This window comes from Hermetia illucens, chromosome 3 (genome assembly GCF_905115235.1).
Source record: "Hermetia illucens chromosome 3, iHerIll2.2.curated.20191125, whole genome shotgun sequence".
NCBI classification, from domain to species: domain Eukaryota; kingdom Metazoa; phylum Arthropoda; class Insecta; order Diptera; family Stratiomyidae; genus Hermetia; species Hermetia illucens.
The window spans coordinates 101,226,488-101,776,929 of NC_051851.1; the positions used below are offsets into that span (position 1 = coordinate 101,226,488).

General features: G+C 42.2%; 3 protein-coding genes across 3 annotated transcripts; 2 read left to right on the plus strand and 1 right to left on the minus strand.

Annotated features, from left to right (window-relative positions):
• Positions 1 to 10,665: 10,665 nt before the first annotated feature.
• LOC119652629 (deleted in malignant brain tumors 1 protein) lies at positions 10,666 to 469,769 on the minus strand. The gene is made up of 12 exons (XM_038056876.1): positions 469,325 to 469,769; positions 469,101 to 469,269; positions 416,020 to 416,390; positions 415,759 to 415,945; positions 402,011 to 402,070; positions 401,663 to 401,868; positions 328,991 to 329,371; positions 23,481 to 23,617; positions 11,553 to 11,790; positions 11,285 to 11,492; positions 10,923 to 11,177; positions 10,666 to 10,863 (listed from the first exon to the last, which is right to left on the minus strand). Coding segments are annotated over exons 1-12 (2,289 nt in total). The 5' UTR covers positions 469,401 to 469,769; the 3' UTR covers positions 10,666 to 10,862.
• Positions 441,902 to 443,079, plus strand: LOC119652630 (myosin regulatory light chain LC-2, mantle muscle). Its single transcript, XM_038056877.1, has 5 exons — positions 441,902 to 442,022; positions 442,078 to 442,368; positions 442,427 to 442,546; positions 442,609 to 442,745; positions 442,814 to 443,079. Exons 1-5 carry the CDS (start codon positions 441,978 to 441,980, stop codon positions 442,986 to 442,988), a joined length of 768 nt encoding a protein of 255 aa, XP_037912805.1. The 5' UTR covers positions 441,902 to 441,977; the 3' UTR covers positions 442,989 to 443,079.
• Positions 469,770 to 510,769: 41,000 nt separating the features above from the next.
• Positions 510,770 to 512,322, plus strand: LOC119652514. Its single transcript, XM_038056708.1, has 2 exons — positions 510,770 to 511,566; positions 511,684 to 512,322. The coding sequence occupies exons 1-2, from the start codon at positions 511,339 to 511,341 to the stop codon at positions 512,257 to 512,259; spliced, it is 804 nt and encodes a 267-aa protein (XP_037912636.1). The 5' UTR covers positions 510,770 to 511,338; the 3' UTR covers positions 512,260 to 512,322.
• Positions 512,323 to 550,442: the final 38,120 nt, after the last annotated feature.

Consider the following 550,442-nt stretch of genomic DNA (forward strand, 5'->3'; position numbering starts at 1 on the left):
CTACATTGTTTTGAAGGTCAAATCTATTAGGTGACGTCCCCCATTCTCCATACATTGCGTAAACCGATTTCTGGCGTTTGTCATGACTCTTGTTAGCATAGCAGGTGTTATATTGGCAATTTCTTCTTGGATGTTGGTCTTCAAATCTTGTAGGGTCCTTGGACGGTTCACATAAACACGGGATTTCAAAAAACCCCATAGAAAAAAATCACAAGGGGACAGATCGGGAGAGCGTGCCGGCCATTCCAAATCGCCTCTAATTGAAATAAGGCGCTCTGGAAAGTGTTCCCTCAAAACAGCCATCGATGCTCTTGAAGTGTGTGGTGTTGCACCGTCTCGTTGGAACCAAGTGTCCCCCAAATCCAAATTTTCTAGCCGTGGGGAAAAAAATTCTGTAGCATGTTTACATACCGGTCCGAATTCACTGTCACTGTAACCTCATTTTCCTTAAAAAACCAGGGACCAATAATTCCAGCTGAGGAAATTGCACACCACACTATGACTTTGGGTGAATGCAAAGGCTTTTGATGCAATTCTCGAGGGTTGGTGTCAGCCCAGTAGCGCATGTTTTGTTTGTTAACCGACCCACACAAATGAAAATGGGCTTCATCGCTAAAAAAAACAATAGTACCCTCGGGAACGACATCAAGGAGAAGCTCACACGCGTTCATCCGGGAATTGAAGTCACGTTCTCAAAGTTCCTGCACTGCCGCCATCTTATAGGGATGAAAATTAAGATCATCACGAAGAATTCTTCTCACAGAACGATCGGATAGTCCAAGGGCAGATGCGTGTTTGCGCGCAGAACGCCGTGGCGATCGCAATATTGACGCTCTCACTGCTTCAATGTTCTCAGGTGATCTAACGGGCCGAGGGACTCCAGTTCTTCCTTTTGTCGCACTTGCAATTTGTTTGAATGTTGTGGCCCATTGATTTGTGGTCTCGGACGGGAGCCAACGGGACTAAATTGAAGCGATTCCGAAATGCACGCTGTGTTGCAATAACCGAACATCCGCTTGAAAAGTAAATCTCAACGGCGAAGGCACGCTCCTCACTATCCCAACACATTATGGCGACTGAACCGTGTCGGAACAAAACTTTACAGTATCCCCTCTTGAACGAGACCATTAGCGCTCCGCTATGACATCAACTAACTGAGTGGCGCGCATTCTAAAAAGTTATGCTGCCGCACCCTGTATATGCATATATTACGTGCTACATACTAATGGGACAAATGCACACCCAAACCTCTTTATAAAAAAAATATACAAAACCTTTCATACCTGAAGCGTCTGGCTTCCAGACTTGTTCATTAAAGGTGTCAATAATTTTGTAAACAAGCATAACCTGGAAAATACAGAAGCTGTATCTGAATGATTTCTGGGATCCGGATTATATTCAGCTAAATAATATAATCAATCCGACATAATTCTACGATTTCGAGAATAGATGTTTTCTACGTGACCACGCAAGGATCGCTCTTGCTATTAAATGGCAGACAACGTTTATTAAAACTTTAATTATGATTTTCCTTTATGATTGATGGTCTGTAATGAGTATGAATCAAGTCACCGATAAATCTAATGCTGATGTCAAATGGTCGTACAATTTTTTCCCGTGCCTTTCAACAGCCGTTTGGAAGTTATTTAAAGCCAATTCCTGTTGTTCGCGACACATTATTTTCAGCAGAGGATAAACAAGTCGGAATACCGGAAGCTCGTGCTTCAGGTATAAAGGTTTTGTGTTCATCTAATGTAAGAAATTTCAACGCACATTTTTCTATCCGTATATAGCTACAAATGCTACAAATCCAACATAATGTTTCATATTTTTCCAAACTACGAGACATACGTACATATTACAGCCATAGATATTACGCTCACCCTAAACAAACAAACTGTCTATTTTCGAACGTACCCATATTTCCAATTTACTTCTTATATCTATCTGAATTAGGCACTACCCCAAAGTTCATTAACACGAAAATACTATATACCTATATACACACATGTCTGGTTGGAGTAATTGATATTCATATACAAATGACTAAAAAATTAAAACAAAATAATTCTTTCCGACCCAATTCATAAGAACTCATTTCGTTGTGGTATTGACGAATTGATATGTGATGATGACATCATGCAGGTTGTAGAGTGCACAAAATTCACAAAAAAATGTGAAGTTTCATCCCCTATAACTTTGTTAATAATAGTTGGATTTTTTTCAAACTTGACTGACTTGTGCCTTATGTTCTTTCTTATACGCATGCCAAATTTTGTAATTCTGGGATGAATATAAGGGGGATACCTGGTGAATTTCTAAAATGTGGAAATATACTATTATTAACTTTATTTGTGCAGATATCGGATCCGGATATATTTTGAGGCCTAGATTTCGTAGAGATGCATCACTGTGATTTTTTCAGATTTTTCGGTTGGATAGGTTCTGAAAACGAGACCTGTTACACTTTTTGGGGGTCATATTTTGAGCCCTCACTCCCCTATGTTTCACCCAATATCAAATATTGAACCAGTTTCGGAAAGTACTAATTAAGACCTTTCATTTGATACCCCACATGGCTACATTCTGTGAAAAAAAATTTGCACCTTCCATTCACATGTATGGGGAGCCCCCCTTAAACTTAACACAAGATGGCGCCACTTGCTGCATGTAAAGGGAACACCAGATTACATACTTCCACCGATTTTCGTGACAAACGGTCCAGCCGTTTCCGAATAAATCGGGTGTGACAGACAGACAGACAGACAGACAGACGGACAGACAGACAGACAGACAGACAGACGGACAGACGGACAGACAGACACCGTCTCGATTCTAATAAGGTTTTGTTTCACACAAAACCTTAAAAAAAGAGTCCCGGCGATGTAAGTTTATGGGAAAAATGACGAACTCAAAACTTTTCCGTTGTAATATTTAATAGTGGCCTAGTCTTATAAATAATTTTCTTCTCATTGGCGAATGGGAGGGGAGACAAAAGACTGAGACAACTGATTGTCGATCACTGGAGATGTTCCAGAGAGATGGCAGTTGACGTTACACGTAGTGAAAAAGCAAAGCCTCGGTGGTTGCGAGATGTTAACTAGCGGCGGATGAGCTGCGCTCCAGCTGATTTCCTTTCTCTGGGAGGGTCCCCTTGTTGCATTTCTGAGAACTGCTTCCGGTCCTAACTGTAAAAGAATACGCGCACGCACTTTTCTCCAAACCGGCTAAACTGAAACGGACGAAATTTGCTGGGCATACAATGAGTGACATAAATTTACGAGTTTAAAAGGCACAATAGACCCTCATACATGTAAAGAGTGGATGTGAATTTTTTTGTCCATCGAGTGTAGTCTTGTGGGGTATCAAATGATCTCAATTAGTATTAGGCGATGACGACTTTACGGTTTCTTATGAGGGCAGAGGCAAATCGTCAGACGCTGCCTCACCTCTGCCCTGGGAGCAGCGTCACCGAAGCGGCTCGTAGATGTTCAGCGCTTCTTCGTATAATTCGCAGAACACAACATGACTACGAATTATATTGAGCATAAATCGGCCCATACTTTGGACCATCAAAGGACATTAAAATATTCTGTACTTTAGTTGTAAACCAGAGGAATCACGACAAAATAAAGGTTTGCTGTAAATCCAATGTGTTGAGAATTATTATTCTTTACCACGGACAGTAGTGACTTTGTTAGCTCATGCATCTCGATATTTTCGCATTATTAAATGCGCCAAAGCATACATACATATGTAAAAATATGCGCAAATTGAATACCCTTCTTACCAACGCACATATATGTAGACGTATATCCATCTGGACTGGACACTCCCGGCAAATTTATTAACATATAGATTTACATAAGTCAATTTCGAGTAACTGATACTGATATATTATACAAATAACCAAAAAAAGAAAGAAAGAAAAATCAAAAGTAAGTAAGTTTGGAGAAGTAATAATCGAATTTTGCATGTGATTCCTTATTGAACTTTGTAAAAAAAAAATTCAACCCCTTTCGCATATATGGTATGCTCTCCGTAAACAGTAAATTAAACCAAACTAAAGTAAGCGCTTTCAGAAATCGCAGCTTCTCACCGAATAAATCGTGTGTGGCTGACAGGCAGGCATTGAATCGATTTTAATAAAGTCTAATTTCACTCAAAACCTTAAAAATGCCTCCACGAGAATGCAATATAGTATATTTTTCTAGGGAATATCATACAGACAAATTTTTAAGCATTTGTGTAGAAGGAAACCTTATTATGTCTATCCATTCGGTCTTTCACCTGTCTGTTCACACATCGCTCACACTCAGTTTAAGATCTTCAAACATAAGAAAAAAATTAAGTGGGGGCTTCCTTAACTTCATTCTTGAATCAACGATAATATGGGCTATGATATTGAGCATGATATTTCGAGTTTAATGAAAATGTTACTACTGACGAAGTTCTAATATCTCAAAATTGGTCCTTTTATGTAAATCTCCTGCAACCTAAAACAGTTGACATACATCACACACTCCTTTATTCCTACAAAAGTTTCCCACTTATTTAAATGCCTTTGAGGTAATCTGTATTGCAAGGGGGTATTTTCTCTCCTGTGCTCCTCTTGTTCTGTCAAACTGCCGCTAAGAAGCAGGGTAGGATCATCTGGCAGATTTCTGCATATATAAAATGAAGACTCACCAATACAGGGCAAATATTGTCAGAGGGCTAGGTAGAAAATAAATTGCTGTCAGAAGGATTAAATTTGCAAAAAACACGTAAAATATTCATTTTAAAAAATAATTCTCATTTACATCCTTCACGTATACAGTTTCCAGGTGTTCCAAAATTATCAGACAAAGTGTATGCCAATGGATTTCTCATGGAATTCTAAGCAAAAAGTATTAAGTATTATTTTTCGATTTCTGTACCGTAACTTAAAAACTGTGATAGCTGGAGGATTCAAATAGACGTCAAATCGCAGTAAAGGCATTACTATAGAATATGAAAGTTTGCTTGTGAGCATGACGTAAACTGTGTAGAAATTATAGCTTTCCAAATGCGGAAATTATGTTTTTCTCAGACAAATTTTGCCGTTTAACCCCATTTTACCCGAATTATACATTATATTTATTATACAATACACAATGTAGGGTAGGTAGATTCCAGTGGCCTCTCCGAGGAGCCGAACCAGCGTTGTGGTGCACTGGAGCTGGACAATCGCAAAGGAAGTGCCTGCGGGTTTCCCCTTCTTTTCCGCAGCTTTGGCAATGGCAATTGTATTTGGATTTGTACACGTCTGGCACAGGAGCTCAATGTACCAATTTTCCCATCGAAAATTAATCTCCGTTTCACCGCGATAAAATTTTCTTAACATCATTTCATTTTGCTTGGAGCGAAAATTGTCGAGCTGTCGAATTTCAAAGGTACGAGGGTATCAGCGCTACGTGACGCGACACTACATCCATTACAACTATCGCGGCGCGGCATGTCCGTATTTCACTAGCTTGCAAGCAATTGCATGTTTTGACATATATTTTGATGAGTGGACAAACCAACCATAAATGACACGTGACGCTGCAAAATATTCGACTGAATGCCGTGCAGCGTCGCACAAATGTGTTTTGCTTTGTGCCTCATGGGTAGGGTAGGTAGGTATCAGTGGCCGCTCCAAGGAGCCCAATTAGCGCTTTGGTGCGCCGTTTTGATGCCACAAACTCCTAAGACCGTGGCTGTTGTTATGGGAGCAGGGAGACAGAGACTAGCCGGCTCGGATCTTCAGAGCCAGCACGTAGCATTCACGAAGGAAAGCAGCTCTCCCATCCTGCAGCTAGAAAACACTCTGAGGTCCCGAAAGAATGGTTTATCCAGTGTCCGCAGCCTGACTCTAGCCAGAGCTGGGCAATCGCAGAGAAAGTACATGAGGGTTTGCCTTCCTTCTCCGCAGCTTCGGCAAAGCGAGTTGTAGGGTATGCCGAGCCTAGCGGCATGGTCCCCTATGGGCCAGTGCCCCGTGCAGACCGCCGTAATCTTGAATGCGTTTGCACGCGTCTGGCACAGGAGCTCTCGCGATCGGGCTATGTCATAAGCGGGCCAAATTCTCCTTGATTTGGCACAGCTTGTAAGTCTCATATAAACAATATTTTGGATGCAGTGCAGCTTGTGGCCGCATGGCGTCACGTAGCGTTGATGTTGTCAGGGAGCAAATTCCTTTAAAGAGGTGCTGAGTGGAGGAAAAAGGTTGTGGCAGAGCAAACAATTTACTTGATGGACGTATTCGAACGTATGTGGACGCCCTAAAAAAAGTCGGACTTTAGAAAACGATTTGAGAGTCAGTTCTAAAGGGAAACACGTCCCCTGAAAAAGTCGCCTCTATTCGTTTACCAAGAGTATTACGTTCATGAAAGCGTTGTAATTGAATTCATGTTAAAAAGAAAATGGTTACAGAATTGTAAAATAAAGTGAAATAAGTTACAGCGTTAAACTACCCGGGATTGTAACAAGGATCCCAAGTGCATGCTGTGCGATGGAAAGGAGATCCTGGGTAGCAGGCATTGCGCTCTGAATCCAAAAAGGCAGTCAACGCCTGTGACTGTATTAAGCGGGCTCTATAGAAACTCGGACAATAATGTATAGATAACCAATCCTACAGAGGAGGGCGGATATAGGTTCGTATTTGCAAAAATAGTCGCCAATACGTCTATAGCTACTATGCACTTTCAAGGCTGGCCTGAGTTATAGATCTGACTTTTGTTAGTTCTCCACTTGGTCGCGATATGTCCTGGAACGTCAGTGATCACAACACCCACACTGATCATTTTTGTCCAGAATAACAAACGAAGTCGTTGAGAATTTACACGTCCTAGAATGAGAAGAACGTCAGATTTGTCTATAAAAACATTTAACGAGCAAACAATTATAGATATGTGGCTGGACCTAGGCACTATCTGACACACATTTGGATATCACGGGGTACATCGCGACAGCATGCGACTTATCTATGCCCAGATGTTATACTTTCCCCAGTAGAAAGCCTAACTGCTCATGGAATACTGATTTTCGGTTTGGGGTGTCATCAGATCAGACGGACGGCCCAGAGAGCAATGGCTAGGATTGGCCGAAAGGCAAAGCAAGCTCGAAAAACCGTAAGCTACTTATACAGCGAGGCAAGAGAGACTGCTTAAAGCAGCTCTGTACAGAGGCGGATATAAGCCCATGGGTAAGCGCCTGCAGGGTTGTAATGGGCAGAGTTCAAGATTAGGCAGCTTCGAAAATTGCATGTCTTCATCACCTACTGAAAATTGTTCAAGGTTTGTTTCTTCAGAAGGGTACAAGCAGTAGGTAAAGAGCTTTAAATGTGACTGTAATACCTCTAGTAGTGACGAAAGAAGTACTGAAGATTTGCTGGAGAGAGATAGCACAGGACCGGAATCCGGCCATGTACCAAATAGCATTTCAAGTCAGGGTGGACATATTTGTGGAGTTGCTTGGTGGTTGTTGTTGCTTCAAGCTGAAAAACTTTGCAGTGAAAAATCTTTAGGCAAATCTATATGTCTATTAACCACTATAGTGAAAATGCTAGAGTGGCTAATGAATAACAGATTACTTCCGGCTGTAGAGAATTTGGGAGGATTATCAGGCCGACAATTCGGCCTCTGTACGGCGAGATCAACTGTCGATTAAAATAAGTATTGCACAGTGATTACGCTTGAGATGCAAAATCCATTCAATTCGCGAATGGTAACCTTCTACAATAAGAACGTCTTTGACGACGATTGGTCCGCCCAATTACTTTTCTGCATTCATCGACACCTTCTAACAGTTGGCATGACACAGACAATAGGCACAAAGAATATATTTTCTTTACAGTATTCTATGCTGAGCCTAGTTTTGTGCAACATCGTGAATAATAATGTCCACAACGCTCCGGTAGTCAGCTGAGCGACAGTAGTGTATTTTGAAATCCTAAGATCTACTTACTATATACATATATGTATGCACATATTGAAGAGAGAAGCGAATACCATATTTATATACAAATATCTAAAAAAGCTAAAAGAATAAGATGTTCTCATGTGGCCTACATGTCCGTATGCATATATCGCATTTTCGTATCTCAGGTTCACTTTACAGTGGTACGGATATGTATCGCTATGCATACTTACCTTTTTGTTGGTACACGGAAGAAGAAGAATGGATCGTACCACTCCAGCTAGAAGCAATTCCCAGGCCCATCAACATTCGGCAACATTTGTGTATCCCCTGGATACTTTGCTATAACAAATACAGCCAGTATCTTCTGAGACGGGATGCGTCTTCTCTTTGCATAGTAAGCAATTTCGATCAGCTCCAGATTCCTTTCTGATGCGGCCTTCTGCTCCTAGCATCGGACATTGCTTCGAACTGTTGAGTGCGTCGCAATGAAACCGAAGCCAAACTATCTAGACCACCGCTTCAGTGTCGTGTGGTTCCTAAGCCGATAAATAAGCCGAGCTATTCTTACTCTCCTTGTTATTAACCGTTTGAATTTACATCCTATGCTTTCCTTAGCGTTTTCACCGCTGGCTGTTGTAGTCCGGTCAAGTAGAACTACTTCATCCAGGCCTCGTAAATCCCCTACTTCGTGGTGATCACATCTACATCCGATCAGACTATAGCGGTCTCCGGCCTGCTAGTCCTTAAGTCCGCTTCTGGACTCAAAAGTTGAGCCACCCTTACATCCTTGGATTTCTTGAGCTGCAAATTTCTGAAAAGGTCTACTGCGGGTAATATTATCTCCTAAATTGGTTAATTCTGGGTCTGCCTTCATTCTCTTGATAATGTCACCGTATGATCCCACATTTCGTTTGAAGATTTCTCCACAATGGTGACTACGGCAGCAGCCCCTGTGGCCAAACCGAAACTTACTTATCGAAGAGAACCTACACGAGGGGGCGTGATGTAGTAAGCGAATGCTCTATGCCTTATATAGACAATCAGACCTAAGCTTGCACGCACTTAAAGTGGCTGCGACCAGGAAACTTCGCCAGGGGTATAATGGTACCATGGAAACCGGGATAGCCATTTGAATTGACATGTTTTCTGGTACATCTACTTCTAGCCAGGTTATTAACCGTTGACTCCCTTGTGGTAGTATCATGGAGGTTGTGGTTGCGTCCAAGCGGACAAAGAGACTTTCAAGCCTCAAACGCTAGTTCGGTGAATATTTGGGTAGGTCATACGTCCACCAGTATGAATGCTGAACCATGCACTCAGTACAGTATAGTTGTTCTTGTCGCAGCGGAACTCTGATTGTGGTCACAAAATCAATGCATGCTTTAAGTAGACCCCGAGGTTGAGTCTACGTGGCAGGTACTCACGTCACCTGGAGTTAACTGTCCTTTCGCTTTGAATGTGGGGATGAAATTACAATATTTTACAATATTCGTCACTCTAAGCTGTACCAGTTGAAAGTGTGCATTGTATTTTCGAATATGCCCTAAAAAGTTTTTCGATTCTTGAGTAGCTTCATCAATATGAGTTGAAACAAAAAATGATTTTGCCAGCTAAACAATACATCCCAGGCACTTCTTACTGAAACTTCAAAGCGCGACAATATAAGCACAATATCGCCATCAGGTTGATATTTCGATGCACTTTGTACTCGTAGTCTTCATTTTAATTGAACACTGCTTTATTGGGATTGGGACCGAGCCTGCTGTGATCGTCCAACTTCACGTCGTGTGCCTGGTTCTTTAGGAATTGCGGCAGTTCTGAAAGTAGATGCTTTTGCTCGGAGATTTGTTATTCATACACCGTGTTGTTTAGATGTTTCGGTAGCCCTTGAAATGGAAGCTAAAATTCCCAAGTTACCAAATACTGCATCTCGCTTTTCTAATGTTTCAGTAGCTCTTAAAGATGCCCTGATCCGGTCATATTTTCAAAATGGATTATATTCTTCTAATGTTTCAGCAGCTCTTGAAGTAGCAAGCTGTGTTGGCTGGCAGTTGCTGTGTATATCTAGTTGATCTTCCAATACTCGACTTTTTGGATGTAAAAGGTGACGTGTCACAGCATCATCTAGTGACAATTTTTAGGGTCGCATATAACCCATAAATTTTCTCTATTAAAAAATGCAATGGTACAAATATGACCAAATTCCATGACGATCGGCTGAAGGGTTTCGGAGTCTATCGATCACAAACGGATATATATAAAAGCAACTTCCATTTTGAAGGTTTCGTGCACCCAGCTTCCCGACTTGTTATATAATAGAGAGAAAATATTCTAGGTATGATGTTTTCAGGGGAGACTAAATTTACATAAAGTAGGAAGCTTTGATCTTCCGCAACTTTGTTAGTGATAGTAGGATTTTCTTTCTAGTATTACGCCCTGCTTTATTCTTTATGCTCACATCAAATTCTACTTCCAGAATGAATTTAAGGGAGTAGTTTAGATAAATTTACAAAATAGAATAATATACCGTTATCAATTTTATTTGAGCAGATATTGGAATGGGATGTATTTTGAGCCCTAGATTTTATTGTATATTCTTTCGCTGCATCTTTGTTTTTTTCAGATTTTTCGGTTGGGTAAACTCTAAGAACAAAACTGAAACTGGACTGGAAATTCGAGATGGAAGGTAAGTTAAGCTGAGTGATGGTAATCCTTTTGAATTGAAACGGCGCTTTGCTCTTTCACTATTGTTTATTTTGATTCTGCTGTACATCTTACAAATGTAACTTTCAAAACAAAACAGAAAATAAACAACATAACATGTATATCATTACGAATTTGTTTGAACTCGATTAGACTAATTTATCACTAACTATAACGAACTAGCAATTCCACTGACTCCGTAAGGCAGGAGCGCTGTCATTAGAAGAAACCATACACCTGCAAAGTGCAATTATATTAATGGATTTGTATCCATCGGAATTGTGGAGTTTACTCACTAAATTTTTCTACGAGCACTATTGATTTCCTGTGTGTATGAGCTCTCTGTAGTTGGCTGCTCAGCCTCGAATGTATAAGAGGCTCGAAATCCAGTCTTATCGAAGCGGTCGTTTGTTCGAAACGTTATCCGGAAGAACCTTCCGTCAGACCTGACTGAAAACCCGGAGCGCTTCCCACAAAACCGCCGAAATTTTCGATCTATGCTCATGAAATTCGAAAATTCTACATAATCACTGGCTGTAGATTCTTCACATCTGTTGGCGAAAGAGGAGAACGTTTACATTTGCAAAAAGCGGGTTTGAATGGAAAGTCGATATTAAGTCCTTACGCTGCTGTTTAGCATTTATATTACTATACTTACGGAAATATTCCTTCCACATCGAAATAAGTGAAGCGTATAAAAATTCGATCATATAAGTCGCCATAAAAAAGATAATTACACTCGATGTTTCTGGGATAAGCTCCTGGAAAATTTGGCGAATGAAACCATCCACTTCTCTCGACGCTACTGTTGAATTTGAAAGAACACTCTTCGTTAGGAATTTGCTCTCCCGAGATTATACCAAAATCTATGAAAAATATAAAATATCAGGAATCCGCTGGAAACTTTTAATGAGGTTAATCTGTACTTTCTAGAAACTTATATTCAGCCTTGAAGCCTCGGTTTCCCTTGCCGCTTTGTCGCCCACGGAACTCCAAAAGCATTTTGGGACCATTCGATATTATTGGTTTCGGCATCGTGTCTCCGCATAGCGTTTCGACTGGTTCAAATCTATCCCGCATCGGTAGCAAAACTTGCAAAATATCAGCTTCCTCGCAGTCGTAGCTGTCGCCTTCCGATGGAAGCGAGAACTCAAAAAACTTTATCTGAAAGAAGAAAGGGTTTTGTGTTTATTACAAATAATTCGGTACTTGTTTAGCCAATGGAGTACCCTGATTATTTAAATGTAATTTTCGGTTCATAATATTTGTCTTAGACTTTCTCAAAACGAAAACTCGCAATTGCATGTGGTAACAAGAAGAGTTTATTTATAAAGGAAATGTCAAAAATTTTCATTCGACAAAACTTTCGGGCACAAACAATTTCCATAGAAAGCAAATTTGCTAAGTAAATTCGTGTTTAGGAATGTAACGTAGTCCTGAGTACACCATCCAGTTGATGGCGGACCAGGCCAATTAGAAAGACACCTAGATTTATCTCGACCGACTTAGGCCCGATTTTACTAGCCTGTTTTTTTTTGTTCTGAATATAATTCATAACCTTCCCGTGTTATAAATTGTAAATAAAAGTGTAATGACAAATGGATTTGAAAATGGTCAAAAGTGGATGGAGACGACTTAGAGGGAAGGTCCGCCTGCAAATTTTGAAGCTTCATCGAAGTGCTCTGTCGACACGTGCTTGCACGCCTCTGAGCTAGCTAGGCTTGGGAATGTGGAGAAGTCTTTTAAGCACTTCGCTCCCTCACGTCTCATCGTATAAAAAAATGCACGTGCCTTTGCCGGCGCGTGGGTCCACACCGAATCCTGACAAATATTAAAGCATGGGGAAACTCCGCCATGCTAACAACATAGTACGCTGGTCCCCCGTCCAAGTAAAGGAGCAAGGTTTGAGGTAACGTCGTCTGTACTATCCTCAGTAAAATAAAAATAAAATGAGATCAGAGAAAGAGATAAATAAAGTATAGTTGGAGTTATTCCACTATGCTAAATCCTAACTGATCTCTCTTTGTGACAGGTCCCGCGACAGGCCGACCAAGAAAATGCATACAATGTCGTTACAAACATGATGACCGGATTGAGTCAAAAGCCTTGGAGAAATGCTAGGGCGTCCACCTCAGTCGACGCGGCAGAACGGGCCCGGTCCTGTCGAGAAATGGGCAAGGATTCTTGATGGATGGACGGCGTCAGGACGTAAGCAAGTTAGTCCGAACAAAACGAACAAACCAAAAACGTGTCTGCACGCTAAATATTGGTACCCTAACTGGAAAGACGGAGGAACTCGCAAGAGCCCTTCGGAGAAGGCGCATTGATATGAGCACTCTGCAAGAAACCCGATGATCTGGTACTAAAAGCTGCGACATTGAACGCGAACGCGGTAAAATGGCTATAAACTTCTCCATTTTGGTAACTCACACACTCAATATGGTGTTGGCATTGCCATCTCAGAGGGATTCCGTGATGCCATAAAAGAAGTCGAACGATTTGATGATCGGCTGATGAAGCTCACCATTATATCAGGTGATAGCACTATTCACTTCTTCACCGCGTATGCACCACAGACAAGTCGACCTGATGCCGAGAAAGAATGCCTTCTGGCAACTTCTCGATGAAAAGACTTGTCACGTGCCTGCTGGCGACTATATTATTATTGCCGGCGACCTTAATGGTCATGTGGGTGAAAAGGCAGACGGTAACAGGTGCCATGGGAGAAAGGGGCGCGCAGCGCGCAATGAGGTCACTGTTTGCAAAGTCGTTCCCCATGAGACCATCCTACCTCAACATCGGCCATTGATTGCCGTCCTGCGAATTAAGCCACCGATAAAACAGCGTGAGGAACGCAGTGGGTCGCGGCGCATCAAATGGTGGCGATTTGGTGAGAAGAAACGATCTCACTCATACGATTGCCAACCATTACGAATGTGAAAGAATCGTGGAACCAAATGAAAGACACGATCCACAAAGCGGTCTCTGCAACCCTCGGGGTCATCAACCGATATACTTGGCTTTGGAATGATGATGTTGAAATGAAGGTGCGTGAAAAGAAACGCCTCTTCCACAAATTTTTCGAACATAAAACGTCTGCTAATTGCAACTTTATAAGAATAGCAACCGGGAAGCAAAGAAAGCGGTCGCTGTCACCCGAGCAAACCATTACAAAAATCTTTACGATAAACTGGATGCTCGGGATGACGAGAAAGATCTGTATCGACGTGCTAAACGCCGTAATGAACGCACACAGGATATCGAATACCTCTGTTACGTTAGTGACAAGAACGGTACTTTGCTTACCAACCGTCGAGCCGCAACGGATAGGTGGCGAGAATACTTCGAGCAGATTTCTACTGAAGAATTTGCTCATCCTCCACTTCCACAATCATTGCCGATATTTGGACCAGTTCCACCTGTCAGCGCAACTGGTGCTCAGAGGTGGCGGCGAGGAAGATGGGGCGGCAACCCTATCGGGCCCTCCTAGTGGAAGTTTCATGGTGGTTGTGGTTGTCCTCAACCGAGAAGAGACCTTCGGGTCTCGACGTGGTGTTGCGTATCAACACGGGTGCCGTACTCCATAGTTCGGTAGAGATTTAGGTAATTAATTAAAAGGACCGTAGGATTAAGTCTCACGACAGGTGCCTACGTAAAACACTATGGGCTTCAGTGTCAGCGCAACTGGTGCTCTGAGGTGGCGGGGAAGAAGACGGGGCGGCAACCCTGTCGGCTGAACCAAAACCAAGTGGCCGAGGAGAACCTCCACCTGGTGGCACCGGTAACCGCTGTATCGCATTGGCTTGCCGGCCGTGATGCAGTAGGCGAATGCTCCAAGGCCTAATTAGGGCGCACAGACCCGAGTCTGCACGGGGACACATCTGAAGTGGCTTCGGTCACGAAACCTTACCAGGGGTGTACTGGTACCATGGGAACCGGGGTAACCCCTGGACTCTCCTCCTGTCGTATATGAGTACAGCTCGGTTGTTTGCGGTTGGCCCCTAGTGAGAGTTTCATAGGGGCTGTTGGTGATGCTCAAGCGAGAAGAGACTTTCGGGCCTCGACGTGGTGTTTCGTTTCAACACGGTTGCCGTACTCCTTAGTTCGGTAGAGATTTAGGTAGGTCTTGCATCCACCAGTATGAGTGTTAAGCCATGTACTTGCATAGACTGGTACCGTTGCTGCTTGTCACAACGGGGCTCTGATTGTGGTCCCAAAATCAATACGTGTCTTAAGAAGACCGTAGGTACCGTAGACAGGTACCTACGTTAAACACCCAAGGGCTTAACTGTCAGCGCAACTGAAGTCGACTCAACACTGTGGCGAATTCTTTAATCGGGTTATTCAGGAAGGAAGCACATCATCTAACTTACAAGAAAGTACCACAGTTCCAATATGGGAAAAGAAAGGTAGTCCAGCAGAATGTTCAAATTGCCGTCCAATCCGATTACTTTCCCATACCATGAAGATTTTTGAACGCATTGTTCACAACCGTATTCGCGAAATCTTTGAAATAACCTTGAATCAAGCCGCATTTGTCAAAAACTGCGGAACTACTGACGCAATACACGCTGCGCGGTTACTCATGGAGAAACACCGTGAGAAGCATCGCCCTCTTTACATTGCATTCTTGGATCTAGAGAAAGCGTTTGACCGTGTACGACACGAACTCATCTGGTACGCTTTACGACAACACTTAGTACCAGAAGAGCTCATGTGCTGGGTTCAATTGCTCTACCATGATCCGAAAAGTCAAGTTCTAAGTATGATGTGTGTATCAAAACCGCGTCGTGTCTCTGTTGGTGTTCATCAGGGAAGCGCCCTCTCACCACTCCTCTTTGTTCTTGCTATGGACACCGTCAAACGGGATATCCAAGCGCCCTATACACTGCTTTATGAATCTGAGCAACTTGTCCGAAAATGGAATGATCGCCTTATGCAACACGGTCTCAGATTGAATCTAAACAAAACAGAATTTTTGAGAACCGATCTCCATGAAACAGGCACAATCACTGTTAGCGGCAGTGATCTGCCCAGAACTGAGCGATTTTAATACCTACCTTTGATACCTGATAGGGTATCAGCTAATGGAGAAATGCGTTCCGAAATTGCTTCCACAACTGATGTTCTTTGTGATCGAGGTATCAACTAACGTCTCGCAATGTTGTCTCTATGGTTCTGAGTGTTGGCCAACTATAAAAGACAATGAACGGCATCTTCCAGTAATGGAAACGAAGATGTTACGTTGGACTAGTGAGACTATGACTAGTTTTGATCACATCGGAAATGAGGATATCCGCGATCGTTATGGGTCGTGGAAAAGAGAGAGAGAAAAGAGAGGCGTCTTCGATGGTATGGTCACACAATTCGTGCTAACGAGAATTCACTTGCCAAGATTGGTCGGAACATCGAAGTCGATGGTAAACGACCAAAAGGCAGACCTAAATAACGGTGGCATGATACGCTGGATGGGGATTTAAAAGCCTCAAGATTGCACCCAGATCAGGCATTCGATAGAACCAAATGGCTAAACCAATCACGACGAGCCGACCCCGCCTGTGAACGGGACAAAGGCTGAAGAAAAAGAAGATGGGGATTCGCGCGATCTTCACGACATAAATAACACAGCTCAGGCTAGAAATAAAAAAATAAAAAAAAATTTCGACCGCGCGCAATCCAAAGGTAGGATCTACAAGGGATCACACTTTCGATCACTGTTCCTCGTGTCTCAGATGTTTAGTGAAGCACAGCCTCTGAGGTTCTCGCCCTTATGTGATATTCTCAGGCCATTATTTTAGAGAATGTCCCTACGTGACAGTTTTATGGGACGTCGAAGGAGGAGGGAGGAAAGGGGTTCTCAAATCAAAGAAATTTATCTAGAATTCATGGTGCTCGATATATTCCAAACAACAACATAAGAAAGATCATGATACAAGATAACTGATAAGTAAAATAACAATAAAAAAAACTAAACATAAAAAAAAAATAATTCTTAACGAAGAAAAAAATAACTAAAAATATTAAAATATCATCTCCAGAAAAATAAGACTGTAGCTGGTTCCAAGCCCGGTTGTGAAAGGGAGAGAGGTAGATAGCTTCAGTCTGAATAGCTCTACGCCACCGCAGCTTCTCAGGGGGTAGGAGCCGGCGACATCAACAACACCACGCCACAATGCAGACAGCACTCTTCTTCACTGTCCGACCTGGAGTCTCGCTGAGGTTCGGGACGAGTTCCAATGTTGCGTATAGAATTCTCGGAAAATGATCCTTTGCATAGACCAGAATTCCATCTCAAATCAACTCCCAGAATTCTATCTCAAATCAATGATGAGATTGCATCTTGCGCTGATTACAAGATCAGAAGATTCGCTTTCGCGAGGTTGGTTTGAATGACCGAAGAAATTCACCATTTAAAATTAATCTGGAACGTAGGGGGGACTCACTATGGTAGGATATTCCTAGGCTACTCAGCTAACGGAATACAAAGAAGGATAAATGGGGAAAACTAATGGAAAAATGGATAGAGGGACTTTTACACACAGATCGAATACATTATTTGGTCAAATCGACCTTGGAAAAGGTAACTAAAATCCCGCTCCTGGTTGCAGTACCACAAAATTTATTTCCAGCAATAACGGAAATTTTGCCCAATTCTGACAGAATTGTGGGTTTCTCCCGGGGCACAAACCAGGAACACTAAACCACCACGAAATTAACCACGTGCTAAACGACCGCCGTCATCTCTCTCAATTCTGCCTAGCTCGGCGCAATCACGGATATACTCATTTCGGGTGGTATGAAGGCGTGTTACGCCACTAGTCTAACGCAACATGTTCGTCTCCATAACTGTGAGAAGCCGTTCATTGTTTTTAATGGTTAGCCAACACTCAGGGCGATAGGGTGGACGATAGTGCGGTAAATATTAGATTTGAGACATTCATTGCTACATCGATCATAAAGAACACCCATTGTGCAACGCCACTTCATCCAGACGCACTCATGCGTGATAGTGCCTGTTTCATGGGGATCGGTCGACAAAAATTCTGTTTTATTTAGAGAAAACCCCGTGTTACATGCGGCGATCAGTCCATTTTTCGACAAGTTGCGCGTGATCATCTTTGCGTAAAAGTTCTGTCACACATGTATATGTACGCTTCTACACTGATTGTATGCATCTTTACTTTGTACACAAAAGCCAATCCTACCACTGAAAATATAGATACATATATGTATATTTCTGCGAATTGGATACTAAAATGCAAACTTGTTACATATAGAGAGCTACGTAGAATTTCTGCTTCCTGAAATTTTTCTGATCATCCACTGAAGTTCATCTCAAGTTTTGCAACTACTTTAACAAAAGTACTGTGTAAAGTGAAATAAATGCCATGTTGCAGAAAAATTACTGATAAGATGAAAAATCCTATATTACCATTGGAAAATTGAAGTTTGAGTGATGTCAGGAGCGGAGTTGGGTGTAGTAAACATATAATAAGGATACTTTTCGAAATCTTATCGGGTTGCTGTCCGGAAGAGCCTGACCACCGCTGATGAAGATCATTTGATAAAGAAAATATGTTTTCGGGATCGCCTCGCGAAATATATTGGAAGAGTGCTGAGTGATAAGGAAGTCTCTATGAATAGGATATTCCTCCATTAGTTGCTAAAATCCAGATGTACTTATGTACATACAAAAGACATAAATATTGTGCTCATCCTAAATATACAAATCTTAAACACCATGTAAATACCACTGGTACTAACGTATTTTCAAGACTATCCTATTGGACACTACCTGCAAACTTAATTAGCCTACACACATATATACATACATATACAATAACAAAAAAGTTAAAAAAGTAACGCTGAAACGCCCCATGGACCCCGCCGTTCATATATTTTCACTTTAGATGATGATGACGTGATACATGTCCCAGAACGCAATCAATTTACGTGAAATACAAAACGTTGGCCTTCTATGTCTTTGGTAATAGCAGTCGGACTTTATTCAAAGTTATGCCTTATATTATCGTTTAAACCAATGTCAAATCTTGTACTTATAAAATGAAACCAAAAAGGGTTTTAGGGTAAATTTCTGAACTATAGTAATATGCTATTATTAACTTAGATAGAGTAGAGTAGATATCGGGATGGGATGTGATATTTTTGCAGATTTGTCGGCCTGGAACCTGTTTAATTTTTTTGGGACACATTTTGAGCCCCCACTTTCGTATGTAGTACCCAATATCAGAAATATATAATATCGAAGAGTACTGATCAAACCCTTTCAGCTGACACCCCCATAACCATATTCTGTGCAGAAAGAAGATTTACACACCATTTCCCATATATAGGGAGCCCTCAAACTTAACACAAAATTATGCCCCTTCCTACATATAGAAGGATACACAGACCACGCTTTTCATCTCAATTAGTGACGTCCATATTCAGCCGTTTCCGAGTAGATCGGGTGTGACGGACAGATAAGGTTTTGTTTCACACAAAACCTTAAAAAGGACTCACTCACAGCATAGAGTTCCTGCAAAATGTAGTACTCGTAAGATGAACTTAAAGGGTTTTTTTTCATTAATATACTATTAGTAAATTTACGTGACCAGATATCGGAATGGGGCAAATGTTGACGACCAGATTTCATATAAGTACATTAAACCGATTTGCATCACTTTAAGAGTGAGTGAAGAGTGAATCCTTACTGGCCCTGTTTATAATTCACGTCAAAACGAATATCACCTTCGGAAAGTACCACACACGGGTCGATAAGGTGAAAAAATATTTTACATTGTATGAGGGGCCTCCTTTAAACTCCACCTAAATTTATGTTACTCACTGTATGCGTGGCATTCCTTAGTGCCCAGTGTTCTACGAGGAATTTAAGGGGGTCTCCATACATGCAAGAGGCGTAATATTTCTTTTCACCAAATACAGTCATTTGGAGTCTCAGATGAAATTTCTCGATTATTAATTTTCAACACTGATCTCTGTTCTGAAATTGAGTACATAGCGTAGGGAGGTGGCTGGGCTATGACTGAAAGGAGGTTATTTCTTTCACATTCATCAGAGAACAATAAAATGCAGTATTTTAGGTTCTAATAAGTGATAATATGAAACATGATCTTACCGAGTTTGGTGGAAAGTTATAATGGGTCAAATTTGTCGTTTCAGTGCAAATTCTAAGACTTTGAATGTCAGCAGCACGCGAAAGTGAATATTCTGACATAATATGCATATACATTACGTGCTAGGTACTAATGGGGCAAATGTTTACTCAAATGTTTCAATATAAGAAGTATACAACAGCTACCTATCTCATAAAAGGTTAGATATTGTCCTCTATTTGTAGTTAAGTCTAAAATTGGTAAACCAGTAACTTACTCCAAACTACAATTTTATTTTATTATGTATATATATTTCTGGAGCAACTCACTCCCTCAGCTATTGAAAACAATTGCGAATCTACGGTTCTATTTATACTAAAAACACTAATACCTGATTTATTCGGAAACGGCTGAGCCGATTATCGCGAAATTTGTTGAGAGCGTGGAGTCTGCTGCGGGGGAGACAAACAGGTGCCGAAATCCACAAACATCACAACATTATCGTTACGGTTAGCAAGATCGTGTTCTTCCATCACATATCCGGGCAAGATTTTTTCATAGCCCCCATGGCATTTAGATCGCCCATCACGATCAGAATATCACCTTTAGAAAGTCTCTCCTATGCTGCATGTAATTATCCTTCTGCATTTTATCACAAATCTCAGTTGGTGCATAAAATTGTCAGAATCCGGCCCCCAAGTCAAAAGAGCGTGCCTTGCGATAGCCTTCAGTAATAATCCGCCACCAGATTCCCTGTTGCTACTACTTGGTCTTCAGACACATCACCGCAAGTGTGAGAGCAGTACTTTTGAAAGTCCCAACATTATATTTTACTTAGGCCCAGAAGGTCCAGCTTACATCTTTGGGATTCTCGATTCACGGTTCAACGTCTAGGTGCCACGATGACCAGGAGCATTGCTCCGCCTGCTACAACTATTTCGCCACAATCTAGAGAGACCACTCCAGCAGGTTTAAATAAACTTTGTCAGCACCAGCAGACCGGTGAAGAGTAAGGTATAGAGGGTTTACCGGAACTATGCCATCCCCAGTGAGACACGTGTAGTCGAAATTCTGGACATACTAACGCAGAAACTTTCTGCCGTATGCAGTCAGCTGCGTGTCTAGAATGCAATGTACGCGAGGAATCAGCGGAGTTTTTGCAGATCACTCAGCAAATGCCAACAGAGCGTCCAGGCAGTACACTTTTCGGTGGTGGAAGTGGAATAATATTGGGGGGACTTTGGGGTATACCCGCCCAGCATGTTGAGCATGGAGGGGCCCACGTCCTGGTCGAGTGCAGAACTTCTGGTGCAAGAAGTGCACCTGTATACATGATCGGTTGGCGCAATGCATAAAACAGGTGATTAGTCGGCCGGAAGAATTTCGACCCTTCCTCACTTCGGGATTTCCTAGCTTATCTCTAAGAAGGACACGGTACCGTACCCCGAAGACGCAAACCCGATTACTTGCTCATCAACTCTCTACAAATTTATAGCATCCATTATTAGCGGAAGGGTAAATGCGCACCTCGATTGAAAATATCAATTCAGAAGCCAAACCCCTTTTTTGATATATAGAGAATGCCAAAGGTTTTGATAGCCTCCCGCATAGCTAGCTAATCGGCGTCTTACACTTGTACCGCATTGATCAGAAATTAATAAAGTTTCTGGTGAAAGTCATGGAAAGATGGAATATAAGGTAATCAGTGCGTTCACCTGAGGATACCAACACCTCAGAGAATATCCGTATACCGAGGAGCATCTTCAGCATGTATTGGGATCGCTAAGTTCTAGCTCATCGCCTTATACTACACAACAAGCCTGACGTGCTGTTAGTTGACATAACAGCAAAATTGAACGGAAATACGTGGAGGAGAAGGTGAACTGGCCCATTGGCTCGAGAAATCAAAGAAATTTGGCATCTCGAGAGAGTGGTTGTAGTTCCCATAATAGTGTCAGCTACAGGTATTGTACCTAAACACCTCACGGCGTCCCTTGATGTCCTGAGACTCTCAGGGGTTTGGTTCAAACCATGCAGAAATACGTCATTCTGCATACGTGTTCGATGTTGTGGGGAGTTCTCGGCGAATTCTCTCTCTAACCTACCACCGGCAGCCATCAATAGCGCTTGTTCATCTTTTAACTAATTAGGATCGTCGGAGCCTAAATTCTTGACACTTAGTGCTAGTATCTGGTAAAATCCGCTATCTGCGTGATTGTGGTTAGAAAGGGTTAACGCGCTGCGTATTATGGAGCTCAGGGAAGAATATGTCATCGAGTAGTTGACAAGATGTCAGTCAACGCGACAGAAAATTATCTTCAGGTTCAATATCATGACGACTGGGGGTTACCCATTCTAAAATACTAACGAATGCCACCTGATTAATGATTCATCATCATCAACGGCGCAACAACCGGTATCCGGTCTAGGCCTGCCTTAATAAGAAACTCCAGACTCCCGGTTTTGCGCCGAGGTCCATCAATTCGATATCCCTAAAAGCTGCCTGGCGTCCTGACCTACGCCATCGCTCCATCTTAGGCAGGGTCTGCCTCGCCTTCTTTTTCTATCATAGATATTGCCCTTATAGACTTTCCGGGTGGGATCATCCTCATCCATACGGATTAAGTGACCCGCCCACCGTAACCTATTGAGCCGGATTTAATCCACAACCGGACGGTCATGGTATTTCAGCTTACAAAAACTGTTCCGTCCGAAACGTCTCACCCTAGGGTCAAAGCTCTTACTGTACAAGACTATGATCTTGCCAGTCTTTATGTATTCCTCGGAAACTTGGGTTCTTAGCAAGGAAAATTGCGAACTCTTGGCCGCGCTCTAGAGAAGAATCCTCCGAAGAATTTTTGACCCCCTATATGAGGATGGACGATTCTGTAGTCTACACAATGACAACTGATGATTGATTGATGGAAAAGCGTCGTCCGTCTCCCTAGGAGCATTGGTTATAATGGGTAACATCAATCCATTGTTCGTCGTCTTAAGACTTATGTTGAAGCCTTTTAGAGAAAGTTGACGCTTAAACAATGGCAAGAGTCCCTTCCACACGCATCAGTTTCTATTCAAACTTCATTCGTCAGTGTTTTCTGTCGACATCCATCCTATGTTGACTTTTCTTAAAAATGGCTAATTTGTTTTTAAAATATTTTTATTTGTTAAAGCGTTAATTCCATTTGCTAAATAGTCAAATTTATTTGCTAAATATGGGGTTAATTTAATTTATGAAAGCGTTAATTTAATTTCACAAATTATGAATTTGTCTTGCAAACAGGCTTAGGGACTGCAAGACAATGATTGTGTGTTCCCTGCTTTTAAATTCCTTTGACGCGCAATACTTTGGTAAATGCCTATAGACAGGCAGAAGTAGCTGAAATCTCGCTTCGAGAAACTAGCACCACCCTTTTATTCAAATTATGTGTGTACTTTTGAGATATTTCAGTCAGAATTTCTAAGTAAATATCAACATTTATTGAAGGTATTCAAAATTGTATCGATTATCTCAGTAAATATTTGAAAAATAACAAGAGGAAAAACCATTTAGTCATGTATATTCGCTCTTATATGTTATTCCCTATACATAACCAAATTACATGCACTCAAAGCTGAAGCAAAAATGAATTTCAATGTCAGATATTTTCTCAACTTAACAACATTTTTTTCTTGGAAGACTAGCTTTGATGTTGTTGATTCATTTGTGTCTTGATAAATATTTATTGTTTTACTCACTTGTATCCTTTCTCTACCTTGCCCTTGAAATTCATATCTACACAAAGTTCGAGCCGGATAAGGTCCAGGAAACATAGGCGATTGTATCGTCCCATTCTTAGCAGTCTTTGATGAAATTATTTTGTCACAGTTAGAACCTGAAAATAAACGAAGGAAATGTGTTCATAGTATTGAATTCAAGAATCTGAGGTGACAGAAGATCGCAATATTGTATTCAGGTCAGATACATTTCATATGAATCAATATCTTATCGGATACAGATGTCTATGAGAGCTTTATGAAAAATACTCATCCAGACCACACCCACGTCTCATATCCTTCCCACAGTTTCAGCATGAATAGCAATGACATACAAACAATCATAACAAAGGCATTTTTGCTCTCTCGTCCAAGGCCATATCCAGAAGACACATATCTGAATGTCCACACTTTCTACATTCGCAACACACTTTCTTTTATAATATTCTTCGAGAAGATATGAGTGATTGCAACACATGTCGCAAATGATATGAAAGGGATGAATAATGACATGAACATGAGTTATCGTCTCATAATGTGAATGTGATCTCGTTAAAAAGGTTATTATCATGGCCGTGCACACTTTTGAACTTGGGAGCCATTTGATATCGTATCAAGGAGTTGTAGATTGACAGTGCGATGAGCTGAAGGGGTGGTGCACAGCTCGACATGAAGTATTTTAGCTGTAATACTAATTCATATCTCTTGAGTATTTTGAAAATATGTTCAGAAAATTACTAAAAATACAAGATCCCTTTAAGGTAAACGTTTATAAGCAATGTTGCGGTATATCTACTCTTTCCAGAATTTCAGCAATATTTCACATTTTAATTTAATGGTTTTGTTGGGTCCCAGTGAATAGCGTCGCTTCGTTCACTTTCACATTTATTTCAATTCATACTCACATGCTCAGATTCCAAAAAACATTGTAATATACATATAATACTATTATTAACTCCCTTTTAGGAGATATCGTTTAGGGCGTATTTCGAGGCCTATGTATATCATCTCACCATGGTTTTTTCCAGATTTTTGGATGGGTAGTTCAGTAGTACAGTACAGTGCACTATAGCAAGCAATGTGGTCAGTAATGTGCTCGCTCATGTGATGTGACTCAGGTATTCATTCACGGTCGAGTCGATTGGTATCCAACATCCAATCATGTACGAATTCCATCGCCAGCCACCAAAGAGGTTTGAACAGCGACCATCCATGTAATAGCTTGCCCCTCTACCCACTGAGCCATCTTGACAGACAAAAGCCTTAAAAAGCGAAAATACTGTGGCAGCTGAGGAAGCGAGAAAGAATAGCCAAAAACGCGGAATCACTTTTATCAAAGTTGAATGTAAATTCTGGGATTTGCTTGTATCACAAATAAACACAACAGCTAAATTTAATGCTTGTTGAGTGGGTAAGAAATAAATCCTGCCTAAATGTATATATTATAAATGAATCCTGTTTAAACGCATTGGACAAACTAGGTCACTGTGTCTCAACCAGCGAAGTTGCAACCCACATTTATGAAATTATTCATTAAAGTGTGGGTGATAATGGAGTTGAGATAACCAAAGCCCAAAATTGTACATAGACGTGATCGATTCTCATGACTTGTCACTTCCAAATCGATTTTATGTTGATCAACAATATCTGAGTTGACTTTAAACAGTTGCAAAACCACACAGTCCCGTAGAAGAGTTTCACGTATTTTAAGATATTGCCTCCATGTTCATCCAAAGGGTGAGTTTTCAATCGTCAAGCTAATGACATTGTGATTTCGGGATATGACCGATAAAAGTAATTAAAATAATGTAAATGTTCCAACGAGGCCCGCATTCTAAAAACCGGTTCCATTAATTACAATACAAATCGGAAATTGGAAGCTGCCCTTCACGTATGAAAGATTTGAGGATTTATTATGTAAGCATATTCCGTTGCTATTTATAGATAACTCGCATTGTATATTTGTTGATTATTTATAATATTATAACAATGCTATAATGACATTTTATCTCGGCGGGCGCAGTAATTAATTTTAAGCAAAAGAGACAAATTTGATATAATATAACTGTCTAATAATCTATCAGTATTATCCCTAATAATCATTTATCATTTATAAATTTGCACACCATAAGCATTCTTTATTCACAAACAAATTCTCATAATGATCATATCACATTCACGTACCATCTTATTCATGTTACCTGATAGCTAGATTCTCAGGCAAATTTGAAACCATGAAAACAATTTGAAATAATTGTCAAAGGTGTCAGCAAATAATTGTAAGTTTGCTTTGTATAAATTAAGTTGTTCAAAAATAAGATCTTCAGTATTCTTCTACACATCTAATTTACTGTCAGACGAAACGCCTTCTGACAAGGAAGCAAGCGACTTCCTGAACAATAACTTTTTTAATAATTGTACAATTTCCAGTATGGCGCTCAACTCCGCCACATTGTTTACATGGCATGCTGGACCCAAGGCCAAATAAAGGAGGAGGGTTTAAGGCAACATGCTTTGTACTATCCTCAGTAAAACAAAAATAAAGTGCTGAGATCAGGGAAAGAGATAAATAAGGTATAGTTACAGTTACTCCACGATGCTAAACCCTACCTGAACTCTCTTGGTTATAGGTCCCGCCACAGGACGACCAAGAAAGTGCACATAATGTCTTTGAAAACAAAATGATTGCGTTGAGTTATACGCCTCAGAAAAATGCTAGGACGACGACACCGTACCATTTGATGACCGGCTGATGAAACTCACCATTATATCAGCTGATTCCATTATTCACTCCTTTACCGCGTACGCACCACAGAGGTCAACCTAATGCCGAGATGGATTCCTTTTGGCAACTTCTCGACAACGACTACAAGGTGAGCTGAAAAGTTCTTAGGCTAACACACAGCGCTACTAGTATTAAATCCATGTGATGAGTTAACCTTAACCTTCAAAAGGCACGTGTACAAATTTAACAGCTATCGGACTATTAGTTTGTGGGATAGGATATTTTGAGTGCAATTTTTGTTAGTTTGAAGAAAATGGAGAAAAAGAAATTTTGTGTGTTGAAAAAGCACCGCTTTTTCGCGTAAAAAATACTGTTGAAGCCAAGGCTTCGCTTGATGAACATTATTTGGGATTTGCACCAGATAAATCGACCATTGAGAAGTGGTTTGCTAGGTTTAAACGAGGCGAAATGTACCCCGAGGACGATTCACGCAGCGACGTCCCAACGAGGCTCTTATCGACGCAAATATCGAACAAGTCGGAATACCCGAAGCTCAGTGCTTCTGGTATAAAGATTTGTGTTCATCTTATCTGAGAAACTGTCTATGAACCATTCTCCATTCATACATACATACGAAATATTCCGTCATATAATCATCAAACAAAATACGCATATGTACATATACAGGGTGCGGCAGCATAACTTCCTTTTTTAAAATGCGCGCCACTCAGTTAGTTGATGTCATACCGGAGTGCTAGTGGTCTCGTTCTAAAGGGGATACTGTTCCGACACGGTTCAGTCGCCATCATGCGTTGGAATTGTGAGGAGCGTGCCTTTGCCGTTGAGGTTTACTTTTCAAGCGGATGTTCGGTTATTGCAACACAGCGTGCATTTCGGAATCGCTTTAATTTAGCCCCGTTGGCTCCCGTCCCAGACCGCAAATCAACTGTTACATGGGTCACTACATTCAGACAAACTGCAAGTGCGACAAAAGGAAGAACTGGAGTCCCTCGGCCCATTAGATCACCTGAGAACATTGAAGCAGTGAGAGCGTCAATGTTGCGATCGCCACGGCGTTCTGCGCGCAAACACGCATCTGCCCTTGGACTATCCGATCGTTCTGTGAGAAGAATTCTTCGTGATGATCTTCATTTTCATCCCTATAAGATGGCGATAGTGCAGGAACTTTCAGAACGTCACTTCAATTCTCGGATGAACGCGTGTGAGCTTCTTCTTGATGTCTTGATCTAACGCATCTTCACGCATTTCCACTTTACTCTGTGCACGAAAGCATACATTCGTCCATCTTATTGAACACTACTCGTAAATTTCATTAGCATATACGAATACACACACATGTTTGTCTCCAGTAATTGATACTGATATTTAAGGGGGTCATCCCGTGTGAAGGCCGTTTTTTTGCCTTTTTTTGAAAAATTATTTTGAAGGACTGGATAAAGATAGAAGCGTGATTTTTTCACCATATGTTTATTGATATCTGTAGTATATGTGATAAATTTTTTAGATTGATTTCGTTGCTAATTTTCGGAATAGGTGTTAATTTATGCACCCATCTCCAAAAAAACGTGTTTTTTTGCTGCCACGCTGGAGGGCGCTGTGTTCATCTGATGAAAAAAAACTAAACGGCATTTTAATGTGGACAATATTCCACGATCCGCAAACTAGGATAATTAGAAAATATGAAAAGGTAAATTTTTGGTGGGCTTTTAAACTTAATTTTTTGGATTTTGGTGTTTTTTTACTGCTTTTTTTATGAATAAAAATAAACGACCTGTCCGATTGCAATTATTCTAGTTTGCGGACCGTAGAAATGTGTATTAAAGAAGTCGTGAAAATTTCAAAGAATTTGGTTGGATAGATTTTGAGCTATGGTGGCAGCCGATTTTCAAGATGCAGTTTCGAGAAAAACCCATCCGATTTTGAGAATTCCATTGAATCCTTCATTGAAAATAATTACAGCCAGAAAAGTGGCTATTTTTACGACCTTGGCCCCAGAATGAAGGTGTTTAGGAGCGAAAGTTCAGATCAATGCATTTAACGACTCATTGTTATTCTGGGTCTCTGCTCCTAAACATCTGTTCAAGAGATCATCTCGTGACAAATCTTCGTAGATTGATTTGATGACTGTTTGAACTTCTTCAGTCAAAGGGGCCTTCTCGTGGCGGAAACTATCCAGTTCTCCTTTAGCTTCCGCTTTCCGCCATTTACACCAACTGTCCTCGCCTGCTGGACAATTTTGATGCTGAGGATTTTCGTCTGTAGAACATTTATGGAAGAAAGTTTCCCAAATTTCTTGTTTCATTCCTTCTATCGAATTTGCGTGTCGACGAATAGCTAGCCCAGAAAATGTAGTGAGGTCCTTATCAGTAAGTTTTCTAGCCCCTTTTCCACCAATGCCTTTGTGATTCTTCTTTGCATTTCTAAGCCACGTTCCCATTCTTTTCTCGACATGTCCTACAGATTCCTTTTTTGCTACTACGTATATTTTATTAATTACGGAAATTCGCAGAAATACCGGAGAAAACTCCAGCAAAATCCAATATACAATATACAAAACTGATCGCAATTGGAACATCCATGTTCATGCTTTCTTTGCTGATGTTGATGCGAAGTCCTTTTTCTTCTCTGATAAGTATCGATTCCCATGAAATACTCGTTTTTTAGTGCGACCATGACGTTGAACGTTAAAGCGATCTCCCTTCGTAATATCCATTTAAAAAAATCACTGAACACACAAACAGCACAATACCTACAACAAAATATAACTGAGTATAACTTGAACGCCTTTCAGTGCTCACTCTAGACTGGATTATCCTTTTTATTCCAAACAGCAAATAAGTTTAGACAATTGATCGATTTTTCATCTTTTTATATTTATACCTATGTTCAAATTTATAAGGCTAAGGTAAAAAACTAACAGGTAAAAAAAGATTCGATGCTCTTTCTCATCGAGTACTCTAGCCGCGGCTGCAAACTCTCTACCTGTTTAACCCTGTAATTTCTGAAGGACTCAAAATATCGGAAAATCCCTTTGCCCACATATTCTCCACTATATATATACAATTCATGCAAAAAAAAATCGATTTCTCCAACCCGACACACGTGATGACTTCCTTAAATAATTAAAAGAAAACCTAAAAAAGAAAAATCAAAGTGTCTCCATGGACCCCGCATTTCGCATAAGTTCACTTTATACATATGATGATGACGTCATACACGACCTAGAATACAATCAATTTACATGAAACGCAATAATTTGACTTCCAATGACTTTGTTAATATAATGGATTGCGTTCAAACGCATATATTATCAGCTATACTGTTGCCAAGTTTTGTATTTCTAGGATGAACGTAAAGGGGGTTTTCGGGTAAATTTCTAAAACATGGTAATATTCTATTATTTATCGGAACGGGATGTGTTTTGAGGCCTAGATTTCGTTTATATGCACCAATGTGATTTTTTTTCTGATTTTTTAGTTAATTCTGAGAACGAGGCCTGTTTCACTTTTTCAGGCACACTCACTGTCCTATATTTCATCTATTATTTGATCTGTGAAAAAAAAATGTACACCCCCCTTTCGCATGTATTGAAAGCCCCTTTTAAACTCCACATAAAATGGTGCCAATTGTTGCATGTAAATGGACACACAGACCACATATTCTTACCAAATGTGACAATTGGTTCAGCCGTTTCCGAGTAAATTGGGTGTGACAGACAAACAGACAGACGAACAGACAGACGAACAGACAGACATTGAACTGATTTTGATAAGGTTTTGTTTCCCACAAAACCTTAAAAAAGTCCAGAAAATAACTTTAGATGAACGCAAAGTGAAAGTGATCGAGATAACTCAGACTCTAAAGGTATCAAAGGAACGTCTTGGACATATCGTGCATGGATATTTAGGTATGCGGAAGCTTTTTTCAAATTCGGTGCCGCGGGAGCTCACAATCGGCCGAAAACAACAACGAGTTGACGATTCTGAGCAGTGTTTAAAGCTCTTTCTCCCTGAAAATCCCGAATTTAACCACCGATTTGTGACAACGGATGAAACTGGGCTGCATTTTTTCACACCAGAACCAAAACGATCGTCATCTAAGTAGATAGTACTTGGTGAACAGACTCCAAAGCGTGCAAAGACGCAACAGTCGATTGGCAAGGCAATGCATCAGTATCTAGAGACGCGCATGGTATAATATTCATATTCATGCTTTGAGAAGAGGAAAACTATCAAGAACGACTATCAAATAGCGTTACTGGAGCGTTCGAAATATGAAATCGCGGAAAAATGGCCCAATTGAAAAAGAAAGAAAGTGCCGGTTCATCAGGGCAATGCACCAAGTCACAAATCAATGAAGCCAACGGCAAAATTGCATGAATTGGGCTTAGAATTGCTTTCGCAACCATCGTATTCTCCAGATTTTTGCCTCTTCTCAGACTTCAAGAGAATGCCTATTGGAAAGAAATTAAGCGCCGATGAAGTGGTAATCGTCGAAACAGAGGCCTATTTTGAGGCTAAAGACAAATCGTACTATAAAAATGGTATCGAAAAATTGTATGACCGCTATAATCGTTGTATCGCCCTCGAGGGTGTGTATGGCATATTGAACAATAAAATCAAGTTTTAGAAAAAGATTTTATTTTCTATATTAGTCTACGAAATTTGAGTCTACATGGTATATCACCATTGCAGGCGCCCTTAATGGCTATATTAGTGAAAAGGCGGACGGCAACAAGTGCCGTGCGGAAAAGGGGTTGGAGCGCGCAATGAGGGTGGTGAGCGTGTAATCGATTTTGCGGAAACAGTACATGGTTCATGAAACGATTGTCTCTTCCTCTATTTTATATCGGGAACAGTAAACCTCAAATCGACTATATTCTCATAAGACGTCGATATTTTACCACTGTCACTGACTGCAGGGCTGTTCGTGAGAAGAAAGAAGTAATGATTTCACTTACGCCATTATAAACCATTGCGAATGTGGAAAAATCGTGGAACCATTTTGACGACAGGATCCACAAAGCGGGCTCTGCTGACGTTGGGGTCAGCGGTTCAGCCTTGGAATGACGAAAAGCGTCTATCATACGTTTCTCAAAGATAAAACGCTAGCCAATTTGCAAGAATGCCAACCGGAAAGCAAAGAAAATGATCGCTGTCACCCGCAGTGGTCCATTACAAAAATCTACACGATGAAACTCACACGCGGGATAACGAGGGAGATCTGTATCAACTTGTTAAAAGTTGACACGAACGCACACAAGATATCGAACACTTCTGTTGCGTTAATTGGGAAAAAGGTACTTTCCTTACCGATGGACGAGCCGCGATGGATAGATGACGAAAATCTGTTCGAACGGAACAATTTGTTCATCCTCCACTTCAACAAGCATTGCCGACGTTCGGAGCAATTCCACCTGTCAACACCACTGACGTGGAGAAGAAAGAAAGGAATGAAATTGGAGTAAGCAATAGGATCTGACGACATCGCATCTGAGCTCTGGAAAACGAAGAGCTGGGACTTATCACTGTGGCTGTAAATTCCTTAATCAAATCCATCTAACTGGCAAGAAAGTACCACAGTTCCAATATGGAAAAGGATCCGGTTGCTGCCCCATAACATGAAGATTTTTGAACACATTCTTAACAACCGTAATCGTGAAATCGTTCAAATAACCGTGGATCAAGTCGGGTTTATCAAAAATTGCCAAAAAAACTGACGCAATACATGCTGCGCGGTTACTAATGGAGAAACACCATGAGAAACATCGCCATCTTTACATTACATTTCCGGATCTACAGAAAGCGTTTGACCGTGTACCACACAAACTAATCGGGTATGCTCTGCGACAACACCTAATACCAGAGGAACTCGTTTCCTGGGTTCAATTGCTCTGTTCGAAACGTGGGGTGTGTATCGAAACGCCTTCGTGTCTCTGTCAGTATTCATCATGAAATTACGATCACGAGTTTCCGACCGATCACGTGCAAACAAATGACAACAAATATGCTTAAATGCAACTCTACACTTTAATGTTTGAAATATGAATGCTCCCTTTGCTTGCAGTTACATGTCCTTTTAAAAGGTTACAATGCAAGGAAAAAAATAAGCTTACTTACTAACGATTGTGTATTTACTAAGGTCTAGTGCAATAAAACTAACTTATTTGCTAACGAGTATTTACTTAGGCATTATACTTTAACGATGCCGACATGTGTAGGCGAATGAAGATAACGTAACTATGGAAGCGCCCTCTCACCACTCCTTTTTGTTCTTGTTATGGACACTGTCACACAGGACATTCAATGTCCAGTGCCCTATACACTGCTTTATGCGATAATGTTTTCCTGGCGTCTCTTAGCAAAATGATCTCGAGCAACTTGTCCATAAATGCAATTATCGCCTCATGCAGCACGGTCTCATATTTGGATTTTGATTTGGAGGCCTCACAACTGCGTACAGATCAGCCTTTGATAAAACAACCGAGCACAATTAAACGACCCCGCTTGTGAACGGGCAAAGGCTAAAGAAAAGTAGGGCGCTCCAACGAATCGAATCGAACGTTAAAACTAAGAACTGGTTCGGAAGGTACTATTCGATACCCCTTATGGCTACCTTCATTAAAAAAGCGTTACACTCCCCCTCTCATGCATGGGGCCTCCCCTAAGCTCAACGTTAAATGATGTAATTCAATGCATGCATGAGGACTCATAGTCCCAACCTTTCGATCAGATGTCCTGTCAAACGGTATAACCGTGTTAGAAGCAAATGCGAGTAGCAGACAAACGAGCAGATAGTCCTATACTGTCAGTTGCAAGCTGTATGCTAAGGAAGAAACTAAAAAACATTAAAAACATTATTTTATTTGAATGAAAATGTGAGTGGCAGGTGACAGTGCGAGCCGTGTCTTGATAGCCATTCATTTATTGTAATTTATATAAATTGCTGTTAATTAACTGTACAAGCGACTACAAATTAGGTAGATCTATGTAGAGGCAGAAGTAGATTGAAAATGGCCAAAAGAACGACCGAAATTACGACGAACATGCTAAATGGTGATTAGAGGGCGATTCGACCCTATCTGGGCCCAGCTTATGACTATGAGAACTAGCGAACTCAATTCAGACGAACGGGTCACACTACTAAATAGGACAAATGTTTAAAAAAAGAACAATTGGGCACCAGAGGCATGGCTTTTTTGGGTACAGAATGAAGTAATCTAGACGAAGAAAGAAGAGATTAACAGTTTAAGCTGCAACAGAGTCTTCAAGGTCAATATTCCCGGTAGAAACAGAGACAGAGAGAAATATTAGAAACCCACAAGTGCAATAGGGATATATATAACTCCCGTAGCAAAGACCAAAATGCAACCTAATTACAATTACGACTCCATTTGGACTAAAGTATGAAGAAAGCAAATCGAAAGCCGGAAGATCGGCACATCAGGTACTATTTTTGTGTACGATCTGATCCAGTCTCGGTTTTTTCAACAAATCAAAGGGAATTTGCTTGCCTTCTCAGATGTTCGGTCCCCAAAATCGAACATTTGTGGAGGTTTGCAGTTTGCGGCTAGTGTCAAGCATAAACACTTAGAGTTTGCTTGCTTTGTACACATACATACATACATATATTGAGCATATATTGTAGTGACTTGTGCAGATTGGGAGATAGTCAAAGATCGTCCATCCGGAGTTGACCAAGACCCCAAAAATTTGCGAAATTGACCGCATATACTCAAGCTCTACTGAAGTGTTTCGTTGACACCCGCTTGCACATATCTCTGCTATCCAGGCCCGGGAATGTTTGGGGGAACTTTCGAACACTTAGTCCCTGACAGGTCATTCTATGAAACTTTATGGGTCCTTTAACCGATGCATAGGTCCCCACCGGAAGATGAAAAACACACAAACATAGCATATCGCGCGCACCTTTTGGAAGAAAAACGAAAGCTAAAACTGGAAATAAGGGAAAGCAAGTAATGCGTTACTAACATATTGATATTTGATAATGGTACATATCCCATACGTACGTATTTAATACGTGATGTGTATAGGTTTGCCAATAATATTAGGATTTTAAACTTTCCAATATTATTCAAAATGTTATCACTTATAATCTATCAAGTATTGTACTTCTTATAAACTTGCATCGCCGGGACCCTTTTTGTTTTATCCTCTGCTGAAAATAATGTCTCGCGAACAACAGGAAGTGGATTTAAAAATCTTCCAAACGGCTGTTGAAAGGCACGGGAAAAAATTGTACGACCATTTGATATCAGCATTAGATTTATCGGTGACTTGATTCATACTCATTACAGACCATCAATCAGAAAGGACAATGAGTTGATAAAAAATCATAATTAATAAACGTTGTCTGCCATTAATAGCAAGAACAATCCTTGCGTGGTTACGTAGAAAACATCTATTGTAGAATTATGTCGGATTGATTCTATTATTATTTGAACTGGTCAAAGGGTAGTACAGGTCACAGCGCGAAACGTGGATTGGTACCCACCATGGAGCATAAAACCTGGGAAATGCCTGCTGTACCAAACACCAAGAGCTCTACTACCACCCCTATCTTCACCTCAACGTGCTGACCGCTGGGAGCTCTTTCTTAACGAAAAGCTGCAGATGGAGAAGGATGAAGGCGAGTCCTCCCGCGCCTAAAAACGGGGACAAACTGTACCAAGCTGGTCCTCCAGGTTGGGGGTTGGGTAGGGTTGATAACCCTACACGAAAAACAACTTGTTACGAAGCCACAACAGGAGCCTCGGACTGGACGGATTACACAACGACGAACCCGGCAACGACAAAGGAAAAACGATTTACGTATTTTCTCATGGAGCGTGCACTCCCTGTACAGGAGATTAAGCTGATGAACAGCTAGCCGATATGCTGTCCCAATATAGGGCTGGATGTAACAGCGTTACACGAGATGCGTTGGACAGGAACCGATTTCCTGGAGAGTCGCTACACCATATATTATAGTCGCCATCCAGTAAACCATGTGCTCGGAGTAGGTTTCTTAGTCAGCCAAAAAATGAACCTGCTGTTATCGGCTTTGAAAACATAAGCGAACGACTATGCACTCTGCGCTTGCGAGGCAAATTTAGAAATGTAAGTCTCATAAACGTTCATGCCCCTACAGAGAAGACTGCAGAGTCGGAGGAAGGATTTTTTTCTACGAGGCAGTAGAACGAACCCCCGAAGCCTGTTCCAGGTATGATATCAAAATCATCCTTGGGGATTTTAACAGCCAAGTAGGGGACGGAGTCCTAGTTCAGGCGATACGTTGGCTCGCATAGCTTACACGAAAATACAAACGATAACGGACTGCGGATTATCCAGTTGGCAGTGTCACACGAAATGGTTGTTGGAAGTATCTGGTTTTCGCGGAAAGTGGTCCACAGACATACATGGCCTCTCCAGACGGGACCACTTTCAACCAAATTGACCACGATCGAACGCCGCCACCTCTCAGCCTTGATGAATGTCAGAATATATAGGGGTGCCAATATAGACTCGGATCACTATCTCGTTGGCATCGTGCTCCGAGCTCGAATAACAACACACCGAGAATCCCCTCTGACAATCACGTGGAAATCAACACTGAAGCCATCCACAACACAGGCCTCCGCGACACCTATAAGAGGGAAATGAATGCCGCAATAACCGCAGTCAACAGAGGACCTGGAGATGAAGCATCAACTAATGAATCTTCACAACCACCTGAAGAACGTTATCATGGATACGGCCACAAATATACTTGGCCCCCAGAGTCGGAAACGGCTGGTTTGACGATGAATGTAAGCTAGCAACGGAACGGAAGAATGCGCCATACCGAGTAATGTTGCATTCTCAAAGAACGCGAGTACGCGTAGAGACTTATCACGAACTGCGCCGAGTGGAGAAGCGACTTCACAGACGGAAAAAGGAAGCCTGGGAGAACCAACAAGTCTATGAACTAGAAAAGTACAGGGAGCAACCGCACCAGTCGCGGAAGTTTTACCAACGTAGTTCAGTAGGATGAAGCCTTATACACCTCGATGCTCATCCGCCGAGACAGAGAGGAAATCTGATTTCCGACAGAATGGGGATATTAGACCGATGGGTTGAGTACTTTGATGAGCTACTGAAACAACCAGAACATCGGCGAGTTGGAGGTCCTGCCAACTGAAGACGATGGACAAATACTGCCATCACCAAGTTTAAGAGAAAAAGTCCGTGCAATTCATCGGCTAAAAAATCATAAGTCGCCAGGAGCCGATGGAATTACAGCCGAATTGGTTAAATATGGAGGCGACCAGTTACACCAAGTGTTCATCAACTTGTGCTCAAGGTATGGGACAGCGAATCAATGCCTGACGATTGGCAACGAGGCATGATCTGTCTCTATACATAAAAAGGGAGATATCACACAGTGTAGCAATTATAGAGGTTTCACGTTGCTGAGTACCATCTATAAGATATTCTCCACTATCTTGCTAGGCCGGATAGCCCCATACGCCCAGAATATCATTGGCCCATACAAAAGAGGTTTCACTCCATGCAAATCAGCTACAGATCAGATTTTCTCTGTGCGGCAAGCGATGGAAAAAACTGTTGGAATATGGACAACAGTTGCACCATCTATTCATTGACTTTAAAGGCGCCTATGATAGCATAGCCAGGGTAAAACTGTACACGGCCATGAGAGAATTTGGTATCCCGACGAAATTGGTAAAATTGACTAGGCTGACCCTGACCAATGTGCGGAGCCAGATAAAAGCAGCAGGATCACTCTCAAGACCATTCGACATTAAACAACGGTCTACGACAAGGAGATGCCCTATCCACGCGTCTTATTTAACCTGGCCCTCGAGAAAGTGATCGGTGATGCTGAGGTAAATGCAGGAGGTACGATCCTCTATAAGTCCACCCAACTACTGGCTATGCTGACGATATCGACATCATGGGAAGAACCACCCGAGACGTGCAGACTGCGTTCATCCAGATCGAGCAGGCGGCAATCGGGGCGAGATCTTGGGCTGCACATCAACGAAGGCAAGACAAAATATATGGTGGCAACGTCAGCACCGAAAACAACCAACCAACAACATCAAACCGCACTGGTCAAACGGGTGAATAAAGATAGGAGAATACAACTCTGAGATCGTTGACAATTTCTCCTATCTGGGGTCAAAAATCACAACCGATAACAGCTACGATGATGAAATGCGCGGACGGGAGTTGTCAGCCAACAGAGCCTATTTCAGCTTACAAAAACTGTTCCGCTCGAAACGTCTCACCATAGGGTCAAAGCTCTTACGGTACAAGACTATGATCTTGCCAGTCCTCATGTATTCCTCGGAAACTTGGGTTTTTAGCAAGAAAAATTGCGAACTCTTGGCCGCGTTGGAGAAAAGAATCCTTCGAAGAATTTTTGGCCCCCTATATGATGATGGACGATTCCGTAGCCTACACAATGACGAAATCTATGAACGATACCTACCGTGACCATGACTGTCCGGTTGTGGATAAAATCCGGCTCAATAGGTTACGGTGGGCGGGTCACTTAATCCGTATGGATGAGGATGATCCCACCCGGAAAGTCTATAAGGGCAATATCTGTTGTAGAAAAAGAAAACGAGGCAGACCCTGCCTAAGATGGAGCGATAGCGTAGGCCAGGACGCCAGACAGCTTTTAGGGATATCGAGTTGATGGACCTCGTCGCAAAACCGGCATGTCTGGAGTTCCTTATTAAGGCAAGCCTAGACCGGATACCGGTTGAAGCGCCGTTGATGATGGTAATAGGGTGTGATACTACCAAGTTTGGTGGAAATCGCACTATTACTAACAAAGTTATGATAGCTCAAAGTCGTTTTTTTGGACGAATTCATTGTATTCCAAGGTTATTCACTAAAGTGAATAGTTTGACAAACTAACGGCATAAATATTACGAGCAGGGTTCGAATGATACAAATGCCGACTTATATATTCCTCTATGATAAATTAACAAAAGCTTTCATATCTAAAGCGTTCAGCTTCTGGTTTTCCGACTTGTTTTATAGATCAAAAGCATGTAAAATTTTAGAAAGTTTCAGATTTTTAACTGAACCGGAAGTATTTCAAAAACAGATTTTAACTCGGAAAAGATTTGGTTGGATTCATGCGTGAAATTGCGGGTTAAACGATTTCCCACACTTTCCTCTATAGCCGCTATTTTTAAGTGCGGGGACATAACACCACCTGAAAGCTAACCGCGGAACAGTTCATTCAGGAAATCTTAGAACCTTTGACACACCAGGAGACCCTTACAGCCACACAAATGATTCGCTAGAGGCATTGCGCGCCAAGCCCAAGCGGAGAAGGGCCTCGCAAATCCGCATTAATTTCATATTTTCCCAACTCCCAACGCGGTTCAGGAAAACCGAATGACCAGCACCGGCTGATTATTTCCGCTTCAGAAACTTGAAAAGGATCCAAGATTTTGTTGAAAACCAAACTTTATTAAAGTCGGTTCACTGTCTATCTGCCTGTCTGTCTCTTACATCTCACACGCCCTTTTCTCAGAAGGGGTTGTATCAATTTGCTTGGAAGGTTAAAAATGTGAACCCCCATACACGCGGTGGATTAAATTGCGGCGCGTTGAACTATAGTACAAATCTGAAAAATCGGTACAATTTTTTTTACCGAATATAACGATGTGGGATATCAAACGAAAGGTCCCGTACTTTCCGAGGCAAGTGGTTTTGACATTGCAAAGAGGAGGATTGGGGCGGTCCGAAAAGGGTCAATTGCTTTAAGGAACTACTCAGCCGGAAAATCTGAAAAAAATTACGGTGGTTTACGCATATGGTATCTAGGCTTCCAAATACCCGTCGTTACAATATCTGTTCAGTTAATGTTAATAATAGTTAACAATAGCATATTATGGGGCACCGCGGATTTCAGCCGAATTTTTATAATTTCTGGTTCTGATGCAATCACAATGATCCATGTATAAGACACATGAAGCTTTGTACATAGCTTGAGGGAGACTGAAAGATTCTTCCACATTCCGGAAGCTAGCCTAGCATAGAACCATGTAGGCGCTTGTGGAACATTTCATTGGGGCTGCACTTCTGTGCACAATCAATTTTAATAATTTTTCCGGTTTTCGAGGTAGCTCTGCTCTCGTTATTATACACTGACTAGGATTTGGCCACAATTCTGAAATAAGGTGTGGTGGAAATTACAGAGGTGCGTTTTTGTAGCACTGATACTGTCAACTTTACCCGATAACAGCACTGGTAAATATATGAAGAGGTAAACGATGGTAAATGATGATGACTATTTATATTGCATTATATAAATTGTGTAATAAAAATATTGCTTGGAATTTGCAATGGAAAATATTAATCGTAATTATCGTTATTTTTTATATAGCGGAGAAAACATTTACATTGCCTTATTTTTCGTCCCTATCATTTATTGTCCGGAAAGTAACATGTCCCTGAATTAACCACGGTTCGTGTATTTCGGATGAAACATACGACTTGCGCCTCATTCTATCACCACTTCCGAATGACACATTCAATTATCCTAATTGTGATTCAATGGCGCTGTCATATATTTACGATTCTATCATCAGCGACTATTTTAATTAACTAAAGTAGTGTCAAAGTGTGCATTCAGCACATCTAACTGTTTTGACTTTTTCATTTGGTTCAAGCATGGCGATCACTATTAACGGTTTGGTGTATAATATTGTAAAGGCAAATTACTATGCGTTAAAGTTCAGCGGTCTTTTTATTCTCAGTGTTGACTTTAAAGCACGTAAAATTAAATCGTCCTTGCAGTCCCAGCTGTATTATAAGTTCCTCTTTGCTTTTTTGATAGTGCTCGGCCCAGTGGCTATCTACTCTTTTAATGTGTCTCTGATCAAAGCGAACTATCATCCATACCTGGTGTTTACTTTGGTTATATCAAACCTGAACTCCTTCGCAGATTCACTTTTTGGCTGTATAAACCAAATATATCACGAAAAACAATTCAAGCGAATATACTCCGAACAGGTGAAATTGCTTACGGAAGTTTCCCAAGAGAGCGGCTTCTTTCAGAAGAAATTTTTCTTGTTGCTGGTTATGAGGGAGGTTTTAATGTACTTGATCGTGTGCACGGAAATAGTGATGATTATCAGCTCATATGAAACTACTTGGGAGTTTCTTTTTATGGTGATTGCAGAATTCATCTGGTATATATCACTGAATGCGTTGAGCGTGCTCTTCATGGCCATAATTGTAATATTGCTAGTGCTGAAAACGTTAAACAAAGAATTGGAAAATACCCTCGCACATATAAAAGAAACTCTCAATAATAGGAACGCCACAAAAGCAATTACTGTTCAAAAGTGCTGCATCTACAGTGATGAGATAGCGAAACTAGCTCGAATCCATATGGAAATTTCACAAATATCCAAAGAACTAAATCACTTGTTTCAGCTGCAGATACTAATGTCGCTCACGGGAAAGTTTGCAACTCTACTTTGCTCGATTTTCGGAACATATATGAACACATTGCATCCAATGGAAGGCGAAAATAGTAGCTATAGAACTTTTTACATTTTTACCACGACACTCGACGTTTTTCTTGTGATGTATGTCGCAGATATGGCTACCGAAGAAGACAAAAGAACTACAACCATACTTAATAAGACAATGCTCGTGAAGGATAAAATACTCCATGACAGTGTGAGTATGAATTTTCATTTAGGCAAATCTAAATGCTTTCCGGGAAGAATAGGAAGATTTACAAAGCTTGTCACATTCGTCATATAATAATAATAATCGTTGGCTCAACAATTCAATTGGATCAGGCGGGGGTGTACATGCGAAAGGGGGTGAAATTTTTTATTAATCGAACATAGTCAAGTTAGCTACCAAAGGGGCTCGATTAGTACTTTTCGATCTTATTTCTGATATGGGGTGGAAAATAGAGAGTTGGAGCTCAAAATGTTTGCTTCAAAAGATGAAGCAAGTTAGAACCTATCCAAATGAACAAATTAAATTAACATTGGTGTATCTATATGACATCTAGGCCTCGAAATACACCCCAGGCTGATATCTGCTCAAATAAAGTCAATAACAGCATAATATAAGGGATAACCTTGCGAAGTCTGAATGAACTTCAACTATTATTAACAAAGTTATAGAGGGTCAAATTTGCACATTTCACGCCAATTGACCGCATTCTAAAACGTATGATGACGTCACCATCACATAAATTGGTCTTATCTCAACGGGAGGGGGGGGGGGGGCATGGGGATATTTTAGTTTCCCGTTTATAGTTTTTTTTTAGTTATTTGTACATCAGTATGAATTACTCGAGACAGACATGTGTGTGTGTATATGGATGTGCTAATAAAGTTTGCGAGTAGCATCCGTGTGTCCGGATAGCTGAGTGGTTAGAGCACAAGGCTATCGTACGGAAGGTCGCGGTTCAAATCTCACTGGTGGCAGTGGAATTTGTATCGTGATTTGACGTCGGATACCAGTCGACTCACCTGTGAATGAGTACCTGAGTCAAATCAGGGTAATAATCTCAGGCGAGCGCAATGCTGACCACATTGCCTCCTAGTGTACCATTACGGTCTTGAATGAAGTGCTCTAACACACTTCAAGGCCCTGATCCAACATGGATTGTTGCGCCAACGATTATTATTATTAGTAGCATCCAATAGGATGGACATGTGTGTATGTTAGTACCAGTGGTATTTACTTTAAGTACATATCTGTCTGCTTTTCTGCACGAAGTAAAGTGGAATTGCATGAAGATGTGTAAAGGCCCGATTGCATATTTGCCAAGCCATAAGAAAAAGTCTCAAGCCCAAGCGTGGGGACAGGGTTTTTGGCGTGGTTGATCTGACCCGTCCGTACACTTGCCAACCATCAACAAACAGTCATAATTCAAACGTGTGTACACTTGCTGCCGACCCGATGAAGCGTCGGTTTTTTTTCAAAACCGACGTGAAATGTTCATTGTGTTGCAGGCCATATTGTATGTTTCTGGGAGTTTGGAGTTTCCCAACAGGGGAAAATATTTTTACTTTGCTTACTTGCTTTAAAAATGAAACTTCTGATTTTCAATAATATGCTTATTTATAATATTTCCACTTACCCAGTGAAGTCTATATTTATAACACTGTACTGTTGCAATTAAAATTTTTATTCCTTTCACTGCCCTTGAATTAGTGGTTTAGATCAAAGTTTCAAAAAGTTCATGCGCGGAAACGGAAACAAGAGAATAACAACTGGCTATTTGCTATGTGGGCTTAAAATGTAAACCTACTTGAATTTTCCACATTATTAATTTTATAAATATTTGAAACAAGTCGGGAAGCCGGAAGCTGGACGCTTCAGGTGTGAATGGTTTGGTGCATTTATTTTATAATAATATATTATTTGGGTGTGTATTTGTCCCATTAGTACGTATATATTGCATTATGTGAGAATATCCACATTCAGTATTGAATTTGCAAAGAAGCAACAAATTTAGTCTATTATAACTTTGTTATTAACAGCGAGATTTCCTCCAAATATGGTAGTATCATACTCTATGTTATAGTCTTTATTGCTGCAAAAAATCCTGAAATGAACTTAAGAGAGGTCCTGCAGCCAATTACTGAAAATTATAGTAATATACTTTCATTAACTTTATTTGAACAGATGGAGGGTATTCGGAGTCTAGGCACCATTTAGTGGCAGCCTCCTGATCTTTTTCAGATTTTGCGGTTGAGTAGTTTCTGAGAGTGGGTCCGTTAAAGAAATGATCACTTTCGACCCCCGAACTCCCCACCTTTCCAACAAATATCAAAAGTAAGACCAGCTTCGGAAAGTAAGGCCTATATTGAGAAATATTTTAATTTTTTAGCTATCTCACATAAGATGCATGTAAAACCTTTATAGTCGAATGGCTAATTTCCAATTTTCCGCCTTGTTTCTCTTTTGAGGAGGCGGAAATGGTCAACACAGTATCGCGGACAAGCGAACGTGTGGGAACACCGAGTTCGCCTTCCCTGTTTTCTGTATTTGATCGCTGACTTAGAAATAATCTTACCGCACTTGATGATGTCGACGTAACCCACAACCTGAAGTTTAATCTTCCGGTGATACATCTTATACCCAGACACCGCAGACATCCATGTCGCCTAGGATTTGGACGCAGAGAAGCGAAATTCGGAGGCTGACGCTCTACCCGTTAAACATCGCACCATCACTGAAAGCTAGCTGTCGATTTGGCTCTCACCAACCGGAAGTAGTCTATTCTATTCGCTCTACGATCGCGTCCCAATGCTGTATTGCCGTATATTTTATTGAATATTTCTAGCATTTATAAATTTCTGAATATTGCGGGGAATACGGTCACATTTGGGGGTCACGGGCAGCTGTCAGTTCCTTTTTTTTTGCAAGCGGAAAACCCCTTAATAGGAGGATAGAGCATTGAAAATGAACGACCTGTGAATTTTCGCATCACGACTCAATAGGCGCTCTTCTTCGGGTTTGGATTTGCTTCCAAGAGGAACTGTTCGAAACGTTCCCTCTTATTTTGGTGAGCCTGGTCGAATTTACCTACCGCCTCCTTAGCCCTGCGTCTGCCTTAGTTCAATATTCCATTAGATCTTCCACTGGGTAATGTGCATTTCCTAGGCATAGAAGCATCACATGGTTTGTCAATGCATTGCCTAGTGATCGGTGTCTGTGTGTTCGTCGGCCTGTTTGTTTGCCAGACACACTTTTCTCAAAAACGATTATACCTATTGATACGAAATTTGGAACGAAACTGGAACTGGGAACTGCGACGCGAGCAATGAACATCATCGTTCTAACCTGAGTTTATCAGGATAGGTTCCTGCACATGCAAAGCAGATTATTACTGTTATCCGGGGTAAATAAAATATCTCGGTTAATACAGCGGAGGCAGCTCTTGATTCTGACAAAACTGGTCACGTATTTGGATGCATGTATCTATCACGTGAACTCACATGACCCTAAATCGTAAAATATCGATGGTCACATTGAAGTGAACAGTTGGATTTTCGTTTGCAAATTGAAATATCGTTCACCTAAATATTCTCACATTCTCAAAATCTTTCATACTGAAACATAGAGGTTATTTATTCGCTTGGATTTCATCCCCGGTATTGGGTGTTACAGTGATGAATCCATATCATTATTATTATATTAGAATAAAATTTATGAGAGGTGGCTTCCATGATCTGAAAAGTGGAGCAAATTGGCGATGATAAAAGCAATCACAACGTGTCGAAAACATGAAAGGATAACATATGACACCAAACATAGTCGGACGCTGAGCGAAGATCAAGCATCCTAAATGCCGTGCTACCTTTTTAAGGTTTTGTATAAAACAAAACCTTATTAAAATTGGGTTACTGTCTGTCACAGGCAGTTTTCCCGGAAATCTTTTTTTTTAATTGATATGTGGGGATTCGGTGGGAAAGTGCACGAACTGTGAACGCCCACGCGTACAATGAGTTGCATTGTTCTACATGGAAGTTGATGGGGGACTACATACATGCAAAGGAGGTGTGTAAAATTATTTTTCCCCGAATGTAGTCATTTTGGATATCAAATGAAAGATCTCGATTAGTACTTTACAATGCTAGCATTGATTCTAATATTTAATCCAAAAGGGGGTTGGGCGGGCGTTGGCAATTGATTCTTTCATGAACCCATTCTCAGAACCTATCCAACTGAAACATCTGAAAAAAAACCGTGAAGCCTCCACTAACCGGTTTCTAGGCTGGCTTAAATAAAGCTAATGACAGTATATTACTATAATTTTTAGTAAAACGCTCCAGAATTCTACTTTAGAATCATGAAATTTTGCAGTAATATAATGATGATTGACAAGTTTGGGGGAAATCTCACTATTATTAAGAAAGTTATAGTAGCTCAAAGTTGTCGCTTCAGTGTAAAATCTAAGACTTTGAATGTAGTATCACGCTAAAGTGAGTATTCTGATATAATATTTCCATATACATTACGAGCTACTTACAAACAGAACAAATATCCACTAAAATATTTTTATGTAAGACTACAAGAAATACTGTTATATATAAGAAATACAAGAAGGTTACGGTCTTGAATAAGGTGCGCGAACACAATTTAAGTCCTGGATCCAATTGGATTCACATGCAACTTCTTAGAATATGGTCTTGCGGGTATCGAATGAAGAGGTTCAATTAATACTTTACGAAACTAATCTTCTACTTTACGAAACTAATCTTTCCTAGTAGTTATTACGGGCATCAAGGTCACCCCTGTACATGACCTAGTAGGATGCCAGCAAAGTCCAACATGGTAATCAAGTCACCTTTGGGATGCCACTTCTGAACTGCGTGTAATTGTTTGCAGAAACATTCTGCTCAAATATCTCCACTTAAGAATTGAAGTTACATTAATAAACAAGTCGGAATACCGGAAGCTCGCGCTTCGGGTATAAAGGTTTTGTGTTCATCTTATCTAAGAAATTTCAACGCACATTTTTCTATCCGTATATAGCTAGAAATCCAACATAGTCTTTCATATTTTTCCAAACTACGAGACATACGTACATATTACAGCCATAGATATTATGCTCATCCTAAACAAACAAACTGCCTATTTCCGAATACTGTACACATATATGCACGTATATAAATTGATCGTACCCATATTTCCGATTTACTTCTTAAATCTATCGGAATTAGGCACTACCCGCAAAGTTCATTAGCACGCATATACTATATACCTATATACACACATGTCTGGTTGGAGTAATTGATATTCATATACAAATGACTAAAAAACTAAAACAAAATAATTCTTTCCGACCCCATTCATAAGAACTCATTTCGTTGTGGTATTAACGAATTGATATGTGATGATGACGTCATGCAGGTTGTAGAGCGCACAAAATTCACAAAAAAATGTGAAGTTCCACCCCCTATAACTTTGTTAATAATAGTTGGATTTTTTTCAAACTTGACCAACTTGTGCATTATATTCTTCTTTATACGCGTGCCAAATTTTGTACTTCTGGGATGAACATAAGGGGGTGCCGGGTGAATTTCTAAAATGTGGAAATATACTATTATTAACTTTATTTGTGCAGATATCGGAACCGGATATATTTTGAGGCCTAGATTTCGTAGAGATGCACCACTGTGATTTTTTTCAGATTTTTCGGTTGGATAGGTTCTGAGAACGAGACCTGTTACACTTTTTGGGGGTCATATTTTGATCCCTGACTCCATTATATTTCACCCACTATCAAATATGGAACCAGTTTCGAAAAGTACTAATTGAGCCCTTTCATTTGATACCCCACATGGCAACATTCTATGAAAAACAAATTTGCACCCTTCATTCACATGTATGGGGAGCCCCCCCCCCCTTAAATGTAACACAAGATGGCGCCACTTACTGCATGTAAAGGGAACACTAGATTACATACTCTCACCAATTTTCGTGATAATCGGTCTAGCCGTTTTCGAATAAATCGGGTGTGACAGACAGACAGACAGACAGACAGACAGACAGACAGACGGACAGACGGACAGACGGACACCGTCTCGATTCTAATAAGGTTTTGTTTCACACAAAACCTTAAAAACAAGTCAGAATACCGGAAGCTTGGCGCTTCAGGTAAAAAGTTTTGTGTTCATTTTATGTGAGGAAGTTTCTATGCATGTTTTTCCATTCGTACATAGTTAAGAATGCAAAATACTTCGTCATATATTGGCAAACAAAATATGCGTATGTACATACAAATTAAAGACATAAATATTGTGCGGAAACGATCTAACGCGTATTCATGCAGTTCCGTTCTACTCTGTGCGTGGGAGGATATATATAATACATACACGTCCACCTTATTGCACATTACCCGCAATTTCATTAGCATTTCTCCAGTAATATTCAAATGTGATTTCAAATAACTGAAAACAGCTAAAAAAGAAAAGCAAGTGTCTCCGCCATATATATACATAAGTTCACTTTATACACATGATGATAACGTCATGTACATCCTAGAATATAATAAATTCACGTGAAATGCAATACTTTGCCTTGCAAAAGTTTTGTTAATAATAGTTACATTAAGTTCACAGAGCTATGCCTATACTGACACAAAATTTTGTATTTCTTGAACAAACTTAAGGGGGGTTTTCGGGAAAATTTTTAAAAAATGTGGTAACACACTGTTGGTAACTTTATTTGTGGTGATATCGGAACGGGATGTATTTTGCGGCCTAGATTTTGTAGGGATGGATCACTGTAATTTTTTTCAGATTGTTCGGTTGGATAGGTTCTGAAAACGGGACCTGTTTCATTTTTTGGCGCACACATTTTAAGCCCTCGTTCCCCTATGTTTGACCTATTGTTAGAAATAAGATCAGTTTCAGAAAGTACTAATTGATTCTATGAAAAGAAAATGTACACCCTCCCTTCGCATGTATGGAGAGCCCCCTTCAAATTCAACACAAAATGGCACCACTCGCTGCTCACAGGACACATGTTCTCACGAAATTTCGTAATAATGGATCTAGCAGTTTTGGAGTAAATAGAGTGTGACCGACAGACAGACAAACGGACAGACTGACAGACTTTGAATCGATTTGAATATGGTTTTGTTTCACACGAGACCTTAAAAATGTTATATCCACTTGCAATGTGAAGGTACGACACGGCCACAAACTGCATTGCTTCTCAAAATATTGTATCTTTATATGGTTTTGTAGGCAGCGATACACACTTGGGCGACGCGGCCAAGTTACCGGGCAGAGAATAGTTTGTAATGTCGCGTGTCATTTCCATATAATGAACTCAGTTGACTGCTACGATTTCTCAGTTTTGGTTTGTATCCACCTGTTAAAATGCCAAAATATGTACTTATTTATAGTTTACTGGCGAAATATGCGCATGTCGCGTCGCGCCGGTTGTGCTGAATGTAGTGACGCATCGCGTAGCGTAAATGGGATCGTACCTTTAATTGATGAGCTGAAGCTAATAAAAATTTCAGTGGAGCATCACATAGAATAGGATTTAGACTCAGAAACTTGCCCAGAGCTCTGGAATTCGAAAATCAATAGTTTGGCATTTTCAACATTCAGATTTCATCCACCTAAACTGGCGAAATTCAGTGACTCTATTTCTCTTCGTGGATAGCATTTTTTTACAATGTGTGATTCCGATTTTCACATTTTAACAAATCAAATTTGATTGCTAAACTCCAGCCTATTAATTAAAACTTTCATTCAAGTTGTTCATAAATCAGTTGTCATTGATCATTATTTATTGTATTTGTCGTTACAGATAGAAGCCTATTCATACCAACTTATCCTCCACGAGTTAAAATTTGATATTTATGGTATCATTACTATGGGCAACCAGTTGACAGGTTTATTCATTTCGTCCTTGATAGTATATTCTATCGTTTTGATCCAGTTCCATCAGTCAAAGCCACAGTAATGCAACGACGTGTTCATTTCCAATGCAATGGAGCTTACTATGGCCAGCCCCAAACACAAGAACAGCAGGAAACAAACATGTGAACTAAAATAGCAAATTTATTGACTAATATTTCATCAGCATTACAAAATTTTGTCAAGATAATACTGTAATAAGTCGAAATATGTAAAATTAAAATCTATTGACGTGAAATTTCGTTGAAATAACAAATGTTATAGCAATATGTAGTGTCCACAACTTTGCAGCAGTTACATCATTCCGTTCGCTTTCTCCTGTGGAGAACTTACAAGAGGGTTATTTGTTAGTATACGACACCTTTCCTTTTTCTTACTTTACTTCCTTCAACACCCCCGTTACCTTCGATTCAATTCCCTTCTTCTCCCCTGGACCTATACTTATTTTAAAATGTGAATTTAGAAATGATCGTTTTTAAGGTTTTGTGTAAAACACAACCTTATTGAAATCGATTCAATGTCTATCTGTCTGTCACATGTGCTTTTCTCCAAAACGGCTGAACCGATCCGAACGAAATTTGGTGGACAGATGGGAACTACGAAATTGCACGCATGCAGCTAGCGGCATAAATGTAGGTGGAGTTTAAAGCGGGGTTCCCCATACATGCAAAGGGGGGATTCAAAAAAATTTTTCACCGGTAATAGTGGTGTAGGATATCAAATGACAAGTTTCGATTTGTACTTTCCAAAACTCACATTTGCGTGAATTGCAAAGTGCGTGAGTAAGGAGTCAAAATGTACGCACTTAAAGTGAGACAGGACTCATTTTCGGAAACTGCGCAACCTAACAATGCGAAAAGAGCAGGTTGGTGCGCTTAGATGAAATCTAGGATTCAAAATATGTCCCATTCCGATATCTGATCAAATAAACTCAATAACAGTATATTACCAACTTTTAGAAATTTAATGAAAAACACCCCTTAAATTCATCCTAGGACTTCCGAATTTTGCCCCAGCATAGAGGACAATATTTCGTATATACATGCTAAATTTCATCTGGCCATTAACCCCAAAGTTATAGTAGTTCAAATTAACTGCTTCCAAAGCCATGCAAATAAGATGCAGACGTCATAATTAACGAGAATAATTGACATTCGAATGAAATACTAAAATTCCATTCCAAGAAGAAACTAATTATCTCCAGCCTTTTTTTTTATATTTGTGTAGGCGATTTAATTATCTCGGGTCAATGCTACAGCCAATGGAGAACCACGTTATGTTCCTCACATAGGGAAACACAAAACCTTTTATACCTGAAGCGTCAAACTTCCGGTTTCCGGACTTGTTATTTTTATTTTCACATTTTTTGCACAAAACTTTCTCGATTTTTAAAATTCCCACAACCAAAAATTCTTTTAAATATTTCAAATAATAATAAAGAAATTTTCGAGTAAGTCAAAAATGATCATTAATTTTTTCTGTTGTCGTTTTCACCATAGACTTGAAAATGCCGTATATTATTAAATTCATTTCTGGCGTTTGCTTCTTGCTAAGGCAAAATGCTACGCATGCAAATGTAGATGAATATACTGGGATATGATATTGGAAAAAGACCGGTTCGATGAAGAACGGCTCGATATGAAATATTGAACAATACGAAGGAACTTTTGACGATAAACTTTTGGTTCATTTCCTGGACTGCCCAACACCAGGACATCGGCCAACTGAGCGACAGTGAACCGAGATATCAATTGACTTGAGGACTTGTTTTGTGTCTGTTACTGCATTAGGATGGTAGTTTACGATTTCAGAGTTTTAAAATGAGAAACTAGAGGAAGAGCTTTTGCTTGGATATTGCAGGAGTAGCATAATTTGTGTGATGACAAGGAATCCAAGGTGCTGTGTAGTTTCGAATGCCGTACTTTGGATCGTGAAGCGACCATTTCACCTGACTGCAATGTGTTTAAACGAATTATTTCACGCGACATAAATTTTTCCCCGAATCCGAAGCCAATCGTTAACAATATCTGCAATGCATCCTATACAATTTTTTGACTTAACTACAATTTATAACTGAGAAGTTTGTATGAGGATTTCCTTCTTTTTCGTTTTCGCTATGTTAGGTAAATATATCGACCACATAGATTGCAAACCTCGCAACCAGGACTCCTTGTAGTTCCGGGGCAACCGATTGCGCAACGCAGGCGAATCGACAGTACAATGTGATGTAAACGCAGGAGTTGAAGAAAACTGCCGCCACCGGCTAAGAGTAGAGCTGTGGATTCGTATATGGTCAATCAATCCGAATTTTCTGAGTAAAGAGGCGTTTAATTAAGGCGTGCGTTTACCTTATGGCTAAAAGTTCAAATCAATTTTTGGGAGTTGGTTGCCAGCTAACTTCTGAAGATACTTTTTTGCTTTACGTTTGCACCTATTAATAAATACTTGTTTAACCTACCCATTATAGAAGTGTCACAGGGGACTTTGTGATGAGCAAGAAGTCTATACACAGGAAGCGAAACTTGTCAAATAAAGTAAGACCAAAAATGAATAATCAGGTTTGAAGCTAAAACAAGACGGGAAACCTTCAAGCTTTTACGAGGAATTTTTAATATACGCTTCCTATTCATACTTAGCTGAACATATAATACATTTTTTCATGTATTTCGAAACTCCAAGTTATGCATGCTGCATTTATGTCCATATTGAAGTCATACTTATTATACTCACCCTAAACAAATATACGCATCTAAATTGATTGTGCGTATCTGAAGATCTATTCGTTTTGAGAATGATGGGGTCCTAAGTCCGCATCAACTAAATGCTGGACCGGACCAAATGGGAAGCAACTTACTCCCTCTTTCCTGGTCCCCGGACCCCTTGCTTTTCAAAAAAGTGAAGCGGCTTTTATGCTCCCAGGGCAGAGGTGAGGCAGCGTCTGACGATTTGCCTCTGCCCTGCTAAGAAACCGTAAAGCCGCCATCGCTTCACTTTTTTTGAAGATCTATGTTTTGGCTCATGTGCACACAGAAGCAAATATCACTCGTACAGAGAATTTACATATCCATTTGGATTGGGCAATATCAGCATATTTCGTACTCATACATTCATATGCATGGGAGCCGTTCCCTTAAACTCAACACAAAATCATCTCATCATTGCATGTAAAGGGGTTCATAGATCATACTTACTCACAAAATTTTGTAGCAATAGGTTCAGTCTTTTCGGAGTAAATTGGGTTCAACCGACGGACAGCACACCAGAATTGATTTTGGGAAAAGGTATTTAGTCGGCGGTCAAAGGGTAGCATATGTCCCAGGGTGAAAAGTGGATTGGTAACCACGATGGAGCATAAAACCTGGGAAACACCTGCTGAGCCAACACCAATAGCTCTATTACCAAAGGCTCCACGAGGTGACCGCTGGGAGTTCTTTCTTCATGAAAAACTGCAGAGGGAAAAGAATGAAGGCGAGTCTCCCGCGCCTAAAAACGGAACAAAATGTACCAACTGGTCCTCCAGATTGGGGGTTGCGTAGGACTGACAACCCTATATGGAAAACCAATGCTACGAAGCCACGGAATGAGTCTCGGACAAGATGGATATCAAAACGATGAACCCGGCAATGACAGCGGATTAATGATTTCCGAATTTTCTCATGCCTAGCCGAAACTCTGTCCCAATACAAGACTGATGTAACAACATTGCAGAATTTCGATGGACAGAGACCGGTTTTCTGGAGAAGGGACACTACACCATATATTATAGTGGTGTAGTGTAAACCATATGCTTGGAGTAGGTTTCTTAGTCAGCCAAAAAAGAAACCTGTTGTTATCGACTTTGAAAATGTAAGCGAAAGGCTATGCACTCAGCGTTTGCGAGGCAAGTTTAGAAAGATCAGCTTCATAAACGTTCACGCCCCTACATAGAAGACTGCAGAGTCGGAGAAGGATACCTTCTACGAGGCAATTGAGCAGACCCTCGAAGCCTGTCCCAAGCATGAGCCCTCCGCAACACCTATAAGAGGGAAAGGGATGCTGCACTAACCGCAGTCAACAGGTATCCTGGAGATGAAGCATCAACAAATGATCTTCACAACCATTTGAACTACCTGTGGAACGTTATCATTGATACGGCCACAAACATACTTGGCCCCAGCCGCAAGAAAAGTCGGAACGGCTGGTTTGACGATAAATGTAAGCTAGCAATGGAACGGAAGTATGCCGCATACCGAGTAATGTTACATTCTCAAAGAAAGTGGACACACGCAGAGATTTATCACGAACTCCGTCGAGCGGAGAAACAACTTCACAGACGGAAAAAGGAAGCCTGGGAGAACCAACAAGTCTGTGAACTCGAAGAGTACAGGGAGCAACCGCAGCAGGCCCGAAAGTTTTACCAACAAGTCAGCAGGATGAAACCTTATACACCTCGATGCTCATCCTGCCGAGACAGAGAAGGCAAACTTATTTGCGGCAGAATGGGCATATTGGAGGGATGGGTTGAGTATTTTGATGAACTGCTCAACCACCAAAATATCGGCGAGTTGGAGGTCCCGCCAACTGAAGACGACAGACAAATACTGCCACCACTAAGTATAGGAGAAACGCACGGAGTTTTTGTTGTTGTGTCATCGGCTAAAAAATCATAAGTCGCCAGGAGTTGATGGAATTACAGCCGAATTGGTTAAATATGGAGGCGGCCAATTACACCAAGTGGTTCATCAACGGATGCTCAAAGTATGGGAATAAATACCTGACGACTGGCGACGAGACCTTATATGTCTCATACATAAAAAGGGGGATATCACATATAAAAGTATCGCGCTGCTGAGTACCATCTATAAGATATTCTCCACTATCTTCCTAGGCCGGATAGCCGCATATGCCCAGAACATCATTGGCCTATAACAAAAAGGCTTCACTCTAGGCAAATCAGCAACAAATCAGATTTTCTCTCTGCAGCAAGCGATGGAAAAACTGTTGGAATATGGACAACCGTTGCACTATCTGTTCATCGACTTTACAGCCGGCTATGATAGAACATAGCCAGGGTAAAACTGTACAAGGGCAAGAGAGAATTCGGTATCCCGACGAAATTGATAAGACTGACTAGGCTGACCCTAACCAATGTGCAAGACGAGATAAAGTCAGCAGGATCACTTTCGAGACCATTCGACATCAACAACGGTCTACGACAAGGGGATGTACAAAACAATGATCTTGCCAGTCTTTATGTATTCCTCGGAGACTTGGGTTTGTAGCAAAAAAATTTGCGAATTCTCGGCCGCGTTCGAGAGAAGAATCCTCCGAAGAATTGTTGGTATCCTACAAGAGGATGGACTTTTCCGTAGCCTACATAACGACAAAATCTGTGGGCGTTACCATGACCGTCATGTTGTGGATAAGATCCGGCTCAACAGGTTACGGTGGGCAGGTCACTTAATCCGTATGGATGAGATTGAGATCTATGGTAGAAAAAGAAGACGAGGTAGACCCTGCCTGGGATAGAGCGTTGGCGAAGGTCAGGACGTCAGGTAGATTTTAGGGATATCAAATTGGTGAACCTCGTCGCAAAACCGGGATGCGTGAAGTTCCTTATTAAGGTAGGCCGAGACCGGATACCGGTTGTTGCGCCGTTAATGATGATGATTTAAAGATATGTGACGATGTTGTGTCATGGAAAAAATCGAGGATTTGATTTGCAATACCTCTCTTTTTCGCTCGGCGTTTATTTATGGTTTGTCAGAAGTGGGGAATGCAAATAGATTTAAACCTGGAAAGAACATACAAGTATAGAATGGGTATGCGCCGCTAAAGTGCTCGGAATGGCCCGAGGTAACTACCTAACAAGGAATACGTATTTCACTAAGTCTTTTATATGGCGTACTTCAAGATTCTAAAACACAAAGGTTGAATATTTCTTGAAGCAAGTATTCAATAAATCAGAAAAACATAGCGATTTATCGGTCAATCGCTTTGGTCTCGACAAGTGGGACAAGCCTTTTTATAACACTCTAACAGTGTGCGATTCAGAGTTTCCAATTGATTTTCGATCGCTAAAGGAGTCCTTAGTTAAAGTTAACCTTTTCTGCGTCCGATTCCTCTGAATATCGCCACACTCGGTGGTGCAGCGACGCCGATGTCTTCATTCAAGTTTGCTTTCTCTCGTAGTACCTTCCGTCGTCGCCAGCGCATTTTTTTAATGAAATGAGCTTTTATTTTTAAAAAGTGCTTATAAATAAATCACTCAAAGCATTGTCCATTGCAGGTTAACTGCGTTCTCTCATGTTTCTTCCAGCATGCGGACTTTGGAAAAGGGCTTGTTCCCCTGAGGTTGTCAATGAATTGATCCAAATTTTCGTTTGATCATATGAATAGAGGTGCTCCCTGGATAGGTCATTCACCATTGATCGAAGCAAGTAGAAATTCGAAGAAGCGGATTGGTATCACTTCCCATTTCAATGTTTCCAAGTATATTTAACTAGTGTCGGATTATTTGGTTATCATAACCAGGCGTATGATTTTTGAACGTTTCAAATTATCAAAATGCATCCCTGTCACCACTAATAACAATAAGCTGCAGAAAAAAATATCTCTTGGATTGAATTTATACGGTACCAAATTCCCCTGTTTTCGGATTTTGCTTAGTGTCAGTGCTAGCGTTTATAAATGGCTTGGTAACTTCGAATAACCCCGTAAGTTCTTTGTGAACTTAGCTTAATGCATGAAATTGTTGATCTCGTTACCTACGGTATTTTAAAATTTTTGTGTGACACAGAACCTTATTAAAATCGATTCAACGTCTGTCCGTCTATCTGATACAGCTAATTTGCTCGGAAGTGAAGCTGGAAGCTTCAGGTATGAAAGGTTTTGTGTATTTTTTTATAAAAACATTTAAGTGGACATTTGTTCGGTCAGTACCTAGCACGAAATGTGTGTGCGTATATTAGGTGAGAATACCCACTTTCAAGTGACACTGACATTCAACGTCTTGAATTTGAATAGAAGCGACATTTTTGTTAGTAATAGTGCGATTTACACTAATCTTGGCAGGATTATGCTCTATGTTATAGCCTATATTGCTGCAAAATTTCATGAGTCTATGATAAACTTAAAGGGGGTGTTTCAGCAAATTACTAAAATTTATTACAATATATTATTTTTCGACTTGGTATGGAGGGTATTTCGGAGCCTAGGCACCATATAGTGGCAGTCTGTTGATTTTTTTTTAAATTTTTGAGTCGAGTAGTTTCTGAGAATCGGCCCGTGAAAGAAATGATCACTTTGACACCCCGCACTCCCAACCCTCTCAACAAATGTCAAAACTAACACCGACTTCGGAAAGTACTAACCGAGACTTTCGTTTGATGTCCCATGGCTATATTTGGTGGAAAAAAAAATTACATGCCCCTTTTACATGTACCAACCCCCTTACATTCAACGTGGAATAATGAAATTCACTGTATGCGTGAGCGTTCATAGTTCCACTTTTCCACCAAATCTGGTAACAATCACTATAACCGTTTTCGAGAAAAATGCATGTGACTGACAGACAGACAAACAGACAGCAAACCGATTTTAATCCGGTTTTGTTTTACATAAACTCTGAAACAGTATAATGGTTTTCAATAAAGAAAATTACTGAAGATTGTTCAAAGGTGTAATGATCATTCAAAAAGTTGCGATGTTTTCTTAAAAAAAAGCATGAAATTCTTTTTGGCAACAAGTGAGATTAACCCCTTAAGGGGAGCTCCCCATATATCCGAAATGTGGGGTATGAAGTGAAAAGGCTCGATCAGTTCTTTTCAAAATTGTTTATTTCGGGTAGAATTTAGGAAGGTGGGGGTTCAAAATGTGAACCCAAAAAGTAAAACAGGTCCCGTTCACCATATCTTAAAACCCGAAAAAATTAAAAGATTAAAGATGAAAATCTATTCCTCGAAATACATTCCGTTCGGATATCTGCACAAATAAAGTTAATAATAATTTTTTAGAAACTTTCCTAAAAACCCATTCTATATAGTAAGTCCATCCTAGAAATAATTTGGCATCAATATAAGGCATCATTATGGGAAGTTTAAAGGATACCCTACCACTATTACCAATGTCATGTGAGTTTATTGCATATACATATGTATATATGAATGGATTCTTTTACGCGGGGAGTTAAATAGAAATATTAAGATGCATGTGATTACAGCGCTAGACTGTCACATCAGGAAGTTCAAATCTCACTGGTGGTTGATGAATTTGAATTGTGGTTGGACATCGGGTACCAATCAGCACAGCTGTGAATGAATACCTGAGTCATTTCAGGGTAATCATGACGGGCGAACGCAATGCTGACCACGTTACCTTCTACAGAGCACTGTAATCCTGTAGTGTACGGTCTTGGATGAAGTGCTCTAACGCACTTCAAGGCTCAGATCTAACTGTATTGTCACTTCATCGATTATTGTTATATGGCCAACGTGTATTTAAAATATATGTTATATATGTACTGAACGCATCAGTAAACGATAATGGGAGATGAACACAAAGTCTTTATACTGGAAGCATCCAGCTTCTGGTATTTCGACTTGTTTATCTTTCACGTCAAAATCACCACCACTCAATCGCAGGACTACCCTCAATACGTCCTAATGAATGGATCACTTTCATTACAAGCTGTTGAGAGTGAATGATGGCTTGCGGTTTCACTTTTAAGGTTTTGCGTGGAATAAAGCCTAGTTCAACTAGCTTTACTTTTTGTCTGCCCATCCGTCTGCCTCTCTGTCACAAAAATTTTTCCAGAAACAGTTACTTCTATTAATACAAAATTTGGCGCGAAGATGGGAACTGTGAATCTCCGCGAATGCAGTTAGAAACATTGTTCTGCGTTGGGTTCAAGAGGGATTACATACAAAAGGGGGATGTAAAACAATATATACTTACCTTCGATAAGGAAAAAAATTCTTAGTACATTAGTAACAAGTCTTCAAATAAAAAATGTAGACTTATTAGCTCCGCTTATCCGTTAATTTTGAATCTTTCACAGGGAGGCGAAGAGAGGGATGATTCTTCAGATTCTTAAAAATGTCTCCCGCCTCTAGTGCGACAATAGGAAGGGTATTTGTGTGCTGTTGCAAAATAACTAAAATTACATGGAGCACATCACAGTCTGATTTACAAAGACCAGACTAGTTCGTAAACATATCCAATATAGTCATATCAGGATCTTGCGGATCATTGCAGAATCCAGAATTCTAATGTTAGATACATCTGCTTTTCAACGATTTCGAAAAGGTTTTCAACATGGCTAAAAGTAAGGCCATTTGAAATGCTCTACAAAGGAGGGACACTCTAGGAAAATTAATAGCTATTATCAGAGCGATATAAAACGTTGTTAAATGTCGTTGAAAGGAAATTTGGCTGCCTTGGCTGGAAGACGTGGAGTAGTTCAGTTTAGTATGCCATATCTCTTCAAACATCTCAACTAAGCGGATTACATCTGCTTGCTCTCCCATCAAGTCAAGCAATTAAGCTAATAGCTCTAAATTTGGGAAAGGAAATAAGCAGAATCGAACTGAAAATAATATCAACAACACAAATAGTCATTAGTCCGACGTGTCATTCTTCGTATTAATGGGCAGAATATCGATGGCATCGAAGATTTTGTAACATCTAGGAGCGTTGTTCATGGTGTAGCCCTCCACATATTTTGATAGAATAGTAACCAAGTTAATATCCAAATTTATTTTGATTCAATAGACGATGTTAACCTCAATTCTTGAACCGCTGTTCTAGATAATATATTCTTTGTATAGGTATTTTCTCATATGTGTACTACAGAATATAGCAGTATTCATCCAAATTTCGGGGCACAAAAATCATTCGAAATGTTCATTTATCGAAAAAATTGTGGTTTCAAAAGCAACTGGCACCCTATTTCTGGAGATTTAGATTGTCCCAGTTCTTTTATCCAATAAATAATAATGCAACAACATATTGTATGATTAATTCCGGCTTCTGTTCTTTGAGAGAGGTGTATCATCAGGCAGCATTCGCATCTCAAGAGTAATATTAAAATGCGTAATGCTGACCACATTGCCTCCTACAGTGTTCTGTAGTGTACAGTTACGGTATTGAATGAAGTGCTCTAACACACTTCAAGGCCCCCATCAAAATTTTTTGAAATTTTAAAAAATAGGGCTATGAAAACTTCAAGCGCAGTTTTCTCAAAACGTAGTTCTTGGTGTTAAACTTTAAAAAAAACCTGTTTCAAATTGCAGGGATTTTTTTTAACTAAAATGAGGTCGGTTTAATCGATTATAAATCTACCAGATTCTTCCTAGGTATATGATAACAGATGGAACACTATTTTTTTTTCAAAAGAAACTGCAAAAGGGCTGAACTACGACTGCACTAAATCTGCGTTTTTTGTTTTGTCATTTCAAAACCAGTTGACGCGAGTTATGAGTTATGCATTAACCCTTTTAAAAAAAAACAAATGTTAAATTTTTTAGCAATTTATTTGGGCAGCGTTTCTGCCAAAATCCCGATTACAACTCTGCTGTTAATTTATGATTCTGACTTTTATGCATTTTATTTTATGCTTACTTCGAAAATGCACATCCGGCATGTGCTAAAAAGATATCTGATACAATGAACTTACCGGAAAAATGTATTTTATTTCGAATTTGTAAAAAGTGCAATTTAGAATAATTTTATGTTTACTAAGGCGAAAAAATGAATTGTAACTAAATGTAAGATATTATATATACACGATATATGTTGATTGTCGTTATGGGGACATATCTCGCGCAAATGATCCTTTTATGTTACTACATATATGGGAGGACACCGTTGTGCCTGCGTTGTGTTATGGCCTTACTTTTGCGAGTTATGCCATGGACCCCACTCTCCGAGGATGTCTGCTGAGTAGACAGTCCGAAAATTAGAGGGAGCAGAATAGTAAACGAAAAGTACAAGCTTCTCGGAATGTCATGGGGCAAGCCAAGGGAAACTGCCAAGAAACGACAGCTATGACGCGTTGGTGTGATTGGCACATTATGCTCCACATAGGGATTCACGACAATCAAAGCTTATCCTCTTCGAAAATGTAGCTATGTGCGAGTCGCTTATTGCGGTGATAGTCGTAATTTTACCGATAACATTGCCCTTCTATTAACAGAAGAACAACAACTCTAAGAAGGCAACCGTTGAGCTCATGTCAAGCTTTATTTATACAAAAGTATATGAGAACTGTTGTTCGCATACAACGTCAACGTGTTCAAATGAGTACCACATTGAGCCGTTGGGTTCGTACCACGTTTCGTTCCGAACATTTAAATTGACTTGAAAGATAAGGGCAGAATAATGACCTAAGGATGCTCAAAAGATCTCTGCGATCGCTTATTAGATGAATTTATCGGGCCTATCAGGAAATATAGTAATATGCAAGTTACGGATAAGTATTCTTATGTTAATATGTTTGTCGATATTATCTAGTTTCATATCGATAGATTGTCTGCAATCTCGAGATGCTAATGCTGCTAACAAATTAACACATAAAATTTACAAATCAAATGCCAGCCACTTAATGCAACGGAAAAACGGATACCATTTATCATTTTCCAATTTCTGACCCGTATTAGCTGCACTGTCTGGCAGTGATAGTGATAAAATTCGACTCCAATATCGTCAGCATTGCGGAGCTTAGCTTCGCCAGCGATTCATTACTATGCTATGGTGTTGACACATTCCCTCGTCAAAGTGAAATTGCTCCACGTCTAGCTCCATTCCGTCCTCCTGTTTATCTTTCCTAAGCCGCATACTCGAAAGCCAATCACAGTTGTAAACAAAGAATTTCACTAACTCATCCATTTCAATGACACCCAAATAACTTTATCTATTTCGCGTGTCTTTGACGTCGACGCGGCTGCTCTCCAGACCGCTCCGTGCTTTTTATTGTTTTCCATTTTCAAGGATAAATACCATGACACCCAGCAAATTGTTTCCAGGATTTCTGAGCTCAAGTTAACTGCAAACATCGGGCCAGCTTATCCTCACAGAATCACCCTCATTCCATACTGTGCGATTCTTATAGCAATAAAATCCCTACCGTACCCACCATCCCTCCAATACACATGTACGTTGGCATCATCTGAACTGGGCCTGGAGGATGAAGTGAAAGTGTAAATATGACAAAGTCGTGTCTGCTTTCACAGGATCCGGATAAAAAATAGCATATGGGAAGAAATAGGCGCTTTTATCTTAGCAGTATTGAATTCATCTGCTTACGGTGGATTTTGCAGGGCGGTCGAAGAGTGATGTGGGATTTGAGAGTCACTCAATCACTGAGAACGAGGGAATTGTATTCGATATTCGAGTAGTTCAGGTAATCTTGATATCGACCAAATCTCTATTGAAGTTGGGTTAGAGCGTATGACTTTAATCCGCTCATACAAATCCTTCCATTTTGTTGTCTTCACTCTCCATCAAAATGACATTTTTTTCAAAATTCCGGATTATGAAGGGTGCCTACAACAAAGTGATGATGATGGTATTTAATCGAACACTTCGATGATATGGTTGACTACAGTATTCAACTTAGTTCTTATGTAATTACCTATAAAAGGGAAATTGTTTAGGATTTGTGTGAAAGAAAGCCTTGTAAAATTCGATTCAATATCTGTCTACCCATCGTTTTTCTGTTTGTCGCACCCAATATATTCCGAAATGGCGGAGATTATTATCACGAAATTTGTTGAGAGCATCAACATGTCAACAGCATGTCAACTATGCTGAGACAGTCCTGTTCCCAGGACTTAGCTACGGTCATCATACAATACCAGATAAATGGCGAGAGGAAAAACATCATAGTTGCCTCCGCTTATTTACCCTATGAAGAAGAACTACGGGAATTGGTGGTGTATGCAGAATCAAGTGGCCTTGAACTTTTAATAGGTTGTGATGCGAACATTCAGCATATTTGTTGGGGCAGTAGCAAATGCAATTCTAGAGGAGAGAAGCTGTTTGATTTTATCATTTCAGCTGGTCTGATTACCGCGAACGTAGGGTGCGCCCCTACGTTCGTGCGGCCGAGATTAAGTGAAGTAATTGACCTGATCTGTACTTCAAGGTTGTTAGAGTTGATTACACACTGGCGAATGCTAGTCGAGGCCTCACTGTCAGATCACCGATACCTAGAATTCAATCTGACAATTGCGGGTGAGCAGTCTGCAGTACAACGACGGAACCCTAGGAAAACGGATTGGACAAAGTTCAATGAACTTCTTGGCAATAAAGTACAGTTCCCTAGGCGACTAAGGACTCCTTTGGCGCTGCAAGATGAATTGAAAACTCTGAACTGCACACTTTTAGAGTGCTATGAAATGGCTTGTCCTATTTCCCGAATCCATAGCGGTAAATCGATTCCTTGGTGGAACCGGGAACTGAAAAAACTCAGGAAATCAACCAGGCGACTTCTGAACCGTGCATGCGAAAGTAATAAGAACGAAGACTGATTGAATTTCAGGAACTCACAGCGTGAATATAAGAGGCTCGTTAGGTGTTCGAAACGAGACTCCTTTAGACCGTACTGTAAGGAATTGGAAGGCGAAAGAGAGACTTCAAGATTGTGCAGAGTCCTCAAAATAGATGAGTCGACTAAGTTGGACTCTCTCAGAAAACTCGACGGTACTTTCATGAACTCCAGACTAAATTCAGTACAGACCCTCCTGGGAGTATACTACCCGGGAGAACGGGTGAGAGAAGTGGCAAGTGCTGCAATGGGAACTGGAACACTGCGAAAGCGGTTGTTACCCATGAAAAGGTGAGAGCTGCCATACTGTCCTTTGAATATTTCAAAGCACCTGGCATGGATGGCATCTATCCAGCAATGCTAAAGGAGGGAGGAGCACTTATAGCGAGCTCTAAGAAATATTTTTCGAGAATGTCTTGCTCTGGGCTACGTGCCTCTTGGCAAGAGGTTAAGGTAGTCTTCATACCGAAACCTCGGAAAGATGGCTATTCTAATCCAAATAACTTCAGACAGATCAGCTTGACTTCATTCTTACTGTAAGGTTTGGAGAAACTGGTGGAGCGTCACATTCGTGGAGATGCACTTAGGTCGCACCCACTTAATGAAAACCAACATGCTTACCAGCGTGGAAAGTCCTGTGAGTCTGCTCTTCATTCCTTGGTCACAAAGACAGAGGATGCAACTCTGAATGGTGAGTACGCGATGGGGGTGTTCGTGGACATTTAAAGGGCTTTTGACTGTGCGCCTTTTCAAAAACCTTGTGATGCCGCCAGAGCGCATTGTGTTGATGATGCTTTAATTCAGTGGATCCATGCTATGCTAACGCAGAGATTGCTCTGCGTTGAGGTGGGTGTCGATCGCTATCTGACTGCAGAAGCAGCGAGGGGCTGCCCCAAGGAGGGTTGTTTTCGCCATTTCTGTGGAGTATGCTGATCGACTCACTACTATGCGATCTGCAAAATTTGCCAATACACGCTCAAGCTTGAGCTGATGACGTGGCTTTGTTTGCTGTTGATCTGGATCCTGGAACGATGTGTAGGAATATACAACATGCCGTTGATTTGATAGACAGTTCGTGCCTCAGAAATGGTGTTTCAGTTAATCCAAATAAAACCACAATGGTATTATTCACAGAAAAGAGAAAACTGGGTGGACTTTACCTCACTTTAACTTAGGCCTCATGCGGTAATGTGGATATACGTTGGCATCATTAGACCGATGTTCGTATATGCATCCGTAGTGTGGTGGGTTAATAATAATAATAATCGTTGGCACAACAATCCATATTGGATCAGGGCCTTGAAGTGTGTTAGAGCACTTCACTCAAGACTTAACGGTACACTACAGAACACTGTAGGAGACAATGTGGTCAGCATTACGCTCGCCCGAGATGATTACCCTAATTTGACTCAGGTACTCATTCACAGCTGAGTCGACTGGTATCCGACGTCAAATCACGATACAAATCCCACTGCCGCCAGCGGGATTTGAACCGCGCACTTCCGTACGACAGTCTTGTGCTCTAACCACCTGTCATCCGGACACCCGGTGGGTTAAGGTGAGACAAAAAGTTTTCACCGTATACTAGCCGCACTGCAAAGAACTGTGTGTCTGAGTATCACTGGTGCCATGAGCACGACATCCGGCGCAGCTCTGAATGCACTACTCAATTTGCAGCCCCTGGATATATTTATTCAAAGCACTGCAATGAGAACAGCTCATAGTCTAATTCGATTAGATATATGAGGAAACAATGAATGTTAGGAAACAGAGCATTGGAAGAGTTGCTGGGAGGACTGAATCCATACATACATCTATTTGGTAGAAGATAAGTTACCCTGAAGCGTAGAGAGAACTGGGAAGTCCCAGAGGAATGCGTGGTGGGATATACAGAAGTCTTCTACACCGATGGCTCAAAAACAGAAGAGGGTTATGGAGCTGGGGTCTACCTCTCGAATAAAAACGAGAAATGGGCTTTCCCTTTGGGACACTATGCAACGGTTTTCAAGCCGAAGTTTATGCGATCCTAAGGGCGGTAACTGGATGATTGACGAGCGGTTGAAGGGCAGGCGCATCATAATCTGCAGTGATAGCCAAGCTGCATTGAGGGCGTCGAGTAGTCCTTTAATCACCTCGACAATCATTCAGGAATGCAGAAACCGTTTGAACTCTATCTCTAGATTCAATACGGTGGAACTATTCTTGGTACCTACTCACTGTGGCGTAGAGGGAAATAAAATCTCGGACGCTTTAGCGAAAGAGGGGTCAATCTCCCATATGCCGGGACCAAAACCAGCAGTTGGAGTATCAGTAGCATTAGCTAAGTCTGTTTTCAAAAACTGGGAACAAACTTCCCATAATGACAGGTGGCAGAGTCTAAGTGCTGCTCGACACACCAAACTTTTCCTGCCAGAACCGAACATGCGTACGGGCAAGTTGATCTTGTCGAAAAGCAGGAGGACTTGCAGGTTGTGGGCATTCTGACTGGCTATAATTCACTAGCTGGGCATATGTTCAGAATGGGAATTACTCAAGATGATACGTGTCCTTCCTGTAATGACGAAGCGGAATCCATGGAGCATTTCCTATGTGAATGCCCCGCCTATGGACGCATCAGGCATCAGATCTTTGGTGCCGATGTTCGACGAATCAGGACTATTCCGTTAGACGGGGATGGCGAATACAAGTTTTTTTAGTTTTTTATTTACCATAGTGACTTACTTCTAATACATTATTAATTACTTTCTAGCTTAGATATTAAGCTTAACTAACTTAACTTTATTTCAATGGGTGGCTATTACAATTGTTTGGCCTACCCGACCTTCTGTGTAAATTATTACTTTACTTGTATTAATTTTAATACATATATCTTCACAATTATTTGTATTCAACTGAACTATTTAAAAGACTGCGCTTGCACTAAAAGCGCCAGAAGGCATTACTTACTTACTTAAAATACTTAAAACTAACTAAGTCTAAACTTAATCTAACTTAATCTAACAATAAATACTTAGCCTACTATATACAATAGCACATTACATGTCTTGTGCTTAGCCTCGATGTACCCCTACCAGGCAGGGAGAATCATATAGGGAAAGGATGGCGGGTTTAAGAGCTTCGCTCACTATTTGGCAGGGCCTTAGGTAGTTGGCCAATGGGAAGGTGCTACCCTGTTGGTAGAGTTGCCGGATTAGTGGATTTGGATGGTTCTCCGTTCTTTCGAAGAACCGTTCCACCAAGTTGAGAACGAATTCTCGAAGAGGTTGTACCTTGGCGCGCCGATATACCTCGGCGTTTTTTCCAACCTTCTTGGTTTTCCAATTATAGGAAAGACCAGTGCAGTATCTTAATATCCGGCGTTCGAATGCCTCACATTTGGACATGGTTCGGGTGGAGCAAGTGATCCACGTGGGCGCTCCATAGCAGATAATGGGTCTGATCAGGGTCTTGTAGAGAGTCAGTTTGGCCTTGGTGCTGAGTCCTACCTTCTTTCGAAGAAGAAAGTAGATCCTACTGAATGCACCGCGTGCCTTACCGATAGCGAGCTCAAGATGTGGCTTGAACTTAAGGAGTTCGTGAAGTTTAACTCCTAAGTACTTGATGGTCTGGGAATTGCTCACTATAGTGTTTCCGATCTTCATTTTCAAGCGTGTAGCTTTTCTATGGATTCCTCTAGAACCTAGGTATCTAGCTTTCCTCCGGAAGGTGCAGAATTGCGTTTTGGCCTCATTAATCTTAATGCCCCATGCCAGGTAATATTTGCCAAGGTCTTTCAAATACCTCTCGACCGCTTTGGCTGCCCTGTTGGGGTGGAGGCTTGAAGCGAAGATGAGTGTATCATCGGCATATTGAATGAGTTCGGTGCCGGTCTCAGGAGTTGGGACGTCAGCCGTGAAGATATTATAAAAGGTGGGTCCAGAAATGGATCCTTGCGGTACTCCCGATGTTACCGACAAGAGATCGGAGAATTCATTCCCCACACTGACGTAGAAATACCTATCTTCGAAGAAGCTTAGTGCAATTCTAATGATCGGAATTGGGAACTCAAGATCTATCAGTTTGTAGATTAGTCCGTTTACCCATACGGAGTCAAAGGCCTTTTCTAAGTCTAATGCACATGCTACGGTCGGTTTATTATTGACGTTAAGTCTTGCTACGACAGGTGTCGTGAAGGTAGCTAAGTGCATGTTGAGTTCCGTGCTTGCTGCGGAACCCGAACTGATGGTTCGGTATAATCTCTTTGAGGTTGCAATATTGGACTAGCCCGATTGTCCATGCTCTCTCAAAGAGTTTGCCTAAATTGGATAATAATGAAACGGGTCTAAAGTTGTTAGGCTCAGTAGAGAAGCCTTTTTTCCGGATCGCAATTATTTTAGCTACTTTCCAGGTGGTGGGAAAATAGCCATTATTTATGCAGTTATTAAATACTGCCAGCAAAAATTTGATGGAGACTCGGGGAAGTTGCCTAATTACGTAATTAGGAATTTCGTCAGGTCCGGCTGATTTTTTACCGTTTAGGTTTGAGGTCAAGTCAGTGAGCTGTGATAAACTCAGAAATTGTTGCGAATCCGTTGGTTTTACGGAGGAGTTCGTTTGGGAGAATGTTACTAATCTATTTGAATGCCTAGAGACAAAGTCGGCGATAGTTGTTTCAACCATCGACACTATTGCCGGGTTACTTTGAGGCGGAGGGGTATTGAGCTGAGACTCAAATGATTCCGCAAGGACTTGCGCCTTTCTGGCGTCTCCGCAGATTGGTTCCTTGTTCCTGGTAAGAACGAAATTACGGGACTTATTTTTCCCCGCTAGCCTATTTATATGTTGAAACATATCTGGCCCGGGTTTAATATCTGCGAGATTACGGGTTAATTCTTTATTGCGGAATTGCGCCACCATTTCCCGGATAATTGTACTCAGGCAATTAATCCGGGAGAGCAATGCTTTGTATTCAGCATTAACTTTATTTCCATTTTTATGGAAGTTGCGCTTGAGGTTCCTGCGCCAAATCTGTCTGACCTTCATATGTAGCATGATATCATGCGGGAGTTTGTTGTATACAAACTCATTGACTTTGATAAGCCTGGTATTTCTGCGTGTAGCAGTATTGATGGCGTCCGTGGCCAAAATGATTGCTTCGTCGATTTCTTTGTCCGACAGATTGCGATCTGTAGCGAGTTTCTTCAAGTTCAGCCTTGGTGCTAAATCTGACTTGAATTTGTCCCAATCAGTGTGGGCGAATGACCTGATGGTTATCTTAACTCGCTTCTGCAGTTGTGAAGTTGAGGCCATTTTGAGTTCAACTGCAAAATGGTCGGACATGCCTGGCAAGGTTTTACAGGAAGTTACCTGAAAACTTTGCTTGGTTTCATCAGACAGCAGGAAAAAGTCAATGATGGATTGACTAGCGGGTCTTGTCGGCGAATCCGGCGAGACCACCTCAAGGTTGGCTGGCGTGAAAGGGTCGTGGATCCAGTTATACAGGGTTTTCCCATTTAAATTTTCTGCCTTATCGCCCCAGGATTTGTGCCGTGAGTTAAAGTCGCCACCGAAGATAAGATATTTGGATTTTAACTGGAGATCGCCCAAGACTTTTAAGTCATGGCCCAGTTGCTTACTTGGGGAATTGTATTTGAAATAAACGGAAACTACCAAAATCCGTTTATTATCGGTAGTTTTAACTATTGCCGCTGCAGCGGAACAGACTAGTAAGCCCTCGATGACGACTTCTTCAAAATGGTAGTCTTTTTTGACTAGAAGGGCAGCGCCCGTGTTGCTGTTATGCCGAATAGTGGTATATCCGGTGAAATTGACATTATGTCTGTGGTTTAGGTGGGTCTCCGAAACGCAAAATATGTCTGCTTTCAGAGTATCAACCAACGCTTGGGCAGTGGCACGTTGGGCGTGTGAGACCAGGGACGCGGAGTTAAATGTGACTATATTTAACTCCATAAGTTCATTAATAATTGGATTGCGGCAATCTGCCGTTGCTCATTGGTTTGGGCGGAAGCGAGGCTTTCGACCAAGTTCTTGAAGGCCAGTTTGTTGCCTTGTGGAGCTTGAGGTGCAGCTCTAGGAAGAGTATTCCTAGCTGCTTGGGCGTACGATACACCTGGCCGGGACAAGCTTTGTGACATCTGTGTCACCGTTTGCTTGGTCCTCGCCGTTTCAGCATTTTTTCGCGCCCTGCCAGCTTCCCTTCTGGCAACCATATCTTTGTATGCCGGGCATCCGCGGTAGTTGGCAGGATGTCCGGTCTGGCCGCAATTGCAGCAATGCGGCGCCTCCGCCGATGGTGTGGGGCATTCCCCGCGAACGTGTTTCTTTGCGCACTTCACGCACCTGTGCACAATGGAGCAGTTAGGGGCAATGTGGCCGAAGTTCTGGCAGTTGTAGCACTGCACTTCTTCAATTGGCTTGACTTTCTCAAGCGAAATCTTCTGGTGAAGTATATATTTAATTTTTTGTACTTCACTGAGCTCTTGGGAGGGCTCGAAGGTGGCTATGAAAAGTCCCGATTGAGACCTCATCGGAAGTGCCGGGTTCTGGCTGTGCAGAAGCTTATCTGCACGCGTAATTAAATTGGCCACAGTTTTCAGTTTTATTTGCCGGTAATCTTCATTGAGTTCCCGCAATATGTCTGCTGGATCTGTCTCCCTGTGGAGACCGCGAATAACCAGCGACTTTGTTCTAAGAGTCGGTGGGGTGCTGGTGGTGGCGTGAGGCCCTTTCTCTCTTATGAGAGCGAAAATTGCAGCATGGTCTTCTACCGTCTCGGCGAAGATGAGGGTCTTGTCAGCCCTCGTGTTCTTCAGGGTTGCTTTCAACCCTTTCTCTTTAATGAGTCGTAGGAACTGCGGTACATTTAGCCTGTACCCAGTTATCGCTGGAATTTTGGGTTTCTTAGGGGTGGCTGCTTGGGGAGAGGATTTTGGGGTGGTTGGTGGGGCACTTACAATAGTCGCACTAACCTTCTTTCTATTCGACTTCTTTCTTCGTTGAACAAAGTTGAAGGGGTCTCCTTCCTCCTCCTGAAGGATGACTTCCAGGCACATGCCGTCATCTTCTTCTGGCTGCTGCTATTGTTGTCGTTGCTGTTGCTGCTGTTCCTGCCTTTGGTGTTCTCGTTGCTGCTGCTGTTGATGCCGTTGATGGTTAAGTAGCTGCTGCTGTTGTTCTTGTTGCACCGGCTGCTTCCCGGCCATGTTGACTGCTTGCAGATCAGCCATCTGCTGCTGAAGTTGTTTTATGAGTGCCAGCTGGCACTCCAATTGTTGGGCCATGGCGGCCTTTTCTTGTTGGAGCTCTGCAATTTTGCTGAGCAGGCTCGAATTTCCTTCCACCGATGTAGGGCCCATGGCTCCCTCCTCCTCTGATGACATTTCGTCAGGCAGGATCAGCTTCGTCCTCTTGGCGGACATTCTGTCCCCAAGCCCGTCCTGCGTGGCTTCCTCCTGGACTTCACTGAAAAGATAAAAACGTCACTAGTAAATTTATCACTTGGCTATGCAGTGTCTCAATAATCTTGAGCTGCACTGTATAACGAAACAGAACGATACTTCTTTGAGTATCTGCTTCTCCCTGCAGTTGTATGCTTCTCTGTTGGTCTTGTCCCGCACTACCACACTGTCACACTCACTAATAATTTTCAGAATTAATTTTCTGTCAGCGCCGACGTCTGTTCACTTCGATGGCTCGGAGTGAACTGGCGAATACAATGGGCCAACACGGCCTGTGTTCTCAGAAGCTTCTCCCCCACCATACACACACAAAGTTGATTAGTTGTCGCTAACGATTATTATCATATTACATATGTATGTATGCAATGAATTCTTCTCTATCCGGTATTTTTATTGTAACGTCATTATCATTATCATCATTTTCACCGTTAATTTCGTTTCTTGCAATTTGACAAACGTATTCTAGACAGCTGACAGGGCATCGTTGTCAAATTCCGCCTGGTTTAATCTCGTTGTTTTGTGCCACGCATTGGAAAGAGGCAAGACAATGGAAAACATGAATTTATGTCTGGCTGCACGAAACTTCTTGTCCTCGCTGAATAACCAACTTGTAAAAATATCACTTATCATCCATGACGGCCATATACTTGACAGGTAGGTAGTTTGAGATTTGACAATTCTCCTTATCAAACTAACTTGTTTGGTGTAGCCATCTGGCTGCAATAAGCAAAGTTATCCTTTTTACAGTTTTTGCTGAAAACGAGAACTTTATTAAAATCAGTCCAGTGTCTGTCTGTCCCCTTGTCCGTCTGTCTGTCTGTCATACGTCCTTTTCTCATAATAAGAGATGCAAGAAGAACTGTGAAGCTCCATACATGCGGCGAATTACACTGCTGGATGTTGAACTTAAGACGTGGTGCTCATATACGCAAAAAAATGCAACATTCTTTTTACCAATTATTTTTTTACCGGATATAGGCATATGGGGTATCAAATTGCAGATCCTGATTAATACTAAAAGCACTAACAAATACTAGGTATGACATTGGTTGCAAAGGGGATAAGTGCGGTGGTCCGAAAATTTATTAAGAAAGTAACAACAAATAAAAAAATTCTATTTTCGCATTACGCACCCTTACAGAAGCTCATTAAATTCATATTTCTAACTTTAATATTACCCATGCTTCCGAAAGACCTTCTTTCAAAGTGTTCAGAGTTATGTGGCTACGCGTATGGGCCATCTTCTTCGTTGATTGACTCAGGTTGCACCTATTTCTCCTCCTTATAGCGTTACTTTTCTTTTTTGAACGAATAGTTCTGTTTTTCTTTTTCTGGGACGATTTCTGTTGTCATCCTACTCAAACGTTTAACAGTGCAAGCAACCAATTGTTTATTTACCACGAGTAATTTACATTATTATTTTTCATTTGCAAAGTCATAATTTAAGAGCGTATACACTAAAAAAGCAAAAAGATGTAAAATATATATTTGAAAGGAGAAAACACATCAAGGCGAAAAAATCAATTTATATAAAAATAAATTCATTGTTACCGGGTACATAAAGGTGAAAATTTATTGTTTGCACCCTGTTTGTAGTTCGCAGTGTATATACGTTGACTATACCAGATATTCAATTCGATGTGGCACTGGCATTTTATCTCTTAGAGAGTAATAATTTAACGCAAAAGAGGTGTTAATAATAAAAATTTTTCCAGGATGGTGCTTGATGTTAAAGCCTATATTTCTGCGGCTTTACTGATCTAGGATCAATTTAAGGGGCATTTGCAGTAAATTTTAAAAATTTAATAATACACTATTATGAACTTGGTTCGGGCAGCTGACATAGCGGACAGTATGTCAAAGCCTAGGTACCATGTGGATGCGTTGCCATCATTTTTTCAGATTTTTTCAGGTGAGTTCTGAGAATGAGTACTTGAACTGATCCCATTCCAAGCCCCGCACTCCTCCCTTTGAAACCAATGTCAAATTTAATATCTGATCTTTCATATAATACCCCACATGGCTATATCCCCTGAAAAGAAAATTTGCAGGCACTTTGTACGTGTATTGGACCCCCTTAAGTTCAATGTGCAACAATGTAGTTCACCGCATGGGGGGGTTCTCAGTTCCACGCTTTTTACTCAATATGTGGAACCGTTTTTGAACAAATTGCGTGTGATAGCCAAGTAAACAGACAATGCGTGCATAGGAATAATATGATGCCAACAAGCAGAACTACGATGAGTTGGGTAACTAACAATAGAATGTTCAAGGAAGTAGTTTTAAAAGACATTTTATTATTGGGAAGCGCACAAGAAAAAGTTTCACAGGTTGGGTAAAAATTACAGAGGAGTGTGATGCCTTAATGCCTTGGAGTACAGCTTTCCGAAGACGAAAACCTAATTTCTGATGAAATTCAGAAATCGAGGTATGCCGCCAAAAATGCCTCAAAGCAAGGAGATGCTCCCAATGCAGAAGAAACCGTCCGGAATTCGAGGAGCCACACTGACAATACAAAAACATTAGAAAAAATTGCAATGAAGATCAAGCGTAGATAAACCCCTCCGTAGTGGGGGATCAGGGCGTTCTGGAGGCAAGGAAGAAATTCACTGAAAACAAGATCGGTGGCACACCATGTTTGCCCAAGTTTTTGCGACATGCGTCAGAGAAGGAATATACCCCGAGTAATAGAAAAAAGTTGACACTCTTTCCGATATCAGGTGAACCATTGGGTGATCCCTTCTCAAACTATTTGAACGAATGATACAGTAAGTTGGGCAACTGTGCTGGAAAATAAGCTAAAATATAGGAAACTAACAATGGAGTGTCGAATGAGTGCATTCCGGACATGTCGCGCTTACCGAATAATATTATGAAAAACAGCATGCCTGTTAGCAGCAATGCTTCCCACAGACATCCTAGTCAACGAATACCGGGGTCTCTACGATAAAACATATGCAACTGGCACGATGGGAATCTATCGCAAAATGGGAAAAGAGATGGTATAAGTTACAAATTGGTCGTTAAACACTCCGGACATTCGAAAATGGGTTGAATGTAGCCACGGAGAATTAAGTTACCAGCTGATACAATTCTTGAGCAAACATGGAGGTTATTTGGACGTTAATATTGCTGAAAATGCGGAGCATGTTGTGTTTGCTGCGTACCGGATAAGACTGAAGATTGTCGCAGATAGGCGCTGATCACCTGGAAATATTGCTAGTGTCAAGGGATATTTGGGAACAAGTAGAAAATGTGTTAGAAACTATTCACGAGGAGCTTAGGCAGGAAGAAATTAAGAAAATTAGAGAAGCATAACAAGCCCCAGTTAAAAACTGCCCAGCCCCGCGACGCAATGTTTTAGAGCAGTCCTATGGGGAGAGTGAAAGGAGAAGGAGAACTTTCCACCTTCCACTACAGACAGACAGTGAACCGATTTCAGTAAGGTTATGTTTACATCATTAGCACGGCACAACAACCGGTATCCGGTCTAGGCCTGCCTTAATAAGAAACCCCAGACATTCCGGTTTTTGCGCCGTGGTCCACCAATTTGACATCCCTAAAAGTTGTCTAGTGTCCTGGCCTACGCCATTGCTCCATCTTAAGCAGGGTCTGCCTCGTCTTCTTTTTCTACCATAGATATTTCCTTTATAGACTTTCCGGGTCGGATCATCCTAATCTATGCGGGCCAAAAATTCTTCGGAGGATTCTTCTCTCGAACGCGGCCACGAGTTCGCAATTGTTCCTTCTAAGAACCCAAGTCTCCGAAGAATACATGAGGACTGGCAAGATCATTGTCTTGTACAGTAAGAGCTTTGATGCTGTGGTGAGACGTTTCGAGCGGAACAGTTTTTGTAAGCTGAAATAGGCTCTGTTGGCTGACAACAATCGTGCGCGGATTTCATCGTCGGAGCTGTTATCGGTTGTGATTTTCGACCCTAGAGAGAAGAAATTATCAACGGTCTCAAAGTTGTATTCTCCTATCCTTATTCTTCCTGTTTGGCCATTGCGGTTTGGTGTTGTTGGCTGGTTCGTTTTCTGTGCTGACGTTGCCACCATATATTTTGTCTTGCCTTCATTGATGTGCAGCCCAACATCTCGCCCCAATGGCCGCCTGCTCGATCTGGATGAAGGCAGTTTGTACGTCTCGGGTGGTTCTTCCCATGATGCCGATATCGTCAGCATAGGCCAGTAGTTGGGTGGACTTAAAGACGATCGTACCTCTTGCATTTACCTCAGCATCACGGATCACTTTCTCGAAGGTCAGGTTAAAGAGGACGCATGTCGTAGACCGTTGTTGATGTCGAATGGTCTTGAGAGTGATCCTGTTGCTTTTATCTGGCCTCGCGCATTGATCAGGGTCAGCCTTGTCAGTCTTATAAGTTTCGTCGGGATATCGAATTCTTTCATGACCGTGTACAATGCTATCATAGGCGGCTTTAAAGTCGATGAATAGATGGTGCAACTGTTGTCCATATTCCAACAGTTTTTCCATCGTTTGCCAAAGAGAGAAAATCTCATCTGTTGCTGATTTGCCTAGAGTGAAGCCTCTTTGGTATGGGCCAGTGATGTTCTGGATGTATGAGGTTCAATTTAGCCTCCCCCGCCCCGCCCCTAAGCTCAACCTGGAGCAACTTTACTCACTACATGCGAGGTATTGATGTGGGAAGTGTGGAACTTTTCACCAAATTTTATATAAATTTCAAACTTCAAGAAATATGTACATATTACAGACATATATATTATGCCCACCTTAAACAAAACAAACATTGTCTACTACCGATTACTATACATTTACATGCACGTATGTAAAATGATCGCAGTACGTATATTGAATACCGCTCTACTAACACGCACATACATATATCCATTTGAGTCCCCACCCGCAAACTTTATTAGCATATATATATGTACATATTCCGAAACCAAAAAGCAGCTGAAAAAGGAAAACTAAAATGTTCCCCTTTGCTCCGATGCTCATCATCTCAATTTTTCATATATGGGACTTTAATATTTCACCCGAATGCCAATTATTCTTATTTGCATGGCTTAAGATGCAGGGGAGAAGTTCCTAAGTTTGAGCTGCCTTAATTCTGATACTATTATAAAATCTGGATTTCCACAAACTTGACACAATTATGCTGGATACTACCTTCTATATTAATGCATCGCATTTTGTACTCTAGGATGAACTTAAGCGGGTTCTTCGGTCGATTTCCGAAAAGTTGTGAACATGCTATTATTTTATTATGCAGATATGGGAATGTGACATATTTTGAAGCTTAGATTTTGTTTTTGTTTGGTAGTTTCGATTCAATGTCTACCTGTGTGTTACACCCGATTTACTCGGAAACGGCTAAACCGATTGTCAAGAAATTCGGTGGAACTAGGGGGCTCCCCATACACACAAAGGGAGGATGTACATTTTTTTACTATATATAGTTACATGGGGTATCAAATGAAAGGGTGAGTACTTTTCGGAAATGGTCTTCCTTCTAATATTGGGTGAAACACAGAAGTTTGCAATGGTGCATCTAAACGAAATCCAGGCCTCAAAGTACATCCCATTTCCATGCCTGCTCAAATAAAGTGAATAATAGTATATTACCAAATTTACCTGAAGCCCTCCTCCTTAAGGTTATCTTAGAAGTACGAAATTTGGTGTCAGTGTAGACAATAATATAGAACATAATTCTGAAATGAATGAAGGTTTAAGCTATGAATTATTTGAAGCTGACATGTATATGTATATGCACATAATAAGACAGTCAGGTGTGCGTTGGAAGCGGTGGCATTTACTTTAAGTACATATATGTATGAAATACGTGAAGATGCGTTATGCCACGTCCAAGCACTTGCTATCTGCCACAAACTCCAAACCTACAACAAATATTTATCTTCATTTCGCTTATCAACATCGTCACCGTACATAGTCATGTACGTGTAGGGAACCAAAATGTGCATACTTAAAGTGAAACAGGATTCATTTTCGGAAACTATCCAGCCCAAAAGTCAGAAAAAATCAGGACGGTGCGCTTCTATGATATCTAGGCCTCAAAATATGTCCCATTCTGATATCTGCCCAAATAAATTTACTGATAGTATATTACCAACTTTTAAAAATTTACCGCAAAACCCCATTAAGGTCATCCTAGGGGTACTAAATTTTGAACCGGCATTGAGGGCTGTATCGCGCATACCCATACCAAGTTTCATTGAATTTCGTCTATTAGTGACGAGTAGCATTTTCACGCGGATTTACTGCGTCTTTGGTAATGGTATGATAATATATAATTCTCTGGAGCACCGGAACCCATATTTCCGCTTTAACTATGGTGGACGTCCCACATTTTAGTATCAGTGTGATCATTTCTTAAGGGGGTCATCCCGTGTGAAGGCCGTTTTTTCGCTTTTTTGGAAATGTTTTGTGAAGAACTGGATAAAGATACAAATACGAATTTTTCACCATATATTTATTCATATCTTGAACATGCGTAGTAATTTTAACAGTACGATAGCATAGCTCATTACTGAAATACAGAGCAATTTATACACTTATCTCCAAGAAAAGGTGTTTTCCTGTTGCCACGCTAGAGCGGGCTGCGATCATCGCAAAGAAAAAAAGTAAACGGAATTTTAACGTACAGACTTAACTACAGTCCGCAAGCTAGGATTATTAAAAAATATTAAAAATGAAATTTTTGGCGCCGTGTTAAACTTTTTTTTGTGAATTTTGGTGTTTTTTTAAGGCTTCTTCAATTATCTAGTTTACGAGCCGTAGAAATATGTTCTGAATAAGTCGTGAAAATTTCAAAGAATTTCGTTGGATAGATTTTCCGCTATGGTGGCAGCCGATTTTCAACATGCAGTTTCGAGAAAAACGTATTTAAAAAGTAGAGCCATAAAATTTTAACTGATCATTAATCTGCTATACCTATTGCATAAACCTTAGGTTTCTTGAAGAAACACATGTACAGCCTTGGCTTCACTTCTTGTACTATTAAAGAAGTCATCCGAATGTCATCGGGACGGATAAATACGCGCTTTATTACCGCGATCGACATAAATCTGGCATGTGAATTCTTACGTGTTTGACACTATAATTTCCGAACGACTCCGAATTTCAAGAAATCACTTAACCCATATATTCTATACTCTATCTAGATACAATAAAAAAAATCGATTCCTCGGATCCGACACTGTTACCTACAGTATTTTTCCAGTATCGTACTTTTTCTCTTATTTGATTTTCAACTCTTTTCCTGGAGACCTAATAGGCCCCACAGTACTATGAGCTTCCAAAGACCAAATTTCTCAAGAAGCGTTATATCACTCGGGGGCATTCACAAGAACGAAGGTCGAATTAAGTCAGGTATATAGCTGTTATGCTTCTTCTGGCGTCAAACTTGCCGAATATGAGCTAAGATGAGAATTTCTGCGCCTGTACTCGAGACCGAAAAACGGATGTATGGGAACCTTTCTAGCTTGAAAGGTTTCATTCAGCTGAAACTAGTTTTCCCGAATGTTTGAGCAGTCAAGACTGGACCCGGCTTATTCGCCAACACCATCATAGCCTACGTTTCTGAACCCAATAAGTCATCTGGAGACCAGCATCAAATCACCCGGACTGCTTATCAGATGATAACACTCGCTGGTGCAACAATCCAGTTGGATCTGAACCTTGAAGTGTATTAGAGCATTTCATTCCAGATGAAGTTGCTCGGCAATTACTTCTCGGAAAGGGTTCTCTGCGAAGCAGATGAGAGCTGCAGAAAATGTATCGTTAGAACAGACGTATTGCAAGTGCCTACACTGGCTCCCCCGCTGTAGAATGCGATGTGGAATGAAGTGCATCTGCTGTCATGGCAGATCAAACTATTATACATTTGCCGGCATTCACAATACTTGGCTGTGGTCACCTTAGAATAGCATCCAGAGGATGTGGAGGGATCGGCATAGAAAACAGTAAATTCGTCCTGTCTGAAAAGGCCCGAACTGACCCTGCTTGATGAGAAAACGCAAATGATTTTGGTAACTATCGAAAGGAAGAAAAGCACCATCGAAGTGGAAGTAATTAAACATATGGTGGTCTCTACAAAAAAACACCGGGGTAATGACTAACGCCAAATGAAGCTTTAGGGAGTACCTAGACTATGCGTGGAAAACGTAGGTGGTATATCGAGGCACTTAAAACAGGTGAGTTCGACTAACGGTCTGACGCCTCTGCAGAGCTTTTAGAATCACATCAAATTAGGTATTGATAATAATGTGAAACATAATTCAACCGACATGCTCGGAAAAGTGATGAACATATTGTACCATGCAAAGTGCATGGATGTGTGTTATGAACGCAGGAATGCGCCAAAGTCAGGCAGCGTGGGCTCATAAGCTTATTCTTAACATGAAATTGGATAAATTCGCTAATTGTATGCGATGAATATGTGATTAAACCTTAACAAAACGTTGAAGAAAAACGCACGCCCAAAGAGCATAATTGGGAAAATCAAATCGAAGAAGTGGGCTGCAGCGACCTTTGCAAATATCAAGATGCAAAGTGTTGTTGAAGGAGGTCATTGACAGTATACAAAACAAGGTTCGTAAGTTGGCTGTTGAAAACTGATCTACTAGTATTTGTGGACTTGTTAGTTATAGTTAGGGTCTTTTCTAGATGGCTGTTTCCGCGAATAATTAAAAACATGTTTGAAATCAAAGAAATAAAAACTCTCAACTATTCTGTATATTTTAGGCTAATGTTCATCAATCTCCAATCTATCCAGACACCATATGTCGTGAATCCGGCGTAGCTTAGTCGGTCTATATATCTGGTGGAAAACAGTAAAACCTCATCACAAGTTTCACTTTCAAGAGCACGGGAGCACGGCACCATTAACCAAACTCAAAGAATTATCATCAATCCGCTATTTAATACATACTTTGCAGTGATTCTGCAGCAAAGAGAGCAGCAGTTGGATTAGTGAGCGAAAATTGCATACGCTGTAACATATGCAGCAGCGTTCGTTGATTTCCACCCGAAGATTAGAATAGGCAAATAGTAAACCGAGTTTTGGTTTAACCCAAACCGTTAAGAAATTTTTGCTTTGTATGTCGCTGCTTTTTCGATACTCTAAAATAACTTAGTGCGGGAGTCAAGGTACTGCTTAATACGCTTCAACCCCCCCCCCCAACCCCCACTACTAGCAGTCACAGCTGCTTCCATATCGGATTTACTTCGAAATGTAGGAGTTAGTTGTGCCCAAATTTTGTAATTCTAGCGGAAGCCAGTTTTTACATAAACATTTTTCCCTATTTTTGGAATAGAAATGAAAAAGGGAATTAGGCATATGTACATGTATTAGTAATACGTATATATCTAATCAAGACACAAATCATATCATACATTCTAACATCTATTGTGGAAGCAAGCTTACCGAGCCGTAAAGGAAACTAACTAAAGTGAAGTGAGTCAACGGGCTAACCACATTGGTTGCTGGCAGGTCTGCCAGGCCAAATTGGGTTCCGACCACATACGCTAACTGAGAGAACACCACAGTAATCAAGTAACCACTAGACGAAATTGAATATGGATTTAGGTACCGCAGAAGTGTCAAATTTCAAACATTCCATATTCCGGGAAGTTTCTATTTGATAGGCGAGTTTACATACTATATGTACATAATTGTCCTGTATCATGGCCAGTATCATGTTTAATCTATTGATTAAGATCCATAACCATGGGTATGAATGTCGATTTACTGACTGCGGAAACATGAATCGCATGTTGACAACTAAATAGATGAAGTTGTTACCATATGAGTAAATAATTATTAACAGGTGAAGCAAATTTATCAGGAAGCGAATTGATTATGGATATCCCTTCTATTAAATATCACGGATGCGTCAGTCGTATCTGTGGGGAGTTTCTGTTTGCTCCGAAACCATACTCGCACATAGTATTTGCACATATATTTGTAAGTCATCCACTACAACTGAAAATCGTCACGAATATTACTTTAAACTCATTATTTTCTTAATAGATCTTCATGTATCTTCATGATGCTACAATTTAATATTTTTTCTTACTGTCAGAGGTCTAATCGATTGTTGTGTTTCGAAATAACTCGTGTGCTTTGAATTAATTTCATTTTAATGGAATGTCAAATAATTCTCTGCACCGGCATATATACTAGCTCATCGAGGCGAGAAATGATTTGGTATTTTTGGTGGTCATATTTTGGCCCCTCACTCACCTAAGTTTCACCCGATATCAAATATAGGACCAGTTTTGAAAAGCATTAATCAAGCCGTACAGCCGCTCCGGATAAATCGGGTGTGACAGACAAACCGACATCGACTCGATTCTAATAAGGTTTTGTTTCACATAAAACCCTAAAAATGGCTGCTGTATCACACCGCTAAACAATTGAATCTCCCCCATAGTCACCGGACCTTAGTCTAATAGAGCCATTATGGCAACATCCCCATAGGAATATTCGAAAAATGAACATAACTAACATAGCCTGTCTGAAATCTAGTATAATGGATAAATGGCGGAAAATATCACCAACACTAACAGCGAAGCTAGTGGAATCAATGCCGAAGAGACAGGAAGCAGTTCAATGCAGAAAGAAAACAGACGAAATATTATTTGATGCAATTTTAGGTTTTATGTTTATTTATTTTGGACTGTACACTTTATTTTGACGCAATGAATATGTAGAAAAGTTTCTGTTTGTTGCCATACTTTTATTTTTATGATATAACTCAAAATGTTGTTTATTAATTAAAGATTATTAAAGATTACAATATTGTTTTAAAATGAAATGAAATAGTTTTTGAAATCGCTTTGCGAAGCATTGGAATAAAGCAGACAAATTTTAAAAGTTGTACACTTTTTTTGATGATCACACAATTTGCATAAAAGCAAGAACTTTGACTCTTTATAACTTTGTTAGTAATAGAGCGACTTCAACGAAACTTGGTAGTATCATGTTGTATGTTGTAGCGGAAAAATTTTGTCATGAAAAAATTGACCAAAAGATTTTCACACCCGTTGTTGTTGGTATTTTATGTCCATGGATGTCCATGTCCATGTATGTAGTATAATGTGACTATATCGTATAATATTTTATTTATCGTATAATGCTAGGAATTCTTCTAGGAAAGGGGAGGTCGAAGAACGCACCCTAACCACATATCAGACGATGCAATAAAATGATGAAAGCAAGGAAAATGAACACAACAAAAATATTGGCATGACAAGCAAAATGGACGTGTGTTCAATAACGGCTGTAAAACAACGATGCATTGGATTGGAAAGGCATCGCATCAATTTCGGTCCCAACAATATCTGCCGGAAATCATTTCTTGGGGGATGTACTATTTATGGACTTGAAGTTCGAGTAAATGGTACAGATGTTCAACCATTGTAAGGCATACCGTTTGGGGAGACATCTAAAGTTGTCACGAACATTTCTCAATAACCATTTTCGTGGGGAAAATGAAGATTACTTATGATAGTTGTTTTGTTGGAAGACATAGTGTTCTTGTATGCCTAAGGTAGCGTTTTGTAACAAATTAAGGTGCAGCACAGTTTACTTTCTTTTCATGTTCTTGTCAATAAGTACCGATCAATTCACTCTAGTCGAAATTAGTGTCCATGTTTTTTTTTACAGTTGGTATACCCCGCACTCGGGGAAAAAATAAAAATATTTACAGGATAAGGAAAAAAACCTAGTTCTCATTTTTCAACTTATCACTGTAGTCATTCTGGAACCCCAAGTTTACTGATTCCCGACACAATGCTTCACGATTGCATGTATGTTACTAGTTTTGCGCTGCATGTTGGCTTAGACATACTGCTTTCTATTAAACCCAAATATGAGAAGTTTGGGTGCAAGCCCTAAGCGAGGGGTTCGTGGACCAGGAAAGAGGGAGTAAGTTGCTTCCCATTTGGTGCGGTCCAGCATTAAGTTGATGCGGACTTAGGAGCCCATCATTCCTAAAACGAAAATTTCAGCTCTGGCCAAGCTCTGGTCAATAAGGCGGATTTGCGCTCAATATAATTCGTAGTCATGTCGTGTTCTACGAATTATATAAAGGAGCACTCAACACCTGCGAGCTGCAACGGTCACGTTGCTCCCAGGGCAGAGGTGAGGCAGCGTCTGACGATTTGCCTCTGCCCTGGTAAGAAACCGTAAAGCCGCCATCGCTTCACCAAATAGGATATTTTTACTTTTAGCCGACCACACAAAGGAATGCCAAAAGTTTAGGTTTTTTATAGCAAGTCAAACAGGAAGGAAAACAGTCTGTTTCCTGATTACTTTCGCATTCGATTATTTTCGGTTTTTTTTTCTGACGGAGTGACTACGAAACTGGCTGGTCAGTCACAATACTTTGCCTATGTTCTAATAATGTACCTGTCTGCCCGTGTATGTCGCCGATACCTCCTTCAATTTCAATGAGTGTCGCCTCGTTGTTTTCGAACTGCACACTTCAACTTTGCGGGTTATTTCAAACCTTTTACGATATGGTGGACTGCATTCACTGAAAGCGCTACGTTGCTTTTGAGATTTTATAGAAATATTTCACAAAGTGGCGACTGAACAGTGGGAAAAAGTACTGAGGAACTTAAAAAAGTACTAAATTTAATACATGAAAGTCAACACGAGTTATTGGATATTACACAATTCAAGGAAGAACTCGGTTTTTCAAATCAAATTATAAAAATTATAGTTAAATACAATTTTTAACCTATTTGAACAGATATAGATATGAAGGGTACTTTGAAGCTTAGTGGCAATTTTGTGATTTTTTCAAATTTTTTTTGGCATCAATTGTATCTAGATATAATGTAGAATATATAGGCAAAGTAATTTTTTCATATTCGGAGTCATTCATTATAGTGTTAAACACGTGATAAGTCACATGCTACATTTATGTCGATCGCCGTAATAAAGCTCGTATTTATCGGTCCGAATGACTTCACCAAAAGGACAAGAATTGAAGCCAAAGCCGTACATGTGTTTCTTCAAAAAACCTACGGTTTATGGAATAAATATAGTAGATTAATGGACAGTTAAGGTTTTATGGCTAAAAATCGCATTCTACTTTTTAAATGCGTTTTTCTCGAAACCGCATGCTGAAAATCGACTGCCACCATAGCCCAAAATCTATTCAACGAAATTCTTTGAAATTTTCACGACTTATTCAGAACATATTTCTACGGTCCACAAACTAGGATAATTGCGATTCATTCAGTAGTTTTTTTTTCATTGATGAAGACGTAGAAAAACGCCAAAATTAAAAAAAAAGTTTAACACGGCACCAAAAATTTAGTTTTTAATATTTTTTAATAATCCTACTTTGCGGATTGTAGTTAAGTCTTGACTTTAAAATGCCGTTTACTTTTTTCTCTAAGATGATCGCAGCGCCATCTAGCGTGGCAGTAGAAAAACACTTTTTTTGGAGATGGGTGTATAAATTGGTCTGTATTTCAATAACGAACTATGTGATAGAGCTGGAAAAATTACTACCTACGCTCAAGATATTAATAAATCTATGGTGAAAAATTCGTATTTGCGTCTTTCTCCAGTTCTTCACAAAAAATTTATAAAAAGAGCAAAAAAACAGCCTCCACACGGGATAATCCCCTTAATGGTTCATCTAAAATGTGAATTTTAAAAAAAATTTCGTTGGTATATCGTATTATATTCTGAACGAAGGATTTGTCAAAATGCAAACTTTTAAGAACAAAATATTCATTTGTTTTTCACATTTAAAATTTTCAATTTTTTTTACTTAAAAAAATATTTTTTAAAAGAACTGAAAATCCTTTGTTCAGGGACTATCTATTTTCGTAGTAAATACGTGGTAAAAAATTGATAGGGCAAGTTGTTTTTAGCAATCGTGTTCACCGCAAACTCTATAAAAACACGATTCTCAGATAATCCCATTTAAAGTTTTGAAAATCATCAGGTCTATACACAACCATGCTAGACCAGCCAGGTAATGCGTTATGAAAAGCTATAACTTCGGACCTAATGATGCGATCGTTACGAAATTTGGTGAGAATATTTTTGAGATAATGTACTTTCCTTCCATATTCCCGGTCATCAGAACTGTATACAACTCCTTAACATCGAATTGTTTCGTGAACAAATGCGGCCAACAACAGCTTCCGCATCCTACGAATATTAACACTACTCAACATATTCCCTGAAAAGAAATATCTATATTCAGGGACTCCTCACATACACATTTGCCAACAATGATTGTATGACTCCATTCTAGTTGGAAGTTTCTTTTCACAATTGTTTGTATGAGAATATCAGCTTCCTCCGGTGCAGTAGTTACAGTTACGACATAGTGAAATCTAGCGGAGGACCTTGCAACAAGTTCTATAGTACCTTCTTGTCATGAAGTGTCCTTTAAACCAATCATCCGTATCGTAGCAGCCCATCTTCGAAAGATAATTCTGCACGATCTTCATCAGATTCTCAACAAAATCTATTCCACTCCGAACTTGATCGTTTCGGCGCCGCTCGTTTCGACGCCGGATAATAATTTTTCACTAACAATTTTTCTCAAATTGCGTTTGTTAGCTGAGTTCATATTGCTTTGATGGTGCACACTCCGATCAAAAAATATTGTTGCTTGCATTTTTCAATCATTTTGACAGTTTTTCACCAGCATAATCTTGGGTATAGGTCCAACCTAATTTTTATAAGTATAAGCGCATATGTGGTGTAAACGGGGATCCACGTCGAAACGTTCGCATCGAAACGTTATGTACCCATCCCAGCCTACGATATCCAAACATTCGAAGTCAATACGGAGCAGTAAAGCTGGCTTGTGAAGTTTACAAGTAATTTATTCCACCCAATATACACTTGGCACGCCGAAATTTATTCAACCGCTTGAACAGACCATGGTCGTTTTCAACGCCAATCATATATCTGGTGCCAGTAAAGTTTGGATTATACTTTTACAACCGGAAAACCCTAAGTTGAACGGATATGAAAGCTTTTGTGTTTTCAGTATTTGAGAAAATCTAGATGGATCCAATATACAGTGGCGTTTGGAAAATAGCAGTGTGATATCATACGTTATATTCCCCTCAGTATAATTTCTTATATTCAACATTTTATGAATTTGTCTGTTGTCAAATATTTCAGTGAAGTGTCAAAAAGGTTATGATTCAGAGCACCTCACTGTAATAGAACTTTTGTAAAAATTAATATCTGTCAACAAATGGGGACTCAGCGCGATAAAAATAATAGCAATGGGGAGTTTCCTTACATTATTTCTTTATTGTTTTTTTTTATAAAAGACCGAATTCGTAACCAACACAGTAACTTTGGTAATTTTCGATAATAGAAGAAATAAAGCCGAAATTTTGTTTTAAACAAGTCGAGAAACCGGAAGCTAGACGCTTCAGGTATGAAAGGTTTTGCGCATTTCTTTTATAAAGAGATTTGAGTGCATATATTATGGAAAATATCCACTTTCAAGTGATATTGACATTCATAGTTTTGAATTTGCAGAGAAGCGACAGTTTGACCTAGTATAACTTTGTTAGTAATAGCGCGATTTTCACTAAATTCGGCAGAATCATGCTCTATGCTGTAGCCCACATTCGTGATTCCAGGGTGAACTGAAGGGGGGCTTTCCTGTCAATTACTAAAAATTATAGTAATATACTATTATTAACTTTATTGGTATGTACGGTACTTCGGAGCCTAGGCCCGTGATTTTTTTCAGATTTTTCGGTTGAGTAGTTTCTGAGAATGGGTCCGTTAAAGAAATGATCACTCTCAACCACCCGCACTCCCCACCTTTCTGACAAATCTGAAAACTAAGGCCGGTTTCAAAAAGTACTAATCGAAACCTTTCATTTTATACCCCCCATTACTATATTTACACCCCCCTTTTGCATGCACCCCCCTTAAATTCGACGTAGAAGGATCACTATATGCGTGAGCGTTCACAGTTCCCAACTTTCTACCTTTTTTCATTCACACATAGTTGAGAGTGCAAAGTGTTGGGTTGAGGAAAAAGAAATGGCGTATTTTATCAATAGATCGCATCGGTTCATACTATACAGCGATTTGAAGACGACAATCTGTGCTATAAGTGTCTCTTTGACAGTGTTGTGATCGCACATTTAAGTCTCAAGTAATAGCGCGACAAAGATGGAGTCCACCAAGCAAGAAATTCGTCATATTTTACGTTTCTACTACCTGAGAAGTAAAAATACAACGAAGGCGGCCGAAAAAGTTTGTGAAGTTTATGGGCCTGTGACTGTAACAATTCGCACAGCACAGCGTTGGTTTGATTGATTTCGTTCTGGTGTAGTGGATGTCGAAGATACACCCCGTACTGGTAGGCCAATCCTTGTAGAAACCGATAAAATCGTCAAAATCATCCAAGTAGACCGGTATGTGAGCATTCGCTCGATTGATCTGGAACTAGGTAAAGACCATAAAACCGTTTGGGACCATTTGTAGAAGATTGGATTCCAAAAAAAGCTGGATGTTTGGGTGCCACACGAGTTGACAGAAAAAAATCTCTTGGACCGAATCAACGTCTGCAATGCACTGCTGAAACGGAGCGAATTCGACCCATTTTTGAAGCGGATGGTAACTGGTGATGAAAAGTGGATCACGTAGGACAACCTCAACTGAAAAAGATCGTGGTCGAAGCGCGGCGAGCCGGCCCAAACCATCACCAAGCCCGGAATGACAGCCAAGAAGGTTTCTCTGTGTGTTTGGAAGGGAATCATCCACTATGACCTGCTCAACTATGGCCAGACCCTCAATTCGGTCCTATACTGTGAGCAACTCGACCGTTTGAAGCAGGCGATTGACCAGAAGCGGTCAGAATTGGTCAATAGGAATGATGCTGTGTTCCAGGAGGACAACGCTCGGACTCACTCATCTTTGACGACCCGCCAGAAGCTACGAGAGCTCGGATGGGATGTCCTATCGCACCCACCGTATAGTACGGACCTAGCACCAAGTGACTACCATCTCTCCCGGTCCATTCAAAACGCTCTTGGTGCTACTAAGTTCGCCTCAAAAGAGGCTTGCGAAAACTGGCTGTCTGAGTTTTTTGCAAATAAGAAGGGGGGGTTTTTTAAGAGGGGGATAATGAAGTTGCCTCCTAAATGGCAACAAGTTTGCGAACAAAACCGCGCATATTTGACTTAAATCGGATAATTCTAAGTATGTTAAATAAAGCATCAAATTTCGATCACAAATACGACATTTCTTTTTCCCCAACCCAATATTCGCCTTGTATTGCCTAACAAAATATGCATAGATACATACTTATTAAATACATACTAATACACATGTTAACCTTATTGAACACTATCCGAAAATTTCATTAGCATATACATAGACACACATGCCTGTCTCCAGTAATTGATATTGATATTCAAATAACCAAAAACAAAGCTAAACAAGTCGGGAAACCGGAAGCTGGAGGCTTCAGCTATGAAATGTTTTGTGTGTTTCTTATATAAAGACATTTGAGTGTGCATTTGCCCCATCAGTACGTAGCACGTAATATATGCATATATTATGTGATATATTACATTCGGGTGATATTGACATTCATAGTCTTGAATTTGCAAAGAAGCGACTACTTTGACCTATTATAACTTTGTGAGTAATAGTGCGACTTGCACCAAACTTTATAGGATCACGTTCTATGTTACTACATTTTATGGTGCTAGGATGAAGTTAAGGTGGGTTTTAATTAACTTTATTTGAACAGGTATCGTTATGGGGGGTATTTCGGAGTCTAGGCACCATATAGCGGCAGCCTCTTAATTTTTTTTCGGATTTTTCGGTTAGGTTGTTTCTGAGAATGTTTCCATTAAAGCAATTATCACTTTCGACCCCCGCACTCCCCACCTTTCTAAGAAATGTCAAAAGACCGGCTTCGGAAAGTACTATCGAGGCCTTTCATTTTATACTCCACACGACTATATTTGGTGAAAAATAATTCACATCCCGCTTTTTCACATATGGGGAACCCCCCTTAAATCCGACGTAAAAAGATGTAACTCATTGTATGCGTGAGCATTCACAGTATTCACCTTTCCAAATTTGGTGTCATTCGCTACAAACGTCTCCAAGAAAAATGCGTGTGACGAATAGACAGACAGAAAGACAGATGCTAAGGCGTGTTGTATCTCAGAAGCGAGTTCGAACCTTTGGTGGAACTCTGAAATCGGAGAATGCTGCAAGGTCTGCCTCAAGGCTAGAAGGCGCATTCAGCGAAATAGAAACCGATCTGGATGCGAGCAGTTACATGAAGGATTCAATAAACGCTCGGAAGAAATTACATGTGGGGTAATGAAAAGTAGAAGCAAACATTTTAAGGGACTCTGTAAGGAAGCTGGGGTGGCGGCTATAAGACAATAATATCGAAAGTCAAAGGCAAACGCTCCCCACCAATTTCTTGCCCTAGTCTGCTTAATGGAATAGTAACGGATCTTTTCCCACAGAATGTGAGTACCACTAACCTTCCCATTGTCAAGATAGATACCGTCGAAGTTCCCATGGTAAGTGAAAAGGGGTTCCTTGAAACTGCGGAAAAAATTTTTGGAAATAAAGCACTTGGCTTGGATAGCAGCCATAATAAAGCAGGCAGCAGTGAAAATAGCTCCAAATATGTTTGCCGAGGCGTTCACGACATGCCTTAAAAAAGGAGGAGGAGGATTTCCTACAAAATGGAAGAAGCGGAAATTAATACGAGTCCTCAAGCCAAACAAACCTTTGGGGGAAGCTTCGTCCTACAGACCGAATGCCTTCCAAATAATTCTGGCAAACTATTCGAACGAGTAATCTATAACAGATTACTTCCAATTGCCGAAAAGGACGGTGGTCTTTCCGAGAATCAGTTCGGTTTTCGAAAGGGAAAGTCCACAACGGAAGCAGTTGTCCTAGTAGCTAAGACAGCACTTAACGATGTTGTGTAGTGATCAAACTCGACGTGAAGAACGCCTCCAATTCCCTTAGATGGAGCAAGATACTTGAGTCCCTAATCAACTTAGGCATGGTGAAGTACCTCGTGCGTATTGTTGCCGATTTCCTAATCGATAGAGTTCTGTGCTGCGAATCAGATGAAGAAATGAAATTATACCAAACGACATGCGGAGTTCCACAAGAGTCCGTCCTAGGGCCACTCTTGTGTATTATTATATATTACAGAGTACTGACGCTAGACCTTCCTTTTGGTTTCGCGGCCGGTATTGGTGTGACGATTGTTGGACACCTTCTCGAAGAAGTCAAGCTTTATGCAATGAGATAAAATCATCTTTAGAGAATGCTGATCTACAGCTCGCAGAGCGTAAGACCAAAGTAGTATTTATTACTAAGCGGAGAAAGTGCACTTCAATGAAGATCAAAGTTGGACCGCAAACAATTCATTTCAGGCCTGGGGTTAAGTACTTAGGTGTAATGATTGACCAGACAGAGACAGACACCAACAACCAAGGCAGATAACATGGTACCAAATATAGGTGGTCCAAGGCCGAGCCGTCGATTCCGAACATGTTGCGCTTACAGAACAATATTCAATGAAGCAGCTTGCGCGATAGCGGGAATTGTCCCGATTGAGATTCTGGCGAAAGAAAGACAATGAGGTTACGATCGATAGTATCTCACTGGAGAATCTTCTGCCCGTCGGCGACAATTTGCGCGAACGGAAACTGTCGCGGAATGGCAGGAGAAGTGGAACGAGTTAGAAAAAGCCCGCTGGGCTCCCAAAATCATATGAGATATCCGGAAATGGATCGAGCGACCCGACGGCGAGGTAGGTTTCGACCTAACTCAAATCTTGAGCGGAGACGGAGGCTATCGAGCATATCTGTATCGATTTGGGCGTGATGATACGTCACGTTGGCCAAGGTGACCAAATATTGCAGAGGACACAGAACACGTTTTTTCCATTGTCCGAGATTCGAAGCCCAAAGGGCTGCATTGGAAGCTACTACGGGGAGCACTTTACAACCGAAAATATAATGGAACTCATGGTGAAAGCAAAGGGGATATGGATTGAAGTCGAAAAGATGATTGTAGCCATCGAAAAGAAGCTTAGGCAGGAAGAGGTCATCTGAAAGAATGAACGTGAGAGAAACACGAATGTTAGCACGAGCGTAGGATAAATTCTGATCAAGCCTCGCGACGTAATACCAAATGGGAGCCCCGCGGGGAGAGTTGAAGGAGAAGGAGGTGGTTTTAGTCGGTAAGAGTATCACATAACCATGTGACAGGAGCCTGCGGTACCTTTTTAAGCTTTCCACCTTACATCGGCAAAAAAGAGACAGACAGACAGACAGTAGACCAATTTTAATAAGGTTTTGTTTTACACAAAACCTTAAAAAGGAAAGCGTGAAATAGTCTTCATGGAGCCCGTCATTCATATATTCACTTTATACATATGATGATGACATCAGGCACGTCCTAGATTAGATAGATTGCGTTCAAACTTTCCAGAATTATGTCGTATATTATCGCCTATGCTGATAATACCACATTTTGTGCTAGAATGAACTTAAGGGGGGTTTTTGGTTAAATTTCCAAAATATGACAATTACTTACTTCATTTGTGCAGATATTGGAACATGATGAATTTTCCTACCCTATGTGACCCTATTCCAGGGAAACAAATTTACACCCCTCCTCCGTATGTATGGGGAACCAAAAACCAACCAAACACAAAGGGGGATAGGGACACACAGACCACATGCTCTCACCAAATTTCGTAACAATCGGTTCAGCAGTGTCAGAGTACATCGGAGATAGATTTCAATTAGGTTTTGTTTCTCCAAAAAAACTTTAAAAAAAATTAAAACTCGTGATCCAAAAACGAGTTTTATCGTTTTCGGGCATAAAATATATCTTCATATTTTCGAACAAAAGTCCGTGAAGAGGAATTTAATGTGAAGGAATGAGTTGGAATAATTCGGAACAGAAGGTACCATAATTTGAAGTCCAAGAAACGAGCTACTTTTGAAAGAAACACATTACAAAAAGAATACGATCTCCAAAATAACGTGGGCAATGGTCCATCTAAAAACTGAGAGATATGTTATGGATAGACGAAAGTAAAATCGTTCTTTTTGGTTCCAAAGGAGGAAGATAGTACGTTTCACGTTCGCCGAATTATGAATACGATTTTCGCTGTTATCGCCTTTGAAAGCATAAGCAAACGGCTATGCACTATGCGCTTACGTGGCAAATGTAGAAATATAGGCCTCATTAACGTTCACGTTCCTACAGAGGAGACTCTAGAGTCGGAGAAGGATACTTTCTACGAGGCAGTTGAGCAGACCCTCGAAACCTGTCCCAAGCATGAAATCAAAATCATACTTACCTACACAACAGCCAAGTAGGGACCGAGCTCGTATTCAGGTGACACGTTGGCTCCCATAGCTTACATTGAAATACAAACGATAACCGACTGCGGATAATTCACTTAGCAGTGTCACACGAAATGGTTGTTCAAAGTACCTGGTTTGCGCGGAAAGCGGTCCGCAAAAAAATGCGGACCTTTCCAGACGGCGCCACTTTCAAACAAATTGACCACGTATTGATCGAATGCCGCCACCTCTCAGCTTTGATGAATGTTAAAACATATACAACGTCTTGTTAGCATGGTGATCCGGGTTCGAATAACAACCTAGAATCCCCTCTGACAATCAGGTGAGAGTTAACACTGAAGCCACCCAAAGCACAGCCCTCCCCAATATCAATAAGGGAGAAATGGATGCCGCAACACCGGCATTCAACAGAGATAATGGAGATGAAGCATCAACAAATGATCTTCACAACCACCTCCGTTATCGTTAATACAGCCAGAAACATGCTTGTTCCCAGCCGCAAAAGGAATCAGAACGGCTGATTCGACCATGAATGTAAGCTAGCAACGGAACGGAAGAATGCTGCATATCGAGTAATGTTGCATTCTGAAAGGAGGCAGACTCCGATAAGCGGAGAAGCGACTTCACACACGGAAAAAAGCCTGGGAGAAACAACAGGTCTGTGAACCCGAAAAGTACAGGGAGCAACCACACCAAGTGCGGAATTTTTACAAAGAAGTCATCAGGATGAAGCCTTACACACCTCGATGCTCATCCTGCTAAGACGAAGAGACGAACACACAACCTTTATACCCGGTATTCCGACTTGTTTTTTGAAGAAGTGTGCTTTGGTCATAAAAAAATTAAGGTCAAATTTCAAGACCATCATATTTACTTTCTTTAAAACAAAAAAAAATTGTGAAATCGAGTTGAAATTTCCAGCATCACACTGTTCTACTACCATATCGCTTTTCTCTCCTAAACAATGATGATTTAAATATTATGGGGTAGTCCTAGTAAATGATAATATAACATAACAAACTTCAGTAAAGACGCGTCCTGACAAAGCTGATACAGAAAATTAGCTTTGACTTTGCATTCTAAATAAAATATGGAGTGTGTCAGATATCAAGTCACTGAAAATATTCATCAGTAGAACAGTCGTCGAAACATAGTTTTTGTCTTACACAATGCTGAGAGCTTGAGGAAAGTAACACCAAACACTGTAGAAGTAATCTGTATTCCCTTCCTGGTGACATATCAGTCGTCACCACGTTTTATATTTATTCGATCATTACGAAGCCTTTTTACTAAACCGAATTTTAAACCCAATTTAGGCTTGCAAAAATTTAACAAATATGTCTTCCAATTATATTACTTAGGAATAGTTCAAATCCAATAGAGGCAACCTTATGAATGCTAATCGTAATTTGTCTTTCTTTACCAAGGGTTTCCTGCGGAAACTTCCGAAGACAGAATTGAGTCCTTACAGCACGGATGTAAAGCAATTCGGACAATCCGCCCGTCAACACCTTTGAAAGCTACCCTAGTCCACCTGAATAATTACGCTAAAGCAATAAAAGAGACAATTAATCGTCAAGAAACTTAATGGCAGTTCTATAATACAATTAAGTGATTTAATGAGAAAATGTATTTAAGGACTTTGCTCACTTACTGACTTTGCGCTCACGGAAACGAAATTCACATTGCCCTATTCCATTTCTGAGAAGTCCCAATGGTGTGCCAGCTAGGACGCAGCCAATGTTGCTTCGAATAAATTTGTGCGAATAGATTCCGGCAAATTGACTGGCATCCTATACCTACGGAGCTTCTACATATATTCATGCTCACGTACAGTAAATAAAAGAAGGAAGAAAAGATGGTGCTCAGGTGCTGGAAGTAAGGTAAAATTTCGAAAGAAATGAGTTTGTTGCCCCACCTTCTGGGGGTTGGAATAGAAAGTAGTAAAATGTTTTTCATGGAGGTGCGAGTGATTTTGAGAGAGAATTTAGCTGAGTATTTTATGACACTAATTTAATTGTAAGGAAATTTATGCTGAAGGAAGCAAGTATTGTGTAAGAAATTGTAATTTGTTAAGTAGGAGCTTCATTTGCTCCCCGTCATATTCGCTAGCAATTACCCGAAGAAGGGAATGATAATAATTTCTATTATAAGAATGTCTATGAGAAATATGGCGTCCATCTGGTGGGTTCACAGTGCTACTCAAAGAAGTCAGAAGAGAATACAGTTTCTTTCAGGAGCCCTTAAATATATAAAGTAAACTAGCGAATTCCGTTGTGCTCCGCTACGCACGAATACTAAAGTTAAATCAAATATATTGGGTTTTATAGTTCAAGCTTTATTAACGAATTGAAATGGCATCTCTGTTGGTGTTAATGGGATGCGCGGTATCAGTACAACTTCTCCTTTTGTATTGCGGGTGAAAATAGTTGCTTGGATCAAATTTGGTATTAATTTTTTCACCGAAAGTCTCTTCCCTTTGCAAAGTTGAATTGAGATTACGAAGAAGTATGACCGATAAACCAACCTTTAAAAAAGTTGACTGGCGGTTTCGTCCAGGGCAGAAGCAACTCATCATTCGCTACCCCACCTCTATCCTGGGAGCAGCGTGACCGAAAGTAACGTTATAGGCGGTAATCGCTCCATTTATATATAATAGTAAACACGTCATGAATACGAACTATATTGAAGTGAAATCCGTCGTAAGTTCAGACCTAAACCAGGTCGAACTGAATTTTTTGTTGAGAATACTGGGAGTCCTGAGTCCATCCCCACTAGAGGACGGGCCGGACCATTTGGGAAGCAACTTACTTGCTCTCTTGTGGTCCATGGGCTCCTCTTTTAGGTTAAACACCCAAGTTTTCCAAATGTCTGAGTCATCATAAGACATCAGGCAGACAAATGTTTGTTGCAGAGAAAATTTGCTTCTGTATCAGACAAATGTCTTGTATTTGCCGTGAGAGTGATATCAGTACACAATATACATACAGCAGATGCGTATAAGCGCCTACGTAGTTATTGTTTTACGTACATTTTATATGGAGAAGTGTGACATTGACATAAACAATCATATTTCATAAACGCGTACACCGATATAGGAGCGCACTTTTACATTTTGGTAACGAACTCTTGAGTTATAAAGTTACAACGCATATACAACTATATTTTATATATGTAGATAATACGGATACTATTACGCGACTCCAGTAGATACAGATAGGCTCTTACAATGTTGGACGGTTAACTTTATTGTAGTACTGATGTTGCTACTATTATGAACGGTGCAGCGATCTATGCCCGGTCATGGTTTGCCGTAAAGAAGAACTTCAAACCCGGTTTTGCACAGACGTCTACCAATTCGATATCTCTAACATCTGAGCCAAGATCTGCCATGTTGCTTTCTTCTACCATAGAATTGTCCTCATATACTTACATGCATATCAGTATAAATATGATATACGTATAGACAGAGAGAGAATATATTCGACATATGATGTTTTAATTCGCAGTAAATTCACCTGAAATAGAAAACGTTGATCTAATATATTTTTTTTAAGCGGTAGTAGGATATCTTTTTGACTTGGATAGTTTGCAGTCGGGAGTAACTGACTGTATTTGAACGGAGCCTCACTGATACCTGGTCGCCTCAGTGAGTAAGTTAGACCTTACCGTGCTACGGGGGGCCATGGCATGGCGGACGTCTTAACCCCCATACTCGTGGAAATCAAATGAGTACAAAACAAGAAAAGAAAACGAAAACCAAACAAGTGGGGCCCCGTACCGCACCAAAACTGGTTAATCAGGCGGAGGCACGTCTCCGAATTACTGAGAGCCAGGCGACTGCACCCGAGAAGGTAGAAGTTGGGTGAGCATTGGTATACTGCGTGGACAGCAGTCAACGAACATCACTGCTCAAAGAGCAGGGACCAGCAAAAGCACGTCTGAGATAAATATAACAGACGTCAGAAAGGAGACAGGTCTCAGTGGCGCCGGGGTTAAATGGTACCTGCACTATCTGAAGGAAGGCCTGAAACCAGAAGAGGCCCTTAAGAAGGCTCAAGACGGACCTAAACCATCTCTACCGGAGCCGAGAAAGCGGGGAGCAGCAGAGATCAGCCCGCAGAAGGGAATGCTCCCAAAAAATCTAAACCTGAACCCAAGGAAGGAGAAAACCCGGGCAGGTCAGGAGTGAAGGCAGGACCCGGGAAGCCCGCCATTAGCTATGCTAGTGCGGTCAAGGGCATTCGACTGGCCATATTGCCAAAAAGGTTTCCCGAGCAAATACTCACTCGGGAGGAACAGGAAATCATTGAGGACCTTGTCGTCAAGCAGATGATCAAGGGTTGGACGTCGAAACTTGTGTTCACCGAGATACGCTTGCGACGGAAGACACCGCAGAATGGGTTAGAACCATAGTGGTGGAACTGTCAACATGTGCTGGGGATGATATACCAGGAGCCCACATTGTGACAGTTTTTCTACCAAAGGCCGCGGCAATAGAAACGGAAGACCTTATGAGACTCCTAATTGCTCAGAATGAAAATCTCCATACTCGACTATGGAGAGTGTTCAGAAGCAAGGTGGAGGGCAATGGAAAGCTCCTCACGATCGGGGTAGATGACCGATCCTTGGAGGCAATTAAACGTCGGAGTTGTCATATCAACTACCGATTTGGCAACATACCCGTGCATGTGCACAGGGAAAAGCCGAGGAAAGAGACCTCGGAGGAGGCATCGAGTGAAAAACTTACCGAGGTCCCTGAAGAGCCATAGAGGCGGAAAGAACTGGATCAACCAGGGAAATAGACCTGCTGCCCAGTGAAGAGCAGAAGCTGGACGACCTAGACCTAGGACCCCTAGGGCTCAGGGTGGCTAGCGACGCGCAGGAAAGCGCCATGTCGGAGGAGGAGGGTGACACTCTGATAGCGGAGAAGAGCTCCAAACAATAACGGAGCCAATGGCCGGCACTAATCTTAGTGCTATCTAGCCCAGATAAACCTCCACCATACGAGAGCTGCATCTGTAGTGATTGCAAGGGCAAATTCCAAGGAGAACAAATATACAACGTAGGCAACACTCCAACATTTGTGACCAGCATCAAACAGGAGGTACTAGATATAACTCTAGGAAATGCCCTAATGAACGGAATGGTCAGGAATTGGAGGGTGTCGGATGAACCCTCAATGTCTGATCACAGGATAATCAGATTCGACATTGAGGGTAACTCCGAAATAAAAAGAATAATAAGGAATCCCAAGAGAACGGATTGGGAATCCTGCACAACGCACTTGAGCAACAACATTGCTCACCTTCAAGGGGGCGGTAACATCAGGAGCGAACTGGAATTAGAAACGGTGGGGGAAAACCTCAACACAATCGTCATTGACGCATATGAGGCCAGCTGTCCGGCCAAGACAGTCAAGTCATCAAGGGATGTACCATGGTGGAACAAGAACCTAGCCAGAATGAGGACAAAGGTACGAAAACTCTTTAACCGGGCAAAACAAACCGGGGACTGGCGGAGGTATAAAAATGCACTGTTTGCGTATAGCAACGCGATCAGGGAAGCGAAACGGAACAGCTTTAGGGAATTCTGTGAAGGGATTGAACAGATCACACAAGCAACCAGGCTGTACAAGGCTGTAGCCAAAGACGGGGAAATATCCTCTGTCTGCTTGAAAAAGGAAGATGGGACATTTACCGAGAATGAGGAGGACAGGGTACACCTGCTTCTCAGAACTCATTTCCCGGGGTCCTACCCCTCGGTGGCAGGCGACAACAATCTGCCTGACACCCCAACAACGAATAAAAGGGGAAGGAAGGAGAGGGGGAAACTAGCAAAAGAGGTATGCTCAGAAGCTAGGCTAAGATGGGCAGTGGGAACTTTTAAACCAATGAAATCTCCCGGAGTAGACGGCATTTTCCCAGCACTTATCCAGAGCGGCCTAGGAATTATCTTACGGTCTCTTCTGAGGGTGGTAAGAGGGAGCACAGCACTGGGTTACATACCATGGGCATGGAGACGGGCAAAAGTGGTCTTTATTCCGAAAGAGGGTAAAAAGGATCCTTTTCACCCTAAATCTTGCAGACCAATTTGCCTAACATCGTTCGTACTCAAAACGGTGGAGAAGGTCATAGACAATTATATTAGAACTAACGTTCTGAAGCGTAATCCCCTACATCACTGCCAACACTCTTACCGGGTAGGACGGTCAACTGAAACTGCTCTGTATCAGCTGACAGAGGTACTACGGGACGCCATAGAAACAAAAGAAATTGCACTGTGCGCGTTTTTGGATGCCGAAGGGGCATTCGACAACACATCACACACAGAGATAGAGGATGCTCTCAGCCGCAAAGGAGTGGGAAACACCCTGGCACTCTGGAAACTCTCTCGCAAAACGCTAGAAAGCAGACAAATAGAAGTACAAACAGGTACAAATTCTATTATCATGAACACCACTCAAGGCTGTCCACAGGGCGGAGTACTATCGCCGCTGATGTGGAGTATCCTGGACGTGTTAACTAATACTGGAATACAAGTCCAGGGCTACGCGGACGACATTGTTTTAATCTGTAGGGGCAAATATGAAGATACCCTATGTGATAGAATCCAAACTGGATTAAGGGTTACTAGTGCCTGGTGCAGGAAGGTGGGACTGCGGATCAACCCAACCAAAACCACCATAGCACCATTCACTAGGAGGCGTAAGCTGGATCACCTGAAAGCCATAACATTACATGATATGGAGGTGAAACGAAAAACAGAAGTCAAATATTTGGGAATCGCGCTAGACCAAAAATTACTCTAGAAGACACATGTCGGAAACACTTGTCGGAAAGCCACGAGGGCTCTGATGACTTGCAGATCCATAGCAGGAAAAAAATGGGGTTGCAGCCCGAAAATACTACTTTGGATATATACTGCAATAGTAAGGCCAATGATTACCTATGGAGCGGTAATCTGGGCAGAAAGAACCCAACTCAGCACACAAGCCAGAGAATTACATAAGCTCCAAAGGCTGGCTTGCATGTATATCAGTGGGGTAATGAGGACATACCCAACTTCATCCCTGGAAGTCCTTTTGGGATTAACCCCTCTCCATCTGCACATACAGATGCAGGCAAGGAAATAAATATTCAGGATGGCCGGTAGTATGAGTGAGGCGGGGGCTGCCTAAATCGAAGACGAGGTTTCACTTCGATAAGAAGTTTGAAACACGTTGGAGTAACAAGGCAAACTGGGAGAGTGTGGCTGCGACATACGGCTTAAACCAGCAACTGATTACTTGGTACACTGGCGGATCCCTCACAGCAGCGGGTGCCGGTGTCATTGGTCCAAGGAAAATGTACTTTGAGCCAATGGGCAGGTACACTAGCATATTCTAGGCGGAAATATACGCCATAGACAAATGTGCCTCCTTTAATCTGGAAAGGAACTACAGAGGGCAGAACATAGCTATTCTCACCGATAGCCAAGCAGCGATCAAAGCACTTAGGTCCAACCAGGTCAACTCTAAACTGGTATGGAAATGCCTTGAGAGACTGAATACACTCGGCTCGTCCAACAAGGTCTGGATACTTTGGGTTCCAGGCCATGCTGGGTTGAAAGGCAACGAGGCAGCGGATGAACTAGCCAAGAAGGGATCAGGGACGCCTTTACACGGGCCAGAACCCTTCTGTGGAATCGGAAACGGTTTCATGGCTATGAATCTAAGAAATGAAGAGAAACGGTTGACGGAACTATATTGGCCGGGCCTACCAGGGATGGAGCAGTCCAAGGTGCTTATTGGGGGACACGAACCCATGCGCACAAAGGATTGCTTAAACCTCACCAAAAAAACCTCCGAATCATAGTGGGAATTCTCACTAGTCATTGTCGGCTGAACTATCACCTAGGGAAGCTAGGGATATCTACGGACACTGCCTGCAGGTTTTGTGAGGAAGAGGACGAAAGCTCTATACACGTCCTGGGACAGTGTCCAACACTTGTGCAAAGTAGGTCGAGACGAGGCGAGAACACTGAATACGAGATGCAAAGCTGAAGCATCTGGAAGTGGGAAACATACTAAAGTTCCTAACGGTTACAGGCCTGCTTGAGATACTGTGACCAATAGGTACACTATAACCAGTAAAAGGGGCACAATAGTTCTTCAAGGACGCGGTTCGACTTTCCCTTAACAGAATAATAATAATAATAATGTAGTTTATGGTGCCTACCCACTGACCCCTTTCATTTAATCCTCCATATAAACATATTCTCTTGAGAATGACTATATTTCGCTGCTACTGAATTTGATTTTCGACATGACAGCTAAATTTGTCCTGATATAGCGCCCGGACTAGCAGATAAAATACTTTACAACTCACCCCGCAGGTAAGCTTTGAAATCGTATAAACAACAACTTGAACTTGACCAATACCGGGCGATGATATCCAAAGTGCCAGTAGAAGAGAAGAAAAAGTTAAATTCTCAAGTGGTCCGAACCGTCATCAAGTGGGTACGCACTCAGGACTCCCAGCATCCTCGATGCTGCTTCACTTTGGCCTGGTTAAGGTTTGCATTTACGTCGGATTTTACTTCAACATAATTCGTATTTATGACGTGTTATTAAATATAAATGGAGCGATTACCACCTGCCGTTACTTTCGGTAACGCTGTTTCCAGGAGAGAGGTGAGGCAGCATCTAATGGGTTACCTCTGCGCTGGGCGAAACCGTCAGTCAACTTTGACCATATCGACCAGAACGACAATCTCATATCGTCAACAACTCGGCTGAAACATGTTCAGAAACCTTGTGAATATATATAATTACCCGACGTTATCTCAAATACCCTGTAATCCTTTTTTGGTGCTTTACAGAAAATCCGCAAAATTTTCACCCCGATTCCGAACTTCCTCTCTACGCCCTTCTTCATCTTCATTTTATTCATTCTCGCTACTGGCAGCGGAACAACTTGGCTAGTGCAAATATGCACATGGAATTCAACCAAAAACCGCTTCATGTTGACGTATCTTGTAACTTGCAACAATGTTTGTACTGCAAGGTACAAAATTCCAATGTTACTCTTCTCTAAACTAAACCAAACATTTCCTTAGAAACCAATTTGGACGTCAATTATCCAAATATGGTTGAGAAAAAAATTAAGAAAACCTTCAACAATAAATTAATAAAGTGAATACTAACTCAGAACATATAGTATATTGGTATCAAATCCCATGTTTAAACTAGCACAGAATTGAGCAATATTTGATTGTAATTTCGAACAATAAACCTCGTTCAAAATGATTACACACAGGAGAATCAATTCCCGGTACATTGTTTGAAATTTTATGAGGGGATGGCTCAAAATATGACCCCGAAAAAGTGTAACAGATCTCCTTCTCAGAACTTATTCAACTGAAAAATCTGAAAAAAAATCACAGTGATGTATCTAAACGAAATCTGTACTTCAAAATACATACCGTTCCGATATCTGCACAAATGAAGCTAATAACAGTATATTAGCATATTTTAGATGTTGAACCGGAAACCCCCTTAAGTCCCTCCCTTTAAGTTCATGTTAGTAGTACAAACTGACAGTGATATAAGGGACACATAACATAAGGCATAACTTTGGGAAGTTTGAAGAAAATCCAACTATTATTAATAAAGCTATAGAAGGTGGAACTTTTTATATTTTGTGTGAATTTCGCGCATTCTAAAACGTGTATGACGTCATCATCACATCAATTCGTCAAAACCACAACAAAGTAAGCTCACGTGAATGGGAGGTCGGTAAACGTTTGGTTTTAGTTTTTTAACCATTTATATATCAATGTCATTTGCTCCAGACAGACATATGAATTTATGTATATGTAAATGAAGCTTTGGGGTAGTGCCTAATTCATTGAACAAACGGTATTCAATATACGTACTTCATATGTACATATATGTATATGTTTTTGTGGACCAAGTAAATCGGAAATATGTGTACGATCAATTTATATACGTGAATGAAGTGCTCTAACACACTTCAAGGCCTAGATCGAATATGGATTGTTGCGGCAACGATTATTATTATTATTATTTAGTAAGCAATGTTTGTTTGTTTAGGATAAGTATAATATCTACGTCGAATATTTTGGGTTTTTAGCCATATACGAATGTAAGAATGTGTGTAGAAACTTTCTCACATAAGGTGAACACAAAAACCTTTATACCTGAAGCACCAATAATAATGAGATAATTCGCGACTGTTGTAATAAAATTTTGATGGAAGCTTGAAATATTCAAACTGATGTCAACAAAATTTTAACACATCAGAACATTTTTTGTAAGGAGATTAGTACATTATGTAGATTAAATTTAGAGAAAATTGGGTTAAACAGGAATATGTTGAGGGAAAAAAACACAATTTTTGGAAATTTATTACTTCCTATCCGTTTACTTTGTTAACGCAAGTTGACATTCATATTTTAGAACGCAGTCTTAGCTACGATCCAGCTGTTGCAATACCCTAGCTGATATAGTTTGTGAGCTATTGCGATTTTAGTATTTTAAAGACAAATTCAAGAAAAAAGCTAGTCGGAATTCCGGAAGCTCGCGCTTCGAGTGTAAAAGTTTTGTGGTCATCTTCCGTAAGAAACTTCAACGCACATTTTTCCATCCCTATATAGCTACAAATCCAACATATTCCTTCATTCATTCCAAACTACAAAATATACGTACATATTACAGCCACCAGAATTAAACAGGACCCGCAAACTTCATTAGCACGCATATACTATATACCTATATACACAAATGTCTGTTTGGAGTAACAACGGAGTAAATCACTAAAAAACTAAAACAAAATAATTCTTTCCGCCCCCATTCATAAGAACTCATTTCGTTGTGGTATTGATGAATTGATATCTGATGGTGGCGCCATACAGGTTGTAGAATGCACGAAATTCACAAAAAATTTCAAAATTTGACCCCCTATAGCTTTGTTAGTAATACAGGGTGCGGCAGCATAACTTCCTTTTTTCAAAACTCAATAAAAACTATTGTATGCATCGGAAAATATTTATTTATTTTTTATAATGTAGGTACATGTCTAAAGTTTTTATTTACATTGTTTTGAAGATCAAATCTGTTAAGTGACGTCCCCCATTCTCCATACATTGCGTAAACCGATTTCTGGCGTTTGTCATGACTCTTGTTAGCATAGCAGATATTTTGTTTGCAATTTCTTCTTGGATGTTGGTCTTCAAATCTTGTAGGGTCCTTGGACGGTTCACATAAACACGGGATTTCAAAAAACCCCATAGAAAAAAATCACAAGGGGACAGATCGGGAGAGCGTGCCGGCCATTCCAAATCGCCTTTAATTGAGATAAGGCGCTCTGGAAAGTGTTCCCTCAAAACAGTCATCGATGCTCTTGAAGTGTGTGCTGTTGCACCGTCTTGTTGGAACCAAGTGTCAACCAAATCCAAATTTTCTAATCGTGGGAAAAAGCGATTCCGAAATGCACGCTGTGTTGCAATAACCGAACATCCGCTTGAAACGTAAACCTGAACGGCAAAGGCACGCTCCTCACTATTCCAACGCATGATGGCGACTGAACCGTGTCGGGACAAAACTTTACAGTGTCCCCTCTTGAACGAGACCACTAGCGCTCCGCTATGACATCAACTAACTGAGTGGCGCGCATTTTAAAAAAGGAAGTTATGCTGCCGCACCCTGTAGTTGTATTTTCTTCCAACGACGAAATTGTGCGTCATGTTCTCCATTACACGCACGCCAAATTTTATATTTCTGGGATGAACATAAAGGGGGTTGCCGGGTAAATTTCTAAAAGGTGGAAATATACTATTATTAAAGTTATTTGTGTAGATATCGGAACCGGATGTACTTTGAGTGATTTTCGATTTGATTTTTTTTTCCAGATTTTTCGGTTGAATAGGTTCTGAGAACGAGACCTGTTACACTTTTTGAGCCCTCACTCCCCTATGTTTAACACAATGTGAAATATGGAACCAGTTTCGAAAAGAACTATTTGAGCCATTTCATGTGATACCACATGGTCACATTTTAGAAAAAAAATGTGCTCCCTCCATTCACATGTATGGGGAGCCCCCCTTAAACTTAACACAAAATGGCGCCGCTTGCTGCCTGTAAACGGAACACCAAATCACATACTCTTACCAATTTTCGTGATAATCGGTCTAGCCGGGTGTGGCAGACAGACAGACAGACAGACATCGACTGCGATGGAGGTTGCTATCATTATTCAACCGTACAGTAATCTCTACGGTGGTGTATGGGCCACAGATTCTACAGGTGGAGCGGCGTTATGGGCGTGCGATCGTTAAGCCATACAATATAGCATTCGTGAGACGGTTAGTGGCTTTGTGTGGGCAAAAATAAGCGGTATATTCGTATACAACTGCTACGCTCCGCCGAGCTTTACACTTCTTGAGTTTGACGAACTGTTAGACGATCTTGTTCACGATGCAAGGGCACGAGGTCCAAAGGTGATAGCCAATAACTTTAATGCGTGGGTTATTGAGTACCTAGCAAAGCAGGCACCTCCACGGATAGAGTTCTCCATGTTACACAAAGCATCTCTAAGGCATGTGACGCGTCGATGCCTAGGAAATGCTTATTCTCCACTAGAAGACCCAATTATTGGTGGAATAACTTGCCAGTCTTCGATCGATTTGCCAGAGAGCCAGACGAACGGCTCAGAGGGCAATAGGTAGGATTGATTAAGGGCAAAACTAGCATGCCTATAGGGAAGCTCGCAAGAATCTCAAGCTCGCCATCCAGCGGAATAAGAGGGAAAGTTTTAAGGAGCTCTGTTCGGAAGCGAACACAAATCCGTGGGGTAGCGCTTATAAAATCGTGACTGGGCGATTCAGAGGTCGATCATGCCCTATGCTCTTGTTGAAAATAATCTAGGGGTTATTTCCCCAACAAGAGGGGGTTTCTGAGACTTTCCAGCGTGCCCTGATTATGACGCCAATTCCGCCAGTCACCAGGGACGAGCTGCTGGAGATCTGCAGTCGAATAGGCGATAGCAAAGCCCCGGGTCTGGATGCATACCGAATATGGCCCTCAAACTTGCCGTCAAATGTAGACCGGATATGTTCGCGGAGCTATTCAAAATGTGCATGTCCGGAAGTATCTTTCTAGCACTGTGGAAGCGGCAGGAGCTGGTGTTGCTGCCTAAGGCTGGAAAACCTCCAGGGGAACCGTCCTCCTATATATGTCTGTATGTTATTTATAATAGACTACTTCCAGTCGTCGAGAGCCAAGGGGCCTTTCAGATAGGCATCAAAATGGTTACTGGCTTGGCTGAAAATACAATTCGCGAAAGGGGTTGTACCAGCAAATATTGTGTGGTGGTCACCCTGAATGTGAGGAATGCATTCAACAAAACACTTCTGGCCCTCCATAAACAAGGATGTCAACTCCTGGGCCAGAGAGTGCATCGCATGCCAGAAGTATAAAGTCACCAGGCATGTAATCTCCCCCGCACTACCAAGCGGTTCCACACAATACATCTCGTCTTAGTAGGACCTTTGCGAGACTCGCACGGTTACAAGTATTATCTCACAATCATCGACAGATTTACACGGCGCCTGAGGCAATACCTCTGAAAGACATTACGGCGTAATCTTGCGCCGAAGCCCTCTGTCGAGAGGGGATACCTCGCTTTGGCGTCGCTGCGGTAGTCATCACTGACCAGGGAATGCAATTTGAGTGCACCCTTTTCTCAGAGTTAGGCAAACTCGTGGGATTTAAACGCCAGAGGACTACTGCATACCACCCGCAATCCAATGGAATGCTAGAACGTCCGCACCCGACACTGAAAGCCGCCATTATGGCACGCGACGATCCGTCCTGGACTCAAGTCTTGCCTCTCGTCCTACTCGGCCTACGTACAACACGCCGAGAGGAATTTGCTGCCTGCCCGGCGGAGCTGGTTTACAGGGAGAACCCGAGACTTCCAAGTGATCCGGTCTTCGACAAAAGATCGGGTCTCACAGAGTCGGGGTTGGTGCGTCTGCTGAGAGACAATCTGCGACGCATCAAAGCCACACCTCCCACTCAACACTCGTCCGCAGCTGTCTGTGCGGCCAAGGAACTGGACACGTGTACGGACGTCCTGATCAGGACGGATCCCGTCCGGAAGCCGCTGTAGCCTCCTTATGAAGGCCCGTACCGCGTTCTCGAGCGGGGAGAACATTTCTTCCAGCTTGAGATCGGTGTACACAAAAGGGCGATCTCCCTCTCCAGGCTGAAACCCGTGTGCGCCCCAAAACAACGCTTCGCCGTATGATGGGGAACGCAGTTCCAGGTTCGGTCGGTGAAACCTCTAGGTTTCATCTGGGGGCGGAGTGGTGTGGCGCAGCGGGGTTAACAATATTCGAAATTTATTTCGAATGTTGTTAATTCGATTGACAGTGGCCACAATCGGTGTTCTCCGTAGCGGAGCAGACCATGATTAATTAATTTTGGAATCGTAAATATGAATATTGATAAGTTGAAAAATGTCAGTTGATGAAAATAAAAAGAATTTTATGTCCCGTCTCCATATAATGAGTGTATTTTTGTCTTTAGTGGATTTAAAGTAATTTGCAATTTAATTAAGCTCTCAAAAGTGTCATGTAGTGGCTAACATGTCTGAAGTTAGTGAAAAGGAAGAATTTTCACTAGACGAGAAATTTTCTGGTATTTAAACATCACCACCCACTAAAGCACAATATCTAGTTCTGTCCGGTATTTCAAATAAAGACGCTCAAAGTTATGTGCGGCTTTGCCTAATAAGGTGACCACGACTGAACTTCGCTAACAGCAGGAAGCTGCTAACGCAGATTTAGAGGTTTGGTTGGCTAAGGATTACTGGAGCAATGAGTACTACGCCCACTGCGGCTCTTGAATCTGTCCTAAATTTACCCCCAATCAACTTGGAGGTGAAACGGAAAGCAGCCAATGACGCATATAGGCTCGATACCATAGGGACGTGGAAAGGCGACCAATCACACAATCATGTGTATATCTGGAAGTTCATTGATAAACATCCGGTAACCCTGACGCCGGCCGATCATATGGTTTCCAGATTCGTCTTTGAAAAGACATATACTGTCGTGAACACGGAAAGAGAAGAATGATCGACAAATGCCCATGAGTCTTTTCAGATTACAGACTTAATAATCTGCACCGACGGCCCATCTACTGTCAAGTCTGCTCTGAAGGGTGAAATTGCAAGGATTCACGCAGCCGAATGGAGAAATTTGGACTCTTGCCGGCAGGCGAAAATCCTTGTCAAGGAGCCTAGGGCCACTAGAGCGGCATTTTTTTTGTCCCTTAAGAAATGGGACATGAAAACCCTAGTAGGGCTTTTAAGGGGACAATGCTCCTTAAATAACCACATGGAAAATATTGGGGTAGTAGTTTCGGCTATGTGCAGCCAATGTGAGGAGGAGGAAGAGATCGCCCTGCACTTTTTATGCAAATGCCCGGCATCCTCAGATCTTAGACGGAGACACTTTAGTCAAGTTTTCTTCAATGAAGAATCTGTACACTCTCTGCCCCTGGAGGATGTGTCCAGATTCGCTAAAGCTTGTAAACACCGTAGACGGCAAGCCATTGAATAGGCGATTTACGGGGATAGCACAATAGGCCTTACAATGGCCTGAGTGCTCGGAGTTGCGGCTCTCCCCAGTAAACTAAACTAACTAACTAACTAGGAACTATACCTGATATGAAAATCATACTTGGAGATTTCAACAGTCAGGTAGGGACGGAGCCCATCGTCAGGCGATACTTCGGCTCCCATATTTACTTAGGGATACGAATGATAACCGACTGCGGATTATTTAGTTAGCAGTATCGCATGAAATGGTTGTTGACAGTATCTGGTTCGCGCGGAAAGCAGTCGACAAACATACATGGGCCTCTCCAGACGGGACCACTTTCAAGCAAATTCATCAGTGCTGATTGAACGCACCACCTCTCAGCCTTGATGAATGTCAGAACATGTAGGGGGACTCACATCACTATCTCGTTGGCATAGTGCTCCGGGCTCGAATGACAACACCACTTACAATCCCCTCTGACAATCAGGTGAGAGTGAATACTGAAGCCATTCACAACACACCCCTCCGTAACTCCTATAAGAAGGAAATGGATGCCCGCTTAACCGCAATTAACAGATGTCCTGGAAATAAAGCGTCAAAAAATTATCTTCACAACCATCTGAAGAGCGTGATTATTGATGCCATACTTAGCCCTAGCCGCAAGAAAAGTCGGAACGGCTGATTTGACGATGAATGTAAGCTAGCAACGGAATAGCAAAATGCTGCATACCGAGTAATGTTGCATTCACAAAGAACGCGGACACGCGCGGAGACTTATCACGAACCCCGTCAAGCGGAGAAGCGACTTCACAGACGGAAGAAGGAAGCTTGGGAGAACTGACAGGTCTATGAACTCGAAAAGCAAAGGGAGCAACCACACCAGGTGCAGAAGTTTTACCAACAAGTCTGCAGGATGAAACCTTATGCATGTCGATGCTTATCCTGCTGAGACAAAGAGGGAAATCTGATTTCCAATAGAATGGGCATATTGGAGCGATGGGTTGAGTATTTTGATGAACTGCTCCACAACCAAAATATCGGCGAGTTGGAGGTTCTGCCAGCTGAAGACGACGGACAAATGCTGCCACCATCAAGTATAGAAGAAACAGTATATGCAATTCCCCGGCTTAAAAACCATAAGTTGCTAGGAGCCGATGGAATTATAACCGAATTGTTTAAATATGGAGGCGACCAATTACACCAAGTGGCTCATCAGTTTGTGCTCAAAGTGTGGGACAGCAAATCAATGTCTCACAATGAGGTTTTATCTGTCACATATATAAAAAGGGGGATATCACGCAGTGCAGTAATCATAGAGGTACCACGCTGCTGAGTAGCATCTATAAGATATTCTAATCTATCTTCAGAGGCTGTCTAGCCCTACACGTCCAGATCACCAGTGGCGCATATGAAAGAGGTTTACTCGAGGCAAATCAGCAACAGATCAAATTTTCTCGCTATGGCAAGCGACGGAAAAACTGTTAGAATATGAACTTCAGCTGCACTATCTTTTCGTCGATTTTAAAGTCACTTCTAACAGCATAGTCAGAGTAAAACTGTACTGTGTGCCATGAGAGAATTCGGTATCCCGACGAAATTGATAAGACTAACTAGACTAACCCTGACCATTCGATAGAGCGAAATGGCAAAACCGATCCCGACGAGCCGACCCCGCTTGTGAACGGGACAAAAGGTGAAGAAAAAGAAGAAGAAGAAAACTGTTTCGCTTGAAACGTCTCACCATAGGGTCAAAGCTCTTACTGTACAAGACAATGACCTGGCCAGTCCTTATGTATTCTTTGAAAACCTTGGTTCTTAGCAAAAAAATTTGCGAACCCTTGACCGTGTTCGAGAGAAAGAATCTTCCGAAGAATTTTTGGCCCCCTACATGAGGACGATTCCGTAGCCTACATAACGACGAAATCTATGAGCGATACCATGACCGTCCGGTTGTGGATAAAATCCGGCTCAACAGGTTGCGGTGGGCGGGTCACTTAATCCGTATGGATTAGTGAATGTGGATGATCCAGCCCGGAAAGTCTATAAGGGCAATATATAATATATGGTAGGAAAAGAAGACGAGGCAGACCCTGCCTGAGATGGAGCGATGGCGTAGGTCAGGACGCCAGACAGCTTTTAAGGATATCGAATTGGTAGACCTCGGCGTAAAACCGGGATGTCTGGAGTTCCTTATTAAGGCAGGCCTAGACCGGATACCGGTTGTTGCGCGTTCATAATGGTGATGATATCATCTCCAGTGAAACACCCGTGGTTGAAATTTTGGACGCACTATACAGAAAATTTTTGTCGAGTACGTTCGGCTGCGAAGACATGGCGAAAGTCACTCCATACGTGTCCAGAATGCAATGCACGCGAGAATCCAACGTAACTTTTTTTAGGAATTGGGGAGTACTAAGTCCACATTCACTTAATGCCTGAGCTGACCAAACCAAATGGAGAGCCACTTGCTCCCTTTCTTTATGGTCCACGGACTCCTCTTTTTGAGTTTAACACCCAAGGTTCAAAAAGTAAAAGAGGAAGGAAGACCGCTACGCTCCCGTACCAGGACAGAGGCAACTCATCAGATGCAGCCTCATCTCTGCCCTGGTAGCAGCGTGACCGAAGTGGCTCGCAAATAGTTTATAATTCGCAAACCATGAAAAGAATGCGAATTATATTCAACGGAAATGCGCCCACAGTGCGGACGGCATCAAGAGGATGCAGACTTAGGACTATCTAATTCCTAAAAAAAGTGTCTAGCTCCGGCCAAGCTTTGGTGCGAACTGTGGGTGGATTTACGTTGAATTTCACACCCTTGTCGTGTTTCGCGAATTACAAAAGGCATCTGCGAGCCGCTTCGGTCACGCTGCCCCCAGGGCAGGGGTGAAGCAGTGTCTGATGAGTTGCCTTTGCCCTGGTACGAAACCGTAGCCGTCTTCGTTCCTCTTTAACCAACGTAACCTTTTCAGATCCCTCAACGAATCACAACAGAGCATCCAAATAGGACAGTTTTCTCTAGCGGGAGCCAAAGAATATTGGGTTGGACTTTGGGGATTACTCGTCCAGCATGCTGAGCATGGTAAGTGGATTGTCACCGAAAGCATCCGCCATGCCACTACGTCTGGCATGAATGTTGCGGATGTTACCGGAGGAGGTTCCAGGCGCAATAAACAGCTTGAGGAATTGAAGGGGGCCTGGTCTGGGAATCTTTGGTATAAAAAAATTACCAATATACACATTCGGTTGGCACATAGCATAAATCAAATCATTAGTCGGCCAGTGAAATTTCTTCTTTTATTCCCTATGGGAATCACCTACTTTGCTCCTAAACAGGACACGGTACAGGAACCCCTGGCACAACACCGATTACTTGCTTACCAACGTTCTACAAACTCACAACGTCCATTATTAGTGGAAGGGTCAATGCAAACCTTGAAACCAACAACATTCTCACCAAGGAGCAGAAGGGCTGCCGAGTCGGTTCAAGGGGTTGAAAAGAGCAGCTCATTATCGACTCGGTAGTTGTAGGACAAGCAACTAGAGGCCAAAGAAATCGCGTTAGTTGCTGTATCGATTGCGCCAAGGCTTTCGACAGCATCCCGCATACCTGGCCAATCGAAGTATCTGTATCGCAGTCAAGGAAGGGTAGCATATTACTTTACCAGTGCCTTCATCTGACGGTGCCCATCCATATAGGGCAGGAAATCTCCAGGAAGATTCGTTGAGTCCCCTTTGGTTTTGCATGGTACCTTTCATGGCTACTGAATGATGCTAGAAGGGCGGCATGGTTTTGCAATAGAATATGGCCTACGTGCTAAGTGTAAGCTAACACACTTGATGTACTTAGATGACATCAAGCTGTATGCTGGTACTACTTGCTAAGTGTAAGCTAACACACTTGATGTACTTAGATGATTAGATAAATGTCGAATTCAAACCATCGGCAAAGGTCATAAGGTCGAAGCTATGACCGAAGCAAGTACCACGAATTTCTGCAAGGAACTCATGCTCGAGTTGATGATTTGAAGGATGCTTTGCTGTCCGAATTCCTGCGACGTATATAGCTGGTACTGAAATCGCATCTCTCGGGCAAAAAAAGCACATTAATTGTATTCGTTATCCTTTCACTTGGTCGCCGCCCGAGCTTAGAAAAAGATCATAATGAAAGAACGGGTGGAGAACGACCAGTACAGAATGTGTGATTGGGCGTTAACCATGTTGGACCATCTCATTTCTGTCTGTATTATAATAGCACCGGTGCAATACACTAACAGGCATAATATTGTATGCAAGGTGATTTATCAAAACCTTGCATACAAGCGTGGACTCATCACGGGAGCATGTCCGGTTTACCGATATGGAACGCAAACAATACTTGATAGTTCTGCTTACAGATCTAACTGACCGCCACATTCCACACAACAAGCCTGACGTGCTGTTAGTTGGCGAGACGGGTCGCTTCACGCATATTATTGATGCTGCTATCCTTCATAATAGCAATAAAGTGAACTATGAGCCACTGGCTCGGGAAATCAAAGGAATTTTGCATCTCGAACGGATGGTTGTCATTCCCATAATATTGTTAGGTATTGTACCAGAATCGCTCATGGCTTCCCTTGATGTCCTAGGACTCTCACATAGTCTGGTTCAAACCATGCAGAAATATACCATTCTGCACATGTGTCGATGTTGCGTTCGCTTCTCAACGGATTTTCCCACTAACGTGTAACCGGCCACCACCATAAACGCCCCTTTATAATGGAAGCAGGTAGGAGCCTAAATGCTTGGCACTTTGTGCTAGTATTAGGTAAAATCCGGCATCCGCCGAGATTGTCATAACTCGGAAATGGATATCATAAATGAAATACTTCCCCGTAAAGAAATTCAGTGAAAGACCTGCGGGCTCAACGTAGATACCTACCGTGTAGGCATAACCCCCGTCGAAGCTCTATTATACGAAGTAGGATTTGAAAGACGATAGTGACTTCAAAGAGGCAGAATCATTTCATGATCATTTGCTGAAATGTATTGAATGGATTGTTTGACAGCAAAAAATATCTGCCAGTATCTAAACCGCTAAAAGATCCATACGCACTCTTAAGCTACGAATTCTAACAGGCAAGTTAAATTAAACCTAAGCTAGGAGAGACAATTATGGGGGTGAATGCGTGCATTCTTGAAATGAATTACTGTTAGGGATTTAGCCGAGCGAAATGTCGCACCAGTTTAAAATTTTCTAGACAATCTGAAAGCTTATGTCCTTCGGAACTCCAACCAATCATAGAGAGAGAAGAAATAGAACCTCGCGAACCTGGGACAATCATCCTCCCCCCTAGATACATAACCTTCTTTGAAATCTTGCACAGCATAATGTGAGGTCACTATCAATCACGCCTTATTTCTAAGCAATTGCGCTAATGCTATTTTCGTTTTCACTATCTGTCTGTCACGAGCACTTTTCTCAGAAGCAACAATACCGACCGACATGCATTTTGGCGAGAAGGTGGCAACTGCGAACCTTGACACATGCGTCGAATTGCATTGTTGCCTCTTGAACTTAAGGGGAGGGGGGCTGTTCCATATACCTAAAAGATGGGTGCAGCATCTTTTTCATCGAATATGTGGATATGAAATGAAAGGTGTCGGTTAGTACTTTTCAAAGCAGATATTAGCTTAAACATTGGTTACGAAAGCAGGGAGTGCAGGGGCCCGAAAAATCTGCAAAAATAATGGCGATCGATGAACTTGGTATCTTTGCCCCAAAATACTCCTATACTACTTACGATATCAGCTTAAATAATATTATTTGAAAATTCACTATGAACCCCTGCTAAGTTCGTTCTAGATCAACGCAATTTTGCAGTGAGGTGACTTTAGTAGGGAGCATCATACTACAAACTTTGGTGGAAATCCTAACATTGTTAACAATATTACAGTAGGTCAAAAGTTGCACTTTCACATTAGATTACTACTCCCCAAAAGATAAAATGTCAGTACAACATCGAATGGAATATCGGATATATTCAACGTCCATACAGTACGAGCTATGTATAATTGGAACCATCGTATCCCCAGATATTCTTCCACTAAATATCAACAAAAACTTTCATACCGGAAGCGCCGAGCTATGGGTTTGCAACTTGTTTAAGGTTTCGTAGGTTTCGTATGAAACAATGCCCGATTAGGCTCGATTCACAAAAATATTTTTGGTGAGAGCCTGTGGTCTGCGAGCCTCTTTAAATCCAACGAGTGGCATTATTTTGCGTTGAGTGTTAGCAGGGCTCCCGATACATGCGAGAGGGAGGTGCACATTTTTTTTTGGGGCGGGGCGGTGTAAATTCACAGAATATGCTCACTTTTGATACTGGGTGAAACGTAGGGTATTGACAGCTCAGAATGTGTGCCCCAAAAAATATAACAGGTCTCGTTTGCAGAGCCTATACAACCGGAAAAGAGAGAGAGAGAAAGAAAGGGTTAATTTTTTTCCGAAGCAGGTATCAGTGTTGACATTGGTTGTAAAGTGGAGGACTACGAAAAGGGTCAATTACTCCAAAGACTCATCCTTAGAAACTACTCAACTTATGGTATCTAGGCTCCTAAATACTCTTCGTTGCGATATTTGCTCAAATGAAGTTAGTTATAGTATAGTATTATATTTTGAGTACTGCCTACTATTCTTTTATATATATTAGTGCCAGATCGAATTCAATATCACGTTAATCCCAACCTGAGCGGCAAACGCAGAGTTGGGTTGGGGATAATGACATGGCCTAACGGGTCAGCTACAAAAATCGCAAGTTAATCTTGTAAATAAGTAGTCGCGGACAAGCAGAACGTTTCCCTTTGTGTTCCTCCTTCCTTACCGATTCTTCCCTTTTAGGAGGAGTAAACCTCCTTAACAAATCCATAATCCAGGGTGAAGGAATCGACGCGCCCATCGGAAGAATTGCAATAACGTTACACTGTATTTCAGCGGCTCCCCTCCAAATACCTTCCCTACCTTTGGAGGTAACCATGGGGCACTGCAACATTGGGGCTCTGTTGCAGGGTTGATTGCCTCCCCTACACTCGTGGGGACTAAATTGGGGAAAATATTTCAAATTCTTTTGATGGGACCCCAGGGACACGAAGACAGTACCCAACACGGTTAAGGGTCGCTCAACAACATCAGAGCGGCTCTTCGCCCTTGGATGTTTTGGCGGTTATGCCGTCAACCACCAGGGACGCGAGACCTAGGCGTCGTATAGTTTGGAAGAACGAACTTAACGAGTTTATCGTCCGCGCCTATTACCATTTGGAACGGAATCCATCAGGGTACACATCGACTACATGACACGTTCATAACCCGATTTCCGGAGCTAAGTCATGTTCCGGAAAAGAACGTCGTCAACCAGTACCGGGTGATAGTGAATAACAACCGAGTTGCCCTACCAACTAGGCAACAAATCTTCCAAGAGGTTTCACTTGAGCTCGGTATGGAGCCATCAAATTACCGGACTAGTCAAAGAGGTAACACAAGTACTCCACCTGTAAGGCATTCCATGAACCCAGTAGTCAAGATAAGCTTAGTAACTGGGGTTGTCGACCCAATTTAGAATGAGGCTTTAACCGCATTTCAGGTCGCATTCACAGAGTATGCTGAGATTCTCCCAGACGCTTGGCCAAAGATCCCAAAACTGAAGTTTACTTCGGCAACTACTAACATCATTGCTGCCGTTGACAGAATTTTGGCTGATCATTTGGCTAGCGAGATTACTGCTACAGAGGTTCACAGCCTGATCTACGTTGCAGCTGCCACAGTTATTCGTCTCCATAACCAACATCTTAGAGCGAATAACAGAGGTATGTGCAGAAGGACTTTACCGTTCTGGGCGTTTCGACTCAACAAAAGGGTCGAAAAGTTGAGAAAGGCGATTGGTCGTGTCACGCAAGCACTCTTTGGAAATCCATCACCAAGAGTGCACAGATGCGTTGCGAACATCATTGGAAACTACCATCTCTCCAATGATATGCCAATCGAAGAAATCGTCGAGGTGCTCAAGCAGAAACTTGCAGTATGTTCCAATCGCATCAGTAGGTATCAAAAGAGCTTTCAGTGAAGGACAGACAACACTTTGTTCTTCCAGAACCAACGGGGATTTTATAAAAATCTCACCAACTCAAGTCGGGAAAGTGACCTCGATCTGGATCAGGCAGAAGACTTCTGAAGAAGTGTTTGGAGCGAACCTAGCCGTTGCAATTTAGAAGTAGCGTGGTCCCACACCTTATGCGTTCATGCAAAGCCCTCCCCGAAATTACCATGCCTGGCATTACTGAAGCTGACTTAGGAGCAGCCCTTGAAAAGACAGGTAATTGGAAAGCGCCAGCAGTTGATAAGATTCACAACTTCTGGCTTAAGCGGTTCAAGAGCATGCAACGGGTATTGGCAAATCATTTCTATCAGATGATTGTCGATCTGAAATTAGTTCCACAATTTTTCACCAAAGGGGATAACTTTTCTCATCCCCAAGGAACAGGATGCCTCTTGCCCTTCAAAATGTCGACCAATTACTTATCTTCCCACCATCTACAAGGTCTTCACTTCAGTTTTGTGCGCGTCATTGGCTGAAGTGTTGTTGCATGGTCGCACACACTTTGCGTTAAAACGCATCATCGCTGTGATGCGGGCCTTTGGATGTTGCCTTCAGCCCATCCTTAGGTTGGTCGCCCCTCGGTCCGGTTGTCTTCATTAAATTGAATACCCGCTTTCCGCAGTTATCCATTGAATTTTGGATTTAAAGGAAGCCAAACTGGGGGTATAAGCACAATCAAAAAAATAGACAGCAGTCTGCTTTTGTAGCCGTCTTACTGGAGAAAGCCGTCACAGAATTGAGAAAACTGAAAGTAAATCTTCCTATAAATCAGGGATCGAGAAATAAAGGTAAGATAGGTTATCCAGTATATTAGACGATATTTTTGTTTGCTTAATTTGAGAAGTGGTCGCATTCTGAGCCTTAGATTTCATTTATGCGCATCCTTACGATTCGTTTCATTCCGCCCTTGTTTTAGATCTGGACTTTACTAACATATTTCACCGAAGTCAAGCCTAAGGCCCATTTAATAATGCAGTGTTGAGAACCTCTCACTGTCGTATCTGCCGCAAAAAATACCTGATGAATTTCTTGGCTAGAGAAAATGGAAGTCAACTTTAAACCATACTATTAACTAAATGTATGACACAACCTTTTCTCAATATAGTGCATGTGCCAGACGGCCGCGACATGATTAAAAAAGTCGGGAAACCGGAAGCTGGGCGCTTCAGGTATGAAAGATTTTGTCTGTTTCTTGTGTGAGTATATTTGAGTGTAGAACTATCCCATTTGTACGTAGCCCGTTAAGAATATGCATTCAGCATATCAGATTTAGTACTTCGGGTTGAAAATTTACACGGTAAGGCAATTTTGAGCTACTGTAACTTTGTTACTAATAGTATGATTTTGATCAAACTTGGAGATAATATGCTTCATATTATATTTTATACTACTACCAACTTTTATAACTCTGACATAAACTTAAGGGGGGTTTTACTCAATTTTCCCAAAAATACGGTAATGTACTATTATTAACTTAATTTGAACAGATATCGATATGGAGTATTTTGAGGCCTGGGTACCATATAGAAGCGGCTTCATGATTTTTTTCAGATTTTTCTGTTGAGTAGTTTCTAAGAATGGGTCCGTTAAAGAAATCATCACTTTGCACCCCTCCCACTCCCCGCCTTTTTAACAAATCTCAAAACTAAGACCGGCTTCGAAAAGTACTAATTGAGACCTTTCATTTGATACCCCACATGATTATATTTGGCGAAAAACAATCTCAACGCTCCCATCTTCTCACCAAATTTCGTGTCAATCGGTATAGCCGTTTCTGAGAAAAGTGCCTGTGACAGACAGACAGACAGACGGACAGACCGACAGACAGACGGACAGACAGACAGCCCCGCCAAGTTTGACACTGTCTGAATTCGAGCAAATGCTTGATAATCTTGTTCTCGACGCAAGGGGACGTAGTCCAAAGGTGATTGCTGGTGATTTCAATGCTTGGGCCTTAGAGTGGGGTAGTAGGGAATCAAATGCTAGGGGGCGCAGTTTATTGGAAGCTTTTGCGCAGATGAACATAGTTTTGGCTAACGAAGGTGCTGTAAACACTTTCCAGAAAGGGGGGTCAGGCTCGGTTGTCGACCTGACCTTTGTCAGCCCGTCGCTGACGCGTGGTATGTCCTGGTGCGTCAGTGAACGCTACACCCAGAGCGATCACCAGGCAATCTTCTTTGAGACATGTGTCGAGCCACAGGCCAAAGAGCTATCATGCCCGAAACCGAGAAAAATTTCAGGCTGGTCTGCAAAATCTTTGGATGAGGAGACCTTCATAGAGGTGTAGTTAGATCAGCCTGATAAAACAGGCACCTCTACGGAAAGAGCCGTTCATCTGGCTCAATACATTGCCAAAGCGTGTGACGCGTCCATGCCTAGAAGTTGTTCATTCCCCAGTAGAAGACCAAACTACTGGTGGAATGATGAACTGACTGGCCTTCGATCAACCTGCCACCGAGCCAGAAGAGTGGCTCAGAGGGCGGTAGGTAGAGTCGAACAGGGGCAAAAAGAGCGCGCCTATAAGGCAACCTGCAAAAACCTCAAGCTCGCCATCCAGCGAAACAAGAGGGAGTGCTTTAAGGAGCTCTGCTCAGAAGCGAACATAAACCCGTGGGGGAATGCCTACAGAATCGTGATGGGACGATTCAGAGGCCGTTCATCTCCGCAGATCACGTGTCCCACCCTCTTGCTAAAAATCATCCAGGGGTTATTCCCCCAGCAAGAGGAGAACACCGACACATTCCAACCGCCTCTGAATGTGGCGGCAATTCCGCCAGTCACCAGAGACGAGCTGTTGGATATCTGCGGTAGAAGAGGAGATAATAAAGCGCCGGGCCTGGACGGAGTACCGAATAAGACCTTTAAGCTTGCTGTGAAATCCAGACCGGACATGTTCGCTGAGCTGTTCGAAGCATGCATGTCCGAGGGGATATTCCCAGTGGCATGGAAGCGGCAGAAGTTGGTACTTCTGCCTAAACCAGGTAAACCTCCAAGTGAACCATCCTCATATCGACCCATATGCCTCCTGGACACGGTGGGGAAAATGCTAGAGCGCGTAATCTATAATAGATTACTCCCGGTTGTTGAGAGCCACGGCGGCCTTTCAGATAGGCAGTATGGGTTCCGTAAAGCCAGATCAACCATTGATGCCATCAAATTGGTTACTGGCTTGGCCGAAGATACAATTCACGGAAAGGGTAGTACCAGCAAATATTGCGTGGTAGTAACCTTGGATGTGAAAAATGCATTCAATTCGGCCAATTGGAATCTAATACGCAAATCCCTAGCGAAGGTTAGTATTCCCGCCTATCTCGCTGCTATCGTCGATAGTTATTTAACTGGAAGGAGGCTCTGGTATGACACCGATGACGGACCGCAGGAGTGCGTTGTTTCCGCGGGTGTCCCGCAGGGCTCCGAATCGGGCCCACTACTGGAACGTAATGTACAACGATGTATTTAATCTTCCCCTTCCGGGGGAAGCCACAGTGGTGGGTTACGCTGACGACATAGCGCTGGTTGTTGTCGTACGCCTGTATTAGAATCGGGAATCATATTATCACTTCCAAGCCGACAATCAAATACTTGGGAGTGGTGATAGACAGGAAGCTTAGCTAGCACTTGTTTGTTGTCGCAAAGCATCTCGAAGATGCTGAGTTATACTCAGCTGTCAAATGCTGGTTAGAGAGTTCTGGTCTAACGCTTCCGGAAGAAAAAACAGAAGCGGTCCTCATCATGAAGTGCCGGAAGAGAAATTACGCCTGTGTTAGAATCGGGAATCATATCATCACTTCCAAGCCGACCATCAAATACTTGGGGGTGGTGATAGACAGGAAGCTATAAGCAGCACGTACAGTATGTTTGTGATAAATCTTCCACTGCTAGTATGGCCCTGGCAATGATGATGCCGAACGTTGGAGGGCCACGGCATACCTCTAGGTTGCTTATAGCCAGGGTGGTGCCTTCGATCATGCTCTATGCAACCCCAGTTTGGAGGGAGGCGTTGTGGATGTCAGGGAACGCTACCAAACTGAGTTCAGTCTACAGGAGGACAGCTCTGAGGGTATGCTCTGCCTTCAGGACTGTCTCAGATGATGCAGCATTCGTCATCTCTGGAATGATGCCGATTGACATCTTGGCAGATGAGATGGCGAACATATACAATGCAAAGCTAGCCTCTTCCTCATCGCGGACGAAGAAGACTTAAAGGGAGAGATTCATAAATAGATGGGAAGAGCGGTGGGAACGCTCGGGAAAGGGCCGGTGGACGCACAGGCTCATTCCTGCCATCAAGGAGTGGTTGGAGAGACGACACGGTGAGATTAATTATAATCTCACCTAGTTTCTCACGGGGCATGGAGGATATCTCCAATACCTTCGCAGGTTCAAATTAGAGACCTCACCCGATTGTCCAAATTGTGATGGAGTCCCAGAGGACCCAGAGCACGTATTCACGTATTCACTGTCCGAGATTTGTGGAAGAAAGGAGGAATCTAGAGGAGACTCTAGGAGAGGTGCTGGTACCAGAAAATCTGGTGCCGAAAATGCCAGCACATCAAGAGAATTGGGATGCGATCAACTCCATGATCGCATCTATCCAAAATAAACTGCGAAAAGCAGAAGAGGGTAGAAAAACGCGGTCACGTGCGCCGCGTATAGAAAAAAGGTGACAAAGCTAGAGTGAGCTGACTCCGCCCCGTGATGTAATACCTTATGGTGGTTCCGCGGGGCAGGGAGGGAGTCGGGGTGGTTTTAGTGGGTAAAAATCCCACACGCTGGTGTGTCCAGACCAGTGTCTTTTTGAAGATTTCCATCTCCTCAACAAAAAAAAAAGACGGACAGACAGACAGACATTGAACCGATTTTAATAAGGTTTTGTTTTACAAACAAAACCTTAAAAAAGATAATAACAATATTTCGTTTTAACAAAATAGTCTTGAATACAAGCCCTCACTTAATCGAAGATTCTATTTTTAATAAAGATAAGAGTATATCGTATATCTTCCATATTGGATTTTTGGAGTGATTACGAAAGATGTTTATTAGTTTGTTTTTCTTTTGTTTTCTCGATTGGGAAAATCGATTTCATAACTGCAGGAAATGAATTCTTTCTGTCTTGTTATTGAAAAATGAGATTTTCTGGGTAAAATGATAATAAGGAAAACTTCTTACTTTGTGTAGAGAAATTTATATGTATAAATACACACAATGCTACGAAGAAGTCCGTAGTACGAAGAAGTTTGGACATACGTAGTATAATACTTATTGGCCTCGCATTTATATCATAAATATGGGGACATACACAGTGAGCAAAATTGAACTGCGGGCACCGTCTTAGGAAATACATGGGCTCGGAAAGGAAATAAAAGGAGTTGTAGGCGTTTTATTTGTTTCGCAAAAACGTAACGTAGTCTATTGAATACGATGGAAAAAAAATCAATGAAAAAGGATAAAACAAAATCCTTGCTAAGGGCGAATTATAAAAAACTCTATTTTCCTGGGTAAAATTGAAACCCGAGTAAGAAATCCTAATAATGACATGAAAAAATCCAAAAAAAAAAATTACTAATTAATACTCTGTATGAAGACTTATGTATTAGATACCACACATACAATTTCATTTATTTTGTACATTTGCATAAAATAAGGATGCAACTGCGACATATAGCGCCACAATGCCGGGGAACCTAACTAATGGTGCAGACAGAAAATCTCTTTGCGGAGGAAGCCGTCGATCGAAAGGTAAATTGAATATCTGAAGCTGTTCTACGAGGGCTAATCAATGGACAAACGTCAACGTTTTTCAGAAAACAGGTTTTAATGAAGTTTTCTGAAAAACGTTTGTCTCTGAAAGTTAATTACCTTAACATACCAAGCTCATGCTGGCAACCATATTTATCAAGCTGGGGTCTCATGAAGACCCTTTTCGTAGCGTTTATTGCTTGTGTTTGAGGGTAATAAAATTAAATTTTTATATAGCGAATTAGCGGTATATTAATACAACAATATTTCTTAACTAATCTGGGACACATAAAAATCAAAGTTTGATTGTTTGTTGTAGTTACGACTGAATCACTTAAAATATCTTTTCAAGAAATTTCAACGCATATTTTTCTATCCGTATATAGCTAAAAATCCAACATAATCCTTCATATTTTTCCAAGCTACGAGACATACGTACATATTACGCTCAGCCTAAACAAACAAACTGCCTATTTCCCAATACTGTACACATATATGCACGTATATAAATGGATCGTACCCATATTTCCGATTTACTTCTTATATCTATTTGAATTAGGTACTACCCGCAAAGTTCATTAGCACGCATCTATTATATACCTACATACGCATATGTCTGGTTGACAAATAACTAAAAAACTAAAACAAAATAATTCTCTGCGACCCAATTCATAAGAACTCATTTCGTTGTGGTATTGACGAATTGACATGTGATGATGACGTCACGCAGGTTGTAGAGTCCAGGAAATTCACAAAAGATTGTAAAGTTTCACCCCCTATAACTTTGTTAATAACAGTTGGATTTTCTTCAAACTTGACCAAACTGTGCATTATATTCTTCGTTACAGGCATTTGTACTTCTGGGATGAACATAAGGGTGGGTGCCGGGTAAATTTCTAAAATGTGGAAATATACTATTATTAACTTTATTTGTGCAGATATCGGAACCGGATATATTTTGAGGCCTAGATTTCGTAGAGATGCACCATTGTGATTTTTTTCAGATTTTTCGGTTGGATAGGTTCTGAGAACGAGATCTGTTACACTTTTTGTGGGTCATATTTTGAACCCTCACTCCCCTATGTTTCACCCAATATCAAATATTGAACCAGATTCGAAAAGTACTAATTGAGACCTTTCATTTGATACCCTACATGGCTACATTCTGTGAAAAAAAAATTTGCACCCTCCATTCACATGTACGGGGAGCCCCCCCTTAACCTTAACACAATATGGCGCCACTTACTGCATGTAAAGGGATCACCAGATTACATACTCTCACCAATTTTCGTGACAATCGGTCTAGCCGTTTCCGAATAAATCGGGTGTGACAGACAGACAGACAGACAGACAGACAGACAGACAGACAGACAGACGGACAGGCGGACAGACAGACACCGTCTCGATTCTAATAAGGTTTTGTTTCACACAAAACCTTAAAAAGGCCATGACTCCATTGCCACAAGGAAGAAACAGAAACACAAAATAAACGTCATCATTACACACCAAAAACATATTCCTCTCTATGTATTAAATGAAGAAAAGAAAGCATGTTTAATATTTTGTTGGTCCTCTCTGCTCTTAATAATAACTGATAACTGGTTTGGCATTGAATTTACGAGATTGTCTGTTGCATCTCTTGAAATGGTACTCCATTCTTTTTGAGGAGCAACTCGTAAGGCATTTTTGTTTGAAACGTCTCTGTCCCGGATTTTATCTTCCAATGTGTCCCACAAGTGTCCTATAACGTTTACATCTGGAGACTGTGGTGAAGTTTCCAACCTTTTTGTAGTGTGGTACAGTAATCACAATTTTGTATTGAGCGCTGTGTTTCCGGTCTTTATGGTGACTAAAAATGTCAATAATCTACAGATAGGCCCACACTTTCCACGATTAAATCTAGGTTTCGTAAGTCATCCACTCCATTAGCGCTCATACAACCCCGAGAACCCCGTAGGAACAGTGATCCTCCCCCATTGTTTATTGTTGCTGATTCTCTTTTTACCGTCCGAGTTAAATATATTGAATTTGCTTTTATTTGTGAAGAGGACTGTTCCCAAAATGGGGGATGATGCCTGTACATTTTAGCTCTTTTTAAAGTTTTTCATAAAACAAAACCATATTAAAATCAGTTTAATGTCTGTCTGTCTGTCACACTCATTTTTCTCGGAAACGGTTATAGCGATTGACAACAAATTTGGTGATACAGTGAGTTACATCATTATACGTCGAATCTAAGTGGAGCCTCGTACATGCAAAAGAGGGTATACATTTTTTTTCATCAAATATTGTCATGGGGGATATTAAATGAAAGGTCTCGGTTAGTACTTTCCGTTCCGAAGCCGTTCTTATTTTTGACACTTGTTGTAGAGGTGGTTTGTGCGATCATTTCTCTTACGGACTCATTCTCAGAAACTACTCAATCCGAAAATCTGAAAAAAATCAAGACGCTGTCACTATATGGTGCCTAGGCTTTTAGGTACCCTCGATACCGACATCTGTTCAAGTAAAGTTAATAATAGTATATTACTATAATTTTCAGTAAATGGCTACAGAACCCCCCTAAAGTTCAATATAGGACCAGGAAATTACAGCAATATAGGTTATAACATAGAGCATAATCCTACCAAGTTTGTTGGAAATTGCACTATGACTAACAAAGTTGTAATAAGTCAAAGTTGTCACTTCTTTGAAAATTTAAGACTTTGAATAAAAACTTTGTCGAAGATTTACATAGTTCCACGACTCCAAGACGCGACTTTCCATATTGCTATTGAAGTTTTAAGCCTGCTGACAGAGAATTTCTTGAATTGGTTGGTTTCCAGGAAAAAGGAGTTTCTTTGATGTTCGAGGTCCTCAAATCTACAATTGCGAGTGAAATTATGAAAACTACGAAAAAGAGGTAACGTAGCGTAAATCGGAATTTGAAGAGAAAGGTTACCGAAAGCGAGAAACGATGTGAAATTATCTTATGAATTTATTGTTTAAAAAGTAAATTTCCTATAAAGTGCCACAATTCTCCCTTTCTTTTCATTCCTTGGGTTTTCCATCCCAATTAGTCAGTTGAATACGGCGCTTTTCAGTAGGTGGTCGCTAATGTGTGACCTGTGTGATAGCTTATCAGTATATTAAAGATAAAATATTGAAACGAAAAAAAAGTGCAATATGCATTTTCCAAATATAAATACTTGTTGTATCTAAACAAGTACATGAAATTTTGATTATTAAATTGATCCTGAGGCAGCCCACTCAAAAGGATCGGCAAATGGCTTTTAAAGCACTTACCTGCTAAATTGTGTACCGTTGGTCCACGGGAAGAAGTTCTTCTCAGACCTGTTTAATAATAATAATGACGCAACAATCCATATTGGATCAATCCCTTCAAGCATATTAGAGCAATTCATTCAAGATCGAAATGATTCACTACAGTACACTGAGTCGACTGGTATCGGACATCTAGTCACGATAACAAATCCCTCTGTCACCAGTGAGATTTGAAGCGGCTTCGACTACGATAGCCCAGCACTCTAACCACTTGCGCCACCCGGATACCGCTCCCGTTTGCTCCCATATAATTAACCATCCCTTAGTATGTTTAACCCTTTGGCAGACAGACGTAAACCGATTTTAATAAGGTTTTGTTTTATACACTTGGTTCCATACATTTAACATCAGGGTATTCATACAACCCGGCAGCAGGCGTTCCATGTCCAGCACAGCCCAGAAGAAGGCATTCATCCGATCTAGCCGCTATTCCTGTCCGGTACCTAACGTCTCAGATATAGAATTGTTCCATAGATTTACTATGAGAGTATTCATACGATACAGCAGCAGGCGTTTCGAATCCGCACAAACACAGCTCAGCGCAGGTCACAATTCTTGCACAGAATGTTTTCCCCCGTCATACAATGCGTCCTAGTATGACGTGTGATTTTTCAGTAATTGTTCCGTTGAAGCCCAATCTATGACCAAACGTGCCTCCCTAGAATTGAAGGATAATTTTCGCAAACATAAAGTGGTTCAAAATGTAATGCGTAATATGAACTCCTATTTGATGTGCAATTTCGCGAAGATAGTACAATTGTCCAAAATTCGTTCTTTTTTCAGATGTTAAATTATCATCAGCTTAGAAAAAATGAATAAAATAGATAGATAGATCAAATCGTTTTTGAGAATAGCACGTATCACAAACGTGATACGTGCAAACAGACAACACACTTATAAACAGGTGAAGGGTATTCCGATTTTACAAAAAAAAATCCTAAAAAGTAAATATTTTATTTCCGAGTTATCACAATCTCGGCAGATGCCGGATTTCACCTAATACTAGCACTAAGTGCCAAGAATTTAGGCTCGGACGATCCTACCTACTTAAAAACAAAAAGGGCACTGGTGGTGGTGGCCGGTGGTAGGTCAATGGGAGAATCCGTCGAGTACTCCCCGCAACATCGAGCACGTATGCAGAATGGTGGACATCAAGGGAAGCCGTGAGGGATTTAGGTACAATACCTGTAGCTGACAATATTATGGGAACTACAACCACCCGCTCGAGACGCCAAATTTCTTTGATTTCCCGAGCCAATGGCTTATAGTTCACTTTCTTCTCCACCTATTTCCGTTCAATGTTGCTATTATGGGGGATAGCAACATCAATAATATACACGAAGCGACCCGTCTTGTCAACTAACAGTACGTCAGGCTTGTTGTGTGCTGTATGGCGATCAGTCAGAACTTGCCGGTCCCAATACATGCCGTAAGCAGAACTATCAAGTACTGCTTGCGGCTCATATCGGTAAACCGGACATGTCCCCGTGATCAGCCCATGCTTGTATGCAAGGTTTTGATGGATAACCTTACATACAGCATTATGCCTGGCGATGTACTGCACCGGTGCCATAACAGTACAGCCAGAAATGAGATGGTCCAGCGTCTCTAACGCCGAACCACACATTCTGCATTGGTCGTTCTCCACCCGTTCTTTCATGATGAGCTTTTTATAAGCTCGGGTGGCGAGCACGCCATCCTGAATGGCACACATGAACCCCTCCGTCTCAGCAAAGAGCTCCCCAGCACACAGCCATCTGTCCGACAGATGCAAATCGACAAATGGCTGCCAAAGACAATTCACGTGTTTACCGTGCATTGCCTTCGATTTCCATTCCTCGATCCGCTCCTGGTCCGACTTCACCCCACTCAGAGGATTGAAAGATCGATCCTTCAAGTTAAGTGGAGTCAGTCCACAGTCTGCCTTACAGACAGCCGCGTGCAAGGGGCTCGCCTGCTCTTTACTGTAAAAATAAGCGCGCAGCGAGTCGACTTGGCGATGATGTTGTGCCGCCACGTCAACCATGCCTCTACCTCCGATATCACGAGGCAGGTTCATCCGCTCCACGGCAGACTTTGGGTGATGCATTCGGAATTTGGACATAGTTGTCCGTATCCGCCGCTGGACGTTTTCTAGATCGGTCTTCGTCCACGGCAATATTCCGAATGCATAAGCCAGTGAAGGGATGGCGAATACATTCAACGCGCTTATTTTATTCTTACCCGAGAGATGCGATTTCAGCACCAGCTTTACACGTCGCAGGAATTCGGACAGCAGAGCTTCCTTCAGATCACCAACTCGAGCATGGGTTCCTTGCAGAATTCCTAGGTACTTGTAGAAGTCTGTCTCGGTCATAGCTTCGATGTGGAGGTCACCAATGCTATGTCCGGCATGTGGCTCGTGATGACCTTTGCGGATGGCTTGGATTCGACATTTGTCTAATCCAAACTCCATCCGAATATCACGGCTGAACATGTCTATTATTTGCAACAGACTTCTAAGATGGTCGTCAGTACCAGCATACAGCTTGATGTCATCTAAGTAGCCTCTAGCATCATTCAGTAGCCATGAAAGTTGGTTCAGTGCCATACAAAACCAAAGAGGACTCAATGAATCCCCCTGGAAGATGCCCCTCCGTATACGGATGGGCTCTGAGGTATTAGCACCCTCAGATGTACGCACCTATAAGGTGGTATGCCACCCTTCCATGACTGTCGCCAAAAACTTTATTAGTTTCGGGTCAATACGATACAAATGTAGGATGTCGATTAGGCAGGTATGCGGAACGCTATCAAAAGCCTTGGCATAATCGATATAGCAACTGAAGAGGTTTCTTTGGCCTCTAGTTGCTTGTCCTACAACTACCGAGTCGATAATGAGTTGCTCTTTGCAACCCCTTGACCCAACTCGGCAGCCCTTCTGCTCCTCGGACAGAACGTTGTTGGTCTCGAGGTACGCATTGATCCTTCCACTAATAATGGACGTGATGTCCTGCACAGCGTCCTTCTTAGGGATCAGGTAGGTAATCCCCGCAGTGAGGAAAGGTGAAAATTCCTCCGGCCGACTCATGACCTCATTTATACTGCGTGCCAACCGACTGTGTACGCTGGTAAATTTCTTATACCAGAAATTCTGCACCCGATCCAGACCTGGGCCCCTCCAGTTCGTCGAGATGTTTATGGCTCGTCGAACTTCCTCTTCGGTAACCTCCGCGAAATTCATGCCAGGTGTATTGGCATGGCGGGTGCCTTCGACGATGATCCACTCAGCATGCTGGGCAGGTAACCCCCAAAGTTCACCCCAATACTCTTTCGCTTCCGTCGCCGAGAACTGTATTATCTGGGCGCTCTGTTGGGATTCGTTGAGAGATCTGAAAAAGCCCCGCTGGTTCCTCGCGTAAGTTGCATTCTGGACACGTCTGGAATAACTTTCGCCATACCGTCGTAACCGACTGCATATGACAGAAAGTTTCTGTTTTAGTGTGTCCAAAATTTCAACTACGGGTGTCTCACAGGGGATGGCATAGTTCCGGTAAACCCTCTGCACTTTATTTCTCAACCGTCGGCTGGCATTGCCAGTGCTGATCTGAATCAGTCTAGCAATGTTCTGCCTTAGTGAGTCCCGCCGACGTTCCAGACGAATTTTCCATGGTGGATCTCTTTTGTCACTCAAACCAATAACGCGAAAGCGAATCTTCTGACCATGCAATCTGATAGCCGCAACTGCACCACAATACACAACTGATTGTAGTTGCAGCAGCGACATATCAGCACACAGTCGAGATGCAATCTCATCATTGATTTGAGATAGAATTCCCGGAGTTGCTGGAGATGCATAGAGCCTGGGAATACCTGGTCTATGCAAAGGATCCATATCCGAGAATTTTATACACGCTCTTTGGAATTCGTCCCGAACCTCAGCGGAAACCTCAGCTGGACGGTGGAGAAGAGTGCTTCGGCGAGTACTGAACCTGTTGTCTGCAGTGCGGCGTGGTGTTGTTGATGCCGCCGCTTCTGCTCCCATCGACTCTCGGTCACCAGTTTCCCCGATGACTTCAAGTCGAACACGTTCCCTGATGGTGGCCGGGATTGTGTCGCTGCGAGTAATGAAGCGGTACTGGTCTGCGACTCGCTGCACAGTCACGTGCGCGAATTGCGGGAAACGCACGACGAATCTCTGGTGCAACAAGGGGCGGTAAGATGTTGTACCCGCCCCCGCCGTTAATTCGTGGTAGGAGCGGATGATGAAGAGGTTCATTTCTTCAGTCCATTTCGTCCGCTTCCTACGCGAACCTGCTGAAGTGGTCGCCACAGATTGTGGCAAAACAGCTGCAGCAGGCGGAGCTGTGCTCCTGGTCGTCGTGGCGCCTAGACGTCGAACCGCCCCACGACTAGCGGTTTCGACGCCGTGCTGTCCATTACGAGAGCCCGACCCAGTCACCAAGTCAGACGACTCCCACCGGTTATCCGTACCGGACCTTAAATTTCTCCTTCTTCTCATTTTTGGTGGTGCATTTTATCCCTAGCTGTCAGGTGTATAGATAGCTTCCTTAGTGAGTAATCTGCAAGACTGCAAAATTCCTGTACTTTCCTCACCTACCCCCTGAGACGCTGCGGTGGCGTACAGCCATTCAGACTGAAGCTATCCATCCCTTCTCCTTTCACAACCGGGCTTGGGACCGGCTTCGGCGGTATATTATATTTTATTATTATTTATTATGGGCAAAATAAATAAAATATTCATCTAATTTTATTTGTGTTTGATTGGAGATTCAATTCCCATAATATTTGGTACTTATATAACACAATCGAGCGAATTGATTAAATCAAATACGAAAGCTACATAAATGCACTGATATCTGCTGTCTATTCCATATAGATATTTCTTAGAAAGGAAAAAGAGGCGGAAGTACATTGCGACGTAGGAAATACTCAATTACTCTAACTTATCTTACAATGTATCCAAACAACACAAAGATATCCAATCTCTATTTTGCCGGCAAACTTCCAATTCTAAATTTTCTTTCTGCTGTAATGAAATCCACTTTGGCCACAAATGAAACCTTCGGTATCGAAATACTAACGCATAAAAACGGAAGCAGATGGCTGCGCGACATAACTTTCCTTCCGGTACAAGGTTTCCTTCGTTCCATTTATCTAAACGTTAGCAAATCGCAAATTAAGTCCACCGATAATTCCCGTCTACAGTTTGTTGGCACACACACATTCTGGAAGTTTTCCAAAATACTTTGACAAAACCTAAAGACGAAACAAATCTGGAGGGATGTAACTAATACTTGACTGTTATACTTGACACCACGGGGCACTGGAAGCGACAGAAGAGGTCGATTAGATACTTAATACTGACGGGAATTGTGTCTGATTCTGATTCACTGTCTACCATTTTGGCTTTTCAACTTTTTATTAGATTGTTCAAGCATGTAGTTCAGCATTTCCAAAAGATGCCATCTGCTTCTTCGAAATTCTGTAGAAATCAGGTTTTTATTAAAACTAGCCTAATATCGATATCTCTGTCCGTCCACCTAGTCATTTAGCCGATTAAATTAGTCGTCCCTAAATTTTTTGAGAGCATGGGGTCTGCATACATTCAGTGGAAAACCTCACTTTGTGTAGGAAGAGTGTGATAATTTTGAACCACAACCCAATCCAACCTTAATGTTAAATGTTAATATATACACGAAAAGCACATAAAAAAAATAACGCATATTCTTTGTGGCTTGGATATCGTATAGGGGCAACGTCATGATTTTTTTTCAGATTTTTCGGTTGGGTAGTATTTGAGAATGGGTCCGTTAAAGAAATAATCACTTACGACGACGCATTTCCACCAAATGCCAAAACTAAGGCTGACTTCGGAAAATACGAATCGACCTTTCATTTAATACCCAATATGACTATATTCGACGAAAAAAAAATCACACCTGATGCCGCGAAAGAGGCCTTCTATTTACTTCTCCATGCAAAAACCTGTAACGTGGCGGCTGATACTATATCATCATTGCCGGCGACTCTAATGATCATGTCGGTGAAAAGGCTGGCGGTAGCAGGTGCCATGAGGGAAAGGGGTTTGGAACGCGCAATGAGGTTGGCGAGCGTGTAGTCGATTTCGCGGACACTCTTGACCTTGTACTTATGAATACATGGTTCATCAAACGACTTTATCATTTTCATAAATTTTAACGTAGGAATAGTAAAACGTAAACCGACTAGATTCTCATAAGGCATTTTACCACTGTCACTTATTGCAAAGCTGTTCCCTATCAGACTATCGCACTTCAACATCGGCCGCTGATTGTCGTCTTGCGAACCAGGCCACCGATGAAACAGCGTAAGGAACACACTGGCTTGCCGCGCATTAAATGGTGACGATTTCATGAGAAAAGAGAAGAAATGATTTCACTACAGGATTTTCAACCATTACTAATGTGGAAGAATCGTGAAACCAAATTAAAGATACGATCCCAAAAGAAAACGATCGCTGTCACCTGAGCGGCCCATTGCAAAAATCGTGACGAACACTTCGGATGGCGAGAGAGGTCTGTTTCGACTTATTACAAGCAGACACGAACGCACACAGGATATCGAACACTTCTGTTGCGTTAATGACACGAACGGTATTTTGCATACCGACTGTGACGGATAGATATCGAGAATATTGTAATATATTAGGGATGTCAATATCGCCATGTCTTATACGTTGAAAGTCAGGATCGTAGCTTGATACAGGGTGCGGCAGCATAACTTCCTTTTTTAAAATGCGCGCCACTCAGTTAGTTGATGTCATAGCGGAGCGCTAATGGTCTCGTTCAAGAGGGGATACTGTAAAGTTTTGTCCCGACACGGTTCAGTCGCCATCATGCGTTGGAATAGTGAGGAGCGTGCCTTTGCCGTTGAGGTTCACGTTTCAAGCGGATGTTCGGTTATTGCAACACAGCGTGCATTTCGGAATCGCTTTAATTTAGCCCCGTTGGCTCCCATCCCAGACCGCAAATCAATTATTACATGGGTCACTACATTTAGACAAAGTGCGACAAAAGGAAGAACTGGAGTCCCTCGGCTCGTTAGATCACCTGAGAACATTGAAGCAGTGAGAGCGTCAATGTTGCGATCGCCACGGCGTTCTGCGCGCAAACACGCATCTGCCCTTGGACTATCCGATCGTTCTGTGAGAAGAATTCTTTGTGATGATCTTCATTTTCATTCCTATAAGATGGCGATAGTGCAGGAACTTTCAGAACGTGACTTCAATTCTCGGATGAATGCGTGTGAGCTTCTTCTTGATGTCGTTCCCGAGGGTGCTATTGTTTTTTTAGCGATGAAGCCCATTTTCATTTGTGTGGGTCGGTTAACAAACAAAACATGCGCTACTGGGCTGACACCAACCCTCGAGAATTGCATCAAAAGCCTTTGCATTCACCCAAAGTCACAGTGTGGTGTGCAATTTCCTCAGCTGGAATTATTGGTCCCTGGTTTTTTGAGGAAAATGAGGTTACAGTGACAGTGAATTCGGACCGGTATGTAAACATGCTACAGAATTTTTTTTCCCACGGCTAGAAAATTTGGATTTGGGGACACTTGGTTCCAACAAGACGGTGCAACAGCACACGCTTCAAGAGCATCGATGGCTGTTTTGAGGGAACACTTTCCAGAGCGCCTTATCTCAATTAGAGACGATTTGGAATGGCCGGCACGCTCTCCCGATCTGTCCCCTTGTGATTTTTTTCTATGGGGTTTTTTTAAATCCCGTGTTTATGTGAACCTTCCAAGAAGCCTACAAGATTTGAAGACCAACATCCAAGAAGAAATTGCCAACATAACACCCGCTATGCTAACAAGAGTCATGACAAACGCCAGAAATCGGTTTACACAATGTATGGAGAATGGGGGACGTCACCTAACAGATTTGATCTTCAAAACAATGAAAATAAAAACTTTAGACATGTACCTACATTATAAAAAATAAATAAATATTTTCCGATGCATACAATAGTTTTTATTGAGTGTTCTTTACGAACACTTGCCATGGCTGCTACGTCGGGTGCTGATTTTAACTTCGCCGCGAATATACGGCGTGCAGAGACAAACTGCATGAAGTTCGAATCAGTAAGAACATTCATTCTTTTTATACAAAATGCTTAAACCTAAAATTACAATTAACTATCAACAAAAATTCTTGACCTAATTGGAATATTTTCCATGAGGCACGCGCTCTCAAATATCAAATGTCATCCGTATGCATATGAAGTACTCGTATCCATATGCATATATTTCTTTCGAGCCAGAAATGCATCCAAGAAATGCAATGCATGTGATTTCTTTACTCCGGCGTTTTTTGAACAGGTTTTAGATTATGGGAATTTTCTCTATGTCGAGCTCAAGAATCTTGGAATGGTTTTTTGGATTGTTTTGTTTACTCGATTATGTAATCTATTAGTTGAGTGATGACGCGGGTTGCAATAAATGTTTTGATTCATTGATAGCTTACAGTGCATGGGAATATTATTGTGATAGGTTGTAGTACACTACACTACACTGCTTCAACTGAAGAATTTGTTCATCCTCCATTTCGACAAACATTGCGATATTTGGAGCAGTTCTACCTGTCAGCGCAACTGAAGCCGAGAAAGTAATAAAACGAATCAAATCGGGGGAAGCAACAGGACCTGCCCATATCGAATCTGAGCACCGGAAAGCAAAGAGCTGGAAGCCAACACTGTGGCTCAGTCGTTGTTTTAGTCGGGTTATTGGGGAAGGTAGAACACCACCTGGCAAGAAACTACCATATTTCCAATATGGGAAAAAAACCTGCCCAGAACTGAGCAATATAAATACCTCGGGTCAATGCTAACAGACAATGGAGAACTGCGTTGTCAAAATGCTTCATACAGTAATGCAACCTGGATGAAGTGGCGTCCCACAAACAGTGTTCTTTCTGATCCATATATTAAAAAGGCCTCAAATCTAAAATTTACCGCAGTGTCGTCCGTCCTGTCACCTTTTACGGTTTGAGTGTTGGCCGACCATAAAATTACACAATTAACGGCATCGCTAATGGACTAACGGCGTGGCACGCTTTGATCACATCCGAAATAAGGATATCCGCGATCGATTTAAGGTTACACCGATCGTGGAAACATTGCCAAAGTTGGTGTGGTCACATAATTCCCTTCGACGAGAATTCACTTGGAAAGATGAGGCAAGCCACTTGTATGAAATCACGAAACGAGCTTAAGCAAGCAAAATGAGCAAATGAGGTGCGCGCCAAACGGCATGAGATCAGGCAGAGAATGGCCGGTGGACACACGGGCTTATCCTAAACATAAGTACGTAGACTGTCTGGAGCTACTGAGAGACGGATTACGATCTAACTCAGCTCGTAACTGGACACGGTGGGTACAGGTCTGAAGGTGCAACCGAAGATCGATAACACGTTTTTATCACTTGTTCAAGATTTAAAAGCATAAATAGATACCTTGAAACAGAGCTAAATACCAGTTTAGCGGTGCAAAATCTTGTAAGGTACTTCATCATCATCAACGGCGCAACAACGGTTATCCGGCCTAGGCCTGCCTTAATAAGAAACTTCAGATATCCCGGTTTTGCGCCGAGGTCCACCGATTCGATATCCCTAAAAGCTGTCTGGCGTCCTGCCTACGCCATTGCTCTATCTTAGGCAGGGTCTGCCTCGTCTTCTTTTTCTACCGTAGATATTGCCCTTATAGACTTTTCGGGTGGGATCATCCTCATTCATACGGATTAAGTGACCCGCCCACCGTAACCTATTCAGCCGGAATTTAATCCACAACCGAACGGTCATGGTATCGCTCATAGATTTCGTCATTGTGTAGTCTACGGAATCGTCCATCCTCATGTAGAGGGCCAAAAATTCTTCGTAGGATTCGTCTCTCGAACGCGGCCACGAGTTCGCAATTTTTCTTTCTAAGAACCCAAATCTCCGAGGAATACATGAGGACTGGCAAGATCACTGTCTTGTACAATAAGAGCTTTGACCCTATGGTGAGACGTTTCGAGCGGAACAGTTTTTTCAAGCTGAAATAGGCTCTGTTGGCTGACAACAACCGTGCGCGGATTTCATCATCGTAGTTGTTATCGGTTGTGATTTTCGACCCTAGATAGGAGAAATTATCAACGGTCTCTAAGTTGTATTCTCCTATCCTTATTCTTCCCGTTAGACCAGTGCGGTTCGATGGTGATTGGTTGATTTTCGGTGCTGATCTTGCCACCATATACTTTGTCTTGCCTTCTTTGATGTGCAACCCAAGATCTCGCGCCAATCACCGCCTTCTCGATCTGGATGAAGGCAGTTTGTAGGTCTCGATGGTGTCGATATCGTCAGCATAGGCCAGTAGTTGGGTGGACTTAAACAGGATCGTACCTCTTGCATTTACTTCGGCATCATGGATCACTTTCTCGAGGGCCAGGTTACAGAGGACGCACGATAGGGCATCCCCTTGTCGTAGACCGGTGTTGATGTCGAATGGTCTTGAGAGTGATCCTGCTGCTTTTATCTGGCCTCGCACATTGGTCAGGGTCAGCCTAATCAGTCCTCTCAATTTCCTTGGAATACTAAATTATCTCATGGCCGCGTACAGTTTTACCCTCGCTACGCTATCATAGGCGGCTTTAAAGTCGCTGAAGAGATGGTGCAACTGATGGTAAGATACATGGTGTAAAAGAATACAGCGTGGGGCACGGCAATGGTGAAACAGATTCCCCCGAGGGCGGTGCAGTGAACACCTAAGAACTGAACAGCCGCGCGAAACAATACAACAACGGTGGCCCCTTAGGGGAGTGTGGAGGAAATATGGAAGGTTTCAGTCGGTAAGGGTTCATCGTATGCATGATCGATTTCTCCCAGTCAAAAACAAAAGAAGGCGGGAAACCGTAAGGATGACGTTTCAGGTATAAAGGGTTTTGTGTTTCCCTATGTGAGGAACATAACACAGTTTTCCATTGGCTGATAGCATTGACTCGAGATATTTAAATCACTTAGTTCTGTTAACGCCAGTGACCTACCCAGAACTGAGCGAATTAAATATCTCGGGTCAATGCTATCAGCCAATGGTGAACTGCGTAATAAAATTGCTTCACGCATTAACACAACCTGAATGAAATAGTGTTTCACGACTGGTGTTCTTTGTGATCGACGTATCAACGAGCGTCTCAAATCTAAAATTTGCCGCAATGTCATCCATCCGGTCCCTCTCCATGGTTCTGAGTTTTGGCCGACTATTAAAGACAATGAACGGCGTCTTGCGGTAATGGAAACGAAGATGTTGCCTTGAACTTTGATCAAATCCGAAATGGGGATCTCTGCGATCGATCGTGAAAAAACTGCTAGAGAGGCGTCTTCGATGGTATGGTCACGTAATTCGCACTATTACGAATTCATTTGCCAAGATTGAGATAATTTTCAGTCAGTGAAATTTTGATAAAAATTGGGGATATTATGTTTTATATTATAGTTTACAGTATTTTATGACTCAAGGATAAACTTAAGGGAGGGGGGGGGGGGGGGTTTCTAGTCAATTTCTCAAAAATATAATAATATACTATCATTAACTTAATTTGAGAAGATATCGATATGGAGAGTATTTTAAGGCCTCAATATCTTGCAGCGTCATGATTTTTTCGAATTTTTTGGTTGGATAGTTTCTGAGAATGGGTCCGTTAAAGAAATCATCGCTTTCGACTCCCCGCGCTCCTCGCCTTTCTAACAAATGTCAAAACTAAGGCCGGCATCGGAAAGTACGAATCGAGAGCTTTCATTTGATACTCAACATTACTAAAAAAATGTACACCTATCTTTCGTATCTATGAGGACGCCACTGGATGTGTTGGCGTTCACAGTTCCTACCTTCTCACCAAATTTCGTGTCAATAGGTATAACCATTTTTAAGAAAGGTGCGTGGGACAGACAGATAGACAGGAAGACAGGCAGGCCGATAGATTTTACAAATAAAACCTTAAACAAATCGGGAAACTGGAAGCTGGACGCTTCAGGTATGAAAGGTTTGGTATTTTTCTTTTAGTGTGTGCATTTGCCCGATTAGTACGCAGCACGTCCATGTATTGCGTGCGTATGTTATGTGAAAATATCAATCTTCAGGTGATATTGACATTCAAAGTGTTGAACAGCACAACTTTGACATGTTATAACTTTGTTAGTATTAGTGCAATTTTCACCAAACTTGAATCATGCTTTATGTTATAGCCTATATTGATCCAAAATTGCGTGATTCTAGGATGAACATAAGGGAGGTTTCGCAGCCAATTACTAAAAATTGTAGTAATATACTATGATTAACTTTATTTAAACAAATATCGGTATGTAGGATATTTCGGAGCCTACGCATCATACAGTGGCAGCCTCTTGATTTTTTTTGAGATTTCTGAGTTGGGTAGTTTCAACAAACGGGTCCGTTAATGGAATGATCATTTTGGACTCCCCGCACTCCCCACCTTTCCAACAAATGTCAAAACCAACACCGGCTACGGAAAGTACTAACCAAGACGTTTTATGATACCCTACATGACTATATTTCATGAAAAAAATTACATCTTCTTTTGCAAGTATGGGGAATGAACCTTAAATTCGAAACAGAAATATGTAACTCACTGTCCGCGGGAACGTTCACAGTTGCCACCTTTCCACCAAATTTGGTGCCATTCGCTACAACCGTTTCCGAGAAAAATGTATGTGACAGACAAACAGACAGATAGGCAGTAAACGGATTTTAATAAGGTTTTGCTTTAACATAGATGTAACCTCAAAAAGAATAAGGGGTAGAAACGCCTCCATAGCGAAAGTATAGAAATTGGCAATAAAACAGTAGGAGGCGATCCCACAGGAATTATGTGTGATCCAGCAAAGGAGAAAGAACGCCTGTTACTGATTGGCTAAAATAAAGGATTATTTACAATTTACTTTTGATTTCTTTCTTGTTTCTTCAGATTTTAAACGTTATTTATGTAAGTTGGATGTCCAATACTCACTATTTTAAATAGATATACAAATGTAGCACCTTTAGTTCAGCACAGGACTGAACTTTCAGTTTTGGTTATACAACATTAACATTTCTCAAAAAAAAAAATAAATAAAAAAAAACTGTTGAAAAGAGGTATGTGCGATTCTTTTGCTCTCGAGGGTATAGTTGGCAGAACATTGCGATTTTTATTGACAAGTAAGTGGCAATTAAGGCCCTTAGGTCCAACCTGTGTTCGAGATGACTTAATAGAGTGAGTACGCTCCTCTTGCACAGTAAAGTCCAGTTACTCTGCATTCCAGGCCACTTTAGGCTAAAAGGCAATGCGTCAATGGAAGAGCTGGGCAAGAAAGGAGCAGAGTTGTTGCTATACGGATCAGAACCCTTCTATGGAATTGGAAAGGGTTAATGGCTACGATGCTCGAAAATAAAGACGTACGGCTGGACTGTGCAAACCTAGCAGGAATAAAACGGTCCAAAGTGTTCAACTAGAAAAACACTTAATACCAGTTCCCAGGTTGGCATATTTGGAAGTAGGGAACTTGTTACAGTAGGTGGCCAAATTATTTAAGTCATCTTGGAAAACTACATAATTTTAATTTATACGTAAGGAAAGTTAAGAAATATATTACCATTTTAACAACAATTATTAATGGCGTCAAACAGTGTTGAGTAAACATTTGAAATATATTTAAAATAATCTCATAATGTTAAAAATAAAATAATAATTTATCAAACCGTCTTTTACTGGGATCATAGCTTCTACTTCTTATGGCATGTGTGTATGTTTCAGGTGGGAGAGAAGCAAAACCTGCGATTACTCAGACCTTAGTGGTCCGTTGCACTCGATTCCCCTATCTAACGGAATATCCCGGATTCGTTTATGTATGGCAGGATTTCCTTTAGTGGAAGCTACTCGCTGCAGTAGGAGCACATCGGCACCAAAATCCTGATGTCTGATGCGTCCATAGGCACATAGAAAATATTCCGTAGATTCCGTTTCCTCATGACAGGATGGACACGTATCATCTTGGATAATTTCTATTATGAACATATACCCAGCTAATGAATTATGGCCAGTCAGAATGCTGACAATACTTTTCCTGCTTTTCGACATGATAAACTTTGCAATATGTTTGTTTGGTTCCGACAGCAAAAGTTTGGTGTGTTTACTGTGTTATGGCTCCGCGACCTGTCATGTCATTATGGCAAACTTCTTCCTAGTTCAGCCAATGCTACTGACACCCCAATTGCTGGCTCCGGTCGGGGCATGGAGAAGCTGAAGCCTCTTTTGCTAAGCCTTCCGAGATTTCATTTCTCTTTACACCACAATGACCACGTATCCAGAGTGATTTCACCGTACTGAATCTAGAAACAGAGTTCAATCGGTTTCTACATTCCTGAATGATTTTTGAAGTGATCAAAATACTACTCAATGCCCTCAATGCAGCTTGACTATCACTACAGATTCCGATTCCGCATGATAGTGAGTTGACCAGCATACTCTGGAAGTAGCAGTAACACACCTCCTTGGGAGCAGCCTTCTGTCGCTTCCGTTGTTAGGTAGCGATCAACACCCACATCAGCACACAACAATTTCCATAGCGTAAATCCACTTTATTGGAGTTTCTTCTACCAAGAAGTAGTCCAGAGCAAGACATCCTCGAAAAATATTTCTTAGAAGTGCTCTATACCCTCCTTTAGCAACGCTGAGTATTCAAATGATAGTATAGGAGACTGTGCACGGCCTGGGAGTCTCCCTTTCACCTTCCAGTTCCTCACAATATACTCTAAAAAAGTCTCATTTCGAACGTTTTACGAGCTACGAGTTCCGGAAGGTTATCCAGTCTTCATCTTTATTGCTTTTACATGCATGATTTATAAGTTGTCTGGTTGATTTCCTGAGGGTCTGCAGTCCTCGGTTCCACCAACAATCAAAATGCCTGATTACTTTCATTAAAAAGAAGTCTAGCCACTGTTTTCCAAATATCAACAATGAAATTCAAACGTTATTTTCGTCTATTGAACCAGTTTATCATCATCGCAGGGGTGATTTCTTTAATGGGCGTCTACATGAAAAACCCAATTCTTCTCCTCGACATCGAGCTGACCTTAATGAATGCAATATTGGATCAATGTTATTATGGTCATTGAAGAAGCCTTTCTATTTTGGACACAAATATCCCTTAGTTTTTGTTAACCTTTTACGACCACACTTACCATCCCATTTGCAGTTAATTGTTATTTTGCATCGACTTTCTATTTTATGCTGTCAATACCGCTGCCGCGAAACGTTTGATGTCAATGTAACTGAGTTGTCAGTATTGGTTATCACCTTTTTAAGGTTTTGTGTGAAACAAAACCTTACTAGAATTGAGTCGATGTCTGCCTTATTTTATTCGGAAACAGCGGTCCAATTGTCACTAAAAGTGGTAGGAACGTGTGATCTGTTGTTTCGTTTCTTATATTATGTATGTTGTCCATGCTTCTTCCAACCAGGACACAAAACCACCGTAATTTCTACAAATTCCACTCAATGTGAATAAATTCCACATGTTATGAACTTTTCACTTGATCACACTATTTATACTTTCTACGGGTGGCTTTCTCAAAGAAATGGCATCAACATGAATAGGTTGTTAACAAAAGTTGTGCTAATTAGTTTACCATTGCATTTATAAATAAGAAAAGCAAAAACAGACTCAAATTTTGCTAATTGTTCTACCGTTGTATTTAATAATAAGAAAGTCAGAAACAACCGTTAAAAACAAATTAGGTTCATATCAAAGAAGACCCGCCTCGGTGATTTGTAAAAAATTGTCTCGTCCAAATGAATATTAGAAAAATGTGAATGTGAAAAATCGAAAAAAATGTCTTTCATGTAGATTATATTTTCTTTTAAAAAATGTTTATTCTGCAGAATGGAGGCATGTATGTTTAACAAATAATAATGAGTTAGCTTTATTGTTTTCTCATAAATTGTACACACCCTGTGAATTTTCTTTCTAGAAAGTACAATTGCTGGTAATTTGTCTGTTACTAAATCTTGCATAAATTATGGTTTGTCTCTTTCTACATAACATAAATGATTGGTAATGTTTTTTTATTGAAAACCAATGAAAACTTCTGATTCTCCTTTTACAGGGTATGAAAAAATGTTTTTCTTTGGGTGACTTTTCGCGGTTACAAAATCCTTAAACAAGGACAGGAGTCTATAGGGTACATTACTGCAATGAACTGACAAACTTTTAAGGATGTGGAATTAACCATTAATCAACTGTAACAGTAAATGTAAAAAAACGGAAAAAAATGTCGTTTATCTCCGCTGCAATACTATATTCAGCCGAATGTCAAACGACAGATATTTTTAAGTTGCATACACATGTTGAATTTGAGCTCATTTTTTTCCAAAAGATTGTCCGATATTTCACCTCTTATAACCCCTAGTTGCCAAAAATGCATACATGTTTAGATTTCTGGAATTACAAAGTACCGTTACCAAAATGCCACTGTCATTGATTTGGCCTGTTAATCGGACGAAGATCCATCCTTTCTCGAAATGTTTCATTCCTCGGATAAGGGCGAAAAGTGGTACAAAATGGTACATCATCATTATATTTTTAGAACCAAAATCTATCACGGTATGTTATTGTTAGCACGATCGTAGCAAAATATCCCCCATTTTAAGTGCCATTACTTCTTAGGGAAGGTTCCCTGGTAAGATTTTTCAACGGGGCCCTTCTTTTTTCATACACTCCATTCATCTTACGCTGGGCTGGGCTTCAAAATTATCCAATCATTATGACATTAAAAGAGCTCCACTTTATGGCACCATGAATTTTCAAAGGGGGAGTAACTACCGCAATTTCCGAACTAGATTAAAAAATATTCCTCTATATTTTTCTTTTTACTATGAGACTTATTATATTATTATATTTTATGCTTTGCATCTGTAAGTTACACGGATTTCTGTAGATGATGCAGGATATACTGGAAATTGTCGACAGGGCCCTTGCTGCTGTTTGACGTTAGATGTGCATGCAAAGCCCCTATTGCCATATGTCCAAATTGGTATTATAGCGACGAAGAAAATGCTTGTATGCACTCTAGAGTGTCCAGATAGCTGAGTGGTTAGAGCACAAGGCTGTCGTACGGAAGGTCGCGGTTCAAATCTCACTGGTGGCAGTGGAATTTGTATCGTGATTTGACGTCGGACACCAGTCGACTCAGCTGTGAATGAGTACCTGAGTCAAATCAGGGTAATAATCTCGGGCGAGCACAATGCTGACCACATTTCCTCCTAGTGTACCGTTACGGTCTTGAATGAAGTACTCTAACACACTTCAAGGCCCTGATCCAACATGGATTGTTGCGCCAACGATTATTATTATTATTATTATGCACTCCAGAGCTTTGTATTTTTATTTGAAAGCGAACCTAGTATTATCTCTTAACTTCAACATGCTTGGAGTACTTTGGAGACATGTGTCATTTCGACTTTTAGGTAATTTCTGAAATCTGCTAGGCCTTCCTTTAGCCTTCATATTAATAATATTGGAAGTCTTATTTCACCTTACTTCACTTTCTCCACTTTTGATTCTTGCCAAATTTCTATTTTCAGAACATAGTAGGAGTTTGTGTATAAATCTCTTCATCTTTACGGTGGTTTTGTAAAGAGAATAATCAGTTGATCCAGAACAGGCTAAGCTCTACAAGTAGCAAACCAGCACAGCAGCCTCACCTGGACTAAACCTTTTCGGCTAGTTGAACTTTCTTAATTTCCAAAAATCTAGCACTTGAGTGTTTCAGCTAGTTTCATGTACTGTGTATTCTACTATTACGTTTATTAAATAAAAGGATCTTATAAAGAATATTCTCTTCCATACTCAACATGAATTTATTTTACACTAAAAATGTGGTCAATTCATTATACTTATTATCCCGGCGTTGTTATAAGGTGACAGTCTTCTAACTTTTAAGTCTAACTTGAAGATACTAATTTCAGCTATACGAAGGAGAGAATATTTTGCTGCAGATGTTAACTTACACAGAGATATTTTTCGGGGCTACTTCGAAGTCTTACCTGAAAAAAAAAGAAATTTCTGATTAAGTTTTAACTGCAATCGGAATATACAATGTGTTGAAAACGCAGAGATACGGTTTTCCAATAAATACAATGATAATGAAGTGAATTGAACTGGAACGAATATATTTCCTTCATTTACCTACTGACTTTCATTCAGAAAAAGCGCCTTAGTGATGTCTAATTTCTGTCAATATTAGCTCAGCGTTTATTATACTTGCTTTTTAAGGTTTCGTGGAAGTCAAAACCATATTAAAATCAATTCGGTATTACATCTCGGGACGGCGTTAGCTTACTTTAACTTGATCTACTTCCATCTACTGGTGGCGATCGTAACCGCACCCTCCTCAGCTCTTCTGCATGAAGTTGATCGCATTCCAATTCCGATCGCATGGCAAGCTACTATTCTCCGGACAAAATGTTCCGGTGATAGCATTTCACCGAGAGTTTCTTTTAAGTTCCTCCCTTCTTCCAGAACTTCGCGCATTGGAAGACGGGGACCTCGTGGTTGCGATGTTATAATAGATCTCCCCATTTTGGCTTTTTTCCTTCCGATGTGGCAGTTTTTCTGTAGAACGCACTCATAATATACTCACTCACTCATAATATACAAATATGGTAGATAGAATAAGATAGAGTTTACCACCTTGACTATGAGCAGCCTGCAAGTATGCGGTAGACCACCTACAATCGGTATCATCCTTGCCATAGCCATAATGGCGGTGGATGCTTTTCGTAAACATACGCCACGTTCTGCTCAAAGCTTTGCATTCGTAAGTATTTGAAGCAGGCTTGAAAGTTATGATACAATGCCCCATTCTAATGCGAGCGAAATTTCTTTTTCGACGCTTGGTGATGAGGACCGCTTCCAACGTTTCCTCCATCAACCCAGCGCCAGCCAACCAAGCCTTAACAGCACTGATTGCTGATTGAGTGCAGCTCAGCATCTTCAAGACACTTTGCAACCAGAAGCAGCGCAATGTCGTTGGCGTAGTCCACCACCGTGGCCTCCTCCGGAAAAGGAAGATTAAGGACACCGTTGTACATGATGTTCCACAGTAGTGGACCCAATACGTAGCCCTGCGGGGCATCCGTTGAGTAAACGTACTGAGGTCCATCATGGGCATTTGATGGCATCAATGGTTAATCTGGCTTTACGGAACCCATACTGTCGATCCGAGAGGCCTCTTTGGCTCTCAATGACCGGGAGCAATCTATTATAGATTACTCACCTGGAGGTTTGCTTACCTTCGGTAGCAGTATCAACTTCTGCGACTTCCATGTTGCAGCAAATATCCTCTCGGACTTGTGCGTTGCGAAAAACTCGGCGATCCAGTTCCATATTCCGAGACAACCAATCTGATGCGAACTTTTCCTGCTGCTAATAGCTTCTTTGCTGCCTTCGTTATCCCTGTTTGAGTACTATGCAAATTTCTCCTCTGGATATTATTCCATCGAGATCCTCGCTTTGTATAAAGATCACATGTTTTTGGATCCGCACCGTGACGTTCATCCTAAGTGAGTTCCTAACTTGTTAAGATCAACTTTGCCTTTCTTGGTCATTCGTATTTTACTGACATTTCTGCCTAGATCTTTTAGGTGCTTTGTTCCGCCTAGATCTTTAGGTGCTTTGTTGGCTCTGGATTTTAAAACGGCATTCTTCTGGTGCGGGATGGACGGGGTTTCCAAAGAGTACATTGCCACAGTAGAGATACCACAGAACTCGATACTGAGTGCCGTGCTGTGAAATGTCATGTATAATGGGAGTTTGTTCTCCTCATTCCAGAGAAGACTACAATTGTAATGGCCTGGGTAGAAAAAAAAACTGTGAAGGTGAAAGTCACCTTCGAAGCCGGCTATCAAATCTGATGAGTAAAATTGAAGAAAAACTAAGCCGAAAAACTAAGAGGCTACTAGTACTTGCAAAAATGTTACCAAATTTTGGGGGGTCGGAACACTGTAGACGATTGCATCTAGCCGACGTGGTACGATCGATTCTGTTTTACACGGGCGCTTACAAAACACTAGAAACAAAAGCAGGTGAATTTCGTTTGGCGCCCACAGAAAGCAGAAATGCGACAAAGTCAAAGACGTATGATCTTTGACAATGCAAATGGGGCGAGATTTCGAAGAGTTGGTAGACGCACAGGCTCATTCGTAATATTAAGGCATGGCTTGAGCGGAAGCACGTGTGATACGGTGGTTGCTACAGACAATATCTGCATCTTTATGGACTGGATCAATCGCCGCATTACCGTATATTTAAATTTCGAAAAACATTAAGAAATGTTTTTAGCAGGAAATAAACAACGTACGTCAAAAGTTCCTGATATAAGAAAAAGACAAAAATGTTGTTCTCACTCTTTATGGTCCACCGACTATCCTTTTTGGGTTTAACACCCAAAGTTCAAAAATTAAAAGGACGAAGACGACTACGGTTTCGTACCAAGGCAGAGGCAACTGATAAGACGTTGCCTCACCACAGGTGTTATACGCTCCCTTTTATAATTCGTGAAACACCATTTTTTTTAAATTTTAAATTTTCAAAATCATTTTTAATTAAAACAAATGGTGAACAGTAATAATTTAGATCGGGAAAAACGAATGAAAAACAATCAAATAATCTAACAAGAAAAAATGAAATGAACATTGGTCATTGGCCACTGTGGGCACCCAAATTTTTTTACTAATATATAACAAACTATAATTGATATAACAAAATACAATACATTGAAAAATAATATGTAAGTTATTGGGAAATGGTCAAAAACCCGACAGTTAGTTTTGTCTTGTTGACGAACAAAAAAAAAAGAAATTCCCTAACCTACTTCTGCACTGTACATCTTAAAAAAACTAGTTCTGAAATTTAAATTTATTCTTAAGGCTAGTACAAAAATATATACAATTTATTTATCTTAAAGCTAATAAAATGAATGATATATGTATTTAAAGATATTCTTATATTTTACAATTTTTTTCTTTTCAGCTGGGCGAAATGAACACAATACAATATAATATATAATTTATAACGACCGGAGGTGAAAGTTACACTCGTATAATATTTATATTATTTGCATAGTCCCACCAAGAAACAAATGGCAGAACTGAGCACGGCCGCCGCTAACCGGCGCCCCGCAGCCACCAGTACCAGGATTTCTCTTTTTCATCTCGCTTAATACGGCAGCATAACTTCCTTTTTTAAAATGCGCGCCACTCAGTTAGTTGATGTCATAGCGGAGCGCTAGTGGTCTCGTTCAAGAGGGGATACTGTAAAGTTTTGTCGCGACACGGTTCAGTCGCCATCATGCGTTGGAATAGTGAGGAGCGTGCCTTTGCCGTTGAGGTTTACTTTTCAAGCGTGCATTTCGGAATCGCTTTAATTTAGCCCCGTTGGCTCCCGTCCCAGACCGCAAATCAATTGTTACATGGGTCACTACATTCAGACAAACTGCAAGTGCGACAAAAGGAAGAACTGGAGTCCCTCGCAGCAAGCAGTGAGAGCGTCAATGTTGCGATCGCCACGGCGTTCTGCGCGCAAACACGCATCTGGCCTTGGACTATCCGATCGTTCTGTGAGAAGAATTCTTCGTGATGGTCTTCATTTTCCTCCCTATAAGATGACGATAGTGCAGGAACTTTCAGAACGTGACTTCAATTCTCGGATGAATGCGTGTGAGCTTCTTCTTGATGTCGTTCCCGAGGGTGCTATTGTTTTTTCTATGGGGTTTTTTGAAATCCCGTGTTTATGTGAACCGTCCAAGAACCCTACAAGATTTGAAGACCAACATCCAAGAAGAAATTGCCAAAAACTTTAGACATGTATCTACATTATAAAAAATAAATAAATATTTTCCGATGCATACATTTTTATTAAGTTTTGAAAAAAGGAAGTTATGCTGCCGCACCCTGTACAAAGTTAAAAAATTAAAACAGGGACGAAAGCGGCTACGGTTTCATACCAGGGCAGGAGCAACTTATCAGACGCTGACTCACCTTTGCCCTGGGACCAGCAAAAAACAAAAATTGTCTAGCTTCGGCCAAGATTGGATCCGAACTGTAAGCGGATTTACGTTGGGTATAATTCGCACCCTTGTTGTGTTTTGCGAATTATAAAAGGGAGCATATAATACCTGCGAATCGCTTCGGTCACGCTGCCCCTAGGGTAGAGGTGAGGCAGCGTCTGATGAATGACCTCTTCCCCGGTATGAAACCGCAGTCGTCTTCATCCTCCTTTAGCTATGAAGAACTTATAAACAGTTTATCGTCTCTGGCTTGATGATATTTTCCTCTCTTCTACTCACAATTTGCAGCGATTTTATTCTTTCTATGTTCAACTTACTTCGCCATTCTAGTACTTCTCGCCTCTTCTTACTTATCTCCTCTTATATGAAAAGTTTTCTGGTCTGTAACTTAATCACATTAATTTACATAGACCCCATAACCACTGAAACCTTTTTAGAATTTGAGATATCAAGACGGAAGCCAACCCACCGTCGAAAGAGTGAAAAGGGACTTTAAGGTGCCGAAATGCTATTTTTGAATATAACCACCGTGCTTAGCTGTAACAAATAAGGCTTCGCATCAATTTTCACTGACAATAAAAATGGATATGAATGTATTACAATAGCCAAAAGTGTAGAAAATAGTATTTGGTAAGATTATGTGAGTACATCAAGAGTTACTAAGACCTGATGATCACTCACGACGGGCACTGAATTAACTGACATGTTGGGGCAAGCAAATACAAGCAAAGACCCAATAAAGTAATTTACTATCGTGATAATGCTCAGTAATTTCTTATTTATCTTCACCTTTTGTCCCGTTCACAAGCGGGCTCGCCCCGTGGTGATCAATTTCGCCATTTGGTTCTATCAAGTGCCTAATCTGGATACGATCTCGAGTCTATTTAAATCCCCATCTAGCGTATCAAGTGACAGTTGTTTCGGTTGGTCTTTTGCCGCTTACTATCGACTTCGATGTTCGGATATCCTCATTTCGGATGTGATCAAAACGTGTTACGCCATTAGTAGAACGCACCATCTTTGTCTATATTACCGCAAGACGATGTGCATTGTCTTTTATAGTCGGCCAACACTCAGAAACATAGAGAGCGACTGGACGGACGACATTCCGATAAATTTTAAATTTGAGATGTTCATTGATACCTTGATCAGACAGAACACCAGTTGCGGAACGCCACTTCATCCAGGTTGCGTTAATGCATGAAGCAATTTCATAACGCAGTTCTCCAATAGCTGTTAGGATCGACCCGAAATATTTAAATCGCTCACTTCTGGGCAGGTCACTGTCGCTGATACTTTTATTCAGATTTAATCTGAGACCGTGTTGCATGAGGCGATCATTCCATCTTTTAACAAGTTAGGAAAACATCATCTGCATAAAGCAGTGTATAGAGCTTTGGCCGATGGATGTTCCGTGTAACGGTGTCCATAACAAGAACAAAGAGAGGTGTTGAGAGAACGCTTCCTTGATAAATACCAACAGAGACACGAAGCGGTTTTGATACACCCGCACGCTTCGAACTTGACTTTTCGGTTCCTGGAAGAGCAACTGAACTCAGCGCACTAGTTCTTCTGGCACTGTGTTGTCGTAGATCATACCAGATGAGTTCATGTGACACACGGTTAAACGCTTCCTCTAGATATAAAAATGCAATGTATAGAGGGAGACGCTTCTTACGCGGTTTCTTAAGGAGCAACCGTGCAGTGTGTATTGCGTCAGTAATTCCGCAGTTTTTGGCAAATCCGGCTTGATTCACGCTTATTTCAACGATTTCGTGAATATGGTTGTCAAGAACGCGTTCGCAATCTTGGTAAGGTATAGGAAGGTAACCGAAACGGACGGTAATTTGAATATTCTGTTGGGTCTCAGCTCGTTGTTTTCCGGAGCTCAGATGCGATGTCGTCACGTCCTGTTGCTTTCCCCGATTTCATTCGTTTTATTGCTTCCTCGACTTCAGTTGCGCTGACAGTTAAGCCCCTGAGTGTTTAACGTGGGTGCATGTCGTGGAGACATAATCCTATGGTCTTCTTAAGGCAAGGATTGATTTAGTGACCACAATCAGAGCCCCGCTGAGACAAGCAACAACGGTACCGGTCTATACTAAGTGCATGGCTTAGCATTCATACTGGTGGATGCAAGAATTACCTAAATCTCTACCGAACTAAGGAGCACGGCACCCGTGTTGAAACGCAACACCACGCTGAGGCCCGAAGGTCACTTCTTGCTTGAGCATAACCACAACCACCATGAAATTCCCACTAGGGGGCCTACCGCAAATAGCCGAGCTATACTCACATACAACGGTAGTTCACCCGAAGTATGAGAGTCCAGGAGCTATCCCGGGTCCCATGGTACCAGTATACCCTTAGTAAGGTTTCGTGGCCAATTACCACTTCAGATGAGTCCCCGTGCAGACTCGTGCAGAATTAGGCCTTTGGAGCATTCGCCTACTGCATTACGCCCGGCAAACCAAAGTGGGTACAGCGTCTCCCGGTGCCACCATTATGGAGGCTCTCCTCGGCCACTTGGTTTTGGTTTGGCCGGCAGGGTTGCCGAATGGGCTAGTCAACCCTTATTCCCATTAACAGTCCAAACCTAGTGAGCATGGATCATGGGCATCTTCGAGGCGCCCCTCAACGAGTACGAGCTCATTTTAAATTCTCCGATTCCAAGGCCATGTTGGTGCTACATAGCCTATAACTTGGCTCTTTTGGCACATTGTTATTTCCTAGGGTTGAGTGTAGAATTAACTATTTACATTTACCTTTTTCTGGACAATCTTTAATTGAATTTACCTTAACTATTTTTATAACTAGAAAAAATAAGAAAATTCAAGTGTTCCCCAATTGTTATTATTAAGAAGTTGGTAATAGAAAATTAATATTAATATAATGGACAAAGGCAATTCAAAACGTATTATAGCCCCAAAAACTTCATGAGAGTCTTCACATATTCTTTTGTTTTTTACTACTAAGGCCGATCGCAATTAACTCATATCAGTTTCTTTAACTAATTGATTGGTTAGATACAGCTAACGAATTTTCTTTGCCAAGAAAACATATTGAAATCTCTAAAAAGTAAACTCTAACAGAACTTGTTTGCGTAAGGACATGTTTATCTGCCACTTATCCTCAAGCAGCAACTGAGGATATTATTCACATCTAAGGAGAAAATAAAGCACCCAATTAAGTCTAAAGGTTTTATCTTTACCTTGAGCTCTTCAGACAGCACATAAGTGAATGTCATATCAACTATCATACTTTTGGTGTGTTAATTTGCTACGTCAGCCTTCAATACACAATGTTTAAGGTCTGAATAGCTGTGCATGTTATAAATATACGGAATTAACCGGAATAACATCAAAGACAATATATCATGCTGTATTTTCAGCATTAATCACAACCACATCATATACGTATATACTTATGTATCTTATATATTTCTCGGGCAATTCTAAAATACAACACGTAACACTTTTCGGGATGGCATACAGTATCTGCGCCTCTAGTTTACCTTTTCTAAGGCTGAGTTGTCTTTTTAATGTTCCTTGACCTTTTCGAGAAAGTTTTCTCCATTATTTACATTTCATGAATATGTACAGATAAATGCTCGTTATAGAGGATGCTCTTTACGGAATAGGCAGCTTAAATTTCTGCAATAATTATATCAATACTCTTTGTAACAATCAGCAGCAGCACAATCAGATTGTCAGCAAAAATAAATACAAATATCCATTTATTAAATTGAGAAAGAGAAAATTATCCGATTTTGTATGGCGACTTTCGAGAAAACTACCGAAAAATTATTGTAGTATACTCGTAAAATTAAGAGGATAGTCTTGACTTTCTTTGAGAAGAAAGCGTCTTCGGCTAAAGCCCTAAAAAAGGGTACACCAAAAAACAAATACTCTTCAAGAACAACCAAAGAGAATTTTTCACACATGAAACGCTCCCATTCATATCCTGCCGCATACTTGTGTGGATATTAGTTGCTTGCATTTGCCACGATGTCGCAATTCCCTACTCTTGGAGCAACTAAAATGTCGGCATCTTAGCATCTACATACAAACGAGTATAGGCTGTCAGATAAACGCAGAAGATGTACATACATCCGGCCCTTACAAAAATATTTTCAAGTCTTCACAAGATAACTTCCCAAAGTGTAAGTGTGATTTCCACCGGAGTTGAAGTAAACGCGTTGAAGGCATGTTGTAGCGCTGCTCTTATTCGTACCAGGGTGGGACGTTTAATTTTCAAAACAATGGTTAGCGAGCACTACCTTCAAGGCCTCGTTGATATAATTAGCCCAGCATCTACGTTCAGTGCGGTGTGTCAGTTACGTCGGAAGAGTCCCCAATGCACCCGGCCGCCAGTTGAACTGAAATCACCATCCAGGTGCCGGCAAGCCGCAACATCATTAGTTCAACTCAGGACATAGAAAGACTTGTGACGAGCATTTAAGGTATTTTTGTTTATGAAAAATGTTCACCAGCGTTAAACTGCCCAAAAAAATCTCGGTCACAGTCGAAACAAACATGAAATCCTCGCTCACGGCCTAAACAAACATGTCTGGCCGGTTAGCCGAATCATTTTTTATTCGATCACCAGCCGCCTGAACCGTTAAAACTGACATACTGACATTAACCGGACTCTTCAGGCGTAACTGATTGGCCGCACAAAACGTGGATGACCTTTAAGATTAGAAGCAGTCAATGTACTGACAGATTTCATACCGTCCATGTCTTCTTACATTTGTCGCAAAAAGAGAAAATATTCCACTAAGTAAGTATGCACACACGATATATGGTATCAGCCAACAATAGTCAAACTAAAAATCGCAGTAATTCCATAAACGGAAAGAGAATATAGATTAAGAAAAGAACTTGGTTTTTTCCCTTACTCTGTAAATTTTTTTTCTTTAGGTATTAGCACTGATGAAGGAGGCATATAGTCTCCGAAACAATTGTATGCTAAATAAAAGAATATATTTACAGAATAAGGGAAAAAACCTAGTTCTTTTCTTAATCTATAAGCACTGAAAAAATAAAAACATGGATACCAATTTCAACTTTACGTTAAAATACAATTATATAATGTAATTCCGCTGTAGCCGGTCCTAAGCCCGGTTGTGAAAGGAGGAGGGATGAATAGCTTCAGTCTGAATGGCTGTACAACACCGCAGCGTCTCAGAGGCTAGGTGAGGAAAGTGCAGGAACTTTGCAACTTTGCAGTCTTGTAGATTACTCGCTAAGGAAGGTATCACCACACCTGGCAGTTAGGTATAAAATGCGAATCCATATATGAGAAGAAGAAGAAATTTAAGGTCCGGTACGGATAACTGGCGGAGGTCGTCCGACTTAGTGACTAGGTCGGGCTCGGTAATGGACAGCACGACATCGAAACCGCTAATCGTGGGTCGGTTCGACGTTTAGGCGCCACGACGACCAGGAACATTGCTCCGCTTGCTGCAGCTATTTCGCCACAATCTGTGGCGTCACTTCAGCAGGTTCGCATAGGTATTAAATGAAGTGGACTAAGAGAAATAATCCTCTTCATCAACCGCTCCTACTACGAAATAACGGTCGGGCGGTAGCGGGGACAACATCTTACCGCCCATTGTTGCACCAAAGATTCATCGAGCGTTTGCCACAGTTCACACATGTGACTCTGGAGCAGATCGCAGACTGGTGACGCTTCATTACTCGCAGTGGGAACTTGTTCGACTTGTCATGCCGCAAACTGGCGACCAAGAGTTCATGGGAGCAAAGGCGACGCCATCAACAACACCAAGCCGCACTGCAGCCAACAGTTTTAGTACTCGCTGGGACATTCTCCTTCCCCGTCCGGTCTCCGCTGAGATTCGGAACGAATTTGAAAGAGCGTGTATTGAATTCTCGGAAATGAATCCTTTGCATAGACTAGGTATTCCCAGGCTCTATGCATCTCGGGCAAATTATATCTCAAATTAATGATGAGATTTTATCTCAACTATGTACTGATATGTCGCTGCTGCAACTACAATCACTTGTGTATTGTGGAACAGTTATGGCTGTCAGATTGCAAGGTCAGAAGATTCGCTTTCGCGTTATTGGTTTGAGTGACCGAAGAGAACTAGAAAACTCGTCTGGAACGTTGGTGTGATTCAATAAGGCAGGATGTTGCTAGGCTGATTCAATTCAGCCCTGCCAATGCAAGTAGACGGGTTAGAAATAAAGTGCACAGGGTTTATGGCAACTATGTCATCCTCAGTGAGATATCCATAGTTGAAATTCTGGACACAGCAAATCAAAAACTTTCTGTCGTATGCAGTCCGTCGGACGGCATGGCGAAAGTCATTCCAGACGTGTCCAGAATGCAGCGTCCGGGAGGAACCAGCGAAGCTTTTTCAGATTGCGAAACAAATTCTGTAACGGCAGCGACAGAAAATGGGGGTGGACTTTGGAGGTTACTCGCCTAGCATGCTGAGTGGATCACCGCCGAAGGCACCTGCCATGCCAGTGCAGCTGGCATGCATTTTGCGGATCTTACCGAAAAGGAAGTTCGACGAGCCATAAACAGCTCGAAGAACTGTAGGGACCCACGTCTGGATCGGGTGGAAAACTTCTGGCACAATAGTTCAACAGTATACATGGTCGGTTGGCACACAGTATAGATGATGGGTCGGCCGGAGGAATTCCCACCTTTCCTCACTGCGGGGATTACCTACCTTATCCCTAAGAAGGACACGGTGCAGGACCCCGCAGACACAAAACCGATTACTTGCTTCCCAACCTTCTACAAATTCATAACGTCCATCATTAGTGGAAGGGTCAATGCGTAGCTCGAGACCAACAACATTCTGTCCAAGGAGAAGAAGAGCTGCCGATTTGGGTTGCAAAGAGCAACTCATTATCGACTCGGTAGTTGTAGGACAAGCAACTAGAGGCCAAAGAAACCTCTTTAGTTGCTATATCGATTATGCCAAGGCTTTCGACAGCGTTCCGCATACCTGGCTAATCGATGTCCAAAATCTGTATCGCATTGATCATAAACTAATAAAGTTTTTGGCGACAGTCGGGAAAAGGTGGCACATCACCTTATCAGTGCCTTCAATTGAGGGTGCCAGTATCTCAGAGCCCATCCAGATACGGGAGGCATCTTCCAGTGGGGTTCGTTGACTTCCCATTGGTTTTGCATGGTACTGAACACCCTTTGGTGGCTACTGAGTGATGCTAGAGGACATGGTTTTGCAATGAAATATGGCCTACGTGCCAAGTGCGAACTGACACACTTGATGTACTTAGATGACATCAAGTTGTATGCTGGTACTGACCATCTTAGAAGTCTGTTGCGGATAGAAGGCATGTACAGCTATGATATTCAGATGCAATTTGGATTGGACAAGTGTCGAATCCAAGCCATCCGCAAAGGCCATCACGAGCCGCATGCCGGACATAGCATTGGTTACATCCACATCCAAGCTATTACCGAGACAGACTTCTACAGAGTTGGTGAACTGAAGGATGCTCTGCTGTCCGAGTTCCTACGGCATGTGCGGATAATAAGATAAGTGCATTATATACGCTTTCCCTTCACTGGATTATGCTTTCGGAATATTGCTGTGGACGAATACCGATCTGGAAAACATCTAGCGGCGGATGCGGACTAATATAGCCAAATTCCGAATACACCGTTCAAACTCTGCCGTGGAGCGAATGAACTTACCTCGTGACATCGGAGGCAGTGGTGTGATTGACGTGGCGGAACATCCTCGCCAAGTCAACCTGCTGCGTTCTTATTTTAACAGTAAATAGCAAGCGAGTCCCTTGCATGCGGCTGTCTGTAAGGCAGTTCAGAATATGTGATTCAGCGTGAGAGATGTTGGACCATATGCGGGCATTACATGAACAGGCATAATGCTGTACATAAGGTCGTCCATCAAAACCTTGCAGAAAAGCATGAGTTGATCACGGGAACATATCCGGTTTACCGATATAAGTCGCAAGCAGTACTTGATGGCGTCTCAAGCAGGTGGTTGAAGTTGCCATAATATTGTCAACTATAGGCATTATACTTAAATCCCTCATGGCTTCCCTTGATGCACTGGGACTCTCACACAGTTTGGTTCAAACCATGCAGAAATATACCATTCAGCATAGGTCCTCGTTGTTGCGGGGAGTTGTCGATGGATTCTCCCATTAACCTACCACTGGCCATCACCACCAGCGCCCCTTTAGAATTTAGGATCGCACGCGCCTAAATTCTTTACACTCAGTACTAAAAAGGAAAATGGGTTATTATAACCAAAAAAAATATATTAAATTTCTGGAAGTAAAGATCTGATAAGTAGTTCCCATTGTGTTCGGAATAATCGAATAGGGCTCAGGCTTTGTGATAAACTTTGCATATACATAAACATCCAACTGTCAGCCACTGTTTGCTGTTACATAGTTGAAGAAACGACAAATTTGCGCGAAATGGTGGAGCGAAAGAATTTGAAATCGCCCTCAACTACCGACCATTCTTATGATTTTTATTGAAGTTCTACTATTCCATTGTCAAATTATTTTCATTTACTGGCAAGACTCCAATTAAGTTGTTCTTCCAACTGTTCCGATGATACCAACGCGAAATATTAGCCTCGAATTCACTTCAAACCACGATTTTACCCTCAATTTGCCAAGCGCCCCTCCCAAGCTCCTTCCACTCACTAATTAAAACAATAAAATGTATATAAACTGTCACCAGCTGCAAAAGAAATTGAAATCGCTCAGTTCTGGGCAGGTTACTGCCATTGCCAGAACTCTGCGATTTAAATATCTCGAGTCAATGCTATCAGCCAATGGAGAACTGCGTAATGAAATTGTTTCACGCATTAACGCCACCTGGATGAAGTGGCATTCCCCAACTGATGTTCTTTGTGATCGACGTATCAGCACACGTCATAAATCTAAAATTTACTGCAATGTCGTCCGTCTGCCGCTCTCTATAGTTCTGAGTGTTGGCTGACTATAAAGGACAATGAACGGCGTCTTTCGGTAATGGGAACGAAGATGTTGAATTACACTGGTGGCGTGACACGTTTTGATCACGTCTGAAATGAGAATATCCGCGATCGATATGGGTTTGCACCGATCGTGGAAAAGCTACGAGAGAGGCGTTTTCGATGGTGTGATCATGTAATTCCCGCTAACGAGAATTCAATAACCAGTATTGGTGAGAACATCAAAGTCATTGTAAGCAACCAAAAAGCCGGCCAAAACAATCCTGGCTTGATACACTGAATGGGGATTTAAAGGTCTCGCGATTACATCCTGATCAGGCATTTGATAAAATAAAATGACGAAACCGATCACAACGAGCCGACCCTGCTTGTGAACGGAAGGCTGAAGAAAAATAAAAATATGTTAGGAGCGGCGAGTGCACGACAGTTCCGTGTCACGTAGCTAAAAATTCCATTGCCCTCTATTTTCAAGAAAGCGATTTAAATAAATCAGTTGTTGGAAAGCACTGTATTGATAATAGTCAACCTCACACGCTTCACACTCTGAGTTTGATATTATTAACAAATGCCAAGAATTTAACCAACATCAAATATAAACAAGTCGGAATACCGGAAGCTCGCGCTTCGGGTAGAAAGGTTTTGTGTTCATCTTATGTAAGCAATTTCAACGCACATTTTTCTATCTGTATATAGCTACAAATCCAACATAATCCTTCATATTTTCCCAAACTACGAGATATACGTACATATTACAGCCATAGATATTACGCTCACTCTAAACAAACAAACTGCCTATTTCTGAATACTGTACAGATATATGCACGTATATAAATTGATCGTACCCATATTTCCGATTTACTTCTTATAGGGCCCATACACTGTCAAACAAATTCCGCAATGGAGCGATGCGCAACGTTGCGTTGTGCAATTGTAATTCCCATACACTTAGTGAAATTTTGTTCAAATTTTAGTTACAAGTTGGAAGCGGAATGAGTAACATACCATTAAAATGGTATTGCATCTCTCTGTATTGTTATTGGGAGGGGTAGAATGGTGGGGGTGACCCTCTCTGTAGCCCCCCTTCCACATTGGCACGATAATTACTCTACCTTATTTATGATTCGAAAATAGCCCCTTTCGGGTGCCATAACTTTGACAGAAGTGGAAAGGAGGGACATTTTTTTCTTCTATATATCTCTCCGGGTTAGCAAACTCACCTTACCATGATGATAACAAAATACCCTCCGTTAGATGGAGGGAATTTGAAAGAGAGGACATCGCTGTCCTTTAACGGGGTTAGAAGAAGGAAATCTTTCTTTCCATTCTGTCCTCCTCATGGGATAGATTTGAAAATTCAAGTTGGCCATGCTGATGTAAAATGAACCCCACTTGGAATGGCCATAACCTTTTAAGGACGATGGGTGCATTGAGTCCTCCGTAAACTTTCTACCCCCTCCGGGGACGAGGTTGAAAATTGTACGTTCTGGAAAATTATATTTCAGTCGTGACCTGACAAATATTGTGCGTCGGAGCGCACGAAATTCACAAAAAATGGTAAAGTTTTACCCTCGATAACTTTGTTAATAATAGTTGGATTTTCTTCAAACTTTTGTACTTCTGGGATGAACATAAGGGAGTGCCGGGAAAATTTCTAAAATGTGGAAATATATATATATTATTAACTTTATTTGTGCAGATACCGGAACCGGATATATTTCGAGGCCTAGATTTCATAGAGATGCACACAGTGATTTTTTTCAGATTTTTCGGCTGGAAAGGTTCTAAGAACGAGACCTGTTCCACTTTTTGGGGGTCATATTTTGAGACCTCACTCCTCTATGTTTAACCTGATTTCAAACATTGAACCAGTTTCGGAAAGTGGCTACATTCGGTGAAAAGTGGCTACATTCGGTGAAAAAAAATTTTCACCCTCCATTCACGTGTATGGGGAGCCCCCCTTAAACTTAACACAAAATGGCGGCACTTACTGCATGTATAGGGAACACCAGATTACATACTCTCACCAATTTGTTTCACACAAAACCTTAAAAAGGGCTAGGGAGAATTAGAGTCTTCTTGAATGGAATTTTAAAATTTCACTCGAATGTCAATTATTCTCATTAATTTTGACGTCAGCATCTTATTTGTATGGCTTAGGATGCTGTTAATTCGCACGAAATTGATAAGTTTGAACTGCTATAACTTTCGCGTTAATGGCCAGATTTTCATAAAATGTTGCACGTGTATACGAAATATTGTTCTCTATGCTTCTGAAGTCGTAGGATGAATTTAAGGGGGTTTTACAGTAAATTTCCAAAAGCTTTGAGGAGTTATCGGAATGGGACATATTTTGAGGCCTAGATTTCATCTAAGCGCACCACCCTGATTTTATTCGGATTTTTAGGTTAGGTAGTTTCCGAAAATGAGTCCTGTCTCACTTTAAGTGCGTACATTTGGACTCCTTACTCACGCACTTTGCAATTAACGCCAAAACTAATATTAGTTTCGGAAAGTACAAATCGAGACCTTTCGTTTGATACCCTACGCGACTATATCCGATGAAAAAATTTTTTGAATCCCCTCTTTGGATGTATGGGAAGCCCTCCTTTAAACTCCACATAAATTTATGCCACTCGCTGTATGCGTGGGATTTCATAGTTCTCATCTGTCCACCAAATTTCGTTCGGATTGGTTTAGCCGTTTTGGAGAAGAATGCGTGTGACAGACAGACATTGAATCGATTTTAAGGTTTTGTTTTACACAAAACCTTAAAAATAATAACCCGACGAAAAGCACTCCCAAAGCAAAAGAAAATCAAAATTCTTCCTTCTTCGCGAACTTTTTCACCAGCTGAAAGCCACTTCAGGAGTGACTATTCCCGGCCCAGCGTATTTGTTCATCAGCTGTCCGTCGGTTAACCGATTTCCTCCCGCTAAACTCGCCCTTGAACTTCGAAGTTCATGCCGGCTTTGCGTTGAGAGCAGCGTACACACAGCCTCCTCTCAGTCACGGCCCATTCGCCTGCCTGCATTTAATAATGTGCAATACACTATGAACTTTTCATATTCATGCACCAGCGGGTGGATTGTTTTGAAGAAAAAAAATTGGGAAGAAATTTAATTAATTAAAGTGAACATTTAAAGGAAGGACAGGATAGGAATTGTATAAAAAAAGGATAAATGGCGACAACTAATAGGTAGAGAAAAACGGCAGGCTAAAAAGATTATTACACATGATCGAATGCATTATTTGATCAAACTAACCCTCAAAAAGAGGAATGAAATCCCTCTCCCATCGCTGAGCCGCGGCCACTACAACTTTATTATGAAAAAGGAGCTGTTTGGCAAAAATAAAACCATGCCAATCAAAAACTAAGCTATTCCCGCCCTTCTATGAATGATGTAATACAGTGGAGTAACACTGATTTAAAATCTGTCAATAGATGGGTAAGGGTAATTCTTGCAAACAACAACGTACACAATAGAGTTGTCGAAAATTTAGAATTATCCCACGTCATCAGGGAGGAAGGGTGGTGTTTGATTTAAAAACCTTGCCCTAAATTGAGGTGCATTCTCTTTGTGAGTTTGAGAAATAATCTTTTAGCCAATTACATCGGGCTGGGGTCATGGCAGATAATAAATTACCTTCTATAGAATTAAATCCCATCTCGAATGTAATTTTAGCCCAACAGAAGATCGACGCGTGGAAAGAGAAAACCGATTTACGGAGTACAAATAAAGAATTTGTCGATGAGGAGACCATCTAGCACATAACGTATATGTCGTCATACCTCCGTCTGCCAGATTCTCCATCAAATCATTGCCTTGAAGTATACCTAAATGACAAACTGCTATCCTTATTATAAGTATACTCCGGAAAGATTCTTGGAAACTGATTGCGCTAGACTACAATAATTCCGTTAAAGACCATTGCCACCGACACCGACATCTAGTTTTGCTTCTCAAGAAAGGACGAGCGTCTTAATCGATGTAGTCTTACCATTAAGCAATTGAAAAACGGGAAGAAAAAAATCAGGAAATACGGCCTCTTGGCGGACGATATGAAGCAGACAAGGAGCTTATAGAAGATCGGTGTATTCCCAGTCGACATTTCTGCGAGTCGGTTAGCCCCGCAAAATTTACATAAGGGGCTGAAAATACTCGATCTTAGGATGGAGACGCAAAACTGTCATCTTTGTAACTTGTGCTAGAGCCCTAAGAGTCCTGTCCGGTAACAGTCTGGTCTAGGTAGCTCTATTCTGGATTCGAACTGTCCTTCATTCATTTATAACCTACGCGTCACTGGTTCAAGTGTTTGCGACAATCGCACATACTTTGCGTTGAAATGCTTCGTCGCTGTGATGCGCGTCTTGAGACATTGCCTTTAGCCCATCCGCTCGGTCCGGTTTGGCGGAGCCTTCGTGGGGTTTTTTGACTATACATATGTATTTACGTACATAGCGCGCTGTTGGGTTTTTAAGGGTTTGTGTAAAACAAAACCTTATTACAATCGGATTACTGTCTCTCTGTCTGCCTTATGGCAGTTTGCTGAAAATCGTAGATACTAATACCGACAAAATTATAATAGGACAAAGTTGTCTTTTCTTTGCAAATTCAATACTTTGAGTATCAATATCACTTGAAAGTGGATATTCCCACAAAATATATGCATATATTAGTGCTCCGTTCTAATGGGACAAATGCACACTCAAATGTCTTCATGAGAGAAATACATAAAACCTTTCATACCTGAAGCGTCCAGCTCCCCGTTTCCCGACTTGTTATTCAATAATTCCAGTTAGACTCTTTAAAATTGAACAACCAAATTCATAGCTTTTTATTAGTTTATCCAAACTAGAATTTATCTTCATTTAGTTTAGCTTGGTTGAGTATATGAATGTAAATATAAATTGAAAATAATGACGCAGTGATATCTTATCTACGTTAAATTGTATTAAATTCCTCTCTAATGACTTAGGATTTCATCATTCAAAGTAAGGCTGAATTAGAAGCATAAAAGCCTACATACAAAGAGGGAGAAATTTCACAAGGACTAAGTGCGCATCTCGTCATTCAAAATATGTAGGTATTCCCGTAAAGAGGACTTCACTTGACAGGGCAGATATGATGAATATATTTGTGTTGTACGTTGGTTAAAGTAAGGAAATACACCAGTATATAGTAAACACATTACTATATACTGGTGTATTTTTCGCTATCTACTCGTAAGGTGAACATTCGGGTGTCCTGTGCTAGGAATGTAAGAATGTCTGGTATGTGAAGTGTGAAATGAAACTCATAAGGATGTAAGTAGTACATGTATAGAGACGCTAGCTTTGTTTGTTTTATATTTGCAATGAAATTTTCATAGCAACAATTGGAAATTAGAAGCGGTCCTATGGGAGAACATTCGACGGACCAGCTTTATATACGCTCCTAAACAGAAATACTGGTGCAAAGTAATTCTCGGCATCCAAACCCTGTGTGGGCTTAGTGCATTAACCATATCTATTCGTTATCGCAGCCAATTTCTGGCAATGGACTTCTATCGTTTTCCGTACTCGAGAAGGGTCCAGTACTTGTGGACCGCTCTGCGGCACGCATTTGTAATGCGCCCTACTCGCCATCGGTAGCCTTTCTGGGCGGCCATTTTCTTTACTCCCATACACCATGCAACAGCACTAAGTATTACTTCGACCAATTTTTAGCCTACCAATGGAAACTATCGCCTTCATGTTCCTTAATCGATAAGAAACGCGACATGACCACGTGTGAAAACCCATCTTCTACAGAAAGCGTGGAGATTATGGCAGAACATGGTTCAGAACTTACATAAGCTTCGCAGCTTCATGTCGCAAGCCGTGACCTTGAGAGGTGGGCCTGGTGAAGGGGTGTTAAGCCTCAGAAACTGCTACATATGCCTAAATAAGTTATGCTGTCCGGTTGAGAAATTAATGATACGTACATAGTATAGTATTAAGAGAAAACGGGCAAGCAGTTACAGTAAATAAATAAACAAGCTCTCAGGCAGCATCGAAGAAAATATTCCCCCTGAAATACTTTTTAATGTTTTGTGTGAAACAAAACCTGATTAAAATCGATTCAATGTCTGTTTGTCCGTTTGTCTGTCCGTCTGTTTGTCTGTTTGCATGATTCGGGCGGAAATGGTTGAAGCTATCATCACGAAATCTTAGGAGAACATGTGATCTGTGAATCCCTTTACATAAAACGGACGACATCATTTTACATTGGGCTTAAGGGCGGGCTTCCCTTACATGCGAAAGGGGGGTGTATTCTTTTTTCCACAGAATATAATGATGTCGGGTCTCAGATGAAAGGACTTGATTAGGGGAGTTTGGGAGCCGAAAATGTATGCCCCGAAAAGTGTAGCAGGTCTCGTTCTCAGAACGTATCCAATTGAAAATTTAGGTTTCAAAATACATCCCATTTCGATATCTGCACAAATAAAGTTCATAATAGCATATTACCGCATTCTAAAAATGTACCCGAAAACTTCCCTTAAGTTCAGCCTAGAAGTATACAATGGTATTAAGACTAGAAGTAGATAATGGTAACAGTACGGAAAGTTTGAAAAAATCCAGCTATTAAGAAAGTTATAGGAGGTCCAAGTTGTGCATTTATCGCATTCTAAGACGTATATCACGTGATCATCACAAGAAGTGAACTCATATCGACGGCCGAGTTTGAAAATAGATATATCAAAGAATATTTTCAATTTTTTGTTATGTACGAATGGAAAAATGTGCATAGGAAATTTCTCGCAAAAAGTGAACACAAAGCCTTTATCCCCAAAGCATTCAGCTTCCGGTATTCTGACTTCTTTATAATTTAATTTACAATCAAAAAAGCACAACGTCAAAAGCTGAGGAAGGGCTACAACTTTGGCATAGCAGAGGAGGCTAGTTTCCATACAGTATATTGATATAAAACTAAAAAGATTTTATTAAAGTGGCACAAAATTAAATTTTAAGTAAGCGGGTCATAAGCAGAGTACCGCAATGGGAAATATTTTTGACGCTTTCAATCGTCTTTCTGCCAACGTGAACTGGAAAAACGCGATCATTTGTAGCAAACGAAATTTAATTTTGATTATAATTATATATCATAATAATAACTCACACTATGAGTGCCCGTCGACTATCAAAGACAGCGAACGCCGCCTGGTGGGAACGGAGTCAAAGATGTTCGTATATGGTAACACGTAATGACTACAGCCGAAATAAGGGTATCTACGATCGATATTTGACTATACCGATCGTGCGAGAGAGACATTTTCCATGGTATGGACATGCAATTAGCGCTGATGAGAAATGTGTTGCTATAACTCATGTGAGTATCAAAGTCGATGGAAAACCACCAAATATCCAGCTCCGCACAAACAGCTGTAATCGTCATATTTAGCGTAGGTGGTGAGTCTACGTCATTTAAAGTCAGTTACTGTCTGGTAGTTCGAGTAGATTGTACCTTTCACACTCGCTAGTGGGATGCCGACGGCGCCCACCGAGGGACTGTTGACTGTGAAGCCTGGCCTGGTCAGTCCACAGGCTCGCTCAATTCCTCTGGGCTCCCGTGCCAGGAAGCCAGATGATGGTGACTTTCTCCTACGCCACATTCCTGAAATTCAATAAAGACTCTCCGGGTTAGAATATTAACACCAAAAAACTTCAAGTATCACTAGCGCTTCCGTTCAGAATACACTGGCCCCTCCATGTGAATCCGAGAATCCTCCCATACCGACTTTGCAGATCATCTTTCGTCTTCTACTCTGACGTGGATGGAAATACCGCGCAAAGTTCATCTTGAACCCCTGCTTGCGTATGGCGTAGTCCGTCGGAATTGCCCGGAGCACCCCACGTGCTCACAAGCGGGTTCAGCTCATCGTGATCGGTTTCGCGATTAGGTTCTATCAAAAGCCTGATATGGATGTAATCGCAAGGCATTCAAATCCCCTTCATCTAGCGTATGAAGCCATCGTTGTTTTGGCCGGCGTTTTGGTCGTTTACCATCGACTTCGATTTTCAGACCAACCTTGGCAATTGAATTTTCCTTAGCGTGATTCGCTTTGCACACCATCGAAGATGCCTCTTCGCAATTTCTTCGCTTTCCAGAGATCAGATTGGATGTCGTCAGGTCTCGTTGCTTTCCCCGATTCCATTCGTTCTATTGCTTCCTTGACTTCAGTTGCGTAGACAGGTAGAACTCCTCCAAATGTCGGCAATGACATCTGCGCTGTGCAAAAACCCGATGGTCTGGCGCCAAAAGCTGCGACATTAAACGCGAACGCGGTAAAAATGGCTACCAACTTCTCCATTTTGGTAGCCCACACACCCAATACGGTGTTGGCATTGCCATCTCATAGGGTTTCCGTGATGCCATCAAAGAAGCGGAACGATTTGATGATTGGCTGATGAAGTTCACAATTATATCAACTGATCGCACTATTCACTTCTTTACCGCGGAGAAAGATACCTTCTGGCAATTTCTCGATGAAAAGACTTGTCACGTGACCATTGACGACTATGTTATCAATGGTTATGTGGGCGAAAAGGGGGACGGTAACAGGTGCCGTGGGGGAAAGGGGTTTGGAGTGCACAATGAGGGTGGCGAACGTATAATCGATTTTGCGGACACACGTAACCTTGTACTTGTGAATACATGGTTCATCAAACGGTTGTCCCATCTTCCTACATTTTACAGTGGGAACAGTAAAACGCAAATCGACTATATTCTCATAAGACGCCAACATTCTACCACCGTCACTGATTGCAAAGGCGTTGCCTATCAGACCATCGCACCTTGATTGCTGTCCTGCGAATTAATAATAATAATCGTCGGCACAACAATCCATATTGAATCAGGGCCTTGAAGTGTGTTAGAGCACTTCATTCAAGACCGTAACGGTACACGACAGTACACTGTAGAAGGCAATGTGGTCAGCATTACCCTCGCCCGAGATTATTACCCTGATGTGACTCACGTACTCATTCACAGCTGAGTCGACTAGTATCCGACGTCAAATCACAATACAAATCCCACTGTCGCCAGCGTGATTTGAACCGCGACCTTCCGTCCGGCAGCCTTGTGCTCTAACCACTCAGCTATCCGGACATACAAATGCGAATTAAGCCACCGATAAAACAGGAACGCATTTATTTATTTATTTATTTATTTAATGAGGACAATACACAGAAAGCAAATTTCTTATTACATATTGTCCTCAGAGGGAGGAGCAAGTAAATGACATATTTTGCGCTTAAAGCTAGAGAGGGACATAGAGTCAAATGAACCAAGCTGTAGGGCATTGTACGACCGGCAAAACCTCGGGATCGGAGAGTGAAAGTAAATCTCGAGCTCGGCGAAGGGCACATCAAAAATGTCCGCATTACGTGTGTCATGAGACGAGGCGATACGGAGTAATTGGCGGAGCAGTCCATCAGACCATTGCAGAGTTTGAAAAGAGTACACATATCAAGGAAAATACGGCGTTGCTGTAGGGAGGGGAGATTGAGGGTGCGGAGTCGTGACGGATAATCAACCCGTGGAAGGTTCTTTTTGTAAAAGAGGGTCCGGGTGAATTTGCGTTGTACAGCTTCAAGAGCGCGGCCGTCACGGATGCGGTAGGGGGACCAGACTACAGAGCAGTATTCAAGGATGTTTTTGACAAGGGAATTGAAGAGTGTTAAGGAGGGCTGGATTGAGGTAAAGTCGGACGAGGAACGTAGGATAAAACCAGACATTTTGGAAGCTCTATTGATGATGTCAACGAAGTGGGAATTCAAACGAAGTTTATCGTCAAATATTACACCCAGGTCTTTGAAGGAGGTCAGTAGTGAAAGGGGTTGACCACTGAGAGAATAGGAAAAGGATGATGGGGAGGGTTTCAGGGAATAGCGCATCCAGTGGCATTTGTTGACATTCAGTGCTAGCTTGTTGACCGAGCACCAACGGGCTAAATTATCAAGGTTGGATTGTAAGAGAGCACAGTCCAATGGAGAGGAAACAGAGGTAAACAATTTAAGGTCGTCTGCGTAAAGCAAATACGGACAGGTGAGGATGGAGGCGAGGTCATTGATAAAAAACAGGAAGAGTAGCGGGCCAAGTATAGAGCCTTGGGGAACACCAGAGGAAGGAGAGAAGGAACGAGATGAGTGACCATGAAAAGAAACTTTGCATGAACGGTATGAGAGATAGGAGGAAAGCCAGGAGATGACTAAGGGAGGGAACTCTAGCGAAGAAAGTTTAGAGAGGAGAATGTTATGATCAACGGTGTCAAAGGCTTTGGAGAAATCAGTATAAACAGCATGTACCTCCTGTCGTGAATTCAAGCGTTTAGCGACAAAGTTGGTAAAGACCAGAAGATTTGAAGCCGTTGATCTATGTTCCACGAAACCATGCTGCTCTTTGACAATGAGGTGACCGAAGTGCGTGGTCAACCAGTCGTTGACGTATCTTTCTAGGATTTTGGAGCAAGAGGAGAGAAGGGAAATGAGGCGGTAGTTCACAGCAAGGGAAGGGTCTCCGCTCTTGAGGATAGGAATGATAAGGGCCTCTTTCCAGAGACGGGGAAAGTAGCATTCGTCTAGACTTTTGTTGTAGATTATAAACAGGGGGAGGGAAATGTGTTTTCTACAGTTAAGGAGGAAGAGATTAGGAAGCCCATCGGGGCCAGGTCCGATTCTAGTGATTCGGAGGAGTCTGTGGTTATGAAAGGTGTAGAGGGTGAGGGGCTCGAGGGAGAAAACACTGAAGAGGAGTAGGTGCAGAGAAGGTCGCAGGATTGTTGTGGGGAGTTGACAGTGGAGTCAGCGAAGCTGATAGAAGAAGGGACAGAATGAGTTGGATTACGAGAGTTGCGAGCGTGAGACCAAAAGAGTTTTAAGTTACCGCGGGCAAGGGCGGCTTCGACGCTCAATAGGTACCTTTTACGCGCCTTTCTGACCATTGACTTCACAGTGGATCGTATAGCTTTAAAATGATCAAGGTCGGCGTCATTTTTTGAAGCCCGATACTTCTTCCTCAGTGTATGTTTCAAGCGCATGTTAATATGAAGTTCCGTTGTGAACCAAGTTGGGAAAGAACGTAGGCAGGGAGGGGAAGAAGGGACATAACAGGAGAGGAGATCAGAGAGGATATTGTAGAAGGTGTTAAGAGCTTGATCACACGATGAATTACTTAATATCATAAATGAACCCAGTTGAAAGACGCTAAAGCTGAGTTCAGACCGTCAAAATTGGCTTTGCGGAAGTTGAACTTAGTGGGTTTACGCTTGGTTTTGGGTTTTGAACGAGGGAGCTCCGCTTCAAATTCAACCGCGGGATGGTGAGCGTCGGTTTTTACATACGGGGATGTGCTAGGAAATAAAGAGAGGTGGCGGTCGGGGAGGTTGGAAAGGAAGAGATCGAGAGTGCGGCCCAAGGAGTTTTTGGTGGTGTTGAAATTCAGGGCAGAGCAAGTATACATAAAGGAAGAAAGTGGGAGGGAAGAATGGGAGAGGTTGTTGGAAGGAATTGGAAGACTAGGATGATTAGGCCAGTTGAGCATGGGGAGGTTGAAATCTCCACAAAGGAAGAAAGGGAGGGAAGGGAATCTGACGGTAAGGAGTTCAGACAAACTGTCAAACAATTCTTCATACAGGTGAGAAGGGCTAGCACAGGGGACATAAACACAAGAAACAATGAACGGGAGGAAGTTGGGCGGGGAGACACGAAGAGCAACACAATCAAAAGGAAAGCCAGAGGAGGAGAAGACGAGTTCAGCGGGGATTGAATCTTTTATAGCAATTAGGACTCCACCGCCAGTAGACTTACGAGAAGCACCCCGGTCCCTGTCACAACGGAAAGTGGAGTACCCTTCGGGGAGCTCGGAGTATAATATGGCATCGTCTAGCCAGGTTTCGGTGATACAGATGGCATGGTGTTGCTGAGCCAGCGCGGATAAATTGAAGGCCCCCAGCTTGGTTCTTAAACCCCTGACGTTCTGATAAAACATACGGACAGTGAACATGGATCCAGTTATATAGCCATTGGCCCGCAGCGCATTAAATGGTGGCGATTTCGTGAGAACAAAGAAGAAATGATCTCACTCACACGATGTGTGGAACCAAATGAAAGACATGATCCACAAAGCGGCCTCTGCAACCCTCGGGACATCAGCCGAGAAACTTTGGAATAACGATGCTGAAATGAAGGTCCGCGAAAAGAAATGCCTCTACCACAAATTTCTCGACAATAAAACGCTGGCTAATTGGCAAATTTATAAGAATGCCAACCGGGAAGCGAAGAAAGCAGTCGCCGTCTCCCGAGCCGAGTATTATAAAAATCTCTACGATAAATTGGACACTCGGGATGGCGAGAGAGATCTGTATCAACCTCCTAAAAGCCGTAAAGAACGCACACAGGATATCGAATACTTCTGTTACGTTAATGACAAGAACGCTACTCTGCCTACTAACCGTCGATCCGCAACGGATAGATGGCGAGAATATTTCGAGCAGATTTCAACTAAAGAATTTGATCACCCTCCCCTTCCACAATCATTCCCGACATTTGTACCAGTTTCACCTGTCAGTACAATTGGGTGCTCAGAGGTGGCGCCGAGGAAGATGGGGCGGCAACCCTATCGGCCAAACCAAAACCAAGTGGCCGAGGAGAACCTCCATACTGGTGGCACCGGGAGACGCTGTAATCACTTTGGTTTGCCGGCCGTGATTCAGTAGGCGAATGCTCCAAAGGCCTAATCAGGGCGATCAGATCCGAGTCTGCATGGGGACTCATCTGAAGTGGCAAATTGATCACGAAACCTTACCAGGGGTATACTGGTACCGTGGGAACCGGGAAAGCCCCTGGACTCACATACTTCGGGTGAACTCCTGTTGTATGTGAGGACAGCTCGGTTATTTGCGGTTGGCCCCCCTAGCGGGAGTTTCATGGTGGTTGTGGTTATGCTCAAGCGCGAAGAGACCTTCGGGCCTCGACGTGGTGTTGCGTATCAACACGGGTGCCGTACTCTATAGCTCGGTAGAGATTTAGGTAATTCTTGCATCCACCAGTATGAATGCTAAGCCATGCACTTGGTATAGACTGGTACCGTTGTTGCTTGTCTCAGCGGGGCTCTGATTGTGGTCACAAAATCAATCCGCGTCTTAAGAGGACCGTAGGATTAAGTCTCATGACAGGTGCCTACGTAAAACACCATGGGCTTCACTGACAGTACAATTAGTGCTCAGAGGTGGCGGGGAGGATGACGGGGTGGCAACCCTGTCTGACGAACGAAAACCAAGTAGCCGAGGAGAACCTCCATAGCGGTGGCACCGAGAGATGCTGTATCGCATTGGCGGGTCTCAGAGTAGTGTTGCGTTTCAACAAGAGTGTCGTATTCCTTTGGCAGGTCTTGCATCCACCAGTATGAATGCTGAACCATGCCCTCGGTATAGACGGGTACCATCGTAGCTTGCTGATTAAGTAGACGAGACAGGTACTCACGTAAAACCCCTAGGACCCTCTTTGTCAGCACAACTGAAGTCGAAGAGGTATTAAAAGGAATGAAGTAGGGGAAAGCCACAGGACCTGAGGACATTGCATTTCAGCTCTGCAAAGCGAAGAGCTAGGACCCAACACTGTGGCTCAGTGAATTTTTTAATCGGGTTATTCAGGACGGAACAGCAACATCTGACTGGCAAGCAAGTACCACTGTTCCAATAAACAAGGTAGTCCAGCAGAATGTTTTGAACGCATCATTCACAACCGTATTCGCGAAGTCGTTGAAATAACCGTAAATCAGGCCGGATTTGTCAAAAATTGTGGAATTTCTGACGCAATACCCGCTGCGCGGTTACTCATCGAGAAACACCGTAAGAAGCATCGTCCTCTTTACTTTACGTTTCTGGATCTAGAGAAAACGTTTGACCGTATGCCACACGAACTCATCTGATATGCTTTACGATAACACTTAGTGCCAGGAGAACAGGCGGTCTGGGTTCAATTGCTCTATTACGATCCGAAAAGTGAAGTTCGAAGTATGGCGGGTGTGTCAAAATCGCATGTCTCTTTTGGTGTTCATCAAGCGCCCTCTCACCACTCCTCTTTGATTTTGTTATGGCCACTGTTACGCGGGACATCCAACGTCCAGCGCCCTACACACTGTTTTATGCAGTCGATGTTTCCTAGCGTCTCATAGCAAAAATAATCTCGAGTAACTTGTCCAAAAATGGAATGATCGCCTCATACAACTCGTTCTCAAATTGAATCTAAACAAAACTGAATTCTTGACAACTGATCCCCATGAAACAGGCACAATCACTGTCAGGGGGAGTGATATGCCCAGAACTGAGTGATTTAAATGCCGCGGGTGAACGCTATCAGCCAATAGAGAACTAACTGCGTTATGAAATTGCTTCACGCATTAACGCAACCTGGATGAAGTGGCGTTCCAAAGCTGGTGTGCTTTGTGATCGACGTCTCAACGAACGTCTCAAATCTGAAATTTACCGCAATGTCGTCCGTCCTGTCGCCCTCTATGGTTTTGAGTGTTGGCCGACTAGAAAAGACAATGAACGGCGTCTTGCAGTAATGGAGACGAAGATGTTGCGTTAGACTGGTGGCGTGACATGTTTTGATCACATCTGAAATGAGGATATTCGCGATCGTTATGGGATTGAACCGATCGTGTAAAAATTGCGAGAGAGGCGTCTTCGATGGTATGGTCACGCAATTCGTGGTAACGAGAATTCAGTTGCTAAAATTGGTCTGACCATCGAAGTCAATGGTAAATGACCAAAAGGCAGGCCGAAAGAACCGTGGCTTGATACACTGGATGGGGATTTAAAAGCCTCGAGATTGCAACTGGATCAGGCATTCGATAGAACCAAATGGGGAAACCAATCAAGACGACCAGACTCCGCTTGTGAACGGGACAAAGGCTGAAGAAAAAAGAAGAAGACCATGCTTTTAGGACTGACCCCGGGAGCTGTTCGATACTTTCATATAAATGAAATTGGTTCTTATTACTTATTTTAGACTTGTATCCGAGAACGAGTGCTCCATAACAATATCATATTTATGCTATTTAATTTTCGAATGAAGGTTAAGTCTCACCCGCAGGGATGTTTATTCGCTGCTAATAATGTATGAACATAAGCCCAACATAAATTTCGAAATAACATAATTTGCGCTTCCCAGGTATATTAATTTAATGAAATGATTTTATTCCAGGGACGCACTCGGCATGCATTTATTTACACAAATAGTATTGCTGCCGTTCGGACTGAACTACTTTCATGAACAAATTATCATAAATATTGGTGCGAATTAAATTATGGGTTTTATTGCTGCTTACTTTAGACAAACACCCTATTTCGGATATGGACAGAATATATTAATAATAAAATTTACATTCATTATCGGATCAATTTTCGAAATGTTAAAGATTATAAATGGAACGTTTAGGTTTGAGCTGATTCTATTCAAATGGCAAGTCGAAAACAGAAATTGTATGTATTTTGTATGCTTTTATACGTATGCATGTAGTTTGCAGTATTTACATTGAGCACTTCAGACTATCCGTCCTAATGTGATCTTGACATTCCATGGTGTTTTATGTAAAAAGAATAATTTTGTTAATTATGCTAAGATTTCCATTGTATTTTTAGGATATACTTAAGGAGGCGTATACATCAAATTTCCACAATATCATCATCATCATCCAGGGCGCAACAACCGTCATCCGGTCTAGATCTGCCTTAATAAGGAACTCCAGACATCCCGGTTTTGCGCCGAGGTCCACCAATTCGATATCCCTAAAAACTCTCTGGTGTTCTGACCTACGCCATCGCTCCATCTTAGGCAGGGTCTGCCTCGTCTTCTTTTTCTACCATAGATATTGCCCTTATAGACTTTCCCGGCTAGATCATCCTCATCCATACGGATTAAGTGACCCGTCCACCGTCACCTATTGAGCCGGATTTTATCCACAACCGGACGGTCATGGTATCGTTCATAGATTTCGTCGTTATCTAGGCTACGGAATCGTCCATCCCCATGTAGGGGGCCAAAAATTCTTCGGAGGATTATTCTCTCGAACGCGGCCAAGGGTTCGCAATTTTTCTTGCTAAGAACATAAATCTCCGAGGAATACATGAGGACTGGCAAGATCATTGTCTTGTACAGTAAGAGCTTTTACCCTATGGTGAGACGTTTCGGGTGGAACAATTTTTGCCAAGCTGAAATAAGCTCTGTTGGCTGACAACAACCGTGCGCGGAGTTCATCATCGTAGCTGTTATCGGCTGTGATTTTCGACCCTAGATAGGAGAAATTATCAATCAAATTATCAATCTTCCTGTTTGACCAGTGCGGGTTGATGTTGTTGGTTGATACTTAATAAATACCGGTAGGCTGAAATGTCATCAAGACTCTCTAAGGTTTTGTGTGAAGCAAAATTTTATCAAAATCAATTCACTGTTTATCTACGCCTGGCCTGTGCGCCACAGCCTCAGAAACGGCTGAAGATTTAACGCGAATATGATCATTTTGGGCGCCTGTTTTCTCAAAATGTTTTCGTCTTGAGTGCCAACTGAAAGTTTTCAATTAGCGCTTTTCGAGATTGATTTTCTTTCTGGTTTAGTATAGGGAAATAAGGGGCGAAAATGTTTGCCTCAACATGTGAAACAGGTCTGATTTTAAGAAACTATCGGGGCAAAAACATGAACCTTACATTGATGCATCTTTACGAATATTGCGTTCGAGACAAGAATCATCCGAAGAATTTTTGGCCCCCTACATGAAGATGGACGATTCTGCCTACGTAACGACGAAAATTATCAGGTTGTGGATAAAATGCGGCTCAACAGGCTGCGGTGAGTGAGTCACTTAATCCTTATGGATGAAGACGATCCAGCCCGGAAAGTCTATAAGGGCAATTTCTACGGTAGAAAAAGAGGACGAGGCAGACCCTGTCTGGGATGGAGCTACGGTGTAGGTCAGGACGCCATTGGTCTACCTCGGCGTAAAACCGGGGGGTTGTACAGTTCCTTATTAAGGCAGGCCTAGACCGGATACCGGTTGTTGCGCCTTTGATGCTGATAATGACTTATACGAAATCGAGTCCTCAAAATACACCTCATTCCGATATCCGTTTAAGAATTGAGTATATTTTAAAAATTCCTCCGAAAACCTTCCTGAAATTCATCCTAGAAGTGCATTATTTGTATTTCGATTTCGTTACGTTTTGGCTGCCACAGCCATTTTAATTGAAAAAAAGTTCGTCTCTAAATTACTGAAATCAAAAACTATGACAGCTAGTTTATTGAAATATCATAAGCACTCAATTTATGCTAGTTATAATAGTTTAAATGGAAACCCACTCTTTTAAAAGATACCTCAAATATCTGAATCCAAAGACATAAAATAGGTGAAAAACGTTCATATCTGTTCGATAATCCACAAGATTGTTTTTTATTAGCTTAGATTCATTCATTCAGACACTGCCAAAACTTTAGTGTAATCGGGTTTTAATTGCTGGGAGTTTGTGAGGGCAGAAACCAACTTTCTTATGATTCTTCTAAACCAATTGACAGATGAAGGATATAAATCTCATTTCCGGAGGTCGCGCTCCTTTTATTAGAACTTTCATATAATTTCAGAATTGATACATTCCTTTTTAGCATAGAATATTATGAACAGAGGTTAGGCCATCATGCGAATTAAATTCACTCACTTGACCGTCTCGTCGCCCAACTTTGGACAATGAGTTCCACTGCGTGGCGTAGCAAACAATGCAATCGTCCCCCACCTTAATGTGTGACATATTTACTGTCACCTCCGTCATTCCATCATATGGCCCACAGTTATCAGACCTGTACGTCGCCCAAGTTCTTTGTTTAAAGTAGTATCAGGCCTGCAAACTCCGATGATATAATAATATTTGTTGGCGCAATAATCCAATTGGATTAGTGTCTTGAAGTGTGTTAGAGCACTTTATTCAAGACCGTAATGGTAGACTACAGGATTACAGTAAGTTATAGGAGGCAATGTGGTCAGCATTGCAGTCAAGTACTCATTTACAGCAGAGTTTACAGGTATCCAAAGTCAAATCACGATTTAAATTCCACTGCCACCAGCAGCCTTTGCAAATAGGGAGAATGCAATGAACAGATTGATATATATGTATATAACGGGCGTACCAGGTTAATCCCTACCTGGGTTGCAAACGCAGAGCTGCATGGGACAAGGCGCGTGTCATAGGTTGTGGATAATGATATGGTCCACCGGTTCAGCTTCGAATATGCCAGGTTAACCCTGTAAATAAGTAGCCGCGGACAAGTGGAAAGTTTCCTTTGTGCATGTGTTCTTTGCCTATACTTCATCTTTGAGGGAGTAAACCTTCTTAACAAATCCGCAATCGGCGGCGAAGGATTCAACGTGCTTACGTGCACGGATTTCAAGCGGAATGCAGCGGGGTATAAACACAGACCCGATTTCCGGAACGAACGCCGTCAATCAATACCGTTCTGTATTTCGACTCAACAAAAGAGTCAAAAAGTTGAGACAAAAGTTTGAGCGAATCACACAAACCCATCCTGAAAATCCATCACCACAAGAGTAGTCAGCCTTATCAACTTCGTCAGGATACCGAATTCTCTCCTGGCCGTGTACTGTTTTACCCTGGCTATGCTATCATAGGCGACTTTAAAGTCGATGAAAAGATGGCGCAGCTGATGTCCATATTCCAACATTTTTTCCATCGTTTGCCGCAGAGAGAAAATCTGATCTGTGGCTGATTTGCCTCGAGTGAAGCCTCTTTTGTATGGGCCAATGATGTTCTGAGCCTATGGGGTTATCCGTCCTAGGAAGATAGCGGAGAATATCTTATAGATGGTACTCAGCAACCTGATACCTCTTTAATTGCTGCACGGCGCGACATCTCCCTTTTTATGCATGTAACAGATAATGGCTCGTTGCCAGTCGTCAGTCGACTTATGAAGCACGGGCTGTTTCTTTAATACTTGGTGGTGGCAGTATTTGTCCGTCGTCTTCGGTTGGCGGGACCTACAACTTGCCGATGTTCTGGTTGTTCAGTAGTTCATCAAAGTACTCAAATCAGATTTCTCTCTTTGTCTGGGTAGGATGAGCATCAAGGTGTGTAAGGCTACACCCTGGTGACTTGTTGGTAAAACTGGCGCGCCTGGTGCGGTTGCTCCCTGCACTTTTCGAGTTCACAGGCCTGTTGGTTCCCCCAGGCCTCCTTTTTCCGTCGATGAAGTCGCTTCTTCGCTCGCCGCAGTTGGTGATAAGTCTCCGCGCGTGGTCGCGTCCTTTAAGAACGGAACATTACTCATATAGCATTCTTCCGTTTCGTTGCTAGCTTACATTCATCGTCAAAGCAGTCATTCCGACTCTTTTTGCGGCTGGGGCCAAGTATGTTTGTGGCCGTGTTTATGTTCTTCAGGTGATTGTGAATAACATTTGTTGATGCTTCATCTCCAGGATGGCGTGGCTTCAGTGTTAACTCTCACCTGACTGCCATAGGGGATTCTGGGCGCTGTTGTTATTCAAGCTCGGAGCACCATGCCAACGAGATAGTGATCCGAGTCTATATCGGCCCGCCTATATGTTCTGACATTCATCAAGGCTGAGAGGTGGCGGCATTCGATCAACACGTGGTCAATTTGGTTGAAAGCGGTCAATTTCAAATTTTGTTTGTGGATCACTTTCCGTGCAAACCAGGTACTTCCAACAACCATTTCGTGTGACACTGCTGATTGAATAATCCCCAGTCCGCTATCATTTGTATTTTGATGTAAGTAGTTGGAGCCCACGTATCGCCTGAATACGGGCTTCTTCCCTTCCTCGCTGTCAAAATCTCCAAGTATCATTTTTAAATCTTATTTAGGGCAGGCTTCGAGGGTTCGTTCTATTGCCTCGTAGAAGGTATCCTTCTCCGAGTTTGCAGTCTCCTCTGTAGGGACATGAACATTAATGAGGCTTATATATCTAAATTTGCCTCGCAAGCGCAGAGTGCATAGCCGTACGCTTATATTTTCAAAGCCGATAACAGCAGGTTTCATTTTTTGGCTGACTAAGGAACCTACTCCGAGCACATGGTTTACTGGATGGCCGCGATAATTTATAGTGTAGCGACTCTTCTCCAGGAAACCAACGCTCCAACGCTATATTGGGACAGGGTATCGGCTAGCTGCTTGAAAGCTCCATCTCTGTACAGGGAACGCACGTTCCATGAGAAAATGCGCAAACCGTTATTCCTTTGTCGTTGCCGGGTCGTCAGCGATTCTTAGCGGATCGTTTATAATATAATTATAATAAAGTGGCATAATAGCTACTTCCTAGGTAGTAGCCTCGAGAAAGTTTCGAGTGCGAGTGCTGTCGACTACTCTGGCGCAAGCTGAAGAGGAAAGGCTTATTAAGAAATGCGCGGCAGCTGTGAAGCGTATGCGATCTGCGACGTTCCTCCAGAAAAACGTCAGCAAAGTGGTGAAAAACGGGCTAATGGAACTGGAGGAGCTCTTGGACAGGATTGCATATTATAGGTGGACATGGAGAGCCAAAGAAAATCCGCAGGAAGCGGAAACAATCGCGTCTCCCAACGAGAACACTAAGAGTACCAAACAAAGCGTAGGCAGCCCATAGCGAACTGGGGAGAAAACGAAAAGAGGAAGGGACATCTGAAGGAGGCTTCACTCAGGTACTCTCTAGAGCTCAAAAGAAGACGGCAAAGAGGAACAAGAGGCAACAGCAGAAGACAATAAATAAAGTTACGTTCTGTGAAGCAAAGCTTTGGTTTCCAGCCTGGAACCCATGTGTTCTCGGAAAATCCTTCTATGTATTGGTGGACAGTGGAAATCGCAGAGCTCCGGAAGGAGTGTCACAGTCTCTGCCGCTTAACACAACATCTAAGCGACCGGGAGGAGGCGTGCACCATAAGTAGGCTGATGATAAACGTTGGGGGTCCTATGTCTAGCTAGCCATGATGGTGATCGCGGGAGTGATCCACGTTGCCCTTCTTGCTAAGGAGCGTCAAGTCATATACAAGCACAAGGGAGATGAGCCAAGGGAGGTTGTTATTCATGAAGAACAGCAACGCACTCTAGACGAGTGGCAGCTTTCTTCTTTTTCTTGCGGAAGGTGAGATGGCGTTCGCCAGCAGCTCTATTTAAAAACAGGGGTTCCTTCCCCAGACAACATTGTCGAAGAGATGCTGAGGAGTGCTGCCAGGTGGGGCCGTGTTACCCATCACGTTGGGGTTCTTCTCGTTGCTAAGAAAATAGAGCTCGACCGGTGGAGGAGCCGGATGGCAGGGGGTTCCTTGAACTGACGGTTCCCTTCCTCCTGTCACCCCCGTTGGTGAAAGGAATTCTTTGATTTGAAGGCTCCGCAAGGTGGGAGAGTTTGTGGAATAGCCCGAAGTAATGTGACAAACGCTTCCAGGCTAGCTCTCTGACACTAGGGAGATGTTTAGTCGGAGTCCGATGACGTACCGAACCGGGAGTCCAACACTGTGTGCGTAAATACATCCACCGACCGTACCCGCAAAAGAAAAAGAAAACCGTACAAACATCAAGAGAGATACCAATGCGGCGTGTCATCTTCCAATGCGACTCTTTCAGCCCGTAGTAGCACTGACATTTTACCTCTTAGCGAGTAGTTATTTGACGTGAAAGAAGCAACTTTGACCTACTATAACTTTATTACTAATAGTAGAATTTCCAAACTCTCCAGTAAGATACTAACTTTCAAGTATGATTTCAGTATAATAATAACTTCGCCATAGCCGGGCCCAAGCCCGGTTGTGAAAGGAAAGGGGATGGATAGCTTCACTCCAAATGGCTGTACACCATCGCAGCGTCTAAGGGGGTACGTGAGGAAAGAGCAGGAACTTTGCAGTCTTGCATATTACTCACTGAGGAAGCTATCACCATGGCTGGCAGTTAGGGATAAAATGCACCATCCAAAAAATGATGAGAAGGAGCATTTTAAGGTCCGGTACGGATAACAGGACTTGGCAACTGGGTCGGGTTTTTGTGATGGACAGCACGGCATTGAAACCGCTGGTCGTGGAGCGGTTCGACGTCTAGGAGCATGATGATCAGGAGCATTGCTCCGCCTGCTGCAACTATTTCGCCACAATCTGTGGCGACCACTTCAACAAATTCGCCTAAGCAGCGGATGAAGTGGACTGAAGAAATGAACCTTTTTATCATCCGTTCCTACTACGAAATAACGGCACTTTTCTCCACCGTCCAGCTGAAGACGAATTCCAAAGAGCATGTATAGAATTCCCAGGCTCTATGCATCTCCAGCAACTCTCAAATCAATGATGAGATTGCATCTCGGTTGTGTGCTGATATGTCACTGCTGCAACTACAACTACTTGTGTATTGTGATGCAGTTGGTTTGAGTGACCGAAGAGACCCACCATTGAAAATTAGTCTAGAATGTCCACGGGACTTATTAAGGGAGGACATTGCTGGCCTGATTCAAATCGGCAGTGGCAATGCCAGCAGACGGGTGAGAAATAAAGTGCAATGAGTTTACAGGAACTATGCCGTCGCCAGTGAGTACCCCGTTGTTGAAATTCTGGACATACTAAAGCAGAAACTTTCTATCGTATGCAGTCAGTTTCGATGGTATAGCGAAAGTCACTACAGACGTGTTCAGAATGCAACGTACGCGAGGAACCAATGGAGTCCATTCCAGATCTCTCAACGAATCGCAACAGAGCGTACAGACGGAAGCGAAAGAATATTGGGTTGGGTTTTGGGGGTTACTCGTTCAACATGCTGAGCATGCCGAGCGAATCATTGCCAATAAATTTTAGGGATGTTACCGATGAGGAAATTCGACGAGCCATAAACAGCTTGAAGAACTGGAGGGGTTCTGGTGTGGATCGGGTGCTGAATTTCTGGTATAAGAAATTTACCAGTATACACAGTCGGCTGATAGCATAAATCTGGTCATTAGTTGACCGGAGAAATTTCCTCCGTTTCTTATTGCGGGGAATTACCTCGTACCAACAAAGGGCGCAGTAACAAACCCCGCAGACACAAGATCGCTTACTTCCTTGCCAATCGTCTACAAATTCATAACGTCCATTATTAGTAGAAGGGTCAATGCACACTTCAGGACCAACAACATTTTGCCCGAGGAGCAGAAGGGCTGCCGAATTGGATCAAGGGGTTGCAAGGAGCAAGTCATTATCGACTCGGTAGTTGTAGCGTAAGCAACTAGAGACCAAAGAAACCTCGAAGATTAAAACAAACCCCAGTTGACTTAGGTGAGCTCCATGGAGAGAGCGAAACTATCTGAAGTATCGCAGGAGTTGTTGCTTGAAGTAACTCCACTGTTCATGATATTATAAAGCGGTATATAAAACATTATGGAATTCAAAACAAGAGCAGAATTGATCAAGGGAAAAATTCAATAATCATGATTGGTGACGTATTCGTCAGAATAAATCCTTTTTTACGGTAAATGAACTAGAAAATATGATCCAAACCGAATTAAGAAAAGATGTTTGCGCTGAAACTGGTGGAAATTTGCTCAGAAAGCATAATTGCGATGGCCGAATAGATAGAAGAAAGCCTTACATCAGTGAGAAGTACAGAATTTCGCGGCTTTACTTCTGTAAGGAGTATCTTGTTTTTGGAAAGGGTGATTGCACATTTTCATAATTTGAATTATTTTTAACCTTTTCTCTTGAATTGCAATTATGATTGCGGATGAAAGCAAATTCAATGTGCATGGCTTTGACGGTAAGCGGTATGGCGGAAGCCCAATGCTGGGTTCAGTTCCCATGATAGTCGGGCCACTACTGTGGAGGATTAGTGATGGCATTGGGATGTGTTATCAATGGTAGAAAAAGAAGACGAGGCAGACCCCACCTGAAATGGAACGATGGCGTAGGGCGATTTTATAGATGGAAAATGGATAGGTTCCAATATTTGACCATCCTGAAGCAACATGTGAAGCATACTTCGTATATTGCCATGATGTGGTTTATCTTCAACTGTCCGAAATTTATCCACGCACCTGCTCAATCACCGGATCTGAACATTATCGAGCACATTTGAGAAGAATTGGGTCGAAAATTGAGTAAATTTGATTTTAAAAGTGGATAGAAATTGAAGGAGACCATTGAATGGGAGTGGAATAATATTTCCCAAGAATTCTGCACAAACCTAGTTCGTTTGATGACCCGACGCTTGCAAGCAGTAATAAAGGCAAAGGGATATGCTTCAAAATATTAAAATAACGGTTTTGATAAATTTGTTCGATTACTCCTTTGAAAAGAATTGTTGCTTATTTGTAGTTATTACGTTTTTTACAGCTATGTTTAATAAAAATGTGATTTATTATTATACTTCTTTAAAGGTCCGTTTGTTATCTAAAAACTGCAAATTGAATTTTGAAAACAAAAACCATAATCTAGCGCAAAAAAATGAGCAGCCTTTGTCGAATTATGCTGGGTGGGGGGGGGGGGGGGGTATATCTAACATAAATTCTTGACCGTTTACATTAGCAGCGTTTTCTGTTGACATAAATGTCGCAATATAAGTGTTAGATGTAAAAGCAAATGATGTCGTTTGTTTTTATTTTGCTTGCGGGTGTGACACTTATAAGTACTGTGTTAAAGTTTCATAAGAATCCGAACAGCGCTCTTCCAATTATAATGATTTTTATGAGTCGGCGCACAACCGCTGGCTTTAGAGGAAAAACATATTTCGCGCTCTTTTTTTTCTGAGTTTTGACTTCTCAAAAGAAGCAAGACTCACTGCATGATTAAACCAAAGTAAGATCTGTTGTTTCTCAAAACAGAAACATCCGCTATAAAAATGTAAAATTAATAATTTTTTTTTTATATTTCGAGAGTATGCAACTTAAAATGAATTAAATCATTATAAACAATTCAATCCCACAAAAAAAAATCGTCAAAATAGCCTTCTTTTTTACAACAAAGGGGGTTTTTCCACCCTTTACGTAAATTTTAGGGGTAAGTTCACTTTGGTTGAAAAGTAAAAACAAGTCGGGAAACCGGTAGCTTGGCGCTTTAGGTATGAAAGGTTCTGTTGATCTTTCATGTAATAATATTCTGGTGTTCGTTTCTGAGAATGGCCCCTTAATTTAAGTGACCCCCTTACTCCCCCATCTCGTAATCAGCTTGAAAATTAAGACATGATTTGGAAAGTACTAATAGAGGCCTTTCATTTGGTACCCCACATGACTATATTCGATGTTAAAAAAATTGACATCCTTCTTTTTGGGAGTTCTCCCCGTTAAAAATAGTTTATCCTGTTACTGAATTTCTTGCTTCACCTTCGTCCGAACTTTTTTGTTACATATTTATATATACATATGTGTACTTGAAGCTCTTCTTCTATTTATTTTTTTTTTTTGCTTATCGGAATCAAGTGGATTTATTTCTCACGCCAAACTGTGAATGGATTACCTTCAAGAAGCAGGGAAACATTCGGAGCGCTTGTGGACTCAAGGTGGAAGCTGGTTGAAATAATTCGTCATCGCTTTTCCACAAAGAATTGTGCTAGACCAGGGTACATTGAAAGTAGAACCCAACATTGACTTCGAAATCTAATTGATGATGTCGCAAGTATATCACTTACGATATTTAGATTAGATAGATTATGTATAGTTGATAATTAGTTGAACTGTGACTTTATAGACCCTTCTAAGGTCATTTGCAGAGCCACAATCAGTGACAATTGTAAGAAGTTATTTAACGATCAAATATCCACGTCAATTACCCTTCGCAGTTCCTTCAAAGGCGGTGAAACTTTTCCCAGAAATGTTCAAACCGCAATTTTCGATTATGTGTCTTCGTGGCAGAATTTGTTTGCAGACACAATAGCTAAGGTGAAGCAGGCGTTCAGTGCAACCATTCATGACTTTCTCATAGGTGTGTTCTGCACATTCTTTACATCAGAAATAAATTGCTTTCATCGATAGTGAGTTAGAGCGCCTGCTGATTTAACCCTTTAACTGGTACATACTTATTTACATTTCTCATGCTAAAAAGAGATATATAATTGTGACTCTGTTAGATATCCAGTGTACTCTACAAGTATCCCTGAGCCGGGTCCGTTACTGAATTCAACAAAAGTTAAAGGAAAAGAAAAAATAGGCTATAACTAGGTTATAAATATAAGTGAATACAAATTCATGGCTGTTGTCGTTGCTCGACAAAGTTCTTTTATTTTTCCTGAACATTCACAACCACTTTGAACATATTTTTGGGATACAAGATTACTTTCAATTATGAAACTAGTATTATGAGGTTTCTATCATTTTATCTACACTTTCATTATGACATTTGCAGTGAGAGAACACAATTTTAGCCTATAACGATGGAATTTAAGAGCGATATCATGCCCTTTTGGTTGTGGATAAAATCCGGTTCAACAGGCTACAGAGATAAGGTCACCCACAGGTCCGGATTCAACTCGGAAAGTCTACAGAGGCAATAACCGTAGCAAAAAAAGAAGACGTGACTGGCTATGCCTTAAATGGAGAAAGGCGAAAGACGTCCGACATGTCGAATTGTTGGATCTCGACGCATAACCGAAATGTTTGAAGTTCTTTATCAAGGTAGGCCTAGGCCAGATACGCCATTGATGATGATGATAACTGCATTCCCTCTGTAAAACACAGCAACTAAAGAATCCTGATCGATTACCGATTATAACATATGTGGCAGAGGGGGTTTATCAATTTGAACAACACCTTGCTTCGTACAAAGTTGAGCAGAAAACAACCATGTCTAAACTGCATTTTCCGTTACAGCAGGGCTAGTTGGCATAATTATTTAGTGAAAACTGGTTCTACCTCCTATTCAAACTATCATTTCAGGAGAAATCCAGCATAGCATCCTGAGCCTGCTTCGAACGAAACAAGGTTCAAGACTGTGAATTTTGCAGAGATTGTCTCAAACAAGATAAAAGCCGGAAGCAAGATGGTATTCGTGTGAAAGTTTTTGTGATTTTCTTTCGTAAGGAGCTGGGAGCAATAACATTTCTTTTCGCAACTGACTTGAAACTCAGTTAGGCAATAATTTTCAAGATCCATTTACCCGATGAGTTCGTTTTGAAGAGATGTTTCTCCTATTTTGCTTCTAATTGAAGTAAAAGGTTTTGTGGAAGGTTGTAACCTGGTAATATTTAACAATATAATTCGTACCCTTGTCCAGTTTTGAATTTAAGATAAAAAGAGAAAATACGATCTATAGCCGCTTTCGGTCACACTGCCCCGCATGATTGACGCACAAAGCCGCGTCTGATAAGGTGGTCTCTACCCTGCGGTCGAAACCGATCAACCACAAAAGTATCCTGTTTAGGAAATTCTGCATCAAATGAAATTACTACTCCTTTCCGAAAATGCTTTTATCTATTGTCTATTAAATAATACCGGAAGCTGGGCGCTTCGGATATAAAGGTTTTGTGATCATCTATGCATGTTTTTTCATCCGTACATAGCTAAGAATGCAAAATATTCCATCAAATATTGCCAAACTCGAAGATATAGATATATACATTCACATTAAAGATATTGATATGGTGCTTATCCTAAGCAAACGAACATTGTATACTGATGCATACATATATACGTACGTGCTCAAAAACATATTCATATATACGTAAATGAATACCGCCAGTACTAACGGACACACATGACTACCCATTTGGACCCTACCCGTAAACTTCATTAGCACCTACATATAAGTACACACGTCTGTCTCCAGTAATTAATACTGGTATAGCAATAGTTTACATGGCGGAAGCGTGACGCTTCGAATATGAAACGCTTTGTGTATTTCTTTTAAATAGACATTTGTTCCATTAATACGTAGCACCTAATCTGTGCATATATTATATTAGAATATCCACATTCATTATTGCATTTGCAAAGAAGCGGCAATTTGACCTATTATAACTTTGTAAGTAATAGTGCAATTTGCACCAAATTTGGTAAGATCATGCTGTACGTTATAGCCAACATTGTTGCAATTTCGTGGTGCTAGAATGAACTTAAGGGGGCGTTTGCAGCCAATTACTAAAAATTTAATAGTAATATACTATTATTAATTTTATTTGAATAAATATCGGCATGGAGGGTAGCCTAGGAGTCTGGGTATCATATAATAGCAGCCTCTTGATTCTTTTCAGATTTTTAGGTTGGGTATGGGAGAATGGGTCTGTTAAAGAACTGATCAGTTTGGGCCTCCCGCGCTTGCCTCCTTTCCAACAAATGTCAAAACTAATGCTAGCTTCGGAAAGTACCAATCGAGACCTTTCATTTGATACCCTAGATGATCATATTTAATGAAAAAACGTATACCCTCCTTTTGAATGTATGGGGACCCCCCTTAAATGCGATGTAGAATTATGTAATTCGCTGCATACGTGAGCGTTCACAATTCCCACCTTTCCATCAAATTTGGTTCCAATCGCTGTAACCGTGTCCGAGAAAAATTCGTTTGACGGACAAACGGACAGATAGACTGACGGACAGACGTCTTTGTGCGGGCGAAAATAAGTGGTGTATATGTATACAGCTGCTACGCCCCACCAAGTTTGAGACTGCCTGAATTCGAGCAAATCCTTGATAATCTTGTTCTCGACGCAAGGGGATGAAGTCCAAAGGTTATTGCTGGTGATTTCAATGCTTGGGCCCTAGAGTGGGGTAGCCGAGAATCAAATGCTATGGGGCGCAGTCTATTAGAGGCTTTTGCGCAGATGGACATTGTTTTGGCTAACGAAGGTGCTGTAAACACCTTTCAGAAAGGGGGGTCAGGCTCGCTTGTAGACCTGACCTTTATCAGCCCTTCCCTGGCGCGTGGTATGTCCTGGTGCGTTAGCGAACGCTACACCCACAACGATCACCAGGCAATCTTCTTTGAGACATGTGTCGAGCCACAGAGCAAAGAGCTATCATGCCCGAAACCGAAAAAGGTTTCAGGCTGGTCTGCAAAATCTTTGGATGAGCAGACCTTCATACAGGTGTGGTTAGATCAACCTGATAAAGCAGGCGCTTCTACGGAAAGAGCCGTCCATCTGGCTCAATGCATCGCCAAAGCATGTGACGCGTCTATGCCTAGGAGGTGCTCATTCCCCAGTTGAAGACCAAACTACTGGTGGAATGATGAACTGACCGGTCTTCGATCAGCCTGCCACCGAGCCAGAAGAGCGGCTCAGAGGGCGGTAGGAAGAGTCGATCAAGGGCAGAAAGAGTGCGCCTATAAGGCAGCCCGCAAAACCCTCAAGCTCGCCATCCAGCGTAGCAAGGCGAAATGCTTCAAGGAGCTCTGCTCAGAAGCGGACATAAACCCGTGGGGGAGTGCTTATAGAATAGTGATGGGACGATTTAGAGGCCGCTCCTCTCCGCAGATCACGTGTCCCACCCTCTTGCTGAAAATCATCCAGGGGTTATTCCCCCAGCAAGAGGAGAGCACCGACACATTCCAACTACCTCTGAATGTGACGGCAATTCCTCCAGTCACCAGAGACGAACTGCTGGAGATCTGCGGCAGAATAGGAGATAATAAAGCGCCGGGCCTGGACGGAGTACCGAATAAGGCCCTTAAGCTTCCCGTGAAATCAAGGCCGGACATGTTCGCTGAGTTGTTCGAGCGTGCATGTCCGAAAAAATATTTCCGGCGGCTTGGAAGCGACATAAGTTGGTACTTCTGCCTAAGCCTGGTAAACCTCCAGGTGAACCATCGTCATACCGACCCATATGTCTTTTGGACCCGGTGGGGAAAACGTTGGAGCGGGTAATCTATAATAGATTACTTCCAGTTGTTGAGAGCCAAGGCGGCCTTTCAAATCGGCAGTATGGGTTCCGAAAATCCAGATCAACCATTGATGCCATCAAATTGGTTACTGGCTTGGCCGAAGATGCAATTCACCGAAAGGGTGGTACCAGCAAATATTGCGTGGTAGTAACCCTGGACGTGAAAAGTGCATTTAATTCGGCCAATTGGAATCTAATACGCAAATCCCTAGCGTAGGTTGGTATTCCCGCCTATCTCGCTGCTATCGTCGATAGTTACTCCCAGGAGTATTTTGTTTCCGCGGGTGTCCCACAGGGCTCCGTATTGGGTCCACTACTGTGGAACCTCATGTACAACGATGTTGTTAATCTTCCCCTTCCGGAGGAAGCCACAGTGGTGGGTTACGCTGAGAACATAGCACTGGTTGTTGTCGCAAAGCATCTTGAAGATGCTGAGTTATACTCAAGTGAGGCAATCAGTGCTGTCTAATGCTGGCTGGAGAGCTCTGGTTTGACCCTTGCGGAGGAAAAAACAGAAGCGGTCCTCATCACGAAGCGCCGGAAGAGAAATTACGCCTGTATTAGAATCGGGAATCATATCATCACTTCCAAGCCGACCATCAAATACTTGGGGGTGGTGATAGACGGGAAGCTCAGCTATAAGCAACACGTACAGTATGTTTGTGATAAATCATCCACTGCTAGTATGGCCCTGGCGAGGATGATGCCGAACGTGGGAGGGCCACGGCATATCTCTCGGTTGCTTATAGTCAGGGTGGTGACCTCAATCATGCTCTATGCGACCCCAGTTTGGAGCCAGGCATTGCGGATGTCAGTTAACACTAGCAAACTGAATGCAGTCTACAGGAGGACAGCTCTGAGGGTATGCTCTGCCTTCAGGACTGTCTCAGATGATGCAGCATTCGTCATCTCTGGAATGATGCCGATTGACATCTTGGCAGGTGAGATTGCGAATATATACCATGCGAAGCCAATCTCTCCCTAATCGGAGACGAAGAACGCTGAGAGGGAGAGATCCATACATAGATGGCAAGAGCGGTGGGAACGCTCGGGAAAGGGTCGGTGGACTCACAGGCTCATTCCTGCCATCAAGGAGTGGTTGGAGAGACGACACGGTGAGATTAATTACAATCTCACCCAGTTTCTCACGGGACATGGAGGATATCTCCAATACCCTCACAGGTTTAAATTGGAGACCTCACCCGACTGTCCAAATTGTGATGGAGTCCCAGAGGACCTAGAGCATGTATTCTTCCACTGTCCAAGATTTGTGGAAGAGGTGCTGGTACCAGAAAATCTGGTGCCGAAAATGCCAGCACATCAAGAGAATTGGGATGCGGTCAACTCCATGGTCGCATCTATTCAAGATAAATTGCGAAAGGCAGAGGAAAGAAGAAAAGCGCGGTCACGTGCGCCGCGTATAGAAGAAATGGGATTAAGCTAGAGTGAGCTGACTCCGCCCCGTGATGTAATACCTTATGGTGGTTCCACGGGGCAGGAAGGGAGTCGGGGGTGGTTTTAGTGGGTAAAAATCCCACACGCTGGTGTGTACAGACCAGTGTCTTTTGAAGATTTCCACCTCCTCAAAACAAAAGAAAACAAAAAGACGGACAGACGGACAGACATCTTGGCAGACGAGATGACGAATATATATAATGCGAAGTCTATCTCTCCTTTATCGCAGACGAAGAACGCCGAAAGGGAGAGATCGTTAAATAGATGGCAAGAGCGTTGGGAACGCTCGGGAAGGGGTCGGTGGACACACAGGCTCATCCCTGCCATCAAGGAGTGGTTGGAGAGACAGCACGGTGAGATTAATTATAATCTTACTCAGTTTCTCACAGGGCATGGAGGATATCGCCAGTACCTGTTCAGGTTTAAACTGGATACCTCACCCCATTGTCCAAACTGCGATGGAGTCCCAGAGGACCCAGAGCATGTATTCTTCCACTGTCCAAGGTTTGTGGAGGAAAGGAAGAGCCTAGAGGAGACTCTAGGAGAGGTGCTCGTACCAGAGAATCTGGCGCGAAGAATGCTGACATGTCAGGAAGACTGGGATGCGATCAACTCCATGGTCGTATCTATCCAGAGCAAACTGCGAAAGGCAGAGGAGATCAGAAAAGCGCGGTTACGTACGCCGCGTAGAGACGAAAGGGGACGAAGCTGAAATAAGCTGACTCCGCCCTGTGATGTAATACCGTACGGTGGTTCCACGGGGCTTGGAGGGAGTCGGAGGTGGTTTTAGTGGGTAAAAAACCCACACGCTGGCGTGTCCAGGCCAGTGTCTTTTGAAGATTTCCACCTCCTCACAAAAAAAAAAAAAAAAAGACGGACAGACGGACAGACGAACAGACGGATCGACGGACAGACGGACAGTAGGACAGACGGACAGACAGACAAGAAGTGCTTAAGCTCTAGAGATTACATGCAGCTATGTAATTAAACATAAAACGAAATAAATAGAGCGAAGAAATTCTTTTCCCCTATAAACGAAAAGAAAACCAACCAAATTTTTACCTGTGGTCACTACTAATTAGTAGTCGATAGACATTTGCTTCAACGAAAGAACGGGTTCAGATATGATATACCGTTGAACAGATCAATCTAACAAATCGTCGGACTTTCCAGGTTTTTGTTATTAATTGTAGTTTATATTCCACATTTCATGCATTGTTTTTACTGTTCTTAATATTTCGTCACCATGCATGTTTGCCCCTTAGTTAAGTAAAGCAGCCCCCGTGACTTAGACACCAATTCCAATCTAGTGGGAATTGGAACAAAATTCGAGGAGACAATCACAATCCTCCTCAATCCACCGCTAATACAAAACATATACATTAGTGCCAATTTTGTGCGTAAGTAAGAACTGCCACAAGATCTAATAAACCAATAATACAGAGAGGCTTACCAGTCTCTCCCGCTATCAGGGAGTTCCTCTATATCAAAATCGATTGGATTCAAGCTTTGGCGAGAGACTCCATGCTGGGGGAACCCATTTTCAAGGGGTTGACCAACTGTACTTAGTCTTGCGATCCTAACAAACAGAATGGGGTTATTCACTTAAGTAGCAGACAGGACAAAAGGCACGTTCTATATTCATCGATCATCGTTTTATAAAATTAATAAAAAGAATAATAAGAAGGCTGTTAAAAAAGTGGCATACATAGTTTATTCTAATTTTTTAAGGTTTTGTGTAAAAGACACCTTAGTAAAATGGGTTTACTATTCATCTGTTCGTCTGTCCGTCTGATAAAGTCTTTACGTAGAATCTAAATATTAATACAAAATCGAACCTTATTGGAAAGCCTTCCTTTATATATAGGAAGATTGTAAAATGCAGGACAATAAGCCATAATATAAGCAAGGATGTTGGAAAGTTTGAAGGGAATTGTAATACATATTATTAACAAAGTTATGGTAAGTCAAAGTTGTGTGTATCCCGAGACAGCATATAGTGCCAATATAACATTAGAGTGAATAGACTGACATATTATTATTATTCTGTTAAGGGAAAGTCACACCGCGTCTTTAAAGAATTACTGTGCCCCTTTTGCGGGTTATAGTGCACCTATTAATTATAGTATCTTAAGCAAGCCTATAACCGTCAGGAACTTTAGTATATTCCCTACTTCCAGATCTTTCAAGTTTGCATCTGGTATTAAACATTCTCCCAGATGCCTCGACCTACTTTGCACAAGTACCGGACACTGTTCCAGGACGTGTATAGAGGTTTCATCATCCTCCGCACAAAACCTACAGATGGTGTCCCCTGAACTCCCTAGCTTCTGTAGGTGATAGTTTAGCCGACACGGACCAGTGAGAATTCTCACTATGATTCGGAGGTTCTTTTTAATGACGTTTAAGCAATCCTTTGTGCGCATAGGTTCGTATCCCCCAATAAGCACCCTGGACTGCTTCATCCCTGATAGGCCCACCCAGTATAGTTCCCTCAGCCGTTCCTCTTCATTTAAACTGACATATTGATTTAAATACATTATAACCTGTCAGTTACATACAAATACGTCCACCGCACAATGAAATATTCTTAAATATGTAACAAACAGAAACCATCATACTTTAAAATCCGAGTTTCCAGTTCCCGACTTCTTTAACATAATTTGGATTTTCACACAAAGGGTTAAAGTAACGACAACTCTCTAGTTTCCATCAGTCCTCACTTTTGACTATGTGTAGACACAATTCGCGAAATTGTTCCTTAGTTGAAAAATCGCAATGTAATTTCCTGAAAGTTCTATTCGATTTTTAAGGTCCTCAAATGCAAACAGCATAGTAAAGCCATACATATGTAGATTCTTATATTATAATAAATTGAAAGTACTTTCGGAAAAGTGAGCTTGACAGATTTTGCAATCCAAGTAAATATACAGTCAACCAACTAAAAAGTGGGTGTGTGTTTATGGTGGGGGAGAAGTGTGTGTGTGTGTGGGACAGCCACTTCAATACACTTTGGAGTCAAATATCTCCAAAGTAAGATGACGTTTTTAATGTGTGGGCGGAAAAACAAACAAATCGGGAAACCAGAAGCTAGACGCTTCAGGTATGAAAGGTTATGTGTATTTCTTTTATAAAGAGCACGTAAAATATGCTTATATTATGTGAAAATATCCACTTTCAAGTCATATTGACATTCATAGTCTTGAATTTGCAGAGAAGCGACAGTTTTGACCTAGTATAACTTTGTTAGTAATAGTGCAATTTTCACCAAATTTGGCAGGATCATGCCCTATGCCATACCCTATATCCCTATCCTGCCAATTACTAAAAATTATAGTAATGTACTATTATTAACTTTATTTGAACAGGTATCGGTATGGAGGGTATTTCGGAGCCTAGGCACCATATAGTGGCAGCCCCCTGATTTTTTTCAGATTTTTCAGTTGAGTGGTTTCTGAGAATGGGTTTGATAAAAAAATGCTCACTTTCAAGCCTTCGCACTCCCCACCTTTTCAACAAATGTCAAAACTAAGACCGGCTTCGGAAAGTACTAACCGAGACCTTTAATTTGATAGCCCACGTGATTATATTTCATGAAAAAAAATGTACGCCCCCCTTTTGCATGTATGTGGACCCCCCCTTAAATTCAACGTAAAAGGATGTAACTCACTACATGCGTGAGTGTTCACAGTTCCCACCTTTCCGCAAAATTTGGTGCCAATCGCTACAACCGTCTCTGAGAAAAATGCGTGTGACAGACAGACGGACAGACAGTAAACCGATTTTAATAAGGTTTTGTGTTTGGCCATTGCTTTCCCATAGAAATATTGAACAAATGGGGAAACTGTGAGCTAGACGCTTGAGGTATAAAAGGTTTTGTGTTTCTCTATGTGAGGATCGATAAGTTCATGCCAGTTCCGTGTATACTTAACTATTTATTCCATTGCCCTTTATTTTTTAAAAAGCTCTTTACACAAATAATTCGATCTGAAAAGTACTGTATTGTTGATAATAGTCAACCTCGCACGCTTCACACTAGGAGGAATATTATTAGCAAATGTAAAGAAATTAATCTATAACAGACAAAAATTACACAAAACCTTAAAAGAAGTAGAATCTTGATAAATGGAACTTTGATATTTCATTTGAATCTAAATAAAATAAAATTCAATTGATTTTTTGCTGAAACGGGATATATCATTTATTAGTATTTACGTATTTCGGCCGCAAGTTGTGCCTTTCTTCAGCACATGATCAAATTGAAATTTTTTTCACGAAAAATCAATTGTATTCTATTTTATTTAGATTCTATTTGAAAGCGTGGATGGAAGTGACAAAACTGAAATTGATGTTCACTCGAATGTCAATTATTCTAATTAATTATTACGTCAGCATTTTATTTGGATGGCTTCACATGCAGCAAATTGATAAGTTTGACCTTTTCTAACGTTGGCATTAATGGTCGGAACTTGATATGCGTATGCGAGCCATTGCCTTCTATGCTGATGCAAAGCTTGGTACAGGATGAACGTAAGGGGGGTCTTTAAGTCAATTTCAAAAAGTTGGTAAAACTTGGGAATCCTGGTAATATACAATTACTAATTTTATTTCAACAGATATCGGAATAGGGCATATTTGTACTTTTCGCAAATGAGTGCTGTCTCACTTTATATGTGCACATTTTAACTTTTTGCTCGCGTACTTTAAAATTCGCGTCAAAACTATCATAATAAATCTAATCGCAGCCTTTAATTCAATACCCCATATGACTATATTCGATAAAAAAAATAGGTAATCCCCTTTTGCATGTATGGAGACGACGAAAATCCACGTAGATTGATGTCACTCATTGTATGCGTGGGATTTCATAGTTCGCATACGCTCGCTAAATTTCGTTCAAATCAGTTTATTTGCTTTTTAGAAAAGTGCGTGTTATTGACAAACAGACAATGAATCGATTTTGATAAGGATTTGTTTTACACAACAGTCTGCATCCTTCACCTAGAATATGGAATAGTTAGCAGCTAATTATTTCAGTTTTAATATATTACATAATATACAAATCATGAATGAAAGAAATTTATTCCCTTTAGGGGATGATATTGAACTTTATGTAATACGTTTGCTTCAGCTGATTAATTTCGTCCTTTATTTTTAAAATCTCCAAGTCACGATGGATACTGCATTTTCTGATGTACTGCGGTGCAGAAGTAATCATTTTCAATATTTTATACCGCATTCTTTCTATATTGAATATTCGAGCAGATCCCCAAAGTTGTGTACCATAAGTCCAGACTCGTTTTGTCGCCGCTGTAATGTATCAGTACTTCGAATTCCAAGGGCAGCTTGGATAATTTGTTGAGTGGTCAATGCAATCTTAGGTTGATCTGAGTTTTTTTGGCCTCAATATGTTTCTTCTAAGTAAGCCTTTCATCTAGGTGTATTCCCAGGTATTTTACCTCCTTAGACTGAGGAATGGATACGCCGCTAAAGTTAGCTGACGGACATTTTCATTTCTTCAACGGGCTGCCATGCCAACGCCCACCACGAAGTCTGGGGAAGCAGCGACACCAATCGAAAGGATAAGTACCTTTTCAAATTTATTCTTAGCAATAAGTTAGAAATATATAACTTAGCGAAGACTCTAACATTTGTGATCAGACAGGAGGAACTAGACATAACTCTAGGAAATACTCTAATAAACGGGATGGGCAGGAACTGGAAGGTGTCGGATAAACCCTCTATGTCTGATCACCTTCAAGGAGGTGGTGACATCAGGAGCGAATTGGAACTGGAAACAGTGGTGGAAAACCTCAACGAAGTCGACTTTGACGCTTATGAGCCCAGCTGTCCGGCTAAGACTGTTAAGTCATCAAAGGATGTACCATGGTAGAACAGGAACCTGGCCACAATGGGAACAGAGGTACGAAAATTCTTCAACCGGGGACTGGCAGAGGTAGAAAAATGCGCTGACTAGGTATAGGAACGCGATCAGGGAAGCAACATGGAAAAGTTTCAAAGGATTCTGTGAAGAGATCGATCAGATCACAGAAGCAACCAGGCTTTACAAGGCTGTAGCCAAAGACGGGGCAATATCCTCTCTTTCTGTTTGAAGAAACAAGATGGCACATATACCGAGAATGAGCAGGACAGGGTACACCTCCTTCTCAGAACTTATTTCCTGGGGTCCTATCCCACGTTGCCAGGTAACAGCATTCTGTCTGACACCCCCACAACGAACAAAAGGAGAAAAAAGGAGAACTAGAGACTAGCAAAAGAGGTATGCTCAGAAGCTAGGCTAAGGAGGGCAGTGAGAACTTTTGAAGCACTGAAATCACCCGGAGTAGACGGCCTTTTCGCAGCATTAATCCAGAGAAGCCTAGGAATTATCTTAGAGTCTCTTTTGAGGGTGGTAAGAGGGAGCATAGCACTGGGATACATACCAAGGGCATGGAGATGGGCAAAAGTGGTCTTTATTCCGAAAGCGGGTAAAAAGGACCTTTTTCATCCAAAATCTTTCAGACCAATTTGCCCAACATCATTCGTACTCAAAACGGTGGAGAAGATCATAGACAACTGTACCAGAACTAACGTTCTGAAGCGTAATCCCCTACATAACTGTCAACACGCTTACTGGACAGGACGATCAACTGAAATTGCTCTGTATAAGTTGACAGATCTAGTACGAGATGCCATAAAGGCAAAAAAAAATAGCACTGTGTGCATTTTTGGATATCGAAGAAGCATTCGACAACAAATCGCACACAGAGATACAAGATGCGGTGAGCCGCATGGGAGTGGAAATACCGTGACATTCTGCATGGGCAAAATGCTAGAAATCAGGCAAATATCATAGAAATATCGACAGGTACAAATTCTATTAGAGTGCAATTACGCGGTGTCTCCAACGATTAATTATCTGAGATAATAAAAGAACTCGTTGTTTCTTTTTCGTTGGTGTAGATATTTATTCTGGCAAATACCGATGTTTCGGGAACCACTTGTTCCCTTCATCAGTGCTAACAAGTGAAGTGGTTTCCGAAATGTCAGTATTTGCAAGAATAAATATCTGCACCAACGAAAAAGAAACAACAAGTTTATTTCACAAATTCTATTGTAATAAACACTCAAGGTTGTCCACAAGGCGGGGTACTATCGCTGCTTATGTGGAGTATGGTAGTGGACGAACTGCTGGACGTGCTAACAAATACTGGAATAGAAGTCCAGGGTTACGCGGACGACATTGTTCTAATCTGTAGGAGCAAATATGAATATACCCTATGTAATCCAAACTGGACTAAGAGTTACTAGTGCCTGGTGCAGGAAGGTGGGACTGCGGATCAATCCAGCCAAAGCCACCATTGCATCATCCACTAGGAGACATAAGCTCGATCACCTGAGAGCCATAAGATTACATGATATGGAGGTGAAACGAGAAACAGAGGTGAAATATTTGGGAATTACGCTAGACCAAAAATTGTGTCTTCCAGAACATGTCGGAAACACTTTTCGGAAAGCCACGAGGGCTCTGATGACTTGTAGGTCCATAGTAAGAAAAAATAGGGTTACAGCCCGAAGATACTACTTTGGATATATACTGCAATAGTAAGGCCAATGATTACCTATGGAGCGGTAATTTGGGCAGAAAGAACCAAATTCAGCCCACAGGCCAGGGAATTAGACAACTCCAAAGACTGGCCTGTGTGGGTTTCAGGAAGGAGTTCAAGGAATGCCAACGGGCAGGTACACTAACATATTACAGGTGGAAATATACGCCATAGACAGATGTGCCTCCTTTAATCTCCAAAGGAACTACAGGGCGCGAAACATTGCTACTCTCACCGATAGCCAAGCAGTGACCAAGGCATTTAGTTCTAACCAGGTGAACTCTAAACTGGTATGGGAATCCCTTGAGAGACTGAACACACTCGGCTAGTCCAACAAGGTCTGGATACGCACAAAGGATTGCTTAAACCTCACCAAAAAAACCTCCGAATCATAGTGGTCATTTTCACTGGTCACTGTTGGCTAAACTATCACCTAGGGAAGCTAAGGATATCTACGGACACTGCCTGCAGGTTTTGTGCGCAGTGTGATGAAACTTCTATACAGTGTCCGGCACTTTCGCAGAGTAGGTCGATGAATCTGGGAGAAAACTTAATACCAGATGCAAAGTTGAAAGATCTGGAAGTAAGGAATATACCAAAGTTTCTGACGGTTATAGGGTTGCTTGAAGTGCTCTGATTAATAGGTACACTATAACCAGTAAAAGGGGAAGAATAGTTCTTTAAGGACGCGGTATGACTTTCCCTTAACAGAAGAATAATAATGAAGATAAAAAATGACTCATTCTGTCCCGCAAAAGGCGACTGGAGGGTTTCAACATGTAAACATCGAAATATGATTATGCAGTAGAAACGGTAACCAAGTTTCGTTGGTAAACTGCAACTTAATGAACACGAATTGGATTTTGGAATGTATGTACAGTCCTCAACACCGGCATCGTGGTTTTCCAGCATACTCGCTACCACTAAAATATCCGCTATCTCCAACTAGAGTGAAATTCTAATGTTAATTAAGGTACGATGGTCACTAACTTGCGGCACTATTGCTTTCACCAAACTTTCTAGAAAATAATATACTCTTGAAAGCTCGCCGAAAGCAACCGTTAATCGTATCTAGAATTGGCGTTGACCATATTCTAGAATCAGTCAGAAGCATCTCAAAGCCATACTGCCACGGACTAGCGGGGGCTGTCGTTACAGGGGAGTAGGAAGCTTTCCAGCAGCAACTCACATATAGAAAGCATAGTTTCAGTGACTCCAACGACGCCGTTTGAGTGCAAAACCTGTCAGTAAAGCCAGTCGGGGTTCAAATCGCCAGAAATAAAGTTTTAAAGAGAATGACCTCTTTATTTCCAACAGAAAATTTAGAAACTTTCCTCTAGGTATGCTCAACAAAAGACGTGCTGGCGTCAGCCTCAAAAGAGGGTATTATTTTGTGGATGGAGTTGATAGCCAGAAAACCATCGTGAGTGGCCGGAAACCTAATCTTAAAAAGTTGAAGTACTGAATCCGGAACTGCGTTCCCCATCAGTCCGCGAAGCGAACGTGCCGTTGCTTTGGGGCGCACACGGGCTTCAGCCTGGACAGGGAGACCGCCTTTTTGTGTCCACCGATCTCGTGCTGAAACAAATGTTCTCCCCGCTCGAGAACGCGGTACGGGCCTTCATAATGAGGCTGCAGCGGCTTCCGGACGGCATTCGTCTTGACCAGGGCGTGCGTACACGTGTCCAGCTCACTGGGCGCACAGACGGGTGCGGACGAGTGTTGGGTGGGAAGTGTAGCCTTGATGCGTCGGAGATTATCTCTCAGCAGACGCACCAACCCCGACTCTGTGAGACCCGATCTCTTGTCGAAGGCCGGAGTCTCGGGTTCTCCCCGTATACCAGCTCCGAAAAATTGGGGCTCTACGGAAACCCCTTTCACTTAAGGCCGAGCAGATGGACCACATAGTAAGGGCACTCTTCCCTGCGCACCCCGTATGGGATGATGACGTCGGCGCGGAGAGCGCAGTGGACTGTCCACTTTTCTCAATAAAAGAGTTGGAACAGGCAGTCCTCTCTATGAAAAACAAGAAGGCGCCAGGACCCGATGGTATTCTAGCAGAGGTATACAAGCTAGTATTCCAACAACGGCCACTGCTTGGCGAATTCAACGCTTGCCTGAAAGAGGGCATTTTCCATAAAGGGAAAGGCGACCCCGAATTGCCGTCTCCATACCGCCCACTATGTATGCTTCACACCGCTCGGAAAGTGCTAGAAAAGCTCATCAGAAATAGACTCGCTGAAGCGATACGCGCTGCCGGACATTTATCTCCCCGGCAGCTTGCTTTTAGAGCAAGGAGATCGACAATTGATGCTGTCATGTAAGTCGTGGATGCCGTTCGACGAGCAGAGGCACATAGCCGCCGAACTCGACGGGTGGTGCTCCTCGTAACACTTGACGTCAGAAACGCCTTTAATTCCGTAAGATGGAAAGAGATTCTAGGCACACTAGACAATACTTTCAACGTGGCGACCTATCTCTTACGGATATTGAGGGACTATCTGAAGAACCGCTCCCTGCTCTGAGAAACACTAGAGGGTCAAGGGAGTATGGAGGTCACGTCGGGGGTAGCACAGAGATCAACCCTAGGGCCGGACCTCTGGAACGCTAACTATGACAGTCTACTTAAACTCGACATGCCAGAAGAGTCGCGCCTGGTTGGCTATGCAGATGATGTTGCAGCGCTTGTTGCAGGACATACTGTCGAACAGGCGCAAAGCGCGGATGACTACTCATGGTTTCAACCTTGCAATGGAAAAAACCGAAGTAGTCATCCCGACTAAAAAGAGAATTCCGACCCTGCGTCCCATATCGTTCGGCGAGTCGATAATTAAAATCAGCGGTAAAGTACCTCGGGTTGACTCTTGACTCAAAGATGAGATTTTTTTAGCAAATCAAAGCAGCAGCAAACAAGGCTGCGGCTGGAGCTTCGGCGTTAAGTAACTAATGGCAAACATTGGGGGTGCTACATCTAGCAGGCGACGTCTCTTGATGAGTTCAACGTAGTCTCTCCTGCTCTACGGCGCAGAGGTATGGGCTGGCGCTCTTAGCAAGGAGGTATATCGTAAACGCGTCGCGCAAGTACAAAGACGGGGAGAATTGCGGGTGGCATCTGCGTACCGCACTGTCTCTGAACCGGCTGTGATGGTGATCGCGGGAGTAATCCTCGTTGCCCTTCTTGCTAAGGAGTGTCAAGCCGTATACAAGCACAAGGGAGATGAGCGAAGGGAGGTGGTTGCTCGCGAAGAACGGCAACACACTCTAAACGAGTGGCAGCTATCGTCGCAAAATGAAACTAGAGGCAAATGGACTGCGCGGCCCATCGGCAACCTAGCTCCGTGGCTGAATCGGAAGCATGGTGAGAAGTTTTCAGTCTTACCTACACAAGATTGGAAAGGCGCGTTCTCCGGATTGTATGTTTTGGAATGGAGTTGCGGACGACGCCAACCACACTTTTTTTCCTTGTGGAAGGTGGGATGGGGTTCGTCAGCAGCTCTATTTAAACACAGGGGATCTATCTCCAAACAACATTGTCGAAGAGATGCTGAGGACTGCTGACAGGTGAAGCCGTGTTGCCCATTACGTTCGGGCCCTTCTCGTTGCTAAGAAGATAGAACTCGACCGGTGGAAATTATTCCCCTCCCGTTGGTGAAAGGAATTCCCTAATTTGAAAGCTCCGCAAGGCGGGAGAGTTCGGAGACTAGCTCGAAGTAATGTGACATGCGGTTCCGGGCTAGTTCTCTGACGATGGGGAGGTGTTTAGTTGGTGGTCCGACGACGTACCGAACCGGGAGTCCAACACTGTGTGCCTATACCCCGAAAAAAAAACAAAATACCAGCTCCGCGGGGCTGGCAGCGAATTCCTCTCGGCGGGTTGTACGTAGGCCGAGTAGTACGCGAGGCAAGACTTGGGTCCAGGAGGTATCCAGTCTCGACAGAGGACTTCGGTACAATTACATATATTTTATTTGATTAGCAAATTCAATGTGGTCAACAGCTGAGTCAACTGGTGTCCGACATCTAGTCACGATAGCAAATCCCTCGGCCAACAGTGAGATTTGAACCGCCATCTTCCGTACGATCTTATGCTCTCACCACTCAGCTATCCGGACACGAAATGGAATATTTCTCACATAAAAGAATACGAAATTTGTTATACCCAAAGCGTCCACCTTCCGCTATTCCAACTTCTTTTGGACTGGCTATGAGAAAATATGACAGCCATCGGCACGAAGTTTTTTTTAATTGCAATCATTCATGCAAGATGCCTCGCACAGATTTTATCTACATCTTTAAGAGATCATCTTTGTCACTTTCACTTTGTCCTGCACGATGCGGTGGAATTCGTAGATGTTCTCTAAAATTGTAACTCGAAAACCCATATACATTTTATTATATACTCAACCAACAGTTCAAATATTTTCCTGCTGTTATATACCCATATAATTCCGTGAAGAAATGAACGGAGTAAGATTATCTACTTTGGACTGAAATAGACACTCTCACTTTCAATAAGCTTGCGTATGTGTAAGCCTGAAGGGTATGTACCTGCAGCTGGGTAATTACGTTTTCGTATTTTGACGGGGTCCTTTTTTCAAGGCGCCGCCCAAATTCATCCTCAAATTATATTATCATCGATTTTCTCCCTCTCGTTGATCCGAAAAAGAATCCAGTGAAAGGACTGCAACAAAATAGTGACACTCAATGTAAAAGTACAGAGATAATATAGAAGAAAAGCAAAAACTCGGACACCATAATAGATGAAGTTTCAGTTAAAGCGACAAAAAACCGAAACAGGCGAAAATAGTAATTCAACTTCATTATACTCTCACGAAGCGGACAATGGACCAAGGACGTCGCGTGGGACTTTTCGTTTTCCATAAATAGAGTTGGATGGATGATACTGCCTTCAAGTGCCGTCATGTCCCTGGAATGCCATTGTATGCTTTACATACCCGTGCGTCATGTTGAGACAACCACTCCACTCAACGGACAAAGTTTTTAATGAGACCATTCCTTTTCCGCTCACGAAATTGCCAAAGGATCTCCAGCTATTGAATTTCGACCAGTTTTTATCGTACTCGTGTTTGGAGTGGATAATGATAGATAGACGTATCAATTAACTAGATTGGATCTGCCAAAAACTATTATAGCAAGGAACTTATCTGGCGGGGATATCTTTTCTGAATAAATGAGACATTTTCGATAACGCCTAAGAAAAAGAATAGATACTTGAATAAAGTTTTCTTTCCGGATATGCTTTTCATATAAAGTTAATAAATTGCACCATAACTTTCTTACAGATCAGCACTTTGGGAAGGAAACCCAATAGCGCTCAATTTTCTGTAGCAATCACCGGCAATGAATTCAAATATTAAAAAACTTCATAGTAGTTCGATTAGCTTTTTAGAAAAATAAACAATGTGACGAGTTTTGTGACTAGTGCAGACAAGGCCAGAGAGTTTTTAAAGCCTAATGTAAAAGAAGGCAATAATGTCCAAATTATAATAGAAGGTTGGTTTTTAGAATAGACACCCCTTGATAATGATAGTGGTAGTCTTTACATTGCATGTGCTTTTCGGCTGCAGTAATTAGTGGGATTTGGGAGGTTGCTCTATGGGCTAATGTATCTCGGAGGAAAAAGATTTATAAAATTCTGTATTTTTATCTACCTCATCCCAATTTCAAGCTGTAATTAGAGAGCTGGGCTGCCGTAGCGGAAGGTCGCAGTTCAAATCTCACTGATGGCAGAGGGATCGTGACTGAATGTCGCACACCAGTCGACTCAGCTGTGAATGTATACTTGACTAAAATCAGGGCAATAATCGCGGGCGAACACAATGCTGACCACATTGCCTCCTACAGTGTACTGCTACGGTCTTAAATGAAGTGCTCTAACACACTTCAACGCCCTGATCCAATATGGATTGTTGCGCCAGCGATTATTATTATTATAGCGGTTAGTTATTTTTAACCGGTACCGATCATCGAGTGCGATCTGCCAGTCTGAGATTTGAACCGCGACCTTCCGTATGATAGCAAAGGTCTCTAACCACTGAGCTATCGAGACACAACTTAACTTGCTATACATATATAACCATAGACCACATCATATAGATAGGCACTGATCCGTAATTGAAACTGAGGTTCCAAGACATCATTAGCTAGTACAGCGGTTTTGAATGGTAGCGTACAGGTTCCTCTTTGTGAATAAGTGTTTACCTGTACGAAAGTTTCAGGGAGACAATACCCTCTTACATATGTCAACAAACTCTTTGGAGCACGCATTGAAATCACAGCAATGACCAGATTGTCCATTATGTCTTCAAAAAACTTCAATGTGTTGCTTAGAGAACCATATCACCAATGGACATATATTTTACGGGTCGCCTTATATATCTCTGCTCGGCTTTGGCATATGTCCATCCACGCATTAATGCCATTGGGTTTCTACTCCATTCGCTTGATATAGCAATCTGTCCCTGCCGGAGCATAAATAGTATGCGTGAGCAAATCTCCAGCGATCCGACAACCGTTGAGGTTGATCTTAAATCAATTATTCATCCAGCTTTTTTTAGTTTTTTATGTGTCAGTATCAATCAATTTTGCAAGCCAGACGTACGTATATGTATATCTGATAATGAAATAATGGAAAAAGTAATAGGGACAAATAAATTTTACTCATTATTTAGCATTTACTCATTTTGTAGTCATATATTTGAATTAAAGATTACACAATTCTATGCTTTTAATTGTTATTACAAATAAAACTAAATAATAAAAAACAAAATATGCAAAAAAATCTAAATGTACAAAATACAGGGTGAAAAAAATGGTGACAAACTGCTTCCATAAAATAAGTATAAATTATTAGTATTCAGTTGCAACTCCGAATACCGAAAGTTTGACGTTTCATATTATGGGAAAAACTTTCTATCCACGTTCTCCATTTTGCAAGTATCGAAATGAGATGTATTTTGAGACGGGCATTGTGATTTTTTTCAGACTTTTCGGTTGGATAGTTTCTGAGAACGAGACGGGGGCATACATTTTGAGCCCTCACTCCTCTATGTTTCACCCGCTATCAACGATATCATCAGTTTCAAGAAGTACTAATATTTTGTAAAAAAATCGACACTCCCCTTGCACATGTATAGGGAGCCCCCTTAAACCCAGTGCAAAATCATGCAACCCGGTGTACGCAAAGGGATCCACAGACGACACGGTTCCACCAAATTTCGTGGCAGTTGGCTTAGGCCTTCCCGGGTAAATCGAGTGGGATAGACAGACGGAAGTGGACAGGCAGATATTAAATCCATTCTAATAAGGTATTGTCTTACACAAAACCTTAAAATTGTCCTACTACCGCATAATGATGTACGCATCTATGTCAATTGGTTATACGAATTTGAATACCTCTGACTTCCCTTAATGTGAACGTACACATACATATGGACATATTTTTATTTAAATTTAGCACTACCCGTAACTCCGTTGGCGCCATGCTAGTGGATAGGTTCTGAGAACTATACCTGCTTCACTTTCTGAAGCTCACATTATGAGCCGCCGCTGCCTCATGTTACATCCAATCTTAAAAATGGTTTCAATTTCAAAGAGCACTAATTAACCTCTCTCATTTAATACCTGACATGTCTATATTGGGAGAAAACTAATTTTTCACCCCCCTTCCGCTTGTATGTGTAAAGGGATTCACAGGCTACAGGTTCTCACAAAATTTCGTCACATTCCGAGTAGATAGAGTGTGACAGACAGACACAGACAGAAAGATAGACAGACCTGTGCGAAATTGCCAAATCTCACCATCAGGCATAGGGAGGGCAAGGGAAAGTGAACTTGTACGCATTCGGAGGTGTACGTGCATGGGGATGTTTATGCGCAAGTTGAGTAGAAGAGAGGACAATGCCCACCCATGGACAATGAGAAAAGGTGTAAATTTACGATGCAAGGGCTCCGAACCCCAGTACCTGCGGCTTTTGGGAGTGGGCAAGCAGGCCATAGTAGTCCCGTTAACGTCCCAAAATGTGCGGAAGAAAAGAATGAAGATCATTCTGGAGAAAAAGGCTGTAAAACGGAAGTCCAACCTTGAAGATTCATGTTTCCTGTTGCTGGAAGTGAGTATTGTTAGGTTGTGGGAATTCAACACAACGTTCACCAGGCAATCATGCATATGGTGAAACCCATGAGGATTCTATGCAACAAATCACGGGAAGATGTGAACCTCCAGGCAACCAGCAGGACTCCAAAAAGCTAAAAGGCGGCAATACGCCTTGGAAGAAGAGGTCTAAAGTACCAATAGGGCGAAAAACAATGAACTAGCAACGCCAAGGGAGCCAATGTACAAAAGGTATGTGATGGTTGGGCTAAGAAGGATCCGTTGCGAGGCGATCATCGTTTCAAGTAGATATCCTAAGAAGGATCAAAGCTGACCATGATCTCAAAGATTTGGGAAGTGGGGGAGATATAAATGCGATTCGCAAGAACCAAAAGCGAGGTTACATGCCGAAGCTGAAAAGGTCCGAAAAGAGTAAAGCCAAAGTATTCCGGAGCTACCCGGAAAACTCTCAGTTGAGGAAAGGACTGCCGTGCTTGCTCAAACACGAGGTCAAATCTAAGACAGAAATCTGCACTGTCTTAGCAGAGCAAGTATTGCAAGCCTTAGAAAGCCGTATAGAGGCAAACAGATGGCCACCATCCGGCTACTGCTGGATGTCGAGAAAGTTCGTATTACATGGGTAGTCTGCCACCTTAGAGATGTTTCAAATTTGTGTTGTGCGGACATGTGGACAAGTGCGGTTGATCAGTTTTACCGATGCGGACATTATGAGGAAACGGGTTACATCGACCGGAAATACAACAAGGATCCTAAATATATATTGTGCGATGAAAAGGAAGGCCTGGACAGCGACAAGTGTCCTGAGTCAAAAAAAGCCACTAAAAGCAATGAAAAATAAGGTTAATCCAAATCAACCTCAATCATTGTAGGGTCTCACAAGACCTGCTCTTACAGTGCGCCCATGAATCGGGTGTGCAAGTGGCTATAATCAGCGAACCCTATAGAAACCATAACAATAATTTATGGACAGAGGAGGGGGCAACATTGTGGGTATGCGGGAAGCAAACCATACACGAATGTATGAGGCATATACACCTTTGGTTGTTATGTCCCTCCAAGCCTGACGTTAGCTGAGTTCGAGGATATGTTATACAGATTGGTTCGGGGGGCAAAAGTCATCGTCGGAATGGCGAAGTTCACTGATAAATGCAGTTTAAGGTTATCTCTGGGAGGCATTTGAGTAGTTAAATATTATTTTGACTAACGATGGTAAGGTTAGTAATTACCGAAAAAGAGGTCCGCTTTGGCTGTGGATATGACTTTTGTTAATCCTTCTCTAGCTCGCGATATGTCTTGGAACGCCAGTGGAGAGTATACCCACAGTGATCACCAGGCAATTGTCTTTGCACCAAAAAACAAATCAAACGGTTGAAGCCCTGCTCGTCCAAAAACGATGAGAATATTACGTTGGCTTGTCAAAGTAAGTAATTGAGCAGTGAATATTCGTGGGTAATTGGAAAAGGGTGGGATTTATTGCACACAAAAGCTTAAAAACACTTAACCAATCGCTTTAAAATTTGGATATCCCATTACGCCCATTGAAAACAGTAGAATTTTGGTTTCCTTTCCAGGCGAAAATTTTGATTCTAGGTTAGTTTCTGTCCGTTTCTCTGTCTTTACTTTTTTTGAAGCGCTGCATTGACCCAAAATAATGCACGCCAGCAATTTTTGATCAAGCATCAAGCATTTTTTACCTAGAAGATGTCAAGTGTGCTTAAAATGACGGAAGCTGCGACATGAAATCGACAAAATTCAGCACAAACTGGTACAAGGTGGTACAACCCCGTGAATATCCGAGCAAACTTCTATACCTATGTTACAATACACAATAGAACCGTATGTGAGGATAGGTGGTACCGCAGCTATGTTTGTTCAGGGGACCATCCTTGGCTGGAGGCACCATTTTCTTGAAAAGGCCCTCTTGTAGGCATTGAAGGCTACACACACCTTCTTAACACTCAATTCTATGTTGAATCCTCAATCTAGATGCGGATCCACAATTACACCCAAATACGTTTCATTGGAGGAAAGAACCAATTTTAGTTCATTTAGCCGCGTAAGATGAATACCGTTCTTTTTGTGATGAATAGCATCAGCTGCGTTTTGGTTGAATTTATACCGAGTTCACATCTTGTGACTCAAATGAACACCCTTTCTCTACGCTGCTTTCATGAACTCAGTTGTCGGCATATGCCACCACCTTCACCCTGCTTCTGTCAAATATGCCTAAAATTTAATTATTATAAGCGAGAGTACCGGAGAGCTCACAGTTCTAACTAGCTTCCAGATCAGACTGGATTATCCTAGCTTTTAGCATGATATTTTCCAATGAGTAAGATACCCTCTAATTCAAAACTGACTGTTCCCTCTATATCCAAGAAACTAAACAGAGTATGCTGCTTCTACTGCAGTGCCTCCTTAACTGTGCTAAATATCTCGTAGAGAGCGGTTTCTGCAGATTTACATTTGAGATGGGCGTAATGGGACTCCATAATCTTTTTTGAGGAAAAGATGAGCTCCTCTTTTCCCTGGTCAGAATCTTACTGAATATCGCAAATTTGTTGGTGCTTTTAACGTACTGCTGCGAATAGTTCAACCAGGACCACTACTTGGCTGTCTTGATACTTCTTCAGGCAGTCCTTTTTTAGCTGCCAATATTTATGTCTGTAGCAAGTGTTGAAGATCTCCCTAGTCAACTTCCTCAAGCTCCAACACGGTGACAAGGTTTTCTGGATATATTTGTGCCAATTTACTGTAATCTAAGACTGAAAGTCAGTACCAAACTAAAGTGAATCGTCTGGCGTAGTTAATATGTAATTGTTTTAATATTTATTCAAAATTTTAGCGTATGGGAAAAATATGCATAGAAAGTTCTTGACATAATATAAACACAAAACCTTAACACCCCAAAGGTCCACCTTCTGATGTTCCGACTGGCTTACACATAGAAGACAGCTACTCATACAGGTAAGTGGTACAGCGAACAGGAATGACGTCCATTAAAAAGGTGCACCCACAATTAAGAATGAGCGCCTGGTACCTCTACCATTATATCGCGCTGACTCACTGCCTGCACCGAGAATTTAATCACTACTGTGTCCAAGTCCTGGCTTAAATTTGGCAGAGCTGGTTCCGGCAAATGGATAAGTGTATTGAATGTGGTTTAAATTATTTCGAAAGAATTAAATAAAGCTGTTTCGAAAAGCTTCAAAGTTCTCCCCTTGCATGAGGAAACCCCACCCAAAATTTCTTTCCGATTTGTCTTGTCGCCAGATAGGCATGGAAGAATGGCACATCCATTAACACTGCTTCTACTATACCTCAAAGCTTACCGTTAGATTTCACTGTTATGTGGGATACTTCTCCATTGGTTGGTTCGGAAGTGAAAATAGTGGTAAATAGGACACAAGTTAGAAGAAGTTACACTTTTGTCCTACGCACAAAGAACAAGCTTTGTCGTTACGCCTGCAGCGCTGACTACTTACACCCTCAGACTTTTGCTCTGAACCAAATCGTATACCATATTGTTTTGGGGGTAAGGCATATTTTCACTAAGATAAAATAGTGTAAATATTGTCCCAGGCGAAAATTGGAAAGTTGTTATTTTTCCATTACTCACTTCGAATATAATGCGGTACATTAAAATACAAAAAGTCTGGAGAAATTAGATTTTCAAATATCCAAACAATTTCCAAAAGTCAGCCAAGACCGCACTTACGTCTCCTCTAGTCGATATTATCTCGTAAAGATTCATCTACTTAAGACGTGGACATGCAGATATGTTATTTAGATACGCGTATACCACCAACCGAGTATTGAAAAGGTAACTTTCACTTCAGTAAGGTTTGAGGAATGCTTAAATCGGCAACATTACCCTCTTTATATAATGTTCAACTACGATGAAACTTGCAACGAAACCGAGGACAATGATATTACGGATGTGCATCCAAAGTATATTGGAGCAGCAGAGGAATAGAAACCACCAATACAATATATGTACATATATTCCTTTACGTCAGAGAAACAACTGCGATAATTTGTATAATACCAGCGACACTCGGCAAGAAGGGTCGGTTGATTCTTTCGAAGCAAATTCCGCATGATACATTTTGGGAAACGCCTGATATGATCCCAGGCATGCAAACCACATTGACTGCTGGGCTTTTCCCTAAGATAAGAATCGGCTCTATTGCAAAATAGTCGCTAAGTCCCCAGTTCCCATATCCTAACTCCAGCGTACATCGCCATGAAGAAGTAAATAACCACTTTCAATATTGGATGGTTCTTAAGAATGATTCTCGGGAACGAAGTTTACTTTCGTTCCACTCTTTTTTCTGATCCCAGACTTATATAATATATTACTTTTTAATTTTGCTGTGTTCCTGGTAATTTTTTATAAAATTGGTCAGTTATCAGAAAATCAAGGATGCGCTTTAATAAATTGAACTGACGTGCCGCTTGACGAATCCTTTTAAATTAGTTTAAGTGCAGGGGCATCGCTTTCGAAGTTAAATGCAAAGTTACATGGGGTGACATTATTAGAAATAAACTGTGTCTAGTTAAGTCAAAATTGTTGACAAAGCTGCTTCCGGTAGCCTATTGAATAAAGTCAAATGTATTCCGCTCATAAACTCGAAGAAGCCTTGGCATTAGATCTTATAGTGGTTCTATCCCATTCTACGACAGTGTAAAACGGGGGGAGCGTATAACGAGTCCTTTATGTTTGCGACTCGGCACAGTAACGACAACAAAAGCTAACAACACAATTGACTAATACTGACAACAGTCCAAGGAACAACAAGGGCTTATTGGGATTTCTGGGAGATATAAAGTTGAGTATTGGCACAGATCCCTATCACCTCGTACCCTTACAAGGAGGCTGTTCTTACAATTTGTGAAGGAAGGCTCTCAGGAAGAATGAATGGGATACAAGAGGAAGCAATAAATCCCAGGAAGGTCAAGCATGGCCTAAAACCCTTTTGTATGGCATGTTTATTACCTGAAACGCACGAAGACAGGTTTGGTGTAACCGCTATATCTAAAATATATCGGGAATACGATATCGTTTCAAGTATTTTATTGTGTGGCTTCCTTCTTGCGCTATTGTTGTTCATGAGGGAGCTTAACAAAAAGGAGAAATTGCTAGTTGCGTTATGTTTAAATCGCAATACTTTCCGATATGTTAGCAGGGAAATCTGTGCTATCAGATCTGCGCCACACAGCTCCCGGGCTGCTCTTATGGGTAACTTTGTTAGTTCTCTGTGAAATAAGAAATCCTCTTATCAATAAATCGGGATAGAAGTTGTAGGTAGATCGGCATTGAGAGTCACGACGTGACGGAATTAACAGTGGCGACTTCATATTTAAAGTGGAATTCGTAAAGAAGAGAAAACACGATGAGGAGACTGCGCCCCATTTGCTTTATAATACATTGTGGTAGAGCGAAAATAAATCTGCTTTGCATATAAAAATTTCTATTGTTCCCAGCAATGCTAATTTTTCGGTGGCAAACCAATCAGTCCAGGAGAATTGTATCCCAAAACAAACTGAAACCCTAATCTATTCAGGAAATACTGGCTACTTTCTGCATTCAATAATAAATACCCGTTGTTCCACGGAACGTGAATCAAATTGTCAAGATGGTATACCAATATCAGCTTTAATAATAATGAATGAAATAGCACAAAATCAGGGAAATTAGCAAACGTTTTGAAGAGTAATAGCTCAACAAATTCCTCCGTGGAAAATCTATCTCTATTTGAATTGCAGATTAGAATTGTCTGTTATTGAAGACGTTGACCCAAATTTTGTAAGCCTCACCAAAGACTGGAATCAGAATCATACTATAACTATTCCCTTAGACAGCATGCGAAATTGGGTGTGACACTGGATCAGATCGAATGGTTGAATATAGCAAACCGTAAGAGCTTAGTTAAAATTTTGTTTTAACGGCTAAATTGATGGAAAACAATCTAAAGGCCACCCAAGAGGCGAAAGGGACCCTATGAGTAAATGTGCCATCTGTAGAACTGAATCAGGCAAAAGGCTAAAGGAAAATAAACGGATTTAAGACAATCTTGTATTATCTTGAATTAAAGGTGTTCGCTTTGAGCAAAAATACATACATTCTAAAAAAGGCGGAAACCGGAAGGTCGTCGCTTCGAGCATGACAGGGTGTGCTAATTTTTTATGAAAGAATTTTTGAGTATACGATGGTTCCACTTATACATGGCTCGCAGTATATGTACGTTCAATATGCCCGACATTCAATTCGATGTTGTAGTGTCACAGGGAGTAGAAATTTGACAGAAAAGAGGCAACTTTAGCCTCTGGTAACTTTGTTAATGATAGTAGGATTTCCACCAAAGTTTCCTTCGAAATTTTACGGTACTAGAATGAACTAAATGAGGTTCACAGTGAATTTTACAAATATAAAAATCAACTATTACTAGCTTTGTTTAAACAGATATCATAGTGGAAACTATTTTGAGGCCTAGATACCATAATATACCATAATACCATAATATTTTCCAGATTTGTCGCTTGAGTAGTTTCTCAGAACGCGTTCTTGAAGTAAATGACCAATTTCGCATCCCTGCACTACTACCCTTTGAAATCAATGTCAAAACTAATATTTTGCCTTTGCCCGTATGTTCAACGTGGAACACTGTAATCCACCGAACGTGTGGGGGTTTATATTTCCAACCTTTCTACCAAATTTCGTGACAATAGGTGTAACTATTTTTCAGAAAAGTGCGTATGACCCACAGGCAGACTGATGGACAGACAGTAAACCGATTTTAACAAGGCTTTACTTTGAACAAAACCTTAAAAAGACAATTAGTTTTAGATATGAAAATTTTTAAATTCTTTGTTAGAAACTTCATTTGTAAAATTTTGCACTACATTCGTGTGTCACATTAATTTAGAGTGAAAGAATGCGTGATAGACTCACTGTGTCTGATTTGCACCATACTTTTCAACTGTACGGTTCTTAAAATGACTTATTCAGGTTTAAATTAGGTTACGGTACTTATATTATTTTTTTAGCTTTTCGTAAAAGCGTCATCACAAATTTAGAGTCTAGATTAGACTGATCTTATAATGACCGACCCGCGCGCTCTCTGTTCAGAATGCGAGCTGCCAACCCGCCGACACGTGACGTCCCCGAGGTGCCCGAGTAAGTAGTTTTGCCCCCTAGCTGGTAGCATACCTGCGTCCTAGGTAGTAGCCTCGAGAAAGCTTCTCGGTGAAGAGCGAACCGCGAATGACCGGTACACGTCGGGACACACTGGGAGTCTCCGGAGCCGTCGACAACTCTCTGTCGGCGTCGACGGGGTGATGTGAGCGTAGCTCTGCCAAGGTGGTAGTTGCGACGTGTATCAGGAGCCAGCTCCTTCGGGACCCTGGTCGGGAAGTGTGCATTGAACCGGTGTTAGTAGACCGCGTTGCCCCGAGCGAGCGCTGATCCGTCCGTGAATTCCGGGATCAGCTAAGCGTAGGTCAGGCCTCAGGGAACTGGGGTAGGGGCTGCGTCCCCGAGGGTATACCCGTTCTTGACTATTGCGGCCCGCTCCCTTGCACACGATGCGCTGGTAACTTTTTCATGGAGAATATTCTGAAAATTATAAAAAAAAACGACGAAACAACAGACAAGGAGGATGAGCTGGGTGCATTTGGGCGGAGCACAAAGATGCGTCGTTCACCGCAGCGACCAGTGAAAGAGGCAACGAGGGCTGATATACCCGATGAGACACCGGGGCGCCCAAATAAAGAGGAAGCCTCATCAAGTGGTGCGACTGACCGTACGGGGATGGCAACTCCACTACCTTGCAGTGCCCCTGTCCTGGAAGTAAGCTCAGTGAGAAACGCTAGTCCTGAGCAGATGGATTTGGGCACAAATCGAGTGGAAATGCATTCGACCGTCCTCGCTAGAGCCGAAGAGGAAAGGCTCATCCGAAAGTGCGCAGTAGTGGTGAAGCGTATGCGGTCGGCAACGTTCCTTCAGAGAAACGTCAGCAAAGGCGTCAAAAACGGGCTGATGGAACTGGAGGAACTACTGGACCGCGTTTCCTTTTATAGACGCACGTGGAGAGCAGCGGAAGACGATTGTAGAGCAGAAACAGTCGCACTCCCGCTGAGAATGCTGCTTGCGTCAAACGGACCGCAGATAGCCCTCTGCAAAGTGAACAGGGGAAAAAGCGGAAAGAGGACGACGTGCCTGAAGGAGACTTTATCGAAGTAGTCTCCAAGGCCCAAAAAAAAAGGCGAAAAAGGATAAAAAGAAACAACGGACTCCGGCGCCAGAGACACGTCTGTCCAAAAGCAAGGAAGCTGCCAACCCAAAGCCAGTAGCGGAAAAAACGAGGAAACGAAGAAGGACTAGACCGTCGGCTCTGCTCATTAAGCCGACGGAAGGCAAGACATTTGCGGAAGTCCTTAGTGAAATCCGCTACAGGATGAAACCCGAGGAGAACGGAGCAGAGGTGTCTTCGATACGGAAAACGAGGAGTGGTGGAGTTCTCGTCGAACTGGGCCCAAAGACGACCAACAAGAGCACGTTCTGCGAAGCGGTCAAGGGGCTATTGGGGGAGAAGGCTCTTGTTTCCAGCCTAGAACCCATGTGCTCTCTGGAAATACGGGATCTTGACTGCCTCACAGAAAAGGTCGAAGTAGAGGAGGCGCTAAAGCGTGAATGTCCAGAGGTAACCAATGCCCGGGTAGCTATTACCTCTGTAAATGCTCGAGGCCAAAAACTTGCCGTGGTGGATGTCCCCGAGCAATATGCGAGGAAACTCCTTAACAGCGGGAGAATCAAAATCGGATGGGTAGTATGCAGGGTACGAATGCGGATAGTCCCCACCAAGTGCTACAGGTGTCTGGACTATGGACACACGTCAGCAGCTTGCAAGGGTCCGGACAGGAGGACAGCATGCCGGAGATGCGGCCAAGCGGGTCATCAAGCGAAGACTTGCAGGGAAAGCGAGAGTTGTGTTCTCTGCAGGGATCGTGGTGCGTCTGGCGAAAGCGTCGCATACACTGCGGGCTCGGGACGGTATCCGATCTTCAGGGCGGAATTGGAGAGGGCTAGGGTGCGAACGCCATGATCCGCATTTTGCAAATTAACATGCACCGGAGTGCAACCGCTCACCAGTTGCTAGCGCAGTTCGCTGCGGAAGTAAATGCTGATCTAGTGCTGATTAGCGAGCAATACCGAAACAAGGACCCGTCCTCATGGTATCTGGACTTATCGGGCACCGCTGCCATCTGGGTTCGGGACGACGTTCGACTTCGTGTTCTTGCCGAACGCCGGGGGGACGGATTTCTCTGGATCCGGTGTTTAGGGATAACGTTTTTTAGCGTTTACCTGACGCCGAATGAGTCGATTCCGGACTTTCAACGCCGGCTTGATGCTCTGGAGGACGCCGTTTCGAGCACGGAGGGACGAATCCTGGTTGGCGGCGATTTTAATGCCAGGGCTCTTGAATGGGGCATGCCTCAATCAGACTCCAGAGGGAAACGGATTCTGGAAATGGCGGCGAGAACCGGGCTCATAATTTTAAACACCGGATCCACGCCAACGTTTCGGCGGTCAGGTTGTGAAGGAAGCATTCCCGACATCACTTTTGCGTCGGAATCTCTGGCAGCATCGGTGGACGGGTGGCGAGTCATAGAAGACTTCTCGGCAAGTGATCATCAGTACATTGCGTTCGAAGTGTTTGACGCTACTTGCCGGCGAGCACCAACACGACGTTCCCCCTGCGTGTGGAATGTCGCGAAGGTGAACATCGGAAGGTTCGTCGAAGCTCTTGGAGCAGGTAGGGCCGCACTGGGGGGCTCTCCGGGGGGCGGTGGTGTCGCAGCTGACACCGTCGTAAATTCAGTGATGAATCTGATAACGACGGCGTGTGAGGCTTCCATGCCCCGGAGAGGCCCCAGGCGCGACAAGCCTTCTATGTACTGGTGGACGGTGGAAATTGCCGACCTACGGAAGGAGTGTCATAAGCTCCGCCGTTTGGCACAACGTTTGTACGCCAACGAGGAGGCATGTGCCATAAAGGCGCAATATAGATCAGCAAAAAGGAGACTCCGCAGCGCTATAAATAAAAGCAAAGCTCACGGCTGGCAAAATCTTGTTAATGAGGTGAATGATGACCCGTGGGGACTTGGCTATAAGCTTGTCACTCGGAAAATCGGGGCTCTGCGGAAGCCCTGCATACTGAGCACCGACCAGATGGACCGCATTGTGCGGGCATTGTTCCGCAGACACCCTGTACGGGTTGATGTAAACAGTGCGGAAAGCCTCGTGGATTGCCCCCTTTTCACAATGGGAGAACTCGAAGAAGCGGTTCTCACTATGAAAAACAGGAAGGCGCCAGGCCCTGATGGCATCCCGGCGGAAGTTTACAAACTGGTGTTCCGCCAACGGCGAGAATTGCTGCTCGAAGCGTTCAACGCGTGCTTGAAGGAGGGCATTTTTCCTTCTCGCTGGAAAGTGGCCAGACTCGCGTTGATCCGTAAGGGTAAAGGAGATCCGGAGCTCCCGTCTGCATACCGACCGCTGTGTATGCCTGACACGGCCGGAAAAGTGCTCGAGAAGCTCATCAGGGGTAGACTCGCTGAAGCGATCCGTGCTGCCGGGGACTTATATGCAAGACAGTTCGGGTTTAGAACAGCGAAATCTACAGTGGATGCTGTTATGGAGGTCGTAGATGCGTTTAATCGAGCCGGGGCGCACAGCCGCCGATCTCGACGGATAGTGCTCCTCATAACGCTTGACGTCAGAAATGCCTTCAATTCCGTAAGATGGACAGATATGCTGGGCACACTAAAGAACTCCTTTCACGTGCCAAGCTATCTCTTGCGGATATTGAGGGATTATCTGAAAGACCGCTCCCTGTTCTATGAGACGCTAGAGGGCCAGAGGAGGATGGAAATCACGTCGGGAGTAGCGCAGGGATCCATCCTAGGGCCGGACCTCTGGAACGCTTCCTACGATAGTCTGCCGAGACTCGATATGCCTGAAGAGTCGCGCCTGGTCGGTTATGCAGACGACGTTGCGGCACTTGTTGCCGGACGCACTGTTGAACAGGCGCAAAGCAGACTTGGCATATTGATGCGACGGGTAAGCGGATGGATGACTGCTCACGGTTTCAACCTTGCGCTGGAGAAAACCGAAGTAGTCATCCTGACCAGAAGGAGAATCCCGACCTTGCGTCCCATATCGATCGGCGAGTTGACTATATAGAGTCAAAACCAGCGGTTAAATACCTTGGTTCAATGCTCGACTCGAAGATGAGCTTCTTCGAGCAAATCAAAGCAGCCGCGGACAGGGCTGCAGCAGGAGTCGCGGCCTTGAGTCGGCTAATGGCGAATGTGGGCGGCCCTATATCAACTAGGAGACGTCTCCTCATGGGAGCAACGCAGTCCGTCCTTCTCTATGGTGCGGAGGTATGGGCTGATGCCCTTGACAAGGAGGTGCATCGTAAACGCCTAGCTCAAGTGCAAAGGCGGGGAGCTTTGCGAGTGGCGTCTGCTTATCGCACTGTCTCCGAACCGGCTGTGATGGTGATTGCGGGAGTGATCCCCGTTGCCCTCCTTGCCAAGGAGCGCAAAGCTATCTATCGCCGTAAGGGCGAAAACTTAAGAGAAGTGGTTGCCCGTGAAGAACGTCAACGCACCCTTAACGAGTGGCAAGTTTCTTGGCAAAATGAGCCAAGGGGCAAGTGGACTGCGCGGCTCATCGACAAATTAGACCCGTGGTTGAACAGAAAGCACGGTGAGATTGATTACTTCCTTACCCAACTTCTAAGTGGGCATGGAGGTTTTCAGTCTTACCTGCACAGGGTTGGGAAGGCGCGATCTCCTGATTGTGTGTTCTGCAATAGAGTGCCGGATGACGCTGAACACACCTTTTTCTCTTGCGAGAGGTGGGATGGCCTCCGCCAGCAGCTTTATGCAGACACAGGGGAGCTCTCTCCAGACAACATTGTCAGAGAGATGCTGAAGAGCGCTGGCAGCTGGAATCGTATTGCGCATTATGTTCGGGCTCTTCTTACTACGAAGAAGATTGAACTCGACCGGCAGAGGGATCGGACGGTAAGGGGTTCCCTGAACTAACAACTCCATTCCTCCCCTCTCCTCCCGTTGGTGAAAGGAATTCCCAGACTTGAAGGCTCCCAAAGCCGGGAGAGCGGGAGGGCTAGCCCGAAGTAATGTGTCAAACGGTTCCAGGCTAGTTCTCTGATGACAGGGAGGTGTTTAGTTGGTAGTCCGCCAGCGTGCTGTTGCGGGAGTCCAACACTCTGTGCGTAAACGCATTCACCTACCCTACTCCAAAAAAAAAAAAAAAAAAATCCGCCGACACCCTGTCCCAATAATGGTATCCTGGAGAAGAACCGCTACACCATGTGTATATTATAGCGGCTATCCAGTAATTCGTGTGCTTGGAGTAGAATAAGATTTGCTTTGCTTTGCTTTATCGACTTTGATAGATAGATAGATAGATAGATAGATAGATAGATAGATGATAGCTTTATTAGTGTAAATCAATTCATGTTCAGATACAATCAATATTTAAGTGATACAGACTAAGTCTTTTCAACTATGGTAAGTTGTGCAGTATAAACAATCTTAATAAGTGCAATCGCTTCAATTCTCAAAATTCCCTAGGAAAATTTAAAAAAAAACCTAGCTTGCATATCGACTTTGAAAACTTAACATCTGCGCTCCGAAATTTAAACCTCATTAACATTCACGCCCATATAGGGGAGGCTGTAGAGTCGGAAAGGGACAGTTTCTAAGAGCAGTGGAACGTGCCCTCGAATGATATGAAAATCAGCTTAGTAGAGAATGAGCTCATATTTAAGCAATTCCTCGGCTCCTTGCGTAAAACTACTGACAACGGACTGCGAATTATTCAACTAGCAGTTTTACATGAAATGGTCTCTCGAAGTACCTGGTTTGCTTGCAAACGGGGGTTCTGCAAACGGGACCGTTTTCAACTAAATTAAATAACACAACCACCCCGAATTCCCTCTCGAAACAGTGTTGAAGTTCGTTAGTACCTTTGTACATTTTTTCATTTTTTAGTAGTTTTTTTAGTTAAATTGGTACTTTTCGGTGTTTTAATATGTGACAATATCAGGTTTTATAAACCGCCGAAAAGTTGAACAAGTAACCTTACATTGACTGTCGTTACTTCGTGGAATAGGCCAAAATTTCTTACAAAACCTAAGTAGCGATTTCGGTGAATGTGTTATAAAAATATTAGACTTCTCAGTATTGTGGGTACCTGGGGCGAAATTTCTCCCAATGTCACTTAATACCTTTCCCATCCTATGCCTCCTTGCTTTGCAGCCGTAATTGCAAACGTAACGTTGAAAGGAAATGCAAATTCAAATTTCGCTTGTTTTTAATTAGAATCTGTTCGTTGTTCTTGTTGTGCCAACACTTTCGCGAATAAATGTTTTGTTTCGTATCGTCCCACACCGGTTTAGATCTAATCTCTCCTGTAGCGCGAAGAATTGAAATGAACGAACAATATTGCTAGTAACATTAGATGACACACATAGATATGATACAAAATACCACAATCGATGTGAATATCTTTTCTTTTTGCTTGAACCTAAGTTCGCTCATATAGAAATACCATTTAGTATTTTTTTGCCACATTATTTGTTACCATATTTTTTCCACTTCCGGCAACACTGTCTGAAAACCTGGTGATTGTGAGCATCGATAATAAAGTTCTTCAACGGCAGGTAAGAAAGGTCCTGGAGATGAAGCGTTAAATACATTCGTTGTTAAATTCGATGTGGTACTAGAATTTTATCTCTTAGGGAGTAGTAATTTTACAAACTTTCCAGAATGCTGCCTAACATGAAAACCGAGGTTACTGCAAATTTGATGGTGGTAGCCAATTTTCAAAATATGGTAATATAATATAATATAAACTTTATTTGGCCGATTTCCTAACGGAGAGTATTCGGAGCCTAGATGCCATGTGCATGGATCATCATCATATTTTCGGATATGTAGTTTCTAAAAGTGAAGTAATTGACCTTCGGACCCTCGCACTCCTCTCCTTTACAAACAATGTCCAAACTAACATCTGCTACGAAAGGAGACCTTATATCTGATACCCCACATGGCTAGATTCGGTGGAAAAAATGTTGCGGCCCCCTTCTAGGTTTATGGATTTATGCTCATCCAACACCAACAGCTCTACTACCAAACCCTATCTCCACCTCCACGTGGTGGTCGCTGGGAGCCCTTTTTTAACGAAAAACTGCAGACGGAGAAGGATAAAGGCGAGTCTCCGTCGCCTACAAACGGGGCAAATTATACCTCCAGATTGGGGGTTGGGTAGGGCTGACAACCCTACACCGAAAACCGATGTTACGAAGCCACAGAAATAGCCTCATACAAGATGGAACTTAAAACGACGAACCCGGCAACGACAATGGAGAAACGATGTGCCAATTTTCTCATGGAACGGCGCTGCCTGTACAGACCGAATACAGCTAGCCCTGTCCCAATATAAGGCTGACAGCATTGCAAGAGATCCGCTGGACAGCGACCGGTTTTCTACAGAAGTAAACCATGTGCTCGGAGTAGGTTTTATAGTTAGCCAAAAATGAAACCTGCTGCTATCAGCTTTGAAAATATAAGCGAAAGGCAATGCACTCTGCGCTTGCGAGGGAAGTTTAGAAATATAAGCCTCATTAAGGTTCATGCCCCTACAGAAGAGACTGCAGAGCGAAGAGGGATACCTTCTATGAGGCAGTAGAATGAAACGTTCCCAGATATGACATCAAAATCATACTTGCGGATTTTAATAGCCAAGTAGGGACGGGGTCCGTATTCAGGCGACACATTGGCTCCCATAGCTTACATCAAAATACAAATGATAACGGACTGCGAATTATTCAATTAGCAGCCTCACACAAAATGGTTGTTGGAAGTACCTAGTTCGCGCGGAAAGCGGTCCACAAACAAACGTGGGCCTCTCCAGACGGTCCCACTTTCAACCAAATTGACCACGTGTTGATCGAACGCCGCCACCTCTCAGCCTTGATGAATGTCAGAATATATAGGGGGCCAATATAGACTCGGATTACTATCTCCTTGACATAGTGCGCCGAGCTCGAATAACAACACCGCCCAGAATCCCCTCTGACAATCAGGTGAGAGTTAACACTGAAACCATCCACAACACAACCTCCCGCAACACGGAAATAGATGCTTCAACAACTACAGTCAACAGAGAACCGGGAGATGAAGCATCAACAAATGATCTTCAAAACCAGTTGAAGAACGTTATCATAAAGACGGTCATAAACATACTTGGCCCAAGCCGAAAAGGAGTCGGAACGACTGGTTCGACTATGAATGTAAGCTAGCAAAAGAAGAATGATGCATACCTAATAATGTTGCATTCTCAAAGATCGCGGGCACACGCACAAACTTATCACCAACTCCGGCGAGCGGGGAAGCGACTTCACAGACGGAAAAAGGAAGTCTGGTAGAACCAACAGGTCTGTGAACTCAAAAAGTAAAGGGAGCAAGTTTTACCAACAAGTCAGCAAAATGAAGCCTTACACATCTCGATGTTCATCCTGCCGAGACAAAGAGGGAAATCTGGGGGCTCAGTGCTTTGAACAACCAAAACATGGGCAAGTTGTAAGTGCCGCCAACTGAGAACGATGAACAAATAGTGCCACCACCAAGTATAGAAGAAACAATCTGTGCAATTCATTGGCTTAAAAATCATAAAACGTCAAGACCTTAAACACTTAAGAAGGGCTGGATAGCAGTTGATTCTTCCGGAATGGCATTTTAATATTTTACTGGAATGTCAATTATTCTCAGTAATTATGACGTCAGTATCTTATCTGCATAGCTTTAGACGCAGACAATTTTCGCGAAATTGACAAGTTTGAATTGCTATAACTTTGACACTAATAACTGCTAGAATTTTGACGTGCAAGATCCATGAAGCTTAGTCTACGTACGCGCTGTACTCTCCTCAATGCTGATGCTAAATTTATTAATTCTAGGATGAACGTAAGGGGGTTCTTCAGTCGATTGTTAAAAGTTGGTAATATACTATTTGTAAGTTTATTTGAGCAGATATCGCAGTAGGGCATATTTGGAGGCCTACATTTTGTATAAGCGCACCCTGATTATTTCAGATTTTTTGGCTCCAAAAATGAGTACGGTCCCACTTAGAGTGTGCACATTTTATTCGCGCACATTCATCAAAAGTGATATCAGTTTTGGGAAATATGCATTTGATACATCACATGACTATATTCAGTCAAAAACAAATTCCATCCTCCTTTTGCATGTATACACACAAAACCTTAAAAATGTGCAGAGTTTACAAAAAGTGCGCCTAAAGAATGTGCTGTGGTTTTAGTTACCGACATGGCGGAGTCAGTGCAGTTTGAGAGAAACATAAGGGGCGAGTAGTACATTAAGGCTGTGCCGAAGGCACCAATGAATAGTAAGAGTTTGTGTGGCTAATAAAGCGTTTCTCTGACTGTAGCGACTGGCGTATTGAACACATCACATCCTGCAAATATAATGCTTACTCCGTTACGTATTATAAAAGGTAGATGCGAGAAAGGCGGCAGGACCATTTAAATATTGTACAAGCAAGTGTATTCGCAAACAAAACAAATCGGGAAAAAGGAAGCTCGGCCCTTCAATTATGAAAGGTTTTCTTTGTTTCTTGTGTGAGTATATTTGAGCCCAGAATTATCCCCATTTGTACGTAGCCCGTTATGTATATGGATTTAGCATCTCAGACCTCCCACTTTAGTGGGATATTGATATTTAATTGCAGTAAATTTACACGGTAAAGACAACTTCGAGCTAACTTTGTTAGTAATAGTATGATCAACTTGGGGACAACATGTTCCATACTAGAATCTATATTACTTCAAATTTTCATAACTCTAGGGTATACTTAAGGGCGGTTTTTACTCAAATAATTCAAATTTAGTAATATACTATTATTAGCTTAATTTGAACAGATATCGATATGGAGAGTATTTTGAGGCCGTATAGAGGCAGCTTCATGATTTTTCAGATTTTTGGGCTGAGTAGTTTCTTAGAATCCGTTAAAGAAATTATCACTTTCGACTCCTCCCAATTCTCGCCTTTCATTTGATATGCAACATGACTAGATTCAGGGAAAAGAAATGTACACCCTCCACCTTTCCCTTAATCACAACGTAGAAAAATGTTAGTCATTACATGTCTCGGCGTTCACACTTTCTCAGCAAATTTTGTGCCAGTCGCTATAGCCGTTTCTGAGAAAAGGTCATATGAACAGGTTGAAAAAAGTGCACATCAATGTGCTAGCGGCACACGTCTCCTTCGTTTATTATTCCAAGACGTAAAACGGAACTTCTTTAAATGAAAATGGCCATTTTCGAATAGCTTTAATATCATTAGATATACACATATGTAAGACCTGAGGACAACCCTTTAGCGAAATCAGACTAGAATAAGGTAAATCGAGGTAGAGCTTTGCAGCCATTCCGCTTTAATCCAAGCCTCCCACAACTGAATATAATACACAAGTCAAAACAAATTACACCAAAACCCGAGAGTTTGAATTATCAAATTGTCTGTATGAAGTCAGCTGAAACTTTCTATAAACTAGACGAGTTCATGTCCTTAAGCTGATGTAATTTACCGGAAGTAACACATTCAGCATTCATAGTACATAGAACAGAATATATGTATGTACATAACGGACAAGCTCTGATAGTAGATCCTACAAGAAGTCGTTAACGCGAACATGTCTATGTCGGATTGAGCGGTTACATGCTCTTATCTTGGGAGTTCACGTTTTACAATGTGTTATGGGATGCAGCAAGGATTCTTATACCGACAATGCGATTTTCGCTTCCAACATATCTTGCCTCCCAACGGCTAATTAAACCACATTAGATACTTTCCTCATTGCAGTTAGCTAACATCGCCTCTGCTAGCGTCAATATCACCGCCTCAGCAAAATCATACCCTCTGCTCATGGTGAAAGAATAATTCCAAAATGCCTGAGCATGATTTCCATGTACTTTATTAGCCTTATCCATAGTTGTGGGAACAGCAACCCACATACAAAAGGATGCTTAATTTCGGTGCTTGTCTAATAGATAATGTCGACTGCGAATACGTTTATAGCTATGACTTACATGCCTGAAATGGATTTAAGGCATCTCTGATTGCAACTTTCGGATGAGCTATCGAAAGCATTTATCAACTTCAGAAATGATTGAAAATGTAATTAGTAGCAGTGTTAATTAAATCAACGCTATACCGTTATAGTTGAGACTATGGCAGACAAAAGTCATCAGGAGTACCTCGAGGACAATTAGTAGGAATTAATCATGGCCACCAGAGTTTGGATTCCATGTTCATTAGTGACACAGATATTTCACTGCTTAAGCTCTTCGCCCAATAAACAAAAGTATGCATGAGTAAGTATAGCTTAGGCTGGTATATTCAGCAGTGGACAATGTCGGTGGTGATACCGAGAGACCAACCTAATCCTATTTTGCGCAATCGTAATTAATTGATTTAATCGATAATTCCAATCAGAGATGTAAAGCTATACAGGGTGGAATTCCCAAAGCTAATTACCATGTCCTTAAGTAGGCTAACACTTTCCAAACCCACTGATCAAGAGGCTAGGAGCATTTAGATAGCAGAAATTGTTATTTGTGGATACACTGTTAATACCCATCAAATACTCAAGACTTTTGCAGCTACTTCTTCTACTTCAACTAAAGAAAACTTTATGTGATATGCACTCCCACATATTATAATGAAAATTTGCGAATTAACCTGTGAGCGATTCTAGTTGCTACTCTAGCGCAAATAGAATTCTCGATGGCAAAGGTAGGTTTGAAATCCCTGATGATTTTAAAGATTTATTCTTCATTTTACTATTTGCAATCAAATCATAATTCTGCACCGATTTCAGCAGGTCCCCCAATATATTCGGAAGGGTGGTACGTACTTTTTAAGATTTTACATAAAACAAAACCTTATTTAAAGTGGTTTACTGTCTGTCACACGCACTTTTTTTGGAAACCGCTCTACATATCGAGGTAAAATTCTGTAAACCTCCATATATGGCCTAGTTTAAGTCTAAGAATCCATTGAAACTATTCCATGGTCAGCAAATTGTGAATTTTGAATCTTCATGCTACCGAAACATCTACAAAGCCTCGGAAAAAAACTGACCGCACGGCTAGCACTTTGGCTAACAAATTCGTATTCGCATTTGAGTGTTTTCCATCCACTTTGTACGAGCAAGCGTATATATATGAAGATGATATTTAAAACATATATGTATATATTCTATATATGACTCTACCCAAAATATAAAAATTTAACCTTCAATTACTTCATCAATAATAGTAGGATCTCCTTCAAGCTTTTCATTATTGTGCCCTATATTAGCACTCAAATGCATGTCAAATTTTGCACATTAAGGATGAATGTTTACAGTTAAATTTTCTTAAATGTGATGATATGCCATTATTAACTTCATTTGAGGGAATAGTGGGATGAATTTCGAGATCTAGAGTTTATTAGGCGCATCACTGTGACTTTTGTCATATTTTTTGATAGAACAGGTTCTAAGAACGAGATCTGTTTCACCATCAACCATTGCGCTAGCATTGCGAACAGGCAGAAATTGGGCAACTGTGTGATGCATAATTTTCTTTAGTTAACTGGTGTGGAATCCTTTTCTCCAATTTTTTTACAAAGTTAATTCGTCACAGTTAGGTGTCTTCCCTATCTCCGAGCAGGCTGATCGAGGGTTTTCGAAAAGATTTTGATCATGCGAAGGTAACAGCATCCTACCCGAACTTAAAACTGATTTTTGTAGAGAGACGATATATACATACATGGTTATTTAAGAAAAATTGGAACACTTGTAGTGTGTGGAACACAGTGCTCTAACACACTTCAAAACCTCAATCCAATTGGGTTTCATTTTATTCTTATGATTTCAAATAGATTACGGTGTTCAACTAACTTTTTGGTTAGAGTATTATCAAAAGCCACTGATATATCCATTAGGACTACGACATCCATATCTTCCCACTCCCCTTAGTTTCCGAAGAATTCCCACTAACCTAAAGAGGTATTCTCTTAAATTATGACCAGAGTTTTCTAGTGAACAGTGAGTACCCATGCCTCCTAAAAATCTGAAATAGCGGCATTGAGGTCTGTTTTGCGACTCTATGCCCGCAGTCGAGCTGGTATTATTCATTTTATTGACCCATTTATTTGATGATGATGATTCCATTTCGTACAATATTTCGTTAAACTTACCGCCTAAAATGAAGGCGATGAGCTTGAAGAGTCAAGCGAAATCCTCTTGTTAAGGTTTTTTCTGTAAAACAAGACCAAATTAAAATCGATTCACTGTGTCGATTTGTCTTCCACACACACTTTTCTGCAAAGCCGCTACACCGATTGAAACGAAATTTGATGGACATATTCAAACTATGAAATCCCATGCATACAGTTAGTGACTTGAATTTACATGAAGTTTAAAGGATATATACAAAGTCTAAATGTACACGTTTTTCTCGCCAAATGTATCCCCGCCGTATATTGGTATACAAATTATAACAGTTCACAGTTATCAATTTCGCACGGCTTTACTGCATTTCAAGCCAACAATATGCTAATGTCATAATAATACTAATTGAGAATAATTGACATTCAAGTGAAATATCAAATTTCCATTTATGAAGAAACTACGAAATCCCACGGGGACTCCCCATAGAAGCAAAAGGGAGATGTGAATTTTTAAGGTTTTCGGTAAACACAATTTATCTGGCCGTCTGTTTGTCCGCCACATGCATTTTTCTCGGAGAAGGTTATAGCAATTGACCCCACATTTGGTAAGAAGGTGAGAACTGTGAACGCTCATACATGAAATGAGTTACATCCTTTTACCTTGAATTAAGGGGGGGGGGGGGTATGCAAAAGGGGGTGTAACATTTTTTTTTCATCAAATATAGTCATGTGGGGTATCAAATGAAGGGTCTGGGTTAGTACTTTTTGAAACCGTTCTTAGTTTTGACATTTGTCGGAAAGATGGGGAGTGCGGGGGGTTGAAAGTGATCATTTCTTTAACGGGGGCTATTCTCAGAAACTACCTAACCGAAAAACCTGAAAAAAGTCAGGAGGCTGCTACTATACGGTACCTGGGCTCCGAAATACCTTCCATACCGATATCTCTTCAAATAAGGTTAATAATAGTATATTACTGTAACTTTTTGTAATTGGTTAGAAACCCCCCTTAAATTCTGTATAGCTATAAAGTAGAGCATGATCTTACCAAGTTTAGTGGAAATCGCACTTTACTAACAAAGTTGTTAATAATAATAATAATCGTTGGCACAACAATCTATATGAATATCGATATCACCCGAAAGTGGATACTCTCACATAATATGTGGATATATTACGTGCTACGTACTAAGAAATTCACAAAACCTTTTATATTTGAAGCGTGCAGCTTCCGGTTTCCCGACTTGTTTTTAATCATGTGCGAAAGGTATCGATTAGTACTTTTCGAAACTGATTTTAGTTTCGACGTGAATTGTAGCTTACACTTAAAGTGAGGCAGGTCTCATTTTCAGAAACTATCGAACCCAAAAATTTGAAAAAAAAAGGTTAATGCTCTTCATATATAGGTGCTCAAATAAATTTACTAATAGCATATTACCAGCTTATTGGAATTGACTGGAAAACCTCCCTTAAATTCATCATAGGAATGCTGCACCAACATAAGGGACAGTATCGCGCGTGTCCGGATGGTTCAAGTGATTAGAGCACTGGGCTATCATAGCGGAAGGTCGCGGTCCAAATCTCACTGATGGCAGAGGGATTTGTTACCGTGGCTGGAAGTCGGATATCATTCGACTCAGCTGTGAATGGGCACCAGGTAGATTTGATTACCTGGTGCCTGCACAAATGAAGTTAAAATCGCATATTACCATATATTCGAAATTTACTCGGGACCCCCGTAAATTTATCTTATTAATACAAAATAATCAGATGGAGAACAGCTTGCTTTCACTTTTTGATCCACGGAACAATTGTGCTAGCCATAGGACCGAAGTATTCAAAAAATAGAACGAAAGGTGGCTAACGGTTTTGTCGAGGGCAGAGACGCTGCCTCACTTCTGCTCTGGGAGCAGCGTGGCGGAAAGTGGCAATAAACGGAAATGGCTCCTTTTTGTTTTGTTTTGCGTAAAATAAAACCTTTTAAAATCTGTCTGTCTGTCTGTCAGTCACACGCATTTTTCTCGCAAATTGCTGTAGCGATTGACACCAAATTTGGTGGAAATGTGGGGACTGTGAACGCACACACATACAGTGAATTACATCATTCTTGGTGAAACTTAAGAAGGGTCTCCATATATGCAAAAGGGGGGTGCCATTTTTTCCCCACATATAGTTATGTAGGGTACCAAATGAATGGTGTCAATTAGTACTTTCCGATGTCTAGTTTTGACGTCTGTTGAAAAGGTGGGGAGTGCACCGAAAGTGATCATTTTTTTCACGGACACATTTTCAGAAACTACCTAACCGAGAAGTCTCAAAAAAACCAGGAGGATGCCACTATATGGTGCCTAGGCTTCGTAATACCCTTCATACCAATATCTGTTCAAATAAAGTTAATAATAGTATATTACTATAATTTTTAATAATTGGCTGCAAAACCCGCCTTAAGTTCATCCCAAAATTACACGAGCGCAATCCTACCAGGTTTGGTAGAATTCGCACTATTTCTAACAAAGTTATAATAGGTCAAATTTGCCACTTCTGCCCAAACCCAAGACTTTGAATGTGAGTATCACGCGAAAGTGGGTATTCTCATATAATATGTGCATATATTACGTGCTAGATTCTAATCGGATCAATGTCCATTCAAATATTTTTATATAAAAGAATACACGAAAACTTTCATACCTGAAGCCCAAACGCGACAAAGGTCCGAATTATATCCAATTTAAAACCGCCAGTACTTTAAGCGTAAGCCAGGCTAAAGCTGAATTTTTAAAATTTTTTTAGGGATATGAACGAGCACTGAGTCCGGCATCCAGTTGATGGCAGACCGGACCAAACCGCAAGTCGTCTATATTTTTTGAATATGGGTTTTAGTCCATAACAGAAGGGCCCGTAGACCTTTGGGACAGAAAGGTCTTGCCACTTTCGGTCACGATGTTCCCGGTGCAGAGGTGAGGTAGAGGCTGATGACTCTGCCCTGGACGAAACCGTTAGACATTTTTCTTGCTATTTTTTAATATAGTACACAATTTTAGCAAGTTCAAAAGAAGTGCAACTATTATTAACCAACGTCAAAATTTTGTATTTCACGTGCATTCATCGCAATATAAGATGTGTATAACGTCATCACCATATAAAGTGAACTCATATGTACGTGTGGAGTTTCAAAATACATATATCAAGAAATGGATGCCGCAATAACCGCAGTCAATAGAGGACCTGGAGATGAAGCATCAACTAATGATCTTCACAACCACCTGAAGAACGTTATCATGGATACGGCCACAAATATACTTGGCCCCAGCCGCAAAAGGAGTCGGAACGGCTGGTTTGACGATGAATGTAAGCTAGCAACGGAACGGAAGAATGCCGCATACCGAGTAATGTTGCATTCTCAAAGAACGCGGGCACGCGCAGAGACTTATCACGAACTCCGTCGAGCGGAGAAGCGACTTCACAGACGGAAAAAGGAAGCCTGGGAGAACCAACAAGTCTGTGAACTAGAAAAGTACAGGGAGCAACCGCACCAGGCGCGGAAGTTTTACCAACAAGTCAGCAGGATGAAGCCTTATACACCTCGATGCTCATCCTGCCGAGACAAAGAGGGAAATCTGATTTCCGACAGAATGGGCATATTAGAGCGATGGGTTGAGTACTTTGATGAGCTACTGAACAACCAGAACATCGGCGAGTTGGAGGTCCCGCCAACTGAAGACGACGGACAAATATTGCCACCACCAAGTTTAGGAGAAACAGTCCGTGCAATTCATCGGCTAAAAAATCATAAGTCGCCAGGAGCCGATGGAATTACAGGCGAATTAGTTAAATATGGAGGCGACCAGTTACACCAAGTGGTTCATCAACTTGTGCTCAAGGTATGGGACAGCGAATCAATGCCTGACGATTGGCAGCGAGGCATAATCTGTCTCATACATAAAAAGGGAGATATCACACAGTGCAGCAATTATAGAGGTATCACGTTGCTGAGTACCATCTATAAGATATTCTCCACTATCTTGCTAGGCCGGATAGCCCCATACGCCCAGAACATCATTGGCCCATACCAAAGAGGCTTCACTCCAGGCAAATCAGCAACAGATCAGATTTTCTCTCTGCGGCAGGCGATGGAAAAACTGTTGGAATATGGACAACAGTTGCACCATCTGTTCATCGACTTTAAAGCCGCCTATGATAGCATAGCCAGGGTAAAACTGTACACGGCCATGAGGGAATTCGGTATCCCGACGAAATTAATAAGACTGACTAGGCTGACCCTGACCAATGTCCGAGGCCAGATAAAAGCAGCAGGATCACTCTCAAGACCATTCGACATCAACAACGGTCTACGACAAGGGGATGCGCTATCATGCGTCCTCTTTAACCTGGCCCTCGAGAAGGTGATCCGTGATGCTGAGGTGAATGCAAGAGGTACGATCCTCTTCAAGTCCACCCAACTACTGGCCTATGCTGACGATATCGACATCATGGGAAGAACCACCCGAGACGTTCAAACTGCCTTCATCCAGATCGAGCAGGCGGCGCGAGATCTTGGGCTGCACATCAATGAAGGCAAGACAAAATACATGGTGGCAACGTCAGCACCGAAGACGAATCAACCAACAACATCAAACCGCACTGGTCAAACACAAACACGAACAAGAATAAGGATAGGGGAATACAACTTTGAAACCGTTGACAATTTCTCCTATCTAGGGTCGAAAATCACAACCGATAACAACTACGATGATGAAATCCGCGCACGGTTGTTGTCAGCCAACAGAGCCTACTTCAGCTTACAAAGACTGTTCCGCTCGAAACGTCTCACCATAGGGTCAAAGCTCTTACTGTACAAGACTATGATCTTGCCAGTCCTCATGTATTCCTCGGAAACTTGGGTTCTTAGCAAGAAAAATTGCGAACTCTTGGCCGCGTTCGAGAGAAGAATCCTCCGAAGAATTTTTGGCCCCCTACATGAGGATGGACGATTCCGTAGCCTACACAATGACGAAATCTATGAGCGATACCATGACCGTCCGGTTGTGGATAAAATCCGGCTCAATAGGTTACGGTGGGCGGGTCACTTAATCCGTATGGATGAAGATGATCCCGCCCGGAAAGTCTATAAGGGCAATGTCTATGGTAGGAAAAGAAGACGAGGCAGACCCTGCCTAAGATGGAGCGATGGCGTGGGCCAGGACGCCAGACAGCTTTTAGGGATATCGAATTGGTGGACCTCGGCGCAAAACCGGGATGTCTGGAGTTCCTTATTAAGGCAGGCCTAGACCGGATACCGGTTGTTGCGCCGTTGATGATGATGATGATATATCAAGAAATATTTTGAATTTTTAGCTATGTACGTATGGCAAAACGTTTATAGGAAATTTCTTGCACACGATGACCACAAGACATTTATATCGCAAGGATTTAGTCTCCGGTTTTCCGACTTGTTTAGCACTAGATCGGGGCGGACAGCTTATTGAGGAGATCTTCACAACTTTGTTAAGTAGTTTAGACACCTTCGTTACATTTAAGCTGGTTTAATTTCATAAATAGTCACATTACGATTGATTCGAGTGTGAATCATGCTTGTATTAGTAAAACCAACAAACTTTTCAAGGAAGAAGCACCAATAGCTTTTAAGGGAATAAAGTTTACATCAATTTGTTGTTTCCAATGCAAATTATAATGACAAAACTTACAAACAACTCAACAAAAACTCAAATTTCCATGTTAATCGTGTTACTACTGTTCATTGAGAATGGATCCTAAAAATTCAGATATGATAACTTAAAAAGACATAAATTAATACTTCATTGAAGTCCGTTCCGCTGAAAGTTTTTTAATTTGCCCATTTCCTCTGAACATTTTTATGTACACCATCATTTCAATTGACCTAATTTCACGACTTCTATAATTCGTTCTGCGGTGGTGATAAAATATTTTCCAAGCTTATGCTTTATCCCCTCTATAAGTAAAAAACCCAATATGGTCTCTTATGTCACCCTGGGATCATAAATACACAAGTGCCCATTCAGGGTAGTTTGTACCTGGCAGATTGAATGCAAATCGATGTCAGGAGAATCGACTGCAGGGCGGGGGTTAGAAGGTTCTTGGAGCCGATATTCAATTCTGCGTGATATCGTACAGCAACACCTTGAGCCATTCGTCTGCAGTTCAGGCTAAAGTTCACAATTGCCACCATGGAAAGTATTGTGGATTTGGCTGGCTGAAACTTTCAACGCATGTTGCATATCAAATCGTCTAGTTCAGATATTGATATCTGAACTGGACGACTACGGAACAAATTATGTTTAGTATTCTCAGTTTAATTATGGTTGCGGCTAAGGCTAAGAAGTTGTTCATTCCCACCCAGTGAATGGAAAATTACAGAAAAACTTCCGGTGAATTTCAAACCAACTGGCTGGAATTATTTTTCAGCACAGACGGTCAAGCTTATCCCTTCCCTTTGTTACGCTCATTTATCTCGGACGCCTCCGGCAGCACCGTATCGATAATGTACCTTTAATAATTTCTCTGGGAGTGAAATTGAGTTTTCTTGCGACCAAGGCCTACCTCGAGGGGAGTGAAAAATGTAAATAATGTCGGCAAATATTTCGTGCTTGCTTAAGTTTTCCAGTTGGTTTGGTACATGGGCCCTGGTCCCGTACTTTATCCGCAGGTAAAATGAAAAATGTTACATGAATCTGAGTGACACTTCAATTTTTTGCGTAATTGAATTTAATGAGTGACGGCAATTATTGATTTAGTGAGCTGTTTTCAACAGGAACCCACAGTGGCCTGAAAATAACTTCCCATTTCAATTAGCGAGTTGTGTTTTAACACTGGCGTAGGGTGGAATACGGTCAATATAGAGTCATGGGAATACTTCCAAGGACAAAACCATATGTCTTCCTGCAACTGATCAGATTTCATGTTTGCACTGCTGTCAAGTAAACTAAAGAATGTATGCTTGTCCTCCTGCATTGACTTATGCCGCTTATAACGCAAAAGAGCAGCGGTAGACTTCAGTTCTCCGGTAAGTGGGTTGAATTTTCTTCACTTGGTAGTCAGCTTCAACTAACATGGGCCTTCACTAAAACAGTGTGGTTAGTTTGGTTAGTAAACCCACCGATCAACAAGGAAAAGAACACCAATGATGAACTCTGTAAAATTAATAATTGGTTGCAATTATCCGCGCCCCATTTCGGCTTCAGTGAATTTTTTTTTTCGAATTAGCAGGTGAGATTCATTGACACACAGGCTCTTTTGGGACAAATTACTGGGTAAAGTCAGCTCAATTGATGAGTATATAACTGGTGGTTCAGAAAACTGCACCTAACGTACTTTGTCCCCTACACTTCTCCACCCTTTTCGCTCTGAGTGCTAAGTACCATCCACACACGTATCTCCATTTGCAGCATTAGCCTCAATTAAAATATCTTTGAAACGCTTGCCACCGGCAAAGGCTAGATGGTAAGTGCGCTCATACAACACAATGAAGAAGTGTGAGAAACGTCATCAACTACCCCACTACAGTAACGAAACCATGGTGAGTGCGTAGCTAGTAGTAGTTAGGTAATAATCAATCTCACACTAGCTTTGGCTAGGCCACTATAATACATTCATTCAAGGTTTTGTGTAAACATAAAACCTTATTAAAATCGGTTTACCGTCTGTCTGTCTGTCACACGCATTTTTCTCGGAAACGCAGCCATTGACACCAAATTTGATAGAAAGGTGGGAACTGTGAACGCTCACGCATACAATGAGTTATATCCTTTGACATCGAATTTAAGGGGGGGGGGTCCCCATATATTCGAAAGGTGAGTGTAAATTTTTTTTTCATGAAATACACTCATGTGGTGTATCAAATTAAAGATCTCCATTAGTACTTTTCGGAGCCGGTCTCAGTTTTGACATTTGTTGGAAAGGTGGGGAGTACGGGGGTTGAAATTGACCATTCCTTTAAGGAGGCCATTCTCAGAAACTACCAAACCGAAAAATTTTAACAAGATCAGGAGGCTGCCACTATATAGTGCCTGGGCTCCGAAATACCCTCCATACTGATATCTGTACAAAACCCCCCTTAAGTTCATGTTAGCACCATTTCGCAATAATATAGGGTATGACATAGAGCATGATCTCACCAAGTCTGGTGGAAATCGCACTATTACTAACAAAGTTATAATACGTCAAAGTTGTTGCTCCCTTGCAAATTCAAGACTATGAATCTCAATATCATCCGAAAATGGAGATTCTCACATACCATAATATATGCATATATTACGTGCTACGTACTAAGAAATACACAAAACCTTTCGTACCTGAAGCGTTCAGCTTCCGGTTTCCCGACTTGTTTGGAGGTATTTATGTTATGTAAGTATATCTGCACAGCGTACATAACTTCAGCTAGTCACATTAGCTATACGTTGACTTCACAACTATGTTAATATCTCTGCGTCTGATGCTTGCCGTACATCTATATACCGACCCTACTCCTCCATAATCCAGAAAGAGGGACAAAACCGAACTCATTAGCAAATATTTATTCCCTGTTTACATTGGATTAATCTATCCAGTGTACGGGACTTGTGCTGAAATATCATCCGCGCATCCGAGCAGGTGCAATTAGTGAATACCTTCTGTCAAACTATCCCGTAATTTCCGCAAGAGGTAACCTAGAAAGTAAAAAAGTTCATATTTGCAACTCATGGCGAAATTGCGAAAAGTTTCTAAAGAAAGAACGCGACATGGAAATTAGAATAACAGAAAAATAACGTCCCGATTGTGCCCGAATCCTGACCGAGAAATATCCCAAACATTTCCATTCCAAGGAGACTGTGAAATTCTGCCTAAAATACTTACACTCAGATTTGACCCTCGGACCCACAGTTTAATTGCTCTACCTCCATCCAAAGACCAAAACTAGAATTATGGCAGATATGACAAAACCGTTTCGCCATTTTGTTAGTATTCATAGCGCCTCCTCACCATTCTTCTTTGTTTTTGTCATGGATACTGTTACACGTTACATCCAAAGTCCAGTGCGTTACACGGTGCTCTACGTGGATGGGACTGAATCGGAATAAAACATCGTAAATAAATTGGAGAGGCGTTTTCGGCAATATGGTCATTTGATTTGCGTTGGTGAGGAGTACTAGCTAAGATGGTCTGAAAGGTCCAAACACCAGTCGAAAGCGCGATGGCTAGATGCGATTTTAGAACCTCTCACCTTTATCCGGACAAAGCTTATAGCCCAGAAAAGTGACGACCCCTCTTTCGACGTGTTAATCCTGTTATGGAAAGGAACCAAAAGCGAAAAAGAAGAAGGAAAAAGCTGATGACATGATAAGAGTTCTGAACAACTGTGCTGTAAATTAAAAGGAAGAAATGCTGAAAAACTCGCGTAAAGAAAACAACTTAATGGATGAACTTTAGTCTGATAGGAGGACTCAATTGACACGGAGAATGAGGTTTTTGGAGCTGGAGGTATCAATCATTGTGTTACGAAAATTAGAAACTGCGCCACCATTGCAGAACAGCAAAAAAGGCGAATAAGGAAAAAAAATAATTATAATTCGTTTGAATTCTGCTAAAGATAGTCCAAAATCCCTTTGAGAATGCAAATGAAACGTTATCCATGCCTAGGATAAAGATGCCTCCACCAGCAAAGACTTTTCGTTATTGTGCCAGAAGACGAGATGCCTTTTTGAATGAGTGTGCGCTTCCCAATGGATATATTAGCGCACTTCAACGGGTCCAAACGTGAGTGTAGCATTTAGCACTACGGGCTGAAAATTCTATGGTTTCTCTCTTGCCGCGCCAGAAAGCCTTAAGGAAGTAAGCGTGAATCTTTTGTTAGTTTTATGCTTATAGCAATCAGGAAATGCATCCTTATTACGTTAAAGCCAGGTTCAGTTAGGGCACGGGCTGCAAGAATGCGGAACATTTCAATAGTACAATGTAATGCATTAATAGAGATTTTCGATTCAAAAGCAAAGAAGTTCTCTATGAACAATTGTATGCACTCTAGGAGATCGCTTACTTGTTATGGTCTTCATGGTCTGATTATACTTGCTTTAGACATGTGATGGAAACATGGTTTGGCGATGATAAGCTAAGAGTTGGAAGTTTGTGGATTTGTCCTGCTTCCACCGCTTCATCATTGTTCGAACACACATGATCAAAACCGTACAAGCAATCAGATTCATAACATCACAATCAGCAGTTGATTTAGGAATTGCCTTCTGGATGTGCGTAACAAGAGAGTCGATGACATTGACCACAAAAGCGATCATCATCGCTTACCCTCAGTAACGTGTCGCTTCCGCTACTTCTGAAAGGGTTAGAGAGATGCGATCACCCAAACTAATGATCCAGCTGCCGTTCAACAGTAAGAGAACTATCTTACTGATCGGACGACAGATGCCTTAAATAATCCGCCTGAGGATATCTAATCGATAATAGGTACAATATTCCTGATACACATCAAATAATATCTCGAAAGCTTAATAAATCCTCCTGCACTGACCACATCAACACCCTGCGAATTATTTTGTAACAGTGAGCGAAGTTTAATTCACCGGAATTCACTGATTTCGAAGATGCGCTCAATAACGTCAAGAGGATTTGACACGGGGCTACTCTACGAGGTTCAGGGCTTCCATCAGAATTGGATAGTATCAACGATATTATTTCGTCTTCTGCGATGGCTCAGCACTATCCCTATCTGCATTAATGGGCGGAACATCGAAGGCGTGGATTAACTTACATATCTCGGATACATCGTCCTTATTCTCAACACCAACATCAAGATGAGTCTGTTCCTTACTAATGTTCTTTTGATGCTGCTAGAGTAGAGTAGAATAGGCTAGTTACATGCTCCCGAAAGCGGAAGTGACAGTGAGCAGGTGGCACATTAAGGAAGGGCGTACTCCATTACTGACTGAAGTTCTGGAGGGAGGTGAAGTGCATTTCACCTCCCTGTTGTCAAGGACTTTTAAAACCTGACTTTCACAAAGATAGAATATCATTTAACGTCACAAAAAAATCCCAAGCGACAATTAATGTTTTGATCTCAATGTAATTTTCGAATTTTGCAGAAGGTTCTCTGCAAGTACTAATCCGAAGCGTCGCCGTGAATGGAGCCCTTTGTTGCTTAAGCCATTGCAGTGGATAAGTGGATTGAGAAGGCGATTATAGCCGCAAAACATTTTAAATTTTACGATTGCTTAAGGATCAGTTCCGCGAATAGCGTTATCATATTAAAGTGAATAGTTTCACTCCAGGCTCTGGCATCACCTTCGTCCGTGTGGTTATTTATTGAGAATCAACTGCAATGACAGCTAGAATACGATTCCGCCACCAGTTCTCGTTTCTAGCTCCAGCGAACTTAAAAAGGACCGGCCATTTTAGAACACAACAACCTCTCAACTTCTCATCTTGCCAGTAAATTTTAATTTTTTGACTACCAAATTATTTTAAAGAATTTTATGGGGCATTACAAAGTTTTTTAATTAGTCGAATATACCCTCATTCTTATTCACTTACTTTCTACTTCGTTCACGACCTTATGATTCATAGGAATTTTAAGACATTATGAAAATGGAATCGGATAATTACTCAAACCATGGGGTATAAGTATTCTCCTTGTGAACTTTGCTGGTGGCACACTCCAACAAGATAATAGGCAAAGGCAATATTGAACAATTTTCGGAATCGTAATTAAAATTCCTTCCGAATGTTGCCAATATTAATTTCCTTCAAAGTTTATTAAAATGAAACTCAGTTTCGGGGTCAATTCATGATGTTTTCATTGGTTTATGTCGACAGTCTTTGCGAAAAACTGAAAAGTAAGGGTTCAATTGCATCAATTGCATTTTTGGGGTAAAAACAAAACACACGCATTCAAGGCGTATCATTTGTAAGCTAGGCATTATTCCATTTTGGAAGCCATCTAATTTGCGATTATGGTTTCAACTATTAATACAGAATATAATCTGAGTAGATTATTATCATGGAAAGCAGTGAAGCAGAAATACGTATGTATTCGTTGAACGAAGGAGCTTAACTTTGTCAGTGTCCTTTTTCAAAAGACTAAACGATTGTGGAGGCTCACGAGGCGCAATTATTTAGTAGATATTTACATAGGTGCACATTATTGCAAACCACAAATTTCTATAACGTACTAACAAACAAGTCTGCTAGGCCCGTAAAACTACTATAAGTATGCAAGAAGCAACATAACAAGGAAATAAACAAATCATAATAATCACTTTCAACAATGAAATGCCTCTACTGTGACTTAAGGCTGCGTCCCTAAGCTGACACAACAACTTATTTGTGCCGAAGGTGGTGACAAGTCTTTCAATGGAAAAGTTATCCACGTAAATAATGGTTCCCTCATACATGATAATGAGCATCAAGTTGAAAGAGGATTTTATCATGGCTCTCAATCATACAGCATTTGGTTAAATTCCAGCTGTTCTCGATGAAGTGGTTTGTCCCCGTAACTCCTTCAAACAAAAGAGAATTCATCTCGACCATAAATACGCAAGCGAGGCAAAGCCAGCGGCCCTAACGACTCCCTGGGGGACTTGTCCTTCTAATCTGATGGGTTTTTGCTTGACTTATCTGTAGATCTTGAGACTCCAACACATTTCCCCAAGGAGTGGAAGAAAGAGATGATCGCTAAAGCTCCGAAATGACCGCGCTCGATGTAATTCTACGCTTCAACAGTGCTAGACCAGCTTCCGCGATTTTCTTCGAAATCTGAAAATACAGGTAGCTCAACAAGAATATAAGGCTGTTCCGTACTAACATTCTTTCTGCGCTTAGAACTGAAAGACAAATTGGGGGTAGAAACAATGTTCCCAGAGAGTCGAAAGAAATATGTAATGTAGTGACTATCACTAGCGGCATTCATAATGAACTGATGTAGTCGAAACCTAGAGTAAGGATGCGTACTAACGAAGAGATAACCATGTATTAGAAGTAGAGTTAATGGTGTTCCCATTCGCTCCGTAGAGTGATCTCCGATAACGGGAGCAAAGTTGAAGGGGTGTTGAGCCTTTAACGTTCTTGATTGGCTCAAGCCTTTAGTAGGCCCATTGTACTATCCCCATTACATATATGGTTGCCATTCACCTCTCGGTGGGGTATGGCGCATCAACCACATGTATGCGCTATCACTCGCGGTTACCCAAAAAGCCCTTCTGCTCTCCCCACGATTTCTCGAGATGCTCGCACTTTTCCTCCACTGTTCTGCGCCAAATGTCTTTGGGCCGAGCCACTCGGTAGCGATCTTGGCAGAGGGGATTCCACTACATGACATATCCCGGAATGCAATTATCGCCCTTGAAGTATGACTTATCCACAGTCACTTTCGACTTCCGATCATAGTGCGTACGGGAGGCAGGTCTGTGTCCCGACCGAATTCTTCGTTTGAAATATCCAATCCAAATATCCAGGACTAAAACCGTAAAACTGACACCTTAACCATCGCACTGTCACCTCTTGCCTACCTCAAAAAAAAATCAGGCCGATAGACAGGCAGACAAACTGAAAAATGCAGACCATTCGCACCCTCTCTAATAAAAACATACCTAAATATTATGCTCATCCTGCAAAAAAACTAACGTTGCGTTTTGCCCCATACTGGTGCATACAGAAATGTGTGCGCATCTCAATTGAGCGAACGCATATGGGTATGTCCGCTTTATTCAGTGTACAAAAAATTCCTATGTGCATAAACTGAATACCGCTGGTACTAAGGTACATGCATCTCTTTATTGGACACTACCCGCGAACTTCATTAGCATGTACATGTACATATGACCGCCTAAAATAGTTTGTGCCATAACCAAAAAGAGTTAAAAAAGAAAAAAGTAAAAAATTGTGCCTCGCGCCGCTGTTTACATGAGTTCACTTTATGTGATAATGACGTCATACACGGCTTAGTTTGCAATAAATTAACGTGAAATATAAAACTTTGACTTTTTACAGGTTCTAGGATGAACATAATGAGGGTTTTCGAGTAAAATTCCAAAATATCGTAATAATATAATTATTAACTCTATTTGAGCTGATTTTGGAATGCGATGTATTTTGAGGCCTAGATTTCATATATAATAGATACACTGTTGCACTTACAAGAATTCATATTTTTAGCCTCCACTCCCCTGTGTTACATCGGATATCCAAAATGCCATACCAGTTACGAAAAGTACTAATTGAGCCCCTTTATTTGATATCCTCCACAACCACATTGTGTGAAAAACAAATGTGCACCGCTCTTTCTAATGTATGGGGGTCCCCTTTTCAACTCAACAGAAAATGGCACCACTTAGTGTATGGGATTCATAGACCACACGTTCTCATCAAATTTCGTAGAATAAATTTAGCCGTTTCCGCGGATGTGACAAATAGAAAGACAGACAGACATCGAATTGATTTTAGTAAGGTCTATTGCGCAAAAATAATTGGCTGCTGACCTTATATTCCCGTACGATTGTGAGGTATTGTGTGAAACATAACCTTGTTAAAATCGATTCAATATCTGTTTCTCTGCCCGTCTGCCTGTCTGTCACACTCAATTATTCGGAACGGCTGATAATGAGGAAGTGTGGTCTGTTGATCCCTTTACATATGGCCAGTGCCACCATTTTCTATTGAGTTTAAGGGAGGCCTCCCTTTCCCTGAATATGGCCGTGTGCTTTATCAAATGAAAGGGCTCAATTAGTATTTTTCTAAACCGCTTTCATTTTTGATATTGACGGAACATAGGTGAGTGAAGGCTGAAAATGTAAGCTCAAAAAAGTGAAGCAGGTCTCATTCTCAGAAATTAACTAACGGAAAAATCTGAAAAGAATAACAATGGTGCATCTATATGAAACCTAGGCTCCAAAATACATCTTATTCCGAAATCTGCGTAGATAAAGATAGTAATAGCACAGTACCATATTTTAGTAGTTTCTCCGAAAACCCCGTTTTAGTTCATTCCAGTATATTACATTGAAATAATTCTAGAAGGGTTGAAGGCAATCTAGCTATCATTAGCAAAGTTGTTGAAAGTCAAAGTTTCGTATTTCATATATGACCCCATCGTCACATAAAGTGAACTCATATGAACGGCGAAGCAGGAGATTGGAGACATATCAAGGAATATTTAAATTGTTCTCATATAGGATCAACATAAAATCTTAATGCCAGAAGCGTCCAGCTTTCCGTATTCCGACTGGTTTATATTCAAGATTTGATAACCTTATTCAAGAATCTCGTCAGTAATTCCTTATTGGAAAATGCGGTAGCACATGTCCAGGTAGCAAGCTTGCAATAACGACTAGAGGTATGCTAAGGTATGAATTTTCTGGGCATGAATCATATAGAAAATTTTTCCAGCATTGCGATGTGGCAGAAGTTGGTGTTACCAGTCCCAGTTCAAATCGTTCTCTGACATTCTATTCAGAAGACAGGAGGCTCATCACAAAGCGTTACATATGCAAGCTTTCATACTTTAGTCTGGTCAATGTAATCGAAGACATATCTACGAAGCTACGGAAACCTTTCGATTCGCATGCTCTTATATATGCAGTAGCTGTATTTACTAGAAATTAGGTTTCCGGATGCGCTGGATTCTATCACGATCCGAAAAGTAAAATTCGAAGAATGGCAGGTGTATCAAAACCGCTTCGCGTCCCTGTTGGTGTTCATCAAGGAAGTGCCTTCTCACAACTCCTCTTTGTTCTTACTATGGACACCGCCACTCGAGATATCCAACGTCCAGCGCCTTACACACTGCTTTATGCAGATGATGTTTTCCTAGCATCACATAGCGAAAAAGGTCTCGAGCAACTTGTTCAAAAATGGAATTAACACCTCATGCAACACGGTTTCAGATCGAAAACTGAATTTTTGACAACGGATCCCCATGAAACAGGCATAATCCCTATCAGCGGCAGTGATCTGCCCAAAAACGGCGAACCCCGGTTGTGAACGGGACAAAGGCTGAAGAAAAAGAAGAAGAATAAGAAGAAGAAGAAACAACAAACTTTTAATGGGGAACGTTGAATAGCAGAAGGATATCCAAACTGGAAAGGACGATATTTAGTAACTTTTCGTTTCATTTGATTTATACGTACGATTGTCGCCATAGTGTATTTCCGAAATCAGGAAAGAAGTGGAATGATTCGTTCTTCATTAACAAACTTACCTGGAAATAAAAGAAAATTATTGGATTTTTTCAAATTGAAAATAAGTCGCAATTTATTGTATATGAGAAATACAAGCCCTAAATATTTTTATCTGTATACCAAGCAAAGAACAATTATGTTCGCAATTTAGTGTTGACGAGGTCTTAGACGACACTAAATAAAGGGAAAAATAGAAACGTTAGCCACCCTTCTTCTACAACACCTCATCCCGAAATGATTGCCTCATATATAGTTGCTGGAAACTGGAACGTATTCATCATCGCTGCCGGCAGTTGGAGATTTGATTTAAATCTCCGAAAATTCGATTGTAGATTCACTTGGCCAGTTAGTCCAGTCTTTAAAGGTTTCAACCTTTGGATTTTTCTACCGAGACCGATTGACATTAAATTTGGGGTGGGTGTGAAGGTGGCTTAAGAACCAGAAATTATATAGCGCCGATGTGCGCCTCTCCCCAGAGGGGTGGGACCCCACCTCTTCGGGGTGTGAATTTTCTTTTTAAATAACCACAGAAATCGATCAAATGGCCAATTTTAAGCAAAAAAATGTTTAGTAAAGATTTTTCGTACAAGCAGTAGTTTTCGAGTTATTCCTGCACGTTGTTTTTCATTGAAAAAACGCAAGTTTTCAAACCGTTTTTCGCAAATAATTAAAAAAAAAAAATTGTAGGTGCGTACATATAGCAAATATTGGAAGTTAATCTTGAAAATAAGTAGCCGCAGACAAGCAGAACGTTCCCATTTGTGTTCATCATCCTTACCTATTCTTCTCCTTCAGGGGGAGTAAAATTCCTTAACAAATCCGTAATCCGGGGTGAAGAAATCGACGAGCCCATCGGATGAATTGCAATAACGCTACACTGTATTTCAGCGGGTCCCCTCCTAATAACTTCCCTGCCATGGGACATTGCAACATTGGGGCTCTGTCGCAGGGTTGACTGCGTCCCCAATACTCGCAGGAATAAAATTGGGGACATTTTAAATAATTTTAATGGGACCCCAGGGACACGAAGATAGTACCCAACATGATTAAAAGTCGCTCAAAAAACATCCGAGCGGCTCTTCGCCCTTGGTTGTTCTGGCGGTTACGCCGTCAACCACCAGGATGGAAGACCTAGGCGTCGTATGATTTGGACGAACCAACTCGATGAATTTATCGTCCGCCCCTGTCACGGATTTGGAACGGAACCCATGAGGGTACAGACACCAACTAGATGACGCGTTCGTAACCCGATTTCCGGAACTAAGTCATGTTCCGGAACAGAACGTTATCAACCAGTACCGGGTAATAGTGAATCACAACCGAGTTGCCCTAGCAAATAGGCAACCAATTTTCCTAGAGGTTTCACTTGAGCTTGGTCTGGAGTCATCAAATTACCGGGCTAAAGAAACGTCTCTACCACAAATTTCTCGACGATAAAACGCTTGCTAATTGGCAAATTTATAAGAATGCCAACCGGGAGGCAAAGAAAGTAGTCGCCCTCACCCGAGGGAACCATTACAAAAATCTTTACGATAAACTGGACACTCGGGATGTCGAGAGAGATCTGTATCGACTTGCTAAAAGCCGTGATCAACGCACACAGGATATCGAACACTTCTGTTGTGTTAATGACAAGAATGATACTTTGCTTACCAACGGTCGAGCCGCAACGGATAGATGGCGAGAATACTTCGAGCAGATTTCAACTGCAGAATTTGCTCATCCTCCACTTCCACAATACTTGCCGACATTTGGAGCAGTTCCACCAGCCAGCGCAACTGAAGTCGAGGAGGCAATAAAACAAATGAAATCGGGGAAAGCAACAGGACCTGACGACATCGCGTCTGAGCTCTGGAAAGCGAAAAGCTGGAACCCAACTCTGTGGCTCAATGAACTTTTTAACCGAATTATTCAGGAAGGAAGAATACCATCTGACTAGCAAGAAAGCACCACTGTTCCAATATGGAAAAAGAAAGGTAGCCCAGCAGAATGTTCAAATTACCGTCTGATCCGGTTACTTTCGCATACCATGAAGATCTTTGAACGCATTCTTGGCAACCGTATTCGCGAAATCGTTGAAATAACCGTGAATCAAGCCGGATTTGTCAAGAACTGCGGAACTACTGACGCAATACACGCTGTGTGGTTACTCATGGAGAAACACCGTGAGAAGCATCGCCCTCTTTACATTGCCTTTCTGGATCTAGACAAAGCGTTTCACCGTGTGTCACACGAACTCGTCTGGTATGCTTTACGACAACACTTCGTGCCAGAAGAACTCGTGCGCTGGGTTCAATTGCTCTACCACGATCCGAAAAGTAAAGTTCGAAGTATGGCGGGTGTATCAAAACCGCTTCGTGTCTCTGTTGGTGTTCATCAAGGAAGTGCCCTCTCACCACTCCTCTTTGTCCTTGTTATGGACACCGTCACACGGGATATCCAACGTCCAGCGCCCTACACACTGCTTTATGCAGATGATGTTTTCCTAGCATCTGATAGCAAAAATGATCTCGAGCAACTTGTTCAAAAATGGAACGATTGCCTCATGCAAGACGGTCTCAGATTGAATTTAAACAAAACTGAATTTTTGACGACCGATCCCCATGAAACAGGCACAATCACTGTCAGCGGCAGTGATCTGCCCACAACTGAGCGATTTAAATACCTCAGGTCAACGCTATCGGCCAATGGAGAACTCCGTTATGAAATTGCTTCACGCATTAACGCAATCTGGATGAAGCGGCGTTCAGCGAACGTCTCAAATCAAAAATTTACCGCAATGTCGTCCCTCCAGTCGCTCTCTATGGTTCTGAGTGTTGGCCGACCATAAAAGACAATGAACGGCGTCTTGTGGTAATGGAGACGAAGATGCTACGTTGGACTAGTGGCGTCACACGTTTAGATCACATCCGAAATGAGGATATCCGCGATCGCTATGGGGTTGCACCGATCGTGGAAAAGTTGCGAGAGAGGCGTCTTCGATGGTATGGTCACGCAATTCGTGCAAACGAGAATTCACTTGCCAAGATTGGTTTGAACATCGAAGTCGATGGTAAACGAACAAAAGGCAGACCTAAGCAACGGTGGCTTGATACGCTGGATGGGGATTTGAAAGCCTCGATATTGCACCCAGATCAGGCATTCGATAGAGCCAAATGGCGAAACCGATCACGACGAGCCGACCCCGCTTTTGAACGGGACAAAGGCTGAAGAAAAAGAAGATGACGGTAGTCTGATGCAATTGGCTAGAAGATTGTTTCTCAAAGAAAAACTCTCGAAGAGAATGCACTTGATTGTAACGCAATGTTTTTAAATCAAGTACGTCGCTTTCTTTGCTGGAGACGTGGGATGGTGATCCTAAATTTTTCGGTAGCTCTATTGCGCAGTTGTTGTTTGCAAGAACTACCCTTACCCGTCTATTGACAGATTCTAAATCCGTATTACTCCACACGGAAAGTATATAGAAGGACAGAAATAGCGACGACATTGATTGCCACGACTTTGTTTTTACCGAACAGCTCAGTTTTCAGGGCAAGATCCAGACGCCGTTCAAATTCTCCCAGCAACTTAGATTTCATTAGTGCCATAGCAGGTGTTGTTGCTTGCAATATTCCGAGGTATTTGTAGACGTGGTCCGAATCCGTACCCTCAATTATGTTATTATGGCTGTATCCTTTGTTGTCTATACTTCGAACTTTACTTTTCGGATCGTGGTAGAGCAATTGAACCCAGCCCACGAGTTCTTCTTGCATCAAGTGTTGTACCAGACGAGTTCGTGTGGCACACGGTGAAACGCTTTCTCTAGATCCAGAAATGCAGCGTAAAGAGGGCGATGCTTTTCACGGTGTTTCCCCATGAGTAACTGCGCAGCGTGCACTGCGTCAGTAGTTCCGCAGTTTTTGACAAATCCGGCTTGATTCACGGTTATTTCAACGATTTCGCGAATACGGTTGTGAAGAATGCGTTCAAAAATCTTCTGGAAAAGTGATCGGATCGGATGGCAATTTGAATATTCTGCTGGACTACCTTTCTTTTTCCATATTGGAACAGTGGTACTTGCTTGCCTGCTAGATGGTGGTCTTCCTTCCTGAATAACCCGATTAATGAATTCACTGAGCTATAGTGTTTGGTCTCAGTTCTTCGCTTTTCAGGGCTCAGATGCAATGTCGTCAAGTCCTGTTGTTTTCCCCAATTTCATTCGTTTTATTGCCTTCTCGACTTCAGTTGCGTTGACAGTGAGTCCTAGGGGGTTTTACGTGAGTAGCTGTCTCGTGGACTTAATCCCGCGGTCTTCTTAAGACACTGAATAATTTTTTGACCACAATCAGAGCCCCACTGTGGCAAGCAATAATGGTACCAGTCTATACCAAGTGTATGGCTCAGCATTCATACTGGTGGATGCAAGACTTACCAAAATCTCTACCGAATTAAGGAGTACGCCACCCGTGTTGAAACGCAACACCACGCTCAGACCTGAAGAACTCTGTTTGCTTGAACGGAACCACAACCCCCATGAAACTCCCACTAGGGGGCCATCCGCAAACAACCGAGCTGAACGTACATACAACAGGAATTCTTCAGAAGTATGTGACTTCAGGGGCTGTCCCGGTTCCCATGGTACCAGTATACCCCTGGTAACGTTTCGTGACTATTGCTATTTCAGATGAGTCCCGGTGTAGACGTCACCCTGATTAGGCCTGTGCAGCATTCGGCCGACAGGGTTGCTTTCTCACCGCCACCTCTGAGCACCAGCTGCGTTGACAGGTGGAACTGGTCCAAATATCGGTAATTATTGTGGAAGTGCAGGATGAACAAATTCTTCAGTCGCAATCTGCTCGAAGCATTCTCGCCATCTTTCCGCTGCGGCTCGACGGCTGGTAAGCAAAGTACCTTTTTTTTCTATTAATGCAACAGAAGTGTTCGATATCCTGTGTACGTTCGTTACGGCTTTTAGCAAGTCGATACAGATCTCTTTCGCCATCCCGAGTGTCCACTTGGCCGTAAAGATTTTTGTAATGGTTCGCCCGGGTGACAGCGACTGCTTTCTTTACTTCCCGGTTGGCATTCTTATAAATTTGCCAATTAGCAAGCGTTTCATCGTCGAAAAATTTGAGGTAGAGGCGTTTCTTTTCACGGATCTTCATTTCAGCATCGTCATTTCAAAGCCAACTATCTCGTTTAAGGTACCGCTTACCTGGCTTGGTGGGGTTTGCAGAGGCCGCTTTATGGATCTTGTCTTTCATTTGGTTCCACGATTCCTCCACATTAATAATGGTCGGTAATTGAGTGAGATCATTTGTTCTTTCTTCGCACCAAATCGCCACCATTTAATGCGTCGCGGGCCAATGCGTTCGTCACGCTGTTTTATCGGTGGCTTAATTCGCAGGACGGCAATCAACGGCCGATGTTGAGGTGCGATGATCCCATAGGGAACGGGTTTGCAATCACTGACGGTGGTAAAATGTCAACGTTTTATGAAAATATTGTCGATTTGCGTTTTACTATTCCAACTATAAAATGTAGGAAGATGAGACAATCGTTTAATGAACCATGAATTCATCAGTACGCATCAGGTCGACCTGTTTATGGTGCGTACGCGGTAAAGAAGTGAATAGTGCGATCAGCTGATATGATGGTGAGCTTTACCAGCCGATCGTCATATCGTTCGCCTTCTTTAATTGCATCACGAAAACTCTCTGAGATGGTAAGGTCAACACCATATTGAGTGTGTGGGCTACCAAAATAGAGAAGTTTGTAGCCATTTTTACCGCGTTCGCGTTCAATTTCGCAGCGTTTGGCACCAGACAATCGGGTTTCTTCAAGAGCGCAAATATCAATGCGCCTTTTCCGAAGGGCTCTTGCGAGTTCTTCGGTCTTTCCAGTTAGGGTACCAAGATTTAGCGTGCAGACACGTATTTGTTTTGTTTGTTGTGTTCGGACTAACTTGCTTGCCCATTTCCCGACAGGACCGGGGCCCGTACTGCCGCGTCGACTGAGGCGGACACCCTAGCATTTCTCCGAGGCTCACTCAATCACTCAATCAGATCATTATGTTTGGAACGACATTGTATGCATTTTCTTGGTCGGCCTGTCGCGGGACCTGTCACCAAGAGAGATCAGTGGAATAACTCCAACTATACTCTATTTATTTCTTTTCTTGATCTCAGCATTTTATTTTTGTTTTACTGAGGACAGTACAGACTACGTTGGCTCAAACCCTCCATCTTTACCTGGGCTTGGATTCATTTTGATGGGCAAGAGGTACCCTGTTCCTTGGGGATGAGAAAAGTTATTTCCTTTGGTGAAAAATTGTGAAACTAATTTCTGATCGTCACTCATCTGATTAAAATGATTTGCCCTGTAAGTGCTCTTGAACCATTTCAATCAGAAGTTGTGGTGTCTTCCAATTACCTCCTTTTAAAAAAACTGCTTCTTCGTCGACTTCTGTTAGGTCAAGCATGGTCATTTCCAGAAGGGGCCTCGTATGAACGCATAAGGTGTGGGAGTCACACTGTTTCTAATTTGCAACGGCTAGGTAAGCTCCAAATACTACTCCAGAAGTCCTGTGCCTGATCCAGAGGTTACTTTGACTTTTGTATTTTTTGCTGAAAAAGATGCCTTAACACCTTAAGAATGACATAAGACTTAGGTGGCGAAAATACTAATAATACTTCAATTTTGAAGTTTGGCGCAACTCCTCCTGGTTGGGTGCGAACGTAATGAAAATCTGAACCTATCATACATTTTTAAAGTTAGTTACGAATTCCGTCCGAAACAAGTGACACATTTTTCCGATACATTACATTTTTTTTTAATTACTTTCGAGCGATTTTTAACAAAAATTTTAATTTGAAAAAAAATAAAGAGTTTATTCCATGTACAATTAAGGACTTTTATTAGAATTTTATTTTATTTTATTTTGCCGCTAAGAAGAATTCCCAAAATATGTTTATTCATTAATTATTTATAAGGTAGTAAAGTTTTTAATAGCAATAATCTTTGGCGCGACAATTCAATTTCACCGGGGGCTTGGAGTGTGTTAGGTCACTTCATTCAATATCGTGGTGGTACACTACAGGATTATCGCACCCTGTGCAAGGCAATGTGTTCAACATTGCGGAATTTATAGCCTGATTTGTAAATCGATTTTATCAAGGTTATAGATACATCTAAAAACCATCAAGAGATCTATCAGCCTATAAAAATAAATAAAAAACCTTCAGAAGGAATCCGGTAAATACAAAACCCTAATAAACATTTGTACATACCAAGAAGTCTATACACAAGAGGTGAGCCTAGGCAAGCTCTAAATTTGTACAACCAAATAGATGGCGCTCCGTGGTGGGGCTTTTCAGTAACGATCGTAACTGCGCTTTGCACGTTCGCATCTGTATCAATGGATCAGTGCATGTTTTTATAAAAAAAATTTCCAGCCCGGTGCCCAAATCAATCGTAGAAAGCAGCGATCGGAATAATACTCGGCCTCAAACCTGATGTGTCATTTTTTCTCGTACTTCGTCTTTCAAGTGTCACCTATAGCCTCCTTAGCGCACACATATTTATAAAACTGATACATTCATATATTCTTTGGTTTTACGAGGAAAAATAACGAAAAATCGAATACTTAAGTATTTAATTACCTCGATAAGACGTAGTCGATTCAGGTCCTTTTCCGGGGACGGGCAGTGGGATAGCTTCTGCATTCACCGGAACACCAGTGCATGATATAAATCCTGCCAGAAAGGACGGCACTAGGATAGCAAATAATTTCGTAGTCCGAGATATGTAATACGAGTTTTGGCACCGAACGACCACAAATAACATTTTAATGGTTCACTTAACAGCATTTACTCGACTTCGCTTTGGATATTCTCACAGAGTTTCGGATCCCACTGTGTGGTTGGAAAACTATAATGGGTCATTTTTTCCCTGTCGGCATTATTGTCCTTTTGCCTGGAATTTCTTGGCTTGGGCCCACCGCGTAAACGCCGAAAAATGTGTACGAATACCCTTCACCAACGTTGTATCATTTTTCGCAAATTATTCGCCCTTATTTGACATACACATACTATCGCGATTTTATTGTAAAATTATAGTCCTTGCTGGAAATTTTTAAATCACAACCACTGCTGCTTCTTTAAATGCTTTCCCACAAACTTTATTTGTTAGCAATAAGTATAATAAATGAACTTCGAAAACTATAGATACTTTTTTGCTTTTCCACCATGCACTGGACTGAACTCTTTTACTCTAGGTTAGCAAATTGTGACTGATGACTAAGTATGGAAAAACATAACGAAAAACCAGAGGGAGAAATAATGAAAAGAATAATAATTCCATTCTGAAAAGCGGAGGAATGGACATCCCATTTATACTCGTACTTCCTTGAAGAATGAAGTGCATTTCGTTTAGGTTTTACTGAATGTAATGTAAATAGAAACGTCCAATTGAAATTAATACTTTAGCATGTTTTTTGGCTGCCACATGTCCTTGTCAAATAACCTTTGTCCCACCAGTTAGTTAATGATATAAAAAGTCGAAAACCGGAAGCTTGGCCGTGCAGGTCTGAAATGTTTTCCGTATTTCTCAGGGAATGATAGTGCGCAACTGCTTCATTTGTACGCAACTCTTAATCTAAATGCATTTAGTATGCCATACTATTCACTTTAGTCTAGTATTGATTCAATCTCTTAGCCTGCAATCAATTTCAACAAAATAAACTACTTTTATCTACTATAACTTTTCAACAAATTTAGTGATATAGATAATTGTTATTAAAAGGAAACTATCAAAGCACTAGACTTGAAGTTTTACGTGCTTTCCTATGGAATTCTTAAGATGAAAATTTCATGGTTACCACAAACATAGAAAACAAATTTTCCACTGCAGTATCCAAGTATTGCAGAGTGATACCACACAGGAATAGAAACGAGCGGGGTAGTTTTGATGAAAATCTTCTGCACACACCTAAATTTGGCCACAAATTTTGAATTTTGGCAGTTTGTAAAGATTCTGAACATAGCATACTCGATTCTTGTCGTTTGTTGTTGGAAAAGTGCATCTCAATTACAAAATTTAAAATCTTTGACCAATTTAAGGTGCTTGCACTCGTTAATTATTCACTAGATTTTTCTTCTGTATCGTAGCCGTTGAAAGACAGTAGAAACATCTTGTGTTGCTAAAATTTTTTACAACGCTCCTTAAGCGTTTTGCTACCGACACAAGTAACACGTCGGAATACCGGAAGCTCGGCACTTCAGGTAAAAGGCTTTGTGTTCATCTTATGTGAACGACTCTCTATGCACATTTTTCCATTCGTACAGAGCTAAGAATATCAAATATTTCTTCGTATTTTGGCAGATACACATGCATCTACAATACATAGCAAAGGTGTATGTCAATATTTCGTTCATCCTAAAACAAGTCGGGAAACCGGAAGCTGGGCGCTTCAGGTATCAAAGGTTTTGTTTGCTTCATATATTTCACTGTAGAACTATTTCATTTGCACATAGCCCGTTATGTATATGCAATTACCATGTGTAACTATTCACTTTAGTGTGATATTGATATTTAGTTGCTGTAGATTTACAGGGTAAAGTCAACTTTGAGCTACTGTAACTTTGTTACTAATAGTATGATTTTGATCAAACTTGGGGATAATATGCTGCATATTATATTTTATACTACTACCAACTTTTATAACTCTGGGATAAATTTAAGGGGGTTTTACTCAATACGAAAATATGGTGATATACTATTATTATGTATTCTTTTAGACCGGGTTCAAAAAGTACTAATCGAGACCTTTCATATGATACCCCACATAACTATATTCGGTGAAAAAAATTTTTACACCCCCTTTTACATGTAAGGGGGCCCCCTTCAATTTCAACGTAGAAGGATATAACTCACTGCATGTCTGGGCGTTCACAGTTCCCACCTTCTCTCCAAATTTCGTGTCAATCGGTATAGCCGTTTCTGAGAAAAGTCCGTATGACAGACAGACACACAGACATTGAACCGATTTTAATAAGATTTCGTTTTGCAAACACAACCTTAAAAACAAACATTTCACCTAATCTAACGTAACAGCGCATTTCCAATTTGCTCTATGCACGAAATCGTATGTTACATACGTACACACATGTTCAACTTATTGAACACTACCCGAAAACCCCATTAGCACATATATATACGTAGACATCACCGGTATTTGATACTAACATTCAAATAAATAGAAACAGCTATAAAAGAAAAACGAAAATGACCCCATGGTATAATTTGGTAATTTTGATAATAATCGCAAGATTGCGTCCAGGAATTACGTCCTATATTATCGCCTATATTGTTACTAAATTTTATACTTTAAGAATGAATTTAAGGGGGATTTTCAGGTAAATTTCTAAAGTATGGTAATATACTATTCTTGACTTTATTTATCCACATATTCAAATGAGATGTATTTTGAGGTGTAGATTTTGTACAGGCGCATCAATATATTTTTTTCTGGTCTTTCAGTAGGATAGAGACCTGTTTACTTTTTGGGGCTCACATTTTGAGCCCTCAAGATCGAACCCTTTCGCTTGTTACCTCATATGACCATATTCCGTTAAAAATAGTTTACACCCACTTTTCACAAGTATGGGGAGCCTCCTTGGTATATGTAAAGGGATTCACAGACCACACGCCTCACCAAATTTCGTGACATTCGTTTCAGTCGTTTTCAAGTAAATCGGGTGTGACACACAGACAGACAGCCGCTAAATCGATTTTAATAAGGTTTTGTCTTTATAAAAAACCTTAAAAATTGTAAAATCATGAAAAAATATTAACACTAGAGCTCCTTAAATTCTTTTATATATTTCTTCTTAATTTGAACTACTGTATTATGAAGTTGAATAGAAATCTTTGACTTGAGGACTCCCTCTTCTCCTCCCCCTTTAACCGACCCCGCCTACTCAGGATGATCTGTTAATCATCGCCAAACAACTTCCTTGTAACAGTATTAATTATTATTTTGCGAAAATCAGTACTAAGATTGGCAAACCTAGGTCGGAACGATACGTTGACACTCTCGTCGGTATTAATAGCACCCAGCCAGGCAGTGAGGCGATGTTCAAAATCCATTGAAGCTTCGTCAGCGACCTTATCTTGCAAAAACTTATTGCTCTATTCGTTAAACTAGCTGGGCAAATTCTCTTGTTCTTCTCTTTCTTCAGCCTTTGTCTCGTTCACCTTACCTTAGTAACATCTTCACATTATCAATAAGTGGTTTAGCCATTCTAACTCCTTTTTTCTTCTGTGATACTTGCTCCAAACAATTTATCAGATGTTTACTGCATCATTTCACCATGAAGCTTTGTCAAATGCGAATTTCGACCCTTTACCGTCAAATTTCCATAAGAATTAGTAAAATCCCTCCCATTTTCAACTCAAAATTTAAATACGCAAAGGTAAGAAAGTATCCATGACGTCTACCACAAAAGTTTACCGTGTGCGAGAGCATAGCCTCGTAGTTTTATCATTACCTCATATTCCATGTGAACAGATTGCAGTTTCTTCCGTTGGCAGGAAAGAAGCTGCTAAAAACAAACACTTGATGAATAATTGAATTCAGCGAGCCAGAAAGGAACGACGTGCTTTGTCCTTAGAAACTTATCCTCAAAAAATATCTTTGCCAGCGGGAACTAACCACGTTATTCTAATTGTTATTTGTGGAAGGACACGAGGGAAGAGGATGACGTAGATAAAGTATTTTTTGTTAGCTGCTTGAACGGGCGAAAATATCTGTCAATTTCTGGAGCAGGTGAATATATATACATATATACACACTTACACCCGAACAAAACTGAAACCTGTAGTATGTCGAGACAGCATAGTGGTTAAATACCCACAAAATATAGCACTGGGTTTGATACGTCTGATCGTAGGTCTGGAAACAAAACAAAGTTTTACTTGAAAATGGGTCGATGGAGAACCCTGCCAGTAAAGTGCACACGTTTGATGTCGCACAGACCTTTTGAAGAGCAATTCATCTTTAACGTAATTAACAAAATTAAACCCAATTAGAACTGTGGAGATATATGAACACAAATTCACTGAGAATGAACTCTGTGGATTTCAAGCCAGTATCAACTCTTTAACGAAACCTTTCGCCTTTTTCACATATAAATTTGTGTACGCTCTGTACTGTCTGGGTAATTATTTAGATTTCGTTCTGATACAAGGGAGGAAGAATTTTCTGGAAATCTCAGAGTGAACTTTTCCTCCTATTAGAACGTTAACAGTTTCGCTCTAGTAGAAAAAAGTCAATGATTCCCAGAAATAAATGTAGATGCGTCCAAATAGATATACGGTTTTCAGTTAAAAACCAAAAATAGGCTAGTTAACTTTTTTCTAAAAACAGGATGTTATTTTATTGGTACTTTACGTACTTCGGGCAACGGTTGTACCCTTCTTCAATACATAGTCAGCTACTGGTGCCCGAAATAGTAGTTGGTTATTTGATATTTCGTCGATTTACATGAGTGGCCACAGTTGCGATGCAACCCTCACTGTAGTCAGACTGATTCGCTGTCATCTAAGCCCTTCGGATATAGCAACAGTGGGACATCAGTGTAATGCTACCAACTTTGGTTCTATAGCAATATGGCTCATATTATTGCTTGTCGAAGCTGGTAGTTTTCATTTGTGTGCGTGTGTTTGTTTGTTTCGTCCGAAAACATTTAATACGTAAAACCTAAATATTTAATGACGTCCTGTGGTGCAATCTTGGAACATGTGTTCAGCCTGTTTTGACAGGTTCCGACACAAATATGTTTGCAAGAACTTTAACAAATACGATAAAGAAACTAATTTTGATAAATAAACGTCTGGTCGTTTAGCCAATTATGAAACTGTGTTTCTGGCAACATAGGCTAAGCGCCTCCCATCAGTCCTGTTGGCGTCATAGTAACTGGTATCAGGGAATCCTTAGCCCGCCGTGGCCCTAAAGGACAAACCAAAACCAACAACAACAGCATACGTGGATCACGACAAATTATTCAGTTCAAAGATATTCTGCAATCCTGAGTTTCTTCATCAGCAAAAGGCTTTAAACCTATAGACTACATCTCCTCTGCATTAAAAACCTGGAAATGGACTTTATATTGGCAGTTTAAACTGATCCTAGGTGTGAATTTATTACCACCTGCAAATAGAATGAATTTTTAACTCTAAAAAGTTCCGCTTTGAAGAAGACAATGGACAATTTGGATGATTTCTCTAATAAAACGAGTTGAGAAACCGGAAGCTGGACGGTTCAGGTATGAAAGGTTTTGTTAAATTTTTATGTAAAAATATTTGGGTACACGATAGTTCTATTTATATATAGCTTGTAGGGTATATATGTACGTTGAATATACCCGATATTCAATTCGATATTGTACTGACATTCTATCTCTGGGGAGGAACAATTTAACGCAAAAGTAGCAACTTTGACCTACCATAACTTTGTTAATAATACGAGCATTCCCACCAAATTGTCCAGGGTGATGCTTCTTATTAAACCCTATCTTACGGGACCGGATCTAGGATGAACAAAAAGGGGGTTCGCAGTAAGTTTTCAAAGTAAAATTATATAATATTATTAACTTTATTTGAGCAGATATCGTAGCGTGCCGTATTTTGACACCTGGATACCGTGCGCACGGCCAGTTTGTCTTTTTGAGGATGTCCCGGAGGTTTACTTTGTCTGGAACGTAGACAACAAAGGGTTCGCGTTTTTCAAATTGAAGCCGCCTCTTCGCCTTTCTTCCGCTGTTTTATGTTGTAACAAATTATTCCCACGAAAGTTATAATTTTCTTCCGTCAATATGAATGTAAACCACACCACGACTAGTTTTCGAGGTAGTCCCGGAGGTTTGTTATGTCTGGAATAGAGACGACAAAGGGTTTGCGCTGTTCACGTCCTTTCACAATCTCCTTTTAATTTTTTCACTAAATTAATTCCTCGTCACGAATTCGATTCTTTTTTCAATAATTATTTAATTGAAATCTTGGAATATATCTATTTTGGGGAAAAGTGAATCATTAACAACCGTTCAATTCACTGTTCTCACACTGCAGCTCTTCGACCTCTTCTGCTCAACCCAGCACCGCTTCTCCTCCCGTTATATTGCCTTGAACTCTGTCAGTTCATGTTGCGGCAACATGCGCATGCGCCTGCGGATGCGGCAAATCATTCGCCTCTGTCAAGATCGTTGATCGTTGATCGCCTCCCGTTACATTGCCTTGAACTCTGTCAGTTCATGTTGCGGCAACATGCGCATGCACCTGCGGATGCGGCAAATCATTCGCCTCTGTCAAGATTAATACGCCTGAATCCATACAATAATGTGCAATCTGCAGCGAACATTAGGAGAATTGCACATTATGAAATGTATTATTTAAGCAAATTAATTAAGAAAGATCTGAATGAGATTCCGCTCCCGTCGCGAAGCCGCTGTCACTACAAAGTGCTAATAGATACATTTCATTTAGTACCATATTCGGTGATAAAAAAAAATGTACACCCTCCTTTTTGCATGTATGGGGACCCCCTTAAACTCAACGTAGAATGATGTTGCTCACTATATGCAAGGAGATTGACAGTTAGAGCTGTTTTACCAAATTTCGTATCAATATGAGTAATCGTTTCTGAAGAAATAGTGTGAGAGACAGACGGACAGTAAACAATTCTAGCAAGGTCATCAATGTAGATAATGAAAGATAGCGAGGATGACGTGTGCTCGTGTGATGAAAACTATGTCTTCAGTGTTAAGCCGAATAAAGTATATGTTGACATTGATCGATATCGTGCCCTCATTTATGTTCCTGTTGTGTGGTGACCGGCACTGAAGAAAAGATGTAATACAACCAAACTCGCCAAAAGAAAGAGAACAATATCTGATAGTTCCTCAAGCCCTTGACCATAAAGTGTTACAAAATTAAAAAATTACATCCCCCCCCTTTGACTTAATGTTATAGTGAAGAAGTGCTGTTCGGTTGAAAATTTGAATGCTGTATAGCGAAGTTAGTTCCCGCTGTTGCTATCCTAATTGTCCAGCTCAAACTAACTATCCCAGTCTTATTACCACTGCAAATATTCTAACTAGGAGGTTTTAACACTGTGGCCTTTTGCGTCAGATCCAAAATGGATGGCCACTACGAGTCATGAAACCTCTCAACTCATGACAACGTTTTACAGGCAAAATTTTGGTAATGTGGGAAACGTGTCAACTGCTAAAACAACTTCTGACTTGTCACTGAAATATAGCAATTTGTACAAATAGTAAGACCGCCCATTACTTTATCATCTATCCACGCTGCTAAAAACAAATTAAATCGTAACGCACACTGTTGCATTTGTGAAGTTCATTTCGAATTTTTGGACTCTGACAAACACCAGGCAGGGCATTGTTTTATTATGTCAGGGATGACGCTAGCAGGAAAACCTCAGCACTTTCAGTTTATCTAAATGATAACAATTACATTTGAAGGTTAGAACCATTGAAGCATCACATCGCATTATGTATGAACGTCAAATGAGTTTACGGTCAACTCACTTATGCCATTGCCGACCATCACGAATGTTGAAGAATTATGGAATCAAACCACAAACAAAACCCACAAAACTGCCTACACAGCAACCGGGGCCACAAGATTTCACCGGATAAATTTATTTAACCTCGGCTTACACATTTTAAGCAGTACAACAAGCAATCAAATGGATGAAATTAGGGAATACGGCAATACGAAGAGCCGGAACGTAACACTGTGGATCAGAAGGTTCTTCTATCGGGCTGCTGAATAAGGTACAACAGAACAACCGCATTCACGGTATCGTTCAAATAACAGTGAACCAGGCCGGATTATCAAGAACTTCGGAACTACTGACGCAATAAACATTGCGTGTTTACTCATGAAGAAACACTGTGAGAAAAGTCGCCCTCTCTAAATTGCATTGCTTGATCTATGATAGATAAGACGTCCGACGGAGTGCCACACAAACTCATCTGGTATGCTTTGCGGCAATATCTAATTGTGAAACCCTTTAGGTTAAATTTGTCTACTGCGATTCGAAAAGCAAAGTTAGAATTGTGACAAGTTGATTGAGACACTTGATTGAGACACACGGTGTAAAAATGGGCAGATATCAATCTTTAAATTGATATCTAGTCAACAATCCTTAAATTGTTGATGGCTGCCGGGATAGGTGCAATAATCCTCAAATTATTGCACGCTGGAGGAAGCAAGAAGAACTTCTGGTTTCACTTTTCTTTGGCTTGTCGCTCGTTTATTACTATCACTTCGTTTTTATAAAAGAAATCTTATAACTAAGCAATTTACAATTTACACATTTTTGTTTACATGACCTATTGATTCATTTCTGGCACAAGCGCATGTTCAGCATTTTTTTCTTTGAACTGCTATTATGTTGACGTAATTACTATTGACTTGTGCGAAAGTAGACCAATGTGTCGATGCGCTTATTAATTTTAGCTGCACTGCTATTATGTTATTTTGTATGATTCGAACACACGGTCTGGCACTGAATCTAAATAAAACAGAATTGTCAATGACAACGGCCTTCCAACAACTTGCGGATTTAAATATCTCCGATCAATACTATTAGCCAACTGTGAACTATTTTATGAAATTGCTGCACGCATGAGCGCAACTTAGCCTTCAAGACTGGGGTTCTGTTTGTGTCGTTCGCTATGCCGCCATCTACTTATATTATAAAAGACAATAACGGCACCTCGAGCTAATGAAGACGAAGATGTTGCGTGGGATTACTGACGTAACATGCCATGATCAACCGCCCGAAAGAGGACATCCGCAATCGACATTTCTCAGCATACATCAGCCCGTGAATAACATTGGGAAATCCGACCAAGTTTTTAGAGTCATGTTAGGGGACCCTTCAAGAAATGAAGTGGCCATAGTTGACACAGCCGTAAACTCAACGTTAAACCTTATAACGACATATTGCAAGACTTCGACATACGAGGAAGAACGATGCTGTGACAAGCCTTCTATATATTGTCGAACGGCTAAAATTTCCAAGTTGCGAAAACGATTGCATAAATTTCACTGTTTGGCACAGCATTGATATGCCTGACAGTAAGGATGAAGCAGAATTGCAGGGTGCAGATAGCAGAGCAAAACTTGTCGATGGGGAGAGCTAGTCGCCGAAGTGGATGATGAAGTGGATGGAGTCTTCATTATAAACTGGCCATTAGAAAAATCATTACTCTAGGAAAATCCTGTTCACTAAATGCCGCACAGATGACTCATATTGTACGGGCATTATCCCGAAGGCATCGGGTTCGGGTTGATATTAACAGCATTGAAGGCATTTGAAAGCGTTCAGTTTTCATAATGAGAGAAGTTGAAGAGGCAGTCCTCTCTATGAAGAACAAGAAACATCGATTCAGTAAGCTAGTGACTAGTTTCGCTCCAAAGTTTGCTTTTTAATACCAAAATTATAGAGTTCCCCCCGGATCGTGATTGAGAACAACCAACTTCATTTCGTTTAAATTGTAGCACAAATCAACCCGGGCAAGTCAGAAGTGGTTAAGAAACGCACCATACATTTAAAAATAATTTTCAACTGCAGTTGGCGTTGATTTATGTGTAAAACAAAATCTTTTAAAATAGATTCAATGTTTCTGCCTGCCTGTGTATCTGTCATATAAACGAAAGCGGAGTATAAAGTGTTTTTTAAGGTTTTGTGTGAAACGTTCTCAGAACCTATGCAAACCACAGTGGTGCATCTGTATGAAATCTAGGCCTCAAAATACATGCACAAATAAAGTTAATAATAGTATATTTGCACATTTTAGAAATTTACCCGGCAACACCCCTTATGTCTATCCCAAAAACACAAACACGGTGTAAGGGACAATATAAGGCACAATTTGGTCAAGTTTGAAAAACATCGAACTATTATTAAAAAAGTTATGGAGGGTCAAACTTTGCCATTTTTGGTGAATTTCGTCCATTCTACAACGTGTATGACGTCATCATCACATATCAATTCGTCAATACCAAAACGAAGTGCGTTCATATGAATGGGGCCGGAAAGAATTATTTTTAGTTTTTTAGTCATTTGTATATGAATATCAATTACTCCAAACAGACATGTATGTATGTAGGCAATATGAAGGAATATGTTGGATTCGTAGCTACATACAGGTAGAAAAATGTGCGTAGCAGATTCTCACATAAGATGAACATAAAACCTTTATACCCGAAGCGCGAGCTTCCGATATTCCGACTTGTTTACAGAATGTAGTGATGCGGAGTGTCAAATGGAAAGGCCTCCCTTTTCGAAACTGATTTTATTTTTGATGTTGAATGAAACACAGTGAAGTAGATCGCATTCTCAGAACTTACCCAACCGAAAATACTGAAAGTTTTGGTGGCAATACAGGAGACAATATAAGACATAATTCTGGTTTGAACTCCATCTAACTATTATAAACAAAGTTATAGAAGGTCAAAATTTTGCATTATAAAATAAAATATGTACCGGAGTCCAGTTTTCGCGGTAAGAGCAGCTTTACAAGAGTGTAATCTCAAGAACACGCTGTCATGACGTAAAGTGTTTGGCACTCGTATCTTAACAACTCATTCTACTGTACTGGATCAGTTTGCGGGATTATTTTTTACTGTATTACACAGCTTAATCGCAATCATCGTCTTTATTGATGAGTCAGGCAAGTAAGTGCCTTTTTTTCGAGCAGGAAAAATAGTCCGAAAAAATATTATACAAGCATACTCTTTTACAACGCACTGTTATAAGACCTTTATGTCACTGGAAGAAATTTCGAACAGTTGATAAATAAAAAATTTATTTTCCTGCTACTACCATCATTATCAAAGCTACTAAGACTATCTATTTTATTTTTATTTTTATTTTTTCAACAAACCAGAGTTGTTAGTTTCTGCCAATGGATCTTTGGCGCCAAAAACCGAAAAAATTGAAAAATCGTCAGTTTATTTTTTGGCGAAATTTTTTGATTGTGGTTCAGTCTATACTGAATTTCATGTTGATTAAAACCCATTTTTTGGACTCTTTTTGGACGTCTCAGTGACCCGAAATCACCCACCCCGCCAATTTTTGACATTTTATAAAAAAAACTGTATCAAACAAAAACCAGCCTGGAAAAGTTCACAAATCCTTTTTTTTAAGCTTTAACATTATGACAATATACAATATAAAAAAATAAACCAAAAAAAACCAAAAAATCAAATTTTGAACTCGTTACGTTCCCTTGAGTATTTTAGTCAATGCTCTCAGTCAGTGTTGAACGCCTTGCTTCTAATCCGGTCATTAGAGCTTGCAACCTCCGAATTTCTTCAGTCGAGACCGATTGAGATGAAATTTGGGGTGCTGGTAGAGGGAGGTATAAGAAACAAAAGTTATATAGCGCCGATGCACGCCTCCCCCTGAGGAGTGTGGCACCCCCTCTCCGGGGTTGAATCTTTTTTTTCGGAATAACTACAAAAATCGATTAATAGTCATTCTAAGCAAAAAATGTTTCGTATAACTAGTAGTTTTCGATTTACTCATGTTCAAACATCTCGTCTTTTCATTGCAAAAACGCATGTTTTTCAACGGTTCTTTGCAAATAACTCGAAACCCATACATTTTAAATGGAAGTGATAGTAAGCAGAAACAAAGTACATTAAATAAATAACACAAAGAACGGATGTTTTTATTTTTTTAGGTACAATATGGACATATAAGAACCCTTGTCCATTTCTCTACAGGACCGGGGTCCGTCGTGCCACGTCGACTGAGGTGGACGGTCTAGCATTTTTCCGAGGCTTGTGACTCAATCCAACCAATCCATGGACGGCGTCAGGACGTAAGCAAGTTAGTCCGAACAAAACAAATACGTGTCTGCACGCTAAATGTTAGCACCCTAACTGGAGAGACCAAGGAACTCGCAAGAGCCGTTCGGAAAAAGCGCATTGATATCTACACTCTGCAAGAAACCCGATGGCCTAGTGCCAAAAGCTGCGACATTGAACACGCACGCGGTAAAAATGGCTATAAACATCTCTATTTTGGTAGTCCACACACTCAATATGGTGTTGGCGTTGTCACCTCAGAGGGTTTCCGTGACGTCATCAAAGGAGTCGAACGATTTGATGATCGGCTGATGAAGCTCACCATTATATGAGCTGATGGCACTATTCACTTCTTCACCGCGTACGCACCACAGGCAGGCCAACCTAATGCCGAGGAAGATGCACTCTGGAAACTTTTCGATGAAAAGAGTTGTCACGTGCCTGCTAACGACTATAGCATCATTGCCGGAGATATTAATGGTCATGTGGGTGAAAACGCAGACGGTAACAGGTGCCATGCGGGAAAGGGGTTCCGAGCGCGCAATGAGGGTGGCCAGCGTCTAATCGGTTTTGCGGACACTCATGACCTTGTACTTATGAATACATGGTTCATCAAACGATTGTCTCATCTTCCCATATTTTATAGTGGAACAGTAAAACGCAAATCGACTATATTCTCAAAGGATGCCGACATTTTACCATTGTCACTGATTGCAAAGCCGTTCCCTATGAGACCATCGTACCTCAACATCGGCCGTTCATTGCTGTCCTGCGAATTAAGCCACCGATAAAATAGCATGAGGAACGCACTGGCCCGCGACGCATTAAATGGTGGCGATTTCGTGAGAAGAAAGCAGAAGTGATCTCATTTACGCGATTACCAACCATTACGAATGTGGAGGAATAGTGGAACCAAACGAAAGACAGGATCCACAAACCGGCCTCTGCAACCCTCGGGGTCACCAAGCCGGGTAAGCGGTACATCAACCAAGATACTTGTCTTTTGAAATGACGATGTTGAAATGAAGATCCGTGAAAAGAAACGCCAAAAATTTGTCGACGATAAAACACTGGCCAATTGGCAAATTTATGAGAATGCCGTTCGGGAAGCTGTCACCCGAGCCACCCATTACAAAAATCTTTACGATAAAGCATACACCCGGGATGCTAAAAGCCGTAATGAACGTATACAGGATATCGAACACTTCTGTTGCGTTAATGCTTACCAACCGTCGAGCCGCAACGGATAGATGGCGAGAATACTTCGAGCAGATTTCAACTGAAGAATTTGCTCATTCTCCACTTCCACAATCATTGCCGACATTTGGACCAGTTCCATCTGTCAGTGCAACCTCCATAGTGGTGGCAGCGGGAGACGCTGTACTAACTTTGGTTTGCCGCCCGTGATGCAGTAGGCAAATGCTCCAAAGGCCTGACCAGGGCGATCAGACCCGAGTCTGCACGGGGACTCATCTGAAGTGGCGAATTGGTCATGGTACCATGGGAGCCGAGATAGCCCCTGGATGCTCATACTTCGGGTGAACTCCCGTTGTATGTGAGTATAGCTCGATTATTTGGGGTTGGCCCACTAGTGGGAGCTTCACAGGGGTTTAAAAATTAGGCGTTGACGGCTTTACGGTTTCTTATCAAGGCAGAGGCAAATCGTCAGACGCTGTATCACCTCTGCCCTGGGAGCAGCGTGACCGAAGCGGCCCGCAGATGTTGAATGCTCCTTTATATAATTCACAGAACACAACATGACTCCTCCAACATGACTGTTGCGTTTCAACGCGGATGCCGTATTCCTTAGTTCGGTAGAGATTTAGGTAGGTCTTGCATCCAGCAGTATGCAGGCTAAGCCATGCAGTTGGTACACACTGGTACCGTTGTTGGTTGTCTCAGCGGGGCTTTGATTGTAGTCACAAAATCAATCCGTGTCCTAAGAAGACCGTGGGATTAAGTCGTCCTGACAGGTGCTCACGTAAAACTCTCAAGGACTCACTCTGACCGCAACTGAAGTCGAGGAGGCAATAAAACAAATGAAATCGAGGAAAACCACATGACCTGAAGACATCGCGTCTGAGCTCTGGAAAGCGAAAAGCTGGAACCCAACTCTGTGGCTCAATGAACTTTTTAACCGAATTATTCAGGAAGGAAGAATACCATCTGACTAGCAAGAAAGCACCACTGTTCCAATATGGGAAAAGAAAGGTAGTCCAGCAGAATATTCAAATTACCGTCCGATCCGGCTATTTTCCCATACCATGGAAATTTTTGAACGCATTCTTCACAACCGTATTCACGAAATCGTTGAAATAACCATAAATCTAGCCGGATTTGTGAAAAACTGCGGAAATACAGACGATATACTTACATGCTGCCTGGTTATTGCGAGAGAGGCGTCTTCGATGGTATGGTCACGCAATTCGCGTACGAAAATTCACCTACCAAGATTGGTTTAAATATCGAAGTCGATGGTAAACGACCAAAAAGCAGGCCGAAACAACGGTGGCTTGATACCCTGGATGAGGATTTAAAAGCCTCGAGATTGCATCCAGACCAGGCATTTGATAGAGCCAAATGGCGAAACCGATCAACAAGCCGACTCCGCTTATGAACGGGACAAAGGGTGAAGAAAAAGAAGAAGAATATGGACAGTTATGGTTCGTCAAACGTAAAGTCGTAGTGTCTATAAAAAATTAATACTTTGAAGGTTAAATAACGCAAAATCAGTAAGTTTTAGTGGAAATTGATCTGATCTGTGCTTGAAAACACCTTTGTATAAGGAATGATAGGAAGTGAGTTAAATAATAACGGAGCTATGATCAAAATACTGTAATTACCTGAATTTTTGATAAAAGAATCTATAAAAACAAAACCTGGTTTTGTCATATAAGTTGAATGTAAGCCGAATTTCATGAGAAAAGTCTGGAAATTTGATGCATATAGAATGCGTAGTTTCATAGAAAACGACATATTTGAACATAAATTACTCGAAAATTGCTACTTGTACAAACAAATTTTACGAAACATTTTTTGCTTAGAATTGACCATTTAATCGATTCTGTGGGTCTGTGTTATCGAAAAAAAATATTCTCCTCGGTGGTACGCATCCGCTCTATATAACTATCGTTTCTTATGCGACCCTCTATCTTTACCCCAAATTTCATGTCAATCGTCTTGACTGAAAGAATTCAGAGGTCGCACCCGATGTTCAGCTATAATGACTGGATATTGATTTATATGCGCAACCTGCATTATATGGCGCTCCAAATCTGCCGTTTTCAATGGTATGGCCAAGTAAACGGCACTGACGAAAACCGCCCAGCTACCCAAAGGCGACCGGAAGAACGACGGTTAGATAAGTCAACCGACCCTGTGACCGACAAAAATGAGGGATCCAATCTATACGGGTTAAACCCACTACCGAACGGCATGAAGACTAATTAAAAGGAAGTAAGAGAATTGATCGTACTTTCCTTTTTAAGAAGTATCTTCTTTACTTGACCTTGAGTTTTCGAATTTGGTCCGATCGAACGCTTTTGCCATTGATGTTAACAGTTCAATATCTACTAATCAAAAATTAAATTCATTCGAAGCATTCGATTTATAACTTAATTGAGCTCATCATATCTAAATTTTCTTTAAGCTAAAAAAAAATCTCAAATTCGAGTTACGTTTAGCACGACAAGAACTATAAAGTTTCGAATAGCAAGACTAAAAAGTATTACTAACTTCTCACACGATTGCGGGTAAATCTGATACAAGCTTTATCAAAATGCGATGCGTGCTATAATAATAATCATTCGTAATGACAATTTCTTAAAAGCAAATGAAGTGTATTTGATTGCCCAAGAGTTGCAAGTGGGAACACATTCTTTGGGGCTGCTTTAAACCCAGATTTTACATTCATTTCTATTCAAGTATAAATTTCAGAATCTTTAATGACTGCTTCAACACAATTTTATAGTTAACAGTGCCATAACTCAAACTTCTTGAAAACATGTTTGTGTTTCTAAGTTTCGCCACTTAAGTTGTGTATACAAGCAGAGGAGCGACGCAATACTAGTAGAAGAGGACAGTGAGATAACAGAGCGTTTACTTTCTCCTTATCGTCTGAAGTCAGCGTCTTAGAGACTCCTGAAGTAGCTTCTCGAAGTATTTTGCCAAATTGGGTTGTCGCTAGCATTAAAATACCGCAGAGAAAATGCAAGTCGAAGGAATGGATTCACAGCCCAAATGAAAGGCACTCAATCTTCGTTCCAAACGGAACAATTAGAGTCCTTTCAGCTCCTAACATATGTAAACGTTTAGGAGGAAATTTACCTCATACAGCGCCGGAAACGCAACGACAAATAAGGAAGAAACGCAGGAATGATTTTATTATGCACCCAATACTGCTTCCTAGGTTTCAAATTTTCAGAAAGTTTCTCGGAAAAGAAGGTTCACGTGTTTTAATTAATGCTTATGTTGTTAGCTTGAATCCATTTGTAAACTTTCGGTGTGTTTGGGGAGAAAGTTGCGGAAGGAAAACAAAGCTAAAGATTGCTTTGTGTCCCTAGAAGGTAATATAAAACTCAGTTATATATACATATGAATTTAAAGGGACTTTTCACACTCAGATCGCAGTTAGCAGAGTGTTTTTAAAATTGTGGTTTCTCAGAAATGAAACATATTGATGTGCGATTTCGTTCATTTTGAAGATAAACAAGTCGGGATAGCGGTAGCTGGACGCTTTGGGTATAAAGGTTTTGTGTTCATCTTATGTGAGGAATTCTCTACGCACGGTTTTCCATTCGTACATAGTTAAACATGCAAAATATTCCTTCATATATTGCAAAACTAAAAAATATACGTATGTGGTACGTAGAGTATAATCAGAGCGACGCTCATTAAGTATGGGGAACCCCCAGACAATCACATCTGGTCATTGCATTAAATATGGGGAACCCCCAGACAATCACATCTGGTCATTGCATTAAGTATGGGGAACCCCCAGACAATCACATCTGGAAACCATGAGTAAGTGGGTCACGCAAGTACAGCATGTACCTAGCAGTAGATGTGAGCGCGTGGGGGTAATTAGATTTAGGATATAAATAGAATGCATTGTAATAAATAGTCAGTAGCTATTCACACCGTCATTAAGCACGTTAAATCAATAAAATACTTTTAGTTTAACCAAACTATCATTCTTTTAATACTATCTCCTGGACCCATAAATCCTATATGGGGGCTCGTCCTAAGGTAGTAAATTAGAAGTTTGATTAATATTCGCGTTGATTGGTGCACAAATCTTCGCGAATACCGTAATCTCTCCTTGGTGGAGCATTTCTCCTAAGTGGAGCCGTCATATCTCCTTAGTGGAGCAATAAATCTCCTTGACGTGGAGACCTCCTTCGTGGAGCAGCAAGTGAATACTCGCGAGTCGTATAAAAGTTAAATAATAGTGTTTGTTTAATAGCCAATATACGTGAAAATAGATGTGATTTTCGTGCTAAAAGTGGTTTTTGTGAGTGCGGAAAAATTAAAAATCACGATTGAAAATCAAAAGAAATCGATAATCGCCCCGTCGCGCTTCCAGCCTCCAAGAAGCACCAAGACAACAACAATGACACATCAACAGCTTCTTCAGCAGGAACAACAGCGTCGTGAAGAAGCCGAGCGACAAGCTAACGAGCTCTCATCCGCCTTAGCCGAACTTAGACAGCAATTTCAAGCGATGCAGGCAGAACGCAGCAACGAGGCTCATAGCAATCGATAATTTTTGGCTCGAGTGCAGCATGAACGCGAATCATGGATAAACGAGCGGCGTCTGCTGTTGGATAAACTCGCGGCAGAGCAGGCTACAGCGGCAGCAGCGACGGCAGCAGCAGAACGAGCAGCGGCGGCAGCAGCCGCAGCAGCAGCGTCGGTTGTGACAGAGCAGGCGGCGGCAGCAACAGCAGCAGCAGCGATGGCCGGGACAGAGCAAGGGACGGGCGCAGCCTCAACTCCAACACAGGATCAATCGAATTCTATGGTCACAGCTGAAGCTACTCATAGAAATTCTATTGGCATCCTCACGGCGAACAACAATCAGGAAAATCGCCATGATGCCAACGGTTCTGGATTTTCACCGGTCGCAGACAACCAGGCGATGTATTCGCAGCTTAATCGAACACCAACAGGCAGCATATCTGACGCAGGAACAATATTATCCGATTTGCAGCAAGTCCTTAGGCGCGTACCACTGTCAGTCTCTATGGAACAACTGCAGAAATACAGTGCTGATTCTCCAACCCAGTCAGTTCGGGCGTGGATCGTTAGAGTCGACGAAGATGCTACAATTCATGCTTGGTCTCCCGTAGAGAAGTTCATAGCGGCAAAAAGAGCACTAATAGGTACCGCTCGGAAATGGCTCGATGGTCAAAAAGGCATAATATCATGGGAAGAGTTGAAAACACGTATGATAGAATCCTTTGGAAAACGTGTCAAATCTTCAGACATACATGAAGCTCTAAGCAAGCGGAAGAGAAGAAGAGATGAGACTATTTTGGCTTACGTTCAAGAGATGGAACTACTAGCATCTCAGGCTAACTTGGACGAAGACGAGATAAGGCAATACATCGTCAATGGTGTAACGGATGACCAATCTATTAAATTGACACTTATTGGTGCTTCATCTCGTCTGCGACTCATGGAACTACTTGAGTCTCATGAAAAAATGAAAGCTCGGGAGTCGGAGGAGCATAATCAACGTCGGCACCACCATAGACAAGGTACAAAGCGTAGTTATAACTGCAACAAGTACGGGCACCTCCGAAAAGACTGTACCGAGGCAACTTTAGAAGCAACCCGACCAGGTCTAGGACAATCAGGAGTCCAGGAACGACCTTCTAATTTCAAGGAGGGCCTAAAGGCCAATTCTCGAAACTTCATCCAGTACAAAGGAAAAACACAAAACAATTCTGCACCTAAAATCAACCACGTGCAATACAAAAGTGGTAATCGCAGTCGGATTACAGCATACATTGGAGGAATTATCGAGAATTGCCAAGTCGACAGTGGCGCAGATCGCAATGTAATGAGAGAAGATTTTTACAAACGCATCGAAGATCGTTTCCCGTTGAACGGCGAACAAGGAACACTCAGCGGAGCTGGTGGCCTTATTCGGACATTGGGAAGTGTAAGGATACCAACGGTGATCAATGGCACAGAGTACATACTAAAATATACCGTAGTGCCAGAAGAAAATTTACTATCAAGAATCCTCTTAGGTGATCCTATACTCGACGTTGCCAGGGTTTTTCTCAGTAAGGAAGGACCACAAATAGAACCAATCATCGGCAACGACTTCGTACAACTTATTGAGGAAGAGTTAAGCGTAGCTAAAGATGGGGTCCGTCAAGCAATTATCAAGGTACCAGAGGCAAGGAGGGAGCAAATTAGGCAGTTATTAGAAAATTATTCTGCAAATATGCCTCCTCAAACCTCGGTTAAAATGTCAATTAGGCTAAAGAACACCCAGCCTATTGCATGTCGACCGAGGCGCCTATCTCCAGCCGATGAAATCGACGTCAAAAAACAACTTGAGGAATGGACAAAAAAAGGCGTAGTAGTTCCTGGAATTTCCGAATATGCGAGTGCTATTGTCGTTGCTCGTCGAAAAGACGGACGCGCTAGGATATGCATCGATTATAAACCTCTCAACAAAGTCGTCGAACGTGAACAACAACCAATGCGACTTATAGAAGATGCCGTAGACTCAGTTGCGAACTCCGTGGTGCACTCCACGCTGGACCTCCAAGATGGCTTCTTTCATGTAGAAGTATCTGAGGAGAGTCAGAAGTACTTGTCCTTCGTCACTCCATGGGGACAATACATCCCGAAAAGAGCTCCTTTCGGCTTCTGCAATTCACCAGCTGCATTCCAAAGGTTCATACTGAATGTTTTTCAAGAACTCATCAATGAAGGCATAATGGAAATCTACGTGGATGACGCCTTTGTGAAAGCTGAAGACGAGGATCAAGCAGTGGAAAGATTGGCACGTGTGTTAGAGGTAGCGCAAAAGAATGGAATTCAATTCAATTGGAAAAAATCTCAGCTTCTACAGCGGAAAGTAGAGTTTCTCGGATACATAGTAGAGAAAGGAACGATCACGCCAGGACCAGCTAAAATGGAAGCCTTGCTAAACTATCCTCAGCCAAGAACAACCAAACAGTTACAACGCCTGCTCGGGCTTACGGGATATTTTAGAAAATTTGTTAAGGGGTATGCAACCATCGCAAAGCCTCTTAGCAATTTGTTACGCAAGGATGCCACCTTCAAATGGAGACCAGAACAGGAGAAAGCCTTCTTGCAATTGAAGCACGTTCTGACGAGCGAACCCCTCCTCCAACTATACAGGCCAAATCGTGAAACGGAGCTGCATACCGACGCTTCAAAGGATGGCTATGGTGCGATTCTACTCCAGAAGTGTCCTGAGGACAATGCTTTCCATCCAGTCTACTACATGAGTAGAAAAACTACCCCGACGGAACGCAATTACCATAGTTACGAGCTAGAAACCTTAGCAATAGTGAGAGCATTGGAAAAGTTCCGCATAAACCTGCAAGGAATTAAATTCAAGATAGTAACGGACTGTTCCGCTCTACAAATGACACTGAACAACAAGGAGCTGAAAACGAAATTCGCAAGGTGGATCATGTTCCTTGAGCTATTTGATTTTAAGATAGAGCATCGATCAGCTCAAAGGATGCAACACGTCGACGCTCTGAGCAGACAGGATTCAATACTTCTCATACATGATCCCCTGTTGGATAGGATCAAACGAGCACAGCAACACGACGAAAAATTGCAATTAATTCGCAAACTTCTTAACGTAGGGCCATACAAAAATTATACCCTGGACAACGACCTGCTCTACGAAAAGAAAAGCGAAAAATTGCTGTTAGTTGTGCCAAAAGGAATGCGATATGACATCATTCGGCAAGCTCACGACATCGGTCATTTTGGCACAAAAAAAACAATGGAAAAATTGCAAGAAGAATTCGCATTTGAAAATATGAAAAAGCATGTAGATCATTATATTAACAACTGTGTCACCTGCATTTTAGCTTCAAGAAAGAAAGGCAAACAAGAGGAGCTGCTCAAACCAATCCCTAAGGAAGAGGCTCCCTTTCACACTTGGCACATAGATCATGTAGGTCCACTACCATCCACGAACAAGAACTACAAATACCTATTTGTGATTGTGGATGCATTCACAACTATACATGGATTTTTGCCACAAAAACCAAAGGAACCAAAGAAGCCCTTGAAAAACTTTCCATATTGCAACAACATTTCTGCACTCCGACACGCATCATCGCCGACAGAGCAAGAGGGTTCGATTCCAAGGATTTCGACGAGTTTTGCGAAGAAAACAAGATTGATCTACATCTTATTACAACCGGAATGTCTCGAGGAAATAGCCAAGTTGAACGCGTTATTCAGGTAGCAAACGCCGTATTCTCCAAAATTTCTCTCGGCCAACCTAACAAATGGTACAAGTTCATAAGGAGAGTTCAACACGCCATAAATGGGACACATCATCGTTCAATAAACGCCACCCCATTTGAGCTTATGTTTGGTGCCAAATTAAGAATGCCTGAAGATATGGAGATCATAAAGTATATAGAAGAGGCCAAACAAGAAAGGTTCATAGATACAAGATCAGAACTCAGAAAAAGGGCAGTAGAGCAAATTAAGAAAACACAGGCTGAAAATAGCAAAAACTTCAACAAAAACCGCCGACCACCTACCAAGTATTCAGTCGGAGACGTCGTAGCCATCAGAAGAACCCAACGAGGACCAGGTCTAAAAATAGCCATCAAGTTCTTAGGACCATACAAAGTGGTAAGAGTAAAGGACAACGATAGGTATGAAGTTGAAAGGATCGGTGAAGTCGAAGGACCAATATTAACAACAACCGGAGCAGACTACATGAAGCCGTGGCGTGGGTTAGCTGATGACCTCGAACCCGATGACGACGAAGAAGATGAAGGCGAACACAGTATCTCAGTAGATCGAGAAATCGCGTGAAATAATTAAAATGTCTTTATAATATCCCTATTATAGGACATGTTTATAATATGTAACTCTTAATTATTTACTGTAACTTCTATTTTTGCACTTAGTTCTACTACTATATTTATGATATGTAACTTCCTTTGATACTATAATTCTTGTTTTGATTACTGTATTTTATTTATGAGATGTATTCATGTTTTGCATATCATGTATTTTAATCTCTAATTAACATCTTATTATTGATGGATTCACAGAATTATGTGTATACGAATGTAATCGTTGTAATATGTGTCTGTCGTATGATATGAATGTTTATTGTATTACATCACCAGGGACTGGCGATATGTCAGGAATGGCCGTGTGGTACGTAGAGTATAATCAGAGCGACGCTCATTAAGTATGGGGAACCCCCAGACAATCACATCTGGTCATTGCATTAAATATGGGGAACCCCCAGACAATCACATCTGGTCATTGCATTAAGTATGGGGAACCCCCAGACAATCACATCTGGAAACCATGAGTAAGTGGGTCACGCAAGTACAGCATGTACCTAGCAGTAGATGTGAGCGCGTGGGGGTAATTAGATTTAGGATATAAATAGAATGCATTGTAATAAATAGTCAGTAGCTATTCACACCGTCATTAAGCACGTTAAATCAATAAAATACTTTTAGTTTAACCAAACTATCATTCTTTTAATACTATCTCCTGGACCCATAAATCCTATACATATGTACATTCATATCAAAAACATAAATATTGTGCACATCTTAAATTAACAAACATTGCTTATTACCGCATACTGATGCGTGCATATATGTATGTGTACACAACTAAATTGATCTAACGCATCTTCAAGCATTTCCACTTTACTCCGTACGTAACGTCTATCCTGTTGGACACTACTCACAAACTTCATTAGCACATACAGATACGTTAATATGTCGTGCTGGAATAATTAAAACTGATATACAAACATCGAAAGAAAGCTAAAAAGTGAAACTGAAATACCCGCATGGAACCCGCCGTTGATATAAGTTTACTTTTTATGACGATGATGTTATACAATATTAATTTTTAATTAATTAATCTAACTAATCAATCTTAACTTATAACGTTGTCAATAATAGTTAAATTGCCTTCAATCTTTTCAGGATTATGCTCTAGGTTATCCTTTTACCAATACCAAATTTTGTGTTTCTAGGATGAACATAAAGGGGGATGGTAATATACCAGTATTAACTTTATTTGTGCAGATATCGGAACGAAATGTAGTTTGAGGCCTAGATTTCGTATAGATGCATTATTGTGATTTCTTCAAATTTTTTGGTGGGGTAGGTTCTGAGAGCGAGATCTTTTTCACTTTATATGGCTCGCATTTTGAGTCTTTCCTTTCCTATATTTCACCCGTTATCAAAAATAAGATCATTTTAAAAAAGTGCTTTTCGATTCATTTCATTTGATACACGACATAACCATATTCTGTGAAAAGCAAAGGAAAATGATGTCACTTACTATATGTAAAGGGATTCACAAACCACACCTTCTCACCAAATTTCAAGACGATTGGTACAGCTGTTTCAGAGTAAATCGGGTGTGACAGACTGACAGACAGATATGTGTACAATTTCTTGACTTGCCTTCAGAGAAAAATTAAAAAAACAAAATTATTGCGAGTTTCGCCTTGAAACTTTGAGGGATAATTCTTGAAACTAAATTCTACGGAATTAATAATAATAATCGTTGGCGCAACAATCCATATTAGATCAGGGCCTTGAAGTGAGATTTGAACCGCGACCTTCCGCTACAACAGCCCAGTGCTCTAACCAATTAAACCATCCGAATTTTGATTTCGATGTCTAGCACGCCCCCCCCCCCCCCCCCCCCCGCCAGACGCCCAGTTAAGTCAGCATCCAATGTTGAGTTGCGGAAAAAGAAATGTCGTATTTGTGGTGGAAATTTGACGTTTTATTTAGCATACTTAGAATTATCCGATTTAAGTCAAATATGCGCCGTTTTGTTCGCAAACTTGTTGTCATTTTGAAGGCAACTTCATTATCCCCCCTTATAAAACCCGCCCTCCTTATTTGCAAAAAACTCAGACAGCCAGTTTTCGCAAGCCTCTTTTGAGGCCAACTTATTGCTACTTCCGCCTTTCGATCACATTGCTTACAGGGGCCAAATCTTTGCGCCGGCATTCTTCGATTCTTGCGATTCTTCGTTTGTAATAAACTGGTATCAGGCCTACATACCCCGATGAAATGACGCAAAGGCTTGGAGCTTCCGACGCCAATGGCGGTAACTTTTCATGTGTAAGTCCCATATAGCAACAAGAAAAGAGTACTAGCACAGAACAGTCTCATCTTGATCTTTGTGTTTAGTCAACTACAATTCCAGATTTTGGATAAGGCAACGAAAGCGGGTCTAGCGCTTTTTATGCCTCGGGCAACATCCAGTTTCGCGCATCCGCTTTCGATACTCTGCCCACTAATGCAAATAGAGAGAGTACGGTAACCCATAAAACTGACAATCTTGGTTTAATTGGTGTATATCTTCAGTCTAACTCTGCCTGCCCCTCCTTCCAAATCCAGAGCATCAACGTGGTCAAGCCGTTTGAGAAAAGATGTCGTGGTCTATTGAACCCTCCCCCCACATTCACCAGAAAAGGCAGCATGAAGAACGTCACCGATAACAAGAAGAAATAATATCAATGAAAAAATGCAACCTCGGTTTTGGACCCCAAAATCCCCTGAGACATTACCTCGGTGCAGCATAGGACCGTTTGTGCTATCATATGCCGCTCTGATAATAGCTATTATTTTTTCCGGAATCCCTTCCTGCTTAGACCATGCCAGATACACCATTTCAAGCTTTCTCGAAATCGATGAACTCATCGAGAAATACCATGGGAAGCATCGTCTTTTACATTGCATTTCTGGAAGCTTTTGGCCGCGTGAGGAATGAACTCATCTGGTATGCTCCACGACACCTCGTATCAAACGAACTCTTATGCTGGGTTAAATTGCTCAACCACCATCCGAAAAGTAAAGTGTGCGGGAGTATTAAAACCGCTTCCAGTCTCTGTTGGTGTTCATCAAGGAAGCGCCCTCTGACCACTCCTCTTTGTTCTTGTTTTGGACACCGTCACGCGGGATATCCAACGTCCAGCGCCCTACACACTGCTTTATGCAGATGATGTTTTCCTAGCATCACATAGCGAAAATGATCTAGAGCAGCTTGTCCAAAAATGGAATGATCGCCTCTTGCAACACGGTCTCAGATTGAATCTGAATAAAACTGAATTTTTGACCACTGATCCCCATGAAACAGGCACTATCAACCTCAATGGCAGTGACCTACCCGAAATTGAACGATTTAACTATCTCGGGTCAATCCTATCACCCAGTGGAGAACTGCGTTATGAAATTGCTTCAGGCAATGTCGTCCGCCCTGTCGCCTCTATCGTTCTGACCATTGGTCAACTATAAAAGACAATGAACGTCGTCCTGGCTTTCGATCATAAAAAGCGATCCAGTTGCCAGGTTCATTTTCTGGTTTGATACAAACTTCAATGTTAATACTACTTTTTTCTGTTCAATAGCAAAACTTCAGTAACACCAAATTCGAATTTTCAGTACATTTTAGTTAAATAGGTATTTTCCAGTACTTTTTAACATAATAATAATATTTGGTAATATAACGTTTGTGAATGACAGAATGATTGAATAGTTGAACTGATAATGTTACGTTGACTGTCTTCCCTTCATGAAATAGGCCATCAAGTTATAAAAGGTAAAAAATGATCCATAAGTTAGACTTAAAGTGGAGCGAACATATGCGGAAGCAGGCACTTCGAAAACAATTTACTGAAAAGTTTGTTCAAAAGTGCCGCGACTTTGCAGGAGGCCGCCGTGATATTTACGGCCAGACGAAGTGGTTGCGTGGGAAAATAGGTTGCCTTTTGAACAAGTGTACTACAAGAATTTTAAACTTTTGTTATTTAGTTTTGGGATCTAGCAAAAGTAAACGCAACCTGTTTCGGTTTAATTGAAAGCAGTATGCCTAGGTAAGCCAATACGGAGTTTAAAACTTGACGATTGAATGTATATTTCAATCGTCAAGTTTGGTGCCGGGAATCAGTTCACTTTAAGCTTCAAAGCAACCAAAATTAATAGATTGATATTTATTGACTAGAACATAGGAGATAAACGAAGTATCCTACAATGGTTGTGCTATTATTTGGTAAAACGCCCCAATTTAGGCACGGAGTGATCTGTATTACGTGCGAATAAATGTTTTGGTCTCATACGTGGTTACATATGTGTTCTTCAACCGCATCTCTCCTAGAACCATGTTCCTTGATCCTAATACGTTCATTTAAAAGTACCATTTGGTACCTTTTTTCACATTTTCTGTAACACTGATTCACAATCCGCATACCAACTATCTCCATAAACGCCTTTCCAGCATGGAACATTAACCGAATAGGCGCAGAAAACTCTGTGTCGCAATGACATCCTGCCCAAAACAGATCATAAATTAAGCACAGCAATAACAAACAATTCGGGACAAAGGAAGCTGAACGTTTACGTTTAGTGTAATTCTGATGTTCAGGAGACAATTTTGACCTATTGCAACTTTGTTAGAAATATTGTGATTTCTACCAAACTTGGTGATATTATACTCTATAGTATCGGCTATACCACTGCGAACTTTATGATTCTAGGATAACTTTATTTAACCAGGTATCGGCATGGACGGCCACCATATTTTCTTCAAATTTTCAGGTTGGGTAGTTTGTGGGAATGGGTCCTCGAAGTAATTGACTCCTTTTGGACCCCCACACTCCTTTGGAGCCTATCGAAACTTATATCGGTTTGGGAAAGTGCTAATCGAGGCCTTTCATTCATCATAAAAGCGCAAATTATTACACATTACAATATAGAGGGATATAGTACGTGAAAATGTTTGACTAAATTTATGTTTACATTAAATTTTACTAGGAGGAAGCTCGCCCTTAATTCCTAAAATATCAGAGGATTGCCTTCGAACAACAATGATTCGCAAAATGGTATTCAACCTTAAGAAATTGTGGGAAACAATTCGTACTTTTTCCATTCTTGCAATGGACAAAAATCAAAATTTTGGCAATAAGTAGCCAAATTGTCCATTAAAAACTTTCGGTCTATCTTCTGAACCCATACATTATGGAAATTAAGTACTCCACTTTCCAACCGCTATGTATTCCAAAACGACATTGATATGAAGTCCTATATACAGATATATCCAATGAGAACCCGTATGGCATCACTCATCATTAACTAGATGCACGGAAAAGATTTTTAGAAAATTTCAAATACACTCCAAGTTCTTAGTGGCGGATTACCTAAGAATGGAAATTTCTCAGTTCTATCAATAGTGATAAGCACTTTGTCTTCCCCATATCCCCTTTTCCTTTGCACAATGCATCCCATCACCTAAGAAAGACATCGCAGGCTATTCCTAATAATCCATACAAACCATAATTCCATCCCATTCTTAATTCTTCCCGTCCACTCCACTCCGACTCACTAACACATCATAGCGATTGGAGGCAAGAACAACTTCGATCAGATATTACGCTATGTCATTCTCGAATCTGCTTTAATTTCTACTAGCTTAAGCTCTTTAGATTTAACTTTATACTAAATATAAGGAATGCACTGTTAAGGTTCTTTTTCGGCAGAGTATCCTTTTGAAAGTGATATCGAATATTTAGGAATAAACATACACAAAAATGTTGTTCGAAAAGAATTCAGAATGCAAATAATAGTAAAATTTAAGTGCATACCATACTTTATATTTACAAAGCTGTAATCCTGTCTATATTGTGCTTTAGGAATGTAACTCGGATTGTAACTTAGACACCTTTTAAAACAGTTCCTTAACAAAAAACAGACAGTCCCACGTGTTGGGGAAGAATATCGTGTCGAATACAACAAGATTGATACATATAATGAATCAGAGATCTCTACATACTAAGACTCCAATGGACTCGCCATGTAAAACAAATGGAGTGGAAGAGACGAGGGAGTGTGTAAACTTCTTGAAAAGCCATGGGGGGAGTTTGTATGCATTGCCAGGAATCGTCAGCTGTACCACGTAATTGTAGTTGACGCACTCTACCCCACATGGGGTATATGAAAACCAACTCTAGCGACCTGTTAACCTGAAGTTCAGAATTGCAGGTATGAATGGTTTTGCGGATTTTTTATGTAATAATATACCGCTCCTCGATGGTTTGCCCGCAGTATATATATATTAAACAAATCAGACTATTTACTTTAATGTGATACTGGCTCCCGTATCTAAATGATATTTTAGGATGTAGTAAATTTTCACAAAACCGACAATTTCAATTTAGTACAACTTTGTTAATAATCATGCCATTTCCATCTAGCTATTCAATATGATGGCCTGCCATATGATCTTTTTATACTTAAGGGGTTTCCAGTAAAATTTTCAAATATAATAATATTCCGCTATTAACTTTATTTGAACAGATATTGGTGTCGGTATTTTAAAGCCTAAATATCAAATAAGAGCAGGATCCTAATTTTTCTGTTTTTTCGGGTGAATGATTTTGGAGGATGGTCCTTTAATTTAAGTAACCGCTTTTTATAACCCCGTCTCCCACTTTGCCACTTTGATGTTGAAAGCAAAACCAAGCTTTTGGAAGTCCTAATCAACGTCTCTCCTAAACATGCCTATATTCGGTGGAAGAACACACTCACCGTTAGTATGCATGGGGAAAACTCTTCCAACATATAACCTGAAATCACTCACTGCATGCGTGGGTGCCAATAGATGAGAGAAACCACAAAGCCTTATACAGACGAAAATGATGATAATGAACTGACTGTGAATAAAAGGGTCAAATTTTATGGCATTCTAACAAAGTGGTTTTCATTGTTAATTGTTGCCCACAAGAATTTTTAATTTTAAGCAAAAATATTTTTTAAGCTGTGAGAAACAATATTTGTATATGTCATACTCCAATTAATTTTGAGACCTTCACGATTCATTACTGGATGCTTCATTGCCATCAAATTATGTGAAATTGTTTTCACTTCAATTGCAACTATACTTATACCGGGTGCACAAGTAAATTGCTCAGTAAATATTAGTTGCACGATGAACTCCTCCAAAGCAATCTGTAAAGCCCAAGTTATATTTCATAGTTCCATTGCAATACTTTTGTTTAGGCTACATATTTCATTTTGAACCATAGAAATATTGCCCTAAAAAGCATGCAAGCATTCATGCTTATTGATGAGAAAAACAAGCACAAATGATGAGAGAAGCTGAAAAATAGGACATGCTTTAAAAGTCTGCAGATTACAGCCCTCCAACGCGAAAGTGAATAGACTGTCGAATTGGATCGAAAGGTCTGTTAAGAGGCTCAAACCAAAATGATTCCCTGCAGATTCAAGCAATTATTCTATGCTGAACCGATATACACATATGAATGCGTATCTAGAACTGGCAGCGATGTGGAGGGAAGATAAATTGGAAGTATTCGATTATACCCTCATATAGGCCCCTGGAGCACAAGCTATTGAAAACGCATTATCGCATCTACCAACATTCCATTAGTGTCTTATCCGTAATCTTTTACACTTAAAGTATTTACGTCTTATTGTAATACTTAAGTGAATGCATTTCTCAACCTATGAATTCATCTACGTATATCATCAAATCAGTCTCAATTCATATAACATGTTCTAATTTATAACCATGTTTGAAAAGTGTGCCTTGCCACCCCAAGTCAAGAAGTAAACAAATTACGACAGCTGAATGGCTTTTGCCTCAACCCTCCCAAAGACAATACAACGAGCAGCCCAATTTCATCATATACGACAGCAATGATCCCCTTATTTTACTCAAATAGGCCTGTGCCGGTTAAATGATGCCCATAATTTAAAAGTTGTAAAGTATGTGAATTAGCAAGGACTAGCGTCTTGGTCGATTTACCACCAATAACGAAATACATCATTGAGATGTATGTAGATATTGCGACTTTGGAAAACAAAATCTTCTAGACTTTCTGGTTGCATTAAATGCACATATCTCCATATTGACTGCACCTTCTTCCTTCTAAATATAAAATTGGGTCAAAGAGAATCACAGTAACTAACCCACTTTCCCATAACCAGACTAGAATGCTTTTCAAAAATGATATTCGTTTCCTGAAAGTCCATCAATGCAATTAATAGTCCATTAGTTTAGAGCTAGCGGAACATTTTCGTGGAAGGAGTCACAACAGCAGCAACGCAGTACCCAAGGGACATGGCGCTATTCTCCTGAAAAATCACTAGCACGTAAACACACTTTGCACTCTGTGAGCTTTCTGAATCACTTTGCATTCACTTTCCGTGATGGGAAGAGCCTTGTAGCCAACTGACATACTGACACTAATCTAACACACGTTTCGCGGGTAGACGGCCAAGTGACCTCTCGTTGCTCGCACATGAAAATTTACGCACTGCTTCCACCCCTGATAAGGTGCCGGGCGCCGAGATGCGGATGCCGGGAATCCACACTATGCACACGAGCCACGTCCTTTGGGAGCGTAGCGCCACACTGTCGCAAACCGCGTGGTTCCGTGAAACACTTGCCGAACTAGTACACGCTGGCCGGACCACCTGGCGTCAGGCTGCACGAGCAAGGACTGAAAAGTGATGCTGGCATGGAAAACGGTACAGCAGGAACCAGCAGGAGTCGAGGCCATTACGAAGAATGGCTGTTTCCTTCCCGCATAATGGCTAAAGGAGATCCGACCTCTGGAGCATGTCATTACAGGAGAAATCATCAGGATTCCTACTTTGATTCTATGAAAGTTCTTGGGAAAGCTTCCGCCGATGTAAGCTCAAGTTCCCACCACCAAATTGATGTAAAAGGGGAGGTGTTGCAATCATATTGCAAATGAAACTTTTGTTGCAAATGGGATTCGAGATGTTGCCGGATTTACGGTTGGCTCCTACTAGTGTCCTTGAAAATGAAAATCATCTGTGGACCCCCTACGCTTAAGTCGCAATGGATATTGGGAAAATGAGTTAACTCCCAATTATCCTTAACGGGCGTAAAGTGTTTGCTCTTTTATGTTGATGTGTTACTATCTTATATAATGTTATACATAAACAAGCCGAGAAACCGGAAGCTAGACGCTAAAGAGATTTAGTATGTAGCACGTAATATATGCATATATTGTATAGGGTTGGGGAAAGAGAAATGCCATATTTTGTCAATAGATAGCGACACTTAAACATATCTTGTGTATAAGTACAACACAACGCATCGGGTCATACTGTACGGCGATTTAAAGACGACAATCTGTGCTACAAGTGTCTCTTTGTGATCGTCCTTTTCAAAGATGGAGTCCATCAAGCGAGAAATTCGTCATATTTTACGTTTTCATTACCTGAGAGGTAAAAATGTAACGGAGGCTGCCAACAAAATTTGTGAAGTTTATAGGCCCGATACCATAACGATTCGCAGAGCACAGCGTTGGTTCGATCGATTTCGTTCTGGTGTAGCGGAAGTCGAAGATACACACCGTACTGGTAGGCCAATCGTCGTAGAAACCGATAAAATTGTCGAAATCATCAAAGTAGACCCGCATGTTAGCATTCGCTCGATTGGCCAGGAACTGGGTAAGGACGATAAAATCGTTTGGAACCATTTGGATCCCAAAAAAACTGGATGTTTGGGGCTACACGAGTTGACGCAAAAAAATTTGTTCGACCGAATCAACGTCTGCGATGCACGGCTGAAACGGAAAGAATTCGACCCATTTTTCAAACGGAAACGGTACCTGGTGATAAAAAGTGGATCACGTACAACAACCTCAAGCGAAAAAGATCATGGTCGAAGTGCGACGAGCCAGCTCAAACCATCGCCAAGCCCGGATTGACGGCCAGGAAGGTTTTGCTGTGTGTTTGGTGGATTTGGAAGGGAATCATCCACTATGAGTTGCTCAACTGTGGCCAGACCCTCAATTCGGTCCTCTATTGCGAGCAACTCGACCGTTTGAAGCAGGCGGTTGACCAGAAGCGGTGAGAATTGGTCGATAGGAATGGTGTTGTGTTCCATCAGGAGAACGCTCGCCCCCACACACCTTTGATGACCGGCCGGGAGCTCGGATGGGATGTTCTATCGCACCCACCGTATAATCTGGACCATCTCTTCCGGTCTATGCAAAACGGTCTTGGTGCTATTAAGTTGGCCTCAAAAGAGGCTTGCGAAAACTGGCTGCCTGAGTTTTGTGCAAATAAGGAGGGGGGTTTGGCAACAATGGCAACCAGTTTGCGAACAAAACCGCGCACATTTGACTTAAATCAGATAATTTAAGTATGTTTAATAAAACGTCAAATTTCGTTCACAAATACGACATTTCTTTTTCCCCAACCCAATATTATGTGAGAATATCCACTTTCAAGTGATATTGACATTCAAAGTCTTGAAAGTTAATAATAGGCCTCAAAATACATCCGGTTCCGATATTTGCACAAATAAAGTTAATAATAGTATATTTTCACATTTTAGAAATTTACCCAGCAACCCCCCTTATGTTCATCCCAGAAGTGGCATAGGTGTAACGAAGAATATAATGCACAAGTTGGTCAAGTTTAAAGAAAATCCAACTATTATTAACAAAGTTATAGGGGGGAATAGGAGGGAATAGAAAAATATGCGTTGAAGTTTCTTACAGAAGATGAACACAAAACCTTTATACCTAAAGCGCAAGCTTGCGGTATTCCGACTTGTTTAAACTTGAAACTTGGCATATTTTCTTATCATTCATAACTCAATAGACAATTAATGCATTTCGATATACAACTGCTCTGTACATTTCTTTAATGTTCACTTTAATTTCATACTGACACTTTATGACCTCTTACAATAAACAAACAACTTTGAACAATTGCTAACGGTATTAGATTGCTAAAAAAGTTCTTACAGTGTTCAGTGTTGAAATCCTAAAACGTATTTCTTAAAATAAATTAGTAGGACTTAGGCATATATTACCAGGGTAAGTCCTACCCTAAAATGAATTTGGTGAAGGAACCACTAATGAAAGTACTGCGTAAGGATGGTTCAGAACATTTTGTAGCTGTGTCTGCTGACATTCGAAATAATAACAACTGTCTGTGCCAGACCAGTAGAAGGGAAAATCGCAAGAACAAAATTGGGGGAGGCAACAGAATCTGACGACATCGCAGCTGAACTCGATATGGAAAAAAGGGAGTCCCGAACCATATTCAAGTTATCTTGGTTGTTGGTTGGTTGTTAACCAATACCATGAAGTCAGCACATTTTTGACAATTATATCCCCGATATGCGACTCAAACTCATGTAGCGTGTCCTGCTACAACACCTAATGCAAGAGGAAGTCATTTGCTGAAGTTTCTTTACCGCGACTCAAACGGTAAAGCTGGAAGTGTGGCAAGTAAGGTACCAACTATCAGTCAAATCGACAATTGTTGTATAATTTCTAGACACCGTTCCGAGGTTTCCATTAACTGCCAGCGGAATCACTTCATCCTAACCACGCCTACTTCAGGGCAAAGAAATCTCTACGTTAGTGTTTTCTATACAATAATCTAAAGTACAATCGATACCATATTTTCTGCAGGCACAATACAGTTTTTGAAAAGATACACAGTCAGAAATTGAGTCCTATATCTTAGAAATCAAGGAGAACAGATGCACACGACTTTCCGTACTGATAAAAATGTTGGCTTTCATTTACGCCCTTAGCACCTTCTTGCTCAATAAGATTCTCTAAATATTTCAGCGAGAAAAACGCTAAGGTAATTTTATGAAATGCTAATTTTTGTGGTCATTTTTTGGAGGTTTTGGTGTGAATCATCTCGACATCGCACCGTCAACGTTGGAGTTCCGGAGCATCTTCTATCGGCAACAGCAGACGAGTCCTCTTGTCCGCCGATTCATTTTCCTCAGTTGGTCCGAGCGGCGCTAATTTTTACTTTCATGAGCTTAGACCTTGAATTTAAAGCCCAGGCCGACGGAGGAAAAAGCACAAATTACATCAAATTTTCAACAGCCGAATCATTTCAACAACAAACTCCCATGCGCCCCAGCCAACAACAGAAACGTTAGATTTGCATACTATGATATGCAGACTGGGCAAGTTTCGGTGCAGAAAAGCCTGACATTCATTTTGAAATATTGGGGAATTAAAATATTATTAAAAATATTTAAATGGGAATGGTTTTTAGAGTTTGGGAGAAAGGTACAATCTAGAAAAAAGTATGCAAAGGAGAACTAAATTGATCGCTTTAAAAATTGAATCAGGAAATTAAAAGGAGGTAATTGAAGAAGCAAAGTGGTACTAAAAGGCAAGGGGATGAAATTCTGCAATTGGTAAATGCGCTCTCTCGTTGGTCGTCACTGGACAAGGCGACCGAAGACAGAAATTAAAATCGCTAATTAGCACCTGCCAAAAACTTCTTTGGAACAAACATGTAGAGGTAAAGATGAAACGAGGAATGCGTGGCGGGATATACGGAAGTCTTCTACACCGATGGCTCAAAAACAGAGGAGGGTTCTGGAGCCGGAGTCTAACTCTCGAATGAAAACGAGAAGTGGGCTTTTCCTTTGGGACAATATGCGACGGTTTATGCGATCCAAAGGGCGGTAACTGGGTGATTGGCGAGCGGTTGAAGGGCAGGCGCATCGCAATATGCAGTGACAGTCAAGCTGCATTGAGGGCATTGAGCAGTCCTTTGATCACCTCGAAAATCATTCAGGAATGCAGAAACCGTTTGAACTCTATGTCTAGATTCAATACGGTGGAACTACTCTGGGTACCTGGTCGCTGTGGCATAGAGGGAAATGAAATCTCGGACGCTTTAGCGAAAGAGGGGTCAATCTCCCCTATGCCGGGACCGGAGCCAGCAATTGGGGTATCAGTAGCATTGGCTAAATCTGTTTTCAAAAACTGGGAACAAGTTTCCCATAATGACAGGTGGCAGAGCCTAAATGCTGTTCGACAACCAATCTTTTCCTGCCAAAACCGAACATACGTACCGCAAAGTTCATCCTGTCGAAAAGTAGGAGGGCTTGCAGGTGTATTGTGGGCATTCTGACAGGCCATAATTCACTAGCTGGGCATATGTTCAGAATAGGAATTACCGAAGATGATACGTGTCCCTCCTGTAATGAGGAAGCGAAATCCACGGAGCATTCCCTATGTGAATGCCCCGCCTATGGACGCATCAGGCATCAGATCTTTGGTGCCGATGTCCTCCAATTGCGACGGGTAGCATCACATCCACTAACGGAAATCCTGCGATACGTTAACGAATCCGGAATATTCCGTTAGACGGGGGAGGCGAGTACAATGGGCCAACACGGCCTGAGTGCTCAGAAGCTGTAGCTTCTCCCCCACCATACACACACACACAGCACCTGCCACCAACAAAGTGCTCCCCTCAGTTTTCCAAACCAATGTAGACAAAAAATTAACAAATTCTAAAGCTGACTGCAGAAAATGAAAAGCGCGGTCAAATTACAAACGGTGTGAACTGTCAGCAGAACGAGCCTCGCCAACGTGAAAAGAGCCTTGCTGACGAGAAAGATTCATTGTACGTGCGAGTCGCGAGCAAAATATGAAAGAATCTTTGAAATTTTAACTATATACGAATGAAAATTTTAACTATGGGCAGTGAAAGTTCGCCACAAAAAATAAACACAAAACCTTTAAACCGAAGGGCGCAGCTTCTGGTATTCCGATTTGTTTATATATAAAGAGCTTCTACTCAACTTAACGCAGAAACAAGTCGGGATACCGGAAGCTGGACACTTCAGGTACGAAAGGTTTTATGTATTTCTTAGTAGCACGTAATACATGCATATATTATGTGAAAATATCCACTTTCGGGTGATATTGACATTCATAGCCTTCAATTTTCAAAGAAACAACAATTTTGACGGATTATAACTTTGTTAACAGTAGTGCGATTTGCACCAAAGTTGATAACATCATGCTCAATATTATAGCCTATATCATCGCAGGGGATGGGGGGGGGGGGTGGTTTCCAGCCAATTACAAAAAAATTTAGTAATATACTATTATTGACTTTATTTGAACAGATATCGGCATGGAAAGTATTTCGCAGCCCAGACACCATATAGTGACAGCCTCCTGATTTTTTTCAGATTTGTCGGTTAGGTAGTTTCTGAGAATAGCCCCCTTAAAAAAATGACCACTTTCAACCCGCCGCACTCCCCACTTTTCCCACAAATATCAACACTAAGACCGCTTCGAAAAATAATAACCGAGACCTTTAATGTGATATCCCACATATATTTGATGAAAAAAAATGTTACACCCCGCTTTTGCATGTATGGGGACCCCCCCTTAAATTCAACGTAAAAGGATGTAACTCACTGTATATGTAAGCATTCACAGTTCCCACCTTTCTACCAAATTTGGTGTCAATCGCTATAACCGTCTCCGAGCAAAAATGCGTGTGACGGACAGACAGACGGTCAGACAGAAGATGATCAGGAAGAACCTAGAGGAGACTCTAGGAGATGTGCTCGTACCAGAGAATCTGGTGCGAAGAATGCTAACATGTCAGGAAGACTGGGATGCGATCAACTCCACGGTCGTATCTATCCAGAGCAAACTGCGAAAGGCAGAGGAGATCAGAAAAGCGCGGTTACGTACGCCGCGTAGAGGCGAAAGAGGACCAAGCTAAAATAAGCTGACTCCGCCCCGTGATGTAATACCGTACGGTGGTTCCACGGGGCTTGGAGGGAGTCGGGGGTGGTTTTAGTGGGTAAGAATCCCACAAGCAGGCGTATCCAGGCTAGTGTCTTTTGAAGATTTCCACCTCCTCCTCCAAAAAAAAAAAACAAGACAGACAGACAGATGCCAAGTTAGATGTAGTTCTGGCCAACGAAGGCGATGTAAACATTTATCGGAAAGGAGGAACTGGTTCAATTGTAGATCTGACTTTTGGCAGCCTTGTGCTGGCACGCGACATGTCCTGGCAAGTTAGCGAGGACTGCATGTACAGCGACCACCAGGCTATCACCTTTGAACTAAGGACGGAGCCACAAGGCAAGATACCCGCACCCAGCAAACCGAAATCCAAAAGAACACTAGGATGGTCTGCAAAAGCGATGGATGAGCAAACATTCATGTAAGTATGGCTAGACCTTTCTAGCAAAGCAGGCACGGATAGAGCCCTCCATGTCACACAGAGCATCTCTAAGGCATGTGACGCGTCGATGCCTAGGAGATGCTCATTCCCCACTAGAAGACCAAATTATTGGTGGAATAGTGAACTTGCTAGCCTTCGATCGATTTGCCAGAGAGCCAGACGAACGGGTTTTAAGGAGCTCTGTTTGGAAGTGGACATAAATCCGTGGAGTAGCGCCTATAAAATAGTGACAGGACGACTCAGAGGCCGATCATCTTTGCAGATCACGTGCCCTACACTCTTGTTGAAAATAATCTACAGGTTATTTCCCCAGCAAGAGGGGGGTACTGACACTTTCCAGCGTGCCTTGAATGTGACGCCGATTCCACCAGTCACCAGGAACGAGCTGCAGGAGATCTGCAGTCGAATAGGCGACAACAAAGCCCCGGGTCTGGACAGCATACCGAATAAGGCCTTCTAACTTGCCGTCAAATGTAGGCCGAGTATGTTCGCGGAGCTGTTCGAAACGTGTATGTCCGAGGGTACCTTTCCGGCGACGTGGAAGCGGCAGAAGCTGGTGTTGCTGCCTAAGTCTGGCAAATCGCAGGGGAACCGTCCTCCTATAGACCCATATGTCTTCTAAACACTGTGGGGAAAATGTTGGAGCGGGTTATTTATAATAGACTATTCCCAGTCGCCGAGAGCCAAGGCGGCCTTTCAGATAGGCAGTATACGTTCCGCAAAGCCAGATCAACCATTGATGCCATCCAAATAGTTACTGGCTTGGCCGAAAATGCAATTCACGGAAGGGGTTGTACCAGTAAGTATTGTGTGGTGGTCACCCTGGATATGAGGAATGCATTCAACTCGGCCAATTGGAACCTTATACGAAAGTCTCTGCGAGGATTGCTGTTCCCACCTACCTCGCCGCTATTATAGATAGCTATTTTCGTGAGCGAACACTCTGGTATAATACCAATGATTGACCCAAGGAGTACGTTGTCTCCGCGGGTGTCCCACAGGGCTCTGTACTGGGCCCACTACTGGGGAACATGGAACATGTGTAATGATGTGCGTAACCTTCCGGTTCCGGAGGAGGCCACGGTGGTGGTTTACGCCGATGTTATAGCACTGGTTGTGGTCGCAAAGCATCTGAGCGCATGCTGAGTTGTACTCAAACAACGCAATCAGTGTTGTTAAGGTTTGGCTAGAGAGTGCTAGACTGGCACTCGCGGAGGAAAAGACGGAAGTGGTCCTCATCTCTAAGCGTCGCAAAAGAAATTACGCCTGCATTAGAATCGGGAATCGTATCATCACTTCCAAGTCTGCCATCAAATACTTGGGGGTGATGATAGACGGAAAACTCAATTTTAAGCAGCACATAGAGTATACTTGCAAAAAAGCATCCACCACGAGTATGGCTTTGACAAGGATGATGCCGAACGTAGGAGGGCCGCGGCATACTTGCAAGCTGCTCATAGCCAGGATGATGAGTTCTATCATGCTATTTGCGGTCCCATTTTGGGGAAACGCGCTGCAGGTTCAGGACCGTCTGAGACGATGCAGCGTTAGTCATCTCGGGAATGATGCCGATTGACATCCTGCCAACCGAAATGATGAACATTTACAACACCAGGTCCATCTCTCCCTTATCGCAGGTGAAAAAAGCCGAAAGAGAGAGATCCATAAGCAGATGGCAACAGCGATGGGACCAGTCAGAAAAAGGTCATTGGACTTACAGGTTGATCCCTTCCATCGGGGAGTGGCTGGAGAGAAAGAATGGGGAGATCGATTATATTCTCACCCAGTTTCTCACCGGCCATGGAGGATACCGTCAATACCTGTACAGGTTTAAATTGGACACTTCACCTAATTGTCCAAACTGCAACGGGGTCCCACAGGACCCAGCGCACTTATTCTTCCAATGTCCTAGGTTCGTGGGAGAAAGGAGGAGCCTAGAGGAAACTCTAGGTGAAGTGCTATCACCGGAAAATTTTGCCCGGGGAATGGTAGCTTGCCAGGAAGACTGGGATACGATCAATTCCATGATCGTAGTAATCCAGGCGAAACTGCGAAAAGCAGAAGAAGTGAGGAAAGTGCGGTTATGAACCCCGCGAGAATACGGAAGAAGACCTAGCTAAAGTAAGCTAACTCCGCCCTGTGATGTAATACCTAAAGGTGGTTCCACGGGGTAGGGGGGGGAATCGGGGGTGGTTTTAGTGGGCCAGGCCAGAGTCTTTTGAAGATTCCCGCCTCCGTAAAAAAAAAGGCAGACAGACAGCCAGTAAACCGATTGTGTTTACGCAAAACCTTAAAAAGCCACTCCCCGCGTGCATGGAGTTTCAAAGCTTCAAGGCGTTACCAGAATTTCGTGTAAATAAATGGATACGTTTCCGAGCAAAGTGGTGAAATAGGCAGACGAAAAAGTAGGCAGCCAAACAGACAAATTGGCAGACAGTAAGTTATCTTCAAGGAGGCTTCATTTAACAAGTGAGAAACCGCAAGCGCAGCGTTTCCACTATGGAAGGCTTTGCGAATTTTTTATGTAATAATATGTGGATACAAGACGGTTCCAGCTATTCATACCTTATAGTGTACATATATAGGTTAAATATGACAGATATTTCATTCGATGTGTTACTGACAATAATTTATCGCAAAAGGGGCAACTTTGACTCACTTTAATTTTGTTAATAATAGTCCGATCTCCACTGCTTTTTTCGTGAACTATGATTCATGCGTGTGTATGTGAGGGAGAGGCAAACCCTCTGAGCACTCAGACCTTAGTGATCCATTGTACTCGATTCCCCCGTCTAATGAAATATCCCAGATTCGTTTATGTATCACGGGATTTCCATTAGTGGATGTGATACTACTGGCTGCAGTTGAAGCACATCAGCACCAAAAGTCTGCTGCGTCCATAGGCGGGGCACTCACATAGAATATGCTCCGTGGATTCCGCTTCCTATTTACAGGATGGACACGTATCATCTTGGATAGGTCATATTCTGAGAATGCCCACAATACTTCTTCAAGTCTTCTTGCTTTTTGACAGGATAAACCTTGGAGTATGTTTCTTTGGTTCTGATAGGAAAAGTTTGGTATGTCTAGCAGCATTAAGGCTTCGCCACCTGTCGTTACTTCCATTATGTCATTATGGGAGACTTGTTCCCAATTTTTGATAGCAGCATTCACCAATGCTACTGACACCCCAATGGCTAGTTCCGCTCTGGGCATAGAGGAAGTTGAAGCCTCTTTTGCTATGGCATCCGAGATTTCATTTCCCTCTAGACCACAATGCCCAGGTATCCAGAGTAAATCCACGGTATTGAATCTAGAAACAGAGTTCAATCGGTTTCAACATTCCTAGACGATTTTTGAAGTGATCAGAATACTCCTAAGCGCACTCAATGCAGCTTGACTATCGCTACAGATTGCAATGCGCCTCCCCTTCAACTTCTCGTTAATCATCCAGGTTGCCGTCCTTAGGATCGCATATACTTCAGCCTGAAAGACCGTAGTGTATTGTCCCAAGGGAAAAGCCAACTTCTCGTTTTTATTTGAGAGGTGGGCTCCCGCTCCAGAACCTTTTTCCGTTTTTTGAGTCATTGGCGTAAGAGACATCAGTATATCCTGATACGCATTCTTCTGATTTTACAGCGAAAACTCTTTTATTTCACCTTAACGCACCACACTGATAGCAACATATTCCACAATGGTCCGCCTACACAGTCCACAAGCTGTGAGAGTTCGTTTCATCTTTATCTCTACATATTTGTTCCAAAGAAGCTTCTTGTCTAGAATAACTCTCAGATATTTCACTTCTTCGGAGAGTTGAATGGTTGTATCCCTCATCTCTGGAAGGCAAAGACTATTCAGTTTTCTCCTCTTTGTAAATAATACCATTGTTGTTTTATTTGAATTTACTGAAAGTCCATGCCTGAGACACCAACTGTCAATCAAATCAACGGCGCGTTGTGTATTTCTACACACCACCCCGAGATCTCGACCAACAGCCAGCACAACCACATCATCGCGTAAACTTCAACGTGTATTGGTGGATTTTGCAGTTCGCATAGTGATGAGTTGATCAGCATACTCCACAGAAGTGGCGATAGTACACCTCCTTGAGGATAGCCTTTTGTCGCTTCCGTTGTTAGGTAGCGATCAACACCCACTTCAGCACACAGCAATCTCTGCGTTAGCATAGCGTAGATCCACTTTATTAGAGTTTCGTCAACACCATCCTCTCTGGCGGCATCACAGAGCTTTTGGAAGCACAGTCAAAAGTCTCTTCACGAAAACCCCCATCCCGCACCCACCCTTCTGAATGGAATCCTCTATCTTTGCAACCAAAGAATGAAGAGCAGGCTCATAAGACCTTCCACGTCGGTAACCATGTTCGTTTCCATTTAGTGGGTGCAACTTAGCGTTTTCTCCCGAATATGACGCTCAGTCAGTCTCTCTAGACATTGAAGCGAAAATGATGTTGAGCTGATTTACCTGAAGTTCATTGGATTTGAATAGTCATCTTTCCAAGGCTTTGGTATGAACACTACCTTAACCTTCTCCCAAAATGAAGGCACGTTCATTAGTAGCAACCGCTTTCGCATTGTCTCAATTCCCCTTGCAATACCTTCGTGTTGAAGGGCTTGCAGAAACCGCCGATTCTCTTCTTCCCACTTCTGACGAGTGGGGTACTTCCAAGAGAGGCTGTGTAGACTCAATTCTGGAGTTCGTGAAAGTAACAACCGGTTTTCTAGGAAAGTCAAACTTGGCCGGCTCATCCTTATTAAGGACTCTACACCGCCTGGAAGTCTCCCTTTTAATTTTCAAGTTCCTCACAGTATGCTCTAAAAGAGTTTTGTTTTACGAGCGTCTTATATTCACGCTGTGAGTTCCGGTAGTTTAGCAAGTCTTCATCTTTATTGCTTTTGCAAGCACAATTTAGAAGTCGCCTGCTTGATTTTCTGAGTCTCTGCAGTTCTCGTTTCCACCATGGGACCGTTTAATCACCTTTCTAAATTCTAAGTAACGGTGATCTGCGAGTGAGGCACTCGCCAGTTTCTAATCAACTTTAAAAACTTTGAGGTGCAGATTGTTAGGTCAATTACTACACTTCCTCTTGGCCCCACGAAAGCAGAGGCGCACCCTACGTTCGCGGTCATTAGACCAGCCGAAGTATTCTTCTTTCTCTTCAGTCTTTTGCCCGTTCACTAGCGGGGTCGGCTCGTTGTGATCGGTTTCGCCATTTGGCTCTACCGAATGCCTGATCTTGAGGATTTGAAATCCCCCCTAGCGTATCAAGGCACCGTTGTTTCGGCCTGCCTTTTGGTCGTTTACCATCGATTTCGATGTTCAGACCAATATTGGCAAGTGAATTCTCGTTACCCCGAATTACATAATCATACCATCGAAGACGCCTCTGTCGCAGTTTTTCCAGGATGGGTGAAACCCCATAACCATCGCGGTTATCCTCATTTCGGATGTGATCAAAACGTGTCACGCCAATAGTTCAACGCAACATCTTCGTCTCCATTATCACAAGAGGCCGTTCATTGTCTTTTATAGTTGGCCAACACTCAGAACCATAGAGTGCGGTAGGACGGACGACATTGCGGTAAATTTTAGATTTAAGACGTTCGTTGATACGTCGATCACAAAGAACACCAGTTGTGGAACGGCGCTTCATCCAGGTTGCGTTAATGCGTGAAGCAATTTCATAACGCAGTTCTCCATTGGCTGACAGCGTTGACCCGAGGTATTTAAATCGCTCAGTTCTGGGCAGATAACTGCCGCTGACAGTGATGGTGCCTGTTTCATGGGGATGTTTAGATTTAATCTGAGACCGTGTTGCATGAGGCGATCATTTCATTTTTGGACAAGAGATCATTTTCGCTATGTGATGCTAGGAAAACATCATCTGAATAACGCAATGTGTGAGAGGGCGCTCCCTTGATGATACACCCATACTTCGCCATACTTCGAATTTTACTTTTCGAATCGGGATAAAGCAATTGAACCCAGCGCACGAGTTCTTCTGGCACTAAGTGCTGTCGTAAAGCATACCAGAGTTCGTATGGCACACGGTCAAACGCTTTCTCTAGATCAAGAAATGCAATGTAAAGAGGACGATGCTTCTCACGGTGTTTCTTTATGAGTAACCGCGCAGCGTGTATTGTGTCAGTAGTTCCGGCTTGATTCACGGTTATTTCAACGATTTCGCGAATAAGATTGTGTAGAATGCGTACAAAAATCTTCATGGTATGCGAAAGTAACCGGACCGGATGGTAATTTGAACATTCTGCTGGACTACCTTTCTTTTTCCATATCGGAACAGTGTTACTTTCTTGCCAGTCAGATGGTGTTCTACCTTCCTGAATAACCCAAATAAAGAATTCACTGAGCCACAGTGTTGGGCCCCAGCTCTTCGCTTTCCAGAGCTCAGATGCGATGTCGTCAGGTCCTGTGGCTTTTCCCGATTTCATTGGTTTTATTGCCTCCTCGACTTCAGTTGCGCTGACAGTTAAGCCTGTGGTTTAATGTAGGTACCTGTCGTGGACACTTAATCCTACGGTCCTCTTAACACACGGATTGATTTTGTGATCACAATCAGAGCCCCGCTGAGACAAGCAGCAACGGTACCAGTCTATGCATTGGCATAGCTTAGCATTCAAACTCGTTGATGCAAGAATTACCTAAAACTCTAGCGAACTAAGGAGTACGGCACCCGTGTTTAAACGCAATACCACGCCGAGGCCCGAAGGTCTCTTCTCGCTTGAGCATAACCACAGCCCCCCGAAACTCCCACTAGGGGGCCAACCGCAAACAACCGAGCTGTACTCACATACAACGGGAGTTCACCCGAAGTATGAGAGTCCAGGAGCTATCCCGGTTCCCATGGTACCAATATACCCCTGGTAAGGTTTCGTCGCCAATTACCACTTCAGATGAATCCCCGTGCAGACTCGGGTCTGATCGCCCTAATTAGGCCTTTGGAGCATTCGCCTACTGAATAACGACCAGCAAACCAAAGCGGGTATAGCGTCTCCCGGTGCCACCACTATGGAGGTTCTCCTCGGCCACTTGGTTTTGGTTTGGCCGACGGGGTTGCCGCCCCGTCTTTATCACCGCTACCTCTGAGCACCAGTTGCATTGACAGGAGGAGCTGCTCAAAATGTCGGCAATGATTGTGGAAGTGGAGGATGAGCAAATTGCACGAAGTGTTCTCGCCATTTATCCGTTGCGGCTCGACGGTTGCTTACCAACCGTCTAGCCGCAGTACCGTTCTTGTCATTAACGCAACAGAAGTATTCGAGATCCTGTGTACGTTCATTACGGCTTTTAGAAAGTCGATACAAATTTCTCTCGCCATCCTGAGTGTCCAGTTATAAAGATCTTTGTAATGGTTCGGGTAAAGATTTTTGTAATGGTTCTTTGCCTCCCGGTTGGCATTCTTGGAAATCTACCAATTAGCAAGCGTTTTATCGTCGAGAAATTTGTGGTAGAGGCGTTTCTTTTCACGGACCTTCATTTCAACATCATCATTCCAAAGCCAAATATCTCGGTTGGTTTACCACTTACCCGGCTTGATGACCCCAGGGATTCCAGAGGCCGCTTTGTGGATCGTGTCTTTCATATGGTTCCATGATTCCAACATTCGTAAAGGTCGGCAATCGTATAAGTGAGATCGTTTCTTCTTTCTTCTCACCAAATCGCCTCCATTTAATGCGTCGCGGGCCAGTGCGTTCCTCACGCTGTTTTATCGGTAGCTTAATTCACAGGACAGCAATCAACGGCCGATGTTGAGGTGCGATGGTCTCATAGGGACCGAATTTGTAATCAGTGATGGTGGTAAAATGTTGGCGTCTTATGAGAATATAGTCAATTTTCGTTTTACTGTTCCACTATAAAATATAGGAAGATGAGATAATCGTTTGATGAACCAGGTATTCATAAGTACAAAGTCACGGGTGTCCGCAAAATCGATTATACGCTCACCACCCTCATTGCGCGCTCCCAACCCTTTCCCCCATGCCATCTGTTACCGTCTGCCTTTTCACCCACATGACCATTAAGATCGCCGGCAATAATAATATAGTCGTCACCAGGCACGTGACAAGTCTCTTCATCGAGAAGTTGCCAGAAGGGATTTTTCTCGGCATCAGGTCGACCTGTCTGTGGTGCGTATGCGGTGAAGAAGTGAATAGTGCGATCAGCTGAAATAATGGTGAGCTTCATCAGCCGATCATCAAATCGTTCGACTTCTTTAATGGCATCACGGAAATCCTCCGAGATGGCAATGCCAACACCATATTGAGTGTATGGGTTACCAAAATAGAGAAGTTGGTAGCCATTTTTACCGCGTTCGCGTTCAATGTCTCAGCCTTTGGGACCAAACCATCGGGTTTCTTGCAGAGCGCACATATCAATGCGCCTTTTCCAAAGGGCTCTTGCGAGTTCCTCCTTCTTTCCAGTTAGGGTACCAACATTAAACGTGCAGACACGTATTTGTTTTGTTCGTTTTGTTCCGACTAACTTGCTTACGTCCTGAAGCCGTCCATCCGTCAAGAACCCTTGCCCATTTCTCGATAGGACCGTGGCCCGTCCTGCCGCGTCGGCTGAGGTGGACGTCCTAGCATTTCTCTGAGGGTTGTGACTCAATCAGATCATCATGTTTGTAACGACATTGTATGCATTTGCTTGGTCGGCCTCTGGCGGGACCTGTCACCAAGAGAGAGGATAGTATAGAGCACGTTGCCTCAAACCCTGAATTGTCCCAGCATGGTTGCCTCTAACAATTTTGACATCAGAACGCAGGCCCTCGGTCTAGAGGATCATTCATGTAGAACACATCCTAGTCCCCTTGACTGATACAATACTACAGATTCTATTAAAATGAACCTACGGCTCTCTAAAATATATAAGGAATGTCCTGCAACTTTGTTGGCTTTACCGCCAGTAAATAGGAAGAAGTTTTGGCATGCTAGAGGGTAATTTGACTAACTCTTACGTTTGTAGCCATAAGTGCAATCGCCGCTAACTGCGGATCCCACCGGTGTTACCAGCTTGTCCTCACCTTCTGTCGAATGTTTCTCTCTTGCGTCCGATTTCTCTGGATCGCCACACTTGGTAGTGCAGCAACTTTCATGGCATCATTCTCAAGAAACTTCGCCTTCTCTCGCAGTGTCTGCCGCTGTCGTCAACTAGGAGCACTCCCAGGTTCACGACGTCCGCATGGATCTGTTTTCACACACCGGCGTTAGACTAGTTGCGTCCAACGTCCCTTTCTTCCGTTTTTTCGGGTACAGATGGAGAAAAAGTTTCTGACAGGCAAGTAGTCCCTTCTTCTTTGTAGCTAAAGTTTCCTTCTGCCGAGCCTTCCTCCCCCGTATTTTAGAAGGGTTAGGCAACAGTGCCACCGATAGGCCGGCTTTAGTCAGATTTCCAGTTCCTCTCATTCAAAGAGTTACTGGGTGTAGGTTTTTCATTGAAGTGAAGAGCCAGTCTTCCACCGATTTCCCTATGGGGGAACATGAATTTGGTGAGGCCTCCTAAATGCATGCCTTGGCCATGCCCTGATTTCTCTTGGAGAGTTACAATCCTTTGTTTCTATCTTCATTTGATTTTGGACACCCTTAGTGTAGTAGTATGGTACCATAAGCTCCCCCACCCACAAGGTAATGTCCGAGGGTGAGCTGATTCATACTAGAAGCTATGCTACTGTTATATTAAGGATCCAGATGAACCTGAATAAATTAACAAAATATAAAAAGATATTATTACTAACTTTAACTTGTTCTCGGTCAAAGGGTAGTATAAGCCCCAGAGTAAAACGTGAGTTGGTACATACGATTGATGAACCAACACCAACAGCTCTACTAGTAAAATCTATCTTCACCTCCACGTGATGATGACTGAAAGGTTTTTCTTAATGAAAAACTGCACACGGTGAAAGATAAAGAAAGACTACCGCTTCTAAAAACTGTACAAATTGTACCATCTGGCCCTTCAATCCGGGAAACGAATCTGGACTAACGTTTTGCGCATTTTCTCCTGGAACGTGCCAACACCCTGTCCCAATATGAGAGTAGTGTAGCAGCGTTGCAAGAAATGCGCTAGACAAGGACAAGTTTCCTGGAGAAGAGCCAGTACAGCATATTGTATAGTGGCCATCTAGTAAACATTGTACTCGAGGTAGGTTTCCTAGTCAGCTAAAAAATGAAACCTTCTATTCTCGGCTTTGAAAACGTAAGCGAGCGACTACGCACTCTACGTTTGCAAAGCAAGTTTCGGAATTTAAGCCTCATTAACGTTCACGCCCCTACAGAGAAGATTACAGAATCGCACAGGGATACCTCCTACGAGGCAGTAGAGCAGGCACACGAAGCCTGCCCCAGTCATGATGATATAAAAACCACACTGTGAAGTTTTAACAGCCAAATAAGAACGTAGCCCGTATACAAGCTATCCGTTAGCTCCCATACATGAAACTACCAATCACTCAGGGAACTGGGGTAGGGGCTGTGTCCCCGAGGGTATACCCGTTCCTGACTATTGCGGCCCGCTCCCTTGCACACGATGCGCTGGTAAACAACTCAAATGGAGAATATAAACGAACGAAACGAGGAGATAGTGGAAATGGAGAGTGAGCTGGCTGCCTTTATTCGCAGCACGAAAATGCGCCGTTCGCCCCAGCGCCCAGCAAAGGACGCAACAAAAGCTGAAATACCCGACGAGACAACGCGGCAACGCGGATAGGAACCCAGACCATACCGCACAGTGCTATAAGTGGGTAAAGAGGCACAGTGGAAACTGCCGAAACTAATCAAATGGTTTCGAATATAAGCTGAGTGGGAGGACTGTCGACTACTCTGGCGCAAGCTGAAGAGGAAAGACTTATTAAGAAATGCACGGCAGTTGTGAAGCACATGCGATCTGCGACGTTCCTCCAGAAAAACGTCGGCAAGGGGGTGAAAAACGAACTAATGGAACTGGAAGAGCTCCTGGACAGGATTTCATATTATAGGCGAACATGGAAAGTAAAACAAAATCCACAGGAAGCAGAAACAACCGCGCTTCCCTAGGAGAACACCACGAGTACCAAACGGATCGCTGACAGCCCATTGCAGAGCAAACTTGGTAAAAAACGAAAAGAGGAAGGGACATCTGAAGGAGACTTCACGCAAGGCTGAAAAGAAGAAGGTGAAGAGGAACAAAAGACAACAACACGTCGCGCCATCAGAAAAACCTCTACCTAAAACTAAGGCGGACACGAAGGAGGGAGTACCAAAAGAAAAGGTGGGGAGACGAAGGAGGACTGGACGGCCAGCTTTACTTATTAAGCTGACGGAAGTCCTCAGCGAAATCCTTTACAAAATTAAACCCGAAGACAACGGAGCGGAAGTGTCTTCCCTACGTAAAACGAAGGGTGGTGGAGTCTTAGTCGAACTGGCTCCGAAAACTATAAATAAAGTCACGTTCTGTGAAGCAGTCAAGGGGCTTCTGGGAGAAAAAGCTTTGGTTTGGGCCTGGAACCCACGTGTGCTTTGGAAATCCGAGACCTTGACTGTCTCACGGAAAAGAACGAGGTAGAAGAGGTCATCAAACGCGAATGCCCGGAGGTAACCAATGTCCGGATTGGTATCACCTCCACGAACTCCCGAGGCCAAAAACGCGCTGTGGTGGAAGTTGCTGAGCAATACGCGAGGAAGCTTGTAAACAGCGGGAAAATAAGAATTGGTTGGGTAGTGTGTAGGATACGAATTCGGGCCGCCCCAACCAAATGTTACAGATGTTTGGATTATGGGCACACATCTGCAAACTGTCGGGGACCTGACAGAAGGGCGGTCAGGCAGGCCATAAATCGAACACCTGCAATGAAAAGGAAAGCTGCATCCTATGCAGGGACCGTGGAGCGACTGATGAGAGCGTTGCGCACGCTGCGGGATCGGGGCGGTGTCCAGTTTTCAGAGGAGAACTGGAAAGAGCTAGGACATGGTCAACATGATTCGCATCCTACAAATCAATATGCACCGGAGTGCAACCGCTCACGAGTTGCTAGCGCAGTTCGCTGCGGAGACCAAAGCTGACTTAGTACTAATCAGTGAGCAGTACCGAAACAAGGGCCCAGTTTCATGACACACAGATATATTAGGTACCGCTGCCATCTGAGTTCGGGACGGCACCCTCCTTAGGGTTCTTGCCCAAAGCCGAGGGGATGGCTTCGTCTAGATTCGGTGTTCAGCGATAACGTTTTTTTAGTGCCTATCGTACGCCGAATGAGACGATGCCGGACTTTCGTCGGAGGCTTGATGCTTTGGAGGACGCTATCTTAAGGATGGATGGGCGGATCCTGGTCGGGGGTGACTTCAATGCTAGGGCACTTGAATGGGGCATGGGGCTCACACAGATTCCAGAGGGAAACGAATTCTGGAAATGGCGGCGAGAACAGGACTGGTAGTTCTAAAGCATTCCAGACGTAACCTTCGCGTCGAAATCACTGGTGTCGCTTGTGGACGGGTGGCGAGTTCTGGAAGACTTCTCCGCAAGTGACCACCAAAACATTGCTTTCGAAGTGGTGGACACAAACTCTCGGTGTGCACCGCCCCGCCGATCTTTCTGTGCATGGAACGTCGCGAAAGTGAACACCGGGAAGTTTGGGGGAACAGGTGGGGCCATGCTGGAGGATACTCCTGGGGGCGGTGGCGCCGCAGCTGATACTGTCGTAAATTCAGTTATGAACCTGATAACGACGGTCTGCGGAGCCTCCATGCCCAGGAAGACGTCGAGGCGCGGCAAACCTTCCATGTATTGGTGGACAGTGGAAATCGCAGAGCTCCTGAAGGAGAGTCACAGGCTCCGCCGCTTAACACAACGTCTAGGCGACCGGGAGGAGGCATGTACCAAAATGATGGAGTACAAATCAGCCAAAAGGAGACTCCGCAGCGCAATAAACAAGAGCAAAGCTCGCTGCTGGCAAGATCTGGCCGACGAGGTGAATGGGGATCCGTGGGGACTCGGTTACAAACTGGTAACTCTAAAAATCGGGGCTCTGCGGAAACCCTTTCACTTAAGGCAGAGCAAATGGACCGCATTGTAAGGCCACTCTTCCCTGCGCGCTCCGTATGGGATGATGACGTTGGCGCGCAGAGAACTGTCCACTTTTCTCTATAAAAGAGTTGGAACAGGCAGTCCTCTCTATGAAAAACACGAAGGTGCCAGGACCCGATGGTATTCCAGCAGAAGTATACAAACTGGTATTCCAACACCGGCCAGACCTACTGCTCGCCGCATTCAACGCTTGCCTGAAAGAGGGCATTTTCCCCGCTCGTTGGAAAGTTGCGAGGATTACGCTGATCCATAAAGGGAAAGGCGACCCCGAATTACCGTCTTCATACCGCCCACTATGTATTTTTGACACTGCTGGAAAAGTACTCGAAAAGCTCATCAAAAGTAGACTAGCTGAAGCGATACACGCTGCCGGAGATTTGTTTCCCCGGCAGTTTGGTTTTGGAGCAGGGAGATCGACAATGCAGGTCATGCAGGTCGTGGACGCCGTTCGACGAGCAGAGGCACATAGCCGCCGAACTCGACGGATGGTGCTCCTCGTAACGCTTGACGTCAGAAACGCCTTTAATTCCGTAAGATGGAAAGATGTGTCCGGATAGCTGAGTGGTTAGAGCGCAAGGCTGTCGTAAGGAAGGTCGCGGTTCAAACCTCACTGGTGGCAGTGGAATTTGTATCGTGATTTGACGTCGGATACCAGTCGACTCAGCTGTGAATGAGTACCTGAGTCAAATCAGGGTAATAATCTCGGGCGAACGCAATGCTGACCACATTGCCTCCTAGTGTACCGTTACGGTCTTGAATGAAGTGCTCTAACACACTTCAAAGCCCTGATCCAACATGGATTGTTGCGCCAACGATTATTATTATTTTTATTATTAAGATGGAAAGACATTCTAGGCACACTAGACAATACCTTCAACGTGCCGAACTATCTCTTACGGATATTGAGGGACTATCTGAGGAACCGCTCCCTGCTTTATGAAACACTAGAGGGTCAAAGCTGGATGGAGGTCACGTCGGGGGTATCCAGGGTAGGGTCCATCCCAGGACCGGACCTCTAGAACGCTACCTATGACAGTCTACTTAAACTCGACATGCTAAAAGAGTCGTGCCTGGTCGGCTATGCAGATGATGTCCCAACGCTTGTTGCTGGACGTACTGTCGAACAGGCGCAAAGCAGACAGCATATTGAAGTGACGGGTAAGCGGATGGATGACTACTTACGGTTTCAACCTTGCACTGGAAAAAACCGAAGTAGTCATCCTGACTAAAAAGAGAATTCCGACCCTGCGTCCCATATCGTTCGGTGAATCGATAATCGAGTGAAAATCAGCGGTAAAGTACTTCGGATTGACTCTTGACTCAAAGATGAGCTTTTCTGAGTAAATCAAAGCAGCAGCGAACAAGGCTGCGGCTGGAGCTCCGGCGTTAAGTAGGCTAATGGCAAACATTGGGGGTCCTACATCTAGTAGGCTACGTCTCCTGATGAGTTCAACGCAGTCTGTCCTGCTCTACGGTGCAGAGGTATGGGCTGGCGCTCTTAGCAAGGAGATATATCGTAAACGTTTCGCGCGAGTACAGAGACGGGGAGCTTTACGGGTGGCGTCTGCGTACCGCACTGTCTCTGAACCGGCCGTGATGGTGATCGTAGGAGTGATCCCCGTTGCCCTTCTTACTAGGGAGCGTCAGGCGATATACAAGCACAAGTCAGATGAGCCAAAGGAGGTGGTTGCTCGCGAAGAACGGCAACACACTCTAGACGAGTTGCAGCTCTCTTGGCAAAATGAAACTAGAGGCAGATGGACCACGCGGCTCATCGGCAACTTTGGTGCGTGGCTGAATCGGAAGCACGGTGAGACTGACTAATAGTACTACTACTAGACTAATACCTTACCCAATTTTTAAGTGGGCATGGAAGTTTTCAGTTTTACCTGCACAAGATTGGAAAGGCGCCATCTCCGGATTGTGTGTTTTGCAATGGAGTTGTGGGCGACGCCCACCACACTTTTTTTTCTTGTGGAAGGTGGGATGGGGTTCGTCAGCAGCTCTATTTAAATACAGGGGATCTCTCTCCAGACAGCATTGTCGAAGAATTCCCTGATTTGAAGGCTCCAAAAGGCGGGAGAGTTTGGGGACTAGCCCGAAGTAATGTGACGAACGGTTCCAGGCTAGCTCTCTGACGATGGGGAGGTGTTTAGTTGGTAGTCCGACGACGTACCGAAACGGAAGTCCAACACTGTGTGCGTAGATGCATCCACCTACCCTACCCCAAAAAAAAAAAAGAGCAGGTACTCAAAGCCTGGCCCAGGTATGATGATATAAAAACCACACTGTGAACTAGGAACGTAGCCCGTATACAAGCTATCCGTAGGCTCCCATAGCTTACATGAAACAACTAATCACAATCAAAATCGGAATTATCTAATTAGCAATGTCACACGAAATGGTTATTGAAAAAACCTGATTTGCACCGAATCTGGCGCCCGATCAAACACGGGTCTCTCCAGACGGGACCACATTCAACCAAATTGACCACATGCTAATCGAACGCGCACCTCTCAACTTTAATGAAGTCAGAACATATGGGGCGGGGGCAATATAGACTTGGATCACTATCTTGTCGGCATGGTGTTCCGAGCTCGAATCGCGACACCGCCTATTAATCCCCGCTGATAATCAGGTCCATCTATAACGGAGCCCTCCATATCAACTACAACGGGAAAATGAATATCCGCCTCCGAGAAAAATGCGTCTGAGGGACAAACAGACAGACAACAAAACCTTAAAAAGGGGGATATCAAAGAGTGCAGCAATTATGGAGGTATCACGTAGCTGAGTACCATTTATTGGATATTCTGCACTATCTTGCTAGGTCGGACAGCCCCATACACCAGGAACATCATCGTCCCATACCAAAGAAGCTTCACGCAAGACAAATCAGGAACACATCGGATTTTCTCTCTACGGCAAGCGTTACACCTGGTTCTGATCGACTTCAGCCCGCCTATGATAGCATAGCCTGGGAAAAATTGTACACGGCCATGAAAGAATCCGGCATCCCAACGAAAATAATAAAACTCACTGATCATTGTGCAAGACCATATAAAAGCAATAGGATCACTCTCAAGACCATTCAACATCGACAATGCTATAAGAAAATGAGATAGTCATGTTCCTTTTTTAACCGAGAGGCATCATTCTCTTTAAGTCCACCCAACTACTGCCCTATGATGACGCTGTCGACATTATGGGAAGAATAATTCAAAATGTATAAATTGCCTTCAGCTAGATCGAGCAAAAGATGAAGGGCTGGTCAGCGCCAGAGAACAAAGGAGCGGCAGCACTAAATCGCACAACTTTGGGACAATTGATAGTTTCTCCTATCTAGAGTCGTAAATTATCATACAACCGATAACAGCTCCGACGATGAAATCCGCGCACAATTGTTGGCAGCTAGAAGAGCCTATTTCAGCTCAGGAAAGCTGCTCCGCTCGAAACGTCTCACCATAAGGTCAAAGCTCTTACTGTACAAGACAATAATTTTGCCAATCCTCATGTATTTCTCGGAGACTTGGGTTCTAAGCAAAAAAAAAAATGCGAGCTTTTGGCGCGTTCGAAAGAAGAATATTCGGAAGAATTATTGGCTGCCTACATGAGGTTGGACGATTCTCTAGCCTCTATAACAACGAAATTTATGAGCGATACCACGACCGTCTAAATCCGGCTGAACAGGTGGGTGTATCACCTAAAGTGAGGATGATCCAGCCTAGAAAGTCTATAATGGCGATATCTACGGTAGAAAAGGAAAACGTGGCAGACCCTGCCTGAGATGGAACGGTGGCATAGGCCAGGACGCCAGACCGCTTTTGGAGATATCGAATTGGTAGGTTTCGGCGCAAAATTAGGATGTCTGCAGTTCCTTACTAACGCACGCCTAGACCAATTGTTACGCCGTTTATGATGATTGTTAACTTTATTTGAGTAGATTTTGTGATGAACATTATTTCTGCGCCTAGATGGTATTTGCGTGGACACCAGAATGTTTTCTGAGCATGGGTACTTGAAATAATTGTCCCCTTTCTAACGCCCGCACTTCCCTCCTTTATACCCGAAGTTTGCTTCGAAAAGTACTAACCGAGACTTTTCATTTGATTCCCCACATGGTTATATGCGGGAAAAGGAACAGTGTATCAATGTTTCGTTTCTGAGAAGAGTGCGTGTGATAGACAGTGAACCGATTTTATTAAGTTGTTTTCAATAAAGCCTTAAAAACACTGAAGTATCCATGTCGGCCGTTAGACAACCTATGATCCAAGATCATAGTTATACTCCTACGAAACGCAGGTGTCCTGAAAGATTTGCAGTATCAAATTAGTTTCCGGTAAATATTGTAAAATATAATCACGAAAAAGGGTAGTTTTTCCATTACATTAGGGTACTCACAAAAGCTCTGTTATTTACACACTTGCAATAAATATTGTGGCATTTTGTTGACATTAATTAAAGTTTGGTCATCAATAATTTAATTTTAAGTTATCTTTATATTGTAATAGTTCGTTCTGTTTGTGCAAAGTAATGTGAGTTAATAGATAAAAGAACACAATGAAAAATGTCATCCTGAAATTGTGTGAATGATGATTTATTTGTATTACTTTCAATATTTTTGGATGTTTATTTTATTAAATTATATATTACAAAATGTGCAAAACATGTTTATGAAATTCACTAGGGCAAAATTGTAACAAGCCGGGATACCGGAAGCCGAGCGCTTCGGCTATAAAGGTTTTGTGTTCATCTTATATGAAAAATTCTCTTTGCACGATTTTCCATTCGTGCATAGTTAAAAATACAAAATACTACGTCATATTCTGCCAAACTCCAAAATAGACATATGTACATACAAATCAACGGCATAAATACTGTTTTCACCCTAAATAAACAAGCATTGTCTATTACCACATGACGATGCATGCATATATACTACATGAGCGTATCAAAATAGATCTAACCCATCTTCATGCACTTCCACTTTACTCCATGCAGAAAAGCATACATATCATATATGTATGTTACGTACGGAAATTAAAAACCGCTGGTAACCAGGAAGAGACATGTATGTCTATTATATTGGCTACTACTCGCAAGCTTTATTAACGTGTACGTATACATGTCTACCTCGAGTAATTGACACTGGTTATTTGCATTAACTAAAAAAAGCCAGGAAAAGAAAACTAAAACGTCCTCATCAACCCCGCAGTTCATATAAGTTGATTTTATGTGATGATGACGTCATACATGTCTTGGATGCCATAAATTTACCTGCAATTTGGAACTTTGACCCTCTATAACTTGGTTAATAATAGTCCCATTGCCTTCAAACTTTCCAGAATTGTGCCCTATATTCTCGTCTATGCTTAAGGAGGGCTATCCGATAAATTTCTAAAATATAGTAATATACTATTATTAACTTTATTTGGGCAAATATTAGAATGGGATGTATTTTGAAGCTTAGATTTCATATAGTTTTTTCACTGTGATTGTTTTCACCGTATGTAAAGGGACACAGCGACCACATGTTCCCACCAAATTTCGTAACAATCGGGCATACAGAGAGAAAGACAGACAGACGGACAGACGGCCTGGCGAGGATCATACCGAATGTGGGAGGGCCACGGCATACCTTTAGGTTGCTTATAGTCAGAGTGGTGACCTCAATCACGCTCTATGCGACTCCAGTTTGGAGAGAGGCGTTGCGAATGTCAGTTAACACTAAGAAACTGAATGCAGTCTACAGGAGAACAGCCCTGACGGTATGCTCTGCCTTCAAGACTGTCTCAGATGATGCAGCATTGGTCATCTCTGGAATGATGCCGATTGACATCTTGGCAGATGAGATAGCGAATATATACAATGCGAAGCCAATCTCTTCCTTATCGCAGACGAAGAACGCTGAGAGGGAGATGGCAAGATTTGTGGGAATGCTCGGAAAAGGGTCGATGGACTCATAGGCTCATTCCGGCCATCAAGGAGTGGTTGTAGAGACGACACGGTGAGATTAATTATAATCTCACCCAGTTTCTCACGGGGCATGGAGGATATCGCCAATACCTGCACAGGTTTAAATTGGAGACCTCACCCGACTATCCAAATTGCTATGGAGTTCCAGAGGACCCAGAGCATGTATTGTTCCACTGTCCGACATTTTTGTACAGAAATCTTGACGGTGGTGTATGGGTCACAAATTCAACTGGTGGAGCGGCGATATGAGCGTGCCTCACACTGCCTGACTTTGAAGACTTTTAGACGATACTGTTTACGATGCAAGGGGATGAACTTCAAAGGTGATAGCAGGTGATTTTAATGCGTGGGCCACCGATTGGGGCAGCAAAGAGACTAAGGCAAAGGGGCGATGCTTGTAGATCTGACTTTTGCCATCCCTGCGCTGGCACGTGATATGCCCTGGCAAGTTAACGAGAACTTCACGTACAGCGACCACCAGCCAATCGAATTTTAACTAAGGCCGAAGCTACAAGGCAGGAAGCTGAAGCGGAAGCTGAAATCCAAAAGAATAAAGAACATGTCTTCTAGACACTATGGGGAAAATGTTGGAGTGGGTAATTTATAATATATTACTCACAGTCGTCGAGTGCCAAGGAGGCCTTTCAGATAGGGAGTATGGGTTCCGTAAAGCGAGAAGAACCATTGATCCCATCGAAATGGTTGTTGGCTTGACCGAAAACACTGTTGGAATGCATTCAACTCGGCCAATTGGAACCTTATACGAAAGTCTTTGGCAACGATTGGTATTTCCACCTATCTCGCCGCTATTAGCGATAGCTACTTGCAAGTGTGGACACTCTGGTATAATACCGATGATGGACACAAGCAGTACATTGTCTCCACGGGTGTCCCACAGGGCTCTGCGCTCGTCCCACTAATATGGAACATCATGTATATTGATGCACTCAATCTTGCGGTTCCGGAGGAGGCCACGGTGGTGGGTTACGTCGATGATATAGCACTGGTTGTGGTCCCAAAGCATCTGGAGGATGGTGAGTTGTACTCAAACGACGCAATCAGTGTTGTTATGGCTTGGTTAGGGAGTGCACTGGCACTCACGGAGGAAAAGACGAAAGCGTTCTTCATCACTAAGCGCCGGAAGAGAAATTACGCCTGCATTAGAATCGGGAATTGTATCATCACTCCCAAGCCACCCGTTGGGGAGTTCCGTCCCCACGTACTTGAGGAGGGCGATCAGACCCGAGCCTGCAAGAGACTCATCTGAAGTGGCTCTGCCACGAAGTCTCAGCGGAGGTTATCTGGTACCATGGGATCCGGGATGGCCCTCTGAGAACATATGCTCCAGGAGAATTCCTGGAGGATGTGCTCTCGGCCCGGTTATTTGCGGTTGACCCCCTAGTGGGAGTTTCATGGTGGTTGTAGTTATGCCTACATCGCGGGCAGAGCTCCTCGGAGCTCGACAACTCGGGTGCCGTACTCCTTAGTTGCAGCAGAGGTGTTAGATAGGCCTCGCATCCACTGGTATGAATGCTGAGCCTGCACTAAGTATAAACCAGAACCGCTGTGCTTGCATGGCGGGGCTCTGATTGTGGTCCCAAAATCAATCCATGTCCGAATAGAACCGTGGGATTATGCCTCCACGGCAGGTACTCACGTTAAACCCCCCAGGACTTTCATCACTCCCAAGCTGGCCATTAAATACTTGGGGGTAATGATATACACCAAACTCAATTTTAAGCAGCACATAGATCATACATACGAAAAAGCATCCACCACTAGTATAGCTCTTGCAAGGATAATGCCTAACGTATGAGAACCGCGGCATACTTGCAGGCTGCTCATGGCCAGGGTGGTGAATTCAATCTTGTTCTATGCGGTTCCAGTTTGGGGAAAAGTGCTGCATGTTTTAAGTAATGCACATAAACTGAGTACGGTCTACAGAAGAACAGCCTTAAGGGTGTGTCAGAACCGTCTCAGATGATACAGAGTTCGTGATCTTGGAAATGATGCCGATTGACATCCCGGCAACCGAAATGATGAACATTTATAACAGCAGATTCATCTCTCCCTTATCCCAGGTGAAAAAAGTCGAAAGGGAGAGATCCATAAGCAGATGGTAATAGCGGTGGGACCGGTCAGAAAAGGGTGTTTGGATTTAAAGGTTGATCCCTGCCATTGGGAAGTGGCTGGAAAGAGCATAGGGGATCAATTATAATCTCACCCAGTTTCACACCGTCAATATCTGTGCAGGTTTCAATTAGACACCTCACATAATTGTACAAACTGCAAGGTGCACCAGCGCACGTATTCTTCCAATGTCCTAGGTTCGTGGAAGAAAGGAGGAACCTAGAGGAAACTCTCTATAGGGTGCGGTATGGATTTATTTTTATATATATTTTAAATCGGCACGCAGGTCGATTGTCTGCGCACCAAATCACAGCATTGCACATAATTTTCAAGTTTATGCAATTAGCGTATTTATGAATGGAATCGACGAAACCGATGCATGTGACATCAGTATTTAGCACTTGCGGTCAAAGGGTAGTACAGGCTCCAGGGCGAAACGTGGATTGTTACCCAGGATGGAGCATAAAACCTGGGAAACGCCTGCTGAATCAACACTAACAACTCTACTACCAAATCGTATCTCCACCTCCACGTGGTGATCACCGGAAGTTTCTTTCTTTATGAAAAACTGCAGACGGAGAAGGATGAAGGTGAGTCTCTCGCGCCTAGAAACGGAACAAATACCAACTGCTCCTCCAGCTTGGGGGCTGGTAACCCTACACGGAAAACCGATATTACAAAGCCACGAAAGGAGCTGCGGACAGGATGGATTTTACAACGACGTACCCGGCAACGACAACGGATTAACGATTTGCGCATTTTCTCATGGAACGTGCGCTCCTGTGCAAACCGAATGCTGCTGAGCTGATGTAACAGCGTTGCAAGAGATGCGATGGACAGGAACCGGTTTCCTTGAGAAGAGCCGCTACACCATGCATTACAGTGCCCATCCAGTAAAAGTTATGGATAAAATCGGCTCAATAAATTACGGTAGGGGGGTCACTTAATCCGTATGGATAAAGATGATCCAGCCGGAAAAGTTTATAAGGGCAATATCTATGGTAGAAGAAGAAGACGAGGCAGACCCTGCCTAAGATGGAGGAATGGCGTAGGTCAGGACGCCAGACAGCTTTTAGGGATATCGAATTGGTGGACCTCGGCGCACAACCGGGATGTCTAGAGTTCCTTATCAAGGCAGGCCTAGACTGGATACCGGTTGTTGCGCCGTTGATGATGATTGCACATAATTTTCATGTTTATGCAATTAGCGTGGACACATTCCTATATTTTATGCTGTGAAAATCATGAAACTGAATGCCACTAAGAATACACATTCCTCCGGATCAAATGCAATTTTTATCAATGGAATCAACGAAGCAGATGCATGTGACATCAATAATTAGCACTTTTAACTCAAATAATGCCTTCCGCAGTTCTCAAAACGAATGCATTTAAATTAATTACATTCAGAAGTAACTGCCGAAAAACGAAAAGCACCCCTAATTGCAAATGACGTGAAGTGTGAACAAACTGTAATCGGTCTTGCCTAATGAACTTCATTTCACAGCTCTCTCGCCGCGAACGCACGCACGCATGCATGTAATGTATTTTAACTAAAAAAGAGAATCCACCAGTATAAATCGGCCCCACTACACCATAAAGATGAGTACTTCGAACAATGGTCTCTGCATCTCCTAACGTCGACTCTTTGAAAGGTTCCTTGGAGGAATAAGATGAATTATCTGAAAGTATAGTCCGCGCCCTAGTGGAACCATCTACATGACGTTTAAGAGTTTCTGTAAGGGCAAATGGTCTGTAGTTTAAAAATTGAGTTTAAATTATTATTTACTTAATAATTGTACAAAGTTTTCTAAATTTTAATGAAATAGTAAAATAGCTATCCACAAAAGGCTACGTGCCCCACCCTGTAGTCATTGAAGACGAGAGTTATTCAAGCAAAAAATCGCTCGGAGAATAGAAAAAGGTGCAAACGTTAGCAATTAATATTTAAGAGATACGGCGAATTATGGAAAAATTAAATAGTAGTAATAATAATCGTTGGTGCGACAATCCAATTGGATTAGGACTTTGAAGTGTGTTTGAGTACTTCATTCAGGACCATAACGGTACATTACAGGATTATAGCACCCTGTAGGACGCAATACTGTCAGCATTGCGATAGCCCGTGATTATTACCCTGATTTGACTCGGGTACACTTTCACACTCGAGTCAATTTGTGTCCGACGTCAAGTCATGATGCAAATTTCTTTGCCACCAATTTGGACCGCGACATTCCGTACGACAGACTAGCGCTCTAACCACTGAGTTATCTGGAAGCACAAAATGAATAAGGAAGAGAATAGTCGACAACTGGCAGAAAATGCCATAAAATTCCAAGCGAGCCGTCAATTTCAACCATGACTGCAACCTGCCCTCACTTTTCTCGGTAAGGAAGTTTTTCCACTGTAAACGAAAACTTACGAAAACTCCTGAATCATAGAGTGAAAGAAAAACTTAATTCATGTGATTCGGTTTGTCGGTCCTGGTAACCTGCTCAGTTGTTTAGAGAATTTTATGTGAAGAAAGTCGACCGTGACGGGCCTATTGGAGCTTCGACAAAATGGGGAAAAAATACAGTCGTCACTGCATCGTTACATAATTGTAACCTTTTTTCCGAAAGAAGATACATAGAGCCATATGAAGAAGGGACAGGTAAACAAATTACTAAAGCGCTTTTGTAGTAGCTTCTACGTAGGAATACCTATTTTATTTAGTTGGTGGAATTGATTGGTTTTAGCAATTAAAACACTCACTCACTACCTCAGAACGTCCCCTAAGCAGTTTGATTCCTGTCTATGTGGACTGCATTTCAGTTCAGAGTTCCATTTTGATGTGTCAAAGGGTATATAATACGCATGTTCATATGTTTACTATATGCATATGGATGTATGTACACCAACAGCCAGAGAGGATGTGCAAGAAGAATTTGCTTTTACATGTGCTTAACTTTCTTCGATAAGGGTTCGAAAGTGAAGAAAGTTGTAGCAAAGGAATTTGCTTTTCTGCTGAAACGCTAGTAAGAAACTAAGTTCTCAAAGAACATTTCCGTTTCTTGTATGTATTAGGGACAGCTTGACAACAAAAACAATAACATTTTAAAGATCCTTTCCTTGTTTGCTATCTTAGTTGCGTGTTTTTTTTTTGAAGAATGCTCAGCCTAGTAGAAGTACTTTTCTTCAGAAACTTCGCAACATTCGATTAAAGCAAGTAGAAATGGCCGAAATCTGTATCGAAACTTCATCTGAAATACGCCTCCAGTTTGAGAAAGACGTAGGACAGTAGAAAACTGTTTGTATTATATTATGAGTATAGTTCCAAGCACTTCCAGAGATTAATTTAACAAATAACCCTGGAGCGTGTTCTTGCGAGAGCATGCACTACCACATAATGTATTATTATTCTATTATTTGGCTGCAGGAAGCGAAATTAATTCTAGGAGCACTTCCTAACTCTCATATTCACAAATACACACAATCATATTCAAACACGATTACCCCTAGGGATCGGTATGTGTGAACCTGAAAGGGTGTCGATTACAAATCAAAAGTGGAGATAAAGCGAGTTGAAAAGAAAAGGCTTCCTACCAAGTGAGAGATACTTTGTATGGAAAAAAGTAAAAGCCAGTCCCAAAGGAAACGGTTGCTTTTCCACAAAATAAATTTCTATTTGAATGAAAATACTTATGTTCATATACATATAGTCAAGTCTCGTTGCAAATCTTCCTATACATTGAAAACGTGAAAGCAACTTTAAGGAGTATGCTAGGTAGTCCAAGGAGACACGAACGCCAATTTGATTGATCGATCAATTCCTTAATGGATACAAGAGTTATCTTTGCCGTGTTACTTTAATTAATTTTACGTCGAGTGAAACAACTCAATTTTCGCAATATAACGGGTTGTTCAATAAGTTTTGCGGTTCGATAAGAGTAACCCAATTTTATGGTCTGAAATACACTTTTTTGTTCAGTGTAGTAGCCGTTCCAACTAGATTCCAATTTATAAATTCCATCCCTGAAATCAAAATCTGGAAGGGCTGAAAAATACGCTTCCACAGTTGTTATGACCTCATCATTTCATGAAAAACGCTTCCCACCCATGCATTTTTTAGCACTGGAAACAGATGGGAGTCGCTAGGGGGAAATACGATGGATGCTCCAATAATTCGTACTCGAATTCATAAATTTTAGCCATTGTCAAAATGTTCTTCAATGCACCGTTTTCTGGATGAAAAATAATTTTTCCTTCTGCAATCTTGGCCTTTCTTCACGATTTTTTCCCGTCAGCTGATTGAAATTAATTAATAATTAATCTTCAGAATTTGTTGCTTTACCAGTTTGCTAGTAATTCACAAATAAAATTCCTTTCGCATCCCAAAAAACCGATACTAACACCTTCTAGGCCCACTTTTGGACACGAACTCGTTTCGGAGCCGAACGAAGAGGTTCACTCCACTCTTTGCCTCTTGTTTTGATTCAGGATCATGGTGATATACCTCATCAATAGTAATGAAACGACCCACAAAATTCATTTTATCCCTTCGTTCTAAATGTTCCTGAAAAAGTCGCATTTGAATGTGCTTTTATTCCATTGTTAGCGAATGTAGCAACCATTGTGCATACAGATGTTTGAAACTCAATCATCATCATCATCATCAATGGCGTAACAACCGATATCCGATGCAATGCGAAGCCGCTCTATCCCTTATTGAAGACGAAGATCGCTGAGAGGAAGAGATCCATAAATAGATGGCAAGAGGGGTGGGAATGCTCGGGAAAGGGTCGGTGGACTCACAGGCTCATTCCGGCCATCAAGGAGTGGTTGGAGAGACGACACGGTGAGATTAATTATAATCTCACCCAGTTGCTCACTGGACATGGAGAACTGACGACTGTCCAAATAGCGACGGAGCCCCAGAGGACCCAGAGCATATATTCTTCCACTGTCCGAGATTTGTGGAAGAAAGGAGGAATCTAGAGGAAACTCTAGGAAAGGTGCGGGTACCAGAAAATCTGGTGGCGAAAATGCTAGCAAAACAAGAGAATTGGGAAACGCCCAACTGCATGACCGCATCTATTCAAGATAAATTGCGAAAGGCACAGGAGAGGAGAAAAGCGCGGTCACGTACGCCGCACCTAAAAGAAACGGGATTGAGCTAGAATTAGCTGACTCCGCCCAGTGATGTAATACCTTATGGTGGTTCCGCGGGGCAGAGAAAGGGTCGGGGGTGGTTTTAGTGGGTAAAAATATCACACACTGGTGTGCCCAGACCAGAAGCCCTTGAAGATTTCCACCTCCTCAAAAAAAAAAACGGACAGACGGACAGACAGTAAATCGATTTTAATTTTAAAAAGGGCTGGGAGAACTAGATTCTTCATGAATGGAATTTTAATATTTCATTTAAATTTCAATTATTCTCGTTAATTATGACATCTGCATCTTATTTGTATGGCTTAGGGTGCGGTAAATTCGCACGAAATTGATAAGGTTTAACTGGTATAATTTGACATGTGTATGCACTAGACTGTCCTCTATGTCTCTCCGGTGTAATTTAGTACTCCTTGGATAACTTGAAATTTCAAAAAATTTCCGAAAATTGGTAATATACTATTATAAGTTTATTTGAGCTGATATCGGAAGGAGACATATTTTGAGATCTTGATTTCATCTAAGCGCATTTTCCTGATTTTTTTCGGGATTTTTGGGTTTGGTGGTTTCCGAAAAAGAGTCCTGTCTCACTTTAAGTGCTTACATTTTGACTTCTTATTAGCTCACTGTGCAATTCAAGCTAAAACTAATGTCAGTTTCGGAAACTATTAATCGACACTTTTCATTTGATACCCTACTAGACTACATCCGGTGAATAAAGTTTTTAAATCCCCCCTTTGCATGTATGAGGAGCCCCTTGTTAAACTCAACCTAAATTTATGTAACTCGCTGTATTCGTGGGATTTCATAGTTTCTATCTGTCCACCAAATTTCGTTCTGACCGGTTTAACCGTTTTGGAGAAAACTGCGTGTGACAGATAGACAGACCGACAGACAGTGAATCCATTTTATCATATTAAGGTTTTGTTTTACACAAAACCTTAAAAATAGAAAATTACTAAAGTTCAAAAATACTATGGACTTCAAATCCCCCAAATTTTCAGAATTCATTGCGAGAACTTACATACAGTACCACGTTTGTTTTTATTGATTTAATTCAGGTAATTACATGATTTTCATCATAGCTCCCTTATATTTTACCCCACCGACTTATATCATATCTCATTCAAATGTTTGAATGGTCTTCTTATGCACTTCAGAAAAGCTTTAGTCATTTTCCACGAAAAAAATACTGATTTTGCATTATATGACGTTAGAAATATTCATTTTTGTTTTAGCCATAACGAGTTTACTTTTGGATACCTTCTATAACGTGGTAGAAGGTGATGGAAACGGACATAGATGAACAATTCGGAATACCGGAAGCTGAATGCTTCGAATATAAAAGCTCTGTATTCATATTATGACAGAAACTTTCTATGCACGTTTTTCCTAGCGAAAAACTCAAATTTTTTTTTCACCTCAAGCTATGCACATATTACAGATATACTATACATTATCATCATCATCACCAACAGAGCAAGAACCGGTATCCGTTCTAGGCCTGCTTAACCAGGAACTCCAGACATCCCGGTTTTATGCCAAGGTCCACCAATTTGATATCCCTAAAAGATGTCTGGCGTCCTAGCCTACGCCATCGCTCCATCTTAGGCAGGGTCTAGATCGTCTTCTTTTTCCACCTTAGATATTACCCTTATAGACTTTCCGGGCTGGATCATCCTCATCCATACGGATTAAATGACCCGCCCACCATAACTTATTGAGCCGGATTTTATCCACAACCTAACGGCCCTGGTATCGCTCATAGATTTCTTCGTTATGTAGTCTAAGAAATCGTCCATCCTCATGTAGGGGGCCAAAAATTCTTCAGAGGATTCTTCTCTTGAACGCCCCCAAGAATTCACAATTGCTAAGAACCCAAGTCTCCGAGGAATACATGAGGACTGGCAAGATCACTGTCTTGTACAGTAAGAGCTTTGGTCCTATGATGAGACATTTCAAGCGGAACAGTTTTTGCAAACTGAAATAGGCTCCGTTGACTGCCAACAACCATGAGCAGATTTCATCATCATAGCTGTTATGGGTTGTGATTTTCGACCCAAGATAGGATAGGAAATAATCAACGGTCACAAAGTTGTAGTCTCGTATCATTCTTCCCGTTTGACCAGTGCGGTTTGATGTTATTGGTTGGTTGGTTTTTGGTACTGACGTTGCCACCATATATTTTGTCTTGCCTTCATTGATGTGAAGCCGAAGGTCTCGCACCGCGTGCTTGATCTGGATGAAGGCAGTTTGTAGGTATCGGGCCGTTCTTCCCATGATGTCAATATCGTCAGCATAGGCCAGTAGTTGGGTGGACTTAATGAGGATTTACCTCAGGATCACGGATCACTTTCTCGAGGGCCAGGTTAAAGAGGACGCATGATAGGATATCCCCCTGTCGTAGACCGTTATTGATATCGAATGGTCTTGAGAGCTGCTGCTTTTATCTGACCTCGCACATTGGCCAGGGTCAGCCTAGTCAGTCTTATCAATCTCGTTGGATACCGAATTCTCTCATGGCCGTGTACAGTTTAACCTGGCTATCATAGGCGGCTTTAAGGTCGATGAATAGATGGTGCAACTGGTGTCCATATTCCAACAGTTTTTCAACGCTTGCCGCAGAGAGAAAATCTGAGCTGTTGCTGATTTGCCTGGTTTAAGGCTCTGTGGTATGGGCCAACGATGTTCTGAACATATGGGGCTATCCAGCCTAGCAAGAGAAGGGAGAATATCTTATAGATGGTACTCAGCGACGTCATACTTCTATAATTGCTTCACTGCGTGATATCTCCCTTTTTATATATGAGACAGATAATGCCTCGTTGCCAATCGTCAGGCATTGATTCGCTGTCCCGTACCTTGAGCACAAGTCGATGAACCACTTGGTGTAGTTGGTCACCCCCATATTCAACCAATTCGGCTGTAATTCCATCAGCTCCTGGCGACTTATGATTTTTAAGCAGATGAATTGCACGGACTGTTTCTCCTATACTTGGTGGTGGTAGTATTTGTCCGCCGTCTTCAGTTGGCGAGACCTCTAACTCGTCGATGTTCTGGCTATTCAGTAGTTTATAAAAGTACTCAACCCATCGCTCCAATATGCCCTTTCGGTCGCAAATCAGATTTCCCTCTTTGTTTCGGCAGGATGAGCATCGAGGTGTATAAGACTTCATCCTGCTGACTTGTTGGTAAAACTTCCGCGCCTGGTGCGGTTGCTGCCTATAATTTTCGAGTTAATACACCTTTTGGTTCTCCCAGGACTCCATTTTCCGTCTGTGAAGTCGCTTCGCCGCTCACCGGATTTTGTGATGTCTCCGTGCGTGCCGGCGGCTTTTGAGAATGCAACATTACTCAGTATGCAGCATTCTTCGGTTCCGTTGCTAGCTTACATTCATCGTCAAACCAGCTGTTCTGACTCTTTTTGCGACTGGGGCAAGTAGGTTTGTGGCCGTATCAATGATAACGTTCTTCAGGTGGTTGTGAAGATCATTTGTTGATGTTTCATCTCCAGGTCCTCCGTTGACTGCGAATATTGCGCCATCCATTTCCCTCTTATAGGTCTTGCGGAGGGCTGTTTTGTGGATGACTTCAGTGTTAACTCTTGCCTGATTGTCAGAGAGGATTCTGGGTGGTGTTGTTATTTGAGCTCGGAGTACCTTGCCATGCATACGAGATAGTGATCCGAGTCTATATTGGCCCTCCTATATGTTTTGAGATTCATCAAGGCTGAGAGGTGACGGCGTTCGATCAACACGTGGTCAATTTGGTTGAAAGTCGTTCCCTCTGGAGAGGCCCACTTATGTTCGTGTACCGCTTTGCGCGTAAACCAGGCACTTCCAACAATCATTTCGTGTGACACTGCTAATTGAATAATCCGCAGTCCGTTATCATTTGTATTTTGATGTAAGCTATGGGAGCCAATGTATCACCTGAATGCGGGCTCCGTCCCTACTTGCCTATTAAAATCCCCAAGTATGATTTTGATATCATATCTGGGGCAGGCTTGGAGGGTTTCTTCTACTGCCTCGTAGAAGTTATCCTTCTCCGACTCTGCAGTCTCCTCTGTAGGGGCGTGAACGTTATGCCCATCCTAAACAAACCCATTGCTTATTCCAGAATACTGTACATAAATATGAAAGTATATAAATTAATCGTATGAATATTTCCAGTTTATTTTGTGGACAAAAGCATATGTACATATGTATACAGTACCTATGTATATTGAATGTCGCTGGTACTAACGTGTAAATGGGTCTATCTAAATGAGACACTACAATGTAAACTACGTCAGCATATATATATATACATACACATACCTACCCGTGTGTAATTAATAATGATATACAAATAACTAAAAGAAGCTAAGAGAGGGGAACCCCCCATTCATAAGAGCACACTTTGTTTTAGTATAGACGAATTGTTAGTAGACGATGACGTTAGAATGTACTAAATTCACATAAAATGGAAAACTTTCACATTGTGTAATAATCCGATTTCTTTCAAACTTCTCGGAATTGTGTCCTATACTGTCACTCATTCTGTTACGAACGTTTGTACTTTCAGGATGAATTCAAGGAGGTTTCCGGACAAGGGTTCTAAAATATAGTTCTATACTATTGTTAACCCCTAAGCCTAGATTTCATATAGATTCATCATTATTTTTCAAAATTATCGGTTAGATAGGTTCTAGGTTACTCCCCTATGCTTCACCCAATATTAAATATAGGGCCAGTATCAAAAAGTATTAATTGAGACCTTTCATTTCATACCCCACGCGGCCATATTCAATGTAAAAAAAAATTGTATCCCGTTTTCGCATGTAACTCGACCGAGTCTCACCAAATTTGGTGACAATAGGTTCAACTTCTTCCGAGTAAATTGGGTGTGACAAGCAGACATTGAATCGATTTCGATAAGGTTTTAATTCACAAAAAACATTAAAAATGTTACTATGCAAAACACGCAAAATGGGGGAGATGGAAGAAAAAATCAGTAAATTCACGTGTTTTTAAGGTCTTATGTAAAACACAACTTTATTAAAGTCGATTCACTGTCTGTCTGTCTATCTGTCTGACATGCACTTTTCTCCAAAACGGATAAACCAATCCGATCGAAAATTGGTGGACATATGATAACTATAAAAGCCCACGCATATAGTGAATATTATAAATTTAAGTGGAGTTTGATGGGGAGCTCCCCAAGCATGCAAAGGAAGAAGTACATTTTTTTCACCGAATATAGTCATATGGGGTATCAAATGAAAGGTTTCGATTAGTGCTTACTGTAAAGTGCACGGGAAAAAGTCAAAATGTACAAACTTAAAGTGAGACAGGACTCATTTTTGAAAACCAACCCAACCCAAAAAATCTAAAAAAAGATTGTGTACTTATGTGAAATCTAGGTCCCAAAATATGTTCCATTCCGGTATCTGCTCAAATAAGCTAATACTAAATTACGAACTTTTAGAAATTTACTGAAAAAAAACTTAAATTTAAAAAAAAAAATTGGTTTACTGGGTTTGTCTGTATATTTGTTTGTTACACGCATTTTTCTCGGAAATAGTTATAACGATTGATATCAAATTTGGTGAAAAAGTGTCAACGCTCACGCATGCAGTGAGTTACATCATTCTATGTTGATTTTAAGGGGGCTCCCCATACATGCAAAAGAGGAGTGTACTTTTTTCCCCAAATATAGTCATGGTGTATCAAATGAAAGGCGTTGGCTAGCGCCTTCCAAAGCCGGTCCTGGTTTTGACGTTTGTTGGAAAGGTGGGGAGTGCGGGTGGTTGAAATTGATCACTTCTTTAACGGACCCATTCTCAGAAACTGATCAACCGAAAAATCTGCTAAAATCAAGAGTCTGCCGCCATATGGTGCCCCTTCGAGAAAGCCTGCATACCGATATCTGCTCAAACAAAGTTAATAATAGTATGTTACTATAATTTTTAGTAATTGACTTCAAAGCTCCCCTTCAGCTCAGCGTCCAGCTTCCGGTTTTCTGATTTGTTTTTATCTGTTGTAGTTTAACTTCTTCCAGTTTGCTAATAAATTCCCAGTGTGAAGCGTATAACTATTATCAATACAGGGCATTCTAGATCAAGTGTATAAATTGTTTTTTAAAAAATATAGGGCAATGGAATTTTTAACTATGTTCACACGGAGCTAGCATGCACACACCGATCTCCACATAGGGAAACTTTAATACCTGAAGCGCTTAGCAATTTATTCCACACAAATTGTAGAATTGCAAATTTTTAGTTGGCAGGGACGATAGCTACGCACACATATATAGAATCGGTAGTTAAATGTTCAAAAGTTTCCCAAAAATTTACAAGAATCTTTGAAAAATATTATTCCGGGGAAAACGTTTTTAATTTTTTTTAACGGGAAATAATTTATATTTGTAATTTACAGCTAATCACCTGCATTATAGAGCTTCTGATTTGAGACAATTTCAGTTTCGCCCAAACTGCTTCTCTCTTGCTTCTTTTGAGAAATCAGAATCAAATAGCTCGCAGAAGAGGGAGCCTGAAATGTGCTTTTCACCTAATAAGAGCAGCCGCACGGAGGCTCCCAAAAATCATCAGCACTTCAATTATAAAAATACTATCCAGATCTTTATGAAATTTCAACAGAGTACTTAGAAATATCAGAAGTTTAGAAAAGTACAAAATAAAGAAAATAAGTGGGAAAATCCGAAGCTGGACTCTTCAGGTATGAAACGTTTTGTGTATTTTTTATTTAAAAATTTTTGAGTGAACATTTGTTCTCTTTGTAACCAGCACATAATTTGTATGCATATATTATGTCAGAATATTCACTTCAGCGTGATACTCACGCTAAGATGAAGATCTAAGAGTTTGCACTGAAGCGACAATTTGGACTTACTATAACTATGTTAACAAGAGTTTCCAATTCCACCAAACTCCGTAGGATCATGCTTTGTGTTATAACCATTGTCGCTAACTGATTCTAGGATGAATATAAAGGAGTTTTATAGACAAATAGTAATAATTATAGCCATATACTATTACCAACTTAATTTGAACAGATATAGGAATGCAGGGTATTTAGGAGTCTAGGCAGCTTATAATGACGTCTTGATTTTTCGGTTGGGTAAATTCTGAGAATGGATCTGTGAAAGAAATTAAAAGTACTGATCGAGGCCTTTGGTTTGAATGGTTACATTAATGTGAAGAGAAATTTTGCACCCCCTTTTACATGTATGGAGACCCTTTTTAAATTCCACTTAGAGTGATGTAGCTCGCTACATGTGTGGGCATTTCCAGTTGCCACCATTCCACCGTGTGTCAATCGCTATAACCCTCCGAGAAAAATGCGTGTGATAGGCAGACAGACAGACGGACATCGATAATTAGGTAAGAAAATTGAGAAAAAGCAGTCACAGTACCCAACCCTAACAAAACTTGAAATACATTAAAAAAAGATTCAAAAGAAAAATTTACCCTCGTTTTAGTGGCATGCTTACTTTTGCAATATCTTACATAGTTTTCCAATAAATATGTACTTTGAAACTTAATTGGTTTGAGGACCAAGGCTAATCGCAAAGAAGGAACGGCCTCGTGGTGAAGTAGTATCAGCAAAAAAAATTCCAAGCGAAACAGTTACCGAAATTCAAATAAGGATTCTCAAATTGAATATTTAAGAACTATTAAGTCAGAGCAGAGGTGGGGCAGCACTTGATGAGTTACCTCTGCCATGAACGAAATTTGGACTCTAGTTCAGAACAATTGCAATTTTAAAATAGATCTATAAATGCTACAAAGTTTTACTGAAATCGTGCCCTCGTTAACAAAGTTGATGGCCCTGTAAGTTGGGGTCTTAAGAATACACTCACCGTCTTCCCTGCGTGTCTTAAGAGATTGCGAAAAGAGATAGAAATTTGTGATCTAGTAACTTGCAGTTTTTGAAAGTTTATTGCTACCTAAACATCAGCAACGTCTCAGATAAGGAATCTCAAGACCTTTATAATACTAACAATTGTACAGTGTTATGCACAAAAGGAAACTTCCGATATAGCCTTCTACGAACAAATATACACAATTTCACCACTTTGCGATCAACAGTAGATTTAGGAGTTGTTTTCTATATGTGCGTAGCAAGAGAGACCACCATCTGATGGTCGCTTACGTTCACTTGCTTATTGCGTCCGCCACTTTTTGCAGGATTGGAGATTTTCAACCCCCCAAGTTTAACGTCGTTGGCTTGTATGATCCAGCTGTCGCTGGATAGTGGGAGAGCTATCTTCATGAACGGACAGCGAGTATTTTTAATAACCCGCCTGAGAATATTGATGAACATTGGGAAACCGTCAAAAATGTTTTTTGTTCGGCTGCTACACACGCCGTCTGCCACGTTCCGAAGGGTCGTCATGAGATCTGGGGGGAAGTTGAGTGTAATGTGCGCACTGATAAAAGGAATTTATTGCGGTGATCAGGGAGGTGGAAGATGCCAAACAACGCAATGATTTCAAAAATCTGTAACCCGTCACGACGGAACTTTTGCGTGGTCGGAAATTCAGGAATGGTCCTGTTAAGAATGTTAACGGTGGATTCTTCATCGACGATTAAGAGGTTGAAAAGGCTCGACACCATGGGTCTTAACGGTATCACATCCGGGGAAGTTCCACTTCTTGTGTATAGGGACTGTTCTTCCAAATAGAAGAGAAATCAAATCGACCATTAAAAATTAATAAACTTTTGTTTGATACAAAACCTTAAAAAGAGAACTTTATCGAAGAAAAGTGTGTTTCTTTTGCTCCAAAATGAATGTACTATAATAATAAGGGATGAGTGAAAATAGATTGCGCCAATAATATCTTCAGGAAAAGTCAACATTGTTGTGAAATTAGAGGGATTGAAATTTGGGTGTTCTATTCAATATCTGACTACTCATCAACTACTATGAAAAACAAATTTGCATACAATGGGAAAAGTGTAGAATCTAGTATGATCCCTCCTATAATTGAATCACATTCAGTACCTAGATATGGTGCATCAAAAGAGAAAATTGAAAATCTCAACTCATTTTCTCGCAAATCGAATTTTTCCTGGGTTATTCTTCAAAAAGTTTCAACTCCCGAATCTCTTCGAGCAATTCATTTCCACGAAGAAAAAGAATGTTGTTACTGAATTTTAAAGAGACACTCGGGGGCACTCACTTATAACAATAAACGTTCAAGATGATGTCTTCAGCTGGGAATATTCAAATATATTTTATACAGACAATTCACTCTCCTTGAAATAATGTATCTACAAGTATGACTACGGCGTACACTTCATTTTCTGGAGGATATCCGGACTTTATAGCAGCGATGTATGATTTCGCACACTTTAGGCTTGTCGTCTTAAGTGGCGTTCGTTGTTAGCTCCTTGGTTTCTATCTGCAACGGCCTCTACGTGACGCTAACAAGTTCTAGTAATGAAAAATTGTGCGAATTGTATTACAGTATCCTCCGAATTAAATGGTTTTCCTCGCGCGCTCGAATTTCTAACTTATACAAAAATAAGCTCCTTCTGCAGAAAACAACGACAAGATCCTTCATTGAGAATTTATGTGGACGTAAATAGTATTCAGTTAAAAATAAGATACTCTGGCGAGTATCCAATTTCAATCACTTCGACGGCTATTTGTTCATTGAAAACGACTTTTTCTGAGTCAATCTGAACTTTTTCATTGGAAATCCCCATTTAGCATTCATTCATTTCTTTTATGAGTAGTTTTGCATTTGAGTGCAGCTTTATTCAAAATATTGTGCTGTTTTCTAGAAATTGAAGAATAAAGGCAACTCGGTCTGCAATCTGAACTGAAAGCAATAAAACATCGGTAACAAAAAAGATGCAGAAAATGATACCGAGATTCATCATTTGCGATTCTGAGGCCCTTCGCACACGATGATTTCTAATTTTGCTTGTGCAACTGGTTTGCAATCAGTGTATGTTCCTTGTCCGCACACCGGGTGGTCGGGTAGTATAGATCCCAGGGCGAAACGTGGATTGGTACTCGCGATGGAGCATAAAACCTGGGAAACGCTTGCTGAACCAACACCAACAGCTCTACTACCAAACCCTATCTCCACCTCCACGTGGTAACCGCTGGGAACTCTTTCTTAACGAAAAGCTGCAGACGGAGAAGGATGAAGGCGAGTCTCCATATTCCAACATAGGGCTGATGTAACAGCATTACAAAAGATGTGTTCGACAAGGACCGGTTTCCTGGAGAAGAGTCACTACACCATTTATTATAGTGGCGATCCAGTAAACCATGTGCTCCGAGTAGGTTTATTAGTAAGCCAAAAAATGAAAACTGCCGTTATCGGCCCATTAACGTTCATGCCCATACAGAGGAGACTGCAGAATTGGAGAAGGATACCTTTTACGAGGCAATAGAACGAACCCTTGAAGTTTATCTTAGATATGATATCGAAATCATCATTGGGGATTTTAACAGCCAAGTAGGGAACGAACCCGTATTCAGGCGATACGTTGGCTCCCATAGCTTACATCAAAATACAAACGATAACGGACTGCGGATTATTCAATTAGCAGTGTCACACGAAATGGTCGTTGGAAGTACCTGGTTTGCGTGCAAAGCGGTCAACAAACATACATGGGCCTCTCCAGGCGGGACCACTTTCAACCAAATTGACCACGTGTTGATTGAACGCCGCCACCTCTCACCCTAGATGAATGTCAGAACATATTGGGAGGACAATATAGACTCGGATCACCATCTAGTTGGAATGGTGCTCCGAGCCCGAGTAACAAAACCACCCAAAATCCCCTCTGACAATCAGGTCAGAGTTAATACTGAAGCCATCCACAACACAGCCCTCCCCGCACCTATAAGAGGGAAATGGATGACGCAGTAATCGCAGCCAACAGAAATCCTGGATATGAAGTATCAACAAATGATCTTCACACATGGAGGCGACCAATTACACCAAGTGGTTCATCAACTTGTGCTCAAGGTGTGGGACAGCAAAGCAGTGTGCGAGGCCAGATAAAAGCAGCAGAATCACTCTCAAGACCATTCGACCATACGACAAGGAGATGCCCTATCATGCATCCTCTTTAACCTGGCCCTCGAAAAAGTAATCCGTGATGTTTAGGTAAATGCAAGAGGTACGATCCTCTTTAAGTCCGCCCAGCTACTGGCCTATGCTGACGATATTGACATCATGGGAAGAACCACCCGGGACATACAAACTACCTTTTATCCAGATCGAGCAGGCCGCGCGAGATTTTGGGCTGCACATCAATGAATCCAAGACAAACTATATGGTAACAACGTCAGTACCAAAAACCAACCAACCAACAACGTTAACCCGCACTGGTCAAACGGGAAGAATATAGATAAGAGACTAAGACTTTGAAACCGTCGAAAAAATCTCCTATCTAGGGTCGAAAATCACAACCGATAACAGCCTATTTCAGCTTACAAAAACTGTTCCACTCGAAACGTCTCTCCATAGGGTCAAAGCTCTTACTGTATAAGACCTTGCCAGTCCTTATGTATTCGTCGGAAGCTTGGGTTCTTAGCAGGAAGAATTGCGAACTCTTGGTCGCGTTCGAGAGAAGAATCCTCCGAAGAATTTTTGACCCTCTACATGAGGATGGACGATTCCGTAACCTGCATAACGACGAAATCTATAAGCGATACTATGACCGTGAGGTTGTGGATAAAATCCGGCTCAATAAGTTACAATGGGCGGGTCACTTAATCCGTATGGATGAGGATGATCCAGCCCGGAAAGTCTATAAGGGGGACTCATCTGAAGTGGCAATTGGTCACGAAACCTTACCAGGAGTATACTGGTACCATGGAGACCGGGATAGCCCCTGGGCTCACATACTTCAGGAGGATTCCTGTAGTATGTGGGTACAGCTCGGTTGTTTGCGGTTGGCCTCCTAGTAGGATGTTCATGGGGGTCGTGGTTGCGTTCAAGCGAACAGAGACCTTCGGGCTTCAGCGTGGTGTTGCGTTTCAAACCGGGTGCTGTACTCCTTAGCTCGATAGGGATTTAGGTAGGTCTTGCATCCACCAGTATAATTGCTGAGCCATGCACTTTGTATAGACTGGTACCGTCGCAGCTTTTGACAACGGGGCAGAGCACAAATTCAATCCGTGTCTTAAGAAGACCGTGGGATTAAGTCTCAATGACAGGTGCTCACGTAAAACCCCTAGGACTGACTGACTGATCTCATCTACGAGTTCTATATTCTATATTCTCTATTTGCTCGTTCATTCCAGGTAATACAATGAAGAACGTGGCGATCACTTTGCAACCCCGTGACTGAAACCATTTTGGAATCGGCAAGCGCGTTTCGCATGACTAGTTTGAAACTGATTACAAATCAGTTTTGTTTTAGTCGACCCATGTGCGGCTTCCCGTTCCCACTCGCATGAAACGTCACGAAATAGTTGCAAATAAAACGGTTTTGCAATTCACGTTGCAAAAGAGTCGACTGGTGTGCGGGGGGCCTAAGTTGCATTGGGCAGAACGGAACCATTTGCCAAGATTTTTTACAGATAATGGTTATTGTTCCCTCTTTGGGCCTTGCATATGGGGGCATGTAGTAATAGTATAGTCAATGAGAGATTAAGCTGCCACTTTTCCAATTAACACAATATTTCTAAAAAAAAACAATTAATGAGTTGAGTCTTCGTATCCTTAAAGGTGAAGCAAGTGTCCTAAGTAGGCGATACGATAGCGGAATTTTTACAACAACTATAATGTTGGCACCATTATGCAGTTTTTCCTGTGGACGATGACATTTTAATGGTGGATAATACCACTTGTTTTACGAAAATTAGTCCTGGGAATTGACACTCTACCTTTTATGGTTACAGAGTTATGGGGTTTTCGTGAATTGTGTCAGAAAGCTTAACCTTCCCAAAGCAATCACAATTTTCCACTCCCTCACTCATTTAATCCCAGATTTGGTACCATTTTCGGAAAATACACAAATTTTCATATCGATATTTTTTTAATTGCAAAGGTCATCATCCCTTCGATGATAAAATTGTTCAAACTTTAAGTTTCAAATCCATCTTCCAGCAAAATTTGAAAATGCAATATCGTAACAGTGCTTTAAACTTACAAACCTACGAAGTTTCCTCATTACGTTAGCTTTCAATTGATATGCAACAAGTCGAAATACCGGAAGCTGATGCTTGGGATATGAAGATTTTGTGTTCACCTTTGTGAGAAACTTTCTATGCATATTTTTCCATTCATATATTGTTAAAAGCCCAAAATATTCCTTCATGTTTTTCCAAACTTAAATATATATATATATATATTGTAAACGTAAATATTATGCTCATGCTAAATAAACAAGCATTGTCTATTACCGAATGCGACATTCCATAAGCAAATATGTAAATTGATCGTGCACCTATTTACGATTTACTTCGTGCATAAAAGTATACATATGTAAATACAATGTACGTATATTGAATATATGCAATGTGCAAATATATCAATTTGAATTAGGCACTACCCCGAAGCTTAATTTACATGCAAATACGAATACATGCATATGTCTGCCTCGAGTAACTGATAAAAAAACTAAAACGAAACCCATGTGAGCTCACTTTGTGTGGTATTGACGAATTGATATGTTATGATGACCTCATACACGTTTTAGAATGCATAAAATTCACATATAATGTAGAAATTTCCCTTTCTACAATCTTGTTAATAATAATTGGATTTCCTTCAAACTTCCCAAAGTTATGTCTTATGTTATCCTTACGCAAGTTCCAAATTTTGTACTTCTAGCATGAACCTAAAGGGGGTTTGCGGCTAAATTTCTAAAACATGTAAATATACCATTATTAACTTTATTTGTGCAGATATCTGAACGGAATGTATTTTGAGGCCTAGATTTCGTTTAGAAACACCAGTGCGATTTTTTCATTTTTTTCGATTGCATTGATGGTCATATTTTGAGTCGTCACTCTCCTAGGTTTGACTCAAGATCAAATATGGGACCAGTTTTGAACAATACTAATTGAGCCCTTTCATTTAATACCCCACACGGCCACATTCTGCGAAAAACCAAATATACACCTTCCTTCCGCATTTATAGGGAACCCCTCTCCTCTCAAATAACACAAAATGGCGCCATTCGCTGCATATAAAGGGATCCACAGACCACATGCTCTCACCAATTTTCGTGACAATAATTTTAGCCGTATGCGAATAAATTGGGTATGACAGACAGACGGAAGGAAAGACATCGACTCGATTTTAATAAGGCTTTGTTTCACACAATACCTTAACAAGTCGGGAAATAGGAAACTCGGCGTTTCAGGTACGACCGATTTTGCTTGCTTCTTCTGTGAGCCTATTTGAATGCAGAACTATTCCATTTGTACGTAGTCCGTTATGTATCATATATGCATTTAGTATGTCAGACTACTCACTTTAGTGTGATATTGATATTCAGTTCCAGTAAATTTACAGGGTAAAGTCAACTTTGAGCTACTGTAACTTTGTTAGTAATAGTATGATTTTGATCAAACTTAAAAATAACATGCTATACTACTACAACCTTTTATAACTCTGAGTTAAACCTAAGGGGGTTTTACTTAATTTTCCCAAAAATTGGAAATACACTATTATTAACTTAATTTGAGAAGATATCGATATGAGGAATATTTTGAGGCCTGAACACCGTATAGAGGCAGCTTCAAGATTTTCAGATTTTTTGGTAAGGTAGTTTCTGAGAATGGGTCCGTTAAAGAAATCATCACTTTCCACTTTCTAACAAATCGCACAACTGAGACCGGATTCGAAAAGTACTAATAAATACCTCTCATTTGATACCCAACATGACTATATTCAGTGAAAAAAAAATGTACACTTCCCTCTTGCATGTATGGGGACGCCTCCCCCCCCCTTAACTTCAACGTAGAAAGATATCACTCACTGCATGTCTGGGCGTTCACAGTTCCCACCTTCTCACCAAATTCCGTTTCAATTGGTATAGCCGTTTCTGAGAAAAGTGCCTGTTACAGACAGACGCACAGACCGACAGACAGACGGACAGACAGACCTGTGAGGAGTGGCCAAATCTCCCGTCAGGCGCGACCCCAGCTGGCGGATTGGGGCATACTCATTGATGTGTAAATATGTGTTCATCCACTTTTCTTTTCTGACTGTGCATGGGCTAGTGTTTGATCATCTCTGGTGCGTGGACCAAAATGGCTATGGGAAAGATACCCAGAACATAAAACCACCATGGAAGACGAGAGAAAGAAGAAACTTACGGTACAGGGGCTCGGAACCCCAGTACCGGCGGCTTTTGGCAGTGAGCAAGCGGGCCCCCGGTCGTCGATATCCATCGACCGCAGTGCCTCGGTGGTGGACAACTTGGCCATATAATGTTACAAGTGATTTGGATCTGGAGAAGGAGGTGTTCAAGCGAAGTACGATCTTACCTAGAACACCAGTAGCAAGACCAAGCAAGGGTGAACTGAAGGTGGATCGTTGGACGACAAAAACCATGATAACAACCACCGCATATGTTCAAGATGCGCGACAGCAGGAGGTGCTCCAGGAACAAGAAAAGGATCCATTCAAAAGAAGCTCATCAACTTTGATATCTCCACCAATGCTAAAGACGACGAAGGATAAAGTACAGGCAAGATCAATAAACACCAAAAGTGAAGCAGCGGAGTAACCCTGCCGGGGTTTATAGGTAGCGGAGTCCCGATCTGGAGGAATTAGCCTTTACCCAGCTTGGGGCAAAAATGGTTGGGCTGTCCGAGTCCATTAAGGACAAGCGCAACGTGCACTAAGCCATAAAGAATATGGTGACGACTATTAGAGTGCTTTATAATAAATCGCAGATGGAGGAAAAGGACACTAAGGACACGCGGAACCCCGCTGCACCAACAGTGTCACAAGCGACCCAAGTGTCACCTGACCGTACTACCATCGAATCATGACGAAATAAACGAGTACGCGAAAAAGGGGGGATCCTTTAAATAATCAGCAGGCGCCTAAGAGAAAAAAAGGCGGACAGGACATTCTGAAAACGAACACCAACAGCTCAGAAGATGGGAAGCGTACAGCGAATGTAGTAAAGTCGACCAGCGTTGCGAAGCCCAAGACGAACGGAAACGATGGATAGACTAAGGTTACGAGAAAAAAAGCGAAAAGGAAAGCAAAAGTGCCAACCCGTCCAGATGCGATTGTTATCTCCAGTAAGGGCAATCCGTCCTACGTACTATAGATACTCAGAAAGGTCAAAGCAGATCCCGACCCTAAAGATCTGAGTGGAAATGTGAACCGAATCCGAAGAAGCCAGAAAGCGGATCTCATGTTCGAGCTGAAAAGCTCCAGCGTGGGCAAAACTGATGACTTTCGCATTCAGGTAAAAGACTCACTTGGGGAGAATGCCGCAATACATGAGATCTACATACAATGTAAGAATCTTGATGAAGTAACATCGAAAGGGGAAATTTGTACTGCTCTGAAGGAGCAATTCCAGTTGGAAGAACTTACCGAGGAGTCTGTTGTGAGTTTACGAAAAGCCTATAGCGGTACTCAAACGGCCACAATACGAGTACCAGTGGAGGCAGTGCAGATGTTGTTGGCGGCCGGAAAAGTTCGGATTCGATGGGTTGCCTGCCGTTTAAGAGAACAGACTTCACTAAAGAGGTGTTATAAATGTCTCATGTTTGGGTACTTTACGAAGGCATGCACCAGCAGCATGGATCGTTCCGATCTATGCAGAAGGTGTGGGGAGAAAGGCCATATTGCCAGAGAGTGCAATAGGGACCCCAAATGCCTACTGTGTGAAGTAAAACAAGGACAGGATAACCGGCATATTTCCGGAAGTGATAAATGTCCGGAATTTAGGAAGACGCTCACTGAAATAAGAAAATGAGGTTTATTAAAAAAAACTCAATCATTGCAGGGTCGCGCAAGATTTACCTGAGCAGACCACGTTCGAATCTGAGATGGAAATTGCCATCATAAGTGAACCATATAGAAACCGTCACGTTGGCATATGGGTCACAGATTCGACTGGTGGAGCGGCGATATGGGCTTGTGGTCGACAGGCCATACAATGTACTACAAACCAGGCAGCCAGTGGCCTTGTGTGGGCAAAAATAAGTGGTGCATATGTATACAGCTGCTACGCCCCACCAAGTTTGACACTGTCTGAATTCGAGGAAATGCTTGATAATCTTGTTCTCGACGCGAGAGGACGAAGTCCAAAGGTGATTGCTGGTGATTTCAACGCTTGGGCCATTGAGTGGGGTAGTATAGAATCAAATGCCTGGGGGCGCAGTTTATTAGAAGCTTTTGCGCAGATGGACATAGTTTTGGCTAACGAAGGTGCTTTGAACACCTTTCAGAAAAGCGGGTCAGGTTCAGTTGTAAACCTGAACTTTGTCAGCCCTGCGCTGCCGCGTGGTATGTCCTGGTGCGTCAGCGAATGCTACACCCGCAGCGATCACCAGGCGATCTTCTTTGAGACATGTATCCAGCCGCAGGGCAACGACCCATCATGCCCGGACGGCATGCGACGGAGTCCCAGAGGACTCCACTGTCCGAGATTTGTGGAAGAAAGGAAGAATTTAGAGGAAACTCTAGGAAAGGTGCTGGTACCAGAAAATCTGATGGCGAAAATGCTAGCACAACAAGATAATTGGGATGCGGTCAACTGAATGATCGCATCTATTCAAAATAAACTGCGAAAGGCAGAGGAGAGGAGAAAAACGCGGTCAAGTGCGCCGCGTAAAGAAGAAAGGTGACTAAGCTAGAATAAGCTGACTCCGATCCGTTATAGTGGTTCCGCGGGGCGGGAGAGAGTCGGGGGTGGTTTTAGTGGGTAAAAATCGCACACGCTGGTGTGTCCAGAACAGTGTCTTTTGAAGATTTCTTCCTCCTCAAAAAAGAAAAAAAGAAAAAAAAGACGGACAGGCAGAGAGACAGACAGACATTGAACCGATTTTAATAAAGTTTTGTTTTGCAAACAAAACCTTAAAAATGATGTGCTTAATTATGGAAATTTTGGAATGTTATGCATTGAATGGAAAAAACTCGGTCTTGGCATGGGGCAAATTCACCCTGACAGTATGATACCATTTTCAACAACATAAAGAGGTTTGGCATATCCTATTATACTTGTAATTATTCCTAGCAGCTGCAAAAACCTACCTCTTAAGGGTGGGTATCTGCTACTACCAGTTATATGTTTATAGTCCTGATCTATAATTGCTTTGCAGAGCGAGAAATAGAGGGTTCTTGTTGCAATCCTTCGGAAGGTAGTTTTTTTTCTCCGCAACTACGACACAACTTCAACCTATGTGCACAGCCTAGAAAATTCGTCCTTTCTAGTTGTCATGCTTGAGTAGTGCCATCCCAGTGATTATCGAGGGTGTTTCAGGTAGTAGTTCAATTCGCTTGGAAAGGATTTGTCCAGTCCAGACCGCTCTTGCGTTCCCACTAGTTTCTCAAATTGAATAAGGATTTCTTCTACAAAAAATTTTAAAAAGAAAACGCAGTCGAAACGAATTTAATATTCTCTGCCTGCTTGGAATGATTCTCTGGTTCAAAACATTATTCGAACTTAGATTGGAAATTATTCACTTAGAAAGACACGCTAATTTAAAAATGGGACATAAACAACTCGAATAATTTCATAGTTAAGATTTTCGTTGCAATGAGTATTCAAAGTAAAGCTCATGAGAAATATACCCTAATAGAAAAACTCTGCAAACGATAGAACGGTTTCTATTTTGACCCCAAAACCTGTGGTTGACTTCACTTCCAAACATAAACCACCGACAGGAATATGGCTTCTATCTTTTGAAATGCATAAACGTTTGTAGGTACTTTATAAAGAAAAGGAAACACTCACCGTACCTGGTGGACAAACTCGAACTGAGCTACTTTGACCACGGCCACCGCCTCTGTTTACCACCTGAGCTGAATATTCACTTTCCTTTAGCCCGCTCACTATCACGCTCTCCTTAATAATCATGGATGGTGCTCGATCATTATTCAAACTAGTCCTGTTTGGCTTGGTTGCTTTGTGAGGTTGCGTTGCATTGCTGTCATTAACAGCCCCAATTGGGGAGACCACGTGCTGCTTCGTGTACTTCAATAAGCTTTTGAGACTGTCGGATTTATAACTACCTCCATTCGCGATGGGCAAAATAGGGGATGCCGGAGAAGCCAAATTTGATACCAGTTCAATCGACCTGTTATTGATGCCATGAAATTGTTTCACAGCGGTTGGTTGAGCTGAAAAGCGTACAGAGAAACAACCCAATTAATTTCATGATGAAGTAGTGCAAGCGAAGTATATACAATAGTTTCACAGAATTATATCAGGACATATATATAACATATGTTATGCTCTCAAGTAGACAATATTAAACCTGGACTATGAGAAATCATAAATTGGCTGTTCAAAGTAGGTAAAAATAATGAGAATAGTCGAAACAGCTATAAGTCGGGTCAAGAGGTTAATATCCGCATTAAAGAACCCACACAGGATTACAGTAAAAGGTTTATATGACTGCTTCATATAATATATATATATATTTTTAGGAATGCTACTGTCAGAACCCAAGTAATGGCGAATAATTGAAATAATAAAATCATGAAACTAGCGGTGAACTAACTGGATTTCTTAAATAAGCTTCAACAGTGGTTAATGAGCAATGTTATTCTATATGTTTTTCCATATTATTTACTTGCTAGAATTCTACTCCGCCCTTTCATGCAAGTAGGAAAGGACTACTGCCGACTCAAGTATAGTGTGATTTGCTCTTATCCCCCTCGTCTTCCGCAATCCGCCTGCGGTCGCCGAATATTTTCTGCTGTGCCTCCTTCCTGGGCAGGGTTTCTCAATACCAAATTTAACGCCGATATCGGCATTCGAACTTTTTCCGCCCACTAACTATTACATTCAACAAGATGCTACTATCTTTCCCGAACTCCAGGAGGATCTCTTGCTGAAAACTGTCGTCATATTTTTCTGGTTCCCTCTCGCCTCGCCTTAAAATATCCAATGACTTGTTGGCTTCAAACTACGACAACCTCGTAAGAAAGGAGCAACATGACTTCACTAAAGATTTTTCTAATCAATCCTGGACAGTATTTTTTGATGATTGTTTCTTCTGCCTTTCCCTGCAGCTCATCAGCAACCTACCCCTAACCTTCTTCACATGCAATAACCTCTTTGATTATTGAGTTAAACTGTTTGCACATGCGTACATTGTCCCCATTAAGCTACGATTTCCTGCTATCCAGCGTAGGCACTGGCTCGCTGGTGTCCTATGAATAGGAAACCTCTAAAATCACTCAATTTAATACTCGTTGACCCCAAACACGAAATTTTGAAGAAAGCTCTAACTGTTTGCCTTCGCTTAGTAGTATAAAAGTATAAAAGGTTTGTTGCATTTCTTTTATAACAAGTCGGAATACCGGAAGCCGCACGTTCCCGAAAAAAGGTTTTGTGTTCATCTTGTGTCAGAAACTTTCTATACATTGTTTACACTCGTAAATAGCTGACAATTCAGAATACTACTGGTCTCCAAATTTTAACTTGGCTGTTCTATGAGTCTACTTTATATGATGATGACGTCATAAAAGTCTTACAGTGCAATAAATTCACGTGAAATACAAAACTTGGACAATCTGTTACTTTGGTAATAATAGATGGGTTACTTATTCTGATCCTAAATTTTGTACTTCCAGAAAGAATTTAGGGAGGTTTTGGTTAAATTTGTAAAATATACTAATATGCCATTATTAATTTAATTTAAGAAGATATTGAAACGGGATGTAATTTAAGGCCAAGATTTTGTGTAGATGCATTGTATTTTTTTAGAATTCCGGCTAGGTTAGATCTGAGAACAAGATTTGTTTCACTTTTTGGGCATGCTTTTTGAATTCTTACTCTCCTGTATTACATCCAATATTAGACATAAGCTCATTTTCGAAAAGAACTAATTGAGCTCTTTCATTTGATACCCACATGGGCATATTCTGTAACAAGAAAAAAACATGTTGCCCCTCTTTCCACTATATGGTGATGTTGCGTGTACAGACAACATATTCTCACCAAATTTCGTGACATAACTTAAGCCTGGCGTGAACCCAGGGGGCAGATACAGCCTCCTCAATTTGGGAGTGAGGAAATGCAGTAGTCGATATCCCTCGACCAAAGTACCTCGGTGGTGGGTAACTTGACCATGGTAATACTACAAGTGATATAAATTGATTTAGAAAAAGAGGTGATCAAACGATGTAAGACTTTGCCAAGAACACCAATAACGAAGGCAGAAAATAATGAGCTGAAAAGGAATGGGTGGTCACCAAAGACGGTTTCGACACCCAACGCAACCGTCCAAGAAGGACGACCAAAGGGGATATTCTAAGATCAAGGGATTTACCCATTCAGGGACAGCTCTTTAATTCTCTGATCTCCACCATTGCCAAGGGCCACAAAACATTTGGAAAGCACATTAAATGCTAAGGATGACGGAGTTTTGTCATTGAGAACAAAGCCCTGACATTGAGGAATTACCCTTCACACATAGCTTGGAGCAAAAATAATTGAGCTGTCAGAGTTTACCAAGGACAGGCACACAAAAACATGATTGGAGCCATTAGGCCAAAGCTGACTTTGACCTAAAAAAAACTAATTGGGAATGTCAGCAAAATCGGAAGGATCCAGAGAACCGATCAAATCTTTGAGTTGAAAAAATCCAGCTTGGGCAGAACAGCCGACTTTCGTACCCAGGTTAAAAGCTCACTTGGGGAAAATGTCACAGTGCGGGCCCAAAAACCTGAGATCTGTATTCAGTGCAAGAATCTCGACATTCAAAGGCAGAATTTACACTGCAATAAAGCAGCGATTGAAGTTGACGGAACTGGGTGAAGAGTGCATTATAAAACTGAGGAAGGCCTATGGTAGTACTGAAACGGCCACAAAGCGACTACCAGTAGAGGTAGCGCAGAAGTTTTTAGCGGCAGGAAAAGTTCAAATCGGATGGGTCGCGATAGATCGGCTGGATTCACGGAGAAGTTGCGGGGAGAAGGCGATATAGCTAAGGAATGTCCCTACCTATTGTGTGAAAAAAAGAAGCAACGGAATAACCGGCATATTGGCGGAAGTTTGAAAATTTCCGGCATTCAAGAAGACAGCAATGAAACAAGTGGGGAAACCGAAAGCCATATATGCAAAATTGTTTTTCACCTAATATATTCATGCGGGGTATGAAATGAAAGATTTCGATTAGTACTTTCAAAATCAGTCGGTTGCAAAAAGGAGTGCAGGAGTGTGGCGATCATAATAGGGTAACTTAAATTAGGGAGCCATTCTCAGAAACTACCTATCAAAAGAATCTGAAGAAAATTATGACGATACCGATATCTGCTAAAATAAGGTTAATAACAGTATTTAAATATATATTGCAAATTTACTGTGAAGCCCCTTTAAGTTCGTCTTCTGTAAAAAATTAGTCTTTAATATGGAACAGCACATGGAAAAGTTTGGTGAAAATCTAACCATTATTAACCAAATTACAGTAAGTCAAAATTGCCTCTTTTGCGTCAAATTGGTACTCCCTAAAAGATAATATGTCAGTACCACATCGAATTTAATATCGGGTATAAATGTGTACCCGAATATTATTACATGAAACCTGAAGCGCCGAGCTTTCGGTTTCCCATTTGTTTTTGTTATTCTCGTATGCGAAATTAGCGGGTAGTTTCCAATTGAATGGATATATAGTATATGTTATCACCGCGAATGATATTCGCTTTTTCATACGAAGTATGTATATATGCACTGCATATTGAAGACAAAAGACATTTGATTAGTTTTCCCTGGTTGTTCAATGTTCTGTGATGGATTACCCAGGACTTGTGGAGTCGACGAAGCACTAGATACCTATTTCGACCTCTAACGGGTTGTTTACGATACGAAGAGTGACGTCCCAAAGGTGCCCGAATAAGTAATTCTGACCCCCCGCTGATAGTATAGGTCCTAGGTACTAGCCATGGGAAAGCCTCTCGGTGAAGAGCGAACCGCGAATGTCCGGTACAAGTTGGGGCACACTGGGGGTCCTCGGAGCCGCTGACAGCTCTCTGTCGATGTCGATGGGGTAGGTGGTAGTTGCGACGTGTATCAAGAGCAAGCCTAGTCGGGACGGGCGGGTAGTGTGCGAGCCCTGATCCGTTCGTGGGTTCCGGGATCAGCTAAGCGTAGGTTAGGTCGCAGAGAACTGAGGTAAGGGCTGTATGCCCGATGATACACTCGTTCCTGACTATTGTTGGTCGCTTCCTTGCACACGATGCGAGAGTAATCGTAATACAAAAAAAAAAAACAAAAATCGAGGAAATATCGGGAAAAGGGGCAGAGCTGACTGCGTTTGGGCGCAGCGCAAAAATGCGTCACTCACAACAGCTACCAGCGAAAGGAACGAGAACCCGTGAGCTAAAAACTTGTCACCCCGAAAATTGGAACTCTACCGAAGCCCTGCATAATAAGTACCGACCAAACAGCCCGCATTATTCCCCAGACTCCCGAACGGGTTGATGTCAATAGCGCAGAAAGCGTCGAGGATTGCCCCATTTTTAAAATGAGAGAGATTGAAGAAGCGGTTCTCATCATGAAAAACAAGAAGGCGCCAAGTCCTGAAGGTATCCCGCGGAAGTTTGCAAACTGGCGTTCCGCCAATGGCCAGACTGCTCGGGGTATTCAACGCTTGCTTGAAGGGGGCTATTTTTCCTTGCCGTTGGAAGGTAGCGAGACTCGCGCTGAACAGCAATGGAAAAGGAGACCCGGAGCTGCCATCTGCATACCGACCGCAAGGTATACTTGACATGATCGGGAAAGTGCTCGAAAAGCTCATCAAGAATAGACTCGCTGAAGCTATCCGCGCTTCCGGGGACTTACCCTTAAGGCAGTTTGTGCTGAGAAGAGGGGAATCCATGGTGGATGCTGTTATGGAGGTCGTGGATGCGGCTCATCGAGCCGAAGTACACACCCGCGCGATCTCTACGGATAGTACACCTTAATTCCGTAAGATGGACAGATATGCTAGGCACATTAAAAAACTCACCGCAACTGCCAAGCTATCTCTTGCGGATATTGAGGGATTTTCTGAAGGAATTCTGCCTGCTCTATGAATTGCTAGAGAGGCAGTGGAGGGTGGAGATTACGGCGGGAGAGGATAGGGATCCACACTAGGGCCGCACCTTTAGAAAGCTTCTTACGATAGTCTGCTTAGACTCGACATGACTGGCTGGCTTGAAAAAACGAAGCTAGTCATCTTGACCAGAAAGAGAATTCCGATCCTGCGTCCCATATCGATCGGCGAGTTGACTTGAGAGTCAAAACCAGCGGTTGAATACCTTAGTTTAATATTCGACTCGAAGATGAGTTTCTTCGAGCAAATCAAAGTAGCAGCGGACAGGGCGGCAGCTATATTCTCGGCCTTGAGTTGGCTAATGGCGAGTGTTGGGGTCCTATATCTATTAGGAGACGTCTTCTAATGGGGGCAAAGTGGTCTGTTCTGCTCTATGACGCGGAGATATGGGCTGATGCATTTTACAAGGAGGGGTATCGTAAGTGCCTTGCTCAAATACAGAGATGAGAAGCTTTGCGAGTGGCGTGTCCTTATCGCACTGCCTCAGGACCGACCGTGATGGTGATCGCCGTTGTCCTCCTTGCTAATGAGCGTAAAACTATCTTAAGCCGCAAGGGCAAAAACTTAAGAGAAGTGGTTGCCCGTGAAGAACTTCAACTCTCTTCGCAAAATGAGCCAAGAGCCAGACAAACTGCGCTGTTCATCCACAATATAGATCCGTGGCTGAGATTGATTGCTTCCTTACCCAAAATCAAAGTGGGCATGGAAGTTTTCAGTTTTACCTGCACAAGATTGCGAAGGCGTCATCTTTTGGTTGTTCATCCTGCAATGGAGTGGCGAATAACGTTGAACATAACTTCATCTTTCGTAAAAGGTGGCATGACTTTCGTCCGCAGCCTAATGCAGACGGAGGGGAGCTTTCTCCAGACAATCTTGTCAGAAAGATGCTGAGGAGCGCTGGCAGCTGGAGTCGTGTTGCACATTATGGCAAGGGTTTCCCTGAACTAACAACTCCCTTCCTCACCTTCACTGTCATTGGTGAAAGGAATTCCCTGAATTAAAAGCCGGAAGAGTGGGAAGACTAGCCGAAAGTAATATGTCAAATGGTTCCAGGCCAGTTCTCTGATGACAGGGAGGTGTTTAGTTGGTAGTCCGACGGCGTATTGTTGCGAGAGTCGAACACTCTACGCGTACACGCATTCACCTACCCTACTCCGCAAAAAAAAACCGACGGATGTTTCCTTTAAATTACCACATGATATCTTGTGAAGCCAAAGCTGAAAGACTCCATGAGAATAGGATGACGCACCGGTGACCAAAGAAGTACTTGCAAAACGACTGCCGCTTAAAGCGCCTTTGTTCTTCAATAAGTTCAAAGAGGAATGATTGCTGCTGGCAATATCAGCTCAAACCTAACTGCCAATTCACTTTTCAATATATTTCAAAGAGATTGGGCGCAACATTTGCAACATCCAGAAAAAAAATTGTGAGGGAAAAATATGGTCGTGGAAGGGCAATTGTATGATACTTGCATTGCAGAAGGAAAAAATTATGAACCATATTATTCTGACTCCGAAAATATATTTTTAAACTTCAAACACGTTTTTCGCGAAACCACATTTTCGAAAACGTCGTATCTATTGAAGTACACATAATTTTAGCAATTGATGGAGCGAATTTTGTTTAATAAGATTTTTAAATAAATTTTTTAATGAGTTATAAAAAAAAATTATGCTTTTAGATGGTGATTCGAGAGAGTTCATATTAGTTGTATTTCGAACAACTTTTCACATTTCTTTTCGAATAATTGAAGTCAGGAAAGTCCTCCAATTGCGGGGCGTATAGCGACTCAAATTTAGACCTCAAATCAGGAATATCTTAATTTTACATTACTAACTTATTTGATAACAAGGTGAACCTCCAAGTAAGTGAAATTAGCAAAAACTTAAAATTTTGGAACTGGTAAAATAAATATCCATAATTTTTTTTTCACAAGTTATGCCGAAAAAACACTCTTAGCAATATGGTATCATCCCGCAAGTTTTTGCATATTTTTCGCAATCTTATAATTGATGCATTTATTACTTTTTGAGTTACACTTCCCAAAAGTGTAGACAAGTCGGAATACCGGAAGCTGGGCGCTTCGGATATACAGGTTTTGTGCTCATCTTAATGAGGAACACGGAACATTTTTCAATTCGTACACAGCTAAGAATTTAACACATTTCTTCGTATACTTCCAAAACCCCAGATATATTTAAAAACAGATGTTGCGGTCATCCTAAACAAACAAACATTACCCTTACCGTACACTGACACATACACAGAAGTGCGCCCCTACGTAGATCAAAATTTTTCATACTTTCTCTGTGCACATGTACATATACACGTACGTAAATTGAATACCGCTGGTACCAACTTATATACCCATCATAATGGGATACTACCCGCAAATTTCGTTGCCGAATAATTGATACTGATATGAAAAGCTAAAAGAGCCGCTCATATGAGTTCACTTTATGATGAGGTCATTACGTCATAGAATGCAACAAATTTATGGGAAATAGCAAACTTTGACCGCCTATATTAGTACTCTGTTAAGGGAAGTTACACTGCGTTCTAGAAGAACTATTACTGGTTATAGTATGTCAACAAACCTATAACCATCAGAAATTTCAATATGTATATTCCCTACTTCTAAGTATTTCAACTTACCGTCTGGTATTATATATTCTCGCCGGGGTATCGACCTACTTTGCGTAAGTGCAGACACTGTCCCGGAACGTGTATGGAGGTTTTATCACACTCCCCACAGAACTTGCAGGCAGTGTCCGTAGATAGCCCTAGCTTCCCCAGGTGATAGTTCAGCAGTGACCAGCGAGTATCCCCACTTTTCTTAATGGGGTTTAAGCATTCCTTTGTGCGCTTGGATTCGTATCTGCCCATAAGCTTTCTGGACTGCTCCATTCCTGGTAAGTTCGCCCGTACAGTTTCCTCAGCCGTTTCTCTTCCTTTTCAATACCATAGCCATGAACCCGCTTTCGATTCGATTCGACGCAGAAGGGTTCTGGTCCGTGCAGAGGTGCCCCTGCTCTCTTCCTAGCCAGTTCGTCTGCTGTCTCAGTGCCTTCCAACATAAGATGGCCTGAAACCCAGAGTATCTAAACCTTATTGACCTAGGTACCTTCATTGGCACTCGGCGGTCGGTCAGAACAGTAATGCTCCGCCCCTAATAGTTCCTTTGGAGATTGGGGGAGGTACATTGGTCTACGGCATATATTTTAACCTCGAATATGCTAGTGTCCTTAACCATTGATTCAAAGTACGTTTTCCTTGGACCAATGACCGCGACACCCATTCTCTCAGCTATGAGGACTCCGTCAATATACCAAGTAGTCAGTTGCTGATTTAAACCGTATGTCGCAGCCACGCTCTTCCAGTTTGCCATGTTACTCCAACGTATTTCAAACTTCTCATGGAAAATTGAAACCTCGTTATTCCTTAGCATCAGCAATTCGGCGTACCACCTAGAAAGAATATCAATCTTCTTCGATTTAGTCAGCTCTTCGTCTCACTGATACTCCCGACCATTCTGAAAATCGCCTTCATTTCCTGCATCTGTTGGAGAGAGGAGATGGAGAAGAGTTAATTCAGAAGAACTTCCAGGGATACCGCTGGGCATTTCCTCTTTACCCCAGTGACACCCTCGTAAGCCAGTCTCTGGAGTTGCCCAGATTACCGCCCCATACCCCATTCATTGGCCTTACTATTGTAGTGTATATTCCAAATAACATCTTTGGAGTATAACCTCATTTTTTCCTGCTATGGTCCTGCAAGGCATCAGAACCCTGTTTGTGCAATAGGCGCTAGTGACTTTTACTCCAGCTTGGATTCTACCACATAATGAGGATACCCTATTTGCCCCTACAGATTAAAACAATATCGTCAGCGTAACCCTGAATTGTATTCCAGTATTTGTTAGCTCTTCTAGGAGTTCATCCACTACCGTACTCATTCAGTAGTATTCATAACAATGGTATTTCTATTTGCCTACTCGCTCATCCAGATAACCAGGGTGTTTCTCACTCCCTTGCGGATCAGGGCATTTTCAATCTCTGTGTGCAATCTGTGATCGAATGTTCCTTTTATGTCCAAAAACGCACACACGTTTCTTTGTCATCCCGTAATACATCCGTTAGCTGATACAGAGCAGTTTTGGTTGACCGTCGGTAAGCGACCGGTAAGCGTGTTAACACTGATGTAGAGAATTAGTTAGTTCTAATTAGTTCGATTATAGTTGTTTATGACCTTCTCCACCGTTTTAGTATGAACGATGTTAGGCAAATTAGTCTGAAAGATTTAGGGTGACAAGAATCCGTTTTACTTTCTTTCGAGATAAAAACCACAGACCGCGTCTATATATATCCCAGGGCTATGATACCCCTTACTACCCTTAGAAGAGACTGTAAGATGACTTCTAGACCTTTCTAGAGCAATGCTGGGAAGGTGCCATCTACTCCGAGTAATTTCAGTGGTTTAAAGTTTTGCACTGTCCATCTTACTCTACCTTGCAAGCATATCTCAACTGCTAGTTTCCAATTGTCCTGCCTTCCCTTTTTGTTCATTGTTGGGTTCTGACTGATAGAATGGTGTCACTATCCGGCGTGGGGTAGGACTCCGAGAAATGAGTTCTGTACCTGTCCGTCCCATTTTCGATTTGTCCGGTTGAAGGTTTTACGGACCTCCTTTCTCATTCTGACTAGCCTAGTCCAAAAGAATACATTCTTCGACGATTTAAATGAATTGACCGGACAACTGGCCTCATATGCATCAATGACGTCTTTGTTAAGGTCTTCCATCTCTGTTTCCAGTTCGTTCCTCATATCACCGCCACTTTGTAGGTAAGTTGTGTTGTTACTCAGGAGCGTTACATAGGAGCCTCAATCCATTCTCTTGGGGTTCCTTAATATTTTTCTATTTCAGGGTTTCTCTCAATGTGGAATCTAATTATTATGTGATCCGACATAGAGGGCTCATCATACCTTCAAATACTGACCAGCCCATTCATCAGAGGATTTCCTAGAGTTGTGTCTAGTACCTCCTGTCTCGAGCTAATCATGAATATTGGAGTGTTCCCTACATTATACATTTCTAGCTTATCGCCAAGAATCAATCCAAGAAGCTAATCAACCCTTCCGCTGCTTCCGCAGACTTCGTAATGGGCGTTGGCATCACAGCCGAGTAGAAAGAGAAGGCGCTCGGTACTACACTCAAAAAAATTAAAGAAATGTGAGTTTCGTTTGAAATTTTCGCAACGAATTCGCTTCAAGAGAAAAATCAGCTATCTGAACCTCCTAAAAAAGTTACCACAAAATTCCGGCTAGTTGAAAAAGGTTCATGTAATTGCAACCGTTACTAAGAAAAGTAATTCAAAGCTAGTTATTAGACTAACTAGAAACACAGCAAGAGACAGGTAAAAATGGAAGGAGGCTTGTGGCGTTGAACAGCAAACCAACTGATTGAACCACAGGAAAGTTATCCGGATCGCAGACGAAAGCCACAGGAAAAAAACTGAAACCTTCGAAATAGCTTGTACATAGCAAGCCGTATGAGGAAACAACTGAGGATACAGCAGAAAACTATACCTTTGTGATTATTCAAATCCTCGAAGTACGGCCTATATAAACACACAAACAATAAATGCTATATGTGGGACCACCTATTGTAAAATGATGCACTTAGATGCAATTAGAAAATATTGCATTTTATAAAAAGTAAAGTTCAGCCATATTAAATAATATTATATTTTTTATTACTTTGGCAAAGAAAGCAGAAACAGCACAGACAGCAATGATTTCAGAACTGTACACCACATCACAACACCTGCATGTGCTCTCAAATCTTGCGATGATAATGAGCTTTGTGGATGAAACAAAAAGAGGATACGGTTAACTCCTGCAAACGGAAATGAAATGATCTCAACCATCAATGCTCTCAGGCGGAGTAAAAACCTTGTGTTCCATATTTTTCCTCCAGAGTAATTCACCGCTGCTTATACGAAAATCATCGGAATCTGAGGTATTTCCCAATGGAAGAAAAGGATGATCGTAATTCCGAAAAGGGGCACCAACATCGAGTGTGACAATTCGAAGTGTATCAGCAGGCATCCGACCATCGTAAAGATAAAAGCTAAAACAAACCTGGAAAATATTCTCAAACCATTATCGACAGACGGCATGTTGGTTTTCGCTCAAAATCCTCTTGCATCGACTCCTGGATCATTGTGGCAGAGTGCGCGAACCAAAAAAAATGGATAGGTCACATATTGACAAATGATGACAATTACATTGCGTATTATACCATGCATTGGAATCCACTATACAAAGGTGTTGGTCGTCTTAGAAACTCATGGCGCAGGAGAGTGGAGGAGGAATAGAAGGTTTGGGGAAATCCTGAAGAGAACTGAAACACATTGCTGGAAACCGATATTCATAGTGCGTAAGCATATCTGACGAACTCCTCCTTCACGGGTAACTCACATCATCATCATCAACGGGGCAACAACCGGTATCCCGTCTAGGCCTGCCTTAATAAGGAACTCCAGACATCCCGGTTTTGCGCCTAGGTCCACCAATTCGATATCCCTGTCTGGCGTCCTGACCTACGCCATCGCTCCACCTCAGGCAGGGTCTGCCTCGTTTTCTTTTTCTACCATAGATATTGCCCTTATAGACTTTCCCGGCTAGATCATCCTCATCCATACGGATCAAGTGAACCGCCCACCGTAACCTATTGAGCCGGATTTTATACACAACCTCACGGGCATAGTATCGATCATAAATTTCGTCATTGTGTGGGCTACGGAATCGTCCATCCTCATGTAGGGGGCCAAAAATTCTTTGGAGGATTCTTCTCTCGAACGCGGCCAAGAGTTCGCAATTTTTCTTGCTAAGAACCCAAGTCTCCGAGGAATATATGAGAACTGGCAAGATCATTGTCTTATATAGTAAGAGGTTTTACCCTAGGGTGAGACGTTTCGAGCGGAACAGTCTTTGTAAGCTGAAATAGACTCTGTTGGCTGACAACAACCGTGCGCGGATCTCATCATCGTAGCTGTTATCGGTTGTGATTTTCGACCCTAGATAGGAGAAATTATCAACGGTCTCAAAGTTGTATCTTTATTCTTTCCGTTTGACCAGTGCCGTTTGATGTTATTGATTGGTTGGTTTTTGGTACTAACGTTGCCACCATATACTTAGTCTTGCCTTCATTGATGTGCAGCCCAAGATCTCGCGCGGCATGCTCGATCTGGATGAAGGCAGTTTGTACGTCCCGGGTGGTTCTTCCCATGATGTCGATTTCGTCAGCATAGGTCATGAATAGATGGTGCAACTGATGTCCGTATTCCAACAGTTTGGAATGAAGCGTCTTTGGTATGAGCCAATGATGTTCTGGGCGTATGGGGCTATCCGGCCTAGCAAGATAGAGGAGAATGTCATATAGATGGTACTCAGCAACGTGATACCTCTATAATTGCTGCACTATGTGATTTTTGTATATAAGACAGATAATGCCTCGCTGCCAATCGTCAGGCATTGATTCGCTGTCCCACACCTTGAGCACAAGTTAATAAACCACTTGGTGTAATTGGTCGCCTCCATATTTATCTAATTCGGCTGATTTCCATCGGCTCCTGGCGACTTATGATTCTTAAGCCGATAAATTGCACGGACTGTTTCTTCTATACTTGGTGGGGGCAGTATTTGTCCGTCGTCTTCAGTTGGCGCCGATGTTCTGGTTGTTCAGTAGTTCATCAAAGTAGTCAACCTATCGCTCCAATATACCCATTCTGTCGGAAATCAGATTTCCCTCTTTGTCTCGGCAGGATGAACATAGAAGTGTGTAAGGCTTCATCCTGCTGGCTTGTTGGTAAAACTTCCGCGCCTGGTGCGGTTACTCCCTATAGTTTTCGAGTTCACAGATTTGTTGCTTCTACCAGGCTTCCTTTTTCCGTCCGTAAAGTCGCTTCTCCGCTCGACGGAGTTCGTGATAAGTCTCCTCGCGTCCTTTGAGAATGCAACGTTACTCGGTATGCGGCATTCTTCCGTTCCGTTGCTAGCTAACAATCATCGTCAAAGTAGCCGTTCCGGCTTTTTTTGCGGCTAGGGTCAAGTATGTTTGTGGCCGTATTTATGATAACGTTCTTCAGGTGATTGTGAAGATGATTTGTTTATGCTTCATCTCCAGGATCTCTGTTGACGGCGGCGTTCAGTCAACACTTGGTCAATTTGGTTGAAAGTGATCCCGTCTGGAGAGGCCCACGTATGTTTGTGGACCGCTTTGCGCGCAAACCAGGTACTTGCAACAATAATTTTGTGTGACACTCTCTAATTGAATAATCCGCAGTCCATTATCATTTGTATTTTGATGTAAGCTATGGGAGCCAACGTATCGCCTGAATACGGGCTGCGTCCCTACTTGGCTGTTAAAATCCCCCAAGTATGACTCGTAGAAGGTATCTTTCTCCCACCCTTGAGTCTCCTCTGTAGGGGCGTGAACGTTAATGAGGCTTATCTTTCTAAATTTGCTTCCGAAGTGTAGAGTGCATAGCCTTTCGCTTATGTAACCTACTCCGAGCACATGGTTTACTGGATGGCCGCTGTAGTATATGGTGTAGTGACTCTTCTCCAGGAAGCCGGTCCTTGTCCAACGCATCTCCTGTAACGCCGTCACATCAGCCCTATATTGGAACAAGGTATCGGGTAGCTGCTTGGCAGCTTCATCTCTGTACAGGGAGCGTACGTTCCATGAGAAAATGGGCAAATCGCTATTCCTTTGTCGTTGCCGGGTTCGTCATTGTATTATCCGTCTAGTCCGAGGCTCCTGTTGTGGCTTCGTATCTTTCGTTTTCCGTGTAGGGTTGTCAGCTCTATTCACCCCCAACCTGAAGGACAAGTTGGTACAATTTGTCCAGCTTTTGGCACGGGTAACAGTAACTCACAGCCATATATTATCTCAACATAATGCGTATTCCATATATACATTTATAAATTTTTATCTGCATGACAATATGCCTTGATGTATTTCTCTATTTTGGAAATTTGTTGTCAGAATTCTCTGGTGTATATTCGTTACAATGTTTATTTTTGCTTACCATTTGTATGCCCCGCTATTAAGGGCATATTAGGAATTTGATTCAGTCTGGATTCAAATGTTATGTCGAGTGTTTCTTCTTTGGTAAAGTTTATAAAATTAATAATAATTTCCATGACCTGCAGATCTTTTGCCACAATCTTGATCGACCATTTCAGCAGGGCCGCGTAGGTCCAGGGGACTGAGGATATCAATCTCATTTGATCGTCCCTTATTTCACCAAAAAACCGTTGAGCATTTCCCACAATATGCATGTGACTCTACAGCGATTTGCAGCCAGTATTGCTTCATTTCTCGCCTTCATCAGGGAACGTGTTCGACATGAGATCATCATGGAAACTGGTAAGCAAGGTTCGATGGGTGCATAGGTGGTGGATTGAACAAAACCACGCCGGTAACAATTTCAGTACTCGCCCAGGTACACATCTTCACCGTCCGACTAAATTGTACACAAAGGTTCGGGACGAATTCCAAAGAGCGTGTTTAGAATTTTCGGAAATGGATCCTTTGTATAGACCAGGTATTCCCAGGCTCTATGCATCTGCAGTAACTCCGAGAATTCTATCTCAAATCAATGATGAAATTGCATCTCGGTTGTGTGTTGATATGGCGATGGAGAAACTTTCGATCGTATGCAGTCGGTTGCGACAGTATGGCGAAAGTCACTCCAAACGTGTTCGGAATGCAACATATACGATGAGTCAGCGGAGCTTTTTCGGATCATTCAAGAAATCCTAACAGAGCATCCAGACGGGGCAGTTTTAGGTAACATAAGCAAAAGAATATTGGGGTGGACTTTGGCTATCCCCCTCCCACCAAGTTGCTCAACAGGTTCGGCCGAAAGCACTATGACACTATGCCGGGCATGAATTTCGCAGAAGTCATCGAAAAGGAGATCCGACGAGCCATTAATAGCTCGTAGAACTGGAGTGGTCCTGGTCTGGATCAGGTGTAGAATTTCTGGTACAAAAAGTTTACAAATACACACAGTCAGTTGGTACACAGTATCAATCAGATCAATGAGTTTCTTCCTAGAATCATGCATCAATGCATACTATAATATAGAACATGATCATACCAAGTTTGGTGTAAATGGCGCTATTGCTAATAAAGTTATAATAGGTCAAAGTAGTCCCTTCAGTGCGTATTCTAAGACATATTCTGCATATTCCGACATTATATATGCATATATTATATATTACGCGCTAAGTACTAATGAGGCAAATGCCCATTCAAATGCTTTTATATAAGAAATGCACAAAAGCTTTCGTACCAGAAGCGTCCAGGTTCTGCTTTTGGAGCTTGTTCTACTTTTCCCCCAGGGACACAATTTCGGGACCAACTTTCGACTCCCCATGAATTCAGAAGCGGACCATCTTTCAATAATTCGGGCACGGTTGCTTTGCATAGAAAACTAGCTTGAATTGCTTAAAACAGATTCCTGTTTTGTTTAGGACATTTTAAAGTGGTGTTTGATTCGTAGATAGCAAACCCATCCCCTCCGGTATTATTCTGTGGCTATAAAAGACGACTCGATGTCATGCAAACTCAAAGAGAAATCGAGAAATCTTCTTTTAAAGTCCTGCTCCATACACAAATATACTAGGTGTGGCTATTGAAAATTGCGATGTCAGCATGTTCTACTGAGATTATTTGAAAAGCGCTGATTTGGGGCAGCCTAGCAATGTTCGGCCTTCTTGATATTGTGACGAAAACCGCTTTACTAAAACACGTACACTTTTTAAAATTCACCCTAACAAGAATTAGAAAGTGCATAAGAACTATATAACAGTAAGGCGCCTAAATAGTTAGACTGCTTGGTAACATGTGATTCTAATGCAAAGATTATTTCGTAAAATATAAAAAGGCTCTGGTCCACGCTCGGTGTCTGTTAAATTTTAGAAGCAACATCGCGCATTTTAGAGCCACATCGCCTTGAATATATTCATATATATAATTGCCATTTACCACACGGTGGGGTATAGCGTGTCAACCACACCTATGTGCCATCCTTCGTGGTTACCTGAAATGCGCTTCAGCTCCCCCAACGACTTTCCGAGACTCCCGTATTCTTTTTTCACTGTTCTGCACGAAGTGCCCTTGTGGTGACGTGCTCGTTTGCCATTTTGAGAGAGTGCACTCCACTGTATGGCGTAGCCAGCAATGCTATTGTCGCCTCACCCTTCTTACTGGAGCCTTTGAGTAACAATGGGTGTCACTTTCTCTCTGCTACTACAATATAACAACACAGAAAGGACGTTCGCATAGAACAGTCTCAGCTTGATCTTGATGTTGAGATAGGTGCATTTCCAGAGCTTAGACAAGACGCAAAAGCGGACCTACTACTGTTAATGCGTTGAGCGACATCTAATTCTACTACCTTCGGCACTTCCTAGATACATAAATTAATCAACGCTTACGATGCTCTGCCCTTTAATGAAGATGGGGACAGTACGATGACCCGTCAGACTGAGAACCTTGATTTTGTTGCTGTTTGCCTTCAGTCCAACTCTACCGACTTCTCTTTACAGATCCAGAACCGTTTAGACAAAGACCATGACCCGAGGAGGTGGCAAATAAGAGTGAATAACATATTCGAAGTGTTTGAGGAAGGTATCATAGTCCATTGAATTCCTCCGTGTCCTCCGGAGAAGGCAACTATGGCAAAGCCACCGATAACCAGAAGAAATAACATCGGCAAAAAGATGCAACCCTGGCGGACTCCGCTTAGCAAGCAATTTCTAGTTTCATAGCTCCTGTTTAGATATTATTCCTTCTGGCTATTCTACTGTTTCACTTTGGTTGCTGGTCGATACATGAATTGCAGTTAAGGAACCGTTATTTTGGACGACTTAGTGGCTAGGGACTTATATTTGAATTTAGAAGATCGGCGTTCTTCCATTTGCAATATTGGAACGGCGGTGCTTTCTTGCCAGTCAGATGGTGTTCAACCCTCTTCAATAACCTGATTGAAAAACTCGCTGAGCCGCAGTGTTGGGTTCCATCTATTCGCTTTCCAGAGCTAAAATGCGATGTGGTGAGATCCTCAAAATACTGTATTTATTTTTCGCCAAAGTACTACCCACATAACCACATTTGGTGGAAAAAAAGTACGCCCCCTCTTGCATGTATAGAGACCCCCTTAAGTTCCATGTAAAACCATGTAACTCACTGTATGCGGGAGCGTTCATAGCTCAATTTTATTCAGAAATAAACATATGCATATGATAAAACTATGTAGCTTTTCCCACTACAATATATTTTTATTACTCGCATATACGTATTTCGGGAGGTACTTACTCCATTCTTCAGTACTTTAGCTACTAAATCAGTGGCAACTTTATTTGTTTTTAAAAAAGAAAACTTAAAAGGTCAAAGATCATATGTAGGTACAAATTGGAAACAAGTCGGGAAACCGGAAGCTAGGCTTCAGGTATTAAAGGCTTTGTTTGCTTCTTCTGTGAGTATATTTGAGTGTAAAACCATCCCATTTGTGCTTAGCCCGTTATGTATATCCATTTAGCATGTCTGACTATTCACTTTGGTGTGATATTGATATTCAGTTGCAGTAAATTTACACGGTAAAGTAAACTTTGAGTTACCGTAACTTTTATACTAATAGTTTGACTTTTATCAAACTTGGGAATAATATACTTCATATTATATTTTATACTACTCCCCCTCCTCTTATAGCTCCGGGATAAACTCAAGGGGGCTTTTACTCAATTTCCTCAAAAATATGGTAATATAGTAATATCAACTTAATTGAAACGGATATCGATGTGGAGAGTATTTTTTCAGAGCGGTTGGGTAATTTCTAAGAATGGGTCCGTTAAAGAAATCATTACTTTCCACCCCTCCCACTCCTCACCTTTCTAATAAATCTCAAAACTAAGACCGACTTCGAAAAGTACTAATCGAGACCTTTCATTTGATACTCCACATGACTATATTCGGTGAAAAAATTTTACACCTCCCTTTCACATGTATGGGGACCCCCTGTAAACCTCAACGTTGAAGGATATAACTCATTGCATGTCTGGACGTTCACAGTCCCCACCTTCTCACCAAATTTCGTGTCAATCGGTATAGCCGTTTCTGAGACAGACAAGCAGACAGACATATATTTAACCGATTTTAATTTGGTTTTGTTTCGTCATAAAAAGGTATAAATGCAGGTAGAGATGATGATATTATGCCTTTAACATTAATGACCACCAAGCAGCAGTAATTAGTGGCTGCTGCAGTTCCTAGATTTGTAGGCAAGCTCTTTAATAAGTCTCGAGGCACAGTTCCCTTCGTCTGTAATCATCAATTTTGTCCCCTTCACGGTTCCGCGCAAAGTGCCCTAGGGGCGGCCTATTCGTCGGTCATCTTAGCACAGTGGATTCCACTGGTCTATGTGCAGACGAAGTTCTTTCTTGGAAGTAGTATCAGGCCACCGTTTCCCGACGATACGCCGTAGGCATGTGTTTACGAAGACTTGAAACTTTTGAGTGGCATGTGCTTCACCTATAAGAGAACACAGAAAGAACTCTTGGAAGGAACAGTATAAGCTAGATCTTGTTGTAGAGTTGATTGTATTTACAGATTTTAGATGAGGACGCAAAACCGGATCTAGCGCCGTTAATATATCCAGCGGCATCCAATTTGATGACCCCTCTATGTAGAACTTGACATTTTGCGCCATGGCAACAGTCGCTCTGGTAATAGCTATTAGTTTCTTCTAACTACTTCCATCGTAGAGCACGCTATACTTCCTGTTCACAGCACTTCCAAAATCTATGAGAGCAGCTAAAGCAAAAATCTAAGCTCCACACACTATTCAAAACTGCACCGTATGATATTAACGTGGTGAATGCAGCCGTATCCAGAGAGGAAATCAGCCTGTTTTCTGCTTTCAATCAAGTTTTCTCTTATCTAGGGTCGAAAATCACAACCGATAACAGCCCATTTCAGCTTACAAAAACTGATCCGCTCGAAACGTCTCACCATAGGGTCCAAGTCTTACTGTATAAGACCTTGCCAGTCCTTACGTATTCGTCGGAGGCTTGGGTTCTTAGCAAGAAGAATTGCGAACTCTTGGCCACGCTCGAGAGAAGAATCCTCCAAAGAATTTTTGGCCCCCTACATGAGGATGGACGATTCCGTAGCCTACATAACGACAAAATCTATGAGCGATAGCATGAACGTGGGGTTGTGTATAAAATCCGGCTCAATAGGTTACGGTGGGCGGTTCACTTAATCCGTATGGATGAGGATAATCTAGCCGGGAAAGTCTATAAGGCAATATCTATGGTAGAAAAAGAAAACGAGGCAGACCCTGCCTAAGATGGAGCGATGGTGTAGGTCAGGACGCCAGGCAGATTTTAGCGAAATCGAATTGGTGGACCTCGACGCAAAACCGGGATGTCTGGATTTCCTTATTAAGGCAGGCCTAGACCGGATACCGGTTGTTGCGCCGTTGATGACGATGAATCAAGTTTTCGATGAGATCTCTGATGCATTTCAGGTTTGTTTTGACTGTCATCTCTACGACGGCAGGGAGCATGCAGATACCCCTTCAATGTCGCATTCCCGATAGGTGCCCTTTTTTGGGATCTTAACGATCATCCCCTTTTTCTACTCTCTGGGAATATTCTCGGATTCCCAGCATTTCGGTAGGAGTGGAAGTAGCCGGAACTGCAGATACAGGGCCTGCGAAGCACCCAAGAAAAAATTATATTCTCAGGCGGGTTCATACGGCTAACAGCCGTTCCGGTAGTCCTCCCACTTTCGAGTGGTACTCAGAGGTGGCCGGGAGGAAGACGGGGCGGCAACCCTGTCGCCCCAACCCAAACCAAGTGGCCGAGGAGAACCTCCATAGTGGTTGGCACCGGAAGCAGCTGTACTGCATTGGCTTACCGGCCGTGATGCAGTAGGCGAATGCTCTAAAAGCCTAATAAGGGTGATCAGACCCGAGTCTGCACGGGGACTCATCTGAATTGGCAATAGTCACGAAACCTTACCAGGTTATACTGGTACCATAGGAACCGGGATAGCCCCTGGACTCACATACTTCAAGAGAATTCCAGTCGTATGTGCGTTGTTTGCGGTTGGTCCCCTAGAGCGAGCTTGATGGGGGTTGTGGTTGCGTTTAAGCGAACAGCGACCTTCGGGTCTCAGCGTGGTGTTGCGTTTCAACATGGGTGCCGTACTCCTTACTTTCGAAAAATGGAAGCGAGGATAAACCACCCTGGTTCCCGTCCGAAACCCATATCAGCGCTTCTCCTTTTACGAACATTAAAAACAAGTCGGGAAACCGGAAGTTTGACGCTTCAGGTATAAAAGGTTTTGTATTTCCCTTTGTTAGAAGCATAACGCAATTCTCCATTGGCTGATAGCATTGACTTGAGGTATTTAAATCGCTCAGTTTAGTGCTTTACACAAAACCTTAAAAAGGGTTAGGGAGAAGTAGATTCTAGTACTCCTAAGATGAACTTAAGGGGAGTTTTTCAGTCATTTTCTAAGAGTTGGTAATATACTATTAGTAAGGTTAATTAAACAGATATCGGAATAGGACATCTCTTCAGGTTTTGATTTCACATAAGTGTTTTACACAAAACCTTAAAAAGGGTTGGGGAGAAATTTATTCTTCATAAATGCGACTTTAATATTTCACGGGAAGGTCAATTATTCTCGCTAATTATGACGTCAATATCTTATTTGTATGGCTTTGGAAGCGGTAAATTCGCGCGAAATTGCTAAGGTTGAACTGCTATAACTTTGGCGTTAATAGCCAGATTTCCATGAAATGACACATGTATACGAAATATTATCCTCTACGCCGATGCGAAGTGCTAGAATGAATTTAAGGGAGGCTTCTTAGTCAATTCCTAAAAGTTGGTAATATGCTGTTAGTAAGTTTATTTGAGAGGATATCGAAATGAGGCATATTTTGAGGCCTAGATTTCATCTAAGCCACCACCCTGATTTTTTTCGAATTTTCGGGTTGGGTAGTTTCCGAAAATGAGTCCTGTCTCACTTTAAGTGCGTACATTTTGACTCCTTACTCACGCACTTTACAAAACTAATATCAGTTTCGAAAAGTACTAATCGAAACCTTTCATTTGATACGCTACACAACTATCTCCGGTGAATTTTTTTTTTTAAATCCCCCTTTTGCATGTATGGGGATTTCATCGTTCCCATCTATCCACCAAATTTCGTTCGGATCGGTTTAACCGTTTTGGAGGAAAATGCGTGTGACAGACAAACAGACAGTGAATCGATTTGAATAAGGTTTTGTTTTACACAAAAAAAAACAACTCCTAAATCAACTTTTGGTGGCAAAATGGTCAATCTGACTGCTCGTACAGTGGTGGGCAGTTGAAACTCAACTGCCCTTATAGTAATCTCTCCCCTCAATTATTAAATATACTTTTTTCTACTTGTTCGGTTATTCGCGAAAAACGCTTTTAATCATGAGTAGCTCGAAAAGTACTGCTTGTACGAAAAATTTCTATAAAGCGTCTTTCACTCAGAACTACTTATTTTAAAATGTTAAATTTTCCTAACTCGAGAAGGCCATCGGCACTACTTAATGTTCATTTCTTATGCTATTCTGCTTACATTTCAAATTTCATGTCAATCGGTCTTGACTGGAAAAATTCGGAGGCAAAAACCGCGGTCCCCAAATGTTTCTTAAATTCTTCTGATATTTTGTAATTAGATAGTTTATACATCGTTTCGTTTTAGAAAAGCTGTCTGTGCAATATATTTTCCGTCAAACTGAAAAACAATATATAGTTGGCTTCCAGATGGATGACTATCACTAAAATATATCTCTATTCAAGGTAATTCAACTCTTTTATTGACCCCAACCCAGGAATTCATAATGCCATAAGCATAATATTAATCACTATTTATTGACCAATATTAATCGAATCACACGGTAAACTGTCAGTGATATACGAATATCTAATATATCTAGAACTTTGCTTACACATCTTGCTATGTGAACCTTTTATCAGCACATATTCCACGTCGTAGGAGATCAACTGAAACCGTTCACAACCCTAATAAACTAGTCTTTCATCCAGAACACTGGGTTTTTGGAGCGTATATTCGTAAATACCCAAAAATCACATAATTTATTTACAATCCATTTCACTTCTGAGCTATTGACAATATATTCTCCTTTTGCGAATAAGATCTTATCAAATCTTAGTGAGCAGTGAGTTAATAAATAAGTCAACGTTATTAAAAATTATATTAGCTGTTAATGCGTCCAGCTATCATAACTGGAAGAGGACATTCAACGAAATAATGTTAGCCACGAATGTGTCCGGGTTACTTATATACAGAAGTGGAAATTCAGGTAAACTCACAACTTTCTTAAATTTCAAAATTTTAACAAGCTGCTGCAGCAATTTTCAACAAGCTACTGCAGCTACAAACGTTCTCTTAAAACGCCGTTATGCTTGTAGTGGCGCGGCATTGTGACATTGACAACATTTTGCCTAGTCGAGGGACAATCTGATGGTAGAATACATTTAATAATATGCAATATTCCTCTCCCGCCCTAACATTCCCTAGCCTTCCCCAATTCACTACTTTCCATTTACCCATTCCCATCCCTACCTTCCAATTTCAATTTTCAACTTAAACATGTGACTTTAATTAAATAGTTTTATTTCTTTTATAAAACGACTATCTACAGGCCTAACCCCAAGAATTTACTAACACTTGCACAATTCCAAATTTTATTTTAATTTACCCATTTGCGCTATGCAACCGAACGACGTGTAAATGTCCCTTCACCTCATTTGTATAAATCTGCTAGAGTTGTTGTTGTTTCGCAACGCAACGTTCGATCATAGCTTCTGAACAGGGCATAAGGCGCTGTTGTTGTCGTTAAGCGGCATGATCTTCGAAATTTAAGAGCAGGCTGAGCGGGACCAGCTGATCAGATGATCAGCTGTTAAGCGGGAGCTCGGTGTTGACTGTTGAAGAGTAAGTAACAGGACGAACTTCAGAGATGCAATAGAAGTAACGATCATAGCGAGTGTGTTGGTTGAGATAAGACGGATCAGAAAGATGGAAACCGGAAGCTGGATGCTTCAGGTATGAAAGGTTTTCTGTATTTCTTTTTTAAAGACATTTGGGCATGCATTTGTCCTACTAGAGCCTAGCACGTAATATATGCATATATTATGTGATAACATCCTCTTTTGAGTGATATTGACATTCAAAATTCTTTTTCCAAGGAAGTGACAGCTTTCACCTGTCATAACTTTGTTAGTAATAGTGCGATTCCCACCAAACCTGGCAACATCAAGCTCTATATTATAGCCGATATTTCATTTGTACGTAGCCCGTTATGTGTCTGCATTTAGAACGTCAGATTTAGTACTTCGGTTTGTAAATTTACACGGTAAAGACAACTTTGAGCTGCTATAACTTTGTTACTAATAGCATGATTTTGATTAAACTTGGAGATAATATGCTTCATATTATATTTCATACTACTACCAACTTTTATAACCTTGAGGTAAACTTAAAGGGGTTTTAGTCAATTTTCCCAAAAATATGGTAATATACTATAATTAACTTAATTTGAACAGATATCGATATGGAGAGTATTTTGAGGCCTGGGCACTATATAGAGACAGATTCATGATTTTTTTCAGATTTTTCGGTTGAGTAGTTTCTAGGAATGGGTCCGTTAAAGAAATCATCACTTTCCACCCCTCCCACTCAACAAAATCATTTAAACAAATCTCAAAACTAAGACCGGCTTCGAAGTGCACTCATTAAGACCTTTCATTTGATATCCTACATGACTATATTCGGTGAAAAAAAATTTTACAGCCCCCTTTTACATGTATGGGGACACCCCTAAACCTCAACGTAGAAGGATATCAATCATTGCACTTCTGGGGGTCCACAGATCCCACCTTCTCACCAAATCTCGTGTCAATCGGTATAGCCGTTTCTGAGAAAAGTGTATGTGACAGACAGACAGACAGATGGACAGGCAGACAGACAGATGGACAGACAGACAGACAGACAGACATTGAACCGATTTTCATAAGGTTTTGCTTTGCAAACAATATTATCATATCAATTTAAATTCTTTTTGTTATATTTTACGAATGTATTTTCTAGTCGACAAGGGGATGCCCTATCATCATCATCAACGGCGCAGCAACCGACATCCGGTCTAGGCCTGCCTTAATAAATAACTCCAGACATCCCGGTTTTGCGCAGAGGTCCACCAACTCGATATCCCTAAAAGCTGTCGGGCTTCCAGGGCTACGCCATCGCTCCATCTTAGGCAAGGTCTGCCTCGTCTTCTTTTTCTACCATGGATACTGCCATACCCATTTTTCTTTTTGGGAGTAGAATCGCTGATCACGCAGAGCACTGAGGTTTCACACCTCAGTGTAGTATGTTTTTTTTTATTTTATTAATTCTGTTATTTCGCGGTTCAAATCTCACTGGTGGCAGTGGAATTTGTATCGTGATTTGACGTCGGACACTAGTCGACTCAGCTGTGAATGAGTACCTGAGTCAAATCAGGATAATAATCTCGGGCGCGCGCAATGCTGACCACATTGCCTTCTAGTGTATCGTTACGGTCTTGAATGAAGTGCTCTAACACACTTCAAGGCCCTGATCCAACATGGATTGTTGCGCCAACGATTATTATTATTATAATTCTGTTATTTATTCAACTTTATCTGTATATTTTAATTTTGTTATTCCTTTTATTTTTATCTTTTATTTTATTTATATTTTTTGAATTTATTATCTCCACAACCCCTAATAAAATTCTAATGTTTGTTTATATTTTGTTTTTATTGATTTATTAGGATTAATTTGTTTTATTATTTTGAACTTTTAGCATTGTCCTTAAAAAATACAAAATGACTTCGATTTTGCTGTCAATTTGAATTGAATATATATCCCATATCATGAATTCTAACTAAATTCTATTAATTTGAGGACTTCCTTGTCTCCTAATCCTTACTTAACCCGCAAGACTCACGCTGAGGGACATACTCCAAAATAAGAGCCCGAGGGTGCCACGGAAGGAAAGGAACCTGAAAGGCCGCGTCTCACTAAAGGCCTGAGGTGGAAGAAACAAGGAGGCTGTGATCCCAACGCGGCATCCGCAGATTTACGGCCCCAGAACGCCGTCAAACCGGTTTTTTTTTAAGTTTTAACTCGCGTTTTGGTTAGTCTCGTTAGACTTACGCGAATCCCCATGTTTGTGTGTACCCATGCACTGGTATAGACATGTGAATTTTGTATAATGACAAGTGAGGGATCGAAGCGCTCAAAGGACATCCCCACATTCCCGAGTCTGGCTAGCACAGAGGCATGCAACCACGTGTCGGCAAAGCTCTTGGAACGAGCTTCAATATTTGCGGGCGGACCTTCGATTAATTTTGCCATCTTCTTAGCTTTATCAGATAGCTCTTCCCTCTAGGTCGTCCTCGGCCACTCAGGATGGTTTTTTAACTATTGCGATTCCGATATCTAATTACATGTTGCCGCTTTAATTTTTGCTATTTAGCAAATTCACATACATAACATATTTGTGGGTTGTAATGCCACGTCTAGACACTTGCTGTTTAGTCGACTCATTAAAGCTTTCAACCTCCGAATTCTTTCGGTCAAGACTGATTGACATGAAATTTGGAGTGAGGGTAGAGGGTGGCATAAGAAATAAAAGTTATATAGAGCCGATGTGCGAAAGGATTCGGAGTTTGCACCCGATTTTCAGCTTTAGTGACTGGGCTAATTGACCGCAATCTCCAAACCTTCAACCAATATTTGCTTTGATTTTGGATATTAATGTCGTCATGGTGTACAAGTACATTACACTAGCCACAGAAGTGTAGTAACCAAGTTGCCAAGCAAGTTGTTGGTTGACGCCAGATTGTACGTGTGAGCAAGTTACTGTTACCGCATCCTGATCGACTAACCTCAACTTGTACGCAAAAATGCAATTTCGCTGAAATTACAACTTGCCGAAAAACGTGCAATTTCCCTGCAACCAACAACTTACTTGACAACTTCCTTGCACACATTTGGCTAGCGTTAAGCCGACTCAAGACGAGACAGAGCTTCGTTAAAGCTTCGTTAAAGAAACGGTGAGCAGATAATGCTTCAAAATTCCCCTATAGGAGGCTTAGTGAAAGTACACGCGTATACACATTTTTATTCTTTTTCAAGTTTTTCGGAAATTTTTGATTGATCTAAGCTGCTTATAATAATAAATAATGAAATGAATCAAAATTTTGAATACAAAAGGAAACTTGATTGGGTAAATGGAAATATTATATTTTACAAGCACATTATAGAAAAGCATAAATTTCATTCTTCAAGTAAGTATCCAAAGTATTGTTTTTCAACCCCAAACAGTAAAAATTTCACACAGCTCTTTCATCTCGCACACACACACTCACATACCTTTTGATAGAATCGACACTCCATGGGGTCGACGGCAAGCGCTAGTCAACGTACGCAAGCCAGGCCAAACATCCTGTCCATACGTTTCCGTTACGACTATTTGTTAATGCCTGGCAAGTGTGTGAGTGCGCCAGATTACCAACAAGCGCTAGCAACCAAGCGAAATACCTTGTCCACACGCTTGCACTTGAGACTTTTTGTTGAGACTTGGCAAATATGTGGACCTGGTTTAAGACTTTGAAGGGCAGACAGATTGCGCGTGAAATTTCTTGGTCACTTGGTGTCATTCTGAATTATGCATTGAAAAGGTCTAAATCGTTAGAAGCCCACAGGTCGCCCTAAGTGCTGCCGGTTAGAGCACAACGCGAAATAATTCGTAAAATTTATTCTACTCTCCATTAAATCATTAACCTTTCTGAATAAGTTTTCATAAGGTCTCGAATTCAAAAAAAAATCAGCTACTGATATCAGAAAGGAATGCACATTATAATGTTCTACTTTAACGATGTTAAAGGTTATAAAGTTTTCACTGCTTGATAAAATATCCAAAAAGATGCCTCTACCTAAGTTAAAGTTGGACGATAAAGTAGGCCGTCGAGAGTTTAGCTGCAATAACACGAACCGCAAATGGAACAAGGGTTCGTTCGCGAACCGATGAAAGAGCCAGGGTTCTTATCGAAGTGAACCTTGAGTGCTGTCAATTGCATGGTATGGGGCGTTCTCTTCGTCCAGTGCGGTACAACGAGCCATCATAGCATCAAGAATGAATAGCACTGAATATACTGAAGTGTTGCAGCAATCCACCAACAACATCAAACCGCACTGGTCAAACACAAACACGAACAAGAATAAGAATAGGTGAATACAACTTTGAGACCGTTGACAATTTCTCCTATCTAGGGTCGAAAATCACAACCGATAACAACTACGATGATGAAATCCGCGCAGGATTGTTGTCAGCCAGCAGAGCCTATTTCAGCTTACAAAGACTGTTCCGCTCGAAACGTCTCACCATAGGGTCAAAGCTCTTACTGTACAAGACTATTCCTCGGAAACTTGGGTTCTTAGCAAGAAAAATTGCGAACTCTTGGCCGCGTTCGAGAGAAGAATCCTCCAAAGAATTTTTGGCCCCCTACATGAGGATGGACGATTCCGTAGCCTACACAATGACGAAATCTATGAGCGATACCATGACCGTCTGGTTGTGGATAAAATTCGGCTCAATAGGTTACGGTGGGCGGGTCACTTAATCCGTATGGATGAAGATGATCCCACCCGGAAAGTCTATAAGGGCAATATCTATGGTAGGAAAAGAAGACGAGGCAGACCCTGCCTAAGATGGAGCGATGGCGTGGGCCAGGACGCCAGACAGCTTTTAGGGATATCGAATTGGTGGACCTCGGCGCAAAACCGGGATGTCTGGAGTTCCTTATTAAGGCAGGCCTAGACCGGATACCGGTTGTTGCGCCGTTGATGATGATGATGTTGCAGCAACGTCTGATTTAATTTGGGAGGCGCTATCGTCATATTCCACAAATTTTTCAACAGGAAAATATGGCTATCCATGGCAGCAGTGTGACTCTGTAGTGGTTCGCTAAAGGTCCTATCAATGTTGTTGTTGACTGGTCGAACTTATGCTGGGAGAGTTTCGAGACACACATGCTTCAAAATCTAATAAACTCGATGAAAAACTGGGGTTTTGAGTTGATTCCACAGTTGATTACACAGTTAATAATAAAACCGTCAAAAATATATGAACATGACGCATCGAAAAATCAATCTTCTACGTATGAAATTTGTGACTCTCTGTCACTTTTCTGAAAAAATATTTACCAATACGATACAATAAACAAGTCGGAATACCGGAAGCTGGGCACTTCGAATATAAAGGTTTGGTGCTTATCTTGTGTGAGAAATTTCTTGTTCACGTTTTTCCATTCGTACATATGCAGCTAATTCAAAATATTCCTTGAAATTTTGAACTTTCCAAAATTGTTTAGTGTTTTATTTTCTAATGGTGCCAAATATTGTACTTCTAACATGAACTTGTGGCGGCACATCGGAGGCGCGAACCTAGGCGCCATCTTGAATTCGCCTCCACCGCTGCATTCAATGGCCGCAGAAACAGCTGTCGGTCTGACAGGAGAATTATCAAAAGTATAATTTTCATAAAATTAGATTGGAATGGATTCAACTTGATTTCGGAACGCTATTTTTATATGCAACATTTTGCCCGTGAAATGTGACACTACTATTATGACTGATAGGTGAAATGTCAGAAACAGTAGATCGTACTATTTACCAACAGAAAATATTTAATAAAAACTTAGAGGAGGTAGAGGGTGCAAATTTATAAAATTTGGTATTATACTATTATTAAATTTATTTCAGCATATCGGAATGGGATGTATTTTGGTACACCATTGTGAATATTTTTGGAACTTTCTGTTGGGTATGTTCTGAGAGCGAGACCTGTTGCACTTTTCGGGACATAAATTTTGAGCCCTCACTAGCCTATGTTTCATGCAATATCAGAAATAAGTTCCGAAAATTACTATTTGAGCCGTTTCATTTGATACCCCACATGAACATATTGTGTAGAAAAGGAAATTCCAACCCCTTTCGCCCCTCTCTAACTCAACACTAAATTGCACCGCTTGCTATATATAAAGAGATTCACAGACCACATGTTCACACCAAGTGATGATAGATTCTGCCGTTTTAGAGTAAATCGGGTGTGGCAGACAGACATTGAATGGATTCTTACAAAGTTTTGAATCGTGGCAAAAGTCACTGCCTTCATGCATAATCGACCTAAAAATGAGGTCAAATAACGGGACGAGTGGAGCAGACAAAATAAGTAGCCGCAGCCGTTCGACGAGGCACGAACTGCGAAACCCTCCAGTGGCGTAACTAGGAATGACCTACGTGTGGCGCTGGCGAATGCTAGTTCTGCTAGCTCAAAATGACTTCAGAGGTGTGGGCCAGTATTGAGGCCAGGCTGTCGTTGACGAGGAACAGGGAGCGATTCATTTCCTGCTTTATTTGTTTCAGTTGGTTTCTATGTCACTTCTCCAGGGGCTTTCTGAGTTCGTGGGGCATTAAGCTCAGCGACGCCTGAGAGGGTGTAAATCGTAAAATCATCCCATACGACGGGATTCCCAGGCGACCAGTCACTCGCATCTAGCTGCCAAAGATTCGCATGGATAAGAACGCCTGAAAGCTCCAAGATTCCTATGTACTATTGGGTATCGGACGAGGCCAAATTATCAAAGAGTTCCAAAGCAAATATTACAATTTATTCAACAACACAAGAGATAATAATCGGAACAGACCTAGAGCATATAGCCTTGCCATTGAGAGTTTGCATGCTTTTCTCTGTCAAATAGGAGCTGCAAGGGGAGTGAACGTGTACATCACCTCAGCTTACATGGGTCAAAGTCAATCAGCTCCACCAGGGGAACTACAATATTTGCCGACGATTATCGCAGCAAAAAAGGCCAACCTATTGATCGGTTGAGTGATGCCATTCACCGTCAAAACAAGGATACTCGATATCCGTCTCTCGCGGCTAAAAGTATAAAGACTAGCTATTCCCTGATTGTAATGCGGGGCCCTACATTAAATTGGAGATGTAACATAGAACTGAGCGTTAAAAAGGTCTGTAAAGCCTTCTGCGCCTGCAAGAAGATCTTTGCAAGGATATGCGGTGTCTAGCGGAGGCAGATTCACTGGATGTTCACAGCCGTAGTTCATACTATCCTAACGTGCGGTTATATTACAATATATACAATATACAATATATATACAATAAATCGAAGCCTAATAGGATTCAAATCACTGTGTGTGCAGGTACTTCCGCAGATCTGCAGTACTCCCTCGGATACTCTCAATGTACCTCCTCCCCCTGGTTCTCCACATTAAATACGCTGTAGCATGCAGTGCTGTCGGACTATGTGAGCCTGAATGTTGGACAGCGGGGCATTATGGCCATAGTAGCATTCAAGATGAAGTACTTCGGAAAGTCTGGGCATACCCCACGAACTACGCCACATGCAAGCTGAACTTCACGAGCAATTTGCTGCGGACTTTCCACTCGTAGGGTACTCAGTTGCAGTGCAGGAATACGCTGAACAGTCTGGGCCATAAGCTGAAAGTCATCCTCCACTTAGTTCGCGGTCACAAAAACCTAGAGTGGAACGAGCAAACTCATAGACGGGTCAGCCGCGGGTCTGTGCTTGGCAGTCCTTCGGTGGGTACAGTTTGCTGATATCAGAGCCAGTTGGCGACTTTTGAAGGTAATTCCACTACTAAGCAGCCATATGCATTTGCACACAAGGTTACGGCGGCCTATATGAAGTACATTGCCTAAACTGTGGCAAAGTGGAAAAACCCTCAGGCATTTCCTGCGCGATGGCGACTGCTAACACTGTGAGCACGCAACAGTTGCCATGGAATCCAAGAATAACATCTTTTCTAGGTAAATTGAATCAGAAGAGATAATTTCAATTTCATAAGGACGCAAGATTAAATTTCGCTAGAAAGTGCTAAGCATGAAACGAGGAATGGTATAAATTACAATACAGAAAAAAATTAATTTGAATGGACCAAATGGCTTTCAGTTCTACTGTGATGGCAAATGAGTTCAAGGTGAGAATGAGAATGAGTCGCAGATCCGATTCAAGCCTTCATCAACATCTACGTCGTATCATCATAGTGCGCTGGTCTGATACTATCATATATATGATCTGATACTTCCAGAGGCGAGTCACCCTGGGACGAGTTGATCAGAAACAGGAAGTGGCAATGTATATGACACACATTAAGAAGGGGTGACAATTCCTTTCTGGCTGCTCTGCACTTGGCGCAGAAGAGTAGAAGAGGAATGCAGGGATCCTGGGAAGCCCAGGAAGGAGTTGAACTGCATTTCCGTAAACAGTGCATAGGTGTGATTACCGTGATAATCTCGACTTAGAGGTAAATGACACCCAAGGATCTTTAAAGCCCAATTATCTAAATTATATATAAGCAAAATTTTCAATTGACTGTCCGAAATACATCATGCATAGGACATGTCCTATGTGTATAGCGATATAAACAATACCACAATAAAGTAAACCAACTGGAATACGAAAAGTTCATGTAAGTCTCTCTACGGAGGCCTGATGAGCATTGTGTAAACACAAAACCTTATTAAAATCGGTTTACTTTCTGTCTGTCTGTCCGTCTGTCTGTCTGTCTGTCCGTCACACGCATTTTTCTCGGAGACGGTTGTAGCGATTGACACCAAATTTGGTAGAAAGGTGGGAACTATGAACGCTCACGCATACAGTGAATTATATTCTTTTAGGTCGAATTTAAGGGGGAATCCCCATACATGCAAAAGGGGGTGTACAATTTTTTTTCATCAAATATAGTCATGTGGGATATCAAATTAAAGGTCTCGATTAGTACTTTTCAAAACCGATCTCAGTTTTGACATTCGGTGGAAGGGTGAGGAGCGCGGGGGGTTGAAAGTGATCATTTCTTTAAGGGGGCCATTCTCAGAAACTACCAAACCGAAAAATCTGAAAAAAATCAAGAGGCTGCCACTATATGGTGCTTGGGCTCCGAAATACCTTCCATGCCGATGTCTGTTTAAATAAAGTTAATAATAGTATATTACCACAATTTTTTGTAATTGGTTAGAAACCCGCTTAAGTTCATGCTAGTACCATGAAATGGAAATCGCACTATTACTAACAAAGTTATAATACCTCAAATTTGTTGCTTCTTTGAAAATTGAAGACTATGAATGTCAATATCACCCGAAAGTGGATACTCTCACATAATATATGGATATATTACGTGCTACGTACTAAGAAATACACAAAACCTTTCGTACCTGAAGCGTCCAGCTTCCGGTTTCCCGACTTGTTTAAATATTTGAATATCAGTCTTCTAGAGGCAAGATATACTTACTTATGCATATATACGGCCGACGGATAGAATCCAATTCGGATAAATGTGTATATATGAATATTTTCTGTGTAAGTGGTATTGTCTTTTCCATATGAAGATGTACGCGCCAGTAATCAGTAATAGGTATTCGCTTGTTTAAGATGATTATAATAATTATCTCTTCAATATGTACATATGTAATATTTTGTATCCTTAGCTACGTAGAATGGGTATACGTGCATTACATACAAAAAAACACAAAACTTTTCACACCTGGAGCATCCTGGTACCTATTTAACACAACACATGATAGAGAGAGAGGCAGACAGACAGTGGATCGATTCTAATAAGGTTTTTGTTTTACAAGAAACCATGAAAAAATCGATTCTGGAAACCTTCTGATGTGGTTTCCCCACTTACATCTTGAAGTACTGCATTTTAAAAGAAATGCAGAAAATTTATATAGCTACTAATAAAAGGGAATTAGTTGTAAATAAGAAAATTTTGACGAACTAAGTTAATCCAGACATTTCATTGGATACTTGTAATGTACAAAATGTAGTGGAATCCGCATGAGTGAAGCAAGTCAGCACAATATTTGACTACAGTTGATTATACATAAATTTTATGCGTAGATATTCTCAGAGCAAAGTGACAAATTCTAACGGATATGACTCCAATATTAGAAGGGTACGTTTACATTTGATTCCGATATTTTGCTTGATTACTAATAAATCAAACATCTGAATTACACGATGAATTGCATCTTTTAAGCGTTTCTTGATGCCAGAACATATCCCAGTGGGTCACAAAAGAGAAGACAATCGTTTGATTCTAAAAATCTAATTGGTAATGCCTAATTAACCAAATTTTTAAGAACTACTCAATACAGATGTCCGAAAAAATAATTCAAATCCAACCGCGGGGTGGTGAGCGTCAGTTTTAACAGACGGGGATGTGCAAGAAAATAAAGAAAGGTGGCGCTCGGGGAGGTTGGAAAGGAAGAGATCGAGAGTGCGACTCAAGGAGTTTTTGGTGGTATTGAAATTCAGGGCAGAGAAAGTGTTCATAAAGGAAGAAAGGGGGAGAGAAGAATGGGAGAGATTGCTGGAAGGAATTGGAAGGCTAGGATGATTAGGCCAATGAAGCATGAAATCTCCGCAATGGAAGAAAGAGAAGGAAGGGAATCTGACGGTAAGGAGTTCAAACAAAGTGTCAAACAATTCTTCAAACAGGTGAGAAGGGCTAGCACAGGGGACATATACCTAAGATACAATGAACGGAAGGAAGTTGGGCGGGGAGACACGAAGAGCAACATAATCAAAAGGAAAGCCAGATGAGGAGAAGACGAGTTCGGCGGGTAGTGTATCTTTTATTGCAATTCGGAACCGTCCTATCACAGCGGAAAGTGGAGTACCATTCGGAGAGCTCGGAGTATAATATGGCATCGTCCAGCCAGGTTTCGGCAGATGGCATGGTGTTACTGAGCCAGCGCGGATAAATTGAAAGCCCCCTGCTTGGTTCTAAAACCCCTAACATTCTGATAAAACAGACGGACAGTAAACATGGATCCAGTTATATAGCTAGGTGAGGCAGGCGGGCTGCCCTGAAATTTACCCGCGAATTGGGGCGCTTGTATGGCTTGATGAATACACATTCGGGCCAGATCACCCGGTCGGTGTTGTTGTCTTTTGTCAAACTCACAAAAGACAGAGGAAAAAGTAAACCAACTTTGCTCTTTATATACGCCAGAACATCGTCCGTTGAAGTTGTGAACGCTAGCCTGGAGGTAAAAAGCTGTTTAAGTGGGGACGCCACCTTTAGTCTGGGGCCACTGGTATGGATGGATGAAGTGCCCGGATATATGGCAGCGGCGGGAAGTGGAGCTTCGTTGACGACAGGAATGATGTCAAAAAGTTGGGCGGCTGTGTTCCGATTCCTGACTTGAAGAGGAGGCTGCGGATATTATCCCGTTGTAGGTGCGATGGAGGGAGACAGAATCGGTGGACCGTAACTCGTGGCATGGGGCCGCTGAATCAGGGGTGTAGAGTCAGTGGAAGCAACCCTGATGTAGGAAGGCATTGCAGACGAATTCAACACAGATTGAGAGGCTTGGTGCATAGACTCCTGAGATGAAGTTGAGGCTACACTGTTATGTACAGTAGGAAGCGCCTTTTTGGAAGTCACAGTCTCATCTAACGAATTCCTGAGTCGCCGGGAACACGTATATGACGACGTCGATCGCTGCATGTTTGGCACTGCACCAGTGTTGCGATTCACGTTCACGTTCACGGCGGAATTCAGTGATTGTGCTGAATCGGTGGGCTTGGTATGGTCATCTTTGGCAGAAGGAGAAGTAGACACCGCTAAAAATACAGTAGATACAGTAGAATCCGCCAGCAGAGGAAAACCATTTGACTTCGGTACCAAAGCAGAAGTCTCAACGGCGCGCTGAATGGTTGCCAAGGTCGACTGTTTATTAAACTGTATTGTATTGCATCAGACAGCGTGGAGCCATGGCAAGTGTTGCAGCGATAAGATATGTTTTTAGCGAACTTTACTCGAATCTCTAAGAATACTGCAGGAATACTGCAATTGAGGAACTTAGAGCGTGCGGATTCAGGTTCGTTACACTGCGCGCATCGGATGTCATAAATTGGAGGTGACGCCATTATTCAGAAGGGAAAATCCGGGCGAGAATCAATAAAATAAAATATAAGATATTTGTCTGCAAATATGCAAATCGCAGGTGAACGATTATGCATAGATAAAAAGTTGCGTCGATTAAAATGTAAACAGAACAGCACGCCGAAAGGGTTCTGGAAAGAGTAATTTGGATGACTGATAACACACTGCGAGATTGCTCGAAAAACAAAAGTTCGACGGTTCCGCGATTGAAAGGCAGACGCTCTCGCACTGAGCTATATACAATTCATTAAGTGGGAAGGCTTTGCTGCACTATAAAGATGTCTATACGCAAGATGAAAAATCCAGAGTTAAGTAAGTTAAAGTGAGACCGTTATTGTTACTATTCCGGCTGTAATTTTCAAATTGAAATTACCAAAAGAATCATTAAAAAGAAAACACCACCACTTGGTTATTTACAGACAGTAGTTAATACCACGAGGAGAGTAACGAATATGGAAGGTAGTTAAATGTAAATGATGCTTTCAAAGTCAATCAGTAATAATTGGGAAAAATTATGGAATAAAGCAAAATCAAAAGCACTCAGTTCACAGTCGATCGATTGTACGATTGTTTATTGCTATTACTGCCACATTTTTAAGGCGGTATAGGTATTAGTAGCCGCTCCGAGGAGCGCAATTAGCGGTGCGCCGTTTCAACGCCACAAACTCCTAAGATAATGCTTTGGTAAGAGTAAGGGAAGCGGAGTTCAGCTGCTAAGTAGTGTGAATAGATTCCACCCTTAAAAGTCATCAGCGCGACACAGACTGTGCCTCCAGCAGGATTGCCAAAAGTAGAGCCCGCCTAGCCAGTCCATAAGCCCGCTCATTCTGCTCAGTGTTCTCATGACCGGGAACCCAAAGGAAGCTGATTTTAATAGTGCTGCCCAATCACCAAAAACCTGAAGAAGAGACCTTCAAGTCACTTGTTGCATGCACAAAAGTTATCTTTAAGGATCCACTCCTGGACTGAATTCAGTTTATCAGGTCAGGTTTTTCAGGTCAACAGGACATCCGCCTAGCAGGTGCGGTTATATTAAACTGACAACATTTGAATGCTTCCTTTCGAAAATACATTGAATTAATAGCGAGTACTGTTAATTTCGCATAATATTTTTACAACAACCCCCTGGGAGGTCCAAGTCCTTTCTGGCAATTTAAAGTTTAGTGGCCTTCCAGGTTTTCCACGAGCTTAGCATTATTTTTGATGAAAAAGTTATCTTTGCTCCTGCAATATAACTTTTTTAAAATAAAACATTTGCCCATTTCAAGTGATTCAAATGATTTATTGACTTTTTATTACTTAGAGTATTTAATCAATATTCTTTGAATATTTGTTGGTATCGATAGCGTAATCCACTTTAGAATTTCCTGTCCAAAGAACTTACTTAAATTAACTTCTAGATTGGTCAAATTGAATAATGACAATGGAATAACTTATCAGAGCAAGGAGAAGCATTCCTGTCAATTCATTGCTGACGGCAAAAATGCCATACACTTCAAATTTAACTCCATTCAAGATCAGTTGGTACCCGAAAGACTCCATCTGGAAGAAATGATTTAAGTTACAAATAACCCTTTGTCTGCAAAAATGACTGACTATTAATTAGCTCAAAAGAAGCAAGGGTGCAACATCTTTAAAAAAAAAATCCGTTTATAAAATATGTATTTATCAAAACGAGAATATGTACGAATGTTTATATTGTATTTCGGGCCACACATAACAATGCTTCCTCTAAGCTAAACAGTTGATATCTTACGCTTGCGCGAAGTCGTTCATCTTTTATAATCATTGCTTTGTTGAGGATTATTCCCGTTGTTTCCGCTTCACCCACTGCTAAGTCACATACATACGTCAAGAAGAAAACGTCCAGAGCACCAATAAAAGCATAGCCAAATGCGAGAAGGCTGAGGTGTGTGTTATCTACTATGTTTGCATACAAATACCCATTGAAAATCGACAACAATATCGAGACAAATTGCCCCGCGATTGTTACAAGAAGTTGCAGTTCAAAGAAGCCATTGATTTCGCGGGATAATTTCGCAATCCTAACGTAAAGGTGGGATAAAGCATCTATTCTATCGCTCAGGTCACAAATTTTCTGCACAGTCAGGGCTCTTGGATTCGACAGATTGATTAGGGACCTCAGTTCAGCCAGTGTAAGCTGCAATCCTTTGTTTAATCTTTTCAGCATGAGAAATGAAGCAAGAGTGCCTAGATAAAAACAACTCAGCACGTTGAGGGAGATAAACCACATGAAATCCAATGTTGAAAGAAATAAAAGAACGACCACGTCGTTCGGAACGTAAAGCATCATGGCTGATCCTAGTACAAGATGAAGTATGAGGTTCATTTCTCTAGCAAGCAGTAAAAACAGAAGTTTCGCATCACAAAACTGTTTGCCCTCGGAAAAGGCTGAAACTAACTCAAAGCAATTAGAGAACATTTGAACGAAATTATTACGCCGGAAAAGCTGGTGGGCGCAACTGAATAATGCAACCACAAAGAAATCTAGATACCTTGTGAAAAGAGATAGAAGAGAATATATTTGATACTCGTGCACAATGGCCCTGCTTATATAAAAGTAAGCGGCAGTAGGAGCCACAGTAAAAAGGAACAGGCATAAAAACGTATTGTAGACAATGGAAAATGACGAAAGCGAGATTTTGTAGCTTTCAGAATCTACCGATGCGATAAAAAGGCCCGAACACTTCAAGATGTAGTACTTTATCCATATCACTTTCATAGTTAGCCAGGACAGCAGCTCCGACATTATAGCTTGTTAGATTGAAACGTACGCCTGTGGCTTGGAAACAGTACTATTGAGTTTTATACTGGAGGCGACACGTACGCAATTTAATTTCAATAACGTGTTCCCTTAAGTCTTACCCCTTTTGAATTATGGTTATTAATTACTATTTCTTTGAAGTGAGGTTATTAATGTGCCACTACCAGGTTACATTGAAATGCGGCTATTGTAAGGAAAACATTCCCCGGCAACATACATATAGTGGGTATGTATAGTATGTCTCCGATGAGAATAACGAACTGCACGTTTCCAATTACGGCATTTAATTAGTGCAGCCAATCGACACATTGTGGATGGAGTTTATAATTCTAAGGGTGTTTCGTAGACGCAAACGATTCCCCAAGTTCTAGTTTTATTTAGAAATATTGCATTCTTGCCATTGTAGGGTAACTAGATAACAGTGGCCGATACAACGAACCCCCTTCTCATCAACCAGCGGAACGCCGATTGATCGCTAAGTACAATGGCCGATTGGGGCGTTTTTCTACTGGCAACTTTCATCAAGTGACTACCTCCCAGATCTGATTCTATTATCCTGGTTCGTAGCGTGGATAATGGCCTCACATGTGGCTTTAGTATTCACGGTGTTCAATACTCCCTATATGTCCAGAAAGGCATCTAAGTTATCTTTTCCTTCCTCCTGTTTTTAGTCTTTCTCTCATTCGTTTGCTCTATCGTAAGCCTGACCCGGATTGAGTCGAGAGTATCTCAAATCACAATCTAGCATTTCAGTTGCCCGACCTTTTGGTCGTTTTCCATCGCCCTCGGTACTCAGGCCTATCCTTACATGTGAATTCTCGTCAGGGCGAATTACATGTCCATGACCCGAGATACATACATAAATCGCAGTTATCGCAGATCCCTGTCACGGAGTGATAGTATCTGTTTCAATTATGTCGTTTGAAAACTCTGTTTAATTCAGATCTCGGTCATTCCAATTTTGAACAAATTGCTTATGATCAGCTTCGCTATGAGACACTAGGAAGACATTACTTACGTACCCTGTGACAGTCACCATATCAAGAACAAAAAATTGTGGCACCAGAGAAATACCAAGCAATTTTCAAAATCCATTCAGTCTTGGAACTTTAACTTTCGAATAGCGGTAAAGCGCAGAGTTCCTCGAGCCCTAGGTATTGCTGGAAAGCATACCAGGTGAGTTTGAATGGCACACTGTCAAATGTTTTCTCTAAATCTAGAGGTGCAATTTAGAGAGGGCGATGTTTCCTATGGTATTTCTTCACGAGTATCTGCGCAGCTTTTATTACTTCAGTAATTTTACAGTTCTTGACAAACCCGGTCTGGTTCATTGTTATTTAAAGATGTCGTGAATACGTTTAAAAATCCTCATGGTATCGGATGACAACCGGATCGTGTGAACATTATATTGAACTGCCTTTCCTTTCCTGTATTGGAACGGTCGTATTTTCTTGCCAGCCAGAGGGTGTTTTACCCTAGAGCTCAATATACGCGCAGGGTGTATGTGTGCGTGCCTAGGGTTTGAAAGCGAGGCCAGAAGATCAGAATGAATTGGTTGTTCAACCTAAACGGACGTCTTAGCTTAAACTAAATTTGAATGAAGCTCTGTCTTTTATATTTCATGTACCTTTTCCCTTAAATCTATAACATAATAATAATAATAATCGTTGACGCAAAAGTCCAATTGGATCAGGGCCTTGAAGTGTGTTAGAGCATTTGTTTCAAGACCATAACGGTACACTAGAGGATTACAATGCCCTGTAGAAAGCGATGCGGTCAGCATGGCGCTCGCCCGAGAGTATTTCCTATTTGGCTCAAGTACTCATTGACAGCTGAGTCGACTGGTATCCGACGTTAAATCAGGATGCAAATTGCACTGCCACTGGAGAGATTTGAACCGTGATCTATAAATCTATAACACGGTTGAATAACTCTCTGACTCAGATCTCTCTCCCAGTTCTTCGCTTTCCACAGATCAGCTGTAGTATCATAAGATTCTGTTCCGTTAACTGATTTCATCCGTTTGTTGTCTAGTCAGGGCGCTAAGGCGTCCACCCCAGTCGACGCGACAGGACGGGCCCCCGTCCTGTCGAGAAATGGACAAGGGTTCTTGACGCATGGGCGGCGTAAGTAAGGTAGTCCGAACAAACCTTAACTGGAAAAACCTAGGAACTCGCAAGAGCCCTTCGGAAAAGGGGCATTGATATTCGCGCTCTCCAAGGTACTCGACGCTGTGGTGTGAAAAGCTGCAGTATACAGTAAAACGCTAACTTGGTAAAATTTACTATAAATTTGTCTACATTCCTAGTCCGTACACTCAATATGGTGTTGGCATTGTCATCTCAGTTTCGGTGATGCCATTAAAGAAGTCGAACGATTTGATGATCGGCTGATGAAGCTCACCATTATATCAACTGACCGCACTATTCACTTCTTCACCGCGTACGTACTACTGATAGGTCGACCTTATGCCGAGAAAGATGCCTTCTGGAAACTTCTCGACGAAAAGACTTGTCACGTGCCTACTGACGGCTATATCATCATTGCCGGCCATCTTAATGGTCATGTGGGTGAAAACGCCGACGGTAAGACGTGCCATGGGAAGAAGGGTCTCGGAGCGCGCAATGAGGGTGGCGAGCGTATAATCGATGCGGGCACCCATGACGTTGTACTTATGATTACATAGTTCATCAAACGATTGTCTCATCTTCCTACATTTTATAGTGGCAACAGTAAAACGCAAATCGACTGTATTTTCATGAGACGCTGATATTTTACCATTGCCACTGATTGCAAAGCCGTTGAGCCCTATGAGACCATCGCACCACCACCTCGATTGCCGTCCTGCGAATTAAGCCACCAATAGAACAGCGTAACGAACGGGGCGCATTAAATGGTGGCATATTCGTGAGGAGCAAGAAGAAATGATCTCACTCACACGATTACCGACCATTACGAATGTGGAAGAATCGTGGAACCAAATGAAAGACACGATCCACAAAGCGGCCTCTGCAACCGTCGGGGTCACCAAGTCGGGGAAGCGGTACATCAACCGAGATACTTAGCTTTGGAATGACGATCTTAAAATGAAAGTCCGAGAAAAAAACGCCTCTACCATAAATTTCTCGGCGATAAAACGCTCCCCAATTGGCAAATTTATAAGAACGCCAACCGGGAAACAAAGAAAGCAGCCGCTGTCACCCGAGGGGACCCTTACAAAAATCTTTAGGATAAACTAAATACACGGGATGCCGAGAGAGATCTGTATCGACTTGCTAAAAACGGTAACGAACGCACACAGGATATCGAACACTTCTATTGCGTTAATGACAAGAACGGCACTTTGCTTACCAATCGTCGAGCCCCAACGGATAGATGGCGAGAATGGAGCAGATTTCAACTAAAGAATTTGCTCATCCTCCACTCCCACAATCATTGCCGACATTTGCGCGGTTACTCATGCAATTCTGGATTTAGAGAAAGCGTTTGACCGTGTGCACACGAACTCATCTGGTGTGCTTTACGGCAACACTTAGTGCCAGAAGAACTCGTGCACTGGGTTCCATTGCTCTATCACGATCCGAAAACAAGAGTTCGAAGTATGGCGGATACATCAAAACCGTTTCGTGTCTCTGTTGGTCTTCATCAAAGAAGCGCCCTCTCACCACCCCTCTTTGTTCTCGTTATGGACACCATCACACGGGATATCCAAATACAAATGATTTCGAACAACTTGTCCAAAAATAGAATGATCACCTCATGCAACACGGTCTCAGATTGAATGTAAACAAAACTGAATTTTTGACAGCAGATCCCCAGGAAACAAGCACAATCACTGTCAGCAGCAGTGATCTGCCAGAACTAAGCGATTTAAATACCTCGGATCAACGCTATCAGGGAATGGAGAACTGCGTTATGAAATTGCTTCACGCATTAACGCAACCTGGATGAAGCGGCTTTCCACAACTGGTGTTCTTTGTGATTGCCGTATCAATGAACGTCTCAAATCTTAAATTTAGTGTAACATCGTCCGTTTTGTCGCCCTTTATGGCTCTGCGTGTTGGCTGACTATAAAAGACAATAAACGGCGTCTTGCGGTAATGGAGACGAAGATGTTGCATTGGACTAGGGGCGTGACACGTTTTGATCACATCCGAAATGAGGATATCCGCGATCGTTATGGGGTTGCACCGATCGTGGTAAAATTGCGAGAGAGGCGTCTTCGATGGTATGGTCACGCAATTCGCGCTAACGAGAATTCACTGGTCTGAACATCGAAGTCGATGGTAAACGACAGGCCAAAACAACGCTGGCTTGATACACTGGATGGGGATTTAATAGCCTCGAGGTTGCATCCAGACCAGGCATTCGATAGAGCCAAATGGGGAAACTGATCACGACGAGCCGACCCCACTTGTGAACGGGACAAAGGCTGAAGAAAAAAAAAGAAGAAGATAAAGAATGTGAAAAAGTATACATTGGTCAGACTAAAAGGCTAGTGACCACAAGATTCGAGGAACATATAAGAGTACAAGAAACGAAAAAGCGACGACACTCGAAACATCAACTCAATAGTTGCAGGGCATATGGTGGAAGAGGGACATACCCTAACAATGAACAATGCGGATGTTATAAAGCGGGTGCGGAAACCCCACCTTTTAGATGCAGCAGAAAGCATATAAATCATCAAAGAAAGGAGGCAGGTAACCTTAAATCACAACGAAGGAAACTGTGCAACGACCCTGGTAAAAAAGCTATCCAGCATGTAATAAAAAATAAAAAGGTGGGGGAAATATGGGTAGAATCAGAAAATTAATTATAACGTAATTAATAGAGCTAAAAAGCTACGATATAAATAGGGGTAGTTTAAGATAGGTTATCTAATTAGGTACTAGCACTGAGGAAGGAGGCACGTGGTCTCCGAAACAATCGTATGCGGGGCAAAAAGTAAAAATATTTACAGGATAAGGAAAAACACCTAGTTCTTTTCTTAACTTATATAAAATTATTCCTAAGAAGAACAATCAATGGAGACTTTTCAAACGACAACTCGCAAAATAGTTAGCAATGCTGACGATTGAAGATCAAGCTTCAAATCAACAGATTATGAGAAATTAAGCAATGAAATTAGTGATCGGAAGTTAAGAGGGCAAATCAATTATGGTAGAGGTTACTGCTGCCAATCAACTGCAGGAAAACACTGGCAGGAGGGTTGTAGTAGAATCAGGCCTCTTTTGCAGTAAGAAACCTATTCTCAAACGAAAAATGACCAGGAAATGCTGCGTGATGAACATCCGGCAAAAATAATTAAATGTGGGGTGGATTATACGTATACTTTGGATTATACGTATACTTTTTACTTTGGTTTGCAAACAAAACCTTATTAAACTCGGTTCTGTCTCTCCGACCGTCTATCTATCTGTCTGATTGTCTGTCTGTCTGTCTGCCACACGCACTTTTCTCAGAAACGGCTATTCCGCTATGCTATCATAGGCGGCTTGGTGTCCATATTCCAACAATTTTTCCATCACTTGCCGTACAGAAATAATCGACCCCTTTCGGATCATGCAATACCCATCTATAAAGATTGGTACATAGTGACTATACTAGAATAAACAAGTCAGGAAACCGGAAGCTTGACGGTACAGGTATAAAAGGTTTCGTGTTTGCCTATGTGAGTCTGCCGCTCTCTATAGTTCTGAGTGTTGACCAACTATAAAAGACAATGAACGGCGTCTTGCGGTAATGGGGACGAAGATGTTGCATTGCACTGGTGGCGTGAAACGTTTTGATCACCTCTCAAATGAGAATATCCGCGATCGATATGTGTTTGCACCGATCGTGGAAAAACTGCGAGAGAGGCGTTTTCAATGGTGTGGTCACGTAATTCACACTAACGAGAACTCACTTACCAGTATTGGTCTGAACATCGAAGTCAATGGTAAGCAACCAAAAAGCCGGCTGAAACAATAGTGGCTTGATACGCTGGATTGGGATTTAAGGACCTCGTGATTACATCCTGACCAGACCTTTGATAAAATAAAATAACGAAACCATTCACGGCGAGCTGTTCCCACTTGTGAACGGGACAAAGGCTGAAGAAAGAGAAAAATATGTGAGGAGCGACGAATGCACGACAACTCCGTGTCACATAGCTAAAAATTCCATTGCCCTCTATTTTTTAGAAAGCGATTTAAATAAATCATTTGATGGAAACCCCTGTATTGATAATAGGCAGCCTCATACGCTTCACACTCTGAGTTTAATATTATTGGCAAATGGCAAAAATGTAACCTACATCAAATATAAAAAAACGCTGGGGAAAATCCTCGAATGCAATTTTAATATTTCACTCGAACGTCAGTTATTCTCGTTAATTATGACGTCATCATCTTATTTGTATGGCTTAGGATGCTGGTAATTCGCACAAAATTGATAAGTGTGAACTTCAATAACTTTAACACTAATAGTTGGATTTTCATGAAACTTGGCATGTCGGTGCAAAATTTAGTACATCTAGGATGAACCCAAGGGGAGTTTTTAGTAAATTTCTAAAAGTTGATAATATACTATTAGTAAATTTATTTGAGCAGATAACGGAATTGGACATCTCTCGAAGATTGGATTTCACATAAGTGTTTTACACAAAACCTTAAAAAGGGCTGCAAATAAATAGATTCATCATAAATGCGACTTTAATATTTCACGCGAATGTCAATTATTTCTGTTAATTATGACGTCAGCATCTTACTTGCATGGCTTTGGAGCAGTTAATTTGCGCGAAATTACTAACTTTGAACTACTATAACTTTGGCGTTAATGGCCAGATTTCCATGAAATTTAGTACCTATATTCCAAATATTGTCTTCTATGCTGGTACGAAATTCAGAAGGATGAATTTAAGGGGGGTTTTCAGTAAATTTCTAAAAATTGGTAATATGCTTTTAGTAAGTTTATTTGAGCAGATATCGGAAAGGGACATATTTTGAGGCCTAGATTTTGTCTAAGCGCACTACCCTGATTTTTTTCGGATTTTTAGGTTAGGTCGCCAAAAACAAGTCGGGAAACCGGAAGCTGGACGCTTCAGGTACGAAAGGTTTTGTGTATTCCTTAGTACGTAGCACGTAATATATGCGTATGTCCACTTTCGGGTGATATTGACATTGATAGTCTTCAATTTTCAAAGAAGCAAAAATTTCGACGTATTATAAATTTGTTAGTAATAGTGGGATTTCCATCAAACTTGGTATGATCATGCTCTACATTATAGCCTACATCACTGCAGAATTTCGTGTCGCTAGGATGAATTTAAGGGGGTTTCCAGCCAATTACAAAAACTTATAGTAATATACTATTATTAACTTTCTTTGAAAAGATATCGGTATGAAAGGTATTTCGGAGCCAAGGCACCATATAGTGGCAGCCTCCTGATTTTTTTCAGACTTTTCGGTTTGGTAGTTTCTGAGAATGGCCCCCTTAAAGAAATGATCACTTTCAACCCCCCGCACTCCCCACGTTTCCAAGAAATGTCAAAACTAAGACCGGCTTCGAAAAGTACTAATCGAGACCTTTAATTTGATACCCCACATGAGTATATTTGATGAAAAAAAATTTTACACTCCCCTTTTGTATGTATGGGGACCCCCCCTTAAATTCAATGTAAAAGGATGTAACTCACTGTATGTGTGAGCGTTCACAGTTCCCACCTTTCTACCAAATTTGGTGTCAATCGCTACAACCGTCTCCGAGAAAAATGCGTGTGACGGGCAGACAGACAGACAGACAGACAGACAGAGAGACGAACAGACAGACAGACAGCCGGTAAACCGATTTTAATAAGGTTTTGTGTTTACACAAAACCTTAAAACGGCCTTCACACGGGATGACCCCCTTAATACTATCAGCGGAGGACACCTGGACTTATAGCGAATCGCGACCAGAACTTTCAAACACAAATGCAACATTTCATCGATTCCTCGTAAAACCAGTAAAAACCACATTTTCTTACTAAAAAAATCAGCTGCTTCTAGAAAATGGCAAATAAGATCAAAAATATTAGTGAACAACCGCAAGAAGCGTTTACGGTGCACAATCTGATAAATGCAATTCTACCAGTATATTGCAAAAAGATTCAGATACGAAATGGCATCAAGCAGGAGTACATACGCCGTCATTGGATCATTTGAAAATGTACAAAGATAAGGCAACAGGGCTAGCAGCAACATTGATTAAGCGAACTATACTGTAAGCGACAGATAATGACACGTTATGGCCAATGAAGTTTATGTCAACAATAAAATGTCCACAAATTTTCAGTAGGTGGTACTCGAAACGTGACGTATACAAGGCAACTTTCGACACATATCAGGTTGCACTCTTCTCCTGAACTGCCGTCTTAGTGGGAATTAATTTACCTCTATCCGGATGCACTTAATCAACTAATTGCCACAAACCGATAATCACAATCAATTATATTGTCCTTTCCTTTAACGTCGGAATTCCAATCCAGCGCAATAGGATAATGGAATAAATTTTATTTTATTGAACGAGTTCTCTACAAGCTATGTTCATGATAATAAATAGGATGCAGGGCGGTCATAAACGTCAAGTCAGTTGAACATATATCTGAGCCCTCTATTATATAAAATTTAAATTTGGTTAATTTAGAAAACTTGACACCCAATTTAATGTTGTTTTTTTTGTTTGGGTAGGGTAGGTGAATGCATTTACGCACGCAGTGTTGGACTCCCGATTCGGTACGTCGTCGGACTACCAACTAAACACCTCCCCCTCGTCAGAGAGCTAGCCTGGAACCGTTTGTCACATTGCTTCGGACTAGTCCCCGAACTCTCCCGCCTTGCGGAGCCTTCAAATTATCAACGGGAGGGGAGAGGAGGAAGGGAACTGTCAGTTCAAGGAACCCCCTGTCATCCGGCTCCTCCACCGGTTGAGTTCTATCTTCTTAGCAACGAGAAGGACCCGAACGTAATGGGCAACACGGTTCCATCTTTCAGCAATCATCAGCATCTCTTCGACAATGTTGTCTGGGGAGAGATCCCCTGTGTTTAAAAAGAGCTGCTGACGAACCCCATCCCACTTTCCACAAGAAAAAAAAGTGTGGTAGGCGTCGTTCACAACTCCATTGTAAAACACACAATCCGGAGAACGCGCCTTTCCAATCTTGTGCAGGTAAAACTGAAAACTTCCATGCCCACTTGGATAAGGGAATAGTCAGTCTCACCATGCTTCCGATTCAGCCACGCACCAAAGCTGCCGATGAGCCGCGCAGTCCATCTGCCTCGAGTTTTATTTTGCCAAGAGAGCTGCCACTCGTCTAGAGTGCGTTACCGTTCTTCGCGAGCAACCACCTCCCTTGGCTCATCTCCCTTGCGCCTGTATATGGCCTGACGCTCCTCAGCAAGAAGGGCAAAGGGAGTCACTCCTGCGATCACCATCACAGCTGGTTCAGAGACAGTGCGGTACGCAGATGCCACCCGCAAAGGTCCCCGTCTCTGTACTTGCGCCAGGCGTTTACGATATACCTCCTTATTAGAGCGCCAGCCCATACCTCTGCGCCGCAAAGCAGGACAGACTGCGTTGAACTCATCAGGAGACGCCGCCTACTAGACGACGACGCAAGGTTATTGCCATTAGCCTACTTATCGCCGGAACTCCAGTTCGCTGCTGCTTTGATTTGCTCAGAAAAGCTCATCTTTGAGTCAAGAGTCAACCCGAGGTACTTTACCGCTGATTTTGACTCGATTATCGACTCGCCGAACGATATGGGACGCAGGGTCGGAATTCTCTTTTTAGTCAGGATGACTACTTCAGTTTTTTCCAGTGCAAGGAGAGGTAAATCTCCGGCAGCGCGTATCGCTTCAGCGAGTCTACTTCTGATGAGCTTTTCGAGCACTTTCCCAGCAGTGTCAAGCATACATAGTAAGCGGTATGAAGACGGCAATTCGGGGTCGCCTTTCCCTTTATGGATCAGCGCAAGCCTCGCAACTTTCCAACGAACAGGGAAAATGCTCTCTTTCCAATTTAATGTTATAGATATATGTATTTAACTTTCACAAAAACTGAAGTGCTTTTGTATTCTCTCGACTTGTCTCTGCAATGAATTTGAAAAGCAATTAGGGACCCTAATATGGTGGTTGCACTGGCTTCCAAGTAGCATTAGTTCTCACCAGAACATGCGCCCCCGTAGCCCTCCAAGTCCATTTTTCTTGTCGAGGACCAGGTCACCGGAAAGTCGTAGGTTCTCCCCGTGCACCAGATCAGCAGGGCTGGCAGGAAACTCTTCGCAGATGGCTGCACGAAGGTCCAGCAGAACGACAGACATCTGTTTGTCATCCGCCCTAATGGCTGCCTTCAGCGTCTGACCCCAATGTTCTAGCATCCCATTGGATGGTGGATGATATGTGGTTGACTGTCTACTGGCGTTTGAACCAAAGAGCTTTCTAAGTTCTTAAAAAAGAGTGTTGAAAAGGGCCTGCAATGTCGAGGCGTATGTAGTGGAAGCAATTTGTTGACTTATGGAATATACCTAATTCCTTCTAAGTATACCTAGTGACCTTACACCTTTGGCACGCGGTGAAATCTCTTCCCAAGAATTCACGCCCTTCATAGGGTCCTTTTCGGCGATCTCACAGCAGAGACCGGAAGGTGAGCCGAAGATGTGTTTGGAATCCAACTGCAGGCTCTTGAGGACTGCGTCATCCACGGAAATTTCTCAAAAAGCCAGCTGCGGAAGGGATGTGGATTTCGAAAATCTGAAACAAAACGTCAGCGACTAAGTTGTTTCTACAAAGCACATGTCCAATATAAACGGGCTGATGTAGGCAAGTGCCGAAAGGCAAAAGCTTTTAAAGCTTATGATCACAGCGAACGGCCTGCTTTCAAGGGTTTGCGTCATAGGCCAAAAGTGATCCATGTAAAGTCAAAGAGTGCGAAAGGTGTGCAAATTGTTGTCTTTGGAATATCTTTGGGTGCAACAGGGATTTGATGGTAAGCCGTGGCAAAATCCAAGGCTGAAAACACGGCAGTTTGCTATATAATGCGCAAAGTCTTGGATGAGTGGAGTGTGGTACCAGTCCGGAATCGTCTGAGCATTCCGGCGTCTGTAATCTCCACAAGGTCACTATTCGCCATTGGGCTTGGTGTGGAGATGACCAACTGCTTTTAGAAAGTCTGCGTATACCCTGCTTAAGAAGTTGTTCAAACTCTTTGTGTGCAACAGCGAGCTTCTGGGGTGGTAATGAACGCACCTTCGGTAGTAATGTTGTGATATTTTAAGATTGTCGTTTAGACAGGTTGAAATTTTCCTTAACGACCTAAGAGAGATGATGGGGTCTATCAGAGATTTATGCTGCATATCCAGCAACTGATATTTTAAGATTGTCGTTTAGACAGGTTGAAATTTTCCCTAACGACCTAAGAAAGATGATGGGGTCTATCAGAGATTTATGCTGCATATCCAGCAACTCATATTGATACAGGAAGCCTGCGCCTAAAATAGGGATACAGATGTCAACTAAAATGAAGCGCCTCGAAAAGGTCCTACCCAAGCCAAGATTTGCGTCTATTTGCCTGTAGTCTACTTGTAATGAACGTTTGTTGTCGAAGCCCGGAGCAGAAGTAGCATGCGCTTCTCATTTCCGCATCTTTTCGGCTTCCCTGGGTCACTGCTCCTTCTGCCCACTTACCAGTAAAGTTTGTAGAATATGGAATATTGTACCCAATACTAGATTAATGTGATGACTGTCCTTGGGCGAGGTCCAGTCGTTAGCTGTAGGAGAGCTGTGATCTTCGGCTGGTTAGGCGTCGGTTCTGGTCTCCAAGGGTTTTAGTTAGTATGACTACAATGCCCGACTCCTATTTGGGAATCACGCTACCTGAGAAAAGTTCAACCTGTTGGGAACCCTGTTGTTGCTTATACTAAATGGAATGGCTGAGATTTAATAGATCCACTGTTTACAGACGACGCTAGAAAGACTTTAATATCTTAATGAAACTCTTAGAAGTTGCCTTCGAAAATTTATTAGTCAATAACGATAAGTAATCCTTATTATTATCTTCTACTAAATCTTTAATATATCGGAATAGTACGCAGCTATATCGGGAAATAAGCACTCTCTATGGTTGAGGGATTGACTACTTTCGAGTGTCCTAGAACCCGCTCCTCATTAGCTTAAAAGTTCCATAGGAAAAAAGCGTAATAGCTACTCTATCAGCGCAAGGTTCCTAACATAGAGTCTCAGGCATAAAGCTAGACGAACTCTCTCCCTAAAGAGTGTCAAAATGGGTTTAAACCCATTTGCTGTTCTACCTGTCTGGTATAGGAGCTTAGACAGACACTTGCCCATCTTCGACTTGACTTTTAATTTTGTGTTTTCCAGAATCGGCGAAAATTCATAACTCCCGAGTCTGCAATTGAATGTGAAATGTGCGGACATCAATCTTCCGTAGCAATTGAAAATGCAATTAGTAAACATGCATGAAATACATAAAAAGTGTACATAAAAAATAACAATTATTGGAAGAGCATGCTAAGAATTGGTGGACGTGGTTTAGATGGATGTGCGAGTATTCAGAGCGAAGCGAAATACTACTCTTTTATTGCTACATATGAAAATATCTGAAACTTTCGACGGTACCTTTCCATATCATAACAATGGCCTGCATGCCTTCCGATAGACACTGAAGCGACAAGGACTTCAGCAGTTCACATCCAACCTTATCACCCCCCAGCTGCTTCATCCTCCGAGGCTAGGGTTGCGGTGGCCAAGCGTCAGATCCATCAGCAAGTGATTCAGCTTGGCTATTTCACTTACTGACAAACCCCCGATGACCTCATCCTTCAGCCGGGCATAAGAGCCCTGGCTCAGTACGTTGGGAACGAGTGCGACTGACTCCTCGTGCAGACCGACGAAAGCAAAAATTTAGTGGCGTCCGTTGTGACGGTCGCCAGTCCAAACTGCGCCTCCAACTGGAGAAACCACTTAGCTGAAACACCAAAATCGGACTTGAGTGGAGTGCTGCAGAAACAAAACTACCAGTATGATTGAATCAAGGCGCAAGGAGCTAAACAGGTCTCGTTCTCAGAATCCACCCAATTGAAAAATCTGGAAAAAATCGCAGTAATGCATCTCTACAAAATCTAGGCCTCAAAATACATTTCGATCCAATATCTCCACAAATAACGTTAATAATGGTATATTACCATATTTTGGAAACTTACCCGACAACCGATAAGTTTATCTTAAAAGTACAAAATTTGGCATTACATAGTTAAGGCGATAATATAGGACATAACTCTGGTTTGAACGCAATCTAACTATTATTAACATAACCATTGAAAGTCAAAGTATTGCATTTCACGTAAATTTATTGCATTCTAGGACGTGTATGACGTCATCATCATATGTATAAAGTGAACTTATATGGACGGTGGGGTTCATGGAGACACTTTCGCTTTTCTTTTCAAGGTTAGTTATTTGAATATCAGTATTAATCACTGGTGTCAGGCATGTGTGTTACGTATACGCTAGTTAAATTTCCGGGTAATGTTCAATAAGATGGACGTATATATATATATTCTTTCACGTTGGATCAATTTTGCCCACACTATTTATGTCTCCAGCTTATATGTACATACGTATATTTTGTTTGACAATATATGACGGAATATTTTACCTTCTTAGCTATGTAGAAATGGAAAAACATGCATAGGGAGTTACTCACATAAGGTGAACACAAAACCTTTATTCCTGAAGCGCTGTGCTTCCGGTATTCCGACTTGTTTAAAAAGCTATTTACACAAAATGTTTGAACTGGAAAGCGATGTTTTGATAATAGTCAATTTCATACGTTTCCACCAGGATTTTTAACAAATGTGAAGGAGTTAACCTACAACAGCTGCACAAAAGGGCTCGGAGGAAGCAGATTCCTTGTGAGTGAAATTTTAATACTTCACTCGCATGGCTTAAGATGCAGTAAATTCGCGTGAAAAGTTTGAACTGCTGCTAACTTTCACATTACTAGCTGCTGCACTAATAGCTTTTCATATGTCCACCAAATTTCGTTCGAATCGTTTTGGAGAAAAGTGTGTGTGATAGAAGTGTGTGAATCGGTTTTAATAAGATTTTGTTCTACACAAAATTTTAAAAAAATTAAAAGGAGAGAACCTGATAAACTGTAAACAGCCATAATTGAGAATATGTACCAGTAGTTAAGTAAATGATTATGACCTCATACACTCTGAATAGTGCAATAAAATTCTCAATAGCTTATTAATAAGAGTTCGATTTCTTTCAAACTTGCCCAAATTACGCCTCATATTGTAACTTATATTGGTGCCAATGAATGGAAATGTTTCTCGAAGTGGCGATTTCGTATTTTATATTTCAAAAGTGAAGTTGAGGGGGTTTCGGGTAAAATTCTAAAATATTGTAATAAGTCATTATTAACTTTATTTGAGCAGATAGTCGAATGGAATAGGTTGTGAAATTTTGTATAGATGCACCATTGTAATTTTTTCAGATTTTTCCGTCAGCACGAGGCCTGTTCTCTTTTTGGCGAACATATTTGAAGCCCACACTTACCTACGTTTCACCTAATATCAGAAGTAAGACCAGTTGCAGAAGGTACTAATTGAGTTCTTTCATATGATACTTTGCATAGCCACGCTTTGTTAAAAAAATACCCTTCATCTCAGCAGAAAATAACACCACTTGTTATATGTAAAGGGATACACACGGTTTTCTCGCAGTGCAATACTCGATATGACTGACCATTAGTCGCTTCAGGTTCATGTACCCGTACTTCATGGATGTTTGTGTTCATCATTACATTATTCTACTGCTGTAGACTTATCACCTGTGCTGAAAATGATAATGAAACACGCTTCATTGATAACTAAGACATAAAACGATGTTTGTCCCTGTTTCCAACAAAACCTTATTAAAATCGCGTTACTAGCTGTCTGTCACCCGCAATTTTCTCAGAAACGACGGTATCGATTGACACGAAATTTGGCAGGAAGGGGGGGAATTACATTGTTCCAAGATGAACTTAAGAGGTGGGGCCATGTATATCAAATGAAAGGTTTCGATTAGTACCTTTGGAAGCATCATTATTATTTCTAAGATTTCGTAAAAAAGAAAACTTTGTTAAAATCGGTTTATTGTCTGTCGGTCTATTTGTTTGTCAAACGCATTTTTCTCTCAAACGGTTATGCCGATTGACACCAAATTTGCTGGGAAGGTGAGAAATGTTCACGGCCACGTGTGAGTTACGTTGTTTAGTGAGTTACATTGTTCTACGTGCAATTTTAGGGGAGGGGTCCCCATACATGCAAAAGAGTCATGTGGAGAATCAAATGAAAGGTTTCGCTTAGTATTTTTCAAAACTGATGGCAGTTCTATCATCCAATACACAAGCGGGGGCTGAAAAGTGGTAATTCGCTGCACGGACCCATTCTCAGAACTTCACCAACCGAGAAATCTGAAAAAATCAGGAAGCTACCACTAAACGGTATCTAGGTTCCGAAATACCTCGAATACTGATCTGTTCAAGTAAAGTTAACAATAGTATATTTTTAATAATTCACTATAAAACCGCCCTGAAGCTCATCCTGGAATTATACAGTGATATAGGCTAAATGCTTTATGATCGTATCAAGTTTAGTGAAATTCGTACTATCGTCTAATGAGACAAATGCTCACTAAAATATTTTTATATAAAAAATACACCAAGCCAAGCTGAAGCGTCCAACTTCTGGTTTCCCCTTTTTGTATGTTTTGTATCTGTTGTAGCTGAACTTTTTATAGCGCAATGTACACATGACTTATCTTCCTCACATAGGGAAACAGAAAGACTTTTATAGTTGAAGCGTAAAACTTCCGGTTTTGCCACTTGTTATTTTTAACATTGGTGGCAAATGGTAGGAGTGCGGAGGTCCGAGACTACCCAACCCGAAAACATAGCATCTGGCCTTAAAGTATTCTCCTTTACGTTATCTACGCAAGGTTAATAATACTATTATTACTATGGTTGTAATAAATCAAAGTTGCCCCTTTCGCCTCAAATTACTGCTCCCTAAGAGTCAATACCACAGCGAATTTAATATCCGGTATATTCAACATATAAACACTACAAGCTATACAGTGTCGAAAAAAACGTGCTCAAAGTTTTTAGAGATGTTCTTCGTTCAAGAATTAATGTATTTTAATGTGTATATACTATTTTGTAGTATATTTTATATAGAATAAAATGGGTAATATTAATTTTTGTAAAAAGTTGCCATAAGGCAGAGTTGGACAAAATCATAGTCATGATAACGTGACTATGATTACGAATGTCATGATTATATAATAGTAATCATAATTAGACTTACGTGACTATGATTGTAATCATGTAACCATAATTGCCTAATCATAATCGCGTTATCATAATCGTGTAATCACGTGTTTATGTCTTCAATTTTTCTCTGTTATCTATTCTTTAGAAATAAAATTAAAAAAAAAACAGTTCCCTCCATTGTTACAAAAAAAAACAAAAATATTTGTAACATATGTATAGCATACATACATATGCCACGGAATCGAAAGTAAACGACTTTAAAAAATACCCTTACATAGAAAGTCAACAAAACCTTTCATACCTAAAGCGTCGAGCTTACCGTTTCCGATTTGTTACTTTACTGAAATCGGTTTTACTTTTATATTAAATGCCTAAAGATTATTAAAAAAAAGTTGGCTACTTGAGATGAATACACACATGTCATCATGTCTAGGCAACCGTCGTGGAGTTAATTTTTGTTCACCAAAAAAGTAAATTTCCATGAAAGTTATTAAATACTGATAGTAGGCAATTCCTAACAAGTCGGAATACCGGAAGCTGGCGCTTCGGGCATAAAGGTTTTGTATTCATCTTATGTGAGAAACTTCCTACGCACATCTTTCCATTCGTATATGGCCAAAAACCCAAAATATTCCTTCATATTTCGTCGGTCGTGTTTTCGCGTAAGTGATCAGTAATCGCAGAAGTAGTATTAGAAGTAGTTCAGTAGTTTCTCTTTGTGTTTCCGTAGTAGTGGTGTAGTGCCGTAATAATTAGACACTCTTGTAGTTGTAGTAGTAGACTGTGTGTTGCGTTTCGACACTATGTCGAAGCGTTGTAGCTGCAAAAGGATCCACCCTGCTGGGGACGCTGATGGCCCCTTTTCACCGCCGGGCAGCCCGGAAGCTGCCTCCATAGATTGCTCTTCCGAAGCGGAGAGCGATTCCGATCCCAGACTGGCCGACCTCGACTGCCAGCTACATCAAATCAAGGAAGCCAACACGAGACTGATGAGCCATAACATCATGCCTCTTCTTGGCATTGACGGCCCCGAAGTTCTCAACAACGTGGAATCCGTGGTCAACTTGGCCAAAAAAATGGCTGCCTATAAAAATTTTTGTGCCGGCAATCATCTCACCCACATTGATGCAGAACCATTGTCCGACTCCTCACAAATACAGGGTGCGGCAGCATAACTTCCTTTTTTCAAAACTCAATAAAAACTATGCATCGGAAAATATTTATTTATTTTTTATAATGTAGGTACATGTCTAAAGTTTTTATTTAAATTGTTTTGAAGATCAAATCTGTTAGGTGACGTCCCCCATTCTCCATACATTGCGTAAACCGATTTCTGGCGTTTGTCATGACTCTTGTTAGCATAGCAGGTGTTATGTTGACAATTTCTTCTTGGATGTTGGTCTTCAAATCTTGTAGGGTTCTTGGACGGTTCACATAAACACGGGATTTCAAAAAACCCCTTAGAAAAAAATCACAAGGGGACAGATCGGGAGAGCGTGCCGGCCATTCCAAATCGCCTCTAATTGAGATAATGCGCTCTGGAAAGTGTTCCCTCAAAACAGCCATCGATACTCTTGAAGTGTGTGCTGCTGCACCGTCTTGTTGGAACCAAGTGTCCCCCAAATCCAAATTTTCTAGCCGTGAGAAAAAAAAATTCTGTAGCATGTTTACTACCGGTCCGAATTCACTGTCACTGTAACCTCATTTTCCTCAAAAATCCAGGGACCAATAATTCCAGCTGAGGAAATTGCACACCACAATGCAAAGGCTTTTGATGCAATTCTCGAGGGTTGGTGTCAGCCCAGTAGCGCATGTTTTGTTTGTTAACCGACCCACACAAATGAAAAAGGGCTTCATCGCTAAAAAAAACAATAGCACCCTCGGGAATGCCATCAAGAAGAAGTTCACACGCGTTCATCCGAGAATTGATGTCACGTTCTGAAAGTTCCTGCACTATCGCCATCTTATAGGGATGAAAATGAAGATCATCACGAAGAATTCTTCTTACAGAACGATCGGATAGTCCAAGGGCAGATGCGTGTTTGCGCGAGTTATGGAACTTGTTCCATAGGCAATAAAAAAAAATAAATGATTTTATTTAAGACGTTTATTCACGTCAATGCAATGCGATACAATACAATAACTGAACTTACGTTAATTGAGTGCATCATTTATAATATTACAATACAGGTGCATGTGCGTGGAGTGCATTGACATATTATTTATATTTATCATAGAAAAAAGTAGAGTGCATGGCATGTGTGGCAATCTGATGAGTTAGCATGGTATGTGTTGGTATCGAAGTTCGCATTGGGGTCGTTGGCGTGGATCATGTATTAGCATCGGGTGGTTATGATGGGGTCGTTGACGTAACTCCTACCCCCTTGGAATAGAGCGTCGGGAACAGGAACTGTGCTTTAGTGGTTGCTGTTGCTGGAGCGGATTGTTGGATGTTGAAGATGGATCCCCGGGGCTAGTAGATAATGTATATTATGACTACACAGATGATGAATCCCTGGGAGCCTAAGAGCACGAAGGTGAGTATATGCTTCTTTTTTGTCGCACTTTGTAGGAGTTCGATGGTTGTCAAGTTTGGGAATTTGTCTATTGGCAATGATTTGATTGTGAAGTTGTGTCCAACTGATGTAGGTTTCGTTTTACCGAAGGATGTTATATGCACAGTTATATCATCCCAGAACTTCTTTGGTTGACCCTCGTAGGTGACTCCATTTACTCGGATGTTGCAGCCTTCGAAGTGTATAAGTATTGTACCTGACACATTGTTCGGGGCAAATGGACATGAGGATTCGATGAGGATTCCAGGGCTATTGGTGATAAGAATGTAGTTATCTTCAGGTTGAAAAATCTCCGTTCCTCCATTTCCCTCGATGAATTCACAGTTTGAGGGTTTGTTTTGGATTAGGTCACTGATGCATTGAGAAGTTTCCTTATTTCCTTGGTACGGAGATTTTAGGCAGCAGAAGGTATTTCCAATTTTGGGACATCTCTCGTCGAAAAGTTGGATATCGTTAGGGTGTAGGATTACATTGGGCTTTGTTATAATTTTCAGGTAGTTTGGTGTAGGGACAGGTATAAGGTGAAAAAAGGAATAATTTTCACTCCGAAAGGTGGGTATTTGCACATTGAATATGATGCTAGTGCCATTTATGGAAGCTTGCAGGTTCAAAAATTCATATAAAGATTCTACTGATTCTATTGGGATTTTTTGCTTTAATAAAGTATCATGAATCTCGGAAAGTTCCTCAGAAGTAAGGATTTGTTTTGAAATTATGTTCAATTTTGCAAGTATAATCGCTTCTGCGATGTCTGATAAGTGGTCGTGTAAAATATCGATGTGATAATTTAGTTGGTTTAAAAATTGTATGTTTTGAAGGAGTTCGTGTTCTCTTCTTATTTGGTTATTAATTGTGTTCTCGTTGAGTTTCAAATAGTTCGATATTATTTTCTGTTGTGAATTTATATGATTTGTTATGTTTTCGAATCTTTGTATCATTTTATTATTAAGTAAAGTTTGACGATCAATTGCATCTTTGGATTTCAACTGTGTGGCGATCACATTTTCAATTTGTTCGTTTAACCTAATAGCATCGTTAGCATCCATGTTACCTTTAAGGAATTTGATAGCTGTCCCTAGTCCGTTTATAAGTCCTCGTTTATTCCTTCTTTTCAGTAGGAGGGAGTTCAGCTTTAATTGTATAATAGTTCATTGAGTTTAAGATTTGTCGTAGCTAAAGTATTATCAAGTTCATGTATGCTGCCAAGTTCATTAAGTGAATGTCGTATTTCTTCTGCGGTGATTGTGTAAGATTGAAGGTTTATTATGTGTATAAAATTGTTATGTCCATCTTATTTCTCGCGTTCCCCAGTTGTAGTGGTAGAAGTCCCTGGTCGTTCTGTAGGTCGTGAATTTCTAGTTTCTGTCCCAGCGTCATTGTCAGCCTGAAATTTGCGTTTTTTCTTCAATTTAGATTTGTGTATTTTCTTATTTTTATGGGTGATAATTGTTACTCTATTATTATTTTTTACTATTTGTTTACTGAATCGGGGAGTTAATTTGTTTCTTCTGTTTTCTTTACGGAAAACAATTTCGTGTTCATCGAAAGGTGTGGGGGGTTCTCGTTTTTGATTTAGCTTGTCTACATTTTTCTCTACGGCTTGTTGAATTTTATCCTTGATAGTTGGGTAAATTAGTTGCCGGAATTCATTGAGTTTTTGTAAGAATTCGTGCTCGTTATTGAATTTGACAGTTTCGAGAAACTTGTGTGTTTGTCCCGTGAATAATTCATAAGGAGTGTGGTCGGTTGCTGAATGAATGGCGTTATTGTACGTTATCACAGCCTCATTCAGGATGTCGTCATGGTCTTTGTTTGTTACTTTATTGTAGATAATTCGATATATTTCCGTGAGGGTTGAATGTGATCTTTCCACAGGGGCATTACTAGTGCTCTGGGCGAATGACGTGAGATGCAGTTGAATATCATATTGGGAACAGAAATCCTTGAAAAGATTAGCTGTAAATTCAACTCCTTGATCTGCTACCAGCGTTTTTGGAATGCCATGAAGGCTTATAAAGTGTCTTATGGACTTGATTATCGTGAGGCTGTTTTGGGCAACTAGTGTGCAGGCTGCGATGAATTTTGAGAATTTGTCAGTTATGGTGAGAATATTTTTATGGTTTATAGCATAAACGTCGATATGAACTACAGTCGAACCTGGATATAAGGAACTTGGATATAAGGAAAACTTCTTTAAATGGAACATTTTTTCGTGCACCTTCAATTTTCAAAGAAAAAATAACATTTTTCAATTTTTCGAACTTCTATATATGGAATAGAAAACCTCTTTATAAGGAATTCATTTTTTTTCCGGAGCCTCTATAAATGGAAATTTTTATGTTATTCAGTTGTCATGACCTCTATATATGGAATTTTCCCCTGAACGACAAAAAGGGAAGGTCTTTTTTTTTTCTTAGAATCGTGCAATTTTCTATTGTGACACGTTTTGAAATTTTTTGTTTATTCAAAGTTTAATTTGAAACTCGGTGATAGTGGTGACGATTCTTTCACTTGCAAATTAAACCTTTTACTGTTCCTTTGCCGCTATAACTTTTGTTTCTTTTAATAATAAAAGGCTGTCATGTCCGAAAACAAGAGAAAAAATTTAAGTTTAAGTGAGAAATTGAAATTGATAAAGGAGTTTGAAAACGGAAAAACTCGGAATGCAATATCCGCGGAATATTTCGTGCCGCTGTCGACATTGTGTCGTATTTTAAAAGAAAGCGACAAAATCAAACAAGAGTGTTCTGAAGGACATGGCAAAATAAAAAGAAATCGTAATTCGGAATATCCGAATCTGGAACAGTGTTTAGTGGAGTGGTTGAAACAGTGCCAAAGCAAGAATGTACCTGTAAATGGACCGATTTTGAAAGAAAAAGCTGAAGAATTTGCTAGGAAGTTGACGATTGGAGGTTTTTGCGCCAGCAACGGTTGGTTGGATGGCTTTAAAAAAAGAAATGATCTTATTTTTAAAAAAATTTCTGGTGAAAGTGGTGCTGTAGACATCAACGCATGTAGCCAGTGGATAAACGATCTTCCCGCTTTGCTGGGAGATTATTCTCCTAACGACATTTTCAATGCAGACGAAACAGGGCTCTTTTTTAAATGCTTGCCAGATAAGACCTTTACCTTTAAGGGAATTTCGTATCATGGTGGGAAGTACAGCAAGGAACGTGTCACTATTCTTTTATGTGCGAACATGACTGGCACTGAGAAATTACCCGTTTTTCTTATCGGCAAGTCAAGGAAACCCAGATGTTTTGCAGGTGAGTAAAAGATTCTTCGTTCGCTGTTACTGTATAAATGACATTAACAGAATAAAGGTTATGAGTCGATAGTTAAAATACTATAGATTTTTTTCTGTTTTAGGCGTGATAACTCTTCCTGTTGAATACAAAAACAATAGCAAAGCATGGATGACTGCAGCACTTTTTTCGGAATGGCTTAAGAAAATCGATATTCAGATGCGCCTCGAAAATAGGAAAATTTTACTTTTTATCGATAATTGTACTGCCCATTACAGCTCAGATGAACTACAACACATAAAAGTTGTCTACCTACCTCCAAACTCCACCAGCAAGCTGCAGCCCCTAGATCAGGGAGTGATTCAAAATTTTAAAATTAATTATCGTCGGGAGGTTGTTCGCCATATTTTAACAAATCTCGAAAGCAACGGTAGCTTGGAAATAAACGTTCTCATCGCAATGAGATTTGTGAAAAAAGCATGGTTATCTGTAACCCAGACCACTATAGCTAACTGTTTTAGGAAAGCAGGGTTCAGGATAAATGGTTTACAAGAGCCCCAATATTCCGAATGGGACTCTTCACATGAGGAGTTACGGCCTTCATTCCAAGAGTGGTCTGAATTAACTTCCAATGCCGGTGAGAGGGTACCTAGCTTCGAAGATTATGTAAACGTCGATGAAAATATCGAGGTTACAGGAGAGCAAACAGTCGACGACATTGTGAGCACCCTCCAAATGTGTGACACCAATGAAAACGATAGTGATGAAGATCACGGCGATACTCTTGAAATAAAACTTGTAAAGAAGAGGGAAGCGTTAGAGGCACTGCATACTTTAACAAAATTTTTTGAACAGCGTGAAACCGAACCAAAGATATTCGAAAATATTATCGCTCTTGAAAGAAACGTTGAAAATGTGGTCACTGATAAACAAACAAAAATATTTGATTTTTTCAAAACTTAACATCTATGAGATAGACACTCATTCCATTTATGTATTCGACTGATTACAGTGACGACTTATGAAATAAAGAATCTTTGATATTGATATACTCTTTTTAATTTTATTTATCATGCGGATTATTTATTTGTATTTAAATGAAAACTCAAAGTTGCTGTAATACTAAATACACCAGGTGATTTTAAAAACCTGGATAAAAGGAATTTTTTGCTGAAAGCCTCTGTATAAGGAAAACTGGATAAATGGAAAACTTGTTTATAAGGAATTTAAGTGAGTTTCCCTTGCAATTCCTTATATCCAGGTTCGACTGTATATCTAAGGGTTTACAAGGTGTCGGGGGTTTTTCAAATCTGATTTTTGGAGGATTTCTGTCGTATTTTAATGTTTGACACACCTGGCAGTTGTTTATTGTTTCGGTTATTTTTGATTTCATGAAGTAATAGGTTCTTTTGAGGTGAGCTGTTGCTTCGTTGATTCCCCTATGGTTGTTTTTATTGCGATATTCGTTAATTACTCTGTCTTGTTGGTCGTTTTCTCTTACGTTAGTCAGTATTGTCGTACATCAGAGTAGCATGAAAATCTTGCTCCTCGAAAAGAATTTGGAGTATGTTTCTTGCAGGGTTTTAAATGTTTCGTCATCTGTGAATATGGCATTGATTTTATTGGGTGTTAAGAATTTTTTAAATAATTCTGTTATGTTTTCTAATGTGAAACAATTCATGTTAATGGTGCGTCCTTGTTTATTTTTGAACAAGATTTCGATGAAATTAGAAGGGGGTCCACTATGGGTTTCCAGGATTAATTGAATATTAAATTCGTTCAATGGACGTTCTGAAATGTATATGTGGTCGTCGAGGTTTTCTGGAGCTGAATAAATGGTTGCGCATGCGTCTGCGCTGAATAAATGGTTGCGCTTGCGTCTCCACCATCGGGATTTGCTAGGGTATGCAGGTTAACTTCAGTGCTGGGAGTGGTGTCTTTTGCCAGTTTTATTCGGCTAAGAGCGTCGGCATTGGCGTTCAGCTTCCCTTTTTTATGTATCACTTGGTAGTCGAATTCTTCTAGCTTAAGTCGCCAACGTATAAGCTTAGAATTAGGATCTTTTGGTTGATGATCCGTTACGACTTGAAACTTACGACCAAATAGGTATGGGCGGAAATATTTTGTTGCCCAAACTATTGCTAGAAGCTCTTTTTCCGACGTGGAATAATTTATTTCTCTATCGGTTAGGGTTCTACTTGCGTAGCATACTGGTCTATCTGTACCAATAGGTCCCTGTGACAGCACAGCCCCAATCGCAAAATTACTTGCGTCAGTGGTCAATACAAATGGCCTGGAAAAGTCTGGGTACTATAATATCGGTTCGCTGGTGAGAAGCTGTTTGCAAAACTCGAATGTCGAAAGTCAATGGTTCTATCCTTTTTCAAACATTCGGTGAGAGGTTTTGTTAATTTAGCGAAATCCTTTATGAACTTTCGGTAATATCCGAGAAGTCCTAAGAATACCTTGATTTCTTTTTTGAATTTTGAAATTTGCTGCTCTCAGTTTGTCAAACACTTTTCTGAGGTTTTCAATATGTTCCTGTAACGACGTGGAAAAGACGATAATATCGTCGAGGTAGACAAGACATGAGGTTCCCTGGATATCTTTTAATATATTATCCATGACCCTTTGGAAGGTAGCGGGGGCGTTTTTCAGCCCAAAGGGCATGCTGATGAATTCATAGTGTCTTCCGGTTTTAGCTATGTCTCGAGGGTCCATCTCAATCTGGTGGAATCCACTTGCCAGATCGATCGTTGAGAAATATAGACATCTCCCGAGTTTGTCCAGGATTTCGTTAATGTTGGGAATTGGGTATTTATCACTGATGGTCTTTTGATTTAGCTTACGGTAGTCTATTACTAGACGCCATTTTTGCTTGCCACTAGCGTCTTTCTTTTTTGGAACAATCCAAATTGGAGAGCTCCAAGGTGAGAAGCTGGACCGTACTATTCTTTGTTCCAACATGTCTTGAATTTGGGATTGGACCTCAGTTTTATGTACGTACGGATATCTGTACGACTCAGTATGTATCGGTACGTCGTCCGTTGTACTAATACGATGTTTGATGGAATTTGTAAAGCTAAGATGATCTCCAGGTTTAAAGAAGATGTCTTGGTAATCTCTGCAGATTTTGATAATTTGGTCTTTTTCTTCTTCATTCAGGTGAGACGTTCGGATACAATTACTTATGATAAAAGGGTTGATTTGGTTCGAAGGCTTCACATAAATGTTGAAGTTGTTAAGTTCACAAAAATTTTCTTTGAGATATTCCTTGGCCTTAAGAGGTTGGTCCAAGTACAAAATTTCGTCTAGATCCGATGTGTTGGTTATTTCAACAATTTTGTATAAGATAAATACCTTCGGAAATAGTTAGATTTTAGGAGATTTCTGTTTTAGGCAAGTACACTTCTCCTTCCTAGAATTTTTGAATTTCCTGGTACTGTATATTTAGCGGATGCAAAGTTGGGTTTATAAAGAATAGGTATGATTGCGTTTTTTGTTATGAGTATCTTGTTCTCAAGGTCAACTTTGGCTCCGAGTTTAGAAAGTATGTCCAGTCCTAACAGTCCATCGAAATATTTGTGGAATTTAAAAATGAGGAAACTACACTCACTATATTGGTTAAATTCCAAGAAGTTGGGTAGTGTAATTCGTTTGCTTAGTTTATGTTCATTGAAAATTGTCGTTATTGTTACTGGATTGACATCCTCCAAGTCTTCTGACCGAACAAATTCTGGATTTAGCAAAGAAGCTGATGCTCCTGTATCGATTAAAAATCTTAAGGGACGACCGAATGGAGATGCTATACTTATATATGGAAGGACTGATCCATGTTTATTGACGTCTAAGTAGCCGATTGGCTCGTTGAGGCTTTTTGCCAAAAATTTTGATCGTCAATTTCGTAACAAGGATTTTGCTCAGGTGATTGGTTAAAATCTTGTGAAGGGTCCCAGTCTTGGTTTTCGTTTACGAAAAGTTGATCGGCTTCTTCGTCGTGATAGTGTGTTGGTTCCTGAACGTTAGAGCTCGTATTTGGATTTGAGTTTTCTAAGGAAGAAACATTGAATAGTTCCTTAGAAACGAAATTTGCTGGTCCTGTTGGGTGGAAAAAATTGTTCCGTGGGTATTCATTTTGCCTGGAGTTTTGAGATCGAGTTTGACGTGTTTCCATTGGTTTTCCTTTGGGTAGTTGTGAAATGTTTGTCCTATTAAATTGATAGTTGGGGTTTTGGGGCAACGATTGGTTAACTTGTATATTATTATGTTGCGGAAATTTCGTTGCCTGGGGTAACTTGCTGGGGTTCGAAATCATTGGTGTCCTGTAGTTTGGATTGCCAGCTATCTGTCTAAAGGTTGGATTCAATGCGTTGTTTTGGGCTAAATGTGTTCTATTAGTAGGTCTGACGTATTGCGGTATGCGGAGTACAGAGTTATCGTACCTTGCGTAAGATATGTTCTGCTCTTTAATGCAATAGGCAAAAGCTGTTGCCAAGTTATCAGGCTTCATTGCTCGTACCGTTGCACAAAGAGGTTCTTTTAGACCTGATAGAAATGCGTTTAGGCACATTTCGGTGTATAAGCTCTGTTTTGCTTTCACTACATTATTGTCTTGTTCGTGAATTTGAACATAGTTTGTCATGGTTGCAGATATTTCTATAATTTCGTTGTAGAATTTTTCAACAGGTTTGTTACCTTGTTTGATACCGTGAAGGTCTCTAATTAAAGAAGTTTCATTACGTTTGTCGGCGTAATGATGAATGAGATTTTGTTTAATGGTTGCCCAGTCGAGTGGGGTTCCATACATATTTAAAATTTCGTTAGCCGATCCCTCAATTTTATTTCTGATAGATCGTAATAGTAGGTTCCCATATGGAGTGCCTTCTGTACACGAAATGAGTGAGCGAATTTCGTCAACATTATTGAGGAATTCAAAAAGTAACTTCGGATTACCACTGAACTTTGGTAGATCTCTGATCGCATCCGGGACGCGTAAAGCCTCACACTCCTTTGCAGTGGTAACATGGTTGCTACCGTTATTGTTTGTTGCCATTCTGACTAAACGAATTGAGTATAACAACGTCTAATAAGATGGTTCAAAGATTTCGTTTTAGAGATCTAATTATTAATTCACTTGTCGAGATCACTCAGTCGCGATTGTACTTGCTGAATTGAATTTCACTTAATTATTATTTCTGATTTCGCAATTTATATATGTTTTCACATTAAAACTATAATGGCATTAAATCTAGGAGTGAGAAGGATGGGTTAGACAAGGAGATATCCACTTACATCAACGTCAACGAGAGAGCTATCATATTCCTTGATAACCGATGACTGCAACTGGTCCTTAATCTTTCCACACACAACACACTGATTCTAAAATTAGTTGAGATATTGTAGGTTGACCAGTTCTCCGGGGACGATATTCTCTCGTTGCACTACGCGAATTTCCGAATAAATTACCGATAATCCTTCGATACTTGGATTGGAAGGATTCGCAGAAAGAAAACCGAACCGTCGACTGCGCCAGTTATGGAACTTGTTCCACAGACAATAAAAAAAAATAAATGATTTTATTTAAGACGTTTATTCACGTCAATGCAATGCAATACAATACAATAACTGAACTTACGTTAATTGAGTGCATCATTTATAATATTACAATACAGGTGCATGTGCGTGGAGTGCGTTGACATATTATATTTAGAAAAAAGTAGAGTGCATGGCATGTGTGGCAATCTGATGAGGTAGCATGGCATGTGTTGGTATCGAAGTTCGCATTGGGGTCGTTGGCGTGGATCATGTATTGGCATCGGGTGGTTATGATGGGGTCGTTGACGTAACTCGCGCAGAACGCCGCGGCGATCGCAACATTCACGCTCTCACTGCTTCAATGTTCTCAGGTGATCTAACGGGCCGAGGGACTCCAGTTCTTCCTTTTGTCGCACTTGCAGTTTGTCTGAATGTAGTGACCCATGTAACAATTGATTTGCGGTCTGGGACGGGAGCCAATGGGGCTAAATTAAAGCGATTCCGAAATGCACGCTGTATTGCAATAACCGAACATCTGCTTGAAAAGTAAACCTCAACGGCAAAGGTACGCTCCTCACTATTCCAACGCATGATGGCGACTGAACTTGCACCCTGTACAACCAACATCATCGGCTTCGCGCCGGAGCGCAAGATCATCTCACCAATACCAACACCATCAACTCCAATCATAGAATATCCTTCACTTAAGTTACACTAAAACAACCTCACCTCACTACACCGAACCACAATAATATTATTCCACCCATCTCTAAGGTAAGCCAGGAAAAATTCCCTCCGATTATAATTCGCGCCGATCCATCCACCACTAAAACGATTACTTCCCGCATCATTAATTCCTCACCGAACGTATCCCTTAAGAAAACAAGTCTGCACTCGACTCATGTGCTCGTTTCGAGCCAATCTGAGTTCGACACCACCAAGGCGCTGCTGAACCTTCACGCCTTCCCACCAAAAACCGGTGAATCTAGTTCTACGTGGACTAGATTTCACTTACACCCCCAAGAAGTTCTTGATGAACTCCATCGCCTTCGTGTCTCAGAGGCAGTTAGTGTCCGTCCTTATGAGACGAGTTCATCGAGACGCAACAACAAGTCACTACACCTGTCCCTCGTCACTTTCAAACCTGGTTTCCAACAATCCTCACTGTCCAAGGCCGGAGCGATGTTCCATTGTCTTGTGTAGTTTGAAAACGTACAGTTTCACGAAATTGCCCAGTTCCGAAACTGGCAGAGATTAGGGCACGCGGCTTCAAACTGCAATCTGCCATACCGTTGCGTTAAGTGCAACACCCCTCATGGTCCCCGGGAATGCCCGAAAACACAATAACAAAACCCCACTTGCATCAACTGCGGCTCTAACACTCATCCGGCGAGTTATCGGAACTGCCCGATGTTTGTTCAAGCCCGCGCCCGCCAAAACTTAACCCTCCAACCAGCCAACCCTAACACAGTCCCAAATCATAGGCCCCCCTCCCAACACAAACCCATCCAAGTCAACAGTCCTAGCCCACCTTATCACCAACCACTCTCATACGCTTCCATAGCCCGAAACGCTGCTCGTCCCAACATTTCATTCAATTTGGATAGTGAAATCCATTCACTATTCAATATGCCGATTCCTCAGCTCCTCCCAACTCAACTCCTTCATTCCCACCTATCATTCCCTTTCCTCTCCTATGGAAAAAAGGCTTACCCTACTTTCCTTCCTATGCCAAGTCTCTCCTAGCAATGTCCACTAAAGTGGTATTGCTCAACCCCAATTCCATTGTGAGTAGGCAAAAAAGACATGAACTCCTCAACTTCCATAACACCCATAATCCCCACTTCCTCCTACTCACTGAAACAAGATTGAACTCAATCCACAGACTCTCCTTTCCCAACATCACTTCCTTCCGAACCGACCGCATAAACCGCCCGGTCGGAGGTACAGCTATCCTAGTGTCTAATCACATAGATCAATCAAATTTTTGTCCCATCATCCATCATTCCTTCCCTTGAGACTACGATTATCTCGGTCATTTCCCGTTCCTCTATCACTTTTCTCGGCAGTCTCTACTGCCCAAAACAAATTCTTGACCCAGCTGACCTCACTCGACTTGTACGTTTCCTCAGAGCCCTCCCAGAATCCGGAAATAAACAAGTCTTCCTCATACTAGGCGGCGACCTGAATGCCAAATACAATGTGTGGTTCAATTCCATCCCCAACCCCAATGGCAACATGTTAGCCAGCTGGTATTCCCAGAACTGCCTCCCTCTACAGTTAACCCTTTTCCCGCCCAATCAACCTACCCACCACTCATCCAATTCCCATTCCTATTTTGACCTGTTCCTTATTAGTAATAATCTCCTCACCCAATCCCACTTCCCGGTAGTTCCCCTCGATCTCCCAACTGTTCCTGGCCTCAGTGATCATGACGGTGTGGTCCTAGAACTCTGCATTAATGAGCAACTCCCTAGAACCCAACCTAAATTCCTTCCTGATTATTCCAAAGCCAACTGGAATCTAGTCAACTACAGACTAGCTGATAGACTTTCAGCCATCTCTCTTCCACCCTCTCCTTGTCCGGAGATATTAGACAATTCAATAGCCCAGATTTCCGAAATCACCTAAGAGGTGTGCAACCAAACCATCCCTCTCCGTCCCTTAAACTATAATAACTTAATCACCCTCCCCACCCACATCCTTAACCTAATAACACTCAAACCACCCCCCGCCGCCAACTCCACCGGAACAGATATAATCCCCGTTTCAACTCCCTTAAAACCCGCATCGACTCCCTAACACAAACAATCCGATCCGACATCCAATCCCTCTACGCCGAACACCACACCGTCAAACTCTCAAACAACCAAACCTGTAACCAACTCCGCCACACTTGTCCCCACCTCGCCAAATCCAAAACTCCCACCACCCTCCCCCACAACACGTCACCTAAAGATGACGCCGACCAACTGGCGAAAGCCTTTCTCGCAGCTCACGACACCACCCTTCACCTTTCAGACCCTGCTACCGAACCTTCGGTTTCCGAACACCTCTCCGACCTTACATCCAACTTACCAGTTTACACCAGCCTACCAATGCCACCCCCAGGTCCCGCTCCTCATTTTTGCGCCCCAATCGCATCCCTTTCCCAAGAATCCATCGAATCCATAATCCTTTCCGGGAAAAACAAAAAATCCCCACCATTATCCTTAAGAGGTGCGCCAAAACCCTAATCCTCTCCTTTCACAACTCCTCAATCATTGCTTCATCTTAGCTCACTTCCCCGCTCCTTGGAAACAAGCGCACATCGTCCCCATCCGCAAGAAACAAGAACCCCCATCCAATCCCAATAGCTACCGCCCAATCTCCCTACTCAATTCCCTTTCCAAGATTTTTGAAGTCGCCATCCATGACCTTCTACTTTCCCACATCTCCGACCACGATACCATCCCTAGCTTCCAATTCGCCGACAAGAAAGGTCATAGCACATCACTCGCCCTCCTCGTCCTCAAATCCGACCTCTACAAAAACCTGAATAATAACATTCCCACCACCGCCTGCCTCCTAGACATTCAGAAGCCCTTCGATTCCGTATGGTACGAAGGCCTTATTTTCAAACTTTCTTTTATGTTTAAATTTCATACCCACCTTTGTCGACTTATCCTTAGCTTCCTCTCCAACCGCCATTCCCAAGTTAGAGTCCTCGACTCCTTATCCGATTCTTACAGTCCCCCTGCAGGCACCCCACAAGGCTCGGTCCTCTCATCAACCCTTTTCTCACTTTACACTGCAGATATCCCTCTTCACCATTCCTCTACAACTCCCTACACAGTCAAAACAGTCCAATATGCCGATGACCTAATTCTCTATACCCCATCCAGAAATATCTGTACCGTCCAGTCCCGTATAAGCCTCTCCATCCAATCCCTCAACTCCTACCTCATCTCCTGGAAACTCCTACTCAATCCGTCAAAATGCCATGCCATCGTCTTTCGAGGCAGAATAAAAATCACCTTCAAGATGCGCTGCGATATTTCCGATCTCCTCATTAAAATTGGCCAAGATCAAATCCTCACCGTCACCTCCACAAAATACCTCGGCATCCATCTAAACTCCCGTCTCCCTCCCATTCGTCACCTTAATTCGATCCTCTACAACACTTCAACCGGTCTTAAATCCCTATGGCCCATCCTTAACAACAAGTCCTCTGTCCGTCCTGACGTTAAGCTCTACTGCTACAAGCTGCTAATACGTCCATTAATGACGTACGGCTTTGTAGCCTGGTGCGATCTAACCTCCCACCAAATGGAGCGCCTACGAGCTAACGAAAGGAAGTTCTTCCGAATATTCCTAGGCCCTTCCCATTCCCGTTCCAACCAAGCCGTCTACAACCGGGTCAACTCGACCCGTTTAGACGTGTTCCTCATCAAATCCCTCATAAAGTTCCTTTACCAAGCCCTGAACCATGACAATAATCTAGTCCGAGATTCCATCTACTCACACACCAGTCCTACTGACCGCCCATTTCGAACCCATGTTCCCCCCTCCGACATCCGAAACCTTCATTCCTTAGGTCGCGTTTTTCGCAACGGTAGACTAATGTATTACCATCGCCCCTACAATGAACATCGCTCCGACACTGTCTACTCCATCTCCCAATAATTTTAATCCTCCCGTTATGCATCCTTCTCCCATCCTTTTACCGGTAATTTTTTATATTAAGGGTGGTTTTTCCTGACTTTCCCCCACTAGCTTGTAAGCTTAGGTCAAGTTGATCTGTAATTTACTCGTATTATTAACCTTTAGGTTAATTTCTAGATAAGACTAAGTCGTTAAAAATAAGTTCTAGTATTAAGTAGTAGCCTTAAGCTTAGCATTATATGTATATAATATATTAGTCTACCGTTGCGAAAAACGCGACCTAAGGAATGAAGGTTTAGGATGTCGGAGGGGAGGACATGGGTTCGAAATGGGCGGTCAGTAGGACTGGTGTGTGAGTAGATGGAATCTCGGACTAGGTTATTGTCATGGTTGGATTTCCTTCAAAGTTATGCCTTATGTTAGCCTTTATGCAAGTGCCAAATCTTGTAGTTCTAGCATGAACTTAAGGGGGGTTTCCGGCTAAATTTCTAAAATGTGGTAACTTACTATTATTAATTTTATTTGTACAGATATCAGAACGGGATGGATTTTGAGGCCTAGATTTCGTTTAGATACACCACTATGATTTTCATATTTTTCGGTTGGATAGGTTCTGAGAACGAAACCTGTTACACTTTTTGAGGATCATACCTTAAACCCTCACTCCCCTACGTTTCACCCGATATCGAATATGGGACCAATTTCAAAAAGTACTAATTGAGCCCTTTGATTTGATACCACATGGCCACATTCAGTGAAAAAAAAGTTTGCACCCTCCATTCACATGTATGGAGAGCCCCCTCAAACTTAACACAAAATGGCGCCACTTGCGGCGTGTAAAGAGAACAACAAACCACACGTGCTATTTGTTGGAGAAGCGCGAAGCAGTTGATACCTAACCTCGTCACATCCAAAGGTTTAACAAAAGTTACATCTTCATCCAATGTCCTAGGCTTGTAAATGAATTAAAGAGTCTGGTGAGATATTGAACAGGACGTGATTACCGAACAGAATCGTGGAGGAAATGTCTGAGGAAAGCCGGTAAGAAGCAGGCTGTACTCAGTATGACTTAAGGGACTGGCTATGGAGAGGCGGTGAGCGATAGCTATGTCCGCCCGCGGATGCAATGCAGACTTTCCGTTAGTTCCACGGGGAAGAAAGCATGAGTGTGGGTGGTAGAATTTTGATAAGGTTTTCATTTTATCAAAGCCTTAACAAGAGTGTATAAATATTTAGTATAGTATAGTAGTGTTTCTATAGAGAAGTAGCCCATATTCCATCATCCTAATGACAAAACATCGTTTTTGGGAAACGCTGCCTATTAAGGTTAATATGGGCTTTTTAAAAGCCCTTTTATCACGATACAATTTGTTGATCTGGACCAACATACATACCTTCCTTGTTTCCTCACTCCAAAGACAGAATATTAACTAAAAGGCATAGTGGCCGAGCAACTTTCTGGAAATTTATATTTGAATAGCGGGTACCGTCCAGTCCTCGCCAAGGCCTTCTAATTCCACTTCACACACTTTTCTCAAAGCATGCCCTGTCCGGGTGCTAATTAACACATATGCAAATTTTCACACACGGATTATAGTATAATCCGTATATTGACACTTTGATCTTGTTTACAGCCCATGATTAGAAACTATACAAAATTCTTCTATGAATGTCCTTCGGCATCCCTGTTTTTTTCTTCCCCTGCGAATTAAATATTCCCTGGATATGCTTCTACAGTCCGGTATAGTAAAGATTACGTAGAAGAGAACTGGTTCACTGGAACACTTTCCCAATGGCAGTTAGAAAACACAACCATGCACATATTTTGTAATCTACATATGTTCACAAAACTTAATTTTCTAATCTTGGAGTTGCTTGTATCAATCATTGGAATTTGATATTATTCTGCTAAATCAATACAACCTGGATTTCTTGTGAAACTTTTACTAATTTCTCAGGGAAATGCCGGACAAAAACCCAGTTACAAAAATGGACTGAAATACCAAAGGACGAAAATGAAAAAATAACATTTCTCTTACCTATTGGTGCAATATCGATGAATCTATACTTTGCGCTGAATCCGTTGGACGTTCGGTTGGAACTCGCTTCGAAGTCAATTAAGAGATTTGGTCCGGAACTGACGACCTTCATGGTTGGTCTCTCGTTGCAAAAGACGTCTATTATTGATGACATATTTGCTACTTTGCTATCATACACTGTAATCTTATCCGAGTTGTGTAAGCAGCTATTGGCACAGCCACAGATACCGCATGCAAGGAAACGACGGACAAGAAGTTTCGGTTACATAACATAAAATGTGGAAAACGGACTCCGTTCACTACTATCGCACTACTTTTCGGATTGAGGAAAGGGTCAGAATAAATTACCTGATGTGACCTGTTAGCAAGTAAATCTCCTCGAAGTGAATCTCCACACGATTACGTGGTCTGAAATTTGAACGATATTGCCGCTGTAAATTCTGAAATTATGGACCTTAAAATCGTAAAGAGTGTTTGAAGCAAACGAGATGCTGGAGCGACTGGGGTGGGTCAAGTTGTGCCATATTTATCAGCCGAGTGGCATTGGAGGAACCAACAGTATGAAGAATTGCTATTCGAATATGGAATTCTAATCTCATGAATTATTCCGTAGGTTTCGTTCAGCTTTTCTTTCTTGACATTCTTATTAGGACAATTTCTAAATATGAAGTGTTAATGTCATACATCTTTGATTCACAAACTTCATTATCCCCCCCATCGGAAATAAACATGAAATCACAAATGAAGAAGCATCAACCGAATGAACAAAGAGGAAATTGTCAGCAATGAGTAGTTTTTGCAAAATATATATGTATATTTCTGCAAAACTTCTTACATAAAGATCTCTCGTATAATTCAATAGTGTTCATAGTACACCCAATTATTTTCCCAATTTTCGGAATATTCTTTCAGTCAGGGTTATTCGCAAAAACAGTTGCGCCTCCCCTGAAAAGCTCGCATTGAATGCTGATGTGTCTAACGCTTTTTGAAGTTTTGTATCTCTCCAGCTGCTCGGCTAGGGTATTGCATTGCGGGGCGGAGTTACCTCACTCTAGTTTGGTTTCCTCACCTTTCGCCATTCACTTTACATTGATCGGATCATCAGATTAATCTCATCCCAAACCTCATGGTATGCTAGCATTTTCCAGAACAATTTCTTCGGGTACTAGCATCTCTCCTGGACTTTCACCAAGCTCCCTCCTTCTCTGAATTGACCTTGTATATTGAAATACGTGCCCTCGGTCCTCTGGCACTTCAACGCCGTTTAGAAAATCCGGTGAGGTTTAAAATTTAACAGCAAATACATGCCGCCTGAAAACTGGATGATGTTATAATTAATCTCCTAATCAGCACCGGCCTTTTTAGAGCATTTTCAACGCTCCAGCCTTTTATTCATAGATCGTTCCCTATCAGCGTACTTTGTCTGCGATGAAGGCTAGGTGAACTTAACGCTGTATATGTGTAGAAAATGGAAAGAGAAAATGAAAAGAAACGGAGAATCGTCGGCAATTCGCGCTGGTGTTGGTGTTTGCATCTCGTCGGCCTCCAGCCATTCAAATAAAGATGTTGTAAATGTATTATATATATTGTATATAATTATCTAAAATGAGCCTTTAGTATATTGTGTGGGTGTAGAACAAGCAGAGAAAGGGTGTGTGCCGCATCATCCAAAACAACCCTGTTAGCAGAACACACTGTTAGCACTGTCCCTCTGTAGACTGCATGCAATAGCTGTGTGTAAAATGAGATCTGAAACAGCCAGCGCGTTGCCGTCAGAAGAGCAGAGCTCTTTTTGAAAAATTCTCTGCTGCTCCGTTGAATACCCAGTGTGAGATTTGTGTGAGCTTCCCTATTTTTTGCTTTTTCCGCACCTGATCCGTCTTACTTACCGACCTCTAAGCTACTCGGGTGGGTCAGTACAAACTGATCGAAGTCTGGTTCACTATTCCAGCAGTAGTTGAGTCTTCTACTGAAAAATGTGCACCTTCTTGTTATGGATGCGTCACATTCTGTGGCATTGCATTTTGTGTAGAGCATTATAACAATTAAGAACTTGGTTTAGCGAGATAGTGAAACCACAGTCTGGCTCATCTTACGCTGCTCACCTGATGTCCTTCTTAGATTTACTAGGTTCCTAACGTGTAGCCGTTGCTAACATGCCTGGACATACCAGGTATCAGTGACTGTCAAAGGTCAGATGTATAATTGAACCAGTTTCCCCTTTCCGGAAAGTGTTTACAGCCTAAAGCTTCTAACACTCCACTCCACTTCCTTGAACTCCGCCAGGTAGCATTCTGGTTCCAAGTCAGAGAAAGGAGGAGCGCTTCAGTCAATGTACTTTGTACTATCCTCAGTAAAACCGAAATAAAATGCTGAGGTCATGAAAAAAGATAAGTATAGTGTGACGGGTCCCACGCCAGGCCGACCAAGAAAACGCAATCGATAACGTTCGCTGAACGCTGATCTGAACTTCGAAGCATGTTAGAGCACTCTGTTCAAAGCTCTAACGGTACACTATAGATAGAACTACGGTATCCCGTGGAAGCAAGTGCGATTATTATCCTGTATCCGACATTCGATAATCGATTGAAAACCTCGGAAAAACGCTGGGACGTTTACCTCAATCGACGCGACAGGACGCGCTGTCGATCCGATTTGAACCTGTCGAGAAATGGAAAAGGGCTCTTAACACATGGACGGTGTCAAAGCGTAAATAAATTAATGTGAACCAAACAAATTAGCGTCTGGATGGCTGGTTAGAGCGTTGGGCGGTCGTAGCCAAAGGTTGCGGTTCAAATCTCGCTGGTGGCAAAAAGATTTGTTATCGTGACTAGATGTCGGATACCAGTCGACTCAGCTGTCAATGAGTACTTGAGTGAAATCGGGATATTAATCTCAGGCGAGCGCAATGCTGGCCACATTGCCTCCTACAGTGCACTGTAATGTACGGATTTGAATGAAGTGCTCTAATATCCAATTGTTGCGCCAACGATTATTATTATTATTGAACAAATTCGTGTCTGCGCGCCAAATGTTGGTCCCTTACTGGAAAGAGAAACTCGCAAGAACCCTTCCGAAGGTGATCAAAATAGTTAAAAACTTGTACATTTTGGTAGCCATCTCACAGGGTTTACCTGATGCGACACAGGCGCCGAGCGATATGGCGATCGGCTAATGAAGCTGAATGAAGGTCAAAGGATAGTATAGGTCCTAGGGCAAAACGTGCAAAGGTAGCCACCATGGAGCATAAAACCTGGGAAACGCTTGCTGAAGCAACACCAACAGCTCTACTACCAAACCCTATCTCCACCTCTACATGGTAACCACTGCGAGCACTTTCTTAACCAAAAACGACTGCTGATCGAACGCCGCCACCTCTCAGCCTTAATGAATGTCAGAACCTATAGGGGGACCAGTATAGACTCGGATCACTATCTCGTTGGCATGGTGCTCCGAGCTTGAATCCGCTCTGACAATCAGGTGAGTGGTACAACAAAGCCCTCCGCAACACCTATAAGAGGGAAACAGATGCCGCAATCAACAGAGATCCTCGAAATGAAGCATCAACAAATGATCTTCACAACCACCTAAAGAACATTATCATAAATACGGCCACAAAAGAACTTGGCCCCAGCCGCAAAACAGTCGGAACTGCTGGTTTGACGATGAATGTAAGCTAGCAACGGAACGGAAGAATGCTGCATACCGAGTAATGCTGCATTGTCAAAAAACGCGGGCACGCACAAAGACTTAGCACGAACTCCGTCGAGCGGAGAAACGACTTCACAGACGGAAAAAGCAACCCTGGGAGAACCAACAAGTCTGTGAACTCGAAAAGTACAGCGAGCAACCGCACCAGGCGCAGAAGTTTTACCAACAAATCAGCAGGATGAAGTCTTGCACACCTCGATGTGCATTCTGCCGAGACAAAGACGGAAATCTGATTTCCGGCAGAATGGGAATAATGGACGATGGGTTGACTATTATGATTAACTACTGAACAACCAAAACATCGGCGAGTTGGAGATCCCGCCAACTAAAGACGACGGACAAATATTGGCACCACCAAGTATAGAAGAAACAGTCCGTGCAATTCATTGGCTTAAAAATCATAAGTCGCCAGGAGCCGATGGAATTACAGCCGAATTGGTTAAATATGGAGGCGACCAGTTACACCAAGTGGTTCATCAACTTGTGCTCAAGGTATGGGACAGCGAATCAATGCCTGCCGATTGGCAACGAGGCATAATCTGTCTCATACATAAAAAGGAAGATATCACACAATGTATCAATTATGGAGGTGTCAAGTTGCTGAGTACCATCTATAAGATATTCTCCTCTATCTTGCTAGGCCGAATAGCCCCATTCGCCCAGAAAATCATTGGTCCATACCAAAGAGGCTTCACTCCAGGCAAATCAGCAATAGGTCAGATTTTCTCTCTGCGGCAAGCGATGGAAAAACTATTGGAATATGGACATCAGTTGCACTATCTATTCATCGACTTTAAAGCCGCCTATGATACCATAGCTAGGGTCACACTGCACAAGGCCATGGGAGAATTCGGTATCCCGATGAATTTGATAAGACTGACTAGGCTGACCCTGACCAATGTGCGAGGCCAGATAAAAGCAGCAGGATCATCAAGACCATTCGACATCAACAACGGTCTACGAGAAAGGGATGTCCTATCATGCGTCTTCTTTAACATGGCCCTCGAGAAAGTGATCCGTGATGCTAAGGTAAACGCAAGAGGTACGATCCTCTTTAAGTCCACCCAACTACTGGCCTATGCTGACGATATCGACATCATGGGAAGAACCACTCGAAACGTACAAACTGCCTTCATCCAGATCGAGCAGGTGGCGTGAAATCTTGGGCTGCACACCAATAAAGGCAAGACAAAATACATGGTGGCAACGTCAGAACCAAAAATCAACCAACCAATAACATCAAATCGCACTGGTCAAACGGGAAGAATAAAGATAGGAGACTACAACTTTGAGACCGTTGATAATTTCTCCTAGCCAGGGTTGAAAATCACAACCGATAACAGCTACGATGATGAAATCCGCCCACGGTTGTTGGCAGCAAAACAGAGCCTATTTCAGCTTACAAAAACTGTTCCTCTCGAAACGTCTCACCGTAGGGTCAAAGCCCTTACTGCACCAGACAATGATCTTGCCAGTCCTTATGTATTGCTCGGAGATCTGGGTTCTTAGCAAGAAAAATTGTGAACTCTTGGCCGCGTTCAAGAGAAGAATCCTCCGAAGAATGTTTGATCCCCTACATGAGGCTGGACGATTCCATACCCTACACAATGACGAAATCTATGAGCGATACCATGACCGTCAAATTGTGGATAAAATCCGGCACAATAGGTTACGGTGAGCGGGTCACTGAATCCGTATGGATGATGAGATCCAGCCCAGAAAGTCTATAAGGGCAATATTTATGCTAGAAAAAGAAGACGGGGCAGACCCTGCCTAAAATGGAGCGATGGCGTAGGTCAGAACGCCAGACAGCTTTTAGGGATATCGGGTTGGTAGACTTTGGCGCGAAACTGGGATGTCTGGAGTTCCTTATTAAGGCAGGTCTAGACCGGATGTAATGTAAAGTTATCGCTTGGAAATGAATGTCGCCTGTTGGTTAGTGTCGCCGCCTTGCATTAGTCTCTCTAGTTCCTCGCCACCTTTTGAATTTGTCCCAATGTATCGAGAAAGAGTTGTTTAGTAAGTCTTCAAATGCAAATAATGTGAGACTAGGTGGCGTGTACCGCGCTTGTTTTTGCCAAAACAAAGGCAGCTGGGCGACATTGAATGACTTAACGGCGGCATACCCATATCGCCGCTTCACTCGTCAAATCTCTGATCCATACTCCATTGTCACGGTTTCTGTAGGACTCCTGTAGGCGGTCTTTTCAAACAAATCCCGAGCGACCCTGCAGTGGTTGATATGTGTTTGAATAAACTTAATTTTCGCTTTCTGCTATATGCCGATTATCTTGCTTTTCATATCCTTCATATGATATACATTTGAGGTTCCTGGCAATATGGCTTTTCTCTTCACACTTTCTCTATCAATCGGGTTTGGTCAGGTTCAGCTTTGACTCCTCTTAGAGACTGCCCTTCCTGGATATCACAATTGCCGCTGAGCGCATCCTTACATTTGTTGTTGGCTGTTTTCTTTACAGTCTTGGTCTATCCACCATTTATAAGGTTTTGGGTAAAATAAAAGGCCTTAACAGCACTGATTGCATCGCATCCTCTAGATGCTTTGTGACTACCGCCAATGCTATATCACCGGCGTAACCCACCACCGTGGCCTCCTCCGTGGGCCAAGTACGGAGCCCTGTGGGGCATCCACGGAATGTGCTCCTTGGGTCCATTATCGGTGTCATACCAGAGCATCCGCCCTCGCAGGTAGCTATCGACAATAGCTGGGAGATAGGTGGGAACATAAATCGTGGACATTTTCGTATAAGGTTCCAATTGGGCGAATTAAATACATTCTTCACGTCGAGGGTCACTACCACGCAATATTTGCTGGTATTGTACCTTCCATGAATTGCATCTTCCGCCAAGCCAGTAACCATTTTGATGGCATCAATGGTTGATCTGGTTTTACGGAACTCATACTGTCGATCTGAAAGGCCTCCCTGGCTTTTGAAGATCGGCAGTAATCACTTATAAATTACCCGCCTGTCTGTATTTAGAAGGCATATGGGTCTATAAGAGGATGGCTCACTTGGAGGTTTATCAGCCTTATGCAGCACTACCAGCTTCTGTCGCTTCCATGCTATAGGCAATATCCCCTCGGACATGCAAGCCTCGAACGCTTTAGCGAACATATCCGGCCTGAATTTTACGGTGAGCTTAAGGGATCTATTCGGTATGCTGTCAAGGCGCGGAGCTTGATTATGACCTTTTCTGCTGCAAATGTTCAACTGCACTGACCTCTGAAATGTGTCAGTGCCTGTCTCTTTCGGAGAAAATAACCCCAGGATGATTTCCAACAAAAGAATACGCCACGTGATCTGTGGGGGTGACCGTCCTCTCAACCCTTAGCCGTTCGTTCGGCTCGGTGGTAGGCTGATCGAAGGCTGGCCAATTCACTCTTCCACCAGTAGCTTCTACTGGGGAATGAACACCTCCTACGCATTAATGTGTCACATTCCTTAGCGATGTATTGTGTGAAATGCAGAGCTTTTCCGGTGGGATCGCCCGTCTTAGTAGATTGGCCTACCCCCCTTTCAAGAAGCTTCCCTTTTCAGACCACCTTGATACCCTTCTCGGCATTAGGTATCTTGATTCCCTGGCTCCTCAGTTGAAAGATGATTGCCTGGTGATAACTGCTGGTGTAGTCCTCGCTAACGTGCCAGGACATGCCACGTACCAGTGCAGGGCTGACAAAGGTCAGGTGGACGATTGCGGAAGACCCCCCTTTGAGAAAAGCGCTTTCATCACCTTCATAGGCCAAAACTAAAGTCTGCAGGGCAAAAGCTTCTAGTAGACTTCGGCCCCTTGCTCCACTCTCCCTGCTTCTCGAGTGCCCAAGCGTTGAAGTCATGGGCAAGGTTTTCTAACATGTCGTCATGGTTTATATAATGTTCGTCGTTATATAGGCTATGGAATCGTCCATCCTCATGCAGGAGGCCAAAAATTCTTCAGAGGATTCTTCTCTCGAACGCGGCCAAGAGTTCGCAATTTTGCTTGCTAAGAACTCAGACTTCCGAGCAATACATAAGGACTGGCAAGATTATTGTCTTGTACAGTAAGAGCTTTGACCCTATGGTGAGACGTTTCGAGAGGAACAGTTTTTGTAAATAGGCTCGGTTTGCTGCCAACAACCATGCGCAGATTTCATCATCGTATCATCATCGATTTTCGACCTTAGATAGGAGAAATAATCAACGGCCTCAAATTTGTAGTCTCGTATCATTCTTCCCGTTTGACCACTGCGGTTTAATGTTGTTGGTTGGTTGGCTTTTGGTGCTGACGTTGCCACTATATATTTTGTCTTGTCTTAATTGATGTGCAGCCCAAGATCTCGCGCCGCTTGCTCGATCTGGATGAAGGCATTTTGTACGTCCCGGATCGTTTTTCCCATGATGTCGATATCGTCAGCATAGGCCAGTAGTTGGGTGGACTTAAAGATGATCGTACCTCTTGCATTTACCTCAGCATCAGGGATAATTTTCTCGAGGGCCAGGTGTAAGAGGACACATGATAGGATATCCCCTTGTCGTAGACCGTTGTTGATGTCGAACGGTCTGCTTTCACTGGCCTTGCACATTGGTCAGGCTGAGCCCAGTCAAATATCAATTTCATCGGGATACCGAATTCTCCCATGGCCGTGTGCAGTTTTACCCTAGCTATGCTATCATAGGCAGCTTTAAAGTCGATGAATAGATCTTGAAACTGATGTTCATATTCCAATTGTTTTTCCATTGCTTGCCGCAAAGAGAAAATCTGACTTGTTGCTGATTTGCCTGGAGTGAAACCTCTTTGGTATGGACCAATGATATTCTAGGCGTATGGGGTTATTCGGCCTGGCAAGATAGAGGAGAATATGTTATAGATGGTACTCAGCAACGTGACACTTCCATAATTGATACATTGTGTGATATCTCCCTTTTTATGTATGAGACAGATAATGTCCCGTTGCCAATCGTCAGGCATTGATTCGCTGTCCCATACCTTGAGCACAAGTTGATGAAGTCGCTTCTCCGCTCGCCGGAGTTCGTGATAAATCTTTGCGCGTGCCTGCGTTTTTTGAGAATGCAACATTACTCCGTTCCATTGCTAGCTTACATTCATCGTTAAACCAGCCGTTCTGACTGTATTTGCAGCTGGGGCCAAGTCTGTTTGCGGCCGTATCAATGATAACGTTCTTCAGGTGGTTGTAAAGATCATTCGTTGATGCTTCATCTCCAGGTCCTTCGTCCCTCTTATAGGTGTCGCTGATGGCTGTATTGTGGATGGCTTCTGTGTTAACTCTCACCTGATTGTCAGAGGGGATTCTGGGTGGTGTTGGTATTCGAGCTCGGAGCACCATGCCAACGAGATAGTGATCCGAGTCTATATTGGCCCCTCTATATGTTCTAACATTCATCAAGGCTGGGAGGTGGCGGCGTTCGATCAACACGTGGTCAATTTGGTTGAAAGTGGTCCCGTCTGGAGAGGCCCACGTATGTTTGTGAACAGCTTTCCGCGCAAATCAGGTATTTCCAACAACCATTTCGTGTGATACTGCTAATTGAATGATCTGCAGGCCATTATCATTTGTATTTTGGTGTAAGCTATGGGAGCCAACGTATCGCCTGAATAAGGGGCTCTTCTCTACTTGGCTGTTAAAATCCCCAAGTATGATTTTGATATCATATCTGGGACAGGCTTCGAGGATTCGTTCTATTGCCTCGTAGAAGGTATCTTTCTCCGACACGGTAGTCTCCTCTGTAGGGGCGTGAACGTTAATGAGGCTTATATTTCTAAACTTGCCTCGCAAACGCAGAGTGCATAGCTGCTTATGTTTTCAAAGCCGATAACAACAGGCTTCGTTTTTTGGCTGACTAAGAAACCTACTCCGAGCACATGATTTACTGGATGGCCACTATAATATATGGTCTAGCGGCTCTTCTCCAGGAAACCGGTCCTTATCCAACGCATCCCTTGTAACGCTGTTAGCCCTATATTGGGGCAGGGTATCGGCTAGGTGCTCAGCAGCTTCATCTCTGCACAGGGAGCGCACGTTCCATGAATCAGGTACTCGTTCACAGCTGAGTCGACTGGTATCCGATGTCAAATCACGATACAAATTCCACTGCCAGCAGTGAGATTTGAAACGCGATCTTCCGTACGAGAGTCCTGTGTTCTAACCACTCAGGTATCAGTAAGTATTTGATGGCTGGGCTGACAATGATAATATGATCGGCAATTTGAATGCGGGAGTAATTTCTTTTGCGGCGCTTAGTGATGGGAGCCGCTTCTATTTTACATCTCTCACATTCAGAATCGCCACGGCATAATATATGCTTTCTGTGAATCGCATCTACGGACAAATCCGTTTTGGTCTAAAATTTCCGCTTCTGCTGCTTCCATGTTGCAGAAAATATCCCCTCGGACATGCACGCTTCGAACCACTTAGCAGACATGTCTGGTCTGGATTTTACGGCGATCTTAAAGGCCGTATTCGGTATGTCATCCTAACCTAACCTAATATTTCAAAGAAGCTTACCTTATGATCGCTGTGGATGAAGCCCTCGCTGACGCTCCGGTACACCCCCTTGCATTTGCTTCTCTGCTCCCCTACTTCAGGGCCCCCTAGTTGTCACCGGAAATCATTTTTGGATTTGGCCTGTGCATCGAAAACAAGATTGTCCATCACTTGCCTGAATTCAGATTGTGTCAGACTTGGTAGGGCGTAGTAGCTGTACCCATTTAAACTTGTCCGTCGGACTGGCTTGCCGATCGCACTCCCATATCGCGCTCCAACAGCCGAATATGAGGCCCATACGCCACCGTCACGATTTATGATATATAATGTTAACTTGTGGTGACAATTTCCATTTCAGATTAGTAGTAGGCTCAAGCAAATCCTGAGCAACCCAGCAATAATTAAAATCTTTATTTTATTATTATTTATTATTTTATAATTATATCATTGCAGTCAGAACCTTCCTAGACTCCGAATACATATCACTCCCATCTCTCTCCTTAGAACAATAGGCATTTTGAGTCCCTATTACAGGTCCTGGGAATATGGCCTTCCTCTCCACACCTTTAACATCGATCATCATAACAATGCTGCTAGTACACACCTTCACCAAGTGACCAAATATGAGGCATACAAGCACCTGCTTAGTGAAATCTGCTCTCTAAAACGGGAATCCAAACTTTTCTTGGATGGAACTGTGAGCGCTGGAATACGCCACTATATAGTGTCCAGGCCTCAAAATACCTCCAGGCATTAACAACACCACGTATTCCCAGGCTCTATGCATCTCCAACAATCCCGAGAGTTTTATCTAAAATCAATGATGAGATTGCATCAAGGCTGTGTGATAAGTGGATTCTGCAACTCAATCACTTATGTCTTGTGGTGCATTTGCGACTATCAGATTGCACGGTCAGGAGATTCGCTTTCGCGTTATTGGTTTGAGTCACCGTAGAGATCCACGATGGAAAATTCGTCTGCAACGTAGGCGAGACTCACTAAGGCAGGACATTGATAGGCTGGTTCAAATCGGCACTGGCAATGACCGCAGACGTGTGAGAAATAAATTGCAGAGGGTCTGGATCGGGTGCAGGTATAAAAATATTTATACGGAAACGGAAGTGAGAGGCTATTGGAGTGGTATTTGGGGGTTATCCGCGCAGCTGTTGAGCATGCTGAGTGGATTACCGCTGAAGGGACCCGCCATATAAATACGCCTAGCATGAATTTGCGGTTGTTACCAAGAAAGAAGTTCGACGAGGCATAAACTGGTCTGGATCGGGTGCAGGTATAAAAAAATTTATCAGCGTGCACAGTCGGTTGGCACATAGCATAAATCAGGTCATTAGTCGGCAGGAAGAATTTCTACCCTTCCTAACAACGGGAATTACCTACCGGCGGACACAAGACCGATGACTTGCTAACCAATTCTCTACAAATTCATAACGTCCATTATTAGTGGAAGTATCAATGCGCATCTCAAGACCAACAACATTCCGTCCGAGGAACGGAAGGGCTGCCGAGTCGGGACAACGGGTTGCAAAGAGCAACTTATTATTAACTTGGTAGTTGTAGCGTAAGCAAACAGAGGCGAAAGGAACCTCTTTAGTCGAATATGCCAAGGCTTTCGAGAGAGTACCGCATACATAGAGCCAAATTTCATACATAAGGGCTGGTGTTAGGGCCGTGTATGTGATGCAGTGTATAGGTGGTTGCGAGTCCATGATGGCGAGTTGTTGCGAGTACGTGGCAGCATCTGACATAACAGTACACATTGCATAGCTGTTTATGGCTTCTCACATCCCAGCGGAAATTAAAGGCAGAGCGTCCTTAAAGATTCATTCCGGATTAATGGTAATAGATCTTAATGGAATCAGTGAACGGATGAGGCTTCAAAATTCCTCTATGGGAAGCTTAGTGGAAACAGAGCGTTAGCATCAGGAGCGAAATTGAGCTAGAACCAGTGGTGGAAGGCCTCAACAGAGTCGTCATTGATGCATATGAGCCAACTGTCCGACTCAGAGAGTCAAGTCATCAAGGGACGTACCTTGATGGCGCAAGAACCTTGCCGGAATGAGAGAGGAGGTGCAAAAACTCTTCAAGCGGGGATTAGCAAAGGTACATAACATAAGGGTGCCGACGGCGTATAGGAATGCGATCAGGGAAGCAAAACGAAAGAGCTTTATGGAATTCTGTGAAGAAATAGAAAAAAGCTATAGCCAAAGACAAGGCAATATCTTCTGCCAGTCTGAAGAAGGAGTCAAGGAGTCAAATCAGGGTAATAAATCTCGGACGAACGCAATGCTGACCACATTACCTCTTATAGGCTACTGAATTCCACTGATCCAATTGGATTGTTGCGCCACTGATTATTTACTATGGTATGCCTAAATCGAAGGAAAATTGATATTCTTTCTAGGCGACATCCCGAATTACTAATACCAAGGGATAACCTGAAAACGAGGTTTCACTTCCATAAGGAATTTGAAACACGTTGAAACAACAGGACAAACTAGGAGAGTGTGACAATGACATACGGCTCAAACTAACAACTGATTACCTGATACACTGACGGTAGAGGGAGTAGGCGCTGGGGTCATTCCTCCAAGGAAAGCGCAATTGGAACTAATGGATAAGCATATCTGCGTATCTCAGGCAGAAATATAAGCCATGGGCAGTGGTGCAGTGGACGAGCTGATCAGGACAGGAGCAGCGACGCCGCTGTATGGGCCAGAGCCATTCTGTGGAGTCGCCTGGGCAAGCTAGCGATATCTACGTACAATGCCTGTAGATTCTGTAAGGAGTGTAATGAAACCTGCACACGTGTTCCGGGACAGTATCCGGCAATTGTGCAAAGTAGATTGAGGTACCTATGAGAATATTTAATACCAGATGCCAGGTTGGAAGGAGGGAACATAATAAAGTTTCTGTTGGTTTTAGTTTTAAACGACATATTATAGTCTATACGTATACTATAACCAGTAAAGGGGCACAATAGTTCTTTTAGAACGCAGTGTAAAATCTCTTGAGAATATTATTATTATTGAAGTTTGGCTAACATGTGGATCCGGCATCAGATAAACACAAAACCTTTATACCCGAAGCACTCAGCTTTCGGGTTTTCTATTTGCTTATTCCTTCATTGTAATAGAGTTCCTTGCACCGCATAAATGAAGACTAAATCATATTCCAATTTCACACAAAGTACTTACATATTTGACATACGCTAGTGATTTGCTCGGCGCTTCAGGTAAAAAAGGTTGAGTGTATTTCTTATGCATTTGAGTGGACATTTGCCCCATTTCTACCTAGCTCGTAATAATTGTATACGCATATCTTACATAAGACTTGACTGAGATTAGATTGCAAGAAATTTGTAAAAAGTGTCTATATGTACTCTATATTGTAGCTTATATTATTATAGGGATTCTATTAGCGTGTAGTCCTTTTTGTAAGTGCTCTTCATCTGGTGATTGACAAAAGACAGTTTAGTAGTTTTCTCGCACCACATGGCGCCCCACATCACAACACCTTAAAGTTATTGCATTGTTTCTCTCTTTAGGAAATAAGTATGTACGTTTTTTTGTGGCACACCATTTTATCCTGGCGCTCTCGTGCTTGGTTACGACGCTAACCACTCTCTACTTTCCTGTAATCCTTTGTACCCTACCGCGCACCCGACCCTGCATTTCCGTTTAGATTGTACAAACTATGAACCCCGTTAACATTGTGTTTCTGCATACTCGTTAAGAATGAATTTTAGAGGGATACTTGGCCTGCGGGGATAATTTGGCATATCATGCAATTCAATATCGCCAACCGTTTTTTATACGGGCACAACAAGCAAACATTATTTTCCCCGAAACATGCGTCCATTACGTACCTGCCAACGAATTTGTACGAGCACTTTATGTGGTTGGGGTATTTAGCAGGATACCGGGGTGAGTAGAAATATCGCCAGACGTCCACGTCGCTCTTCTGCTCCGCTCCATCATAATTAATTGGATGCGGCAGGAACTGATAGTCACAGTAGGTCGTCGCCATCAAATTGCCATCGTTTTTGAACAGAACTAAAAAATTCCCGAAATAAATTCAAACGGCCAACAATTGCACAGAACAGCCCACCGACCGCGGTGGCACTTACCTCTATCTATGAACTGGAACCTCCCCACAATTTTGAAAGCTTCCTCGTCTTTCCGGTAGGACTTGTAAATCAGACGCATCCCCAGCACCCTCCCAGAGGTGAAAATCGCCGGCCGATGATTTATTCGAAATTGACTGCGAGTTAGCGGCTTGAAGTTCAGGTTCACGTCCACGGCTGAGCTTTCGATGTTATTCGGAGTCATGTTCGAGCTTTCGGTCAACGGTAGTTGCATGGGGTACAGGAAGGAACTCGAGACATCGACCGAGACAAACTTTTTCGTATTTTCGAAACAAATAGTTTCCTCGGGTTCAACGGGGTCCTGCAGAACTGACTCCTGGAGGTGAGGGAAGATGTGAATTTGGTCAACGCACCTGTAAAGAATGAAAGAAATATCTTGGCGATGAATGATAAAAACTAATTAGACGGTGGAAAGTATGATCGCAATAGCTTCTCGCATCCTCACGCAATCAGTAAACTTAGCGGGCGATGGCCAGCATAAATGTTGCATTTGGCGTTTAATGGCATAAAAAGCAGCATTTCCCGCGAAATACACCCTCTCCGCCGAAAGTTGCTCGTCACTGAATTGCTCCGATGAGTTCAGTAAACTAAAACTGATCCGTGCTCAGCACAAAAATACTCCGCGTCGAATAAATCATGGCAAATCATCTGTGCCCAAAACGCAGCTGACGCAAAAGGGAGCAATCTCGACGATGACATCGGCACCGGGCCGCCTTTCCTATTTACGAGCGATTTGATAACTTGCCAGCGACGCAATCTTTCGGGATGCGGCTGCATTGCAATTACATCTCTTTTCAGATTAACCGATTAACGTGGGAAATTCGAAAAACTTGGGAAGAGCCTGCAAGCGACCCAATGTCGCGATATCAAGATTTATTACTCGGCAGCTTCCCATGCCGGAAATGCAGGAGTGCAACAGGAGGAAGAGCACATTCGTGGGCATCTACTTCGCTTCAGATGAATCGGGAAACATAAATTGTTTACGTGACTTGTGCGCGGAACTGATTTTCTCAAATATTCCGCGTAAATTTTATACCTGGGAGAGGTTGATTCGCAGGTAGCCAGTATCACCAAAAATACATTACAAAGCCGTATTTTCGTGGACTAACAGATTTTAGCATAATTAATTTTCTGACAAGGAAGGAATAATTTCGATCCAAATCACGCTAGCATGAATTCAATGAATTTTATGGAGGTGTGAGAGCTCAAGAATACTAGGCTAGCGGCGGTCCAAATCTCATGGTGGAAAATAGGTACATTACTTCCTGGAAAAATGATGAGAAACTCAACATCATTTTGACAAGCAAAGATTATCGTAAATTGTGCGCAAGTTAATAGGAGGATGTACAAGCAAAAGGGACAGTCAACCTTTTCTCAAAATATTACTACATTTGAAAGTGTTTCGACGATATCCTAGACGGCCTCGTCCAGGGGCTATTCTGCTTGGGCATTGGTCAAGCTCGCGCACTAGCTCCTGGATTTTATTTCGATGGTCGTGGTTGCTCTCGTTCCGAGCTGCCGAAAGAAAAGCTAGTAGATTTAATACTACCACTTACGTCGTTGCTCCACTGTGAACTTCCGGGTCTTGAACTTATTACAACCACCCGCGTTTCCACTTTCAAAACTTGCTTTATTTTCAAAAAACAATATTATACTTTGGCTGCTCTATTCCAAAATTACATATTATAATTTTCACTGTTCCTTACTAATGGCGAATTAGAGGTTAAAACACCTTAGCTCTTTTCGGAGAAAAGAAAAAATCAAAAGTAATGTCATTCTTTAATTCACCTATCTTTGACCCTTCCGTGTTTACACATTAGTCCGAAAGTGTTCTTGTACGTAACACAAGAGCACTTGCTTATTATTGTTTATTATTTTCTTGTTTGTAGCAAAACTATACCTGTTGCTGTTTACATAAATATGAAGTGATGACACAGAAGAGAATCATGACGAGGCCAAATACACCATTTGTTAGGTAATATGCTGATGCAACGACAGAAAAGAATCTCGCTATGTCCAAATAGGCCATTTGCATATGGCAGATTTGTTTTCAATGAGCTGGTTCCAAAGATGCGGCTGCTGGAGAAAACTGGGCCAAATTGTTAAACAGAAAGTTTGTTCTACTCCCCTCTCTTCCCCCTTCCCTCCGCCCCACGCAAATAAATCCAGTTTTATTAAAATCCTGCTGTTATTTCCAAAACTATGATAAATTAACCTTTCCGTTTTCGTATGAATTTAAAATTCGAACCACAATAAAATGAATAACCGAACATATGTATGCGTTGTACTAAACCATCATATACAGTGAACCAATTAAAAAGTTGGATAGTTACTGCAGTACACTTTGAAGTGAAATATCTCAAAAATCATATGATATTTTTGAATGACTTATGAAAGAAAAAACAATAATTCTTTATGGTTGCTTTCTACCGTTATTTTGATTTTAATAATTCTGTGTTACACGTAAATATTGCAGAAAAACAAAAAAGGAACCAATTAGAAAAAATTTCAAGTTATCATTTGTTATCGTGACACGAATGTGATTGTTCCTCAAAAGAAGGTACCGTTATGTTTCTTGTTGTATTTAGAACTTTTAGTCTCAATAACGTATACGATAACGATTAATTCGTTCCAATTAAGTGCCCAAAATGGACATTGAGCAGCTGTCCTCCGACTCCAAAGAGCTGATATTTAAATATTATAAAAGCATTGTGAAAATAGCTTAAAAACCACTAAGCAAGCATTACTGTTCATCGTGCAATAAAAATCTTAAAAGAAAGTAGCTCCGTTTCTCGCAAAACAGGTGGTGGCGGAACAGTGAAAATGTAATCACATCATCAACGGCGCAACAACCGGTCTCCGGTCTAGGCCTGCCTTAATAAGGAACTCCAGACATCCCGGTTTTGAGCCGAGGTCCACCAATTCAATATCCCAAAAAGCTGTCTGGCGTTCTGACCTACGCCATCGCTCCATCTCAGGCAGGATCTGCCTCGTCTTCTTTTTCTACCATAGACATTGCCCTTACAGACTTCCCGGGCTGGATCATCCTCATTCATACGGATTAAGTGACCCGCCCACCGTAACCTATTAAGCCAGATTTTATCCACAACCTAACGGTCATGGTATCGCTCATGGATTTCGTCGTTATGTAGGCTACGGAATCGTCCATCCTCATGTAGGGCAGGATTCTTCTCTCGAACGCGGCCAAGAATTCGCAATTTGTTTTGCTAAGAACCCAAGTTTCCGAGGAATACATGAGGACTGGCAAGATCATAGTCTTGTACAGTAAGAGCTTTGAACCTATGGTGAGACGTTTCGAAACAGTTTTTGTAAGCTGAAATAGGTTATGTTGGCTGACAACAACCGCGCACGGATTTCATCATCGTAGCTGTTATCGGTTGTGATTTTCGACCCTAGATAGGAGAAATTATCAACTGTCTCAAAGTTGTAGTCTCCTATCTTTATTCGTCCAGTTTGACCAGTGCGGTTTTCGGTGCTGACGTTACCACCATATACTTTGTCTTGCCTTCATTGATATGCAGCTCAAGATCTCGTGCCACCTGCTCGATCTAGATGAAGGCAGTTTGTAGGTCTCGGGTCGTTCCTCCCATGGTGTCGATATCGTCAACATAGGCCAGTAGTTTAAAGAGGATCGTACCTCTTGCATTTACCTCAGCATCACGGATCACTTTCTCGAGGGCCAGGTTAAAGAGGACGCATGATAGGGCATCCCCTTGTTGTAGACCGTTGTTGATGTCGAATGGTCTTGAGAGTGATCCTGTTGTTTTTATCTGGCCTCGCACCTTGGTCAGGATCAGCCTAGTCAGTCTTATCAATTTCGTCGGGATACCGAATTCTCTCATGGCCGTGTAAAGTTTTACCCTCGCTATGCTATCATAGGTGGCTTTAAAGTCGATGAATAGATGGGGCAACTGTTGTCCATATTCCAACAGTTTTTCCATCACTTGCCACACAAAGAAAATCTGATCTGTTGCTGATTTGCCTGGAGTGAAGCCTTTTTGGCATGGGTCAATGATGTTCTTGGCGTATGGGGCTATCCGCCTAGCAAGATAGAGGAGAATATCTTATAGATGGTACTCAGGAGCGTGATACCTCTATAATAGCTGCACTGTGTGATATCTCCCTTTTTATGTATGAGACAGATAATGACTCGTTGGCAATCGTCAGACATTGATTCGCTGTCCCATACCTTGAGCCCAAGTTGATGAACCACTTGGCGTAATTGATCGCCTCCGTATTTAAACAATTCGGCTGTAATTCCATCGGCCCCTGGCAACTTATGATTTTTTAGTCAATGAATTGTGCGGACTGTTTCTCCTAAACTTGGTGGTGGCAGTCGTCTTCAGTTGGCGGGACCTCCAACTCGCCGATGTTCTAGTTGTTCAAGACCTCATCAAAGTACTCAACCCATCGCTACAACATTCCCATTCTGTCGGAAATCAGACTTCCGTCTGTGTCTCGGCAGGATGAGCATCGAGGTGTATAAGACTTCATCTTGTTGACTTGTTGGTAAAACTTCCGCGACTGGTCCGGTTGCTCCCTGTAATTTTCTAGTTCACAGATTTGTTGGCTCTCCCAGGCTTCCCTTTTCCGTCTGTGAAGTCGCTTCTCCGCTCGATGGAGTTCGCGATAAGTCTCTGCGCGTGCCCGCGCTCTTTGAGAATGCAACATTACTCGGTATTGCAAAATACTTCACCAGTATATGATAAGTGGGGGTCAAGAAAGAGTATTTTTATTTTTATGTTTTGCGGTGATTAAAGTTACGGCGAACCGGATGATCTAAACCAAAAATCTCGATAGATTTAGTTATATAATAATAAGTCGGAATTATTTACGTATTTTTCATATAAACCGTTTTTAGTCATTATTCGGCCCATTTATACCTACCACGTGATGTATAGGCATATATTATGTCAGAATATTCAATTTAGCGTGATAATGGCGCTCAAAGTCTTAGAATTTGCATTAAAGCGATAAATTCGACCTATAACAACTTGGTTAGTAATAGGGCGATTTCCACCAAACGTGGTATTTCATGATATACAATACATAATATAGATATCGGTATGAAGTATATTTCAGAAACTAGGCACCGTATAATGCAAATTTCGTGATTTTTTCCAAGTTTTCGATTGGATGTGTTCACCGACTCATTCTCAGTCCGTGAAAGAAGTCACCACTTTCAGGCCCCGCCCTATCTCTTCGTACATTAAACTGAGGCTAGCATTAGTGCCACTACTAATCGACACATTTCATTTGATGACCCAACTTGGCTGTATTTCGCGAAAAAAAAATTTACATCCTTCTTTTGTATGGAGACTCTCCTTAATTTCCACCCAGAACGACGTAACTCACTGCATGCTTGTATGTTCACAGTTCCCACCTTCCCACCAAATTTAGTGTCAATCGATACAACTGTTTCTGCCAAAAATGAGTGTGACAGACAGACAGTAAACTGCTTTTAATAAGGTGTTATTTTACATACAAGCTTACAAACTAGTGTTTAATAGGGGGATTTAAAAAAGTATGCATTATTCCCAAAATGGCGGACAGTCAAAGTTAATTTTTCCAGTGTTCACTAAAAAGAAATTTGAATACTGGAAGCTGGTGTTTCGGGTATGAAGGACTTGTGTTCATCTTATGTAAGAAACTTTCTTCGCACATTTTTCCATTCGTATATGGCTAAAAACCCAATATATTGCTTCATAAAATAACGAATACGATTCCGATTTATGATTTACAAAAGCATACATACCGAATATACGGTACGTATATTGAATTCCGTTGTGCAGATATATCTGTCTGAACTAAGCATTACTCCAAAGTTTCATTAGCATATAAAGATAAATACATACGTATGACTATCTCGAGATATTGACGTTTATATATAAAGGATTAAAAAACTCAAATGAAATGTTTCCCTGCGACCCTCCATTCAAACGAGTTCACTTTGTTGTAGTATTGACAAATTTATACGTTATGATGACCTCATACACATTTTAGAATGAACGAAATTCACATCAAATACAAAAGTTTCACCTTCTATAATTTTGTTGATAAAAGCGGGATTTCCTCAAAAACTTCCCAAAGTTATGCCTTATGTTATCCCTTATCCCATTGTTATTTTGTGTTGAGTTCTCTCCATACATGCGAAAGAGGGGTATACAATTTCTTTTTCACCGAATATCGAAACTGGTCCCATATTTGATATCCAGTGAACCTGAGAGAGTGAACGCGCAAAATATCTTTTTCTTTTTCTTCAACCTTTACCCCGTTCACAAGTGGGGTCAGCTCGTCGGGATCGGTTTCGCCACTTGGTTCTATCAAGTGCCTGATCTGGATGCAATCTAGAGACTTTTAAATCCCCATCCAGCGTATCAAGCCACCACTGTTTCGGCCGGTCTTTTGGTCGTTTACCATCCACTTCGATGTTCAGACAGGTCTTGTTCTCAGAACCTATCCTACCAAAAAATCTGAAAAAAATCACGATTGTGTATTTAGGCCTCAAAATACACCCCGTTCCGATGCACAAATAAAGTTAATAATAGTATATTGGCATATTTTAGTAATTTAGTCGGAAATCTCAAAAGTACAAAATGTTAGCAGTGTAGTCGGTAATATAGGATATAATTATGGAAAGTTTGAACGCAATCCAACTATTAATAACAAAGTTATAGAAGGTCAAAATTTTGCACTTTACGTAAATTTATTGTTCTCTAAGTCGTGTATGACGTCGTCAGTATATAAAGTGAACTTGTATGAACGGCGTACATAGCTTGATTTGATGGATTTAGCCGGTCAAAATCCAAATTTCCAAAAGTGGCTGTAGAAATGGTATAAAATTGGCAGAGGTAAGGGACAATCTTAGCATCAATGATATACCTTCCACACTTCTTAATCTGTTAACATGCACGTAATTGACAATAAATTTGGTGGGAAGGTGGGAACTGTGAACGGTCACACATATAGTGAGTTTTAGTTGAGTCATTCTACGTCGAATTTAAAGGTTTGTCTCCATATATGCAAAAGGGGTGTGTAATAAAATGAAAGGTCTCGTTTTGTACTTTTCAATGCACACATGTTGGGAAGGTGGGGAGTACCGGGGTCGGAAGTGATCATTTCTTTACCGGACCCATTCTTAGAAACTACACAACCGAAAAATCTGAAAAAAATGAAGAGAGAAATGATATGTTGCCTAGTCTCGGAAATACCCTCCACACCGATATCTGTTCAAATAAAGTAAGTAATATTATATGATATTACTATAATTTTTAGTAGTTGACTGTAAACTCTTTTTAAGTTCATCCAAGAATCACAAAATCGCAGCAATGTAGGCTATAATATAGAGCATGAACCTACCTGGTGGAAGTCGTACTATTACTAACCAAGTTCAAGTCAAATTTGTCGCTCCTGTGCAAATTCAAGACTTTGAACGTCAGTATCATGCGAAAGTGGGTATTGTCACATAATATATGCATTCGTTACGTGCTAGGTACTAATAGAATAAATACCCACTGAAATGGTTTTAGAAAAGAAATTCACAAAACCCTTCATATCTGAAGCGTCCAACTCCCGGTTTCCCGACTTGTTTAATATTATTCCTAGAACCTCAAAAGTGGGCTGCTTTACAATGAAATTTAATTTAAATTCCATGTTCAGGAGACTTTTTGTTTTATTATCGCTTCCAATCGCGCAGGGTTTTTGTCGTACTGTATAGCTCATATATTAGGCTACATAATGGGGTAAAAATTACTTGCGGATAGCTGCGGATGGCAAAGTGATAAACTTTTATAGTTATTCGTTGTTTTACTTTTAAGTTTCAAGGCTGAAATAGAATGAATGTCTTTAAGTAATTCGAGATCCACTAAATAGGCAAATCTTATTTAAGCCTTTGTCATACTTTAAGTGTTAATTTAATTTGATCATTCGAAGCGTAAATTTCGTTATCAAACAACATCGAAAACAGTAACGTGGTTAAATTGCCCAAAAATGATAACGGGACCAATGACAAACTTTCCGCTCGTACGAAAAAAATAGATCCTTCCCGAAATCCGACATTTTACCCCCGCTACGACCTACGAAACACCCTCTCTCTCCTTTCACCTATATCCAACTTCCCTTGAGCGATTCCATCATCCAGCGCCAGTTCATAGCGTCCCCAATCCAAGCTGTCGAAAAAAACCTTTACGCGCGGCAGGGAGCGACAAAGCGGGGTAGGGTTGTCACAAGATAAAAATTTCACTTCCACAGCCGAAGTCCAATCACTAAAATCAGAAGTATTTAAATTGAATCTTCAAGCTTTGAATACTAGACAAAAAAAATTACCAATGTATGATAACTAGTTCGTGAAAACCTTCAACAATGAAAGTCAGTTAAGCCGGATGAACCCGCAATGTACCCGGTCGCCAATTTAGTACCTAGTGCGTAATAGACATATAGGTATTAGGTGAGAGTATCCACTTTCGTGTGATATTGACATTCATAGCTTTCAATTTGCAAAGAAGCCACAACTTTGACTTATTATAACTTTGTTAGTAACGGTGCGATTTTCACGATTTGGTAGGATCATGCTCTATATTACAGCCTACATTACCGCAAATTCGTGGTGCTAAGATGAACCTAAGGGAGGTTTTGCAGCTAATCTAAAAATTATAGTATTATTAGCTTTATTTGAATGTAGCTATCATAAGCTTCTTGATGTTTTTCAGATTTTTGGGTTAAGTAGTTTCTGAGGATGGGTCCGCTAAAGAGATGATTACTTTCGATCCCGCGCACTCTCCACCTTTCCGACAACATGTCAAAAATAAACCAGCTTCGGAAAGTACTAATCGAGACCTTTCATTTGATACCCCATGTGAATACATTTGATAAAGAAAAATGTACACTCCTTTTTTGAATGTATGGGGACCCTCCTTAAATTGCACCAAGCTTAGTGTCAATCGGTATAACCGTGTCCGAAAAAAATGGTTGTGACGGACAGACAGTGAAGCGAACATCAACATCATTTACTATTTTCCAACAAAAGTTTTGAATTTTATATCTCAGTATCGAAATCCGTCCGAAGAATAAGGCGATGTGAATTTGTCTTATTAAACTTCATTAGATTCCCTGCTTGCCAAATACAGCAGCATAATATGCTTCAGCTTTGAAAAAGGTTGTGCATTAAGTATGGAAAAATATTTAAGTGAATGACCAGCTCAACTTTTACCCTTTTTATGCTCACAGTGTATAGGCGTCAAGTATTTCAGAATAATCACTTTAATGGCATTCTACATATGATATTCAACGGTACTGTAATATACAGGCAGGATCGCCATGGTCAAAGGGTAGTATAGCTCGGGATTGGATTGGTACCCACGATGGAGCATAAAACCTGAGAAATGCCTTCTGAACCAACACCAACAACTCTACTATCTAACCCTATCTCCACCTCCACGTGGTGACTGCTGGGAGCTCTTTCTTAACGGAAAGCTGCAGACGAAGAAGGATGAAGGCGAGTCTCGCGCCTAAAAACGGGACAAATTGTACCAACTGGTCCTCCAGGTTGGGGGTTGGGTAGGGCTGACAACCCTACACGGAAAACAACTTGTTACGAAGCCACAACAGGAGCCTCGGACTGGACGGATTTTAAAACGACGGACCCGGCAACGACAACGGAATAACGATTTGTGCATTTTCTCATGGAACGTGCGCTCCCTGTACAGAGATGAAGCTGATAAACAGCTAGCCGATAGCATGTACCAATATAGGGCTGATGTAACAGCGTTACAGGAGATGCATTGGGCAGGCACCGGTTTCCTGGAGAAGAGCCACTACACCATATATTACAGTGGCCATCCGGTAAACCATGTGCTCGGAGTAGGTTTTTTAGTCAGCCAAAAAATGAAACCTGCTGTTATCGGCTTTGAAAACATAAGCGAACGGCTATGCACTCTGCGCTTGCGAGGCAAGTTTAGAAATATAAGCCTCATTAACGTTCACGCCCATACAGAGGAGACTGCAGAGTCGGAGAAGGATACCTTCTATGAGGCAGTAGAACGAACCCTCGAAGCCGGTCCCAGATGTGATATTAAAATCATACTTGGGGAGCCAAGTAGGGAAGGAGTCCGTATTCAGGCGATATGCTGGCTCGCATAGCTTACACGAAAATACAAATTATAACGGACTGCGGATTATTCAATTAGCAGGGTCACACGAAATGGTTGTTGGAAGTACGTGGTTTGCGCGGAAAGCGGTCCACAAACATACGTGGGCCTCTCCAGACGGGGCCACTTTCAACCAAATTGACCACGTGTTGATCGAACGCCACCACCTCTCAGCCTTGATGAATATCAGAACATATAGGGGGACCAATATAGACTCGGATCACTATCTCGTTGGCATGGTGTTCCGAGCTCGAATAACAACACCACCTAGAATCCCCTCTGACAAACAGGTGGGAGTTAATACTGAAGCCATCCATAATACAGCCCTCCGCGACACCTATAAAAGGGAAATGGATGCAGCAATAACCGCAGTCAACAGAGGACCTGGAGATCAGGCATCGACAAATGATCTTCACAATCACCTGAAGAACCTTATCATTGATACGGCCACAAATATACTTGGCCCCAGCCGCAAAAGGAGTCGGAACGGTTGGTTTAACGATAAATGTAAGCTAACAACGGAACGGAAGAATGTTGCATACCGAGTAATGTTGCATCCTCAAACAACGTGGACACGCGCAGAGACTTATCACGAACTCCGTCGAGCGAAGAAGCGACTTCACAGACGGAAAAAGGAAGCCTGGGAGAATCAACAAGTCTGTGAACTAGAAAAGTAGAATATAGTAGTTAGGAGAAACAGTTCGTGCAATTCATCGGCTAAAAAATCATCAGCCGAAGGAATTACAGCCGAATTGGTTAAATATGGAGGTGACCAGTTACACCAAGTGGTTCATCAACTTATGCTCAAGGTATGGGACAGCTAATCGATGCCTGACGATTGGCAACGAGGCATTATCTGTCTCATACATAAAAAGGGAGATATCACACAGTGCGGCAATTATAGAGATATCATGTTCCTGAGTACCACCTATAAGATATTCTCCGCTATCTGGCTAGGCCGGATAGCCCAATACGTCCAGAACATCATTGACCCATACCAAAGAGGCTTCACTCCAGGCAAATCAGCAATAGATCAGATTTTCTCTCTGCGGCAAGTGATGGAAAAACTGTTGGAATATGGACAACAGTAGCACCATCTGTTCATCGACTTTAAAGCCACCTATGATAGCATAGCCAGGGTAAAACTGTACACGGCCATGAGAGAATTCGGTATCCCGACCAAACTAATAAGACTGACTCCGCTGATCCTGACCAATGTGCGAGACCAGATAAAAGCAGCAGGATCACTCTCAAGACCATTCGACATCAACAACGGTCTAAGACAAGGGGATGCCCTATCATGCATCCTCTTTAACCTGGCCCTCGAGAAAGTGACCCGTGATGCCGAGGTAAATGCAAGAGGTACGATCCTCTTTAAGTCCACCCAACTACTGGCCTATGCTGACGATATCGACATCATGGGAAGAACCACCCGAGACATACAAACTGCCTTCATCCAGATCGAGCAGGCGGCGCGAGATCTTGTGCTGCACGTCAATGAAGGCAAGGCAAAATATATGGTGGCAACGTCAGCACCGAAGACGAATCAACCAACAACATCAAACTGCACTGGTCAAACACAAACACGAAGAAGAATAAGGATAGGAGAATACAACTTTGGGACCGTTGATAATTTCTTCTATCTAGGGTCGAAAATCACAACCGATAACAACTACGATGATGAAATCCGCGCATGGTTGTTCTCAGCCAACAGAGCCTATTTCAGCTTACAAAAACTGTTCCGCTTGAAACCTCTCACCATAGGGTCAAAGCTCTTACTGTACAAGACTATGATCTTGCCAGTCCTCATGTATTCCTCGGAAACTTAGTTTCTTAGGAAGAAAAATTACGAACTCTTCGCTGCGTTCGAGAGAAGAATCCTCTGAAGAATTTTTGGCCCCTTACATGAGGATGGACGATTCCGTAGCCCACATAACGACGAAATCTATGAGTGATACCATAACCGTTCAGTTGTGGATAAAATCCGGCTCAATGGGTCACGGTGGGCGGGTCACCTAATCCGTATAGATGAGGATGATCCAGCGCGAAAAGTCTATAAGGGCAATATCTATGGTAGAAAAAGAGGACAAGATAGACCCTGCCTAAGATGGAGCGATGGCGTAGGTCAGGACGCCAGAGAGCTTTTAGGGATATCGAATTGGTGGATCTCGCGCAAAACCGGGATGTCTTGAGTTCCTTATTAAGGCAGACCGGCTAGACCGAATACCAGTTGTTGCGGCGTTGATGATGATGAAGATGCCATGTAATATATAGCAGGATCGTCATGTAATATGAGTGGGATGACAGAATCGTAATTGTATATCTTTGGTGTATCAGGTCCGTCACGTGATGATCGTGGTCGGTCAGAGCTATCCCTAGATGATGGCATGGAACTGTATGGATAGAGCCTGAATTGAATAGGAGGAGAGCTTAAAGGAATCAAAATTTCTTATCTTGCACAGCGGCTGGGCTGCAGTTAGCATGGCAATGTACTTATGGTGAGCACTTGCCGTGGTTGCTAATTTTGGTTCGTGATTTTTACCTTTGCCGCGGGTATACGGCGCTCAAAGACAAACTGCGCAAGGTTCGAATCAATAGGAACATTTATTTCTCAGTTTCGTTTTCTTTTATACAAAAATCTTAAACCTAAAATTGTAATTTATCTGTCAACAAAATTCCTGATCTAATTGTTAGTTCAAAAAGTAATTCAATACCAAATTGCTTCGAACACTGCATTTAATACATTTTCCCATGGGGCACGCGCTCTCAAGTATCAAATTTCATTTGTGTGTTAATAATAAACTGCAAATTTTACAATTCTAAGATGAAGTTCAGGGGGATTGCCAGCGACTTCCAAAATATATAATAGCAACATTCTATTATTAACTTGAATTGCGCAGATATTGAGACGGGAGATATTTTGCTACGTGGACATTATATACTGGCATCACTACCATTTCGTTTCGGAATTTTTGTTGGACTGTTTGTAAGGATATTGTCCAGTGGCGGGTTACGGCGTCTTAACCGATTGGGCCATTTTTCGCGTTCATAAAATCAACCCAGGTGAAGTCGAGAAGCTCTCAAATTTGCAACCAGCGTACCAAACTATCGTTGTTTCAGTCTTTTCCCATGTGCTTCGACGCTCGAGCCAATCTTAGGTGGGGAGTTCTCATTAGAGTGAATTAGATGACTTTACCATCGAAGACGGCTCTCTCATAATTTTTTAATGATAGGTGCAACGCCATCTCAATCGCAAATGTCCCCAAATGCCACCGCAGTATAGTACGCCATTCATCCAACACAATATTTTTGCCTTCATTACCGCGAGGCACCAATCATTTCTCTTGATGGTCGGCCAGCATAGAGGGTCACAGAGCGAACGTCACAGCGTGAGTTTTATGATTGGGGACATCCACTAATGTGTCGATCACAAAGAACGCCAAATGCGGAACGTAACGTTATCCAATTTGCGTTGATGTGTAAAGCAATTTTATAGCGTACTCACCAGTGGCTGATAACATTGATTCGAGATATTCAAATCACTCGGTCGGTTTGACTGGGGTTGTCAGGAAAACATCATTTTAATAGGTCTGTGTGTAGGGTCCTGCCCATTTGGCATTCCGCGTGGCAGTGTTTGCGACAACTAGAAAGATGAATACATTGGTGGTTCCAGGGCAGACGCAACTCATCAGATGGTATGCTCTGCGGCAGCACTTAGGCCCAAATAATTGGCATACCATAGGTTAAATTGCTTAGCCACGATCCGGAAAGTAAAATTCGAAGCGTAGCAGGCACATCGAACCCTGCATGTCTCTGTTAATGTTCATCGAGGAAGCCCACTCACAACTCCTCTTTGTTTCTACATGGAATAGTGTTCCACAACTGGCGTTCTCTGTGGCCATCAACCACAAAATCAATAATGCATCAACAGACATATCAAATCCGGAATTTACCACAGTGTCGTTCGTCCTGTCACCCTATATAGTTCTGGGTGTTGGCCGGCTATAAAAGACAATTAATGACGCCTCGTGGTAATGCAAATAAAAAAGTAACGCGCCACGATTACATCTGTGGTCGGTATGGAGTTGGCTTGACACGCTATGTATTGATTTGGGAGCCTCGCAATTCCATCTTGATTAAGGCATACGACCGAGGAAAATAGTGAAAATCACCAAGACGGTGGAAAATAATTTCTTACGACACCAACAAAGGAGCCTCTGACAGCACCGGACCCAGCAACGACAACGGACAAACGATTGCGCGTTTTCTCATGGAATATACGCTCCCTGTAAAGAAAACTTGCTTGCTGCACCGTTACAAAACATGCGCTAGACAGGGATCGGTCTTCTGGAGAAGAGTTACTTCACCATATAAGGAAGATAAGTTTTACGAGGCAGTAGAGCAAACCCCCGAAAGCTGTCCTAAGTAGGATGCCACAATAACCGATGCAGTTGCATACCGGCAATGCTGCAATCTCAAATAAGTCGGAATACCGGAAGCTCGCGCTTCGTATATAAAGGTTTTGTGTTCATCTTATGTAAGAAATTTCAACGTACATTTTTCTATCCGTATATAGCTACAAATCCAACATATTCCTTCATATTTTTCCAAACTCCAAGACATACGTACATATTGCAGCCATAGATATTACGCTCACCCTATGCACGTATATAAATTGATCGTACCCATATTTCCGATTTACTTCTTATGTCTATCTGAATTAGGCACTTCCGGCAAAGTTCATTAGCACGCATATACTATATCCCTACATACACACATCTCTGGTTGGAGTAATTGATATCCATATACAAATGACTAAAAAACTAAAACAAAATAATTCTTTGGGACCCCATTCATAAGAACTCATTTCCTTATGCTATTGATGAATTGAAATTTGATGATGACGTCATACAGGTTTTAGAATGTACGAAATTCACAAAAAATGGTAAAGGTTCACCCCCTATAACTTTGTTAATAATAGTTGGATTTTCTTCAAACTTCATCAACTTGTGCATTATATTCTTCCTTACATCTATGCCAATTTATACTTCTGGGATGAACATGCCGGGTAAATTTTTAAAACGTGGAAATCTACTATTATTAACTTTATTTGTGTAGATATCGGAACCGGATATATTTTGAGGCCTAGATTTCGTAGAGATGCACCACTATGATTTTTTTCAGATTTTTCGGTTGGATAGGTTCTGAGAACGTGACCTGTTGCAATTTTGGGGGTCATATTTTGAGCCCTCATTCCCCTATGTTTCACCCAATATCAAATACTAAACCAATTTCGAAAAGTACTAATTCATTTGATACCCTACATGGCTACATTGTGTGAAAAAAAATTTGCACCGTCCATTCACATGTATGGGGAGTGCCCCTTAAACTTAACACAAAATTACGCGACTTACTGCATGTAAAGGGAACACCAGATTTCATACTGTCACCAACTTTCGTTACAATCGGTCCAGCCGTTTCCGAATAAATCGGGTGTGACAGACAGATGGACAGACGGACAGACAGACACCGTGTCGAGCCTCAGAGCAAAGAGCTATCATGCCCGGAACCGAAAAAGATTTCAGGCTGGTCTGCAAAATCTTTGGATGAGCAGAGCTTCATAGAGGTGTGGTTAGATCAACCTGATAAAGCAGGCGCCTCTACGGAAAGAGCCGTCCATCTGGCTCAATGCATCGCCAAAACATGTGACGCGTCCATGCCTAGGAGGTGCTCATTCCCCAGTAGAAGACCAAACTACTGGTGGAATGATGAACTGACCGGTCTTCGAATAGCCTGCCAATGAGCCAGAAGAGCGGCTCAAAGTGCGCTAGGTAGAGTCGACCAAGGGCAGAAAGAATGCGCTTACAAGGCAGCCCGCAAAATCCTCAAGCTCGCCATCCAGCGAAGCAAGAGGAAATGCTTTAAAGAGCTCTGCTCAGAAGCGGACATAAACCCGTGGGGGAGAGCTTATGGAATCGTGATGGGACGATTCAGAGGCCGTTCATCTCCACAGATCACATGTCCCACCCTCTTGCTGAAAATCATCCCCCGCATTCCAACCACCTCTCAATGTGACGGCAATTCCGCCAGTCACCAGAGACGAGCTGCTGGAGATCTGCGGTAGAATAGGAGACAATAAAGCGCCGGGCCTGGACGGAGTACCGAATAAGGCCTTTAAGCTTGCCGTGAAATCCAGGCCGGACATGTTCGCTGAGTTGTTCGAAGCGTGCATGTCCGAGAGAATATTTCCAGCGGCATGGAAGCGACAGAAGTTGGCACTTCTGCCTAAGCCTGGTAAACCTCCAGGTGAACCATCGTCATACCGATCCATTTATCTTTTGGACACTGTGGGCAAACTGTTAGAGCGGATAATCTATAATAGATTACTCCCCGTTGTTGAGAGCCAAGGCGGCCTTTCAAATCGGCAGTATGGGTTCCGAAAAGCCAGATCAGCCATCGATGCCATTAAATTGGTTACTGGCTTAGCCGAAGATGCAATCCACGGAAAGGGTAGTACCAGCAAATATTGCGTGGTGGACGTGAAAAATATATTCAATTCGGCCAATTGGAATCTAATACGCAAATCCCTAGCGAAGGTTGGTATTCCCGACTATCTCGCTGCTATCGTCGATAGTTACTTAACTGAAAGGAGGCTATGGTATGACATCGATGACGGACCCCAGGAGTACGTTGTTTCCGCAGGTGTCCCACACGGCTCCGTATTGGGTCCACTACTGTGGAACATAATGTACAACGATGTACTTAATCTTCCCCTTCCGGAGGCAGCCGCAGTGGTGGGTTACGCTGACGACATAGCACTTGTTTGTTGTCGCAAAGCATCTCGAAGATGCTGAGTTATACTCAGCTGTCAAATGCTGGTTAGAGAGTTCTGGTCTAACGCTTCCGGAAGAAAAAACAGAAGCGGTCCTCATCATGAAGTGCCGGAAGAGAAATTACGCCTGTGTTAGAATCGGGAATCATATCATCACTTCCAAGCCGACCATCAAATACTTGGGGGTGGTGATAGACAGGAAGCTATAAGCAACACGTACAGTATGTTTGTGATAAATCATCCACTGCTAGTATGGCCCTGGCGAGGATGACGCCGAACGTGGGAGGGCCACGGCATACCTCTAGGTTGCTTATAGCCAGGGTGGTGACCTCAATCATGCTCTATGCGACCCCAGTTTGGAGCGAGGCATTGCGGATGTCGGCTAATACTAGCAAACTGAATGCAGTCTACAGGAGGACAGCCCTGAAGGTATGCTCTGCTTTCAGGACTGTCTCAGATGATACAGCATTCGTCATCTATGGAATGATGCCGATGACATCTTGGCAGATGAGATGGCGAATATATACCATGCGAAGTCAATCTCTCCCTTATTGCAGACGAAGAACGCTGAGAGGGAGAAATCCATAAATAGATGGCAAGAGCGGTGGGAACGCTCGGTAAAGGGTCGGTGGACTCACAGGATCATTCCTGCCATCAAGGAGTGGTTGGAGAGACGACACGGTGAGATTAATTATAATCTCACCCAGTTTCTCACGGGACATAGAGGATATCTCCAATACCTTCACGTGTTTAAATTGGAGACTTCACCCGATTATCCAAATTGTGATGGAGTCCCAGAGGACCCAGAACATGTATTCTTCCACTGTCCGAGATTTGTGGAAGAAAGGAGGAATCTAGAGGAGACTCTAGGAGAGGTGCTGGTACCAGAAAATCTGGTGCCGAAAATGCAAGCACATCAAGTGAATTGGGATGCGGTCAACTCCACGATCGCATCTATTCAAGATAAACTGCGAAAGACAGAAGAAAGGAGAAAAGCGCGATCACGTGCGCCGCGTATAGAGGAAATGGGATTAAGCTAGAGTAAGCTGACTCCGCCCCGTGATGAAATACTTTATGGTGGTTCCGCGAGGCAGGAAGGGGGTCGGGGGTGGTTTTAGTGGTTAAAAATTCCACACGCTGGTGTGTCTAGCCCAGTGTCTTTTGAAGATTTCTACCTCCTCAAAAAAAAAGGCAGACACCGTTTCGATTCAAATAAAAACGCGGGCACACACAAAAACTTATTATGAAACCCGTTGAGGTCGCTTCTCCGACTCCACAAACAGAAAAGGGAGCCAATAGGGAGGAATTCGAAAAGTATAGCGAGTACCAGGCGTGAGAGTTTTACCAACAAGTCAGCAGGATGAAACCATATATAATCTAATTTCCGACCGTATAGGCATATTGGAACGATGGGTTGAACTGTTCAACAACTAGAATAGAAACAGTCCATGCAATCCATCGGCATAAAAATCATAAATCGCCAGGAATCGTGGGAACTACAGCCGAAATGGCTAAATACAAAGGCGATCAACTACACCAAGTGATTCGCGAACCTATGGCCAAGGTCAGGGACAGTGAATCAATCCAAGATAACTGGCAACGAGGCTTTTATCTACTCCATACGAAAAAGGGGGATATCACCCAGTGTAGCAATTACAGAGGTATCCCGGATAACCCCAAGCGCCCAGAACATCATCGAATCATACTAACGAGGCTTCATTCCAGACAAATCAGTAACAGATCGGATTATCTCATCTTTTACACTATCAACTGCAAGGCCACCAATGATAACAAAAAACTGTACACGGCCATGGAAGAATTTGGTATGTCGACGAAATTGGTGGGACTGAGTAGGCTGAACCTGATCAATGTGCGGAGTTAGATAAAAGCATTTTCTGTTGAGTTTAAAGGGGGCTACTGTAGATGAAAAAGATAAAGTATAATCTTTTTTTAACAAAATATGACCCCGTGAGGCATTTAATGAAAGGGTTTAATTATCACCTTTCAAAACTAATACTAAACGACAGCTCCTATTATTCCTATCCTAGTTCCGATATCTGCTGCTGTATTTCTAGCAGTAAGCAAAAATAGTCGCATAGTGAATATATGGAAGAATGCTTTTTTGTTTGACACGCCTTGTTTTGAACACGTTACGTGCTGGTAACCGTTGTAGTTTTTGAGTTATCATGATTTTAGTGGTGTAAACGCCTCGATTCAAAGGGTAGTATAGGTCCCAGGGCGAAAAGTGGATTGGTACCCACGATGGAGCATAAAACCTGCGAAGTGCCTGCTGAACCAACACCAACAGCTCTACTACCAAACCCTATTTCCACATCCACGTGGTGACCGCTGGCAGCTCTTTCTTAACGAAAAGCTGCAGACGGAGAAGGATGAAGGCGAGTCTCTCGCGCCTAAAAACGGGACAAATTGTACCAACTGGTCCTCCAGGTTGGGGGTTGGGTAGGGCTGACAACCCTACACGGAAAACAACTTGTTACGAAGCCACAACAGGAGCCTCGGACAGGACGGATTTTAAAACGACGGACCCGGCAACGAACACGGAATAACGATTTGCGCATTTTCTCATGGAACGTGCGCTCCCTGTACAGAGATGACGCTGACCAGCAGCAAGCCGATACCCTGTCCCAACACAGGGCTGATATAACAGCGTTGCAAGAGATGCGATGCACAGGGACCGGTTTCCTGGAGAAGAGCCACTACACCATATATTATAGCGGTCATCCAGTAAACCATGTGCTCGGAGTAGGTTTTTAGTCAGCCAAAAAATGAAACCTGTTGTTATCGGCTTTGAAAACATAAGCGAACGGCTATGCACTCTGCGCTTGCGAGGCAAGTTTAGAAATATAAGCCTCATAAACGTTCACGCCCCTACAGAGGAGACTGTAGAGCCGGAGAAGGATACCTTCTACGAGGCAGTAGAACGAACCCTCGAAGCCTGTCCCAGATATGATATCAAAATCATACTTGGGAATTTTAACAGCCAAGTAGGTAAGGAGCCCGTATTCAGGCGATACGTTGGCTCCCACAGCTTACACGAAAAAACAAATGATAACGGACTGCGGACTATTCAATTAGCAGGGTCACACGAAATGGTTGTTGGAAGTACCTGGTTTGCGCGGAAAGTGGTCTACAAACATACGTGGGCCTCTCCAGACGGGGCCACTTTCAACCAAATTGACCACGTGTTGATCGAACGCCACCACCTCTCAGCCTTGATGAATGTCAGAACATATAGGGGGGCCAATATAGACTCGGATCACTATCTCGTTGGCATGGTGTTCCGAGCTCGAATAACAATACCACTCAGAATCCCCTCTGACAATCAGGTGAGAGTGAACACTGAAGCCATCCACAACACAACCCTAAACGACACCTATAAGAGGGAAATGGATGCCGCAATAACCGCAGTCAACAGAGGACCTGGAGATGAAGCATCAACAAATGATCTTCACAATCACCTGAAGAACCTTATCATGGACACGGCCACAAACATACTTGGCCCCAGCCGCAAAAGGAGTCGGAACGGCTGGTTTGACGATAAATGTAAGCTAGCAACGGAACGGAAGAATGCCGCATGCCGAGTAATGTTGCATTCTCAAACAACGCGGGCACGCGCAGAGACTTATCACAAACTCCGTCGAGTGGACAGACGGAAAAAGGAAGCCTGGGAGAACCAACAAGTCTATGAACTAGAAAAGTACAGGGAGCAACCGCACCAGGCGCAGAAGTTTTACCAACAAGTCAGCAGGATGAAGCCTTGTACACCTCGATGCTCATCCTGCCGAGACAAAGAGGGAAATCTGATTTCCGACAGAATGGGCATATTAGAGCGATGGGTTGAGTACTTTGATGAGCTACTGAACAACCAGAACATCGGCGAGTTGGAGGTCCCGCCAACTGAGGACGACGGACAAATACTGCCGCCACCAAGTTTAGGAGAAACAGTTCGTGCAATTCATCGGCTAAAAAATCATAAGTCGCCAGGAGCCGATGGAATTACAGCCGAATTGGTTAAATATGGAGGCGACCGGTTACACCAAGTGGTTCATCAACTTGTGCTCAAGGTATGGGACAGTGAATCAATACCTGACGATTGGCAGCGAGGCATTATCTGTCTCATAGATTAAAAGGGAGATATCACACAGTGCGGTAATTATAGAGGTATAACGTTGCTTAGTACAATCTATAAGATATTCTCCACTATCTTGCTAGGCCGGATAGCCCCATACGCCCAGAACATCATTGGCCCATATCAAAGAGGCTTCACTCTAGGCAAATCAGCAACAGATCAGATTTTCTCTCTGCGGCAAGTGATGGAAAAACTGTTGGAATATGGACAACAGTTGCACCATCTGTTCATCGACTTTAAAGCCGCCTATGATAGCATAGCCAGGGTAAAACTGTACACGGCCATGAGAGAATTCGGTATCCCGACGGAATTAATAAGACTGACTGGGCTGACCCTGACCAATGTGCGAGGCCAGATAAAAGCAGCAGAATTACTCTCAAGACCATTCGACATCAACAACGGTCTACGACAAGGGGATGCGCTATCATGCGTCCTCTTTAACCTGGCCCTCCAGAAAGTGATCCGTGATGCTGAGGTGAATGCAAGAGGTACGATCCTCTTTAAGTCCACCCAACTACTGGCCTATGCTGACGATATCGACATCATGGGAAGAACCACCCGAGACGTTCAAACTGCCTTCATCCAGATCGAGCAGGCGGCGCGAGATCTTGGGCTGCACATCAATGAAGGCAAGACAAAATACATGGTGGCAACGTCAGCACCGAAGACGAATCAACCAACAACATCAAACCGCACTGGTCAAACACAAGTACGAACAAGAATAAGGATAGGAGAATACAACTTTGAGACCGTTGACAATTTCTCCTATCTACCGATAACAACTACGATGATGAAATCCGCGCACGGTTGTTGTCAGCCAACAGAGCCTACTTCAGCTTACAAAGACTGCTCCGCTCGAAACGTCTCACCATAGGGTCAAAGCTCTTACTGTACAAGACTATGATCTTGCCAGTCCTCATGTATTCCTCGGAAACTTGGGTTCTTAGCAAGAAAAATTGCGAACTCTTGGTCGCGTTCGAGAGAAGAATCCTCCGAAGAATTTTTGGCCCCGTACATGAGAATGGACGATTCCGTAGTCTACATAACGACGAAATCTATGAGCGACCGGTTGTGGATAAAATCCGGCTCAATAGGTTACGGTGGGCGGGTCACTTAATCCGTATGGATGAGGATGATCCCACCCGGAAAGTCTATAAGGGCAATATCTATGGTAAAAAAAGCAGACGAGGCAGACCTTGCCTAAGATGGAGCGATGGCGTAGGTCAGGGCGCCAGACAGTTTTTAGGGATATCGAATTGGTGGGCCTCGGCGCAAAACCGGGATGTCTGGAGTTCCTTATTAAGGCAGGCCTAGACCGAATATCGGTTGTTGCACCGTTGATGAAACGCGTCGATTCGGCTAAACCGATTGTCATGAAAATTGGTGAGAGTATGTAAGCTGGTGTTCCCTTTACATGCAGTACTCTACAACCATCATCATCACATATCAATTCGTCAATACCACAACTAAATGAATGGGGTCTGAAAGAATTATTTTGTTTTAGTTTTTTAGAAGTAAATCGGAAATATGGGTACGATCAATTTATATCTGTGCCTAGGGTGAGCGTAATATCTATGGCTGCAATATGTACGTATGTCTCGGAGTTTGGAAAAATATGAAGGAATATGTTGGATTTGTAGCTATATACGGATAGAAATATGTGCGTTGAAATTCCTTACATAAGATGAACACAAAACCTTTGGAGGAAAGTTTGGGTGTACGAGCGTTCCATCTGTACGCAATTATATTAAAAATTCAATTTTCCTAGTACTATTGATGGTATCATGTTTTCAGGTATAATAACTTTACACCAAAACTATATATTATTAGTTACTTTTGACCCTGTTAATAACAACAGAATCTCTACAAACTGTTCAGCACTCTCCACGTATGAGCGCATCTTCCTTCTGCGTTTGTATATTGTAGTTTTGCGTAGAATATGTCTGCTACTAGGTCCACAGAGCTCCGAACTCCATTGGACATCAAAATGCTTCGACTCAATATATTCTCAAATGCAATTGGCGGGCGGTCAACCTGCCTAGATGTACTCATATTGATAAGACGTAATAGTCGGTAGGTCAGACTTTAAAAAAAAAACTACTTGCAGACTTGAGCACAGTTTCATATCTGAGAGGGTTCAACATGTATCTCTAGATATCTTCGTTTCCCTTTCGACCAATATGATTGCCATTCACCCCAGGCTGGGATATAACGTGTCAACCACATCTATGCGCCGTCGTTCGTGGTTACCTGGAATGTCCTTCAGCACTCCTCCCAAGTTCCCGAGACGCTTCCACTCCTTCTCTACTGTTCTGTGTCAAGTGCTCTTAGTGCGGCCCACTCGTCCACCACCGCGCGAGAATGCATATCATCGCAATGAATTCGTCTCCTTAAAAATTGGTTCCGCGCCGACCGATTTCTTCGTTTGAGATTGTGTCAGGCCAGCGCACTCCGATGATACGATGCAGAGAGATATTGACGGAAGCTTGGAGCTTTTGGGTAACAGTGGAGTCCACTTTTCACGTGCGACTTCCATATAGCAACACTAGCAAACAACAGTCTCAATTTAATGCTGGTGTTGAAATAACTGCATTTCTGCAGAAACCACACTTTCAATATAGATTGAAAGAAGCTTTCGATGCTCTGCCTATTAATGTAGCTAGGGAGAGAGGAATAACCCATCGACGTGAGAACCTTGATTTTGTTGCTGTTGTTTATCTTCAGTCTAACTCTACTTGCCTTTTTTTTCAAATCCAGAACCATTTGGCCAAAGTCCACGACCGGGTGAGAGAGGTAACATATGCCATCAACGTAGTGGAGCTGTTTGAGGAAAGATGCCATTGTCCACTGAACTCCTCCACGTCCCCCGGACTGGGCAGCATGAATAACTTCACCGATAAAAGGAAGAAATAATATCGATGACAGGATGCAACCCTGGCGGACTCCGCTTCGACCTCGAAATTCTCCGAGATTTTGCTTCGGTGCAGCACGTGACATTTTGCACCATCATATGTCGCTCTGATAATAGCTATTAGTATCTCTGGAATGCCCCTCCTGCGTAAGCACTCCTGACACACTCCCTGTTCACGATGTCGAAAGCTTTCTCGAAATCGATGACGAGCAGGTGCAGCGGAGATCTGAACTCCGTTCACTCTTCTAAAATGATCCGCAGGGTGTTGATGTGGCCAATTCTGGAGAATCCGGAACGCGAACCGTCATTCAAACTTTCGAGGTATTCTTTGATGCGTTCCGAGATTATTTTCGCTATTATCTTTGCGACAGCAGAAAGGACGCAGATACTCCTGCAATTGTCCCACTCAAAACGGGTAACTTTCTTTGGGATCTTCACGATAATCCCGTTCTTCCACTGTCTTGGAAAGGTCACGTATTCCCGAGATTTCTGTATAAGTGGAAGCAGCAGATCTTCAGTAGCTGCAGGTGTTGCGATAAATAACTCTTGGGGAAGACCGTCAAGCCCAACGGCCTTACTCCGTTTGAGTGCGTTGATAGCTGAAGTGATTTCTCTTCCGCTTGGAGAAACTATCCCTATCTACCATTCGATTAGCAATTTAAGCTCTCCCACTATTAAGCGACATGGGTCATATAAGCGGTCGATTTTCAACTTAGGGAGCTGCATCCCTCCAACCCTGCCAGAAGTGACGGACGCAACACGCAAGCGAACGTAAGTGATAATTAGATGGCGATCGCTTTGAGCCGGAATCTTGCAGTTAGAAGTCTGCCAGAAACCGGCTCCCAGGTCAAAAGCGCGTCTTTCGGTAGTCGCCTTAAACAACCCGAAACTAGATTCGCGTCTACTACCACTTTCCGAAATACAAAAGCACATTGCCGCAAGAGGGAGAGGAGTACTCTTCAGAGTCCCACCATTTTACTTCGCTTAGGGCCAGAATTTTCAGATTTTATCGCTGGAATTCCCGCTAAAATTGGAAAAAGGAAGCATTTTTAGGACCCTCGCTATCGTTATCGAGAGGTGTGCATGCATTCCAGCAATCAACCATAGCCAGTTTTCGATAGCCAAAGGTCGTTGACGTGAATTCGATAGCCAAAATCTGAACCGTTGTTGACGTTTCGGTAGTAGCAAAATTTCAAGATTTACAGATTGCTTGCCCACAAATTTCCTATCTTACGACAAGCAGGGAAAACTTTGAGAGTATTCTTGAGCCCCAATATGTAGGGTCAAACTTCCATAAATCATCTTTAGGAATGTGATTTTTCAAAGTGTATCGGTATTAGTTGTACTGCCATAAGAAGCAATTATGAATTCTTTCTCCTTCATATTTAGATAATAATATACATGATTTACTTCAATTCCTTGCATTCACGAAATCAATTTTTATACGTCACATAGTCGAGGCATAAAAATTGACAAGCATGAACAATGTAAAGAATTTCAGGTGTCAAAATCGTTACTGAAATCACATGAACTTCAGCGAATGAAATATTCAAGAACTTCGAAACTAGATTGTTCTAATATACTGACATGACATAACATTGAAGATTGTAACATTTCACATCCTAGAAAGTTTTCCTTCTGTAGCCGAATATTTTCAAAATGGATTGATTGAGATGCCAAGAAACGTATTGCTTGATAAATCTTAAAATACGATTGAATCAATTCCATTAATAACTTCCGATCTAAAAATGTTCTGTAAGTGTAATTAGACCAAGCAATTTTTCCCCAAGGTATAAAAACGATGATTTACATCAAGTGTCCTATTAGTTGTGTACTCACATCGTAGCTGCAAGGAAGGTCAGTTAGCAAATCAACAACGATATGGAGCACGCTATACCGCCACCCCCTCCAAAGGACAAGAGTAAAGTCAGTGTGAGACGTTTCCTTAAAAATCTTCAGAAATTTAAAAGTTTTACATTAGAAGCGGAAAAAGTCTAAATCCAAGGCCAATGGGGACAATGTCGACGATTCAAAAAGAGGATCTATAGCAGAGTCAGAGCCAGACGCAGGTGATTCTCAAGAAGACGAACCCCCAGAAGCGGAGCAGCGAGAGAGGACTCCTACGACTTTGGAAAAAATTCAAGAAATACTCAACCCTACTTTCAAGATACCGGAAACTAAAGGACCTTACAAAATCCCCGAAGCAGTCAAGGCTGGCGATGTTAATGCAATGCAGGATCTTGATGAACGAAAAATTATCGAATTAAAAGAGGTTCGGTTCCACCTTACCTTGTTAGAAATTTCAATCGTGGCTAAATATTCCTTTAAAGGTGTTTACATTATTTGATACGGATGCTGATGGAATCTTATCGTCGGAGGACCTTCGAGCTACTTGGATAGCGCTTGGAAAGGAACCGACATCGGAAACTATCGAACAAATGCTCACCGAGGTGTGATGGGTCATTCTCAAAAGAACACTTCACGTCCACTAAATTTAATTTGTCTACCACAGGCACTGAGTCCACTTGATTTCGATGCTTTTGTCGCTTTGATGGGCTACAAAATGATTGAACTTGATCCGGAGGATGTTCTCTTAGAAGCGTGGAGCAAATGGGATCTCGAGGGGACTGGTTTCATTCTTGAGGAAAGGTAAAGTTATTTTTGCATTCAGCTTGCGTTTGCTGCAGTTGACTCTAACCAACTGTAATGATTACTAGAATATTTCATGACCTGATTTCGCATGGCGACCGATTTACCGAGAAGGAAGCTCATCGTGCCCTGGAAGATGCTCCACTCGCCAAGGCTAAAACCCTAGATGAACCGCCTATGATTGATTATCAAGCATTTTGCAGCATGCTTGCAGGGCTCAGACGAAGAAAGCAACCAGACTAAACTGGGGCTATGAAAGAGGCTCCTTGAGCCAGATAACAAACTTAATGGATGTGTTGTTTCTCCGCTGTGAATAAAGAAAACTTAACAAGTTCGTGTTCTTTTCTAATCCACTCGATGCAGTTCAAACGCATTAAAAACAAAAGTTGAAGAACCTCTCCATTCATGCATAATAGAAACGTGCGTTATCTCAAAAGTGGCTATTGTTCTGGACATATTTTCTCACCACCATCACAGCAAACACTGGAGGAATTAAATTTGAATGTATTGTATAGTTCCATACAATTTACGGGGACACAATAGGACGATTAGTGCTGATTAAGGACCCTAAATTGTTCTATTGGTTTAGAAAAGGACTAGAAAATAAAGTTCGCTGTTAATTTGGCATGGTGTCGCCATCCATTAACGCGAATTCGGGACGAACTAAGCAATGCTTTGTCGGGAATGAAAAGCAAAGTAGTACCTACTTAAGTGCAAGTTTGACATACCGAACTAGACGAGAGTGCTTGAGCAATTCATCTTATTCTCCCTCTCCCTCGCCGATGTTAAGTACGTATGTACTAGCTTTTCCCAACACGCCTTCCCCATACGCCAATGCCCTTATTTACCTCATCTAAGAACTATGTAAGCACTTCCGACAGCGCTTAGCCTTGATGGCCACTTATCAAGTTCGGCTACCCAAAGCTTGCAATTGGTGATTCTGACATTACGTTATAAACCAATTTTGGGAGAGTGGCATTCTGAGGAGACTTTAACATGTTAGAATTTCCCTTTTATACATTTGAATCAAACGAACCCTCCCTGATTTTTTTGCGTGTATCGTAATTCGGTCGGAAATGACAACTTTCATTTGTGACTAGGTTAGGAATGAAATGCTAAAGTGTGGGAAAAATCTCCAGGTCATATGTCAGTTTAAAGTCAGTAAGGATTTCGCCAATTGGCAAACATATTTTAACAAGACGGAAACCGCAAATTCGGTTTTGGAAGTGTTCTATTTATACATATGTGTGGATACTCGTATTTCGCCACACGGCAGTTCCACTTGTACACTGGCTTGTATTACTGCAAATTCGTCCGAAATAGTAAACGTTGAGCTACTATAAATACTCTTAATCATATTACGATTCTCTTCAAAACTGTCTATTATCATCCCGAACATTATGCTTTTCCTTACATGTTACAAAGCTTTTGCATCTGAGGGGTTTCTCCAGTAAAATTCAAAAATATGGTTATATGTATTTTTATGCATTGAAGCACCATCAAAATAAATACTGCTTTAGTTTAAATTCGAACTTCCCCACCCCTTCATTGTGATTTGCGTCGAATTCAACAACTAATTTCGTAAAGTACTAACACTTCACACGGTTATATTTTGGAGAAAATCAGTGTTGTGCAAAAGTTAGTTACGACTAACGACTAATGAATGACTCTAATTTATTCAAAGTAAGTTGCGACTAACAATTGAAAATTCAATTATTATTCAAAAATACGCAACTAATTTTTGATCTTCATTCATTATTCGAACAATTTCAATTGGCTAATGGTTAGTTGAATAGAAATCAGTTAATTGGAAAGCCAGCTAACGAATTTTTCAGCGGTTTTGATTGATCATTATTATAACAATTGAATTTGAGTGCAGGGTAAGCGCATTACATTTGAAATGTTTTGTAATTTTCTTACGAAATGTGTACAAATTAGCATGAACGGTTTGGGACTGAGAGATGTTCCGAAATTCGAGTGACGTCTGCGTGGGGATGTTGGGACAGTGTTACGGTTTTATAAGTATTTGGTAAATAGGGTTGTGTTTTATTAATGGGTGCAGAACGCGAATCGTTTTCGATAGAAAAGGTTAACGTTGCTATTCTTGATTTTAGAGGCAATTTTGAAGAAAAGGGTTGCCGTTTTAGGGTTTCTGGTGCAGTAAACTTTAGAAAACTAATGTTGTCGCACGTACAACATTTTCATTTATGGGCACGTTTGGAAACATTTTTTGTGGTGGTTTTTAGCATGATATTTGAGTTATTCGGTGGTATTTTGAAAAGTTTTATTCTTTTTCATATACAACAAAAAAAGTGAGAAATTAACACATACAGAAACCCAGTGTTTTGCGATTTTACTTTGCCGAAAATTGCCACAGGGAAACCCTTTTTTCAAAATTTACGACCTAAAAAAAAGTGGTAACCCTGACCTCTTCTGTCGAAAATAACCTGCGATCCACAGCGATTCCATAGAAAACATTTTAAAACCAAAGCCGGCAACCCTGTATACAAAATGCCCATACAAATAGCGACGGCAACACTGTTTATTTGAGGCACTTGTTGAGGGAAATAACCCTGCAAAGACCCCCCACAGAAGAAATCCCCACGCATCAGCTAAGACAGTATCATTTCGTTTATTACTTGTTAACAATGCTCACCCTAAACAACCAAACACTGCCTATTGCCGAATACTGTATCATATATGTATGTAGATAAATTGGTCGTACGCATATTCCTCATTTACTTCGTGAATAAAAGTATTCATATGTACATATAAAGTGCGTATATTGAATACCGTTTGTTCAATGTCCAAATATATATTAGATAACACCGCAAAGCTTCATTTACATATATGTACATATACATATGCCTATCAGGATTTATTGATATTGATATATATATGATTGAAAAACTAAAACGAAATGTTTCCTTGCGACCCCTCATTAACGTGAGCTCACTTTGTTGTGGTATTGTTGAATTGATATGTTACTATGACGTCCTAGAAGTTTTAGAATGCATGAAATTCACACAAAATGTAAAAGTTTCACCTTCCATAACTTTGTTAATAATAGTTGGATTTCCTTCAAACTTCTCACATTTATGCCTTATGTTATCCCTTAGGCAAGTGTAGTTCTAGCGCAAACTTAAGGGGGGTCTTTGCTAAATTTATAAAATATCCTATTATTATTCTATTCTATTATTAACTTTATTTGTAAAGATATCGGAACGAAATGTATTTTGAGGCCTAGATTTTGTAAATATTCACCGCTGATTCAGATTTTTCGGTTGGATAGATTCTGAAGACGAGACCTGCTACACTTTTTGGAGGTCATATTTTGAGCCCTCACTCCCCTGTGCTTCACTCAGTATCAAGTATGGGACCAGTTTCAAAATGCACTAATTGAGTTTTATGAAAAAAAATGTTGTCTTCCATTCACATGTATGGTGAGCCCCCTTAAACTTAACACAAAATTGCATAATTCATTGTGTATAAAGGGAACAACAGACCATACACTCTCACCAATTGTCGTCACAATCGGCCTAGCCATTTCCGAATAAATCGGGTATGATAGACGGACAGACAGAGCTATTCAAGCGAAGTATCACTCTACCGACAACACCAGTGACAAAATAGAAGAAAGGTGAGCTGGACGACAAAAACGGCAACAACACCGACTGCACTTATTCAAGAGGAGCGAAAACAGGAGGTACACCGGGAAAGGGACCCATTCAGAAGAAGTTCGTCAACTTTGAGATCTCCGCTATTGCCAAACATCAAACAATTTGGGAAACCGGAAGCTTAAGGGGGTCATCCCGTGTGTCGGGTTGGAGAAATCGATTTTTTTTTTTTTGCATGAATTATATCTATATATAGTGGAGAATATGTGGGCAAAGGGATTTTCCGATATTCCGAGTCGTTCAGAAATTACAGTGTTAAACAGGTAAGGAGTTTGCAGACGCGGCTAGAGTACTCGATGAGAAAGAGCATCGAATCTTTTTTTACCTGGTAGTTTTTTACCCGAGCCTTATAAATTCGAACACAGATATAAATATAAAAAGATGGGAAACCAATCAATTGTCTAAACTTATTTGCTGTTTCGAATAAAAAGGATAATCCAGTCTAGAGTGAGCACTGAAAGGCCTTCAAGCTATACTCAGTTATATTTTGTTGTAAGTATTGTGCTGTTTGTGTGTTCAGTGATTTTTTTAAATGGATCGTACGAAGAGAGATCGCTTTAACATTCAACGTCATGCTCGCACTAAAAAACGAGTATTTCATGGGAATCGATAGTTATTAGAGAAGAAAAAGGACTTCGCATTAACATCAGCGAAGAAACTTTTAGCAAGCATGAACATGGATGTTCCAATTGCGACAAGTTTTGTATATTGTATATTGGATTTTGCTGGAGTTTTCTCCGGTATTTCTACAAATTTCTGCAAATAATAAAATATACGTAATAGTAAAAAAGGAATGCGTAGGACATGTCGAGAAAAGAATGGGAACGCGGCCTAGAAATGCAAAGAAGAATCACAGAGGCATTGGTGGAAAAGGGGCTGGAAAACTTACTGATAAGGTTATTAACGACCTCACTACATTTTTTGAGCTAGCTATTCGTCGACACGCAAATTCGATAGAAGGAATGAAGCAACAAATTTGGGCAACTTTCTTCCATAAATTTTCTACAGACGAAAATCCTCAGCATCAAAATTGTCCAGCAGGCGAGGAAAGTTGGTGGAAATGGCGAAAGCTAAAGGAAAACTGGATAGTTTCCACCACGAGAGGGCACCTTTGACTGAAGAAGTTCAAACAGTCATCAAACCAATCTACGAAGGTTTGTCACCAGATGATTTCTTGAACAGATGTTTAGGAGTAGAGACCCAGAATAACAATGAGTCGTTAAATGCATTGATCTAGACTTTCGCTCCTAAGCACCTTCATTCTGGGGCCAAGGTCGTAGAAATAGCCACTTTTCTGGTTGTAATTATTTTCAATGAAGCATTCATTGGCATTCTCAAAATCCTAGTGACAATGGGATGTCAAGTTGGTCACATATCTCAGGTTCATGTCGACCGCCGTAAGGAAGCGCGAATTTGGCGGTCCGAACGACGATCGACTGACCTCGCTAAAAGAGCCAAAATTGAAACCAGAGAGCAACAATCGGGCTTACAAGACTTTTTTGAAGAAACGGAGGGTGCTCTCTATGGAATAGGTATAGCAGATTAATGGTGAGTTGAAATTTTACTGTTGATAATCACATTTAAATTTTCAAATGCGTTTTTCTCGAAACTGCATCTTGAAAATCGGCTGCCACCATAGCTCAAAATCTATCCAACCAAATTCTTTGAAATTTTCACGACTTCTTTAATACATATTTCTACGGTCCGCAAACTAGGATAATTGCAATCGGACAGGTGGTTTTTTTTTTATTCATAAAAAAAGCTGTGAAAAAACACCGAAATCCAAAAAATTAAGTTTAAAGGCCCACCAAAAATTTACCTTTTAATATTTTCTAATTATCCTAGTTTGCGGACCGTGAAATATTGTCCACATTAAAATGCCGTTTAGTTTTTTTTCCTCGGGTGAACACAGTGCCCTCCAGCATGGCAGCAGAAAAACACCTTTTTTTGGAGATGGGTGCATAAATTGACACTTATTCCAAAAACTAGCCCCGATATCAAGCTGAAAAATTTATCACATATACTAGAGATATCAATAAACATATGGTGAAAAAATCACGTTTCTATCTTTATCCAGTCGTCCAAAATAATTTTTCAAGAAAAGGCAAAAAAAAACGGCCTGCACACGGGATGACCCCCTTAACGCTTCAGGTATAAAAGGTTTTGTGTTTCCCTATGTGAGGAGCATAAAGAAGTTCTCCTTTGGCTGATGGCATTGACTCGAGATATTTAAATAGCTCAGTTCTATTAGAGGTTATGACCTGCCCAAAACTGAGCGATTTAAACATCTCGGGCCAATACTATCAGCCAATGAAAAACAGCGTATTGAAATTGCTTCTCGCATTAAGGCAACCTGTATGAAGTGGCATTTCACAACTGGTGTTCTTTGTGATCGACGTAACACCGAACGTCTCAAGTCTAAAATTTACCGCAATGTCGTCCGTCCTGTTGCTCTCTATGATTCTGAGTGTTGGCCAACTATAAAAAACAATGAATGGTGTCTTTCGGTAAGGAAGACGAAGGTGTTGACTTGGACTAGCAGCGTGACACGTTTTGATTACATCCTAAATGAGGTGCTCTGAGGTGGCGGGGGGGAAGACGGGGCGGCAACCCTGTCGGCTGAACCAAAACCAAGTGGCCGAGGAGAACCTCCACGTGGCACCGGAAAACGCTGTATCGCATTGGCTTGCCGGCCGTGATGCAGTAGGCGAATGCTCCAAGGCCTAGCAAGGGCGATCAGACCCGAGTCTACACGTGGACTCATCTGAAGTGGCTTCGGTCACGAAACCTTACCAGGGGTATACTGGTACCATGGGAACCGAGGTAGCCCCTGGACTCTTATACTTCAGGAGAATTTCTGTCGTATCTGAGTACAGCTCGGTTGGTTGCGGTTGGCCCCCTTGTGGGAGTTTCATGGGGGCTGTGGTTGTGCTCAAGCGAGAAGAGACCTTCGGGCCTCGACGTGGTGTTGCGTTTAAACACGGGTGCCGTACTCCATAGTTCGGTAGAGATTTAGGTGATGCTTGCATCCACCAGTATGATTGCCAAGCCATGCACTTGACATAGACTGGTACCGTTATGCTTGTCTAACGGGGCTCTGATTGTGATCACAAAATCAATCCGTGCCTGAAGAGGGCCGTAGGATTAAGTCTCAAGACAGGTACCTACGTTAAACACCGAGGACTTCACAACCTAAATGAGGATATCCGCGATCGTTATAGGGTTGCACCGATTGTGGAAAAGTTGCGAGAGAGGCGTTTTCGATGGTATGGTCACGCAATTTGTGCTAATGAGAATTCACTTGCCAGGTCTGAACATCGAAGTCGATGACAAACGACCAAAAGGCAGACCAGAACAGCGGTGGGTTGATACGCTAGATGGGGTTGAAAAGCCTTGCGATTATATCCAGATCAGTTATGTGATAAAATAAAATGGCGAAACCGATCACGACGAGCCGACCTCGCTTGTGAACGGGACAAAGGCTGAAGAAAAAGAAGAAGATATGAGGAGTGATGAGTGAATGGCAGTTCCGTGTCACATAATTAAAAATTCTATTTGCCTCAATTTTATAAAGCAGTCATAAATCATTTGATAGAAAACACAGTATTGATAATAGCCAGCCTCATACGCTTCAACAAGTCGATACAAACAAGTCGGGAAACCGGAAGCTAGGCAGTTCAGATTATAGAGGTTTTGTTTGTTTCTTCTGTGAGTATATTTGAGTGCAGAACTATACCATTTGTACATAGCCCGTGATGTCTATGAATTTAGCATGTCAGACTACTCACTTTAGTTTAATGTTGATATTTAGTACTTTGGATTGCAGTGTATTTACACGGCAAAGACAACTTTGAGTTACTGTAACTTGGTTATTAATGGTACGATTTTGATCAAAATTGAGGATAAAATGCTCCATAATCTATATTACTACAAATTTTTATAACTCCAGGATAAACTTAAAGTGAGTTTTCACTCAATTTTCCTAAAAATATGGTAATATACTATTATTAACTTAATTTGAGCAGATATCGATATGGAGAGTATTTCCAACCCTGGACACTGTATAGAGGCATGATTGTTCTCAGATTTTTCGGTTGGGTAGTTTCTGAGAATGGATCCGTTAAAGAAATCATTACTTTCGACCCCTCCCACTCCCCGCCTTTCAAACAAATGTGAAAAATAAGACGGGCATCGAAAAGTACTAATTGAGACCTTTCATTTGATACCCAACATGACTATTTTTGTAAAAAAAATGTACACCTCCCTTTGCATGTAGGAGGACCCTCTTAATCTCAACTTAGAAAGAAGTCACTGACTACTACTACTACTTTGCAAAACAAAACCTTAAAAAAGGCTGGGGAGAAGTAGATTCTTCATGAATGAATTTGAATGTTTCGCGCGAATGGTAATTATTTTGGTTAATGATGACAGCATCAGCATCTTATTTGCATGGCTTTGGAAGCAGTAAATTCGAGCGAAATTGCTAAGTTTGAACTGCTATAACTTTAGCGTTAATGGTCAGATTTCCATCAAATTTGGTACGTGTATACGAAATATTGTCGTCTATGCTGGTGCGATGGTGATGATGGAGGATGAATTGAAGGGGGCTTTTTGAGCCAATTTCTAAAAGTTGGTAATATACTATTAGTAAGTTTATTTGAGCAGATGTCGGAATAGGACATATTTTGAAGCCTAGATTTCATCTAAGCGCACCACCCTGGGTCGGATTTTTTGGTTGGGTAGTTTCCGAAAATGAGTCCTGTCTTACTTTAAGTGTGTACATTTTGACCCCTGACTCGCACACTTTGCAATTTATGGCAAAACTAATATCAGATTCGGAAAGCACTAATTGAGACCTTTCAATCGATACGCCATATGACCATATTCAATGGAAAAAATTTGTACATCCTCCCCCTTCATATATGGAGAGCCCCCTTTAAACTACACGTAAATTTATGTCACTCACTGTAAGCGTGGGATTTCATTGTTCCCATGTGTCCATCACATTTCGTTCGGATCGGTTTAGCCATTGCGAAGAAAAGTGCGTGTCACAGACAGACAGTGAATCAATTCTAATAAGGTTTTGTTTTACCAAAGAAGATCAACAAATTCCAAATGTGCAGGACTATTTAAAAGTAGCAATCCGGTTAGGACTCATGGAGAGCAGATCCCTGACCCAGAGGAATTACCCGTCACACAGTTTAGTGCAAAAATAGTTGAGCTGTCCGAGTTCATCAAAGATAAGCACAGCGTGCACCACGTCATAGAAAATATGACGAGGTCTATTAAACTGCTCTACAACAAATTGCAGCAGGGGGAACCAAATTCCAAGGAAAAGTCGAAATCTGCTTCGCCAACGGTTTCACAGACGACCCAAGTGACACCTAATCGTATTGCAATCAACCTGCCACCAAACAAGAGAGTGCGGGAAAAAAATGTGGATCATCTGGGAAATCAACAGGCGCCTACGAGGAAAAAGGTCATACAAATATCATAGTTCCGAAAAATGGAGCTAAAAGCATCGAAGAATCGAAAGAGCAGGTCCCCAAGAGCGTTCTCCGGTTATCGAATCGATAAAATCCCTGGGGAATGAAAACGGTAGATGGTGGTTAATAAAAAGGCGAAGAAAATGGGAAATGTGCGAATTCGCCCAGAAGCTGACCCTGACCTAAGAGATCTAGGCGGAAATATGAGCAAGATTCGAGGGCCTCAGAAGAGTAACTTCATGTTTGAGCTGAAAAAATCCAGCTTGGGAAAAACTTATAACTTCCGAACTCAAGTTAAGAGCTCACTTGGGAAGAATGCCACGTTCCCAAAAATATGAGGTCTATATATAATACAATGCAATGATCTCGATGAAGTGATATCCGAAGGACAAATTTGCACTGCCTTGAAGAAACATTTTAAGTTGGAGGAACGTGCTGTGGAGTCCATTGTGATTACTGTGGCGGCCGGAAAAGTTCCAATCGGATGGGTTGTTTCCCGTCTCAAAGTACAAATTTCTCTAAAGAGGTGCTCCAAGTGTCTCACGTGTAGTCATTTCGCGCAGGCATGCACCAGCATTTTTGATCGGTCCGATCGATAGAGAAGATGTGGGGAGAAAGACCATATTGACAAAGAGGGTAATAGGGACCCCAAATGTTTGTTGTGCGAAGGAAGGGAGGGACGAGATTACCGGCATATTGCGGGAAGTGTTAATTGCCCGGAATTTAGCAAGGCGCTGACATCAATGAGAAAATGAGGTTTATTAAACCCTCAGGATTTACTTTGACGCTAATAAGCGGGTTTACGTCAAACTGCTGGTGCAAAATTTGGTATTCCTAAGATGATCTTAAGGGGGACATATTTTGAGGCCCAGATTACATATAAGAGTATCTTCCTGACTTTTTTTTCAGATTTTTGGGTTGGGTAGTTTCCGAAAATGAGTCCTGTCTCACTTCAAGTGTGCACATTTTGACTCCATACTCGCGCACTTTACAATGCACGTCAAAACTAATATCAATTTCGCAAAGTGCTAGCCAAGGCCTTTCATTTGATAGCCCATATGACTACATCCAATGAAAAAAAATTTTATATTCCCCCTTTGCATGCAAACTGCGCGTAAATTTATGTCATTTTCCGTATGCGTATGATTTCATAGTTCCCATATGTCCACCAAATTTCGTTCGGATCCCTTCAGCCGTTTTGGTGAAAAGTTCGTATGACTGACAGACATATCTGTGAGGTGTAGCCAGATCTCCCATTAGGCGTGTCCTTTCGTGCGGATACGGAAATGCTCGACCGATGCATATGAATATGTTCTTGTACGCATTCGAAGGTGTGCGTGCATGGGCAGGTCGGGCAGATGGGAAAAAAGGCCACCCGTAGATAAAAATGGCTATGGGAAGGTTACTCAGAATAATAAACTAATATGGCCGAAGAGAAGGTGTACAAACTTATGGTGCACGGGCTCGGAATCCCAGTACTAGCGGCTTTTGGCAGTGGGCAAGCAGGCTCACCGGTCGTGGGCAGCTTAGCGACCGTGACATCTAATGCTACAGGCTGCATTAACAAGGAAGTGTTTAAACCGAGCACATCGCTCCCACCTATAGCAAACGCGCAGAAGGATGTGTTGGTCGTTAAAAGCCGCAGTGACACCAACCGCATCCGAGCGTAAAGAGTTAGGCGAAGTTCCCCAGCATCAAGAGCCGGATCCGTTTAGGAGAAGATTAACGATTATCAGATCTCCCAATGACCAAGGCGGAAAAGGACCTAGGCCACAGGAATCCCGTTGACACCAGAAAATATTCGAAAAGAAGAGTGGAGTCTTTGGAACAGAAGTCCGACCTGGAGGAGTCATCCTTCATTTTGTTGGATCGAAAATTATTGAGTTGTCGGAATTCATCAAAGATAAACACAACGTGCACCAAGCAATCAAGCATATGGTGAAAGACATCAGGTTTCTATATAATAAATCGCGGAAAAATGAGAAAGATTTGAAGGAGAGCCCTTAAATTACTCGACGGTGACGCAGGTGACACCCAACCCAACCCAAAAGGTCGTACCACCCGCTTTGAAGAGGGTATTGCCTGGTTCTGGATGCAAAAAGACATAAACTAGAAGTCATCGCCGGTGATTTCAATTCATGGGCCACGGAATGAGGAAGTTTGCTGATGAATGCAAGAGGACGTTGTCTCCTGGAGGCTTTCGCGTAGTAAGATATCATATTGGCTAACCATGGTCAAGTTAATACTTACGGTAAAAGGGGGTTCGGTTCGGTTGTGGATTTGACTTTTGTTAGTGCTTCACTAGCTCGCGATATGTCCTGGAACGTCAGTGAACAGTACACCCATAGTGATCACGAGGCAATAGTGTTTGACCTGGAAAGCAAGTCGAGCGGTTGGAAATCTGCTCGACCAAAAAAAAAAAATGAGGAGAACGTCCGATTGGTCTGTGAAAGCAATTGACGGACAAACCATCATAGATATGCCGTCGGACCAGGACACTATACAACGTACATCCTCGGAAAGAGCCCTCATCGATACCGAGACGTTATCTTTCCCCACTAGAAAGCCCAACTGCTGATGGAATAGTGAATTACCAGATCTTCGGCCGGCGTGCCATCGGACCAGACGAGCAACTCAGAGGGCAATGGGTAGGATTGACCAGGAGGTGAAACAGCGAGCTTACAAGGAAGCTCGAAGAAACTTGATGCTGACTATATAGCGAAGCAAGAGAGGAAGCGTGTATAGGATTGTGATGGAGAGATTTACAGGTCAGGAGAACACAGTCTACAGACATCTTTAGAAGTGGTTGTAATACCCCCAGTAATGACGGACGAAGGAAATTTGCGGTAAGCTGGGAGACAACAGAGCGCCCCGCCTCGACGGCATACCAAACAAAACCCTTAAGCTAACGTTAGGTCGAGGCATGACATATTCGTAGAGTTGTTTGAAGCATGCTTGGCGGATGGAATCTTTCCTGAAACATGGAAAAAGCAAAGGTGAGTGCTGTTGCCTAAACCTGGTAAGGCTCCTCGTGAACCATCTTCCTACATGTCTATATGTCTATCGGACACTATGGGAAAAATGTTGGAGCAAATAATCTACAAGAGATTGCTCCCGGCTGTAGAAAGTCTGGGAGGCTTATCAGGCCGACAGTTCGGCTTCCGTATGGCCAGATCAAAGGTCGACGCCATCAAACTGGTTACTTTCTTAGCTGGAAATGCGATGCACGAAAGGAGTGGCACTAGCAAGTATTGTGCTGTGATTACCCTTGACGTGCAAAATTTGTTCAACTTTGCCAGTTGGAACATTATAAGGAGATCATTGGCGGCGATTGGTGAACCCAGTTACCTTATTGCGCTAGTCGCCAGCTATTTAACAGATAGAAGGCTCTGGGTACGACACAGACAATGGAACCAAAGAATACATTATCTGCGCGGGTATTCCACAGGGCTCTGGGCTGGGACCGCTATTGTGGAACATCATGTATATTGATGTCCTCAACGTCCCAGTTGCTAGCGAGGCCACAATAGTGGATTACGCCGATGATTGTTGTTAAAAAAGAATGGGGAAGCATATCATCACCTCAAAGCCAGCAATTAAATACCTTGGAGTGATGATAGATGCGAGGCTGAATTTCAAGCAGCACTTACAAAATGTTTGCACGTTCAATGTTAGCATGACCCTGGAAAGTATGATGCCAAATGTTGGGAGTCCGCGATGCACTCGTAGGCTGCTTATAGCTAGAGTGGTGAGCTGCATGCTGCTTTACGCAGCGCCAATTTGATCAACTGCATTGCATACCGCATGCAATGCTCAAAAGATGAGCGCCGTGTATAGAAAGACCACCCTAAGAGTGTGCTGTGGTTATAGAACCATCTTGGACGCAGCACCCTATGCAGTAGCCGGAATGATACCCGCCGATCGACATTTTGGGCGATGAGATGCCACGTATCTATGATGGACTCAATTCTTCCTCTAATCGGCACATGAAAAGCGCCGAACGGGAGGAATCGTTAAGCAGGTGGCAGCAACGATGGGAACAGGGGAAAAAAGGTCGACGGACGCACAGATTGATTCCCAGCATCAAGGTGTGGACGCAGAGAACGCATGGTCAGATAAACAATGATCTCACACAGTTTCTCACGGGACATGGCGGTTACCGTAAATACCTCTATAGGTTTAAATTGGACTGCTCACCCAACTTTCCTTGCTGTGACTAGGACGGACCCAGAGAAGACATTGGGAGGAACACAAGCACCGGAAAATATAATTGGAAAAATGCTTGCATACCAGGAGAACTGGAATGCAGTGAACGACATGGTAGGGCGGACTCAGTGCAGATTAAGAGAGGCAGAGGAGGCGAGAAAGGCGCGGTTGCGAATGAAATCGATGTGCGAAGTGAGAGACTAGAGACATTTCCACCCCGCGACAAAATATTTTCTGGTGATTCCGTGGGAAGAGGACAGGAGTTAGGGAGTGGTTTTAGTGGGTAAAAATCCCACACGCTGAACATGTGTATCAGTGTCTTTGGACGATTTCTACCTCCGAAAAAAGTTAATCGATTTTAATAAGGTTCGGTTCTACACAGAATCTTAAAAATGTTTCTTTATTTTCAATTCATATAATTTTCTCCCCCACGATTCCTGTAGGAATAGTGTTAAGTTTAGTTGTCAACTGCAATTAACGAATAACAATTGATTGGTCGCAATCATAAGCGAGCAACTAATTTTTCCGATTTTCAATTGTTAGTTGCAGGGTTTGAATAATGACTAATCAACTGTTAGTGGATCATTACAATTAATACCTGAATCATTAATCGAATAATTCGCTAACAAACACAACACTAGGGAAAATATGTAAAATTATGTCCTTCATTGTTTCCGTGGGATTTCACAGTCTTTATACGCCCACCAAATTTTACATCAAAAGATATAATTGTATCCAGAAAAAGAAAGTGTGACAGACAGACAGACAGCCTTTGCGATAGGAGTTATCGTTGGCTATGTTTCTGACTGCCTCTCCTTGATAATATTCTCGCTAATATTAAACTGATACTGCTTGCTAGCTGCTTTTTGTCCAAAAAAAGGATTTCTTTAAACCCGGTACGTCGCTCCCTAGAGCATCCATATTAAAAGTACAGAAGAATTCACTCAGGGGATACGATAAGCATCGTAGAGGACTCTCTGGATCGGAGGCTGGATCTATTTAGCGAAAGCTCAACGAGAATCTTCTTCAATACCTAGAGCATTGTGAGACGTGAGTGAAAGAGCTCTCTAGATATCCCGGAGCTTGAAGAAGTAAGAATGGAAGTCATCCAGTACAGGAAAGGCTGCTAAACAGAATTCTGACCTACACAAGTCATCCTTTATTCCGCTTGGGGGTAAAATTGTTGCATTGTTGGAATCCACTAAAAACAAGCATAACATGCACCATGCAATTAAGAAGAAAATAAAGAATAAGAGTAAATGACTCCGGCAGGCAAAACCCTACTGTATACAAAGTGGTACAAGGGGGAGAACACCTAGATAACTAACAGACGTCTAAAAGCAAATAGTTGGTCACTTTCGAGACGATTACCGAAAGGTAAGGGGGAAATAGTGCCCAATCGAAAAGAGCGGTTGAGTTAAGGCTGACACAAAATAGACCAAACAAGCCAGTACGTTCGATGCTTCAGGTATAGAAGGTTTTAATTTTTTATGTAAGAGCATTTGGCTACACTAGGGTTCCACTTATATCTAGCTCGTAGTCAGTAGTGTGGTGTCATTGGAAGCAAGAGAAGCACTGTTTCCCTGTTTAATTAAAGAAAACACAACGATAGAAAAATAACAAAGAAAGCTACTATATAAATCATAACAGGGCTCAAAATGTTGCTTCTTAACCGCAGTTGGGCAGAACAATAGTAGAAAACAAACAAAAAATGCCCTCTTCCCTCTCTGTCGTTGTCATCGCGAATTCGTAAATTGTATGGAGTCACACGACAAGGGGATCATGCGTCCTCTTTAATCTGGCCCTCGAGAAAGTGATCCGTGATGCTGAGGTGAATGCAAGAGGTACGATCCTCTTCAAGTCCACCCAACTACTGGCCTATGCTGACGATATCGACATCATGGGAAGAACCGCCCGAGACGTACAAACTGCCTTCATCCAGATCGAGCAGGCGGCGCGAGATCTTGGGCTGCACATCAATGAAGGCAAGACAAAGTATATGGTGGCAACGTCAGCACCGAAGACGAATCAACCAACAACATCAAACGGTACTGGTCAAACACAAACACGAAGAAGAATAAGGATAGGAGAATACAACTTTGAGACCGTTGACAATTACTCCTATCTAGGGTCGAAAATCACAACCGATAACAACTACGATGATGAAATCCGCGCACGGTTGTTGTCAGCCCACAGAGCCTATTTCAGCTTACAAAGACTGTCCCGCTCGAAACGTCTCACCATAGACTGTACTGTACAAGACTATGATCTTGCCAGTTCTCATGTATTCCTCGGAAACTTAGTTTCTTAGCAAGAAAAATTACGAACTCTTGGCCGCGTTCGAGAGAAGAATCCTCCGAAGAATTTTTGGCCCCCTACATGAGGATGGACGATTCCGTAGCTTAAAACAATTTTCGTAAAGCTATTTCAAGGCGTGGGAAAAATAAACTGGAATACCGGAATTTGGGCGCTTCAGGCATAAAGGTTTCGTGTTCATCTTATATGAGGAACTTTCTATGCCATGCAGGTAGCTACAAATTCAAAATATTCCTTCATGTATGTGTTTCAAAACTTTCAGATCTTTGTACATATTAAAGCCATATATATTATGCTCATTCTAATTAAACATTGGCTTTTACCGGATACTGGTGTGTACATATGGTAAATCTGATATATATGAAACTACATTGAATATTTCCAGTTTACTGCACGCACCAAAACATACATATGCCACTGGTACTAACGTACGTAGGGTAGAGGCGATCTCATCACACCTCGCGCTTAAACCCTGATAAATACCGTGACCCAAACCCACTTCATGTGTGATGTGAGTTCAGTTTATATGATGATGACGTCACACATGTCGAACCACGATGAATTCACGTAGAATATACAACTTTGAATTTCTAGAACTTTGTTAGTAATAGTTGGATTGCAGTCAAACTTTCCAGAGTTGTGTCTTATATTATCACTTATATTGCTGTATAATAAAGACGATCACGAGCTCGTCCAAAAATGGAATGATCACCTCATGCAACACAGTCTCAGACTGAATTTAAATAGAACAGTTTTTGATGGCCGGTCCCAATGGTTTGGAGGAAATAAGGAAATTGTATTAAGGACAGAAACACCGGAAAAGCTAATCTACACTAGCTTGTCCAAAAGTTGAATGGTTGCCTTATGCAATACGGCATGGGACTGGATCTGAATACAGCAGCATTTTTGATCATTACTCCACTGAAGCGGACACATTCAATGGAGTTGAGTGATTTAAATATCAAAACAAGTCGGAATACCGGAAGCTCGCGCTTCGGGTATAAAGGTTTTGTGTTCATCTTATGTGAGAAACTTCAACGCACATTTTTCTGTCCGTTTATAGCTACAAATCCAACATAATCCTTCATATTTTTCCAAACTACGAGACATACGTACATATTACAGCCATAAATATCACGCTCACCCTAAACAAACAAACTGCCTATTACCGAATACTGTACACATATATGCACGTATATAAATTGATCGTACCCATATTTCCGATTTACTTCTTATATCTATTTGAATTAGGCACTACCCGCAAAGTTCATTAGCACGCATATATTATATACCTACATACACACATGTCTGGTTGACAAATAACTAAAAAACTAAAACAAAATAATTCTCTGCGACCCAATTCATAAGAACTCATTTCCGTGTGGTATTGACGAATTGATATGTTATGATGACGTCATGCAGGTGTAGAGTGCACGAAATTCACAAAAAATTGTAAAGTTTCACCCCCTATAACTTTGTTAATAATAATTGGATTTTCTTCAAACTTGACCAAACTGTGCATTATGTTCTTCATTACACGCATGCCAAATTTTGTACTTCTGGAATGAACATAAGGGGAGGTGCCGGGTAAATTTCTAAAATGTGGAAATATACTATTATTAACTTTATTTGTGCAGACATCGGAACCGAATATATTTTGAGGCCTAGATTTTGTAGAGATGCACCACTGTGATTTTTTTCAGATTTTTCGGTTGGATAGCTTCTGAGAACGAAACCTGTTACACTTTTTGTGGGTCATATTTTGAACCCTCACTCCCCTATGTTTCATTTAATATCAAATATTGAACCAGATTCGAAAAGTACTAATTGAGACCTTTCATTTGATACCCTACATGGCTACATTCTGTGAAAAAAAAATTTGCAGCCTCATTTCACATGTATGGGGAGCCCCCCCTTAGACTTAAGACAAGATGGTGCCACTTACTGCATGTAAAGGGATCACCAGATTACATCCTCTCACCAATTTTCGTGACAATCGGTCTAGTCGTTTCCGAATAAATCGGGTGTGACAGACAGACAGACAGACAGACAGACAGACAGACAGACAGACAGACGGACAGACGGACAGACGGACAGACAGACACCGTCTCGATTCTAATAAGGTTTTGTTTCACACAAAACCTTAAAAACAATATTATCAGTCTTCGGTGAAATATACTCTGAAATTGTTTCATACACCAGCGCAACATGGACGAGGTGGCGATCTACAACTCGCGGCATTTGGGATCGGCGTATCAGTGGCCCAAAGACCAAAAGCTGTGAACGCCACTTCAAGGTAATGGAGACAAAAATGTAATGTTTGATCATTGCATTACGCCAATGGATTATATTCGAAATAAGGGCTTCCCGCATCGATATGGGGTTACACCGATCGTGGAAAATATTGCGAAGGAGGCGTCTTCGATGATGTGCTTCGTGCTGCCTAGAAATTGTCTGTACTTTGGACTCGATGAGAAACGAGCAAAAGGCTAATCAAAAGAGTATCTAACCTAATACGTTAGTTGTTGATTTAGGACTCCATCCAAACCAAGTCTATATCCTAGAAGACTGGGACATTCCATCGAAATGAGAAATCCAAAGAGGGAAAAGCATAAAAAGACAAGATAAGGCAAGACTTCCCCGCAAAAATTATTTATTTCTATTTGTTCAGCATAATGTCCGCACAATTATTTTGAACATTTGTGTCTTACTTTCCGTAATTATGGTATCTAAAAATATGAAAAAAGGTTCTAAAAGGGATGATTTTCACCTCTGCTGTTGTTGTATTTTGTGTCATATACATACTTATATCTTGTAACGTGTATGCCTATATTCTATTTTAGAACTTGCATCTAAACATGTATGAGACATTACAAAATATTGATTTCCACGTAACATAAATCACAAAAGGAAAGCAAAGAAAGTGAATACAGCTGTGTGCAACAAAAGTATTGGCACAGGAAGAAAAATTAAAGGATTCTAATGAAAATCAGCCATTTGAACTTCAATTTTAATTTCAATGTTTTGTATGCAATTAGAGCTGAAAGAACAACGCATCGATTGAATCACATCGGGAGAAACTTCGTTCCCAGCTTCCTACAATGCTTTTCAGGAATCATATTTTTTTCACGAAATGTGCTGTTTGTTGACCTGAAGTTGAATATTTAACCAACGCTAAGGTTAAGGTTTACTGGTTGAAGAGGCATGTGGGATATTATACAATAACCGTCCTTGTGCCGAGAAGAAGGTGTACTTGAAGTCGTTGTCCCGGTGGAAGACAAGAAGGTCGCATCTTGTAACAAATTAGATCACAACTCATGTCGCGTTGTTTTCGAATTGCCAGCTTCCTTAATGGATCACTCCACTTTGTGTCCAATTGTGGAGTGTATTCATCGAAACCGGGACTTTGTTTGTTGCCACACGCAGCATAACGTTATCACTTCAAATTTTCGATCATTTTGCCATTCGGCAAAAATTGATATCTCCAAACATTGACTTGGAATTATTTATTAAATGTACTGAAAAATGGGAAAACAGTACTAAGGTAATTATGAACTCCAAAAGGCACTATATTTATTATCTTGGTATCAAATTGCATATCATCGGGATATTTACGTGGCGCTCACCTTTGTCTTGCTTTCTTAATTGTACTTCTGCTTCTTTGCATTTTTATTCTTTTCTTCGTTTTGTCTTCGATTTCTTGATTACCCCTTATAACCTTTTTTTATACAAGCGTAACAATTGATATAGTTTCCTTGCTGGATATGAACATATTGAACTTTTTGGGGATTTTAATTTTGTTCTTGTTTTTATGCTTTTCCCTTTTTGTAGTTAGCCAACGAGAGCCAGAAACAACTCAAAAAAGTCGCGAAGGGTACAACATGTAGGAATAAACGGGAATTGCGAAGATCAATGGAGCGGTGAATTGGTGGTGAGTGAAAAGCTGGATAGCAACATATACAGAAACCTAGTCGGTTTTTTTAAGGTTTTGTTTGCAAAGCAAAACCTTATTAAAATCGGTTCAATGTCTGTCCGTCTGTCTGTCTGCCTGTCTTTTTTTTTGAGGAGGAGGAAATTTTAAAAGCCACTGATCTGGACAAACCAACGTGTGGGATTTTTACCCACTAAACCACTTCTGACTCCCTCCCTGCCCCGCGGAACCACCATAAGGTATTACATCACGGGGCAGAGTTAGCTCACTCTAGCTTCGTTACCTTTCTTCTATACGTGGCGCACGTGACCGCGTTCTTCTCCTCACATCTGCTTTTCGCAGTTTATTTTGGATAGATGCGATAATGCAGTTGACCGCATCCCAATTCTCTTGATGTGCTAGCATTTTCGGCACCAGATTTTCTGGTACCAGCACCTCTCCTAGAGTCTCGTCTAAATTCCTCCTTTCTTTCACAAATCTCGGACAGTGGAAAAATACATGCTCTGGGTCCTCTGGGACTTCATCGCAATTTGGACAGTCGGGTGAGGTCTCAAATTTAAACCTGTGAAGGTATTGGAGATATCCTCCATGTCCCGTGAGAAACTGGGTGAGATTATAATTTATCTCAGCGTGTCGTCTCCCCAACCATTCCTTGATCCTTCCTGAGCGTCCCCACCACTATCGCCATCTATTTATGGATCTCTCCCCTTCAGTCTTCTTCGCCCGCGATGAGGAAGACGTTGGCTTCGCATTGTATATGTTCACCATCTCATCTGCCAAGATGTCAATCGGCACCATTCCAGAAATGACGAATGCTGCATCATCTGAGACAGTCCTGAAGGCAGAGCATACCCTCAGGGCTGTCCTCCTGTAGACTGCATTCAGTTTGCTAGTGTTAACTGAAATCCGCAATGCCTCGCTCCAAACTGGGGTCGCATAGAGAATGATTGAGATCACCACGCTAGCTATAAGCAACCTAGAGGTCTCCAACGTTCGGCATCATCCTCGCCAGGGTCATACTATCAGTGGATGATTTATCGCAAACATACTGTACGTATTTCTTATAGCTGAGCAACACGTGTCTATCACAACCCCCAAGTATTTGATGGTCGGCTTGGAAGTGATGATATGATTCCCGATTCTAACACAGGCGTAATTTCTCTTCCGGCGCTTAGTGATAAGTACCGCTTCTGTTTTTTCCTCCGCAAGTGTCAGGCCAGAGCTCTCTAACCAGCATTTGACAGCACTGATTGCCTCGATTGAGTATAACTCAGCATCTTCGCTTCGCGACAACAACCAGTGCTATGTCGTCAGTGTAACCCACCACTGTGGCTTCCCCCGGTAGGGGAAGATTAAGTACACCGTTGTACATGATGTTCCACAGTAGTGGGCCCAATACGGAGCCCTGTGGGACACCCGCGGAAACAACGTGCTCCTGGGGTCCGTCATCGGTGTCATACCAGAGCCTCGTTTCAGTTAAATAACTATCGACGATAGCAGCGAGATAGTCGGGAATACCAACTTTCGCTAGGGATTTGCGTATTAGATACCAATTGGCCGAATTGAATGCATTTTTCACGTCCAGGATCCAGGGTGATCTGCGAAGATGAACGACCTCTGAATCGTCCCACCACGATTCGATAAGCTCTCCCCCCTCGGGTTTACGTCCGCTTCTGAGCAGAGCTCCTTAAAGCATTTTGTCTTGCTTCGCTGGATGGCGAGCTTGAGGATTTTGCGGGCTGCCTTGTAAGCGCATTCTTTCTGCCCTTGGTCGACTCTACCTACCGCACTTTGAGCCGCTCTTCTGGCTCATTGGCAGGCTATTCGAAGACCGGTCAGTTCATCATTCCACCAGTAGTTTGGTCTTCTACGGGGGAATGAGCACCTCCTAGGCATGGACGCGTCACATGCTCTGGCGATGCATTGTGCCAGATGGACGACTCTTTCCGTAGAGGCGCATGTTTTATCAGGTTGATCTAACCACACCTCTATGAAGGTCTGCTCATCCAAAGATTTTGCAAACCAGCCTGAAATCTTTTTCCGGTTTCGGGCATGATAGCTTTTTGCCCTGAGGCTCGACACATGTCTCAAAGAATATTGCCTGGTGATCGCTGTGGGTGTAGCGTTTGCTGACGCACCAGGACATACCACGCGTCCGGGAAGGGTTGACAAAGGTCAGGTCTACAACTGAGCCTGACCCCCCTTTCTGGAAGGTGTTTACAACACCTTCGTTAGCCAAAACCATGTCCATCTGGGCGAAAGCTTCTATTAAACTGCGCCCCCTAGCATTTGATTCTCTGCTACCCTACTCTAGAGCCTAAGCATTGAAATCACCAGCAATCACCTTTGGACTTCGTCCCCTTGCGTCGAGAACAAGATAATCACGCATTTGCTCGAATTCAGACATTGTCAAAGTTGGTGGGGCGTAGCAGCTGTATCCATATACACCACTTATTTTCGTCCACACAAAGCCACAGGCTGCCTGACTTGCAGTACAGTGGCCTGTCGACCACAAGGCCATATCGCCACTCCACCAGTCGAATCTGTGACCCATACGCCACCGTGACGGTTTCTGTATGGTCTTCTTCTTTTTCTTCAGCCTTTGTCCCGTTCACAAACGGGGTCGGCTCGTTGTGATCGGCTTCGCCATTTGGCTCTATCGAATGCCTGATCTGGGTGCAATCTCGAGGCTTTAAAATCCCCATCCAGCGTATCAAGCCACCGTTGCTTAGGTCTGCCTTTTGGTCGTTTACCATCGACTTCGATGTTCACACCAATATTTGCAAGTGAATTCTCGTTTGCACGAATTGCGTGACCATACCATCGAAGACGCCTCTCTCGCAACTTTTCCACGATCGGTGCAACTCCATAACGATCGCGGATATCCTCATTTCGGATGTGATCTAAACGTGTCACGCCACTAGTCCAACGTAGCATCTTCGTATCCATTACCGCAAGACGTCGTTCATTGTCTTTTATGGTCGGCCAACACTCAGAACCATAGAGAGCGACTGGACGGACAACATTGCGGTAAATTTTAGATTTGAGACGTTCGTTGATACGTCGATCACAAAGGACACCAGTTGTGGAACGCCGCTTCATCCAGGTTGCGTTAATGCGTGAAGCAATTTCATAACGCAGCTCTCCATTGGCTGATAGCGTTGACCCGAGGTATTTAAATCGCTCAGATCTGGGCAGATCACTACCGCTGACAGTGATTGTGCCTGTTTCATGGGGATCGGTCGTCAAAAATTCAGTTTTGCTTAAATTCAATCTGAGACCGTGTTGCATGAGGCGATCATTCCATTTTTGAACAAGTTGCTCGAGATCATTTTTGCTATCAGATGCTGGGAAAACATCATCTGCATAAAGCAGTGTGTAGGGCGCTGGACGTTGGATATCCCGTGTGACGGTGTCCATAACAAGGACAAAGAGAAGTGGTGAGAGGGCACTTCCTTGATGAACTCCAACAGAGACACGAAGCGGTTTTGATACACCCGCCATGCTTCGAACTTTACTTTTCGGATCGTGGTAGAGCAATTGAACCCAGCGCACGAGTTCTTCTGGCACGAAGTGTTGTCGTAAAGCATACCAGATGAATTCGTGTGGTACACGGTCAAACGCTTTCTCTAGATTCAGAAAGGCAATGTAAAGAGGGCGATGCTTCTCACGGTGTTTCTCCATGAGTAACCGCGCAGCGTGTATTGCGTCAGTAGTTCCGCAGTTCTTGACAAATCCGGCTTGATTCACGGTTATTTCAACTATTTCGCGAATACGGTTGTGAAGAATGCGTTCAAAAATCCCCCATGGTATGGGAAAGTAACCGGATCGGATGGTAATTTGAACATTCTGCTGGGCTACCTTTCGTTTTCCATATTGGAACGGTGGTACTTTCTTGCCAGTCAGATGGTGTTCTTCCTTCCTGAATAACCCGGTTAAAGAATTCACTGCGCCACAGTGTTGGGTACCAGCTCTTCGCTTTCCAGAGCTCTGATGCGATGTCGTCGGGTCCTGTTGCTTTCCCCGATTTCATTTGTTTTATTGCCTCCTCGACTTCAGTTGCGCTGACTGGTGGAACTGCTCCAAATGTCGGCAATGATTGTGGAAGTGGAGGATGAGCAAATTCTTCAGTTGAAATCTGCTCGAAGTATTCTCGCCATCTGTCCGTCGCGGCTCGCCGATCAATAAGCAAAGTACCGTTCTTGTCATTAACGCAACAGAATTGTTCGATATCCTGTGTGCGTTCATCACGGCTTTTAGCAAGTCGATACAGATCTCTCCCGCCATCCCGAGTGTCCAGTTTATCGTAAAGATTTTTGAAATGGTTCGCTCGGGTGACAGCGACCGCTTTCTTTGCTTCCCGGTTGGCATTCTTATAAATTTGCCAATTAGCAGGCGTTTTATCGTCGAGAAATTTGTGGTAGAGGCGTTTCTTTTCACGGACCTTCATTTCAACATCATTCCAAAGCCAAGTATCTTGGTTGATGTACCGCTTACCCGGGTTGGTGACCCCGAAGGTTGCAGAGGCCGCTTTGTGGATCGTGTCTTTCATTTGGTTCCATGATTCTTCCACATTCGTAATGGTTGGCAATCGTATGAGTGAGATCGTTTCTTCTTTCTTCTCACCAAATCGCCACCATTTAATGCGCGGCGGGCCAGTGTTTTATCGGTGGCTTAATTCGCAAGACAGCAATCAACGGCCGATGTTGAGGTGCGATGGTCTCATAGGGAACGACTTTGCAATCAGTGACAGTGGTAAAATGTTGGCGTCTTACGAGAATATAGTCGATTTGCGTTTTATTGTTGCCACTATAAAATATGGGAAGATGAGACAATGGTTTGATGAACCATGTATTCATAAGTACAAGGTCATGGGTGTCCGCAAAATCGATTATACGCTCGCCACCTTCATTGCGCGCTCCGAACCCATTTCCCCCATGGCACCTGTTACCTGCCTTTTCGCCCACATGACCATTAAGGTCGCCGGCAATGATTATGTAATCGTCAGCAGGCACGTGGCGAGTCTTTTCATCGAGAAGTTGCCAGAAGGCATCTTTCTCGGCATCAGGTCGGCCTGTCTGTGGTGCATACGCGGTGAAGAAGTGAATAGTGCGATCAGCTGATATAATGGTGAGCTTCATCAGCCGATTATCAAATCGTTCGACTTCTTTAATGCATCACGGAAACCCTCTGAGATGGCAATGCCAACACCATATTGAGTGTGTGGGTTACCAAAATAGAGAAGTTTGTAGCCATTTTTACCGCGTTCGCGTTCAATGTCGCAGCTTTTGGAACCAGACCATCGGGTTTCTTGCAGAGCGCAGATGTCAATGCACCTTTTCCGAAGGGCTCTTGCGAGTTCCTCGGTCTTTCCAGTTAGGGTACCAACATTTAGCGTGCAGACACGTATTTGTTTAGTTCGTTGTGTGTGGACTAACTTGCTTACGTCCTGACGCCGTCCATGCGTCAAGAACCCTTGCCCATTTCTCGACAGGACCGGGGCCCGTCCTGCCGCGTCGACTGAGGTGGACGCATGGGGACATTTTGTTTGTTTATTGTATATTAGTATAAATGACTGGAAACAGAGAAATATACGTGTATGTATATCCTAATTGAGTTTGCGGGTAGTGTCCAATAGGATGGACTTGTGTTATTTAATTAAGTACATATACATATATGTATATAGTTTCGTGCACGGACACAGCTAAACAGGTGGACATCAGGCGGGCAGACGGGGACCATTTTTAAGGTGTTGTTTGCAAAACAAAACCTTATTACAATCGGTTCAATGTATGTCTATCTGTCTGTCTGCCACAAGCAATTTACTCAGAAACGGCTATACCGATTCACAAGAAAGTTGGTAAGAAGGTGGGAACTGTAGACCCCCAGACATGCAGTGAGTGATATCCTTCTAGGTTGAATTTATGTAAAAGGGGGGTGTACAATTTTTTTCGTCGAATGTAGTCATGTGGGATATCAAATAAAAGGTCTCAATTAGTACTTTTCGAAGACGGTCTTAGTTTTGAAATTTGCTAAAAAGGCAGGGAGTGGGAGTGGTGGAAAGTGATGATTTCTTTAACAGAGCCGTTCTCAGAAACTACCCAACCGAAAAATCTGAAAAAAATCATGAAGCTCCTTCTGTATGGTGTCCAGGCCTCAAAATACTCTCCATATCGATATCTATTCACATTAAATTAATAATAGTATATTACCCTATTTTTGGGGGTAGAACCCCCCTGAAGTTGATCCCAGTGTTCAGTTGGTAATAGTATAAAATATAATATGAAGCATATTATCCCTAAGTTTGATCAAAATCACACTATTACTAACAAAGTTACAGTAGCTCAAAGTTGACTCTCCCCTGTAAATTTACTGCAACTAAAAATCAATATCACATTGAAATGGGTAGTCAGACATGCTAAATACAAATACATAACGGGCTAGGTACAAATGGAGTAGTTCTACACTTAAATATACTCACAGAAGAAGCAAACAAAACCTTTCATACCTGAAGCGCCCAGCTTCCGGTTGTTTATATTTAATTTTATTTTTCGTTTTAATTTTAAACTGTATGTGATGTATTGATTGCACATACTCGAACATAGAGATCATCCGCTTGCTCGTTCTCAAGATCATCGGATACTTTGAACATTATAAACATTTACTTCGGATGTTGATATTTTATGTGTTCTAATATAAGTAATGAAACCAACAAAAAAAAGCAAAACTTCATACTTACTCTTTCCGTAAATTAATTAGATCGAATCGAAGTTCAATGATTTCGTGTTCTGTCCCGGTAATAAATACATGCAAGCACTCCGATTTATTATACCTCACCTCTGTGGAGGAAATCATAAACTTCCCCCAAACTTTCCCCTGCGTCCCAGACAAGTAAACACACTGGCAACCTAAAGAATATGACAAATATCATTTTAATGGCACTCGACTTGCATTGAAACTTACTTTGCTTATGTGATAAGTTTAATCCCCATATGCACGGAGCAAGTAATCCCAATAAAACGGCATGAATTGCTATCATTTTGATCTACAATTGATTAGTTTTCTACTAACAGTAATCTCCATTCCCTATTTCACACTCACATTCTAATTCACATTTTTAAATCTTTTGCAATTTCCAATATTTTGTAATATAGTTAGGAAGGGTCAGATTTCCAATCAAGACCGCGAAACGAATCAAATTTGGCACAGTCACGACTACCTTGAGCGCAATTAAAATCTGAAGTTTTTTTTATTCACCAATGGAAATTCCCAAATTTTACGATTTATGAAACATTTGGTACCGTTTCCTAACAAGAATTTAAAAGTTCGCCGACTAATTCCCGAAACCGTTTAAAAAACACTAGATAAATTCGACCCCATGAAACTCCAACGAAAGCCACTTTTTCAACATCTTTATCACGAAAGGATTCTCAACTGAGGAAATCCGTTCATCCATTCACTCATTGTTGTCATGTATAGCCTGACATCCACATAGTCCGCTATTAATAGGAATCGGGTCGAAGAGTATGATACACGCCACATAAGAGGACACGAAACGTGTGAAAGGATGTAAATGGCAAACATTGTGCAATGCCATCTTCCTGTGGCACTCCTCATCTCCCGTGCCAACAAGAACCCAATGAGCTGCATGCTGAGAAAACAGCATCTTTGAAATTTGCTGATTCAGATTATTTGTCAATAGTACTCTTCCCAGCTTTTTATTTTCTGTGTACTAAGGAGTTCATTCACATGTTGCCGTTTCATTTTTAATTAACAGGTTGGGCTAGGAATATTTGTCCAGCTGAGCCTTTCTTCGTGGATAGAGAAAGTGGAAGCTGCAAGTTTTCGAGTGTGGAGGGGGGGAACATTCCTTGTTGGCAAAATGATGTAAAGATTGGTTCGGTTAGCTATCGTTTATGTAGATTATTGTGGAAAGTGTACCGCATGATTCAGTTTTGTACGAAAGAAAGCCTTTCTAAGATCGAGTTAATGTCTATCCGTCTATCTGTTTGTCTTTCAAACTCAATTTATAATACTTGATATCAGCTGGAATTACTGCCGCGAAATTTTGTGAGAATTTTTTTAGCGAAAAACAAAAATTTTTTATTATCTAGAATTAGTGAATATAAACTTATAGCTAACTTAACAGTTAAACTTAATCTAAGGTATAACATAAAGCTTAAACTAACTTATTACTAAAAAGGCCATGTGAAAAAAAAAGATATTTACATTTCATTTTGGAGGAAAAGTCGAAAAAAACCTCCACTCGTTGAGGATGGGACTGGGAGGGAAAAAGGACTGGGGTAGGATGGGAGGCATGCGGGAGAGGGATGGGAATTAAAAGCAGGGAGGGGTGCTAATGATGGGTAGGTTTAAAAAATTGGGAGTCGGAGAAATTGCCTGTGTAGAAGACTACTCTACCTAGGGAATCGAACAGACGGTTCTGGGACTGGAGGGATAAAAGCATCTGGGGGAACAGATGAGTCCGGAGAAGGTTATCTTCAACGATCTCGATCTGCATGGCATTGGCGACAAGGGGAGTGGGATGGGATTGGCACTTAACCAAGAAGTTGAGGGCAAGACGGGCAACGAAGGTGACGATGCGTGGGGTTTGACAGGATTCATAGAAGATCTGGTTGGAAATGTACTTGAAGCGGTCTTCGTTCTTAAAGATGTTGGCGCAGTAGCGAAAGATCCTGCGCTCTCTGAGGCGGAGTCGCTCCATTTGGGGTGGGGAGCAATCGGACCAGAAAATGAAGCCGAAGATGAGGAGTGGGCGGATAAGCTGTTTATAACAAAACAGCCTAACCTTTTTTGGAGTCGGGATATTGTATTTAAGGATAGGATACAGGGACCAGAAGGCGGCAGTTGCACGGCCTAGTGCCTTCGTTATATGAGGTACGTGGGAAAGGCGGGAGTTCATTGTCACCCCGAGGTAGGTGACTTCTTTAACAGTGGGAATGGGCTCGTCGTGGATTGTGAGTGACAATAATCTGGTGTCACTCCACATCTTCGGTGCCATTCTTATGTCTCCATGGAAGACGATGGTCTCACACTTGTTGGGATTTAGGGAAAGTTTCCAACGAGTGAAATAGTGGTAAAGTTCGTCCAAATAAGCATTCAGACGCGCTTTACCGCGGGAGATGTCTTTAGTGGCCGTATAGATGATTAGGTCATCCGCGTATTGGAGGATGTGGATGGGACACGGGTGTGGAGGTGGTTTGGGGATGTTTGCGGTGAACAGCCAGACGTATATCAGATGCGGCTGGTTTAATGTACAAATATATCTATCTGAATTAGACACTACCCGTAAACTTCATTAGCACGCGTATACTATATACCTACACACACACGTCTGTTTGGAGTAATTGTTATTCATATACAAATGACTAAAAAACTAAAAAATTACGAACTCATTTCGTTGTGATATTGACGAATAGAAATGTGATGATGACCTCATACAGGTTGTAGATTGCACGAAATTCACAAAAATGGCAAAGTTTTACTCCCTACAACTTTGTTAATAATAGTTTGATTTTCTTCAAACTTGACCAAATTGTGCACTATATTCACCATTATACCTATTTTATACTTCTGGGATGAACATAAGGGGGGTTGCTGGGTAAATTTCTAAAATGTGGAAATATACTATTATTAACTTTATTTGTGCAGATATCGGAACCGGATGTATTTTGAGGCCTAGATTTAGTAGAGATGTGATTTTTTTCAGATTTTTCGGTTGGATAGGTTCTGCGAACGTGACCTGTTACACTTTTCGGGGGTCATATTTTGAGCCCTCACTCCCATACGTTTCATCCAATATCGAATATGGAACCAGTTTCGAAAAGTACTAATTGAGTCCTTTCATTTGATACCCCACATGATCACATTTTATGAAAAAAAATTTGCACCGTCCATTCACATGTATGGGGAGCCCCCTTAAACTTAACACAAAATGGCGCCAGTCGCTGCATGTATCGGAGACGATATCGGAGTAACTATCGTGGCACAAGACATTGATGAGATCGAGGTACTCACAAACGAGGCAATTTTTGAGATCAGGTCTTGGCTAGAGGAAGCTGGTCTGACATTCGCGGAGCATAAAACCGAGGTAGTTTTGATTACAAAGCGAAGGAAGCAGACGTCGTGGTGAACACATAATACAGTCGCAGCTAACACTTAAATACCTAGGAGTCATGGTTGACCAAAGACTGAAATTCAAGTCTCATCTTGAAAATTTAGCAACCAAGGCTTCCGGAGTGGCTACATTGTTGGCAAGAAAGTTACCAAATATAGGTGGTTCTAGGCAAAGCCGTCGGCTTCTGATGTCGAGTGCTGTTAGCTCCTCTTGCTTTATGCAGCTCCAGTCTGGGCATCGGCTTTGAAGGTGGAAGCAAACAGAAGAAAAATCGCATGCGCTTACCGTACAACTTCAGATGAAGCACCTTGTGTGATGGCCGGCATGATCCCCATCGACATCTTGGCGAACGAGGGCCGACGCCTCTATGACCAATACCAATCGTCGGCAATTGGCACGAAGTGATTCTATTTTGGAATGGAAAAAAATATGGGATGATTCTCCTAAAGGACGCTGGACACACAGGATTATTCCAGATGTCTCTAAATGGATAAAGCGAGGCACTCAATTCTTAACCGGACACGGAGGGTACCGTGCATACCTTTATCGCTTCGAGCGTGATGACTCCCCGTATTGCCCGACATACGTGATGATTCCGGAAGATGCGGAGCATGTTGTTTTTAACTGCCCGCGTTTCGCTGCACACAGAGCGGAGGCGGAAATTGACGCTGAGGCACGGTTGACACCCGAGAATATTGTGGACCACATGCTAGCCTCTGAAACATCTTGGAGGGCGGTGGAAAAATTAATGAAGGCGATCCACAATCTGCTGAGGAAGGAGGAGCTTCGGAGGAAAGTTACAAATAACGACAGAAGCCGCAGTTCATAACTGGTCCTGCCCCGCGATGTAATACCGAAATGGCAGTCCTGCGGAGTAAGCGAAGGAGACGGAGGTTTTTTTTTGGTGAGTAAAAGTCTCACATAGCCGTATGGCAGAAGCCAGTTTTGAACCTTTCCACCTTCCAACGTAAAAAAAAAGACAGACAGACTTGATTCTAATAAGGTTTTGTTTCACACAAAACCCTAATAAATGGCATGAGAAGGTGGTTAGGTGATGTGGGTGTAAGTGAAAGAGCGCAATTAGCACTTCTTAAAATTTGCCAAAGTTTTAAGGTAAGCTAAAGGCTAAGGTCTTCAGAATCCCAAAATGCCCGCGCATTCAAATTTAACAGGTCCGTAAAGAAGATCGTAATCATATTCGAAATGCAGGACTCAAAATAATGGGTTATCTATTTTCAGCTTTAGGATCTGTTTTTCAAATAAAACATACACACTTGCTTATCTTGTCGATACAGTCGACTCTCTCCAGTTCGAACTCTCAGCAACTCCGGTTTTCTGAAGCAATAGCTTGTTGCCTTTAGAATTTGTCGTAAATTCGAAGTTTTTCAATACATTTTGGTACACTTAGTAATTTTAAGTTAAACAGAGGGCAAGCCAACCAGAACACGCAATAATTCGGAGTTCATCCGGCTGAATTCTTTGCAATTCGAAGCTGTAAACATCCGTCCGCATAGATCACGTAATGTTTTATAAAGATCGTCAGTTTACCTGCAGAAGATTTCACGGATGCGTCAAACATGAGCCAAAAGAAAAAATACATACATAGTGCCTTTCAATTAGTGAAAAAGAAAACGATTGAAAGTGGTTCGCAAAAAGGCGGAAGTGGCAACACGTTTTAAGATTCCTTTAAATACTTTGTTCACCATTTTAAACAAGTCGGAATACCGGAAGCGGCGCTTCGGGTATAAAGCTTTCGTGGTCATCTAATGTGAGAAACTTTCTATGCACATTTTTCCATTCGTATATAGCTAAAAACCCAAAAATATTCCGTCATATTTTTTCAAAATATAAGAAACACGTACAATTTACAGACATTAATATTATGCTAACCTAAACAAACAAAGAATACTATGGTTATACATGCACGTATATAAATTGATCATACACATATTTCCGATTAACTTCATGCATTAACGTACACATATATATATATCAAATAAGTATATTGTATATATTGTGGACAAAAGACAGTATAGGTCCCAGAACGAAACGTGGCTTGGTAGGCACGATGGAGCATAAAACCTGGGAAACAACGGTTCTACTACGAAACACTATCTCCACCTCCACGTCGTGACCGCTGGGAGCTCTTTTTAAGGTTTTGTGTGAAACAAAACCTTATTAGAATCGATTCGATGTCTGTCTGTCCGTCTGTAAGTCTGCCCGTCTTTTTTTTTTTTTTTTGGTCTGGTCTGGACACACCAGCGTGTGGGATTTTTACCCACTAAAACCACCCCCGACCCCCTTCTTGCCCCGCGGAACCACCATAAAGCATTACATCACGGGGCGGAGCCAGCTCACTCTAGCTTTGTCACCTTTCTTCTATACGCGGCGCACATGACCGCGCTTTTCTCCTTTCCTCTGCCTTTCGCAATTTATCTTGAATAGATGCGATCATGGAGTTGACCGCATCCCAATTCTCTTGATGTGCTAGCATTTTCGGTACCAGCACCTCTCCTAAAGTCTCTTCTAGATTCCTCCTTTCTTCCACAAATCTCGGACAGTGGAAGAATACATGCTCTGGGTCCTCTGGGACTCCATTGCAATTTGGACAATCGGGTGAGGTCTCCAATTTAAACCTGTGAATGTATTGGAGATATCCTCCGTGTCCCGTGAGAAACTGAGTGAGATTATAATTAATCTCACCGTGTCGTCTCTCCAACCACTCCTTGATGGCAGGAATGAGCCTGTGAGTCCACCGGCCCTTTCCCGAGCGTTCCCACCGCTTTTGCCATCTATTTATGGATCTCCCTCTCAGCGTTCTTCGTCCGCGATGAGGAAGAGGTTGGCTTTGCATTGTATATATTCGCCATCTCATCTGCCAAGATGTCAATCGGCATCATTCCAGAGATGACGAATGCTGCATCATCTGATACAGTCCTGAAGGCAGAGCATACCCTCAGAGCTGTCCTCCTGTAGACTGAACTCAGTTCGGTAGCATTCCCTGACATCCACAACGCCCCCCTCCAAACTGGGATCGCATAGAGCATGATCGAGGTCACCACCCTGGCTATAAGCAACCTAGAGGTATGCCGTGGCCCTCCCACGTTCGGCATCATCCTCGCCAGGGCCATACTAGCAGTGGATTATTTATCACAAACATACTGTAAGTGTTGCTTATAGCTGAGCTTCCTGTCTATCACCACCCCCAAGTATTTAATGGTCCGCTTGGAAGTGATGATATGATTCCCGATTCTAACACAGGCGTAATTTCTCTTCCGGCGCTTCGTGATGAGGACCGCTTCTGTTTTTTCCTCCGCAAGCGTCAAACTAGAGCTCTCCAACCAGCATTTGACAGCACTGATTGCCTCGATTGAGTATAACTTAGCATCTTCAAGATGCTTTGCGACAACAACTAGTGCTATGTCGTCAGCGTAACCCACCACTGTGGCTTCCTCCGGAAGGGGAAGATAAAGTACATCGTTGTACATGATGTTCCACAGTAGTGGGCCCAATACGGAGCCTTGTGGAACACCGGCGGGAACAACGTACTCCTACGGTCCGTCATCAGTGTCATACCATAGCCTCCTTTCAGTTAAGTAACTATCGACGATAGCAGCGAGATAGGCGGGAATACCAATCTTCGCTAGGGATTTGCGTATTAGATTCCAATTGGCCGAATTGAAGGCATTTTTCACATCCAGGGTTACTACCACGCAATATTTGCTGGTACTACCCTTTCCGTGAATTGCATCTTCGACCAAGCCAGTAACCAATTTGATCAATGGTTGATCTGGCTTTTCGGAGCCCATACTGCCGATCTGAAAGTCTGCCTTGGCCCTCAACAACCGGGAGTAATCTATTATAGATTACCCGCTCTAACATTTTCCCCACCGTGTCCAAAAGACATATGGGTCGGTATGACGATGGTTCACCTGGAGGTTTACCAGGCTCAGGCAGAAATATCAACTTCTGTCGCTTCCAAGCCGCCGGAAATATTCCTTCGGACATGCACGCTTCGAACAGCTCAGCGAACATGTCCGGCCTGGATTTCACGGCAAGCTTAAGGGCCTTATTCGGCACTCCGTCTAGGCCCGGCGCTTTATTGTCTCCTATTCTGTCGCAGATCTCCAGCAGCTCGTCTCTGGTGACTGGAGAAATTGCCGTCACATTCAGAGGTGGTTGGAATATGTCGGTGCTCTCCTCTTGCTGGGGGAATAACCCCTGGATGATTTTCAGCAAGAGGGTGGGACACGTGATCTGCGGAGAGGAGCGGCCTCTGAATCGTCCCATCACTATTCTATAAGCACTCCCCCACGGGTTGATGTCCGCTTCTGAGCAGAGCTCCTTAAAGCATTTTGTCTTGCTTCGCTGGATGGCGAGCTTGAGGGTTTTGCGGGCTTCCTTATAGGCGCACTCTTTCTGCCCCTGATCGACTCTACCTACCGCCCTCGGAGCCGCTCTTCTGGCTCGGTGGCAGGCTGATCGAAGACCGGCCAGTTCATCATTCCACCAGTAGTTTGGTCTTCTACTGGGGAATGAGCACCTCCTAGGCATAGACGCGTCACATGCTTTGGCGATGCATTGAGCCAGATTGACGGCTCTTTCCGTAGAGGCGCCTGCTTTATCAGGTTGATCTAACCACACCTCTATGAAGGTCTGCTCATCCAAAGATTTTGCAGATCAGCCTGAAACCTTTTTCGGTTTTGGGCATGATAGCTCTTTGCCCTGTGGCTCGACACATGTCTCAAAGAAGATTGTCTGGTGATCGCTGTGGGTGAAGCGTTCACTGACGCACCAGGACATACCACGCGCCAGCGCAGGGCTGATAAAGGTCAGGTCTACAACCGAGCCTGACCCCCCTTTCTGAAAGGTGTTTACGGCACCTTCGTTAGCCAAAACCATGTCCAGCTGCGCAAAAGCCTCTAATAGACTGCGCCCCTTAGCATTTGATTCTCTACTACCCCACTCTAGGGCCCAAGCATTGAAATCACCAGCAATCACCTTTGGACTTCGTCCCCTTGCGTCGAGAACAAGATTATCAAGCATTTGCTCGAATTCAGGCAGTGTCAAACTTGGTGGGGCGTAGCAGCTGTATACATATACACCACTTATTTTCGCCCACACAAAGCCACTGGCTGCCTGACTTTGTACATTGTATGGCTTGTCGACCACAAGCCCATATCGCCGCTCCACCAGTCGAATCTGTGACCCATACGCCACCGTGACGGTTTCTGTACGGTTCACTTATGATGGCAACCTCCATCTTAGATTCGAACGTGGTCTGCTCAAGTAAATCCTGAGCGACACTGCAATGATTGAGATTTATTTGAATAAATCTCATTTTCTCATTGCAGTGAGCGCCTTCCTAAATTCCGGACATTTGGCACTTCCGGCAATGTGCCGGTTATCCTGTCCCTCTTTGGCTACGCACAATAGGCATTTGGGGTCCCTATTGCACTCTCTGGCAATATGGCCTTTCTCCCCACACCTTCTGCATCGAGCGGACCGATCAATGCTGCTGGTGCATGCCTTCGCGAAGTGCCCAAACATGAGGCATTTAAAGCACCTCTTTAGTGAAGTTTGCTCCCTTAAACGGCAAACAACCCATCCAATCCGAACCCTTCCGGTAGCTAACAACATCTGCGCTGCCTTCGCTGGCACTCGTATGGTGGCCGTTTGAGTGCCACCATAGGCGTTCCGTAGACCGACAACAGACTCCTCTGTAAGTTCTTTCAACTTGAATTGCTCCTGCAGAGCAGTACAAATTTCTCCTTTCGATGTAACTTCATCGAGATCCTTACATTGTATATAGATCTCATGTTTTTGGGCACGCACTGCGGCATTCTCCCCAAGTGAGTTTTTCACTTGAGTGCGAAAGTCATCAGTTTTGCCACCGCTGGATCTTTTGAGCTCGAACATGAGATCCCCTTTCTGGGTTCTTCGGATTCTGTTCACATTTCCGCTCAGATCTTTTAGGTCGGGATCAGCTTTGACCTTTTTGAGTATCTCCGCGTAGGACAGATTGCCCTTACTGGAGATAACAATCACATCTCGACGAGTTCGCACTTTTGCTTTTCGTTTCGCTTTTTTCTTGGTTACTTTAGTCCATCCATCGTTTTCGTTCGTCTTGGACTTCGCAACGCTGGTCGAGTTTCCTAGATTCGCTGTATGCTTTCCTCCTTCTGAACTGTTGGTGTTGGTTTTCAGGATGTCCTGTCCGCCTTTTTTTCTCTTAGGCGGCTGCTGATTATTTAAAGGATCCCCCTCTTTTTCACGTACTCGCTTATTTCGCTGGGATTCGATGGTAGTACGGTTAGGCGTCACTTAGGTCGCTTGTGATACTGTTGGCACAGCGGGGTTCGGCGTGTTGTTATTATTCTCTGTCTGTCTGTCCGTCTGTCTGTCTGTCTGTCACAGCCGATTTATTCGGAAACGGCTGGACCGATTGTCACGAAAATTATTAAGTGTATGTGATGTTGTTCCCTTTACACGCAGCATATGGCGCCATTTTGTGTTAAGTTTAAGGGGGGCTCCCCATACATGTGAATGGAGGGTGCAAAATTATTTTTCATCAAATGTGAGCATGTGGGGTATCAAATTAAAGGGCTCAATTAGTACTTTTCGAAACTGGTTCCATATTTGATATTAGGTGAAACATAGGGGAGTGAGGGTTCAAAATGTGACCCCCAAAAAGTGAAATAGGTCTCGTTCTCAGAACCTATCCAAAAAAAAAATCTGAAAAAAATCACAGTGCTGCATCTCTATAAAATCTAGGCCTCAAAATGTATCCGGTTCCGAAATCTGCACAAATAAAGTTAATAATAGTATATTTCCACATTTTAGAAATTTACCCGGCAACCCCCCTTATGTTCATCCCAGAATTATAAAATTTGGCACGGGTATAATGAAGACCATAATGCACAAGTTGGTAGAGTTTGAAGAAAATCAAGCTATTGTTAACAAAGTTGTAGGGTGTGAAATTTTGCCATTTTTTATGAATTTCGTGCACTCTACAACCTGCATGACATCATCATTACATATCAATTCATCTTATGAATGGGGTCGCAAAGAATTATTTTGTTTTAGTTTTTTAGTCACAATTACTTCAAACAGAGATGTATGTATGTAGGTATATAGTATATGCGTGCTAATGAAGTTTGCGGGTAGTATCTAATTCAGATATTTGTACATTAAACCAGCGGTATTTAATATACGTACTATATATGTATATATGAACGCTTTTGTGCACAAAGTAAATCGGAAATATGAGTACGATCAATTTATATACGTGCATATATGTGTACAGTATTCGGAAATAGGCAGTTTGTTTGTTTAGGGTGAGCGTAACATCCACGGCTGTAATATGTACGTATGTCTCGTAGTTTGGAAAAATATGAAGAAGCATGTTGGATTTGTAGCTATATACGGATAGGAAAATGTGCCTTGAAATTTCTTAGATAAGATGAATACAAAACCTTTACACCCGAAGCGCGAGCTTCCGGTATTCCGACTTGTTAAAGAAAACCCGCAGACGGAGAAGGATGAAGACGAGTCTCCGCGCCTAAAAACGGGACAAATTGTAAAACCTGGTCCTCCAGGTTGGGGGTTGGGTAGGGCTGACAACCCTACACGGAAAACAACTTGTTACAAAGCACAACAGGAGCGTCGGACTGAGTGGATTTTACAACGAGAAACCCGGCAACGAAAAAGGAATAACGATTTGCGCAATTTTTCATAGAACGTGCGCTCCCTGTACAGAAATAGAGCTGCCGAGCAGCTAGCCGATGTGATGTCCCAATACAGGGCTAATGTAACAGCGTTGCAGGAGATGCGTGGGACAGGGACCGGTTTTCTGGAGAAGAGCCGCTGTACCATATATTACAGCGACCATTCAGTAAATCAAACTCGGAATAGGTTCCTTAGTCAGCCAAAAAATGAAACCTGCTGTTATCGGCTTTGAAAACATAAGCGAACGGCTATGCACTCTGCGCTTCCGAGGCAAATTTAGAAATATAAGCCTCATTAACGTTCACGCCCCTACACAGGAGACTGCAGAATCGGAGAAGGATACCTTCTTCGCGGTAGTAGAATGAACCCTTGAAGCCTGTCCAGATATGATATCAAAATCATACTTGGAGATTTTAACAGCCAAGTAGGGAGGGAGCCCGTATTCAGGCGATACGTTGGCTCCCATAGCTTACATCAAAATACAAATGATAACGGACTGCGGATTATCCAGTTAGCAGTGTCACACGAAATGGTTGTTGGAAGAAGTCCACAACCATACGTGGGCCTCTCCAGTTGATCGAACGCCGCCACCTCTCAGCCTTGGTGAATGTCAGAACATATAGGGGGGCCAACATAGACTCGGACCACTATCTCGTTGACATGGTGTTCCGAGCGCGAATTTCGACACCACCTACAATCCCCTCTGACTATCAGGTGAAAGTAAATACTGAAGCCATTCATAACACAGCCCTCCACAACATCTATAAGAGGGAAGTCAATGTCGCAATAACCGCAGTCCAGATCCTGCAGATGAAGCATCAACAAATGATCTTCTCAATCACCTGAAGAACGGTATCATAAATACGGCCACAAACATACTTGGCCCCATCCGCAAAAGGAGTCGGAACGGCTGGTTTGACGATGAATGTAAACTAGCAACGGAACGGAAGAATGCCGCATACCGGGTAATACTGCATTCTCAAAGAACACGGGCCCGCGCAGAGACTATCACGAACTTCGTCGAGCGGAGAAGCGACTTCACAGACGCAAAAAGGAAGCCTGGGACAACCAACAAGTCTGTGAACTCGAAGAGTACAGGGAGCAACCGCACCATGCGCGGAAGTTTTAAAAACAAGTCAGCAAGATGAAATCTTACACACCTCGATGCTCATCCTGCCGTGACAAAGAGCGAAATCTGATTTCCGACAGAATGGGCATATTGGAGCGATGGGTTGAGTACTTTGATGAACTATTGAACAACCAGAACACCGGCGAGTTGGAGGTTCCGCCAGCTGAAAACGACGGCCAAATACTGGCGCCGCCAAGTATAGAAGAAACAGTCCGTGCACCGATGGAATTAAAGCCGAATTGGTTAAATATGGAGGCGACCAATTACACCCAGTGGTTCATCAACTTGTGCTCAAGCGAATCAATGCCTGACGACTGGCAAAAAGGCACTATCTGTCCCATACATAAAAAGGGAGATATCGCCCAGTGTAACAATTATAGGGTACCAAGTTCCCGAATACCATCTATAAGATATTCTCCTCTATCTTGCTAGGCCGGATACTCCCATAAGCCCAGAACATCATTGGCTCATACCAAAGAGGCTTCACTCCAGCCCTATCGCGCGTCCTCTTTAACCTGGCCCTCGAGAAAGTGATCCGTGATGCTAAGGTAAATGCAAGAGGTACGATCCTCTTTAAGTCTACCCAACTACTGGCCTACGTTGACGATATCGACGTTATGGGAAGAACGACCCAAGTCCTACAAACTGCCTTCATCCAGTTCGAGCAGCGGCGCGAGATCCTAGACTGCACATAATGAAGGCAAGACAAAGTATATGGTGGCAGCGTCAGCACCGAAAACCAACCAACCAGCAACATCAAACCGCAACGGGTCAAACGGGAAGAATAAAGATAGGAGACTACAGCTCTGAGACCTTTGATAATTTCTCTTATCTAGGGTCGAAAATCACAACCGATAACAGCTACGATGACGAAATTCGCGGAAGGTTGTTGTCAGCCAACAGAGCCTATTTCAGCTTATAAAAACTGTTCCGCTCGAAACATCTCACCATAGGGTCAAAGCTCTTACTGTACAAAACAATGGGCTTCCCAGTCCTCATGTATTCCCCGGAAACTTGGGTTCTTAGCAAGAAAAATTGCGAACTCTTGGCCGCGTTCGAGAGAAGAATCCTCTGAAGAATTTTTGGCCCCCTACATGAGGATGGACGATTACGTAGTCTACATAACCACGATATCTATGAGCGATACCATGACCGTCCGGTTGTGGATAAAATCCGGCTCAGTAGGTTAGATCTGGTAGATCCAGCCCGTTCAATGTACAAAAATATCTACCTGAATTAGGCAGTACCCCAAAGCTCCATTTATATATACTTATAAATACGCCTAGAATAATTGATATTGGTATATAAATCATTAAAAAACTAAAACGAAATGTTTCCCTGTCACCTTCCATTCACGTGTGCTCACTTTGTTGTGATATCGACGAACTGATATGCTACGATGACGTCATACATGTTTTAGAATGCACGAAATTCACACAAAATGTATAAGTTTTCTCTCGCCAAATTTTGCGACAATCGGTCCAGCGGCTTCCGAATAAATCGTGTGTGACAGACAGGTAGACATCGACTCGATTCTAATAAGGTTTTTTTTCACACAAAAAAGAAAAAAATTGTGAGTGGTGCTTCTATTGGAGCGGACTACCAAATATTTCCCACTTTAGAAGTCAGCCAGGAATATATTTCAAACAAGTTGGGATATCAGAAGCTGGGCAATTTGGGTATAAAGGTTTTGTGTTCATCTTGTGTGAGAAACATACTATACTTGTTTTTCCACAACTAAAAATTCCAAATATTCCATGATATGTCTCCAGACTCCAAATCCGCTCTTCACATGAGTTTACTTTATACGATGATGACATGATGACGCGAGGTTGTCCTCTATATCGCTGGAAAATTCGGTACCCTTAGGATGACTTTCCGCTCAATTTCAAAAAGGTTGTAATTCACAATTATAAAGTTTATTTGAACAGATATCTGAATGGGGCATATTTTGAGGCGTAGATTTCGTAAAGACGCATGGTCCTGAATTTTTTTAGATTTTTGTGTTGGGTAGTTGCGGAAAATGAGTACTGTCTCACTTTAAGTGTGCACGTTTTGATCCGTTACCTTCCCTTCCGCCTATGTAGACTTTAAACTTTATGCACGGAATTTCATAGTTCCCATATGTCCACCAAATTTCGTTTGAATCGGTGTGGTCGTTTTGGAGAAAAGTGCGTGCAACACACAGACAGAAAGTGAATCGATTTTAATAAGGTGATGTTCTACACAAACCTAAATAACTGAAAAAGCTAAAAAAAGAAAACTAAAAGTCCTCATGGACCGCGCTGTTCATATGAGTTCAGTTTATACGATCATCCTAAAGTGCAATAAATTTACGTGAAATCCTTCTTTAATTTTGTCAATAATAATGGGATTAACTTTAAACTTTTCAGGATTATCCCCCATATTAGCATCAAATTGCGTACTTACTTCCAAATGAATTTAAGGTGGGTTTCGGGTAAGTTTCGAAAAGATGGTAATTTATTAGCTTATGAAGTTCGTTCGAAATCGTAATGGGATGTATTTTGAGGCTCAGATTCCGTATAGATGCATCATTGTGACTTTTTTTAGATTGGATGGGTTATGAGGAAGAGACCTGTTTTATTTATATAAATAAATAAGATCAGTTTCAAAAAGTACTATTTGGGCCCTATCATTTAATATCCCACATCACCATGTTCTGTGAAAAAATATTATACTCTCCCTTCAAATGTATGGAATGGGAGGCTACTCACCATTTCAGTCGAAAGCATTTCTTGGATTTTTGAGCTAAATAACAAACGATCGATTACAGTTGCCAACCAGATAATTACAGCGGAAAGAACAGATTTGCTAACTTACTTTGAAAGTATGGTTAAACATTTCAACAAATATTCTACTACAATATCGGAGAGCAACCCATCTAAGAGATACTTCCAGGGAAATAACAAAGATTCCTCGACTAGCTTTTAGTCGGTTAATGCAGAATGATTTGCATAATGTACACGTGAAATTAAACGATCGAGAAAATTGAATCAAAGGGTGGTCAAAGGGTAGTATAGGTCCCAGGGCGAAACGTGGATTGGTACCTACGATGGAGCATAAAACCTGGGAAATGCCTGCTGAACCAACACCAATAGCTCTACTACCAAACCCTATTTCCACCTCCACATGGTACCAACTGGTCCTCCAGGTTGGGGGTCGGGTAGGGCTGACAACCCTACACGGAAAACAACTTGTTACCAAGCCACAACACGAGCCTCGGACTGGGCGGATTATACAACGACGAACCCAGCAACGACAACGGAATAACGATTTGCGCATTTTTTCATGGAAGGTGCTCTCCCTGTACAGAGATGAAGCTGATAAGCAGCTAGCCGATACCCTGTCCCAATATAGGGCTGATGTAACAGCGTTACAGGAGATGCGTTGAACAGGGACCGGTTTCCTGTAGAAGAGCCGCTACACCATGTATTATAGTAGCTATCCAGTAAACCATGTGCGCGAAGTAGATTTCTTTGTCGGCCAAAAAATGAAACCTGTTGTTATCGACTTTGAAAACATAAGAGAATGGCTATGCACTCTACGCTTGCGAGGCAAGTTTAGAAATATAAGCCTCATTAACGTTCACGCCCCTACAGAGGAGCCTGCAGAGTGGGAGAAGGATACTTTTTACGAGGCAGTAGAACAAACCTTCAAAGCCTCTGACAGATATGATATCAAAATCATACTTGGGGATTTTAACAGCCAAGTAGGGAAGGAGCCCATATTCAGGCGATACGTTGGCTCCCATAGCTTACACGAAAATACAAATTATAACGGACTGCGGATTATCCAATTAGCAGTGTCACACTAAGTGGTTGTTGGAAGTAAATGGTCCTATCCTATCCACCTATCCTGCTTTGCAGGATAGGTGGGCCTCTCCAGACGGGACCACTTTCAACCAAATTGACCATGTGTTGTTGAATGTGAGAACATATAGGGGGACCTATATAGACTCAGATCACTATCTCGTTGGCATGGTGCCCCGAGCAAGAATACCAACACCACCCAGAATCCCCTCTGACAGTCAGGTGGTAGCTAACACTGAAGCCATCCATAACACAGCCGTCCACGACACCTATAAGAGAGAAATGAATGCCGCAATAACCGCAGTCAACAGAGGACCTGGAGATGAAGCATCAACAAACGATCTTCACAACCACCTGAACAACGTTATCATTGATACGGCCACAAGTGTAAAAGAAACAATTCATCGGCTTAAACATCACAAGTCGCCAGGAGCCGGTAGAATTACAGCCGAATTGGTTACATATGGAGGCGACCAGTTACACCAAGTCGTTCATCAACTTGTGCTCAAGGTATGGGACAGCGAATCAATGCCTCACGATTGGCAAAGAGGCATTATCTATCTCATACATAAAAAGGGAGATATCACACAGTGCAGTAATTATAGAGGTATCACGTTGCTGAGTACCATCTGTAAGATATTCTCCGCTATCTTGCTAGGTCGGATAGTTCCATACGCCCAGACCATCATTGGCCCATACCAAAGCATAGACAGGGTATAACTGTACGCGGCCATGAGAGAATTCGGTATCCCGGCGAAATTAATAAGACTGACTAGGCTGACCCTAACCAATGTGCGAAACCAGATAAAAGCAGCAGGATCACCCTCAAGACCATTCGCCATCAACAACGGTCTACGACAAGGGGATGCCCTATCATGCGTCCTCATTAACCTGGCCCTCGAGAAAGTGAACCGTGAAGCTGATGTTAATGCAAGAGGTACGATCCTCTTCAAGTCCACCCAACTACTGGCCTATGCTGACGATATCGACATCATGGGAAGAACCACCCGAGACGTTCAAACTGCCTTCATCCAGATCGAGCAGGCGGCGCGAGATCTTGGGCTGCACATCAATGAAGGCAAGACTAAATACATGGTGACAACGTCAGCACCGAAGACGAATCAACCAACAACATCAAACCGCACTGGTCAAACACAAACACGAACAAGAATAAGGATAGGAGAATACAACTTTGAGACCGTTGACAATTTCTCCTATCTAGGGTCGAAAATCACAACCGATAACAGCTACGATGATGAAATCGGCGCACGGTTGTTGTCAGCCAACTGAGCCTATTTCAGCTTACAAAAACTGTTCCGTTCGAAACGTCTCACCATAGGTTCAAAGCTCTTACTGTACAAGACTATGATCTTGCCAGTCCTCATGTATTCCTCGGAGACTTGGGTTCTTAGTGAGAAAAATTGCGAACTCTTGGTCGCGTTCGAGAGAAGAATCCTCGAAAGAATTTTTGGCCCCCTACATGAGGATGGACGATTTTGTAGCCTACATAACGACGAAATCTATGAGCGATACCATGACCATCCGGTCGTGGATAAAATCCGGCTCAATACGTTACGGTGGGCTGGTCACTTAATCCGTATGGATGAGGATGATCCCACTTTTGCAACACATAAACAGTTATGAACTTTAAACAATATTTTATGAGCATCAAATTATATGCAACTATGTACTTTTCTTCAATTCAATTAATATGTAAGTTTGCTGATCAGGGAAATTTGCTGTAATATAAATTAGAAAAAAAGCTTTTCGGAGGTAAGGTCTGATGAGTTGCCTGTGCCCTGGAAGAAACCGTCAGTCGCCCTTTCTTCTGTTTCTCTGACCAACTTGGAAGTGAAATCCCTTCTACTATGCTGCACGCCACGCTGTACTTCTCGTCCTCTGTTATCGTAAAGAAGCTACTGCACGTGGTACTTTCTCTTGCTTACAGCGACCGCCAAAGATCTCAGTTCTTTGCTCTAATTGATCACGTCCACATTTTCCTAGCCACCCAGCTTTTTTAGCATACTTTCTGGACGTTATTCAAAAACTTTCCGCCGCTGAAAATAAAAGGACTTTTGAAGGTCGCCCTCTCACTAATATTCTCATGCGGATTGCTTATAGGTTCTGGCTTCTCCATAGTAGGACAGATTTCCTATTGGAAAATGGCGGTGAGTGAATGAATTCGGAGTTCAACCCTCAGCTTCTCTGTGAGCAGAAGTAATAGGAACAGGCAAACGAAAGTAGTGAAGGAACCCCAGACATCACGGTTTTGCGGCGAGATCCACCAATTCGATATCCCTAAAAGCTGTCAGGCGTCCTGACCTACGCCACCGCTCCATCTTAGGCAGGGTCAACCTTGTCTTCTTTTTCTACCATAGATATTGCCCTTATAGACTTTCCGCGCTGCATCATCCTCATCAATACATATTAAGTGACCCGCCCACCGTAACCTATTGAGCCGGATTTTATCCACAACCGGACGGTCATGGTATCGCTCATAGATTTCGTCATTGTGTAGGCTACGGAATCGTCCATCCTCATGTAGGGGGCCAAAAATTCTTCGGAGGATTCTTCTCTCGAACGCGGGCAAGAGTTCGCAATTTTTCTCACTAAAAACCCAAGTCTCCGAGGAATACATGAGGACTGGCAAGATCATAGTCTTGTACAGTAAGAGCTTTGAACCTATGGTGAGATGTTTCGAACGGAACAGTTTTTGTAAGCTGAAATAGGCTCAGTTGGCTCACAGCAACCGTGCGCCGATTTCATCATCATAGCTGTTATCGGTTGTGATTATCGACCATAGATAGGAGAAATTATCAACGGCCTCAAAGTTGTATTCTCCTATCTTTATTCTTTCCGTTTGAAAAGTAGGATTTGATGTTGTTGGCTGGTTCGTTTTCGGTACTGACCTTGCCACCATATATTTTGCCTTGCCTTCATTGATGTGCAGTCCAAGATCTCGCGCACAACGCCGCCTGCTCGATCTGGATGAAGGCAGTTTGTACGTCTCGGGTGGTTCTTCCCATGATGTCGATATCGTCAGCATAGGCCAGTGGTTGGGTGGACTTAAAGAGGATCGTACCTCCTTAGCATCACGGATCACTTTCTCGAGGGGCAGGTTAGAGAGGACGCATGATAGGGCATCCCCTTGTCGTAGACCGTTGTTGATGTCGAATGATCTTGAAAGTGATTCTGCTACGTTTATCTGACCTCGCACATTGGTCAGGGTCAGCCTAGTCAGTCTTATTAATTTCGTCGGGATACCGAATTCTCTCATGGCTATGATTTCATAGGCGGCGTTAAAGTGGAAGAATAGATGGTGCAACTGTTGTCCATATTCCAACAGTTTTTCCATCGCTTGCCGCAGAGAGAAAGTCTGATGTGTTGCTGATTTGTTGGAGTGAAGCCTCTTTGCTATGGGCCAATGATGTTCTGGGCGTATGGGGCTATTCGGCATAGTAAGATAGCGGAGAATATCTTATAGATGGTACTCAGCAACGTGACACCTCTATAATTGCTGCACTGTGTAATATATCCCTTTTTATGTATGAGACGGATAATGCCTCGTTGCCAATTGTCAGGCATTGATTCGCTGTCCCATATCTTGAGTACAAGTTGATTGGTGTAACTCGCCTCCATGTTTAACCAATTCGGCTATAATTATATCGGCTCCCGGCGACTTATGATTTTTAAGCCAATGAATTGCAAGGACTGTTTCTCCTAAACTTGATGGTGGCAGTATTTGTCCGTCGTCTTCAGTTGGCGGGACCTCCAACCCGCCGATGTTCTGGTTGTTCAGTAGTTCATCAAAGTACTCAACCCATCGCCCAATATGCCCATTCTGCCGGAAATCAGCTTTTGCTCTTTGTCTCGGCAGGATGAGTATAAGGCTTCATCCGCGCATACTGCGGTTGCTCCGTGTACTTTTCTAGTTCACAGACTTGTTGGTTCTCCCAGGCTTCGTTTTTCCGTCTGTGAAGTCGCTTCTCCGCTCGACGGAGTTCGTAATAAGTCTCTGCGCGTGCCCGCGTTCTTTGAGAATGCAACATTACTCGGTATGTGGCACTCTTCCGTTCCGTTGCTAGTTTACATTCATCGTCAAACTAGCCGTTCCGACTCCTTTTGCGGCTAGGGCCAAGTACGTTTGTGGCCGTATCAATGATAACGTTCTTCAGGTGGTTGTGAAGATCATTTGTTGATGCTTCATCTCCAGGTCCTCTGTTGACTGCGGCTATTGCGGCATCCGTTTCCCTCTTATAGGTGACGCGGAGGCCTGTATTGTGGATGGCTTCAGTGTTCACTCTCACCTGATTGTCATTTGAAATACAATTCTTAAAACTACTGATAATCGCGATTGAGTTGACTTGAAAAAAGTGGCAAGTGTTCATTGTCGATTAGTCTAAAGCCGTGTAACCTTGGGGCAAGCCTTGTTGAACAAATCTACAAACTTTTCACCATTTTTGGTGCGGCAATCGAACCCAAACCTCAATATCAGATGCACGGACAGGGTGTTGTCTCCACCCAACTTGGTATTTAGATCAATAATCCGGATCACAATAGTTTTCCACGATGTTTATTACGAGCTGGTCGAAGTTACTTATATAAAGTACCCTTCTCCTCTATATCGGAAATATCCATTGATGTGTAATACTGCAAAATTAAGAGTTTCCTTTATCTGGACCGGAAACTCACAGCCAAGACCCTGTTAGAAACTGGCTCCCAGATGAGGAGAATTCGTCTTGTGGATGTTGTCAGCAACAATTTGCATCTACTTTCGCTAGTGCTGAAAGAGAGAGGTCTACTTCTTCATTTCACTTAGACCAGAATGTTTAACAACTTTCGCCGAAACTTTTACTCAAGAGAGAGAATGATGACCCCTAGATGCGACAAAACGCTTCAACCAGCCATCGTTGCCGGTTCGCTGAAATATGCTTTGGTACCTCTCAGGGCTTTCCGAGAAGTATGTACCCCCTTCACTTTTCGGGCCATGTAGCTCTAAAACGGCCCACTCGTTATTTATCCTTGTATTGGAATTCTCACCGAAATGGTGCTCTCACTGTTCTTCAAATCAACTTATTTATTTGATATTGTCGTGATTGAGTTTATGGAGACCTTGAATACCAACTTACAGACCCGCCAATTTCGCATATCCTACTCCTATATCATAACACAGAGACAAACGTCGTATATAATTTTTTGGACGCTCCGATATTCTGTTCGTTAATGCCAATGGGAAGATTGTGATAGTCCGTCAGACAGAGAACGTTGATTTTGTTGATCGACCTTAGTTTTTTATTTATTGACCTATAATTGTACATCGTCCGCAGCATCGCCAAGCTTCACGAAGATTTCTTTGGTGGAATTTCGTCTTCTTCTCATACCTACCGGATAAGTACATGATGGCCGCAGGTATTTAATATCGATTCTAGCCTTACTTGCTTTGATCGTTGCATTAATCGCCTGTAATGTGGAACCTTCTACTTTTCTTTTGAATCAAATGTCGCCCAGTATAGGGGTGGATTTTGCAATGCTGATATTGTCAGAGATAGCAGTAACTACCCAACGCGAAACGACTGAGTTTGTCAGTGTTTTCCAGCGGTTTGTGAAAAGTTGACATACATTTATATAGATCCAATGCAATGAAGGAAGTTCCTCGCGCCACTTCCTTTGAACCTGTGCATGAACAAGTCGTAATACCGGAAGCTGGGCGTTTCGGTTATAAAGGTTCATCCTATGTGAGAAATATTCTATGCACGTTTTGAATTCGTACATAGTTAAAAATTGAAAGCATTTCTTCATGTATTTTCAAACTCCAAGATATGCCTACACATTAAAGACAGATAATGAACTCATCCTAAACCAACATACATCGCCTGTACCGCACAATGACGAAACGTATCCCTATATGCACGCATCTAATTCGATCAAAAATATGTCAATATTTCCTCTTTATTCCGTGCACAAAAGCATACAAGCATATACGAGCTGGTAGTCACTTAAATACATATCCAACTTAATTGGATATTAGTCGCAGACCCTAATAGGAAAAATCCTAAGCGAATCCTTTCGAAGCGGTTCCCAGCAATATCCAAAAGTGCTTCTGATGAAGCGTACATAGTTAAGAATTCCGGCATATTATACCAACTCTAAGATACACGTATGTAATAAATGTCAAAGACATAAATACTGTAAACAAACCTTGTCTATTACCGCATCGCGCATTTAAATTGATCTGACGCATCTTCACACATTTCCAATTTACTCCGTTCACAGAAATATACATATGTGTGTCATGTACGTAAATAAAACAAGTCGGGAAACCGGAAGCTGGGCGCTTCAAGTATGAAAGGTTTTGTTTGTTTCTTGTGTCAGTATATTTGAGTGTAGAACTATCCCATTTGTACGTAGCCCGTTAAGAATATGCATTTAGCATGACATATTTAGTAGTTCGGGTTGTAAATTTACACGGTAAAGACAACTTTGAGCTACTGTAACTTTGGTACTAACAGTATGATTTTGATCAAATTTGAAGACAATATGCTTCATATTATATTTTATACTAATACCAACTTTTATAACTCTGAGATAAACTGTTTCTGAGAATGGGTCCCTTAAAGAAATTATCACTTTCCACCCCTCCCACTCCCCGCCTCTTTAACAAATCTCAGAACCAAAACCGGTTTCGAAAAGAAATAACAAAGACCTTTCATTTGATACAGCACATGACTATATTTGGTGAAAAAAATTTTACACCCCCTTTTACATGTATGGGGACCCCCCCCCCCCCTAAATCTCAACGTAGAAGGATATCACTCACTGCATGTCTGGGGGTTCACAGGTCCCACCTTCTCACCAAATTTCGTATCAATCGATGTAGCCGTTTCTGAGAAAAGTGCCTGTGATCGACAGACAGACAGTGAAGTCCATGGTGTTTTACGTAGGCACGTGTCGTGAGACTTAAATCCTACGGTCCTCTTCAGACACGGATTGATTTTGTGACCATATCAGAGCTCCGCTGAGACAAGCAACAACGGTACCAGTCTATACCAAGCGCATGGCTTAGCATTCATACTGGTGGATGCAAGAATTACCTCAATCTCTATCGAACTAAGGAGTGTGGCAACCGTGTTGATACGCAACACCACGTCGAGGCCCGTAGGTCTCTTCTCGCTTGAGCATAACCACAACCACCATGAAACTCCCACTAGGGGGGCCAACCGCAAATCACCGAGCTGTCCTCACATACAACAGGAGTTCACCCGAAGTATGTGAGTCCAGGGGCTTTGCCGGTTCCCATGGTACCAGTATACCCCTGGTAAGATTTCGTGACCAATTTGGCACTTCAGATGAGTCCCCGTGCAGACTCGGGTCTGATCGGCCTGATTAGGCCTTTGGAGCATTCGCCTACTGAATCACGGCTGGCAAACCAAAGTGATTACAGCGTCTCCCGGTGCCACCACTATGGAGGTTCTCCTCGGCCACTTGGTTTTGGTTTGGCCGATAGAGTTGCCGCCCCATCTTCCTCGCCGCCACCTCTGAGCACCAGCCGGACAGACAGACAGAAAGACAGAGGTAGAACCGATTTTGATAAGGTTTTGTTTTGCAAACAAACTTCATAGACCCTAAGAGGTGTTATAAATGTATCTAAAATGCTAAAGCTTGAGCTTCTGGACCTTCTGTAACTTTGTTAATGATAGCCGGATAGCATTCGCACTTTTCGGAATTAAGTCTTATATTATCGCCTATGCTGATGTCATTTTGTACTTCTGGGATGAACTTAAGGGAACGTTTTCCGGTAAATTTCTAAAACACGGTTATATGCCATTGTTAACTTTGTTTGTGCAGCTATCGGTACGGGATTTATTTTGAGGCCTAGATTTCATATAGCAGACTTTTCGGTTGGATAGGTTCTAATAACGAGACCTGTTTCTCTTTTTGGGGCACACATTTTGAGCCCTATCTCTCCTATGTATCACCCAATAACAAAAGATCAGTTTCGAAAAGTACTAACTGAGCCGTTTCATTTGATACCTCGTGACTACATTCTGTGGAAAACAAATATACACCACCCTTCAAACTCAACACAAAATTACGCCCCTGCATGCGGCGTTGTTTAAGCAAATTTCGTGACAATCGATTTAGCAGTTTCCGAGTAAATCGGGTGTGACAGACAGACAGACAGACCTGTGAGGAGTGGCCAGATCTGCCATCAGGCGCGACCCCAGCTGGCGGATTGGGGCATACCTATTTGTGTGTAAATATGTGTTCATGCACTTTTCTTTTCTGACTGTGCATGGGCTAGTGTTTGCTCATCTCTGGTGCGCGGACCAAAATGGCTGTGGGAAGGATACCCAGAACATAAAACCACCATGGAAGACGAAAGAAGGAGTAAACTTACGGTGCAGCGGCTCGGAACCCCAGTACCGGGGGCTTTTGGGAGTGAGCAAGCGGGCTCCCGGTCGTTGATATCCCTCGACCGCAGTGCCTCGGTGATGGACAACTTGGCCACCTTGGCATATAATGTTACAAGTGATTTGGATCTGGAGAAAGAAGTGTTCAAACGAAGTACAACCTTACCGAGAATACCAGTAGCAAGAACAACCAAGGCTGAACTGAAGACGGATCGTTGGACGACAAAAACTGTGACAACACCCACCGCATATGTTCAAGATGCGCGACAGCAAGCTCCAAGCTCCAGGAACAAGAAAAGGATCCATTCAAAAGAAGCTCATCAACTTTGAGATCTCCACCAATGCTAAAGACGATGAAGGATAAAGTACAGGCAAGATCAATAACTGCCAAAAGTGAAACAGCGTATAAAAGGAGTAACCCTGTCGGGGCTTATAAGGAGCGGAGTCCCGATCCGGAGGAATTACCCTTTATCCAGATTGGGGCAAAAATAATTGAGCTGTCCGAGTTTATCAAGGACAAGCACAACATGCGCCAAGCCATAAAGAATATGTTGAGGGCTATTAGAGATACACACACAAGCAACCCAAGTGACACCTAACCGTACTACCATCGAAACACGGCGAAATAAACGAGTACGGGAAAAAGAGGGGGATCCTTTAAATAATCAGTAGGCGCCTAAGAGAAAAAAAGGCGGACACGAAACTCTAAAAACCAGCACTAATAGCTCTGAAGGAGGAAAGCGTACAGCGAATGTAGAAAAGTCGACCAGCGTTGCGAAGCCCAAGACAAACGGAAACGATGGATGGGCTAAGGTTACGAGCAAAAAGGCGAAAGGAAAAGCAAAAGCGCGAACCCGTCCAGATGCGATTGTTATTTCCAGTAAGGGCAATCTATCCTACGCGGAGATACTCAGAAAGGTCAAAGCGAATCCCGACCTAAAATATCTGAGAGGAAATGTGAATCGAATCTGAAGAAGCCAGAAAGGGGATCTCATGGTCGAGCTGAAAAGATCCAGCGTGGGCAAAACTGATGACTTTCGCACTCGGGTGAAGGACTCACTTGGGGAGAATGACGCAGTGCGTGCCCAAAAACATGAGATCTACATACAATGCAAGGATCTCGATGAAGTAACATGGAAAGAAGAAATTTGTACTGCTCTGAAGGAGCAATTCAAGTTGGAAGAACTTGCGGAGGAGTCTGCTGTGAGTTTACGAAAAGCCTATAGCGGTAAGTACCTGCTGAGACAGCGCAGAACTTGTTGGCGGCCGACAAAGTTCGGATTGGATGGGTTGTCTGTCGTTTAAGAGAACAGACTTCACTAAAGAGGTGCTTTAAATGCCTCATGTTTGGGCACTTTGCCAAGGTATGCACCAGCAGCATTGATCGATCCGATCGATGCAGAAGGTGTGGTGAGAAGGGCCATATTGCCAGGGAGTGCAATAGGGACCCCAAAAGCCTATTGTGCGAAGTGAAAGAGGGACAAGATAACCGGCATATTGCCGGAAGTAGTAAATGTCCGGAATTTAGGAAGGCGCTCACTGCACTGCAAATGAGGTTTATCCAAATAAACCTCAATCATTGCAGGGTCGCTCAGGATTTACTTGAGCAGACCACGTTTGAATCTGAGATAGAAATCGCCATCATAAGTGAGCCGTACAAAAACCGTCACGGTGGGGTATGGGTCACAGATTCGACTGGTGGAGCGGCGATATGGGCTTGTGGTCGACAGGCCATACAATGTACTGCGAGTCAGGCAGCCAGTGATTGCTGGTGATTTCAATGCTTGGGCCTTAGAGTGGGGTAGCAGAGAATCAAATGCTAGGGGGTGCAGTTTAATAGAAGCCTTCGCGCAGATGGACATGGTTTTGGCTAACGAAGATGCTGTAAACATTTTCCAGAAAGGGGGGTCAGGCTCAGTTGTAGACCTGACCTTTGTCAGCCCTTCGCTGGCGCGTGGTATGTCCTGGTGCGTCAGCGAACGCTACACCCACAGCGATCACCAGACAGTATTCTTTGAGACATGTGCCGAGTCTCAGGGCTAAGAGCTATCATGCCCGAAACCGAAAAAGATTTCAGGCTGGTCTGCAAAATCGGAGCAGACCTTGATAGAGGTGTGGTTAGATCAACTTGATAAAGCATGCGCCTCTACGGAAAGAGCCGTCCATCTGGCTCAATACATCGCCAAAGCATGTGACGCGCCGATGCCTAGGAAGTGCTCATTCCCCAGTAGAAGACCAAACTACTGGTGGAATGATGCACTGACCCGTCTTCGATCAGCCTGCCACCTGGCCAGAAGAGCGGCTCAGAGGGCGGTAGGTAGAGTCGACCAAGGGTAGAAAGAGTGCGCCTATAAGGTAGCCCGCAAAACCCCCGAGCTCGCCATCCAGCGAAGCAAGAGGAAATGCAAGTGGTGGAGTTCTCGTCGAACTGGGCCCAATGACGACCAGCAAGAGCACGTTCTGCGAAGCGGTCAAGGGGCTATTGGGGGAGAAGGCTCTTGTTTCCAGCCTAGAACCTATGTGCTCTCTAGAAATACGGGATCTTGACTGCCTCACAGAAAAGGTCGAAGTAGAGGAAGCGCTAAAGCATGAATGTCCAGAAGTAACCAGTGCCCGGGTAGGTATTACCTCTGTAAATGCTCGAGGCCAAAAACTTGCCGTGGTGGAAGTCCCCGAGCAATATGCGAGGAAACTCCTTAACAGCGGGAGGATCAAGATCGGATGGGTAGTATTCAGGGTACGAATGCGGATAGTCCCCACCAGGACAGGAGGACAGCATGCCGGAAATGCGGCCAAGCGGGTCATCAAGCGAAGACTTGCAAGGAAAGCGAGAGTTGTGTTCTCTGCAGGGATCGTGGCGCGTCTGGCGAAAGCGTCGCATACACTGCGGGCTCGGGACGGTGTCCGATCTTCAGGGTGGAATTGGAGAGGGCTAGGGTGCGAACGCCATGATCCGCATTTTGAAAATTAACATGCACCGGAGTGCAACCGCTCACCAGTTGCTAGCACAGTTCGCTGCGGAAGTAAATGCTGATCTAGTGCTGATTAGCGAGCAATACCAAAACAAGGACCCGTCCTCATGGTATCTGGACTTATCGGGCACCGCTGCCATCTGGGTTCGGTACGACGTTCGACTTCGTGTCCTTGCCGAAGGCCGGGGAGACGGATTTGTCTGGATCCGGTGTTTAGGGATAACGTTTTTTAGCGTTTACCTGACGCCAAATGAGTCGATTCCGGATTTTCAGCGCCGGCTTGATGCTCTGGAGGACGCCGTTTCGAGCACGGAGGGACGAATCCTGGTTGGCGGCGATTTGAATGCCAGGGCTCTTGAATGGGGCATGCCTCAATCAGACTCCAGAGGGAAACGGATTCTGGAAATGGCGGCGAGAACCGGGCTCGTAATTTTAAACACCAGATCCACGCCAACGTTTCGGCACCCAGGTTGTGAAGGAAGCATTCCCGACATCACTTTTGCGTCGGAATCTCTGGCATCATCGGTGGACCGGTGGCGAGTCCTAGAAGACTTCTCGGCAAGTGATTATTAGTACATTGCGTTCGGAGTGTTTGACGCTACTTGCCGGCGAGCACCAATACGACGTTCCCCCTCCGTGTGGAATGTCGCGAAGGTGAACATCGGAAGGTTCGTCGAAACTCTTGGAGCAGGTAGGGCCGCGCTGGGTGGCACTCCGGGGGGTGGTGGTGTCGCAGCTTACACCGTCGTAAATTCAGTGATGAATCTGATAACGACGGCGTGTGAGGCGACAAGCCTATGTACTGGTGGATGGCGGAAATTGCCGACCTACGGAAGGAGTGTCAGAAGCTCCGCCGTTTGGCACAACGTTTGTACGCCAACGACGCATAAAGGCACAATATAGATCAGCAAAAAGGAGACTCCGCAGCGCTATAAATAAAAGCAAAGCTCGCGGCTGGCAAAATCTTGTTAATGAGGTGAATGATGACCCGTGGGGACTTGGCTATAAGCTTGTCACTCGGCAAATTGGGGCTCTGCGGAAGCCCTGCATATTGAGCACCGACCAGATGGACCGCATTGTGCGGACATTGTTCCCCAGACACCCTGTACGGGTTGATATAAACAGTGCGGAAAGCGTCGTGGATTGCCCCCTTTTCACAACGGGAGAACTCGAAGAAGCGGTTCTCACTATGAAAAACAGGAAGGCGCCAGGTTCTGATGGCATTCCGGCGGAAGTTTACAAACTGGTGTTCCGCGAACGGCCAGAATTGCTGCTCGAAGCGTTCAACGCGTGCTTGAAGGACTGCATTTTTTCTTCTCGCTGGAAAGTGGCCAGACTTGCGTTGATCAGTAAGGGTAAAGGAGACCCGGAGCTCCCGTCTGCATACCGACCGATGTGTATGCTTGACACGGCCGGAAAAGTGCTCAGAAGCTCATCAGGGGTAGACTCGCAGAAGCGATAAAATAGGAAATATGAATTAAAAATACATAGTTCGTTGGAACTATCGAACACAAGCCTAACGTGTTTTATTCTGTGGAGTCCAGGCAATTTGCTGCTCCCAAAATTTACACTGCTTGACTAGATCATTGTGGAGTTCAGGCAATTGCTGCTCCCATAGCTGGTTAGTCTGGAGTTTTGGCATTTAGCTGCTCCGACTAACCATAAACTAATTTACAAAGAAAGAAGAGTAAGGGATTGCCAAGTGGACTGGCAACAACCACATAAGGTGGCACATCACAGGATAGTGCTCCTCATAACGCTTGATGTCAGAAATGCCTTCAATTCCGTAAGATGGACAGATATGCTAGGCACACTAGAGAACTCCTTTCACGTGCCAAGCTATCTCTTGCGGATATTGAGGGATTATCTGAAAGACCGCTCCCTGTTCTATGAGACGCTAGAGGGCCAAAGGAGGATGGAAATCACGTCGGGAGTAGCGCAGGGATCCATCCTAGGGCCGGACCTCTGGAACGCTTCCAACGATAGTCTGCTGAGACTCGATATGCCTGAAGAGTCGCGCCTGGTCGGTTATGCAGACGACGTTGCGGCACTTGTTGCCGGACGCACTGTTGAACAGGCGCAAAGCAGACTTGGCCTATTGATGCGACGGGTAAGCGGATGGATGACTGCTCACGGTTTCAACCTTGCGCTGGAAAAAACCGAAGTAGTCATCCTGACCAGAAGGAGAATCCCGACCTTGCGTCCCATATTGATCGGCGAGTTGACTATAGAGTCAAAACCAGCGATTAAATACCTTGGTTTTGTGGCGCGGCAGGATTCGCAGCATTTGGAAGCGCAGTTTCAAAAGTCCGGAATCACATCGGACACGACCCGCTTCAACTATGCGGTGGTCGGTCTAGACGAAGAGTCGATTCTTCTGGTGTCCGATGTAGTGCAGTCGACATCATACACGCAACTCAAGAGCGAGTTGATCAGGCGCCTGTCGGCAAGCGAGTCGGCAAAATTAGACTACTTGCTGGCGGGTTTAACGTTGGGTGATCGAACTCCCAGCCAATTGCTTCGCGAAATGAGGCAGGTGGGAGCAAGATCGGCGATGACCTGATCAAGTCACTCTGGCTGCGACGGCTCCCGGAGGGCACCCAGGCGATCCTCGCTTGCGTCTCCGGTTCCTTGGAGGAACTGGCAGCGACGGCCGACCAGGTGCAGGAGGTGTACGTACGCCCAACCATGGCGGCCGTTCAACCACCGTCGGATGAGGTCAGCGACTTGAGGCGCGAGATAGCCGCCTTAACAGCCAGTGTGGCTGAGATGCGGGCGACGTTGGACGCTCAGCGTTCGGGCGCCAGATCGCGAGCTCGCTCGCGGTCTGCCACTCGAAAAGGGCGTTCAGGTAGCAGGTCGTCGGGACAGTCCACGGACCGAGGGATTTGCTGGTACCACCGCAGATTCGGGGATAAAGCGACAAGATGTACGCTACCATGTAGATTCGCGCCTACCGCAAAAAACTAGGTCCGCGGGGGTCTTGGCGACGGCCACCCAGAACGCAGCGCCGTCGCCTAACTATTTTCGACCCCCTCAGCAGGCGCAGCTACCTCATCGATACTGGTGCGGAGGTTTCGGTTCTTCCCGGCAACATCGACTTTTCCCACAACCGCTTAAACTGGCGGCAGCAAATTCCTCCCGCATAAACACATACGGGTATAGGCAAGTGGACGTGAGTCTTGGCTTGCGTAGGACGTTTTCGTGGCGTTTCATCCTGGCGGATGTCAGCTTCCCCATACTAGGCGCAGACTTCCTGTGTCAGCATGGATTGCTGGTAGACTTGCAAAACAAGTCTCTTATAGATTCCACGACCAACCTTAATTCGTCGGGACAAATGGTATCTCACCCAGGCAATAATCTTTCCGTTCTTTTAGAAGATATTACCGACTCTCGTGTTCAGGCACTTCTCCAAAATTTCAGCCAGATTACTACCAAGTGTAGTCTCTCCAAACCAGTGAAGCACAATGTGCAGCACCATATTATCACTATTGGTTCCCCGATCTTCTCGAAGGTGCGTCCTCTACCATCCCAGAAACTGGCTATTGCATGGAAAGAGTTTGAACAACTCGTTCAACAGGGTATCTGCAGGCCCTCAAACAGCTGTTGGTCTTCCCCACTGCCTATGGTCCCTAAGCCAAACGGCGAATGGCGCCAATGTGGGGATTACAGAAAGCTAAATGCACAGACTGTTCCTGACCGATATCCAATTCCACTCATCCACGACTTTGCGCATCACCTCGCGAATTGCCGCATCTTTTCGACCTTGGACTTAACCAAGGCTTATCACCAAATCCCAGTAGCTCCTGAAGACATTCCAAAGACGGCAATATGCACACCCTTTGGACTCTTCGAATTCACCCGGATGACTTTCGGATTGTGCAATGCGGCGCAAACCTTTCAAGGGTTCATTCACTCAGTCCTGCGAAACCTCGACTTCTGTTTCGTATATTTGGATGATGTTTTGGTCGCTTCTTCCACTAAGTCTGAGCACCTAGCCCATCTCGAGTGCATTTTTCAACGTCTCCTTGGGGCCGGTTTAGTCCTAAACGTTGAGAAATGCAAATTTCTCCAAAAACAGGTGAGATTCCTCGGCCATTTCATTTCCCCTGAAGGAATACAGCCCGACCCAGACAAGGTGCAAGCGATAACAAGCTTCCCGCGTCCAAAGACAGTGAGGGAGTTGAGGAGGTTCTTAGGCATGCTAAACTTCTACCGTCGTTTCCTGCCCAAGGCCGACCATCACCAGTCCATTTTGAACGCGTACTTGTCTGGGCCCAAAACTAAGGACACACGAGAGATCGTGTGGTCTGAAGAGGCTATCCGCGCGTTTGACAAATCCCATCAACAACTGGCCGACGCTACCCTCTTGGCATTCCCTCTGCAAGATGCACCCCTAGCCGTTTTTGTTGATGCCTCTGACATTGCAGTAGGTGCTGCCCTTCACCAAAAGGTGGATCAAGTTTGGCAGCCGTTGAGCTTCTTCTCGAAGCAGTTGAACCCCGCTCAACGGAACTACAGTACCTACGATCGCGAACTGCTCGCCGCGTGCTTGAGCATCAAATACTTCCGTTTCTCCCTAGAAGGCAGGCCGTTCACAGTGTTCACGGACCATAAGCCTCTCACGTATGCTTTGAAACAGAAGCCCGACAAAGCGTCCCCTCATCAGCTTCGACAACTGAGCTTTAGAAGCCAGTTTACGTCAGACATCCAGCACGTGTCCGGCAAGGACAACATAGTTGCTGACGCTTTGTCTCGTGTCTCCGAAGTTAACTTCCCCGCCTCACTCGATTTCTCGGCTATTGCCAAGGCGCAGGAGGATGACGCAGCACTTCAGAGCCTCACATCCAACCCCAAATACAAATTTCGGGAGTTGCCCATCTTCGGCTTAAACCTCTCTCTCTGCTGCGAAGACTCGGAAAAGGGACCTCGGCCATACATTCCCGCCACCTTTCGCAAGGAAGTGTTCCACGCAGTTCACGACTTAGCGCATCCAGGCATCAGGACAACAAATCGGCTAGTCACCGAGAAATACTTCTGGCCCTCTATGAATAAGGATGTCAATTCCTGGGCCAGAGAGTGCATCGCATGCCAGAAGTGTAAAGTCTCCAGGCATGTAAGGAAAGAAGTGGGCTCATTCCCCCAAGCGTTTCCACACAATACACCTCGACATAATAGGGCCTTTGCGAGACTCGCACGGCTACAAGTATTGCCTCACAATCATCGACAGGTTCACGCGGTGGCCTGAGGCAATACCTCTGAAAGACATTACGGCGCAATCTTGTGCCGAAGCCCTCTGCCGAGAGTGGATACCTCGCTTTGGCGTCCCTGCAGTGGTCATCACTGACCAGGGAATGCAATTTGAATCCACCCTTTTCTCGGAGTTAGGCAAACTCCTGGGTTTTAAACGCCAGCGGACTACGGCATACCACCCGCAATCCAATGGGATGCTAGAACGTTGGCACCGGACGCTGAAAGCCGCCATTATGGCACGCGACGATCCGGCCTGGACCCAAGTCTTGCCTCTCGTCCTACTCGGCCTACGTACAACCCGATGAAAGGAATGTGCTGCCAGCCCCGCAGAGCTGGTATACGGGGAGAATCTGAGACTCCCAAGCGATCCGGTCTTCGACAAGAGATCGGGTCTCACAGAGTTGGGGTTGGTGCGTCTGCTGAGAGACAATCTCCGACGCATAAAAGCCACACCACCCACCCGACACTCGTCCACACCTGCCTGTTCGCCCAAGGAACTGGGCACGTGTACGCACGTTCTGGTCAGGACAGATGCCATCCGGAAGCCGTTGCAGCCTCCATATGAGGGCCCGTACCGCGTTCTCGAGCGGGGAGAACATTTCTTCCAGCTCAAGATCGGTGGACACAGGAAGGCGGTCTCTCTGTCCAGGCTGAAACCCGTGTCCGCCCCGAAGCAGCGTCGTGTCCGTTTTGTGGATTGACGGTGAACGAAGTTCCGGGATCAGTCGCCGAAACCCCTAGGTTTCATTTGGGGGCGGAGTGATGTGGCGCGGCAGGGTTCGCAGCATTCGAAATTTATTTCGAATGTTGCGAATACGAACAAATAGATGGCGCGGAATTATCCACTTTGTAGAGCTCGCCACGGGAGTGGAAGACTAGCGAGAAAAGTGTGCCATGAGTTAGGGGCAGAAAAGAAACACATGAAGCGAGATAATTCTCTTCTGCCTCTAACGAGAAAATAGTCACTTCACTCTTTCTTCATTCTTTAAATAAATTAATTAATAAAGTCTAATTGTTAAATCTAACGAGTATTGATTGTAAAAACCTAGTCTATGTTCCGGTGTACCTAAAAATTGTGGTTTGCAAAGAATTGGACTATTAAAGTTAAAGTTTAATGCTCGACTCGAAGATGAGCTTCTTCGAGCAAATCAAAGCAGCCGCGGACAGGGCTGCAGCAGGAGTCGCGGCCTTGAGTCGGCTAATGGCGAATGTCGGCGGCCCTATATCAACTAGGAGACGTCTCCTCATGGGAGCAACGCAGTCCGTCCTTCTCTATGGTGCGGAGGTATGGGCTGATGCCCTTGACAAGGAGGTGTATCGTAAACACCTCGCTCAAGTGCAGAGGCGGGGAGGTTTGCGAGTGGCGTCTGCTTATCGCACCGTCTCCGAACCGGCTGTGATGGTGATTGCGGGAGTGATCCCCGTTGGCCTCCTTGCCAAGGAGCGCAAAGCTATCTATCGCCGTAAGAGCGAAAACTTAAGAGAACTGGTTGCCCGTGAAGAGCGTCAACGCAGCCTTAACGAGTGGCAACTTTCTTGGCAAAATGAGCCAAGGGGCAAGTGGACTGCGCGGCTCATCGACAAATTAGACCCATGGTTGAACAGAAAGCACAGTGAGATTGATTACTTCCTTACCCAACTTCTAAGTGGGCATGGAGGTTTTCAGTTTTACCTGCACAGGGTTGGGAAGGCGCGATCTCCTGATTGTGTGTTCTGTAATAGAGTGGCGGATGACGCTGAACACACCTTTTTCTCTTGCGAGAGGTGGGACGGCCTCCGCCAGCAGCTTTATGCAGACACAGGGGAGCTCTCTCCAGACAACATTGTCAGAGAGATGCTGAAGAGCGCTGGCAGCTGGAATCGTATTGCGCATTATGTTCGGGCTCTTCTTACTACGAAGAAGATTGAACTCGTCCGGCAGAGGGATCGGACGGTAAGGGGTTCCCTGAACTAACAACTCCATTCCTCCCCTCCCCTCCCGTTGGTGAAAGGAATTCCCTGACTTGGAGGCTCCCAAAACCGGGAGAGCGGGAGGGCTAGCCCGAAGTAATGTGTCAAACGGTTCCAGGCTAGTTCTCTGATGACAGGGAGGTGTTTAGTTGGTAGTCCGTCAGCGTGCGGTTGCGGGAGTCCAACACTCTGTGCGTAAACGCATTCACCTACCCTACTCCCAAAAAAAAAACTACTGTAGAACATCATGTACAACAATGTACTTAATCTCCACTTCCGGAGGAGGCCACAGTGGTGGGTTACGCTGACGACATAGCATTGGTTGTTGTCGCAAAGCATCTTGAAGATGCTGAGTTATACTCAAGCGAGGCATTCAGTGCTGTCAAATGCTGGTTAGAGAGCTCTGGTTTGACGCTTGCGGAGGAAAAAACAGAAGCGGTCCTCATCACGAAGCGCCGGAAGAGAAATTACGCCTGTGTTAGAATCGGGAATCATATCATCACTTCCAAGCCGACCATCAAATACTTGGGGGTGGTCATAGACAGGAAGCTCAGCTATAAGCAACACGTACAGTATGTATGCGATAAATCATCCACTGCTAGTATGGCCCTGGCGAGGATGATGCCGAACGTGGGAGGGCCACGGCATACCTCTAGGTTGCTTATAACCAGAGTGGTGACCTCAATCATGCTCTATGCGACCCTAGTTTGGAGCGAGGCATTGCGGATATCAGGTAACACTAGCAAACTGAATGCAGTCTACATGATGACAGCCCTGAGGGTAGGCTCTGCCTTCAGGACTGTCTCAGATGATGCAGCATTCGTCATCTCTGGAATGATGCCCATTGACATCTTGGCAGATGAGATGGCGAATATATACCATGCGAAGCCAATCTCTCCCTTATTGCAGACGAAGAACGCTGAGAGGGAGAGATCCACAAATAGATGGCAAGAGCGGTGGGAACGCTCGGAAAAGGGTCGGTGGACTCACAGGCTCATTCCTGCCATCAAGGATTGGTTGGAGAGACGACACGGTGAGATTAATTATAATCCAACCCAGTTTCTCACGGGACATGGGGGATATCTTCAATACCTTCGCAGGTTTAAATTGGAGACCTCACCCGATTGTCCAAATTGTGATGGAGTTCCAGAGGATCCAGAGCATGTATTCTTCCACTGTCCGAGATTTGTGGAAGAAAGGAGGAGTCTAGAGGAGACTCTAGAAGAGGTGCTGGTACCAGAAAATCTGGTGCCGAAAATGCTAGCACATCAAGAGAATTGGGATGCGGTCAACTCCATGATCGCATCTATTCAAGATAAATTGCGAAAGGCAGAGGAAAGGAGAAAAGCGCGGTCAAGTGCGCCGCGTATAGAAGAAATGGGATTAAACTAGAGTGAGCTGACTCCGCCCCGTGATGTAATACCTTATGGTGGTTCCGCGGGGCAAGAAGGGGGTCGGGGGTGGTTTTAGTGGGTAAAAATCCCACATGCTGGTCTATCTAGACCAGTGTCTTTTGAAGATTTCCACCTCCTCACAAAAAAAAAGAAAACAAGAAGAAAGACGGACAGACGGACAGATTTGGAACCCCAGTACCGGCGGCTTTTGGGAGAGGGCAAGCAGCCTCCCAGCCGTCGATATACAGCGACTACAGTGCTTCGATGGTGGATTACCTGGCCACCGTTGTATCGAATACTACAAGTAGAGGAGAAAAAGGCATTTAAAAGGAGTGCATCACTCCGAGAACGCCTGTTTAAAATAGACGGAAAGATGCCCCACAAACTGGTCATTCACTAGCGCATAATGGGGTAACTGCACCTGGTCGGAACATGCCGCAAGACTTAGTGTTTGATCCATTTAGGAGAAGCTCGACGATCTTGCGATCTACTCCGAAATTAACGTTGATGAAGGAAGGAAATCAGGGAAGCTCGCAGAAGGCTAATAAATACGTATTATTCTCAAAACGAATATTTCAGCTCTGGCCAAGCTCTGGTCATTAAGGCGGATTTGCGCTCAATATATTTCGTAGGCATGTTGTGTTCTACGAATTATATAAAGGAGCATTCAACATCTGTGAGCCGCTACGGTCACGCTGCTCCCAGGGCGGAGGTGGGGCGGCGTCTGGCGATTTGCCTCTGCCCTGGTAAGAAACCGTAAAGCCGTCGTCGCTTGACTTTTTTAAATACGTAAGCGCCCAGTGGGAAAACCAAGCAGAGGCGCTTTGTCAGAATACGGACGAATCATCGTTTGCCCTACTCGGAGGTAAAATAGTAGAATTGATTGAATTTATAAAGGACAAAAACAATGTGACCAGCCCATCAAAACCATGGTGCGTACCATTCGGGTACTGTACAATAGTGCCAAGGACGGAAAAATGCCTCGAAGAAATCAAATGTCACCCAAGCAACACAAGTAACACCCCCTTCAAATCCAAAAGGTCGTAAGCTTGAAAAGAGGAGTAGAGAAGGCGCGAACGATTCTTTCGGACCCTCACAGGATGCGAAAAGACAAAAAGGCCTCTCACCGGCAAAGAGAAGGCAAACAAAGTTACCAAAATCGTGGAAACTGCGGCGCCGGCTCTAATCGATCCAAAGGTGGTAAAGCCCCAAAAAGGAACCAAGGAAGCATGGAGCAACGTTGACGGAAAGAAAAATGCGACACATAAAAGAAGATTACGGCCCGAATTAATTACCATCTCCAAAAAAGGTGATATGGCTGATGCCGATATCCTCAGGAAGGTCAAATCCGATACTGAGCTGATGGATCTTAGAGAAAACGTCAGCCGAATCAGACACTCCCAAAAAGGAGATTTGATGCTGTAGCTGAAGAAGTTTCCGAAAACGATAGAAAATTTCCTCGGCAAAGTGGAGAAGCCCTTAGGAGAAGAAGCACAAGTACGGGTCAGAAAGTAGGAGATCGTTATACAATGTAAGGACATTGATGAAATGGCGACCAAGGAGGATATCCGCGATGCCTTAGAAAAGCAGTTTGCACCACTTGACTTCCGCAATCAGGGGACAAAGGAAGGCGTATGGAGGCACGCAAACGGTAACTACAAGCTTACCAGCTGAAGCAGCGTTCAAATTACTGGCAGCTGGTAAAGTAAAAATAGGTTGGGTCGTTTGCCGGTTCAGGGAGCAGCTGTCCCTCAAGCGCTGCTTTAGATGCCTGGAATTTGGCCACATAGGGGCAAAATGCATCGGTGACTGTGACAGGTCAAAAAGTTGCAGAAAATGTGGGGGAGAAGGTCATATGTTCAGGGAGTGCAAGGCTGAGCCTGAATGTATGCACGTTGCAAGCAGCAGCAGATGCCCAGTGTTTAGGAGAGCATTGAATGCAGTAAAGAAATGAGGTTGATACAAATCAACCTCAACCGCTGCGAGGTAGCGCCAGACCTTCTCTTGTAGACCATCTATGAGACGGGAATCGAAGCTGGCATAATCAGCGCGACTCCCCGCAATAATAAGAGAGATGCCTGCACTGCAGACGTAACTGGCAAGGCGGCAATATGGGTGCGTGGAAATCGAGCCATTCAAGAAGTGATGGAGTTTTCAGAAGTTGGATTCTTCAGGGCGAAAATAGCTGGTACCTATATATATCTAGTTGCTATGCTCCACCAAGCGCAACGATAGCAGAATTCCAAGGAATGCTAGGTATGCTAGTCTCGGATTTAAGAAGTCGAAACACCAAGATCATAGCGAGTTATTTCAACTCGTGGACTGTGGAATGGGGCAGTTGCACTACGAACACCAGAGGTCGGGTCCTGCTCGAGACTTTCGCAGAGCTAGACTTGGTGCTTGCCAATACGGGAAATGTTTCCACTTTCCGTGGGACAGGCTCGGGGTCAGTAGTCGATCTGACATATGTGAGTACCACATTGGCGAGAAGAATGACACGGTTTGTCAGTGAGCATTATACTCACAGCGACAACAAGACAATTTTCCTCCAGATAAAATATGGGCCATGCGTCGATGTGCGTTCCCGTGAACCTGGGAACCAGGGCTGGTTCGAAGAGGATGTATTCATACAGATGCTATTGGGAGGCCAAAATCCCGGTGATGTGGCTACAGAAAAGGTAGAGCAAATGATGGGACGCATTACTAGAGCATGCGACGTTGCAATGCCGAGGTGACGAGTTCTCGCAAAAAGGCGGTCAAACTATTGGTGGAATGAAGAGATCGCAGTGTTACGGAATGCATATTTTCGAGCTAGAAGGATCTGCCAACGATCAAGACGGGACTTCGACGAGAAACGGCAAGTATATATGAAACTTCGAGGTAGGCTTAAGCAGGCTATATGGACCAGCAAACGAGAATGCTTCAAGAAACTTTGGTAGAGGCAGACCATAGCCCCTAGGGAACAGCGTTCAGGATGGTTATGAAGAAGATGAGAGAGCGAACACCACAACCGACCTGCCCGCATCTTCTACTCGATATCGTGATGGCGCTCCTTCCCCACGCATAAAGGGGAGCGCAAACAACACAAGCAAGCATTGGACGTCTACACCATATCTGCAGTAACTGAGAGGGAATATGCGCAAATTTGCCGGAGAATTGGTGATAACAAAGCACCCGGTCTGGATGCTGATCCCAACAGAGCCCTTAAATTCGTTGTTAAGACCAGACCCGACTGGTCTATCAGCGTTTTTTGAAACATGCATGGTAGAAGGAGTTTTGCCCGACCGGTGGAAGAGGCAAAAACTAGTTTTGCTCCCGAAGACGAATAAGGACCCAGGACACCCATCTTCATACTGACTGATTTGCTTCATCGACACGACAGGAAAGATGCTCGAAAAGGTCATCTACAACAGACTGCTCCTTATCATTGAATGTAAGGATGGACTATCCGAGCGAGACGCGATGTCGTCTAAAGAATGGTGTACCGTGGTGACGTTGGACATCAAAAATGCGTTCAATTCTGCAAGTTGGAAATGGATAAAAAGCTCACTGTCTGAAACGGGTGTCCCTAGTTTTTTGACTAAGCTCCTCGACAGCTACCTTTCGGAAAGCATGTACAATGGGGTGCTTGTCCTGCCCGCCCCAAAGGAGGCCACGATAGTCAGTTTTGCAGATGATCTAGCTGTGGTTGTCGTCGCGAAACAACCTGAAGACATTAAAATGTACGCTAACGAAACCATTAGCGCCATAGAAGCGTGGCTGGAGATGGTTCAGCTTGACCTTGCGGAACCTTCATTACCAATCGTAAGAAGACGAATACGGTTAATATTCGTGTTGGTGGGCACATCATCACTTCGAAACCGGTTATCAAATACCTAGGGGTGATGATTGACGCTAAAATCAATTTCAAGGGACATCTGAACTATGCCTGCGAGAAAGCGGCAAATACCAGCGTATCATTAGCGCATATGATGCCTAACATTGGAGCCCCAAGATACGGTCCCAGATTACTTGTGACCGGAGTGGTTCATTCCACACTATTATACGCGACACCAGTTTGGGAGTAATCGGACGAGGGTTAATATGACTTATCGTTTAGTGGCGCTAAGGATGTGCAGCGCCTTCAGAACAATATCAGGCGAGGCAGCGTGTATTATTGCGGGAATGATCCCGATAGACATTCTGGCAAGTGAGACACGTTGCCTGCACGAGAAAAGGAAAATGAAAGATGCAGAATACCGAAAGGCGGCAAGACGAGAGTCACTCGAGAAGTGGCAGCAACGGTCGGACGACCCGTAGAGGTGTGACTGGACCCACACTTTGATTCCCCCTATTGAGGCGAGATTAACTACCATCTGGCGCAATTCCTCTCACGACATGGTGGTTACAGGAAGTACCTGCACCAATTCAGACTGGATGATTCTCCCTTTTGTCCTGAATGTGGTTGCACACCTGAAGACCCGGAGCATGTTATGTTCCACTGTCCACGGTTTTTCTCAGAAAGGTGGAGTCTGGAAGACTCCCTGAAAACCAACTTAAGCCCGCAGAACTTCCTCGGGGAAATGTTGAAGTTGGAGGGAAACTGGTGTACGGTGAACTCCGCAATCAAAAGAATACAGGAGGAACTTGGGAGAACGGAGCGCGCAAGGAGGACGCGATGAACGGAAAGCTTGATCACTTAAAGCGCAGTTCACCCCACGAAATAACGCTCGGCGGCGGTTCCGCAGGGAAAGAAGAAGGAGAAAGTGGCGGTGGTTTTAGTGGGTGAGAATCCCGCAAGCTGCTGCATCCATAAAAAAAAGACAGACAGACAGACGGAAAGACAGACAGACATTGAACCGATTTGAATAAAATTTTGTTTGGCAAACAAAACGTTAAAAATGACACTAATGCTAATAACAGTACCTAAGAGATAGAAGGCCGTCGTTGGGAAATTAATAGCTGTTTCATTCGTTTTGAGAAGCTGTTTCAACAAAATATATTCTTCCTGGTAGAAGGCAATTCGCATACCTGCTTGGAAATTCATTTTTAATCTGCCGAAGAGAAATACTAGTTAACAATAATAAAAAATAATGGAAGGCTAGCAAGAAAGCAACGAACAACAATCGTTTGAAAATATTCTTTAATACTTTATTCCTCAAAATATTTTACCAGGTGGTTTCTTTTGTTCGTTATCCCACCATCCAATATACTGTTTTATATTTAAGAATATTGGCTTGCAGTTTGCAGCAATTATGGATATGCGTTTACTTGTAAAACTGTATAATTGTATAATTGTGAAATTTTATTGTTAATATTAGTATACTGCATGTAGTGCGCCATCTTTATTTTCTAGAAGGTTCGCTTCATAGCAAACCACAGATCGTACACAGGAAAGTTATCTTACAAAAAAACGAAAGCCAGTCATTCGCCTTCTTTTAGCAAAGAAACTAAACTGTAAAATATGATACGTAGCACTAGCATTATTCTTCATGCCTCATCCGGTATGAAATGATATAAAAACATCCAGATTTATGGAAAGTCTCATGATCCAACTTAAGCAAATTATGCAATAATTGCACTGTAATTATGCATTCAGTTTCCCATTATCAGTCTATCAAGACTTCTTGCAATCAATCCCATATTCGTGATTGCAGTGCAGTATTAGATTGCTCTTGAAAACGCGTTTAATGCGGAGCATTCCTGAGGAGAAAGTTTCGTAATTTAAAATATTTTCTAGAAATTTTGTAACCTTCCTTATCTCACCTTCTTTTGAACCATTTAAATTCTTGTGTGCGGTCAAAGAACCATGCGTTGTTCAAACTAAAACCCATTAAATAAGGTTAACCCTAGCCTTCATTTCCGATATCGCAACAAAGAGAGTGCACTTCTATGATCCCACGTTCATTCCTACCCCGCGTCGTCTAGTGGTAGTTTTGCAAAGTGCTTTTACCTGTTCGCAGTGTGTGAAAAGCTATAAAAACAGGTTCAAAAAATGCTTGGGAATTATGCTAAAGTGAAAATAATGTTCTTGAAGGAGATTAAGTGAAACCCTAATTAGAGATTTGGCAAAAAGATATCCCATTGGAATTTAAATTGTTTCCGTGAACTACCGAAAAAGAGACTACGAGAAATGAGAACGGAAGGGATGACCTATATATAACCTGCCATCAAAAAAGAACTGCATTTACGGATGAGGATTCAGTGTGTTGCGTTGTATTTTACAGAAAGGATGTTGAGCGTAATTTTAATAGTTAGTTTAGTAGCCTCAACACAGGCAGTTCCTCACCCGAAAAGCGATGAACCCAAGATTCTTAATAATTTGCCTATAGAGAACGCTCAAGATAAAACGACTTCAGTTATTTCGCTTCCACACAATGATGACATATCAATAAAAGATAATCAGTTCGCATCATCCCAGGTGAGATCATCATCAATTTATGCTAAATATTCAACGTTGCTTTTAGATTTTTTGACTTTTGATTAACATTAAGATGAAGAAATTTTCATTGAATATTGTCATTTTATTCTTTCACAGATTTTAGAGAACCCTGCATACGATCCATCCCTGTACCAATCATTCATACCTCAAGATGCTGTTCAACAATACGTTAACCAATTCGGCAGCCCATATGGATCATATCCTTCAGTATATCAAAACCCGGGGTTCGCTGTTCAAACAGGGTACGAAGGATATTTAGTGCCTACGATCCCGCAGCCAGAAGAATCTACATCTCTAACCAGCATAGGTTTTTCATTGCTACAAGGATTCCTCTCTCGTTCAATAATTGGGTGGTTGACTAGGGCAGCATCCTATTTAGTTTCTGCATTAGGAGTTGTTGTGTTTGGAGGAGCACTCACAACTGCCATCTGCACATTTACTCCAGTTTGTTCTATTACCTTCGCAGCCCTGCCTTTCCTTCGACTCAAAGAAACTGCCAAGGATATTACAAAAACTCTAGGGGCTGAAATAACAGCTGATAGAGTGAGGCGGACAGCTGAACTTGTAAAGGAAGCTATTGAAAAATATAGTGAAATGCAAAAGGAGTTTGGAGCAATAGAGGAATCAAGCGTGCAGAAAATTGAAAAAGAAATAGTGGAAAAGCATGAATAGTCCTGGATATGTCAGTGAAGTTGTATTAGTAAGTTTAAGTAAATGATAAGCTAGAGTTCAATGTAAGAAGCCAATGATAGGATTCGTTTCAATAAAAATCTTTTTTGAAAGGTCAGATTGTTTTCCAATGCATTTTTCTAAACTAATTTATTTACAATGAAATGATGATTAGCAATAACTAACATAGATAAAGGTTAATATTCCACTTTAAGCATAACCCATGTAAGTACTAGAATAATTACCTTGACCTCTTACATTCTAAGCGAATTTTAAAAAGAAATTCTTTAAACGGAGGGGATTCATATTTTAAATTACGAGTTGTGAACAACCAGGTTACATACACGGTTTGAAATTATATATGTTCTGTAGATAGATACAATACTACATAAATGGTTCAATTTAAGATTTATGCTGTTGATGTTTCTACGTGGGTTCCCCAGTTCAATTACTTTGTCATTTGCACAGTGCTAATTACATATACATATATGGTTGTCATTGATCACTAAGTTCAATTATCGCCCTTCCTTGATATGGGATCTATCCACTGCCACTTTCGCCTTCTAATCAACATGCCCATGGAAAATTAGACTGTGCCCCGGCGAAGTACTCCCTTCGCAATTTTATCAGGCCATAACCATCCCACCTCATTACAAAGAACACAAACAACTTTTGACGAAAACTTGGAGCTTTTGAGTGACAATGGTGGTCACTTTTCATCGGATACTTCTATATAGGAACACAGAAAGAGCATTAGCCCAGATAATCTCAGCTTGATCTTCGGGTTGAGATAATTGCATTTCAAGATTTTACACAAGGAAGCGAAGGCGAATCTATTGCTGTTAATGGGTCGAGTGACATCAATTGCGGTATTGCCTTTGGCAGAAACCACGCTTCTTAATTATAGAAATTGATCAACACCTTCGATGGTCTGCGCATTATTGTAGAACGAGGAGTGTGATAATCCGTCATACTGAGAACCTAAATTTTGTTCGTGTTTATCTTAAATCCAACTCTACTTATCTCTCTTTTCAAATCCAGAGCCATTTGGTCAAAGTCTGTGAGAGAGCTAACAGATGCCATTAGCGTAGTCGAGATGTTTGAGAAAGGATGTTATGATCCAATGAATTCCCCCAGATCCTCTGGACAGACGTAAAGAACATCACTGATAACAAGAAGAAATAATGATAAGATGCAACCCTGTCGAACTCCGCACTCAAATTTCTCCGAGATTTTACATGGGTGATATTTTGAAAGATACAAATACAAATACGCTCCTTGTTGGCTCTGCCGACAGCCTTCTCGAATCGACGAAGTGAATATTTGAACTCTGCGCACTATTACAGGGTCTTGATGTTGTCGATGTAGGACAGGTCAGAGATGGATCCAGCATTTTCCCTGTCGATCAAGCTTTCGAGATATTCTAGCTATTACCTTTACGATGACAAAGAACACATAGAGACCCATCCAATTATCGCGCTCAACCCGACCATTCCCTTCCTCCAATCTCGGAGGAACGTCTCCAATTCCCAGGATTTTGTCTAAGTGGAAGAGCTCTGCAGAAATCGATGGGGCAGGGAAGCTTTATCGGGGAGTCCGCGTCGAGCCCAGCGGTTTTACTTTGTTTGAGTGCATGGAAATAACTTCTCTTCTAGTTGGTGAAGCAATCCGCCCTCCCATGTTTAGGTGATTAGCTACTTCATCTTCAAGTGGTAGAACTCTACTGAATGTTATTCGGTGGAAATAAGTGCACCTACCTCTTCAGGTGCTCGTCATCGCAAATGAAGAGTCGATTGTTAACGCCCTTCACAGGACCATCCCAGAATTTCCGATCATATGCACATTCTTTCGTGGTGCCGTATGCAGATCTGAAACCAATGTCAACTGTGCCTGCATCTGCTTCCTTGACCAAACCAATTAAAAATTACGGCCTAGAAAGGGATCTGATGGCCGCTTACTGGCGTGTTGCGTCCGTCACTTCTGGCAGGATTAGAGACCTGCGACCCCCTAAATTCAACATCGACCGCTTGTATGACCCAACAGTTGCTCGACAGTAGAGAATTATCTTGCTGATCGAACCGCAGATAAACTGAGAATAAGAATATCGATGGATATTGGACCGCCATCAAAATACCTCTTTTCTGGAGGGCTACACAGGGCGTCAGCCATGTTTCGAAGGGGCGTCATCAAATCTGACTGACTGGGGAATGGTGCAAGCGGATCGACGAACGGAGGGAGTTGAAGGCTGTACTGGCGCTCCGGGTGATGGCGGGTGTGATGCGGAAGAACTCCGATACCGAGTGAAATTCCGAGAAGTTCAGGGAGTTGTACGCCGTGACAAGAGAAAATTTGCTATTGCGCTGGTGAGAGAAGCGGAAGATGCCACAGATCGCAATGATTTCAAGAATGTATACCTCATCACAAAAGAGCATGTGGTCCCAAATCTTCCAAACAGATAGGGCGACATGAAGAAGGTACGCCGGGTGGTTTTTGGGGCTTCGGTAGCAGAACCAACCTCAGCCCCTTCCACTGAGCGGGAAACACTCCTTCAACCATGCATGATTCAAATGTACTTATGAACCATGCGGGCCTGATGTTAGCAGCCATCTGCAGGGTTTTGTTCCGAATCCCATCCAATACTGGAACCTAATTGTCTCCAATTTGTCCACAGATCTCCCGAAGTTCCTCGTCGGGCACCCCAGGGATTATGAAGGCGTCCTGTTGAACCATTGGATGAGGTATGCTTACTTTTTATTGGGAGAAAAGAATTGCGATTATTTTCAACAAGAATCGCGGGCACTTCACTTGGGGTGACTTTTGTCCACAAATCCTTCTCATGACAACCTTGCAAGCAGCGCCCCATGGGTTCGTGTTTGCTTCAAGGCACAACTGCTTGTAGCAATTTCGCATAGTTTTCCGCATAGTCTTCTTAAGACTACTTCGAAGATCGCTGTATTCTTTCTCCCACTGCTAATGTTCTGGCTTCCCTCTAGTCCTTGGCCTCCTAGTTCGCAGACGCGATTCTCTCAACAGCGCGATTTCTTGCTCACCAGTAATTAGACTTCCTACTGTAATGGAACTTGCGTCGCGGCATTGTAGAGTCGCAGGCCTCAGTTACCCGTGGACATAGCTGGCTCACTTTTTCCAGCGCCATTCCCTTCGGGTCGAAACCTTCTTCTAAAGTCGGCAGGAGTGTCTCTTCCTCGAAAGCTCCAGTGGTCGTCCCAGCCATCCTGGTTTTTCCGCTTTTGATGCTCACTCAGCTGTCGCCTCCTCCGTCCCTGATGTCGCCCTCTGACTCGCCAGACCATCCCTCTTGCCAACAAGGTACTAAGGTAAGTCTAGCCTTCTGCCAGCATTGGCTAGTACGATGTCCAGCTCCGGAAAGGTTTCAAGCCTTTGGCCTCTGTTGTTCGTCACTCGACTTCTTCAGTCGAAAGCCCACGCATTGAAATCGCCGGCAATGGTCTCTACCGTATAACACCGTCTAGTATCTCCTCATATTGCGCTAATGTTGCACTATGGGGAGCATAGCAGCTGTAGATATGGACACCATTGACTTTCGCTCGTACAAAAGCCGGCTCCCGGGAATGCCATTGTTTCTTGAATGGCTTGCCATCTACATGTCCATATCGCCGCGTTTCCCGATGAGCCTTTCACCCACGTATTACTAACGTAATTTTGGTACGGTTCACATATTACCGCTACGTCCACATTCAACTCTCGAATGGTTTGCGAGAACAAGTCCTAAGCTGCCTCGTTATGGTTGACCTCATTTAGCCTTACGATTCAGCTCCCTGCAATATGCCGGCCACCTGCCACCACCTGTAACGTGCCGGCCATCTACTCCCCTTTTTGCTTTTGGACAACATGCATCGTGGATCTTCCTCCACACTTCCTGCACCTTCTCGGCTTATCGTACTCATTAGTGCATGCTGCTACACAGTGACCGAAATCAAGGCATCTGAAGCATTTCTTGAGAGATATTTGCTCCCTAAGTCGGCACACCACCCAACCTATTCTTACCTTGCCCACGGTAATCAGTTTAATTTCTGATTCCACCGGCAAGCTAATAATAGCGGTCTGTGTACGTTCATATGCCTTCATCCTTTTGATGGCACTTTCTTCTATTTCGCTTAGGTTGAATTGTTCCCTTAGCGCAGTACAGATATCCTCTGGTGATGTGACCTAGTCTAGGTCTTTGCACTCGATTACTATTTGTTGCTTCAGAGCTTTCACGTCAGCTTGCTCACATAACACCTTCTCCACCTTCCCGCGAAAGGTATCCACTGTCTTCTCACTAGATTTATTTAGTTCCAGCAACGGATCCCCCTTTTGCATGCGCTCGCATTGCCACACAGGTCTGTCAGTTCCGGATTGGCTTTGATTTTCCGAAGGATATCGGCGTAGGACATATCTACTTTCTTGGAAATAATGATTACTTCTGGACGAGTCTTCATTTTCTCCTTGTGCCCCATTTTGCCAAACACCTTTGTGTGTATCGATTGTAAACTGGGAGCCTTTTTTGCATCCATTTTGCTCCTCAGCTATCAATTTATGAACATCAAGATGTTTTGAGATGTTCGCGCACAAAACTGAAATGAAGACCTTGTGATGGTAGGTCGACATTTTGAAGAGCAAGAGACACACTGTTCCGTGGGGATGAAAAAAGTTATCCCCTTGCGAAAAATTCTGGAACTAATTTCGGGTCGACAATCATTTGATCAAAATGATTTGCAAATACCGCGTGAGTGTTCTTGAACGGTTTCAGCCAGAAGTTGTGAATCTTATCAACTCCTGGCGTCTTCCAATTACCTGCTTTTTCAAGCTCTACTTCTACATCAGTTTCAGTTATGTCAGGCAGGGTCATTTCGGGAGCTTACATTCACAACTTGAGTTTATGAGAGTTTTATAAAATCCCCGTTGGTTCTGGAAGAACCTCAGCACCTCAAGGATTTCTTCGATTGGCACATCATTGGAGAGATGGTAGTTTGTTGATGTTGGAAATGCATCATGGGTTTCAGTATGGGTTTCGTAGAGCGCCAGTCCAGGGTTGATGCCATTGGAAGGATCGTGGACGTGGATCGGAAGGCATCGGCCGCTGGTAAATGCTACGCAGTGGCAACACTTCATGTCCGGAATGCTTTTAACTCCGCCAACTAGCGTTAGATTAAGGGCAATCTAGCTAAATTGGCCCTGGTTACTTAGCTCGACGACCGACCGAAGTAATATCTTGTGACAGCAGGTGTTCCCCAGGGCTCCGTACTGGGGCCCCTGCTGTGAAACATAATGTATGACGGAGTGCTCGGCCTTCGTGTGCCAAGCGAGGCAACATTGATTGGTTTTGCAGGCGACCTGGTAGGGGTAGTAGTTGTGAAACACCACCAGGACGTGAAACTATATGCAAGTGAAACCATTCATCCTATAAAAACATGGCTCCAAATGGTGAAATTGGACCTGGCGAAGATAAGACGGAAGCGGTCCTTATCACCAAAAGCAGGAAAAACAACACTGTCAAAATCCGGGTTGGTAGTCACAAGGTCGTTTCCAAATCGATCATTAGATACATAGAGGTAATAATTGAAGCCAATTTCAGCTTCAAGGGGCACCTGGACTATGTTCGCGAAAAGACAGCAAAGGCTAGTTCATCTCTAGAAAGGATGATGTCTAATATTGAAGGGCCAAAACCTAGTCGTCGGTGCGGATCAAGACTGAAACCCATTAGGTCAGATTGTTACCGAACAGGACTCTTCGGACTATAGTACAGGTTGCAAGGATAACCGCTTTTTACATCTCCATGTATAGTCCAGCCCTAAGATCGAGCGTTCTCAGCGCTTTATGTAAGTTCTACGGGACTAATCCCGTCGCTGAAATTACTACTGGGACTACTTCGATCTTTTGTAGTCTCCAAGTCTGCTTCATATCGTCTGCCAAGGGGCCGTAGTTCCGGATTTTTTCGTGCTGTTTTTCAACAGTGTTCCGGTCCAACGGTACGGCTACATCGATTATGAAGCACGCTCGTTCTTTCTTCAGAAGCAGAACTAGATCGGGTCTGTTATGATTAACACTGTGGTCGGTGGCAATAGTGTGATCCAACAATAGTTTGACCCGATCATTTTCCAAGATTTTCTGTGGAGTATACTTATAGTAAGGATGGTGGGTTGCCCTTAAGTTATACTTCAACGCTAGGTTTTGATGGAGAATCTTGCAGACGGAGTTATGACGAGTGCTGTACTCGGTACTGCTCAACATCCTGCACGCAGATGTTATGTGCTGGATGGTCTCCTCTTCACAGTTGCATAACCTACAACTGGAGTTAGTGATTGAGGAGTCGTGAAGAATATACCGTTTATAATTTTTTGTTGGGAGCGAAACATCCTGAATTGAAGTTAGGAATGCTTCGGTCTCATAGAAAAGTACAAAGTACAAAAGTACAAAACTCACGAAGAGAATGCACCTGATTGTAGTGCAACGTTTTTAAATCAAGTATCCCCCTTCCTTCCTGATGACGTGGGATGGTGATCTTCAAATTTTTCGGCAGTTCTATTATGCATGTTGTTGTTGGCAAGAACTACCCTTATCCGTCTATTGACAGATTCTAAATCCGTATAACTCCACTGTATCACACCTGAAAGTGTATAGAAGGACGGGAATGGCGAAGGTGTTAATTGCCATGATTTTATTTTTCCCGTACAGCTCAGTTTTAAGGAGAAAATCCAGACGCCGTTCGAGTTCCATACCCCCAATTCGGATGTTATTTTGGCTGTATCCTTCGTTGTCGGTGTGTTTTCCCCGAACAATTGTTTTTATGCGATATTTCTCCAAACCCAACTGCATGCTGATATCCCTGCTGAACTGCATGGTGATGTCCAGCAAGGACCGAAGTTGGTTCTCGCCTTTGATGTCGTCATTGTACATTAAATGGCTTAATGTACATTTCGACAGTATGCCATGTTGGACTTGGACCCCATATTTGCTTTCATGCAAAAGATGGGATAGTGGATTCAAAGCCGAAAAAAACCACAGCGGACTTAGAGAGTCGCCTTGGAAAATGCCACGCCTGATTGACATCTCTCCTGATGTTTGTCAGGATACCGATAGCTTCGTGCTCCAATTCTTCATTACTGTTCTCAGAAAAAGAACGACATTCGGGTTGATTTTATACAAGCTTAACCACGAATGTGATATGGAGTCAAAGGCTGATTTAAAATCGATGTAGGCTGTCGAGATAATTCGTTTCTGATGGACAGGCTGCTTTACCGCGACCGTATTGATTATAAGCTGTTTTTGCAGCCTCGGGAGTCTTTTGCGCATCCTGATGTTTTGAGATGTTCGCCCATAGAACTGAAGTGAAGACCTTGTAGATGGTTGGAAGATAAGTAATTGGTCGACATTTTGACGAGCAAGAGGCTCGGTTCCTTGGGGATGAGGAAAGTTATCCCCTTGGTAAAAAATTATGGAACTAAATTAAGATCGACAATCATCTGATTAAATTGATTTGCCAATGTCCTGTGAGTGCTCTTGAACCGCTTCAGCCAGAAGTTGTGAATCTTGTCAAATCCTGGCGCCTTCCAGTTATCTGCCTTGTCAAGGGCTGTTTCTACGTCGACTTCAGTTACGTCAGGCATGGTCATTTCGGGAAGGGCCCCGCATGAACACATAAGGTGTGGGAGCCACGCTGCTTCTAAATTACAACGGCTGGATTCGCCGCAAGCACTTCCCCAGAAGTTTTCTGCCTGATCCAGATAGAGGTTACTTTCCCTACCTAAGTTGGTGAGAATTTTATAGAATCCCCGTTGGTTTTTTGATACCTTCGGATGCGATTGGAGCATACCGCGAGTTTCTGCTTCAGCACCTCGAGGATTTCTTCGATTGGCATATCATTGGACAGATGGTAGTTTCCAATTATGTTCGCAACGCATCTGTGCATTCTTGGTGATGGATTTCCAAGGAGTGCTTGCGTGACACGACCAACCGCCTTTCTCAACTTTTCGACCCTTTTGTTGAGTCGAAACACCCAGAACGGTAAAGTCCTTCAACGCATACCTCTGTTATTTGCTCTAAGATGTTGATTATCATCATCATCATCATCATCAACGGCGCAACAACCGGTATTCGGTCTAGGCCTGCTTTAATAAGGAACTCCAGACATCCCGGTTTTGCGCCGAGGTCCACCAATTCGATATCCCTAAAAGCTGTCTGGCGTCCTGGCCCACGCCATCGCTCCATCTTAGGCAGGGTCTGCCTCGTCTTCTTTTCCTACCATAGATATTGCCCTTATAGACTTTCCGGGTGGGATCATCTTCATCCATACGGATTAAGTGACCCGCCCACCGTAACGTATTGAGCCGGATTTTATCCACAACCGTACGGTCATGGTATCGCTCATAGATTTCGTCATTGTGTAGGCTACGGAATCGTCCATCCTCATGTAGGGGGCCAAAAATTCTTCGGAGGATTCTTCTCTCGAACGCGGCCAAGAGTTCGTAATTTTTCTTGCTAAGAACCCAAGTTTCCGAGGAATACATGAGGACTGGCAAGATCATAGTCTTGTACAGTAAGAGCTTTGACCCTATGGTGAGACGTTTCGAGCGGAACAGTCTTTGTAAGCTGAAGTAGGCTCTGTTGGCTGACAACAACCGTGCGCGGATTTCATCATCGTAGTTGTTATCGGTTGTGATTTTCGACCCTAGATAGGAGAAATTGTCAACGGTCTCAAAGTTGTATTCCCCTATCCTTATTCTTGTTCGTGTTTGTGTTTGACCAGTGCCGTTTGATGTTGTTGGTTGATTCGTCTTCGGTGCTGACGTTGCCACCATGTATTTAGTCTTGCCTTCATTGATGTGCAGCCCAAGATCTCGCGCCGCCTGCTCGATCTGGATGAAGGCAGTTTGAACGTCTCGGGTAGTTCTTCCCATGATGTCGATATCGTCAGCATAGGCCAGTAGTTGGGTGGACTTGAAGAGGATCGTACCTCTTGCATTCACCTCAGCATCACGGATCACCTTCTCGAGGGCCAGGTTAAAGAGGACGCATGATAGCGCATCCCCTTGTCGTAGACCGTTGTTGATGTCGAATGGTCTTGAGAGTGATCCTGCTGCTTTTATCTGGCCTCGCACATTGGTCAGGGTCAGCCTAGTCAGTCTTATTAATTTCGTCGGGATACCGAATTCCCTCATGGCCGTGTACAGTTTTACCCTGGCTATGCTATCATAGGCGGCTTTAAAGTCGATGAACAGATGGTGCAACTGTTGTCCATATTCCAACAGTTTTTCCATCGCCTGCCGCAGAGAGAAAATCTGATCTGTTGCTGATTTGCCTGGAGTGAAGCCTCTTTGGTATGGGCCAACGATGTTCTGGGCGTATGGGGCTATCCGGCCTAGCAAGATAGTGGAGAATATCTTATATAGATGGTACTCAGCAACGTGATACCTCTATAATTGCTGCACTGTGTGATATCTCCCTTTTTATGTATGAGACAGATTATGCCTCGCTGCCAATCGTCAGGCATTGATTCGCTGTCCCATACCTTGAGCACAAGTTGGTGAACCACTTGGTGTAACTGGTCGCCTCCATATTTAACCAATTCGGCTGTAATTCCATCGGCTCCTGGCGACTTATGATTTTTTAGCCGATGAATTGCACGGACTGTTTCTCCTAAACTTGGTGGTGGCAGTATTTGTCCGTCGTCTTCAGTTGGCGGGACCTCCAACTCGCCGATGTTCTGGTTGTTCAGTAGCTCATCAAAGTACTCAACCCATCGCTCTAATATGCCCATTCTGTCGGAAATCAGATTTCCCTCTTTGTCTCGGCAGGATGAGCATCGAGGTGTATAAGGCTTCATCCTGCTGACTTGTTGGTAGAACTTCCGCGCCTGGTGCGGTTGCTCCCTGTACTTTTCTAGTTCATAGACTTGTTGGTTCTCCCAGGCTTCCTTTTTCCGTCTGTGAAGTCGCTTCTCCGCTCGACGGAGTTCGTGATAAGTCTCTGCGCGTGCCCGTGTTCTTTGAGAATGCAACATTACTCGGTATGCGGCATTCTTCCGTTCCGTTGCTAGCTTACATTCATCGTCAAACCAGCCGTTCCGACTCCTTTTGCGGCTGGGGCCAAGTATATTTGTGGCCGTATCCATGATAACGTTCTTCAGGTGGTTGTGAAGATCATTAGTTGATGCTTCATCTCCAGGTCCTCTATTGACTGCGGTTATTGCGGCATCCATTTCCCTCTTATAGGTGTCGCGGAGGGTTGTGTTGTGGATGGCTTCAGTGTTCACTCTCACCTAATTGTCAGAGGGGATTCTAGGTGGTATTGTTATTCGAGCTCGGAGCACCATGCCAATGAGATAGTGATCCGAGTCTATATTGGCCCCCCTATATGTTCTGACATTCATCAAGGCTGAGAGATGGCGGCGTTCGATCAACACGTGGTCAATTTGGTTGAAAGTGGTCCCGTCTGGAGAGGCCCACGTATGTTTGTGGACCGCTTTCCGCGCAAACCAGGTACTTCCAACAACCATTTCGTGTGACCCTGCTAATTGAATAGTCCGCAGTCCGTTATCATTTGTTTTTTCGTGTAAGCTATGGGAGCCAACGTATCGCCTGAATACGGGCTCCTTCCCTACTTGGCTGTTAAAATCCCCAAGTATGATTTTGATATCATATCTGGGACAGGCTTCGAGGGTTCTTTCTACTGCCTCGTAGAAGGTATCCTTCTCCGACTCTGCAGTCTCCTCTGTAGGGGCGTGAACGTTTATGAGGCTTAAATTTCTAAACTTGCCTCGCAAGCGCAGAGTGCATAGCCGTTCGCTTATACTTTCAAAGCCGATAACAGCAGGTTTCATTTTTTGGCTGACTAAGAAACCTACTCCGAGCACATGGTTTACTGGATGGCCGCTATAATATATGGTGTAGTGGCTCTTCTCCAGGAAACCGATCCCTGTCCATCGCATCTCTTGCAACGCTGTTACATCAGCCCTATATTGGGACAGGGTATCGGCTAGCTGCTTATCAGCTTCATCTCTGTACAGGGAGCGCACGTTCCATGAGAAAATGCGCAAATCGTTGTTCCTTTGTCGTTGCCGGGTCCGTCGTTTTAATTTCCGTCCTATCCGAGGCTCCTGTTGTGGCTTCGTAACGGTTGTTTTCCGTGTAGGGTTGTCAGCCCTACCCAACCCCCAACCTGGTGGACCAGTTGGTACAATTTGTTGATTATGGAGACAAATAACCGTGGCAGCTGCAACGTAGATCAGGCTGTGAACCTCTGTAGCAGTAATCTCGCGGGCCAAAGTATCAGCCAAAATTCTGTGAACGGCAGCAATGATGTTAGTAGTTGCCGAAGTAAACTTCAGTTTTGGGATCTTTGGCCTAGCGTCTGGGAGAAACTCAGCATACTCTGTGAATGCGACCCCAGGGACACCTAGACAGTACACAACATGGTTAAGAGTCACTCAATAACATCAAAGCGGGTCTTCGTCCTTAAAAGTTTTGGCGGTTATGCCGTCACCCACTAGGGACGGAAGACCGGCGTCGTATGGTCTGGATGAATCAACTACATGAATTTATCGTCCGCACCTGTTACCGTGTCACGGATTTGGAACGGAATCCATCAAGATACAGACATCGACTACATGACACGTTCATAACCCGCTTTCCGGAACTAAGTCATATTCCGGAACAGAACGCCGTCAATCAATACCAATTAGGGAACAAATTTTCCACGAAGTTTCACTTGAGCTCGGTTTTGAGCCATCAATTTACTGGAATGAAAAAAGGAGCAACTCGAATACTCCACTTATAAGGAACTGCGCGAACCCAAACATCAGAAAAAGTTTAGTGACTGGTCGACTTAATTTATGTTGAGGCTTTCCTCGCATTCCAGATCTCATTCGCAGAATATGTTGATATGCTCCCAGACGCTAGGCCGAAGATCCCAAAATTAAAGTTTACTTCGGCAATTACTAAATTCATTGCTGCCGTTGACATAATTTTGACTGACCGTTTGGCTAGCGAGTTTACTGCAACAGAGATTCACAGCCTGACCTATGTTGCAGCTGCACGGTTATTCGTTTTAATAATCAACATCTTAGAGCGTATAACAGAGGTATGCGCAGGAGGACTTTACCGTTATGGGTGCTTCGACTCAACAAAAGAGTCGAAAAGTTGAGAAAGTTGATTCGTCGCGTTACCCAAGCACCTCTTGGAAATCCATCACCTAGAGTGCACAGATGCGTTGCGAACATCATTTGAAAACGGGGGTAACTTTCCTCATCCCCAAGGAACAGGGTGCCTCTTGCCCGTCAAAATGTCGACCAATTACTTGTCTTCCTACCATCTACAAGGTCTTCACTTCAGTTCTGTGCTCGAACATCTCAAATCATCTTGGTATTCATAAATTACTACCTGATGAGCAAAATGGATGCGCAAAAGGGTCCCGAGGCTGCAAAGGACAGCTTATGATCGATTCGGTAGCTGTGAAGCAGGCTGTCCACCAAAAACGAAGTATATCGACAGCCTACATCGATTATAAATCAGCCTTTGACTCCATATCACATTCGTGGTTACTACATGTGACACGCTTGTATAAAATCAATCCGAATGTGGTTCTTCTCCCGAGAACATTAATGAAGAATTGGAGCACGAAGCTATCGGTATCCTCACAAACATGAGGAGAGATGCCAATCAGGCGTGGCATCTTCCGAGGCGACTCTCTAAGCCCACACACCGACAATGAAGGATACAGCCAAAATAACATCCAAATTGTGGGTATGAATTCGGACGACGTCTAAACATTTCTCGACACATTGCAAGCAACAACACCCGCTGTGGCAATAATCAAATCTCAGTTGCTAGGGCAATTTGAACGGCGTCTGGATCTTGTCCTAAAAACTGAGCTGTTCGGTAAAAATAAAAGCATGGCGATCAACACTTTTGCCATTTCCGTCCTTCTATATACTTTCGGTGTGACACAGTGGAGTAATGCGGATTTAGAATCTGTCAATAGACGGGTAAGGGTAGTTCTTGCAAACAACAACATGCACAATAGAGCCGCCGAAAAATTTAGGATCACTATCCCACGTCATCAGGGAGGAAAGGGGGTTCTTAATTTGAAAACATTTCACTACAATCAAGTGCATGCTTCGTGAGTTCGTCTTTGATAAACAATCCTCTAGCCAATTATATCAGTCTACCGTTATGGCAGATAATAAATTGTCTCCTTTGTAATTGAAAACCAGAGAATGGGATCCCATGTCGAATGTTACTTCAATCCAACATAAAATCGTCATGTACAGAACAGACGTGTCTAAAAATTAATATTATTAATAAAAATAATTTAAAATTGAAATTAAATTAACTTTTATCAAGAATATAAAAAGATATTTATATTACTTAATTAATAATATATAATATAAAACTTAATTGAAACTAATTTACTTTTGATTTATTATCTAAGTTACTTTTTCCTTAAAAAAATTGATTGAGAAAAAAATGTTTTTTTTGGCTTGGCGGGAATGAGCGGCGAGCCGCCGACGGGTGGCGGACCAGACCGGCCCCCCACCATAAGGCCTAGGGGCACTCGGATCGGTCGTGGAGTCCGCAACGAGGAGGATCCAGACTTGAAAACAGCCAAAGTAAGAATAGCCAATCTTGAAAGAAGAAATGCCGAGCTGGCGAAGACACTCGAAGATGTGAAAAATCAAATGACAATATTGATCAAGAAAAATGGAAAGCTTACGGAGCAGCTAATGGCTGGGGAGGCCGGCCCGCAATCTCCAAAGGTAGCCAGGAAGAAAGTAAAGCTTTCTTCGACTACTTATGCAGCCATGGAGGAACCGGGCTGCCTTGAGGGCAAGCAAGTTTTCGGCAGTGAACTGTCAAATGACCTTACGATGTGTAAAGTGCGGGAAAGACCATACCGTAGCCGAATGTTCACTGACTGAAGCAGATGGCAAGGAAAAAACTTTCTGTGTCAACTGCGGAAGCAGAGGGCTTCCGGCTTCGTACCGTGGATGTCCTGCATACCGCAATGTTAAGGTCACAAGGCAGCAGGCACCGAGATCGGCCCAAAGGACGAAGGTGTTAGCGGCATTGAACGGTACCGTCCCTTCGGCACCAATCGTCTCGAGGATCCCATTTGCAGAAGTAGTTCGACAAAGGGGAGCTAAGAAGCCCCAACAAGATGGAAGTGGCGGGATGAACACCATTCTCAATAAAATACTAACCATGTGTGAAAACATGCAGTATACGCTACACGTACACAATACAAAAATAAACAGCATAAGAGAATATTTACAAAAACAGCATGCCGCTGCTAGGTCTGCAATCACAGCGGTACCACTGAATGGTCTCCGGATCATCGCGAATGTGAGTTCCATCGTAGGAATCCATCGAAGAGCGGAGCTCCTTAATTTCGCTACCAGGCAACAACCTGACATAGTCTTGATTTCAGAAACCCACCTCAGTCTGAGGCATTCGATAACATTCAAGGATTTTGAATTCGTGAGGAACGATAGACGAAATTGTGATGGGGGAGGTGGTACCGGAATACTTGTGGGTCACCATTATCGTTTCAGGCATATTAATAGGCCTGAATTTGAAACCCTTGAGTGTATCGAAGTCTCATGTATTCTGTTTTCACTGCCTAGAGGAGGAAATTTATACATTCTGTCAGTCTGTGCAGTGGGAAACAATCCTCTGTTCACGATACTCGAACTGAATAGGCTGCATAATTATTATATCATAGCTGACGACTTGAATGCTAAGCATACCTCGTGGCTAAACGCCACAAACAATCTCAGAGGCGTATTCCTCAAATCTTGGATAGAGCAATACCAGATAGAGTATAAATGCGAATTATATGGGTCAAAGATCTGGATTTGTCCATTGCTGACGCACGCTTGAACTTTAATTTTAGGAATCCTCAACGGAAACTACAGACTCTTCCTTACGATAGCCACCATAACGCTATTCTTATTGAAGTTCTGTTTGATGGACGAAGAGTTCGCCTTCTGCGGATGGACAGTGGCGTCCACAGGCTGAACTTTAAACAAACAGATTGGAAGAAATTCCAAGAGAGATTTATTCGGGGATATCGAGAGGAATGCCCACCTCTTGATGGGGAAAACGATAGTACAATTGCACCAGGTGACAGGAACTTGAGCAACGATTAAATACTTCAGTATCTTCTCAAGCTGGAGAAGTTGACGCTGGAAACAATTGAACAAGTCGTCCCTAAGATTAAACTTCGCAATAATATTGAAGGATATGAAACTGCAGCCATAAAACGGTTGAAAAAAGTGAAAAGCCTTCTGCTCACTCGCGTCAACAAAATCTATCGGAGATATGGGGACTATCATCATCCCATATTGGTTGAGTTCAAATCACTTCTAAAGATCGCGCGGGATCTTATCCGTCAACATTACGTAAATGAAGTGAACTTCCAATGGCGGGAGAAGTTAAAGGGTATTTCACCAAGCGGTCCAGATTCCATGTTTACGAAGATAAATACGTTATTCCGGAAGAAGTCACGAATAACTGTACCGAGAATTAAAGTCGGTGGCAGCGAGATACAACACCATATTGACTCAGGTATAGACACGAATAGTGTAACTACTGATGCGCAAGGCATCATGATGGGTGATGCTCTGAAACTCGAACTTATAGGGGAGCACTTTGAATCGGTGAATCGGTGCATCGGCCCAGAACGGACTTAGAGCCAACGCGACTTTCGGAAATTGTAGAACGAGATGTCCACAATTTCTAATATAGCCTGAACGATACCACAGTTCTCCAATTTAGCTCTGCGTTGCAGGCTGATCTCATACCGAGTGATAATCTGCTTGATTACTTTGTCTCATGTGTTGAGTTAACTTCCATATTCAGAAGAGTAAACAATAAGAGATCATCCGGTATGGATGGCATTCCCAACGTGCTCAGGCATTTACCAGACATTGCCATTCGTAATTATTGCATTTTGTTCAATAATTTATCGAACAATTCCTTCTTTCCAGGACAATGGAAGAAAGCCCGAGTATTCCCGATTTTAAAGAGAGGGAAGGATTCATCCAGCCCTCAAAGCTACCACCCAACCAGTTTACTGCCTAACATCAGCAAGGTGTTTGAGGTTTTGGTATTGAAAGCCTTGAACGGGCATATCAAGAAGAAGGAATTATTGCCGAACGCGCAATTCGGATTTCGATCTGGACATTCGACAATACATGTAATAACGAAGGTAACGTCTGATATTTGCTGGCGGATTAACAGTGGTGAGTCCGTAGGCGCTTGCCTTATAGACATGGAGAAAGCCTTTGATACCGTCTGGTTGGATGGACTGATTTTCAGGCCCCTGAAGAATGAATGCGCATAGTGTGAAACGATTCTGTTTCGAAATTCCTTGGCGTATGCTAGTAGGAACTTGAAAAGGAATTGGAGAGATTTTCACATTGTCGCGAACGAGAATAGTTCTGAGCGCATTTCTCATAAGAAGTGCGTTAGATACCTGGGTGTGCGTCTTGACGAGCGCTCGCAAGGTATTCATGTCTCTTCGAAGACTCTTTTATGCTCCACATCTTAGCCGGAAGGTTAAGATTATTTGCTATCTTACTTTGGTTAGACCGGCGCTCACCTACGGGTGTGCTACCTGGTTTAATTTGAGTGCTAGCCAAATGGAGAAAATAAGGATCTTTGAAAGGAAATGCCTACGTGCTTGCACGGGGCTTAATGGGACTGCTTCGTCAAACTATGAGCACTATGTAACTAATGAAGTGATGTATGCAGCTGCTGCTGTGCCAAGAATCGACACAGTTATCGTCAGATTGATTCGGAATCATATAATGCGATCTGCTTCGCATGGTGAGAACCCTTGGGTTTCGCAGCCGTTCTACCCAAATGATGGGTATTTCGAGAAAACTCTCACGACAGGCTTCATTCCTCCCGAAGCGTTTGTGTATCTTGACAGGAATGGTCTAATTCTTGATTCTGCCGGTGATCCGGTTATGTATCATATACATAGACGGGCCACGGACAAAAGGAAAGAATACTCCCCGAACTTGACTGTGCGGGCCCCAGGATTCGACTGGAGATACTCCAGAGCGAGAGCAATTGATATTAAGCGGGATGAAAAAGAGAAATCCTGGTACTGGTGGCTGTGGGATGCCGGTTAGCGGTGGCCGTGCTCAGTTCTGCCATTTGTTTCTTGGTGGGGCTTTGGAAATATGTACATATTGAACGGGTACTGATTTAGCCTCCATTTGTAACTTATACGCACATACGTTATTATTCCCTGTTTCTTTGTAAATATTATAACTGTTATCATTACCTTTTCTCCCTATGAATGTTATTGTAAAAAAAAGGAAAAATATATAGTATAAAATATATAATTATGATATTATAGTTTTAAGCACAATAATTTAAGTTAAAAGTATCTTTTGAAGCGATAAAACATTTATTACTATTATTACTTTTATATTTCTTTATTTGCCCCTAAGGCCAAATGAATTCTGTCGGATTTTTGACCATTTCCCGACAAGTTATTGCAAAATTAGATTTTTATTTCTTAATGTTTCTCTTCTCTGCCTGTAAATTGTTATTCGAAAACTTTGAGAGCCCACAGTGGCCATTAGATTTAAGTAATTTTTGTTATTTTAAAAGATTGTTTTTTATTGTTCATTTTTCCAATCTATATACTATTGTTACCTATTTCTTAAAAATAAAAATGATTTTAAAAAACAAAAACAAGATCGACATGTGGAAAGAGAAATCCATTCACGGAGATGATATAAAAAATTTGTTGTTGCCAGGCGTTGACATCGAAGCCTTCAACAAATGGCTGAACGGTGTACTATTTTATGAGACCGAAGCATTCCTAACTTCAATTCAGGATGTTGCACTTCCAAAAAATTATAAACCGTACATTCTTCACGACTCTTCAATCACCAACTCCATTGTAGGTTATGCAACTGTGAAGAGGAGACCATCCAACACATAACATCGTGCAGGTTGTTGAACATTACCGAGTACGCAAATCGTCATAACTCCGTCTGCAAGATTCTCCATCAAAACCTTGTGTTAAAGTATAACTCAGTGGCAACCTACCAACCTTATTATAAGTATACTCTGCAGAAAATCTTGGAAAATGATCGGGTTAAACTATTGTGAGATTACACTATTGCCACCGGCGACAGTGTTAATCACAATAGACCCGATCTAGTTCTGCTTCTGAAGGAAGAACGAGCGTGCTTCGTAATCGATATAGCCATACCGTTGAACCGGAACACAAAAGATCGAAGTAGTTCCAGTCGTGATTTAGAGGCGGGATTAGTTCCGCTTAATTTGCATAAAACACTGAAAACGCTTGATTTGGGGGCTGGTCTATACATGGAGATGCAAAAAGCGGTTATCCTTGCAACCCATGCTATAGTCCGAAGAGTCCTGTCCGGTAATAGTCTGGCTCAATGGGCTCCAGTGTCGATTCGTACTGTTTTCGATTAATATCAATATGTCTCTGAAGTTTATAACCAGCGCGTCATTGCTTGAAGTGTTTGCGACAATTGGGGATGTGGCAATACAGTTTTGCATAGTCGCACACACTTTGTGTTGAAACGCGTCATCGTTGTGATGCGGGCCTTTGAGTATTGCCTTCAGTCGATCTTAGGTTGGTCGTCCCTTGGTACGGTTGGGCGAGAAGAGGGTCCGTGGACTTTTTTAGCTGTATATATTTATATCAGAGCATCGTCGTCAATATAGACGTTGTCCAGTAGCTGAGTTCAATCGCTAATATAGATATCTATTTTCCAATAGACTGCCAGATTTATTCTCCCTTATTTTCATTATTTTTGTTCTGTGCGTCGCTTTGATGGGAAAGCAAGCGACTGGTAATTTCTCCAAGGCTCATATGGTGCCTCACCTCCATCCCTGGGAGCATATGCACATAAAATTTAAACAACAAAACCTGAATCACTGTCATATGGCCGTGCTAAAAGATAAAGTAGCCAGCGTCTCTATTATACAATGTAGAACTAGGAAATCTATCCTAGAATGGCAAAAGAATCGAGTTACAAATCATTCCGAGTTACAATCATTCCGGACATCCAAAGATGTACGAACTTGTGGAGAATTAAACTGTCAGGTGACACAATTCTTGAGTGAACATTGAGGTTATCGTGCATACCTATATCAATTTGGTTACGACGATTCAGAGCACTGCTAGAGATGCGGTAATATGGCTGAGAATATAGAACATATTGTATTTTATTTACCTGTCCCTGAAAGACGATTAAAGCTCTATCCATGCGATCTAGCAGCTAACGTGTCCAGCAATGAACGTGTCAGGCATAAAATAGTTCTTCCATACATTAAGGTATTCATATAATCCAGCAGCAGGGGTTTTTTTTGTCATCAAAGATAGTCATGTGGGATATCAAATGAAAGATCACGATTAGTACTTTTCGAAGCCAGGCGTGTTTTGGTATTTGTCGGAAAGGTGAGGAGTGCGGGGAGTTGAAAGTGATCATTCCTTTCACGAACCCATTCTGAGAAACTACCCCGTCCAAAAATTTGAAAAAGTCAAGAGGCTCCCACTATGTGGTACCTAAGCTCCGAAATACCCTCCATACCGATATCTGTTCAAATAAAGTCAATAATGGTATATTGCTATAGTTTTTATCAATTGACAGGAAAACCCCCTTTAGTTCATCCTGGTAGCACGAAGCACCATTGTTGGCTATAATATAGAGCAAGTTTCATAGAAATCGCACTATTATTAACAAAGGTATAATAAGTTAAAGTTGTCGCTTCTGTGCCAATTCAAGACTTTGAATGTCAATATCACTTGAAAATGGATATTTTCACATGATATATGCATATATTGCGTGCTACGTACTAGTGGGACAAATGCATATTCAAATGTCTTTATAAGAGAAACCTTTCATAGCTGACTCATCCAGCTCACGATTTCACGACTTGCCATTAATTTGTAGTGATGAAATCATTGATGTAAGAACAAAATACTTGCACAAAATCCCATAGGGATAGCGGAACGGGATACATGTGCAATAATTTTCCACCTTACAATTCAAGACGGGAGACGAGTATCGTTGGCTTCTACGATACCGTGTCTGACACGCTTCTTGCTGGACTCGGCGTGGCTGCTGCTGGGTCGTACAAATACTCTCGTAGTCAACATATGGAAAAGTTCTTTTGTGTCTGAGACGTGCTGGACACGCTAGCTGCTGGATCGTATAAATACTGTCGTCTGCGCTGTGCTGGACACGCAGGTCGATCGTATGAATAGAGAGAAAATATTGCAGAGTTCGTGATAGAAACAACCAAATCAAAAAGATGTTGGGAACATGAACATGAACAACTAAGGCATGAAAAATTTAGAAGAAAATAGGAAAGACAGAGGGTTACAACAAGGAACAGTTAAGGATTAATCTAGCCCGCGGCCCGTGGAATTTGTATCGTGATTTCACGTTGGTTACCAGTCGACTCAGCTGTGAATGTGTACCGGAGTCAAATCAGTGTAATAATCTCGAGCGAACCTGCTTTCCACATTGCCTCCTACAGGGTACTGTAACCCTGTATTGTACAGTGACAGTCTTGAATGAAGTGCTCTAACATTCTCCAAGGCCCTGATCCAATTGAATTGTTGTGCCAACGTTTATTATTATAATTATTTACAGAAAACCGTAAAAATAAAACGTGAAAAACATAACGTTCCCTTTGCCCCATCCTTTACAGCAAACTATTAGTAAATTGGTATTGCAACAAAAAAAATTGAGGATCGTGTAAATCCGAAAATGTTTCACGGTTAAAAGGAAGTTCACCTGGCATTGATTCAGTCATATACCTTCATGACAAGCTTCAGGTCGTTGTCCAAGGTATCATTATTCTCTGAAAATATGTTAGTCTCGCATGATTCAACGGACATACTGAAATTGATATCATTATCATACAAGCATGAAACACCATTAATGAACTATTTTGGGGGAAAGTTCAAGGACTCAAACTTGAGGAATTAGATTTGACAGTCATTGTTGTCGATGAATTTTTGGAATCGAGTTTCATGTACACTTATTCATATCGTGGGTTCAGTGCTACTTACAATCTCCTGCAAACACGTATGGAGCAATTATTAACGACGTCGGATTGACCGTTTCAATGTCATGGGTGGTAGCCTTTGAATTGTCCTCACTTAAACTATAATTGTATTGTTTTATTATTGATAAGGTGAATTGTGGTATCCACAATCTTAACAGGAACTCAGGACATGTAGTTGCAATGGATGTGATGAGACGAAAATATGTCGGTTTGAGGGATTAAATTTTGCACCATTGTTGTTAGTTTAATACTTGCATTGTTCACGTAATAAAAGCAAGCTTTCATCCACAACAAACTATTAATTAAAATGCACCTACATGATATATGGGACAGCAAATGATAAATGGGTAGCACGAAATACTATAAGTAGGAAACTTTTACTAATGAGAAAGTCAGACTGTACCCGCTATAATGTCAAATCTGAAATGCGAAAGGCATTATTTTGAGTTTCAAGTGCTACTATTTAATGTCCCTTCCATTAGTTCCTTCGCCTCCGGAGATACGTATACTCTTAGTGGCATTTAACTGAATTATATTCATAATGGATCCTTCCATCCATATACCTGAATCAATCTCCAATCTTCAAATCTCAAGGGTCACCGTTTCACTTATCTCCAAAGGCGAGTGGTAGTCGCTATGAATGTAAAGGTCAGTCACCCAGCCGACCATCCCACCTAAATCGCTATTATAGTGACATTTACCTATTCCACACTATGTACAAATCAGTTCGTTTCAATGCCATATGTTTTGCACTGCAGCATTTAATGTGGAAACATTCTGACACCTCATATTTCAGTGCAGGAGCTTTTTGGTTGTGTTTTCCCGCCTCCCATTTCCCTACTTTTGATATACCAAACAAATAAAAAGGTTAACTGTGTCAAAGTCCTTCTCACTATTCTCAAGGTTCCGCGGCCTCACCACGAATAAACTTATCGTATACTTTGCTAATAAACATATTTACAGATTTCGCAATTTATCGAATATTTTCAAGGTTTCGTGTTCACTATCTATATTTTTATACTATTAAGGGATTGATCGAAAACCACCTTTCAATTTTTTCTAAGAATATAAAACAATAAAATCGAAACATGAAGCACAATAATGGAAAATTCGGTTGAAATCCAATTATTATTAACAAAGCTATAGTAAGTCAAACATTGCTTCTTTCGTCATTTGCACGTCGCACCAACAAAGCAATTTATCCAATTTATCCAAAAGATATAGAATTTCATTGGGTGTTATACGATTAATGGTAAAGTGTACATTCCATTCACACTGTGATACCATCACACTATGCGGGACTTCACGAAATTTGCCGGGATATCGGAATTCGAACGTAAAATTTTCGTTACAACGCGATCCCGCAGTCAAGAAGGTCTTGACACTTGTCATTCAGATCACCAATTTTGATCGCAAAGCCACCTTTGGGAAGCCTCGGATGGCGTTAATTCGCTTCTCGGTTCATACAAATGTGGCAGTTATCCTGGGCATTTTAATCGAAATAACAGTTCGACAGAGTTGCAAATCCTGGTGTGATTCTAGCATAGCATTTATAAATCACGTGGACTTTAATGCATGACCTGAAAAGGACTAAAAGGACAAATCCTCCCACCTATCAACGGGATACTTCAATTAAGCTGAAATTAAATGCTGGCGGATTGTGCTGGTCTACTTTCATCACTTTTCCTGCCTTCGTGACTGACTAAAGTAAATGCAGATGTACATTTTAGCCATCCCGAACACTTACACTTAATGCGCTGTCTAGCGGCGCGATCAAGAATACTTTAATTGAACTTAGATGGTTTTATACAAATGTACCTTAAATAGATAAAAATCTTGGCGTCACCTCACCGCTTGCCAGCCATACCTCTCCCTCTGCTGGCGTTCCCTTTTCTAGTCTGGAGTACACTACGTAAATTTTACAAGGTGCGGATATTAAATTCACCAAATCTAACAATCCTTGTGGCTACTAACTTAAGTTTATTGTCCCGGTTGCCGATTTGTGGTTCTTCACGGATATTTGCGTCCATCTTTATTCTTGCGCAGTATCACATAAGTGCGGTAATAATGAAACTAAATCATGGTTAAAAAAGAAATGAAACTATAATTCAGTGTAACCAAAATATTATGAAATTAATCAGATCGTCATCAAAATATTAAGAAATTGATCAACCAGACTTTTCTAGACAGGGTATTTGCAAAAGCTAGTCAGAAGTTTCAGTTGGAAAATCCACAAAGCAATTTGCATACTCGTAGTTTGCTAACCTTACACACAGATAAAGGAGGAGGGTTTGATTCAAGGTACTTTGTACTATTCTCAGTAAAAGAAAAATAAAAAACTGAGATCAAGGGAACGGACCAATAAAATATAACTGGAGTTACTCCACTACGACAAATCCTACCTGATATCTCTTGGTGCGGTGTCAGAACGTAAGCAAGCGAAACAAACGAACAACTCAAAAATGGAAGAACAAGCAAGAGTCCTTCGGAATAGACACACTGATATTTGCGCTCGTCAAGAAACTCGATGATGTGGCACCATAAGTTGCAATACAGATTGATCTGATGAATCTATTTTGGTAGCCTTAAGGATCAATATTGTCTTGGCATTGTCATTTCATAGGGTTTCCGTGACCGCATTAAAGAAATCAAGGAATTTAATGGTGAAGGTCACTATTATATCAGCACATCGCACATCGGAATGGTGGCAAGCGTATTTGCCAATACATGGTTTATGAAATGATTGTCCCACTTTCCTATATTTTATGGTGGAAACAGCAAAATGCAAATCGACAACATCCTTATAGCACGGTGGCATTTTATCCTCGTCACTAACTGCAAAGCCGTTTCCCATGAGACCAACGCATCTCAACATTGGCCGTTCATTGCTATTTTGCGAATCAAGCCACCATTAATACAACATGAAGATCGCACTGATCCACCGCGAATAAAATGGTGGCGATTATGTCAGAGATCGCGAGATCTTGGGCTGCACATCAATGAAGGCAAGACAAAATATATGGTGGCAATGTCAGCACCGAAGACGAACCAACAACACTGGTCAAACAGGAAGAATAAGGATAGGAGAATACAACTTTGAGACCGTTGACAATTTCTCCTATCTAGGGTCGAAAATCACAACCGATAACAGCTACGGTGATGAAATCCGCGCACGGTTGTTGTCAGCCAACAGAGCCTATTTCAGCTTACAAAAACTGTTCCGCTCGAACCGTGTCACCATAGGTTCAAAGCTCTTACTGTACAAGACGATGTCAGAAACGAGAATTAGTGATCCTACTTACGCGATTGGCAGTCATTATGCACATTGGAGAAACTAGGAATCAAAATGCGAAACACGAATCTGCCTATGCAACCCTCAGAATCACCAATCCGGGTTAGCGCTTCATTAACTGAGATATTTTGATTTGAACGACGATGCCCAAATAAAAGTTGATTAACAGAAACCCCGCTTCCATGAATTATTCATTAATAAAATACTAGCCAAATGGCTACCAACCGGAAAGAAAGTAATGCCAACCGGAAAGAAAGTGATCGCCGTCACCCGAGGAAGCCATTACAAAGATTTTTGCGATAAACTGGACAATTTGGGCGACGAGAGAAATCTGTATCGACATTACAAAAGCCGACACCAACGCACAGGAAATCGAACACAACGGTACTTTTCTTCTCGAATGTCGGGCAGCGAGAGAATTGCCTTATCATCCACTTCCACAAATGGATCCCACATTTTGAGCAATTCCACCTGTCAACGCCACGGGAGTCAAGGAAGCAATCAAACGAATGAAATCGGGATAGGCAACAAAAACTGATGACATTGCAGCTGAAATCTGAGAAGCGGAGAACTGACACTCAACACCTTGGCTCAGTGACTTTGTCAATCGGTTCAAAGTCTTAGATTGCAGTAAATTTGCACAAAAAAGCAACTTCGGCGTATTATAACTTTGTTAGTAATGGTATGATTCCAACCAACTATAGAATAAATTACTCCCTCTTATTTTGGTTCACGGTTCCTCTTTTGCGGTCTTAGCACCCAAGTTTCAAAAATGAAAGAGTCACGAAGACAGCTAACCAGACAAATCACAACAATATTAGATGCACCATACTTTTTCTACTACTAAAAAGTTTATCCTGTCGAAACCGGAAGACTTCAAGAAGTATTGTGGCATCCTTACTATAGGAATAGGAGTTAAACATGATCATGATCATCATGCACAGGTTCATCTTGTAATGAGGAAGCGAAATCCACGGAACATGTTCTATGTGAGTGACGCATCAGACATCAGATCTTTAGTACTGGTGCTTCAGTTGCAGGGACACTAATGAAAATCCAGCGATACATAAACTTGTCTGGGATATTTCGTTAGACGCCGGAATCGAGTACAATGGGCCACTACGGTTTAAATGCTCAGAGGCTATGCCTCTCCCCCAGTTTATCATAAAGATCTATGTAATGGACTGCCTTGCAAAGGGCAATCACTTTCTTTGCCTCCTGGTTCGCTCTCTTGTAAATTTACCAATTGGCCATTATGAAGCTAAGTACCTCAGTTGATGAACCGCTTACCAGATAAATTGTCTGCTTGGTAGATCGTTTATGTAGTCACTCTCTTGCTTTTTGCCAAAATCGTGATCATTGAAATAATAAAAACTTGTTGTTTCTATTTCGTTGGTTCTTGCAAATACCGATATTTCGGGAACCACTTGTTCCCTTCATCAGTGCAAACAACTTGTTTGCACGGTATTTGCAAGAATAAATACACACACCAACGAAAAAGAAATAACAAGTTTTTATTATTTCAATTAATTAATCGTTGGAAACACCGCATAATTTCACTCTGATCGTAATCATTTCATTCACGGTAGCCCAGTGCATTCCTCATGTTTTAATGGTCGCTCGACTAATAATACAACCGCCGATGTCGTCATCTCATAGAAGACGGCTTTGCAATCCGTGATGGTGAGAAACTGGTGGCGCCTTATGAGGATATAGTCAAGTTGGGTTTAACTGTTCCCACTATCAAATATAGAAAGACGAGACAATCGTTTAATATACCATCTATTGAAAAGTACAAGGTTGTGAGTGTCCGCAAAATCAACTATACGTTCACCACCCTCACTGCATGTTACAAACACTTTTCCTTGCTAGCACCTGCTGCCGGCTGTCTTTGCGCCCACATGATCATTAAGAACACCCGCAACGAAAACATACTCATCAGCAGGTTGCTATGTTAAGTAATTCTCAAAAGGAAGTTTTTCGGCTTCGGGTCGACCTGTCCATGGTGTCTATTCAACAAAGAAATGAATTATGCAATGCGATGCGAGAAAGGATTTGACACAATCCAATGAACAATATTTGGAAAATAACTGTCATCAAAGATTCTGTTGTTTCTAACAAATCGTAATTCAATCCTCGCCTATCAATTCGGCTTCAAAGAACTGCATATCACAAGAGAACAGGTCCACCCTGCTATCTCTGCAATAAGGTAAGCTATATAGATATTTCGCAGGGCTGCAACTGAGTATAGTATAAAGGGTTATTATATTAGATTAAAAAAACTTCTACTGACGAACAAGCACAGCATCTTGAAATCCTCTATAAAAAGTCTGTCGTTCGGGTTGAAACATAAAAGTTTCACATCCAAAAATAATCCCTTCAAAGTAGGTGTCTCTCAATGAAACATGCTAGGATCATTACTGCATCGAATATATGTACCCAAATTGCACGGTGATTATAATTTGCTTATATCTGCGTTCGCGAACAATAAGGCGATCCTTAGCTCTTATGACAACCCTAAGGAAGCCTCCAGATCTTTGCACTGCGCAACATCGAGCACTTGTGCAGACTGGTGTACTTGTGCGTGAATCAGACTGTGTGAGAGCCCCGGGAAATCAAGGGAAGCCGTGGAAGATTTAGGTACAGTACCTGTTGACAATATTATGAGAAAAACAACCACCCGCTCGAGACGCCAAATTTGTTTTATTTATCGACTCATTGTTCATAGTCCACCTTCTTCTCCACGTATTTCCGTTCAATGTTGCAATTATGGGGACTATATTATTATTGCCGGCGACCTTAATGGTCATGTGGGTGAAAAGATGGTAACAGCTGCCATGGGGGAAAGGGGTTCGGAGCGCGCAATGAGGATGGCGAGCATATAATCGATTTTGCGGACACCCATGACCTTGTACTTATGCATACATGGTTCATCAAACGATTTTCTCATCTTCCTACATTTTATAGTGGGAACAGTAAAACGCAAATCGACTATATTCTCATAAGACGCCAACATTTTACCACTGTCACTGATTGCAAAGTCGTTCCCTATGAGACCATCGCACCTCAACATCGACCGTTGATTGCCGTCCTGCGAATTATGGAACGCACTGGCTCGCGGCGCATTAAATGGTGGCGATTTGGTGAGAAGAAAGAAGAAACGAACTCACTCATATGATTACCGACCATTACGAATGTGGAAGAATCGTAGAACCAAATGAAAGACACGATCCACAAAGCGGCCTCTACAACCCTCGGGGTCAACAAGCTGGGTAAGCGGTACATCAACCGAGATACTTGCCTTTGGAATGATGATGTTGAGATGAAGGTCCGCGAAAAGAAACGCCTCGACCACAAATTTCTCGACGATAAAACACTTGCTAATTACCAAATTTATGAGAATGCCAACCGGGAGGCAAAGAAAGCGGTCGCTGTCACCCGAGCGAACCATTACAAAAATCTTTACGATAAACTGGCCACTCGGGATGGCAAAAGAGATCTGTATCAACTTGCTAAAAGCCGTAACGAATGTACACAGGATATCGAACACTTCTGTTGCGTCAATGACAAGAACGGTACTTTGCTTACTAACCGTCGAGCCGCAACGGATAGATGGCGAGAATACTTGGTGCAGATTTCAACTGAAGAATTTGCTCATCCTCCACTTCCACAATCAATCAGAGGTGGCGGTGAGGAAGACGGGGTGGCAACCCTGTCGGTCAAACTAAAACCAAGTGGCCGAGGAGAACCTCCATAGTGGTGGCACCGGGAGACGCTGTACTCACTTTAGTTTGCCGGCCGTGATGCAGTAGGCGAATGCTCCAAAGGCCTAATCAGGACGATCAGACCCGATTCTGCACGGGGACTCATCTCAAGTGGTGAAATCCCGTTGTATGTGAGTACAGCTCGGTTATTTGTGGTAGGCCTCCTAGTGGGAATTTCATGGGGGTTGTGGTTATGCTCAAGCGCGAAGAGACCTTCGGGCCTCGGCGTGGTGTTGCGTTTCAACACGGGTGCCGCACTCCTTACTTCGGTAGAGATTTAGGTATGTCTTGCATCCCCCAGTATGAATGCTAAGCCATACACTTGGTATAGACTGGTACCGTTTTTGCTTGTCTCGGCGAGGCTTTGATTGTGGTCACAAAATCAATCCGTGTCTTAAGAAGACCGTGGGATTAAGTCGCAAGACAGGGGCTCACGTTAAACCCTCAAGGACTTAACTGTCACGCCAATTGAGGTCGAGGGGACAATAAAACGAATGAAATCGGGGAAAGCCACACGACCTGACGACATCGCATCTGAGCTCTGGAAAGCGAACATTGTGGCTCAGTGAATCCTTTAATTGGGTTATTCAGCAAGATAGAACACCATCTCACTGGCAACAAAGTAGTACAGTTCCAATATGGAAAAAGAACGGTGGTCCAGCAGAATGTTCAAATTGCCGTCTGATCCGACCCGAAATCGTTGAAATAACCGTGAATCAAGCCGGATTTGTCAAGAACTATGGAACTACCGACGCAATACACGCTGCGCGGTTACTCATAGAGAAACATCGTGAGAAGCATCGCCTCTTTACATTGCCTTTCTGGATCGAGAGAAAGCGTTTGACCGTGTGCCACACGAACTCATCTGGTATGTTTTACGACAACACTTAATGCCAGAAGAACCCATGTGCTGAAGCGCCCTCTCACCACTCCTCTTTGTTCTTATTATGGACATCGTCACACGGGATATCCAACGTCCAGCGCCTTACACACTGCTTTATGCAGATAAGTTTTCCCAGCATCTGATAGCAAAAATGGTGTCGAGCAACTTGTCCAAAAATGGAATGATCGCCTTATGCAACACGGTCTCAGATCGAATCTAAACAAAACTGAATTTTTGACGACCGGGGTCAACGCTATCAGCCAATGGAGAACTGCGTTATGAAATTGCTTCACGCATTAACGCAACCTGGATGAAGTGGCGTTCTGGTGTTATTTGTGATCGACATATCAACGAACGTTTCAAATCTAAAATTTACAGTAATATTATCCGTCCTGTCGCTCTCTATGGTTCTGAATATTGGCCAACTATAAAAGACAATAAACGGCGTCTTGCGGTAATGGAGACGAAGATGTTACGTTGGACTAGTGGCGTGACACCTTTTGACCACATCCGAAATAAGGATATCCGCGATCGTTATGGGGTTGCACCGATCGTGGAAAAGTTGCGAGAGAGGTGTCTTCCATGGTATGATCACGCAATTCGTGGTAACGAGAATTCACTTGCCAAGATTGGTCTGAACATCGAAGTCGATGGTAAACGACCAAAAGGCAGGCCTAAACAACAGTGGCTTGATACCCTGGATGGGGATTTAAAAGGCTCGGGATTACACCCAGATCAAGCATTCGATAGAACCAAATAGCGAAGCCGATCACGACGAGCCGACCCCGCTAGTGAACGGGACAAAGGCTGAAAAAAAAGAAGAAGAATATACATACGCGCAGCTACCTATTTCGCCAAATGACAGTGGGTCATGCCTTTTGTGTGGTATATGTCGATCAATTAAAACTTTCGAGTCCCAATAAGTGCTGTAAGCAGAACTATCGAGTACCGCCTGAAGTTCGTTCATCATTCAGCATTATGCCTGTTTGTGTATTGCAGCGGCACCATCATAGCGCGGCCAGAAATGAGATGATATAACGTCTTTAACGCCGAACCACACACTCTGTAGTGGTTGTTCTCCACCTACTCCTTCATTATGAGCTTTTTATAAGCCCAGAGGGCGACCACACAATCCAATGACCAGAGGTAATTCACGTGTTTACCATACATTACCTTCAACTTCCATGGTCTAACTTCACTTCACTCAGGGGACTTAAAGATCGATTCCCAAGTTAAGAAGAGTCAACTTCGCGGTGGTGTTATGCTTCAACGTCAACTAGGCCCCAGACTTTCAAATTGCAAGGCAAATTCATCCGCTCCATTTAGAATTTGGGTGAATTTGGATGATTTAATCCATATCCAATGCTGGACGTTTTCGAGATCGGTTTTCATTAAGAGCAATATTTCGAATGCATATGTTAGTGAAAGGATAGCGAACACCCTTATTTTATTCCTTCCCGAGAGATACAATTTCAGTACCAGCTTCTCTGGTTGCCGGAGTTTCAACCGTAGAACATCCTCCGATTTACCAGCTGGAGCTGAATTCCGAGGTTCTTGTCTCGATCATAGCTTGGATGTGAAGGTCCCCAATGTGCCTCGTGATGACCTTTGCAGATGGTTCAGTGCCAAAAAAAAGGAAACTCAACGCGTCCCTCTTGAAGATGCCCCTCCATATGTAGATGGACACTCAAGTATTGGTACCCTGAGATGAGCGCATTGGCAAGACGGCTTGTCACCCTTCCATGACTGTAGCCAAAAATTTTCTTATTTTGGGATGAATACAATACAGGCGTAGGGCATCGATTAGTCAGATTTTTGGGGCGCTGTCGTAAACCTTGGCGTAATCAAAGTAACACCTAAAAATATTTCTTTGCACGCTATTTGCCTCGATAATGAGTTACTCTTTACAACCCCATAAATTAACCCATCGAATCTACTATATTAAATCAATGTAATTCGGATTTATTGAACAGTATTACGGTTCGGCGAGCACAATGTTGACCATATTGCTTACTATGGAGTACTGTAATCCTATAGTGTACCGTTAGGGTGTCGAATGAAGTCCTCTAACACACTTCAAAACCCTGATCCAATTGGATTGTTGCGCCAACAATTATTATTATTACTAGGGCGTAATCCGCTATTGAAAATTCTCCATCCCATTTCCCGCTGAAAGCGCCTTCATCTCACTTCGTCTTTGAAAGCTCACTACGGACTAGAACTGGTCAATGGTTTCCTGTTTTGCCTGGAATGTCGAGTAAACTTATTTGATAAAGGATTCACGCAACTGTTTATCTTTCCGGATACGAATTTTTTTTTGAAGCTTTTGTGCGCAACATTCTATATCTGTCTGTCACACGCACTTTTTTCCAAAACGGGAAAACCGATCCAAATGGAATTTGGTAGACATATGGGAACTATAAAATCCCACGCATACAGTGAATGACATAAATTTACACTGAGTTTAAAGGAGGCTCCCCATACATGCAAGGGGGGATGTAAAATCTACCTAACTATCCAACAAAAAAATCTGAAAAAATCAGGGTGGTACGCTTATGTCCCACTCCGATATCCGCTCAAATAAACTTAATAATAGTATATTACCAACTTTTAAAAGTTGCCTGTAAAACACAGCTTAAGTTCATTCTAGGTTTAGTATCGTGCAAAATACTGCGTTTCGCGCGAAGTGTCAAAGCTATAGCAGTTATGACTGCACCTTAAGCCATACAATTAAGATGCTGACGTCATAATTAACGAGAATAATTGACACTGAAGTGAAATTTCTCCCCAACCCTTTTGCTCTTTGCCGCTATTAGATGAGCCCCTTTTTGTATCGATTTTAGGTGAACTTGAATAATTTGAATTCCAAGTGTGAGGCGTATGGAATTAACTATAATAGATAAAGTACTTTGTAGAGCAAATTATTTGTGTAAATGGCTACTGAAAAATAGTACGCAATTTTAAATTATTCTGCAAGTGCAACTGCCACGCGCGGAGTGTTCCTCACATAGGGAAACACACAACCTTATACATGAAGCGTCCAGCCTCCGGTTTCCCGACATATTTTAGATTGCACAGTATCTTCGCCCATTAAGAAACAAAGCTTAATAAACACACGGAACTCGTTGTTGTCCGTACTTTCGACATTAAGGAAAGTAAAGCCATTCAAACGAGTGTAACTTTGATACCAGTCAATACATCATTACCAAATTTTGCAGGGCAACGCCTAAAGGTTGTCACTATCAGCCCGGGAGCTTATCACCTCATGAAGTAAATGATAGACCTGCTGAAAGTTTGACCACATTCCAAGAGCTCGCAGACGGATTTGTACCATTATTGTGGAGAACAAAGCCATAACCATAACCAAGGATTTCTTACGGCTTCTTCAATGAATAAAAAAAACTGCTGAATCAATCGCAATTATCCTAGTTTGCGGACCGTAGAAATATGTTCTGAATAAATCGTGAAAATTTCAAAGAATTTCATTGGATAGATTTTGGGCTATGGCGGCAGCCGATTTTCAACATGCGATTTCGAGAAAAACGCATTTAAAAAGTAGAATCAATTAGATAAACCTTAGGTTTCTTGAAAAAACACATGTACGGCCTTGGCTTCAATTCTTGTCCTTTTAACGCAGTCATTCGAACGCCATTCGGACCGATAAATACATATCACGTGTTTAACACTATAATTTCCGAATGACTCCAAATATCAAAAAAACACTTTGCCCATATATTCTACACTACATCTAGATACAATTGATGGCAAAAAAAAATTTGATTCCGCGGATCCGACACACGGAATGACCCCCCGAATGGAATGCCGAATATCGCCCTGAAGGACAGCAGCAGGTATATTTGCCCAAGTTTTTGCGGTATTCGAAAAGCATAAGCTGATATTCGTGTTCGTATAGCATAAACCGGTATATAGGGCCAATACGATCGTCGACGCAATCAATATGGTATCTGGCCTGGCTCAGGCTGCAATTAATAAACTCAAATGCTGTGCAGTGGTAACGCTGGGTATAAAGGACGGGCTCCACTCTAAAAAACAGAAGAAAATCCCCTATTCGGGTTGCTTCTGATGGCTATCGGGAGCTGGTTTCTGACAAACTTCTAACTGCAAAATTCCGGTCTAGATAAGGAACATCACAATTGTACCAGGTTGTTCAATAAGTTTTGCGGTTCAATAAGAAAAACACAATTTTATGGCTTGAAATACACTTTACACATTTGAAATGCACAATACATATTTATTACACAATACACATTTATTATTTATTATTCAGAATATTTTGCGCGAACATCAATACACTTGTTCCAACGAGATTCCAATTTATGAATTCCATCCCTGAAGTGTGAATCTGGAAGGGCTGAAAAAGACGCTTGAACTGCTGTTGTGACCTCATTATTTGATGAAAAACGTTTTCCACGTTCTGAATTTTTAGGTCTGGAAACAGATGGAAGTCGCTAGGGACCAAATCTGGTGAATACGGTGGACGCTCCAACAATTCGGACTTGAATTCATGGATTTCAGCAATTGTCAAAATGTTCTTATGACACGGTGGACTGCCCTGATGACAAGGAATTTTTTCTTCTTCAAACCTAGTTCTTATTCTCGAGTTTTTTTCTTCAACTGGTCTTAAAGGTTAGAATAATATTCAAAATTTATTGTTTTACCAGTTTGCAAGTAATCCACAAACAAAATTCCTTTCGTATCCCAAAAAACTGGTGCTAACACATTGTTGTGAACCAGGTTCACTCCACTCTTTGTCTCTTACTTTGATTCAGAATCATGATGATAGACCGAAGTCTCATCCATAGTGATTAACCGACCCGAAGATGTTGCAAAGAACGTTGCATTCAAATGTGTTTCTGTTCCATTGTTACCAAATGCGGCACCCATTGTGTGTACAGCTGAAACCCAATACTTCAGTCAAAATATTGCTTACACTGCCAATGGGATGCGTAGAGCTTCTACTAAATTTCTTTCAGTCACTCGATGATTTTCCAAATAGGATATCTTGCATTTTTTCTACGATTTCTGGTGTTGTTGCTGTATTTGGACGTCCTTGTCGTGGATCGTTTTCAAAGCTTGTACGACCACGTTTAATTTCAGCAACCCAACTTTCTACTGTACTAATCCAAGGCGAGGAGTTCTTATACACTTTCATCACCCGCTCATAAATTTCCTTTGTTTTTAAACCTTTCAAAAATTAAAATTCAATGACTGCACAATACTTGATTTTTTCCATTGTAAAAAAACACTGAGGCCAGTCGATACTAAATGGCATGTAAATCAAGAATGAATTGACAGATTGGAACGAAACTTCACATACGTTCATATAAAGAGTGCACCAACGTAACAAAAAAAAATTGGGTTAGTAGCAGTAGTGGGAGAGCTATCTTGTTTACTGGACCGCACATATACTAAGTAATTCGCCTGAGAATATCGAGGGGCATTAGGCTGCCACAAAAATGCTCTTATCTCGGGTGTTATATAAGTCGTCGGCCACGTCACGAAGGGGCGTCATAAGATCTGGCTGACTGCAGTATCGTAGAAGCGAGTCGATGAAAGACAGGGGTTAAAGGTTCATGCGACCGCTGCGAGTGATGGTGGGTGTGACGCGTAAGAACTCCGATACCGATGCCGTAATAGCTAAAATAATCCTAGAACGCACATCTCCACGAAATTGTAAATTCAGATTTGCACAAATATATGTAATGTGAGCTGCAATTCCCAATTCTGAAACATGCATATATATACGTATATGCAAATTTCATAAGTATCAATTGTTTATCTGTAGGTATTGTGGGTGCTGTGAAGTACAATCCAGATGAAAAAAATCCCTAACTTAGACACACAACTTTGTCTTCTGTCTTCTGTATGAGCCAGATACAGAAATTTGTCTGTTTAATATTTGAAGCAAACACAAACATTTATCTGGTACGCCCATAGATATTTGCCTGGATATCAACAACACAGGTATAGGCATTTGTCCGGGTGAAGGCCGTTTTTTTCGGCTTTTTTTAGAAATCTTTTGTGAAGAACTGGATAAAGATTTTTCACCATAGATTTAATTATATGTTGAGCGTTAATAGAAGTTTTTCCAGCCCGATCGCATAGTTCATTATTGAAATACAGAGCAATTTATACACTCATTTCCAAAAAAATGTGTTTTTCTGCTGCCGCGCTAGAGGGCGCTGTGATCATCTTAAAGAAAAAAAGTAAACGGCATTTTGACGTCAAGACTTAACTACAGTCCATATTAAACTTTTTTTTTGCGAATTTTGGTTCTTTTGTACGGCTTCTTCAATGAATAAAAAAAATTACTGAATGAATCGTAATTATCCTAATTTGCGGACCGTAGAAATATGTTCTGAATAAATCGTGAAAATTTCAAAGAATTTCTTTGGGTAGATTTGGGGCTATGGTGGCAGCCGATTTTCAACATGCAGTTTTGAGGAAAACGCATTTAAAAAGTAGAATGAGATTTTTAGCCATAAAATCTTAACTGACCATTAATCGGCTATACCTACTCCATAAACCTTAGGTTTCTTCAAGAAACACATGTACATAAATCTGGCATGCGACTTATCACATTCAACATTATAAATTCCTAACGACTCCGAATATCAAAAAATCACTTTTTCCATATATTCCACACTATATCTAGATACAATTGATGCCAAAAAAAAATTCGATTCCGCGGATCCGACACACGGGATGACCCCTTTAACTCGAAATCGCCACAGTAACTGCATTTGGTACGATTACTTCCAATCACGTTGTGAACAATGATGCAAGAATAATTTACTCAGCACAGCTCCTCCAAAACGCCGAAGCCTGATCAGTACTTATTCAGGAATTTATAAATGGCTCTTATTTGATTAGATACTCTAGTTGGTCTGACTGATGGGAAATAGCGTTTGCTTCACATTACTTAAAAATTCATCACTATCACCGAACCATCGGAAAACATTATCTCTAATATCATTTCTCAAAACACATCTCAGGTTGAAATCATAACAAGTCGGAATACCGCAAGCTCGCGCTTAGGGTATAAAGGTTCTGTGTTCATCTTATGTAAGAAACTTCAACGCACATTTTTAAGGTTTTGTGTTTACACAAAAATTAAAATTGGTTTACTGTCTGTCTGTCTGTCCGTTTGTCTGTCTGTCTGTCTGTCTGTCACATGCATTTTTCTCGGAGTCGGTCCCAGCGATTGACACCAAATTTGGTAGAAAGGTGGGAACTGTGAACGCTCACGCATATAATGAGTTACATCCGTTTACGTCGAATTTAAGGGGGGGGGGGGGGGGGGGGGGGGGTCCCCATACATGCAAAAGGGGGGTGTAACTTTTTTTTTCATCGAATATAGTCATCATCAAATTAAAGGTCTCGGTTAGTACTTTTCGAAGCTGGTCTTGGTTTTGACATTTGATGAAAAGGTGAAGAGTACGGGGGGTTGAAAGTGATCATTTCTTCAACGAACCCATTCTCAGAAACTACCCAACCGAGAAATCTGAAAAAAATCAGGAGGCTGCCACTGTATGGTGCCTAGGCTCCGAAATACCTTCCATACCGATACCTGTTCAAATAAAGTTAATAATAGTACATAACTATAATTTTTAGTAATTGACAGGAAAACCCCCCTTAAGTTCACCATAGAATCACAAAAATTTGCAGCAATATAGGCTACAGTATAGATGATTCTGCCAAATTAAGTGAAAATCGCACTATTACTAACAAAGTTATACCAGGTCAAACTGTCGCTTCTCTGCAAATTCAAGACTATGAATGTTAATATCACTTGAAAGTGGACATTTTCACATAATATATGCACATTTTACGTGCTACATGCTAATGGGACAAATGCACACTCGAATTTCTTTATAAGAGAAATACGCAAAACCTTTCATACCTGAAGCGTCTAGCTTCCGGTTTCCCGACTTGTTCTATTCCTATATAACTACAAATCCAACATATTCCTTCATCATTCATTCATTCATTCTAAACTACAAAATATACGTACATATTACAGCCATAGATATTATCCTCACCCTAAACAAACGAACAAATATCTATCTGAATTAGACACTACCCGTAGACGTCATTAGCACGTATATACTATATACCTATATACACACATGTCTGGTTGGGGCAATTGATATTCATATACAAATGACAAAAAAACTGAAACAAAATAATGCTTTGGGACCCCATTCTCAAGAACTCATTTCCTTGTGCTATTAATGAATTGAAATGTGATGATGAGGTCATACAAGTTTTAAAATGTACAAAATTCACAAAAAATGGTAAAGTTTCATCCCCTATAACTTTGTTAATAATAGTTGGATTTTCTTCAAACTTGAACAACTTGTGCATTATATTCTTCATTATACCTATGCCAAACGTTATACTTCTTGGATGAACATAAGGAGAGTTGCCCGGTAAACTTCTAAAATATGAAAATATACTATTATTAGCTTTATTTGTGCAGATATCGGAACCGGATGTATTTTGAGGCCTAGATTTAGTAGAGATGCACCACTGTCATTTTTTTCAGATTTTTCAGGTGGATTGGTTTTGAGAACGAGACCTGTTACTCTTTTTGGGGCTCATATTTTGAGCCCTCACTCCCCGATGTTTCACCCAATATCAAATACGGAACCAGTTTCGAAAAGTACTAATTGATCCCTTTCGTTTGATACCCCATATGGCCACATTCTATGAAAAAAAATGTTGCAGCCTCCTCTCACATGTATGGGGAGCCCCCCTTAAACTTAACATAAAATGGCGCTACTTGCTGCATGTAAAGGGAACAACAGATTACATATTCTTACCGATTTTCGTGATAATCGGTCCAGCCGTTTCCGAATAAATCGGTTGTGACAGACAGACAGACAGACAGACAGACGGACAGACATCGAACCGATTCTAATAAGGTTTTGTTTCATACAAAACCTTAAAATGTACATGCTGTTCAAACGCGAAATTTAGCAATCGCAACTTAAAATACAAGATTATGATTACGTAATTACAATCATAATCACGAAAGCCCAATTATGATTGCAATCATGTAATCATGAAATTCGTAATCATAATCATGTAATCATGATCATGATTTTGCCCAACTCTGGTCTCTACCC

Coding starts and splice junctions, on each gene's coding strand:
- LOC119652630 (XM_038056877.1), top strand. CDS start 441,978: ATGGAGCACGCTATACCGCCACCCCCTCCAAAGGACAAGAGTAAA. Junction 442,369..442,426: donor AAATTATCGAATTAAAAGAG/GTTCGGTTCCAC, acceptor ATTCCTTTAAAG/GTGTTTACATTATTTGATAC. Junction 442,746..442,813: donor GGTTTCATTCTTGAGGAAAG/GTAAAGTTATTT, acceptor AATGATTACTAG/AATATTTCATGACCTGATTT.
- LOC119652629 (XM_038056876.1), bottom strand. CDS start 469,400: ATGATAGCAATTCATGCCGTTTTATTGGGATTACTTGCTCCGTGCATA. Junction 416,391..469,100: donor CTAATTAATTTACGGAAAGA/GTAAGTATGAAG, acceptor CATTCTTTACAG/GTGCGTTGACCAAATTCACA. Junction 402,071..415,758: donor TCGTACAAATTCGTTGGCAG/GTACGTAATGGA, acceptor TTCAAATTTCAG/ACCACGTAATCGTGTGGAGA.
- LOC119652514 (XM_038056708.1), top strand. CDS start 511,339: ATGAGGATTCAGTGTGTTGCGTTGTATTTTACAGAAAGGATGTTGAGC. Junction 511,567..511,683: donor ATCAGTTCGCATCATCCCAG/GTGAGATCATCA, acceptor ATTCTTTCACAG/ATTTTAGAGAACCCTGCATA.